Source organism: Crocodylus siamensis, chromosome 3 (assembly GCF_052110815.1).
Source record: "Crocodylus siamensis isolate JL-2025a chromosome 3, ASM5211081v1, whole genome shotgun sequence".
In the NCBI taxonomy this organism is placed as follows: domain Eukaryota; kingdom Metazoa; phylum Chordata; order Crocodylia; family Crocodylidae; genus Crocodylus; species Crocodylus siamensis.
Genome location: NC_143397.1, coordinates 219,576,113 through 220,152,828, shown reverse-complemented (window position 1 = coordinate 220,152,828; position 576,716 = coordinate 219,576,113). Strand labels below are relative to the sequence as shown.

The following is a 576,716-nucleotide window of genomic DNA, read 5'->3' as shown; positions in this document are numbered from 1 at the left end:
GTCACCTATTTTAGCACCTGATCACAGATTCTATAGAATTTGCTAATGATTTAAAAAACAAACACAAAAACGAAAAGCAACCTCTCTAGCAAGCATTTCTATTCTGTTGCAGATATCAGCCGTGCTTCTGGTATGTAATAGTACCCCTATACAAAAGTAGGCGTGTCTAACCCTCTTTCTAGATTCATTCTAAAGTTTGTTCCCAGTTGACTCAGCTGTATACAGGCAGCTGGTCATCTAGGCTGGCGAGCAAAATGTAGCTAGTGTATACATAGTGTGGGTGAAAGAAATAGGCATTGTCTTTGGACCATGGGGGTTTCCTGGAAGTTGCTTAGCTCTCATATACTTACCTTCTAACATCCAATATGAACAACGCATCTCAGTATCTGAGGCTCAACATCTGTCACCATGAATTGGGAAACAACTAGTTCAGGTTCCGAGTGACCAAAATTTCAACAGTTTTATTTCTGGATTCTTCCATGAAGGGAAACAGAGACCCTGATTAAGAGCATCCGTTGCACTTCATTAACAAAAGAAGAATGTTAAGAAAAATCTGGTTTAAATAAGCATGAATGCACATTGTCAGGGTATTCATATACCCTGAGAGCTATAATCCACCCAGCTGGCAATGTATGGAATAAACCTCTCTCTTTTGGTGGGGATTAGATAGCGGAATTCCAATATTGGCACTATGTACACCAGTATTTTCAAATATCAGTGAGAGATTTTCAGTTGGTATATCTTAACTATAAAGTTGGAGGCAAAAATAAAACTTAGTTCAATTATCCTTCCTTTCATAGCTTTCATCGCCATCTTCATTTTATTCTTGTTACGGTCTTTTTTGATCAGAGAGTTCTTCATAAATTACCTCCATGTGGTTTTCATAGTTGCCAGCTGGCTTTTATTTTCACATTTTCATCCATGCCACCCTTCCTGGTTTTTGGATCAAATTCAGTGCTCAAACCTCTGAGAATCTTTTTGCCTTCTTTCACAGTAAACAATAGTAATGTTTTACTCTTCATGGAGGCATCATAATTTGAGAGAGACTTCCATATTGATATCTGATGTTGGCCTGAGGTGGACTATTGTTGGCTTTTTGAGATTTCTCTTGTTTTCCATTTTAGATTTAAGAAATGCTTGTTAATTTCACTACTCCCAAATTTGTCCTTTAAGGAAGCCTCATCTTTTCTTTGTATGCTCATGAAGGATCCTTGTGAATATTAAAACAAAAAGGGCTGATTAGCTGTGATGGGCTCCTTCCATGTGTCTGGGAGGGAAGAGCATGATGAGTCATATTAATTATGGCTGATTGGGTATTTTTCAACAAAATGTTTTTTGAGGTAGTGTAGTGAGTAGTTTCTTGTTCACAGCAATGTACCAGTTTTAACAAATCTCTTATTTCAAAATAACTTTGACTTGGGTTCAATATTTTTTCTGCTTTTTGGTTCTTGGGATTTTTCAAGATTTTGGGTATTTCATCCTAATTCAGGATAGAAGATACTTTTCAAAATCTCAAAAATTCTGGTATCGGTCTTAACACAGAGGATGATTTCTACTTGCAAAAACTTTTTTTAACTAGCACATCCACAGTATCACACCTATCCCTTTTTCTGACAATCACTCATAGGGCACCTTTTGTTTTAAAGTTCATTTGTCTCACTGTTTTGGTCATTTAATTTGAGGTCCGGTTCATTCTCTGCTAGATCCTTACACATTTGTGTGCATGTTTCTTCAGATCTGCTTCTATTTCAGTGACAAACAGTCTGATCCTACCCCCCACACCAATACCAAAGCTGCCATCAACTTAAATGGTGCAAGAATTAACCTTCAGTCTGTTAGCTCTTAGACTAGATTTTTAAGATCTTTAATTGCTTCCTGATTTTATTATTTATGGATTCCAACTCATAAAAAAACACCCTCTGCCAGCTATCTGAAGGGATACACTTGTCTTCTCATTATATTCTGTCTGTTGGCTGCTCACTCTCAGCCAAAATCAAGCAACTCCACCACCCTCTTTGGAGAAGAGGTTTTAAGAGTGCCGTTGTTGAGCAGCAGTTGTTTCTTTTCATAGATTTTGTAGACATTAGGGTTGGAAGGGACCTTGGAAGATCATCGATTCCAACCCCCTGCCCAAAGAGCAGGAAGACAGCTGGGGTCATAGAATCCCAGCAAGATAAGCATCCAATTTACTCTTGAAGGTGTTCAATGTAGGTGCTTGAACCACCTCCGATGGCAGGCTGTTCCAGACCTTGGGGGCTTGGACAGTAAAGAAATTCTTCCTTATGTCCAGCCTGAAATGGTTTTGCAGGAGTTTATAACCATTCAACCTCATCATCCCTTGGGGCACTCTGGTGAACAAACGTTCCCCCAGATCCTGGTGGTCACCCCTGATAAACTTATAGGTGGGCATCAGATCACCCCTGAGCCTGCGCTTTTCCAGGCTAAAGAGCCCCATAGCTACCAGCCAGTCTTCATAAGATCTGTTTGTTTTCCTGACCTCTGATCATGTGTGTGGCTCTTCTCTGGACTCTCTCAAGCTTCTCCACATCCTTTTTGAATTGTGGAGCCCAAAACTGGATGCAGTGTTCCAGTTGTGGCCTCACCAAGGCTGAGTACAAGGGGAGAATGACGTCCCGGGATTTGCTCGAGAAGCATCTATGGATGCAAGCCAGCGTTTTGGTCGCTTTACTAGCCGCAGCATCACATTGCAGGCTCGTGTTCATCTTGTGGTCAATGATGACCGCCAGTCTCTTTTTTCCATAGTGCTAGCCAGTGTAGCATTGCTGAGCCTTTAAGGATGCTGCAGGTTTTTCCTCCCAAGGTGGAGAACCTTGCATTTTTTGGTGTTAAACACCATCAGGTTCTTGTCTGCCCATTTGCTGAGCCTGTCCAGGTCAGCCTGGTTTGTCCTCCTGTCTTCTGGTGTGGATGCCTTGCCCCAAAGTTTGGTGTCATCGGTGAACTTGGCCAGTCCGCTTCTGGCTCCAATGTCCACATCATTAATGAAGATTAATGTTGAATAATGTGGGTCCAAAGACAGAGCCTTGGGGGACCCCACTGGTCACAGGGCACCATGATGATTGACTTCCATCAACCACTACCCTCTGGGTCCAACCACGGGGCCAATTCCCCAGCCAGCAGATCGTGGTAGACCCAAGGCTGCAGTTCGCCAGTTTCACCAAGAGGTGATCATGGGATACCAGATTGAAGGCTTTTTTGAAGTCAAGATACATGACATCAATCTCTTCTCCCTTGTCCGGGTGATAGGTCACCTGGTCATAGAAGGAAATGAGATTGGTCAAGCAAGACCTACCTGCAACAAACCCGTGCTGGCTATCCCTCAGGATGCTGGCATCAGCCAGTCCAATAAGGATGGCCTCTTTAATAAACTTTTCTAAGATCTTCCCCGGGATAGAAGTCAGGTTGATGGGCCTATAATTTGCCAGATCCACTTTCCTCCCCTTCTTGAAGATCGGCACCATGTTAACCTTCTTCCAGTCTTTGGGCACTTCACCAGAGCGCCAGGAGTTTTCAAAGATCCGTGCCAGGGGCTGGGCTATGATGCTCGCCAGCTCCTTGAGTACCCTGGGGTGTAGATTGTCAGGGCCAGCTGACTTGAAGGTATCCAGCCTCTCAAGGTGTTCCTTCATGAGGTTAGCATTAATGGAGGGCAGGGGATCTCCCTCACCCGGACCTTCCTGTCCCGTAGCGGGCATGGGCGTCCCATGGGACTGATGAAAGACCAAAGCAAAGTACCCATTTAATAAGTTGGCTTTTTCCTGGGCATAAGTTGTCAGTTGCTCCATCTGGTTCAGCAGGGGTCCAATGTTGCCCTTGTTTTTCCTCCGGCTCCCCGCATATCTGAAAAAGGACTTTTTATTGTCCTTGATGTTCGAAGCTAGTTGGAATTCAGTTGCAGCCTTGGCTTTCCTGGTTTGCTCCCTGCGGGACTGGGGAAGTGCAGAATATTTCTCCTTGGAGGTGAATCCCATTCTCCATCCTTTGTAGGCCTTTCTTTTTAGCCTCAGGAGGTCTGCTAGATCCCTGGAGAGCCAGGGGGGCTGCTGTGCCCTCTTGCTGCCTTTCCTTCGAGTTGGAATAGAATTAGCTTGTGCTTTGAGGTTCACTCCCTTGAGGAGCAACCACTCTTCCTGAACTCCCCTCCCCCGGGGTTGTGGTCCTTTTGTGCCTCACTGACAAGCCTCCTGAGCTTGTCAAAGTTGGCTTTCCTGAGTCAAGGACTTCCGTGTTGCTGACTGACTAGTCAGCTTTGTGGTGGATGGTGAAGTTGATCAGCTCATTGTTGCTGTCATCTGGCTTCCCATCGATCACTAGGTCACCTATTAGGTCATCCCCAGTAGCCAGTACCAGGTCGAGCAGTGCCTTACCTCTCATTGGTCCCTTGACTTTTTGAGTCAGGTAGAGATCATCCATGCATGATAGGAAGCTTTGCGACCACTCTGATTTTGCTGAGTGATCCTCCCACGAGATGTCTGGGTAATTGAAGTCACCCATGACAACCATGGTCCCGGAGCATGCAGCCTCAGCCAGTTCCCGGGTGAACTCCTGGTCAAGCTCTTGACTTTGGGTGGGAGGTCTGTATTAGACTCCTATCGTTGTGTCCCCTGTGCCATGTTTCCCATGGATTTTAACCCAGAGGGTCTCCAGTCATCCATCCTAGTCACCAACATCAGCTTGCAGGGACGCGTAGCTTTCCTTAACATAGAGAGCTACACCCCCCACCCCTTTTATCAAGTCGATCTCTCCTGTTCAAGGTATAGCCATCTATACCCATTGTCCAATCATGGGTGGAGTCCCACGAGGTCTCCATTATCCCTATGACATCATAATTATTTGCGTTAAGCAGGAGGATGAGATCCTGGCCCCCTGCCATGGCAGGAACAAGCAAAGTGTTCGTCTAGCCTCCTCTTAAAGACCCCCAAGGTAGGAGCCAGCACCATTTCTCTTGGAAGTTGGTTCCAGATCCTAGCCACCCTGACTGTGAAGTAGTGCCTCCTGGTGTCTAGTCTGAATCTACCCTCTGCCAGCCTGTGATCATTATTTCTAAAGACTCCTGGTAGTGCTCGGGGGAACAGGGACTCCCCCAATGCCTGCTGGTCCCCTCTGACTCATTAGTAAATGGCCACTAGATTCCCCCCTCAGCCTTCTCTTATGGAGGCTGAACAGATTCAGGTCCCTTAGCCTCTTCTTGTAGGGCCTGCCCTGCTGCCTCCTGATCATGCGAGTGGCCCTCCTCTGGACCTTCCCCATGTTGTCCACATCCCTCTTGGAGTGCTGCATCCAGAACTGGATGCAGTACTCCAACTGCAGCCTGACCAGTGTCACATAGAGGGGGAGGATCACCTCCTTGGATCTGCTCGAGATGCATGTGTGGATGCATGACAAGGTATGGTTGGCTTTCCTGACTGCAGCCCCACACTGCCTGCCCATATTCATCTTAGCATCCATGATGACTCCAAGATCCTTTTCTGCCTCTGTACTGATGAGAAGGGAGTTCCCCAGCCTGCAGGTATGCTTCTGGTTCTTCCTCCCCAGGTGCATCACCTTGCACTTGTCAGTGTTGAAACCCATCCTGTTCTCATCTGCCCACCCCTGCAACCTGTTTAGGTCTGATTGCAGCCTATTCCTCCCTTCTAGCATGCCCACATCCCCCCACATCTTAATGTCATCTGCGAATTTGAACAGGGGGCTTTTTACCCCCTCGTCCAACTCACTGATGAAGATGTTGAACAGTGCAGGCCCAAGGCCCGAGCCTTGGGGGACCCCACTGCCCACATCCCTCCAGGTCAAAAATGACCCATCCACCACCACTCTCTGGGTGCAGCCCTTCAGCCAGTTAGTGACCCATTTGACTGTGTAGGTGTCGATGCCACAGTCCCCTAGTTTTTTAATGAGAATGGGGTGGCAGACAGTGTCGAAGGGCTTCCTAAAGTCCAGAAAGACTACTTCCACTGCTACCCCTGCATCTAAGGATTTTGTGACCTGGTCATAGAAGGCCACCAGGTTGGTCTGATAAGACCTGCCTCTAATGAACCCTTGTTGGTTGCTCCTAAGCATAACCTTCCCTGCTAGCCCCTCATGGACATGTGCCAGGATAATTCTCTCAAAAAGCTTCCACAGAATCAACATAAGACTAACTGGCCTATAGTTTCCCTGGTCCTCCTTCTTCCCTTTTTTGAAAATGGGAACTACATTGGCTATTTTCCAGTCCTCTGGCAGCACAACATAGCACCACAAGTGCTTGTAAAGCCATGCTAGGGGTCCCACAATGACCTCTGCTAATTCCCTCAGCACTCTGGGGTGGAGATCATGAGGACCAGCTGATTTAAATATGTCCAATCCCTCCAGAAGTTCCCTGACTAGATCCTCACTGACCCTAGGCCTGGGTGTGCCTCCCCTGGGGCCTGAGGGGGTCCCAATGTGGGGGCTGATCCCATCCCTGCTCAGGAAAATGGAGGGAAATAATTTGTTAAATAGGTTAGCTTTGTAATTTGGTGTGATGACCAGATTTACTAGCATGTCTTGCAGAGGCCCCATGTTACCTGGTACCTTCTTTTTTGCCCCCCATGTATTTAAAAAATGACTTCTTGTTGTCCTTGATCTGGGTAGTTAGTCCCAGTTCCATCTCTGCCTTGACCTTCCTGACCAACCCCCTGCAGCCCTGAGCAACTGAGGTATAGTTCTCCCTTGTGATGGCCCCTCCCTTCCACTGGGTGTATGCCTCCCTTTTAGCTAAGAGACGTTCCCATATGCTTTTGGTGAGCCATGGGGGCTTTTGCAAGCTCTTGCCCCCTTTGATCCGTGTAGGTTGTTGAGATAAAGAAAGGTATCTGTAGCTAAGCTCCAAGGGAAATAAAGCAGCCTTTACAGACCTTTCAAACAGCTTCCTCATTTCCTGATACAATGTATTTTATTTCTTTTTTCTCCTTCACCATCTTTCCCATCCCTTGCTGGGAGAAAATGTTCTATCTCCCCTTCCACATGACCCCCCTTTACTGTTCTCCATCAGAGATGACTGGAGTGGGCTAAACTTCTCACATCTGGCCTAATTGTCCCCATAACTGGCTAGCTTCACTCATGATCAAATGTACAGGATTTTTAAGAAAATAAAATATGGTAATCTTTTATTTTCTTAAAAATCCTGTACATTTGATCATGAGGTGTTGGTTAGAGTGCTGCACTTATAATTTTATTGCCTGTCTTAATAATGTTTTCTGTTTGGAAATTGTGCAACTTTACCAAGAACATACTGCTCTGAACCACAGAAACACTAGTTTTGTTGGTACAGATGTAGCGCTTACAGCTAATTTGCTCTTTTTGTGTGATTTTTGGGAAGCAATCCATCAAGAGCAATTGCACTTGTAACAAGAAGAGGTGATTGCCATTCCATATATGTGAAGTTTCATCATCTTATCCAACTTTCCAATGCTATGATTTCTCTTGTTAATATGCTTTTCACTTATCCAGCTGAGCATATTAACTGCTAAATCCATTCCTGTTAATTTGTTGAGTTAGCCTTACATATTGAATTTTCTATGGTGGTAGAGTTGTGGGAGGCAAACTGGATATTAACCTTTTCATTATTGTACTTTCTTAATACAAAGAAACTTGTGGAACAAACTTGGGTGTCCTTGAGAGTTTATGACATATTTTACATCAGCATATCCTTCACTGCTCAGTTTCTCATTTCAGGAAAAGGTCTCTTATCAAGTACTAACAGGAATATTGTTTATAATATGGTAGTAGTGCATGATCAGGTACAAAGGATTAAACTGCCAGATAATCAACAAGATGGGAGTTTTGTTACAGTCACGATGGTCCAGAATACATATGAGAAGCAAGGGTTTTTGGTTTGTTGTTTGTTCAGGGGCATTTTTTTTTGCGGGGGGAGTTGGTGATCTCTTTTATTGGACCAATTATTTAGTTAGGATTAATGTTGGATAAGCTTTCAGTAGTGTAAAAATGAAGTCTTAGCCATAATGGTCCAGAATTTAGGCAAAAGGCAAGGATATCTAAGGGTGGATCAATTATGGTCCAATAAAAGATTTCACCCTAAGAAATCCTCACCTCTCAGATAACTTTCAGGCATAAAGTGAAGGGCACTTTATTGCCCATAAGCTTGTCTGACACCTCTCCCAACCATGTAGTTGGTCCAATAAAGTTATCATGAAAAAACCCCAGACAATCAAGAGCCATTCCTACTGTTTGTTTCAAATCCAGGTAAAATATAGTCTCATATTTACACAACTTTTTCACTGTCATTAAGTTAGATTTTTTTTCTTATATAAATATTTAGTATAGAGTTAGTGTCAACTTATACCAAATACCCAACACTGGGAGATTACTTTCCCACCTTTCAAATAATCCATTCCTTGGGTAAGTGTTATCACATAGTGCACTGTCTTAGCAAGATTATTATTTCTCTTCATTTTTATTTACATTAAATATGAAATATCATCCCTGGAGAAGTTATTACTGTTTCCTATAAAAAGGTACGGATTCCTGTACATGGAAGAATAAAACAAGTACTTAGAATTTCATACACACACAGAGCAAAGCTGTATAATTAATGCCACACTTCCCCACAATCACAACCATAAAATAAATTCTGGGACACATAATTAATACATTTATAACTCTAGTTCAATAGTTTAATTGAAGTGCAGCATTCTACCTGATGAATAAGTGCAGCACTAATTTGGGTACATTATGTACTTTTTCTGTTTACAGGCTGTAAATTCTCTATGAACTAGAGTTTACAGGAACAGTTTTGTCTCTTGGGATAAGAGATACATTTTAAAGCTACAGAAGCTTGCTTGTCTTGTGGATTTGGGGTTATTAATGAATGTTATTGGCTTTAATACATATTTCCTCTTTCATTTTTATACTTGGCAAGCTACGTAAGGCCTCAAATCATCTGTTTAAATTGCCAGGGCTCCAACCATATTGCTTGCTAATAAGCTTCATTGAAAGAGTATTTCTCTTTCAAGGCTATATAACATTATATGACAGAATGGTCACCAGGAAACATTTTGCATTAAATCTCAGTTCATAAACTGGGTGTATGCTATCTGAAAAACACCTTTTGTTATAGGCTGGTTTGCTGACCTGTAGAGTTGCCTGAGGAAAAGTTAATTGCAAAACTCTAGCCCATTGGTCTGTGTGTAACTGCAGATGGGAGCCCCCATGATCTTGCACTATAGGACCACAGCAGAAAAATGCCTTTAGAATAAGCCCCTCTGTAACTGGTCCATGGAAATGCCTCCTCGTGATTGAAAGTAGGGTGATACCTTAAAACTCATTTAGAGGGGTACAAGCTTTTGTAGGCTACAGTCTGCTTTATCATCAGATACTATGAATGGACTTGCAGACACCAGGGATAATAAACAGAAAGGCATTTTTTAATAAAAGGAAAGGATCCTTTTAATAAAAAGTTTAGAGAAAAGGGGAGGGAAAGAGGGGGCATTGCTAAGAGAGGCAAAAGTGGGTTGAAGAAATCAAAAGGGATAAACAAAGTTAACCCACTGTGGGACATAGGGGTTATGAAAGCTAGTCCAGGTAATGGGATAAGAATCCAGAGTCTGTGTTTGAGACCATGCTTAATGTAATCCGGTCTGTGAATGATTTTTTGTTCTGCCATTTCATGTTCAAGTTTGTTGAACCCATCACCACCATCCCACACCCTGTACTTGATCTGCCACCACCACCATCACCACTCCTTGCCCCCAGGCCAGATCCAGCCCAGGTACTGGGGTGAGTGCACTAGAAACATCAGGCCTATATTACAACAATGGTCAGAGGTACAGGTTTTTATGTCACTGCAGTTAGAATACGCGAGCCCCGAGTACACTGGTTATTTCAGAACACCAGTACACTGAGTGAACTTGCACTTACTCTGAATGTGGGAGCCACAATAGCCATTAATTTTTCTATTGTAGGCAGGCCAGAGAGACTGTAATTTAGATGAACTATCTGAAGTGGCATGGCAGCAGAAGAAAGATGGACACAGAAGGAATAAATATTACCAGAGATTTACATCAGAAATCTTTCCCCCAGCCTAATATGCAAATTATTGACACAGATCAGGTGTACATCACATAATCATCTTCCTACTGTTCTTTCTCCTTCCTGCTTTCACCTCTTCTTTCTTTCCTGTCTGTTGTTCTTTCCCCCGTCTCCTACTAATAGGTTTTTTGCTTCAGAGTGCACTCTCTCCTTGTACTTGCATTGAAACCATGAGTATGGTCACTTCATTGGTGACCCCTATTCCAATTTTGTTACACTGCTGCTGCTAATACATTGGAAAAGCTGGTTGGCTCCCAGGAGGCCATATTTCAAAGGATATAACTGCCCTGTGGTGAAGTTTGCTGAAGTTTATACACAGAGCCACATCAGGCATTTTCCCTACAAGGCAAAATATTTCTACCACGTTATTTTAGAGTCAGAATCAAGAACATTGGGTGATGAAGTTACACAAAAAATGCACACCATCCTTGAGGTTTTGCTACCATGACAATAAACCATTCTATAGCCAGAGGTACTCTGGGGTCAGCTTTGGCTCCCTTTCGGATTTCCAGTGCGGTAATCTGAGTTTACTGTTTGTCTTGTGCTGAAATGAGAAACAGGAGTGAGGCTCAAATGGTCAAGCAAGGTCGCTGTGGTCAGGTCTTATTTTAAGCCTGCTGGTGCTGCCATATTTGAACTCTTTAAAAAGTGGTTAGGTTGGTCACCTTTCAGTTTTATTCATCTGATAACTTTACACTGGAAATATTGCTGTTTAGATACAGGGTCTGGGATTTGGGGTCCTGCACTCTGCTCTTTCCTTTGCCCACCATGGGCTCTGGACATGTTGGTATAATTAGCTGTGGAAAGTTGGAGATCAGCAGACAAAAAATACTCAAAAAGTGCAAATGTAAAAAAAGAAAAGAATTAAGGAATATGTTCAGTTAACTTCCTGGTGTCACATGACAGTAAATAATAAAAGAAGGCAACGGTCATGCAGCAGGCCAGGACCCAGAGGAGCAAGAGGGCATGAGATGAGCCAGTCCTTGTGCAGGTACCAGGGCTATGTACAGACATTTGGGGGGGGTTAGGAAGAGGTTATTTTGAATGAAAAATAGCCACCTGATCCAACATAAATTGGGATGTGAGGGTTTGGGGGGGCAAGTGGGGTGTGTGGGGGGACTCAGGGACATTGTGGGAGGGGGTCTAGTGGGGTTGGTGGGGATGTGGTGGAGTCCAGAAGGGTTTGGCAGGATTAGAGGGAGCTATCAGGGTCCTCAGGGGCTTTCTCCCCCTTCAGACCAGGGGCTATTTTTAGCCCACCAACCCCTCCCCAACCCCATATGAACTCTCCTGGCAAACCAGCCCCTTGATCCTACCTGCTCCTTCCCACCCTGACTTACTTTGCTCCTGGCACCAACGAATGCTGGTAAAACCAGCACCAGGAACAGCTTATGGGATCAGGAGGTTTGGTGGGCTCAGGGGGAGGGGCTAGCTGGTCTGTAGGGGGTAGTTGTCCATCTAGGGGAGGGGTGGGCTCAGGGGGCTAACAATAGTCTTGTGCCATGGAGGGGGGTGGTAGGAAAAGAGCAGCCTTGGTACTGGGGCCAGCAGCTGGGTTTCCCAGCCCCAGGGCTATGCTGAGAACTGTACAGAAGATCATTTAGAGCAGTCTCACCTGACTCCATCTAAGTTAGACTACCTTGGAGGTACAGTTAACTTAATCGGGTGGGCCATTTCTAGGTGGCAGACAGTTTTAATCTTCCTGAACTTCTGTACTATTTGCAGTTAGATTGACCTAATTGTAGCATTCACACCTGGATGAGCTAGATTAGATCAGGTGGCCATTTTTAATTCAGTCTAACCTCCCCGGATGTCTGTATGTACCCTAGGATGAACAAGAAAAAAGGAATTTATACAAAAATATATCAGTTTAGGTACTAAGTCAGTGACATTAATTCCCTAAGTAGTGACTCTTGAAGAGAAACAGCTTGCTCTGAAGCAACAAAGTGATGTTTTGAAGTAGACAAAGAATGATATTCCCAAGCAAGACCTTGCCAAGTCCTGAGGCAGTTCTAAAGAAGAAGAGTGATTACATGAAATACTGAGTATAGTTGTGCAGTTAAATGATTTTTGGGGGGTTTTAGCTGTTGTGAAAAGATTAAAAATATATTATCTCAGGTTAACCCAAAATAAATAGGTTTCTTTTTCTTCTTTTTTTTTGCTTTTTGGCAAACTCCAAAGCTGAAAATAAATAATTCCAAGTGGTACAAACTGTTCTGCTTAATCTGAACCATTTTTTTTTATTCAAATGTTTTTTGTAAATATTGAGAAAACAGAAGTCAAAGAAAGTTTTGAACAAAAAGTAATTTTGAATCAAAATATTGAAAGTGTTTTTATCTGAAAATATCAACATGGCATTGCTTTCATTTTCAGGTCTACACCCCCCACCCCCCTCCATCTCCCCGCAGATGTATTAACCAAAATAAAACAAAGCTATGGAACATTTGTATGCTGTAGTACCTACACGTTTCCCTACCCTCTCCACCTCCCACCACAAAGACAGAAAGAAATAACATAGATGAAAAGTATTATCCATCTCTAGTGTTTAGAAATGCTAACTATTTGAAAGCACTGGTGATAATGCCATTTTTCTGGAACATAACAATTTTTTTGTTTCAATATTCGTTCTGCTTTAATGCATTAAAAGTTCTCCTGGCTTCTGCCATTGCACTGACAGGTAAAGTCTTTATTAGCTTTGTTTAGGGGATCAAAGAGGGCATCGTTCTTTTTGTATGCAGATAAATATCTCTCTCATATAATATTAGTGTCCAGAAGGCTAGACCCAGTGATTCAGCTACTGTATAAACTAAGCTTTAGAATGGCATGAATTTTATCTCTGCCTTTCATGTCATTCTTTCTTTGCTGGAACATCATCAATCAGTCAGATTGCTCTCATAGTTCATTTTGTTACCATGGTAATTCTTTCTTACAAAGTTAAAAATACAATCCCTATTCTGCTGCTGAAATTTGGAGAGAACAGAACCTGTACAAATGCCTATCAGCTCTTTATATGTAAAAGCAGATACGCAAGAAAGAATATCCATTTTCTTTGTTCTGGTTACTGAAGACAATCAAGGGTGTGCCCACAGCATTGTTCTTGTGGCAATCAGAGATTTATACAGCACAGTTTTTAGCCTTAAATTGCTGACTAGTCAGAAGTAAAATACTCTGCAAGAATGATACTTGCAAATTGTGAGATTCTTTAGGGAAATCAAGGAAATAGGTATTATAATACAGTAAAGACAAAAGATATCACCCATTTTAGTTGAAAAGAAAGAATTAAGTTAGATCCTTGCAAAATTGCTACTTGTAACCTACAGATTCAAGAGAGACATAAGGCTGATTCTTTCCAATTTGCACATCCCTCAAGTGTTTTGATTATTTTAAGTGACATTATTTTAGATGCATGGTAATTTATTGGTACTGGTTCCAGTGGGGTACATGTATTCACTTTAAAAAGAATCACCATACCATATGAAGCACTAGAAAAATGCAGTTTGGAATGTAGTAAGATTTCAGAGTAATTCACAATTTAGTGTGGAGTTTTATGCTGGGTTTATGCTTCATAATACCAAAGAGCTCAAGTGTCTCATCAAAAAGCAGATCCATGCAGGCAATAGACTAAATAAACCTGGATAATGAGGAATGATGTGTAGTTTGGGGCTTGGTTGTTTTAATTTTCAACTGTTTGTGAATGCTGGGATATGGTTTTTATTGCTAATCTTTTTATTTCCTCATTGCCCTGAGGCCTAATTTGCTAAAGGCTGCATTTGATTTTAGAGTGAGAGAAACAATTTCATGCATTGACATTAACTCAGTCTGCCAGCACATTGCCCAGGTAGTATAATGAATGTGCTGGAGGAAGTGACTCTCCACCAATGTACAGCACAGGCAAAACATAACTCTAGCAGGATTCTGGTTGATGCTTATCCTGTTTTTATAGCAACTAAGTGTCAATTCAAACATGTCTGTGGCTGCTGCAAATTTATCAGGAGAGTGTGTGTAGATCCTGAGTCTGGGTTATGCTCTCTAATTTGTAGACTTTTGCTGGAATATCCTCAGGATCTGGAGCTTTTCCATTTTTCAACCTCAACACAGGACCCAGGACTTCTTCAATAGTAGGCTTGTGAGCTAAGGCATCAATACATCTTGCCCAAGTTATGTTGAGCAATGCATCGTCAGCAACATTAGCCCAAGTATTAGAAAAATAATCTTCAAAATGCTGCTGCCATTACAGTTGGCTACTGACAAGGTCAGTAATCACTCAGCACCCGATAATTTCTGCCTTTCAGTATGCATCAGTGTATCATGTATATGTCATGTATATCAGCATACCGTTCACTTGCTTTGGCATTCCACCAGCTGTCCAATTCCATCAAATGTAGGACATAAGCTTCTCTCTTTTAAAATCTCTGATAAATTACTGTGTAATATCACTAATTGAAAGGGGAATAAGGGGTGTCAAGACATTTTCAATGGATTGTCCTTTTATGTAATTTCTTTTGAAAGGTTAATGAAATGTAGATATAAATGCAAGTTGTAATTTGTTGGGTAAATAATTAGGTACAGATGTAAAGTATTTTAAAGATAAATTTGGGTAAATTCCTTTATATTCTGTTCAAAATCCAAGAAATCAGTGGTATTAATAACTCTATGGAGTATCTTCCTCTAGCCTCTCTATCATCTTTAAAAAAAGTTGTATGTTTATTGACTCATTCTTTTTTTCTAAATTTCCTGAATAACTGTTTCAGGAGAGTTCTTGACAGAACTTTTGTTTCTTGGAATAGTCTTCTGAAATGAATCTTCTCTTCTTGCATTTTGTGACCTTCAATCTGAAGTCAGTAACACAGCTTTGTTGGCAGATAAAACATCAATCAAATTTTCTCCATTTTCAGATCTTGTATTCTTCTGTAGCATACAAAAGGCAGATTAATCCAAAATGGAATTGACTAAAACTGCCTTCCTAGTCATAGCTTAGCAACTCATATATTGCTGTTGTATCTGCATTTCTAATTAAGAATCCAATTTGTATAATGTAATGAGTTTTCTTGATGCAATTTTACTAACTGCTGGGGGTACCTTTATTGAACCATCACTACAGTAATGAGACAAATACTCTGTCATGTACAATGAAGAACCATTTAAAAGTGTCTTTTATTCTAGGCCAGCTAAATTCACAAGGGAGAATTTGGCTCAGTGTTGCAGATCTAAGTTTTAAGGGCTCTTGTACCTAGTGGAATTTACAGTGTTTAGATTCTCTATGCAATGCACGGAGATAATGAGTGTCTAAGAATGGTATTAACAAAAGTCAGACACCAAGTGGGAAGCCACATAAGTTTGTCAGCAGGAAATGCTAGGGACTAGAAGATGTGTCCAAAGCCCTGCACTTCAAAGAAAGTTGGATACCTAAATCCAAGCTGGAGGAAGGTTCTTATATTTGTCCAGACTTCACATCCATGAATTTTTTACTTGAATTGGACACCCAATCATTTCTTTATTATTAGGGGAATTGCACTTTCCCATCCAAATACAAACAGACAAGTGGTTGATGTACTTACTTGGAGAAAAAAGACTGAAGTTAATCTCCCAGCTCTGTCCTAACTGCTTTTAAACTAATGTTTCCTGCAAGGCCGGTGTCCCAATCACTGAGCAACAAAATATTACAAGTGAGTGTCTTGCTTCCATCTGTTGAAGTCATTCTACTTTGCATGAAATATTAAACATACATTAACACCAGAGGCTGGAATGTGACTCTCCAGGATGGATACCCTCATCACTGGGCTACAGAATCACTCACTCTGGCTAGGGACAGACATTACACATAAACCAGTTTAAGTGATCAGAAACTAGTTTAAATCTGTAACAAAATAGATGTTCAGTGCACATAAACCAGTTTGAAAATGGCTGAAACTGGTTTGAGATAAATCTGGTTGAATGGAGTATCAGACTTAACTGATTTGGGTCAAACTGGTTTATTCAATGTCTGTCCCAGACCCCTTGCTGGTTTAAGATAAATCAGACTCCCCCAGCATCCTGGCATGCTCTCTGGGCTGGATGGGGCTCTCTGGTTTACAGCAGGGCTGACTCCTCCCCTCTGCTCCCTGGCTGAAGCTCCAGCAGAGACCACAGGCACATCAGGGTCAACCATAGGAAGGTAACTCAGCCTGGGGATGGAGGCAGAGCAGTAAAATGCACCAAGGGCAGTCAGTGAGGCAGCTTGGAAACAAAAGACTGAAGACAAGAAGCTAAGGCCTTGCCTTACCCTCTCTCCCTCCCAACTCCCACGACATGGACCACAGTCCCATGGACCCTAGGCATGTGGTATGCTAGCTAATGTTGAGAGGTGTCTGTGGGTGCATGTCTCCAATTTCACTGGGACAGGCAGACAGAACAGTGACTGCTTAGGGCATTTTGGACAACACATCATCTGGTAAGCTGTTTAAGATGAGTTTTAACTAATGGAGAGAGGCTACTCTTTTGCTGATGAGGAGATAAACACTGTTGTCAGCTCCCTGCTGGCTTGCTTGCCTGTCAGTTTGCTGCAGAAAATATAAAGAAGCAGGGAGGGAGACTGAAAAGCTCCGTATCATCAGCAGATGCATGCACTGCACACATCCGCTTGCCTCAAAGTGCTAGCAGGGGTCTGGGGTCTGGCAACACTCCCCCCCGCCTCGAGCAGCCAGCAGGGAAAAGCCTGGGATGGTACAGGCAGACCTCTCTAATCAGAGGTCCTGCTGGAGCCTGGCCATGCCCTTCCTCACCCCTCAGCTCAGTATTGTGCAAGGGAAGGGAGGGCTGCTCTAGTGCCCCCTGGCTTCTAGCCTGAGCCACTGCAGGCATGTGCCTGAATTTCCTCAGTCCAGAGAGAATGTCTGTCCAATTATAAACCAGTACAGCCTAGCCAGGTTAGACTAATCTGCAAAGACTAAATCAGTTCAGGCTCAGGCTTTTTGAATGTCTGTCCCTAGTCTGTCTCTCTGGCTCAGTGAACATTTAATTATCTACACAAAACTGAACATTTTCCACAGGTGAGATTATGAAGCAGTCATCCCATGCCCAGTGACTAGGACATTCTCCTGGAAAATGAGAGGCTTGTTTTCAGCTTCAGTCTGGAATAGGAAAGATTTGAATGTAGGTTCATCTCCCAAGTGAATTCTCAAACTACTGGGGCAGAGGATTTTAGGGCACAATAATAAGGAGCCAGAAGGCTCCTGTTACTTTAAGAGGAAAGTGTAGCTGGCTAAGCTGAATCAGGCAGGACTGAGAGCCAAGAAACAAGCTAGCTGCTAATGAAATGGCTGCCAGCAAACAGACCAGACAGTAAGGCACAGGCAGAAGCCAACCATAGGAAGGTAACTCAGCCTGGGGATGGAAGCAGAGCAGTAAAATGCACCAAGGGCAGTCAGTGAGGCAGCTTGGAAACAAAAGACTGAAGACAAGAAGCTAAGGCCTAGCAGGAAGAACAGGTAGGTCATTAGGCACAGAGGGGAAATTCCTGTGAGTGTTTGCAGTCACATGACTGAATGGGGCAGGGCTTAGGAGACTCTTAAAGCCAGTGCCCAAGGCCAGGTTGGCAATCTGAACTTACTAGCTACAGAGTGAAGAGCTCCTAACTTGATATGTTGCCCTGGGAGGCTCTGCTGAGTCCTGGAATGCCTGGACCAGGGTTCAAAATACAACGGGAGCTTGCCGGATTGATCTCTCCATAAGAGATGAGAGCTCCCCCAGAAGCCCCCCCTTAAGAGACAAGAGCCCCACCCCACGCCTTTTTAACCAGCTCAGGTGGTGGTGGCAGCTACTCCTTTGACTGCCACCACTGCAGACCCCCTCAAGAGTCTGAGTGTAATTTGAACCCTGGCCTGGACAATACCAGTAAGGCATTGAATGCTTGGTGCAATGGGGACAGGACCCATGGCAGGAAAGAAGCTTGTTAGACAGCCAGTTAGCTTGGAATTTTATTAGAGCCAGAGTGCTTATGTGTTTTGTTTGAGTTTCTACTGATGGACCAGGTGTGGGACTGCAGTGGAGGTCAGGAGGTTCCAGAGCACAAGGGAGGCACTTGGGGCTGTTGATTGCAGGAGCAGGATACAAGCTGTGGTGTAGCCCAAGAGGGTAAGACTCAGGGCTGAGGGCAGGTAAAAAGCAAAGGGAGGGTGCCTCAGAGAAAGCTGTGCAGGAACTGTATGACCATCAAGAAGCATCATGGCTGCCCCTGGGGCATGGACCTGTTACAGGCACTAACTCCTTTTGGCTGTTTTGTGTAGGGATAGTTGCACTCAAAGCTTACCTAAGCAACTGAGCCCTGCAGACACAATGGATAGAAAAGCCTAGTTTGTGACCCTTGCTGCAACTTAGAGGCACAACAGATACCAAGCAGCCTGATACTGTCAGGCTTTAAGCAGCTCTATGTATCCCCCCTTCCTCATCTTAGAAATGTAAATTCCTAGAGGAATTTACTGACAGGAATGTAGGTGCTAGGAAAGATCAGGTGTCTTCAAAGTCAAGTGGATATTTTGCGAAGGAATGCCGGAGTAACATGTGACGAGTCCCTTCTCCCACAACACATGAACATACCTGCACATGAACAAACATCCAACAGAACCCAAGGTACCCAAAGCATTATGTACTGATCCACTGCACTCAAACATAGTGTTTAAAAATTAATAAATTCACCAAACATTAATCTATCCCAGTTATTAACAGTGTGCCATAGACCAGATCCAACAGACAAAGTGCCTACAGATCTAGGAAGTGACCCAAGCCAATTAAAGATCATTGTAAGACTGCTGCTGATTTCAGTGAGTTTTGGATCAGGCTGGAAGGACTGCAAAATTCAGCCTGGGTACTTACCTGGTCTGTCAGAACACATGGCAAAGCCATCACTCCCTACACAATCCTTTTTTTTTTTCCTTAAAGAAAGACAAATGGCCTACTATGTCCCTCTAGCACCTTAGCTGTCTGAATTCACTCCCCTCTTGAACCTCAGGGGGAATTTCTCAGGCAGGCTACAGCTTCTTAAAATCTGGGAAGTCCTTAGAGAAGGAAGATGGTGAATACACAGAGGCTTTCTCTGGTGCTGCACTAAGGACATGTAACCCAGGTACACCCAAGTACTGTGCTCCCCTCTACAGACAGAAGGGATGGGTGCCAGGCAGGAGTGCTGTGAGAGGGATCTGCAATATGCAGGCCAGATCCCTCTACTCCCAATAGTCAGGCCAGGACAAGAGATACTGAACTATATACAGATTTAGTAATATATCAAAAAATGTTATTAATAAACATACACACACAAATATACAATTACCATATAATACTATGTCCTACAAATAAAGGCTGAAAAATTACACCCCTCCAGGAAGCCCCAAGCAATGTGTTGATAGCCAGTGGGACTAAAATAGACAACCAACAGTTAATCACAGGTGAGCACATATACATCCAATTAAACAACAGTCAAAACACAAATCTTCACAGGTAAGTATATATAACGAATAGGGAAGGGGTCCCAACAGTGTCCCTTAAGAAGTTTATACGTAACACTCAATTAAACGACTAATATACAAAGCTAACATGTCCACAAAATATAAGGCACAGTGTTACAGGCTAGGAGGCACTCTACCACAAAATATAAGGTGCCTCAACAACTGGTTAGCTCATGCTTCTCTGAGGATAAACTGCCTCACAGCTGGGGTAGCTCCCTTCCCCTGTGGGAATCGCTTCCCCAGTAACTTATGACTCCAGGACGTGGATGGGTGGTCCTTGTCCCCTTGGCCAAGTTGCTTCTCATTGGCGGGGCCTCCCAGGCCACTGGCTCCCCTTGGGCTGTCACCCACAGGTGGCCCTGCATGCTGTCGTGTGCACTGAAGGCTCTGCCTTCTGCTGGGGGTTGGAGGCCCAGGCTGCCTTGTGCGGTGCTGGGGCTCAATCTGCTCTTGGGCTGAGCTGCTGTCCTTGCGCCGGTGGTTGCAGACCTGAGCTGCTTCAAGCTGCTCCCAGGGGTCTCAAGGTTTGTGTACCACTGCGTGCACCAAGGTCCTGGCCACACGCTGGGGGGGTTGCAGATCTGAGCTGCTGCATGCAGATCCGAGCTGCTGCATGTAGCTCCCAGGGTCTGGGCTCCGTTCACCACTGTGCGCACCAGGTCCCTGGCCTCACACTAGGGGTTGCAGACCTGAGCTGCCTTGAATGGTTCCCAGGGTCTGGGCTCTGTGCACTGAGCTGTGCACTACAGCTAGGGATGCAACTGCTCGTGGCTCTCGCTCGCAAAGAGGCATTCTTCAGGGCACGAGTTCTGCCCACCGGCCAGCTCACACCAGCTGTTTTTTGCCTATCTTCTTCTCCATCCCTCAATGTGTCTGCCACATGCTGGGCATGCAGCTCCTTTTATTCACTCCAGAGGCTCTGCCCCAGAGTGTTGTTGGACCTGCAAAGAGCAGGTTACAACCAGGTCTGGGGTTCTCTCCCCCCACCCTGGGCAGAGGTGGGGCAAGCCCCTTCCCAGCATTACCCGATTGGTGGATGGGCTCCACCAATTACAATGAAGATTCTCTGAGCCCAGGCATGCCAGGCTGTATCGGTCAATTCACCACAGACATATATGCTTTACTGGAGCAGTATGCTTCAGCCAAGATGGCCCCCAGCATACCACTTGGTCCCACATACATGCTCCAAAGCTACAGATACTCTGGTGAAGATGTCCCTGGGTCATCCCTTGTGGCCACACTTAAACATACCAGAGTCTGAGATCTTGAGAGCTACTAGGAAAGGATGTTCTAGAGCAGCCTTGCCAGCATATTTATGGCTTTTGGAATATGCATGTGTAGCAGATCCTAGGGTGGTCTGCTGCCCCCCCTGGAGATCATATCTCATGTGTTTGCCCTCCTGACATCCCAATGGTCTAGTTCAGGGCTGTCTAACTTCTGAGCAGCTGCTGAGCAGCTGGAGTCCACACTCTGCAAGGGCTGCAGTCTGGGGCCTCATGCTGTTTGGGCAGCCCCTCCTGTCCTTCCACCACTCCCCAAGGCTCTCCCCACCTCATAGGCAGCCCAGTGTGTTCCCCCTGCACACAGGTGGCCTGGCTGCCCCTCTCCCTCATTGCATGTGCCACATGGGCAACCTACCTCCCACAGCACAGGCAATCTGACTCTCACCACCACACACACAGCATCCCCCTCTCCACTCTGCACCGCACACAGTGTGGGCAGCCTGGCTCCTTCCTTTGTTGTATGGGGTGTGAGCATCTTGGCCCCATCTCCACTCTGTGCAGCATGGGCACTCTGCCCTCCTTTGCCATATGCATCATGGGCACCCTGCCTATCCCCCCACCATCAAAGCCCTGCCCCCAGAAGCAGAGACATGAAGTAAAAGCCTTAAGAGGCTGGAGGAGCCTGAAGGTTGAGGAGAGTGGGGGAGCAGACCCTGGCTGCTGCAGTAGGAACACTAGTGGGGGATGGGGGAGGAAGGAGCAGCTGGGCGCATGCCCCTCGGCCTGCATGCTAATTCTTTGGGGGCCACATATGACCCACCAGTTAGACACCCCTGACCTAACTGTCTCTTGTCTACCACACTTTGGCTCTGTGTTCAATTGGAAGGGGCAACCTTAGGTACCTCTTTCTTTATGTTCACAACATAGGGCCATCCCAGCTCAGGTTTGTACAGTATTTGGTATTATGAGACTCTGCCACATCCACTCATCTGCTTCACAGGCTTCTCCATCCCATTCTGCTCCTCAATGTCATCAGTGTCTAACCAGCTGTTCCTAGGGCTTTTGCCCCCCAGTCGGCAGTCTACAGGGCTCGCTGGACCATAATAGGTTCTCCCAGGCTGCTAGCTCAAAGCAACCTACAAATAATAAATAGACTATGCACTCACTCAGAGCACTCTCAGCGGTCTTCCAGCTTGCCACCCAGCCACCCCATGCCTCATAGCTAAGGCTCTGGTAGCCAGAAGTCCACTTTACCAAAAACACAGCAAACTTAATCTTCTCTTCGGTGCTGTCTTTCCAGGCCTTCCTGGTTTCTTTCATTCCTGTTCTGGCTTCTACCAACTGCAGCCCTCCTGGGCCTATTTGCAGGCAGTCTTGGGTCCAGCCTCTGCAAACATCATTTCCTCAACACTGCCCAGACTCAGCTACCTTACTTCCTGTTGCCAAGCTTATATAGGACCTTCCAGCTCACAGCAGGCCAGCTTTAAAAAACGCAGTACCCGCTTCCCACTCACATTCACTCTCATTGTCTCTCTAGTAATGGGGTTAGGGTTCTTCCATCACAGCAAGGGTAAAGATGGAGCATACTCATGAATTCACCCCAGAAATGGTTGCTGCTGTAGTGTAGACATAACCTATCAGTTTTATCTTTTTTCTGATTGGCTCTGAGAGCACATCAAATTTGTCTTTCATGCAAGAGTCAAAGCTTCTGCAGTTGACAACAAGTTAACAATTCAGCCAGTTAGAGTATGATAATCATCAGGTTCAGTGAAGACAGCCAGGCATGAATGAGAAAAACTAAAAAATAAGTTTTATTGTGGTGTAGTAAACAAGCTTCTGCAGTCCTTTAGTCTCTCTAACTACTTCCTAACATAAGGACTGTCTCCCAGTTCCCAACTTCTTCTGGCTCCTTTCTTAGGGAGCATCTCTAAATTATAACTTCTGTCAGTAGGCAGAGGATCAAAAACTAGTCCATGTGATTTTTTGAAAATCACAGTCTATCAGCCCAGTGGAAAATCTGACACACCTTTATTTGAAATAAAATTGTTTAACATTTTGTCAGAAAAGTTTTAAAAGTTATGTTTCATAGAGACATTGTGAAATAGAAAATACAATTTTCAGTGACAAATTTCTCAATTTATCTGAGCTGTTTTTCTAATTTGAGAAGAGTGAGCAACACTGGTGGCATGATTAAGTGGAAGAGAAGGCCTGTTCTGAAAGCATGTGTTGCTGCATGGTTATTGTCCTTAGGCTACTAGGTAAGACAGTAAGGACTAGCTGCTGAATTCTGCATCCCATGGGGTAGATATTTCAATGGAAGCTGGGTGTAAAAACACTTTTGACAGTCTAGGTCAATGAGTATTGAACTGATGGTTTATAATTCTTTGCCTGCAAACCCCACTTTGACAGCTAACTACCAAGGAAGTAACAGCATGTTTACTAGATGTATGTAAACAGATCTCTTAATCATTTTTATCACTTCCCTGGATAAAAAAATAGATAAATAAAAAAGAGGAGTCGCTGGTACTTCATGTTTTTAAAATTTGATTAACAGGTTGTTGTACTTTCCAGGTACAGAGATTTCTTTGAGTTTATTTTTCAAAGGAAGGAGAATATACATTTCTAAGATTGCAAAAAGAAAAAGGAAGAAGAAACTTGTTATATTCAAGAAGAAAGTAGTTACTGATGTGTTTTTTCCCTTAACATTTAGACATGCATAAAAGTATGTGCGACTGAATCAGTGGAGTTTGCCATTAATATTTATAAAGATTTAGCAGTCTTACTATAACTTACCTTTATTTAAATTCACAGGGTTCAGTGTTTCCCACTTTAATTTTCTAGGCCTGATCGTGCTTTGATTGAATTCACTTGGGGTAGAATTGGCCCCTTAGTCACCAACATGCAGTCTGATACAGTATGTTGCTTTGCATTTTTTCCTCCCTATTCTTCTTAGGTTAAGAACTCCGATAATGTAGAGCTGACATTCAGGGAAAATCTAGAAAATGAATTCCTTTTTATCTCCAGGCTAAGCTGCACCAATGAATAGAGTACTATAATAAAATCTATTTATATGCCTGTCATACAAAGACAAACCTTTTCCAAAGGAAATGGATTTGAGTATTTGCTAGAAATGATAAACAGTCTGACAAAAAGATACTGCATTTCACTTTCAGATGTATGGAGAAACAAGATTTAGCTTCTGTTGTCAAGGAAGAAGAATTCATATGAAGCCATACCAATGGAGACTCAGAAAAGAAAGATAATATGGATCTCTGCAGAAAGTGACTAGAAATATCTTGGAGTGAGTGGGTTAAGATCATAAATAAAATGTCAGATTGCATCTTCAGTAAGAATAAATCAAAGATACTTTTCCTTTTCTGATAAAATGAATTGGATATAGTTTTTGCTATATCTCTGTGTAAGCTATACTCAAATCTGCACAACCTGTGTAGCTGAATTACGGTGAGTGCATGTGTACACAATACATGTTGCTGATATCAGGCCTGATTCTGAAGTCTTCCACATCTCCTGCATTCTTGGGAAGTCCTGGCAGTCAAAGTTTTACTTGTGAAGGAGCTGCAAAAACAGACCTATGAAGTTGATGATTTTGATGCCTGAGCCAAATACTGTAGGATGTTACAAAGTTTCATTATAATTATGTTAATAGTGTTAAACTAGTATATTCCAGATGGGAATTTTTCACTTACCTAGTCCCAGATGTTTTAAAATGAAAATAAAAAGGGTTAGATTTTTCTCCTAGTCACATTTATGATTTTCAGTGGGACTGCACAGGTATAACTGAAGGATGATTTTGGCTTCTGGCCCTTTAAAACAACCAGAAAAATGAATATAAAAATAGAACACTACATGAAATATAATTTTAATATAATTATATTTAGTGTAATTTATTTGTTGTTAAGGATTAGAAAAGCATCTATGTCTATTGTCATCTCTGGGTCAGACTGTAAACCACTGATTTTTTTCCCGTGATTTTGTCATGTTTGAAAATTTTAAAAAAATGTTGATGCATATTAATGAGCTGTAAAATTGAAAATAAATTTGGGGTTGAATAAATCATTTCATTTGAATTAAAAAATCAACTTAAATATATATTTCTAAATAATATTTAAGGACATTTTTGGAATGAAAGTTATTTGAATAAGCTCATGTTTAATCTTTTTAAAATTCTCTTCCCTACCCTGCCTCACTTGCCCCCAGTAATGAACAAAGATCTGGGTTTTCTGTTCACCAAGGAAAAATGCCGTAAAACTCAGATTTTTCTCATTTTAAGGAGAAAAACCTGGATTTTCTCTGTTAAAAGAGAAAAACATGGGAAACAGCTGGTTTCTCCTGGCAGGTTGGCAGAGTTCCAGCATGCAAGGGGCTGGGGGGAGCAGGAGGAGGGCAGTGAGGCAGGGGCACCATATGCACGTGTGTGTACACAAACACATGGATGCCAGGCAGCCTGAGGAGCAGTTCCTGTAGGTAAGTCTGGCGACGCATGGGGATGTGGGAAATTGAGACCCCCATAGTGAGGGAGAGAGGGAGCTGAGTAGGGCTGGAGCAGTGCATAGGGTTTGGGGCCCAGGGCTGGAATGTGCAGCCATAGAGCATGGGCAGGGAGCGGGATGGAGCTGCAGGCAGCTTGTCTTGGGGAAGAAATGCGAGCGGGGACTGGCTTCCCGCCACTGTGTGCACTCCTAGGGGAGGCATGTTTCCCTCCCCACCCCAGATTTGAGCTGGGAGTGGGGGTGGGCTGGCCACTGCAGGCTCAGGCTCCCCACCCTGCTACCTTCCCACCCAGTGGGTGGGAATCAGTATGGCAGGGCAGAGTGGGGTGGGGTGGGGTGGGATGGGGAAGCTCAGTGCCACTGCTGCAGGGCCCGTGCCACCATGGTAACATGCCACCTGCCTGCTGGGCAGCAGTGGGGGTGGAAGCTCTAGGTTGTGCTCCTTGCTGCTGCCAGGTGGGCAGGGAACATCTTGCCGTGGTGGCGTGGAGCTCCCAGCAGTGGCAACAGGTTTCCCCACCTGGTCCTGCTCTGGCCTGCCATGCTGGGTCCTGTTTGCCGGACTGAAGAGGCCCTGAGGGGAGGGTAACAGGGTGGGGAGCCCCGAGCTTGAAAAAGGCAGCCCGCATCTACCCCCGCTCCACTCATGGGGGAGGGAAAGCTGGGCTCTGTGCTCTGCTCTGCCACAGCAGTTGCCATCTCCTGTGGGTGGCAGCCAGGGCTCATGCAGTGTTGCAGGAGGCAGGGGGCTGTGGACTCAGGTCCCTAGCCCTGTAACTCTGGCAGCTGGGGGGCCTCCTTTGGCAGGGCTAGGGGGCTGTGGTTGGGGAGTGAGGGCCACAAGCAAGGGGGGGTGGGGCTGTAGTTGGGGAGTGAAGGGCACCAGCAGGGTCCAGGGGGCTGTGACTGGGGATTGAGGGGAACAAAAAGGGGTGGGGAGGGGACGGGGGGGGGGAGTGAGGAGCACAAGCAGGGGTGGTGGGGTATGGTTGAGGAGTGAGGGGCACCAGCAGGGCTGTAGGTTGGGGGTGAGGGGCAATGGCATGGGCAGGGCACTGGGATATCAGGGCAGGGCACTGGGATATCAGGGCTGCCCAATGCCACAAAGCAGTTGGGGTGTGGGGGAGGAACAGCTGCATCTGGCCCCATGTCCTGGTGAGTGAAGGGGGCAGGGGTAGCTCTGATTTTCTATGATAAAAAATCCAAAATCAAACACCAAAATATATAGGGATTTAGAATTTATTTTATTATAATGATTGAGGCACTGGTAGGCTTCGAAATTGCTTTATGATTGTAAATATATCAATAAAACATTATGTTCAACTGATACCTATATATAAGTTTCATTTTAAGTACAGAAACATGGATTTGGGGGGGGGTGAGTTTAATCAGAGAATATGAGATTTTAAACAGAGAAAACCAAGATCCTGGATAATATATAATTAAGGAAAGCGCTACATAAATTCTAAAATTAGATCTTTGCTTGTTGCCAAATAGAAAAAAAAAGACTTGGACAGAATATTTTGCCTACATTTACCTGAAAGGCCTCTGTTAGAGAGAGGATTGTTTCTGCTATGCAAGTTCTCCATTTGTTTGGGACTCAAAGATGACATTCAAGTTGGATGCCACTAGGAAACAACACTATTAAAATATGCTCTGCTTGCTTGCTCCCATTCCATACTTGCTGTATGCCAAAAAATATATGCTGTAGTTGCCTTCTGAAGTTCACCTTTGATGTGCCCAGCTTTGCTTTCATAGATGCTACATGCCCCTTCATAGATGCTGTGTGAGTTCAATGCTGAATTGTATAAGGACTGAATTAAGCACAGGCTCAGACCTGGATGTTCAATTTAAAACTTTTATTGTTTCACAAAGCCATAAACTAAAGGAGGTCTGTTGGTTCACGAGGTTCCCAAATCAAGCCCTTGCTTTCTAACCCGGAAGCTAGGTGCGGCTGCCTGATTCAGTAGTCTCAGAACTGGTCAACAGCTCATTTAAAAGGAGTCCCTTATCTTTTTTTAGACAAAAGATACAAAACTGTCCCCATGTTGGCAGTGAGGAATCTAACATAACTTTACTATTACTTATATATGATAACACTTACACATATGCATTTCTAATTCTTACTTCTATTGGTTATTTAGTTAACTTATCTATATTATAATATCAGGTGGTACGCTTTGTATTATAATTTTTACGCTTATGTTAATTTTTAATGACCTTTATATTTCTTATGTTAATTTTCTATAACCTAAATACATTATTCATCTATATGTTTTGCTGGTTTTAGCAGGGTTAAAATGTCAAGGCTGACATAATATGTGGTTGTTTTTCATCGTTGCGGTTTAGCCATGTAGTTTCCTGCTTTAACAGTATAAGCTGCTTGCTTGCTATTTTTATCATTGTCCAAGGGTCAGAAGGTCAGCATTTTCATCTAAGGGTCAGAAAGTGATTACCAGAATGTCAATCGCTGACTCCTCAACCTCCTTGAAGCATTCTGGGAGTTTTAGTGCATTGTTCTTAATGCTAGGCCTTGCTTAGCATAAGCACTATCTCACAGATGCTACATACCCAGAGTGGGTGCAGGTGGGCTAGGCATGTCTTTATGGTGGTTTGGTGATTTTTATTTTCAATGTGAAAGAAATTGCTGAAATCTTGCATGAGGAAGAAACCAGATTTTACTCAAAATAGTCCCACCATGGAAGAGGCATGCAGCTCAAGTCATAATTCTGAAATGTCATGCTTCTGATTGTGATCATGTAATCCCACTGGTGGATGGTTTGCTAGGCTGCAGAGGGTGAGTTTGAGCCTTTTCTTATCCTCATGCCAACAGCCACCTCCAGCCAACCCAGCTGTGAATGGGTATGTGGTCTTTCAAGCTGGAGAATCAGAGGTAGCTGGACTTCTTCCTAGACACATCACTCCCTTGTTTACCAGTGGCTATGGAAGCAGGTGTGCCTTACCCTTCCCATACTGTTAGGCCTTCTAGGCTTGGGCAGACCAAAAGTGATTGATCACAAGTGATGAGGATCAGGGCAGATGAAATCACCAAATAAAGATCTTGGGCCAGATTTTACTCTAATTTATAAATGGATTAAATAACAGTAACACTGCTGACTTCAGTGGAGTCGCTCCAATTTTATATCAAGCCAAAGAGAGCCGAATTGGCTCTTTGTTTATTAAAGTATCCACCTCGGTATTTACACAATGCAAGTCAAGGCCACTCTTTTAACAGAAAATCCATTTTAGGTATCAGTCCTTGCTAAGTATGTGGATATATACTTGGAGGGCAAGTGCTGCAGTGACACATTATTTGTCAAGAAGTGATTCCCTTTTTCTAGCGCTAGCCATGAATCACTTTATAGATTCATAGATTCATAGATGCTAGAGTCGGAAGGGACCTCAATAGATCATCGAGTCCGACCCCCTGCATAAGCAGGAAAGAGTGCTGGGCCTACATTACCCCAGCTAGATACACATCCAACCTTCTCTTGAATACCCCCAGGGTAGGGGAGAGCACCACCTCCCTTGGGAGCCCGTTCCAGACCTTGGCCACTCGAACTGTGAAGAAGTTCCTCCTAATATCTAATCTAAATCTGCTCTCCTCCAGCTTGTGGCCATTATTTCTTGTAACCCCCGGGGGCGCCTTGGTGAATAAATACTCACCAATACCCTTCTGTGCCCCCCTGACGAACTTATAGGCAGCCACCAGGTCGCCTCTCAACCTTCTCTTGCGGAGGCTGAAAAGGTCCAGTTTCTCTAATCTCTCCTCATAGGGCTTGGCCTGCAGGCCCTTAACCATATGAGTGGCCCTTCTCTGGACCCTCTCCAGGTTATCCGCATCTTTCTTGAAGTGCGGCGCCCAGAATTGCACGCAGTACTCCAGCTGCGGTCTGACCAGCGCCCGATAGAGGGGAAGTATCACCTCCTTGGACCTATTTGTCATGCATCTGCTGATGCACGATAAAGTGCCATTGGCTTTTCTGATGGTTTCGTCACACTGCCGACTCATGTTCATCTTGGAGTCTACTAGGACTCCAAGATCCCTTTCCACTTCCGTGCCACCCAGCAGGTCATTTCCTAGGCTGTAGGTGTGCTGGACATTTTTCCTCCCTAGATGCAGCACTTTGCATTTCTCCTTGTTGAACTGCATTCTGTTGTTTTCTGCCCACTTGTCTAACCTGTCCAGGTCTACTTGCAGCTGTTCCCTGCCCTCCGGCGTGTCCACTTCGCCCCATAGCTTAGTGTCATCTGCAAACTTGGACAGAGTACATTTCACCCCCTCGTCCAAGTCGCTGATGAAGACATTAAAGAGTATTGGTCCAAGCACCGAGCCCTGCGGGACCCCACTGCCCACACTCTTCCAGGTCGAAACCGACCCATCCACCACAACCCTCTGGGTGCGACCCTCCAGCCAATTCTCCACCCACCGGACTGTGCAGTCATCCAAGTCACAGCTCCTTAACTTGTTCACCAGTATGGGGTGGGATACCGTGTCAAAGGCCTTCCTGAAGTCCAAGTATACGACATCCACCCCTCCTCCTGCATCGAGGCGTTTTGTGACCTGGTCATAAAAAGAGACTAGATTGGTCAGGCACGATCTACCTGCCACGAACCCGTGCTGGTTTCCCCTCAGCATAATTTGTCCTGCCAGGCTCTCACAAATGTGAGCCTTGATGATTTTCTCAAAGATTTTGCCAAGGATAGAGGTGAGACTGACTGGCCTATAGTTACCCGGGTCCTCCTTCCTCCCCTTCTTGAAAATGGGAACCACATTGGCCCTTTTCCAGTCCTCCGGGACTTGACCCGTGCGCCACGAGCGTTCAAATATTCCCGCCAGTGGCTCTGCAATGATGTCGGCCAGTGCCTTCAGTACCCTCGGATGGAGCTCATCCGGGCCTGCCGACTTAAAGGCATCCAGTTCCTCCAAGTGACCCTGCACCACCTCAGGGTCCACGCATGGAAGTCTGGTGCCTTGCTGCTGCCTCCCTACACTCCCAGTGAGAGACTTGTCATGCCTCTCACTTAGGAACACTGAGGCGAAGAACTCGTTGAGGAGTTCAGCCTTGTCCCCTCTGTCCATCACCAATTGTTTCTGCCCATTTAGCAGGGGTCCCATTCCTCCCTGGGCCTTCCTTTTACTCCCTATATATCTAAAAAACAATTTCTTATTGTCTTTTACTTGGGTTGCCATCCTCAGCTCCATGGTAGCTTTGGCCTGTCTAACTGCCTCCCTACAAGCACGAGCAGAAGAGGTATATTCCTCTTTGGTGATCTCTCCCTGTTTCCACTTTTTATGTGCTCCCCTTCTGGCCCTTAGTCTGCCCAGGATTTCTCTGGTCAGCCAGGGAAGCCTCCTGGCCCCTTTCCCTCTTTTACCTCGCACAGGGATCGTCTCGCTTTGTGCTCGAAGGATAGCTTCCTTAAGGCACAGCCACCCTTCTTGGGCTCCCATCATTTCAAAACTACTACTCTGCAGTGCATCCTTCACTAATCGCCTGAGTTTGCTGAAATCAGCTTTCCTAAAGTCCAGCACGTTCACCCTACTGGTTACCTTACCCACTCGACGCCTTATGTTGAATTGTACTTTTAGGTGATCACTGTCCCCCAGAGGGCTACCGATCTGTAGGTCCCCTACTATGTCATCCCCCGTTGCCAATACCAGATCCAGTAAGGCATTCCCCCTAGTGGGACCATGTACCTCCTGCGTCAGGTGGAGGTCCTGTACACAGGTTAGAAACCTGCGTGAGCGGTGGGACTTTGCTGTCTGTGTCTCCCAGCAGATGTTAGGGAACAGCAGGTGAGCCTAGCAATAGTGGCAAGCTAATCAGTTCCAGATGCCAGTGACTTTTTTTGGAAGCTAAGAATTGATTCTTCACACTAACACTTACTCATTTACAGAAGGTTGGCTAAGACTGTTCATGGAGATGGGGGGAACAAGGGCCGTTGCAGTCCCTGAGAACAAGGTCTTACTGGGGAGAGTGCCAACAGCAGAGCTAGCCAACCCAGAAGGAGGAAGTAAATTGAGCAGGGGAGCCTTCACCATACCCTGGAGGCTTCATATTGCAAGCAGTGGCTTAAGAGCCAGAGTTTAGCTTACATTTTTTGCTTCTGCAATCAACCCTGTTTAAACCAACTCCTTCAAGGCACAAACAAAAATGGTTGCTTAACAACAGTGGGTTTCTCAAAAACTATAAAATTATGCTCATTACATTCCGGGATATTTTGGAGTGATTCAAAGATACAGTGTGGTCCATTAAGAGCAGCTTTTTGCACAGGTTCTGCTGGATTTGTTGACTGGAAGCATCTGAACAGCAATATATCAAGAGGTACTCATATCATACAACAAGGAAAAGCCCAATGGAGCATATATAGAGGCAGAATTTAGCACAAATTAATGTTAGGAGTAAAAGGAGTTCTATTCTACCCAGAAGAGCACACAACTCACCAGCGTACTCTCTTTATGCCTGAAGAAGGGTGCTGAAAAGCTTGCAAAAAACAATTTTTCCAGCTATTTAGTTGGTCTAATAAAAGATATTACATCTACCCAAAGAACCTTGTCTACCAGGAGTTCTGCAATGCATTTGATCACATTTCTTTTAACACTTCCCATTGTTGTAATTAAATATCTTTCAAAACAGCTTCATTATGAGGCTACCTGCAGCTCATTGCTAGTCAAGATTAAGACAGTGAGGGAGCATTTACACCCCTCTGTCTTAGAAATTACATGGTAGGTTATTAATCATAATTATAAAGTTGTAATTGATATTAATAATAATACCATGGGACTTTAGTTAAAAAATATCAAAGTGTTAACCACCCTTAATTAAAATCATAAGTACTGTCAATGGGGAAATAGCACTATGCAATTTTTTCCCCATAAGAAGTTAGGTAACTTGCCTCAGATCAGACATGAGATCAGTAGTATAACTTCCACAGTACAGAATAAAACTGGTAGATTTGACTCCAAGTCTACTGCTGTAGCAATCAGTACCACAACCTTTCCTCTTTTCACTTTAGGGTGCAAACAAGCATTCACTGCACCTGGTCTTTGTTCATGTGACTTACTTTAAGGACATTACTTAATTTAAGCCACATGAATGTAGACTGGAAGCAGTGCACAGCTGTTTGCTAGTCCTAAGAATCGTGCAGGGAAACTGAAGTAAGTTGGGGTGGGGGAAGGGTGGGTGTGATTGGGACGCTTCCAGGTCTGGGGTGGAGTTGGTAGGATTCAGGAGGGCTGGCAGTTCTATCTGGGGATGGGAGGGCTAAAAACAGCCTACTCAGGGATTGCGGGGCATGGTAGCACAGCTCCAGGCTCAGGTGGATGAAAAGCACAGCCCCAGGGCTGGGGCAAGCGGCTGGGCTTTCCCCGCCCCAGGGCTGCACTCCGAATGTGTACAGGTTTCAATAGAATAGATCAGGTTAACTTGTTCCTGATCTAAGTTAGTTCACCTCCTCAAGTGAACTAACTTAGATCTTGCCTGCCATTTTTTGCCTGATTTAACATCCCTGAAAGTGTGCACAGATGGGCATTTCATCCACCGAACTCTAGCTAGATTGATCTAAATGAAATGCCTGTATGTACCCTTAGCTATCTTTGAGCTTGAAACTAGCTTTCTGTTATAACCCTGATCACAGCATATTTCTCTTCTTCCAAAAGACACTTGAAATCTCACATTCTATAACTGATTTTAATATAAATATTTTCTAGGTTCTCCACTTTGGGAGGAAAAACCTGCAGCACCCTTATAGGCTTGGCAGTGCTACACTGGCTAGCAGTATGGAAGAAAGAGACTTGGGGGTCATCATTGACCACAAGATGAACATGAGCCTGCAATGTGATGCTGTGGCCAGTAAAGCAAGCAAAACGCTGGCTTGCATCCATAGATGCTTCTCAAGCAAATCCTGGGACATCAATCTCCCCTTGTATGCAGCCTTGGTGAGGCCGCAGCTGGAGTATTGCATCCAGTTTTGGGCTCCACAATTCAAAAAGGATGTAGAGAAGCTTGAGAGAGTCCAGAGGAGAGCCACGCGCATGATCAGAGGTCACGAAAACAGACCTTACGACAACAGGCTGAGAGCCATGGGACTCTTCAGCCTGGAAAAGTGCAGGCTTAGGGGTGATCTGATGGCCACCTATAAGTTTATCAGGGGTGACCACCAGGATCTGGGGGAACATCTGTTCACCAGAGCGCCCCAAGGGATGATGAGGTTGAACAGTTATAAACTCCTGCAAGACCATTTCAGGCTGGACATAAGGAAGAATTTCTTCACCGTCCAAGCCCAAGGTCTGGAACAGTCTGCCAGCGGAGGTGGTTCAAGCACCTACATTGAACACCTTCAAGAGTAAATTGGATGCTTATCTTGCTGGGATCCTATGACCCCAGCTGACTTCCTGCCCTTTGGGCAGGGGGCTGAACTCGATGATCTTCCGAGGTCCCTTCCAGCCCTAATGTCTATGAAATCTAGGAAGCTTGGTGGACACCAAAAAAAAAAGAAAATTTAAAATGATAGAGAATGAAAGTGCTCTAATCAAGGGGAGGAGGGAGAAGACAAGGGAAGAGAAGAAAAGGAGTAAAAGGAAAACAGAAAAATAGGACAGATGGGGAAGAAGAGAGGGAAGAGCAAACAGGGGGTGGGATCAAAGAAAACCATGGAGCAGAGGTGAACAGAAAAGAGGTCATTGCAGCGAGGGAGAGCAGGGAAGGAAAAACTGGAAATGATGGGAGAAAAGAATAAACTGGAAAGTGAGACATCAGTAGAAACAGGAATGGAGAAAGAATAATAGAACAGAAAGGAAAAAAGAAAAGCAAATATTGTAGTAGCAGCAGCAGATAATCTGAAAGTTTAGTGTCAACATATTATAATTTAAAATAGCTACCTCCCCTGTAATATTCTGTTTGCATACTGGGATATTCCTTACAGCTGTGATTTATAAAGTGTTACTGTACATAGGAACAGAAAATACTACTGCCTTTGAGTGGAGATGAAAAAGATTGAAGAGCTCCTGCAGAGCAGCCCTAAGATGGTAACATGAACAGGTTGTATAAGGAGTTCCCACTGTGTGCTTTTATTAACCTTGCCTTGATGCAAATAGGAGACCCTGGCAACTATTTCCCTTCTTTTCTCAGTTTCTTCATTTTGCAGGAGTAATAAAAAATAAATAAAACTTCTGTATGTATGAAATGTATGTATGAAGATTCCTTTATTCTGGAACCCTGAAGTCTTCGTTTTTTGAATTGGCTACATAATTCACTTTTAGCTGAAAGTAAAGAGAATTGGAAGGTATCATTAAAAAGAAAGTAGATGGGAACTATACACACTCAAAAACAAACCTGAATATATAAAAGTGGATTTTGTATCCCCACTAAGAAAATGAAGCAAAATGCTTGTGAAAAATCGGTAAACCTTGGTCAGAAGCTCTTATTTACTAAAGCCCATGACATAAGTTTAATTAGAATCAAGCCTGACAGTCATTTTTTCACATCATTTTATTGCAACAAAATGACTTGAGAAATTGTCTTAATGTAAGTATTGTTGATGCTCTTGGGTTGTTATTCCCATACTGTACAACTGATCCACAGCAATCTACATGCATTCTTCCAGGCTTCCCCCCCAGCCTTTTGGGCCTTTTTAGCAAAGACCACCATCATCTTTGCATTCAAGTCCTTCCTGAAGATTCAATTTTACCGTGACTCCTACAGAAAACAGACATTTACTGAGAGAGGTAGAAAAAACTTCTAAACCTATTTTTAAAAAATTCAACAAAATAATTTAAATAAAAAAAACAAAATTATAGTGGTATTATCAAGATCTAGTCATTCATTGCTGTAACGATTTTGCTTGTATGTTGCATACATTTCCCTGCTGTTTCTCCATGTTTTTATATTGCAAAATCTGTACTGAATTGTGCCTTTCTGTGTGTACAATGCCCAAAACATTGTGGGTCTCCTGTAAGAAAAAGAAAAAAAATAATCACTTTCAATGCTCACTCGTAAAAATATCCAGGCTATTGTTACCAGTACAATATGTGATTGTCCTTTTGGCTTAAGATTTTGAAAAGCCCATCGAGAAATAACATTTGTTTTATATCATTTCCTGCTTTCCTCTCTATTGGTTTTGATTTCTGATTTGTCATGAATGCCCTACAGAGATTTGTATGAGTAAAGTTGTAGTTGTGATGGTCTAGAAATTATGTAAGAGGCAATAATTTCTTATGGTGATATCTTTTATTGGACCAATTCTGTAGTTGGGATAGAGTTAGACAAGCTTCTGAATGCAAGACGTTCTTTATCAGGTCACCTGACAAAGAATGTTTGGCATTCAAAAGCTTGTCTAGCTCTGTCCCAACTACACAGTTGGTCCAACAAATATATCACTCTGAGAAATCCTTTCCTCTACAGGTATTTCTAACTTACAGCTCCTCAAGGGACTTGTTCTTCAGGTGAAAGCAACCAAACTGTACAGTAGAGGTGTGTGAAGTGGGCTGTGTTCGATTCAGATTTGGCCTGGATTGGGGACCGTGATTCAATTTGTTGATTTGGATCACTGCCCCCAATGCAATTCGGCAAAATTGGAATCTGAAGATTCAATGCTGATTTGGAAAATCAGCAATTAGGCCATAGACACAGCTTTAAATGTTTTTTTCTATGTCCCTTGAGGGGGTGCCCCCGCGTCCTTAGCAGCAAGCCTGGAAGTGGACTTCCGGGTCTGCTGGGGAATGCGCAGGGGGACACCCCCCACCCCCGGCTTGGCAATCAACTACGGGGGACCCCAGGTGTCCCCTCCAGACCCAAGAGGCACCAGTCACCAAGCCAAGGGGGTGCGGGGGGGTCCCCCTGCGCACTCCCTGGTGGACCTGGAAATGGACTGGAAGTGCTTCTGGTCCACTTCCAGGTTTGCTTCCGAGAGCGCTGGGGACTGCTCTATGTTGCTGTGGGATGCTCCATCCACCCCAGCATTCACAAGCTGCCTGGTACCTAGAGCTATATAGAAAAAACATTTAAAGTTATGCCTATGTCCGAAACGCTGAATCTTTCCGAATCTATTTGGAGGGTTCCGATTCAATTCGGAGAGATCAAAGGATCTCCTGATTTGATTCAGATTCAGAGATTCGGCTGCTGAATTGGGCTGAATCTCCGCCGAATCGAATCAGGGAGCAAAGCTTCGCACACCCCTACTGTACAGCTGCCTTACTGTATTCATAGAGAATGCTGTGTGAGTCCAGAGTCCTGTTTCCTCAGTAGCTGTTTGTTTATCTCTAAAATGATAGTACCTACTTTTGCTTCATTTTACCTTAGATTGGCACAGCCTACAGGAAAATCACCTGTGCAGTTATTGTGTTGTTTTCTTGACGTCATTCTCCGCAGCAGTCTATGCTAGTTTCTTGATATAGATTAAGGATCCTGGGTTTGATTGTGCAGAATTTTGTGCCTTGTGTTTAGTTTGGAAAACTCATAAAAAAAAAATCAGGCATTTTGATAAAAAAAAGTTTTAGATATTTGTGTCCTGGCTGTGCAGTAAGAAAATCAGAGTAGTCCTGTTGTTGTACATTCAAGTTTGGGCGTTGCCAAATCAAAGGCATTCAGATGAGATTTTCTTTTTATCAAACCACCAGATGTGGAAGAAAAATGCTGAAGGAGTTTCTAGTAAAAGGATTCAGATGTGTTCCATCTTGTCTTACAGCTGTTCTAATTGTACTAGGATAAATAGCAAGGTCTGTCCTCTGCAGTTGTTACACTAGCCAACTTCTGTGCTATGTATCTTGTTCACATCCTGGGCCTACTTTTTCATTACCCTGAACCCTGTTTGATGTGGCAGTGAAGAATCAAGCACCTGACTGACATAATAGGAAGCTCTACTTCTCTGGCTTGTGGACTGCTGCTCAGGCCACCTTAGCATCCATCCATTTACCGGTAGCACTTGCTGCTGCTCCTTCTTGTGTATCTTCCCTCTCAGTAGGCACATGCTATTAGCATGCAGCAATACACACTGGTGCATATCACACTAGAGTTTATTGCTCTCAGACATGCTGTTTGAACGTGCCCCCTGGGACTGCAGCATGTTGAGTGGCAGGGGTCTGGGAAGGTCAGCCTGCCAGCCCGGGTCTGTTCCAACCCAGCTTAACATGCTTCAGAGGGGCTGGCTAGGCCTCAAGGGTGCCTTAGTGCAAGGCTAGCTGGCAGGCAGCCCCCACACTGAAGCACCTTTGTGCCCAAGCCAGCTATATCAACATCTACACGTGCACTGCTGTAGGGAAAAATCTTTGCAGCAGGATAGTTCTTGTATTTACTAATTAGTCTATTCCACAGTAAATTTCTTGTGTAGATGCTTCCAGTGTCTTCAGTATCACTTGCCTAAGGAAGTTTTAAGAATGGATTACTATTATGGTGAAATATTTACATGCAATTTACATGGTGTGCTTATAAAATGGTTTGAACAGCATTTTGGTTAGCTCTCAAAAGAGATACTTGATTGGACCACACCATATCACTGATGACATAAGCTCATGTCATGGCAAGTAGGCTAGCCACCTATGAGCATTGAATGGTTTACCTGTTTAGTTACATTCTGTCTCAGCATAACTTGGGTTTCTGACAATTGCAAAGTGTCATAAATGGACATACAAAACACTTGCTCTTGCTTAATAGAAGCTCGTAAATAACTGATGTGAATAACCTAACTTCTGCTTCTATTTGTAAATTGCTTTCTAAAAAATTATTTTTTTTAAAACGTTCCCTGAATCATTTGCCAAGTAACTGCTGTGACTAATTGATGGTCTATAGATTAGTTACTGTCAGTTGATACAAGAATTCAAAGTTAGAGCACAATTGGTTAGTTGCGATTGAGTATCATAGTATTATTCCTTTGCACGGACTGGACAAATGCAAGTCTTGGCGTTTTCAGTGCAAATGCACTTGTTGGCAGCTTTATTATTCACTTTGTGTGAAAATTCTTTAATCCCTGTGCAAAACCTGTTACCTGGAACTTATATAGAAAGTTAATAAGAAGGTGGGGGTGGTGGGGTGGGACATGTACACAGCTAAAGTGAATTTAACTTTTTGAGTATTTGCAGAAATGTCTTTCACCTACTTTTAGCTTGTTAGTCCTGTTTAACCAGCCTTCACAGTACAGGGTTTGAGCAAACTACTAAGGTGCCCCAGGTTAGGAAAATACTCCTACTGTAGGCAGATATACATAATTGTTCATTATGTGGGTTTTATTTCCTTCTCAAGCATTTGGTATCCACTACTCTCAGAAAAAAAAAAAGTAAGAGTAGATGTCCCATTGTCTGCTCTGTTTTGTGCCTATTAAAGTAAGCTTTGTTAAGTCAAACAATTATTCATTAAGCATTGACCACTTAAAACCTGCAGATAACACCACCTGCTAGAGTTGGCAAGCTTTTATTCCCCTAAGGATGAATTTGGCCATTGAAATGGACAGGCAGATAATGCTGGAAAGAGTCATGTGACCCACTTACCTTTTCATATAACAATTCTCCAAGGTCACTCAAGGGGATTGCCACTGCCTGATCCTGCTGGAATGCACTGACACCTATCTCAGAATTCAGGTTCTCTAGAGAGGTAACACTTCGGAGCACTGTGTAATATAAGCAGCCTGTTCTGGGAGGATAAGTAAATCAGGGGATGAAACCGCCAATAGTGATGCACTAAGTTCCATAACTTTTTATTTAATAGGCCTAACTTTTTCTGCTTAATATTTATTACCACATCTACTGCCTTGAAATTGGAACTGTAAGCAGTTTGATAAATGGATTGAAAGGGTGTAGGTTCTGCAAGTAACTCTTGTGGAATTTCTGCTTTCTATATCAGTTTTCAGTGAATCACAATAGACAACTACTTTTCAATTCCAAAGTCAATGGCCATGCAAGAAATATATATAAATAATGTAGGGCCAAATTGTGCCTTGCTTTTTTCAGGTGACAAGGGGACTGGAGAGTGCAATGAACTAATGTAGACAACATCTTTGTTCTCACTGGAGGAGAAGGTGATTAGGAACAGTCAGCATGGATTTACCAAGGGCAAGTCATGCCTGGCTAACCTAGTTGCCTTCTATGATGAGATGACTAGGTCTGTGGATGTGGGGAGACCAGTTAATGTGGTAGACCTTGATTTTAGCAAGGCTTTTGATACAATCTCCCACAACATTCTCATGGGCAGGCTAAGGAAGTACAGGCTGGATGAATGGACTGTAAAATGGATAGAAAACTAGCTGAAGCATCCGCCTCAGAGGGTAGTAATCAATGGCTCAATGTGTAGTTGGCAGCCAGTATCAAGTGGAGTGCCCAAGTGGTTGGTCCTGGGGCCAGTTTTGTTCAATAACTTCATCAACAACTTGGAAGATGGCAATAGAGCGCACCCTCAGTAAGTTTGCAGATGACATCAAGCTGGGCAGAGTAGTAGATACACTGGAGGGTAGAGCTAGGATTCAGAGTGAGCTAAACAAATTGGAGGATTGTGCCAAAAGGAATCTCATGAGGATCAACAAGGGCAAATACAAAGTCTTGCACTTAGGACAGAAAAATCCCATGCACCAGTACAGGCTGGGGGCTGACTGGTTGGGCAGCAGCTCTGCAGGGAAGAACTGGAGGGTTACAGTGGACAATAAGCTGAGTATAACCCCAGCAAGGTGTGTATCCAGTCTCCTTTTGAAGATCTCTAGGGTAGGTGCCTGCACCACCCCCACTGGGAGTCTATTTCAGAGTCTGGTTACAAAAACCATGAAGAAGTTTTTCCTTATATTCAAGCTGAAACCTTCTTATAGGAGTTTATGACCGCTGCTCCTGCTTTCCCCCTGGGATGCTTTAGTAAAAAGTTGTTTGCCTAGCCCCTGATGCTCACCCCAGATATATTTGTATGCTGCCACCAAATCTCCTAAAAGTCTTCTCTTAACTTCCTTAGTTTTGCTTGAGATGGACCAGTTGATGCATACCAGAGTATTGTTTCCTCTGCTAACCGTAGCATCACACTGGTGGCTCATACTCATTTTTTGGTTAATTATGACCCCCAGATCCCTTTTGGACATTGTGCTAGCTAGAGTAGTACCACCAAGCCTGTAAGTTTGTTGGTGATTTTTCCACCCCAAATGGAGCACTTTACACTTCTCAGTGTTGTACAGCATCTGGTTCTGGTCTGCCCATCTAGCTAATCTGTCTAGGTCCACCTGAATCATCAGCCTACCCTGATGCATGGCTGCACTTCCCCACAGCATAGTGTCATCAGCAATCTTTGCTAGTCTGCTTTTCACCCCCACATCCAGATCACTGATGAAGATGTTGAAAAGCACTGGTCCAAGTATCGAATGCTGGGGGACCTCACTGGCTACCTTCTGCCAGGTAGATGGCTATTAGTACCCTCTGGGTTTGACCCCCAAGCCAGTTTCCCACCCACCTGACCATTGAATTGTTGGGCCCATAGTCCCCTAGTCTTACTTTGAGACCTTTATGAGACCCCAAGTGAAAGGCCTTCCTAAAGTCCAAGGAAATGACATCAACTTCATCTCCCCTATGCAGGTAGTGAGTAACTTGGTCACAGAAGGAGATTGAGGTTAGTCAGACATGACCTACCCACGATGAAGCCATTCTGGCTGTTGTTCAGAATTTTGTCTTCTACTAGCTTATCTCATATGGACTGATTGAGAAATTTTTCGAGGATTTTTCCTGGGATTGAGGTCAGGCTGTTTAGACTGTAGTTTCTCTCCTCCCTTTCTTAAAAATGGGCACAACATTGGCCCTCTTCCAGTCTTCTGGGACCTCTCCTGAGCACCATTGTGAGGGCGCGGCGGCTAGGGGCGGCCGTGAGCTCCCTAGCGCCCCCTACCATCACGTTAGGGTGACGTAGCACCCTCAGAATCTCGCCCGCCACGACTTTGATGGTTAAATATATTGTGGAGGCTGCCTGTTCCCTAATGGACGGTATTGGTGTCCTGTCCCTAGTCCAGAATGGGGTTTTGATATGCGTCCCGCCTTAAGGGCAATGCGTGCCTCCAAACCTCCCCCTTCAGCACGCCCCAAGCCTCGCAGCTGTTCTGGGGGACGTTTGTATGGTCCCTCGCCCCTCGGGTGCCCTTGTTCTCTCTCTCGGGCCCCGGGGCTCCTCGCCCACCTGGCGCCTCCTTGGGTCGGGCCCCAATCTCTAGCCCGTTCCCCGCGCCCTGGGCCTGTCACGCTGGCGCCCAGCTACTCGCTGGCGCCTCCTGGGTCCGACTCGCTAGCGCCGCTTGATACCGGCGCCCCTGGGCCGGGTTCTAGCCGGCGCCTGGCTAATCGCTGGCTCCGCCTTGGGTCTGGAGCGCTTTCGCCGCCCTACTCTCGGCGCCCTTGGGCTGGCTCGCTCTTGCCGCCCTACTCTCGGCGCCCTTGGGCCGGCTCGCTCTCGCCGCCCTTGGGCCGGCTCGCTATCCCTTCCTGGTCTGCCCCGCTCTGGGGCCTTGCCCTCTCAAGGGCCGGGGTCCAGCGCCTTGCGTTCTGTCCCTGCCCCACTCTGGGGCCTTGCCCTTTCGAGGGCTGACACCGCACGCCTCGCACCCTGTCTCTGCCCCGCCCTGGGCCTTGCCCTCTCTAGGGCTGACACCGCACCTCTCGAGCCCTGTCTCAGCCCCACCTTGGGCCTTGCCCTCTCTAGGGCTGACACCGCGCGCCTCACACTAGGGGCACAGGCGCACGCCACCGTGCCTGTCCCCTTGACCCTTCGCTGGGTCCGTTTGCCGACTGGGCAAACACCACCCTTATGGGCCGGGGTCTGTAACCCCGCACACCGCACCTCCCTGGCGCAATATGGTGCCCTGCAGCACCGACAATAGTGCCCCTGGCACTGTGCCCCAACTGGGCACTGGGAATCCCCAAGCTGTTGGGGAGCTCCCCTTGAGGCCTCCTCGCTCCCCTACAGCCTCACCTGGTCCTCCGGTGTAAACTGTAACTCAAACTCAAGCCCTCTGGCTCCAACATAAACAGAGGCTCCACACGCCCAACAATAACTCCAAGCCCCACCAGGTCTCTCAGTCCTACCTTCCCTCAGGGTGATCTTGTTCCCTGCATTATCGCAGCCGGTTAGCGTGGTAAAGTAGCAACCACTAACTCAGGCCACTCAGCTCAGCCGCAGAGCTCCTGCTCCTGCAGCAGCCAGAAGAGAACTGTGTGTCAGGCTCTGGCCTAAGCTACTTATAAAGGCCTGGCCCTGCCCCCTTCCGGCCATGTGACCCACCTGGTTGCTCCGGCAACCAGGCACCTGAGCTGCCTGAGTGATTGGCAACTCTGCCAATCACCCTCACAATCACGGGGCACCTCTGTGACTCCGTGACAACGATGAATTCCCAAAGAGGTTCCCCAGCAGTCCTGTGATGATTTCAGCTAGTTCTTTCAGCACTCTCAGATGGAGTTCATCTGGTCCTGCTGATTTACAGATATCCAGCCTCTCTAGCTGTTCTTTGACCAGCTCTACATTGACTGTTGGTGGTGAGGGGGCTGGGCACATGACTTCTGAGGAGAGGCTGGGCTTATTTAGTCTGCAGAACAGAAGACAGAGGGGATTTAATAGCAGCCTTCAACTACCTGAAGGGGGATTCGAAAGAGGATGGAACTAGACTGTTCTCAATGGTGGCAAATGACAAAACAAGAAGCAATGGTCTCAAGCTGCAACAAGGGAAATCTAGGTTCGATATTAGGAAGAATTTTCTTACTAGTTCAACCAGAGCCATATGAAATTCAACACGAGAAGTGTAAAGTGCTCTATCTGGGGATGAACAATCCCCAACATACCTACAAGCTCAGTAGCGCCAAACTGACTAGCACCATGACGGAAAGGGACCTAGGGGTAATAATAGACCATAATATGAGTATGAGCCATCAGTGTGATGCTGTAGCCAGCAAACAATACTCTGGTATGCATCAACTGATGCATCTTAAGCAAAACCAAGGAAGTGATTCTTCTGCTTTACTCAGCATTGGTGAGACTGCAGCTGGAGTACTGCATCCAGTTCTGGGTGCTGCACTTTAACAAGGATGTAGAAAAGCTTGAGAGAGTCCAGAGAAGAGCTGCCCATATAATTAGAGGCTTGCAAGGCAAGCCATAGGAGGAAAGGCTGAGGGACTTGGGCCTTTTCAGCCTAAAAAAGAAAAGGCTGAGAGGGGACTTGGTAGCAGCTTACTGCTACATCAGGGGAATACATCAAGGGTTTGGTGAACGACTCTTCACCAGGGCACCCTTGAAGAAAACTTGGAGTAATGTCCACAAACTCCTGGAAGACCGTTTCAGGCTTAATACTAGGAACAAACTTCTTCACAGTTAGGGTGTCCAGACTATGGAATAAACTCCCTTCAGAGGTGGTGCAGTCACTCACACTGCAAATCTTCGAGAGAAGACTGGATGGTAACCTTGCTGCCTAGTACAGGAGGGCTGGACCCGATGATCTTGTGAGGTCCCTTCCAACCCCTTACAGTGTATAAATGAATCTATGAAAACACTGGGACAGGCTACCCGGCTGGACAAAACCTTGGCTTCAGCAGAGGGATGGACTAGATGACAGCCTGAGGTCCCTTCCAACCCTAATGTTCTATGTTTCTATGTGTTGGGGGGCAAAGCCCTGAATCAGGGATACTGATATTCAGCTACCTCTCAGGTGCAGTTCCCCTTTTTATATCATGCATATCTCACCCCGCTTCCCTCATCATATCTATTTAGAGACTGTGGAGAAAAGTACTGGGAAATGGTAATGTAATTAGGGGTGGGCAAATGGGGACCAGCCCCAGGTGCCACCTTAGGTGGGGCAAAAGTTTGGTGGCTGCCACTGCTGGCAGCCCAGTTGCTCCCATTGTCCCGACCATGTCTGCTGCCCAGGGTATAAAAACCGCTTGTTACATCTCTGTTTGGAAGTGTCAGTATGCTGTAGATTCAAGAACGGCTGCTAAGCTCCAGGCCACTGCCAAGCAAGGCCATCTCACTGCAAACACAGTCTCTCTGCAGTCTCCCACTGCTGGCAGCCAGCTGCTGAGGCTTTTCAGTAGATTAATTTACAAGTGGAAATACCATAGAAAATATCACTGTTGTATTTCCAAGACCACTTGCCCAATTTCTTTATAATAGTGCATTCTTCCGAGTTTGGAGAAGCATCTGAAATGATATTGGCCACAGAAAGAAGGATATACTTTAAGTCTTGTCAGAGTTGAAAGGCATAATCAAGAGCATCTGAAACTCCAAGTTAATTTTTTTAGTCTATACTCCATAGAAAAAATTGTTAAGCTTTCTTTGAAAAACAGGTATATGAATGCTTCACCTTGGAATCAGAACCTGACAAGGAAAACCTTGGTCTCCTCTAAAAAGGAAAAAAGCTTTATGGCATGGTGCTTTTTACATCAGTTATTCAGCTTTCTTTATGCATTTCCCCAGCTGCTCCTGCCACCATGATATCCTTGGCCTATGCAGGATCACAATATTACTACTGGTATTTTCTTATCTGTCTTCCAACTCAAAGCTTTGTTTTCCAAGTGTCAACTAAGAGGACATTTGCATGGCATGTGGTTTGCAATGGATGTAGTGATTCAGTTTTTGCCATACTGCCATATTATATGTCCATTTTAAATGGTTTTACAGTCCCCTCCCAGTGTATGAATTGGCACTCAAAGCTAGGGACCTACTGAATTTGGGGTGGCTGCTTCCCAATTTTGTGGTACAAGCACACTGACCATCTGTCAATTTCTGACAAGGGCAGGATTTCTGGGGCCCCTTGGCCAAGCAGAGGCAGAGGGTGTGTGGGGGGTTTTATCATGTTCCGTTATGAAGATCTGACACCCATCCCTGTACTTCAGGACACCAGGGCTTCCCGCTATTTTCTGCTTGCAGCTCCCTTCCCCACCCCCCCACTCACTTGCTGATTTCATGTTTTTGTGGTCCCCATGCTTTTTGATAGGAACTTATGGATTTCACAGTTTCCATGAAAATCACAAAATCATGAATTCAGTGGGTGCCTAATCATAGCTATGTTAGTGCAGATGGCTGAAGTCACACTCATCATAAATCTTAACTTAAATATGGTGATATTCCTTTGAATATTATAATACAATTTAGTTGGCTCTGAGTATCAGGCAGTCCTCGACTTATGATTTTGAGTTACAACTAATGTCACTTATGATGTTTATAAATTGACATCCTGTTTTGACATTCCAACATGGGTTTCATTTTACAATGGTTGATAAAACTGCCTCCAGCTGGTAAGTCTGTTGTGGTGGAAGGGGAGGGGGAAGGGAAGGGGCATGGGAGGGGGCAGATCAAGGTCCCTGCAGTGCAGGATGGACCGGGGCTGGGACCTGGACTGGGGCTGGGGCAAGCACTGCCGAGAAGGGGCTGGGCAGGTGCAGGGCTGAGCTGCAGCTAGTAATGGGGGAGGGGCGGTGGCTCCCGCTGCTGAGTGCAGCTCATCTGGCGGCTTGTCTGGTGGTTCCCACCACTGTTCCCACCACTTGTCTGGGAGGGCAGGGCTGGGGCTGCACTGAGCTTGGCTCTGGGTGGGCAGCAGGGGCTATGGCAAATTTTTGAGTGGTCCCATAATCCCCATTCTGCCACCTACCCACCCTGCCCTGATCCAGTGGCACATGTCCCTCATGCCCTCCCACCACGCGCCCAGACAGGGTACGGTGGGTGCAGCAGAAAGCCATGGCTCATCCAGGGGTTTGCGGGGAGAGTGAGGCAGCTCCTGCTACTGCATGCTGCTCATCTGGAGGCAGCGCAGCAGCTCTTTCCCATGCCCACCCTGCCCTGGCTGGACAAACAGCAGGAGCGCATAGCCCCCACTCCCAGAACTGCCACCGCCCACCCAAAGCATAGCCTGGTGCAGCCCCAGCTCCGCCCACCACACCCCGCATAGATCCAGGGGCATATATCCTTCCATGCCCTCCCAGACAAGCGGCAGGAGCAGTGATGGGAACCACCGGACGAGCTGCCAGACAAGCAGTGCACAGTGGCGGGAGCTGCAACCTCCTCCCTCCTTGCGCCTCTCTCCCAATGAGCTACAGCTCAGTTCCACACCCGCCTGCCCGGCCCTGGCTGGCAGTGCTTGCCCTAGCCCCTGTCCCAACTCCAGTCCCTGTCCCTTCCTCAGCATGGGGGCATGTTTGATCTGTCCCCCCGTGCCCAATCCCTTCCTCCTTTCCTTCTACCACAACAGACTTACTGGATGCAGCTGTATCTACCATTGTAAAAGAACCAATCCCTCATTTGGAGAAGTGCTGAGGTCCCAAAGGAGAGGGGAGCCAGGTGTCCAAGGAGAGTGGTCACTCCTTAAGGAGACGATCCCCCAAGCCCAAAGGAAGGTAATCCCAATGAGGATCAAAGGGAGCAGGAGAGTACACAAGCCTCCATGTCTCACCAAAAGCATCCGGGAATGTCTCCTTTCTAAAAAGGAGGCTTACACCCAATGGAAAGAAGGGGTCATCACCAGGGAGGATTATTCTGTAGTTGCTCGGGGATGTAGGGGTGTAGTTAGGAAGGCCAAGGCACAGATGGAACTGGGACTAGCTTCCCAGATTAAGGACAATAAGAAGTCCTTTTTTAAGTACATAGCGGGTAAAAAGAAGGTCCCAGGTAATGTGGGACCCTTGCAGGACGCGTTGGGAAACTTGGTCATCACACCGGACGGCAAAGCTAACATGTTTAACGATTTCTTTGCCTTCGTCTTCCTAAGTAGGGACCAGAACAGCCACCTTCCTGCTGGGCCCCCCTCGGGCCTTGGGGGAGGCACACCTGGGCCACGGGTTAGCGAGGATTTAGTTAGGGAGCTTCTGGAGGGGTTGGACGTATTCAAGTCAGCCGGCCCGGATGATCTCCACCCTAGAGTTCTAAAGGAACTGGCCGAGGTCATTGCAAGTCCCCTGGCACGGCTTTACAAGCACTCATGGTGCTCTGGTGAGGTACCGGAGGACTGGAAGAGGACCAACGTGGTCCTCATCTTCAAAAAAGGCAGAAGGAGGACCCGGGAAACTATAGGCTGCTTAGTCTTACCTCAATCCTAGGCAAGCTGTTCGAGAAAATTATGCTGGCACACATCCAGGAGGGGCCAGCAGGGGACTACATGCTTAGGGGCAACCAACAGGGGTTCATCAGTGGCAGGTCCTATCAGACCAACCTGGTGGCCTTTTACAATCAGATCACCAGATCATTAGATGCAGGGGTAGCAGTGGATATAGTCTTCCTGGACTTCTGGAAGGCTTTCAACACTGTCTCTCATCCCGTTGTCATTAAGAAACTGGGGGGCTGTGGTGTAGACACCCACACAGTCAAATGGGTCGCCAACTGGCTGGAGGGCCGCACCCAGAGGGTGGTAGTGGATGGGTCCTTCTCAACCTGGAAGGATGTGGGCAGTGGGGTTCCGCAGGGCTCGGTCCTTGGGCCCGCACTGTTCAACATCTTCATCAGCAATTTGGACGAGGGGGTAAAAAGCACCCTGTTCAAATCTGCTGATGACACTAAGATGTGGGGGGACGTGGGCACACTGGAAGGATGCAACAGGCTATAATCAGACCGAGACAGGTTACAAGGGTGGGCGGACAAGAATAGGATGGGTTTCAACACAGACAAGTGCAAGGTGATGCATCTGGGGAGGAACAACCGGCACCATACCTACAGGTTAGGGAACTCTCCTCTTGTCAGCAGGGAGACGGAAAAGGATCTTGGGGTCATCATTGTCTCCAAGATGAACATGGGCCGGCAGTGTGGGGAGGTAGTTAGGAAGGCCAACCGCACCTTGTCATGGATCCACAGATGCATCTCGAGCAGGTCCAAAGAGGTGATTCTCCCCCTCTATGTGGCACTGGTCAGGCCGCAGCTGGAGTGCTGTGTCCAGTTCTGGGCACCACACTTCAAGAGGGATGTTGACAGCATGGAGAGGGTCCAGAGGAGGGCCACTCGTACGATCAGGGGACAACAGGGCAGGCCCTATGAGGAGAGGCTATGGGACCTGAACCTATTCAGCCTCCACAAGAGAAGGCTGAGGGGGGATCTTGTGGCCTGTTATAAACTAGTCAGGGGGGATCAGCAGGCATTGGGGGAGTCACTGTTCCCCCAAGCACCGCCAGGAGTGACCAGGAATAACGGTCACAAGCTGGCAGAGGGTAGGTTTAGGATAGATATCAGGAGGCACTACTTCACGGTCAGGGCAGCTAGGGTCTGGAACCAGCTTCCAAGAGAAGTGGTGCAGGCTCCTACCCTGGGGGTGTTTAAGAGGAGGTTGGATGAACATTTTGCTAGTATTCTTGACCCTAGTATTCTTTCCTGCCATGGCAGGGGGACAGACTAGATGATCTGCTCAGGTCTCTTCCGACCCTAGAAACTGTGAAACTATTTATAACACTGTACCTATGGGAAAATTGGTTTAGACTTATGACATTTCAACTTAAGACATGGCTTGCAGGAACCAATTGTGTTGTAAGTCTGAGGACTGCCTGTATATAAGTCTCTTATTGTAATATTAAGACTTCATGGTGTCATGGGGTGGGGTCCTAGCTGTGGCTGTGATCTCCCCTAGCACCCCCTACCGTGCCAAGTTTGTGTCAAAGCACCCTCATTCTTGCGTGCCATGTCTAGATCTTGTATAAATTAAAGGGAGGCTGCCTTTCATTTCCTTGTTCACAGTTCTCCCTGCTACCCTGAGTCTTGTTCTGATAATGGGGCTCTGGGCACCCCAGCCTTATGGGCTATGCATGGCTCCAACCACCCCTGTACTGCTGCCCCCTTTGCTCTGGGGCCTTCTCGCACTGCCCCCTATGTTCTGGGGTTTCTGCAGCCTTGGGGCTCAGGTGGCCATAGCCATGCTTGGCCCCAACTTTCCTCCTCAGGGTCTCAAACCCCAACAGGGCTCAGATGGCCTCGGTCTTACCTGGCCTCCAACTCTCCACTCCCCCTCTTGGGGCTGGGGTCAATGCACCCCAGAATGCTGCGCCCTCTCTGGCACCGGGGTCCCCATGCTACCGTGGGCCTCCTACGAGGTGTTCTCCAACCACTAATAGCCTCACTCAAACCACCGGTTTGTAATCCACAAACAGAAGACTCAAGCCCCTAGGCTATAACATAAATTCAAGCCATCTGGCTATAACAACATTCGCCACTCCAAGGTTTCTCCATCTCCAGTATTGCCTTTTTCAGTCATTCAGGCCTCTTCCTTTACATCACTCAGGCAGAGGTCCTACCCCCATGGCTGCTGGCAGGGAACTACCTGCCTGGCCTCAGCCAGGCCTTGCCCCTTCCAGTCATCTGACCCCTACCGGTTGCCCTAGCAACCAGCATCTGTGCCTCTTTATTACTACTCTGGCTGCCCTGGTAACCAGCAGCTGGGCTCCCCACTCACTGCTAGGGCTCTCTCCCTAGCTATTTTCACTCCAAGGAGCAGGGCACCTGCATGCTCTGTGACACACCTCCCCTCTTTATAGGAGCAGAGCACCAAGGTGCTCTGCAACACATGGCAACAGATGATCCTGTACACTAATCGGCTTTATAACTAATTACCCAAGTAATATGTAATTACTCAAGTAAGGTTATGGTTGGGGAAGGGACTATTAATATGGTACTTTGTCTTCTGAGTCCTATCTAACTCCTTATCTAAATGGAAAAAAAGTACTAACAGAAGTAATATGGGCAGGACAAGGAGAGAGATGGCAAAGGAATCTGCATTCTGTACTGCTTACAGATCATCAACACAATGACCAGGTAATATCTGGTTTATACTTCTTTATTCTAGGAAAAAAGTATAAACAAGAAATGTCCTATTTGATTTTCAGGTTTTGGGGTGAACTGACAGTTAGCAAAGCATTTTGGTTTGTAGGCTGGAGCCAACTGGACATAGAAATAATCAAAGGGAATAAATATGGGACGCCAAATGTCATTTTTAACAGGGTCATTCTTCTAGCCTTAACCATGCAAAATCCTTTAAGGCTGACTATCATTTTGGCAGTGCTAAAACATTCCTCTCTCCCACACGCTGTTCCCCCTCACCCGTCCTGCTAAGCATCTGGTGTGGACAGCAACCCATAAACCAGTTGGCTTCTGCTGCAATTTCAAATTCCAACCTAGCAACTGCTGCAGAAAATGAAATGAACACCTTTCAGTACACAAGCATTCTGGGTCAGCAAACTGTAGACTTCCTGCCTTTGAAAAACAGAATGGCATGGCTACCTAGTGGGAAAGAGTAGCAATAGTTATGTACAGGAAGTCAATGATTTGCACAAAATGAAGTTAATCACTAATGGTGAGCTATGCAGCAATTCTTAAGCAGTACTAAACAACTCCTTGTAAATAGCACTGTTGGGTTGTGATGCATGCCAACAAAAGTATAGTATAGTGGGAAGTGATCTATTGGTTAGTAGGCCTGTACAAAGTGGCTAGTATGCACTTCGGATTTGGGTTCAGCCAGTTCGGGGGACAGTGATTTGATTTGGTGATTTGAATCAGCCGAATCTCCAAATCACACAGGCTCCATCCCCTGCCTGCTCTCCCAGCCCCACCCACCCCAGCTCTTTGGAAAAAATAGTCCCCACTCACTGGCTGCTGCTGGGCAGGGGGGTGATTCCTGCTGCCCCCCACTGGTCTATGCCGTGTGTGTGTGTGGGGGGGCTCTGCCATAAGACTTACAGCCATTTACAGAGAAATAAAGACTTGCATCTATTGTCGAAGCCCAACAATACATATTCTACTATAGAGGGCTCAATTCTTCATGTTTGTATGGCAGTGGTTTTCAACCTGTGGTCTGCAGACCCCTGGGGGTCCACAGAATGAGGGGTCTACAAAAGATGACTCTGATCAATCAAAAGTATGTGAATACCCACACTTATAATTCAAAGAGGTCTACAAATCCATTCAAAATTTCCAAAGGGGTTTGCACCTCTATTCAATTGTTTTTAGGGGTCTGCAAATGAAAAAGTTTGAAAACCACTGGTGTATGGAAATTAAATCACCAGGAAGCAAAATAGTAATTGTGTGGGCTTGAATAGATTTTCACTCTTCCTCCCCAAGGAAAAACAAATCCTAAAATGAGATCTTCACCTGGCACTAAAACTACAGTTTTTAACTTGTTTTAGCAGACACCTGGCACTAAAACTACTAACAGCATAAAAATGTACTGAAAGAAAGCAGCCAATATTAAGTCATAAGAGCAGTGTGGTGATGGTACAATCATGCTGAGTGCTATTGAGTACAGCCACACAAATAATTTGCTGTGAATAATTTATCCAACCTCTATTTCCTCTAATTTTTGTTTTCAAATAGTTCCAAACTAGCTTTTTTGGGTGGGGGGGGGGAGGAGGGGGGAGTTTGCGCTTGTTGTGGTAAAAATAATTTGCAGAACATTTTCAGTAAGTAAGTCTTGTTCTGTAAGTTACACACAGTTTATTGCAAATGTTCAGTTTTTGAAATGGTGGCTGGTTTGATTAATTTTGATTGTATGCATAATGGGAGTCCATAGATGTCATAGATATTATAGATTGCATAGACATTTGGGTTGGAAGGGACTCCAGAGAATCATCGAGTCCAGCCCCCTGCCCAGGGGCAGGAAGTCAGCAGGGATCATAAGATCCTAGCAAGATAAGCATCCAAATGTGTCTTGAAGGTGTTCAGAGTGGGTGCTTGAACTGCCTCCAGCAGCAGTCTATTCCAAATCTTGGGGGCTCAGACAGTGAAGAAGTTCTTTCTTATGTCCAGCCTGAATCGGTGACAGTGGAATTTGTGAATGTTCGATCTTGTCATCCCTTGGGGTGCTCTGGAAAACAGACGTTTCCCCAAATCCTGGTGAACACCCCTGATAAACTTATAGGTGGCCATCAGATCACCCCTGAGCCTGTGCTTTTCGAGGCTGAAGAGCCCCATGGCTCTCAGCCTGTCATCATAAGGTCTGTTTTCCTGACCTCTGATCATCCGTGTGGGTCTCCTCTACACCCTCTCAAGCTTCTCCACATCCTTTTTGAATTGCAGAGCCCAAAACTGGATGCAGTACTCCAGCTGTGACCTCACCAAGGCCGAGTACAGGGGAGAATGATTTGCCAGAATTTGCTTGAGAAGCATCTATGGATACAAACCAGCGTTTTGCTCACTTTACTAGCTGCAGCATCACACTGAAGGCTCATGTTCATCTTGTGGTCAGTCGTGACCCCCAAGTCCCTTTCATCTGTAGTGCTGACCAGCGTAGCACTACCAAGCCTATAAGCATGGTGCAGGTTTTTCCTCCCAGGGTGGAGAACCTTGCATTTTTCAGCATTAAACACCATCAGGTACTTGTCCGCCCATTTCATGAGCCTGTCAAGGTCAGCCTGGATCACCCGCCTGTCCTCAGGTGAGGATGCTTTATCCCAGAGTTTGGTGTCATCAGTGAACTTGGCTAGTCCACTTCTGACACCAATGTCCACATCAATGATGAAGATGTTAAATAGCATAGGCCCTAGGACAGAGCAGTGAGGCACCTCACTGCTGACCGTGCACCAAGACGATTGGCTCCCATCGACCACCATTCTCTGGGTCCTACCGTGTAGCCAATTCCCCAGCCAGTGGATCATGGTGAGGTCGAGGCCGCAGTTAGCCAGTTTAGCCAAGAGGTGAGCCTGGGATACCAGATCAAAGGCTTTTTTAAAGTCAAGATATACAACATCGATCTCTTCTCCCTTGTCCGGGTGATAGGTCACCTGGTCATCAAAGGAAATGAGATTGGTCAGGCAAGACCTACTCGCAACAAACCCCTGCTGGGTATCCCTCATGATATTGCCTTCAGCTAGTCTGTTAAGGATTGTCTCTTTGATAATCTTTTCCAAGACCTTCCCCAGGATAGAGGTCAGGCTGATGGGCCTGTAGTTTGCTGGATCCACTTTCCTCCCTTTTTTGAAGATAGACACCACATTGGCCCTCTTCCAATCTTCGGGCACTTCACCAGAGCTCCAAGAGCTCTCAAAGATCTGTGCCAGGGGCTGAGCTATGATGCTTGCCAGCTCCCTGAGTAACCTTGGGTATAAACCATCAGGGTCGGCTGACTTGAACGTATCCTGCCTGTCAAGGTGTTCCTTCACAAGGTCAACTTCAATGGAGGGCAAGGAATCTCCCTCACCCAGGCCTCCCTCACCCAGGCCTCCCTGACCCACCTTCCATGGGATTGGTGAAAAACTGACGCAAAGTACCCATTTAGCAAGTTTGCTTTTTCCTGGGCATTGGTTATCAGTTGTTCCATCTGGTTTAGCAGGGGTCCAATGTTGCCCTTGCTTTTCCTCCGGCTCCCCACATATCTAAAAAAGGACTTTTTATTGTCCTTGATATTTGTAGCTAGCTGGAGTTCCATCACAGCCTTACTTTTCCTGGGTTGCTCTCTGCAGGTCTGGACCAGAGCAGAATATTCCTCCTTGGTGATGGTTCCAGTCTTCCATTCTTTGTAGCTCTGTCTTTTCAGATGCAGGAGATCTGTTAGTTCCCTGGAGAGCCAAGGGGGCTGCTGTGTCCTTTTGCTGCCTTTCCTCCAAGACGGGATAGACTTTGCTTGCACGTGCAGGATCATTCCCTTCAGGAGCAACCACTCGTCCTGGACATCCCTCCCCTTTGGGTTGTGGCCTTTTAGGGCCTCTCTGACAAGCCTCCTTAGTTGTCAAAGTCAGCTTTCCTGAAGTCAAGGACTTCTGTATTACTGACTGACTTGCCAGCTTTATGGCGGATAGTGAAGGTGATCAGCTCATGGTCACTGTCACCCAGCTTCCCTTTGATTGTTAGGTCACTCATTAGGTTGCCAGTACGAGGTCAAGCAGCGCCTTACTTCTTGTCAGCCCATAGACTTCCTGCATCAGATAGAGGTCATCCACACATGAGAGAAAGCTTTGCAACTGCTCAGATTTGGCTGAGCGCTCCTCCCACAAGATGTCTGGGTAGTTAAACTCTCCCATGACAACCATACACTGGGAGCATGTGGCCTCAGCCAGTTCCCTGGTGAACTCCTGGTCAAGGCTGAGAAGAGCCTCCTCCCCAGTGGAGAGAGCTGGAGGCCATCCATTCCCAGCAGCTTGCTGCCTCTCTCTCCAAAGAGCAGACTGTGGTCATGGAAGCCAAAGCCTTCCCAATGACACCAGCACCGCAGTCTTTGGTTGACTACGTGGATCCTCCTCTCCCTCGTCAACCCATAGCCCAAGACTGGGAGGACTGAAGAAAACATCACCTGTGCCCCCAGGCCCTTAAGCCCTGCACCCAAATCCCTGTAGCACCTTGTGACCCGGCTGGGAGTGCTCTGAGCCATGTCACTGGTGCCCACATGGATGAGGAGAACGGGATAGTGGTGAGTGGGCTGGAGGAGTTCAGGGATCTTCTCCACAATGTCTTGGATTCTGGCTACTGGGAAGCAGCAAAATGTCCCGGGCTAAGGGGTTGGGGTGGCAGATTACCCCCTTAGTCCCCCTCAGGATGGAGTCTCCCACAACAAACACTTTGTGTTTGGTCTTGGGGAGAGCAGGGGTGGTAGCTACAGTGTTGTCTGTGTTGCCTGAGGGAGCTGGTGACTCAGCAGGCTCTGCTGGGGCTGCAAGAGGTTCATACCTGTTGTGAAGCTTCAGTGGGGCAGGAGCCTTGGTGCAGTGGGCCTTGGGGACCTTTGCCACCTTGGTCCAAGCCCTGGGCTGGACAGTAAGGGAGGTCCCTGAGTCCTCCCTTGTCCTGGAGGGAGACCATGGTCTACCCTCCACCTCCCGGGGGAGAAGGGCCTAGAAATAGGAATCTATCTCCTTCTCACAGTCCCTGATGGCATGCAGTCTCTGGACTGAGGCCTGGAGCTCCTCCAGCTGGCGTGCCAGAGACTCCAGTAGGGAACAGACCCCACAAGGGAAGGTGGCCATTCTCCCAGGCCCCAGAGCCTGAAAAAAGCAACAGGCAGCCCCCGCAGCCGAGAGCCAGGGGCTCCATCTGCATGGAGCTCAGAAGCATGGGCTCCATCTGTGTGGCAATCTCCAAGGTGCTGGGAGGGGGCCTGTAGCAGGGCACTGAGGTTCCTGCTACTTGTGGGGCAGCAAGTAAGAAGCCTAGCTGCAGGTGGCCAGGGTAACTGGTGAAGAGTCAGCTGACTGGAAGGGGCAGGACCTGGCTCATATATAACTCCCAGGCTGAGGCCAGGCAGGCAGTTCCCTGCTGGCTGCCAAAGGGGTAGGAACTCTGCCGGAGTGAGGAAAAGGAAGAGGCCAGAATGCTCAGACAGTTGTTACGGGTGAGAGATAGAGAAACCCTGTGGCAGGCTCGAATGTGATTATGGCCAGATGGCTTAGATTTATGTTATATCCAAAGGGCTTGAGTTTGTGTTGAAGGTTTACAAATAGTGGTTTGGGTGAAGCTATTAGGGGTTGGAGGATGCCTCATAGGGAACCCATGGTGGCATGGGGACCCTGGCGCCAGAGAGGGCACAGCATTTTGGGATGCAGTGACCCCAGCCCCAGAGCAAGGGGGCAGCGTGAGAAGCCCCAGAACAAGGAGGCAGTGTAAGAAGCCCCAGAGCAAGGGGGCAGTGAGAGACAAGGCAGCGGAAAAGCCAGAGCGCCAGAGCGCCAGAGAGAGACAAGGGCTGCAGAGAGCCTGAATGCCAGAGGGCACAGAGAGAGACAAGGGGTGCTGAGTACCAGAGGGCATGGAGAGAGACAAAGGGGTGCTGAGAGCCCAAGCACCAGAGGACGCAGAGGGAGACAAGGGCGGCAGAGAACCTGAGTGCCAGAGAGGGTGCAGAGAGAGAGACAAGGGCTGTGGCTAAAACTGAACAATGCCCGGATGGGGTTTTGGTAAAGGGGTGGTTGGAGCCACGTATAGACCATAAGGCTGGGGTGCCCAGGAACACCCATTAGCAGAATCAGGCTAATGTACAGGAGGATAACCGTGTCCAGGGAACCGAAGAGGCAGCCTCCCTAATTACATAACTGACATCAAAGACATGGCAGGTGGGACTGAGGGTGCATCATAGACCGATTAGACATGGTAAGGGGTGCTAGGGAAGAGCACAGCGACCCCTAGGGAGCCACTCCTGTTACAGGGCCACAGACCCTGAGGGGACCCTCGGGGTGCGGCACGTGCCCATCCGTGTCATGTCGCTGGTGGGCTGGCTATGGCTGGGACTGGCTTCCCTAGGGGACTCACAGGCAGAGCCTCGGGCCCTCCTGCTTGCCCTCCTGTGCGAATTCCCATGCTAACCCATGTGCCGGGCCTAGGAGTGCGCCTGTTTGCACGGCTCTGGTCACGCAGCTCCCTGGTGGGGCTGGGCAAAGTAGGAGCCGGGGGGAGGCGTGACCCTCCTCGGCCCACTTAGCCCACTTGCAGCTGACTAGGTCCCTCTCTCCATGGCCCCTGCTTACCTGCGGGCAGGCCAGGGCTTGCTGGGGGTCCTGGGGACTTGTTTCCTGGTTGTATGAGTGAACCTTGTACAATCACCTTCCTGATGTGAATGGCTCCTGATTATTAGGCCTCTGTGAAGCAGCTAGTATTCACTTCGGATTCAGATTCGGCCAATTTGGGGGACAGTGATTCAATTCGGTGATTGGAATCACTGTCCTGAATCAATTCAGCTGAATCTGATTCAGAGACTCAGCCACCACCAAATCAACCAAATCCCTGAATCAAACAGGCCCCCATCCCCTGCCCACTCTCCCAGCCCCATCAATGGCTGGCCCGCCTGGCCCCAGTGTCCCAGCACTCACCGGCTTCTGCCAGGTAGGGGGGTAATCCCCCATGCCCTGTGCTGCATGGGAGGGGAGCTCTACTATGAGCTCTCCAAGGCCCTGATGGCTGCTGCAGCAGCTGGCGAGTATGGGGCTTTTTCTTTTCTTTTTTTTTTTTTAAAGTGCTGGGATGCTGGGGCCAGGCAGGGCAGCAGTTGACAGGGCTGGGAGAGCAGGAGGAGATTGGGGAGGTTCTCAGGGTGGCTGGGGGGAGCAGGCAGAGGATGGGGCTGGTGGGGGTCCCCCCATCATCCCCTCACCCCTCCTCCAGCCCCCCACCGCCTCCTACTTACCAGCACAGAGTCTGGGTCCAGCTCCCTGTGGCAGCAAGCAGGGCTGTCCGTATTGCTGAATCTCCTCTGAAGCTTTTCCAAATCAATTCAGAGGCTTTGAATCGATTTGGACCTTTTATTAGTCTCCCGATTCAATTTAGATTTAGAGATTTGGCTGCCGAATCAGGCCGAATTTCCTCCAAATCAAATCAGTGACTGAAGCTTTGCACAGCCCTACTGCTGATGAACTCAACATGGATTTGAGTATTTCCCAATATTCACTTTAATTATGCTCTTTCGCTAAAAGTTTTCTCTTATCAATAAGCTCAGTGACCCAGATTTTCAAGTCTGCACAAACTTTAGTAGGCCCAAGACTCAAATCTGTTGGGTTTCATGCAACTTTTCATGCCTTCTTACTCTCCAGGACTGCTCCCTTTGGCTTTTCCCTTCATTCTGCACCCAGGACTCACACCTGCTTGCCCACACCAGGTTACGTTACTGAATTTTGGTGTGCCAAGCTTATGCTGCTTCATTTTTTGTCTTCAGGTAACCACTTCTCCCTACCATAGAGCAACTTGCTTTAAAACCATTTAAATTGTGATCAGACTTTGCTTCCCAGAGTAAATTATTTCAGTCTGTATTTTAAGATAAAACTCACATATATTTATTTTAAAATACCAATTATAGAATCAGACAATTAGGGTTGGAAGGGACATCAGGAGGTCATCTAATCCAACCTCCTGCTCAAAGTAGGACCAGCCCCAACTAGATCATCCCAGCCAGGGCTTTGTCTGGCTGGGTCTTAAAAATCTCCATGGATGGAGATTCCACAACCTCTCTAGGTAGCCTGCTCCAGTGCTTTACTACCCTCCTTGTGAGATAGTTTGTCTTAATATCTAACCGAAACTTCCCTTGCTGCAAATTGAGACCATTGCTCCTTGTTCTATCATCTGCCACCACTAAGAACAATTTAGCTCCATCCTCTTTGGAACTGCCCATCAGGTAGCTGAAGACTTCTATTAAATCCCCTCTCAGTCTTCTCTTCCCTAGACTAAATAAGCCGAGTTCCCCCAGCCTCTCCTCAGAAATCAACTGCCCCAGCAGCCTAACCATTTTTGTTGCCCTCTGCTGGACTCTCTCCAATATGTTCACATCCTTTCTTTAGTGAGGGGCCCAAAATTGGACACTTTATTCCAGATGTGGCCTCACCAGTGCACAATAGAGGGGAATAATCACTTCCCTTGATCTGTTGGCAACACTCCTTCTAATGAATCCCAGTATGCCATTAGCCTTCTTGGCAACAAGGGCACACTGTTGGCTCATATTCAGCTTATTGTCCGCTGTAACCCCCAGGTCCTTTTCTGCAGAGCTGCTTCTTAGCCATTTGGTCCCCAGTCTGTACCGGTGCATGGAATTGTTCCATCCTAAATACAGGACTTTGCATTTCATCTTACTGAATCTCATGAGATTTCTTTTAGTCCAGTCCTCCAATATGTTGAGGTCACTATGAATCCTAGTCCTACACTCCAGCGTATTTAATACTCCCCGAAGCTTGGTATCATTTGCAGACTTGCTGCAGGTGCATTCCATCCTATATTCCCAGTTGTTGATGAAGATATTGAATAAAACTGGCCCAAGAACAGACCCCTAGTGCACTCCACTTGATACCAGCTGCCAACTAGACACTGAGCCATTAATTACTACCTTCTGAGCCTGACAATCCAGCCAGCTTTCTACCCACCTTACAGTCTATTTATCCAACTCATACTGATTAAGTGTTGCCAGCTGTCTTTTCTATATCTCTTCACCTACATACTTTCTGCAGGGAAATAGTGGAAATATTAATACTGGGAGCATACTGGGGGCAGATTGAGGCCCCTGCAGTGAGGGGAGTGGGCAGGAGCAGGTACTAGTCAGTTGGGGTGGGGTGCAAGATGGAGTCTGGTAGCCTGTCTGGGGGGCACATGGGGATGGGGGAGGCATGGGGGGGATGTGACCCTAGATCTGTGGGCGGGGCAAGGGTAGGCTGCTGCTGCATGCTTATGGGCTACTCTAAGCTCTTCCCAGCAGCTGCATTTGGGCCAGGGTGGGCAGCAGCAGCTCTGGGAGGGGGACTACGGGGAGCTACAGCAGTGTCTCTAGGCCCCCCGCCCCATATCCTCCCTCCCAGCACTGCCACCACCTGCCCTGCCCCAGCCCAAGCACAGCCACCAGGAAGAGCCTGGCACAGCCCCCAAGTGCAAGCCTGCAGCAGCAGCCCACCGTCACCCTGCACACAGATCCAGAGGGCACATGCCCCACATGCCTCCTCCAGGGGTGTGAGTGAGACTTCATTATAAGCTATTTTACACAATCACCTCTATGCACACTACACAAACACATGTAAACCAGGACAAAAAAAAAATTAATATCAAATTAATGAATGTTGTAGATGTTCAAACCTTGCCTAAAACTTTTTTTTCCAGCTACTCAGTTGGTCTAATAAAAGATATCATGCAAAGAACCTTGCCTGCCTATATCCTTAGACCAGCATGGCTACAACAAAAAACCCAGCAACATGGAAGATATCAAATTTTGCCTCTGAAATGGAAACTTCACAACATGAAGAAAAAAAAAGCTAACCTCAACCATGGCATATACTTTCTAAGCCTATGCAAGAAACTTACCATCATTCCCAAAGGACTGAACATCTATAATCCTCTAACTACTACACACAACTCCAAATATGCTTCGCAGCTCTGCAGAAGAACTTCAGAAAAACTTAGAAATCATCTCCTTCACATACTCTACTCCAAAAGAAATCACCTCAAGAAGGAAATCAACACATGCTACAAGCAACTACAAGAGATTAATCCAGTTACCTTTCCAAACATTATAGAACGTACACAGCAAGACTATGAAGGATTTATTACAGCATCCATCCAACACAAAAAGAAGAAATGGAACCAATTACAGGAACAACTCTTCCAGCCACAAAACAGTCCTCAGAAGAACACCACCAATACTGTACAACATTCCAGCATCATACTTGATGAAACAGAAGGAATCAATCAACCCTCTAATATTATCAATCTCTCCATGCATGTTTACCAAAGGCGAAAAATCTGTCCTGTCCAAAGACCTTAATTTCTGCCATAAAAACACCCAAATAAGATAGTACAACATGGAGAACTAGATTAATTTTTTTGATGCCTCCATCTGAAGGAATATTTCCACAACCAAAAGGAATCCACTTTCAACATGATCACATCATATCCATCAGAACTACAAGAAAAACTTCAGACCCTGATCCCTACACTACCCAATCCAGGGACTTTTTACCTGCTCCCTAAAATCCACAAACAAGGAAACCCTGGCAGTTCTATCATTTCCACTCATGCAACTCTTAACAGAAGAAATATCAGCTTTCATCAAATCCATCTTAAAACCACTCGTCACCCAAAGACCAAGTTTCATCCAAGACACAACTGGTTTCCTGTGAAAACTCAAAAACACAGACCACCTTCCCAGCAATATCCTCCTAGCCACCATGGATGTCACTAGCTTATACACCAACATCCTGCACCAGAATGGCATTCACGCCTGCCTCTCATATCTACAAGAATGAGATTACAACTCAGATTACAGACCTCAGGATATCACTGAACTCATATATTTCACCCTCACACACAACAACCTCAGTTTCAACAACTAACACTTCCTCCAGACCCTGGGCACAGCAATGGGCACCAAAATGGCCCCACAATATGTTAACCTTTTTATGGCCTACCTAGAATAAGACCCTCAAGAACTGCACCATCAAGTCCTTACTATACCTGACATACATAGATGACATCTTCATCATTTGGACTGAAACCCTGCAATCTTTGATTGATTTCCATCAAAAAATCAACAATCTTCACCCCTCCAATCAGACTATCATTTGAATACTCTAACACCAGCATTTCTTTTTTGGACACCCTGATCACTGTCCAAGATGGTAAAATTCAAACCACCATATATAAGAAAACCATGGACCAACATACTTATCTACACAGAACCAGCCATCACCCTAAACACACCAAGAAAGCTGTCATTTACAGCCAAGCTCTCTAATACCACAAAATTTTCAGTGAGGAGAAAATCCATGATCACCACCTCACAAATCTCAAAAGCGCATTCAGCCAACAGGGAGAGTCCTCCAAAGACAGAGATCACACTTTTGAAAGAGCCACCCAGATACCACGTGAGGATTTGCTGCAGTACAAAAAGAAAACCCCTGCAAATTGCACACCATTAGTTATGACATATTGCCCTTCCCTGGAACCTACACAGAGAATCTTCAAACAGTTGCAACCCATACTAGAAGACCCCATTCTTAAAGAAATCTTTCCAGAACCACCCATCATAGCCTTTAAGCAAACACTGAACCTTGCTAACCTCATCACCAGAAGCAAACTCCCTATGGCCCAAGCCACACCCAACTGATCCAGACCATTCCAGAACAAGACCTGTCAACACATCTCCACCCCCACCACAGTAACTACACCCCACAACAGAACCATCATTTGGTATTTTTCTGGTTCCAAGACGGCAAAACCCCTTGCTGAAAGGAATACTTCTGGGGGTAAGGGGAGGGACTTCTGGTGGCAAAGGTCAGGGGTTAGGAGGCAGGATTTCTGGTCACAAGACAATGACCAGAGGGTGTGGCACCTGTCAAGGAGTGGGGCTACCCATGCAGTCCTCAACAGCTTGCCAAAACTTGGTAAATGGCCTTCTGCATGAAATAATTGCCCACCCCGGATTAGGGAGTGAACCTACATGTGATTTATACTGGCACCTAAAACTCTATCTGCAGTTAGTTAAGGTGGACTTTAAGGTCATCCTCAAGCTCATGCCCACTGACCATGGGTGTCTGGTGCCTCTTGAGTCAGGGAGGCACACAAGTCAGCAACCAGAGAGGGGTTCCCCGGCGGCCGATCCTGCTGACTGGGGGCGGGGAAGGGTCCCCTGCACCTGATCTCACTCATCATGAAAGCGGTGGACTTCTGGAAGTCCCATGGCTACTTCTGGAAGCAGCGTGGCCACTTTTGCTGGCAGCCCTGCTCCCCAGCTGGCACTTGCAGCGGGGGGCACTGCTGCTCCTGCCTGCCCCCATACCCACCAGCTAAATGGAGTGCAGCCTGGCAGGGAGTGCACTGGTGCTCTCAGGGGCGCGTGTGCATCCCCGTGCACCCCCTACACATCACTCCTGACATCTGAACATCCCAATCCACCCCAATCCTAACTTTTGGGTATAAGGTGCACCGCATTGCCATTACTCCCGATACTTCTCTTCTTGCAACATGTTTGGAGTCTTGAGTACAAGATATCATCCATCAGCAATTATACAATTCTCTTCTAGGCTTTTGGCCCACCTGAACCCCACTTTGTAGAATCATAGATACAAGCCAGGAAGAAGAAAACCAGGTCTAAAGCCTGACTCTTGGGAGGGGAGCTCAAGGGAGCCTGGAATATATTCATAGATTCATAGATCCTAGGGTTGGAAGGGACCTCATAGGTCATCGATTCCTACCCTCTTCCCTGGGCAAGAAAGAGTGCTGGGGTCAGAGGACCCCAAATAGGTGCTTGTCCAGTCTTCTCTTGAAGATCCCCAAGGTAGGGCAGAGCACCACCTCCCTTAGAAGCCCATTCCAGATTCTGGTAACCCTTACTGTAAAGAAGTTCTTTCAATATTTTAATGCCAGGTTCAGGAAATAAGAAGCATAGAGCAGATGGTTTGGGTATAGTTGTAAAGGGGTGGGCAATTATATGGGCCGGAGGGCCACATATGGAGTTTTGATGAGGTGTTATGTGCCAGATCAATACTCTTCCATCCCCAACAATTCACCAAAACTCACTATAGGGTTTTAGGTGGGCAGGGAACAGTGTTTGGAGCAGGACGTATATGAGCCATTCTCTGCACACCCTTCCCTGTGTGGGGGGAATGGAATGGGGGTGTCTGGTTGGGTTGTGTGCATGCGTGTGTCTGTAATTATACATGAAGGAGAACAATTAAACATGACTTAGACCATTTGATGAAAACTTGATGATAACCCCTGAAGATTGATTAGAAACTATCTACACTAAATTTGTGTACCACAAGTCTATCATGAAATCTGAGACAGAAAGAAATAAGTATTATGTTTCTTACTTACTTACTTCCACATAATGCAGCCATTAAGAGAGTCACTCAGACTTCTTGCATTCTCAAAAGTCGCTGGCTTCTTTGCATCTGTGGAAAGAGATCATGTTTATGTTATTCTAGTAGGTTAGCTGTTACTATCATTTTAACTGTGCAAAATTATGGGCATTTTTACACATGCAAGTACTACAGCACTGGGTGCTTTGAAAAGTGTCCAGTGTGGTGATGCTTGCAGTTGTATAAACAGCAAAATGCACATCAGCACTGAGACAATGGCAGCCATGTGCTTTTGAAATAAAACACGTAAGAGGTGCTTTAATTCAAAAACTCAATGACACCATTTTCTGTGCACTTAATGCGCATTTCACCGCTTATACAACTGCATGCAGCCCAGCACAGTTTGCCTCAGCTCTCATGCAGAGCAGACTCAATTAATTGAGTATAAATGCCTGATTATTAAATAATATTAATTGAATATAAAAGTGGAGATCCACTGCTTCCAAGCAGACTTGTTTAATTGAGTCTGCTCCACAAGTAAGTTGAGGTGAATTGCACTGCACTGCATGCAGTTGTATAAGTGATGAAATGTGCATCAATGTGCAGAAAATGGAGGCAGTGAGCTTTTGACCTAAAGCACCTCTGATGCGTTTTAGTTCAAAAGCACGCCGCCACCATTTTCCGTCCTGACATTCATTTCACTGCTTATACACCTGCAAGTGTCACAGCGCTGGGTGCTTTTCAAAGTGTGGTGTTTGCATGTGTATAAATGCCCTATGTTACCAACCTATGTGTTTACTCCTAGATGGCCCTCAACATTTTCAACTATGTGCAACAAGAGAAGCTGACCAAAAAAAGTTATGCAACCTCCAGAGAACCAGAATAACATCTGATTGGGCTGTAAAACAGATGCATAACACTTTCGTATATTTCTTAGTAACTGTTATAGCCTCAATTCCCATCAATGCACATCATTCGTTTATACCCAACACTCATGAATTTTGCCCCCTGTAGCAGCTCTGCTACAGTAATGAGACTGAACCGAAAACCCCACTCTTGCTAAATTGGGGTGGCCCCTTTGAGTGCAGTTCAGTTTTCCAAGGAATGAATTGAGGCTCAATTTTTTCCCTTGGACTCTTCAATTCAAAATGTTGCATGCTCCTAATTTTATAGGGTTGTAACAGGGAGACACTGCCCCCGTTATGGAAATGTCCAGGAAAAGCAGCCATTTTGTTGAGAATTTTCTGTTCGACCCATGGACCTGGGCGACATATTGACTGTTCGCCCATCCAGGATGCTAAATACCCATTATGGACTTTGGTGACATATTTATTACTTGCTGACAGCGACGAGGTGTTCAATCAGATTAGAATAACAAAAGGCTTAATTGGAGCCCTGAGTGAAGGGGGTGGTGTGGAGCCCAGAGTAAAGGTCTGAGAATGCCCCGGTGAGGGGTGGTCCTAGAAAGGGGTGGAGATAAAGAGCCCCATTGGGTTTTCCTTCCCCTGCAAAGGGCTGAGAGCCCAGTATGTTTACATGCATAGAGTTGCCCCAGAAGGGGCTAGAGCAAGCTTAGAGCTGGTTGGGTAATTGGCTGGCCACTACCCCAGTGAGGGTTGTGGGAGAGGCCCAAAAGATGGTACATCTGCCACCCAAGGTACGAACTAGGTAAAACATATGGCCCAAGAGCCCGCTCCAAGAGGGAGCAAGGCAGTATATAAGTTGTCGACGTGAGAAAGAGACCCTGTGAGAGAGGGTGGAGTGTGTGAGGCCCTAGTGAGAGGAGGGCAGTATGAGTGTGTGTCTGAGGCCTGACAATGATACCTAAGTGTGCTCTAGCCCCTTCTGGGGGCAACTCTACACATATAAATATACTGGGCTCTTGGTCTTTTGGGTTTTTCTTTCCTGCCACTGGGACTCTATCCCCTCCCCTTTCTGGGCCACCCCTCATCAGGGCATTCTCATCCCTTCACTCAGGGCTCCACACCACCCCCTTCACCCGGGTTCCAGATCTCCGCCCCCCTCACCTGGGGCTACTCCTTCACTGGGGTTCCACACCACCCCCTTACTTGGGGCCATGGGGCTTTACTCCCTGGTGGGCTCAGATGGCCACAGCCATGCCTGGGCCCACTCACCCTCCTCAGGGTCTCTCAGGGTCTTGCATCCCACAGGGCTCAGGTGGCCTCAGCTGTGTAGGACCCCACAACTACCTCCAGTGCCCACCTGAAGGTGAGGGCTAGGGTTAAGATGCCCCACCTGCCTTTCACTGGGGTGATAACTGGCCTGGCATTTCCTGGGGGCTCCCATGCCACTGAGAGCCCCACCAGGCCACCCATGCCCAGTAGGGTGCAGTTTTAGGTCATGCCCAGGACCAGATAGGAGCCTCCTATCTATCCCCTATAGCTCCTGCCCTTACCTCCAGAATGATACACGGAGCCTCACAGCCAGGCAATTTTACTGCCTTCCAAGCCAGCAGGGAACTGAGCTGTTTCTATAGGCAGCCAGGGATCTAAAATGGCTGCCTCATAGATTCATAGATTCATAGATGCTAGGGTCGGAAGGGACCTCAATAGATCATCGAGTCCGACCCCCTGCATAAGCAGGAAAGAGTGCTGGGCCTACATTACCCCAGCTAGATACACATCCAACCTTCTCTTGAATACCCCCAGGGTAGGGGAGAGCACCACCTCCCTTGGGAGCCCGTTCCAGACCTTGGCCACTCGAACTGTGAAGAAGTTCCTCCTAATATCTAATCTAAATCTGCTCTCCTCCAGCTTGTGGCCATTATTTCTTGTAACCCCCGGGGGCGCCTTGGTGAATAAATACTCACCAATTCCCTTCTGTGCCCCCCTGATGAACTTATAGGCAGCCACCAGGTCGCCTCTCAACCTTCTCTTGCGGAGGCTGAAAAGGTCCAGTTTCTCTAATCTCTCCTCATAGGGCTTGGCCTGCAGGCCCTTAACCATACGAGTGGCCCTTCTCTGGACCCTCTCCAGGTTATCCGCATCTTTCTTGAAGTGCGGCGCCCAGAATTGCACGCAGTACTCCAGCTGCGGTCTGACCAGCGCCCGATAGAGGGGAAGTATCACCTCCTTGGACTTATTTGTCATGCATCTGCTGATGCACGATAAAGTGCCATTGGCTTTTCTGATGGTTTCATCACACTGCCGACTCATGTTCATCTTGGAGTCTACTAGGACTCCAAGATCCCTTTCCACTTCCGTGCCACCCAGCAGGTCATTTCCTAGGCTGTAGGTGTGCTGGACATTTTTCCTCCCTAGATGCAGCACTTTGCATTTCTCCTTGTTGAACTGCATTCTGTTGTTTTCTGCCCACTTGTCTAACCTGTCCAGGTCTGCTTGCAGCTGTTCCCTGCCCTCCGGCGTGTCCACTTCGCCCCATAGCTTAGTGTCATCTGCAAACTTGGACAGAGTACATTTCACCCCCTCGTCCAAGTCGCTGATGAAGACATTAAAGAGTATCGGTCCAAGCACCGAGCCCTGCGGGACCCCACTGCCCACACTCTTCCAGGTCGAAACCGACCCATCCACCACAACTCTCTGGGTGCGACCCTCCAGCCAATTCTCCACCCACCGGACTGTGCAGTCATCCAAGTCACAGCTCCTTAACTTGTTCACCAGTATGGGGTGGGATACCGTGTCAAAGGCCTTCCTGAAGTCCAAGTATACGACATCCACCCCTCCTCCTGCGTCGAGGCGTTTTGTGACCTGGTCATAAAAAGAGACTAGATTGGTCAGGCACGATCTACCTGCCACGAACCCGTGCTGGTTTCCCCTCAGCATAATTTGTCCTGCCAGGCTCTCACAAATGTGAGCCTTGATGATTTTCTCAAAGATTTTGCCAAGGATGGAGGTGAGACTGACTGGCCTATAGTTACCCGGGTCCTCCTTCCTCCCCTTCTTGAAAATGGGAACCACATTGGCCCTTTTCCAGTCCTCCGGGACTTGACCCGTGCGCCACGAGCGTTCAAATATTCCCGCCAGTGGCTCTGCAATGATGTCGGCCAGTGCCTTCAGTACCCTCGGATGGAGCTCATCCGGGCCTGCCGACTTAAAGGCATCCAGTTCCTCCAAGTGACCCTGCACCACCTCAGGGTCCACGCATGGAAGTCTGGTGCCTTGCTGCTGCCTCCCTACACTCCCAGTGAGAGACTTGTCATGCCTCTCACTTAGGAACACTGAGGCGAAGAACTCGTTGAGGAGTTCAGCCTTGTCCCCTCTGTCCATCACCAATTGTTTCTGCCCATTTAGCAGGGGTCCCATTCCTCCCTGGGCCTTCCTTTTACTCCCTATATATCTAAAAAACAATTTCTTATTGTCTTTTACTTGGGTTGCCATCCTCAGCTCCACGGTAGCTTTGGCCTGTCTAACTGCCTCCCTACAAGCACGAGCAGAAGAGGTATATTCCTCTTTGGTGATCTCTCCCTGTTTCCACTTTTTATGTGCTCCCCTTTTGGCCCTTAGTCTGCCCAGGATTTCTCTGGTCAGCCAGGGAAGCCTCCTGGCCCCTTTCCCTCTTTTACCTCGCACGGGGATCGTCTCGCTTTGTGCGAGAAGGATAGCTTCCTTAAGGCACAGCCACCCTTCTTGGGCTCCCATCGTTTCAAAACTACTACTCTGCAGTGCATCCTTCACTAATCGCCTGAGTTTGCTGAAATCAGCTTTCCTAAAGTCCAGCACGTTCACCCTACTGGTTACCTTACCCACTCGACGCCTTATGTTGAATTGTACTTTTAGGTGATCACTGTCCCCCAGATCAATCAAGCACCTGCTGGCTGCTTGGCTCTGGTCATAGAATCATAGAATTAATGAGTTGGAAGGGACCTAGACAGATCATCGAGTCCGACCCCCTGCCATGGGCAGGAAGGAGCACTGGGGGTGGGAGGAGTCATAAGACCCCAGCCAGGTGCCTATCCAGTCTCCGCTTGAAGATTTCCAGGGAAGGTGAGAGCACCACCTCTCTGGGAAGCCTATTCCAGGCTCTGGGAAGCCTATTCCAGGCTCTGGCCACCCTTACAGAAGAAATTCAGGTCCCTCAGCCTCTTCTCATAAGGGCTGGCCACGGAGGCCCCTGACCATACAAGTGGCCCTCCTCTGGATCCTCTCCAGGTTCTCCACGTCCCTCTTGAAGTGCAGTGCACAGAACTGGACACAGTACTCCAGCTGTGGCCTGACCAGCACCACATAGAGGGGGAGCAAGACCTCTCTGGACCTGTTAGTGATGCCCTTGTTGATGCATGACAGGGTGCAGTTGGCTCTGCCTATTGCTTTGTCACATTGGCAACTCATATCCATCCTGGAGTCAATCCTGACTCCAAGATCCCTCTCTGCCTCTGTGCTGCCAAGAGGATCAGCCCCGAACCTATAACCATAACACTGGTTCCCTCTCCCCAGGTGCAGCACTCTGCACCTGTCCTTGTTGAACTGCATCCTGTTCAGATCTGCCTGGATGCGGTCCCTGCCTGCTGGTGTATTCACTTTACCCCACAGCTTGGTGTCATCAGCCAACTTGAACAGGGTGCTCTCCACACCCTCATCCAGGTCACTAATGAAGATGTTGAACAGCACCGTCTTAAAGTGGCAGGCACCCACAGTGCCCTGCCACACATCGTTCCTCTTTTAAATGGTACCGGGGAAGGTTTCCGCAGCTGCTCCTGCAAAGCAGGCTCCCCTCAGAGCCTGTGAGAGCCCTTGAGTAGTGAGCACCCCCAAAGGTGCTCCGCCACACACCTTCCCCCCCTTAGAATGAGATCTGGGGGGGTTGACTTGGCTGCCTTCCCTGCTGGGCTCGACCCCAGCCTATTGCAGCCCCTACTATGTAGTGAGCACCCCAAAGGTGCTCTGCCATGTATAGCAACACTCCTTCAGAGGATGCAGCACTCTGCCCTGGTGCTCCTACTCACTTGCACTGTCTTGTTCAAAAAGGAGCTAAATCCAAATCCTTATCTCCTCCCCACCTGTTCGGATGTATTGTGCTCCAAGGGATGGTCAGAGGAAATAGTGCTTAGAAGGTGTTAAGAACTTCACACTAAAGGAAGAGCAGGAATGGCATAGCTCTATTCTGATGTGCCACCTCCTGTCCCCAGCATATTCTCACTACTGGCACAATGGCCCCAACCATGCATGGATTTAACATTTTGAAAGGTGGGGGAAGCGTCCAGGTAGTTTGCTGCATTGTCATATGAAACAATGCATGCTCTTTTCCAATTAAAAGGAAACTAGAGACTATACTAATATGATCAGGGCCTAGAGCTATATTATCTGGCTTAAGATCCAAGCCAAAATGAATGTTGGGGTATGGAGAGGAGGACAGCAGGAGGGCTGACTGCTAACTCCAGGGTGGGGAAGGCACCTGGTACAGCTGTTACCCCCTAGCCTGGTCATGGAGAGAACTGCTCCCTGAACCCCTACACATGGGTCCCTCAGACATTCCACCATGGCCCCAAAGAAGCTTTCACTGCCTTTTATGTACTGCCACTGGAAATGTCCCCTGGCTCCACCCTGTCCTTTGTTATCTTATATATATATCCCCATGCTTATCCATATCTCATTCTGTCCCACACCCCTCATGCTCTACTGGGTCCTACACTGTCACCTAACTGCCCCCATAAACCTGCTGCATCCTCCACAGCCTCATCCCCATCACACCCCAGGCTGGACATATACATCCCCCTCATACTCCACTTCCCCACCTCTATGTGCATCCAAATGTCACTGAGCCTCTCATACTCATACTCCTTGGGCCCTCCTCACTCAAAATTGATCCTGCTTCTGATCCCCTCAACCCCATTGGCATATCCCTCTCGGCCGCAAACCTCATCTGCCCCTCAGATTCCAGCCTGATGCCCGAAATGCCTCCGCCCCTCTTCACCCCACACCTCCACCCCATAGGTCTTCTTTCCCCCCAAAGCCTCTTGGTTCCTGTGACCCTCTCATGACCCCTGGGACCCCCTTTCCCTCAGAACCCCTAACAAACTGTTCTCCCCACCCCTCATGGCTCCTGACCATGGGGCAAGGATATAACTACAACCCCCTCCCCACAGCATGTCCATATCTGGCTATCACCTTCAACATACAGAAGAAAACAGTTGGGGGAGGATTCTGTCAGGGGCCATAGGGGTGTTCAGCCTAGTGGCTAGAGCCAGGGGTGTTATCAACATCTGTATTGAAGGGGCAAACCAAAGTCAAACTGGGGTTCACATACTGAGGCACAAGAGTTACCAGAAGCAGATGTTAGGAAACAAGCTGGAGTCTAACTGGTGTTCTTAAATTCTGGGACTCTACTGAGCAGGAATACAGGAACAGGAACCAGGGAAGTCACACAGACAAGAGCTACATACAGAGGCCAGTTTGTTGTGCAGCAGGGTGCACAAGAGCCTAAAAATCTAAAACTAAATCACAAGAAGGAAGATTATAATAAGTAGAAGCTTGGACAAATAACCAGGGAAGAATATATGAGTGTTGCTTGGGCATACAGGGATGAAGTCAGGAAGGCCAAAGCACAATTGGAGTTGCAGCTTGCACAGGATATGAAGGGTAACAATAAAGATTTCTACAAGTATGTAAGTAGCAAGAGGAGGATCAGGGCAACTGTGGGTCCCTTACTGAATGGGGGACAGAGACCTTGTGACAGAGGATGCAGAAAAGGCTGAAGTGCTCAATGCATTTTTCACCTCGGTCTTCACAGGCAGGGTCAGCTCCTAGACTACTGCACCAGGCAGCATAGGTAGGGGAGAAGGTGAGCAGCCAACAGTGGCAAAAGAACAAGTTAGGGACTATTTAGAAAAGCTGGACATATACAAGTTCATGGGGCCAGATGGGATACACCGGAGGTTGCTGAGGGAGTTGAATGATGTGATTGCAGAGCCACTGGCCATCATCTTTGAAAATTCATGGTGATCAGGAGAGGGCCAAGATGACTGGAAAAGGGCAAAAATAGCATCCATATTTAAGAAAGGGGAAAAGGAGGATCTGGGAAGTTACAGAGCAGCCTCACCTCAGTCCCTGGAAAAATCATGGAGCAGATCCTCAGGGAATCCATTTCTAAGCATTTAGAGGAGAAGGAGGTGATTAGGAACAACCAGCATGGATTCACCAAGGGCAAGTCATGCCTGACAAATCTGATTGCCTTCTAGGATGAGATAACTGGCTCTGTGGATGTGGGGAGACCAGTGGATGTGGTATATCTTGATTTTAGCAAGGCATTTGATACAGTCTTCCACATCATTCTTGCAGGCAAGCTAAGGATGTATGGGCTGGATGAATGGACTGTTAGGTGGATAGAAAACTGTCTGGAGCATCAGGCTCAGAGGGTTATAATCAATGGCTGGGTTCTAGCTGGCAGCCAGTATTGAGTGGCGTGCCCTGGGGGTTGGTTCTGGAACTAGTTTTGTTCAGTCTTCATCAAAAACCTGGAAGATGGCATAGACTGCACTCTCAGCAAGTTTACACATGACATCAAGTTGGGGAGAGTAGTAGATACACTGGGGGGTAGGGCTAGGATTCAGAGTGACCTAGACAAATTGGAGGATTGGGCCAAAAGAAATCTCATGAGGTTCAACAAGGACAAGCACAAAGTCCTGCACTTAGGATGGAACAATCCCATGCACCAATACAGACTGGCTGTGCAGCAGCTCTGCAGAAAAGGACCTGGGTGTTACAGTAGACAATAAGCTGAATGTGAGCCAGCAGTGTGCCTTTGTTTCCAGGAAGGCTAATGGCATACTAGGCTGCATTGGTAGGACTGTTGCCAGTGGGTAAAGGGAAGTGATTCTTCCCCTGTAATCAGCACTGGTGAGGCCACATCTGGAGTACTGTGTTCAGTTTTGGGCCCCCCCACTAGAGAAAGGATGTGGACAAACTGGAGCGGGTCCAGCGGAGGGCAATGAAAATGGTGAGGGGGCTGGGGCACATTAGTTCTGAGGAGAGGCTGAGGGAACTGGGCTTATTTAGTGTAGGGAAGAGAAGACTGAGGGGATTTAATAGCAGCCTTCAACTACCTGAAGTGTGGTTCAAAAGAGGATGGAGCTAGACTGTTTCCAGTGGTGGCAGATGACAGAACAAGAAGCAATGGTCTTAAGTTGCAGCAAGGGAAGTTTAGGTTCGATTTTAGGAAGACTTTTCTCAGTAGGAGGGTACTAAAACACTGGAACATGTTACCCAGAGAGGTGATGGAATCTCCACCCTTGGAGGTTAAGACCCAACTAGACAAAGCTTTGGCTGGGATGATCTAGTTGGGGCTGGTCCTGCTTTGAGCAAGGGGTTGAACTAGATGACTTCCTGCGGTCCCTTCCAACCCTAATTTTATATGATTCTATTATTCTATAGGGGCCACATGCTGCAAGAGCTCCTAAAGAGCACCCCTGGAACCAGTTAGTGTACTCAGACTCAGCTGGCCCTCCTTAGTGGGGGTTCAGTGTTCCAGACCTTGTTGCCTAGCTGTAGTGCAGAGACCTTACAGATTCACTTCAGCTGTTTGTAGTACCCTTACCTAGGGAAACCAATCCCTCTGAATCTGCCAATGCCGTGGCTTTATGTTGCCCTAATTGTGCTGCTGGTTCTGCCTCCATCATTTGCTGCAATGAATTACCCAGGAAAGGGTAACTGCAGTAATCTACATCTTCACCTCACCTTTACAACTCTCTCCTCCTTCTGAATGCTGTCCCACTATACAGCTTAGCCTGTCTTCAGGTTTGCCTCTTCTCTTCCTGTCTCTGATTAGCTGTGGATTGAAATCCCCTAGGAAAAAAGTCCATTCAATACATTGGATATGCAGGGGGGTGAGCAATAAAACATTACGAAGTGCAGATAATACAAAGGTTATTTATAGAAGAAAGAATAGCTCAAATAGTGGAAGATCAAGAGTTGCTAACACACATGGAGTGATGAGATTAATAGGAATCAAATAGATAATAATGAGCCATGCATTCAGTTGACTCCTTCAGTTCTTCCTGAGTAGAAATATGGCTATCTCTTCTGAAGGCTTGTTAAACAGGAATTGAAGGGGGAAGAGTGTGACTGAACTACTAAACCCCTAGCTGGATCTACCCCTAGCATCTTCCCATGTGCATAATGGGTACAGAAGTGAAAGCTTTCCATTGGCATAGAGTCCTCTGAATAAAGTGAATTCTGCATGGTGTTCACTGGCTGTTTAAGTGCAATGCTAAGACATTGTAACAGAGTGCATGGCTCAGGATGGGGCCACGAGTGCTATGAGCTGCCTCAACCCTGTCCACTCAACTAAGGAGAAGGGCTGGCATCTACAGCAACCATCTCCCCAATGCTCTGGGTGATTTTGTTGCCTTTGCAACGTGCCCCGCTTTCTGTCCACCTTTCCCCCACTGTTCTGGGGTGGCCCGCCTCTGCTTTGGGGGAATGGGGGATTTGAAGTGAGAGGGGGATTTCCCTTTCGGGCCTGCACTGTTCAATTGGGCCCGCACTGTCCAACATCTTCATCAGTGACTTGGACGAGGGGGTAAAAAGCACCCTGTTCAAATTTGCTGATGACACTAAGATGTGGGGGGGATGTGGGCATGCTAGAAGGCTGCAATTGGACCTAAACCGGTTACAGGGGTGGGCGGATGAGAATAGGATGGGATTCAACTCTGAGAAGTGCAAAGTGATGTACCTGGGGAGGAACAACCGGCACCATACCTACAGGATGGGGAACTCCCTTCCCGTCAGTACAGAGGCAGAAAAGGATCTTGGAGTCATCATTGATTCCAAGATGAACATGGGCCAGCAGTGTGGGGATGCAGTCAGGAAGGCCAGCCGCACCTTGTCATGTATCCACAGACGCATCTTGAGCAGGTCCAAGGAGGTGATACTCCCCCTCTATGTGGCACTGGTCAGGCCACAGCTGGAGTACTGCATCCAGTTCTGGGCACCACACTTCAAAAGGGATGTGGACAACATGAGGAGGGCCACTCGCATGATCAGGGGCAGCAGGGCAGACCCTACGAGGAGAGGCTACAGGACCTGAACCTGCTACAAACTAGTCAGAGGGGACCAGCAGGCATTGGGGGAGTCCCTGTTTCCCCGTGCACTACCAGGAGTGACCAGGAATAATGGTCACAAGCTGCCAAAGGGTAGATTTAAGCTAGATATCAGGAGGCGCTACTTCACGGTCAGGGCAACTAGGATCTGAAGCCAACTTCCAAGAGAAGTGGTGCTGGCTCCTACCCTGGGTGTCTTTAAGAGAAGGCTAGATGTACACCTTGCTGGGGTTGTTTTACCCCAGTACTCTTTCCTGCCATGGCAGGGGGTTGCACTCGATGATCTGCTCAGGTCCCTCCCGACCCTAGAAACTATGAAACTATGCTTCCACTGGTGCCAGGCTAAGGAAGAGCAAGGGCAATGGGGGCAGTACCTGCGGAGATGCATCAGCATCCCTGTGGTACTCGTGTCTTTTGTTCTCTTGCCCTTGCTAGTTTTGGCTTGGCAGTGCAGACAGATAGCATATATGGGATCATTTGCCAGCTGAAAATGATTGCAGACCACACTAACCCGCTTGCCTCTGCGATGCAGGTGCATGTGTGGAAGCTGCCTTTTCCCCCTTCTCAGCAGGCAGAGGCACAGCAGCAGGAGGAGGAGACTCAGCTGAGCCACTTGCCTCCACAACCTCTAATTCAGCCTTCTCTGAAGTGCCTTCTGAGGAAGGAGACCTGGCTCTAGGGGAAACTTGACGGGTGTGGAGAAAAACTCAGCTGATTCCCCCTCCTTCCCTAGAATTTTCGTTGCTTGGGCACTCAGATCCTGCACTAGTGGAAGCCTCATGGCTGCTTGTTTTAGCAAAGAAGCTGCATCTCAGTTTGTGGGGGGACAGGAACTTACAGCTCTCCCTCTACTTCCTCTTCAGCCCCTCCCTGAAGGCTTGCCAGCTGCCTTTCCAGCACACTTCATGGTGTGTTTCATAGCATCTTGTTTTTGTCTCGATGTGCTGGAAAATCTGTCTCTTCTTCTGTAATGTTATCTATCTGATTTATGTAATATAGATATTAAGATAATTGTAGGTATGTAATGTATGTATGTTTGTATGTATGTATTTATGTAATAAATAAAATAAAAATATATAAATGTATGTATCTGTTTTCCTATATAAATTCTATATTATAATTTGCAATATAATTATGCTGTGCTTCCCTGCACAGTGAATGGAACGCACACTGTGAGAAAGAGCACAGATTTGAAAAGAATCAAAATAGACTAAACAAAAAGAGGATATGGGGGGAGGAATACATTGAAAGGATTCAATCAATGAATATAATAATAAAATAAAAAGGGTATAAAAAGAAATCAAAAAGTATTGCTGAATCCCACTTGCTAGGCTAGCAAGTAGGAAATGAATGGTAGCCTTTGTTGTCTAATGCTGCTAAGCTTCTGGAAGACAGCTCAGTAACTGACCCCAAGGCAGAAAGCAGCCCAGTTCAAACAAAACTGCTTTTTATGCTGTTTTTACATCCCTCCCCCAGAGCACTGGGATTGAAAGGGACCTTTGGGAAGGATCAGTCACTGGTCAACTACACCGTCAATATCAAAGCAGTCCTTCTCCCCTCTTCCCCCCTCTTCTCCCTCCCTTTCCTTACTTTCTGTTTCTCTGCAGGCAAGTCCAGCTTCCGCTTCGAAGCCTAAAACATTTCAAAACTTTTGAAAAGTTTCAACTGCCCTTGTTTCATTTCAAGGCTGTTTTGAAGCCCTTCGTTTCATTTTGCTTTCACTGTTTCAAGCTCGAAACAAGTTGAAACAGCGTCAAAATGAAACATCTGGCAAAATTTTGCACAGCCCTACTCTCCAAGGCTAAGGAAGGAACACAGGTTTTGAGGTAACCCTTTTGTTCTTTATATATTTGTTTGTTGATTATTTGATTGATTATTTTTCTGTGGGGACAAATTCGCCCCAGGGAAAATAAAAACTGAGTGACAACCTGCTATGGAGACACTATTGGGCTGGAGAATCCAGTTTAATGATATAGAAGAACCAGGCCTTTGATGAGCACACAAGTGAGGATAAAATATAAAAAGGGAGAAGGGCTAAGAAAAGTATGAATACGCTGACAGTCATCTTAGACACTTGGACATCAAAAGCAGTTCCATTCTTGTATAAATACACTCTCTTTTGTAGGCAAGGCTGCAGGGGAGATATTTGGGTTCATGTGCAAAAAATGCTTTTGCATATAAATATTGCAAGACAGAAGTTGGCAAAGTTTTTCTTAACGTGGATACAATTTAACAGAGTCTTGTGAACAGTGTGTGCCACTGGCAATTGCAGAGATTCCTATCCCCCATTTTGATAATATCATAAAATCCCTAAGATAGCTAAAGTGAATGCTTCATGGAAAAGGAATACAAATGCATTTTTAGGTGTCTCTTAATGCAAGCTACCAGGAGAAGAGAGTGAGATCTGCTATTTTACCATGAATCATCAGCAAATGCACTGTGGATCACCACTGGTAGAAGGGCTGTCATTTGAAAACCACTGCTTTGAGCAACCAGGCACTTAAATATAGATGTCTATAGGAAATATTTTTATCTACCTAGAGAATTGCAACAATCCTGTATACAAACATAGCAGTACTGTTAGGTATGCATTTTTTTGCATATGCACACAGCAAATGGATTTCATAGGTAGGGACCTATTTAATTCATGATTTTGCAAAAATTGCAAAATTGGGTAATGTTCACAAAATTCATGGAAAAAAACCGTAATAAAATTAAAATGCTGGCTTTTCAATGGGAGCCAGCAGTCCAGCCATGCACTTGGCAGAGGGGGTGGGGGTGCCAGCTCAAAGGGGAACAGCCAAGATGGCAGCCACCCCTGCCCCTCACCACTGAATGGCTGAGAGGGCTTTCTGTCATGTGGCCCCACCCTCTCTGCCAATCAGCTGTGAGGGGTGGGGCTGCACAATGGACAGCACTCTTGGCCAATCAGTGACAAGGAGCAGGGCCACCAGGGCTCCTTCACCAGTCAGAGGCATGGGGGAACCCTGCCTTTTTAAGCCTCTGAAAATGGCAGCGAGCCCTGTGATCTGCCCATAAAATTAGCTGCTTGCCTCCTTAGTTTTTGGTACAAATATAATATAATTGGAAAAGAACTCATCATTACTCACTCATCCTAGTAAGGAACAGATACAGAAAAATTAGATTTATGTGACCTGTCAAATTATTGTTTAATATTTAGAGACAACTGTTTGCAATCAATATAGAGTGTAAAAAGATTGCAAAAACAAATAGTTAAGTACTTAAGAATAAGGAAAAAAACAAGGAAGCTAAATTGCTTTGAGGATGTAAGAAAAGAGAGACTAAATTCACTAGATATTTATAGTAACACCAATAAGCTCTTGTGGGTATGGATTCAAAGTTATAATGCATATAACATAAATAAAAATCTTGCTTTTATTGGGTTATACACTTACAGGAATGAATACATGAGCTGGAAAATAAGCTAGTATCATATACATTACTGTAGTTGGTTTTACAATTTATGTTGATGAATTTTATGTTTTTGTAATATAGAACCTAACAAGTTCTTATCACAATGCAATTGGACAGCACTATTTTTCATCTCCAGTAATTCATTTGGCTGTAAAGCTGTTCTAAATCTAAATCTTTTTCATTATGACTCACCGTCTGTTCCTGAGAACCCCATAAACATGAAATCCTACTTAAAGCAATTCTAGTCTGCAAAGTGACTTTGTAAAACTAATATCTTTTTACTCAACTTAAATACAGAGTCATGTATTGTGAATATAGTACTCAGAGAAAAAGGTATATTTACTATAATGCATTTAAAATATCTACTCACAGCTTTCCTACTTGACTGACTTCTGCTGCGGTATCAGACCAGGAGAACATAATGGGTAAGAAAAGCATTTTTGAAAAAACGCAGTTACTAGCTGATTACACACATGATCTTTTTGTAAGTCAGCTCTGCCAAACTGATTTAAGATACAAACCTCAGTATATTGAATACATATTATATTTGTTCCTGGTTTGAGAAGACTGCATAAATCTCCCTGACTATATTCATAACATATCATGGGCATCAAGAAAGCTGTGCATATTACTGCACCTAGTTGCAGCCCTGTGGAGAGAGCTGAGGACCTTGTTGTGAGGTTGTCATCATCATGTCATGATGATTATGTTGGTACCTGGTACCAACCCTGAAGGTATATATAATTTGGTATCCTAAAAACTCTGCAGAATTCAAGACATAGTTGTTGCTGTAGTCAGCTTTAGGAGATAAATCAGCTGTCTGAGATGGTTATTTATTGTAATTACTTATATGGCACTATTTTTACACACTAATCCTACTAAGGAATAGATACAAGAAAGTGAGATTTAGCTGACCTGTCAAAATTCTTATTGTTTAATGTTTAGAGAAAACTGTTTGCAATCAATATAGAGAGTTAAAAATTTGCAAAAACAAATAGTTAAATACTTAAGAATAAGTATTTATTCTTAAGCATTTTTATTCTTATACCTCTTGCTGAAGGTGTCAAGAGTCATCAGGTGCCAGCAGACTTCCACCTTTTATCAGTGCTCCTGTCTAACTGGTGATATCATGTCCACCTAGGGAACACTGTCAGCAGAACCTGTCTACTAAATAACAGCCACCCACAAGGATTAGTGCTTGCATCAGCTCTTTTAATGTATACGTAAGTGATCTTCCCATCCCCACCAGCTGTAAGTTCAGCGATGCCAATGACCTGGTGCTTGCTACTCAAAGAAGGACCCAGGCTTAAATCCAGACAGATCTTTGCAAAGACCTCAATTTACTTACAGAATATTTTGCATGTTGGAGACTCTGCCCAAATCCGAGGAAAAGTGTTGTCATGTCATTTCATGTAAACAATGCCCATGCCAACCAAAAACTTGCCATCACTTTCTGTGGAGAAGAGGTTAAGCATGGGGAAAAAGATAGATGATAACAGCTGCTGTGGGTTTTTGGGATGGCTAAAACCTTTACATCTTGGTTGCTATTGTGGAACTAAGTCGTGCTTTATAACAAAACCTGTTAGTTAGGGGTGTGCGAAACAGGTCATATTCGATTTGAATTTGGATTCGGCCTGAATCAGGTATAGTGATTCAATTAATTGATTCAGATCACTGTCTCTGATCTGTTTCAGCTGAATCCAAATCTGAAGATTCGATCCTGTTTTGGAGAATCAGCAATTCCGCCATAGACACAGCTTTAATGGTTTTTCTACATACCTTGAGGTACAAGGCATGACTCATGAACGCTGCAATACTGGGGCAGATAGAGCATCCCACAGGAGTGTGGGGGGCCCCCCTGCATGCTCGGTGGTGAATCCAGAAGTGGACTGGAAATACTTCTGGTCCACTTCCGGGTCTGCCGGGGAGCGCACTGGGCCTCCACCTCCCCCCCTCGTGCCTCCCCAGCTTGGTGATTGGTTGCAGGGGGATCCCAGGTGCCCCCCCAGACCCAGGAGGCATCAGTCGCTGAGCCAGGAGGGTGCCCGCCTCCCCCATGTGATCCCCGCCAGACCCAGAAGTGGACCAGAAGTGCTTCTGGTCCACTTCTGGGTCTGCTGCTGAGCACGCTGGGAAGCCCCCTGTGCTTCTGTGGGATGCTTCATCTGCCCCAGCATCGCAACATTCACGAGCTGCCTGCTACCAAGAGATATGTAGAGAAAACATTTAAAGCTGTGTCTATGTCCAAATCGCTGAATCTTTCTGAATCTCTTTAAATCGATTCAGAGGGTTCCAATTTGATTCAGAGAGATTAGAGTCACCTGATTCAATTCAGATTCAGAGATTCGGCCACCGAATTGGGCCAAATCTCTGCCGCATTGAATCAGGGACCACAGCTTTGCACAGCCCTATTAATTATCACTTGCATAAAGAAAAACAATCTGAGTTTTCATCCTTTGTAACATATCAGTTCTGGCAAAAAAAGAAAAAGTAGAATCATTTATATATTTTTTCCTTTTACCCGAACCCTTTTTATGAAGGAAGTGAGTCTGTGAGATTGTGTTGGGAAGTACTCTCCATTCACCCACTTCTGATACTTGTTATTTCTGTTAACAAGTATCAGAAATAATTAAGCCACTTTTACCTAGCAGTGCATCATTAATACTCTGCAAAATGCCACATTAAATTTGAAAGAAACATTTTCATTTCCCCTAAAATAGCACATTAAGGCTTATTTTTTTTACTTCTTTTCATTAGATCACAAAATATAATTTATTATGCATTAAAATATCCTATTTCTTGTATCACTGTATCATTTGTGCTGCCAACTGCCTCAGTTTTGAAAGGTCTACTTCTTTTAAGTGGAATAAAAGGAAAAAGTTGGCTTAGTTGAAGAATGTATAAAATATGCTTTTAATTCTGATGTGCCTGGAAAACTAGAGGCATAGCATCAGTGGATTATGTGACCCGAGCAGCTTGAATGGATGCATTACCCTGAGGGTTATATATGAGTTCCTGAGAAAAGCTGAGCTGTATCAGCTTGCTTGCTTGACAACAGCATGGCTGAGGATCTTGGACAGCCAATGTATTGCCTCTAATCTTCACTTCCTGACAGCTCATTACTCTACTCTCTGTACATGCTACACTAGTCTGCCTTTTCTGGCAGTGGTAAAAAAATGAAATGAACCTTATAAAATATATATTGCATTTGTCATTCTCAATAGACATCTGAAACATGTAGAATACAGCATAATAATATTGTCTTCATCTCATTCAGAGAGAAATGGAAGCCCAGCTCAACATGCAGTAATGGAGATCACTGAACTAACTAAACCAGTAACAGGTTTCTTTTAGTATAGCAAGCCACCTGCTTTTCGTTTAGGCTTATTTGTATAGAGAAAGACTGATGCGTATGAGCCAGAAAGACTTTTGTGGAGCCAGCTTTACAATCTGTGGAGTTTCAAAAAAGAACAGGACTGTATCTTATCTTCCGCTGTCAGAGGGAGAAATCACACTGAAGTGTTAAGTATGTAAGGGTCTGATCCAGCTGCATTAAAGTCAGTGGGAAGTGGAGCAGACCCTTTGTTCTCATTCAACCCCTGGATGGGAGAATGAGGCCAATGTTAAGTCTACGCAGGGGAAGATGGCTAGAGAGGTCTCTTGAATGCTATGTTTTGAAGAATAGCATAATCCCCTGGGGTAAAATCACTCCTCCGTTCATGTCAGCACTTGTATAGTAGATGCAATTTTGCATCCCTGTGTACCTGGGATGAAGAAATCAAGATCCATGTGTACCCTCATCACTGTCATCACTGGGCACAGATCAGGGGTATATGATTTGCTGTGCTGTGCTCCTGCCACGGACTGCAGTTGGAGTTGGCCACAGGGTAGAGTTCTCAGTAACAGTGATTTTGTGTTGCTGTTCTTGAAATAATCTTTTTGCAGAGGATACTCCTCATCAGGCCATGACTGTTTGAAAGGAGTGTTGTGTTTGGAGAAAACTTATTCCCCTGCTTCCTTCCCAACAATTCCCTGAGCTAAGGTATAACTGTGAGGGGTTATTTTTTCCTCATCCTGAAATGTCAAAATGCCTCTTGACTGCAGATGTTGCTGATGATATAATGACATCAGATTGCAATTCAGATGGTGAATCAACTGCCAAAAAAATTCTAACGCTAACTATAAACCAAGCAATACTCTCCAATGAGAAAACAATAGTTACAGTAGGATTTCAACTGCAATAGCCTAGATACAGCATTAAAGCATCTGTTCAAAAAAGTTCAAAGAGGCTAAATTGACTGCTACAAGATAAAAACATAATATAAAACTACCACCCAATTATTCAAAAAAAACCCCCAAACATCCCCAGAAACGAATATAGAAATAGCTGGTGTTTGTGTGTAGTGTGAAAGTAAAAAATGTTAATAGTTAAGGGAGAGTTGCCACAGCATTCTTGTGCCTTGGTGTAGCTAGCGTTGTTTTGCATACTCTTGAAGCAATGAAGACCCAGGCTAAGAAAGAAGTTTTATCATTGACTTTAACTTTGACTTTCCCTGGCATGTGTTGACTTGGTCATATGCTTAATATTTTTTAAACAGCACTATTTCTGTGTGCTTAAAACAGAACCTGCTATTTGCTGTAGAATTTCCAACATGTATATACCTTGAAGGGTATTTTAAACTATTTTTCATCAATATATCAAGGCAGCATTCATCAGTCAAGAGTGTTTATGCAATCAAAGTTAAAGTCCCAACAAATATTTGCATTGGAACTGCACTTGTATATAGAGCCTAAAGTTTGTATAAAACAGGTGTTAGTGATATACATGTTTCCCTACACTGTTAAACTGCTACTCTATACTTTAAATAACAAGCGTCATATACAAATATATTTTACTTGGAAGAAATACACTGAAGCTGACATGAATTTTAAATTAACTTACTAAAAGCCTAGAAAGAATGTTACAGAACTACAAAAACTATCCATCCAAGTCACTCCGGGGCTGTTAAATGCAAAGTGATTTTATGGTCAATATCCTTTGTATCCAGCTGTTCCCGCCTAACAGGTAAATACATGGCACTGAGAGATGGGGAATTTTATGGATAGGTGGGTTTTATGGCAGCTTCTTTCTGTTTTGTTTTTCAGTAAATACAGGACATGTATGACGCAGAAGCTGGAAGGGGAGGAGGTTCTCAAAGATCTCTCTGTTCTGGGAAAAAAAATTAAAACAAATACACATTGGTCACAGTTTTTCACAATTTCTCATATCCTCTAAGTTTTTTAAGACCAAGGGCAGATGTCACCGTGACTGGGATGATCTAGTTGGGGATGGTCCTGCTTTGAGCTGGTGGTTGGTTTAGATCACACAAGGTCCCTTCCAACCTTAATTTCCTATGCTTCTATGAATAATTAAAAGACTGAAAAATTACTCTTGAATAAATCAGAGTTTTATTTATATAACACCAGATGTGTCATATCTATACAATACAGACTTCACTACTTCATTTTAAAGAATATTCACTGGGCCTGATTATTATTTCAGTCAAGGCTGTTTTACTTTGGAAGGATAAGATTTTAAAGTGAAGTAAATGCTCTCTAACAGGGTCAAGTGTATTATTTATAACCAGACGAGTAAACAGGAATGTGGAGGTCCTGGGCAGGACAGGGAAGGGGACAAGAGCACGGGTGTTTTACCTCCCTGCACATGGGTTGCTGTGATCACAGCTCAGGGTCCCCAGGCACCACCATTTGGGAACCCACCCTCCCCCCACCTAAATCAGTGCCCATGGCTGGTGCCCCAGTCACACACTGCTATGTACACTACTGTTCACAACTACCCAAACACCTTTTTATACAGGACAGCACAAACAATATTTCATGTAAATGAATCAGGCTAATTGTTCCTTGATTATTGCTACTAAATTATTTGTTTAAGCATATTCTATAGTGAATGCAAACAAGGAAAGTTGTCCTTTAACAACCAACTATCCTCTATGGCTAAATATTTGAAATTTAAACTTCTAGGAAAAGTTTAACAGTCTGGAGAGTTATGGAATAATATGCTCACAAGGGTATTTTTCCCCTAACTGCCGGAAATTGGAGGAAAACATTCGTGCCAATGAAACTGCTATGGTTGCCATCAGAAAGCCAGGGTCTTATTTTGGGATAACATAAGTCATAGGATATTTGGATTAATATTTAATGTAATTTAAAATAATATAGCTCTATTACATGTCCTCCAAAAGAGGTATTCTTTCAAATTGGTACAAAGTTCAAAGTCAAATTCTATTCTAAATATATAGCTGCAGAAATTAAGCATTTCATCCATAGCTAAACCAAAATCCATTTAAAAATCAAGGTAAAAGCTTAGACAGTGTGTATTTCATAAAACTAATTTAAGTAAACAAGATAAAAAAGGCCATCAATAACAGAAAAAGATAGGAGCGCAACTCCCTCTACCTTGGTAGGATCCGCAGCTTGATTGGCATCCTTCATTGATTTCCCTTTATTTATTTGAGCTGAATTAATCCTGCCAATTCCATATCCCCAAAGAAATGTTCTTTTTCTCACCTGGACTTTACTTGGAAAAAAATTGCTACTTCATTTTTCACCCCCTCTTTTTTTAATTTCAGAGTTACCATAGGCTTTCTAATAGGGACATATTCTCTGCTTGTCTTGCTACCTGCATTCCTGGGACTACGTCTTGGAAGAACCAAACTTCCAAGATCCCTCTCCACATCTGTCACTGTAAATAGGATAGTCCTGTCAGCACCTGGCGCAAATCATTCTTAAATCCAACTTTCTATTAACTCTGTATGCTCTTGGTGTATAAAATTCACCTCTGGGTAGATGGTGACCTCAAGTAATATCTATTCAATCCTTTAAATCCTGTTGAAGTCCTCAAAATACAGAAGGGGGCAAGCATATAATAGATGTGTGTATGTATATGCATATGTGTATACATATATGTGTGTACATGTATATGTATATGCATATATATGTGTGTGTGTATCTGTGTGTGTATTCACAAAAGACATTTTTTAAATGTCAGTATACTTATTTGATTTATTTCAGTAATAAGATTTCCTAAACACCTTCTCACCTCACAACTTCTGCTTCATGCTTAATGAAAAGGAAATATCTGTGAGATCCATGTGATAAATAGCATTAGTGGACTTTTGCACTCTGCATCACGATTTACACTTCTAACATTCAAAAAACCAGAGCCGGGGGACACAGAGAAGGGGTGGGGCAGCTCCCACCACTGTGCACCCCTGGTTCAGGGGCAGCTAGTCTGGTGGTTCTCACCACTGCTCCCACCACCAGTCTGGGAGGGTATGGGGGGAGGCTTATGCCCCCGAATCTGTGTGGGGCAGGTGGGGCTGGGGCTGCACTATGGGTGGGCGGTGGAAGGCGCTGGGAGTGGATCCCCTCCTGCCACTCACCCAGCCGGGGCAGGGTAGAGCTGCTGCGCTGCCTTCGGAGAAGCAGCACACAGCAGCAGGAGCCACTACAGCTGCCCCACACCTCCAGGATGAGCAGTGGCTTTGTCCTGTGCCCCCCCACTGCCCCACCCGGGCTGAGCAAGCAGAGTAAGGGCATGGGGAGAGTGTGTGCCACTGGATCAGGGCAGGGTGGACGGCAAAGTAGGGAGTATGGGTGAGGGCTGCAACCACTCTAAAATTCACTGCAACCCCCCATAACCCCTGTCACCCACCCAGAGCACAGCCCGGTGCAGCCCTGGCTTCGCCCACCTTGCCCCAATCTGAGAGCATACCCCCCCTGCCCGCTGCATGCCCTGCTGCCTCTTGCCCAGCTGGGGTGGATCGGGGGGGGGGGGGCCACAGGACAAAGCTACTGCTCACCTGGGAGGCACAGGGGGGCCAGGGCAGCTCCCACTGCTGTGTGCCACTTGTCTGGAGGCAGTGCAGCATCTCCGCCCCACCCTGACTGGGTGAGCGGCAGGAGGGCATATCCCCTGCTCCCAGTGCTTTCTGCCACCTGCCTGGAACACAGCCCAGCCCCACCCACCCCGCGCAAATCTGGGGGCACCTCCCCATGCCCTCCCAGACCAGTGGCAGGAGCAGCAGAGAGAGCCACCAGACAAGCTGCTCCTGGACTGGTGGCATCCAGTGGTGGGAGCTACCCCACCTCCTGCCTGTGCCCCTCCCACCCCAGCTGGGTGGCTTTGTCCAGGCTCTTGTCCCAGCCCTGCCCCAGTCCCAGCCCCAATCCTTCCCTCGCTGCAGGGGCATTGATCCCCCCTCCACACACCCCTTTCCTCCCCCCCACCACAACAGACTTACCAGCTGGAGGCAGCTGTGTTGAGCATTGTAAAGGAACCAATTCCCCTTTTATAACATTGTTCCTATGGGAAAATTGGTTCCAACTTACAACATTTCGACTTAAGGTACAGTTTTGGAACCTATTGCATCGTAAGTCTGAGGACTGCCTGTAGTCTATAAGGTGAATCTCCACCCTGTCTTTAGATTGTTTGTGATGCTCTGTCTTAACGAAGAGTAAATCTGGGGAATAACTTGTATTGTTTCTTTAACAGTGGCAGCAAAAGAGAAATTCACTGTTCTGTTAACAAACTTTAACCTGAACCTTCTTTTCCAAGTCTTCCCTTCGATTCTTACTCCATCTGGAAGCAATGTGAAAGCTCAGTAATGTAAGAGGCTTTGGGGACCACATTTCTCACAGGGTACACATTCCACTACCACCCAGAAAGGGAATATAATTGCTCTCCTTAGGAAGCCTGATTAAACATGCGTTATAATCACTACACCACGAAAAGGAACATCTCTGTCTCTCTCTCCCTCCTTCACATTCACACATGTGCATTAGAAAAGCCATGGCATGTTACTTTAAATTTGGTTACCATTTGGTATGGGAAATATAAAACTCCTATGATCAGTGCAGTATCTTATTCCCTTTTAAATGTAATTGTCCTTTAATTCCCCATTTTTTCTTATTTATTTTTTTTCTGTGTGAGGAGGTCCACTGAAAATAAATATATGTATTCTGTCATAAAAAGAAAAGGAGATTTTATTTGGAGTTCAGTTTTGGTTCCTCACTCAACCCATGAAAAAGCTAGACCCTCCTACAAGAAGTTGGCCAGAGTATAGCAGAAACTTCCCAGAATGTGTATTTATTTTAGGTATTTAGTCTAGGTGAAGTAAAGGAAGTTCTATGTATCAGTTGGTGATCATACCTCCAAAGGTTTGGATGTTTGTTTTGGATAAGTAGCCAAATGTTTACATGCCGGTCCAAAATTAACCTAACAGAAAAGCAAGGAAATAAAAAATTTAGCACGTGTCAGGACATCTACTCTATTCCTGCACTGACAGACATGGGCTTCATTCAAAACACAACCATAGACCACACAATCTACTCCACTTTGCTATGCCTGTCTTCCATGAGCATAATGTTTTTATGCTACAGTCTCTTAAGGATTCTTACGTAGTGGGTGTCCTCTGCTCTAAGTTACATTGAAACTAGCAGTATCTGTAGCATAATGAGGGGTGGGCAACCAGGGCACTAGCCCCTGGCACCTGCTCGGAGGGGGCCACATCTACAGCAACCACTGTTGCTGCCAGCTCAGGCCTTAATGTTATACCTCTGGGTAGTAGTGCCATGAAACCCCTACCTCCCACCTCCCAGCACAGTTTTGGGAGTGGAAAGATCCTGTCAATTGTATATAAGCCAACTTTTGGCTAGTTTTTTTGTTTTAGGAAGACACTGTTTATCTTGGAAGCAGTTAAAGACCACTACTGCTCCTGCAGACAGCCTCGTCTTTGATCCAAGCCGAAAAACAGAGCCACTGCGGAAGCACTAAGCAGGCTGAGGCCAGGCAAGGACTGGAAGTGTGGGAGAAGCACAAAGGACAAAAATAGGAAGCTTTTATATTCCTAGAGCAGTGGTTTTCAAGTCATGGAACCCCTTCATATCACTTCTGCTGCAGAACCTAGATCCTGTACGTTGCCACCGATGCAGCTGACCTGGCCTGGCAATGGTAGCACACTGCCTCCTGGCCCACTCTGCCATTACTCCCAGGTACTGTGGAGCCCCGATGCCTTCTCATGGAACCCTGGGGCTCCATGGGAGAGTCTGAAAACCTCTGCCCTACAGTATGGCTGCTCAGGAGGAGGATTTGCTGGAAGTCACATTGCCTTCTCTCCTCTCAGATCTTCCTCTTCTCCCCCTGCTCTGTCCTCCTCCTCTCCCATCTCTTGATTTTCTAGGTAGTGAATCCCTTCTAAATTCAACCTGCCAGACCACCACTGTCCTCAGATCATGGCATTAACATAATGTTTTCTGCTATTGGGTTGACTACCTGGTTTGCATGTTAGATTCCTTTTCTTGTCCTTTGCCTTTCTTCTCTATTCCAGGTCTTTGCCCTTCAGGACAGGCACTATCCACTGCCCTTTGGTTGTACGGTGGGGACCATGATCACACTGGCCTCTAGGCACTACCATACTGAACATGAATAATAACCTTTACAATCAGATGTAAGACCCTCTGTGTACTGCTTATTCAAGAAAAATCTGATCAACAAGTAGTTTTCCTCTATGATGGCTAGTTTTACAGATATTGCTTCTTTATACAGTTAAATCGTTGCCCTCCCAACTGAGCTTTTTTGCACATGTGAAATCTTTTTATATTTACAGCTAAGGCAAATGTTAATTTAATACCTGTTGCAAGATCTTGAAATATTTCCCATGAGATCTTGTGATGGTATTGCAGCTTGTAATTAAATATAGGGAGCCAAATTCATCTATGGTCTAACTCCCTGGACACAAGTGGTATTACATCAAGGATGAATTTCATTCATTGAAACTACAGTGAACTCTTTAGTCTACTTCACGTCTTGTTATTTCCCATGTCTTTTAGTTTCTACATTTTTCTCCTACTGGTTCCCTTGAATTTGTATTTTAATACCACTTTTCATTTTTCTTCAGGTTACTTCAAGTTACCCCTACTTTGATATGCACACTGGTATCATTTGGGGATTTTTTTAATAGATAGTTATCCATTAATTTATCATTTAATCTCTCAGAAAACCAGCACTCACACGGTATGTAATGTGAACAATAAGGAATCAGACTATTACAATGGTATGATTTCTATTAATGCCTATAGCCATACAGATTTCTATAGTGTTTATAAACTTACTAAAGTGTTCATAATTATTGCTGTATTTTTTAACCTTTTAACCTAAAAAGCCATATTCTATTCTACCTATTGGGCATCTAAGGGCACTGACAGACATGGGGGGGAAAAATTCCAGCACTTTACTGGAAGAGGAATCACATCAGTTTGACCCAGTTCCCCAAAGTCTGCATAGCTTGTGCACTTCAGCAGGGCTTTTTGGTGCTTTTATTTAATAGCTGATTGAATCAGCTATTGAATTAGCTATTAGATTAAAGTGCCAAAAAGCCCTGCTGAAGTGCATGAGCTATACAGATGCTGGGCAAGCTGGGTCAAACTGATACGATTCCTCTTCTGGACATGTGCTGTGCTTGGCAAGCTGAAAATAAGGCACTGGGTTTTTTAATGTTCCATGTTCTGATTATGCTTCATGTATTTTGATTATGTATGATTCCACATTATGATTATGGGCTTTTTAGTTATCTTCTTGCCTTGAGCTGTCCTTCCTTTTTCTATTTGAGCCCCTTCCACATGTTCACATGCTACAGATAAAGTGTGACACGCTTTCAGTCAATGACTGTTTGTGTCAAATCACAAGATTTAATGACTTTCTGAAGCCAGAAAAAACCCAGAGTGTCTATGTGAAGTTGGTGATCCTATCTGAGACTTTTGTCTGACACAGGTATAGTACTATATGCTGGCTTAACATTTTCCTTTGCTTTACTAGAGGAGTGTGATGTATCTCTATTTGATTTTCGTTAGCAGTAGGATTAGAAATGATGGTCTATCGCATAGGAGACTAGAATGAGACTCATACAGACACAGGATTCAAGTCCCTGGTAAGGCTACAAATTTTATCTTGGGCTTGGGCAAATCACTTTAGCTGTTTGGAAGATGGGCAATTTCTCCAGTGGCAAAAATCAATGCTTTACTTAAACAAAGCGAACACCTTCCACCAATAACTTTTTGGGTGTGGAGTTTTCATTCTTCAATGAAAATTCAAATGTTTTACAGAAGGAAGGCACTTTCACATAACAAAATAGTTGGATTTGTAATTTGGTACTTAGGAAATGTGCCAATGGAAATATTTTGGTCAGCTCTGTAAATAATGACTTTATCTGTATTGTATCTCAACTCTGTAACATGAAGAAAAAAAACTTCCCTACCACACAGAAGTAATCTGACTCTATTAAAGGATGTGAGATGCTGAGCTATTTCAGATGACAATGCCCACATAAGTAGACAGATGAACTAAACTGTAGGTATTGTTGGTCCAATTTAATACCTACTGGAGGGTCCTATCGGCTCTTAAGGAGCACTGGACCAGCTCCTGCACCACATGTTATTACTACAGAGCGGCAGAAATATGGCATGATGCTGTACCCCTAATTCGTGTGAATAATTTATTACACACATAAATAAACTGTATTACTTGTGGAAATAAGAGCTTGCTGAGTAAATAAGGGTGGCAGAGTCTAGACTTTAATGAAAAGACAACTTTAAGTTATACTGTAGTTTGTGTGTGTGTCTGTGTGTGTGTGTGTATTTTTGCAGTGTAGTCTGGGCAGAACTGTTGGTACAACTAAATTATGCCTCATCTAATTCCATTCAGATATATGCAACAGACTATATGACGCACAAGTCGTGTCTACACAAGTGTGGACGTTTGGTTCCCTAGGGACAGCTAGCAGTGGCACACCTTATACTGCCGCTAGCTGTCCCCAGAGAATGCCTGTGCCATGTGCCCTTTGGCATGTGGCCAGCCAGGCTCTGGCCTGCCAGGCTCCAGTTTCAGCAGCATGCGCTGCCCACACACGCATCACTCCATTTTTTTTTTTTTGCATGTTTTTTTTGACCCCTGGATATTCAGTCCACGAGTCAACCCCTCCCCCTCCCCCCCATCCCATGTAGCATGGAGAACAGCTGAATGTGCAGCATGTGGCATCGCAGATGAGTCTGCAGCACTACATACTGCACGGCTGTGCTCATCTGAATGCAGCTCACGTAGTCCAAATACAGGTGGAAGTTTGAGTGCCCTTTGGGCACAGTACCATTCTTTCCCAACTTCCATCTGTTCTATTTCTGTTCTTGAAATAATTACATATTAGAAATGGAAATGATTTTGTATTAGAAATGTGGATCCAAAGCACAAGACCTGACTTTATTAAACAAAAACAATCACCCATTTGCGGGGCTGCAATGACCACACTTATCATATGTATCCAAAGCCAATGCATTTTACTGGGATTTAGAATGCTTGAAGAATGTACTCCCATGACCCCGAAGAGACCTACCAGTATGACATGGGCTTGGTCTCCTGCTGACATCTACCAGTCACTTCCTGAGAATTCTTACCCCCTGTTGGCTAGTTAGATGGGGTAAGGTGAAGTCACTCTCCCTGCTTGCTATGTTAGTCTTGTTCTCACTTTCTTATTTGGAAGAAATAAATAGCCTGATAATTTCTTTCATCTTCTGACCATAACAAATACAAATACAGTAATAAAATGGTCCACGTCACACTATTACTCATCCTAGTTACTTGACAAGCACATGGCATGGTGATACACAAGGGGTGCGTCCAGACGTGTGTGGATATTTAGTTCCCCAGGAACAACTAGCAGCAGCACACCTTGTGCTGCAGCTACTTGTCCCTGGGGAATGCCCATGCTACACGTGCTTTGGCATGCAACAAGTTACTCTGGGGGCAGTAGGGGAGGCTGGGGCCAGCACAGTGTTGGCCCCAGCAGCCTTACCTGGTGTCCTGGGGGGGCTCTCAGGGCTGCAGCCGCATTCTGCCCCACAGAGCCTGACTGGCAGCGGAGTGCAGCTCTGGGTGGCCTGGCTCCACTTTTCATGTTTGCAGAGCCATATACCGCATGACTGCACTCGTCTGGTCATACCCAAGAGGTCCAGTTTCAGTCTGAGAACTCCTAGTCACCAAATTGCTGGAAAAGTAAGATAATAGGGTCAATATGGGTAACATCCCTGAACAGGGCCAAAGATAGGATGCAGTATTAACACGCACACCAAATAAGGGACACAAACCATTATTCATATTAGAAACAAAATGATGTGGGATCCTTTCCGACTTATCTTTACCATGATATTCATGACTCTTCACTTCCATTGTAAATAATTTTCCATGATAAAAGAAACATCAATGGTGTGAAACAGGCTGATGCACTCTTACACCCACTACTGGCTCTGCTACCTTTAATGTGATAGAGAAGCAGCAGTGGGAGGAGCTATTCCCCCAGGTTTTGTGGCGTGTAACTAACTTTGAGACTAGATTAGAACATAAGAATATAGTGTCATGTTGGGTCAGACCGACCAATTATCCACCTAGCACAGTATCTTTGACAGTGGCAGAAGTGGATGCTTTAGAGGGACAGCAATGAACCAAGTATGACTAGAACAGTGGTTCTCAAGCTTTTTAGACTCAAGGCACTCCTCAAAGGCTTGAGGCACCCTTCAGAAAATGTCAGCTTTCAGTTTTCACTCAGAATGCTTTAACACTACAGATTTCTATCTGAAAACTTTGGCTTTATCACATAAAATATGTTTTCATACCTAACAGTGCTAACATTGTGAGGCACTCCAGGAACCCGTGAAAAGATCTTAGGGCACTCAAGGGTGCCACAGCCCCCTGGTTGAGATTCACGAATCTAGAGTGATCTATCCTATTCATTACCCTCCCTGGCATCCACCATAATTGGTTTAGAGATGTCAGAGGAAATATCTTTGCCTGTTCTGTTTAAGAGCTATTCATAGATCTATCGTCCATGAATTGGGTCCCTTTTCCGAGTCATAACAGTTAGGTTAGAATCCAGCATTAAGTATGAGGGTTTTTTTCCCCCTCAGGAATATTATCTTGCACTTGCCAACATTGAAGTTCATCTGCTCCTCTCCCTCAGCTTGAGTCTTGATTACCCAGAATAATTTGGTATCATTTGCAAACTTGGGGGTTTCACTGTGCACTCCCATTTCCAGGTCATTGATGAAAATGCTGAACAAATGCTGGCCATGAACTCAGTACAAATGTGGATCCCACATTTGATCTCTCTCCATCCTGAATACTGTCAATTTAACCCTACTCTTTGCATCCTGTCTTTTCATCAGCTCTCAATCCACAAAAGAACCTTCCCTCCAATCCTGAGGAACTCTTTTGAGGGACCTTTTTGAAAATCCAAATACATTATGTCAACTAGATCCCCTTCATCCACATGCTTATTAACACCCTCAAAGAACTCCAGCTGATTATTAAGGCAGGATTTCCTTTTTTTGAAAAACATGCTTTGTCTACCCCAACATGTCATATTAGTCCATGTGACTGCTGACTTTATTCTTTTTTATAGATTCTATCAATTTGTTAGGGATTGAAGTGAGACTCACCAGTCTGTAATTCCCAGGAGTCCTTTTTGAAGATGGGTTTTATGTTGGCAAGCCTCCCATCCTCTGGCACAAAGGCTGTTTGTAACACTAAGTTATGTAGTATTGCCAGCAGTACTGCAATTTCACCTTTGAGCTGCCTCCGAACTCTTGGATGAAAGTCATCTGGTCCTGGCAACTTATTAGAACTTAATTGATCCATTCAACAACATCCCTCAAAATGAGGGACACGTGGGAGAAGGACTGAAACAGTTCTGCAAGGAAAAAGAGAATAACAGAGGACGAACCCATATTCAGAAAACTAGGAGAGTTCTGAGACAATAACAGCAGCAAAATAGCCCATACAAATCTAGCTCTGGTGTCTAGTGTCAGTGGCAATATAGCCTCTTTTAACATTAGATCCACCACGATATAAAACTTGCTATAACAACACACTACTGCTGGCTGCCAAGATCAGTCTTATAGAGCAAACCTTTCCAACCAATAGTCAGGCTGTTCTCCAAACTGCTTGTAGGTTGGATATTCAAAGAAGAAACTTGGGGAAAGGAGGGCCCTTGCACTGCATCCAGATTTTCTTTAAATAAAGCTGCAGACAGCAGGCTTACTAAGTCTGATGCTTGGGATCCCCACAGACATTGTTAATGGAAAGAGAACTAGAGGCATCTAATGAAAAGTTGGAGAGACAGTTAGAGGAATTAAAAGCAATGATGTGCATGGTATATTTATAACAAATGGAAATTAATGCTGTAATTGAAATTTTTATATAATTAAAATCTTTTATATGAAAAAAAATGAAGCCCCTGCTATAGAGGTTATAAGAAGCACAAAACACTTCATACATGCTATAGATAGCGCAAATATGGTAATTCACTGTTCCCCATGCTTCAGTTCTCTCTCAAACCAGATCAAGTAATTAATGGTTATTTGGTGTTAGCTGTGAAATGAGTCTGTGATCTTCTTGTGCATAATATAAATACCAGAACATTCCCATTTGTGTAATTGAGAGTTTCAGATAATTCAAGCGGTATCTGCTGGTGAGCTGCTCTATAATAGCAACCATAATATAATCACATACACCAAATAAAGTCTACCATGCTGATATACAACTGTAGAAAGGAAAAATACACAAGAGTGAGGCAGTTAGAAGTTTAAAGGAACAGTCAAAAATGAAAAAAAAGTCTACAAGCAGCTTGGAAGTTATTTACAAATACCAGATTAGAGACTCAGGAAAAGTGTATATGACAAATCAAGAAGGGTACCAAACAGACCAACAAAATCCCTTCATTGTTCAATAACAGAGTTAAGGAGGCAAAAAGGCATATCTCAAAAAATGAAAGGCATGCCCAAATGAGGAAAACTGGAAAGCCCACAAACTCTGGCTGGTCAAATATAAAAGTAATATAGGGCAGGCCAAAAAAGAATTTGAGAAGTATCTAGTAAAAGATGCTAAATTTAAATATATATACATATATATCAGAAGCAGAAAGCCTGCTAGAGAATCGGTGGGGCTATTAGATGATCAGGGTGTAAAAGGGACAATAAGGCCATAGTAGAGATGCTAAACAAATTTTTTGCAACTGTGTTTACTGCAAAAGATACTGGGGAAGTTGCCATGATAGATCAATCCTTTCTAGTAGATGAGTCTGAATAATTGGACCACATGAAGTGACAACAGAGGAAGTTTTGGAACAAATCATAAATTAAATACTAAGAAGGCACCAGAACCAGATTGCATTCACCCAAAAGTTCCAAAAAAACCTCAAAGGTAAAATTGCAGAATTGCTGGCAATAATATGTAACCTATCACTACAAACAGCCTCCATGCCAGAAGACTAGTAGGTTACCATCATAACAACCACCTTCAAAAAATGTTCCAGAGTTGATCTATAGACCAGTGAGTTTCATTTCCATCCCTGGCAAGTTGGTAGAAACTATAATAAATAAAATCAGCAGTCACATGGACAAATCTGATCTGCTGGGGAAGAGGCCACATGGTTTTTGGAAAGGGAACTCCTGCCTCAATAATTAGACAGAGTTCTTTGAGGGTGTTACCAGGCATGTGGCTGAGGGGCATCCAGGTGACATAATGTATTTGGACTTTTAGAAAGCATTCAACAAGGTCCCTCACAAAAAGCTTTTAAAATACCTATGTTGCCATGGGATTTGAGGAAAAGCTCTTTTGTGGACTGAGAGCTGATTAAAAGACAAGAAGCAAAGAGTAGGGCTAACTAGTCACTTTTCAGAATAGATGGAGATCAACATTGGGGTCCTGCAGGGATCTGTGTTCCCCCAGGGATCTGTGTTGAGCCCTATTTTGTTCAACATTTTCATCAGTGACCCGAAACTGGGGATGCACAGCAAAATCTCCAAGTTTGTAGATGATACTAAATTATTCTGGGTAGTTAATTATTCAAGTATAAAACTAACAAGAGAAAGTACTTTTTATGTAACGCATAGTTAACTTGAAGAATTAATTGCTACACAAGGTGGTAAAGGCAGATAGTATAGCCAGGTTCAAAAAGGGACTAGATAAATTCATGGATGATAGATCTACCAATGGCTATTGAGTACGGTGGTTGGGGATGTTTCCTTTGGCATATCTAACCCAATAAATGGTGAATGCCAGAGAGGGTATTGAATAGGGTATAGATCACTCTAGATACAGCAGGTTCAGTGCTTTCCCTGAGCACTGTATAATGTATAGCATCTTGTAACAGGGGGCCTTCTCGGGGCCGATTTCCCTGTGGCCTGCCCACCAGTTTCTGAGCTAACCGCCCACCTTCTTGGTAATTGATTAATTGCTGTTAATAAAGTGGGAGGTTGCCCATTTCTTGCCTCAATGCCAAGGGGCACTATCTGCAGCTTCGTTCCTCCCCTACACCTCAGCCCAAGCCTCGCAGATGGCATCCAGATGTTCTCACAATCACCAGCCCCTTGCTGGGCCCCAGGATCCTACTGTTTGAACCCCTCTACAATCCCTCCATGACGGTGGCCTATTCCGCCTTCATCCTGGGCAGCATAGCTCCCTGAACTGCTTCCCTTTCCGGGTGTGGTCCCCCCAGGACCTTTGCCTTCACTAGCCCTGGCCCACCTCCAGGCCAGTCAAAACCTCAGGCCCACAACTGTTGGGTGTTCCTCGTGGTGGGCCCCTGGCCCTTCGACCCTTCCGGTTCTGGCCCCAGCATGGACCAGTCAGGAGAAGTCCAGACAGGTATGAGTCTATGGCCTCACTCTCTCTGGGGGCCCACCCTCCAGACCCTTCAAAGGTTGTGGGGGGTTAGGGGTTAAGGTGCCCCAACCCACCTTTCACCAGGGTGGTAACTGGCCTGGTATTTCCTGGGGGCTCTTGCACCAGTTGGAGCCCCACCAGGTCACCCATTCCCAGCAGGGTGCAGCTTTAGGTCATGCCCAGGACCAGGAGCCTCGTGACCATCCCCTACAGCTCTTCCCTTACCACCAGATAATACCAGCAGCCCTCCGGCCAGGTGATGTCGTTGCCTGTCCTCCAGCGGCAAAACTGCCCTGTTTATATGGACAGCCCCAGATTCAAAATGGCTGCCCTCATCAGGCATATGGCCATTACCAGCTCCAGGCCCTTAAAATGGCAGGCACCCACAGTGTCCTGCCACACATCTTTGTTTGTCACTGTCAGTGACAGGATACTGGGCTAGATGGACTATTGGTCTGACCCAGTATAGCACGTCTTATGTTCTTATCACCCTGATTTTTTAAATCTCTTTTCTTTTATTTAATAATAGTAATACTATGGTAATGCTTAATTAGGATCAGCATCCTATTGGGCAAGGTACATATAGATTTCATAGACATTAGGGCTGCAAGGGACCTCAGAAGATCATCGAGTCCAGCCCTCCGCCTGAAGGGCAGGAAATCAGTCAGGGTCATAGGATCCCAGCAAGATAAGCATCCAATTTACTCTTGAAAGTGTTCAATTTAGATGCTTGAACCACCTCCAGTGGCAGGCTATTCCAGACCTTTGGAGCTCAGACAGTGAAGAATTTCTTCCCTTTGTCCAGCCTGAGACGGTCTTGCAGGAGTTTATAACCATTAGACCTTGTCATCCCTTGGGGCGCTCTGGTGAACAAATGTTCCCCCAGATACTGGTGGTCACCTCTGATAAACTTATAGGTAGCCATCAGATGACCCCTGAGCCTACACTTTTCCAGGCTAAAGAGCCCCACGGCTCTCAGCCTGTCATCGTAAGGTCTGTTTTCCTGACCTCTGATCATGCATGTGGCTCTTCTCTGGACTCTCTCAAGCTTCTCCGCATTCTTTTTGAATTGTGGAGCCCAAAACTGGATGCAGTACTCCAGCTGCGGCCCCACCAAGGCTGAGTACAAAGGGAGAATGAAGTCCCGGGATTTGCTTGAAAAGCATCTATGGATGCAAGCCAGCATTTTGCTCACTTTACTAGCCACAGCATTGCATTGAAGGCTCATGTTCATCTTGTGGTCAATGATGACCCCCAAGTCTCTTTCTTCCGTAGTGCTAGCCAGCGTAGCACTGCCGAGCCTATAAGGATAATGCAGGTTTTTCCTCCCAAGGTGGAGAACCTTGCTTTTTTCCGTGTTAAACACCATCAGGTTCTTCTCTGCCCATTTGCTGAGCCTGTCCAGGTCAGCCTGGATCACCCTCCTGCCTTCAGGTGTGGATGCTTTGCCCCAAAGTTTGGTGTCATCGACGAACTTGGCCAGTCCGCTTCTGACTCCAATGTCCACATCATTAATGAAGATGTTGAACAATATGGGTCCAAGGACAGAGCCTTGGGGGACCCCACTGGTCACAGGGCACCATGACGATTGACTTCCATCAATTACCACCCTCTGGGTCTGACCATGGAGCCAATTTCCCAGCCAGGGGATCATGGTGGACCCAAGGCCACAATTGGCCAGTTTTGCCAATCATGGGATACCAGGGATACCAGATCGAAGGCTTTTTTGAAATCAAGACATATGACATCAATCTCTTTTCCCTTGTGCTATCCTACAACCCTTGTCCTTCGTACGACCTATCACCTGGTCATAAAAGGAAATGAGATTGGTCAAGCAAGACCTACTCACAACAAACCCATGCTGGCTATTCCTCAGGATGTTGGTATCAGCCAGTCCATTAAGGATAGCCTCCCTCTTTAATAAACTTTTCTAAGGCCTTCCCCTGGATAGAAGTCAGGCTGATGGGCCTATAGTTAGCCGGATCCACTCTCCTCCCTTTCTTGAAGATCGGCACCACATTGGCCTTCTTCCAGTCTTCGGGCACTTCACCAGAGCACCAGGAGTTTTCAAAGATCCGTGCCAGGGGCTGGGCTATGACGCTCGCCGGCTTCTTGACTACCGTGGGGTGTAGATTGTCAGGGCCAGCTGACTTGAAGGTAGCCAGTCTTTCAAGGTGTTCCCTCACGAGGTCAGCATTGATATAAATACAAAGGGAAGATATCCTCTCTAAAACATGAGCTTTGGAAAGAGATTTTTGACCCTTTGGATATTTTGGAGGTGAGGATGGGAGAAAATGTGTATAAACATACATTTATGCAGAGCATGATAGCTGTGTTTGATTTGAAACAAATCTTGCCTCATATTAATATGGAGAGAAGAGGAAATATTTGTGGGAAGGGTGTTCCCCCCACTGGTGGGAGGAGAAAACATACTGTAAACATCCAGGCTAACAGAGGAGTCTACATAGCAGGTATCTTTTTTCTCATTTGCCTGGTGACCTACCCCAGCGTTAGTTTCAAACACCAGCACTTAGTAGCAAGACACAACCACCCGGGATTATCTAAAGTTGGGGGCTGTCTTGTGGATGGAGGAAACACTGAAATGACATGGCTTTTTTGTTGTTGTTGTTTTTTGCACAAATGAAGTACCAAAAGGAAAGAGTAATGCCGTAAGCAAATATTTCCTATTCAGGGCCTGTTTACATTTGAGAAACTGCAGAACAGCCGCTTCATTTCTCAGGGAAAAAAATCAAAACATAATTAAATACATCTCTTAGCCTTGGCATTCCTGGCCTATTTTGTGACTTTAATAATGTTTAACTTCCCTTCACTGTGGCTTCTTGTGTCCAGCACATTCCTGAAATAAATGTTTTCTCAGAGCTGCTGCTTTCCTGGCTCTCACTGCATGAGTCCTTGGCAGGGAGAAACAAGTACCTGTTTGAGAAACAAGCCTCCCCTATTCTTCAAAGCATTTTATTCTGGGACACAAAAATCATCTTTTTCCCCTCTGTCTTCATAGCCCATAGCATACGGCTAAGGAAATGATCTGGTGCAAGCTGAGCAAAAAATATCTTGTAGAGTGGTGTTCAGTGGCCACAGCCTTGAGGAGAGAACTCTGTTTATTTTTGTACTCATTTGCTGTTTCGAATCTCCCTGTGTGGTCTCCAGTGCAGTGATTTGTCTCCTGTAGTGCCTTTCTGAATGTCACGTCAGATGTCTGTAGACTCAAGAGGTCAAATCCTGCAGTCCTTACTCAAACAAAATTCTCATTGATTTCAAAGGGAAATTTGATTAGGTTGGGTCTTTAGGATTTGACCTATCTAATTCCATGTAAATTAAGGGGGGAAAAAATGACTGAAATCAATTGACTTGACTTCTCTTATTCCATATCTGTCAGGCACCCCTAACATGCAGGCATCACACACCATATATCAACACTAATATAAATCCAGTAACAGGTCAGAGCAGGTTAGAATTTAAGTGCTCTTCAAAAACTGGGCCTGGAAGCCCTGACACCATGAACAAGTCATCATCTCTCATGTCAGCGTGACGGACGCTACATTGGTTAAATCAATACATCTTTCTGTCCTAGCTCACTTCCAGTTTAAGATACCATTAAATAGACAGCACCTTTATGACAAGCCCCTCCTCGTATCTGCACATAAGCTGCACACAGCTTCTGTCAATAGTACTATTGTAAGTTTGAAAGACATACAGGAAAACAGGAAATAACACTGAAAGGGACCCTGCTTCATTGAGCCCAGTCTCTTGTTGTCAAAAGCAACCACGTCCGATAATTCTGTTCATAAACTTATCAAACGCCATCTAAAAACATATGGCATGAAACAGCTCTGCATAGCTCTTTTTTTTTACCTCGAAGAAAGCTGTATCATAAAAGGAACACTGATATTACACCTATACAATATTTTTTAAACCTGTTGGGTAAATTGCGTGGGGGTTCCTTCAGACAATCAGCTTTTCTGTTCACACATCCTGAAATACACTTTCGCCCCTGCAGTCAATAACACCAAAAGCTCTAGTGAATAAATGATTCACATTCAGGTTCTCCATGGAATATATTGCTCTTGTAAAAGAGCACATACTATATAACTCCCAGGAAATTAAACAATTCTACAGATTGCTCAGCAATGAATCTATACCAGTATCTTGCGTGCAAATAGCTTGCTTACACTTGCATCTTTTTGCTACCAGAGGTGGTCAAAGTGTCATTCTCAGCCACTGTTGTGAAGGAATTTGTATCTTTAAAAAAGGAAAAAGACTTCAATTAAAAATCTACTGGTTGAATAAGACAGCCCTTATCTGCACTCCAGCAATTTCCAAGGAAATTTGCTGCTTCTTTTATTGGGCAGAGTCCACAATAAAAAATGATCATGTACACAAATGCTTAAAATTTCCAGGTCCCATAACACATAATACTTATCACTTATGCCACTTTTCATCTTCAAAGCACTCCACAAGCATCATCTAATTAATCCTTACTACATCCCTGTGAGGTTAAGTAACTTCCTGAAGGTCAAACACTGAGTAAGTTCTCAGAGCTAGAATTGCATCTCAGGAGATTTTCTCTCGGTTCTTTACTTTGACCAGGCCTTTCCTATAAGCAAGTTCACCATACTCTAAAAGAAAATGCAGAAATATGACAAACATTCTTTTCAGGAAAAAAAGATTGGAGCATGTAAAGATATTTATAGCATGATTTCCACCCCCTTCACTCCAGTTTATAACCTCCCTTTGTATTCTAAAAACGGTGACCTAACCACAACTGGAAGAAATGCAAGAGCCAGCCTGCTTGCTTTGTGTTGGCAGCCTGCCAGCCACAACCCCTGCACTTTCTTTTGTAGCCTCTTCTCTGCCCTCCCAATTAAATCACCAGGGATCATGGTTTTCCCTGATAAAAAAATCACAAAGTCTCTGATAAAAAACCCAAAATCTGTGACTAAAATGAAAGGCCACTATATATACAGGTATCAGTTGAATACAATGTTTTCTTGATATATTTACAATTTCAAAGCAATTTGAAAGCTTACCAGTGCCTCAGTCACTATAATGCGATAAATTCTAAATACCTCTATACTTCGGCATTTGATTTTTGTTTTCTTATCATAGAAAATCAGAGTCCCCCCGCCGCCTCAGCTCACAGAACGCAGGCTCAGGCCCCTCAATCCCAAGCCACAGCCCCCCAGCCCTGCTGCTGCCCCTCACCCATCACCCCCAGCTCCCTGCCCACCCCCCAGCCCTGCCAGAGCAGGGGCCGGTGGGCCAGGGATCTAGGTCCACAGCCCCCTGCCTCCCACCGCAGCGCCCGAGGGAGTGTGGAGCCCAGCTCCTCCCCACTGCTGCCTGCTGCGGGCTCAGATGGGGCTGGCTGCCCCCCACTGCACACACTCCCAGGAGGGCTGGGGGAGACCCCAAGATTTGTGCTCAGGGAGGGTGCCAGCTGCCTGCCGTAGGCTTGGGCTCTTCACCCTTCTGCCCTCCCCCAGGGCCTCCACAGCCCAGTGGGTGCGCGCTGGTGTGACAGGGCAAAGCGGGGCTGCACAAGGAAGCTTCTTGCTGCTGTGAGTTACACGCTGCCCCAGCGAGGCAACAGCAGCCATGTGGGCTTGTGTTTCTTGCTGCTGCTGTGCAGGCAGGGGCATGTCGCCAGGGCAGCACAGAGCACGCAGTGGCCAGGAGCTTCCCTGAGGTGCCCTGCTCTGCCCTGCTGTGTCGGATCACAACTGCTGGGCTGCAGAGGCCCCAGGGAAGGGCAGCAAGGCAGGGAGCCTGAGCCTGCAGTGGGCAGCTTGTGCCCATGTCCGCCTCACCCACAGATCTGGGGGGCACAGGTCCCCCTTGCTCCCTCAGAAGTGCATGCAGTGGCAGGGAGCCAGCCCCACACCCAACCCCTTAGACGAGCCACCCGCGGTATCATCCTGCTCCCCACCAGGGCCCTGCAGTCGCGCATTCTGGCCCTGGGCCCTAAGACCTATGTACCCCCTGGCTGGGCAGCAGCCCCAGCCTCAGCCCCTGGCCCAGCCTTGCCCTGCCAAACTCACTCCCTGTCTTCTCATGGGTGCTTCAATTCCACCCCTCCCCGACTTACCTGTGGGAGCTGCTCTCCTGGCTGCCTCATGGCCGCATGCATATACATGGCCCCTTGCAGGCTGGAACTCTGCCAGCCTGCAGATAGGTCTTTGCAAAAGTGCAAAATCCATTGGTTTCTCCATTAAAATGAAAAATCCATGTTTTCATCATGTAAGGGGGGAAATAAATGTTTTTCCCTATTTCTCTGGGGGAAACAGAAAACCTGCATTTCTGCAAATCATACAGGCCTTCCTGCGTGCTCAGAATGGTTGATGTAAAAATCGCGGTTCGTTTCTCGGGAGGCGGAAAAAAAACCTTCAGCCACAGACACACTCTATTAGCAACACAAAAGGTATATATTTGCAAATAGGGTCAGAGAGAGAGACAAAAGATCAAACACTCTGCTGCCCCCGAGGGAAACTGCCCAGCTGGCTTTATCCCCTCTCTCCTGACCACTTGTGCAGAAGGAGGAACTTTTACAACTCATTTCCGGTTCATACAAACATATATGTAAACATGTTGCTTCATACATCCCATGTGCATTATAATTAACTACTTAAGTATGCGGGGCGGATAGGCTTAATATGTATTAGGTTATTGCGCATGGGCAGACAATATTAGAGGTTACAAGAGTCTGAAATTTTTCTTGCTTCAAGGCTAGAACTGTAATCTACTTTTATCTGCATGAGAAAAGCTGAGGAGTATATGCTTTACTGTAACAAAGAGATAGTAACTTTGCAAAACAAAGAGGGAGTGATACCTTAGTACAAAGAGCCTTTGGTAGTTTTCCCTTCAGTTTCCAACCCCGCCTTCCCTCTCCCATTAAGGAGACAAGGAGGGCTGGCAGCCGTGCTTATTCAGAGGACAACACTATTGATGGGAGCTAACAGCTATTGATAATGCATTTTTAATAATATTTCTAACAATATCCCCCCTCAAGATGCTTTCTGATCTTTATTTCATTTGGGCATATCAAGATAATTACGGGGAATTTTTCTGAGGACCATGACTTTTGCTACAGTCTGTGCTTTCAAAGGAACTGCTGCGACCTGCATTCCTTCTACTGTAGTGGTTATCAATCTAGTGAGACAAGGAATAAGGCAAGGGATAAAAATCAAACCAGTCAGAGCACACAAAAGCACAAATCCTACTTTTTTCCACCAGGGTCCTCCAAATAATTGAAACCACCAGTCTTTACTCCACGTGGGTTCCCACGTTTGTATTGGTACATGGGCTATTTTCCTAATCTCTTTGGCAATCTCTAAGACTGCTTTTCCGTTGTCGTCTATTTGGAGGCAACAATTAGAAAGGTTGAACTTTCCACAGACTCCGCCATCCTCTGCGAGTAAATAGTCTAGAGCCATTCGATTTTGGCATATGGCTTCCCTCATCTGGGAACTTTGTCGAGCCAGCAACTCGAGAGCAGTGGCAGTCTGGTTAGTAATTACTTCCAAGACGGCCTGCAACCGGATGATTCTATTTAGCATATAAATTGGTGTCCGGTAACCCCAACTTCCATCATTAGCCCATGTAGCTGGTCCATAATACTCAATAATCCTCTGAGGAGGCCACTCATCCTCCTTCCACTTTTGGGAGCCACCCTGTGTCAAACTTACATCAATACTTCTCTTGGCTCTTTTCCAATCATCATACAAAGAGACTCCCAGCTTATTTCCGACCTCAGATGGTAACAAAAAGAAAGATGGTACAATTACTCCAACATAGCAGGTTCCTGTCCACCCTCGTGGTAGTACTGTATAGGCTTTCCTTCCACAAATCCAATAATGTCCTTTCAGGGCCCTGTTTTCCCCTCCCAAGGCTAGGGGGTCACGGCTGTGGAAAAGAAGGGGATAGTATTTGTTGCCCGTCTGCCCTAAAGGGTCAGTGTAATAGTTACTCCGTTTAAACTGACATTTCCATACGCCATCTTTATCCCTATACTCGCACTTGGTTATTTCATTTGTGTCATTTAAGGCACTCCAATATGTATTAAACTTTGCCACCGTGCCATTCGGGTGTACCCATTTCCAACTATAGACATAGGTAAATCGTTCACCTCGGGCCTTTTCATATGCCTGACATCTGGTAGGGTTAGAATCGAAAGGCACTATTCTTGTCTTTTTGGTCTGTTGCATCTGCGGGGAGATTGGGATGCTAACAGCAGAATTCCATTGATCAGCATACTTGGTGCATATTTGGGCCCATTTCAATGTCCATGTACACTGACTATGTCCCAAACTTCTCCCCGTACCATTACTGCTAATACAGTACTCTCCTAATGCCACTTGGGAAAGATCCCAGCTGTGGTTTTCATCCCATTCTTGACCAGTACTCTTAACATCCGCCTTGTCACTGACCAACCATTTTGGGGCCAAAGGAAAAGCCCTCCAAGGCCACTGTTCTCTGGCCTCTTGGAGCCCCCCACAGGCCCAGCAGTTGGTAAGATTAAAAGTACCTGCAATTCTTTCCATCATATCAACATACAAATTTGTCCCTGGGGGAGCAATTTGGGAGAGCGAGGGTGTGAGCCAGCGGTTAAGGCTGCTCAATTCTGCTCCTTTCATTATGCAGATAACAACAAGGCACATTAAGATTCCCACCATATTTTCCCTTTTACTTTCTTGTCTAATTTTCTGAGCTTTGATTAAGCCGTCTCAGGCGCACTTGGAGATCACCAGTAGGTTCACAGCTCCACTTGCTGGCTTCTTGTTCCGAAGACGACTCAGCTTCCGGAGTGAGTTCGTCTTGGGAGTTGTTGTCCTCTGACGCTTGTGGAAGTCGTTTCACACGGGTATGGTGTATCCAACGATCATGGCCAGTAATCTTTACAGCGGTGTGGGTTGTTAGAAGTACCTGGAAAGGGCCACTCCACCTCTCAGTCAAAGGCTCCTTTTTCCACCGCTGCACCAAGACCCAGTCTCCCGGGGAGAAGTCATGTACCGGTACATCTAAAGGCAGACGCTGAAAGGAGGCTGCATACCTGTGAAGAGAAAACAAGACAGACTGCAAGGCAATAACATACGTATGAAGCTCACTATTACCTAATTTAAAAGTTACATTCTCTCGCATCCCAGGAGGTAAGACTCGAGGGGGCTTGCCAAACATAATTTCATATGGGGTCAATTTGAGGCCCCGTCGGGGAGTGTTTCGAATGCAAGTAAGAGCTAGCGGCAATGCTTGAGGCCACTTAAGGCGTGTTTCAATACAGATTTTGGTGAGCAAAGTCTTTAAAGTTCTATTCATGCGTTCCACTTGTCCTGAACTCTGTGGTCTCCATGGTGTGTGTAGTTTCCAAGTAACCTTGAGAGCTTGTGCGACTTCTTGAACCACTTTTCCCACAAAGTGTTGTCCTTGATCCGACTCGATGGACTCAGGCAGGGAATACCGGGGAATGATCTCCGGTAATAAATACTTCACTACTGTAGCTGCAGTGGCAGTCCTGGTGGGCCAAGCCTCGACCCAACCAGAGAGCTGGTCTACCATGACAAGTAAAAACCCGTGATGTCCGGACCGTGGGAGCTCGGCAAAATCAATCTGCCATGCCTGTCCAGGGTACGCTGCCCAGGGTCTACCTCCCATTGGCACAGGGGGTTTCCTTCGAGGGTTTACTTTCTGGCATGTGATGCACTTGGTAGCAATGCGCTGAGCTTCTACATATAGCCCTGGGGCTACTGCTTGGCGGATCACTAGATCACCCATGGCCAAACCTCCCATATGGGTTCTTGCATGGAGCTGTTGCAGCACCTCCCGAAGTAATGGCCTGGGTATCATGACTTTCCCTCCTGGTACTATCCACCACCCCTGGGAGTTCTTTTCTGCACAAGCTTTCTGTGCAAATTTATCTTCTTCAGGGGAATACTGTGGGACTAAATCCTGAACGTATGGCCATATGGCATGGGACATGGCCTGCTTGGATACCTCTTCCGCTTCTCCCCCAATAAATGCAGCTTCCTTTGCTGCTGCATCAGCCTTTGCATTTCCAAGCTTATGCTTTTTCTCAGCAGCCTTCCCATGGGCCCGCACATGAATGACTGCTACCTCTTTAGGCTGGTGGAGTGCCTCTAGTAGTTTGATAATCTGGGGGCCATTAGCAATCTTATTCCCAGAGGCAGTAATGAAACCCCTTTCTTTCCACAATAGTCCATGCGCATGGACTGTAGAAAAAGCATAGCGAGAGTCAGTGTATATATTAACCCGTTGGTCTGTCCCCAGCTGTAATGCTCGGGTGAGCGCAGTGAGTTCCGCGGCCTGTGCCGACCATGAGCTCGGCAATGACTCCCTCCATACTACCTTATCCAAGGTTACCACTGCACATCCTGTTCGTCTTTTCCCATCGATGACAGAGCTGGAGCCGTCCACAAAGTATTCAACATCTGGGTCTTCAATTGGGTCCTCAGCAAGATCAGGTCGCACCTGCGTGATCTGATTCAGGACCTCAAGGCAGTCATGCGTCGGTTGCCCTGGCTCCGGCAGCAAGGTTGCAGGGTTTAAGGCTGTAGTATGTCTGAAAGTAAGTCCTGGATTAGAGAGCAAAAATATCTCATACCGTGATTGTCTGGAGGGGTTAAGAAATTTCCCTCCCTCAGTCCCTAGGATCTGGGGAACTCCATGAGGAGTGAGTATTTCCATATCCGCACCCATGACTATCTTCTGGGCCTCTTCAACAACCACTGCTGTGGCTGCCACAGCCCAAAGACAGGCTGGCCACCCGAGTGCAACTGGATCTAGAACCTTTGAATAATATCCCATGGGTCTCCAGGTCGGGCCCGATGGCTGTGTCAGCACCCCCGATGCAACCCCTCGATTCTCATGAACATACAGTCGATATGGCTTTTTACTGTTTGGGATGGCTAAGGCAGGGGGCTGGGTTAATGCTGCCTTCAGCAGATCAAAAGCATGCTGCATTTCTTTATTCCATTTCCATTTAGTGAGACTCTCCTTAGTCAGGGATTCGTACAGTGGTCTAGCCTTCCCACCGTAATCTGGTATCCATAGTCGACAGAACCCAGTTAGCCCTAGGAATGCCCGCAGCTCTTTGGGTGACTTAGGTGGGGTTAGACCTTGAATCGCCTGTATGCGATCTGCACTCAGGGCTCTGACTCCTTTTGAGAGCTTATATCCCAAAAATGTGACTTCAGGCTGACATATTTGGGCTTTCTCTCTAGAGACTTTATATCCTTTTTTCCCCAGAGTGTTTAGGAGTGACCTGGTGGCTTCCTCGCAGAGCTGCAAGTTTGGGCTTGCAACTAGCAGGTCATCCACATACTGGAGGAGAGTCACTGCGGGGTGTGATCCCTTAGTTTCATAGTTTCATAGTTTCATAGTAGCTAGAGTCGGAAGGGACCTAGGTAGATCATCTAGTCCGACCCCCTGCCTTAGCAGGAAAGAGCACCGGGGTCAGATGACCCCGGCAAGGTGCTCATCTAACTTCCTTTTAAAAATCCCCAGGCTAGGAGCCTGCACCACTTCCCCTGGAAGCTGGTTCCAGGCCCTAGCCACCCTGACTGTGAAGTAGCGCCTCCTAATATCTAATCTAAACTTACCCTCCGCCAGTTTGTGACCGTTATTCCTGGTCACTCCTGGCAGCGCACGGGGGAACAGGGACTCCCCCAATACCTGCTGATCCCCCCTGACCAGTTTGTAGCAGGCCACAAGGTCCCCCCTTAGCCTTCTCTTGTGGAGGCTAAACAGGTTCAGGTCCCGTAGCCTATCCTCATAAGGCCTGCCCTGCTGACCCCTGATCATACGAGTGGCCCTCCTCTGAACTCTTTCCATATTGTCCACGTCCCTCTTGAAGTGTGGCGCCCAGAACTGGACGCAGTACTCCAGCTGCGACCTGACCAGTGCCGCATAGAGGGGGAGGATCACCTCCCTGGACCTGCTCGAGATGCATCTGTGGATGCATGATAGGGTACGATTGGCCTTCTTGACTGCCTCCCCACACTGCCGGCCCATGTTCATCGTGGAGTCAATGACGACTCCAAGATCCTTTTCCGTCTCCGTGCTGGCAAGAGGAGAGTTCCCCAACCTGTAAGTGTGGTGCCGGTTCTTCCTCCCCATGTGCAACACCTTGCACTTATCAGTGTTAAACCCCATCCTATTCTCATCCGCCCACCGTTGCAACCTGTCAAGGTCAGCTTGTAGCCTATTGCACCCTTCTAGTGCACCCCCATCCCCCCACATCTTAGTGTCATCAGCAAACTTGAACAGGGTGCTTTCTACCCCCTCATCCAAGTCACTGATGAAGATGTTGAACAGTGCAGGCCCGAGGACCGAGCCCTGCGGAACCCCACTGCCCACATCCTTCCAAGTCGAGAAGAACCCATCCACTACCACCCTCTGGGTGCGGCCCTCCAACCAGTTGGCGACCCATTTGACCGTGTGGGCATCGACACCACAGTCTCTCAGCTTTTTGATGAGGACAGGGTGAGAGACAGTGTCGAAAGCCTTCCGGAAGTCCAAAAAGACTACATCCACAGCAACCCCTGCGTCTAATGAGACGCAGCGGGGAGAAGAGGGACTCAGGCGCACGTGTGTCCTTCCCACACGTGTGCCTCCTTTCTGGACCCGGAGCGGAGGAGAGTGCAGCAGTAGAAGCGGCGGCGGCGAGCGGAGCAGCTGAGGGGCCAGCAGCAGCTGATCCCCCTAAGCTTCCGCCACTTGGAGGTCAGGAGCAGCGGGGAGAAGAGGGACTCAGGCGCACGTGTGTCCTTCCCACACGTGTGCCTCCTTTCTGGACCCGGAGCGGAGGAGAGTGCAGCAGTAGAAGCGGCGGCGGCGAGCGGAGCAGCTGAGGGGCCAGCAGCAGCTGATCCCCCTAAGGTAAGTGGGGCTGAGGGACTGAGGGGCCGGCGCAGCTGAGCCGGATCCGGAGGGGAAGCCCCCCGGGTCCCTCTTAGCTGAGCCGGTAGGGAGCCGCGCTCCCGAGCCGCGCGAACAGAGCGTGCAAACAGGCGCGGTCTGTAAGAGCGCGCCGGCGTTTGCGGCGGCGTTCGCGCCGGCGGGCGAGCAGGCGGGGCCCAGAGGCTGACCCCTGCTCTGCTAGTAAGGGCAGCAACTCCTGCGATGGTGTCGACACGGAGTTCTGCCAGGGCCCCTGCCCGGGGGGCGCGGCCTGCCCGGGGCTTGTCCGAGGCCTCCACCCAGACAGAGCCCTCGGGGGGGCTGCTGTCCTCCAACCCCCTGGCCTGCGGGAACTGCCTGGCAAGGTCTGGGGGGGCAGGGACTGGGGACTCCTGCACCTGTCCTGTAGGTATCCGCCTTAGGACCCTGGAGGAGCGGGTGCAGGAGCTCCTGGAGGAGGTTAGCAGGCTGAGGGGAATCCGTGAGGCAGAGGAGGAAATTGATAGGTATTTTCTTTCTCTGCAGGGTGATACAACAGAGGAGAGGGCAGACCGGGATGAGCCCTCCACCGCTGAGTGGCAGACAGTCTCCCGCGCCAGAGCTATTAACCATGTTGCGGCACCAGTTCCTCCTGTCCATCTGGAGAACAGATATGAGGTCCTGGCAGCCCTGGAGGAGGAGGGAGCAGTGGAAGATTCCAGGGAGGAGACTTTGTGCACACAATGTCCTGTGAGGGCGGCGGGAGTCAAGAGGCCTAAGAGGAGGAAGCGTCGCGTCATCGTGATTGGTGACTCCATCCTGAGAGGTACGGAGGGCCCCATCTGTCGCCAGGATCCCTCAGCACGTGAGGTATACTGCCTGCCCGGAGCGAAGATTCAGGATGTGAAGGGGATGCTCCAGTCCATCATCCAGCCCTCCGATTATTACCCCATGGTCCTTGTCCATGTGGGTACTAACGATGCGGCCAGGAGAGCCCCTGATCGCCTGATGGAGGACTACCATGCTCCACTTCCACTCCTCCAAGTCCTTCTGAAGGGCAAGTCCGAAAATATGGGGGGCTGCTATAAATCCTTGTGGAAGAACTGTCCACATGAGTTGGGCTTTACGGAAAGTGTCTGGATCCTCCCATTCAAAAGCAAACAATTTTTTACTCTCTCGGTGAAGGGGAATAGAGAAGAAAGCATCTTTCAAATCTAGCACTGAAAATATTTTAGCTTCCCCCGGTACTTGTGTCAAAATCGTGTGAGGGTTCGGGACTACAGGATGATCTGAAAGGACCTTCTTATTTACAGCTCGTAGGTCTTGGACCAGCCTGTATGAGACCCCATCTGCCTTCGGCAGTCCAAGGATGGGGGTGTTATAGGGTGAGGACCCTTCCACTAGCCATCCGTACCTCTTGTATTTCTCTATTAACGGCTTGAGTCCAGCTCTGGCCGCTCGGCTGAGTGGGTACTGCTTTACCCGAACGGGCCCCTCCCCATCCTTGAGTACGATCCTTACCGGGGAGACGAACTTAGCTCGCGCAGGGGTTCCATCAGCCCATACCGAGGGGTCTACTCCGGTCATGTGATCTTCTGGACTTACTGCAGGGCATCGGTCCTCCAGGAGAGCCATCTGATAGTTCGAGCTCTGCTTGACAGGTAGCTGGACCACCATCTGATCGTCTCTGAAAAAGATCTCAGCTTGCAATTTTGTGAGTAAGTCCCGCCCAAGGAGTGCAACCGGGCAACTTGGAGAATACACAAAGGAGTGCTCAAGCAAATGGTCCCCCACCTTGGTGAGGAGTGGTTTACAAACAGGGAGTCGGGTTTGCATTCCCTCAATCCCTTCTACAAGTACATGCTGTTCACTAGTTCCTGCACAGGGGGGTTTTTCTGGAATCATTGAAAATGTAGCCCCAGTATCCACCAAGGCTTCAAAGTTTTTGCCACCAACCCTAATGGTTACCATGGGATCTTCTCGGGCTCCATCCCGAAGGGTAGTGGTCTTAGATCCCTGTCCCCTTCATTCTGAATCCTCACCCTTGTCTTCTGCCCGCATGAGGTGACCTCTCGGTTCCCCCTCTCTCTTCTCCTTCAACTTCGGGCATTCCCTCTTCCAGTGTCCTTTCTCCTTGCTATAAGCACAAACATCTGCTCCCACTCTTTCTCCCTTCCTCTTCTGTATCCCAGCCTTTCCAGGGTTCCCTCCAGTTATAGCAGCTGCCAGTGCTGCCATCTGTCGCTGAGCCTTTTTATCCTCCTTGCGCTCCTGCACTTGCTCACGATTCCCATACACCTTATATGCAATTTCCACCAGCTCTGAAATCGGTTTCCCAGCACCTCCCTCAGTTTTCTGTAACTTCTTACGGATATTAGCAGCAGATTGACCAATAAACATAAGATTTACCATACGCTGGTTATCTGGGGCTTCTGGATCCAGATCCGAAAACCTGCGAAACGCCTCATACAGCCTCCCAAGGAAAGCTGAGGGATCCTCCTCTCTTCCCTGTCTCACCTCATACAATTTAGACAGATTGGTAATCCGAGGCACTGCCTTTCCCATTGCTTCCACTATAATTCCCAGATACCGTGCACTTAGCTCTCTGCCCTCTGCAGTATGATTATCCCATCTTGGCTCCTCTACAGGGCAGGTATCACGCAGAGTACGACTAGCAGCACCTTCTGACTCAACTCTAGCCACCGCAATACGTTCCGCTGTCCCCAACACTAATCTCCTCTCCTCTGGGGTTAGGAGGGTCTGGAGCATCATCTGGACATCAGCCCAAGTGGGTCGATGAGTCTACCCAATAGATCGGAACAGGTCCCTCATCTTTTCAGGGTCTTCACGAAAAGAGGGGCTCTGATTCTTCCAGTTAAATAAATCTGAAGTGCTAAATGGGGTGTAGACAAAAGTTGCAGTGCCTCCTTCCCCAATAACCTCTCGCATCGGACAGTTCAACACCGGCTGTGACTCTACAGGCTTGCGCAAATAATAACCCTTATTTCCTGATTCAGATGAGGCACTTGGCTGAGGCTCACGCTCTAACTCATTAGGTATGCCTTGGTACGTCGGTGGTGGTCTCTCTAAGGGAGGGGGCGGTGGTGCAGAAGGGCTGGATGCCGAGGAGGCGTCTGACTCATCTTTGCTACCCGACAGGGCAACCGGAGCACGGGTCCGGTACTTAGCCAATTCAGAATCCCCCCCCTCATTAGACTCAGGGAGTACAGGCGGCCCCCCCCGAGCCTTTTTCTTAACAAGCATCACATGAGACTTTGCTAAGTAATTCTTAATCCAAGGTGGCTGATTTTGAACCACCCACAACCAACAATCAATATAAGGAAACTGATTCGAATACCCATTTTGCATAACAATTTCATGGATATCTATCACTTCTTTTAGCACAAAGGATCCTTTCGGGGTCCAGTGGACCCCAAATGTTGGCCACTTGAGTTGACAAAACTTAGTTAAATCACCTTTTTTCATTTTTATTCCATAATCGGCCGGCTTTGCAAATTTATTAAAATGACGTAATAAGACTTTTAGAGGGGTATCAATATTGTTTTCTACACGAGAGCTACTCGTACCCATTTGCCCAAAAATGCGCCCAAGGCACACCAAATACCAAAAAGATCTCAACAACAGATGATTTACAATGAGAGCTGAGCCTAGAATTTCTCAGCAAACTTACACATCCTTTGTTTAGATCCGTACACCAGATTGGGCAAAGGGAATTCGTATACTCACTCAGATACCCCAGAGATCTCGATCCAAATTCCAAAGTGTGTCTGCCTCTCCAGAAACTCAGAATTTACATGGGATACTTCCTTTAACTTCCCGGATATTCGGACTTAAACCTCAAATTCCAGGGGCGAGTCCAAAGTCGGCTCGGTGCGCACAACCCCTGGTACCGGAGGCGCTCCGTCACTGAATTCCGGGGTAGTCCTCGAGAAGCCCCACGTTGGGCGCCAATTATTGATGTAAAAATCGCGGTTCGTTTCTCGGGAGGCGGAAAAAAAACCTTCAGCCACAGACACACTCTATTAGCAACACAAAAGGTATATATTTGCAAATAGGGTCAGAGAGAGAGACAAAAGATCAAACACTCTGCTGCCCCCGAGGGAAACTGCCCAGCTGGCTTTATCCCCTCTCTCCTGACCACGTGTGCAGAAGGAGGAACTTTTACAACTCATTTCCGGTTCATACTAACATATATGTAAACATGTTGCTTCATACGTCCCATGTGCATTATAATTAACTACTTAAGTATGTGGGGCGGATAGGCTTAATATGTATTAGGTTATTGCGCATGGGCAGACAATATTAGAGGTTACAAGAGTCTGAAATTTTTCTTGCTTCAAGGCTAGAACTGTAATCTACTTTTATCTGCATGAGAAAAGCTGAGGAGTATATGCTTTACTGTAACAAAGAGATAGTAACTTTGCAAAACAAAGAGGGAGTGATACCTTAGTACAAAGAGCCTTTGGTAGTTTTCCCTTCAGTTTCCAACCCCGCCTTCCCTCTCCCATTAAGGAGACAAGGAGGGCTGGCAGCCGTGCTTATTCAGAGGACAACACTATTGATGGGAGCTAACAGCTATTGATAATGCATTTTTAATAATATTTCTAACATGGTGATCACACACCCTAGTTGCTACCCTAGTACGGTGATCCTCCAGTCCCCATACTGCTTCCACTGCCATGTTGTGCACTTAGCTCCCAGCCAGGTGAGCCTCAGAAAAGAAAATATTACATTGTCCAAATGCCTTTGTTGAGAACTGAGTGTTGTGTAGGTTCTGATGTTCTTATGTTCATGCCCCAGCTCTGTTACAAACTACATGCTGCATTTTGATCATGCTGGGAATTCATTTAGAAAAGAAGTTCAGGTTTGTTACAAATCTTAGCATGGCATTTTTATATCAGTACAAACCTCATCACAGTGTTTTACACCACAGAATGGCACAAATGCATTTTTCAATCATCTAAAACAAAAACACACAGTTGCAATATGTAAACAAAACTGAAACAATATGTGCAGCTCAATTTAGAAGGCATAAACACTGTCAACTCCCAAGAGTTAAAACACATTGCAGAAGAGCACCAATGGCACAAAGAACTTTGAGCATGTCCATTGAAGCCACAGACTAGAAAGCTAGGTACAGGAGGGTCTCTACTCCGGCTCACACATGGCAGAGCATGACTTCCTGGTTCCTAAAATATGGCTATGACCCTCTAGCCAGTCCAAATTCCTGAAGGTACAGTTTTGATAAGTAACAGCACTGTATTTAAAATTTCTTCAGGGTATGCAGAGTATGCAAAGACAACACTATATGGTATATAGTAACTAACAGTCCACCAGGACATGACTCAGAACAAATCCAACATGTGATGGCCTTTCCCCAAAGTCAATGTCACTCCCCTGTTTCATAGTTTCATAGTTGGTAGGGTCGGAAGGGACCTGAGCAGATCAAGTCCAACCCTCTGCCATGGACAGTGAAGGATGCTGGGGTCAAATGACCCCGGCTAGGTGATTATCAAGCCTCCTTTTGAAGACGCCCAGGGTAGGAGTGGAGCACCACTTCCCTTGGAAGTTGGTTCCAGATCCTGGCTGCCCTAACTGTGAAGTAGCGCCTCCTGATATCTAGCCTGAATCTACTCTCTATCAACTTACGGCCATTATTCCTCATTACTCCTGGTAATGCTTGGGGGAACAGGGACTCTCCCAAACCCTGCTGGTCCCCCTTGGCAAGTTTACAGGTAGCCACCAGATCCCCTCTCAGCCTTCTCTTGTGGAGGCTGAACAGGTTCAGGTCCCGTAGTCTCTCCTCATGGGGCCTGCCTTGCTGCCCCCTGATCATGCCCTCCTCTGGACCCTCTCCATGTTGTCCACATCCCTTCTGAAATGTGGCACCCAGAACTGGACGCAGTACTCCAGCTGTGGCCTCACCAATGTCAGATAGAGGGGGAGGATCACCTCCTTGGACCTGCTCATGATGCATCCGTGGATGCATGACAAGGTGCAGTTGGCCTTCCTGACCACATTGGCAGCTCATGTTCATTTTGGAATCAATAGTGACTCCAAGATCCTTCTCTGTCTCTGTGCTGATGAGAAGGGAGTTCCCCTGCCTGTAGGTATGCTGCTGGTTCTTCCTCCCCAGGTGCATCACCTTGCACTTATCAGTGTTGAAACCCATCCTGTTCTCATCCACCCACCCCTGTAACCTGCCTAGATCTAGTTGCAGCCTGTCTCTCTCCTCCAGCATGCCCACTTCTCCCCACATCTTAGTGTCATCCATGAATTTGAATAAGGTGCTTTTCACCCCCTCATCCAGGTCGCATCAACGCCATAGTCGTCTAATTTTTTAATGAGAATGGGGTGAGAGACAGCGTCAAAGGCCTTCCTAAGGACTAGAAAGACTACATCCACTGTGATACCTGTGTTCAAGGATTTTGTGACCTGGTCGTAGAAGGCCACCAGGTTGGTCTGACAGGACCTGCCTCGAATGAACCCATGTTGGTTGCCCTTAAGCGTAATCTCTCCCACTGGTCCCTCGCAGAAGTACTCCTGGATAATTTTCTCAAAGAGCTTCCCCCAGGACTGAGGTCAGACTAACGGGCCTATATTTTTCTGGGTTCTCCTTCCTCCCTTTTTTGAAAATGGGGACCACATTGCCCTTTTGCAATCCTCTGGCACCTTGCCAGAGCACCATGAGTGCTCGTAAAGCTGTGCCAGGGGTCCCACAATGACCTCTGCTAATTCCTTCAGCACTCTGGGGCGGAGATCATCAGGACCTGCTGATGTTTACATGTCTAGTCGCACCAGAAGTTCCCTGACTAGGTCCTCACTGACCTTGGGCCTGGCAGCACTTCCCTTGGGTCCATCAGGGATCTCAGCGTGGGGGATGCCCCAGTCCCTGCTCAAAAAGATGGAGGCAAAGAAATTGTTAAAGAGGTTAGCTTTGTCATCTGGTGTGACCACCAGATTTCCTAGAGTATCCTGCAAAGTCTCTACATTACCTGGTACCTTCTTTTGACCCCCTATATATTTAAAAAAGGACTTCTTGTTATCCTTGATCTGGGTCGCTAGTCCCAGTTCCATCCCCACCTTAGCCTTTCTAACAGCCCCCCTACAGTCTTGAGCAATGGAAATATAATCCTCCTTGGTGATGGCCCCTCCCTTCCATTGGGTGTACACCTCCTTTTTGGCTTTGACATGTTCCTGGATGCTTTTGGTGAGCCATGGGGGCTTTTGAGCACTCTTGCCCCCTTTGATCCATGTTGGGATTGTCATCCTTTGGGCTTGGAGTATCATCTTCTTAAGAAACGACCAGTCTTACTGAACTCCTGACTCCCCTCCCTTCCGGGACCTCAGTGCCTCCCCAACTAGTCTCCTTACCTCATTGAAAGCCACCCTCCTGAAGTCTAGGGCTGTTGCCTTGCTGCAGGCCTTTGACATCCTGCACTGGACGGTGAACTCCAGTAGGCAATGATCGCTATCGCCCAGGTGGTTGAGAACGTGCAGTCCATTCACCAGATCATTGCCTGTGACCAGGACCAGGTCCAACAAGGCATTGCCCCTGATGGGACTGTGTGCCTCTTCGGTTAGATGGAGGTCCTGTAACTCGGCTAGAAACCTATGTGAGTGGTCAGACCTGGCTGACTGCTCTTCCCAGCAGATGTCCAGCTAGTTTAGGTCACCCATGATAACCACATCCTTTGACCTGCCTCCACGAGCTGGCCTGAGAATTCCCGGTTCAGCTCTTTCTGGGTGAGGAGCATCTCCTGGGCTGTCTAAAGACCCTAAAAACTCCAAACCAGCACCATTCAAGCACTGGCAAAGTGCTCTTCCTTGCCCTTGCAACTGGTGTGCAGAACACAACATATAGTTATAATTAGAAGTAAATACTGCTCAGTTGCCAGAAGCCCTCCAGTTAGTAAGCCTCCATCTTTCAAAGGCAGGATGTCTTTCAAAGGCATCCTGCAGCTGCTTAGATGCTACTTAAACAGTTCCTTTCTATGATTCATCAGCCATGGCAGTAGTGAGACTGCAGGCTTTCCCAGAATCCAAGGAGGAACATTGACACCATTGATACCCACTGTGTTAACCAAACTAGCAAGCTATACTTTTATACTAATGAAAACAGCCTAAATGTTTTGGCAGCATGAACTTTTCCACATCAACTAATATTAACACAAGTAAAACTACAACAATGCCTAGAGAAAGAATATTTCTTCACTGTCTTTCAAGGCCCCCATGGAACCACAGAGACAAATAATAGGAAGGTGGGTTTCATTAGTTGCACCATGCAACTGGGGAACCCTCTGAGTGCAAAATCATTAATAATCTCTTGGGACTGACAAGCCTTATAACACACGACAACTGTGGTGTAATAATTGTGTACCCCTCCATTACAAAAGCCCCAACAATATATCTGCCCATGCCAGTCTACGTAGCAACTGAACACGAGGAATTGGGGTTTGCAAGTTTCCAGATGTTGATGGCCACATGCATCCAATTAGATAGTGACATTTCATAGTGGTGCACTTCCCCTATAGGTCTGGGATAAGCTTGATGCAATTCTTTAACAAAATATCCTTTGTCATCCTGAAGTTCTGAAGCTCACTGGTCATCCACAGATTGCAGGACAATCCTTTCCCACAAGGCAATGCTGGCCTCAAATTTGTGCTCTGTTCTGAGTGAAGCTGTTTTAAGGAAAGTAGATATTGAGGCAGCTTCTTTATCTCCTCCTCCTCCACATCCTCTTCCTTGTTTTCATCCTCAGCTTCAATCACGTCTAGATTTAGCTGTAGGTGAGGAAGGGAAATCTGTTGCTACCTAAGTCACTGACAGAACTGTGCAGTAGTGGAATAATTGGCTTGTGAATCCCCAGCCATCCAATGTATCAAATACATCTGCACAAGGTGCACCATACCAGCTATGAGTACCACATCACAGAGAACTGGTTGGTTCATCCATGAGGATTTATTAAGGGGTTGAAAATTATGCCAGATACCTCAAAGAAGATCAATCTTGTGATGATAAAAGCAAAATCCCTGCTAGCCAGGGCTACTGTGACCTGGTTCGATGTACTGCACTCCAGGCGCATGTGTAAACTGCATGCCTGGGAGCTTCGTGAGAGCAATACACTGCAAAGCAATAAGCTCCACAGTATATTGCTGCCCCCCTAATGATAAGTGTAAATGTGCCTAGAGAGTGACAATTGGAATATAAGCTTACAACATCCAACAGAGATTCTGACACCTAGAAATGTTTCCAAAATATTTTCTTATGTGTGCTACCAGCCCCCTTACTGGCTTATCAGTATCATCTCATCTCATCTCATATTATCTACATAGTTTAGGAATTTATTAAGTACCTGGATGCTTTCAGGATAGATCAAAAGACAAGGAGGTACTCAAATAGCTGGAAACTGTAGAATAACATGAGCAGGCCTGTGCTAAAGATGAACTTTTGCTGAAAGAGATTGAGAGCATGATCAGCAGGCTGAAGAAAAACAAAGGCCCAGGAGTAGTTAGCCAAGTATAGACAAGTCCACAGGAAGGTCATTTTCAACAGCTCTGTCAGCTTCAGAAGGACATCCAACAATGTTCTGAGGTCATACAGAATGGGCAAGAAGATGCTTGCTCTGGTGAAGAACATTTTCTATAAGGCAAGATCAGCAACCTTGATCAATAGCAAGCTAAGTGACTGGTTTAAGACACAGACAGCAGCAGCACTTACCCAATATCTCCAGGGTCAGAGTGCTGACCTGTACGATGTTGCAGGCAGTACTTGCAGTCAAAGGATGAGACCAGGTCAGAAGCTAAAAATGTGATCATCATGAAAGAACTAGTCAGTGGTATGACAGGGAGGAAGAAATGGCAGCTAGCTGTTCAGAAATATCTACCAGAAGAATGATAACCTCTTGCTAAAAACTGTGTTCTTCTGTTTGCAGACAGCAACAAAACAAATTTGCCAATGACACTCTAGGTATTGAAAAGAGCTCAGGGGCAGCTGGTTCAGGCAGCAGTGGTGCCTGCCCGCATGCCTGCCTGGAGCACCATGCTGCTTCACCTCCTTGCTGGACTGTGCCCTGTGTCCCCCTGCTTGCCTGCCTCTGCCTGCACTGCCTCTGCCTCTCACTGACTTGTGGGGAGCAGGCATCGGGGCGGGGGGGGAGGCTATTGGTGCCAAAATACAAGCTTGCCCAGGGTGCCATTTTCCTTAAGGCCAGCTCTGGATGTAAAGATACTAAATGCCAAAGTGTAAGCTGGAACACAATGGCTAGAATGTAATGTGTGATTGGCCCTTGTAGGCGTTGGATTATAGGACAGAGCAGATAAGCAGATTCAATACATGGATCTGTTTTCAGTTCAATTTTCCATTGTAGGTTCTTTGTAAAGTTAAATTATTGACCTGTGGATCTTGACACTCCCCTTAAAATTCAGAGTATAATAAACTTTTGTAATGTAATGTGTTTTAATACTCTTGTCACAAGGGCCTTAGAGAAAGATTAGGTATATCATTATAAATATGTATCGAGAGAGGAACAGTGAAGAGAGAGGAGCTCCAGAGAAGACCATCATAAGGACCCTGCCTGAGCCTCGATGGTGCGCAGGTCGGTGCACGGTGCTCAGGCTCTGGGAGTCACTCAAGGAGACTTGAGCCTATGAACCAGCAAATGGCTGGGAGAGGTGGTGCGTGGATCGGTGTACGAAGAGCTGGCCCTGGGAGCAGCTCAAGGCTGCTCAGGCCCCACACGGTGCTCAGGTCAGCACATGGAGAGCTGGCCCTGGGAGTAGCTCGAGGCTGCTCAAGTTAGCCCTGGCTCTAGGCTGGATAACTGGAGCCCTGCAGTGTGGCTCAGCATTAAACTAAAAGAGCCGCAGTGCCCACAGCAGGGCCTAGGAAGGGGAAAGTCCCCCAGCGTGAGGCTGGGGAACTGGAGCCAGTGAGGGGTTGGCTCCCATAGGAGCTCTCTGGGTGCCCAACATAGCCCAGAGGTAAGGACGCTCAGCTCGAGGCCAATGGTTCCAGGAGGCCTGAGATGGTGTGGGGACCCAGAGGCCAGATCGAAAGCCCCCAGAGGAGGGACTGTGAGTTACTGGGAACCCAGGACCCACAGGGGATGTGCCCCTGGGCAAGGGATCCTGGGAGTAGCAGGCAGGGGGGAAGGCCCCACACACCCTCCACTCTCCAGGGTTGGAGGGGAGGGATACCCCAAATATACACTAGGGAGGGTTGTGTGGAACCCCCAGGGGACCTAGGGGGAGAAGACCCTATCCCATTTGAGGGACCAAGTGGTTGGAACCCAGATAGGATGCATCTGATATAGTTATGTTTCCTATTTGGTATCTATTGTTATTGTTGGTGTTATAAATAGTTGGGTGTATTAGTCCTGTATAATAGGCTCTGTAAGAATATATTTATTAACTAACCCACTTGTGATACAAACTTGCTGGATTGACTGTCCTGGGATCCACCCCTCTTCTGGGCCTGAGGCATGTGTACCCAAATGCCCTCCCTAGGGCAAACTTCCTCTTGCTTACTGACCTTTATATGTATATTTGTATCTATATCTGTAGTTATATCTATCTTAAAGAGTTTATGTATAAATGTTGATAACTCAATAAATTGTATATAGTTAACAACTTTGGACCTGGGCTAACTCTATAGAGGAAAGAGGGACCCGCCTGAAATTCCAGCATACCTCTCACAGGACCCCCTCTTGCCCCCCCATCTCATCCAACTGAGAATAGGGCACACTCTTGGGTATAGCCAGGTTACATATTGATATATAACTTGAGGAAAAACTTGGGAAAAAAGAAAATTAGCTATATATCAGACTCTTCACTAGAATTATTCACTTTGAACCTATCTAGAAACTTTAACGTAGGGAATAAGGATATATCACAAATGAAACAGGATTTATTCACATAGCTCAATAGGAGACTGACATCTCACAGGATGGTTGTAGTAATTGATATTGCTAACACTCAGAAACTATGGTGATGAACAGCAATATAAACTCTAAGGCAGCAATGCCTTGGTAAAGCAGTTATAGTTTAATAGTAGCTTTGGTTCTTACCTGGAAGACATGTCCAAGATCAGAAAAAAAAGATGCTTTTTTTTCTTCAGTTGAAATCTCACCTACATGATTGTAATTCATGACAGCCACAATATAGAGTTTTTGACTAATAGAAAGAGTTTATTTTAGTGGAATATTATGAGATATCTTTCAATGCACAGTGCTATCATTTATATTAACATATTATTTAGCTGTTTGTAATGGCTTATCAATGCGCTTTATGCCATACAAAATGCAAACATAAAAATATTTTTCCCCCAGAATAATGAGTTCAGGATTTTCAGCAGTGTCTCAGTTTCTTAAAAACATAGAATCAGAAAACACAGGGCTGGTGAAGACCTGAAGGCATCATCTCCCTACTCTGAAGAAGGATTGAGGTATATACCTGGGTCATTGTAACAGGTGTTTGTCTAACCTGGTCTTAGAAACCACCAACAAATGGAATTCTGCAATATCCCAAGATAGTCTGTTCTAGCATGTCACCAACCTAACACTTAGAAAGTTCTTCCTAATATCCAACCTAAATTTGCAAAGGAGTTTTTTATGTCCTTCCCACAGTAGTGCTGAAGAACAATTGATCACAATCCTTTTTATAACAACCTTGTATGTATAGGAAGACTGTCATTGGGCACTTTTACATGTGCTCTAGGGTGCAGGGATGGCACTTTAATTAGAGCGGGTCTGAGAGTCATTCTAATTAAAGCACTACAGTGTCTCATGTATCAGCATTTGAGCACTTCAAAATGGTAGTGGGGGCACTTGAACTAAAGCTTGTTCCATGAGCTTTAGCTCAAGCACCCCCACTGCCATTTTGAAGTGCAGGGATGCTGATACACAAGACACAGGAGGCTGCTGGAGTCTGGTCATTACCATGTTCCAGCAGACCTGATTAATTAAGTCTACTCCAACGCACTGTAATTACAGTGAATTGGAGCAGCCTCTGCCCCGTATACTGGCACCCATGATGTCTGCTTTCAGTTTTTTTTATCTACTAGGGCTGTGCGATGCTTCGGTCCCTGCTTTGATTCAGCAAAGGTTTGGCTCAATTCAGTCGCTGAATCTCCAAATCTGAATCGAATCAGAGGACCCTGTTGCCGGCACAAGGTGCCCGAGGGAGGCAACAATTGGGTTCGTTGCCCGGTGTGCGTCGTGCCAAATAAACACACTGGGGGGAGAAGTAGACAGAGTTTATTTGAGCTCAAGTAAAAGGCGCAGGGAGACTGTATTGTCTCAAATCCTGCGCCCCTAGCCCTGCAACAGTGTATATTTATACCTTGGTCATTTTCTGCAGTAGTTTTCCACTAGCTGGCCCCCCTTCTCCCCCTTTCCCTCCTCCCTTCTCTCTCTGAGCGGTGCCCTTGCATTCCACAGATAACAGTTTCAGCTTGCTTGCTACTCATCCTGTTTTCCAGTATTACAGGAGATTACAAAAGTTCAAAGAAAGGGTTACAAAGGTTGGGCAAGGGGGGGCCCTGGCTCGCCTGGGCCTAGAGCAGAGGGGCTTCATCGACACTCATGGTCTTCCATCCCTCTGAGTTACCTAGGGTTATGCCCAGTGACACCAACAACTCCCCCCTTTGAGAATACTCAACAAAGTTTTGGCTGAGTTTTCTCATATTCTGAAGATAAAAAATGCGATTAAGTGTTTGGGAACTGGGATCTTCAATGCAGGGGTATAGTGAAGCGCTCGGGGAGGGGGATACACAGACTTTGCGCAGGAGGGCATTACAGCACGCAAATAAGAGGAGGGTAATTAAACACAACACAACACCGGTGACCAGGAGGTGAAGGATGCCCATTCCTAGGCCTCCGAGGTTGGGCAACCAGCTCCAGAGAGAATCAAAACAGTGGGTTCACGTTCCTGACTTTTCCACTGCTCAAAAGCCTGTTCGGCCGACAAAATGTGTTTGTTAATATCTTGGGAATTTTCTGGAATATAAGTACAACATTCGTTCCCAATTAGAGCACATACGACCCCCCCCAGATGCTAAGACATAATCTAGAGCCTGACGGTTTTGAAGAGATAATAAATGAAGTTGATAAATCTCGGAGTTAAGGCTCTTTTCAATAGCTAGAGTGTCATTGGCAAATTTTGTAAGAAACGTGCAGAAAGTTGACGATACAGCTTGGCTAACCGGCCCACTCCATACGCCGGGAGAAGGATCATGCCAAATCTGTCTCCCTCACTAATAGGTGGCAGAGTTGCATAGAGGGATCTTTGTCGTCTTGGGCGGCCAGGTGGGAGGTGGGTTAGAACTCGAAGGGGAGGGGCAAGAAACCCTATGTAGCAACTTCCATACCAGCCATCAGGTAGCCATTTGTAGGCCGAGGTACCACAAATCCAAAAAGTTTCCCCATTTCCCACCATTCCATTAAGCCCTTCTCGCATTCGACTGGATAGATCTGGAGTAAAGAAAAACAAGCCTTCACCGGTGTCATGACCAGAGCTATTATACAAAGGCATGGATATGTTTTGATTAGGAGAGAGATAATATTGGCATGAACTATTGCCGGCGAACCAGGTATGGTTCGTGGTTTCATTTTGAGCATAACAAAGCAGCCCAGGGGGAACTGAACGTAAGCGGATAGGCTGGGGGATATAGGAGTCATTCCACTCTGGCTTCCATGAGGAATCAGAGAGACTGAAGGGAGCCTCTTTGGTACAGTTGTTGGCTAAATGTGGCCACCCAGGAGCGATTCCAGGTATGGAGGGGTATGCTGAGGGGTTAAAGATAGAGTCATGATATTTCGTAGTATTAATAGCTATTTCTTCCTGACAGATATCTGACCAGTTACTAGGAATGGCTCGCCATGGGAGTCCTGCAGCGTGATAAGGGATTTGGGAACATATCCAACAGTTAGATAGGTTAAACTCACGGGCAAAAGTAACCTTCAATGCTTCGTAGGTGTTTGTAACGAGGTCTGCTGGGTCCCCTCCCCACCCTGCATGTAAGGAGAATGCAGTAAAAGGTAACAGGAAAAGAAAGCCTACAGTGAAAAAGGAAAATGTTACAGTAGTTTTGAAACTTAAACTAGAATTCATACTGTTAATTCTAAACTTTTCCCCCTTTTAAATAGCAACTTTAGTCCAAGGTCGTTGGTGGGCTGGACGGTCCACTGTTCCGCGGGTGGAGTAGGCACCGGTTTGAGACGAGAGTGATGAATCCAGTTCTTGTGTCCGTCGACCTTTGCCGCTGTGTGGGAAACTAGTAGGACAGTGTGAGGTCCTTTCCACTTCTCTTGGAGGGGCTCATCCTTCCAGGTACGAACGAGCACGGAATCCCCCGGCTGTAACGAGTGGACTGGAGCATCCAGCGGAAGAGGCTGCAAGTCTTTAGTGTACCTATGGAGAGAAGAAAGAACAGCAGACAGAGAGCACATATACCGTGACAAAATATTACATCCTATTTCCCACTCCCCTGCTAGAACCGGCGTCCCGTTCATAGGCCATGCCCTTCCAAACATAATCTCAAAGGGGCTAAGCCCTAATCTTCCCTTGGGGAGGGCACGGATGCGAAGCAGAGCAAGGGGCAAAGCATCGGGCCATCGCAGAGAGGCCTCCTGGCAGATCTTTGATAGATGACGCTTGAGGGTCTGATTTGTACGTTCTACTACACCACTAGCCTGTGGTCGCCATGGAGTATGGAGTTTCCAGGGGATCTGTAAGGCATCTGAGATGTTTTGGATGATCTTTGAAGTGAAATGTGTTCCATTGTCAGATTCCATCCACTGGGGAAGTCCGAAGCGGGGAATAATCTTCCCGGATGAATTTTAGAGCTACAGTTTTGGCTGTACAATTGCGACACGGAAAGGCTTCAGGCCATCCGCTGAATCGATCTACTATAACGAGGAGATACTTGAATCCTTGAGTTCGGGGGAACTCAGTAAAATCTATTTGCCAAACCAGTCCTGGGCCTGGGGTAGGTTCCAAAGTGGCTGGAGGTACTGAGAGACTGGGTCGAGGGTTATTCTTTTGACAAATCGAACAGCTGGCCTGTATCTGGGAGGCCAGAGGTCGAAGTCCAGAGGTTAGAAAATATTTGTTCATTAACTGAGTGAGAGCTTCTCTTCCGGCGTGAGTAGTTTGATGTAGCCGTTGCAGCACCGGCCGGGTCAGGCTCTTTGGTAGGAGGATCTTCCCGTCAGTGGAGCAGAGCCATCCCTCCTTTTCTTGGAGACCAAGCTTATCGGCTAGTTCTTTTTCTTCATACGAGTACTGGGGATCCAGGAGCTCCCCCACTGATGGAATGAGGGCATGCATATGGGTGTCAGCAGGTCTCGGTGTCCTCAGGGTGGCAGCATTTTTAGCTTCTCTGTCCGCCCGGGCGTTACCCCGGCTACGTCTTGATCCTCTTTCTGATGCGCCTTACAGTGCATTACTGCCACTGCCGAGGGAAGTTGAACAGCTTCCAGGAGTCGGAGAATTTGGGGTCCATACTTCACTGGGGAGCCTTGGGCTGTCAGCAGTCCCCTTTGTTTCCATAGGCCAGCATGGGCATGCAGTACTCCAAAAGCATACCTAGAGTCGGTATAGATGTTGACCCGTTTCCCTTTTGACAGTTCTAGCGCCCGGGTCAGGGCCACCAGTTCAGCAAGTTGAGCAGATGTTCCGGCGGGCAAACCCTTGGCCTCAACAACATCATAGAGGGTCACAACAGCATAACCTGCCCTCCTTTGCCCTTCTACAACAATGCTACTGCCATCAGTGTACCACTCACAATCAGCATTCAGAAGTGGCTGATCCTGTAGGTCTGGACGGCTGGAGTACTGTGCATCTATGATGTCTAAACAATCATGCTCTTGTTCTTCTGTTTCAGGTAAGAGAGTAGCCGGGTTGAGGGAGGGGCAGGTTTGCAGAGTCACTTCAGGGTTCTCCAACAGCTTAGCTTGGTACCGAGCCACTCGAGCCTGGGTGAGCCAGAGACCCCCCTTCGCGTCTAGCAGAGCCTGGACCATATGAGGGGTATACACCTGCACGACTCCTCCCAGCATTAACTTTTCAGCTTCCTCAAGTACTAGGGCAGTTGCCGCAACTGCTCGTAAACACGCTGGCCATCCCTTGGCAACTGGATCAAGCTGTTTGGAGAAATAAGCAACGGGACGTTTCCACGCCCCCAACAATTGAGTAAGCACTCCCAGAGCCATCCCTTTTCGTTCATGCACATACAATTGGAAAGGTTTAGAAAGGTCCGGTAACCCCAGGGCGGGGGCTTCCATTAGTTTCCTTTTTAGTATTTTAAATGCCTTGTCGGCTTCTGGAGTCCAATAAAAGGGGTCATGGTCTGCCCCTTTTACACAGTCATATAGTGGTTTTGCCCATAGTCCAAATTCAGGGATCCATATTCTGCAAAAACCTGCCATGCCGAGAAACGCCCTGAGCCGCTTACGGTTGCTTGGGGTGGGAACCTGACATATAGCCTCCTTTCGCTCACTTGAAAGCTGGCGCTCCCCCTGTCTTATGTGAAATCCCAGGTATCGTACTTCGGGGAGAGCAATTTGAGCTTTATTTCGAGCCACCCGATATCCTCGAAGTCCAATAAAGTTCAGGAGGCTTACAGTGGCATTAAGGCAAGAGTTTAAATCTACAGCAGCAATTAATAAATCATCCACATATTGTAACAAGAGGACTTCACGCTCATTATTCCACTCCTCCAAGTCTTTAGCTAAGGACTGGCCGAAAAGGGTGGGAGAGTTCTTAAATCCCTGGGCTAATACTGTCCAACAAAGTTGTTTCTTAACCCTTTTTCTGTCCTCCCATTCAAAAGAGAATATCTCCTGAGAGGGGGGGTCAACTGGAATCGTAAAGAAAGCGTCTTTCAAATCAAGAACTGAGAAATGAGTATACTGCCCCCCTACGGAGGCCAGCAAGGTATACGGGTTTGGGACGAGGGGATGAATAGTTTTAACCCATTCATTAACCGCCCTTAGGTCCTGCACCAGTCGATATGTGCCATCAGGCTTTAGTACAGGCAAGATAGGAGTGTTCCAGGCTGACTGACACTCTCGCAGTATGCCGTACTTTAGGAAACGGTCTATAGTCTCCTGCAGTCCCTCTCTGGCTTCCTTTTTGATTGGGTACTGCTTGATTCGTACCGGACCTTTTCCCTGCAGTAGTTGGATATTAATGGGGGTTTGATGTGTAGCCTTTCCGGGGACCCCCCTTGCCCACACCAAAGGGTATACCCGGTCTTCCCACTGGTTCCACTCCGGGGGGGCGTTCATAGCCGAGGGTTCAATCGCGAGGGTCATTATCCATGCATTTTCAGGGGGCAATGCGAGGGTTATTTCATCCTGGGTAAAATGCAGTGATGCACCTAATTGACAAAGCAGGTCTCGTCCTAGCAGGGGTGTTGGGCAATCTGGAAGGTAGACCAATTTGTGAGAAAGAGCCCGGTCTCCCAGAGCACATTCTGCAGGAGCATACACTGGGCACTGAGTCTTTTTTCCCGTGGCACTCACCACGGTGAGAGAGTCCGCTACGGGAAGTTGAAGAGGTTGATTTACAGCGGTCCGTGCTGCCCCGGAGTCTACCAAAAAATCAATTTCTGAATTCCCCACCCGCATTTTTACTCGGGGTTCCGGGGGTGGGGTGGTCCGTTTCCCCTGACACCCCTACTCCTGTCCTTCCGCTGCCATTACAGGAGTACAGTCTCTCCCTTTCTCTGGGCATTCATTCTTCCAGTGTCCCTCTTGCCGGCATAAGGCACACTGGTTCCATCCCAGGCGTCTTTCTTGTGGGCCAGGGTGCCCGCGCCCACGACCCCTTATACCTCTGCCTCTCCCACCTTCTTGTGGCCTTTCTCTGACTCCAGCCTGTACTGCTGCTACTAGCATTCTAACTTGTCTCTTCCTCTTCTTCCTTTCTGAGGGTATACGCCCTGTTTGCAGTCTCCAGGATTTGTGCTACAGACATACCCATTAAGTCTTCCTTTTTTTGTAATTTCCGCTTTATATCAGGGGCTGCGCGGCTGGTAAAAATACCCTTTATAATCACCTCCATCGCCTGGTCATCAGGGTCTGCATTGGTATTTTGCCGAATGGCATCCCGGATGCGCTGTAGGAATGCAACTGGACTTTCCTTTGGCTCCTGTACTATTTCATACAGCTTTGCCCAATTATTATGTCGGACAGCCGAGTGCCTGAGTCCATGCATAAGCAGTTCTTTGTAAGAGGTAAGATGGGTATGATCCACAGGATTGTTAGGGTCCCATCTAGGGTCTGCTAGGGGAACCACATCTGCCGGACAGGAACATTGATGGGATCCCTTTCATGCCTCCGCTGTGCTTCCTCCCTTGCTTTGGAAATAACTTGATTCCGCTCTACTTCAGATAATAAGGTTCGCATAAGGATATTACAATCGTCCCAATCAGGCTTGTGACTAGCTAAACATCCCTCAAAGACAGAGATAAACTTACTCGGGCTAGTTGAAAATTCTCCAGCCTGTGCCTTAAAAGCCGCCAGGTCCACCGGATTAAAAGGTACATGGGTGTATACTTGCATGGTCTGGGCTGCACGCCCATCTGCCCCAGGCCGGGCTATTACAGTTTCAGTAAGTAAAGGATAAAATCCCACTGAGGGAGGGATCTCTGGAACCGGGGGCATCTGATCTTTATATGGTGGAGGTGTTAAAGCCAAAGGGGACGCCGACTCTGGCATTACAGTGGTTGGGGGGGAATGCTGAGACTCAACACTGACAACTACTGATCCTGTCGGAGTCAAATTACACTTCTGCAAAATATCTGTCTTATTTCGTAAAGCCATAAACAATTGCGCATACAAATGTTCATTCCACTTACCCGTCCGCTGACAAAACAGGAGTAATTGGAGGATTGTATTATAGTTAATTGACCCTTCCGGAGGCCACCTTTCCTGATCCTCCAGTTGATATTGAGGCCATTCCACTGTACAGAACCTTTTAAGATTATTTTTAGTCATTAGATCTGACTTAAACAGTTTCCAATTAGTCAGAATGCATTCTAAGGGTGTACACCGTGCCCTGCCAACCGTACTCTGTCCCTGCCCATACTCCAGGGAGACACTGGGTGTCCCCAGGCCCTACAGGGAGACACTGGGCGTCCCCAGGTCTTAACGGGCAATGCTCAGACTGCTGAGCTTATCCTACCTTGTCCGAGGGACCGGTTCCACACCGTCACCCACGATCGCTTCTCCACTATTTGAGCATGTTGCACCGTTGTGCCCTCCAGGTCGATCAAACCATGTCTCCGTTGAGGCCCCCAGATGAAACCACTGGTGCGCGCTGGGCATCGGTTGTTGCCGCAAGTTGTCGACCCCAGGAGGGATCAGGGCAAGGCGAAATGTTAGCCTCGAGCCCCACGTTGGGCGCCAAAAACTGTTGCCGGCACAAGGTGCCCGAGGGAGGCAACAATTGGGTTCGTTGCCCGGTGTGCATAGCGCCAAATAAACACACTGGGGGGAGAAGTAGACAGAGTTTATTTGAGCTCAAGTAAAAGGCGCAGGGAGACTGTATTGTCTCAAATCCTGTGCCCCTAGCCCTGCAACAGTGTATATTTATACCTTGGTCATTTTCTGCAGTAGTTTTCCACTAGCTGGCCCCCACCCCCACCCTTCCCTCCTCCCTTCTCTCTCTGAGCGGTGCCCTTGCATTCCACAGATAACAGTTTCAGCTTGCTTGCTACTCATCCTGTTTTCCAGTGTTACAGGAGATTACAAAAGTTCAAAGAAAGGGTTACAAAGGTTGGGGAGGGGGGGCCCTGGCTCACCTGGGCCTAGAGCAGAGGGGCTTCATAGACACTCGTGGTCTTCCATCCCTCTGAGTTACCTAGGGTTATGCCCAGTGACACCAACAGTGCTCCATGCCCTTGGCCAGAGAGGGGCCAGAACCAGAGCCAGAGCCATGATGGAGGGTAAGCAGCAGCAGTGGGGGCAGGCAGTGGGAGGACTAAGCAGTGGGGCATAAGCACCAGGAGGGCAAGTGCCAGAGGCCAAGGTGTGGGCAGGTGCAGGCACAGTGGGAAGGGCAGGGGCTGGGCTGTGCAGGTGCTGGGGAGGATGCAGAGGGGCCAATAGTAGGGGGTCAGGCAACAGGGGGCAAGGAGCACAGGTTAGGCCACTTGATTCCCTTGCTGCCTGCCTCCTGCCACTGCTTACCTTACTACAGTGGTAGGGAGGGAATGAATTTAAGATGAATCTCCAATAATTAGGTCCTATACATGGAAAATGATAACAAATGTATACATTTTCCATGGGTGGTTGTCTTAAATTCGAATTCATCTTGGATTCAGGTAAATATGGTACTTCTTTTTGGCAGTGTTTATTTTTCTTCCATCTTTCCCTAAATGCTTCTGCTAATCTGTATATATTTTCTCAAACTTTTCTTCCATCTCTGTCATTATAAGAACAACCCCATCATAATCCTGCATTTACCTCTTCCCTCAGTATATCCATTCAGCATATCCACTGTTAAAGTGAACAGGAATGGGCTTAGTGCAGAACCTTGGTGCAATACAACCTTGATGTCAAACTATTCTGTCATTCCCCGTGCAATTCTGACTATTTGTCTCTGTAACAGGGCTTGTCTTATAGTTTTTACATATCAGTTTGTATCATGTCTTACAATGGAGGAAGGGAACTTGGGGTACTCTACTGCTCAGCTGCTACCATTTATTTGGTGGACTGGGAGAAAGACTGAGACCATTGGCGCCAGGGATCCAAAACTGGCAGACCACCCTTAGCATGGCAGACTGGGGTTATATTACTATAGCATTTCTATATTTTCCTCTTAGTCCTTTTCTCTTTGTCCTTTCAAATTTTTTCTTTCTGCCAAACTTTCTTCAGCAGTTCTCATGACAAGGTGATCCCTTCTGCAGCCATAACTTTAATCAGATCAGTGGAGATTAAGCTAGAATGTTTTCCTAGATTTCATTTTTGCTATTTCTGTACTTACTTTCTTCATTGTTATTTCTGGTTTAAGTCTATCACATCTACTGCCTTTCCGTTATCCACTAGGACAGTTACCCTGTCAAAGAAAGAAATTAGATTGGCTTTAGAAATGCAAACTCATTAACTGCAAAACAATAGACTATTTTTCAGGCAAATGATTTCCTTTGTGGCACTGAACTAGTATGCTCTCAGTGTTTAAAGGGCTAAATCCAATTAAAAATATAGCTAGGAGTGGATCAGAGACCTCTCTATTAGGCATGTAGGTTCCCTGTACAGTGCATAGGGAGAGTTGGGGCTTGCTTAGGTCATGGTAGCAGCAAGTCCAAACAAGGTTCCTGAGCACAGTCTGCCCACCCTCTGTCCAGCTATGCCCACAGGCATGTTCTGCCCTAGAAGGATGCCTGTGAGGCCACTCTGGACTCCTCTCTAGCAGCTACACTCAACCATGCCAGAAAATGATGGTGGGTATAAGGAATGTGTTTGGACCAGCTTTGACAGCGAACATTTGGTTTTGGAGTCTTCCTGTAGCAAAGTGGGTTGGGATGTGAGTGGAGTGCACTCATATATTTTTGTTATGAGTAGCCCCATTTGATGTTTGTTTTTGATCTTCCAGTTTGCATGCACAGGCAATTCAGGCATTGCCACGTTGGCAAGTTTGGATCAACCCATCTAGGAAGGTCCTCCTGTGGTTCCAGGTCCATTTCAGAGCTCCTGATTGCATGTAATCTTTCCTTCCATAACCCCAGTAATGCTCTGTCAACACTGGTCACAAAACTCTTTCTTGCTTTAAGCCATTTAGTTACTTCTGTGTGACCATAGAGTAGATGCCTGATCTTTCCATCTGCCATGATCTTTCTTTTTGGCTCACTAGTTTTCTTCTGATATAAGGTGGTGCAATGCCAGCCAGTAAGTACATGCTATCCTTTAGTGTTGGCTTTAGACATCCTGTTATTTCATGACAGCTGCTACTTAAAACTGGGTCTAGTTTCTTGGAATGAACTGATTGTTCCCATACTGGACATGCATACTCTGAAGTGGAATAATACAAGACAATAGCGGTGGTTTGTAATGTAACTGGGTTCGCTCCCCACTTTGAGGTGACCAGCTTTTTAAGTATGTTGTTGTGGGCACTGATTTTTCCTTTCATCTTCTCTATGTGCACTTTGAAGGTAAATGCTCAGTCCATCATAACCCCCAAGTACACAGTGTTTGGGTGTTTAGTCAGTGGGATACCATCCCAGATGACGGTTAATATCTGTATGGCATAAATGAAAAACTGTGACCTGTGTTTTGGTTGGGTTGGTGCCATAAGTGGCAGAAGGCCAAGGCTAATGGGGCTTATCCCCCTCAAACACAGGGCAGTGGTGGCAGTAAGTAGGGCTGCAGGGCAGTCCAGGTGCAACCTCTGGGCAGCTGTAGCAGAGCATGGGGGGGTGGTACAAACAGACACAGACATGCAGCCAGAGCCTACAGGAGCCTAGCGGCATGCAGAGCACTGCCCAGCACAACAGGTAAGGCTGTATGAGGAAGTGGCATGATGGGGCAGATCAAAGCCCCTGCAGTGAGATGGGGAGTGGGGCACAGGTAGAGGCAGGGGCTGGAGTGAGTTGGGTCCTGGGGCTGGGGTGGTCTCGGAGACTGGGCAGCTCATCCAGGTGATGCCAGGGGGAGGAGGGCTCCTGCCACTGTGCGCACCTCAGGGGAGGCCTGGGGGGCACATGCCCCACAAGTCTGTGTGCGGGGTGGAGGCGGGCTGTCACTGCAGGCTGGGCTCTGTGCACTGTGCACAGCAAGCACATGGTGTCACACTGCTTCAGGCCAGCAGCGCAGAGTTGAGCCTGCAGTGGCAGGCTGCCTCTGCCCTGAGCACAGATTCAAGGGGCATGTGCCCCCCAGGTCTCTCCCAGGGTGCACACAATGGCGGAAGCCCCCTTGCACCCCTGGATGAGCTGCCCAGGCTCCGAGCAGCCCTGTTTTCAAAGAAAATGCCAGCAGTCAAACATGATTTGAGAACATCTACTGGACTTGGTTCATCCTGGGTTTTAGAAGGAGCAAAGCCTGATTTTTGAATCCTAGTCAGCCTGAGGGGGGAAATCATAGGAATGAAAGGAATCATAGGAAAGTAGGCTGGAAGGGATCTCACAAAGTCATCTAGTTCAACCCCCTGCTCAAAGCAGGATCTTCCCTCACTAATCCATCCCAGCCAAGTGTCTGGTTTTGAAAATTTCCCAGGATGGAGATCCTGTAACTTTTCTTAGGTAGCCTGTTCCAGTGCTTGGCCACCCTCAGAATCAGCAAGTTCTTCCTAATCCAACCTAAATTTTCCCTGCTGTAGCTTGAAACCACTGCTCTTAGTCCTGTCCCCTACAGCCAAGGAAAAAAGCTCATTTCCATCCTATAATTGCCCTTCAGGTATTTGAAGACTGTTGTCAGATACATAGAGCTGCTCAAACTGGGACAATTCTAGACACCTGGGATCATGAAAGAAAAAAAGGAAAGTACCTATTAAATTGAGGGACCAGGTGGGAGGTGTTGTAAAGGTCCTGCTTTAAGCATGTAAATCCTTTACAGTATCTGGTCCCAAATCTGTAAGAAAAAAATGTGAAGCTTCAGCTGTCTCTATAAAAATGTCTAGCTGTCTTCTAAAGTCACTCCTACTTTTTTTTTTAAATAGATTTACCTAGCAATAATTTATGGCACAGGCTTTTTACACTTTGATTGAAATAGCTCTGACTGAATTCAACTTGAGCTTTGAGTTTCTAGGCTTTAGACAAAGCCTCTTGTTTTTTCACCCCTCTCATTAAATTGAAGAGCTCATCTCAATCCAGTCGATCAAACCTCTTTACAATGTGATTATTTCTTTCAGGCCAGCTTGATGCCTTCCTTCCTCTGAATTTTCTAACAGAATAAATGTGTTCTTCTGTAACAAATGTTGTTCTATGTGAATTTGTTTCACTTGTTCTTTCCTCTCCAGATAAGTAGAAAACTATAAGACAACAGGCACATCTACATGAGACATTTACTGTGGAGTTGCTAGCTAGCCCTTACACTGAAGCATCCTTATGCCCAAGCCAGATCAAGGTGCTGTGTTCCCAGGTGCACATGTAAACACAGCATGCAAGAGCAATAAACTTTGGTGTTCATTAATCCACATTAATTTCTTGTGTAGAGGAGCCAAACATGACCAAGTTAAGATACACTAATCCAGCCTAAAATGTGCCTGCATTATAACAGAACCAATGTTTTAGTGAAGAAGTACATCAAATACTTTTATTTTTTATTTCATAGATTTCATCGACATTTGGGCTGGAAGGGAGCCTGGAGGACCATCGAGTCCAGCCCCATGCCCAGGGGGAAGAAAGTCAGCAGGGATCATAGGATCCCAGCAAGATAAACATCCAAAAGGGTCTTGAAGGTGTTCATAGTGGGTGCTTGAACCACCTCTAGCGGCAGTCCAACTCCAAACCTTGGGGGCTCGGACAGTAAAGAAGTTCTTCCTTATGTTCAGCCTGAAATGGTCACAGAGGAGTTTGTGACCATTCGATCTTGTCATCCCTTGGGGCACTCTGGTGAACAGACATTCCCCGAGATCCTGGTGAACACCCCTGATAAACTTATAGGTCACCCCTGAGCCTGTGCTTTTCAAGGCTGAAGAGTCCCATGGCTCTCAGCCTCTAGTCAGAAGGTCTGTTATCCTGAACTTTGATCATGTGCATGGCTCTCCTCTGCACTCTCTCAAGCTTCTCCACATCCTTTTTGAACTGTGGAGCCCAAAACTGGACGCAGTACTCCAGCTGTGGCCTCACCAAGGCCGAGTACAAGGGGAGAATGATGTCCTGGGATTTGCTTGAGAAGCATCTATGGATGCAAGCCAGAATTTTGGTCACTTTACTAGCTGCAGCATCACACTGAAGGCTCATGTTCATCTTGTGGTCAATCGTGACCCCTAAGTCCCTTTCATCTGTAGTGCTAACCAGTCTAGCACTGCCGAGCCTATAAGGATGCTGCAGGTTTTTCCTCCCAAGGTGGAGAACCTTGCATTTTTTGGTGTTAAACACCATCAGGTTTTCATCTGCTCATATCATAAGCCTGTCAAGATCTGCCTGGATCACGCTCCTGTCCTCAGGTGTGGATGCTTTACCCCAGAGTTTGGTGTCGTTGATGAACTTAGCCAGTCTGCTTCTGACACCAATGTCTACATCATTGATGAAGATGTTAAAAAGTAAAGGCCCTAGGACAGAGCCTTGAGGGACCCCACTAGTCATAGTGCACCATGACGATTGACTTCCATCAACCATCACCCTCTGGTTCCTGCCATGGAGCCAATTCCCCAGCCAGCGGATCGTGAGCCAGTTTTGCCAAGAGGTGATCATCGGATACCAGATCGAAGGCTTTTTTAAAGTCAAGATATATGACATCAATCTCTTCCCCCTTATCCAGGTGATAGGTCACCTGGTTGTAAAAGGAAATGAGATTGGTCAAGCAAGACCTACTCTCAATAGACCCATGCTCGGTATCCCTCAGGATATTGCTGTCAGGTAGCCTGTATAGGATGGCCTCTTTCATAATCTTTTCCAAGACCTTCCCCAGGATAGAGGTCAGGCTGATAGGTCTGTAGTTTGCCAGATCTACTTTCCCCCCCTTCTTGAAGATTGGCACAACGCTGGCCTCCTTCTAATTGTTGGGAACTTCACCAGAGCACCAGGAGTTCTCAAGGATCCGTGCCAGGGGCTGAGCTATTATGCTTGCCAGCTCTTTGAATACCCTGAGGTGTAAACCATCAGGGCTGGCTGACTTGAAGGTGTCCAGCCTCTCAAAGTGTTGGGGTAACAAGTTAACATGGGCTTGGGTTAAGTTGTTACCCCATATGGAAAAACACATTCACACTTGGGGTAACATGTTACCCTGGGCAGTTTTTCATCCACAGAGAGTAAATCATTCATATAAGATGGCTGTTCTTTGGGGATATTGTGCACTGTGGTGCCAGTGACAATGTACTAGAAAGAATTTTTGTTGAATTAATTGATTTTAAGATACTGCACAAAATATATGCATCATATATGCAAATTATCCCATGGGAACATACGAATGTTAAATGTTTAATTGCAGAAATACCAAAATACTCTGACCTGAAGGAAACTTTTCAACTTTTTTTGAAAGACCTTTTTTTCTTAAGAGACAAAGTCATCAGATTAAACAAAAGGCTTAAATACAACCCAAAATAAAACAAAACATTTTGCTTCAAGTTGAACTAAATGTTTCAGGTTGACCCAAAATGAAAATATGAGTTTTTTCCACATTGTACAAAGAACCTTAAATTTTCCATTGATAAAGACCATCTTTAAAATCTGCATGCTGGTGAAATTGCCCATTATCTAGAAAGTTGAATCAATATTATGAAAGCTATTCAGTAGTTAGGCCATGGTTCAAGTGGGGAAAATGAACACCAAGATTACGGCAGATACATTTTCAAGATTGGATGAATAATAAATGCAACAGTTCTTTTGAAAGTACAGCTACGGACATATTACTGTAAATCCATATGAAAATTAAACATATAAAGGCCTCTGTGCTGGTCCAAGGGTAGAAAGTACTTTGAGGAATGTAATGCAAGTATAAGGAGTCCAGAAAAAGTAACGAGAAAAGGTCAATCCCCAAAGAAGAAATTAGTCATTCAGTTCAGGCAATACTGATACTATCTTGACATACAACCTTACAAGATCTTACAAGAAGCCAGCAGATTTTTTATGGCAATTAAGCTTTCCTAAACCAAGAAAGAGTTCCAACAGAAAGACAAACAAAAGCTGCAGACCACCATGCAGCAAAAAACAAGCACTAGCACACTAAGGGAACAGGATGAGAAAGCAACTAACGCTGGCATTCAGTTTATGCTAATGAATGGAGACTGTAGATGGGAATAATCCATCTGTGTGACAAACTCAAAACCTGGCAGGGAGAACCATTTTATCTGGTCAAAAGAATGTCTAGTCAATCTCTGGGGATCGATGTAAATCTATTTATTATACAGTGCCAGAGATGGATTGACATGGCTAGTAGAAAAAGTCAGACAAAAGTTTCCTCACTGTTGCAGGCCTAGATTTCCTCGGTGGTTCTGATGTGAACTCAGATTTTGCAAGTTTATATCTTACGGGAGGCTTGAAAGTACCAGGTAAGTTCCCCATCAACCTGGAATTCTACACAACAGTTTCTAGAAAAAAAACTTAGGTTGTTGCCACTGACTTGTTTTATGATCCTAACACCTGTTTGCATATGATAATAAGAGTAGCCGTGGAGTCAATTTATTTCATTGAACAGTCTCTACAAAAAGTTTATACTAACAAAACCCTGAGAAAATAGGAGAAGAAAAACAACAAGAAATCCCAAAGAATATTATCTAAATCCAGGCCATCCATGTTTCATGAAGCAAATTCCTGAGAGAGCTATCCTATTCTGGAAAAAATACAAGATAATATAAGATAAGTAGTTGTTAGGCTGTTTGAAAACATCAGTCAATCATCACAATTAGAAGATTATTTTCAAATAGTCAGCAAAATATTAATTAAGCAAATAGCGTTAATCAGTTTCCCTTAATTGCTTAAGTTTTTCAAAAGTTAATGGGAATAATTAAGCAAACAACACAAGGTTAGAAATCTGTTTTTTTTTCTTTAAGGACCCTTTCCTTTAAAAAAATAACAAACAAATCCAGAGGGACAAAAATTGAAATCTCAGATTAGAACCAGTCACCTATTGAGGAAATCCAGAAAGGATCTAAATATTGTAACTGGCCCATTTCTCCATGACCCTGATTTTCTGTGGCTTTGCCATCTGCAGGATGTGCTCCAGAATATAAGTTTTCATTTAAAAATGTGTCTGGTCCTCATGGCTGGGGGGGGAAATCATAATCATGCAAAATGAATGCAAACAGATGCAGTTTTGCTTACCACATACTTTCTAAAATGTGAAAATCTAAATATCAGACTGAAATATCTCTGAAATCCCAGGAAGTTCTTGGAGTTCTGTTTTCAAGTTTTTCGCACTTATTACAACCTTCTCTGATGCATAAAATAGTCTCATCAGCAAAGAAGTAGAAGCTGACAAAATACCAGGTTTTCGTTGTATAAGAATTATACGATAAGAATAGTTCATAGAAAATTGTTTAGGATTAGACTGAAAACAAAGTTCTACTTGTTAGAGTTAATGGATTCTAGAGGTATGAGTCATAACTGGCTGATAGGGAAAAATATCCTTGAACTGTTTGTTTTTAGATATATTTTAATACAAAGGGGTTAAATTCTAATCTGTCTGTGCTGTGCTGGGCTCAGGACATAAAAAAGGAGATGAAGGATGCACTATTTCGATATTTGATTCTAGAGCTTGTTCTGCCCACAGCACAATTTAGTGCAGTCTCAGTGCCCAGATGGGATTATGTTAGCCACCAAGAATCACCAGAGCAGTATTCACACTTAGTGAGCTGGACTTTTGGCTTCTCAGCTGTGTAAGGGCTAGGGTGGTTGCATACATTCATAGAAGACTTTAGGTACCTGTGGAGTTTTCATATTGTAAACTGACAACCACAGAGTTTGGATAACTCAGGTTTAGGTGGCAGCTGAGTGGAGATTTTGAGGATTGCAATTAGGGATTTAGGTGCTTAAAGTAGGTGTCCTTTTGCAGCTGTAGCCTTTGTTAGATAATCCCGTAAATTATAGCTACACTGTAACACTGTGATGTAATTGCACTTTGGGAAGTCATCTAAGATAGCTTTAACTTAGCACAGTGATGAATAGCAATGTAGCTGCAGCATCAAGGTTTACAACAACATAGATTTCAAAAGCTTTCCTGGGACCCTGAGCTTATAGGTGCTGAAGCAATGAAACTTTTGGATTGTACCCTGAAGCACTTTTTGAAAATGGAACTTGAACACTTTATGATTTTTAACCTATACATGTTATAATCTTCCAGTGATCGTACTGTAGGGGTGTGTGTGTGTATGTGTGTGTGTGTGTGTGTGTGTGTTTGTGTATATACATATATGCATCTAAATACTTCATACATATATAAAACACACTGAGTTTCAATCCTTAACAACCAAAGAACAAGACAGCATTTTTAGTGATGCTTCACTTAAGTAGAGGTTTTCTGCAGAAAAAGAATGGAAAAGATTTAAGATGAATTAAATACATCTCGCTATTTAAAACTATAATGGGCATGTCTTCATGTGCATTTAGGTGTGACTAGATTTACTGCATGGTAAGCGAGTTTGGGTAGGTGTCTACATGTGCAGGGACTTGCCATGTGCCAGTGTGGCCATTGTGGGGGGCTTCAGTGTCCAGCCCTAGCTGCCAGAACTTAGCAGCTATGTTTGAAGTCAGACTCAGCTGTCATCCCTTGGCAGCCATCTTAAAACACAGCCCCACATTCTGATCTCTGGGCAGCCAGTTCCAGTGCTCAGATGACATGCCATGGCACACACAGAGGCAGCATGTGGCAGCTCTATTCGTGCCCCCTCTGTGTTCCTGATGGTTCGTAGACTATGGCTGCCCCAGCCCCTGGCTGCAAGTGACAAGGGTCCCCCAATCCTGCTGGCCATCTTGGTCACTGTTGCCTGTTCCACAGACATCTCACTCCACCTGGCTCCCCCACATGCAGTGACCATCTGCCTCTACACTGCACAACCTCCCAGGGCCCCTGCTGCTGTGCAGCTGCTGCTGCCATCCACGCCGATAAGGGGCTGCAGGAGGCCACCCTCGTGGCCACTGTTGTCTTCCTGGCCCTCTAGCCCAACCACCTCTGGGCCTGCCACACCAGCTGGGACTGGTGGCAGCACCTGGTACAACATGATTGGGATGAGCAGTGGGGTTGATGCCCTTACGATGACCCAGGTCATCCTTGCTGACCTGCTCCACAAGCTTCGGGCCACCTGGAGCACCAGGATACTGGCATTATCCAGCCCCTCCTGCCTACACCTGCCTGTTTCTGGTGCTGCTCAAGTTAGCCATTCCTGCCAGCCTTTAGTATGTGTGGCACTTGTTCAGGGTGGGCAAGGCTACTGATGGGAAGGCCATTCTAGGCAGCACCCTCCAGGACATGCTGGCAAACCCCATCCTCTGATCTGCACCCCCCCAGGTGGTGGTCACACAGTACTGTGCTCTGGGATTCCCTGGACAGGGACCCTGGACAGGACACACATCCCAGTGATCTGCCCACCCCATAGAGACTGCCCTTATTATAGCCACAGGGAGTTCCACTCAGTGGTCCTGCAGGCAGTTGTCAATCACCAGGGGACTTTCACCCATATCAGAGCCAGCTGGGTGTGCATGTATTCAGGAACCTGGGCTCAGCATGCTGGTGGAGAGTGGGTGCTTTGTGCCAGGAGTGGAGGACTTACAGCTGGGTGCCATCATCATCCCACTCCTGCTCATCAAGGACCCAGTATACCCACTCCTTCCATGGATGATGAGGCCCTGCACTGGGCCCTCACCAGGCCCACTTTAATTGATTCCTTGGCTGAACCTGTGTTCTCATCAAGTGTGCCTTTAGCCACCTCAAGGGCCACTGGTGGCCCCCAATGCCTACCCTGAAGTGGCCAAACCAGGCCTGGGCCCAGGCAGGGTGCATCGGAGGACCTCCCAGGCCCAGACAGGAGCCTGCTGTGGGGTGGCGGGCAGATACCAGAGGCCCTATGGGGCCAGGGCCAGGGGCCAGCCAGCAGGGGGCATGCACATAACTGCTGGCCCAGAAGGGTAACCAGGGTCCAGTGGTCATTGTTCATGGTCTCCACTGCCTAGCTGTCGATGGCATTCTACACCTGCATGATCCTCAGGTGCTCCCACTTCAGAGCCAGTAGCTCAGCCAAGAATGCCTCCCCCTGGGCGATGTCCTTCTCTCACCATCTCTCCACCTCCTTAAGAGGCTCTAACACAGATGTTTACACAGTCCAGCAGGTGGCAAATTGACTTAGCAGTTGTACCCAGAGAGTGGTAGTAGATGGGTCAGTATCAACTTGGAGGGGCCAGCAGGGGAGATTATGCTTAGGGGCAACCAACATGGGTTCATTAGAGGCAGGTCCTGTCAGACCAACCTGGTGGCCTTCTACAACCAGGTCACCAAATACTTAGATGAAGGAGTAGCAGTGGACATAGTCTTTCTGGACTATTAGAAGGCCTTCAACACTGTCTCTCACCCCGTTCTCATTAAAAAACTGGGGGACTGTGGTGTCGACACCCACAGTCAAATGGGTCGCCAACTGGCTGGAGGGCCACACCCAGAGAGTGGTGGTGGACGGGTCATTTTCAACCTGGAGAGATGTGGGCAGTGGGGTTCTGCAGGGCTTGGTCCTCAGGCCCGCACTGTTCAACATCTTCATCAGTGACCAGGACGAGGGGGTAAAAAGCACCCTGTTCAAATTTGCTGATGACACTAAGATGTGGGGGTGATGTGGGCATGTTAAAAGGAAGGAATAGGCTACAATCAGACCTAGACAGGTTACAAGGGTGGGCGGACGAGAATAGGATGGGATTCAACACTGACAAGTGCAAGGTGCTGCACCTGGGGAGGAAGAACCAGCACCATACCTACAGACTGGAGAACTCCCTTCTCATCAGTACAGAGGCAGAAAAGGATCTTGGAGTCATCATTGATGCCAAGATGAACATGGGCCGGCAGTGTGGGGATGCAGTCAGGAAGGCCAACCGCACCTTGTCATGCATCCACAGATGCATCTCAGGTAAGTTCAAGGAGGTGATCCTCCCCCTCTATGCGGCACTGGTCAGGCTGCAGCTGGAGTACTGCGTCCATTTCTGGGTGCCGCACTTCAAGAGGGATGTGGACAACATGGAGAGGGGTCCAGAGGAGGGCCACTTGCATGATCGGGGGCAGCAGGACAGACTCTATGAGGAGAGGCTACTGGACCTGAACCTGTTCAGTCTCCATCAGAGAAGGCTGAGGGGGGATCTAGTGGCCTGTTACAAACTAGTCAGAGGGGACCAGCAAACACTGGGGGAGTCCCTGTTTCCCCGTGCACTATCAGGAGTGACTAGGAATAACGGTCACAAGCTGGCAGAGAGTAGATTTAAGCTAGATATCAGGAGGCGCTACTTCGTGGTCAGGGTGGCTAGGATCTGGAGCCAACTTCCAAGAGAAGTGGTGCTGGCTTCTACCCTGGGGGTCTTTAAGAGGAGGCTAAATGAACACCTTGCCAGGGTCGTTTGACCCCAGTACTCTTTCCTGCCATGGCAGGGGGTTGGACTCAATGATGTGCTCTGGTCCCTTCCGACCCTACAAACTATGAAATTATGAAACTATGGAAGGATGTGGGTAGTGGGGTCCCACAGGATTCAGCCCTTGGACCTGTACTCTTCAATATCTTCATCTGTGAATTGGATGTGAGTGTGAAGTGTACTCTGTTCAAATTTGTGGATGATGCTAAATTGTGGGGTGAAGTGCACACTCCGGAGGGTAGGGAACAACTGCAGGCAGACAGGTTAGAAAAAGTGGGCAGTACACAATAGGATGCAGTACAAGAAGGCAAGTGCAATGTGCTGTACCTAGGGCGCAAAAATATCCAGCACACCTACTGTCTGGGAAGTGACCCTCTCAGTAGCACAGAAGCAGAAAGGGATCTTGGAGTCATAGTGGACTCCAAGATGAACATGAGTTGTCAGTGTGATGAAATCATCAGCAAAGCTAACCCCACTTTATCATGCATCAGCAGATGCATGACAAATAGAACCAAGGAGGTGATACTTCCCCTTCATGCAGCATTGGTCAGACTACAGTTGGAGTACTGCATCCAGTTTTGGGTGCTGTACTTCAATAAGGATGTTGATAGACTTGAGAGGGTCCAGAGGAGAGCCACTCGTATGATTAGGGGCTTACAGGACAAACCCTATGAGGAGAGACTGAGGGACCTGGACCTCTTCAGCGTCCGGAACAGAAGGCTGAGAGGTGATCTTGTGGCTGCCTACAAATTCATTAGGGGGATGCAGCAAGGGATTAGAGATGCTCTGTTCACCAGGGCACCTCTTGGGGTAACAAGGAACAATGGTCACAAACTGACAGACAGCAGATTTAGGCTAGATATCAGGAAAAACATCTTCACGGTAAGGGTGGCCAAAATTTGGAATGGGTTTCCAAGGGAGGCAGTGCTCTCCTCTACCTTGGGGTTCTTTAAAAGAAGGCTAGATAGGCACCTGGCTGGGGTCATCTGACCCCAGCACTTGTTCCTTCCCAGGCAGGGGGTTGTACTCGATGATCTCTTGAGGTCCCTTCTGACCCTAGCATCTATGAATCTATTAATCCTTCCAGGCCATGCCCCCCTGCCACCAGCCTGCCTCCCCCAGTCCTTTCCCAGGGCATCTCTGGAGATGCACCCCAAAGCACCCTTTGCCACCACTGCGTGCCTAGCATGCCCCTGCTGCAAGTGCCCCAGGAAGTGCATGATGAGCTGTTTGTACAGGCTGAGGGGCACCTTAGCCACTATGCCCTGATGATGATTCTCCTGGTGCCCTGGGTGCACCTGCACTCCTGGTTGTCAGGGAACAGTGGCCCCAAGGTCACAGTGGGCCAAGGGTTTCAGTACGGAACAGGCGAGATTAGTGGTGAGGAGTCTGAGCGGTACAGGACATGTGCGGTTTCAATCAAATTGGATTTTATTTACTTACGCTAGTGGAGCGTAGGCAGAAGACTTGCTTGTTCAGTTACAGTCTAGGAACGTAACGACAACAAAGGGGTCTGTTGGTCCACGGGGTTCTCGAGCTGAGCCCTTGCTTTCTAGCTAGGTGCAGCTGCCCAACTCGATAGTCCCAGGACTGGTCAACAGCTCATAGATCGGGAGAACGAACAACGAAACTGTAGCACAATGAAAAGTCCAACATGGATGAAAATGGGTTGAGTGCGATGCCAAAGTCGATGCCAAAGGATGTAGCAATGTCGTAGTCGGTGGTCGAGAAGCAGTTCAGGCTAATCAGGATCGAGGTCGGACAAATGCCAGAACCAAGGTCAGTAGCCAGAAGATCGGTATAGAGATCGATACAAGATCGAAAACGAATGAATTGCGAACTACAACGGTGAGAAGACCGGTGGGCCTAAAGGCCTTCCTGAGAAGCAGTCCCTGTCAGGACAGCCTCTGCTTTCAGGTCGGGTCAATCTCTCTGTAGCAGGACTATTGAGTTGCCTGCTACTGAAGATAGGGAATGGCTTGGCTGCCAGTTATTAAGGCAACAGGTGTTAGTTGTTGGAAGCTGATTAGATCAGCTGACCGCCAGGGGGCAAGGCTTGGCCTTCATAAGCAGGGAAGGCTGAGGCCAGAAACAGTTCCCCTCTGGCAGCCACAGGAGCAGGAGCTCTGCGGGAGAGCTGAGCAGCCCATCCAGTGGTTGCAGTAGGTCAGTTGTGATTGATAAGCCAATAGGTCGTATAGGGGGCACATGCTGGCTTACTAGCCTTGTCTGCACATGTTCAGACCTAACTCCCTGTGTTATCAGCATACATTTAAAATTTTTGCTCGGACACTGGTTTTGGACCCTGAGTTATGACGGTGCAGGGGGCAAGCTTTGGCTGCCTTGCAACCTCTCCTGCCACCTGGAGGGCAACCTGTGGCAGCGCTACATGTCCCTGCCTCCCACTACTGAGGAGGACATTGCCACTGGCATTGACACCCTCTTCAGGGTGTCAGAGGCCCATGCCCACCCAGCTGTGGGGACACAGATTGCTGAATAAAGTTTTGAACTATGTCTTGCCTGTCTGCACGCTGTGATGGGTGGGTGGGGGGGGAACCTGAGGCCAGGGGAGTATGGGCCAGCTGGGCGTGGAAGGAAGGCAGGGGCCAGAGATAGGGGCAGGGCTTGCAGGGCCATGTCCCTAGTGCAGGACTTAACGTGTGCCTGGGGCTGGCATGACTGGCACCTTGGCGTGGACCTCCCCAATGGTGATGGAGTTCAGCTGCACCTGGTGTCCATGGCCCATGGTGCATGGTGCACTAGCACCCAGCCAGGGCCCCCCCACAGGGAGAAGCTGGCTCTGCTGATAGCTGGTAGTGATATGGCTGGCTCTTTGTGGCAGGGTCTCAGGCTACACAGTGGCCAAGGCAGCTGCTAGCCAGAGATCCCCAACCTCCTAGTGGATATAGCAGCTGGGGAGCTGGGCAGGATGCTGAGCACCCGAGGGCTCCTCCTCCAGTGACATGGGAGGGGTCAGTGTGGGGCAGGGGCTCAGGCAGGCCATTCGTGCTGATGAAAGCTGCAGGATCGTGGCCTGGTTTTGTGGGCATGACCAGACTGACGATTGTGGTCGGTCACAGGCACCAACTGTGCCCATAAGGCCTTGACCTTTATGTGGCACTGCTGTGCCCACCAGGAATGCCCTCACTGCTGCATCCCGCTTAACAGGGCCTCATAAATGTGGGTATACAAGCACTTCCCCTGCTTGAACTGCCTCTGGACCTCTACATCACCCCAGAGCACCATGAGATCCTTAATCTCCTCCTGGGTCCAATTGGAGCCCCAGGTGGATGGCATAGGAGTGCGCAAGTGGATGGAGCCAGGCCAGGGGGATGAGGATGACATGCTGCATCCTGCGCCATCTCTCTAGGACCCCATGTGGCTGTCTCTGTGTTGCTAGCCCTGGGCAGGTACCAGCAGTGCCGAGCACAGGGGCATGGTAATGGACTGGGAACCACGTGGTGGAGGCAATGCCCTACAGCACCTGCAGGCATAGGGTAGGCTGTTGGGGGCAAGCAGCAGGGAGCTGGTGCTGGCCCTGCTGCCAAAGGCAGCCTGCAAGCAGCCCTGGGGAGGTGCCTGGGCTGGTGAGGGGGTGCAGTCCTCTGTGGATTTCACAGACATTAGGGCTGAAAGGGACCTTGGGAGATAGTCAAGTCCAGGCCCCGACCCAAAGAGCAGGAAGTCAGCAGGGGTCATAGGATCCCAGTAAGAGCAGCATCCAATTTGCTCTTAAAGGTGTTCAATTTAGGTGCTTGAACCACCTCCGATGGCAGGCTATTCCAGACCTGGGGGTTTGGACAGTAAAGAAATTCTTCCTTATATCCAGCCTGAAACAGTCTTGCAGTAGTTTATAACCATTTATCCCTTGGGACGCTCTGGTGAATAAACTTTCCCCTAGGTACTGGTGGTCACCCCTGATAAACTTATAGACAGCCATCAGATTACCCTTGAGCCTGTGCTTTTCCAGGCTAAAGAGCCCCATGGCTCTCAGCCTCTCATCATAAGGTCTGTCTTCCTGACCTCTGATCATGCACATGGCTCTTCTCTGGACTCTCTCAAGCTTCTCCACATCCTTTTTGAATTGTGGAGTCCAAAACTGGACACAGTACTCCAGCTGTGGCCTCACTAAGGCTGAGTACAATGGGAGAATGATGTGCCGGGATTTGCTTAAGAAGCATCTATGGATGCAAGCCAGCATTTTTGGTCACTTTACTAGCTGCAGCATCGCATTGCAGGTTCATGTTCATCTTGTGGTCAATAATGACCCCCAAGTCTCTTTCTTCTGTGGTGCTAGCCAGAGTAGCAATGCTGAGCCTATAAGGATGCTGCAGGTTTTTCCTCCCAAGGTGGAGAACCTTGCATTTTTCGGTGTTAAACACCATCAGGTTCTCGTCTGCCCATTTGCTGAGCCTGTCCAGGTCAGCCTGGATCACCCGCCTGTCTTCTGATGCGGATGCTTTGCCCCAAAGTTTGGTGTCATCAGTGAACTTAGCCAGTCTGCTTCTGACTCCAATGTCCACATCATTAGTGAAGATGTTGAACAATTTAGGTCCAAGGACAGAGCCATGGGGGATCCCACTGGTCACAGGGCACCATGACGATTGACTTCCATCAATTACCACCCTCTGTGTCTGACCACGGAGCCAATTCCCCAGCCAGTGGATCATGGTGGACACAAGGCCACAATTGGCCAGTTTTGCCAAGAGGTGATCATGGGATACCAGATTGAAGGCTTTTTTGAAGTCAAGATATATGACATCAATCTCTCCTCCCTTGTCCAGGTGATAGGTCACCTGGTCATAGAAGAAAATGAGATTGGTCAAGTAAGACCTACCTGCAACAAACCCGTGCTGGCTATCCCTCAGGATGCTGGCATCAGCCAGTCCATTAAGGATGGCCTCTTTAATAAACTTTTTTAAGATCTTCCCCAGGACAGAAGTCAGGTTGATGGGCCTATAATTTGCCAGATCCACTCTCCTCCCTTTCTTGAAGATCGGCACCACATTGGCCTTCTTCCAGTCTTCGGGCACTACACCAGAGCGCCAGGAGTTTTCAAAGAACCGTTCCAGAGGCTGGTCTATGACGCTCGCCAGCTCCTTAAGTACCCTGGGGTGTAGATTGTCAGGGCCAGCTGACTTGAAGGTATCCAGCTTCTCAAGGTGTTCCTTCATGAGGTTAGCATTAATGGAGTGCAGCGGATCTCCCTCACCCGGACCTCCCTGTCCCATAGCGGTCATGGGTGTCCCATGGGACTGATGAAAGACTGACACAAAGTAACCATTTAATAGGTTGGCTTTTTCCTGGGTGTCAGTTGTCAGTTGTTCCATCTGGTTCAGCAGGGGTCCAATGTTGCCCTTGCTTTTCCTCCGGCTCCCCACATATCTGAAAAAGGACTTTTTATTGTCCTTGATGCTTGAAGCTAGTTGGAGTTCAGTTGCAACCTTGGCTTTCCTGGTTTGCTCCCTGAAGGACCGGACCAGTGCAGAATATTCCTCCTTGGAGGTAAATCCCATCCTCCATCTTTGGGGGTGCCCTGGCATCTGTGTGGCCTGGCAGTGATCAAGCAGCAGCTCAGGTTTGCAGGCAAAGCAGGTGGAGGCAGCCTGTGGCATGTCCAGGGCAGTACACAGGTCCTACCATGCTCCTGTGCAATGTGCAGCCTCCTGTGATATGTGCCCCAGGGCACAAAATGGCTGAAGGCTTCTATAGCCTGCAGCTAGGGACTGTCACAGAGGCAGCCCAGCCCCAGGGAAGAAGAGACACCCAGCCAGGAGCCCTGGAGCTGGGCTCAGGCCAGCCCTCTAGTGGCGAGGCAGATCCAGAACTGAACTTAGTGCTGAGTCACATCTACATGTGCATTACTGTGCACCTATATACGATACCTGAAAATGCAAGTATCAAATTTAGCTGTGATTAGCCATTTTTACTGAGCAGTAAGAGCATGCACGTGTAGACACATGTCTGTACTGCACAGTAAATTAGGCTAACACGCAGTAACGTGTCTTGTGTAGACATGCCCAATGATGATAAATCTGGTACCACTAAAAGAAATGGCAAAACTTCTTCAGGCTTCAGTGACACCAGGATTTCACTCAAAGGTTTTTCTTTCTTTCTTCCTTTTCCTTTCCTCTGATTGACATAACTTCAGATATTCAAACTGAATCTGTTTCCTGGTATTCTCATACTATTAAAAGTCTTAATACATATCATATTATTTTAAGTACTTTATCTCTTTAAACAACTATGCTAATTCCTCATCTGTTTTATTTGCTTTTTCATAACAGAAGCTTCATAACAGTGGCTTGGACCTCATATTTCATTTTATTAACCTTTCTAAGAATAATTTCCATCATTATTTTTATGATTTCCTGGAGGACTTTTTGTTTCCCCACAGCTATTTGTTTCACTGTGTCATTCTTCTAATTGACTAAAATTGCTCTCAATGGTCCAGTGACTGTGGGTTAGCAAATTCTTGCTGAATACCAGTTATGTGGCCTTTTCCCTCAGTACTACTTTCCCTTCATTCCACAACAAGTGGAGCATGTGTACTCCTGGCCAGATTTGCTTTTGGAGAATGCTTTAATGGTCTGTTGAACAATTCCTGGATTTGGGGTTCCTTTACTCTTTTGTCATTGACCACCGATTCTCCTTCATTTTTCACCAGTTCACAAAATTGGCTGGTCTGAGATAATCAATGATTCAATTTTTTTTTTTTTTTTAAAGGAAAGGAAAATCAGAGGTACTCAAAAATCTCTCTGAACAGAGCCATTGTATAATCAACCCCTCCGCTGATAAACTCTCTCTGAATCCGGCCATTCAGAATTCCAAAAGGCAATGAACTCCCATGCACATAACTGGGTAGCCAAGTGATGTCCCAAATTTTCCATCATAGCCCATTTTCTTCAGAAGACTCCAACCTGTTTGGGAGCTGGATGCTGTGTTGCATACATAGTCCAAACTCTCTTGTAACACATAAAACCCAAAAAACTGTTAGCATCAGAAGAAAACAATACCCAGACCTCCACACCCAATCCTCCCTTGATCCTTCATATTTTTCTAGAGCGTGTAAGCACTTGGAATGATGGGATAAACAGCTAGTGGAGGTTTTTTATTAGTGGCGGCAGTGTCAGTAGTAGCCTCATCGTCACTGGTGTTCTTCCCGCTGCCACCTAACTTCTTCAGAGTTTAGTTAAATGACACCATGGTAAAATTCTCAAATCCACTCTCCACTTCCATTTAGCCATTGCTACAGGTGGTTCTTCACAGGTGAAGGATCTCAAGTTTCAGTCTTCCAAGTCCAAACTTGGCCTACATGGCAACAATCAGAATAGCAGACAGAGTGCCTCTTGAATGCTGGTGCTTTGAGGCTTGCATTGGAAAGTTAGAGGGGGGGAAACAAAAGATGAAGAGACAGAATTAAGATGATGTTGGAATATATATAACACTGATCTGAAATTCTAGTTGCTGTTGGTAGCACAGTCAGCAAGATTTAAGGTGTGCCTTCCTCTACCAGCCAGGCCTCACTAGGCATGGAAAATATTTGCCCAGGTCAAGATGGCTGCTGCACTCATCAGGAGCAGCCTAATTTAGAGCAATCTATATTAGTCCTAGCCAAGGTCCTTTGTGCTAGCTGTTGTCTGATGTACTCCCTATGATCACATTGTACATTCTTCTTAAGGGTTACATTTAATGGAAGTTATATCTTGAAGAAAGAGTAACGATACTCTTTAAAAACTGCATATCCATGAAACATCCAGTTATCTGGGATGTTGAATCAATGCTGTGAAAGGCACTCAGCCAGTAACACTGTGGAGGTCACCATAGCACTGCATAACCTCAGAATTGGTTAGACTATGAAAATGAACTGAGAAAAGGAAAACAAGATGGGGGAAAAAAATCTTACCAGGAATAAATCCATGGTGGCAAGGACTATACTCAATGCTCCTATATACCACCTGTTCCCTTCCACTGCACCACATGAAGGACAAAACTGGCAGAAGTTTGACAGCATGGAATGGTTCTTCACTGAAGCTGCAGAGGTAAAAATCATGTAATAAAAAGCTGTATCATAATAGATAAGCATCCGAGGACAACAATCAGGTGCAGAGGCAATTATAATGTTGGCATTTCTGAAATTTTCACTGCTTGACTTCTCAACCTAGTAACATTCTTTACAGGAAGTGTGCGTGCGTATAACTCCTTGCTTTAAATAAAAACAAATGGAAAAACCAGAAATTCCATCATGTCCATTAGCACAAACGTGGATCATCAACAGGGTTGGAACTTTTAAAACCATAATACAGGTTTCTGCTGCTGCAGTTAGGTTTTTATCTTGTATGTAAAAGGACAGCAGAGGCAAATGGAGACATTTTGTCAATGGGTTTCACAGATACGTGGTGATCACAGAGAATGGTAAGACTCCAGAATCCTGGGTTCCCTTCCTGGCATTAAGAGGAAGGGAGGTTCTAGTGGACACAGAATTTTTTGTATATTCCATACACATATGACCCCCTTCTGCCATAATCTCCTCTAATATTTTTCAGTCCAAGTGAACTGGCCCCTCATCTCAGTCCCATCTTCTGCACATAGTCAGTACTATTCTTACCCTGTCCTGAGGTCCTTACCCAGTAAGTCTTACTTTCAGCCCTGCCCCTGTCCAGTCTCCCCATTTCCCAACTCAGTTGTCCCTTGCCTGTCTCACTATTAGGTGCTCAGACAATACCAGGAGAGGGCCTATATAATTTCCTAGGGTAACCTGGGGGAAAAAAAGCTGATGTTGTGGCAGAATTGCAGAATCCTTAAATTTTTAAAGCTGAAGCATGACATAGCACTTGTTTCTGAATCACATAAACTACATCTTAGCCCTGTTACAGAGAAAGAACAAGGTTCTCAACTTTCCAGAGTTGATCCAGAGTTTTTTCTGAGTACCCTCACTGTATCTTACATGTAGGCAAAGACAAATGTGAATGAACATGTACACAAGGAGCAGGAAGCTGACAATGAGAAGAGAGCCCTATAACTTTGCCCTACCCTATTTTATGGTGAATGTATTATTCAGGTATACACAACAGTTTGCTTTAGCTATACAATAGCAGATGTCTTCACTAGCCTATTGGGCTGCTACCTGTAATCAGTATGGAGCATGACTTGGGTCCAGGACTGGTTTGATCTTGTCCCGGTGGCCTCTCAGTCTCTGCCTCTCTGGGTTTGGAATTTCTCCCTTTTCTTTTCCTGCCGCACCTTTGATGCTGCTTTAAGAGAAAAGAGTTGGGAGGCTTCCACACATCCCAGGGGGTCATTGGCCTGGCTATCTCTATATCCTCACTGACTCTGGTAACTTAGCAACTTACAGCTACTTGTGACCTCTGACAGACCCTCTAGCCCTGCTCACACCCTCCAGGTGTTAACAGTTCATCACCCTGGGGGAGAAGTCCTTGACCCCAGGCAGGTATCTCCTCTTGTCTAGCTTCTGGCCTCAACCCCTAGGGTTTGGGTCTGCCTCCTCCAGGATCCAACTTCCCCTTTACAGGCTCAGCTCTTGCCCCTCAAGTGTTGTAGTTTTGCCCCTAGAGCCCTACTAATGCCCCTCTTGGGCCCTGGCTGCACCCCTCAAGGCCTCTGTCTGTACACTTGCCTGTGGGCTGCAGCCTTCCTCAGCAGTTTTTGAATCCAGCCCCTTGCAGGGCTTGCAATCCTCATGCATTCCTCAGGCACCACTAGGACCTCTGCCTCTCCTGTCAGTCCCAGTCCTGGTCCTTCAGATACAACTCTAATGGAAAAGCCAACCATCAGGCCATAACTAAAATCAAGCACTCTGGCTGCATAAGAAAGTCTCACTTATAGTCAGCTCTCAGCACCTTACTGGTAATGAGCCTAGTGTGGGGGTCTCAAGCAGTTCCTCTGTTTCAGTCAGCCTCATGTAGAGCTCCTTCCTTGGCTCAAACCTGGAGTTTATATGTAGCTGAGGCTCTTTCCTTAGGCTAACTGGGTGGTCCTCAGGGTCACTTCCAGCTGCTGGGATAGGAACTAGTGCTCTGGTACCTAGTACTATGGGTGGTACAGCTAGTTTTGTATTAAGCAGACCACCATCCTCAGTAGTCTCTGCCCTATTGTACTATTTCAGTGCCACGAGCTCTGTAGTAAGCACTGTTGCAACTTAAGGTGCTTGGGTAGCCTGTTCTGCTAATCTTAGCAAGCAGCCTGACCCTGGGGTTCTCTTCACTGCTAGCTCCTTCTCTATAGTAACCGGGAGTCCCTGGCATCCTGTTACATAGTGGTTGGCCTAAAAAATGTCATTAATTGCCCAGCAGATTGCAGTAAAAATGTTATTTTAGTATAATGTCAATATGAAATATAGACTGTGTGCTATATCTGTGTGGCTTGATATGTCTCCTTACATTAGAACTAGTGGCTACTGCTGTTAAAAGCTTCACAGCATGAAGTTATTTTCCTTTGGAACACAGTTCAATAATTGCTGGGGGTCACTTAGTGTTTGAGTACTTTTTATTATATGATCTTTGTAAATCAAAGCATATATAAAAAAGTCACTTTACTTCAATTTTGGGTCCCCCTTTCCCCCATCCTATTTTTCCTTTACTTAAATTCTCTCTTCTTTTCCCCCCTATGAGTGAAATAAGTGAGGTATTCAGTCTTTAGCTCAGATAGTTGGCTGGAGCAGCCCCCTCCAAAGCTACTGCTAATTCATCTTCATGTATCATCTATCTGGGGTGCTGCTCCTACTATTGTGTGAATGATGCAATGTAAGCATTATCCTCCTTTTCAGACACTTAACACTTCACAGCTCTAGGGCAGACACCCTGAGTGACACAGGCTGCCCTGGAGTCTGGGAACTAGCAGTGGTTCTCAACAGCATGGCTCCAAGAAGGGCAGTTTTGTTGTTCTACCACCAACATACTCCCACCAGTCTAATTTGTGAATTCAAATAGCTAAGATGTTAGCACATACATTCAAGAAAACCAGACAGCGAGGAGTCAAGCCTCCCACCCTAATCTGCCTTCATGTTACATGAGGTCAATTATTTTAAACTATCAATTTTTCAGGAATGCTATTAATTTAACTGCTCTATAAACTGAGTTCTCAGCAATTACAAGGTACAACATTTCAAGCAGTAGTAATTCTTGATTTTCTCCTTTTTCTTCCCCTCTTCTTCCAAGTTAACAGTTTCCAGCTGTGTGTTCTTTGGATATGTTTCCACACCAGCTTTTTCCATAATACAGAGTCGGCCTGCTTCCAAGTCCCAGATGTGCTATTTATTTACTCTGAAGCATCTGGGCCCCGACATGGTCCTGTCACTGCAACGTGGCAAACTTGTGAAAAATCAGACTGGCAGCCAGTTAACAAGCAGTACTAGACTAGCAGGCAGTGAGAACATTTCAAAAGAGAAAGGAAAAGGGGAGGAGGAGGTAGAAATGAGGAGGGAGCAGATTTCATGTTTTCCTACACTCTTCTTACTAAAGTTACAGATGACTAGTGACATTAAAATTGGAAACTGGGGATTTCACTCTTTTGTAAATAGAGCCATAAAGATAGTAAAGCATCTAGAAACAGATTGGTAGGGCTGCTGTAAGTTAAACATCCACTCCCAGATCCTCCATGCTGGATTCACTGAAAAAGCCAGATGCATTGTCATTTCATGCTGCTACATGATGCTAGACATCTTATGTAAGCTTATGCATTTTTAAAGACCCTTGAAATGATTGGAATCAATTGAGAATGGTGTGTTAACCTTGCCTCTGAATTTCCCTGCTTTGGTTGGTTTGAGACATGCCCTTTGGGAGGAGTGTTTTCCTCTACCGCTAAGTACAGACAGTCAAAAATCCTGTGGCTGAAAGAATTCAATCTTTGCAGGTTAGTCTCAGTTTAGTAGATTGAACCAATAAGCAAGTGAACAGACATTCACTTTTGATTTTGGAAATGCAGCCATATGCCTGCAGTGGCCAGGCCAGAAGCCATGGGGCAGTAAAGCACACCTCCCTGCTCAGCTGGAGCAGACAGCTTGGGAAAAAGCTAGCCCACCCACCCTGCTATGGGGGCTTGTAGGGGAGGTGCCAGGCATCCTGGGATGCTGGAGAACTGTGAGTTAACTTGAATTTGGAAGGGATCTGGAACTAATTCAATAAAACAATTTAACCTAAACCAGTTAAATCTGATACTACATCCATTCAGGTTTTTCTTAAACCAGTTTTGGTCATTTTGAAAGCAGCTTATGTGCACTGAACTTTTGTTGTGTTACAGATTTGAATCAGTTTCCAATTACTTATACTGGTTTATGCATAATTTCTGTCCCTAGCCTAAATCTTTATGTATCACCAAATATTCCCTTCACTATCAGTCTTACAACTTCCTTGTTTTACCTTAAAATGTAAAAGGCAAACACTTTCTAACATGAAAATATCAAGATTATAACTGCAATCAGGATGAACTAATGGCAACATTTCTGCTACAGCTTGGAACTTTGGCTGATACTGACCATGACTTTAAAGCCAACATCTGAAATTGCTTTAAGATTACCAAGCTTTAAGTTTATTCTTTATTTGGCCCCAGACACACTGAGGTTTAAGCAGGTGTCAGTAATTGCTTTAAAACATGGATTCCGTCTCACAGATGTTGAAGGCTGAGAAGTCAAATACTTATTAAAACCAGCATGGGAGAAACAAACTATTTGTAAAACAAAATTTTGCATCTTGTGAGATTAACCTTAAAAGTATCTGAGCAATGAGCACATAAAAAATGCAAGTACTTATGGCCATGTCCTAGTCAGTAATATCTATGAACTAAACTACAGGACACAGACATACCTCCTGGCCTGGAACAGAGTACAAGACTCCTCCCTCTTGCTGCATATAGCGGGGTTTCACATGACAGTGTATTTAAGACAGTGTGGCAGGGGGAAAATAGCATTTTCTTTATTTCTCTTCAGGTATTTTCCTATCTAAGTGGCAATCAGGAAATTGTGGGGGGGAGAAGAGGGAGGAATGGTCCCAATATAAGGAGCAGTTGAAATGTCCCAAATATCACTGAAATATAAAATAGGGAGTTTACAGTTAATTTGCAACCAGGCACACTCATGTCTCTGTTCCTCCTCCTTGTGAGGAAGGTGCTATGTTCAGACAGCAAGGGGGCTCTTACACTCATCTAAGCACTTTTAAAAGGGCGTGGAAGGAGTTTTCCATCTTCTAGAAGTCTGTTTCAACCAGTTTGCCCAAGGTTTTTTACAGTCCAATGATGCCACCTCTAGATGTGACAAATTAATAGATTGACTAGAACCTTCACATAACAAATTACCTTACTGAAATGCTTTAGCCGCAATAGGATCTGTGCCTTCCTGCATTAATCTATGCCCTAAGACCTGCACAACAATTATTTTCCATGGTCACAAATTATTTTATGAATTAAACACAGCCTTACTCATTTCTAAGAGACATGTTATATGTTTTGTAAAGCAATCTATCAGACTGTCTATTCAACACCAGTGGGAAATGCAACTAGCACTTATGGGATTGCTTACGCTTGGCTTTCTGATGTTCACGAACAATAAGCCATTAGTTTTGCCATTCACTCTGAATCTGCTACATTGCTGAAATAAAATGCCACAGCAACCTACAAATTATATACACAAACACATGTGTTGGGATCTTAAATATTAAAAACTGAACAATGTTCAGCAAAATTTCAGGCTCCTCAGCCAGCCTATTCATCTGGTCTCAGCTGAAAGGCAGCCCTCCTTCGCTATCTATTTTCTCTTGGTCAAGAAAGAGTTAAGCCAAAAAGTTAAGAAAAAATTAGTACTAATCAGTGTCATTTCTCTGAATAATATAAAAAAGAATAAATACTCTACTTCTAAAATGTAAAGGGCAGCAAATAATTATTTAGAGAAAGACAACACTTACTAACAACAGTAAAGTAGCAGAACTTTTAAAGTGCTGGTATCAGGATCCGGATCTTCACCTCCACATGGTCCAAGTCATTGAGTTTGGTGCCAAGGACATGTCAGAAACCAGGGAAACTCCCTTCTTGAACCTAAACCCAGAGGACAAAAACCAGGTGTTATTTTATCTTCTGGTTCAAACAAATGACCCCAGGCTCTTAAATTCAATCTTACATGATATTGAGTACCCACAGATTAACATTTATCATGTGCTTAAGTGTTTTCCTGGTTAAAGTGCAGATGTCTTCACAGAGAGTGCACAGACATGCATACACACTGTTTAGCATATATCTCTTGCACTTCGGGCCTGAGGGGAGAGAAAGTCCATGCAAGATCTCTGAACCGCAGGACAGTATCATAATGTGTTCTGTTATCTGACTGCTTCCATGTGCACACTTGGAAAATCACTACCCACTGCATCAACATAACTAACAGAAATGATATAAAATTGCAAAGCATCCCCTAAGATGTTAAGCTGGCTTAGAACTGTGTATATATGTTCTAGTAATTTTATCATCTCTTGATCTCAACATTCTCCTACATCCAAAACACATTATTTTGATTTTTATTACTGTAAGCCTCATTGTAGTCTCTGGGCTTGTTTCAAGTTGGGATATGATGCGGTTGAAATAAATCAGGATTCAAGGTCCCCACTAGTAGAACATCTGCCTGGAGGTACAGTGCAAGGGTCTAAGGTGTCTATAATTCCTACAATCCCTGGAAGCGTGAAGCTGGCGTGTACCACCAAAAGCTGTCATTGTTCACTGAAGCAGGGTGGGTTATCACAACGCTGAGGGAAAACTCCAATGATTCCCTATGTAGGCTTCACAAATTAGGGTTCCAGTCAAGCCCTAGATGCAATAAAAACTGTCGTCTCTTCATAGACCTCCTGCTTGCTCTCACCTAGAGATGAACTCTGTCCTTGGGCTAAGGACAGAAATTACACATAAGCTGGTATAAGTGATCAGCAGGGATCCTGGTTTTCGCGGTTTAAAAATTGCAAATTCTCTGATAAAAAATGCAAATTCTCTGATTTAAAAAAATGCAAATCCACATTTTTCTGTGATTAAAATGAAATGCCAATATATATATATATCAGTTGAACACAATGTTTTATTGATATAGTTACAATTTTTAAGCAATTTGGAAGCTTACTAGTGCCTCAGTCATTATAATAAAATAAATTCTAAATACCAATATATTTTGGTGCTTAATTTTAGATTTTCATCTTGGAAAATTAGAGCTCCCCCTGCCCCCTTCATTCACCAGGACATGGGCCCAGCTGTGGTTGCCCCCGCCACATACACTGCTTTGTGGCACTAAGCAGTGCCCCTCATTCCCAACCTGCAGCCCCTCAGCCCTGCTGGTGGCCATCACTCCCCACCCATAGCCCACCCCAACCTACTTGTGTCTCTCACTCCCCACCCACAGCCCCTCAGCCATGCCAGTGCTCCTCACTCCCCAATCACAGCCCCCCACTCACAGCCCTGCCGGAGAGGGGCCTCAGCTGCCAGGGCTATGGGGCCAGGAACCCAGATCTGTAGCCCCCTGCTGCCCACAGCAGCACCCGAACCCTGGCTGCCACCCATGGGAGGCAGCAGCTGCTGCAGTGGAGCACAGAGCCTGGCTCCCCCTCCCACACAGGTGGCACAGCTAGAGCAGAGCCTGTGGCATAGGGGCAGACGAGGGATGCCCACTGCAGGCTTACAGATCCCCACCTGCTACTGTCCCCCCCCGCCCCTCCCTTCAGACCTCCGTAAGCCAGTGGGTGGGACCTGGCATGTCAGGGTAGAACAGGACTAAATAGGAAAGCTCGTTGCCTTCACTGGGAGCTCCACATCACCATGGCAAGACATCCCCTGCCCACCTGGCAGCAGCAAAGGACACAATTCCACGCTACCACCCCCACAGTTGCCGGGTGAGCAGGGGGTGAGTCACCATGATGGCACAGGGCTTGCAGCTGCAGTACTGAGCTTACTTACCCCAGTCTGCCCTGCCATGCTGGGTCCTGCTGCTGGGTGGGAGGGGCGGAAGAGGAGCCAGAGCCTGCAGCAGGCAGTCTACCCTCCTCATGCACAAATCTGGGGGCCATATGCCCCCCCCATATCTCCTCCAAGAGTGCACGCAGCAGTGAGCCCCCACCCTGATCGTCCTCCTCCCACTTCCCCAGCCCCTTGCAGACCGCAACTCTACCAGCCTGCAAGGAGAACCCCACTGTTTCCTACATTTTTCTCCTTTAAAGGAAAAAAGCCTGTTTTTCCTCCTTAAAATGAGAAAATCCAGGTCTTACTGCATTTTTCCATAATACACAGAAAACCCAGATCCCTGGTAATCAGAAACCAGTTCAAATATGAATACAGCAAAAATTCAGTGCACGTAAACCACTTTCAAAATGACCAAAACTGGTTTAAGGTAAAATGAGGTGGATATAGTATCAGAATAACTGATTTAGGTTAAATCAGTTTACTGAGCTTCTGTCCCAGATTCCCTCCAGATTCAAGTTAACTCACAGTCCCCCCAGAATCCCAGATGCTTTGCAATGCCCCTACAAACTCCCCATCACAGGGTGGGGAGCTAGCCTTGGCTCAAGGTGTCTGCTCCAGCTGAGTAAGGAGGTGTGCTCTAGTGCCTCCTGGCTTCTGGGCCACTGCAGGTATGTGGTGCCATTTCTGGAATCAAAAGTGAATGTCTGTTCACTGGCTTATTGGTTCAAACTATGCAGCTTAGACTAACCTGCGAACATTGAATTGATTCAGGCTTGGGCTTTTTGACTGTCTGTACTTACCCTTGGCATCAGCAATGCTTTGACTGGCATAGAGATGCACAATTTACTGCCTATTCAGCACATCATATTGGAGACACTTCCATGAGCTTCTCTTTGATGGGTATATCTTTAGACACTCAAGGATCCTGTCATCCTCTCAGGAGATAGAAAATCAGCATGCTTGCTGCTGTGGACCTTAGAGTACAGCATTCACTGCTCCTTCTTGACTTTGCAACTCTCTTCTCAATTTGAAATTGATTCAGTGATTCAAATCATTGTCCTGAATTGATTCAGCCAAATCTGATTCAGAGATTCATCTGTTGCCGAATCTCCGAATCACCCAGGCCCATTCTCCTGAGCCCGGTAATGGCTGCCCTGCCCACCTCAGCTCCTGGCACTTGTAAAAAAAAAAAGCCATGACTCAGCGGGTGCTGCCAGGTGGTGAGGGGGCGATTCCTAATACCTGCCACTGCTCCACACTGCATAGGGGGCTCTGCATGAGCCCCCAGAGCCTCCAGAGTCCCCCATCCAAGCCCCCCCATGGCTGCCCTGCCTGCTGTAATGCCGGCCCTTTAAGAACCCCCCCCAAAAAAAACAAACCCTAGACTCTCTGTTCCTGCTGGTGAGGGGTGATCCCCACTGCCTCCCACCACATAACGGTCTCTGAGCAAGCCCCCTGAAGCCCTGAGGCCACTTCAGGAGCTGGTGAGCCCTGGGGCTTTTCTCCATTTTTTTTTTTAAAGGGCTGGAGCTGGCTTGGGCAGGGCAGTCGTGGGGAGGGGGCTGGAGGAATGAGGGGAGCATCAGGGGGCTCATTCAGAGCCTCACATGCAGCATGGGGCAGCGAGGGAGGCAGCATGGATTGCCTCCTCACACCTGGCAGCACCCAGTGAGCACCAGGGCTTTTTTTAAAAACAGGAGTTGGGGTGGGCAGGGACCTATGGGGGAGAGGGCAGGGGTTGTGGGGGTAGGGGAGCAGGCAGGGGCTGGGGGCTGGCAGGAGTCCCCCCATGGTCATCTTCGCCCTCCCCCAGCTGCCCCTCCCCCATCCCTAGTACTTAATAGAGTCGGCTGCAGCTCCCTGCTGCAGCCACCGGGGACTGCCCAAATCATCAAAGCTCTCCAAATCCTTTCCAGGGATTCAAAGAGCTTTGAATCAATTCAGTCCCCTGATTCGATTTGGATTTGGAGATTCAGCCACCGAATTGGCCGAATCTCTTTTGAATCAAATCACCACCTGAAACTTATCACAGTATTTACCACACTCCAGCAAACTCAATTAACCAAGTCTGCTCTGATGTGATGTAATTACAGCACATTGGAGCAACCTTGATGCATGCGTATAGGCACCCATAAAGGTTTGTGAAGTAACTGGGCATATACAAAGCCACTGCAAACAGCTGCACAGGACTGCAGAGATGTTCCAGTTGCTTGCTATGGTTTTTGTGTCAAAGAGCACTGCTTCTCCAGTCAGCTTTGAGAGATCACTGATGTGCTCTGGTAGAGTGGAGAAAGGTAGAGTTACCTTGAGGTAAAAGCTGCAGCAAACAGCTGAAAGCCCCATCCTTAATTCAGCAACCCACTGCCACTTAAATGGGATACAAACCTGGTTATTCGTTCAATAATGTGATTATTGTACTGCTACGTAGACTCACCTCCTGTCCCCTGCGCTTCTACAGAGGGCATTCCATGCACAAAAGATAATGGTATTATTGTAAACCATATAAACTTTTCCATACATCAGTGACCTTGTCAAGAAAAAAAAGTGTTCTAGAATTTTGGGATACAATGTTTTAAAAGAGATTAAATAATTCTGATAAATTTCTTAGGATATTTTTCTTGGTCTGATAAAGTTTTGGTATAATATATATGATCTATTTCTATAGTACTTTTTGTAAAACAGCTATACAATGAGAACCGTCTCTTGTATGGCATCAGATATCAACTTGCAAATGAGCCACTGTCTGATATTATTGCTCAATGTACAGATTCTATCTACCCTGAGAATTTGTAAAGATTGCAGCTTCTGATTAAGAGCTGCCCTGTTAGTTGGACACTGCATTCTCACAGGGGGCTGTCCAAAATGTTCATCTTATAAAGTGTTATTTTGAAGCATCCATATCCAGATTGCAGCCTGTTCAGCTTGACCCATGCTTCTCTGTAAAGGTCATACCTAATGCGGGACTCGTTTGGTGTTGGTATAAAATGTTGTTGAAATAGATTTGACCTTTCCCAGTGGTTGTCCCACTCCATTGCTGCCCATAGGTTTGGTTCAGTATCCCCATCTCTTCCAGGAGCATATGGGCTTCATGTACAAAACACAAAGCAGGGTACAAACTGTGAAGAATGGAGTCCCCCAGATGTCAGTGTTAGCACCAACACTTTTCAATGTAATACCTAGGATGTCCCACATACAACATCTAAGGGATACATGTATGCTGATGATGTTGTCATAGTAGCGCAAGGAATAGACATGAACAGAACTAGAAAAGCCACTGAATACTGACATGGAACTCATCACTGACTATCTCCAGAAGTAGTGCTTAAAATTGAGCATCATCACTTCATAAAGTTATCATAATTTATTAATCCGTATCATCATTTTTCCACCTGGACAATCTTTGTGGAAAGTGCACACTGAATATCAGAGTAGACAACCACATCCTTCCCCTTTAGCATAACCCAACCTACTTAGGAGTTGCATTAGACCATTCCCTCACCTATAAACATTCAGAGGTCAGCAATAAAGTCTCTGCACAGGTAGCTGCTGGCATGACATAGGGTGCCAATTTCAAAGTGACCAGAACCACTGCACTTGCCATGGTATATGCCCCAGCAGAATACTGTTCTCCTGTATGGTACAGAAGCTGTTACACTAAAAAGCTCAGCATTGAACTGAACACTGTGCTACATACACACAGATGCACTCTTGGGCATTAGACCAAACGATATAAGAAGACAGACCCTAACATCTTTACTGGCAACAGAGTCAAAAGATGATGAAAATCATCTGCTCCATCAACTGTTAATTGAAAACGCGAACAGATGGAGGCTTAAGAGGCTCAAAAGTTCTAAATAAGAACTCATTCTATTTGTTTTGCTACACAACATTCAGGGCCAAATTTATCCCTGGTGTAAATCCATTGACTTAGGTGGTATTATAACAGGACAAATTTGGTTAGAGAATTAGAAAAGTTTTATTTTTGGTAGGGTTGGAATCACTAGTTTCCAATGTTTCTAGAAACTGAGGATGGTGTCAGGAGTTACATGATGATCTATCCTCTTTTTTCGGTGTCTCTAAGTTCTTCAGTGGGAAAACAAATTGTTGTGAAGTCTTGGACAAAAATAAAGCATAATACACAGAGCCCATGACATATTCTGGGTTTACCAGTATAATTTACACTAATAAAAATCCTGGCTTCCATAACCACTGATTATAGCTTCACCAGAATGGGAACAGAACCGTGGGTACTAATAATCCTTCGTGTCAATAAGGCTGATGAAGCCATAAAATTTGGCTATGTATGACAAAAGAGCAGTGGGTAACAAAAGGCTAACAGAACTCAAACCAAGGATCCACTGGTTTTGTTAGGACTCAAAGATGTAGAAAACACCTGGTTCAGTGGAAATATACTTGGATTTGCTGTATTTGATATGAGAAACAACACACAGTTTGGATTCAGGAGGTGTTAGAAAAAGTTATCCATAGCAGATAGAATTTATTGATACTAGGTATTAACTTTGCATAATTGATTCCAGTTGATGATCACCAACCCACCAAAGATGTTCCTATTTCACCAAATCTAGCTGCTGTTACTCAGCAAATGGGTCTTTTGTCAGAATAAGAAATGAAGGATTTAGAAAGTCAGTGTCATTACAGTGCAAGCGAAAAAGAAGCTTACATTATTCTTGTTATAGACCGGAGTTTAAGAACATCCAGATTACAGCTGATATTATTCTGAGTTTGGAACTGAATAGCTGCTATGTTAAATTCCTAAAATTCTTATTATTTTTAAGTTCTTATGGTATTATAGTTTAAAATGAAAAATTGTGGAAGAAAATTGCATTTTTGTTCCTGCAAGAAGTTTTCATTTCAGTTCAAGTACTGCATTTGTTTTGGGAGTTTTTGGGGGGGGAAGGGAGGGTTAAAAAATGTTTAAACCATTATAAATCCAAACAAAAACTACTACTACTACTCCTATTATTGTTTTGCTTCTAAATGTTGATCACAAATGAAAACATGAGTTATGAAATTTCCCATCGAAAAAATTGCAGTTTTTCTGCTGAACTGATATTTTCCTAGTTTAAAAAATCTGTTTTGATAAAACCTATATTTTGGGTGGGAAAAGTTGCGCATGAAAAAATCAAGCTGGCTCTATTTGAAACCCACACTTGATGCAGATAAACCCCAAGTAAACCATGCAAGACAGGGTGGGCAGTATCAGACTGAGGCCTGCAGGGAGAAGAGAGAAGATAGGCCTCCAAAAAACAGGGATGTAGACATTCAGTTAGATTGCCCAAGAGTGGTGCTGAAAAATCTTCTCTGTTATTCATATGAAAGCTGGTCTTTTAAAACTCTGCACAGCTGTACCACTGACCCCTTTGCTTTCCCTTGCAGGGGGTTCTACAATTGTTTGTCTCTCTACAAAACCAGCAGCCACTTCCTTTTAATGATTCTGGCATTGACAAAAAACATCTCCGAATGCATTGCCAGGACAGGGGGTAGGGAAAGGCTACCTCTGCCCTACTAAAATGGGAAGCTTCCAGTGCATATCTACTCATCCCGATACATCCCCTAGGTTGTTGGGGAAGTGGGTAGAATATCAACTGCAAGGTCTACCTTCTCAGAGCTAAACAGGATTAGGATTTTCCCCTCCCATAAATAGACACCATAAAGCTCTAGGGGCTTGCGGAGGATTTTCCATTGAGGGAGGCCCTTATAGAACCGAGGATCTTCCAGACTTCAAAAGATCACTGGTACAATCCATTTAGTTTAGGGCCAAAACAGTCTCTTCCTCCCCTGTCATCCCTTTGCCAGCCCCAAGCATTTGCCACGCATGAATCCAGCCCCCAAATCTATGAGATTTGCTTTTAAGGAAGTAATGAATTTTGGCTTCTTTTTATTTGTGTTCTGATTTTTGAGGCTCAGACCCATTTTCAGTCTTTCCTCTGCAACCATAAGAGCTACAAACTTACATTTTTTTCAATGAAACCTAAGATTCTCAGAAAATCAGTTGACTCCAGCAGCTGGGGATTTAAGAAACATAATAAGTATTGTAAGACTCATGGCAAAATGCCAAGGGCAAGCAACACTACTTTCCTACTGGCAGCAATTGCAACTCATTTTCAGACACCACAAATCAATGCTGGCACCATATGATGGAGGCAGCTGTTGTCTTTTGGGCAAAGGGGCAGCTGCAGGAGGGCTCCCAGGGACCAGAGAAGTCTGAGAGGGCTGTATCTGTGTAAGACTGAAGGAGACAAGTTAAATTAATTGTTTAAGCTGTTGCTAGAAGACTTCCAGGAGATTTCTTGATACCCTGTAGGTTAGTTCAACCCTGGATTTGTTATTGTCTAATATGAGGGTGGTCCAGAGAAAGGAAAGATTACACTGAAAATAATAGCAACCCTGATTTATTAAAGTGATACAAGTTAATTGGGTGCAGCACTGCTATTCAGGGATTCCAAATGTCACACATCTCATGTGACAGACAAGCATTTGGCAGGTTGGTCAGGCATCCCCGCATCTCAGCTGGATTCTCTTGCCCCCTGAGGAAAGCTGCCAGCATTTCCCTGCAGTTCTATGTTTGGCATCTAGGCATATGCTGAGCAGGAGTCCCGCCTGAAAGGAAGGGGCTGGAAGCAATGGCAAGAGCCTAAGCAAGTGGAAAGTAGAGAAGCAGCAGTGTAAACAAACAAGGTGAAGGGCCCAATATTGGCCTTGAGCTCTTCCTTTCTCTATCTCTCCTCCACGGCACCTTCTGCTGTCCTCCGTGGCTCCTTCTGCTCCCATGGACATCACTACATTCCAAGATTTGCAGCACCAAAAGCTTAGCTCATTTAGCTACTCAGTTTCTCACCTGGACACCTGGAGCCTTCACAGCTGCCAAGTTGGGTGTGTGCTGCAAATAGCCTCAGCCATGTGTCAGTAGAGGACAGGGCACGCTGCCCAGAAGATTACATTTACAGATGTATGTATATTGTTTGCAAACATCCAAGTTAACTAAATAACTCATATTGAATGTTATACATGGAGTGGCACAAACCTCGTCATAGAGTTACTAGTATAAAAGCATTTACTGTTATGTTATCACTTTTAAATGACGTATTTTCTTAGTCTTAATGAAAACCTACTTATTAAAAATAGGATTCAGAAAAAAATAAAGGAATAGGTTCCCTTCCCAGAGAAACTAAATACAATAAGAACATGAATAAATTAAGAAATATACTTATTTCTTCAGGAACGAAAGCATTTTAGGCAATGTTCTACTTCATATTGGTTCAGATGGAAGCTTTACATTCTCACTTGACAATGTTCTGTCCTCCTACAATATATTAAATGATCACCTTGCATAGAAGAAACCCTTTCTTGAGAAAAATAATGATGATTGCTTTTGGGAAAGAAAGCAGGGTAGTTATGCACCTTTATATACTAACTTTTGGGGAAATCAACAGGGACATTTGAAGAAATTCTAACCAGATTACACTCACCTGGTCCAAACGTAGCATCATGTGATGGGATGCAAGCGAGTTATGGTAGGTTTTTCAGCCTTGCTGCAAGTCACCTCCTGAAAAAATACCAGAAATCTTGAAAGGATCAAATCCAGAAATGAATGCTAAAGGGAGAGAAGGCACCAGTTTGAACTTAATGTACTGTGTGTAAGTTATCAAATGATTCTGCTTTGGTTCTACTTTGAATGGGGGTTGGACTAAATGACCTTCTGAGGTCCCTTCCAACCCTAATTTTCTATGATTCTGTGATCCAGTGCTGCAGCAGAGTACAATCTGCAAATTAGAGGGGCAGGCATACAATTATGAAGTGCAAATTTAGGAATGTTGGTCATTTTACATGTGCTCTGGAGGTGGAGCACTTAATTAGAGCAGCTCTCAGGAGCTGCTCTAATTAATGCACCTGTATCATCTTGTGCATTCAGCATCCCATGCTGCAAAATGGTGGCGGGGCACTTTAACTAAAGCTCTTTGGGTGAGATGTAGTTAAAGTGCCCCTGCCACCGTTTTGAAATGAATACACGAGACGTGAAGCGAGGCTGGTAGAGCATGCTAATTAGTATGCTCCAGCAGACTTGAGTAATTGAGTTTGCTCTAACAAGCTGTAATTACAGCACATTGGAGCAGGCATCTCACACATCTACAGGCACCTGGTATGTTTAAGACAGAAGCTATCAATGTCAATTGCCAACATCTGGCAGAAAAGAAGTTGAAGATATTTTCAGTTATTTACAAATTAGTAGAAGAGACAAAATGTAACTTGAATTAATTTCTTCCTCATACCTACAGAATGCAATGGAAAGAATTTGGCTTGCCCTACATACGGATTTCTATATCTTATGACAGGCTTCCTGTTCAGTCCCTACAAGCCTTATACTTAGGACTTCATTAACTGTGGGACATAGTGTGGAAGGAAGGAGGTTGGGTTGTAATAAAAAACCAAGACGTTGATAGTCCTTCACTTGCTTGGTCAGCAGAACCTTGACACCAGAGTGAAGTCTGTGTTCAAGTATTCTAATTTGCAAAACACCCGTATTTGCTGAAACAAAAATAGAAACCTATTTTCTTTTTTCAGAAGGAAAACATGCCAGTTGGAAATCTATCACTTTGGCTAGGGACATCGATTACACATAAACCTGTAAAAGCGATCAGAAACCAGTACAAATCTGTAACACAACAGACATTCAGTGCACATAAACCACTTTCAAAATGGCCAAACCCAGTTTAGGATAGATCTGGATGGATGTAGTATCAGACTTAACTGATTTAGATCTCCTGCAGAGTTAACTCACAGTCCTCCAGAATCCCAGGATACCTTGCAGCTCCCCAGCAAATTCCCCCTCACACAGTGGGCGAGCTAGCCTTGGCCCAAGGTGTCTGCTCCAAGCTGTCTGCTGAGCAGGAAGATGCTTCAACACCCCCAACCTTTGGCCTGGGCCACTGCAGGCATGTGACTGGATTTCTGAAATCAAAAATGAATCACTTGCTCATCGGTTCAATCTATGCAGCTTAAAACCTGCAAAGATTGGATTGTTTCAGCCTCAGGCTTTTGACTGTCAACTATTTGCATTTAGACATTATGATTGAAAACTGGGTTTCCTTTCCCCCCTTCAAAATTTGCCAACACACTCCTGCTAATTTTTCTGTTTTATCACTATTTCTGCTGTTTTGCCTATAGCTTGGCAAAATTAATCCTTTATTTATGTCCATTGAGTTTGATGGACTCACACCAGGAATGAATCTGGCCTCCCAATTTCTGGAGCTTTGGAATCAATAATTTCAATTGTGAACCACTAAGGGTAAAAACAGATGTTGGGTTTACCCCCCGGTTTGATTGTCCCAGACTTTGACACCTATCAAAAGAGCCTTGGGACAGGCATTTACACATGCAGCTTGAGCTCAAGGGAAATTCAGGTTGGATATTAGGAAAAAATTTCTCACTATGAGGGTTGTGAAGCACTGGAACAGGCTACCCAAAGAGGTTGTGGAATCTCTGTTCTTGGAGATTTTTAAGACCTGGCTAGACAAAGCCTTGACTGGGATGATATAGTTGGGGATAGGGTGCTGGACTAGGCCTCCTGAGGTCCCTTCCAACCCTAATTTACTATGATTTTACAAATGACAGTAAACTCAAATTAGGCATGATTGTCGTGGATAAAAGTGTTGTCTTTGATACTTCACAGGTACTTAAAGTTGGACAATGGGTTTATACATGTTAGATCCTAGAATAAGCGTCCTTCTGCTGAGAGAAAGTGATGTCTGTTTTTAGGCTATGGTAGGAACAAACATTGCGTTTGTCCCTGGATAAGTTGTGCCTATATCTTTCCTGGAACAAAAATATCCTGGGATTAATATGTTCACATAGAGCACTTCTAATCAGGGTTTAGTGAGTGGCTGAATATGGTTTCCCTTTTCTGCCATTGATTAAATGATGCAGTACTGGGATACTTTGCAATATCCTGAAATAAACTGTTACTACCTTTTATCTGGGAATTTTTTTTAGGATTTATCCTGGGACAACAGACATGGATGTCTGTACAATCACTTTATCCCAGAATAAATAGTTTATAGCAGGGGTGGGCAATTATTTCAGTTGGAGGGCTCCTTAACAACTTTTGGTGCACTGTCAGGGGCCACATGGGTAGCCCTGTCCCTTCACAGATACCCTGCTCCCTGATTGCCATTTTGAGACTGGAAATTCCACCCCAACCCCTGACCTTTGTCACCAGAAGTCCCTCGCCTTGTCCCTAGAAGTACTCCTTTTGGGTGGTCTGCCTCCTTGTAACTGGAAAAGAAACAAATCATATACTAAAAAGTCAAATGTCTAGTGTAACATATTTTAATTTTATTAAAAAAATGTCCTGATTTACTTGTGTTTGGATAGTGCATATAGAGGTGATTGCATACTAGCTCAAAACAGGTGTGTGGGTAGGTGTGGGGTTTATGAAGTGCCGTGAATGTGTGTGTGGATGGGTGTGGGGTTTGTGGGGGTGTGGAGTGCATACCCCCAGGGCACGCAATCCCTGCTGCCAGTGGCAGCTGGAGCAGCAGGCAGTGGGCCCTCATGCTGCACAACTCTCTGTGGCTCCCAGTCCATGCACCATTAGGCCAGGCAGGCTCCATGCCTCCATGTGTGGCTCTCCACTGAAGTGCTGGAAGCACCATGTGGAGGCATGAAGGCAGCCCAGCTTGATGGCACGTGGCTTCCACCTGCAGTGGCAGGAGCGCCGTGTGCTGGTATGTAGCAAGTCCAGTCTGACTGAAGGTACACACCAGCGGGCTAGGCTGGGCTGGGCCAGGTGAGCTCTGTGCCACCGCATGCATTTCCCAGGATTCAGGCACAGCCATGCGCTGCTGGGGGGCTCTGCCTGCCATGGGCCATGAATGCTCCAAAAGCCTGATGCCTTCTGCCCCTGCTGCCGCTGGCAGGAGGGGCTGTGCAGCATGGAGGGGCCTCACACCCACCCACAAACCACACCCCCACCTACACACACCCTTATACCCACCCATAAACCCCACATCCACTCTTCCTGCAGGCAGGAGCTTCCCTTCACACTCACCACCTGTCCATGCCATGCCATGCCATGCCATGGCAGTGGTGCCCTGCAGCTCTGTGTATACTGCCCCCAAATGGAAAAAAATGTACCCACATACATTTAAATTGCACTGCTGAATGACAGTGCCAATTACCATAACCTCTCCTGCCATCACACAGGTGCAGCTATATTTCTTCCAAGAGGAAAGGGCATCATATATTCAGAACTACAGAGTATATAAACACGGTATGTTTTCAAATGAAACATGGGCAAAGTTAGTGACCATAGGCAAAGCTGGTAAAATTGCATGATTTGCCCAAGGCTACGTAAATCAGTGTCAGAGTCAGGACTAGAACTCCAGAAATTCCCAGTTTCTACTTCAAGGGGGTGACCAAAAAGTGGATTTTTATTTTCCACTATCAAACTCATCAAGAATCATGTATTTACAGTTGTAGTCTGTCTGCATTTTTCATAAACATCCTTTGCAGCTCTTAAGTAAAGACAACATTGCCTTTCTTGAGTCTGTTAGAGCTAGAGGTTTCGGTGACATTTTAATCCTCCTGTGAGCATGCATTTCTTTTGATACTTTTCAGTCAGTTCCTCAGACAGCTTTGTATGTTGCTTCTCATACTAGGCAGAATACATGGATTAATTTTAACAGTCACAAAAAACAACTAACTTTGTGCACTTCTCAGATTAAGACAGATAATAGAAACTTCCATTTTCCGGCACACAAAAATAGCTTTTAATCACTGATTTGGGACATAAGCACTTGGTCTGACATGTAAAATTTGCAGTTCCTGGAAATGCCATGTCATTTTTTCTGGGCATTAGAACAGGCAGTAGAATTCAGCAGAAAGATCGTTTTAGCAGGAACATTACTTCATCAGGAATCCCTGGTGTACCTTCCGTCACTGATCATCATTTAACTGTCTAGATGTGCCCTTCAAAACAATGATCTCCCTCAAGAAAACACTGATAAAGCTAATTATTTTAATTTTTAAGGGTAAAAAGTATAAATAAAGCCTCTTTTTGCTGTGAATGATGTACTGTTAGCTTTCAGGATTTCAGCAAAAAAGTGTCACCACTTTCTGTATTATTGCTGCTATCCTATTTTTTAAATTTCCTCAGCAGAAAAAAATAAATAACTAGCTCCCAGGAGAGACAAAAGATTTCATTATGCTGAAACTCACATTGGAAAATAGACAAATTACCAGAACAATCTAACAATAATCATGGTGTAGAAACAGTTCCATCAGCAAATAAATAGTTTTATTATAAATATCTCTTTATAAATATTTGCAATTAAAAAAAAAATCTGTAGACATATAGGGATATATCCGTGAGGCATAACTCCACCAAATTCTATCAATTTACATCAGCAGAGATTTTAGCCCACTAAGTTTATTTAAATGTAAATGCAACAGCTATTTTCAACTGAAGTTAGCTGTAATTAAAAAAACCGATCTGCTCCATCAAAGGATAGGGAGTAAAGCTTGCAAATAATTATAGTTGCAAAAAAAATCTGATTTTACTGAAATTTTTGGGACAGGCAATATCTGAAACTTTCAGGGAAAGAAAGTCCAAATAACTGGATTTGAGTAACTCTAAAGAGGCAACACTTCAGTCAGAGTAACATGTGGCATATGATTGGCCTTTGATTAGACAGAAAACAAACCCTGAGGTTTCATTTTGAATAAAAGTGATAGGTACAGTTGGAGCATTTCTTGTCCTTTTGACCCCACAGGCCAGATGAGGTGCACGGGGCTGGTCTAGTGGCTTGACTGGGCCCCCATGGCAGGACAGAGCCCCACAATGCTTCTGCTTGCACACAAGGATCAGACTCTGTGTGACTCTGCAGGTTGGCCCCTGCATGCATGAATCAAGTCCCAGGGCACCAGCACAATGCCTCTTCCCAGCCACCACGTCTTGGAATTGGGCCCCAGGGCCCCGTTCTGCCTAAGCCTGGCCCTCTGCATTGGGATCAGGCTCTGTGCCACCCTGTGTGCCCAATCCCGTATGTGTGACCACAGAATCAGGTCCAGAAATCTGACAGCAAGGTAGCAGGGCCAGTGCTCTTCATTGCCAAATTTTTGGACCTGTTGGAGCAATGCTGGCTGGATGACACAGTGCCAAAGACTAGACCTGGCCTATGGACTAGCAGTTGAGCACCCCTAATCTATCTGAGCAGATTTAATTAGATACAGGATGACACTGGAAAAAAATTGCTGGTAATTCCATGATTTTGACTTTTCGTTCTAATTTGGACTAAGAGCAATTTTTAGAATTTTCTGCAGGACAAATATGGTTCATTCAATTCAACTTGGAAGTCCTGAAGTTATCTTTTCAGGTGATCCAATCATACTTTTTGAAACAAAACTCTCTCTTTAATTTTGCATGTTTCACAAAAGTAACAGCTGCAAAGGGCCTAAATGAGTTACATTCCTGCCAAAGGCAAATGCAATTGATGCCCCACTGTGTTAGCTAAAAAACACAGAAAAAGCTTTTGATGGCATTTCAGACCATATAAGATCTGCAGAGCTTTCAGTCGACAGACCGGTGATGCAGTAAGTAAGAGAAGGACTTTAAAAAAAGTACAGACCAGAAGTAATAATAGGTTGCCATGGAACCAAGTTTCCTTTAAGTTCACTTCTGGATCAACCTTGAACTTCAGCAGAAGTTTGGAGATGTTCAGAATTGAGAGGTTTTTATAGTCCAAAGAGGTCACATCCATTATACTCATTACCAACACAGACAAACTTCAAAAACCACTTCCTGGTTCTCCAGAAATTCATCTCTAATGAAGGAATACTGAATGCCAGCAATGTGCATCTCCATATTCATCTCACCCAAGACACCAAAGGTGATGTGAGTTCTACATTGAAGTAATTTTGTAAAAGTGCACTTATACTGAACTTTGAAAAGACAAAGATCCTCTCTAATTGAAGTTTCTGATCAAATTTTGGTTCATACAAAAAAGTATGAATTAAAGTCAATAAGAACTTATTAGTCGCACATCATTATCTATTAATGCAGTCAAGGATATTGACTTCCTAATAATGGAAATGTTAAGTAGTGAACTAGACTCAATTCTGCTGCTCCCAGTAGGAAAACAAGAAGCAATATTTTTGAAGTGCTACACAATTCAAATGAAGCTTGGTATTTTTTTTTTAATCACAGCACCTCCACTGAATAGGGGTCCACTAGGCTTTACAAAAGACAATGCAAGTTCTCTAATGATAGTCACTTCCAGACACCATACCATTATACAAATATTGAAATTACAGTCAACAAATCTCTTAACTAAGCTTCTTTCCCCACAAGCCGTAAAGCCATGCTTCATTTACCTCCAATTTAGCTCCTGTTTATAAAGCTAATAGTCTTTTTGGAGTACTCCGTTTGCAAAAAATCTAGGAATAAATCCAAAACGGTTCAATAATTCTGCAGATTTAGTCATGCACTGGGGCTTACTTTATTGGTATCCAGTAGTTCAGTTGAAATAAAGAGTAAATAAGTTATTATCTACTGAAAGAGTGAACAACATCTAAATGTTAACATATATTTGATTGTATGAGACTTACCACTGTACTCAGGAGTAGGTTTGGGTGTCCTATAGCAAAATGCCTATTGTGCTTTCATCCCCACTTTGCATCCTGAAGGAACAAAAATACATTTTATTGTTTTGCTTCTCAGCTGGGAAATATAATACTAGTACTCTCTCTCCATCACCTTGCCTGGGTTACTTCATATACTGTGTTGCAACTACCGAAGCAGAAGCAAGAATGGATAATGCACAAAACACAGATTCTGTAAAAAAGCAGCATGTACTTGTAAAATTTGGGATTTAAAATAACAAAACTTGGTGGTTTCGGTCATTAACCCAATGTTAGGTTAAATTTAAACAGAAAGATTCACCATCCCTTCCTTTTATAAGTACTTATGAAGGCTACTGACACTAAGGGTATGTCCAGGCAACACCACACAGGTCTACATGTTTGAAGTATGTCCTGGCTACTTGCTTCCATTACATGAACACCAAATCCTGAAAATTAATCTATGTTGATGCCTTAGAATGGAGCTGAGTGCATGCCCAGGATCTCTGTTAGGTTCCCTGTCTTGGGTATGCTTATTGGCAAGTGTTTAGTGTTGCACTAAGGCAGCTACATGACCTTGTATGTGGGATGTGGCGTACATGGAGACAGAGCAAGAGAGTCAGGTAGGCTTTTTTGCATTAATTGTAGGGGTGGCACAGAGGTGGTGGTCCAAAAAAATACCCAGAAAACTGCTACAGCTAATTAAAAAAAATAATGCATGGTACATGCTTTGAACAGGTTAAAATAATGTCCCCATCACTGTAGGTTCTAGCACAGTGTAGACCTTGGCCAGGTGAGAACATACATATTTCAGGCTATGCTATTTCCATTAACTACAACCCAAATACTTTGCAGGAAGGATTATGTTCTGGGTTCTTTGACTTTCTGACTGGGACCCCTGAATGATCAGATATCATAACCTGAAAGTTACCAAAAATACCATTTTTCCAAGGTCTAAAGCAGCGCTTTCCAAACTTTTGATACCTGGCACACACCTTTATTCTGGATTAAAATTGGCAGCACACTTTCCTGAATTTCACAATAACTTGGTTAAAAATTACTGAAATAGCTCTAAATTCAGAAGAGATATGAAGGAGACCTTCAGGCTAAAACACCTGAGAATCACTGACCTAAGTGGTGCCACTTAAGGACAGCAGAGGCAGGACCTCACCCTGCTATGTCCTGTTTGTTCCACTGTTTGCCCCCTCCCACCTCTGGTCTGTACCTCAAGGGGCAAGGATCTTGCTGAAGCTGCTATGCAAACTCCCACACGCTGGGACGTCCTTTCCTCCTCACCCCCTCCAGCAACCTGAGAGCACGGGAAGAGCGGAGGGGATGGGCCAGGTTACAAAGTGTGGCTCTATCTATGCATTTGCCTGCCCGCCTGCCTGCAGCAGAGCACACAGACGGGAGCATTGGGGAGTTGGGGGTGGGGGGGAAGCAAAGAACAGCACAGGGACTGCCTGGGGGTAGGGAAGGGCACGGAAAGGCAGCAGCAGTGGCAGAAGTCCCTAGAGAAGCAGTTGCAAGTGCCATTGGAGTCGTTGGAGCAGACACAAAGTGGTGGATGGGGGGAGAGATATTGCAGCACATCCTTTGGGAATCACTGGCCTTAAAGCTGATAAACTATAATGTTTAAAACATATTTTTAGCATAATAAAATCATCCAGATTAACTAAATACGATGATTGCCTAGGAAAAGTATTTTACTTATAATGTTCAAATTACTTTGCTATCTGTCAAACAGCAGGTGATCAGAGATCTGTAGGTAGGTCAGGGACTACCTACTTTACCATCCACACAGTAAGATTATAATCCTATTTGTTACAAAGCACCAAACAAACACTTTCAGGTGCTTCCCACCAGATCAGTCCATGACAAAACTGCAGCAGCCTGGTCTAATGTATCACCCTATGTGTTGTTTTCAGGCTATACCAAAAAATAAAAATCACACTCTATGTTTCTTTACCACAGTGTAAAATCAGAGGGCAAGAAAATAGAGGCAAGACATCTGTTCAGATGTTTTTAATTTGTACTGATAGGCTTGCATGGTAGAATCATCAAAGTCAGCCTATTCCATGGACCTGGAGCAAAACCAAGCACCCAACAAAAACCAAGAAGATGGCAAGAAGGCCTCACCCTACTGGTTTATCCTTGAGGGTTTGAAGGTGCCACTTGGGTTTAACTGGTTTAGTGATCTTCCCAGGAGAAACACTGCAATGGGAGCAGCATTAACACTCAAGTGAAGTACCTGTTCCCAGATACCAGTCCTAAATTGTATTGGAGCATGGCGACTTTAGCTCCCGTCTACACCATTGCTTACCCTGTGCTGCTGCCAAATCCAACAAGGAGATCAAAAGTGAAGAGAACAGATTGACTAATACTGTAATGGAGCTGTTGCCAGCTCTGACTGTTCCTCAGAGGTTGCAAAAGGCATGATGTTTGAAGAATGTCCTTTGGCACGAGACACAGCTGCTTATTTCAGCCCCAGCTTCTTTCATCCCCAGCTGTGTTGCTGAGATTCCCTTGCAGGTCTGTTGTTATGCATGGAATGTTTCCTGAAAGGCCCAAATTCGAAATGATTCTGGGCTCTCTGGGAAAATGGTTAGTCTCTGAACAGTTGTGTTTTCATGCTAATTAGCAAATGGCTACATTTGGTTGCCTGTAAAGAATTTGGCTCAGACATATTTCCCACATCCCACTCTGGCAAATGGAACATAGAAGTATGCCAGCTCTAGGAAACATTGTGCCCGAAACTTAAGGTACAAGACATCCTCCCAGGCACATGATGATGGTAGCCCCTATGCTACCTATGGATGGATACAGCATTTGTGAACCAAAGGGACTTAGACATTTCTCCATCTTCCTTTGCGGAGGCTAGCCCATCAGCACAGAAAGGAAGGATGGTCTTGTGGTTAAAGTACAAGTAAAGGCTTTCGATTCAGGAATCAAAGGTGCAGATCCTGTCATGGACTTCCTGTGAGACTGAAAATGTACCCAGGCTCTCTACAGTTCAGCTTCTCCTTTGTAAAATAATCTCCCTTCCGTACTACTCAGAGGCTTTTCAAGGACAAACTCATTTATGTTATAAGATGGTCAGGTACTGTAAAGGGGAATGTAAGAAGTACCTGGATATAGCTGTATAAAGAAAGGTATCGTTTACCTTCTGAAGTCACTTGAAGGCCTCAGTTGGCAAGTGCTGAGGAATAAAGTGGCATGATACATCTATGGCAAAGACAGTAAAAAATGTCCCTTTTAATTCCCACTTCCCAAGCTTCTGTTAGCCCTATAACACTTGCCTGAGACACTCCCCACAACAGCATCCCTGTATTTCACTGTGAAAGTCAGATTGAACTTTTGTGAGGACAAAATGTAGGGGCGTGGTTTGCTGAGGCAGCCATGCCAGTTATATTGACTGGCATCCAAAGCAACCCTTTGCCTGAATCAGGAACTGTCATATCCCAATTAGATTCCTTCATATTTATTTATTTTTAAAAACTTCTTTACTTCATTCGATTTTTCCATTTTTTACCTTCTGTTGCTCTCTTCTTTTGCTCAGGTAGGGGTGATATTCATGTCTGTGGCCCTTGATACTGCTATTGACAGAGGCACAAGAGCTACATTTTCACAATAGTCTACACTTTTCATAAAATTGCAGTAATATATTATGAAAGCTGGGCTTGAATATGATCCATTTAATGTTATGCTAACGAGAACGGATGGTGGAGAGAAGCATTAATATCCAGAGTTGAATACAGGCTAGTCCGTAAGAAGCACTTCTAGTCATTGCTCTTCTGAGTATAGGGGAAAAAAATTATCACATCCATATTTATTAATGACACCGGTAATCTTTTGGATTATGGGAAACACTTTAACTTTGATAACTGATTTGAAGTTTTCTCAAGAAAAATACAGTTGGTATCAGAAAGTGTTAGCAATGGATTCATGCTGAAAACTATCTGAATGAACAACAAAAGTACTGAAGATAGTCTTACATTATTCATCGAGATCTTCAGCACAGAGGGACCCAGCATTAGCATTCACAGCTTCTCTTTTGGTGTTGGGAAAGACATTACACAAAAACCGGTTTAAGTGATCAGAAACTGGTTTAAACCTGTAACAGAACAGCTGTTCAGTGCACATAAGCCAGCCTGAAAATGGCTGAAACTGGTTTGAGATAAACCTGGTTAAATGTAGTATCAGACTTAACTGATTTAGCTAAAACCAGTTTATGCAATGTCTGTCCCAGACCCCTTGCTGGTTTAAATTAAATCAGACTCCCCCATCATCCCAGTATGCTCTCTGGGCTGAGCAGGGCTCTCTGCTCCACAGCAGGGCTGGCCCCTCCCCTCTGCTCCCTGGCTGCAGCTCCAGCAGCCTCTGCCTGGCTTCTGCTCTCCACTCTCCTCCCCACTCTCTGTTAAGCATGCATTCCCCCATCCCTCACAGATACCACTCAGGATTAGCTAGCAGACCACATGCTGGCTACCCCCAAGCTCTGGCAGACAGGACAAAGGCAGAATCAACAGATAGCTGGTAATGTCCCTCTGTTGTTTTCTTAGTAAACACTGAGTTAGTGGTGATAAACATTTCCTGCTGGGCTGGACAGGAGTGGGGGGAACCCCTCCCTAATCATAGCATCCTGCCAGGGCCTGGCCATTCTCCCTCCCCTCCCCCTGCTCAGCTCTATGCAAAGAAAGCTGCTTTAGCACCCCCCAGATTGTAGCCTGAGCCACTGCAGACATGTGACTGCATGTCTGGGATGTCCGTCTGGTTACAAAACTGATTTAGCCTAGCCAGGTTAGACTAACCTGCAAAAATTGAATCAATTCAGGGTCAGGCTTTTTGTCTGTCTGTCTCTAGCCCTGTAGATTACTATTGTCCAACACATCTCCTGTGTTCAGGCTCAGCATCCCCAGCAGGAATAAATACACTAGAAGCATCAGGTGCTGTTATGCAGACACAGGGAAGAAGGAACTGAGACTGGCTTAGATTAAAAAACCACCCAAATGAAGAATTCCTAGTCTTGGTCTCTTCCATGTGTGATTCTACATATTCTTCTTTGATGTATCTCTGCCAAGAGGAGTCTTCTGTAGGGGGCTATAGCAATCTTTAGAGTCCTCCTCCATGTCTTTCAGCTGCCATTGTTGATCCTGCTCATGGATTTGGGAAAACATGCAAACATACAAGTGCTAATATCAATTTCTTGTGGGATTAATATAAGAGGACAGCTGCTAATACAGCCAAAAATGAAAGCTTGCCAGGCCCTTGCACTCCTTCTCTGTTTTGCCAACTTACTATTCTCTTAGCCATACCAGTCCCCTGTATAATTTGCTCTCTTTACTCTTGTAAATCTTTATCTTTGTTCTTGCATACAGTACATTTGTAAACCTCCTGATTCAGGGACTTTTCTTATTTTTACAGACACACCCACAGCACTACATAAATAAATTGTAATGCATCAAAACTGGAGGCCATTCTGTAGTTTCTACTCAGGCAAACCCCCAGACTGATATATGATATTTTTTCCTTCAGTGCTCAACAGAAATGCTGAGGTCTGGTAGATTCTTTATACCACAACGCCTGAATCAACTCCTTTATACCCCACTGAAGGAAACCCATGTTTTGGAGTAACATTGGAATTCTTACTCTTTAGAATTTAGGTCAGAGATGGCTTAGAACAGGGGTGACCAATCTGTGCTGTGTGTGTGTGGCACGTGACAGTTCATGCAGACAGCATGGGGCAGGGAGCAGAAAGCAGAAGAAAGGGAATGGAGTAGCACTAGGGAGGGTGTAGGCTTAATTTGTAGCAGTCCTGCCAAAAAGGTTGGCCCCCACTGGCTTAGAATATCCAGGTGATATATTCTCTTTCTGGGAGACAGGGAAGGTGTCTCATTCTCTCTTACTTCTTAGCCGCTAGGTCTGATGACCTGTTCTAGCTTTGAACAACTCTGCAGGGAGCAAGCACTCTCCCTTATTTTAATATCTCCAGGTCACTATCTTTGGAGAAATGTCTACAGAACATCCTGCCTATATAGTTAGTAAAAGTTTCAAATTGCTTCAGTGACTAAGGAGCCTAAGTCCCACTGGTAGATGCATGGTATGTCATAACCTTGGCGGGAGAGTATGCTTTGGCCAGACCATTCCCACACACATTCTAATCATTTCTCCCTGTAGGCAGTTTCCAAACCTAGAAATAGGTAGGTGAGGACAATCTTGGTGATTCAAAGCAGTTGTTCTCAAGATCTTGGTCTCTGGTATGCTTGAGAGCAAATGTTTGGAGCATTTGAAAATAACTTAGTGGGGATGATTCTGGTGCATTCTCACTAGTGTATTTCCAAGTTTAAAGTGTGCATGCCAGTAGAGGTGAGCAGGATGTGCTGTGGGTCAGCCAACCATGACAAGCTGCCTTTGCAGTGTAGACATGCCCTTAGGCTCCTAAGTCACCAAGGTACTACTCAAAATATCATCTTTGGTATCACTTACCTTTGCCCCAAAGCGTCTGACTGAACTGAAATGCAGTGGTTTTGCTTGAATTTCCTAGTCATAGGTTTCCCTTGCATCATGTTTAGTCTGAAATAAAGTAGCTGAATCTTCTTTGATGTAAACAAATATGCTGCCTGAGATTGTCGCCCTGGGGTCTGGCATGAAGGAAGGACAAATAGAAAATATAACTGCTTAAATCCCTGCTCCCCTTTGTTTAAGACATTTAAATTTAATCCTTTTTGGTCATAAGAAGTTTATTATATGTTCAATGTTCCCTTGGGTCTCTGTATATAAAAGGCTCAAAATTAAGTAAAACAAAACAATTAATGATTGTTTATGATATTAATAAACACTTTGACTGCTTATTCCAACCAGCTCAGTTCTTAAGCTACCCATAAAGGAAGCAATCATTTTCATGGCAAAGTCCCAATATAGCCATCCCATTCCAAGCACCACAAAAGGCTCCAAATTGCCATTAAAAAAATAGCTTCAGCTGTAATTAAAGTTAATGCATCACTGTCCTAGCCAGAAGAATGCCAGTTACCTTTCACAGTGGTAAGTTATGGGGAAGATCTACTGTAGCAAGTCAACAGATTCCAAATTTTGCTCCAAGAATTTATGCTCATGGAGAGCTAACAGACCACCTGCTGCTGACTCTAATCCAGATGTTTGTACAGATATCAAAGTTCTTCATTGCAAAGAAGCTGGAAACAAAAAACAACTGAAAACAAAGAAGAGCCAAATTTAGCTGTTTTTGGTAGGGCCACTTTGTGCTGTGATTTACTATCCAGCGGGTGGTGTACACAAGCATTAATGTGCCTTTTCTAATGCACATTAAATTTAGTACCTCCAATGTGAAGTACTAAATTAATGCACAGTAACGCATTTGCATGCTTTTTAGTGACAGTTAGTGCACAGTAGACTATTTTTCTGTGCATTTGCACAACACCATGGTTTTTTACATGATGCTTTAATGTGTAGTAAAATGGTCTACTGCACCTTTAAGCAAATGTGTAGTCACGCCCAGTAGAATTCAGTTTAACATCTGCTAAGTCCTTGAGGAAAAAGAGCGAAATCTAACAGGTTTTCTGACTTCTAGCTACTGTCCTGTTCTAACTATTAGTCCTCCCAGCATATCCATATGAAGAGGGGAGCAAATCAAAATATGTTTATCACTTTATCATTAACATATTCATGTTTCTACAGATTTCTCGAAAGGGAAGATGGAAGGCTGGAAAGGCTTTAAAAACCATTCCCCTTATTGTTATTAGTAATATTTGTATTTGAAAAAAATCTCAAAATATCATTGCATTCCACCAGGAGTGGCCAAGATCCAGCCCACAGGCCAGATTCAGCATGCAGAGCCATGTCATCCAGCCCATGAAGCTCTCCATGGGTTGGGAAGAATGTCAGCATGGTAGGCGGAAAAAGCTTTAATTGCTACAGCTCTGCAGGGCCAGATGAGCTGGGCATCACTGCATTACACACTATCTACCATCATATCAACTCAGACAACCTGCTTCATTCCATCACAGTCATTCCCCTGAAGCCAGTGCAGCTAGAGTGATTTAAAACTGGTGCCAGTCCAAAAAAAGAATCTTGCCTATTAAAAAATCAGCTAAGCAATATGATAAGATCATTAAAGCTATGCTACCACTGCAGTCAATGTTGTCTATACATACCCAAGCTAGCTTTAAGCCAACAGTGCTAAGAAAATAAACAAAGTATCAGGGAGCTCAGTATGAGCTAATATTCCAAGCATTTATGCAACCAGTGGTTTTGTTAGTGGTTTTGCAGCCAGTGCTGAGTTCCACACTATTTTGGCTACACTGTTACTGCTACATGATATGCCATAAAGTGCTAGTATTTTTTCCTATAATCATTCTCAATTTATCCACAAGGTCCCACAGAAAAAGTATCTAGCATTATCCCATTTATAAAAGATGTCTTTTTTCCCCCGGCAGCCACCATATAGCATGCCAACTGGAAACAAAATGGCAGTACATATAATTAAAGAAGCAAAAAGTCATCTCAAAGTAAATACAGTCCCATCTCAGCTAGTGCTGTTTGGCTTATATCTAAAAAAATAATATATTTCTTTTTCTTCCTGAAAGAAAGTACCAACGCAATTGCCAAACCTCAAGCATAACATGATGTTTATCCTGTATACAAAAAAAGGTTAGGCAAGTACAGCAAGGAATTAGTTTAGGTAGTGAGTCTCCCAATGCTTGTGAAGTGGCTACAATGTACAATGGAATTCTAAGAATATGGTGTGCTAAACTAGTTTTTTTCTGAGGGAAAACAAAGTTTCCATCAAAACTGACCACAGGAGTGCGTAAAAGCAACAGATTTAGTAGTTTGAAACTTTAAGGAGTACATATTGCCGTAATTTCCAATGTAATTGCTTCTGCTTGAGGTTTGTTTAGGTACTAGGACAGCACACTACAACCTACCTTAGCTTCAGATTGAAGATCTTGGGACAGGCATAGAGAAGCAAATCTGTGGTCTTGGTTTTAGGCTCTGCGGCTCCGTGGAGTCTAATATAATAAACACATCTCCTGAATTTGTCTGTGGCTATTTTTATACTGTTTCATTGAGGATGTATCACAGCCACATATGGCCTCTCAAGCTATTTTATCTAGCCTGTGGGGACCCTCCAAAAATCAATTATTACTGGCCAGTGGCTGCCTCTCTGAAAGCTGGTGGCAGGTGGGCTTTCAGAGGTCACATATCATTGGACTGGGCAGTCTTTGTGCTTCCACCTCTGTGGGATTCCCAGCACCTCAGCTGGGAGCCCCATGTGAAAGCACCAAGCATGATGGTGCATAACTGGACAGCTGGTAAATGGGGAAGGGAGCTCCTGCCTGCAGGAGGTAGGGGTGGATATGGGTTTTGTGGGTGGGTGAGGAGTATATGGGTGGGTCTGGGTTTTGTGGGTGGGTGAGGAGTCCCCTGCAGCATGCCTCCCATACCATGACATCAGGGCAGGCCAGGCCAGGCTGGGCTGGCTCCATGCCACCATGTGGGGCTTCCAGTACTCCAGCGGTGAGCCACACATGGGAGTACAGAGTCCACCCAGCCTGATGGCTCACAGACTGGGAGTTGCTTGGAGTTATGTGACATTGGGCCAGCCTGGCTCCATGCCTCCACATGAGACTCACTGCTGGAGTACTGGAAGCCCCACATGGAGGCAGGAAGCCTGCCTGGCTCAATGGCACATGGCTCTTTCCTGCAATGCCAGGAGCCCCACATGCTGCCACAGAGCCAGCCTGGTCTGGCTCAAAGGCAGGTGTCAGCAGGCCAGGTCATGTGGGCTCTGTGCTGCCACATGCAGATCCTGGGATTCAGCCAGAGCCACGTGCCACCAGGGGGCTCTGCCTGCTGCAGGCTATGAGTGCCCCAAGGACCCACCAAGTGCTGCTTCTGCTCCTGCAACCAGTAGGAGCTGTGTCCAATGGGGGGTCATCAGGTGGGGGGGCCATCCCCACACTCACCCCTCACAAACCTCACACCCACCAATATATACTCCCACACACCCTCACGGCCCCCCACATCCATTCAAAACCCTGCCACACCCACACCCACAAATCCCAGACACACATGCACACCCTGTACCCATCCCCACAACTATACCCTACATAACCCCCCCCACACACAAACAATATACGAGAGTAAAACTTTATTTTGAGCTATTATGCAATCACCTCTATATACATTATGCCAGGGGTGGCCAGAGTTACTCGCCCTGGGAGCCACATCTGCGTGGCTGCAGCCCCCATCCCAGCAGCCTAGCACCTAAGCCAGCAGTCCTGGAGGGAGAGAAGGAGGGAGGAGGGTGGGCTTAGGGCATGCTCCCCATAGGGAAAGCCAGAACGGTGGGAGGTGCCAAGCTGCGCTGTCCCCCAGAGCCACCTAAGAAAGAAGTGGGCAGGGCTTTGACCAATTTCTGGAGAGCCACAAGTACTGTCCTGGCAAGCTGCATGTGGCTCAAGAGTCACAGTTTGGCAACCATGGCACTATGCAAATGCAAGTAAATCAGGACAAAAATATTTTTTAAATGAATTTAAAATATGTTATAGTAGATGTTTGATTTTTAGTATATGATTTGTTGTTTTTTACTGGTTAAAAAATGGCAAACCCCGCCTCCTAAAAGGAGTACTTTTAGGGGTAAGAAGAGGGATTTCTGGTTGCAAAGATCAGGAGTTAGGGGTTGGACTTCTGGTCCCAAGATGGTGATCAGGGAGCAGAGAACCTGTAAGGGGGTGGGGCTACCCTTGCAGCCCCTGACACTTCGCCAAAACTCATTCAGTGGCACTCCAGCTTAAATAATTGTCCTCCCCTGGCCTAATCCATGAAGTTTAGATCTGAAAGAGAAGAAATGTTCAGGTCAGCTTTTTCATTTTCAGTTTATTTCTTATTATATTAGTATTAATTTACTTATTTAATTTTCACAAGTTAATTTGGAGTTGATTTGATTTTTTATTGACTTCAGTAATAGCAGAAGCAGGTGCTCAACAAGCTAAGTTTTCAAAAGCAGCTACTGGTGTTTGAGTACTCAGATTTTGGTTCTCTAACTTGAAGCTTCTGGGCACTTGTTCACATGATGAAAATTACCTGTTTTTGCAGTGTAACTGCTTCACGCTGTACACATACAGGTTTTTCTGTGATTTAAATGAGCTTGCTATGTTGCAATCTAAACCACATCCACATGTAGTTTAGTTTGCAACACAGCTATTTGTAACATTGCAGACTTTTGACAGCTCATGCACCCCAACATAGGAGAGGTGTGCTGAAGACAAAAGTGACAGGGGGGCCCAATCCTTTATTTTATTTTTTTTTGCAAAACCTTCCTTCTGCAGTGGAGTAGTAAAGCAGCCAGAGGCCAGTACATATGCAAGAAAGCCAGTCAATTAAAATGTAAATTGGGTTGGTGAATAGGTGAAAGACAGGTGGGGAGGGGGTGGAAAGGGGAATGAGTGTAGCTGTAGTCAAAGGATAAAAGACAGGACGCGGGGGCAGCGAGGGGAAAAAGGAATGAATATAGTTCAGGGGTGGATAATTATTTTGGGTGCAGGGCAACTTACCAAGTTTTGGCAAGCCATTGAAGGCTTCAAGGGTAGCCCCACACCTTGGCAGGTACCCTGCCCCTGGGTTGCCATCCTGAGAGTTGAACTCCTGCTTCCTAGCCCCTGAACTTTGCCACCAAAAGTCCCTCTCCTTGCCCCCAGAAGTAGTTATTTCAGGAAGGGGGGGTTACCATATCAGAACCAGAAAAATACCAAATTATATTCTAAAATTCAAACATATATTGCAACATTCATTTATTTAATTAAAAAAATATATTTGTCCTGATGTACATGTTTGTGTAGTGTACATAAAGGTGATTGCACAATAGCTTAACATGAAGTCTTATCTTGTATATTGTGGGAGGGTGTGGGCGGGTGGGTATAGGTTTGTTGGGGGAGACTCTGGGGGGGTTGTGGGGGGTGGATAGGTGTGGGGCTGTGTATATGTTGAGTGGGGGAGCTTGTGGGTGTGAGTGGAAGTGTGGGGTGTGGGTGAGTATGGGGTTTGTGGGGGACTGTGAGTGTGTGGGGGGGAGGGTGGCTAAGGAGGGTTGTGGTATGCATGGAGTGGGAGGGTTTGCCCACAGCTCCCCGCACCCCAGGTTGGGCAGAGCCCCCACCAGCACTCCTCCAAGCCCAGGCTCCGTACTCCTGCTCACTGCCACTTCCCCCTCCCATCTGCCATTGCTGCCCTTCTCACACCGCTTCCCCTGCTCTGCACCCCTCCCCCTCCCCTGCTCTGGCACCACATCCTAGCTGCACGGCCAAGATGGAAGGATGCAGTATGAACCAGACTGGGCTGGCTAGCACTGCATAAAGCTAGCTGAGAATTGAGGGGGCCGGGCCAGCACCTGCTGCAGCCAGGAACCATGTGGTGCCGGAGCAGTGTCAGCAGTGGGCTGGAAAGCAGGGAAATGGCTGTTGCAGGTGGTGGGGAAGTGGTAGCAAGTGGGCATGTGGAGCGCAGCAACATCTGGGCAGGAGCATGGATCCCACATCGGTGCACCAGGGCCAGTGCCAGCAGGGGCCCAGGGTGTGGGCTGGCAGGAACTCTATGGAGCTGGTCTGGGCTGCACCAGCAGGGAGAGAGGGGAGCTAGCCTGGCTCCATAGAGCCCCTGTCAGCCCAGGCCTCATGCTCATGCTGCCCTGCCCTGGGCCCCTGACAGCACACAGGCACAGGCCCCATGCACTCCATGCACCTACGTGCTGCCCCTTCCTCCCACTTTCCACAGCCATTTCCCCCCTCTCCCTCCACCTGCCAGCTGTTCCAGCACCACATGGTTCCCAGCTTCAGCACCAGGACTGCAGGAGCTGCCCAGCTCAGTTGGGCCCTGAAGATGGGGGTGATTGCCTGTGGTCCTCCCCTTGCTGCTGTGGCTGCTTAGTCCTGCTGCTGGCTTCCCCTGGGTCCTACTGCCACTGGCAGTTGTCATCTGTGACAGGCAGATGGGGCAGATAAATATTAATTTTCTAAATATTTTAGGGGCCCTGCAGGCTGGATAGAATAGCCTTTTGGGCCAGATGTGGCCTGCAGGCCATATTTTGCCCACTCCTGATATAGTTGGTAAAAAGTGGAAGGTTTACCTGGGGAGTAATATATTAGGTAGGTTATAATATGTCATAAATCTAATATCTATATTTAGTCCATGAATTTTTATATCCAGTAGATTGAAGAAGTGAAGTTCACAGGCTTATCTGTAAAAGATGTTTTGTAAATTCCCTTATAGATGTTTGGTTTGGAAGGGACCTTAGCAGATCATCGAGTCTGACCTCCTGCCCTGAGCAGGAAAGGGCACTGGAGTCAGATGACCTCAGCCAGGTGCATGTCTAGCCTCCTCTTAAAGATCTCCAAGGTAAGGGAGAGCACTACCACCCTTGGAGGCCCCTTCCAGATTTTGGCAACCTTAAGCATAAAGAAGTTCTACCTGATGTCTAACCTAAATCAGTTCTCTGTCAGTTTGTGGCCATTTTTCCTAGTTAACCAAGAGATGCCCTGGTAAACAGAGCATCTCCAATTCCTTGCTGCCTGCCCCCTGTCCCCCACCCACCATGGATGAATTTGTAGGTGGTCACAAGATCACCTCTTAGCCTTCTCTTGTGGCAGCTGAAGAAATCCAGTACCCCCAATTTCTCCTCATAGGGTTTTGCCTGCAGTCCCCTAACCATACAAGTGGTTGTCCACATCCCTCTTGAAATGTGGCACCCAAAATTGGATGAAGTACTCCAACTGCGGCCTGACCAATGCAACATAAAAGGGAAGCATCACCTCCTTGGACCTGTTTGTCATGCACCTGCTAATGCATGATGAAGTGCAGTTAGCTTTACTGATCACTTCATCACATTGATGACTCATGTTGATCTTGGAGTCAACAGTGACTCTAAGATCCCTTTCCTCTGCTGTGCTGCTGAGAAGATCCTCCCCTAGCCTGTAAGCGTGCTGGTGATTCCTTCTTTCTAGGTACAGCACTTTGCATTTGTCCTTACTGAACTTTATCCTATTCTGTTCCACCCATTTTTCCAGCCTATCCAGATCTGCCTGGATTCATTCCCTACCCTCTGGTGTGTTAACTTTACGCCATAATTTGGTACCAATTGCAAATTTGGACAGAGTGCTTTCCATGCCCTCATCCAAGTCACTAATAAAGACATTGAACAGCACAGGTCCAAGGACTGGGCCTTGTGAGACTCCACAGCCCACATCTTTCCAGGTCGATACTGACCCATCCACCACCATTCTCTGGGTATGACCCCTAAGCCAATTTGCCACCCATCTGACCATGTAATCGCCTACATCTCAGTTGCGCTGTTTATATATGGGAATATAATGAGATACCATATTGAAGGCCTTCTTAAAATTCAAGTAGGTGACATCCACCTCGATTCCTGCATCTAAGCATTTTGTGACCTGGTCATAAAAAGAAACAAAGTTAGGCAGGATCTACCTGCTGTGAATTCATGCTGGTTGCCTTTTAGCGTTGCTTTCCCCCACTGGACTCCCACAAATGTGACCCTTAATAATTTTTTCAAAGGTTTTCCTGAGGATAGAGGTGAGAATAACCAGTTTATAGTACCCTGGATCCTCCTTCCTCCCCTTCTTGAACATAGGGACCACATTTGACCTTTTCTAGTCCTCTGGGACCTGCCTGAGCAGCAAGAGTGTTCAAACAGCTGTGCCAGTGGTTCTGTTATGACCCTGGCCAATTCCTTCAGCACACTTGGATGAAGATCATCCAGGTCTGCTAACTTAAACACATCCAGCCCCTCCAAGTGTCTCTTCACTAAGTCGGTGCTAACAGTTGGTGGGCTGGTTTCCCTTTTGTGCCTGTCTATGATCCAATTGGGAGATTTGTCCTAATCTGAGTTCAGGAATACAGAGGCAAAAAAATTCATTGAAGAGCTCAGCTTTGTCCCCCTCTCTGTCACGAATTGCCCTAGTTTGTCTTGTAAGGGGCCTATGCTACCCTACACCTTCTTTTTGCTCCCTATATACCTGAAGAAGGACTTCTTGTTGTCTATAATTTTTGTTGCCAGCCTAAGTTTCATTTCTGCTTTGGCCTTTCTGACTGCCTCCCTTCAAGTGCGGGCCGAGTAGGTATACTCTGCCTTACACAGCCTATATGGTAGCTACGCCCTGCTTCCACAGCCTATATGCCTCATTTTGCCCCTAGGCCTTCCTGGACTTCCCTATTCAGCCAAGAGGGTTTCTTGGCCCTTTTGCCCCCTTTCTTGTGCAAAACAATTGTCTCCTCCTGCACCTATAGGATTGCTCCCTTTAGGAACAACCACCCTTCCTGGACTCATAGAATCATAGAAGTAGGGTCGGAAGGGACCTTATAGATCTTCAAGTCTGACCCCCTGCCTGGGCAGGAGAAAAAACTGGGGTCAAATGACCCCAGCTATGTAGGCATCAAGCCTCCTCTTAAAGACCCCCAAGGTAGGAGCCAGCACCATTTCCCTTGGAAGTTGTTTCCAGATCCTAGCCACCATAACTGTGAAGTAGTTCTTATGGATGTCTAATCTAAACCTACTCTCCACAATACTTGTGGCCATTATTCCTTGTTATGCCAGGGGGCACTAGGGGACACAAGGTCTCTCCCACACTGCTCTGGTCCCCGCTAGTGAGTTTATAAACTGTCACCAGGTACCCCCTCAGCCTTCGCTTGTGAAAGCTGAACAGGTTCAGGTTCCACAGTCTCTCATTGTAGGGTCTGCCCTGCTGTCCCTGGATCATTCAGGTGGCCCTCCTCTGAACCCTCTCAATGTTGTCCACATCCCTCCTGAAGTGGAGCACACAGAACTGGACACAGTACTCCAGCTGCGCCCTGACTAGTGTTGCATAGAGGGGGAGGATCACATCCTTGGCCCTGCTAGAGATGCGCCTGTGGATGCATGACAAGGTGCAGTTAGCCCTGCCAACCGTGACCTCGCATTGTCGGCTCATGTTCATCTTGGAGTCAATAATGACTCCAAGATCCCTTTCTGCTACCATGCTTTCAAGAAGTGTGTTTCCCATCTTATAAGTCCTGCTGGACCCTTGCCTGCCTGTACACTAATGCCAGGAGCCTGGGCAACAAGCAGGAGGAGCTCATCCTCCTGCTCAGTGCAAAGAATTATGATGTCATTGGGATAATGGAGACCTGGTGGGACTCCACCCATGACTAGACCACAGGTATAGAGGGCTATACCCTGTACAGGAGGGATCGTGTTGACAAAAGGGGAGGGGGTGTAGCTCTCTATGTGAAGGAAAGCTATATGTCCCTGCAAGCTGATGTTGGTGACCAGCATGGACAGCTAGAGACACTCTGGGTAAAAATTCGTGGAGAATACGGCACAGGGGACACAACGGTGGAAGTGTACTACAGACCTCCCACTCAAAGTCCTGAGCTTGACCAGGAGTTTGCCCAGAAACTGACTGAGGCCGCTTGCTCCAGGACCTTGGTTGTCATGGGTGACTTCAATTACCTGGACATCTCGTGGGAAGATCACTCAGCAAAATCCGAGCAGTCGCAAAGCTTTCTCTCGTGCGTGGATGACCTCTACCTGACTCAAGAAGTCCATGGGCCAACGAGAAGCAAAGCGCTGCTCGACATGGTACTGGCTACGGGGGACGACCTAATCAGTGACCAAGTGATCGATGGAAAGCTGGGTGACAGCGACCACGAACTGATCACCTTCACCATCCGCTGTAAAGCTGGCAAGGCAGTCAGCAACACAGAAGTCCTTGACTTCATAAAAGCCGACTTTGACAAGCTCAAGAGGCTTGTCGGTCAGGCCCTCAGGGACCATGACCCCAGGGAGATGGGAGTTCAAGAAGAGTGGTTGCTTCTCAAGGAAGCAATTCTCAATGCACAAGCTAAATCTATTCCAACACGGAGGAAAGGCAGCAAGAAGGCACAGCAGCCCTCCTGGCTCTCCAGGGACCTAGCGGACCTCCTGCGGCTAAAAAGGAAAGCCTACAAAGGAGGGAGGATGGGATTCACCTCCAAAGAGAATTATTCTACACTGGTCCGGTCCTGCAGGGAGAAAACCAGGAAAGCCAAGGCTGCAACTGAACTCCAACTAGCTTCAAGCATCAAGGACAACAAAAAGTCCTTTTTCAGATATGTGGGGAGCCGGAGGAAAAGCAAGGGCAACATTGGACCCCTGCTGAACCAGATGGGGCAACTGACAACTGACACCTAGGAAAAAGCCAACCTATTAAATAGGTACTTTGTGTCAGTCTTCCATCAGTCACATGGGACACCCATGCCTGCTATGGGACAGGGAGATCCGGGTGATGGGGATCCCCTACCCTCCATAAATGCTGACCTTGTGAAGGAACATCTTGAGAAGCTGGATACCTTCAAGTCAGCCAGCCCTGACAATCTGCACCCCAGGGTACTCAAGGAGCTGGTGAGCGTCATAGCTCAGCCCCTGGCATGGATCTTTGAAAACTCCTGGCATTCTGGTGTAGTGCCAGAAGACTGGAAGAAGGCCAATGTGGTGCCGATCTTCAAGAAAGGGAGGAGAGTGGATCCGGCTAACTACAGGCCCATTAGCCTGACTTCTATCCTGGGGAAGATCTTAGAAAAGTTTATTATGGAGGCCATCCTTGATGGACTGGCCCAGGCTAACATCCTAAGGGATAGTCAGCATGCGTTTGTTGTGGGTAGGCCTTGTTTGACCAATCTCATTTCCTTCTAGGACCAGGTGACCTATCACCTGGACAAGGGAGAAGAGATTGATGTCATATATCTTGACTTCAAAAAAGCTTTTGATCTGGTATCTCATGATCAACTCTTGACCAAACTGGCCAGTTGTGGCCTTGGCTCCACCATGATCCACTGGCTGGGAAATTGGCTCCGTGGTCAGACCCACAGGGTTGTAATTGATGGCAGTCACTCATCGTGGTGCCCTGTGACCAGTGGGGTCCCTCAAGGCTCTGTCCTTGGACCCATCCTGTTCAACATCTTCATTAACGATGTGGACATTGGAGTCAGGAGTGGACTGGCCAAATTCGCCGATGACACCAAACTTTGGGGCAAAGCATCCACGCCAGAAGATAGGCGGGTGATCCAGGCTGACCTGGACAGGCTCAGCAAATGGGCAGACGAGAACCTCATGGTGTTTAACACTGAAAAATGCAAGGTTCTCCACCTTGGGAGGAAAAACCTGCAGCATCCTTATAGGCTCAGCAGTGCTACATTGGATAGCACTACAGAAGAAAGAGACTTGGGGGTCATCATTGACCACAAGATGAACATGAGCCTGCAATGCAATGCTGCGGCTAGTAAAGCGACCAAAACACTGGCGTGCATCCATAGATGCTTCTCGAGCAAATCCCGGGATGTCATTCTCCCTTTGTACTCGGCCTTGGTGAGGCCGCAGCTGGAGTACTGCATCCAGTTTTGGGCTTCACAATTCAAAAAGGATGTGGAGAAGCTTGAGAGTGCAGAGGAGAGCCACGCACATGATCAGAGGTCAGGAAAACAGATCTTACGATGATAGGCTGAGAGACACGGGACTCTTTAGTCTGGAAAAGCGTAGGCTCAGGGGTGATGTGATGGCCACTTATAAGTTTATCAGGGGTGACCACCAGGATCTGGGGGAAAGTTTGTTCACCAGAGCGCCCCAAGGGATGACTAGGTCGAATGGTCACAAACTCCTGCAAGACGGTTTCAGGCGGGACATAAGGAGGAATTTCTTTACTGTCCGAACCCCCAAGGTCTGGAACAGTCTGCCAGCGGAGGTGGTTCAAGCACCTACAGTGAACACCTTCAAGAGTAAATTGGATGCTTATCTTGCTGGGATCTTACGACCCCAGCTGACTTCCTGCCCTTTGGGCAGGGGGCTAGACTCGATGATCTCCCGAGGTCCCTTCTAGCCCTGATGTCTATGAAGTCTATGAATTTGCGATCCAGCTGACTGTGTAGGCATCAATGCCACAGTCGCCCAAATTTTTAATGAGGATGGGATGGGAGACGGTATCAAAGGCCTTGCTGAAGTCCAGAAAGACTACATCCACAGCGACAACTGCATCCAATGCTTTTGTGACCTGATCATAAAAGGCTTGACATGACCTGCCCCTAATGAAACCATGCTGGTTGCCCTTGAGCATCATCTCTGAGGCTGGCCCATCGCAGATGTGCTCCATGATGATCTTCTCAAAGAATTTCCCTAGGATTGAGGTAAGACTGATGGGCCTATAGTTGCCCGGATCTTCCCTCCTCCCTTTTTTAAAGATTGGGACCACGTTGGCTATCTTCCAATCATCTGGCACCTGGCCTGAGCACCATAAGCGCTCGTAAAGCTGTGCCAAGGGCCCTGCAATAACCCCTGCTAGCTCCCTCAATGCTCTGGGGTGGAGAGCATCTGGACCCGCTGATTTGAACACGTCCAGCCCCTCCAGAGGCTCTCTAACCCAGTCCTCCACAACCTGAGGTCTGGAGGTGTTCCTCTGGAGTCTATCTTGCATCATGGTGGGGAAGTCCCGGATCCTGCCCAAAAAAACAGAGGTGAAGAATTGGTTAAAGAGGTCTGCTTTCTCCTCTGGCACAACCATCAGATGCTACCTACTATTGGGCAGTTAGCATTGAGGGCTATAGGCTGTACAGATGAGACAGAGGTTGAGAGACATGACAGAGTCATGAGACTCCTATTTCACCAATTTCCTTGTTCTTCAGTACCTCGCTAACTAATGTCCTGAGCACACTGAAGTTAGCCTTTCTGAAGTCTAGCACTTCTGCCCTACTGGTTATCTTTCCCACCCTATGCCGGATAGTGAATTCAATCAAGTGATAGTCACTGTCCCCTAGGTTACCTTGTCAGTAGTTTCCCCACCAAATCATCCCCTGTAGCCAGGACCAAGTCCAGTAAGATGTTTCCCCTAGTGGGACAGTATACCTCCTGTGTTAGATGAAGGTCTTACATGCAGCTTAAGAGCCTGTGTGAATGTTGGATCTAGTTGATTCCTCCCAGCAGATGTCCAGGTAGTTTAGGTCACCTATGACAATCATGTCACTTGATTGTACAGCCTCTGAGAGCTGTCTGGAGAATTCCAGGTCCAACTCCTCATCCTGATGTGGCAGCCTGTAGTAGACCCCCACTACCAAGTCCCTTCCCCCCCGATCCCCTTGCATTCTGACCCACAATACCTCAATTTGCCCGTCCTCTGATCCCATCTTGATTATGGAAGATGTATATTGGTCCTTCACATAGAGAGAAACACCTCCCCCTTTTCTCCTTACTCTGTCTCATCTGTACAACCTATAGCCCTCAATCCTAATTGCCCAATAGTGGGTAGCATCCCACCAAGCTTCAGTTAGCCCAGGGGTGGACAAAATATGGCCCACAGGCTGGATCCAGCCCATGAGGCCATTATATCCAGCCTGCGGGGCCCCTAAAAATTTTTTGAAAATTTATATTTATCTCTCCTTGGATCCTGTCAAAATTGACAGGAACCAGGGGCAGTAGGACCCAGGGGAATCCTCGGCAGGCTTCCACAACAGCAGGGCCCACCCAGCCCTGCTCCCCCCAGCTGGAAGCCCAAGCAGGGCAAGCACTTGCAAGCATACTAGCACTAACCAAGCATTTGACCTCCTCCATCTAAAATCAGTCCAGCCTGCAACTTTCCAGTAATGGACTCTATAAAAATCATGGGGTCATTAGTAACCAGACCAGTAGGAATGGCCAGTAACCAGGCTGGCTGCCTGCCTGCCTGCCTGTCTCCATCCCATCTCTCCCTCTTGCCCTCCCACCATACAGCTCTCCATCCATCTGTCCCAGCTACCTGTGGAGGGTTCAAGATTGAGAGTATGGTCAGGGGTAGAAAGGTATTATCTTGCAAGGCCAAGCAACCCACCCACCCACCCAACAAAGCTTAGTTACAGAGGGGCCCCCTAACTGTTGGGGGACCTCTGTTGCATTTTACCTTTGGAATCTTTGCTGGGCACAAAGCTTAGGGAGGGATGGAGGGAGCCCTCAGGTGGGTGGGTAGGTGGGGGAAAGTGGTGGAGGCAGGGAGACATCCTGCACCCCTTTCCTGGTTACTGAAAGCAGGGTCGGGGTGGGGGAGGGGGCCCAGCCAAAGGATCCCCCTCAGGTCTATATCAGTGGCCTAATCTAATATAATTCCCATAAAGTACTATAGCAAGAATTATTTTTAAAAGCACACATGCTACAGTAGTCAAGGAGCATCACAGAGGGGAAGTCTTTTCCAGAAGAATTTTTGATATGACATTAAGGAACGGAGAGATGTTGCTTGTGTCAAACTATGAACAAACCTAGAACTGATGCAAAGCCTGATATTGATTCCAAAGTTACAAGTATGCAACAGAGAGGTTTAATAAGGCACAGGGGCAAGTGGGCTGAAGAGCCTACTACCCAACTAACCAGCAAGCCTCAGCTCCTGCTGATGAAGGACCTGTCCAATAACCAGGCAGAGGGTTAGAAGTCAGCCGAAGAGCCTACTACCCAGCTAGCCAGTAAGCTTTCTTCCCAGCAAGGATTCCAAAGTTACAAGTGTGCAATGGAGAGCTGTCATAATAAGGGACAGGGCCCCCCAGGGCAGGGAATGCTTGCCAGCATCCATGAAGGAGATGGTAAGGAGGAAGTATGCTAGCACTATGGTGCTCAGACCCCCAGCCATGAGGTAAGAGGGAGCTAGGGAAGGTATAAAGGGTGCAGTGGAGGGGAGGTATGGGCCAGCAACCAAGAAGAAAGTATTTAACAAAAGCTATTAAAGAAATTTAAAAGATAGTTTCAGATTTTACAAGAGGAAGATGTAATATTTTGATTTTTACCAAGAAGAAGGTATTAACAAAAGGCATTAAAAGTCCTTAAAATGTTTTTTTCAGATTTTACAGGAGGAAGATATAGAGTAAAATTGATCTGATTATATCAAACTATTATGGTCTTGGCCCTTCCAGCCCTAAACTTCTGTGAATCTATGAATCTCAAAGCTGGTTCAGGACCCAGAAGCTAGGCATATTCTGAGGTATATTCTATTCAATTCCCACCCACCAGCAACCAAAAAGACCCAAGTCCTCTGCAGCAAACTCTGCAGCAGTGAATGAAATGCACTTGAACAACTTGTCCAGCTGGTACTGATGCAAGACATGACCAGTAACCAGCAGGAGGAGGGAGGGAAGACTGTAGCCCTGGAGGACTTGTGCAAATGGATCTGACGCTCCCCAGCGACAACAAAGGGGATGGTTGGGAGGGAGTATGCTAGCACCACAGTACTCAGACCCCCCAGCCATGGGGTAAGAGGGAGCTAGGGAGGGTGCCAAGGATGCAATGGAGGGAAGGTCTTGGCCAGCAATCGATGTGACCCGAGTCCTCTGCCAATGCAAATAGCTCACAAGAACAGCTTACTTTTGTGGCCAGTTACAATACAAGTTCAGGAACCATGTTCAGGAACTAGGAGGTGGCCATTTCCACCCCTCCCCTCAGGGGAAAGAGGCGGGGAGGGTGGGTGCATAAATATCTTCTTTCTCATGGAAAGGAATCAAACTGTAATTGTAATTCTGTATATACATCTGACAGCAGTCCCACAGGGGTTTCAATAGGGATTAGTTCCAGTTAGCTTGTACGAGGCAAGGGGTCAATTCTGGTCTCTTACAGGCACTTAATATAGGATGAGGGGCTAGGGGGGTGGGCATGCAAGATGAGGGGCTGGGGGGGTGTCCTTGGAGGGTGTCCATCCCTAAGGTGGGGGGTGCTGGAGGAGCACCTGTCCTCAACAAGGGGATATCTAGGAGGGGAAGCTGGGGGGGATCTGTCTCCAAGGGGAAGGGGGAGTAGAAACATATACGGTGGAGGCCCAGGATGTGTGTGATGACTGCTGAGTGATAAGGCATCTACCTGCTTTGAAATAAATTGAACCATCATAATCATTAACCATTAATACATTGTCAATAAGAACTCTTATTTACATATGACAATTGTAATTAATAGCGTTCTACTATTAGTATTACCTGTTGTTATATTATATGTCTATATCAGGCAGGATGACAGTCAGCTATGATTAGAATGCAGAATGAATCCTGAAGGAAGTTTTCTGTTCTCTGCTCTTCAGCATTTTTCTGTCTTTCTCTTCCTTTCTCCTTTCTGCCTCTTGTCACATGCAGAGGGCTTGCCATTAGCAGTGGAAGGTGACCTATAAATCAGAGGGAGGGAGGATTTGCACTGGGCAAATTAACTGATGCCCCTTCCCCCCACCCATGCAGAGCCCAGCCAGCTCCATTTAGAATTAATGCTGGAGTGAGGGCCATGGCACCCTGTCATTGTCTCCTCCCACAGGCACCACCGGAGACTACATTACGCTACTGGTGCACAGCCTTGGGCAAATTAAGAGATGGGCCCCCCCATGCAGAGCCAATCAGTGAGGCAGTGGGGGAGGGGAGTTGGCGAGCTTGTATTCGTGCCCTCCTAGGGACAGACAAGTGTTATCAGGTGTCACTTACCAACGAGGTAGTGTAGTGTAGCACATTGCCAAAGTGTAGTACATCACCACTTCATGAAGTGGGGTGCATCTTCACTGCACCCTGCTTCATCAGCCTGCAGTCTTCAGGAACCCTGGAGTCTCATTGCTGTGCCCCACAAGGGCAAGTCTCATTCCTGGGATGAGTCCTTCTCTGCCCCCACTGTGCCTTCTCTGTTACCTCACCTACCTCAAATCTCCCTCAGCAATACAGTGAACATGCACCGTGACCTCTGCTCCCCCAATTTATAGTGCTCAAGGGGGGCAACACCCCCCCTCCAGCAGCCTTGTTTTGGTGTGGAAAACCAGACAGTCTGGTGCCAGGCTGGAAAAGGGCATGAAAAGAAGGTGGAAAAGTTTTCAGAGTCCCTGAGTTTGTGTACAGGCAAAGCTGCAAACCCTAAGGCCCCCCCTTGCCTCTGTTGACCTCTGCAGCCCTCCTCCCCGCCACTCCTGTGTACATGTGCAAGCAAATGGCTGGTTGATGGTTGCTTGCAAAAAAGCAAGCCAGGCTGGTGGGGGTGGGAGTGATAGAGGCAGCAGAAATTGTGTTGTGTGCAAGCAAAGCTGCAAACACCAGGCCACCTCCCCCCCACACACAAAAGGCCTTGCTCAGGTGTTACACACACACACACACCAGGAAGCTTTGTGTAGGGTGAGCCAAGAAAGATATGGAGGCAGACACAGGAAGCCAGGAAACTATTATGAGCTTTTATTGTTTGCAACAAAGTATTACAGCCTTTACTCGGGCTTCTTAGCCTTCACCCCACCACGATGCTGAACCACCCCTGTCTCCCTGAAATGCAGTGGCACCCTCCTGACACTTCTGGCAGTCATAGGTCCCTGCTGTGACCCCACAGAGTTAGGGGGAACAGGCTTGTCTTGCACAGAGGCAAGACAAGCAGACTGACTTTTCCCTTCCAGGTGTTATAGGTATTTCTCCAAGGCCTACTTGAAAATGCCATTTGAACTGTGGAACTCAGCACTGGACTTGTCGGCTGCGTCTCTCAAATTCCTCATGGTGTCTTACACTTCCTTGAGGATGGCACGGTCCTTACGCATGGAGTCACAAAATTCGTCCAGCAAGGCAGCTTTGCATTCTGCTCTGGCTACTGAGGACTCTAACAAAGCCTCCAGTGAGGTTTTGCGGATCCACCTTTGCATGCTGCGGAAATTTCTGCAGCGCTCGGCTGAAGTGTGAGCTGGGTGCCATTCCCAGTGGGTCGCGGCGGCTGATAAACAAAGAAAAAAGCAAGAGGAGGAAAGTGCACCCCCCCCCCCCATGCAGTGCACAGAATCCCAGCAGGCACAGAAACAAACCCCGCAAAACTGGGGCACTTGTACAGCCCCAAACTTATGAGTACTCACTGCTCCTGGAGGAATATGTCTATGGCTGCCACTGCCTGTGCTAGTTGTAACAAATTAATTAAAGCAAATAATTAGCTATCCTTCACCACTACCAAAAGAACATGGCAAATGACCTACAGCAACACATGAATCCCCCTCTCCTCTGGCCACCCAAACCCAACCAGCACGAAGCCAGGAGTTGCTTGGTGGTGGCAAGAGGCACATTAAAAGAGACTTAACAGGTCCAGCAAATGATGTTTCTTCCTGACCCACCTCCAATTCATCATCTGTGCTATTCTGTGGAATGTGGGGGGGGAGCCTAAGTGGCAGTAACTATAAGGTGACCAATGGTTCTTCCTGCAACTGGTCATCAGGAGGGAACACAGAGCAGTCTCCGAACAGTGGAAACATGGTTTCAACCTGATGAGGGGCTGCTGCAGCCACCTCCTCCTCCTCCACCTCTACCTCCAGCCCAACCCTGGTGCTGAAAGTCTGCAACGCTGGGATGTTACCCGCATTGCAGCAGAGAATGATAGACAGCTTGTCATAGGAGGCAAGTATGTGACCTGCCCCAGAACAAGTGTTAGCATCTTTTGCTCTGTAAAATGCTGAGCTGACGGACTTGATGTTACACTGGACCTGGGTCCAGTCATGATTGTGCCCTTGCACCTGCATGCCTTTTGCAAACTTAACATAAACAGACTTCTTCCTCCTACTCTCCAGCCTGTCTATGGGCCTTTGCTCCAACCAAATGTAGATTAAGTCCTCTAGTTCTTCCTGGCTCCAATTGGGTCCATGGGCGTTGGAGGTATCAGCCTCCTGGGCCATGGGCTCCATCATACTGCTGGCCTTGGCTTTCTGAGACATAGCAGGCAAAACAGTTGGTAGTCAACAACACAAGCAATTTGTGAAAGGGGCTGGCAAATTTTGGGGGGGGCGTCTTTATACTCAGGCTGTGCTTGCAGGAGAGTCTGGGAAAATTCCAAGGATTTTGAAGTCATTACCTATGAGTATCAAAACACCCAAAGGTGATGCAGCAGTTAACAACTAACCATTTTGTCTACACCTGGCCAAAGACCTGGTGATGGTCTTTGGTAAGGCCATTGTACTTTGGGATGGCTGCTCAATGCCCAGGAATGTTGCAAAAATCATTGATAACTGCCTGCTTGTGCAAAATAATTTTATTACAGCAGCACAACACAGCCTTATGTTTCCCCAGCAACTGGCAAAAGTTTTGAATAGGCAGGAGAGGAGCAGGCCAAATTTTTTTTTTTGTTTGCAAGCTTGATTACATCATAACACCAGTGGCTGCAAGGCTCCTGCAAAAGGCACAACGCCCTGGGGCACTGGGGTGAAATGTTGAAAAAGCAGCTACACCACGCACACACATAGTCCCTGCCACCCTGCTTGGTGCAGATAGGTGAGAGGCCGCTGCTGGGAGATGGGCAAAATGGAGAACGAGGATGAAGTATGCAACATGATGGAGGACATGGAGCATGAGGAGCAGGAGGAGGAGGAAGCATTGCTGGAAATGCTGTTTTATGGTAGAATGCTGCAGGAAGTCTTTACCAGGAATACAACATTACAGTTTGCAGTGGCAAGTTGTGTGATTCCTGCTTAGCACACACTAGAAGATACATGGCATACAGAAGGGAGCAAAGCAGTGAACAAGTGGAATAGGACTGGGGTCTGTAGATAAACCTTAGGAGGACCAACAGAATCCACGCAGTGTGGGCCCGCAAGAGCAGCTCGGACTGATGGGAGCGAATTGTCCTGACCACTTGGAAAGACCAGCAGTAGCTGGAGATGATCTGAATGAAAAAGGAGATGTTCTACCATGTTGTCTTGATGCTGGACATCACGAGGCAGGACACAAACATGCGTTGGGCAATCCCACCAGACAAGAGGGTTGTAATGGCCATCATGAAGCTAGCCAGCCCAGCCAGCCTCTGCTACATTGTCAACCAGTTTGGCGTGGCTGCCTGCACGGTGGGGCAGGCAACTCGTGAGGTATGCCAGCTGCTTATGGACATAGATTCTAACAAAGTTATCCACCTGGTGAATCCACAGCAAGTGATGGATGGTTTTAATGAGAAGGGGTTCCCAAAGTGTGTGGGGCCTTTAGACAGCACTCACATCCCAGTGAGACTTTACATTAACAAGAAAGGATATACCTCCGTGATCCTGCAAGCCGTGGTGGACCACCGGGGCTGGTTCATGAACATTTTTACAGGGTGGGCCAGCATCACGCATGATGCATGGGTGTTCTGAAACTCCCCTGGCTGACATTGTGGAGAAAGGACACTATGCACCTAGCGTGGAGGAGAGAGTGATCTGTGGTGTTGCTGTTCCCCCTGTCATACTAGCAGCAGCTACCTACCCTCTAAAGCCCTGGCTCATGAAGCCTTATGGAGGGAACATCACGAATCCGCAGAAGCTGGTTTTTAACTACCACCTCAGCAGTTGCAGGATGGCAGTCGAATGTGTGTTTGGACAGCTGAAAGGACGATGGAGGGTGCTTATGTACCAGCTTGACAGGCGGGCTAGGTGGGGAGGGGGGGAGGGACAAGCTGAACAGCAAGCTGGAGGGACCACAGCCAGAACAGAAGTTGAGGGGGGAGGAGGCAGTTGGGGGGAGGGGAGTAGGGTAGGGGGCAAGCTGAAGTCCCCCTGCGACATGCACACCTTGTCATCTCCCCATGCTCTCAGACCTGTGTGTGCCCTCCCTCACCAAATGAGCCATTGCAGCCTGGGGCAGGTGGAGGGTCAGCTCCAGTCTCAGCTCCAAGCCCTGGACTAAAGCCAGAGCTGAGCTGCTGCCTGCCCCAGGCCTGTACTCGAATCCAAGATGAGACTTTTCCCCCTTTCACACTGATTGCGGGGCAAGGGAGGGAAGGAACTAATTTTAGATTTGAGTCAATATGGTATATATTTCTCAAAATGTAAATAATTTTCTGGATGTATGGCCTTATATGAAAAGCAACTAAATATCATTCTGTTAAAAGAGAAGAAAGAACATGTTAGTTTTGAAATTCTTTGGGAAATTGTCTTTTTTGATTATTCTACACAAAACCTTTAATGTGGGTTGAATCCATTCACAGCTCTGACGTACATCAGTGCCAATTCAGCTTACAAAATGGATTCTGCTGTCAAGCCTATCTTCCTGTCCCAGTACAACTTGTTCTTTCACATGAGCCCTATGCTACCTGACAGACTTCAGGATTGCTGGCATAAGTCAGCCTGCCAGAATTTCCTGCTAGCAGCCCATTCAGTGTCATACAACGGTCTAGCATTTATGTCATGAAATATAAAAGATGGTTCAAATGATGTGAAATTACAAGCAATGTTCAGTCTTGAAATTCCTAAGCTAAGCTGAACTAATTTTACTAGTTGCCTTGCCTAGATAGTAGTGAGACAGGTTCTAGTCATCTTGTCACCTGCTGAAGGAATGTACAATGTTATTTCACTCTTTTATAAATCATACTGATACAAGAGATACTAACCTTGAATTGGGGCTCTTTGGTACTCAGAACTTGAAACTTAAGAGGCTTTTAAAACCTCTCAGAGCTCTACACTGTTTTATGCATACTGTGCTATTGTAGATAAGGATTTTTTCTCCTCTCCAACTATATTTTTAAATACAGTCCCCTTCTAAATAACAACACCCCCCCCCAATTTAAAGTATATTAAATTTGCAAAGCCAAGCACTAAAAAACTAGGAAACACAAAAATCAAAGTTTTTCAGGCAACTTTATCCCAGCATAATATTTAAATCTACGATCCCATAATATTTGTTCCACAGGCCCCTAAATTTAGTGAGCACAAAGGGCTCAAATCAGTGCAGGGTGCATAAACATGTGCCCCATATAGCACCGTTGTCACTGCACCATCATTTAGTAATTCCTAATAGAAGTACTAAAAGACCATTCAGTAACAGCTGTGTGGTGGTGCAGTTATTTTCACAGTCAGGGCAGCTAGGAGCTGGAACCAACTTCCTAGGGAAGTGGTGCTGGCTCCTACCCTGGGGATCTTTAAGAAGAGGCTTGATGACTACTTGGCTGGATGCATTTGAGTCCAGTCTTTTCTCCTGCCCAGGCAGGGGGGTCGGACTTGAAGATCTACAAGGTCCCTTCCAACCCAACTTCTATGATTCTGTGATTTTTGGCCACTACTTCTCTGTACCAATGTGTTATAGCAAGGGAGTACATCACTATAGTGACGTACCTGTACATCAATCACGGTTTTTGCCCACCAACGCCACATCACTGTAGCACATTGCTAGGGTGACATAGCTTCTCATGTAGCCCATTGGGCACATCCAGATGAGTGCAGTTGTGTGCTATCTGGTGCCACAAACACGTTCTCCTCCTGTGCTGTCCACACTGCAAAGGCACACTGCCCAAGCGCTGTGCCAGGGTTATTTTTCACAGGTTTTGTGACTCTTTGAAAACACAGCAAGGTGCACTTGCCCAGTGAGTGCTGCTGAAAAGTGGAGCTGGGCTGCCCAGAGCTGTGCTATGGCTGCTAGCCAGGCTCCATGTGGCAGAACTGCTGCAGCTGCAGCCCTGGAGGCCTGCAGGACCCTAGGTAAGGCTGCTGGAGGCTAGCCCAGTGCTGACTCCAGCCTTCCCTACCCTACCCAGGGTAACTTGCTACACACCAAAACGAGCATGGCACAGGCGTTTTCCAGGGACAAGTAGTGGTGGTGGAACGAAATGTCCATGCACATCTGGATGCATCCACTGTGTCATAAAGGAGACTGTTTCTAAATCTCCTTCCTCATTTTTTGTAACAGACAGAGGGGGTTTGGTTAAAGAGGCACTGACACAGAAAAGATGGTGAGGAAGTTGAATGCTGCCTTGGGGAGTTTACAGTCTCTTCCCCAGAATTCCTGTGTGATCCTGGGAAAGGCATGTAAACCAGCATGTTCACAGCTAGGCATTAATTGTGTGTTATTTATTTTCTAAGTGCCCAGTTTGCAATCTTGTGTGATCTGCAGAGGTGCTCAGTAGGGCTGTGCGAAATGGCACTGTCCCATTTTGACTTGCTTTTTGACGGAACAGCATTTTGTTTTGAATTTCATTTCAATTCAAAACCGCTGCTCTGTTTGGTTTCGTCAAAACAGTTTCACCGTTTTAACGCTGTTTTGCCCGTAGGCTATAATGAGGAAGTACAAAACAGCCTATAACGTTGACATTTCTGGCCTGATTTGGATGACACTTGCAGGAATGGTAGCACCTTCTGAGTACATAAAGCTTGTCAAGTTTCAAGGAGATAGGTGCAGGGGTTTCAGGGAAACTGCACCCCAAAGTCTTGAAATCAAAAAACTCATGTCACATGTATGTGTTAAGCCACAGAAGGGTCAAAACTGCAGCCCCTGCTGAGGCCACAAAGCCTGCCAGCTTTCAAGGAGACAGGTGCAGGTGTTTTGGGGAAACTGCACCATAAGCTGCTGACAAGCAAAACTCATGATGTGGGTGACTGTGTGTGTTAAGGTGCAGCAAGGTGAAAACTGCAGGCCATGAAGCCTGCCAGCTGTCAAGGAGATCGGTGCAGGGCTTCTGGGTTCTGGGGCCCTGCACCTCTGGCTGCTGACAAGCAAAACTCATGACATGGGTGCTTGTGAGACTGTCTGTCTTGGGGCAGAGAGGGGTGAAAACTGCAGGCCTGCTAGGCCCTGCTACAGCCACAAAGCCTGCCAGCTGTCAAGGAGACGGGTACAGGGGGAGTCTGGGTTCTGGGGGCCTGCACCTCTAGCTGCTGGCAGGCAAAACTCGTGACATGGGTGGGTGACTGTGTGTGTGTGTTAAGGTGTGCCCTCACTCAACTGACACCAAGGCAGAAAGCAGGGCAGTTCAAACAATGCTGCCTTTTATGCAGTTTTTCCATCCCTCCCCCAGAGCACTGGGATGGAAGGGCCCTCAGGAAAGGATGACAGTCACTGGCCAGCTACGCAGTCAATAATGAAAGCACTCCTTCCCACCCACCCCCCGCTTCAGTTTCTGTTTCTCTGTAGGCAAGCCCAGCTTGAGTTTTGAAAATTGAAATGTTTTGAAAATTCCAAAACATTTTGACTTGCTTTATTTTGTTTTGAGGCAGTTTCGAGGCGCTCTCTTTCATTTTCATTTCACTGTTTCAAGCTCAAAATGAGTCAAAACAGCATTGAAACAAAACTGCTGGCGAAATTTCACACAGACCCAGTGCTAAGCATTCACAGCTGGAACTGAAATCAATAGGAGCTGTTGTAAACAAAAAAAGTGTTATATAATGCCAACTAGTTTGAAAAATCTGATCCTAGGTGTTTCCAGTTGGGCACCCAAAATTATCAAATACTCTGATTTCAAACTTTCTATGCTTTAGTTCCCCATTTCACCCCCTCTCTTTACAGGGGTGTTGTAAAGATAAGCTAACTGATGTTTAGTAAGACTTTTGATACTACAATAGTAAGCAGTAGAACAAGGTCCTGGAGGGGAGGGGTGCCAGGTGTCCAAGAAGAGTGGTCGCTCCTTAAGGAGATGATCCTCCAGCCAAAAGGGAGACAATCCCAACACGGATGAAAGGGAGCAGGAGAGCACAAAAGCCCCCATGGCTCACCAAAAGCATCCGGGAACATCTTTTAGCTAAAAGGGAGGCGCGCACCCAATGGAAGGGAGGGGCCATCACTAGGAAGGACTATACTGCAGTTGCTCAGGGATGCACGCGGGCAGTCAGGAAAGCCAAGGCGGAGGTGGGACTGGGACTAGCTTCCCGGATCAAGGACAACAAGAAGTCCTTTTTTAAATACATAGGGGGCAAAACAAATGTTCCGGGTAACATGGAGTCCCTGCAAGACACGCTAGGAAATTTGGTCATCACGCCAGATGACAAAGCTAACCTATTTAATGACTTCTTTGCCTCCATTTTCCTGAGCGGGGACCAGATCACCCCCCCCCACCAGGCTTCTCTCAGGCCCCAGGGGAGGCGCACCTAGGCTGTGCATCAGGGAGGATCTAGTCAAGGAACTTCTGGAGGGACTTGATGTATTTAAATCAGCTGGTCTGGACGATCTCCACCCCAGAGTGCTGAGGGAATTGGCTGAGGTCATTGCAGGACCCCTGGCACAGCTTTACGAGCACTCGTGGTGCTCTGGTGTGGTGCCAGAGGACTGGAAGAGGGCCAATGTGGTTCCCATCTTCAAAAAAGGGAGGAAGGAGGACCCAGGAAACTATAGGCCAGTTAGTTTTAACTCAATCCTGGGCAAGCTTTTTGAGAGAATTATACTGGCGCAGGTCCACGAGGGGCCAGCAGGGGAGATTATGCTTAGGGGCAACCAACACAGGTTCATTAGAGGCAGGTCCCTTCAGACCAACCTGGTGACCTTCTACGACCAGGTCACCAAATCCTTAGATGCAGGGGTAGCAGTGGATATAGTCTTTCTGGACTTTCGGAAGGCCTTCGACACTGTCTCTCACCCTGTTCTCACTAAAAAACTGGGGGACTGTGGCATCAACACCTACACAGTCAATTGGGTCACCAACTGGCTGGAGGGCCACACCCAGAGAGTGGTAGTGGATGGGTCATTTTCGACCTGGAGGGATGTGGGCAGTGGGGTCCCACAGGGCTCAGTCCTGGGGCCCGCACTGTTCAACAACTTCATCAGCAACTTGGACTAGTGGGTAAAAAGCACCCTGTTCAAATTTGCTGATGACACTAAGATGTGGGGGGATGTGGGCACGTTAGAAGGAAGGAATAGGCTACAATCAGACCTAGACAGGTTACAGGGGTGGGCGGACAAGAATAGGAAGTGATTCAACACTGACAAGTGCAAGGTGATGCACCTGGGGAGGAAGAACCAGCACCATACCTACAGGCTGGGGAACTCCCTTCTCATCAGGGCAGGGGCAGAAAAGGATCTTGGTGTCATCACTGATGGCAAGATGAACATGGGCCGGCAGTGTGGGGATGTGCTCAGAAAGGCCAACCGCACCTTGTCATGCATCCACAGATGCATCTCGAGCAGGTCCAGGGAGGTGATTCTCCCTCTCTATGTGGCACTGGTCAGGCCGCAGCTGGAGTACTGTGTCCAGTTCTGGGCGCTGCACTTCAAGAGGGATGTCGACAGCATGGAGAGGGTCCAGAGGAAGGCCACTCACATGATCAGGGGGCAGCAGGGCAGGCTTTATGAGGAGAGGCTACGGGACCTGAACCTGTTCAGCCTCCACAAGAGAAGGCTGAGGGGGATCTAGTGGCCATTTACTAACGAGTCAGAGGGGACCAGCAGGCACTGGGGGAGTCTCTGTTTCCCCGAGCACTACCATGAGTGACTAGAAATAACAGTCACAAGCTGCCAGAGGGTAAATCTAGATTAGACATCAGGAGGCGCTACTTCACTGTCAGAGCGGCTAGGATCTGGAACCAACTTCCAAGCAAAGTGGTGCTGGCTCCTACCCTGGGGGTTTCATAGATTTCATAGACATTAGGGCTGATCATCGAGTCCAGCCCCCTGCCCAAAGGGCAGGAAGTCAGCTGGGGTCATAGGATCCCAGCAAGATAAGCATCCAATTTACTCTTGAAGGTGTTTAATGTAGGTGCTTGAACCACCTCCGCTGGCAGACTGTTCCAGACCTTGGGGACTTGGACAGTAAAGAAATTCTTCCTTATGTCCAGCCTGTAACGGTCTTGCAGGAGTTTCTGACCGTTCAACCTCGTCATCCCTTGGGGCGCTCTGGTGAACAGACGTTCCCCCAGATCCTGGTGGTCACCCCTGATAAACTTATAGGTGGCCATCAGATCACCCCTGAGCCTACGCTTTTCCAGGCTAAAGAATCCCATGGCTCTCAGCCTGTCATCGTAAGATCTGTTTTCCTGACCTCTGATCATGCGCGTGGCTCTCCTCTGGACTCTCTCAAGCTTCCCCACATCCTTTTTGAATTGTGGAGCCCAAAACTGGACGCAGTACTCCAGCTGCGGCCTCACCAAGGCCGAGTACAAGGGGAGAATGACGTCCCGGGATTTGCTCGAGAAGCATCTATGGATGCACGCCAGCATTTTGGTTGCTTTACTAGCTGCAGCATCGCATTGCAGGTTCATGTTCATCTTGTGGTCAATGATGACCCCCAAGTCTTTTTCTTCTGTAGTGCTAACCAACGTAGCACTGCTGAGCCTATAAGGGTGCTGCAGGTTTTTCCTCCCAAGGTGGAGAACCTTGCATTTTTCGGTGTTAAACACCATGAGGTTCTCATCTGCCCATTTGCTGAGCTTGTCCAGGTCAGCCTGGATCACCCGCCTATCTTCTGGCGTGGATGCTTTGCCCCAAAGTTTGGTGTCATCGGCGAACTTGGCCAGTCCACTCCTGACTCCAATGTCCACATCGTTAATGAAGATGTTGAACAGGATGGGTCCCAGGACAGAGCCTTGAGGGACCCCACTGGTCACAGGGCACCACGATGAGTGACTGCCATCAATCACAACCCTCTGGGTCCGACCACGAAGCCAATTTCCCAGCCAGCGGATCGTGGTGGAGCCAAGGCCACAACTGGGCAGTTTGGCCAAGAGGTGATCATGGGATACCAGATCAAAAGCTTTTTTGAAGTCAAGATATATGACATCAATCTCTTCTGCCTTGTCCAGGTGATAGGTCACCTGGTCATAGAAGGAAATGAGATTGGTCAAACAAGACCTACCCACAACAAACCTGTGCTGGCTATCCCTTAGGATGTTAGCTTGGGCCAGTCCCTCAAGGATGGCCTCCTTCATAAACTTTTCCAAGATCTTCCCCAGGATAGAAGTCAGGCTAATGGGCCTGTAGTTAGCCGGATCCACTCTCCTCCCTTTCTTGAAGATCGGCACCACATTGGCCTTCTTCCAGTCTTCGGGCACTACACCAGAGCGCCAGGAGTTTTCAAAGATCCGTGCCAGGGGCTGGGCTATGACGCTCGCCAGCTCCTTGAGTACCCTGGGGTGCAGGTTGTCAGGGCCAGCTGACTTGAAGGTATGCAGCTTCTCAAGGTGTTCCTTCACAAGGTCAGCATTGATGGAGGGAAGGGGATCCCCCTCACCCCGATTTCCCTGTCCCATAGCAGGCACGGGTGTCCCATGTGACTGATGAAAGACTGACGCAAAGTACCTATTTAATAGGTTGGCTTTTTCCTGGGCGTCAGTTGTCAGTTGCCCCATCTGGTTTAGCAGGGGTCCAACATTGCCCTTGCTTTTCCTCCGGCTCCCCACAGATCTGAAAAAGGACTTTTTGTTGTCCTTGATGCCTGAAGCTAGTTGGAGTTCAGTTGCAGCCTTGGCTTTCCTGGTTTGCTCCCTGCAGGACCGGACCAGCGCGGAGTAATCCTCTTTGGAGGTGAATCCCGTCCTCCATCCTTTGTAGGCTTTCCTTTTTAGCCACAGTAGGTCCGCTAGGTCTCTTGGGGGGGCTGCTGTGCCTTCTTGCTGCCTTTCCTCCGTGTTGGAATAGATTTAGCTTGTGCATTGAGGATCGCTTCCTTGAGAAGCAACCACTCTTCTTGAACTCCCATCTCCCTGGGGTCATGGTCCCTGAGGGCCTGGCCGACAAGCCTCTTGAGCTTGTCAAAGTCAGCTTTTCTGAAGTCAAGGACTTCTGTGTTGCTGACTGACTTGCCAGCTTTACGACAGATGGTGAAGGTGATCAGCTCGTGGTCGCTGTCACCCAACTTCCCATCAATCACTAGGTCGCCGATTAGGTCATCCCCCGTAGCCAGTACCAAGTCAAGCAGCGCTTTGCCTCTCGTTGGCCCATAGACTTCTTGAGTCAGGTAGAGGTCATCCACGCATGAGAGAAAGCTTTGCGCCCGCTCAGATTTAGCTGAGTGATCTTCCCAGGAGATGTCCGGGTAATTGAAGTCACCCATGACAACCAAGGTCCTGGAGCAAGTGGCCTCAGTTAGTTCCCGGGCAAACTCCTGGTCAAGCTCAGGACTTTGAATGGGAGGTCTGTAGTAGACTCCCACCGTTGTGTCCCCTGTGCCGAATTCCCCACGAATTTTTACCCAGAGTGTCTCTAGCTGTCCATGCTGGTCACCAACATCAGCTTGCAGGGACATGTAGCTTTCCTTCACATAGAGAGCTACACCCCCTCCCCTTTTGTCAACACGATCCCTCCTGTATAGGGTATAGCCCTCTATACCCGTGGTCCAGTCATTTAAGACAAGGCTAAACAATCACCTTGCTGGGGTCGTTTGACCCCAGTACTCTTTCCTGCCATGGCAGGGGGTCGGACTTGATGATCTGCTCAGGTCCCTTCTGACCCTACTAAGTGTGAAACTATGAAGCATTTGCTGTGCCCTGCATGCCAGTGCTGCCCTGAGTGCCCCTTCCTAGTTATGCTACTGATAAGCAGCATAGAAAAGAAAATTATGAATTCTTTAAATTCATGTCTATATATCTTGGTTTGAGCAGTGTGTAGTAAATAGAACCCAGTGCCTAACATTTAAGTATCAGGTAAAACAAAATACTGAATAGCTGCTCACTCAGTGAATACTGTCTGTTTTTTGCACTGAAAAAGGTATGGAAATAAATATCAGGCAATCATTTAATTAAAGATTTTACTATGATAAGTAGACACAAGGGAAATGAATTAAGATTGCATGGACCTCTGTCATTCTGCCATTGCCTGGATTTTTGACCATTTGACTTGGCAACCTTAATTCTTTGAGTATCTATTTTTGTGTGTAACCAATGTAATCTAGAGGGACATTCTGAGACAAAGTTAGTTTTCTTCATCATTTAAAAAATAAAACATAATTCTTTAAAAAATCTAGATTGTAGGGATTTTTTCCTCACTTTAAAAATATACTAAAGCTTAAAAAGCCTTGCCACATGATCAGGAACATGGTTTCCCTGGTCACTTTGTGAGTCCCTCTGTCCCCCTAACCATACATTTACAGATAGGTACTAGAGCACATACCTCTAATTCAATCCTTTTCCAACTTGCTGAAAATGGTCAGCCCTGAAAGTATAGACTAGGGTTTTTAAGTGCCTTGCTCAGTCCCACACACAACATTTAGAACTGAAGTTTTTGACTTGGTCCCTTGCCAGTTCCTTCTGTGGAATGGCACATGGCTGCACTGCCTAAACAGGAGACCACCACTCAAGCACAGAGAAAAAAATAAATGAGGGATTGGGAAAACTTCAATTCCCCCTCTCATCTCTTCCCCTCCACAGCCCAAATATTAATAGTAGAATGGAATCAGGCCAGAGCTTGATTTTTTATTATAGGATTGAGGCACTGATATTGGTGGTAATGGGAATGGACGGCTAAGCCCCACTGCTCTTGGTTCTTGAAAACAGTAGAACAGTATGTTACTGAAATCTGCTTCAGTTTAGATTAAGCAGGAAACTGTATGTTGATGTTTTCGATGTTTCTTAATTCTGAAGTTTTCTAGTGCGCTGAAATATTTGTGCCTTGAGAAATGAGGTTCAGTGCTCCTGCTAGTTTCCCACACTGCTTAAACACCCACAAGGGTTTCTCATGAATGGTCACCTAAAAGGTAGGCAGGACTGTGTGGATGCCATAATTACTTTGAAATGGTTGTATTATTTTATTGGATTAATGTAAAAGCCTAAATATGATCTTTCTGTGGGATGCTTCAGTGTAATTACATGTTAGAAGACACTCAAATGTCTATGTTAGTGTAGCTATGAACTCAATCATTCATTCATGAGCAGGAAACAGTATCACTTTGTTGTCTCTTTTTTGCATAGACTCATTGAACAAAGCTGTAAACTGGAGTTTTAAGCTGCAAGTGAACACGGGTCTATTTAAGGGCTTTATGACAGAATCTGAACAAAGGATTAATATAATTCTGACAAATCGTATTTGAAAATATATTTATTCTGTCAGATTTCATAAGGAGTAGCTATTTCTCCATTCAAGCTGAATGATAGCATTCAGCTTGCATACTTACTCATTTTGACAGCCAACAAGATAAATATGTCAGCATGTGATTTGCCAAATACTTTCCTATGGAATTCAGATAGAAGTTGCTGATGGAGTTAATTTTCAAGAGTAGGATCATGGTATATTAAACCCCCCCACACAAAACAAAAACAAAAAAACAACGCTATAAACAAAGTTTTCAACTACTGTGGCCAACATTTATATTCAATGGTGGATTAATCTCTGCACCCCCATGACATTCTCTGCTGTCCCATTTAGAAAGTTTAAGACGCCCCACATTTCTTATAAAGAATACTTAGAAGTGAAAGAATGGCTATTCATGTTAGTTCAATAGATGCCAGGGGCTAGACAATGCTTATTAGATTCTTGGCAGCCGGAGATTCAGAGGACACTATTGCTGGGCCAACATTTTATTTACCTTTTATTATAGTGTATTTCTTCATGGAAATGGCTTTGTGATCTTTACCATAGTGGTTGTTATTTATAAATTAGGAACAGCCCAGTGTCCTTTAAGGTGAAAGGAATCAAAAGATGAGGGTAGAAAAGGTGCAGAACAACAGACTGAAGAGAATCAGTCAGAGAATAACTTGACTGAGTACCAAATACATTTGTTACATTTTTATAAGTTATAAATAAAATAACTTTTTGGGACCTTTAAACAAGAGTAGGAAGAGATAAAGACTTCAAAGTCTTAGATAAATCTTTCTTTTTACAACATATGTTACCTATTAAGATTACTTCCTTCATAATTTTACTTGGATTCCATCTCTCCCCGCCACCTTTTGGTATCATACTGGTGAATTAATTCTGGAAGAGCTTTCATCTTGGAGGCCCAATCCATGAGGCTGTTAACATCAGTGAATATCATCCATTATCATTAGTAGGCATGGCTGGGATGATCTAGTTGAGGATGGTCCTGCTTTGAGCAGGGGGCTGGACTAGATGACCTCCTGAGGTCTGTTCCAATCCTAATTTTCTATGATTCTATAATTATTTCATCCAGCACTGAAATGCAGCCACCTGTGGAGTAAAATGTAATGACATAATGCAGATGAATGAACAAGGAAGGACAGGAAGTTAGGACTACTGTAGGCAAGAGAAATTACCCAGGGAATCTAGGCAGAATTATCCAGCAAGAATTTGACCAGGACATTATGGCTAACGACCTCCTACCTGTTAAAAAAGAAGAGGTTATTAAGATCATACACAGCTATCACAATCAAGTCACCACCAGTCAATTCAATTCTATCTGTGACTGGTATTAGCCAAGTCAATAGCCTTTATTTGCTATTAAGCTTGTGGTTTCATTTTGGTCCCAGGATAGATATACGTATCAGTTATGACTAGGAGAACCTTTAAAAATGGGTGAAAAAAATTGACACAAATGTATGCTGAGCACCAGTGGGCATGAGAAAGTAAAGATTGTGTTGTATCCAATTTAAAACAAAAGGCATAGAGCCTGCCCACAGCCTACGCTTGAGTATATTTCCAAAAGACCTGGCAGTTTAGTTTGCCATTTCCCTGGAGAGACCAAGGATTAAACAGGCATGCAGAGCATCCTAACTTTCTCCCTGGAAACAGTTTCACTAGACCAAGGTGCAACAATATAGGTGAGGTAAGGTTGTGTGGTCGCATCTGTTTTACAGATCAGCAAGCTCCAGTGTACAACTCTATGAATGTGGCTGCCTTCTTGGGAATGAAAATCCACACACATGCTTCTGTTAACAAACCCTAACAACTAGATTGGGGATTGGTAACATGTTTGGGCAGAGTGCCAAAAATGCCTGCCACCTCAACTTGTAAGAGGTTGGCATGTCAGGAGCAGATGGCAGGGGAGCTGAGGGGCCCAATCCTTGTTGTGTCAGTGCAGCCCTGGCCCCTTCCCTGCCATCTGTCCTGAGGTGCACATGCCAAGCAAAATGAATTTGCATGCCATGCTCTAGCACCCAAGCCAGGGATTGCCTACTCCTGAACTGTGGTACATGGAATGTACCTTTAAGGGGCCAGCAGTGGGATGACCCAGTGTCTGCCCCCTGATGCCCAGTGGGTGTGATTTGTGGTGGTGGGTAGGTGGTGGGTAGTTATAGTTCTGCTGCAAGCTGTGAGTGTGTGAGTTGCTCAATCCTGTTCCTAATAAAGATAAAGCTGTTTACGACCCCACTGATCTCTGCCGAATAGTGACTTGAGGACAGAACCCCAAAGGCATGGAGGTCTGAGTGAATCCCCCATCCCTGAAACCCAGTGGCATAAACATTATACAACTACATCTTAATTTAAATCTTATTGGACAGATTGAATCATAGAAAATTAAGGTTGGAAGGGATCTCAGGAGGGCATCAAGTCCAACCCCCTATTCAAAGCAGGACCAGCCCCAACTATATCATCCTACCTAAGGTTTTGTCTAGTTGGGCCTTAAAAACCTCCAAGGTTGGAGATTCCATAACTTCTCTGAGTAACTTGTTCCAGTACTTTACTACCCTCCTCATGAGAAAATCTTTCCAGATACCAAACCTAAACTTCCCTTGCTGCAACTTGAGACCATTGTTCCTTGTTCTGTCATCTGCCACCACTGCAAAGAGTTTAGCTCCATCCTATTTGGAACCACCCTTTAGGTAGTTGAAGGCTGCTATTAAATCCTTCCTCAATCTTCTCTTCTCCAGACTAATAAGCCCAGTTCCCGCAGCATCTCCTCAGAAGCTATGTGCCCCAACACCCTAACCATTTTCATTGCCCTCTGCTAAGCTGTCTCCAATTTGTCCATATCCTTTCTATAGTGTGGGGTAGGGGGTGCAAAACTGGACACAGAGCTCCAGATGTGGCCTCACCAGTGCCAAATACAGGGGAAGAATCACTTCCCTTGATCTGCTGGCAACATTCCTACTCCTGCAGCCCAGCAGGACTAAATGGTTGTGTCTGGTTCCTGGGCAGAAATTCAAAGGTAGGAAATCAACTTGTTCTCTTCCACCCTATGACGGCCAGGCTCGGGGGGGTTCCCCCGTGAATAGCTGCCTGAGGGTGAGGACTGCCGCTGCTCACCCTGGGATGCCGTTGACCCGGAGTAGATGTTGAGTCATCCAGTTCCTGCCCTGGTTCTCGCCCACCACGACTTCCTGTTAGGTTCAGTAGGGCGGTTCCTGGTCACTCCACAGCCCGGGATCCCCGGCGGTCACGTTGCGGGGCTCTGCCACCCCTTGCACCCCGGCCTCACGCCTCCTCAGGTGTCCTCTTTTAACAAATATCCCGGCTCCCTATCCCGAGGCCGGTCGCCTCACCAGCCCAGCCGACCCTTATCCTCGGGCTCCTCGTGCCCTCGGCGTTACAGGACCAGGTCCCGGCCAAGATGGGGTTTCCTCTACAGGCCCCTGACCGGACCTCCCCGGCTATACTCCTCGACGGGCTCCTCCTCTAATGCAAGGAATCGGGAAAGCTAACACTAGGTCTTTAGCCCGGACCTTCCTAGGTCCCTTATGGGCAACCCTTCCCTTGGTCTTTGGCCACCGGTGGCCGACACCGGTTTATGCCCTACTGCACCTCCTCGGTGCCCTCCCGGGCCAATGCCCCAACCCCGGACCTGTAAGCCCAGCGTGTCATGGGTTCGCAGTCCCAGAACTCTTTGTCGCTGGATCCCTCGTCCTCCAGGCCTGTCTGCTGCTCCCTGCTTGTAGTGCTGGGGCTGGCTGCCGCTGATATTCTCCATTCCGCTTGGGTAGGCTGCAAGTCCCCGACGGGGTCCCCTGTCTCCCCTTCGAGCAGGTCCGCCGTTAGGCTACGGCTGCCGCTCTCCAACCGTTGGGCCGGGCAGATAGCAGCTTGCCTGGCCCCGGCGTCCCTTGACCCTCTTCTTGAGGGGTTTGGGGCCCGTCCCCCTCCGGGGTCCTCACTCCTGGTGGGTGCGAGGTTACCTGCTCGCTTCCCCCTGGGATCCTCTGCCTCGGCAGCAGAGACACTTCTCCCTGGATCCTGCCGCCGTCCTTCCTCGGCGGCCGCTTTTATCACCGGCCTCCGACTGCCAGCACCGGCGCCGGCGTAAACAAGCAGCAGATGTCCCGCTCGGGCTCCGCCGCTGCTGCGGGTAAGTCCCATCCCGGCTCCCCGGGACATAGCCCCCCCCGCCAGTTGCCTTGTGGTGGTTTGGGGGGGTCTCCCTGCCTCTAGTTTGACTGTCCGTTGATACTCGTCCCTCTTTTTGGTTCTCCTGTCGGAGGTCGTGGATTCGGGGCATCTGGAGAGGAAGTCAGCTGTTATATTATCCTTTCCAGGGCGGTATTTAATCTGGAATTTAAATGGTTGGAAGGCTAGTGCCCACCGCGTGATCCGAGTATTATCAGTCCTAGTGGAGCTAAGCCATTTGAGGGGGGCATGGTCTGTGATGAGTGTAAACTCCCTCCCCATCAGATAATACCTAAAGTGTTCCACCACCCACCGGATCGGTAGACACTCCCGTTCTATTGTCGAATACCTGGTCTCAGCCGGAAGTAGTTTCCAGCTGGCGTAGGCTACAGGCCGATCAACACCTGTATCCTGTTGTGTTAAGACGGCTCCTATGGCGACCTCAGAGGCGTCGGTCTGCAAAGTAAAAAGGTTCGTGAAGTTAGGTGTATGTATCAGCACCTCATCGCATAAGGCCTTCTTCAAGGCTTGGAAACTCCGTAGTCTTAACTCAGTCCATTTGAGTTCCTTCCGAGGGGTCCCCTTCAACGCCTCGGACAGTGGGGCCGCCAATTCGGAGAATCGGGGCACGAACCCCTGATAATAGCTTACTAATCCTAAAAAGGAGCGTAGTTGTCTGAGCGTCTGCGGCGGCCGAAAGGCCCGAATGGCCTGCACTTTGTCTTCTAACGGCCTTATAGTCCCTTGGCCCACTAGAAACCCCAGGTATTTCATATATTTCTGAGCCACTGCACATTTGCAGGGGTTCATTGTCAGGCTGGCTTGTTGTAGCTCACGAAGTACCACTCTGATGGCCCGTACATGCTGGCCCCAGGAGCGTGTGAATATAACAGTATCATCAATGTATGCCACTGCGTACTCCACATGCGGCACCAGGAGTTGATTCATGAGGCATTGGAACGTGGCGGCTGCCCCGTGTAGGCCAAATGGCATTCTGACGAATTCGTACAAGCCCCAGGGGGTCCCGAAGGCCGTCTTTTGTCGATCCTCTGGTCGCACCGGTATTTGCCAATACCCTTTCGCGAGGTCCAGGGTGGTTATGAATTTCGCTGCTCCGATGCGTTCTACCAGCTCAGTCACACTGGGCATCGGAAAGGCGTCAAAAGTCGCCACTTCATTTAATCGCTGGTAATCAACGCATAATCGCAAACTCCCGTTGGGTTTGCACACGGGCACTAGAGAGCTTCTCCAAGGGCTCCTCAATGGCCTGATTACCCCAGGGCACGCATCTTCTTTACCTCCTCACATACCTCTTGGGTCAGGTGGTGTGGTATCGGCTGCCAACGATCCCGCACGACAACACCGGGCGGGGTTGGAATCGAGTGATACGCATCCCTTGTCCACCCGGGCTGCTCTGAGAAGACCTTCCTGAATTCCTCCAGGAGGCTTCTCACCTCTTTCGCTTGGGGTTCAGACAGTTCGACATCTACTTTTACCTCTTTTAGAGGTATAGGGATCTCACCTTCCCCCGTTATTTCTCGCGCACTCGAGCCTTTGTGCTCTCCCTCCCCGAAGGCAGCCCATCCCTCTGGCTGATGCCATTCCCGTAGGAGATTAACGTGGTAAATTTGTCGTGTCTTCTGATGTCCTGGGCGATATACTTCGTAGTCAACAGGCCCCACACGTCGCGTGATTTCGAACGGCCCTTGCCACTTGGTTAGGAGCTTGCTAGTCGAGGTAGGCAGTAGCACTAACACCTTCTGTCCAGGCTGGAATTCCCGTACCTGGGAGCGCAAGTTATACCTATCCTTTTGCCGCTGCTGAGCATACCACAGATTGTCTGCCGCCAACTCATGGGCCCTTCGGACACATTGCTGGAAGTCTTGCTGATATCTAGAAGGGTTAGTGATGGCAGCGGGACCCTGCTCCCACTCCTCTCTAAGAATTTGTAACAGACCTAGGGGGCGGTGGCCTAGCACTAGCTCAAAGGGTGAGTAGCCCAGGGACTCAGACGGTGCATCCCACAGCACAAACAACGCTAGCGGAAGCATCAGGTCCCAATGTTGCGGGTCATTCTGAACACACCGTCGGAGCACCTTCTTCAGTGTACCGTTGAACTGTTCTACTAACCCGTTGGTTTGGGGGTGGTACACCGAAGTCTGGAGTTGCCTGATCCGCAGGGTCTGGCATACCGCACGTAGTACGCCCGACATAAAGTTCCACCCTTGGTCGGTGAGGATCTCATGGGGAACCCCCACGTAGGATATCCAGTGCTCTAACCCCTCTGCAATTCGTGGCGCCATTACCGACCACAGTGGGACTGTGTCAGGGTATCTAGTGGCGTAGTCCACGAATACCAAAATGTATTGGTGGCCATTACTACTATGGGGTAACGGGCCCACCACATCCATAGCAATGCGAGAGAAAGGCACGTCTATAACTGGCAGAGGCCTCAAAGGTGCCCGTGGGGGCCGGTCCTCCCTGGCTTTCTGGCACACAAGGCACGCAGTGCACTGCCAAGCCATGTCTTCTCTCATCTTGGGCCAAAAGAACCATTGTGATATCTTCCCGAGGGTACGGCCTCTACCCAAGTGCCCCCGCATTGGGTTAGCATGAGCCAGCTGCCATACCACCTGCCGAAAGCAGTCTGGTAATACTAGCTGTTCTCTCCCCTCCACGCCAACCTCCCCTCGCCGGATGTGATATAAGAGATTATGCCTCACCTTGAACTCATTGTCTCCATCAGACTCTATCTCCGGTTGGTGCCGCTCGTCCCGGGCCCTCATCCACAGCTCCCGTGGCTCTGGGTCCTCTTCTTGTCCTTGCCAGAACTGCGGACCACTTGTGACATCTTGCCAATCAACGAGGGGCTCTTCCGCCTCGGCCTCGCCGAACCACTCATCCCGAACCCACTGAGCCCGCCGTGCTGTTTCCAGATCCTGAACCCATCGTAAAGAGGGGCCCAATCCCTGCCTAACAACATATCACACACTAGCTTAGGGGCGACCCCGACCAACATCTCATCCTGAAATTCCATAACATGTACCCCCACCCGTGCTCTGCGGAGGGCCTGCGTCTCCCCATGCAGGCAGGCCACCCTTACGGGTTCCCCTTGCCACTGCTGCACTGGCAGGAGGAGCTCGGCCCTAATTAGTGACTGGGCGCACCCAGAGTCTAAGACGGCTGAGAGCGGGTGACCCTCCACTCAAGCTTTCACCATGGAGCGTTCCCATCGGGGTTCGTCCTTCCCCACCCCAAAGCTACAATCCATTGGTTCTCCCTGGATTTGATCTTTGGGACCTTCCACCGGCCTATACGGGTACCCCTGGGACCACCATCTATCCGTGCTCCGCCCTGGGCAGTCTTGGGTGAAATGCCCCATCTTGCCGCAATGAAAGCACACCACATCCCTAGTTGGGGTTTTAGGACCAGGCTTACGTCGTTCCACTTCTTTCCCAGCCGCCGGCCCCGGTCCTCGCCTCTCACGCGGATAATGCCATTCGGCAGCTATAAAGGATTCTGCCAACTTTACGGCTGTCTCGCAGGACACAGGGGAGTGCTGGCGAACCCACCTCTGTGTCCTCCAAGTCATTTACAAATTGTTCCATTACAATTTTGTCCACTAGCACGGCCATAGTGCACGTGGGTAAGTTGACCCACTTTCCGAATACATCCCTAAGGCTTTGTAATAACAACCGGGGCCGTCTCTCTTCAGGTCCCTTCTTGGCCCGAAAGAGTCGCCGATAGTATTCAGGGCTGAGTTCAAGGCGATATAAGATGGCGGCCTTAACAGCATCATAGTCACGGGCCTCTTCTCGTGATAAGGCTCTATAAGCCTCCTGAGCTTTACCTACTACCAGCGACCCTAGCTGGCTCGCCCAATAGGCCTTATCGAGTCTGAGTACAATAGCTTGCCACTCAAAAGCCTCCAGAAAGGCCTCCGGGTCATCCACAGTCGTCATTTTTGGCATCTGGACGATCGGGGAACCCTGCTGCGCTATCATTCTTTGCTGGGCCCCTAATAACTGGGTCACAGCCTGCAGCGTCTGGGCCATCAGGTCTGTTGCTGCCATATCAGCTGCCTGCATATTGGTAGTCATCACCCTGAATGGGGGATGATTCCCGGCCAACGCACCGCTTGTGACTGCCGGGCTGGGGGGGTTCCCCTGTGAATAGCTGCCTGAGGGTGGAGGACCACTGCTGCTCACCCTGGGATGCCGTTGACCCGGAGTTGATGTTGAGTCATCCAGTTCCTGCCCTGGTTCTCGCCCACCATGACTTCCTGTTAGGCTCAGTAGGGCGGTTCCTGGTCACTCCACAGCCCGGGATCCCCGGCGGTCACGTTGCAGGGCTTCGCCACCCCTTGCACCCTGGCCTCATGCCTCCTCGGGTGTGCTCTGTTAACAAATACCCCAGCTCCCTATCCCGAGGCCGGTCGCCTCACCAGCCCAGCCGACCCTTATCCTCGGGCTCCTCGTGCCCTGGACGTTACAGGACCGGGTCCCGGCCAAGATGGGGTTTCCTCTACGGGCCCCTGACCGGACCTCCCCGGCTATACTCCTCGATGGGCTCCTCCTCTAATGCGAGGAATCGGGAAAGCTAACACTAGGTCTTTAGCCCGGACCTTCCTAGGTCCCTTACGGGCAACCCTTCCCTTGGTCTTTGGCCACCAGTCGCCGACACTGGTCTATGCCCTACTGCACCTCCTTGGTGCCCTCCCGGGCCAATGCCCCAACCCCGGACCTGTAAGCCCAGCGTGTCGTGGGTTCGCAGTCCCAGAACCCTTTGTCGCTGGATCCCTCATCCTCCGGGCCTGTCTGCCGCTTCCCGCTTGTAGTGCTGGGGCTGGCTGCCGCTGATATTCTCCACTCTGCTTGGGCAGGCTGCAACTCCCCGCCAGGGTCCCCTGTCTCCCCGTTCAGGTATGGCTGCCGCTCTCCAACCCTTGGGCCGAGCGGATGGCAGCTTGCCTGGCCCCGGCGTCCCTTGACCCTCTTCTTGAGGGGTTTGGGGCCCGTCCCCCTCCGGGATCCTCACTCCCGGTGGGTGCGAGGTTACCTGCTCGCTTCCCCCGAGATCCTCTGCCTCGGCAGCAGAGAAGCTTCTCCCCGGATCCCGCCGCCGTCCTTCCTCGGAAGCCGCTTTTATCGCTGGCCTCCGACTGCCGGCACCGGCACCGGCTTCTGGCCGCGCTGGCATAAACAAGCGGCAGATGTCCCGCTCAGGCTCCGCCGCTGCCGCGGGTAAGTCCCATCCCGGCTCCCCGGGACACACCCATTCCCTATACTATTCAGGATCAGACCCATTCTAACCCTCAAACTGATTAATCTTACCGCACAATTTCCTGTCTTTGTCTCTGACCTCTCATATTTCTGAAGCCACCAGTTTAGTGTAGGGTACCTCTTCATTTTACACAGAAAATGGGTACAGGCTGAAGTCAATCTTTTCCTAATCAGCAATACATTGCAATAGGTATTATCTGAAGAAATATCATGATGTATGAATGCTTCTTCTGACAGAGTGGAAATTTCTCTGGGCCAGAATGCTGCCTGTGGCCTATTCAGTTCAAGTTTAGCAAAAGAGCTGGGAGGGAGACCTTCATGAATTTTCATACCAGAGACAGATATAGCACCTGATTTTGGTGGGGGTAGAAAGAGGAGAAATGAATAAGGAGGTTTCAAGACTTCAGTTTACAAATGTCCTCTGGTACTTCTTAACAGAAGGTGAATTGAATGCCAAAGAAATTTTATGCAAAGTTAGCAGAAATTGCTAAGAGTATGTGATTGCTCAGAACAGTCAGTCATCAGATCACATTACAATACACTCAGAATCAAAATACATTGAGGAAATTCAAGCAGCAATATAATTATAGAAGGCCAATAACTAGCATGAGATGATAGACAAGGTAAAGTGTAGTACCAGGGAGCAATTCAAATCACAGTTTTAAATATGTTTGAGTAATAGTCTAAAAACCAGGTATTTACATAAAACTCTTAAGTCACTAATATTTAACTAGCAATCTGGTAAACTATATTTCCAACTTTGTTATCCCATGCTCTACTTTGTTATTTCAATAGGTTAGCACTAAAACTGATTGAAAAAAGGGAGAAAGCAGTCATATGAATTTTTTTGAAGAAATGTAGGAATTCTCTTTAAAAATTGCAGAAATTGTCAGAAATGTAATTTCAGTTGTTCCCCTTGCTACTGCTTTTTCTACAAAATGCGATTAACTTAATAACATTCAGTGTTGTCCCCCTATTTCCTTTCCCTACCCTCTGACTTCCTCACTTTTGGAAAGTTACAGAATAATAGAGAAAAATTAATAGTAAAAACAAATGCAAGTGAACAAATGAAAAAAATATAATTCACTAGACAACATCATTCTCTTGCATTCAGTACAAAAAGAGGAGGGACAAGTAAAGAGAAAGGGGAAAAGTGGGAAAAAAGAAAAAACCCACAAACCCTAAATGCCAACTTTGAAAATATAGAAATTCCTGGCTTTAATAAACATAATTTTTTTTGTGAAAAGAAGCAGTCTTTCTATGAAACTTTTCTCTTTTGGGAAGAAACACTATTTTTCTTTGAAAAAATATTTCACCCAAAAAATTTAATTATCTCTAGTTGCAACACAGTTGCTTCTTCAAGGTCAATTGCACACACTTTTGTAATACAAAGAGTATGTAGTGTTGAAACCAGAAGAATGTGAACTGAAAGAAACTTCCACTTATTTTACACCCTCCTTCTTCCAGAAATATTGCATTAATAGGAAAACTTTTTTATGAGCATAGCTTGAAATATCTTGAGAAATAAAACTGAAATTGGGTACAAAGTATTCACTGAAACTGCAAATGTTAAAAGATCTGCATTGGGTGAAGAGTATTGATATTACCAGAACAAGAGATGAGCATGCATGAGAAGAAAGCTATTTTGCAAGAAAAAACATTCTGCAGCAATTTTATTTTATAGATATGCTCTATACAGGTCATGAAGTACATCATCTGAGGTTATCATTGTAAGCCATCCCACCCAATCATGCTCAAAATAGCTTTCAGATCAGGGATACATACACTGTAAGTGGTTACATTAAATTCTTATTCAGTTTTCACTGCTGTATTTCACAAAGTTTATCTTTTTTTTTAATTATAGGCTTTCATTTGCAAAATGAAAGTCATATCATGACTTGTCACTTAGTTAAATCTCCTACTGAATTCAATGAAAGTTGACCTAAGTAAGGAATTAACCCCAAACTCTTGTGTCAGTTCAGAGGCAAAGTTTCTATCAAAAGACATAGTACATAAAACCAGGAGTAATTAATTCTATATTTATACATGACAAATTGATACATGTGCACACAGAGTGACACACCCTCAAAAGTGGATATTTCAACCTTCATTTTTGTGAATTTGCTTTGACAAATTTAATATTACACATGAACCTACAGATTTATTGTGTTACAAGAACCTGAATTTCACTGTGGGACTCCCATATAGCATAAACCACTTTATGTGTAATGTCTGTCCCTCGCCCCAGTGCCTGACCTGAGGAAGGATAATAGATACCCAAAAGCTAGCCCAACAGATCTTCTACCTATACAGTTAGTCCAATAAAAAAGATCACAAAAAATTCTCACATCTCAAAATATTATGCTAACCTGAAAAAAATAATTTGATTAAAAGGATGTGAGGAAACAAAAGAAGAAATCTTTGAACACCTTTCTTAATTTAAAATAATATAATATGTTAACCTGATGAATTATTTACAAGGAAAGAACAAAAGTGGAAGGTAAATGGCTAAAAGTAGCATGCTGGAAATTAGGATTAATTAATAAATGAAATAATAAAGACTGGGCTATTCCATCGCAACTAGTGTTTTGGGAGCTTTTAAAAAAAGGCTTTAGAAACCAAATGGACTAATGGAAAAAGGTAAACCAGGGTGACTCTACATGAGAATGATCTACCAAGAATGCGTCTACAAAGAATGATCCAAGAAGTCTTCAACCGTGGAGCAGGCAGAAGAAGACTCTGGTCCCAACAGCTGTGAAGGTGGAAGAAGGCTGCGATGGAGAAGTGGCCCCAGTTGGCATGGTTTGCCATGCCCCTGAACCCGGCCACCAACCACCAAGACTGCATGGACCTGACTGCGCACCAGAGTCCCCATATTAAATATGCCATGCACAGGCTTCCGTCAGATCCAAAAGCCCTGTGGCAATGGAGGATTGGAGACAGAGGCAGGGCTGTGATACCTGGAGGCCCCCAGCCAAGAATCTGCACACAGGCAGTTGTTGTGTGATGGTTGTTAGGCTCCTGTATTAGGACAGAGGTGTCCTTCAGCACCTGCATCCATGACTGAGCAGACCTTTTTAGGATACCCTCTGCTCACCCAGAAGGGGAGAGGGCTAGAAAAAGTGCCCTCAAACTCAGCTGTCCTATCTTGCCTGGCTATGGGAAAATGCACCCACTGAGATCATCATTCCTGTGTTCGAAATAAGAAAAAGCTAAACTTTGGAACCTGGAATGCGAGAACGACAACCCAAAGAGTGATTGCCCAGAAAGAAGAACTGCCATTGTGGTTCAGGAGTTAGTGAGGCATAACATCGATATTGCTGCTCTCAGCAAAACCCACATCACCGGGGAGGGACAACCAAGGAAGGTCAGTGGAGGGTACACCTTCTGGAAACGGAAACCAGACCACAACCCCTGTATCCACAGAGTCAAGTTTGTCCATCAGGAACAAGATTGGTGATGTGCTCCCCAAACTCCCTTTGGGTGTCAATGAAAGGCTGATGACCCTTTGCCCGCACCTCAGCCAAAACCAACGCACCATTATCATCAGTGCATATGCTCTGATTCTGGATTCTGATGAGGAAGTCAAGGAAAGGTTCTCCTCTGATCTTGACAATGACCTTGCCTCCATCCCTAGGGATTGCAAGGTCATTTCTTCCGAGCAACTTCAATGCCTGGGTTGCATGTGACCACAAAATCTGGAGCAAACTATCAGCAAAAATGGTGTGGGGAAGACCAATTCCAACGGTATCCTGCTCCTGACCAATTGTGCCCAACATGGCCTGATCATGATGAATGTTGTCTTCTGCCAGAAAGACCAGCTCAGGACCAGGTGGAGGCATCTGAGGTCAGAGCACTGGCACCTCTTGGTCCCTTAGAGACTTTTGCCCCTGAGGGACATGCTTGTAATGAAGGCCATGAAGGGATCTGAAGGCTGCTAGATGGACCACTGACTTCTGTGCTCAGTGATGAACATCTGCCTGGTGCCAAGACACTAGAAGACCCAGAAAGTCACCTGGAGATGGCTGAATGGCACGGCTCTGAACGACCCTGGACAGCAGGAGGAGTTCCAGGCCCAGTTCTATAGTAAACTGGAGCAAGTCCATACTGCTGGTGACATTTCCATCCAGGCACAGTGAGAGCAACTCAAGTCCACTGTCCAAGATGCCAGCACCCAGACTACTGGGTTTGCTTTGCAATGGAACCAGGACTGGTTTCAATTCCAATGACACTCAAATTCATGATCTCCTTGAGTGGAAGCATGCAGCCTTCATCACCTGGCAAAGCCATCCATGAACTCAGTGAAAGACCACCAGCTGAAGGTTGAGGTCTAGCAGCACATCCATGACATGAAGAACAACTGTTGGGCGGAGAAGGTGCACATGATCCAGGGCTATGCCAACCAGTATGACATGCATAACTTTTTCCAGGCTACCAAGACAACCTATGGACCTCGCTCCATTGAACAAAACCTGCTCTGATCACAGAACAGCTCCTGGCTCCTCAAGGATGATGATACCATCCATCTGCATTGGAAGGAGCATTTCAAACTCCTCCTTAACTGGAACTCCACCATATCAGAAGAGACCCTTCAAGCTGTCCTGCAACACCCTGTGGTGGATTCTCTTGGCGATCCACCAACCATCACAGAGCTCAAGTGGGCTATCCAACAGATGAAAACCAACAAAGCCTGCAGAGGTCTGCAATACTGGTGGCTTCTGGCTCACATCACGACTCCACCAGCTTATTCTCTGCCTTTGGGATGAAGAGGATATCCCCGGGGGTCTCCAGAACGGGACCATCATGACCATCTACAAGAAGGGGGACAAATCTGACTGTGGAAACTACAGGGGGATTTCCCTCCTGTCCATTGTGGGTAAGATTCTGGCCTGCATTCTCCTGAACCGCCTTCATCCTGTTGCTAAGGAGATTCTTCCAGAAACTTAGTACATCCTGGGGCACTGCGGACATGATTTTTGTTGCCAGGAAAATCCAAGGAACACATCAGAAGCAAAATCAAGAACAGTTCCTCACTTTCAGTGACCTGACTAAGGCATTCAATTTGTTAAATCATGAAGCTCTGTGGACCATCCTCCAGCACCTTGGCTGCCCGCTGACGTTTGTCACCATGCTGAGACTCCTGCATAATATGACCGCCACCATCCTGAGTGGAAGATTTGAAACTGATGCCTTCCGCATCTGGGCCAGGGTCAAACAAAGTTGCATGATTGCTCCTATCCTGTTCACCATCTGCACGACCATCATCATCCACCTCATCCAAGATGATCTGTCATCTGGCGTCAGTATCCAGTATTAACTGGATGGCAAGCTTTTCAATCCTGGGCGCTTCCAGGCAAAAACAAAAAGGATATCCACAACCTTCAGTTTGTGGATGATTGCTATGTGATGGCTCATTCTGTACAGGATGTGCAAGCAACCCTAGATCTCTTCAATGTTTCGTATAAGAGACTTGGCCTGTCCTTGAACATAGCCAAGATGAAGGTTCTCAACCAACTCTCCTTGGGCAAGCTGAACATCCCTCACACTATCTATGTAGACAGGGAGGTTCTGGAGCATGTGAAGCACTTTTCATATCTTGGCAGCCACCTCTTTCAATGGGCTACCATCAGTGAAGAAGTCCAGCACTGGGTCAACTGTGCCATTGCCGCCTTCTTCAAGCTGCAACAACATGTCTTTGAAAATAGAGATTTTCGGATGTCAACGAAGGTCCTGCCTTATAAGGCTGTCATGCTGACCACCCTCCTCTACTGCAGTGAAGCCTGGACCATCTACCAACACCACATTAAAACCCTTGAGAGCTTTCACCAGCGGTGCTTGCGTCAAATCCTGGGTATCAAATGGGAGGACCATCAGACCAGCACAAGCATCCTCCATAAAGCTGCATCCACCAGCTTTGAAGCCTGGAACTTCAGAAATCAACTCCAATGGATGGGCCACTGCCTCTGGATGTCTGAGAACCACCTCCCTTGCCAGATTCTCTTCTCTCAGCTCTCCACTGGCCAACACTCAAAGAGCACCAAAAGAAAACAGTACAAAGACATACTCAAGGTTGCCCTCAAGCATGGAGATATCAATACCAATGGGTGGGAGGAGCAAGCTGCTGACCTTTCAGCATGGTTCTACCTGGTCCACCAAGGTGCATGACACTTTAAGGCCCAACGACTCAATACAGAACGATGGCGGCGAAGGAAGGACAAGGAGACCAGCCCAGGGCTGTGAATTATACTTCCCCACACAACAACATGCCCCTATTGCCAAAGAATGTGTGCATCCAGAATCAGGCTCCTCAGTCACCTGAAGACCCATCAAGCCTGATGGACATCATCCTCAACTTCGAGAGACTGCTGATGACACAAGATGTTAAATGCACAGTAGACTCATTCTACTGTGCATTAGTACATCACAGCAAAAGCTGTACTATTGTGTTAATATGCAGTACAATTAATTAGTCTACTGCACGTTAGCATCACTTGAAAGGCATGTGCCAGCATTACAGTGCAGCAGCGATGGTTACTGTGCATTTAGTTAGTACCTCTTCTTACAGGTACTAAACTTGATGCACAGTAACCACAGCACATTAATGAATGTGTAAACATGCCCCCAGTATCCAGATTTACTTATAAGATTCTGTTCTTTATTGTATGCCTGTGTCACCAGGAAATCCAGACTAGTACACTGTCAGGGACACCTGCCTATCAGCACAGAACCAACCAGGTCTCCAACTGGACACACATGACTCTACTCTACTTTCCACTCTCTCCTTTGTCCCCTTCCAGCCCACCAATTGTATTTCTCCTGTCATCCCTCTTTGCTTTCTTTCTCTGATCCTGAACTGCACAGGACCAATACGATGGGATTAGACAGCTTATTCAGCCTGATGGCAATAGGTGAAAGAGATGGACTTGCCTGGATCAAACAGACAACATCCCAGCCACGGAAATGAACCACAGCAGATTGGTGTCATGGTTGGCCAGCAGGCCTTGGAACATCTGGGACCAACCAACCACTTTGAAACAGAAATAGCAATATATCCCCCTTTTTAATATCCTTTCTTTCTCCTCCCACTTTGTGCCTGCTTGTTTTGTTAAAGGAAGAAAAGTGACCACCCTTCTAACCACCGTTCTGGACAACTGACAATCAGCAGCAGTAATAACCCTGTTTTCCCCACACAGGAAGATTGCTTAGCAGAGTAAGAGGCTCTCACCAACGTCCTCTTTCCAGTAAAGGGACTCTGATAGGTTTTGGTTAACTTCATCTTGTACAATCATTTAATGTCAATGTGTATTATGCTCTGTTCTCTCTTTTTCCATTGTGTAGTTCAAAAGATTTCAGAATGTCAGCATGATTTTTCTAGTATGTTTTTCCATTGAACTAAGCAGGCAGAAATCTCTGTACTTCAAATCTCAAACAATATTTAGCATTGTAGAGTTATGTTATCTTTTTCTTAATTGTTCTCTCTAATCAATTCCTCTTAAAATGTGAAGTCTCAAACTATAGACAATACTTTAGATAAAGCATAACAAGTGATGACTAAAGTGTAGTACACTAATAGTCCTATTGATGTAGCCCAAAACTACCTTAATCTTTTTCTAGCTGCATCACACTGCAGACTTATATTGAGTCTGTGGTCCACCAAGACTCTTAGGCTAAGTAACTGTAACTGAACAGAAGTCCCATGCACACAAACCAGTCTAAAAATTGCACAACCTGGTTTAAGATAAACTTGGATCTATGTAGTATCACACTCATTTGATTTAGGTCAAATCAGTGCATGGAACTCCTGTCCACTTCCCCTGCACACTCCTGGGGATGGGAAAACCCACCTACTGGCTCAAGCCTTAGGTCTGTTCTTTCCACTCTCCCTCCCCTACAAACACTGGTCTATATTTTGCCCCTTGCTCCCCCACCAGCCAGCACATTCAAGCCTCATCCCACAAGTCTCTCTGGGTGCAGCCCCTTATATCCAGGTTCACCATTGCCAGAGCTGAACAAATAAGTCCCAGTAGGGGGAGAGGGGGATGGGTGTGTAGGTTCACTGGGAGGGAGACCCTCACCCACCTGTCGATCACACACCCAACCCTGCCCATGGGTTTAGCCTGGCCCCTTTACTCCACCTGCAGGTCACGCCTGACCCCCGATCCTACCCATAGATCATGACTGCTCTCCCCACCTGCAGGTTGTGCCTGCCCTCCTACCACTTTCAGGTTGTGCTTGCCCCCTCACACCTATGGGTTAGGTCCTGGGGCCAGTTTTGTTCAATATCTTCATTAATTATCTGGAAGATGGGATGGATTGCACCCTCAGCAGGTTTGTGGATGACACCAAGCTGGTGGGTATAGTAGATACTCTGGAGGGTAGGGCTAGGATTCAGAGTGACCTAGACAAATTGAAGGATTGGACCAAAGGAAATCTTATGAAATTCAACAAGTACAAGTGAAAAGTCCTGCAATCAGGGTGGAAGAATCCCATGCACCGCTACAGCCTGGGGACTGAGTGGTTAAGCAGCAGCTGTGCAGAAAAGGACCTGGGGATTACAATGGACAATAAGGTGGATCTGAGTCAGCAGTGTGCCCTTGTTGCCAAGAAGGCTAACAGCCAAGATTCCCTCCAAGGTGCACGCATGTGCGGTTGCGCACAATTTAATGCCATGCTGCGCACAAACTTATTTATGCTGTGCACCTGCCCAGAGAGGAGCTGGGCTGCAGCGCGGCATGGCAAGGTGAGGTGGGGGTGGGGGCTGGGCTGGGGACTAGTGAGGGCTCTGCCAGAGCCAGGGAACTGCTCTGCTCCCCAGCCCCAAGGCCATATGCCTCCTTACTTCTGGAGGCGGGGGCCGGGGCTGCCACCAGGAAACTGCTCCACACCCCAGCCCTGAGGCCATGTGCCTCCCCACTCCCAGAGGCGAGGTGGAGGCAGGGGCTGGGGCTGGGGGTGGCGTGGGCTCTGCTGGCTCTGGGAAACTGCTCTGCTTCCATGTCCTTCCTCACTCCTGGAGCAGGGACATGTGCGGAGCTTGTCTTCCCCAGATCTCAGATTAAATGCTGCAGGCTGCAGCAACTCGAGGCAGCCAAGAGCACACCCTAACATTTCACTTCTCTTCAGACAGCACATAGTTCTCCCAGTGTCAGTGTTTACACTTCCAGATGCACCATGGTTAGATTCACTTTGGTTACCTGCAGCAGGGAAAGGTGTGCAGGGCAAAGCAGGATGGTGCAGAACCTGGGTCTGCATCAGAGGAGAAGGAGCAGGTGCAAGGAATCGTTCCTAACCATGATACATTTTGGGGGTGCTGGTTACAGCTGTGTTTGTCTAAGGACATAGGCAGACAAGGTCCTTTGTGTAAATTATATCCCATTTACCCAAAGCACTTTGTCTAACCATGACATAAGATTTCTGCATCATGAATGGGGAGTCCCCATTACTGGCTCCGGGGAACTGCTCTGCTCCCCAGCCCCCAGTCTTGTGTTTGGAGGATTATTGCAAAATACATTGCATGAGGATCCATTACGTGAGGATTCTAGTCTATTAGGCTTAGTGTAGTCCAGATCCAGGCTTAGAGGAAGGGGGAGGCAGGACCAAAGAAGTGCGCTCACGGACCGAAGTGGTGCACTCATAGATCACTACACCTTAGAGGGAACATTGCTAACAGCATACTGGCAGATCAAGGAAAGCGGTTATTCCACTGTGTTCTGCATTGGTGAAGCCACATCCAAAGTAGTGTCCACTTTTGGGTCCTCCACTATAGAAAGGATGTGGACAAGTTGGAGAGAATCCAATGGAGAGCAACAAAAATAGTTTGGGGGATGGAGCACATGACTTATGAGGAGAGGCTGAGGCAACTGGACTTATTTAGTTTGCAGAAGAGAAGGCTGAAGGGGAATTTGTAAGCAGCCTTTAACTACCTGAGGTGGAGTTCCAAAGAGGTAACAAGATTGTTCTCAGTGGTGACAGATGACAGATCAAAGAGCAATGGTCTCAAGTTGCAGCAAGGGGGGTCTAAGTTGAATATTAGGTAAAAATCTCTCACTAGGAGGGTAGTGAAGCATTGGAACAGGTTATCTAGAGAGGTGGTGGAATCTCCATCCTTGCAGATTTTTAAGGCCTAGCTTGACAAAGCCCTGGCTGGAATAATCTAGCTGGAGATGGTCCTGCTTTGAGCAGGAGCTTGGACTAGATGACCTCCTGAGGTCCCTTCCAACCCTGATTTTCTACGATTCTGGGATTCTAGGTTCTTACCTGTAGTGCTTCTATCCAGCTAATCGTCACTTATTTTGCATTTGTGCTGTTGATTATTATTCCTCAGGTACAGCACTTTACATTTATCAGCACGGAAGTTAATCCTATTCACTGTAGCCCAGCTTTCCAATCTACTGAGAACATTCTGAATTGTCCTTCTGTCCTCCAGCATGCTTTGTGTCATCTGCTGATTTGCTCAGGAAGCTCTCCATTCTAGTATCCAAATAATTAATAAACACACTGAGTACCACTGGGCCCAAGACAAACCCCTTTGGCCTCCACTCTAAACCTCCACCATTCTGACATAGATCCATTTGTAATTACCCTTTGCTTGCAGCTATTGAGTCAGTTGTCTCTCTACCTTGTAGTAGTTTTGTCTAGCCCATATTTCTCTAATTTCTTTATAAGAAGGTCATATGGAACTTTGTCAAAAGCCTTGCTGAAATCCAGATGTGCTATATCCACTGCATTGCCTTCATACACCTAGCTAGTTTGTTCAGTAAAGGAGATCAAGTTTGTTTGGCACAATTTGTTCTCTGTCACTTTTCTTATCTCAATAAGTGAGTAGAATTTGGTAGCCAGATTTTTCATATTAGTTTAAAGTTTTGACTTGTGATCTACTTTTAAGTGGGCCAAAGATAGAGACCCATTTTGGAATTTGTGACACTATGAGCTCTGGAAGACAAGAAAGCATAAAGTTTGGATGCCCTGCTAAAGGTTTGCTTATATTGCCACCTGTACTGAGAGAATTAAATTGGAGCCTCATTGCGCAAAGAACTGTACAAACACAGAGGCATAACAGGGGAAGCTTTGGTGCACAGGGTAGTACTGTCTGTGTTGTGCGGTCAGCTGTGGTGGGGATCACTTCCCCCTCACATTTACAGTAGTGGCTAAACCACCCCAACGTAGACAGCATGGGGTCACGTGGAATTGTTTTTAAAGTGAAGGCAACATTCAAACAACCTGCCTGTTTTTATGAATTTGTGAATGTTACAGAATAATGTTATATTGTGTGCAGGCCCATCCTACATTCAAAGAGAAAAATGCAGACAGACAGTATTAGGAACAGCTTTGGAGCTCAACTTGAATAGAATAAAACACTCTATAGCTTAAGGGAAGTAAATGAACAGCACAAATAAACAACTTTGCCCTCCCCTACTTACCTCTTTGCATCTCTCTCCACTGTTCCCTTCTCTCTGCCAACAATGCCAACCTCAAACAGCCACTTGTCTCCTTCTTCTACAAACACTTTTGTGTTTTTTTCTATACTGCTTTTTACTGGGTTAATCTGAAAAACTGCTACGTTCTTCTCCTTCTAACCCTGAATAACACTTATTTCCACTGTGATGTGTCCAAAATACTTGTCCAGTGGCAGCATAGATTTAAAGCAGTTGAAAAAAAACCTGGTTTCACTTATTAATAACATACTTTGATTATGTAGCATGACAGCAAGTTGTGCAATTCATATTTTTTATAACTACATTATTGGATTTCTGTTAATCTCTGTCCCGTCTCAGTCCAAGCCAATGTTTGTAAAACATGTTTATGTCTTTTCTTGTATTGGATCTAGGATTACAAAAGAAAAGATGATTAAAAATTAATTTATGAACTAAGTAATTTTTTTCACAGCGTATCTTTGGGGCAGGGTATCAGGGTATCTATAACCAGCAAGGCAGACTTTTCATTACTCAATAATAGCTATGTGGTGCTTTCCAGTTTTCTAAACTTTATGAACTTTGATGGAGACACTAAGGGGATTTCACTTTACTTGGTAACCCAGCCACTGAATTTTCTGGTAGAAGATGGCTTCCCAGCCCACAATGCTTTAAGGAATGCTTACTTGTGCAGGCTGTGGTGTTACTTAGGTGGCAGGGGAGTTTTATTTCCATAGCAGCTTCCAAAGAACAATGCAAATATTCTTACTAGCATTTCACATTTTTCCAAAATTTGTTTACAAAATCTATTATTTTTCTTATTTTTTTAAACTAACCTTGAATGACTGTCCCATTCTTAAAACAGTTTTTCCTTCCTTGAATGTGAAGCTGAAGATGGCAAGTCCCCAGTGCTGGAAGAGAAATGTTGACAAGGAAAATTATTTGAATTAGAAAGGGGAAAGAATGGGGCAATCTCTACAATGTCCATTTTTTAGAAATACATTCTAACTAGATGATCAGTTACAACAATGACAGTTTCTCTCACAAGCTGCAGAAGGGCAAATCGGTGTCACTATGCCCACAAGGGGAATGAAAACAGCACCTTTCCAACTGGACAAAGAAAGTTTGTGGCAGATAGCCAGTCAAGTCATATTTGCTGTCGTGAATGATAGACAAGTCCTCATGCAGCTAACCCTGCCTCCACATTCCCTCCCAGTCCTCTGTTTCTCCATGCCATGTGCTGCTGAAAAATTCCTAAGTGGGTTCCCTTAGGCCCATACTAAGGCCTTTTCTAATATGCTAATTGCAGCATAAATAGGAAGAGTGCACATGCACTTGATATAAGGCACCATAAGGGAATGAACCACAAAAATATTCCATGTGTAATACAGAACGTTTTCATGACTCATTTGTGTGGTACCTGAAATTTAATGTGTTGCTGGTCCACAACAATCAGCTAATTGTCATCCTAGAAAGAGGCTGGGCAGAGAGAACCAAAGGGATTTTATACCTTGTACTGAATGATCCACCAAACCAAGGATCATGATCCTCGGCTCCCCCCTACACTAGCAAGTAGGGCATGATTTGGATCTGACCCTCAGTCTCCAAGCTGCGTGTCCTGCCAGGCACAAGTGGCCTGTGTCCTAATTATACTTTGCTGAATCATTTAGTAAATCCTCTGAATTTACCAATATAGTGGGTACCTCTGAAATGAAGAGTATCTGGACAACATACTTGTTTTAAATGACCCTACTCTGCCATCCTTGGCAGTTCACATTACAATACTTGTTTAGACAAGGTTTCAATGAATAAGGTGGGGAAAGAATCTTGGTAAAAAATTCTGTTCCAGAAACCACTAATATCATGTGATGCTTCTCCAATTGCTGTATTCCCAGCACTGCCAGGGATGGTATCAGATTGCCATTTATCCATAATACATTTGTCTCACTTTCTTCAAACAATATTCCTAGATCAAATTCCCAGTTTTTCACTATTTTCTATAAATGGCTAGGCAGTTCCATCGGCTGCAAACAACCTGTGTTAGAAGGCATTCTGTATAACAGTTTATTCACACAAGAAAGCTGCACCAGTTTAACTTAAATAGATTTTAAAAAAGATTTAGTTAACTGGTGCAAACAGTCTGATTCCATCCTCAGGGTGCCCTTTTCCAGTCTTGGTTTAGGGGAGAAAACTAAATGAGTGCAAGTTAGTATGTATATAAAATCAGTTTAAAACTATCTAGTACACATTTTTGGTAGAGAGGTCTAATAACATAGACATCTGAATTTGGCAGCCAGCAGAACTATTCTAGCTATGTGGGTTCAATAACTCTGTCTGGTTTGATTACCTGCCAACTACAAGTTTAGTAAGAAAGAATATTCTCAGAAAAACCTGGAACTCTACTGAACTTACCTGGCTTTGAGTTTTTGCACAAATATCAAACTCATGTTATAGAATTTGCTAAATTCTGTACATTTTAAGTCATTTCCCTATGCATATATATTAACTCAAACATGTGGAAATTCATAATTTCACCAAAGATCTAGGGAAAATGCTGTATTTTCAACTGAATCTTGCTTTGAGAAGTTTGGAGGTGCTACAAACCTGCAATTCAAAGGAAAAATTGTGGTGGGGGAGGGAGGTGAAAAAAATATAGATATATTGGGCATGTCTAAACTCGATGCTTTACTGTACCATAGACTAATTGAGTGCACAGTAAAGTGTCGCTATCTACATATGCACACACTTACTGCGCAGTCAATTAGTCTACTCTGTGATTAATTTCCTGAAGGTAGCAAATTAACTGAACAGTAGTTACTACTACTACAGTAGTAGCTACTACCACACTTATAGATGCCAACCCGGAGCAAATTTGCTTCCAGCCAGCCCCACCACCAGGGGGCCACCCTTCAGCTGGCTCCTGGACCACAGGGCATAGCACTTCTCCAGCCCTGGGGCTGGGGTGGCTCTTTGCCTTACCCAGCCTACCCATAAAAATGCTGTGGTGATCCCAGGGCCTTGGGCCACCGGCAGCCAGCCTCTGGCCACCAGATCCTTCACCAGTGGCCCCAGGTCAGCTGCAGCAGCCTGCCTAGACCCCAGCATTAGTTTCAGGCCCACTGCTGGCTTGTCTAATAGATTCATAGATGGAACCTTAGCAGATCACCAAGTCTGACCCCCTGCCCTGGGCAGGAAAGAGCGCTGGGGTCAGAAGACCCCAGCTAGGTGCATGTCAAGCCTCCTCTTAAAGACTCCCAAGATAGGGGACAGCATCACCTCCCTTGGAAGCCCATTCCAGATTCTTGCAACCCTTACCAGAAAGAAATTCTTCCTAATGTTTAACTTAAATCTGTTCTCCATCAGACTGTGGCTGTTGTTCCTAGTTACTCCAAGGGGTGCCCTGGTAAACAGGGCATGTCCTATTTCATGTTGTCCTCCCATGATGAATTTGTAGGCAGCCACAAGATCATCTCTCAGCTTTCTCTTGCAGAGGCTGTGGAGATCTAGGCCCCCCAATCTCTCATCATAGAGTTTTGCCTGCAGTCCCCTAACCATATGAGTGGCCCTTCTCTGAATCCTCTCGAGGTTGTCCACATCCCTCTTGAAGTGTGGCACCCAAAACTGGACACACTACTACAACTGCAGCCTGACCAATGCCACATAAAGGGGAAGTATCACTTCCTTGGACCTGTTTGTCATGCACCTGCTAATGCAAGAAAGAGTGTGGTTAGCTTTACAGATCATTTCATCACATTGATGACTCACGTTCATCTTGGGGTCAACAATGACTCTAAGATCCCTTTCTGCTGCCGTGCTGCTGAGAAGGTACTCCCCCAGCCTGTAAGAGTGCTGGTGATTCCTTCTTTCTAGGTGCAGCACCTTGCATTTGTCCTTATTGAAGTGCATCCTATTGTGTTGCGTCCATTTTTGCAACCTGTCCAGATCCACCTGGATTTGTTCCCTACCCTCTGGTGTGTTAACTTTACCGCATAATTTGGTATCATCTGTGAATTTGGAAAGGGTGCATGCCATGCACTAGCCTGGCCCCTGTGCTGGGTGCTGTAGGCACCTGCCCAGGCCTGCCAGCACCCAGACTGTTGCATGCAGTCCATGAGGGCCATCAAAGAAGCCACACTGGTATCATCCCTGATGGCACACAGTGCCTTCCAGGGGCAGAATTAGTCCCAGGAGGAGACCACAGACCTCGTGGTGCTCTGGGGTGAGGCTGAGGTCCTGAACCAATTTGTTTGGAGCCAGCAGTCCAATACCCACATCTATGAGGGCCTGTCAGGCTGCATGGAGAAGCGTGGGCATGACTGGTCAGCACACCAGTGCCATATAAAGGTCAAGGCCCTGTGGGCACAGTGGGTCAGTGTCACTGACCATAATCACTGGTTGGGGGCTTGCTAGAAGGCCATGCCCTTTATGCGGCAGCTGGAACACATCCTCATGCCCCAGAAGTCTGGCTGGATCCATACCATGAATTCTAGCACGACCAGCCTGCCCAAGCCTCTGCTGTGGCCTAGCAGCTGCAACAAGGTGTCAGCCAGAGAGGGCCCCTTGGAGTGCCAGGAGCCCATCCCACCATGGTTCCTTCCCCCAGCATCATCCAGCGGTTCTGGCAGTGGAGGCTAGTACCTGTCCTGTCAACTATGGGTGCACAGGCCTGCCTAGGACAGCCTGGCCATGGAATCGCCTGCCCTCAGCAGCTCCAGGTCCTCCCTACACCTCAAGACACTACTGGCAGGGACAGACTTGGGCCACTGGGCATTCCTGCCATGACCACCTGGTAAGCCCCACACTGGGGAAAGGGCCCTCCCCACTTCTGCCCCTGCCTTTCCTCCTGCCTGGCCCAGCCAAGCTGAACCTGTGCCCTGGAGTCCCCCCACTCTTCCCCTCTCCCCACAGCATGCAGGGAAGTGGGAGGGAGTGCAAACTTTATTAAGCAGCCTGTGCCCCCTCAGCTAGGCAGGCACAGACCTCCCACATGCAGAGAAATACATCAGTGCTGGTGGCAATGTCATCCTTGGCTGCAGGAGGCAGGGGCATGTAGCATAGGCACAGGTACCCCTCCAAGCAGTGGTGAATGTTGTGGGGCAGTGCAGGTTTGCCTATTGCACCATTGAAGCTCTGGGTCCTACACCAGTTTCTCAGGGGTGCTTGGGGCACCATGGAAATCATCATCAGCAGGGCATAGTGAGTTGGGCACCCCTTGGTCCCTCCAGGATGCTAGCAGCTGGGTGCATGCTCAGGGTACAGGGCTGGCATGGGGTGAGGCTGGCCTCAGGGTTCCCCTCCAAAGAGGCCCACTGCGGAGAGGGCATAGGTGCCAGCAGCTCTGAGTCCCAGTCAGCTGTGAGCTCCTTGCCACTCAATCCCGTGAGCCATGGGCCTGGCAGCAGAAGAGATGGTCTGGCCTACAGAAGGAAAATGTCCCAGGCTGGGGAGGGGACAGGAAAGGCAGACTGCCTGTGGCAAGCACCCAGCGGCTCATCTGCCCCTGTGGAGCAAGCGGGGACGAGAGACTCAGCTAGTAGGCACCTGCCTGGCTGACTTAGCATGGTCCCTAGGCACCTGTGGGCACACGACCCCTGATCTGAGGCCGGGCAGTGCACAGCCCCCCTGGTATTGTACATGTTATCTCAGAAATGTTGCCAACTTTCACAAACAGCCTCCTTCTCTTGGCTCTGCAGCTCCAGCAGCTGCACGTGGGGGAGAGCCACCAGCTGCATGTGGGGATGTGCCATCAGGGTCAGCACCAGTCTCGGCAAGGGCCTTCTGTATGTAGCAGACCTGGCAGCAGCAGACCAAGGACTGGACCCAGCTGCTGGACCACCTGGTCACTATGGCAGAGGAGCGGCTGGAGAACTCATAGTAAATTACTGTGGACTAAACCCATACAGCACTAATTGCACTTGTATACATGTCCACTATGTCCCACTTTACTGGAAGTACCTTAAACCAAAGCTCTGAGACTTGTTAATGAGCTACATAATTCTGATCTTTTTTTAACTAATCTGTAACCACATAGTACTGCACCAGTCCTGACTTTCTGTCTAAGCAGAAAGCACACTCACCTAAGAAGGAAGGAAAAAGTTTTTTTTCCTGATACCTAGTGGGCATGTCTACATGAGACATTTACAGTGGAGTAGATTAATTATGTCTGCATTAAATGTTGCACATCTACATGCACATCCCTATTAGGCTAGAGTAAATTAATAAACTCCACAGGATCGGACTTGTACTTACAGTAAATACAAGTACTACACTGCTGTGGAGTGAAAAACTCCACAGCAGTGCATATGTAGACGGTGCCCAAGGTGGCTGGAGCATGAGGGTGCTTCAGTGTAGGGGCTGCCTGCTGGCTCACCCCACACTGGAGCACCTTCATGCCCCACCCAGCCAGCCCCTCTGCAGCATGTTGAGTCAGGCTCAACTCCTGCTAGCCGGGGCTGTTCTGACCAGGCTTAACATGCTGCGGTCCTAAATGCATGTTCATACAGTGTGCCTGAGAGCAATAAACTCCAGCGTGATATGTGCAGGAGTTTATTGTTTTGCAATAATTGCACAGGTAGACATGCCCAGCAAATAATATTAAAGGGACATTCTCAGGCTATTAAAGTTAAAGCCAATGGAGATAAAAATGAACAGACCCATTTGTACAAAACTCAACAAAGTAAACCCTTAGGAATGTTCTCCTTGAAAATGCACTTTTTAAGCTTAGAACAAAACTGGAAAGCTTCATAAATTGCACTAAATTTCATAGATTCCATAGACATTACAGCTGGAAGGGAACTCAGAAGATCATTGAGTCCAGCCCTGTGCCCCAAGGGCAGGAGGTCAGCTAGGGTCAAAGGATCCCAGCAAGATAAGCATCTAAATGCGTCTTAAAGGAGTCCAGAGTAGGTGCTTGCACCATTTCTGGAGGGAGTCTATTACAGGCCTTGGGGACTCAGACAGTAAAGAAGTTTTTGCTTATGTCCAGCCTAAAATGGTCTTGGAGGAGTTTGTGACTGTTGGACCTTGTCATTGCTTGGGATGCTCTGGTGAACAGGCATTTCCCCATATCCTGATGCACACCCCGATGTACTTATAGGCTGCCAACAGGTCCCCCCTGAGCCTGCACTTTTCCAGGCTGAAGAGTCCCATGGCTCTCAGTCTCTCTTCATAAGGCCTATTTTCTTGTCCTCTGATTATGCACATGGCTCTCCTTTGGACTCTCTCAAGCTTCTCCACATCCTTCTTGAATTGTGGTGCCCAGAATTGGCTGCAGTACTCCAGCTGCGGCCTCACCAAGGCAGTGGGAGGATGACATCCTGAGATTTACTTGAGAAGCATCTATGGTTGCAAGCCAGAGTTTGGCTTGATCTACCGGCTGCAACATCACATTGGTGGCTCACGTTCATCTTGTGGTCAGTCATGACACCCGAGTCTCTTTTGGCCATGATGCTAGTGAGAGTAGCACTGGCAAACCTATAAGCATGCTGCGGGTTTTTTTCCCCAAGGTGGAGTACCTTGCATTTGTCTGTATTGAATGGCATCAGGTTTGTATCTGCCCACTTTTTAAGTCTATTCAAGTCAGCCTGGACCACCAGCCTATCCTCAGGTGTGGACGCTTTACTCCAAAGTTTAGTATCATTGACAAACTTAGCCAGTTCACTTCTGACACCAGTATCCACATTGTTGATAAAGATGTTAAAGAGAACAGGTACAAGGACAGAGCCTTGGGGGACACCAAACACCATGATGATTCACCTCTGCCGTCCATTGCTCTCTGGGTCCAGCCTCAGAGCCAATTCCCCAGCCATCGAACTGTGGTGTAGCAGAGGCCACAGTTGCCCAATTTTTCCATGAGGAGAACATGGGACGCCAGATCAAAGGCTTTTTAAAAGTCCAGATATATGATGTCAATCTCTTCTCCCTTGTTCAGGTGATATGTCACCTGGTTATTGTTAGACCCTGACTCCATGTGGTGCCCAATGTCTAGGGAGACGATGATCCAGTTGCTCAGAGAGCAAACACCAGCACACATTGCTTGCAACAGCTTTATTCAAAATGGAGACAGCTTTGGACTAGCTCCCAAAGAAACTGGGGAGCCGCAGTGAACTTTAGTTTTTTTCCATACTTATACACTCATTAACATTTACTCCACCTTTGTCCCTCCTTTGTTCCACCCTTAGTTCTTCCCATTTTAAGCTCTGGCTCTGTTTACTGTTTGTTTCATTAACATGGAATTGCCTATGTATTTAACTTATTTACATGGGTTTTTTTGCTATGAGTTCATGTCTAAGACCTTGACTCCACTTCTTCAGTCACTGAGCGGACTTTGACCAAAACCTGGAAGCTTCTGCAGGCCTCTTCACCAATCACCATTCACCTTTTTGCATATGTTTATCTCAGGTTCTGTTACCAGTTACATGTTGTCTTTTACATTTGAGTCTGTTTTTCAGTCCCGTGTTGTACCATCTCCACATTCCTAAGACTTCACCTCATTCACAGCACACAGACTGACAAAGACACACTTGCTTCTTTTTCAGAAAAATGGTTCACACAGTTAAGATGGTTACATAGCATAAGCAAATGGCTGGCTTAGCATAAGCATTCATAACCAAAATCTGATATATAAGAGCTATATAACTTACAACACTGTTATATTGTTAAGAAAATGCTTGCTTATTACCTTTAATATATTATTCTGCCTTGTGGTCAGCAGCTTTGCTGAGCCACAGATTAAAGCTTTTATTCAGCTGCAAATCCAGTGCTCCTCAAGATACAAATATTGTCACCCTAATAGTATGCTGGCTGTCCCTCAGTATGTTGCCATCAGCCATCTTGTCAAGAATAGTCTCTTTGATATTTTTTTTCAGAATCTTTCCAGGGATTGAGGTCAGGCTGGTTGGCCTGTGGTTCCCAGGATCAACTCCTCTCTCCTCCTTTCTTGAAGATGGGCACCACATTGGCCTTCTTCCAATATTCAGGTACTTCACCCAGGTGCCAGGAGTTTTCAAATATCTTTGCCAGTGGTTGGGCTATGACTCCTGCCAGATCCTTAAATACTCTGGGGTGCAATTTGTCAGGACCAGCTGATATGAAGGTGTTCATCCTCTCCATGTTCCTTCACAAGGTCTACACTGATGCTGGGTATAAATTCACCCTCACCCTGGCTATCATGCTAGGCAGGGTGGTCCCTTTGGGTTGATGAAAAACCAACACAAAGTACCCGTTAAACAGGTTGGCTTTTTCCTGGGTTTTGGTTGTCAGGTATAGTTACTAGCATTACTGGAAAAGGAAGATAAAGGGAAGTCTCTTGCTCAAAACACAAGCAACTGCTTACAAAGAGAAAAGGGAAAAATATGCTTAAAAAACTGAAAAATGTACTTGCATGGGCTTTCTTTTAAATTCTTGTTTTTTGTTTGAAATCTCTTGGTTTAATCAGGATTCTGTAGCCATATCTAAGAGAAACAAAGCCAGAAGTAACTTGAAGACAGAGTGAGTGGAGAGTTGTCTCTGCAGGACTGTACGCTCCTATAGATAGCTTTTTGGACAGATTCCAGCCAGGCATGTTTGGTCACACCAGCAGAGCTGACCACTTCTACTTTTGCTGCTGGCTTTGGCTAAGGACTCACTGTTCAGGGTCCTTGCCTCCACTGAAGCAGAGCTAGTAGATAACACTATGAGGCCACACAGGACTTTTTAGAAATGCAAAATGAGTAAACAGAGTTAAACAAATAAACTGCCACATAGCTCTTTGCTGGCTTCATGCAGCTCTTTGCAGACTTCATCTGCTGGTCACTTCTTATCTTTCAGAGGCTTTGAAGAACCTGCATGGAGAAACCTTGCCCTCAGCCCCTCCTGGAGGATGCTTGACCCCTGGCAACCCCAGGCTCCAGGCACCCTTGCTCCCTGCTGGTGCAGCAACCCCTGAGGCTGCTTTCAGTGCCCCTGCTGGTCCACAAAGCTGGCTCTTCCTCATGTGCCACACCTGGGTTAACTCCCTTGCTGGGGGCTCACTGCAACCCTGGACTTGGATCCTCAGCCTTCGGTGAGCCCTTCCAGGTCTGGGGTGGGTATGGGGAAGTGCTCCCAGGCTGTGGGGCTGTTCAGGCTTCCCCACACCCATAGTAACAGGGCCCACATCAGCTATCGTGATGTAATTGTTCCCTTAGATGTTTCTATAGGGATCCCAGCTAGCTAAATCACCCTGGATGAAACAGGATTAAAGCTACACCTGTTGCTAAATGTGTATAATTGTTACACCTGTCAACATGCAAAAAATAAACAACTTTAACAATACAGTGATGGACAACATTCCCAGGATTGCTAGCTTTTCTATTTCCAAATGATTTCTTTCATTTCAGAAATGGCAAAGTACTGGCTTCTCTTCACTGTCTGCTTCTTCAGCCAAATTTTGGTACAACCAGTTCAGGCTCCCTCTAGCATACCTCAAGAATAAGAAAAGTCTAAGTCACTTCTGCAACATTACCAGAATGAAATCCATTCTCTGAGGAAAGGATCTTGAGTTTCTTATGACTGCTCTTTGTTGTTGTTGCAGAAGTGCAAAAACTTTAAACTCTGCTTACCAGCACCCAATCTTAACTTTCCCAGTTACAAATTATTCAGATGGTACTGGCCTGGATTCTTGCAAATATTCCAGCTTTGTAGTGTATTACTATTATTTAATGAGTTCACATTGACTTCCAGTAAAGTCATGTATTGATTTTGAAGGTCTCTCTATTAACTAACGTTAAGAGACTTTCAAAGGACTTGCTACATCATGGTACTCTGATTTTCTCCTATTTATATTCCAAATCATCTTTTAAGATGCAAATTGACTGGCTATTTTATTGGCCCTGAATTTAAAAAATGTCACAGTTGGAGCCAGCACTTTTTTGTAATGACATACCTCTCATTTAAATTTATCATTGTAAAAAATTCTATAGGCATCAGTGGAATTGCACCTACCTTCACTCATTCATTTTTTTGCTATCTTCATCACTTCCTTCAACCACCAAAACCTTTTCCTTCATGATTTTTTTCTACAGATTAAACTGCAAAAGAATATGCTGCCAATTTTAGTGTTAATTTATATTTTACAGAAAGTTAAGATTTTTGTATAAAACAATTTATCACAGACAAGGCAAATTTGGTATTTTAAAGATCTTCTCTACAAGCAGAGAAATACATACGCTTTGTAAGGCTTCTACAGAAGAATTTTACTGAGCTATTCAAAGCAAATAATACAGGCATATGACAATTGGAAAGCATTGTCTATATATTCTTGCTGCAGCAGCTTTTCACTACATATATTATTCACAGGCTGCTGTAGTGATTTCATAAAGTTAGTAGTCTTTACAAGGGATAAATGGTGGGAAAATACTTGCATAGTTTTCTTTAATTTTGAGTGTTATTGCATATTGCATAAAAAAAATCATCAAAATTTGGATTCATAGCATCCTCTCTCTCTCTTGAAGGCAAATTAAAGACCAAATTTTTGGTGCCTGAAATTTCTGGCGAGGCACATTAGGCAGCAGTTTGATTCCACTGCTATATTCCAACCTACATGTCAATGGGTGCAGCTACATGACTTGCATAACCAAGTACTAAATGACCAAATACTAAATGACTGCAAAGTAGGCCTGTATGAAGTTTCTAGTATTTGCTTTAGATTCGGCCAATTCAGGAGCATAGCAGGGCACTAAGGTGCCTGCTGCTTGGAAAGCCGGAGTAGTGGCTCAGGTGCTGGTTGTTAGGGGGCAACCGGAGGGAGTTAAGGACACACACCTGTTTAGTCAGCTGAGTGGAAGTGGCAGGGCCTATAAGGATGCTGCAGGTTTTTCTTCCCAAGGTGGAGAACGTTGCTTTTTTTGAGTGTTAAACACCATCAGGTTTTCATCCACCCATTTGCTAAGCCTGTCCAGGTCAGCCTGGATCACCCGCCTGTCTTCTGGCGTGGATGCTTTGCCCCAAAGTGTGGTGTCATCGGCAAACTTGGCCAGTCTGCTTCTGACTCCAATGTCCACTTCATTAACAAAGATGTTGAACAATATGGGTCCAAGAACAGAGCCTTGGGGGACCCCACTGGTCACAGGACACCATGATGAGTGACTTCCATCAATTACTACCATCTGGGTCCGACCATGGAGCCAATTTCCCAGCCAGTGGATCGTGGTGGAGCCAAGGCCACAATTGGCCAGTTTCACCAAGAGGTGATCATGGGATACCAGATCAAAGGCTTTTTTTGAAGTCAAGATATATAACAACAATCTCTTCTCCCTTGTCCAGGTGACAGGTCACCTGGTCATAGAAGGAAATGAGATTGGTCAAGCAAGACCTCCCCACAACAAACTCGTGCTGGCTATCCCTTAGGATGTTGGAGTTGGCCAGTCCATTAAGGATAGCCTCTTTTAATAAACTTCTCAAAGATCTTCCCTGGGATAGAAGTCAGGCTGATGGGCCTATAGTTAGCCGGATCCACTTTCCTCCCTTTCTTGAAGATTGGCACCACATTGGCCTTCTTCCAGTCTTCGGGCACTACACCAGAGCGCCAGGAGTTTTCAAAGATCCGTGCTAGAGGCTGGGCTATGATGCTCGCCAGCTCCTTGAGTACCCTGGGGTGCAGGTTGTCAGGGCCGGTTGACTTGAAGGTATCCAGCTTCTCAAATGGATGTGAAGGAACATCTTATGAAGGTCAGGGAATCTCCCCCACCCGGACCTCCCTGTCCTGTAGTGGGCATGGGCATCCCATGGGACTGATGAAAGACTGATGCAAAGTACCCATTTAATAGATTGGCTTTTTCCTGGGCACCAGTTGTCAGTTGCCCCATCTGGTTCAGCAGGGGTCCAATATTGCCCTTGCTTCTCCAGCTTCCCACATGTCTGAAAAAGGACTTTTTATTGTCCTTGATGCTCACAGCTAGTTGGAATTCAGTTGCAGCCTTGGCTTTCCTGGTTTGCTCCCTGCAGGACTGGACCAGTGCAGAATAATCCTCCTTGGAGGTGAATCCCATCCTCCATCCTCTGTAGGCTTTTCTTTTTAGCCTTAGGAGGTCTGCTAGGTCCCTGGAGAGCCAGGGGGGCTGCTGTGCCTGCTTGCTGCCTTTCCTCCAAGACTTAGCTTGTGCATTGAGGATCATTCCCTTGAGGAGCAACCAGTCTTCCTGAATTCCCCTCTCTCTGGGGTCATAGTCCCTTGGGGCCTCACTGACAAGCCTCCTGAGCTTGTCAAAGTTGGCTTTTCTGAAGTCAAGAACTTCCATGTTGCTGACTGACTTGCCAGCTTTACGGTGGATGGTGAAGGTGATCAGCTCGTGGTCGCTGTCACCCAGCTTCCCATTGATCACTAGGTCGCCGATTTGGCCAGTAGGTCTGTAGCCAGTACCAAGTCAAGCAGAGCTTTGCCTCTCATTGGCCCATAGACTTCTTGAGTCAGGTAGAGGTCATCCATGCATGAGAGGAAGCTTTGCGACCGCTTGGATTCTGCTGAGTGATTCTCCCATGAGATGTCTGGGTAATTGAAGTCATCTATGACAACCATGGTCCTGGAGCATGGGGCCTCAGCCAGTTCCTGGGTGAACTCCTGGTCAAGCTCTGGACTTTGGGTGGGTGGTCTGTAGTAGACTCCCACCATTGTGTCCCCTGTGCCATGTTCCCCATGGATTTTAACCCAGAGGGTCACCAGTCATCCACCCTGGTTGCCTATATCAGCTTGCAGGGACACGTAGCTTTCCTTAACATAGACAGCTACACCCCCGCCCCTTTTATCTACATGATCCCTCCTGTACAGGGTATAACCATCTATACCCGAGGTCCAGTCATGGGTGGAGTCCCACCAGGTCTCCGTTATGCCTATGACATCATAATTATTTGCATTGAGTAGGAGGATGAGCTCCTCCTGCTTATTCCCCAAGCTTCTGGCATTTGTGTACAGGCAGGCAAGTGTCCCCTTGGGGGGCTCTTGCCTTGCCCAAAGATTGTACCAGGGCTGGGGCAAGGGAGGGCTCCCTTAAGTGCCTTGGCCCACTGGCTTTGCAAGGGTTGCTCAGTGGGCCAGCAGTGGCAGTAGTTCCCCCATCCCCCAATGGGCTTGGTTTAAAGCTTGGTGGAGCAGGTCAGCTAGTCTGGCTGAGAACAGCCTCCTCCCCAGGGGAGAGAGGTGGAAGCCATCTCTTCCCAGCAGCTCACTGGCTCTCTCGCCAAAGAGCGGGCTGTGGTCATGGAAGCCGAAGCCTTTCCAATGACACCAGCACTGCAGTCTTTGGCTGACTACATGGATCCTCCTCAGTCCATAGCCTGAGACTGGGAGGATCGACAAGAACACCACCTGTGCCCCCAGATCCTCTATCCCCGCTCCCAAATCCCTGTAGCACCTCATGACCTGGCTGGGAGCACTCTGAGCCATGTTATTGGTGCCCACATAAATAAGGAGCATAGGATAGTGGTCTGTGGGCTGGAGGAGCTTGGGGATCTTCTCCACAATGTCCTGGATGTGGGCCCCCGGGAAGCAGCATCCGGACTAAGGGGTCAGGGTGGCAGATTGTCCCCTCAGGATGGAGTCTCCCACAAGAAACACCTTACATTTTTTCTTGGGGAGAGCAGGGACGATAGCTGCAGTTGAGCCTGTATTGCCTGTGGGAGCTGGCAACTCAGCAGGCTCTGCTGGAGCAGTAAGAGGTGTGTACCTGTTGCTAAGCTCCAGCGGGGCAGGGGCCTTGGTGCAGAGGGCCTTGAGTCCTTGACCACCTTGATCCATGCCCCTGACTGTACAGAGTGGGAGGTCCTGGAGCCCTCCTTTGTCCTGGAGGAAGACGGTGGTCTACCCGCCGGCTCCCAGGGGAGAAGGGCCTGGCAGTAAGAATCAATCTCCTACTCACAGTCCCTGATGGCATGCAGTCTCTGGACTGTGGCTTGGAGCTCCTCCAGCTGATGTGCCAGAGACCCCAAAAGTGAGCAGACCCCACACAGGAAGGTGGCCATGCTCCCAGGACCCAGAGCCTGAAAAAGGGACAGGCAGCCTGTGCAGCCAGAGGCTCCGTCTGTGTGGCACCTGGAACCATGGGCTCCGTCTGGGTGGCGGTCTCCGAGGTGCCTGGGAGGGGGGGCTTTAGAGCCCTCAGGGTGTGGTGCGTGCCCATCCATGTCATGCCTCTGGTAGGCTGGCTATGGCTGGGACTGTCTACCTTGGGGGGGTTCACAGACAGGGTTTGGGCCCACTTGCACCCCCTGCTGCGTGACCTCCATGCTAACTCATGTGCCAGCAGACAAGTGCATCTGTTTGCACAGCCTGTTCGCATGGCTCCCTGTGGGGCTGGGCGAAGTAGGGGCCTGGGTGGGGTTTGACCCGGCCTGGCTCCACGCAGCCGCCTCCTTCCCTCTCAGAGAGGGGTTAACCCCTTCCCACCACGGCCCTGCTTGCCTCTGGCTGTGCTGGGGGTCAGTGGGGGGGCTCCGGGGCTGCTGGGGGGTGTCTAGGGTGCTTCAGGGGAGTGGGAGCGCAGCGGGTTTTCACCCATGCATCTCCCGCTGCTCCAGAGCCTAACCGGAGCTGCTTTTTGCTGTTGGCGGGCCCTTTTAAACTGTGCGCATGCGCTTATAATCAAAGCTTCATGCAAGTCTTTTTGTTTGTTTGTTTGTTTTTTCAGGGTTCCGGTTCACTCCAATTTTCCTTTGAGCAACCCCAAAAATGGTAACAAACTTATTAGGAACTACTAATATTTATCGAGAGCAGGGATGAACATAATGGAAAATGCCAAGTTATGCACCGCTTCCATCCATTCGTCTCATGTTTACTTGAAATCAGGACATAGCTACCATCAACTTGGCCTATATCTATAAAAAAACCCAAGCAAAATGGCATACCTTTGATTTTAAATGCCCTAGAAAAAATTCATACCTCCATATGTTATAAAGACCTCTTTTTTTTTTTTTTTTGGTTACCAGTTCCTATTATTCTGTGTTTCAATTATCAGCCAGCTCTGATTTAGTCAGATATTTATGGTCCTCTGAATGCTATACTTTTTTGTTTGGAAATGTGGGGTATTTTCACACTTACCTATCTGTAATGAATGATATATTATAGACCTAAGAATAACTTAAGTTAATTCCCAAGGTAAGTTTCATTTTTCTCCTGCCAAAACCATAGGGCAAAAATAAGTTTCAGTTATTTTATTTTGAACACAGTGGTCCCCATTAACAGGTTAGGATTGACTGTCCCATCAATCTTGAGATGTGGAGTCTTTCCCTCTGCTGAGAAAACTGCACTGCACCATTCCCAACACCATGCTGTGGTAGTCTTGACAAATATTGCCTTTTTAACATCAAAATCTTCTTGATTTAATCAGTGCTGTTATAAATATGCCTATAGGGAGAACAAATTCTCTATGTGCAAGCAAATAAGCAAATTGACTACTACATCTTAGGAATATTTGAACTGCGAATATCAGTATTAATTATGACAGTTTGAAGCAGTCTTCCAATGAAACACTTTTGAAAGCATAATTGAAGGAGATGAGCCATGTTAAAAGTACACTTTTCAGTTTCACCTTAAAGTATAAAGAAGAACAATTTCTAAAACCAATTTTCAACATGATTTCCTTTGGTAAAGAGATGCAATTAATATCATATATTGTATCTAAAGCCAAGGACTGGCATATCAAAAGGTAAGCGGTGGAAGTATTGGAGAGTTTGAAATGCTGAAAAGTTTGAAAGTTATCAGGAAATAGACTTCTTTCAATTGCTGGCATTGTTTCAGACTTTAGCATTAATTTTAGACCCTGAAAACCAAGTTTTCATTAACTGTGCCAAGTTAGAAAGTTGGAATTAAAGCAAATCAATTGTAATAGAAAGTGCCTATTGTGGGAAAAGCAATACAGGTCACAACAGAACCTACAGAAATACAAACACAGGAAAATCATTTAACCTTTAACCCTTCTTCATTTAGGGCCAGTTAGGACAATTTAGCTAATGGGTGGACAGGAATGACTGGAACTGTTTCATGGGTCATTCCGTGATGACCCATGTCTCATGGAGAGGCATGGTTCAGTTTAGGTCCCAGCCCAGGGGTTCACAGGAGCCAGGTAATCCCCAGTGCCCCATGCTGGGACCTGCACTGACCCAGTGCAAAACCCAGGTTGGGCAGAAAGGAACATGGGAATCCTCTGGGCAAAGGGAACACATTGCCTGTTGTCCCACGTTGGGCCTTGTATGACACCCAATAAAGCAGATCAGCTGTGGCAGGACATGTCCCAGCACAGCTGATCCTTTTCAGTTTGGTGACATGTTTCTACCCATAAAAGGTACCAGCTGGTCCCCTTTTGAAACATTCCTCTTTGAAAAGGGCTTCAAGTGTTCGTGTGTGCACACCCTACTTTGTGTTACTACAGTATCATTTAGATGTAATGGTTACAGCTAACTGCTAATAGTGGCTCATACGCAGCCGCTCCCCCTTCCCTTTTAAATCAGTTGATAGGTATGCTTGTCCTGCTGGAGGGATGAGACTTAACTTTATTGGCCAATGTTTCCCTGACCAGTGTGGGCATAAGGAAAGAACAGGTGGAATGCTTGACTTGAAGTGCAGCATGGTATCACGGACAATGACTGAAACCTATTTTTGTTCACAGAACTTTCCCCTTCACTCTGGAACCATTTAGTTCCCACAATAATAGGAACCTATGATCAAATACTTTTGGAAAAAGCAAAGGCTTACATTTTATGAAACCTTTTTTAATGCATATTTTCATTACGCCAATACTCATCCTTGAAAAGAGCCTAAAGAGATTGGAGGAGTTCCATCACTGGACTTTTTTAAGATCAGATTGATTAGATAAGTTAGCTGAGACAGTTAGGCAGGGATGATTTGTGCACTGAGCAAGGGGTAGAACTAGATGTTTGCTTGAACTCCCTTTTAGTCAAATTTTTCTGTTATTGGGGGGGGGAAGGGAAGAGAGAGAAATAGAATTAATGTAGAATTTCCTCCCTCTCTCGATCAAATTCCACAACAAGTTAACAAGCTGTGTAGGGTTTTCATCCCAAACTATGAATCAAGTGCAGTATCAGTCCAAGTCTGAGGTACAAGTCAGGGGGCATGATGGAATCATGATTAAAGCAAGCTGCTAGTCATGCTGGGAGGTCCAAGCCAGGGACAGGAATATATGGGAACAGGCAGGGTAGGAGCAGAGCAAGCCAGGATGGGAACAGGCAGGCATGGCAGCAGGAGTGGAGACGGGCATATACTAGGCAGGAATCCAGGTAGGAGTGAGGTACAGATTTAGGCTAGACGATGTATAGGCAGGAACTGGGCAGGGGAAAGGCATAGGTGTAGGCTAGGCAAAGGAACAGGCAGGAATCTTTGCAAGGATTAAGGCACAGGCTCAGGCTAGACACAGTTCAGATGGGATCAAGACAGGAGCAAGCAGACAGCCAGGCTATCAGGGATCCCAGCACACCAGGAAGTTCAGCCCGGTGGTCTATTTGCTCAGACAGCAAGTTACAGCCTGTTTGGGACTTACAAGGACTGAATAGGTGCAGCCCTCCTGAAGGCCCTGCAGATGACTCAACCAGGCTCTGATTCCCTCCAGCTGGAGTCGGGAGCTGGATTGGCCCCAGCTAGGCCTAAAGTCATTCTACCTTTTAGGTTTCAATACACAAATTCTGGAGAGTGGGTATGCATAAGTGGGTTGCCAAGACCACACAGCAAGATGGTAAAAGAGCAGGAATTAGAACTCAGACCTCTAGACCAAGCCTGGTTGGTTGGTTGGTTGGTTTTTTAAAGGATTTTACAAAAAAGGAAACTTAAGGAAACTTTTACAACACAATAGTGAATTTAAAGTTTGCTAGAATGTTGGTGATTAATGACAACGCCCATCATTGTGCACTGCTCATGAGACCAGAGGATTTCCTTTTTAATTTATGTTTAAAGTGATCTGTCTGCTCATAGTGTATATAACACTAAAAACTACCTTTCCACATCTGTAAATTTTTTAAAGACAAATTGCTGCTGTCAGTTTGGCTAATGCTTATCTGGATTTAACATCTCTGAGGACTATTTCACATACTTTAGGACACTGCCACTTTGATTCTGGACCTGTATATGATTTATTCATTACTATACTTATTAGAACTTTATTGACTAAAATATATTTATGCCTATGAAAACTGTACCAACATCTTTGATCACCTGTTGTGTTCATATCCCCAACAACCTCATTATATTTGCAAAGGTACCTCTAGCACAGGGAGAGAAATCAGGAATAGCAAAGGTAGTTTCAGGTCTCAATAGAGCTATATGACCTGTTTGGCTGCACGTAGGAATTCACAAATAGTACTTAACTGTTGCTTACTACTATGTACAAGATGATGCACTAAGCTTCAGTCTATTTTAGGGGGCAGTAATATAAACATTATGTACAATTCTGCATCTAGAATGGCTGTGGAAAAATACATGGGTCTTCCATTATTATTTATAATGTTGTAATATATGAGGAATAAGTTTTAATAGACCAATAAGTTTAAAGGACAAATACTTAATTTTTACCCCACAACTGCAGTTTAACACCTTTTATGGTTTAAAATCTCAGGACTGTTTTAATCAATATAATCACTGAACTTTCCTTTTGAGTTGAAACTTTGTGAGACAGGGGAAGAACAACAAAACTTCTTTATAAAATTACACTTTTGAACCAGCATTAACTTTTCTCTTTGATATATCATATTGAGAGTAACTATACTCTTGTGACTGATAGAAGTTCAAAACAAGCAAACAAGGTGAACCCAAGTTAAAAAAAAATTGAATTTGCTACTTTTAAGTATGAACAATAAAATAGGAATTTTCTATAGCCCTATCACTGCTATTAGTGGGATCTTCATGCCAAAAGTATAGATCAGTGCTTTTCAACCTTTTTTGGACTCAAGACACCCTTTATCAGGCTTGAGGCAGCCTTTGGAAAATGCCAGCTCTCTTCACTCATTTTGTATTCAATACTACAGCAATGTTTTTGTTGCAAAGAAGTCAAAGATGACAACAGATCAGAATTTGTTTAACATTAGGGGATTCTGATTTGAAATCATTGGGTTTATCTTGTGAATCATGTTTGCATACATAATAGTGCTATCTATCACTGTGTGGCACCTTGCAGCATCTCTGAAAGGATCTCAAGGCACCCCAGGGTGATGCAACATCTTGGTTGAGAATCACTGGTATAGATAATCCTGTGTGAGTAACAGCTGGAACAGTAAGTTTTCCAAAGGTAAATACACTTTGTATCTTTTATGTTTTGAATATTTGCATGAGTGAAATCACAAATTCAAAGGCATTCCCAAGATTGTGAGTCTACAGAAATCTTCAGATTTAGCAAGATGCTTGTAACAGTCACATCTCATTTTCTATAAACACTGAAAGACTACAGTTGCCCTTACCATCTCAGAGCTGATTTTGCAATTTCTATTTAGAAAGCAGAATCATAGAATCTTAGAAAATGAAGGTTGGAAAGGAATGTCAGGATCTAGTCCAGCTCTCTGCTCAAAGCAGGATCATCCCGAACCAGATCGTCCCAGCCAAAGCTTTGTCCACCTGGGTCTTAAAAACCTCGAAGGATAGAGATTCCACCACCTCTTGGGTTAAGCTGTTCCATTATTTTACTACTCTCCTAGTGAGAAAAGTCTTCCTAATATCTAACCTAAACTTCCTTTGCTTCAACTTGAGACCATTGCTTCTTCCCCCTCAGTCTTCTATTCTCTAGACTAAATAAGCCCAGTTCCCTCACCCTGTCCTTTATAAGTCATGTTCCCCAGCCCCCTCACCATTTTTGTTGCCCTCCACTGGACTCTCTCCAGTTTGTCCACATCCTTTCCATAGTGGGGGGCCCAAAACTGAACAGACTACTCCAGATGTGGCCTCACCAGTGCTGAATAGAGGGGAATAGTCGCTTCCCTTTACCTACTGGCAAAATGCAGCTCAGTATGCTGTTAGCCTTTTTGGCAACAAGGGCACACTGCTGGCTCATATTCAGCTTATAGTCCACTGTAACCCTCAGGACTTTTTCTGCAGAGCTTCTGCACAGCCAGTGGGCTCCCCAGCCTGTACTGGTGCATGGGATTGTTCCGTCCTAGGTGCAGGACTTTGCACTTGTCCTTGTTGAACCTCATGGGATTTCTTTTGGCCAAATCCCCCAATTTGTCTAGGTCACTATGAATCCTAGCCCTAGCCTCCAGCATGTCTACTACTCCCCCCAGCTTGGTTGTCATCTGCAAACTTGCTGAGGCTGCACTCCATACCATCTTTCAGGTTGTTGATGAAGACAGAACAAAACCAGCCCCAGGACTAACCCCTGGGGCACTCCACTTGATTCTGGGTGCCAGCTAGAAATTAAGTCATTGATTACTACCCTCTGAGCCTGATGCTCTAACCAGTTTTCTGTCCACCTTCTATCCATCCAATTCATTCATCCAGCCTATACTTCCTTAGCTAGCTTGCAAGAATGTTGTGGGAGACCATATCAAAAGCCTTGCTAAAATCAATGTATACCACATCCACTGGTCTCCCTGCATCTACAAAGTCAGTCATTTCTTCATAAAAGGCAATCAGGTCGTGCATGTCTTGGCCTTGGTGAATTTATGCTGAGGGTTCCTAATCACCTTCTTCACCTCCCAGTGGTTTGAGATGGATTTCTTGAGGATCTGCTCCATGATTGTTCCAGGGATTGAGATGAGGCTGACTGGCCTGTAGTTCCCCGGATCCTCCTTTTTCCCTTTTCTTAAATATGGGCACTATGTTTGGCTTTTTTCAATCATCCGGGACTTCTTTGAAAACTTATGGCAATCAGAAGATGATGTTAATGGCTCTGCAATCATATCAGAAGTGTTGACATAAAAGTGAATTAGGCTAGGGACAGACATTCAAAAAGCCTGAGCCTGAATTTATTTGATCTTTGCAGTTTAGTCTAACCTGCAGAGATTTGCAAGTGGATTTTCACTTTTGATTCAGAAAATGCAGGCATGTGCCTGCAGTGATTTCATAGATTTCATAGACATCAGGGCTGGAAGGGACCTCGGGAAATCATCGAGTCCAGCCCCCTGCCCAAAGGGCAGGAAGTCAGCTGGGGTCATAGGATCCCAGCAAGATAAGCATCCAATTTACTCTTGAAGGTGTTCAGTGTAGGTGCTTGAACCACCTCCGCTGGCAGACTGTTCCAGACCTTGGGGGCTCGGACAGTAAAGAAATTCTTCCTTATGTCCAGCCTGAAACGGTCTTGCAGGAGTTTGTGACCTGCAAGTCATCCCTTGGGGTGCTCTGGTGAACAGACGTTCCCCCAGATCCTGGTGGTCACCCCTGATAAACTTATAGGTGGCCATCAGATCACCCCTGAGCCTGCGCTTTTCCAGGCTAAAGAGTCCCATGTCTCTCAGCCTATCATCATAAGATCTGTTTTCCTGACCTCTGATCATGCGCGTGGCTCTCCTCTGGACTCTATCAAGCTTCTCCACATCCTTTTTGAATTGTGGAGCCCAAAACTGGACACAGTACTCCAGCTGCGGCCTCACCAAGACTAATGCAAGGTCATCCATTTAATAAGTTGGCTCACCAAGATGGAAGACTAATGCAAAGTACCCATTTAATAAGTTGGCTTTTTCTTGGGTGTCAGTTACCAGTTGTCCCATCTGGTTTAGCAGGGGTCCAATGTTACCCTTGCTTTTCCTCTGGCTCCCTACATATCTAAAAAAGGACTTTTTATTGTCCTTGATACTTGTAGCTAGTTGGAGTTCTGTCGTAGCCATCGTTTCCCTGCAGAACCAGACCAGTATGGAATATTCCTCCTTGGAGGTGGATCCTGTCCTCCATCCTTTGTAGGCCTTTCTTTTTAGCTGCAGGAGATCCACTAGTTTCCTGGAGAGCCAAGGGGGCTGCTGTGCCCTCTTGCTGCCTTTCCTCCAAGATGGAATAGCATTAGCTTGTGCATTGAGGATTGTTCCCTTGAGGAGTGACCACTCTTCCTGAGCTCCCCTCCCCTTGGGGTCATGGTCCCTTAGGGCCTCACCGATAAGCCTTCTGAGCTTGTCAAAGTGATCTTTCCTGAAGTCAAGGACTTCCGTGTTGCTGACTGACTAGCCAGCTTTATGGTGGATGGTAAAGGTGATCAGCTCATGGTCACTGTCACCCAGCTTCCCATTGATCATTAGGTTGCTGATTAGGTCATCCCTGGTTGCCAGTACCAGGTCGAGCAGCGCTTTACCTGTCGTTGGCCCGTAGACCTCTTGTGTCAGATAGAGGTCATACACACGCAAGAGGAAGCTCTGCGACCACTCGGATTTAGCCAAGTACTCTTCCCACAAGATATCTGGATAAGTCTGAAGTCTCCCATGACAACCATGGACCTGGAGCTTGCGGCCTCAGCCAATTCCCTAGTGAACTCCTGGTTAAGCTCTTGACTTTAGGTGGGAGGTTTGTCGACTCAATCTCTCCTGTACAGGGTATAGCCGTCTATACCTGTGGTCCAGTTATGGACAGAGTCCTTCCAGGTCTCTGTTATCCCTATGACATCATGATTATTTGTGTTAAGCAGGAGGACAAGTTCCTCCTGTTTATTCCCTAACCTCCTGGCATTCGTGTACAGGCAGGCAAGTGTCCCCTTGGGGGCCCTTGTCTTTCCCACAGATTGTTCCAGGACTGGGGTAGGGGTGGGCTCCCTTAAGTGCCTTGGCCTGCTGGCTTTGCAAGCATTGCTCAGCAGGCCAGCAGTGGTGGTAATCCCCCGCATCCTCCTGCAGGCTTATTTTAAAGCCTGGTAAAGCAGGTCAGCCAGTCTGGCTGAGAAGAGCCTCCTCCCTTGCAGAGAGAGGTGGAGGCCATTCCTTCCCAGTAGCTTGCTGCCTCTCTCACCAAAGAGCACACTGTGGTTATGGAAGCAAAAGCCTTCCAGCACTGCAGTCTTTGGTTGACTATCTGGATCCTCCTGTCCCTCCTCAGCCCATAGCCTAAGACTGGGAGGATCAAAGAAAACACCACCTGTGCCCCCAGACCTTTAGCCCCGTTCCCAAATCTCTGTAGTGCCTCATGACATGGCTGGGAGCATTCCGAGCTGTGTCATTGGTGCCCACATGGATTAGGAGCATGGGATAGTGGTCAGTGGGCTGGAGGAGTTTAGGGATCTTCTCCGCAATTTCTCAGATGCAGGTTCCTGGAAAGCATGAGACTTCCCAGGATAAGGGGTTGGAGTGGCAGATTGCCCCTTCAGTCCCCCACAGGATGAAGTCCCCCACGACCTTCACTTTGTGCTTTGTCTTGGAAAGAGTGGGGGCGGTAGCTACAGTAGTGCCTGTGTTGCCTGAGGGAGCTGGTAACTCAGCAGGCTCTGCTGGGGCTGCAAGAGGTTCATACCTGTTGTATAGCTCCAATGGGGCAGGGGTGGCCAAGATCCTGCCGCTTCAAAGGTTGTTAAAATACACTTGAGAGATCGAAGGAAAAGGGCCAAGCCTCCACTACAGGGGAAGACAAAACCACCCAAAATTCAGTACCAAACAAGTAAAAAAACAAACAACCCCTGATACATATAGCAGGAGAAGGGGGGAAAATACTTCCCAGGCCCCTCTGGCAGCCAGCAAAGCCTAGGAACATGGCAAATATCCATAATAAAACATAGACATATAGCTACTCCTAAAACACCCCTGCCCAATGCTTATTTAACCTCTTCTTGAATACCACAAATGATGGAGAATCCAGAACTTCCCTAAGCAATCCAAGAAGTTTTTCCTGATATCCAATCTAAACTTACTTTGCTGAAACTTCAAGCCATTGATCCAAGTCCTACTTTCTGAAGCAAGAGTGAAAATGTGTTTTTTGTCTTTTTCATGGCAGCCCTTCAGGTACTTGAAGACTGATATCATGTTCTCTCTTAAATAACTTTTATGCAGGCTGGACATGCCTATTTCCTTCAGCCCCTTCTCATAACACTTCCCTTCCAAACCATTTGTCTTTTTGTCACCCGCCTCTCAAACTTCGCCACCACCTTTTAAAATATGGAGCCAAAAACTGCACACTGTACTCTAGATGAGGCCTAACCAGTGCTGAGTAGAGAGGCATTATCACTTTCCATATCTTGAATCTAATGCTTCTATCAATGCACCCCAAAGCTGCATTTGCCTTCTGTGCAGCTACACCACACTGAAGACTCATATTAGGCCTGTGATCCTCTAAGACTCCAAGATCCTTCTCTGTAGTACTGCCATGAAGCCAAATTTCACCCTTTTAGTATTTGTTTTTTTGATTATTCTTCCTGAGGTGTAGTATTCTGCATTTGTCAGCACTTAACTTCATCCTGTTAGCTTCAGCCCAGCATTCAATCCATCAAGCTTGACACTGAAAGAAACAGAAATTGCTCTGAACAAAGATCTAGAAAAGCACTGAAAAGGATGTGTAAGATTAGTATTTAGAATCTAATCCTGCCAAGACAATAGTCTTCGTATTTCACCTCAGTAATCTGGAAGCTAAAATGACACTAGATATAAAAACTAAAATAACTAAAACACTAAAATACCACTGATGTATAAGGATTGACCATACACGTTGTTTTGAGACTTGATAGAAGTCCCATATACTACTTTCATATTAGATAGGCAAGCAGTGAAGTCTAAAGTAAATTTGATCAGAAATTGGCTAGCACTAGCTGATTGTGATGCTAAAACTCTTTGAACAGAGATATTGCCCTTTAACCTATTCTGTGGTCAAATGGCACACAGTTGTATGGGAAAGGAATGAACATACACATCCTCGTGATACGTCTCAATACTGTTATCCATCTTATTATTGGAACTTCAAAATCAAATCTGTGAAGGTTGCCAATGCTCATACACATTTCTCCACTTGACAGTCATCATGAAATATCAACTTCTAAAGAATATAAATAAAAATTCTGGTTAACCCTGTACTTACCATTCATCAAGATCCTGAACACCTACCTCCAACTCATTTTAAATCATGTTGACTCTTTTTTTGCCTGAAATGTTAATAGTAAATAATATAACTGCAGAAGAAATTTAGCAAAGGCAATGGGGATAGGTGAAAGAAATAAAACTCTTTATTAGTGACCCTACAGCTGGGCCTCCTATTTTCTTTCTCCCAAAGTAACATTAGGTGATCGTTAATCGTATAAGGACTTCATACAGTAGATGTGCATACTCAATGCCTAAGCAGCCATTTAAAAATACTGTTATATGATTATAGCAAACTTCAGACAATTGATCATATAGTAAATGACTGCTCAATAAATTCCTTTCCCAAATGAATAACAGAACTCCACATGGCATCTTCTGCAGCTGTTGACTAGGTATTAAAACTCAATCTTAGATTACAGTTGTTGAAAGTCTTCGTATGAGAGACAGATATTACTCCTGCTGGAAAGGGTTCAATTGGGAGTCTCTAACGCAGGGGTGGGCAAAATACAGCTTGCAGACCAGATGTGGCCCACCAGGGGATTTTATCCAAGCTGTGGCAGGTCCCTCAGTCCCACCTAGCCCAGGTGCAGGGGTAGCCTGGGCTGTGGTCCATGCGGCCAGTCTTGATGCCCCCAGACACACAGCAGGGCTTGAGTGGCATAGTGACTGGACTCCATTTCCTGGTAGCCCCAGTGGTGTTGGCTTCTTCTGGCTCCTGCTGCCAGTGTCATTGCTGCTCAACATGGGCCTGATACCTGGGCATCCCAGCACATCCTCCCTGCACGTACTGCAAGATGGAGTTGGTGGGCAGGGTCTTCATAGAGACTGGCTGGGACTCTTGCAGGCAGAGTGCACTTGGCTGGGTGGATGGGATGAGGCTGCAGGTGTGGAGTGGGGTTTGGGAGTGGGAAAAGCAGGCAGAGCCCAGATTGCATGGTGGTGACAGTATGGTGCCATGCAGGGAGTGGACTGCAGCTCTGCCCTGGGCCCTGACCCTGTGCTGTTACCACTAGGAACCTGCCCCTAGCACCACCCACCCATCCCTGGATGCTGTTCCCCACCTGCCTGCAGCCCCATCCCATGTGCCCGGCTAAGCATACCCTCCCCACATGGATCCCAGGCCAGTCCCCATGGAGACCCCACCTGCTCACTCCATCTAGCACCCCCAGGCTGGTCTACTAATCTACAGCTTGGAGAGTTTTGGTGAGCTGCTGCAGGGTGGGGAGAGAGGAGTGGGAGTGCTGACATAGCCTGCAACAGCTCACTAAAATTCCCTAACAGCTCAAATAATTGCCCACACCTGCTCTAAAATGAGACTACATTGTGACACAAAGACCCATCCAGACTGGTCATGTGGGTTTGGGAAAACTGTTGTAGCCATATCTTAGTTTCAGTATGAACAATGAGAATAACATCAACCTACCCTACAGTGCATTGTACGAGTTACTGTTTGCTTGGCATACAAAACTATAAACCTTTGAGAATTAAACAAGCCACATGACATAGAGGATGAAGGTTGGCCCTGTTTTCTATTTCCACAATTGCCTCAGACTGAATTTAAAAATACTAGGAAGTTGTGCTGCACTTCATAAACAGTGTTCATTTAAGCTCTGCAACATATTTATGAGGCAGGTAAGTATCCTTATCCTCATTTTACACACTGAAATAGCAAAGCAGTATCAAAAACCAGGATTTGAAAACTGATTTGAAACAAGTCTTTTGGTTCTCAATCTTGTCTATGCTTAGTTGACTACAGTACACTGTCTACTAGGCAAAAAATAGCCTCCAATTTTTTCACCTACCAAGAGTTTGGTGTCATTTATTATATTGTTGTATATTGCCTTGTAGCTTTGAAGCTTTAAAGTGCTGTCCCTTTACAACTAAACATCTTTGTTCTGGGAGGATGAGAGAATCTCCTTGGCAATCCTCCACTGAGGCCTGCCTTTGACTTGCAGTTTGATTCCACTCAGGTGAGACCAACCTGCTGTAACTCACAATATATGCTCCTTCTATGGAACTATTTGTTCTTCCTTTCTTTTGTTTTCTACTCAAGCGGTTGCCTCATAATATTAGTGTCCAGTCTTTTCAGAGTGTGATCAATTCATTTAAATTATCACAGTGTAAGGGGTTGATGTTGTACTGCCCACAGCCCCATTGTCTCCCAATTGAAACAGTAATGCTTTGTCATTGGAAAGATCACCTGCCACGCCTTCAATATTATGGGAGATATGTCTAAACACTCCTAGGGAGACAATGGAGAATGGGCATGAGCTCAGGATGCAGGTAGGTCTTCACAGGGCTCCACCATCCCCATCCCCTACCCTCACCACACCTGATGTTTTGGGCATTGTTACTTGCCTTTGAGACTGATCTTCCTACCCTTATTTGGAATACTGTTGGCTGAGTGCCTTGGTTATGTGGCTGCTTGCCCTGTTCTTCCCCACATGGGTCCCAAGACAGCTCTCTCTCTCTCCTCTGGTTCCCCTGTTGCTCTCTTATGACTAAGACCATCTCTCTCTTCTTCTCCCCCTCTTTGGGGAGTAATTCTGCCTATGCCTTCTTCTTCCCCTAGGTCACCAGAGTGGTTCTCTTCACCCCCCAGTCCTGATCTCACTGGCCAGTCGAGTCTCCCCACTGGAACACGTTCCTTGCTGGATCTTGCCAGCTAAATTACGAGGCTGGTTGGTCTTCTCCCCTCTTCTGCTCTCCGATCTCTTCTTCTCTTTTCTGTTTCTTAGTTTCCTCCGACCCTCAGATGCTTCCTTGGCATCCCTTAAATCTTCTCAGCTGGGTCTGTCGTGGCAGCCTCCCATTTGCTGACCGTCTGACCCAGCTGTTCCTCCTTACGTTTCCTGGCGTGGCCTCTTTTTTTCTCTCTTTCTTTTTCCACACTGTTTTCCTCTTCCCGGGTTTGAACCCCAGCAGCTGGGTTTGCTGTGGCAGCCTTTGATCTGCCATAGCCCCAGCTGACCCCTCCAGTTGTTTTGGGTGCAGTGCTTTCTGTGTCTGGATTTGCCGCAGCTTTTCCTGCTCCTCAAGTTAAGTTTTTTTCTTTTGTCTCTCTTTCTCATTCCCATGGCAAGCTGCTTCAGGCACCCTGTCACACATTGATTTCATAGACATTAGGGCTGGAAGGGACCTCACAAGATTATTGAGTCCAGCCCCCTGCTCAATGGGCAGGAAGTCAGCTGGGGTCAGATGATCGTAGCAAGATAAGCATCCAAATGTTTCTTGAATGTGTCCAGAGTAGATGCTTGAACCACTTCTGTGGGGGAGTCCATTCCAGATTGTGGAGATTCAGACAGTACAGAAGTTTTCCTTGTGTCCATTCTGAACTAGGAGTTTGTGACCATTGGCCCTTTGGACCTTATCTTCCCTTGAGGTGCCCTGGTGAACAGATGTTCTCCCAGATCTTGATGCACCCCTGATATACTTATAGGCTGCCACTAAGTCCACCCGAGCCCATGCTTTTCCAGGCTTAATAGTCCCTGCCTCTCAGCCTCTCCTCATAAGGCCTACTCTCTTGACCTCCGATCATGTGCGTGGCTCTCCTCTGGACTCTCTCAAGCTTCTCCACATCCTTCCTAAAGTGTGGAGCCCAGAACTGGATACAGTACTTAATCTGCAGCCTCACCAAGGCTGAGTAACGTGGGAGGATGACATCCAGGGTCTTGAGATGCATCAGTAGATACAAGCTAGGGTTTTATTTGCTTTCTTAAATGGCATTTTCAGTAGGTCTCTTCTGTACATTTTTGTGTTGCTCTTCAGTTGTTGCCTGTTCAGATCCTTTGGTACCTAAAATCTAGTACAGACTTAAAATTACAGAGTGCTGTACCAGCCATTTTCTATTTCCTCATTTTTCCACCAGATAAAATAAAAACAACTTCACATTATTATAAAGATCTGAAGTTTCGTTCTTACTTAAAGTTGCGTGGTTAGTGAAGCATAAAAGCAACATGTGCTTTTATAAGTCTAGCATGGATATCCTTCTTGGCACTATCAGAGTAGTTCACAATACTTGAAAGCTATATTCAGCTTTCCAGTTCTTGAACACATGTGGCATTCACTTCTACATGCCCTGGTATTCCATTTATTCTCATTATTTTCTCCCTATTTACCTTCAATTTGACCAGTTTTTAGCTGCTGCTTTCATAATTTTGTCTTCCCAATGTTTGCAGTCCCTAGGCAAACATTGCCTACAAAGTCTCAGTCCTGTAGATGTTGGGTAAATACCCACTACCACAATATAAACTCTGAGGACGAGAGAGCAAAAAGCCAGAAAAGCAATAACTCTTGAGGTAAAGGGGGCTGGTCTGACATGGGGGAAGTCAACCACAGGCCACAGGCAGAGCTGCATGCCTGTGGAAGCCTAATACTCTGCCTGGACCAAAGAGTATTAGGCAAGCAGAGTAGTACACTAGGCACTATCACAATATAAACCTTAAATAAGCACAGTAATAAATCTAAGACCAAGTTTTATTTAATTTATACTAGCCCAAGCTTCTAGAAGTAATGAGCACTGGAAATTGGACATATATGAAAAAAGAATTTACATACATTTATTGTAGACAAAAATAAAAAATGCTGAAGACAACAAAGAATTCCATAAAAATGATGAGGACACAATTGGCTAATTTTACTTTGCGCACAAAACTTTGAAAAAAAGTCAAGGGCTTTCGGCTTCAGAAAAGTCTTGATCTTCCCAGTTCACACAAAGTCTTGTGATGTATGCATCATTAATTTCTATGCAGAAAACATTGTTCACTTCAACTGGCAATTAGTGGTAACATTTCTATCTTGTGTAGTGATGAGATTTTTATGCTAATCATTAAACAGCAGTAAATTAATCATTTGGGCACATTTAGATGGGATGTATATTTCATGAGACAGATATAGATATCAAGATCAGTTTGATATTTACTCAGGGTAAATGTAAGTGTCTCAGATCATTATGAGGGAAGCATACTAAGTAAATATACAGCCAAAAATGTCTTCAACGTAAATGCATAAGCAGCACAGCTTCACCTCTAGTAATAAGAAACAGCTCCCTTTCTCATCAGTGTTTAATTATTGTAAGGAAGGTAAAAAGCCCAAGGGATCATACACTTAAATCATTCAGAGATGCTACAAATTTCAAACACCTTGACACATGAAGGACAAAACCAGTAACCTGATTTCTCATCCTATAATTCCTTCCATTTATTACTGAAAAAATGTATCCCCCTTAAATCATGCAATATTGGAAAAGACTTTTTAATCTTAATTCGCACTATAGTCTAGTTGGCTAAATAAATTATGGATCTGACTTGACTCCACAGCCATGTCTGAAAGCTTTTGACTTGTAGTAAAAAGGAAACTATGTAAGTCCATCCCCTCCTCTTAGCCAATAAGCGAAGTCTGTAATACCGTATCTGAAAGAAAATATTTATTTGGAATTTAACATTGGTGATGTTATTTCAGTATGTTTGAATACCTTTCCTTTTTCTTTGGTTCAAAGCAAACAGACATTTACAGGACAAGGTCATCCTAGTGCAACGTCAATGGTATTTTTGTTCACCTAAAAAAAACATAGGTGTAATGCATTCATTTTACCATGTTGTCATGATATTTTATCAGAAGACTAACTTCCTAGTATTACCTGTAATAGAAAAAGAAAGCAAAGTAATTTCTCATCTCTGAGGAAGGTACAACAGGGTTCCACAAGCAGATATTGGAGCCAGTAAAATAATTAATTTTCTAATGTACTTGAATCTTCTGGCCAGAACAAATGCTACCAATTAGAAAATTAAACCACCTCCTCAGAAATCGAATCGCCAACCACTGAAACATCAAAAGTATTTACATACAAAGAGCTTAATTCTTATTCAGAAAGATTCATTCATGGCAACTGTTGATCCATCTAGATCATGATATATGCAAGGGTCACCCAGACCCTTGATGCATAAGCCTAGGCAGGAGATTTTGGAAAAGGGGAGGCTGCCCAGATCTTCCACCCCCACTTAAGGCTACTGAGGCAGAATCCAAAGGCCAGGGTGGCTCCAGATATTCAGTGCCTCCATGGCTGTATTTATATAAGCATCAGGGAATTGAACCCAGGTCTCCTGTGTGGGAAATGAGGAGCCTACGTCTGAATTACAGGGGAATGCTATTTTGAACTAAAAGAAAGCAAAATATCATAGATTTACAAAGACTTAATATAATTGGAGAGAAATAATGACAATTTTGCAATTTGCTGCCAATTCCACAAAAAAAAGAAAAAAAATCATAAACCAAAAAACTAAAAAAAAAATCTGCATTACTCAAACAGAATGTTCTTTTCAACCGGAAATAAACTTAGCTCATGATTTAAGCATTTACTTTTTAAAAATATGGTTGAAGAATATTTTGAAATGAATGAAATGCCATTCTGATTTAAAAAGTCATATTGTTTCCTTTTCAAGAACGTCAGAATGAAAAGTCATTATAGCACTGAAGCAGACAAAACAGAGACAGGTTTGCAAAACACTTCTATGTCGCTGAATATGCATTTTTCACTGAAAAATAATTGGCTGAAAACAAAAAATTCACCTAGCTCTAATTAGTCTTATAGGGTTGTCTGCAATGGGTCCCCAACATATCTTGAAGAGATGCCTTCAAGTGCATCTACTCATTCCCACTTTCATGCACCAGATTCGGAAATGAGCAGTGAGGCTGCATCAGGGGTATCCCCAGCAGCTACTCAAGCACATGGGAGACTCAGGCCTTGAGAACAGTTGGTGTGAGCAGCCCCAAACAACTTCACCATCATATTTCTAGGTTTGGTGTACTGCTGGAGCACAAGTTAGGTAGAGCACATGTGGGAGTCACCCTCCCAGGATACACTAAGGATGCAGTGTACACATTACCTATACTGTTCACTAGAAAAAATGGAAGTTCATGAAAATAACTGCTCTGCAACTTTCTTCTGAAGACTCTCTAAACCTTGAAGTCCATGAGGTTGGTGGAAGGCTTACACAGTCTTCAGGAGGAGTTGCATTCTTTTATAGCCCAGTCTTATGAAAACTGTCATCAAACATAAAATCATAAACAAAGGTGTCTTGCTCCCTCTGGATCTTGAGATGGTATTTCACAGGGAGCAGGGGATTTTTTCCAACTGATATAACTGTGCTGAGGTCAATTGGATTTTTTCGCAGCAATGGTTAGAAAAAGTTTATCATGGGGTGTAATGCAGTATGTTCTTATGAGTACTCTTATCTGAGAAATGCTTCCAGCTGACATAATGGTAGCTAAAGGACATACTCTAAAAGAAAAGGAAACATGGAATATTTCTTCCAAAAGGACAGGACTTAAAACTTGTGCCACTTAATTTAACTGCATATGGGAAACCTGGGAATCTTTGAGGAACAAAGTCACATTGATAAACCTTGGTAGAGACGGATAAGGGAAAAGATCAAGAAAGGTTTAAAAGCATATATGCTTTCGTAGGCAGAGATTTGAATGTGGAGGTTGATGAAAGCAAAACTGACACAACTGTGAGAAGCACTAGCCATATACTTGTCAAAGAAGCATCCTGCTATATAAACCACAGTGTTCTTAGAACCTGTAATAGGCTGTAAGAATAAATTTAAGTTAATTTCAGTTGTTCCTTCAAAAGAAAGGACAGAATATCATTTTATATTTGTTAAAAATTGATACAGAAACACTCTTAATGTTCTATGAAGGAGAATGGGTATTTCAGAGAAATTCCAGTGGGATACCATTACCCCTCACTGCTAATATATCGGTCCAAAGCCAGGAATGGCTGATAGCAACTGCAAATGATGCTGTTGTGTCCATGCATAATGTTTGCTAGCCTTGTTGCAAAACAAAAAAAAAAGATCAAAAGCACTTGTCAAAGACATGAACTACACACGTTGAAGACAAGGAAAACACATCTCCAAGTATCTCTCAGGTTCACTGCCTTTCCTCCTAATCCTCAAAACGTGCCACTGGAATAAGGGCCAGGCAGAGAAAGGAAGAATCAATAGGAGATAAGGAAAGCTAATTCAAAAATTCATCTCTCATCCTCAGTGAGAATACCAAGTTATCAGTTCTTGCAGGGGAGACGGGCATCATGTAGACTCAAACCACTGAGTGGTATAAATCAAAACTGACTACTTTAAATGTCATCCACATACCAACTAGCAGAGAGTGAGAAATACTGAGCCCAGTTGCAATGCCTTCTCTGCCTGAAATGTGTGGCTTAAGAAACTGGTGCATTTAAAATATAGTGTGTAGATAAATATGGTAAAGACTACCTAAGTGACTACAGTTCACTGTAAGGGTGGCCAGAGCCTGGAATAGGCTTCCCAGAGAGGTGGTGCTCTCACCTTCCCTGGAAATCTTCAAGAGGAGACTGGACAGGCACCTGGCTGGGGTCTTATGACCCCTGCCACCCCCAGTGCTCCTTCCTGCCCATGGCAGGGGGTCAGACTAGATGATCTGTCTAGGTCCCTCCCGACTCACTGATTCTATGATTCTTAGAACTATCTTCTTTCCAAGTGAAAATGACTGAAAGTACCTGCGACAGCTATGGTTACCCATACGTTTGGAGGTAGCTCGGACCCCAAAGAAATGCAGGTTGTGAAGCTTAACAGATGGATCCTACTACCCAGAAGGACAACAGAAGGAGGTGGAACAGGGATATCTACAATTACAATACAACCCTATAGCCATTTAAATGAACACAGCCAGATTCAGACCCCACGCAGACCTGCTATAATACTAGTCTTGAAGCAAGGACTACAGAATCCCTTTCACTGTCACCTAGTTACCAGCTTGAACAACCTAGACATATCATTAATGACCTCCAACTCCTCCTGAAAAATGATGACCTTCTCAAGCTACCCACAGGGGACACATCTGTCCTAGCTTACAGGGAGCCCCTCAACCACAAATGGCATCCCTTCAGCAACACACTACCTAACTCCCATTCTGAGCAGACCTTGCTTCAGACCTAGATGTCAGTTGTGCCTCCTCACCAACACAGACCACATCATCACTGGACCAAGTAACGTGGATTGTAACATCCACTGTTCATTTACCTGCACCTTGACCAATGTCATGCATATCATCACTTGTTTACAGTGCCCCTCTGCCATCTACATTGGACAGATGTGGCAAACCCCATGTACCAAAATGAATAAACACTGGTCCTGACATCAGTTCCAGAAAGACACACAAGCCTGTGGCAGAACACTTTAACCTCCCTGGATATTCAATCACTGACCTCAGAGTGGCTGTCCTTAGACACCAAAACTTCAAAAACAAACTTGAACTGAAAACTGGGGAAGAAGAAATCATCTACAGACTGGACTGTGTTAAGTATGGTCTAAACCAAGATTATGGATTCTTATCTCATTACCTCTAGTAGCTTTTATAACCCTTGTGTCCCTGCATGACTTAAATGTTTTTCTTTCTCTTACCCACCTAGCCTCTTTTTCCTCTCCCTTCCCTACCCCTTTGTATTCTATTTAGAAGCTCTGCTTTCTACAGTCCCTTCACACCATCTGATGAAAGTGCTGCTTACAAAAGCTTATGCTACGTGTCTCTGATTTAGTTTATAAGATGCAAACCTGTCCTGTCTTCTGCCTGACTTCAAATTAACATACTAACTACTTCCCTCTACACAAACTTGCAGCCAGGGTGCTGATATAATTCCCACCATTTCTTCTATTTCCCTCAAATCACATAAGCCTTGGCTTTTCTCCAATGAATTGTGCAGTGAACAGCATTTTCCAATCAGTTTAAGCCTTTACTGTGAATTGTGTCTGAAGTTGCAATATGGATTATATGAATTAGGACATTTTTCAGAGCTATAATATTTTAGCTATCAAATCTTTAAGACATTAAACAAGTTATAATATCAAGAGTTGGTTTGTACTAGAACTAAGACTTATCAAAGTACTGATTTATAGTCTAAAGACTAGGGAAGCATGGGAGCATTTTTATATCTAACGTTATTCTAATATCTAGACAGAAAAAATCCCTAACATATTACACATGCACAGCACAGCAACTATTCTGATACAACATATTTATTGAGTGTATTTCCTTCTGACACAGGATCACTTATAGATAATTATTATACAATATTATAATATAGTATATTTTGGGGGAGGCATCAGGCATTGATTAATTGATAAAAAACTTGCTAGAAAAAACATGAAATAAGAATCAGAAATGGAATGCATTTAACCAGCTAAAACAAACAGAACAATGTGAAAGAAATCTGCTTTGAGGTCAAAGAACAGAATGAAAATCAGCAAAAATCAGGGTGAATAAGGAATTTCCTACATCTGTAGACCATATGCATCAGTCGATTCAGAGCCTTCACTGAAGAATATACGTTTTCCTTCTTGCTTCCTTTATTACCTTGGCAACATCTCCTCCATGTCAGCAATTACATAGGAGACAACAGTCCAAACAGCAGCGCAGAGATTCATCTGGCTTGGATCTTGAACTGTCATTGTGTCCCCTTGAGAATGATGAAACCAGAAGTATTTACTAAGGTCATCACGCAAACTGGCACCTATGCAGAAAAACAGGCAATTTCTTATTATGTATACTTAAAGATAAACCTAAAACATAAATTACCCTTGTGCTGATCTTTGCTAAATCCACCTGCAACAGAGTAAGGTTCCATAGAACAATTTAAAAAATCCATGGCGCATAGAATCTTCAGGGTTTCATTTTGGCTGACTTGTGCAAGTACATCAGGCAGCAAAAGAGTATGATAATATAAGAGAGGCTGTATTTCCCTTAAATGTACTGCATGGGTAAGCATATAATTTAATTTCTTCATATAGAGCTCTAGGATCTGACCCAAGGAAATCCATATAATTATCCTACATAGAGTTGTTTTTAGAGTTTGTGAATATGAAGTAGATGGCTGCATTTTGTGATAATACAAAGCATCATGTGCCTATCACTGTGCTGATGATGTGCTGCTATCTAATCATCCATCTTTATTTATAACTATCTGTACTGTAGTAATGTAGCACAGTCAAAACAATAGAGGTTCAAGAGTGCGCTGGTCCTAATGATAACCAAACCATGGAGACACATGCTTTTAGTTGAGTTCCCAATCCAGTCCCCACAGACAACCCAGCAAAATACACCATAGTGCAACGAAGCGAGAAGAGGGGTTGTGGGGTGGGGGACAGAAACTATTGGTAATACGTCTGGGTGCCGACCATTGGTGGAGGGGGGTGCAAAAAAATCAGCAGTTGTACTTCCAGCACTAGCTACATTGCACACTTGCTGCACTCAGGTGCCCAGTTACATCTCTGATAATTCATTACAATAGCATTTAGACTCCCAATCAACTAGAGGCAGAGGAAGTGCAGCTGAGATCTGCCTTCAACTTATACTTAGTTGACTTTCTTCAGAGGACATGAGATCACATGTAGCATCCTACCTCGCCAGGCAATACTGCCACATGGACAAGGATTTGCCTCCTAGGATAGAAGCTGCACATGAATTGGTTTAAGTGATCAGAAACAGGTTTAAGCCTGTAACAGAACAGACGTTCAGTGCACATAAACCAGGTTCACAATGCCTGAAACTGGTTTGAGATAAACCTAGTTGAATGCAGTATCAGCCTTAGCTGATTTGGGTCAAACCAGTTTATGAAATTTCTATCTCAGACCCCTTACTGGTTCAAGTTCAATCACAGTCCCCCAGCATCCCAGTATGCTTTCCAGCCCTGGACTGGGCTGAGCTACCTGCTCCAGAGAGTAGGGCAGGCCCCGCTCCTCTGCTCCCTGGCTAGAGCAGTGAAGGTTGGCTGAAAAAGGGGTGGGGGGAACAAGCCCAGCTGAGGATGCAGCCCAGTCTATTGTGGGGTGGAGCTAGACTGCCCCCCCGCCCTCACCCCAGGAAAACCCTGGCTCAGGTCTGGGGTGGGGGATTAAACACCCCTTCCCCCATTCAAACTTACTGTTGGCTGCAACTATGGACTACAAATCCCACAGGCACCTGGATGCAGGAAGAGGAAGTGATGAGAGAATCTGCAGAGTCCCGCTGGTGTAATTCTGGACTGCAAATCCCAGAGACCTCAGGAGCAACAAGAAGAGGAAGTGAACACACAGCCAGAGAGTTGTGCTGTAGTGTCCTCTGGCTTCTGGCCTGAGCCACTATAGGCATGTGGCTGCATTTTCGGAATCAAAGATAAATGTCTGTTCACTTCCGTTTCAATTTAATGTGTGCAGTTTAGATAGGGTTACCATATATCCACATTTTCCCAGACATGTCCTTTTTTTTGGATCCCTGTGCTGCATCCAGGCAGGTTTTTAAAATAAGAGCAAAATAAAAGATGTCTGGGTTTTCTGTGATCCCTGGTTGCCTGCTTCTGGCTGGGAGCAGAGGGCAAGGTGATTGGCTGTCGGGGGTCACATGCTCCTTGTACGGGCTCCAACAAGCCAGGTAGAGACAGTGACACAGAGAGAGAGGGAGTGTGTGTGTGTGTGTGTGTGTGAGAGAGCGAGAGAGAGCAAGCAAGTAGAAATGCATGCAATGGGGGAGCTGCTTTGGCAGCTGGGCTGGGGTGGCAGGAGTCTGCAGGTCAAGAGTGAAGAGCACCAGCAGGGCTGGGGGGCAGGGGCTGTGGGTCGGAAGTGAGGGGTACTGACAGGGCGGGGTCTAGGGGCAGCAGGTCAGGAGTGAGGGGCACCGGGGCTGTGGGTCAGGAGTGGGGGACGAATGACTGTGGGTTGGGTGTGCAGGGCACTGGCAGCACCAGGGGGCTGTAGGTCAGGAGTGAGGGGAACCAGCAAGGGGTGGGGGCAGCGTATTGCTGTTTGGGAGTGAGGGGCACTGGCAGGGCTGGGATCAATGAGTCTGGAGTGAGGGGAAGCAGCAGGGCTGGGGGTGTTGCTTGTCAGTGAGGGGCAACAGAATGGACAGGGGCAGCGGCAGGTTACTGGCATGTCACTCTCCCCCTCATCCTATTCCCTCCCCACCTACCTGGAAATATGGAACCCTAGCTTAGACTAACCTGCAAAGACTGAATCAATTCAACCTCGGGCTTTTTAACTGTCTATATCTAGCCCAGGGGGTCAATGATATGGAAGCTACATGGAACAAGCACAGAAGCAGCCTTAGCAAGTACTGTAGTAGGAAACAAATGATTTATCAGGCTGTTTTCTCTGGTTTATTCCACTCCGGACATTCTTTGTTTTACAATGGCTGTCCATTTGTTTTAAGCCCCCCTTTTAGCCAGTCTCCAATCTCCTACCCACCATTGCTCAGTCTCTTCACCTTAGGTTTATTTCATCTGTCCTTCACTCTGCCTTTCTCTCCTCCCTCTTCTCTCCTTCTCTATCCCTCTTGCTTTCCCTCTTTTCTATAGCTCCTTTCCCTTCTCTTGTCATTCTATTGATTTAATCATGTTCTAACAAAAACTCCGTGTTAAAAAAACAGCAAAAAAAATGCCACTAAATATGTCACCATGGATGACTCTGCTTGTCTACTGCATTCCTTTGCTTTTGCTTGTCTCTCTATTCAGAAATTGGTTTTCAGGGTGGGAATGTTTTACTACTCTGTATTTGTGAAGTGTCAGGTCAACTGGGCCCCCTTTTGGTCAGCCTCTACACTCTACCCAATAAATGATAATAATGATGATGATGACAATGCAGTAGTGATGGGAATGTAGACCACAGTTAGATACAATGGTAACAGGCATGCTAGAAAAACCTTAGGTGGAGGATTCAGTGAATACTCTGAATTGCATGCTCTGGAAACAGTCATTTTCAAGAGATGAGAATTTTGATAGGCTTTTTAATGTATACTTATAAGACTTTATATTCTAACTTGGTCTCTTTAAGAGGTCTCATATCTTTGTAGAGAATAAAAGCAAAATCTTGTGCTGTTATTACAGTTATACTACTGAATACTATTCCTAATAAATGTATCTTTTGATCAGACCCAAAATTCAGGACTCAATCCAGCTTCTGCTAAAGTTATTGAAATGTTTTCCATGGGAGTTAAATTAGAATATTATCAAGCCTGATTAAATGAACTCTAAATATCCATTATGACATATATTTATCATTGAGGGGACTGTTTTTGTCCTCACTCTTATTTTGGTGTAGGGCAAGTCGAAAGAAAGGGGAAAAATTTTATCATTTTGTCAAAGATGAAGACACGTCTTTGTACCAGATGTGACCTAACCCCCCCAAAAAACTGTGATTGTTATATTAGAATGCTACAGGTTTCATTTTAACAGGTTTCTTTGTGCTTATATCACATACAAAAACAGTGCAGGTTGAATTTGACAGTAACTTACATCCATGTGTTATCCCAGAGACATCAAAGGGAGGTGAGTGAATGGCCCTTTTGTGCAGGATTTAAACTCAGACTTATTTATAAATATTTTAAATATATTTAAATACTTTTAAAGAAAAAATATAGAATTAGTTTGTGAATACATTAACTGGTTGAAATACTGCACTAAAGACACATGTTCAGTCAAGCAGCTGTGGAAAATCTATTATATTTTTGTGAACAGATCTTTTATAAAACCCAGGGCATATCTTAATTGCTTTGAATATATAACAGACATACCACTAATCATAATAATTATGGGTTTATGGAATAATGTTTTATCTTCAATTCATTCAGAGAGCCTAAAATACATTATGTCCTGTAATTTGCAACCCACTACAATGCTAAAATACCTCATTTAAAATTTTTAAAATTTTCTTTAGTATATTAAAACTGTGTCATTAAAACAATGACCAAACAGTTGGGGTTGCAGACAGGTTTGTTTAAGAAAAAAAGGAAGAACACAGAGTGCTGAGGAGATAAGTCATTAAAAAAAAAAGTAAAGTGTGTGTTTATCACTCAAGTCAGGGTCCTATTGCATCTGGGAAGGGCAATGAAAATATCCTAAGAAAACAGCTATGAGGATAATTTCCTACATAATTAGATACAATAATGAAAATCCATGTTCATGGTTTTGAAAATAAAAAAATGTCTCAGCTATGGCTCCAAACTTTGACTCTACTGAATGATTATAGCGTGGTACAAATGTGACCGTAAGGCACCTTAAAATCCCCACTCACCAAACCTGGGGCTGCTCCAATTTGCAGTACATGCTAATGTACCCTCTAAGCGAGGTTCCCTCCAAATTGTGCGCGTGTGCAGCCACGCACAATTTAATACCATGCTACGCACTAACTTATTAACACCACGCACCTGCCCAGAGAGGAGCTGGGCTGCGGCACAGCAAGGCGAGACAGAGGCTGGGGCTAGGGATGGCATGGGCTCTGCTGGCATCAGGGAACTGCTTGCCGGATTGGTGCCACTCCCTGCCTTTCACTTGCTTTTACACTGCGGATCTAGAGCTGCCCCCCGCAGCCCAGGCTGTGCCTGCCCCGCACACTCGCCTGCCCTGCCTTGTCTGGCAACACCCCCTGGTGACTGCAGGGAGAGATGCGGGCAGAGCTGGAGGAAGGGCCAGGCCAGGCAGCCAAGAGAAGCCATGTCTTTCTGTGCCTTCTTCGGCAGGGAGCGTTACAGGGGTCACTTTGAGCCGGGTGAGCGGGGGATGCCCTGTAGGGCCCTGCTTCCCATAAGGGCTCGGGGTCTGCAGGGTGTCCCTATGGGGGTCCTGCTGCCTATATGCACCCCTGCCCCCTACAGAGACCCTGATGCCCCTAGAGTGCCCCAGCTTCCCCTGCAGGGACCCCCACTGCCTACAGGGTGTCCATGCTCCCTTATAGGGGGCCCCTGTGCCCCCATGGGACCCTAACCCTAACCAACCAACCCTAACCTGGGGTCCCCTGACCTCCAGGTGTCTTTCCTGCCTGGTGCAGGTGGGGGTAGACCGGATGATCTTGTGAGGTCCCTTCTAGCCCTGACAATCTATGTACTCTATAGAAAACATCCACTGTCCATGCTCCCTTATAGGAGGCCCCTGTGCCCCCATGGGAGCTGCACTGCCTATAGGGTGCCCCTGCCCCTCATGGGGACCCTAACCCCGAGAATAATGGTGAGGATCCATTACGTGAGGATTCTAGTCTATTAAGCTTAGTGTAGTCCAGATCCAGGCTTAGCGAAATGGGGAGGCGGGCTTGAAGCGATGCACTCATGGACCAAAGCGGCATGCTCTTGGATTACTACACCTTAGAGGGAACATTGCCTCTAAGTGTGATAATGTCAATCACAGTTGCTGAGCTGCAGGAAAATACCAGGCAGATGTCATATATCAGAAAGGGTGTGTGACAAGCTCCATCTAGGTTCTTGGCCATCATGCAGAGATTGATCTTCCTGTGACCACAAGCATTTTGGGGTGCTCTGCCAGTGCAAAATAGACTTAGGCCTTGGAAACATGTTACATTTGTAGCATTATATGAACCCTTACAGTGGTACAAAAATCTAGCTTGCATGTATTTAGGCTGTGTAGCACCAATAAAAGGTAGATCCACCATAAAAAAAAGTTCCTATTTCAAAAAGGAAGTTCTTTACAGCACTACATTTTGAAACCCCATGTGTAATATGTGCAGTCACTTGTATCCAGGCATCCCAGAGTACTCTGATCTCCCTACCACCCAACAAAGGGGAGGGAAGGAGAGTGGCTGACTTTCTCTGGCAGTCCACAGGAAGCAGAGCTGAGACGTTGCTTGTTGCAGCAGCTGTCAAAGAGGGACTGAAACCCAGCAGGGCCTGTGAGGGTGGTGCTGGCAGCCCAATAAGCTGTTACCACCACAGAAAAATGTTATACAAGCCATGCAATGGTCCTAAATGCCATATGGTGTTTGAAAAGATGAGAAAATGAGAAGATTCTAATGGCAAATATTATTCAATATCACTTTTTCACGTGGGCAAATTGATTCATTATACTGAATCCTAGATAAAAGCTCTAAGTTTTTCTATTCGTCAAATAAAATCTACCCAGAAGTCATCCATCTTATTACTTCATACACCATAAAAGAAGATAAGCAGCTGAGAAGACTCATACTGGCATATATTCTGCATTCATCTGTGAAAACTCATGGCTATCAGGAGAGGCCCTGGATAACTGGAAAAGGGCAAACAGTGCCCATATTTAAGAAACAGAAAAGGAGGAACCAGGGAACTACAGACCAGTCAGTTTCATCTCTGTCCCTGGAAAAATCATAGAGCAGGTCCTCAAGGAATCTATCTCAAAGCACTTGGAGGAGAAGAAGGTGATTAGGAACAGTCAGCATGGATTTACCAAAGGCAAGTCATGCCTTACCAACCTAATTCCCTGCATCCACAGAGTCAGTCACCTCATCATAGAAGGCAGACCAATTGATGTGGTATACCTTGATTTTAACAAGACTTCTGATACGATCTCCCACAATATTTTTGCAGGCAAGCTAAGGAAGTAAGGGCTGGATGAACAGACTGTAAGGTGGATAGAAAACCGACTGGAGCACTGGGCTCAGAGGGTAGTAATCAATGGCTTGATGTCTAGTTGGCAGCCGGTATCAGGTGGAGTGCTCCAAGGACTGGTCCTGGGATCGGTTTTGTTCAATATCTTTATCAATGACCTGGAAGATAGCATGAAGCGCACCCTTAGCACGTTTGCAGATGACACCAAGGTGAGCAGAGTAGTAGATACACTGGAGGGTAGGGCTAGGATTCAGAAGGAGCTAGACAAATGTGAGGATTGGACCAAAAGGAATCTCATGAGGTTCAATGAGGACAAGTGCAAAGTCCTGCATTTAGGACAGAACAATCTCATGCACCAGTACAGGCTGGGGGCTGACTGGCTGGACAGCAGCTCTGCAGAAAAGGACCTGGGGGTTACAGTGGATGACAAGCTGAATATGAGCCAGCAGTGTGCCCCTGTTGCCAAAAAGGCTAATGGCATACTGGGGCTTCATTGGTAGGACAGTTATCAGTAGGTCAAGGGAAGTGATTACTCCCTTCTATTCAGCACTGGTGAGGCCATCTCTGGAGTAGTGTGTTCAGTTTTGGGCCCCCACTACAGAAAGGATGTGGACAAATTGGAGAGAGTCCAGCACAGGGCAATGAAACTGGTTTGGGGGCTGGGGGACATGACTTACAAGGAACGACTGAGGAAACTAGGCTTATTTAGTCTAGAGAAGAGGGGACTGAGAGGGGATTTAATAGAAGCCTTCAACTACCTGAAGGGGAAGTTCAAAAGAAGATGGAGCTAGACTGTTCTCAGCGGTGGCAGATGGCAGAACAAGGAGCAACGGTCTCAAATTGCAGTAAGGGAAGTTTAGGTTACATATTAGGAAGAATTTTCTCACCAGGAAGGTAGTAAAACACTGGAACAGGTTACCCAGAGAGGTGGTGGAATCTCTATTCTTGGAGGTTTTAAAGACCTGGCTATAGAAAGCCTTGGCTGGGATGATCTAGTTGGGGATGGTCCTGGGGGTTGGACTAGATGACTTCCTGAGATTCCTTTCCAACCCTAATTTTCTATGATTCTTCTATTCCTAACTAAATGTGTAGCCTTACACAGAACTGGCTAATGTGTTTTTTGGGCCCCTGCTACACATTACATAGTTTACGCAATTAACTGGTTAATCGTGCAATAAATTTAGACTGGCCACACGTACAAAATAATTATCTCACAATTAACTGGCTAATCGTACAATAAATTTAGACTGGCCACACATGCAAAGTAATTATCATTTAATAAAAATGACTATCCAGCTATAAAGAGAGCCAACCAGCTATAAACTTAATGCTTGAAAATGTGTAACAGCTCTATAGCTGGTTTCTATCCAGCTTTAATTTGAATGGGTAACAGGGCCCTTAGTTAGATGACAGTCTTAAACTGACCTGGTATATTACAGAAGGCATTAAAAGGCAGAGATTCCTTTGTGTACACTGTATGATCTAGCAGTTAGAGACAAGGATTGAAAATCATGACTCCTGGGTCATATTTTTCAACTAGCCAATAATTCTCCTTGGGACACTCAGAAAGTCACTTCACTACTTTGTCTCCACATTACCCATCAGTGAATAAAAGGATAATATATATTACATGGTCCTGGAGAGGCCAATTAGTGTGTATAGTGTTTCAGTATTTCCTGCTGGAAGGTGCTGCATAAGTTTTGACTATTAGTCCTCTTTCCAGTTATGCTGGTTTGCAAAGAAATGCAACTCACACCACCCTAAAGACCTTTTCCATTTCTCTGAACCCATAGCCTAGGATTTACGTACCTGGTGCTGATTATGAGGCAATTCATGTTGCAAGAGATACATACACCAAGTAAACAAGATATTTAGCTGCCTTTTTAAAAGGCAGTCTCATTAAAATTTGAGGTAGATTTGAGAATGAAATCTGTTGCACGCATCAGTAGAATCTTTTTTTAAGCAACAAGAATTATTGTGAGTATTCAGTTAGCTTTTCTCTCCTTACTTCTTCATGTCGTGTCAGAGAGATTCCTTACAATCAGTAAATGCATTTGCCATTTGACAATATCAAAATCCTTCCCACTAATAGGATTAAACTCCCAGAGTCTCTACATTCAAGAAAATTCTACAGCTCAGCTACGTCACAAAACTTTCAGCTGGGAATGGAATTCCCCATTTAAGTGTATTCTCTCAATGTGCTGTTTTCACTGGTTCAGTAGTATAAATAAAACTGATTCAAATTGTTTGGTACTGACCTGCTTTGCCACATATGCCTAAATTGATATGCTAATACAGTGCTGTTCACTTCAGAGCAGCTGGGGATTACAGCCTGTGCTGGCTGGATGCTGTGGGTATACATGCCATCTCCAGTGCAGCCATGCAACTGAAAACCTCTCCTTCCATAGCTGCTCAGTAAGCATCCCCTTGCTTGAGCTGCTGTGCAAGAAGCATGAGTCCCAGCCCTACCACACAGGTAGCAAGCTTCCTGGACCCCCATCTGCCTGCCATACTGCCTAGCACCAGAGATGTTGGGCACTGCCACAGCAACAGGAACAATGGGGAGAGTGGGAGCCACATGGGAGCCCATGGGCCACATTTTAACCCCATGTAGACTGGATGCAACCTGCTAGCTGCCAGTTGGAAATCCCAATAATAATTACTTACGAGCAGTAGTTTATTATTTAGAGCCAGTGCCATAGGACCAGTGAACAGGCCAGCACACAAGGGAGTTTGGGTGAGGGTCCTGCTTGGAAGAGGAGCAAGAAGCCGCAGTTGCCTGCGGGGGAGGGTTTGTGAATGAGAGTAGAAGGGCCTGCTTGGCTTGGGAGCCACATTGCAGGCTTGTTTGGAGAAGTGAGCTGAGTACAATGTGAACAAGGAGGTAGGGCTTGTTTAAGCAGAAACACTTCCTTTTTCATGTCCTTGTGAAAAGGTACTTAGCAAAATTCGCAGATTTCTTGGAAACCAACAGGCTGCATTGCGAGGTCTTCTTTTATGGCCTTGAGCTTGTCATCTCCAGGCTGTCAACCACATGTCTTAGTGCCTACGCCATCTGAGCCCCAGTAGAAAGGCTGGGCTTGCCACATGACAGCAAAACAGGAGCCAGCAGCACAGGACCAACAAATAGGTTGATTTGAGTGGGGAGCTTGCCTGGACACTTTCTTTCTCTCCCTTCCTTCATTGTAGACTCGCTGAGTGGAAGCAGGTGAAGGCAAAAGAGGAATTCTTTTTCCAGGAAGTAGCAACAGGAGGAGGAGCTAGCAGAAAATCAACAAGATGGCTGGAAAATGTTGCAATGGCAAAACCCCTACCACTGCCAACCCTTCCTCTGCCTGTACCTGTGCAGGCTCTGCCCAGGCATGGCCCCTGACTACTGAGTCTGCCCAGGTTTTGGTCTAGCTTCTCAGGGACTGAAGACTGAGGTGTAGGAGGTGCCTCCTGGTGGATTCTTTCAGGCTACCTAGATTGGGCCTCCGTTGTGTTGGACATTGTCTAGAAAAAAAGGCAAAAGTCCATTTGAACCTAATGCCCCACTTAACCACTTGGGTAATTAAGGCAAGCCGGATTCTTTAGCTAGAAACACACAAAGAATTAATGTGGCTACCTTTGACTTCCCAACCCAAATAACCAGGTGCAGCAGCAGGGGTGATTTTAGCATGAGTCTGGTGTGAGGCTCAAATTTATGCCTCTGGAGCCACAGCAAAATGCCACAACCACACTGCCACAAGCTAGGCACTGTACATTTACATACTGAAAAATGATCCCCGCCCCGGAGTTAGCAGTCCAAATGGGAGCTAACAGAAGAGGCGCAGAGACATGAGAAATGGCAACTTCCCTGTCACAACAACAAGACAGAGCTGAACTAGGAATAAAAACCAGGACACTCAACACCCAGGCCAGTGCCCTGTTGATCAGACTGTAGTGCTTCTTATTGCTTATTTACTCCAAAGAAAAAAGAGAAGTGCCTGACAAATTCTTCAGACATCCAAGAATCCAAAATTAAAGCTTTGAGAAACAACTGAAAATGAAATGAATATACTCACCTTCCCACTCCTTAACACATATTTATAGTCATGCATGTGGATTTGTTCTAGTTCCACATAAAGGCACCGACAGGTAACTGAGTTTTTGAACATAAGATTTCTTCATTTCATTTTTGCTTATGAAACCTATCTAGTAAATGGAAGATTGTTGTAAATACTGCTTATTGTTAGTTGTATTTTAGTTTATTTTTAAATCCTTGGCTTCAATATCAAGTCAATGTTGACTTCAAGGACATTACGCATGGAAAGAATGAAAACGCAATTGAGTCCAACTTCCAAGCACCAAAGACATATGGAGAACCCTAGTAAACTGTACTTTCTATAGCTGATCTCTGCATATATTATGTTGCATCTATTAACTGCTTTTTCATGAGATATACTGTAGTAAATCACTATTAATGCCATTTAATTCATTAGATTTTCAAATAAAGCAAAAATGAAGAAGGAATTTAATGTTCTTTAGCAGGGCAATGATGCTGTTAGTATTTCTGCCATTTTGCTTCAAATGCTGAAATTACGAAGTAAGGTGCTTGAGTTACATCACTGAAGACACTACAATAGCTTCCAGCACAGAGCTTATAAATAACACCGAAAGTCCTGCTGTTTTACCTCCTGAGTCATTACTCTGCTGTCTTAAAATTAATGACAAAAAGGGTAAAAGGAAAGCATTCAGCCAATTGTTTCAGTGGCTAATTAAATGAGAGCATGATGTGAGACCATATGAAGCATGCACTGTTTCTTGTTTTCTTTAATTCATTTGAGAATTAATCCTAGGAATATACTAAACAAACTGAATTACAGTTCAGGATCATCACTGTTCCTTTCACAATATATTAACCTTTCACACATTGTCACAGTACAAAGTGGCAGCTGGGGATTCAAACTAGACTTGTGTAAAGTTCTGTGAAATCAGGTCTCAGGAATGGAAATAGTTTCACCCTGTAGAATAAAGGTTGACTGGAATTAAACATAATGTGTCCTAAACTGCTCCCAGCTTAACAGAAAGAGATGAAGCTTCAACATTAGAAGGGCTCCAGAGGCCCTTTTTCCATCTGCCCACCCTCCGCGTTTTAAATCAGCACAGATCTTCTCGTTTTAAACTGGGACACTAAAGTGAACTGAATCTCAAACTGTCAGGGACAGCTCAAACTAGAATCTCACGTTTGCTTCCCTCTCACCATCATCAGCTTATTTTAGGAATATGGCACCAAAGTCAATATAATGAATGGTTCTCCAAAGCTGAGGGCTGAAGTCACAGGGATTAAATAAAACTGTTTGCAACACCACTGTTCAATTGCTGGATGGAACTGCAAACCCCTCCTACTCCCGATTCTTGATTGTTTAATCAGATATGGTCTCTATTTTAAAAATGCCATTTTGGTAACCTAGAATTCCATGTTATATGTTTATCTGAAAAAGGTTTCTTAGCCATGCGCCAATTCAGCAAAGCCTTTTTGGACACGTTTAACTGAGTTTGATTAGTCCCACTGGCTTCAATGGTCTTGGCTCACCAACCTAAATGAAATGCAACTGTTTTGCTGGACTGGTGCCTTTACAAGCAATCTCCTGAAATTTAAATTTCTTGATTTTTTTTCACCGGAATGATCATCACATACGTGTTCATGTTGTACCTTATCGAAGTCTAAGGTTCTTAGCTCATTTACCATGTGTCTGTAAATTGCTTCTAACTGAACTCCCAATCTAGTCACTCTTTCAACGCAAATTAATAAGTAAGTATTTTTACTCTCGTTATATATTGTACAACAAAGTTTTAGGACAATAGGGACTGCTTCCTAATAAATTCGAAATATTTCAGATATCAGTGTCAAATTACCTCTTTCACCTGGCCTGAAAACCAATGTGGGCCTAACTTGTCCATTATCATTAATTTAAACCAAGATGCACCTGATGCACACACTTCAGACCTAGATCCTATTTTAAGGTTCAAGGCTATTCAGGTATTTGCTTTGTGGCTTATCTAAAATAACACGTTTGGTAATTTGTGCCTTTCTAAGACACGAGTCATATTTCTGAATGGAAAGCAGGAAGCAGGCACAAAGTGAAGGGTTTTATCTTCCTAAATATTCCTAAACTATAAAGAGTATATTTTTATTTTGATAAACACACTTCACACACTTAAATGGAAAAGTATTTCATATGCAATTAAAACTCCTACTCCATCATTGCAGACTGTGATTGCATTAACTGCTTTTGTTTTCTTTCTTTCATTCAGTAACATGGAGCCATATTCTGAAATTAGGAAGGAGGTGCAACTCCAGGGAATGCAATGAGGGAGAAGGAGGAAACTCCTAACACCAGTTGTGAATCCAGACCACAGCATGGAGCATCACTGATTGCAAATGAACTCCAGCTGATCCTCATGAAAGAACAAGGCTAACATTAAGGAAAACAAACCATGAATAAAGCACCATTTCTAACTAAAATAATTCTTTCCAAATGTACAGTCAACTCAATATGTTGGCTATTTTCTTATGATACAGACTGGCTGAAATGACCTATCAATGTGCTCATATGTTCAGAATATAACAGAGCAGGCAGAAATTTAGAAAGTATCACCCATCATTGATATGAGTGAGCCTTTTGCACACAGTCCTTCCTGTCTAAGGGAGCATATTAATCCCTCAGGGTGCATCTACACATGCACTTTACTGCAGAGTAAACTAACTAGCTCTGCGGTAAAATGTTGCTGTAAAATGTGTGGATAGGGAGCAGTAAACTAATTAACTCTGCTGTAAAATAGTACTGCTGGGGATAGTACTATTTTACAGCAGAGTAATTCACTGCACTGCAATGCACGTGTAGATGGTGATTACTGGCATACATTGTGCCGAGTCAACCCAGCCAGCCAGGGGCCTGCTGTGCCCCAGTACAAATTACTGCTGTCCCGGGTGCATGTGTAGACACTGTGCCCAGGAACAGTTTACTCCTGTGCAAACAGTTCTGGAGTTTATTGCTTTGAATTAATTGCACATGTAAATACACCCCAATTTAGCAACAGTGACCAAATTCTCTAATCTCTGATTTTGTGCTGTAGGCTTTGCATACTCCCTAAGACAGGGAGGGATAAGGGGGCTTGAGGCTCACTTCCATCAATAAATCCAGAATCATTTTTTGTCTCATTACAGAACACATCCTCACTGTGCAAATAGAGCACCACACAGCTCTTTGACAAGAAGTGAACCTTAGGTTACTTGCTTTTATTTCAATAAAACCTAAAAGAAATAAATCACCATTTTAAATATAGCAAGCAAACGCTGGTGTGCTGGGATGGTAGTGGGAGGGGGTGTGTGGAGAGGAGGGTGATTTTGGAAGGCACAAAGGGCAGCTTTTGAAAATCTTCCTGAGTATGAGATTCCATCAACTCCATGGTGATGATATAATTGTACATTTGGCATTGTAACTGCCAAATATAAATTTTTCAACATTGCCAACTCTCATGATTTTTGGCATTGTTCTCAAAACATAGCCTTTAAGAACAATGCAAAAATCATGAGAGTTGGCAACAATGATTTTTATCACTTTTATTACATTACCGATTTCAGCCTAGTCTTACACTTTATGTTAAGCATTGCTCAGTACAACCTTTATACAACTTTCATGGCATTAAAGATGATAATTTGATTATACAGGGTTATCTTGTATAATGTTGAGTAAAATAAACCTTCCTGGTTTAAACATTTACTCCAGTCCCTCTGGTATACTGTGACCTTGCCAAAGCCTAGGGAGTTTGTTTTAGCTGTGCTAGTCTAAATGGTACATTTCCTCCATTTTGTACTTATGAAAAAGAATGTAATGTTAAAACCATTGGATGAGGATTTAAAAAAGCATAATAAATTATCTATAGCACAATACAAAGGAAAGCATGATAAGCTAAAATTTACCAATGGTTAGAGTGTGGAAGAGTAACTGATGTGATATTCTATAGAAACTCACCAGTCAATAAATATTTTTAGATTTTAATACGGGGGAGATTGTAACTTAGTCTGGTCTTTGCAAACTCTTACTCTTTGCTTCACTGGAGTTGGCTCTCACAGCAGAATGGCATGATTCCAAAAAGTGAGTCTTTATAATTAAAGCCCAATTTGACAGGCACTTGGGATATTCTACCCGATTGCTTAGGACAATCTGGGAAATAGGATTACGTTTAGCAAATTGCGTTTAACTCTTCATCTCCCCTGACAAATTATCTATACTTAGCAATGAGCTTTTTCTTCCCACTGTTCTTACTCTTTCTTTCATGATCCTCTTCTGCTGGTCCATTATTTTTAATAATGCAACTACCATACTTACCTAAATCCAAAATGACTCTGAATTTAAGACAAACCCCCAGTAATTAGATTCTGTACATGGAAAAAGTACAAATTCGTTATAATTTTCCATGTCCAGAATCTAAATTATTGGATTGTCATCTTATATTCATCCCTCCCTTCAGTGCTGCAACAGGGCAAGAAGACCCTGCCCCTTGCTCCCCCACATCTTGCACCCTGCTGCCTGTCTCCCTACCACTTACCCTCCTGCCCGTGCCTTCCCCCCAGCACCTCCCCTGCCACTTGCTTCCTTGTGCTTGTGCCCCCCCACCCCCTTGACCTCCCTGATACTGCTTACCCTCCAGCTCCAGCCCTGGCTCTGCCCCACCCCAGAGCACAGAGTGCATGGCTGGTTTGGCCACTAGCCCACCTCTGCAGCAGGGTTGTGGTGGCACCAGCCCTAGATGCTATATGGCTGGGTTAGAGCAACTATATGTTCCATATCCCAGGCTGGGGTGGGTCCAGAGCTGGGCCAGAGTCAGAGGTTGTGGGGAGCAGGCAGCAGGAGGAGAGGCAGAGGTGGTGGAGGAGAAAGGAAGCAGCTGTGGCTCTGTGACCCCAATCTAAAATAAGGGTTTGAGCTGGACCCACAGCAGATGCCTGCACCACTGCTTGTACCTGAATCCAAGATGAAGGGCTTTATTTCCCATGTTAAATTGGGGGGAGGGGGGAAATCTTGTCTTAGATTTGAGTAAATATAGTGTTTTACTCTTCTCCCCTTCCCCTCTATTTCCACTGACATTTTCTTTCTTTCATTTTCTTCTAATTTATCTCTCCCTCTGGCATTCTGTTTTCTCCAACCACTTCTTTGTCCTCTCCTCCTCTTCCAAACCACTCGTTGCCTTTTCTTCATTTTTAATTCATCATACTGTACTGCTCTCTCACCCCATCCTGATATTCTCTTCCTTGATCAAAGAGCAATGTATTTCTCCCCACCATAATGATACATTCTCATGACATTTTTATACTCATACAAATGTTCAAATTTAATTCCAAACTTCTGAGTTTTCTAATCTCAAGAGAAAAGTTATTGCTATACCTCAAGCCTTTAAATGAAATCTCCTAGTTCACCTTAATTTCAAGGATTGTTATGTACAGCTCATAGAAACAATCTTCGTTTCTGTGAAACTTTATTTAGAAGTTTGTGACAAGGCAACAATGGCATTGCCTGAAATATTCAGTTTGATTTTAGAAGGGGATGTGGCACAGTCTGTAATAGTTTTGCTGGTAAATGTTTTTCTTTTGGTCATTAAGAATCAAATTCTGTTCTTTTCTGGATGCCTAGAAGAACAGATTAAGTTATTTAAGTCCCAAAATTGGCATTGGCATACAGGCTGGCACTCTATGAATGGCTATGTATGCACTCAGAAATAGACATATTTACAAACAGCCTAAGTTTTTAATGGTACCAGCTCTGAGATATTGTTTACATAAGTGCAAAACTTGGTGCAAATGGTTGACGATGTGCACTTGAGTGGTTCAATGGTTCCATTCTTCTCTTTTAAAGAAAGAACCGGGTGGGTAGTGGCAGGCTTTTACTCATCTTCCTTATTCTCTCTCAAAAGAGCCATCACAGAGCCCTGGTTCACCCACTTTTCAGGGTGCAGGCTAGTAGATAAGAATGAGACTGCCTGGATAGGTTCAGGGTCCTCAGTATGCTGATGAGTGAGCCCTATGTCTCTATTTAATGGGATCACAATTAGGCACTTGCTTCACTTTCCCAGTGCCTAAGACAGGGGCTTAGATGTGAGCAGTGTCGTTGAAGCACACGGGGTCATTGAAACACCTAGTCCAAATAAAAAAAGGAGTTGAAGGGGTGGAGAAATCAACCTGAAGAAATGGCAAGAGTCATTTTCACCAAAGTTATACTGGTCTTTTGTTACAGAGGTCCACAATTTAGAAATAATTAGTAGCTTTCCTGCTTTTTCTCAATGGTCAGACAGTGATACCAGCAAAAAGTGCTTCTCATCATTTTCATTTGAAAAGGAGGTTGCAGTCCATGTCACCACTAGTTTAGATTACTGTGCCATCTTTCATCTATTTAGAGCTACCTTTCAATGATGGTTTGGATTCTGCTGATGCAAAATGAGAGTCTTTTACACATGATATTTTTTCCATGTACGCTCAGACTGCACTTCCTTCCAGGTTATTTTCAGAGGTCATTAAATTGCAACCAAGATAATCTGGAAATTACCTCCTGGTTTGCACTGTAACCTGGAAGCTGCAATTAGCTGGACTGATCAAACTGATGGTTTTCTAAACCTCGAGTCTGACCATTTTAAAACTAAATAAATTTCGTAAGCATACCAAGTTTACTACTAAATTCACATCATTAAGAAAAGGCTGGGAGAATAGATAGGACTTGCAGAAAAATCAGTAACTCAGGCTCTACCATCCTGAGATAAAACCAAGTTTCAGGTAAGAAGATATTTGCCTTCCCTCAGATGCACAAACCTAGCAAAATGTTGCTAAAACACATACACCCACATACTGCTACAAATAGAATGCATCTAGAACTCAGAATTAATGTAGCATGTGGTAGCTTATTTGTTAACTGGAATATCCTACAATAAAAGCAAAAGTTGTACTGGCCTCCCAGGAGCTTTTGGATAGAGTTCAGGGTATTCATTTTGATGTATAAATCCTTTATATTTATAAATATAAATATATTTGGAATCATACTTTTAAGATAACCTACCTTTAAGGCCTTTTTGCCCAAAGTTATTTATCAAACTTGTATTTTGCCATTTGAAGTCTTTTAATCGAGACAAGGTAAAATTAAAAAAGAAGTTACAGGCTTGGTGAAGAAACTGAGAGGTTCCTTTATGAAAGAGACCAGACAAAATGATCATAAAATGTATGAATACAAAATATTCTTGTTTGCTGGTTGAGGTACTTTTATTGCACTGTTTTCTATACCTCAAGAAGAAAGGAAATTAACACAGAAGGAGAAAACACAGATGCAACTAATCTAGTGTCTCTTCCAGCTCCAGGGAATAATAGTTACTTTTGTAGGCAACAATTTCTCTGAAAAGGAATCTAGTGAAAAGTGTTGATGCACGATTTAAAAAACAGGACTTTATGAACTCCTGTTTTAGGGTCACAAAATACAAGTAAAAACTTAGATACATGATTTATCATTTTTGTACATAGATATAAATTACACTAAAATCAAGAGTACACAGATGACTATCTTTTCTAGGGTAGCTGTATGCCATAGATGCTATTAAAGTACTCCATGAGCAGAGAGAGGCAGTTAGCTGTGTTAGTCTGAAGTCAGAAGTCTGTGCTCTCTTTATGTCTCTAAAGCTTCTGCTTCATACTTATATGGATAGTCTACAATGCTAGGTACAGACATTCAGAAAGCCTGAGGCAGAATTGATCTAAGTTACATGGTTTTCTGTAAGTAGTGTAGGTTAGCATGGTAGTGAACAGAACACACATTCACCCTTTGATGGGGAGTTGGCAGGGAGGGATGACTTAGACCAGATTCTGCCATTATTAAACCAGTCTATGAGTGCCAAACTTCTGTTTTGTTATGGGTATAGATTGGTTTCCAATCACTTATACCGGTAAAAGTGTAAGGTCCGTACCTGGTATAAAAGTGTATCGCTACTATGCCCTCTTAAAGTGACAGCTTGATGCAGGATTAGAGGGGGAGCAAGCAGGTAATTATCCTGTTTGTCTTGGAGCAACCAGTCACTGAATAGTAACTGTGGATACACAACACTATTATAGTTGCCCTGGCATTTCCCAGGGTAACTGCATACCAGATCTGTGTGAGTTATACCAATAGAGGGGTATATGTTGTGAGTGCACTCCATTTTTCCACTTGTGTAAACATGTTGTGTGCCCTGGGCCCAGAGTCGACCCTAGGTGTGTGTGGGCCTGTGTGGCGGGGTGGGGGGGTGTTCAGGAAGTGGATGGAGCGGGGCAAGGGGTGGTGAGCAGTCAGAGTGCGAGGCCCTGAGTTGTCACCCCGATTTCCTGCCCCCAAAGGATGGCTCTGCCTTGTCTTAAAACTTTAAAAGGGTAATAGAGCTAAGGCCAATGAAACTGTTTCTGGGTTGGCAGACTGCAGTCACTTGATGGTACTAGGCTATAGCTCTAGCTTTCCATGTGGGAAATTGTACAAGTTCAAATCTCTATGGGACTTGGAGGCTGGAGTGTTGTCAGCTGGATCTGGAACTGCAACTCTAAATGTAGCTCTGCGCTTTCAAAAAAACACAGTGCAGCTGTGAAAGCAATAATAATTACATTAATAATTAGATTTGTTGTCCACTGTATATTTGAAGCCCAAGCCTTAGCTGGAATTAGAGAAGAGGCACCCAGAGTGACTATTTTAGTAAACACAGCAGCCAAATATCTTTCTCCTGAAACAGTGAAAGGGCAATCACACTCTTTCCTATTTCAATGAATTTAAAATGTTCGGCTAACCAAAGAAAAAAAGAAAAAGTAAAGAGAAAAACCAAAAAAGAAGAAGGGGACTGGACATAGAGAAAGCAACCCAGGAAGAAATCCACTTACTGGATGTTGCTTTATTTTTTTTCTGAAGAGGGGACAGGCTACATTCATTACACTGCACAAAAACCAAGCAGCCCAGGAAAACGGGAGGAAGAAGTTCCTGACAGACTGAAGAAGCTGAAAAGACATGCAAACAAGGAGCCTTCACTGAGTATGCAGGGGGAGAAGGCTTCAAGATGGGTGACAGATGGGAGGGATGAGGTCCCCCCAAAAAGCTTCAGGGCTGTGACTGAAGAGCACAAGGGGACCCCAGAGTGGAGTCTCCATTTGAGGGCATTCTTGCAGAGGCTGGGGGGCCCTCACTGGTCAGAGCCGGGGAAACCCATCTTGCTAGTAAGATTCCACGCTAGAATCCAAGAAGGAGAAGCAGCAATCCTGAGCTGCAGGCAGCTTGCCTCAGCTGACTCCGTAGTGACTTCAAAAGGTGGTAGGCCGTGTGTTTCAGTGTTGCACAGATCAGCAGCAGAGACAGTGTCCACAAGTGGTGAGAGGTGGCAAGCCAGGCAACAGCATGAAACTATGCATCTTTGGAGTCACCCTGGTACACTTCAGCACCGGCAATCCCTAGCAGAAGCCAGTGGGTCAAGATTTTCCCCAGTGAACCAAAAAGAGACTCTTCTTCTCCAATTCTACTGGGAGAGGCAGCAGCCTTCTAGATGGGGAAAACTCCCAAAAAGAAACTGATACCAAAAGAGTCAGAGGCCACCTCCTCACGAGTATGGACATTTGGTTCTCCAGGGACAAGTAGCACTGCTTTGCACTGCTGCTACTTGTCCCTGGGGAATGCCTGTGCCACATGCAACTTGGCACATGAGAAGTTACACCAGGTGGGGTAGGGGAGGCTGGGACCAGCATTGTGCTGCTCCCAGCAGCCTTTCCTGGGGTCCTGGGGGACTCCTGGGGCTGTAGCAGCAGTGATTCTGCCACACAGAGTCTAGTCGGCAGACACAGTATGGCTCGAACCAGCCCAGCTCCGCTTCTGAGTGGTGCACACTGCCCAGGTGTGTACGGCTGGGTTTTTTTGACCCCTGCATATCCAGGGGTCATAAAAACCCGTGGGGAAAAAAAGGTGGAGCAGCGTATGCATGGGCAGCGCTCCCTGGCAATATGGAGAACACCTGACTGTGTGGTATGTGGTGCTGCAGCTGTGTTTGCAGAGCTACATGCTGCAGGGCTACGCTTATCTGTATCCAGGCTTATTGCTTGAGGGTACTTAAAGGTGGGTCTGTTATAGTTGTTATGTCTGATAAAGTTTAGTTATTTTATTTTTCCCATGTAATAAACTTGTATGTACTGTCAGCATCCAAACTGCTTGCAAGCGGGGAAGTTATTCTTTTAGGACTCCCAGTAAAGGTAAATTGTCCCCAGGTTTCTGAGTAGAGGCTCAAGCCAAAGTCGCTCAGATTTGGAACCAGCCCGTGTTCTGCCATCAGGAACTGGCAGAAGGGTTACACAGGCATAGAGGGACAAATGGGGCACCTGGCTTTCCCAGGCAAAGTTGAGCTACAACTTCACTGAGAAGTGCTGATACTTTACTGCGCTGTCCTGAGACAGAGGAGACCAACCACCCTGAATGATCTCATACTTCAGGGCTATGTCCTAGTGTCCCCCCAAAAATCTCTAAAAAGTTATGTTTGTCTTTAATTTTTACAAGCTATACATGACATAACTGACTCAACTAGTGCTCTGTGGATGGGTTACACTGGCAGATACAAGAGGAGGTTGGGGGAACGTTCTGCAGCACCCAGCAGTGTTGTGCTGAGATACTGCATTGGTCTGTGCTCCTGGACTAGCTCTGCCTCTCAGCAGAGCTAAGAATACCACATGCTTTCATGCCACATCACTAAGGCACTATGCTTCTGGACGGACTACTTGGCTGTGTTGCACCTTGCACTGCAGCTACTTGTTGCCAGGGAATGCCTGTGCCACACATGGTTTGGTGCATGGCAAGTTACCCCAGGGGTGGTAAGGGAAGCTGAGGCCAGGACTGTGCTGGCCCCAGCAGACTTACTTGGGTCCTGGAGGCCTCCCAGGGCTGCAGCAGTGGTGATCTTACCGGGTGGGGCCTGGATGCCGGCTGCAGCATGGCTCTGGGCAGCTTGGCTCTGCTTTTCAGCAGCATGCACTGCCTGTGCATGCGCTGCTCTGCTGTTTCCCCCCACTGCTTTTTTTGACCCTGGATATCCAGGGTCAAAAACCCATGGAAAAAAAGCAGAGCAGCGCACACATGGGCAGCATGCCCCTGCAGTGAGCAGAACACCTGACTGTGTGGTATGTGGTGAGGCAGTCTTGTTTGCAGAACCACATGCCACACAGCTGTGCTCATCTGGACTAGTCTGCAGTGGGTCCGAGATGTTTGGAGCATCCTTGATTTTACTTCCCAAAAGCTAGTTGTCTGCTCAAAGATAACTGAGGCATTGGTCTAGCACTATCCCCCCACCACAACTGCAGGAAGAATCATGGGTCAAAAAGACAATTCCTTCAGGAACTCCTCCTGTAGATTAGCCCCCTTCCTTGTTCCACTCCCAGGATGACGAACTGTTTAAGGCCAGGACTGGGTGAGGAGTTTCTATAGAATAGTTACTAAATTAGGGATATTGAATACAACGCTTTCAAAACTGCCACCAAAGAACAACATTCTCAGAAAGACTGGTCTGAGGCTTCTCAAGGTGTTCAGGGCTGTTGTATAGTTGATAGACCTCAGGATAGCTACTTCCCTAAACAAAAGAAAGGATTTCAAAAGCAGAAAGAATGCAAATAGTGTTTTTCATAATTTTATAGCCTCTCCCTACTCCCAATCGTGCTAAAATAAAACACAGACATACAGTTTTCAGCACAAATCAAACAGCATCCAATTTATCTGTTTTCCCAACTTTGATTCTACACAAACAGCTGTGCTACCAGCTAGCCAGCAGTTTTTGGTGGATGAAGAGAAACCCATCTACAGTAATTAGTAAAGAGACGGATAGGCAATATTAGCTCTTCTCATTGCTTCCTGTTAAATGGATCCAAAAAAATTAAATTAGAAAGATGCATGATCTGTACTATTTCCAAGATTAAACATTTAGAACATGAAGTGATTGGTATTGACTGTGCAATGGAGTCTGTATCACATACCTTGGGCTGCAAACTGCTGAGACAGAGACAGAAATTTCTGGAGCTCACATTTTAGTCTCAATACATTAGACAGAAGGTAGGGCAGAGTGGCACATTAGAGTCCAGTGATTTTAAACCAGAGTGCTGTGGCACTCTGAGATGCCTTGAGAGCCTTTTAAGGGTACCTTAGCACTGTTAGCTGTACAAACACGATTCACCAGATAAACCTGGGGTGGGCAAAATACAGCCTGCAGGCTGAATTATGCCCACCAGGCCGTTCTTTAGAAAATTAATTATTATCTGAGTGGAAAGTCAGATAAGATTGGATGGAGGGGAGGGAGAAACCACTGCGTTCAGCCCATGCACAGCATGCTGCTGGCTGGAGCGAGGTGGGGTCAGAGCGGCTCACAGGCAGGAGGCAGCAGCAGGAAGCAGTCATGGTAGGGGGGTAGTGGGGGAGCGGCGGGATGCGACAGTGGTGGAAAACGGTGGGAAATGGTGGCAGAGGGAAATGGCAGCAGTGGAGGGAGTGGCAGTGGGGGGACTGGTGGCAGCACTGGTGGGCAGGAGAGAAAGCAAGGAATTGGAAGTGGTGTATGAGAATGCAGAGCTCGTGCTGGTGCCCTGGGGCTAGCAAGGATCTAGGGTGGGGCGGTAGGAGCATGAGTCTGGGCACAGGGTCTGTCTAGCTGATATCATGTGAGGCCTGCATGCAGTCTGTGAGAGATGCACACAATAGACCTTGCAGCTTGGCCCTGTCTCTCTCTCTCCAACCCCATCCACCATAACCCCACACCCTCCCACCACCCCCACTCCAAACACATATCCCACACCCCTCCACACCCACCCATCATACACACACACCCATACCCACTCTCCAACCATATACACCCCCTTACTGTGCACACACAATATATAGGAATAGGACTGTAATTTGAGCTATTATGCAATCACTTCTAGATACACTTTGCAAACACACATAAATTAGTACAAAAATATTTTAAAATAAAATAAAAATAAGTTACAGTGGATTTTTTTGTATATGTCTTGGGGTTTTTTTTCCAGTTTCAAGATTGCAGCATCCCCCCTCCCAAAAGAAGTACTTCTGGGGCAAGGGGAGGGACTTCCAGTGGCAAAGATGAGGGATTGGGGGCAGGTCTTCTGGTCCCAATATGGCAACCAGGGGTGGGGCAACTGTCAAGGAGTGGGGCTACCCATGCAGTCTTCAACAGCTCACCAAAACTCATTAAGCAGCTCCCCATTCAAAATAATTGCCTGCCCCTGAGATAAAGCCAGAGATTTCAAATAGGTATCTATAGTGTTAAAAACATTGTGACCCATTGCGGTCTGAGAAGATTTGTTCTATTTTTCTTCTGTAACAAAAACAGTTGAAACTTGCATCTGGCATTTTCTGAAGGGTGCCTTGAGTCTGATAAGGGGAAGTCTAATAGACTAACTTATTCAGAAATTCATAAAATGTCATAGAAAACAGTAGGGCTGTGAGAAGCTTCAGTGCCCAGTTCAATTTAGTGGAGATTCAGCTCGATTCAGTGGCTGAATCTCTGATTCTCAATCGAATCAGGAGACCCTTTAATCTCTCTGAACTGAACTGGAACCCTCCGAATAGATACAGAGAGATTCAGAGATTCAGACATAGACACAGCTTTAAATGTTTTTTTCTACATACCTTGAGATAGCATGCAGCTCATGAATGCTGCAATGCTGGGGTAAATGGAGCATCCTACAGGAGTGTGGGGGGCTCCCCAGCGCGCTCGGCAACAGAGCCGAGTAGACCAGAAGCACTTCCAGTTCACTTCTGGGTCCACCAGGGAGTGCGCTGGGGGGGTCCCCCACAGACCGCCAACTCGGCAACTGGTGCCTCCTGGGTAGGGGGGCACCCAGGGGTCCCCTGTGGCTGATCACCATGCTGGGGGAGGGGCGCAGTGGGGGGGGCCATCAGTGCGCTCCCTGGCGGACCCAGAAGTGGACCGGAAGTACTTCCAGTTCACTTCTGGATTCACTGCCAAGCATGCAGGGGGCTCCTCTGCACTCCTGTGGGACGCTCCATCTGCTCTAGCATTGCAGCATTCACAAGCCATGCCTGGTACCTTGAGGTATATAGAAAAAACATTTAAAACTATGTCTATGGCCAAATTGCTGATTCTCTGAATCAGCATCGAATCTTCAGATTTGGATTCAGCCAAATTGAATCCAGGACAGTGATCCAAATCAACTAATCGAATCACTGTCCCCGATTTGGGCTGAATCTGAATTGAATATGGCCCATTTTGCATACCCCTAGAAAACAGCCTACTTCATTAGATGCTATGAATTTTATCTTTTTTTATAGTAAATTGGTCATAGCATCTGATAAAGTAGGCTCTTGCCTACAAAGCTTATGCATTTCTGAACAAATTAGTCTGCAAGGTGCCAGTTTGCCCTTTCTTATGTCTGGCACATGACTCACTACCTCTTGCTTAATATATTAAATCTTCTAGACTATATGTCATGGGGGGGAAAAAAGCTTATTCTAGAGATTTGTCTACACTGCAGTTTATCCAGAAGTGGCCATATATCCCCGTATTGTACCAGTGCAATGCCTCCAGCAGAGACAACACATAAAGCAGGGGTAGGCAAAATATGGTCATTCTATCCGGCCTGTGGGGCCCCTAAAAAATTTAGAAAATTAATATTTATCTGTCCTTGGTTCCTGTAAAAAAATGACAGGAACCAAGGACAGTAGGACCCAGGGGAATCCGGTGGGCTCCCACAACAGCAGGGCCCATGTGGCCCTGCACCCTCAGCCGAAAGCCCCAGCAGGGGCTTCTGGCCTGAGACTGCATTATTGCCCCGTGCTGGAACTGCAGGGAAGGGGGAAGGGGGGCAGAGAAGAGCAGGGAGGGACCCAGGGCAGGGAAGGAGACCGGGGAAATGCTGAGGGAAGAGACAGAAAAGCGGCTCCTCACCCACCCTGTGCCCAGCACCCCGTGCTGCAGCCACTTGCAGCCCACCTGGGGCTGCCTGTGCCTGCTCTGGACAGCCCCATGTGGGCTGCAAGTGGCTGCAATAGGGAATGCCTGCTACGGGGTGGGGGAGGGGCTGCTTCCCCCCCATCCCATGCTCAGCTTTTCCCCAGGCTCCTTCCCGTAATGGAGGAAAGTGGCCCCTTGCCCACCCTGTGGCCGGTGCTCCCTGCTGGAGCTGCTCACAGCCCATGTGGGGCTGTCCTGAGCAGGCACAGGCAGCCCCAGGAGCTGTGATCAGCTGCAGAGTGGGATGCCAGGCACAGGGTGGGCAAGGGGCCACTTTCCCCCCTCCCCCGCACTCAGCTTCTAACCTCGGCCTGCTGCCAACCTGGGCCCCGTGCTGCCCCCGGGCTTGCCCATTGGGACTGTGCATGGCAACAGCAGCTGTGGGCCCCCTGCTTGGCATGCTGGGCAGTGTTTGCCACAGCCACCTATGGGCTGCCCAGTGCGTGAGCTCCAGGCAGGCAGCAGCAGCCAACACTGCCCAGCAAGGCAGCCCCAACTGGCGAGCCCACAGCCAGCATAGGGCCCAGGCTGGCAGCAGTGCTGAGTTACAAGCTGGTGCTAAGCGCGGGGAAAAGTGGCTGCTTGCTTGCCCCATGGCTGGCACCCCACACTGTAGCCGCTCACAGCCTGTGTGGGGCTGCCTGTGCCTGCTCCAGACAGCCCCGCGTGGGCTATAAGCAGCTGCAGCAGGGAGTGCCAGGCATGGGGAAGGTGAGGGGCCGCTTTTCCCCATGCTCAGCACCAGCTTCTTCTCTGCCAGCAAGCAGGGGGTCAGGACTGTGCGCTGCTCCCTGCCTGTACAGTGGGGCTGGGGGGGCACTGGGAGTGAGTGGGCAGGGAGCCACCTGGAGCACAGATCCTGCGCTGGTATCCCGGGGCCAGTGCCGGCAGGGTCCAGAGCAGGGCAGCAGGTGCACGAGGTCCCAGCCAGCAAGGGCTCTATGGAGCCAGGCCAGCTCCCCTCTCTCTCTGCTGGTGCACCCCAGCCCAGCTCCACAGACCCCTGCCAGCCTGTGCCCCTCTTTGGGCCCCACTGGTGCTGGCCCTGGGACATTGGTCCCAACGTGGTGACCAGGGGGCAGGGCACCTGTCAAGGGGCGGGGCTACCCATGCAGCCCTCAACCACCTGCTAAACCTGGGTAAGTGGCCCTCTGCCGGAAATAATTGCCTGCCCCTGACATAAAGCCCGCTTTGGACAAGAGCAGCTAACCCTTGGTTGAAACAAAACTGGGGTTAACTGCCTGGGTGCAATTTGCAGCTGGAAGGGGCTGTGCCTGCTTGAGAAAGTGAGGCAGGATGCAAGGGGGATTTGTTTTGGGTACAGCCATATTATTGGCTAGTCAACAGTGCATATAGCTTTATCAGAGCCCCAGCATAAAGAGCCTGCGCTATCGTGTGAGATGGACTTGACTTTTTAAAGTTTGAGCAAAAGGAAAAGAGAGGTAAGGACTGAACAGCCTCAGCACTTAGGTAATTATTTCACAAGGACATTATTCTGGTGACATCCTCTGGTCATACAAAAGATTATAATTCTGCCTTTGAAATATAAATAAAGGAATATTGCTACCACATTCTTTGATTTCAGACACATTCTGCTTAATTTGGAGCCTATATAATTCAGAAGCAAGGTTTTTGATGCTGCAATGTTTCATGTGCAAATTCAGTTAGCATTATATAAGTGTATGGCAAAGTTACAAACAAATAATCATAGTAATAACAGCTAGACAGGTGTCCAATAAGGATTACTGATATCACTAATACTTCTTGTTTACTTATAGCCTAAAACTGAAAAGTAACTGAATTGTTACGGCTAAAAGCAGTGCAATGTGCATGTAACCAGCCCATAAGACACATGAAACTATCCCATTTATCATAATCTTTCTCCTCACCTTTTATCATTATTAGCTATGTTTCATTTTGCCTTAAATTAGAGACAGATCCTTCAAATGGATTAACACAGAAAGCCAGCTGCAGGCACAGCTACAGAGTGGCCATATAAACACTTTATGTTTTCACTGGGAGAATCAGCACTCCCCTGGTAGAAACTAGCAGTGTACAAGCATTCATTAAATTTCGCCAGAGGAAAACATGCAACTTCCAGAAGAAAGATCTTCCAGGTGCCAACCTCAAAGATCTCCCTTTCAAGAGAAATTCTCTTGCAAGAGTGAACACTTATACACTTCCCTCCCTTTCCAGTCCAGGAAGAATGGAGCAGGGGCAAAGTTGTGACAGGTAGCAGAGCCAGGTTCAAAAAGGAAGTAGATAAATTACTGTATGATAGATCTACTAATGGCAACAAAATGGTTCGAGATGTTTCCTCTGGCATCTCTAAACCAATAATGGTGGAAGGGTAATAATGCCAGGAAGGGTAGTGAAGAATGGAAAGATCACTTTAGATATATCTGAATTAATACTCTATAGCATCCACCCCTGCCACTGCTGGGGACAGGATACTGGGCTAACTGGATTACTGGTCTGAACCAGTACTTGCACTTCTTATGATCACCTTAGTCTGGGGAAGGCATGGAGAGTAGGGAAGAGGGAACAGCTGCCAGCTGAACACCTGTACTCCTTCCTCTCTTGGAAAGATTTCTAGTAGTAATTTCAGCACTGTGGTGACAGAGATCTTCCCCATCCTGGTGCTGCTCAGCTCCCAGTTCCTGTAAGGAGCCAGAAGCTGAGCAGCACGGCGCCCAAGGACAGAAAGCGCCCCTGTCCCCTCAGCAAGTAAAGTAAGGGGAGAGCTCAGGGTGCTGCTGCCCTTCAGTCATGGGGCATTGCCCCATGCCAGTGCTGCCAAGCTAGACTGTGATCCTAAGCTCCATATAGCTGGGAGCTGTCCCCTGCTCCAGGACAGCTGTCCCTGCTCCCTGGAGCCCATGCCTGACCCTTGTGTCCTCTACCAGTCAGGGGCTGACACTGGGGGCTCCTGGAACTCCTCCTGGCTGCAGGAGGGCGGCAGAGCAGGGCAGGGAGGCAGAAGCAGCCCCAGACAACTGCTCCCATTGGGAGCAAATTTGCTTCCGATACAAGTGCATGTGTAGATGTATTCCTGGGAGTTTACTGTGCCTTATTTTAATGCACAGTAACTGTAAGGCACATTAATTGCACATGTAGACACACCCACTGTCCTGTTTGGCAACACTGCATGCAGTACTGAACACAATGGCAAATTTTTGGTTTTCTTTATGTTGTATTTTATGACATAATCTAGTAATAGGAACTTACTGCGGACAAAGTGATGTTTTCTCCTTCCAAACATTGTGTGAGATGAGCCATGCACCAGTTAAGGAAATGAATGTTAACGGCTTTATTTAACCCCGCTCAAAAAGCATGCACATACAAAATGATATGAAACCCATCAATCTTTAGCTTTTCATAACTTGCAGAAAGTGTGTTCAGATCAAAATGGCTAGTCTTTCTGGCAAAGATGGATCTGCAAACTAATTGACATGTACCTGTAAAATACAAGTCTGATCTTTTCCTTCCCAGCCACCACAGATCTCGAAGGCAATCCTTAGTGCAAAATGCATTTGTACTCTGTAGGTCATTTCTGTTCCCTTTTTCTTGAGGTATTACTTGTGCATCTGACACCCTGTCAGACCCTCTGCTTCTACAAGAAGCTCTGTTCCATTTGATGTTTATCACCTTCTCTCCTGTCTAACCCTGAGGTGGCCTAGGTCCCATTGCTCCACTTGCATTCAATCCCTACCTCCACTCTTCTTCTTGATGGGTGCTGATGTTACTCATCCTTTCCCCAGTGTCCACCATTACCATAGACAGCGGAAGACCAGGGCTAATCGGTCTCCTGAAACTGGGCTGGCAACAGGGTCGACAGTGCCACCACATCACTGCACCCAGCAAGCCCAGTGCGCATTCTTCCACAGCTGTGCACACAGCACCAGCATGAGCCAGCCCCAGAATGACCCTATGGGAGGGAGGGGTAGGGTCAAGCAGGTACGCTCTACACTACCTAGTCTTCCCCCTTCCTCCCCATCAAATAATATTTTCTAGTGCCACTTATGGGTGTTGTCTTGATCAAGCCAGCAGGGCAGGAAACCAACATGTGCACTTATGTGAATAACCACACTTTCCTTCAGGCTTTTGAGCAATGAGATCTTTCCCAAATAGAACAATAATTTTGGTTCTGTTGGCTCAAAGCAATAATTACTTTTAAGTTTATAAGCTTCTAGTTGTTCAGCTTCATTATTTATTTTTTTGAGTTCTGCACCCTTGAAGGAGTCTTTTTAGGCTATAAAATTTTCTGTATTCTGCATATTTATTTTTAAAAGCAAAAAACTCCAACCCCAAACCTCATTTCTAAAGATACAAAGAACCAACTCCACAGGGAAAACCTTTCTACAACATCAGTTTTACCCAATTACCTCTAAATTATTCCCTTACTTCAGGATTCTTCTTTAATAAAACCAAAACACCACAAAAAAGAATGAATTCCAATGTCTTAGAAGGTCATTGCTTGGGTTTATATAGTTAAATACAAGAGATCTCTAAATAATCCAGTCTAGCTAGCTCGGCAACAGGAAGAATGCCCATTTGCTTTGGTGGATTTCCAAAGTCTGCAGAGTGATTGAGACACCACTCTGTCACAGGCATTCCCAACAGCTCAGAGAGTGCCATTGTTGGCTAAATAATTCACAAAAATGTTTTCTGTCTCTTTTGTGAGGAGAAAAGTGGTGGTGGAAGGGGGGGAGGATTTGAAATATATTGCAGTTTCTTGTTCTTGTTCTTCCTTTTTTTGGACAGATTTTTTTTTTCTGAGTGCTTTCTTACACAGGTTCTTGAGAATTCTACTAGAATGTCAATAGCTAATTTTTTGTGTCCTTTTCATTAGACTGTATTGGCAAAGTTCAACCTTAAACTAAATGGGTACAAGGTCTGCTGACAAAAATGAAAGCTTGGCCAGCTAAATCCAAGTCTAAAAAAAATCTAATAATTTATTAATTATTGCTCTTTCTTCTATTGCACATTATGCAAAATGTAACTTAAGAACATCCCTATCAGGTAACTATTATCTCCGATTTTATAGACTCATCAGGGAAACTGAAGAAAATTAACCATTATTGGTGATGATGGGCATTTGTGTAAGAACTGTAGTTCCTGGCTAGCATGTCTGCGCTCATACCATAACTCCTTCTGGATGACTGTCTGCCAAAAGTTAGACACCCTTACTCATATTTCCCTGCCATAACTTAAAGGTTTCTGTGTACTTCTTCATAACTGGGCCAGGATTCTGTATAATTAGAATAAACAATGCTGCCACTTTGTGCATATACACAGACAGGCCTGCCATGGATTCAGTAGAATCTTAACTTCACCACCACAAAGCCCATAATCCTTCTTGCGAACATAATTGTTTTTTAACTGTTTAGGATTTGCTGAATAAACTGTCTCTAATATAATTTTGAAGTTGTTCTTCTGAGGAACAACTCTCTGGCATGATTTATAAGCTCTGAATTGATTCAGCTAGACGTTTGTTATCCAAAACACTCTTTAAAAAGCCTCACAGGCATTCACAACCCAAAATGGCAGTTGTAAATAGAGACTTGTCTGCTTCTTAGCAAAGGGATAAGGTTTCTGAATACTACTACTAATTTTTGTCATTGATCATATTTTGTAACTATGGGCAAAAAATGTGAAGCAATCAATGTGTGTGCTGTACCTAGAGTCCTCTTTGCTATTGCCTTTCCCATCTCTACAATATATATGTTTGTACTAGGGCTGTCAAACTATTAAATAATTTGATTGTGATTAGTTGTGTGATTAAAAAAATTAGTCACAATTAATCACGATTGTAATTGCACAGCTTAAAAACTCAAAATTACGTGTAGAAAAACTCAAAGTTATGCAAAATTATGCAGGTACTTTTTATGGTTGGGGTGGGTGTGGGGGGAATTTGTGAAGGGGGGCTGTGGAGGTATGTCTGGGGTTTGGAGTCTGGGGAGGGGGGTTCTTGCATAGTTTGGCAGGATGTGGGGTACTGCAGATCAGGAGTGAGGGGCAGCAGTAGGGTTGGGGGTGGGGGCTGTGGCTTGGGAGTGAGGGGCAGACACACACACACACACATAGACACTGACAACAGGTAAGTCTATGTGGGGGAACAGGTGTGGTGGCAGATCAAGGCCCCCATAGTGAGGGAGGGAGTGGAGCAGAGGCAGGGGCTGGGGAGAATGGGGCCCCCGGGGTAGGGCTGGTCATGGGGCGGAGCCATGAACAGCTCGTCCAGGGGTGTGAGGGGGCTCCTGCCGCTGTGCACAGCCTGGGGAAGGCATGGGGGGGCACATACCCACAGGATTTTTGCACAGGGCAGAGGCAGGATGCCACTGAAGGTTGGGACTCTGCACCTAACTGCTTTTGCCTTGGGAGCTGTGTGCTGGATGCACCATGTCCCCTGCCCACCTGGTGGCAAGAGGCACAACATGGAATCATGCAGCTCCTGGGGCAAAGACAGGAGGGCACAAAGCCCCAGCCCGCAGTGGCAGCCTGCCTCTGCCCTGTGCACAAATCCAGGGAACACATGATCCCCATGTCTTCCCCAGGGTGCATTCAGTGGTGGGAGCTCCCCTGCGCCCCCCCGGATGAGCCACCCACCCAACCTGGGGAGGCACAGGGGCCCTGTTCACCCCAGTCCCTACCTCCTTGCCTCACCATAGGGCCTCGATCTGCCCCCACAATGCCCCTTCCTGTCCCCACACTCCTTCCCCCTCACAAACTTGCCTGCTGGGCACTGCTCCACAGGCTGCCAGTCTGTGTTCCTGGCTGCACGCAGGCTGCGGCTGTGTGTCTGTGCCTGTGCGTGCCTGTCCCTCTCCCACTGCAGCTGTCTGGAGCCCATGCCTGGGCTGCCCTGCGGTCCTCTGTGCTGCCATCGCTGTCCTACAGGGTGGCCCAGAGGCAGTGGTGATGGCAGCAGAGTGGAGCCTGGGCATGGGCTCCAAAATCACATGCATTATTAATGTCTTAAAAAAATTAACTCGAACAAGGATTAACATGTTAATTGTGCAAGTTAATTTTGATTGACAGCCCTAGTTTGTATACATTATAATTGCTTGGTGAAAGCTGCTGCATTAATACTAATACTACTATTAGTGAGAAGTGTGGTGGAATGATCAAATATGAACTATATAGTGATAGTTCACGCCTCTGTTTTAAGTTCTTGTTACTCTCACAGCTTTTGGTAATTTAATATTAAAAATGGACCAAACTGGCCTGAATTTTCCAGGACAATCCTGAACTCCAGGGCTCTGACTCAGTCTCCAAGGACCTCCTGAAATGGGACTTCTGTCTTGCATTTAAAATATTGGTCTTGGATCAGTGCCAGACAACTTCCTGCTACATCTGCTAAGAGCCCATGGCCTGATACTACCCAGAGCTGTGTCCACACAGCTCTGCTGCTTCTAATTCATGATGTAGAGCTAGAATGTCTGATAACAGTGTTGTATGTACACAGCTATATTAATAATCTCTCCTGAGAGGAACGTTTAATTAGCCCTCCCACATTACTGTCCTGGGACAGCTGCACTAACTGAACTAGAAGTGCCATAGTCTACTCCCCATTCTGGAGGTGTGCAGAGTGTCTAGGATTGTATCTCAGATATTGCTCCCCAAAGGTTGGCTGATTTAATGTCTCTGGGTTAGAACAGTAGCTACACTTGTATCTTCCTTTGGTTTCTTGAAGTGTAGCAGCTGTTCTTACTGAGCCAATTCAACTGGTTTGGGCAACTGTGGTTCTTCCCTTCTGGGATAAGTGGTAAATCTAGTGGCCAGATAGCCCTTTTAAAATCAAAGTACAGCCTATTTTACTCATAGGAAGACAGTTAGATATTCATAACATGTTTTAAAACAACATCATCTACACAAATACTTTTGTTTTACCCTAAAGACTTGCTACTGATAGCTGGGAACTTGCGCAGGCTAAGCTTGCTCAAAAAACTCCCCCATCTCTTGAACGAGAGCCACTTTTCAAACTATTATAGTCTCTGGGCATCTTTACATGTGCTCTAGGGGTGGGTGCTTTACTTAGAACAGTTCTGAGAGCCACTCTAATTAAAGCACCCACAGCTTCTTGTGTAGTCAATGTCTTGCACTTCAAAATGGCGGTGGGGGTGCTTTAACTAAAGCTCATTTGACAAGCTGTAGTCAAAGCGCCCCCATTGCCATTTTGAAGTTTGGGGATGCTGAATACAGGCAGTCCTCAACTAACAACGTTTTGAGTTGCAACGTTTCGCATTTAAAATGTTTATAAATTGACACCCTGTTTCAACTTTCTGATGTCAGTTTCGACTTCACAACACTTAACCCGATGCGACACCACACCAGCGAACAAGTTCTCTCCATCACTCATCTCCCTGGAGAACATCTGTCCAAACTTCCTTGGACACTTTCTTTAAGAAAGCAAACAAGACTCCAGCAAAACCTGCAGCCAAGACTCCTGAGAAGACTCCAGTCAAGAACCCTTCAAAAAGTCCAGGAAAGTCACCTCAAAAAAATCCTTCCAAATCAATAAGACTGCTATTTACAATATAAACACACTAATGTAGCTATATTACTCATCTATAATTGATTGAGTACAAAATTCTGAGGTATTTTTGGTGAAAATAGGGTATCGGGCCTGGGTTCAGGAACCAATCCCCCATTTATAACATTATTTCTTGTGAGAAAATTGGTTCCGAGTTGCAATGTTTAAGATGTGGTTTTCAGGAACCAATTGTGTCGTAAGTCCAAGGACTGCCTGTACACAAGATGTGGAGGCTGCTGGAGCATGCTAATTACCATGCTCCAGCAGACTCAATTAATCTATGTCAAATTGCTTAGGTGCAATCCTTAGGCACTTCTGTTTTGCTCTGACAACTTCATAAGCATCTCTAATGAAGCTTGAATGGAACAAGTAACTAGAAGCCCTAGTTAACCGGTACCTAAACTCTTGATAAGTGTATTGTTACATTACACTTGGCACACACTAACCGCACTTACAATGTTCGTGTCCAAGTATTCAAACAGTGAAACATTTGCTAAGTGCTCTCATGGTGTAGCAAAGTTAGGCCTTTTCCAATGAGGAGTATCTTCAGATTGCATTACCCAACATGTGTTGAGCTAACATCGGACTCCTCCATGGAGGTAACACTGGGGCAGTTGCAGAGGGAATGGGAAGCTGACAAAGCTTCCTTACCTCATTGAAGCCTTACACAGGCAAGGGTCTGCCCACTGGGGTGGGGGGAGCCTCTGGGAGTCATTTGTTGGGCTCCCCTCCCCAGACCAGGACCTTGCCAGTTTAAGGCTCCCATGTGGTACAGGACAACACCCACGCCACAACTCCCAGCAAACATCTTATTGGGCTCTCACTGGTCCCGCTGCAGTTGAGTTCTGTCAGTTCAAGGCTCCAGTGTGGTGCAGGGGCTTGAACCAACTTCCATACTATGCTGGTGTCACTCCCAGGCCCTATACCACACCAGAGCTCTGAAATGGGTCTGGGTGCCAGTGTCACCCCCTGTACCCACACTACACCAGAGCCTTGAACTGGCTCCTATATGATCCCAGGGTTGAATCCAAAAATCAGGTGATTTTCAGTCTCAGCCCTGGGATCACCTTGAATGGGTCAAGCATGATTCCAAAGCTGAAAAACTAAAAATCAGCTGATTTTTGGTCTGAGTTTTGATCTCAACCCTGGGACCACCCTGGACATGGTTCAAGACTCTGGTGTGGTACTATGATCTATACTGAAATTGTAGTAAGCATTAACATTCAACTGCTCAGAAAACTTTCTAAGTCACATTAATGCTTACTACAGTCTAAATATAACATGTGCTAAGTATAATGTGTAACAATACCCTAAGTGTTTTGTTGGGTGTTTCCAGAGCATGCCTAATGCCTGTTTTATACTGACAGCATAAACAGAGGATGCCACGGTCACTGCTGAACACAGAATGGGATGGTGACTGCCATTTGCCCAATAAGCTAGCGCTTAGAAAATTCACCCAGGAAGTAGATCTGGCTTCTAGGTTACCTTCATCCTGAGGGGATTCAAACCCAGATCTCCTACCACCTATGAGATTGCCTTAACACAGCGGCTTTCGAACTGCGTTCTGTGGAAACTTGGAGTTCCACAAAAGGCCATGAGGGGTTCTGCAAAGAGACTGGGAGTAGTGGTGGAGTGGGCTGGGAGCCGTGGCTCTTTGTCAGCTCAGGATAGGAGTAGGAGTTCTGAGGCAGACGAAGTGATATAGAAGAGTTCTGTGGCTTTAGGAAGTTTGGAAACAACTGGCCTAACCGACAGTTTGTAGCTCCCCTGTGAAGAGGGAAAACATAGGTTCCAGACCACTTTGCATTTTACATTAATCAGCCATTAGTTAAAAAGCAGAAATATATCCGGAAGCAGGAACTGGAACTCAAGAGTGATGAAACCATTGAACAGTGCTGGATCTAGTACTGATCCTTGCAGAACCCATTAGAAACATGCTTGTTTGATTATGATTCATAATTGGCAAGCACTTTGAGAACTGAGAGTTAGCCAATTCTTAGTCCCATGTAACGAGTCTTCTCTCCATTCTGATTAATTTGCAGGTGGTCTTCTTGGAGTGTCCAGCACTACCACACAACAGTTTATTTTTATTCAATGTGATATTGATGTAAGTGTAATTTGTGCTCCAGAAATACAATCCACGGGTTTTAATAAGGTGCTGTTCCTAAGAAGTAGCCTTTTTTGATCCACAGACATTGAGAGAAAAAAGTTCATCAGCCCAACCAACAAATATACCTAATTTCTCATGGACCTTACCAAAATGGAACAAACAAACAAGCAATTTAAAAGAGCGTTGTTTAACTTCTGTACTCTTCCATCTGGCAGATCTCTCCCGCCCCCGGCTTTCTTTTGGAGCACAAAATAACACAGCTTTGTTCCATTTATTTCATTATTTGTGCATTAGCATCAATGAAACTGGAACAGTTCTGGGAATAAGATTTGTTTAATTAACTTGTACTTTTAAACTACATATTGCTTCACAGCAACAATAAACACTACATGCTAATGTACGACACTGTACTACTTTTTAGAAACAACTAGTCACATATGAAATGAATAATCCCACCCACATGAATACAGTGTAGTTTCCTGTTTGCTGAATAGTAAGAACACAATATGCCTCTCAGCCAGAAAAGGCCACCACACCCAAAAATCTCTAAATGACCTATTTTTTTCTCCCATGATTAAATGGAACATGGATCAAGCCAATTCAAACTAATAGAATTTGTCTCCTCAAGACAAAAAGCTGACCTTCCTACAGGAAAAGGGTGTTCTAAGGATCGATCAGTTCATGTTGTTTCAATTTTTGAGACCCTTATGTTGTTGTAGTATATTATTAATGGTTTTACCTTAATCTTGAAGTGGGACTACAGCAACCACTTCATGCCCAGTGGGAGCTTCATGCGCTTCGCAGACTGGCACTGGCACTTCTTCCACCGCGCCCGCCTCAACTGACTGCCTCTGAACGGGGCCGTCCACTTCGGCCACTGGGACAAGAGGTGCCTACAGTGCGGCTACGCGGTAGAGACCCTCCCCCACGTGCTGTGCAGCTGCTAGCCGCACACGCCGGAGCCTGCCAGCTCCGCCACAGCGCTGTCCAGGACTGCCTGGTGAGGGCCATCCTGGCCACAGCAGGGGAGACCTCTGTGAACCACACTGTCCCAGGCTGCGAGAGTACTCTGATGCCACCAGACGAACCACCAGCGAACCAGACCCAGAGGGAACTGCCTGAACCTTGCCTCTACACCAGATGGACTTCATTTTGAAAGGATTCATCAGCAATGGATGATCCCGCTCCACCTGAAGAGGACCCCCATGATGAGACTCTATATAGACTGAGACACTTTCTTTGAACCAGTTCCTCCACCATTGCGGACCATTGTAACAGGTTTGTGTGTATCTATCTTCTTTCTCTCTCAGCGTCACGAACCTCCTCCCTCCCCTTCCCTCTACTCCCGGGCTTAGTTGGCTAACATTGTATTTCCTGTAACCTAGTTGCATTCCCCTCCTCACCCCCGTCCCTCTAATGTTAGTCCCCCACTCGGGCGATACATATTTCCCGACCGGCTTTGTCATCTTTTTGGGATTCACAATCCTAAACATTTATTATTAATGGTTTTATCTTAATCTATTTCATGCTATTCAGTTGGCATATAAAACAAGGAATAACAATCATTTTGACTGGCGTGCACAGAAGGAGCAGTTATCAAATGTATGAGGAAGAGAGAAATTTAAGAGCAACTACTGCCAAAAAAGTAGAACTATTAGAAATTACAACAGTCTTTAAATCAGTTTAATATCAGTGTTCACTGTGAAACTAATGAGGTCATTTAGGACTACCACAATGCTTAATGAATCAGAACTATTTCTTCTATTCTGGGTTTTATGAAAGCCAATCAAAATTTTGGAGCCTTCCAGCTACTAAATTTTAGTAGCAATGGAAGATTCCTATAAGGCCTGCTTCAGTCTTGAAGAAGCTAAATGGTATGTTATACCAGTTATTAAACTAGTGTGTCACAGTCCTTAGCTTGTGACTACCAAAGAAACACTCCCAATTAACTTATAGTACAAATGATTAAAAAACAGAGAATAGCCATTAATAAAGGAAGAAAACTGAAGTTATGTAGCACAATTTATAATTCAGTTTTACAAGTAGTTTAAAGTCCTGGTTTAACTCTGATTGCACCTATAAGCTGATAACAGTAGTGGTTTCTGTTTAGAATGAGAATCCTCACCTTTTGGCACTATAGCTCATAAGGAAAAATGAAGTTCTAGTAACAGTGAAAGTCACGTGCATGCGTACATGTGTGAGGTGACTGAGAATTAGAGGGGCCATCTACTTTTATATAAAATGGTACAAGATTTACTAATTGGTTCATGACTTTTAAATGCCAGAAAGGGCAAACTACCACTAGCTAATCCAGGGCTGTCCAACTTTTAAGTAGCTGGGGCTGTACAATCCCATGGGCTGCACCAGGCCAAGGCACAGCCTCCCAAGACTGCATGCCATGCAGATGCCTTTTTCCCCGCTCCTACTATACCAAATGCTCACACAGGCACCACCCTAAAACTGCTGCACAGGGTGACACTTTCACACCATTTCAACACAGGCACAATGGCATGGTCACACCTCATTTTCCCCACTGCACCCCACAGCCCTGGACTCACTCTCAGCTCCTCATGCCATGTGCTGTACTGCCACACTCTCTGAGGAAGAGGCAGGAAGCAGCAGTTGGAGGTGGGACAGGGAACCCAAAAACAGGGATCCTGTTGCAGCCAGAGCGATAGGGGGAGCAGCAGCAGCACCTGGGTGAGGGTCTGGGAGCTGCAACTTAATCTCTCTCAAAGGCTGCGTGGGGCCCACAGGCTGCCACTTGCACAACCCTTATATAATTTGATCTCCTGCATAACATACTCTTTGCAAACACCAGTAGGCGTTTATCTGATCCCTGATCCTAACAACTGCACCATCTGCTATACCACATGTGCATAGGTGGCGGTACAATTTTAGGATCAGGAATGAGATCCCCGTTGTACTCTTTCTGCTCCCCCTGCACTGACAAGCTGAAAGGCACTTACCCACAGGTCCAGGGCTAGAGCAAACATTCAGGTGACTGCTCCAATCTCAGGACCACACAGTGGGCAGAGAGGCAACTGCCCTAGTGACCTCTGAGACTGGTTTGAGACCTCAAAGCCAGGGCCAGAACCAGCAATTAGCTCATTGATGCCCGCGACCCAGACCCGCCATATGTTCAATTTAAGACACCAGAAAAACCTGCCATTAAAATGTTTTATGTTACGTAGAATGATGTAGAACATGTTTATGGTTGGCTTTCCATTTTATGGTACCTTAAATTTGGTGCACCTGAAGAAACCTTGCCATTTATGCCACAATTAACATGACAATTGGGACATAAATGTAACAAATAAAGGGGACCTAAGTGTCATAATAACCTTCACCCACCCAAATGATAGTGTGGAAAGAAGTCCATGATTAAATAGAAGATGGATCAAGCCAACTCAAACTAACACAGGAACATCACAAGTTCAGACACTGTGTCTAACCACTTAGTTTCATCCCTCCCTCTCTCAGTATTATTTTTACTGAATATTTGTAAGTGCAATATACAGTCTGTTTTCAATATTGCAGTTGTGATAGTTTCCTGTAAATTATTTTTAATGGCATCACGCTCCAAAAATACAATCTAATGTAAGTAGACTGCAGATAGAAAAAACTAATAAAGAAGTATCACAGTATGGATAGACCTGACTGACAATCAGACAGCAATAACAGTAAAGCCACAGCAGAATATGCAGAGTTCTGTATGTCATGAGATTAACTGCAAGGACTTTGATGGCAATTAAAAAAAACAAAGGAGAAAAGGGGATATGGCAGCCTTTGCTATGGATGTGACAAATTATGAAAGGTTAATATAGACAAAATAAACTGCAAGCATTTTAATAATGTACTATAAGGAAACCTATATGCAGCACACATGTTTGTAAAAGTTAAGTGCTTGTAATTTGTTTAATTACTGCACAGCAAGTCCTAATTCTTAAAGCTCATTTTTATGGAACAATGATAAATTAGAGTATAGATGAATTATTTTTCAGGTTGACACCTGTTCTAAATGCAATCAAGATTTTAAATGGCTGTAATATCTGAAATGGTTATAGTAGGTTAAGTGCCAAGCAATTAAAATTATTCTCTAAGTATGCTGCTTTACTATCTCCCAACTTGCATCAAATTTGACTTCTGCAAAGAAAAGTGCTCATGTATCATATATTGACAGATTCACAGAAGTTTAGGGCTAGAAGGGACCTCATGAGATCATTGGGCCCAGCCCTCTTGCTCTGGGCAGGAATGACTGCTGGGGCCTCTTATTTAGGTGACTTAAGACACAGAGAGACAAAACAAATAAAGTGGACTTGCTACACAGACAGTTGTATGACTGTGTGAAATTTCATCCGGCATTTCGTTTCGAAGCTGTTTTGATGCGTTTCAAGCCTGAAAAGCAAAATCAAAATGAAACAAAAGCCTACAAAACAGCTTTGAAATGAAACAAGAGAACTCAAAAAGTTTCGAAAGTGTTGGGCTGCTGCCAGAGCCTACTCGAGGAGGGTGTTGGGCCTGGAGCAAATCAATTTGTATGGGGACCTGCCCCCACCCCAATCCCATGCACCCTGGATGCAAAGAAGCTACCACCATCAGGGTAGCAAGTGGCCAGATGCGAAGCTGGCAGTGGCGGTGCAGAGTCCCCATGGCCACTTCACTTGGCTCTGCAGGGCCCCCCAAAGCATGGGGCCCAGGGAGGTCACCCCGATTCGCCCCCCCGGGATAGCCCTGGCTGCCGCTGGCCCCAGGCAGCAGAATCAGCCTCCTATTATCCAGCAGACAGATTGGGATCTTGCCTGCACCCCTGGGAGAGTTGCAGGGGCTGTGCTGGAGCCCACCTGGGTGTGCAGACCCCTGATCTGCCTGCTGGATGACAGGAGGCAGGAGGTCTGGGGCCATGGCAGCACTGAACTTCCCGGCGCTGGGTGCGGGCTGTGCCCAGCACCAGTCTGTCAGCTGGCACGCAGATCGGGGGTCCACAGCCCTGGGACGACTCCGGCACAGCCCCTGCAGCCCTCCCAGGACTGCAGGTGAACTCAGTCTGCCTGCCTGCTGCACTTTATGATTCTCCATTATAACCTATAAGTGAAACAGCATTGAAACAGCCAAAGAGTTTTGACAAAATGGAACAGAACAGTGCTTTCAAAACTAAATTAAACTCAAAATGAAACACTGTTCCACAGAAACGGAAGTCGAAGTGGAATGGTGCTATTTCGCACAGCCCTATTGAGCTGCTCTAACAGCTAAGCTTGTCTACTTTATCCTGCTGTAGGGATACAGAAAGCCATGGTAATTTAGCAGTTGTTTCAGGCAGGGGTAAATTGCTGATTTAGCTTCCACTTGCCAGGGGACACAGCAGGCACCATGATTAGCTGAGACATTGGTAAGAGTACAGCAGGTCCGGTCATGTGGCCAAGTAGATATATTTTGGAGCTTGCAGGTACATAGAAATGACTCTTACTGCTGTTACCATTGATCACCAGCAGGGACAGGAGATTCTTGTGGCTGCCTTTGCCTGGATAATAATAAAAAGGGACCTTTAACACCACTCTCCAACTTCAGGTGGAGAGGCACACCCAAGCCATGGGGTTTGGAGCATATGGTCAGAGGCTCCATGTTGCATTGTGATATTTATAGATTTTAGTCTAATCTTTGGTATGGCAAAAAGGAACTGCTATATATAAAATTAGAGGTCCAAGAGCCATTATAGTATGATTGAGAGGGTTGTACACACAAAAGAAGAGTCTGGCAGGATGTACTTGGAGACTAGCAAGCTCCATTTTCTGGCAGCTGGTTGGAACAGATTCTCTTTCTCCTTAAAGCACACTTCTTCCAAGAGTTTATAACCCTATCCAGAGATCTGCATCACTAAAGAGAATTCTTGGCACTAACATGGAAGATACACAACTCCAGTAAGGCAACCATGCTACTGCATGCTGCATCTCATCTGCTTTCTTATCAATTGAGTTAATGATATTTTTCACAAGGGCTTTACTTTCAAAATGCTGACAAAGTGCCCATTGTAACACTGTATAAATAGACGAGTAGCTTTCCTGTTATATAGTAGACCTAACAGCAAGGCTGGGGCCAATCCAGCAACTTTTTCCCAGAGTGCCCATCAAAGTGTCTATATATTTAAAATTTCTTATTTTATACTAGCCTCATAGGGAAAATGCCAGTAAAAATTGTTTACTTTAACTAGCCGGGTTCCTGAGTTTCACTGGACAGATGCTAGCTGGCACACTAAATTAATACTGGATTCTGATCTGTGGAGAGGGGTATTAAGGTCAGGTTAATGACTTGTTTATTCACTTCTGAGTGCAGAGAAAGATGCATTCTTCTTCTGATGTGATGCCACAGACATAAAGAGCAAATAACAACTAAAAGGATTCAAGGTGACACTGACAAAAAGGCTCTCACCTCTAGGTCAGTGTTCAAACTTTAAACATGTTTGTGGTTGTTGCATGACTTCCAAAAGATGTTTGATTTCCTAGGACAGACACTGGTCTCAAATTCAATTCAGTTCCTAAGCAGACAAGCATCTACATTATGAAAACTGCCACTACAACTCTTATTCTTGTTTATAGCATGGGCAGAAAGGACTGGATTTGAACCAAAGGTCCTAAAAATATTGCATCACTGTAGTGCTTCCCTTCTGTGGGAAATGAGTGCCAGCTCCTATGACCTATGTCTAAAACTCAACAATATTAAACTCTCTTAACAAAAATACAACTCTCCCTTCAATATATGCAGCATTATTATGGGTTACAGAGACTAAACGATCCAGCACATCTCAAGGCAGTAGCTGCCTGGTCCAGGATCAGGGCAAGAAGAGGTATGGGCCCTCCACTTCAGCTGTACTATGCCTGTCCAGTGAGCTCCTGCTAGGGCTGTGTGAGCAGTGCGTTCTAAGTTCACCAACTGGTAAAGATGGGGTTTGCCCAGAGCTCCTGCTTTTGTATGACTCTGGAGCCCAGGGGGGTGTATGCTTGTTCTGTTTTGCCTTTTCCTCCCTCCCGCTCCCCACTGAACTCACCAGCTTAGGAAAGGAGGGGATGAATGGCAGTGGCAGTGCTCATCCCTTGGGCACCAGTGCCTCATGAAAGGAGGGGCACTGACCAGACCCATGGTGAGAGCTTACATGCAACACAGCCAAAAGGGGATGCAACTGCACTGCCATAACCCCTCTGAATCCACCCCTGCATCAAGGCTGCTTCCTGAAGAGGAAGAGTAAAAGCATACTGGAAGATGACCATGGGCAAGTTTGCACAGTAAACTAAACTAGACAGTTTAGTATAGTGTCCAAAAAAAAAAAAAATCAGAATATCTGTCTACCTAGGATCACTGCAGGTTTTTGAATTCTAGAAACACCACATGATCCTGTTGTAAAATACCACAAAAACCCAACATATTGTAAGTGCTGACCAAGCCCCTACACCAAGCTGATTATCTTAAAATCAATGGCTACCTTAAGTCATAAAATCTCTTTTAAAGTAGATTTCACAGAATTAGAGTGCAATTGATGCAAGTGCCATGAAAAAGCAATATTATTAACAGACCAGAAATATTTTCAGCTGTTGCATGGAAACTTCGGTTACTATTAGAAACACAATATTTTTTGTTTTTGTCAAGATCAAAGTCTCTAAAAATCATTTGTAGACTTGGTTACAGCTATTTTCTAAATAACTGAGCACCTAAGGAACCGGTATCAAGCATTCAGAAGATACAAAATCCATCAGAAGTCCTGTATTTCATGGGTAGTACTATGATGCTCACCTAATTGTAAAGTTCTCTCATCCTAGCAGTTAACAGTATTACTATAACAAATCTGGGAACTCTGAATGGTTCTATTATTTAAGTGAAACAAGAGAGATAACATTTAACTGTAAATCAATGTAAAACCAAACTTGTAAAAACAGCTTGGATTCTCAGAAGCAGACACGCAGTAGTAGAATATGGAAAACACAAGTGCTATTGTTTTCCATGGGCTTTCCAGAATAAAGGAGAAGGAGGGGGATTTTAATTGTGGGAAGAGAAGCTTATCCCAAACTCTATTTAATCCAGTAAGGAAAAAACAATATAAATTTGTGACATAAAAAGCTCTTATTCTTATGCTTTTTATAACTGTTACAGAAACAAAGCATCCAAGTGTATCTTTAGGAAAATATTTAGCTGAAATTAATGAAGTGCCAACACATGGGCTGCTCACTTGAATTAGATAAAATTATAAAAGGTGTAACAGTATACTTAATTTGTTCTAATGTTGTTATATACCATAAGTACTCATTTGAACAGTGAGAATAATGAGGACAAGGTGTGAAGTTTGCAGACATTTAAAGCTTTGGCTCTAGTACAATGTGATACAATCTGAAACAGAAGATCTTTTAATAAGTCAATTCTTTCACTCCTCCTCCCCAAAAGAGAAAAAAAAAATCACCCTACATTGCACTTTGAGAATGCTCAGTGATACATAATGGGTAGTTCCCGGGAGCAAAGAAGAAAACAATTAGTGCTCTAAATTTTTCATAAAAATTCAATGCACTTTTTATTTAAAACTTAACGGCTCAATATTGGCAAGCTTTAGGATTATTTTATATTTTTTCCATAATGTAAATTTATATGCACTTTTTACAGTCCTTTCTTTATGTAGGCAGTTCCAATGGCTTGTGGGCCCCACAGGTCAGGAAATCTGGGTTCTGTTGTCATACTGGTCTCTTATGTATGAAAGTGTAGTAAGTTACTCTTCATTCTGTGTCTTAGGGTTACTCCAGCTGCCGTGTAAGAGCTCAGCACTGTTGTCATTATTAAGCGGAGAAGTAATTTCGCATCTTAAATCCTCCCCCTCCCACACACATACACACAGTCTATCTTATAATACCCTGTACCCCATTTCCCCACCAACACAGAATACTTGCCGCCCCTTTCCTCTTCTGGCTCCTCTGACTAACTCCGCTCCTATTCACAAACAGATTGTGTTCAAATTTCCTACAAAACATCACCCTCCTGTTTCTGGAAGCAAGGAACATCGCAAAGGAGGGGCATAGGTGGTGGGAAATGCTCCATTAGATAGCAGAATAGGGGATATTTAGATCAGTGCTGGTGGTTGGATTGTGCCCAACCTGTTAGGTGCACATGGAAACAGGCCTGTGTTGGAAAGCAGTACTGAGGAATTTATCATCCAGTTTAGTTCTTTCTAGTAACAACTCTGTGACTGAGAGGAAGCCCTCCCTTTTTCTGTATTGAATTGGTCCCTAGAAAAGTCCATTTAGTTTTAAGGCTAGGGACAGAAGTTACACACACACCAGTTTAAGTGACCAGAAACCAATTTAAACCTGTAGCAGAACAGAAGTTTAGCGCACTTAGACAGGGAGTATCACCTCTCTGGACCAGCTTGAGATGCATCTGTGGATGCATGACAAGCTGTGACTGGCCTTGCTGGCTGCGGTCTGGCATTGGTGGATCACGTTCATCTTGGAGTCAATAATGACTCCAAGATCCCTTTCCGCCTCTGTGCTTTTAAGGAGGGAACTCCCCAGCCTGTATGTATGCTGTGGATTCCTTCTCCCAATGTGCAGCACCCTGCATTTGTCTATGTTGCACCCCATCCTTGTCTCATCTGCTCACTTCTGTAGTCTGTCTAAATCTATTTGTGGCATCTCTCTCTCTTCAAGTCTGTCCCCTTGCCCCACATCTTAGTGTCATCAGTAAACTTGGACAGTGTGCTTTCCACCCCGTCGTCCAAGTCACTAATGAAGATGTTAAACAGTGCGGGCCCAAGGACCGAGCCCTAGGGTACCCCACTGCTCACATCTTGCCAGGTTGAGTACAACCCATCCACCACTACTCTCTAGGTGTGCCCCATCAGGCAATTTTTTACCTATCCAACTGTATAAGCATCAATGCTATAGTCGCTTAATTTATTGATGAGGATGGGGTGAGAGACAGTGTCAAAGGCTTTCTTAAAGTCTAGAAAGAAAGACGGTGACACCATCATCCAAGGATTTAGTTACTTCAGTGGAGCAGGGTCTGCCCTACTCATAGATTTCATAGATTTCATAGACATTAGGGCTGGAAGGGACCTCGGGAGATCATCAAGTCCAGCCCCCTGCCCAAAGGGCAGGAAGTCAGCTGGGGTCATAGGATCCCAGCAAGATAAGCATCCAATTTACTCTTGAAGGTGTTCAATGTAGGTGCTTGAACCACCTCCGCTGGCAGACTGTTCCAGACCTTGGGGGATCGGACAGTAAAGAAATTCTTCCTTATGTCCAGCCTGAAACGGTCTTGCAGGAGTTTGTGACCGTTCGACCTCATCATCCTTTGGGGCACTCTGGTGAACAGACGTTCCCCCAGATCCTGGTGGTCACCCCTGATAAACTTATAGGTGGCCATCAGATCACCCCTGAGCCTGCGCTTTTCCAGGTTAGAGTCCCATGGCTCTCAGCCTGTCATCGTAAGATCTGTTTTCCTGACCTCTGATCATGCGCGTGGCTCTCCTCTGGACTCTCTCAAGCTTCTCCACATCCTTTTTGAATTGTGGAGCCCAAAACTGGACGCAGTACTCCAGCTGCGGCCTCACCAAGGCCGAGTACAAGGGGAGAATGACATCCCAGGATTTGCTCGAGAAGCATCTATGGATGCACGCCAGCGTTTTGGTCGCTTTACTAGCCGCAGCATCGCATTGGAGGCTCATGTTCATCTTGTGATCAATGATGACCCCCAAGTCTTTTTCTTCTGTAGTGCTAACCAACGTAGCACTGCCGAGCCTATAAGGGTGCTGCAGGTTTTTCCTCCCAAGGTGGAGAACCTTGCATTTTTCGGTGTTAAACACCATCAGGTTCTCGTCTGCCCATTTGCTGAGCTTGTCCAGGTCAGCCTGGATCACCCGCCTATCTTCTGGCGTGGATGCTTTGCCCCAAAGTTTGGTGTCATCGGCGAACTTGGCCAGTCCACTCCTAACTCCAATGTTCACATCATTAATGAAGATGTTGAACAGTATGGGTCCCAGGACAGAGCCTTGAGGGACCCCACTGGTTACAGGGCACCACGATGAGTGACTGCCATCAATCACAACCCTCTGGGTCCGATCACGAAGCCAATTTCCCAGCCAGCAGATCGTGGTGGAGCCAAGGCCACAACTGGCCAGTTTGGCCAAGAGGTGATCATGGGATACCAGATCAAAAGCTTTTTTGAAGTCAAGATATATGACATCAATCTCTTCTCCCTTGTCCAGGTGATAGGTCACCTGGTCATAGAAGGAAATGAGATTGGTCAAACAAGACCTACCCGCAACAAACCCGTGCTGGCTGTCCCTTAGGATGTTAGCCTGGGCCAGTCCCTCAAGGACGGCCTCCTTAATAAACTTTTCTAAGATCTTCCCCAGGATAGAAGTCAGGCTAATGGGCCTGTAGTTAGCCGGATCCACTCTCCTCCCTTTCTTGAAGATCGGCACCTCTCCTCTGCTTCCTAGCTAGAGCACTATCACACCTCAGGCTGGCTGAGGAGGGAGTGGAGGGGGGGAACCCACTCCCCTGGTGGCACCAGACCCCAGCCAGGTGCTGCCTGGCATGGGGTAGGGGGGAAGCACATGGCATGAGCTTTACTGCCCCTGCCCACCTGGAGCTGGGAGCCAGGCTTGAGGAGGGGTCATAGCTGGGGGACTCAAGCTCAGGTCCCAGCTCTGGGTGGGTGTGGGGAGTAAAGTCCCCTCTCTAGGCTTCCTCCCCCTCGCCCCCACACTGGGAGGCACCCAGCTGGGAGGTCTGGTGCTGGGCTGGGGAAGTGAGTTCCCTGCAGCCCCCTCCTCAGCTGCCTGAAAAGCTGAGGAGGGGGCATGGCTGGGGGAATCAAGCCTGACTCCCAGCTCCTGGCACCCAGCTCCAAATGAGCAGGGGGAGTAAAGCCCCATCCTGCTGGCTCCCTCTGCCACGCTGGGCAGTGCCTGGCTGAGGTCTGGTGCCAGGATGGGGGTGCATTTTCCCCCACCTTAAAGTCTACAGTCTAATATTAAGTCTTGTAACACGGGGGGAATCCTTTCTTGGTACTCATGGTAGGGCTCGGGGAACTTTGCCAGGGGCTGGGAGCCTCCTCTGAGGCTAGTGGCCCAGGCAGCCCCTGGCTGGAGATACTGTTTCCCCTGGGGGAGACTGCAAGGTTGGGGTGGGGGGGGCGGGCATGTGCTGGGCAGCTGGTCAAGGATGAAGCCTGCTTGGGTGGGAGGAATGCTCTAGTGTCCCCCAGCTACTGGTACAGGCCCCTACAGGGACCTGGCTCCCTTTCTAGTTTCAAAAGTGAACTTGACTTCACTGTGTTCTCAGTTCAATCTACACAGTTCAGAGAAACCTGCAAAAATTGAATTGATTCAGTCTAGGACTTTTTGACTGTCTGTATTTATCCTAAAAGGACACTTCTCCTTTTAACCTTCAAAGTTTATTTTATCTGTAGAAATGTTTCTGCACCTCTCAATTTTCAAACATCCACCATACGCACCGAGAAGTTCTCATTTGCAAGTGATCACAATGAAATGCAAATCACCTAACTTCAGATGCTGGGCAGCTATGTGTGCACACAGAAGCAAGGAAGGTGGAGGCATTACTACAGCCTGTGGGAGGCTCTGACTCACTTCTCAGTTAAGCACATTGTTATTATGTTGGTGTAAAACATGTGTAGATCGAATCTAGGATGTGAAAATGACAGGGTTACAGTGGTTACAGCACCTTGGTCCCACACTTAACAGTCTAAAACTGGAACAGACAGACTGCCCACCTGAGGAGTCAGCTTTATGTTTTCAATCAGATCCTAAAAAGATGCTTCCCGCCTACTACAACCATCATACTTTAAAAACCAAGGAAAGAATTATCCAGATAAATCAAAGTGCCTGCCATTACGTTTTCTATATGTACTTCACAGATAAATGAAAAGCAAACAACTTCTTCCTTAAAATAAGGAGCCTATATTCCATACCTCACTGAAGCACCTATAAATCTTCTCCAAAGATCATAAATGAGATAAGCCAGTCAATATAATATGCGGGGGTTCCAAAACCTAGAGCATCTATGTATTTGTGACGGTGGTATGACAGGGAAAAAACATCAGAAATAAACTGCATCAGCCATAAACCATGAGAAAAAGAAGTATAACATGCTAAAACCAGTTAAGCTTCTCAAAATGCTGAAATGCAACACATTTGTTGTTATCGCAGTACTGAAAAACACAGTAAAACATAATTTAGGCTCAGATCCCAAGATGCATAGACCCTAGTGTCAATGTCACTCCACACAGGTAGAAAGGTGTATATGTTGTCTTGCAGGATTTAGAGCTTATTCTTATTATGAACTGCCTTGGGCTTATATTAGGGTGTCTCAAAGTCAAAGGCAAGAATGCTGCTCAGAAATAACACTGAGAATGAATGTAGAAACGATTTTAAACCATATTTCTATGAATTTTCTCCAATACATTTTAGTGTATTGTGTATTTTATACTTTGAGTAGTGACCTCCCCATAAATGTTTCCTTTAAATACATTTTTAAATTAAACAAGAGCATGTGAAAGGAGGACTGTACTTCAACATGAACTTCTTTTTTGCCCTGTTATAGACTAAATCACACAGAATTCTCTACTATTTTTAAACCATTGGTCTGGGAGAGATTATTATAAATCCCAAAGCCTAAAAGAAGATTTTAGACACGTTGTCCCATACATAATCTGAGGCATTATTAAATGGGAGCTCAAAATACACATTATGTCATGGCTCTGCAGGTTAGCCTTTAAATGATAAGCATTCCCTCTTTAGTAATGTTATTCAAGGAAAATGTTTGTTGTAGATGTCAGACTGTCAAAACCATATAGGAAATACAATCTGAATTTGAGATGTAACAGGCCCCTGGCACATGTTTGTTTAATGATATGATCGGATCTGATCCCAGAACACAATTATCGCACCTCCTGCCATGCTACATGTGAATAGCAGGAAACACAGTTGGTGTGATCCAGGATCAAATCCCAGTTGTGCCATTACTACTTGCTGGTACAAAGGATCAAAATCCAAGGCTCTACCTGGACCGGCAAACTGAAAGAGGATTGCTTGCAGGTTCAGCTAGACCAACAATCAGCTGGTTGTCAGCTGGCTGCCAGACCCCACTCCGACTGAGACAGCTCTAGTGCTGGTCTGGGGCTGACAATCAGCTGACTGTCAGCCATGCCTGGGACAGTCATAGCTCTGGACAAGACCCTGGACTCCAGTTCAAGAAGCATCAGGCTGCCAGGTAAAGGAGACTGGAGGCTCCTAGCAAGAGCTGGAGGGCTTCCGCCACTGGAAACTCTAAATTCCACTGGAAGCCTCTGATCCCCTGGTCTCAGCAGAGCTGCCTGGCATGGGACTCCCAGTTGCACACTGGCTTTTTAAAGATCCAGGCTGCAGTGAGCCCAAGATTGGGGAGGCTTCCCTGGAGTTGCCCCAGCCCAAACCTCTATGCTCAGCTTCATAGGTCAGCTCCAACATGCTACAAATTTAATTTAAGTCATGATACCAATAAGCCACAAAGATTTTAAATATCCCACATATATTATGCCAAGTTAAATTGGCTTTAACTTGTGTCTGGGTTACTATTTATGGCACAATTAACACCTTAACTGCATCTTATATGTAATGTGTACCAGGATCCATAGTGTAGGGATAGTAATGGGCCCACTTAGTCATCTCCCCAAATTGATATAACAGTCTCACCTGGTACTCCATCTTTCACCCAGTAATCAATGTCTGTTCCACCACCACTTTCATAAATATTTGTCACGTTGATAGGCTGCAACAGCTGCATGATCTCTTTCATGATGCCACGAGCTTTATCGCTGCCAGTAAAACCCAGGCCAGTTGGCATGAAAGTGCCCTCATCAGATTCCATGACAATGTCGAAGTTGGAGATGTTGCCCTGAACACATGAAACACATTTTAATACATGTTCTTTCTACTTTTAACCAGTAATAATAAAAACACCTTACATGTTCCTTTCAGAGCATGCACCATTAAAGCTAGAGAGAATGCAGTTGGGAGTACATATGAACCACATAAAATAGAAAGCCTCATTCTTCAAATAATGCCGAGATGGTGGAAGGCTACTATAATATGACCAGCCTGGAGACTTCAACTCATTGGAGTACTAATGGAATGTAGCCAAGTAGTCCTCACAATACCCCCTGATGGGGTAGTCAAGTTGACACTTGTCCTCATTTTCATTTCATTCACTTTCACCCTCTCCTTCAATATGAACAATACAAATTCTGTTGCAAAAAGGGAGGCATCCACAAAGGAAAGTTCATTTGAGGATTCCAGACATTTCCCCTTCAAAAACATTTTAAATATTTACATATTTTTCATTAACTCCAAGAGACACTTACAGGACTGCTACAGTTGGGGCTGGTCCTGCTTCGAGCAGGTGGTTGGACTAGATGACTTCCTGAGGTCCCTTCCAACCTTTATTTTCTATGATTCTATGACTTAAGTTTTTAAAAAACCTACAGAAAGTTCAACTTAATCTTAAAGGAACTCAAATTTTTAAAGGAAATTCTTTATAAGACAGATTGAATTTTAAGACTGAATATCATAGTTGTACTTGATTTCAGGGTATACAGTATTTTTAGCATTTATTTTAACTAGCTGGGATAATTTAGTTTCCAAAAGCCAGTTTCAAACAATAATGTTGCATTTGCCCTTCACGTAAGTTGGTGGGGGCATTCAGTTATTAAAACCTAACTGGAATAAAATATTTATGATTTTTAGAGGTAGAGAACTTCACCTTCTTTTGAGAGCCACTCAGCTATACATGAGAATTAATGCAGATTATGGCAATGCCCATTAGAACTAGCTATACTCTGAACTGCCTCAAAAGCACCTACCAAACTTTTAATTTAACTTATATAAGACTGGAGATATTACATCTATTCACATATCTAGTCTGAAAAGTTCATGGCGGCCAATAGTTATTGTTCCAAGAAAAAGGAGTTGCTGAACAGTCTGTGCTTTGAATAACAGACCCATGCTACTAAGAGGTTATATAAACTTCAGTTCAATAAAGAACCTCTCATACATTTCTAGTTCCAAAGTCAAATGGAATCAGTGGTAGCTATGAAAACAATCTCATACAAATATCACCACCTGTGCACATTCAAAAGCTTGTGCCATGTTTTAGAAACTGAGCTGCACAATATGCTGTGAGCACTCAATATACCTTTTTATTGTCCATGACTGCCTTCTAACAAGAGAAAATGATTGCAAACATGGCAGAGATAGCTCCTAATTTGAGAGCATACATGCAGTGAGTTAAAAGTGAGGGAGGGGTGTTTTTCATTTGTTTGCTTGTTCATCTTAATGAAAAAGCTTTTGAATGGTCTGAATGTAAGATGTCCGAAAAGTTCTCTGTTAGTTTAAATATATCCCCAAATGCTGGACCAGATGGGTGAACAATAAATTAAAGACCTATCAATACATATCTACTGCCACAAAAATCTACACTCCCCACAACCAAACTGTCTGAATCCATGGACCATAGACCATACACGTGTCTATCCTAGAATGTGCTATACCTCATCCAGTGATCCAAATGCAACTATGTGCGTGAAACCAAACAAAAACTATGCACTAAAATGAATGAGTACTGAAAAAAAGATAAAGGACAGACACACTAGCTAACAGGCAGGAGAACACTTTCCATATAAATATCACAACCTGTTTGAGCTCAGAGTTCTGGGTGTTCAAAGGAAATCTACCTAACACCCTTACTAGATGACCTGGGAACAGAAATTTATTAGCCTATTGGACAGTAAGGGTGTTGTTACACATTACCTTTCACGCGGTTAACTTGACTTGGAAGCATCCCAGGAGGCACCACTCTCAGTGAATACCATAACAGAGAGCCAAAGGCTCTTGTTACTTCAAGGGCAGAGGAGCAGCAGAGAGCCTCAGGTGGGGAAAGCTGCTCATGAGCTGCCAGAGAACCAGTACTCGGGGCGTTATTTATCACAGAACTAGCTGTGTTGCAGTAGCACCATGGACTAGAGCCTTATATAGGAGACAAATAGGAGCACAGCAGAGACGGGCAGCAGTACATCACCCTGAGGTTGAGGAAGAGGCTGAGCCAGCAAGCTGGATCAGAAAATGCTTGTGGCAGCTCTGAAAGACACCTGACCAGCAAGAGCCAGCGCCAGGGCCAGTGAGGTATATAAACACAAGCCTTGAGTCAGGAGGATCAGTCTAGCTCTGGAGGCTGCTGAGGCTCCAGAGCAAGGGGAATACAAGATCTCTCCTAAGTGGCACAGGGGCTATCCTGAGGAAGGCAGACAGAGTGCTGATACCCTACAGGGGAATATTACCTGGGGTAAGAGGAAGCCTTGTTATGCAGGCAAGGAGCTGTTGTTTGCATTTGGACCCATGGGGGGTTTAGTTTGCATTTACCAGGAGGCTTACCACTCCTGCTCCCTTACTTTCCAGACATTTGGGGCTCACCCCATGCCCCTGGCCCCTCCCAGAGTCCCTTGCAGTTCACCCCACCTGTCCCTGGTATCTTGGGACTCAACCCTTGCCTCCTGGTTTCCCTAGCCCCTTAGAGCTCACACACCCACTGTCCCACAGGGGCTCACCTGCAGCACCCCCATCATCCGGATTGAGGCCTCACCAGCTGCCCTTCCACTCCAACCTGGATCAGGACCCACTGACCCACGTATCTGCTTCTCCTCATGGTTCCTCAGCAGCTTCCCATTCACAGAAGCTTCTGGGGATGGGTGAGCCCCAAGTGGAAGTTCAGTTAGTAGGGCCCTAATCTAGACGGGAAGATGCCAAAGTGGGGCTAGCACATTCTTATCCAGACCAAGGGGTAGGGCTGTGTGAAATTTCTCTCGCTGTTTCGTTTCAACTCATTTCATGTCCGCAGGCACCACCCCCTTCCCCTTATTCTTCCTCAGCCTGGCACCCCTTTTGCTCCAAAGCCCCTGTCCCCCCAAAGCAGAGGCAGGCCACCCTGGAACAGTCAGGAAAAGGTGGACAGAAAGGGGGGTGCATTGCAAGGGTAAGTGAGATCACCGAGAGCATTGGGGAGATGCTTTCTGTGAATGGCCACCTCTTCTCCTTAATTGAGTGACCAGGGTTCAGGCGGCTCATGGTACTTGTGGCCCCATCATACCAAGTGCACGTATGCACAACCTTCAGCAGGACAGTGGTGCCTTCCCTGTATGAGGCATGCAGGGAGTACTTGAGGGAGGAGCTGCACAAGGCAGGTCCACAGGTGGTCTTACACTCCACCTCGGACATCTGGAGCAGCCAGGATGGAGATCACACCTACCTCTCCCTCACAGGGCACTGGTGTGACCAGTCAGGCCGTCGGTGGGTGCTCCTTCAAACCAAGATGATGGATGAGTCCCACATGTCAACAGAGATCATGGTGGTCTGTGATGCCAACTTTATTGGCATCCGCTGTGCGATACACAAGTTCCACCTCATTGTCAGGGATGCCTTGAAGAGACACAGGGCTGCTAGTGATGGCGTCAGCTCCAACAGCAAGCTCATTTCAAAATCCAGGCTACTTTCACTGGAGCACCAAGGCGCCGGGGGGGAGGGGGGAGGGAGATGCTGCAGGACAAACAAGCAATGCTGAACATCCCATAGCACAAAATCATGCAGGATGTGGAGACTTGGTAGAACTCCACACACCTGATGCTCAAGAGGCATCCATCAAATGGCCTTGCTTGGGAAGTTTGGGATCAGTGGCCCCTTTAACCAAGTTGAGTGGGGTACCATCTCCCAGATCTTGGTGGTCCTCAAGCCCTTCCTCGAGGCCACGGAGACCCTGGCCCTCCTTAGCCAGGTGATCCCTGTAGTGAGGGAAATTGAGAGTCAAATGGCGAGCTTTCAGGGGATCAATGTTCCTGGCTGGGGCAAGCCTCTGCCACCAGATGTCCAAGCAATGGTGAGCTGGCTGAAGGAGGGCATCAGAAAATGGCTCGATCCCTTGTGGTCCAGTACAGTCCACATTCTGGCTGCCATGAGTGACCAGAGGGTGAAAGGCAGTTTATGCAGCAGCCAAACCCTGGATCAGTGGACGGAGGTACTGATGAAGAGAGTCAGGGAGGCAGAATGGCAGAGGCGGGGGGATGTGGAACAGGGGGATCCAGTGTCCCATGCCAGTATGCCATCCACCAGCAAGTCTCCTCCTCCACTACAGGTGCTGCCAATGTGGGCCAAGGGCATGGCTTCCATGGTGGGGTCCAGAGGCACCAAACCCCACCATCAGACAGGTGGCACTCAGGCTTTGGTGGCTGCCTATCTCACTGAGGACACAGGGTGCTGCTGCATTACCCCTTGACCTACTGGGTAAGCTGCAGCCAGATGTGGTCAGATCTGGCCGTGGTTGGCTGGGACCACCTGTCCTGTCCACCGACCAGTGTTCCAAGCAAAAGCGTGTCCAGCATTGCTGGTGATGTAGTGACACCCCACCATACCTCCTTGGAACCTGGTCTGGTGGAAAAGCTGGTGTTCCTGAAGGTGAACCTCCTACTGCTAGGAGTCCCCAAGCTCCACGTGCAGATGGAGTGAATGCCACCCTCCTCACTCCATCCACACCTATTTCCTTTTTTCTTGTTTTTAAAACCATTTAATGCCCAACTCTAAGAGCTGGAGGGGGCACTCATTGCATCACCAGCAAGCAGGGGAAGAATATGTCCCTGCTAAGGTTCTGTGCCAGGAACTTGGAGGTATGGGCTGGGGCTACAGGGTAGGAGGCGGCCCCATGTCCTGGGCAGACCACTAAAACTGCATTCTGCTGGGGTCGTGAGGCCTGGTGGACTGCTGGTGGTGCAGCAGACCCAGGTGGTGTGGCAGACCCAGACCAGAGCTGAGGATTTCCCTCGTGAAAGGTAGGCAGAAGGTGACATAACCTCCAGCCACCATACACACACACAGAGTCCTGACTGGGGAAAGGCCTGAGGCTTACTTATTGCAGGCCTGAGTTGTGAGGCTCCAGATGAGCTCAGCTTTGCTGCCTGAGATACCTATGAGTGCCATGAGCTGCCTGTACCCTGGCTGTTCAACTAAGGAGAAAGGCTGGCCATCCACAACAAGCATCTCCCCAGTGCTCTGGGTGATCTTGCTCGCCGTTGCAACATGCCTCCCTTTCTGTCTGCCTTTCCCCCACTGTTCCAGGGTGGCCTGCCTCTGCCTTGGGGGGGACAAGGGCTTTGGAGCGAGAGGGGGACTTCCCTTTGGGTATACTCCCACTAGTGCCAGACCGAAGAAGAGCAAGGGTAAGGGAGTGGTGCCTGCAGAGATGCATCAGGCTCCCCATGCTGCTCATGTGTTTTGTTCCCTTGCCCCAGCTGGGTTTGGCTCAGCAGTGCAGGCAGATAGTATATCCAGCTCAGAATGATCCCAGACCACAATACCCACCTGCTTCTGGGGTGCAGGTGCATGTGTGGATGCTGCCTTTTCCCCCTCCTCAGCAGGCAGAGGCACAGCAACAGGAGGAGCAGACTCAGCTGAGCCACTTGCCTCCAAACCTCTAATTCAGCCTTCTCTGAAGTGCCTTCTGAGGAAGGAGACCTGGCTCTAGGGGAAACTTGAGGGGTGTGGACAAAAACTCAGCTGATTCCCCTTCCTTCCCCAGAATTTCCCTTGCTAAGGCACTCAGATCAAGATCCAGCTCCAGCTCCAGCTCTTCCGCTGGCACTGGAAAGCTCAGCATGGGAAGTGAAATGGGGGTGGAGGAGACTGTCATGCTGGTGCTGCTGCTTGTTGTCATGGTGGCAGTGGGGGAGATTATGGCTGGTGCTCTTGGAGGGGATGCAATCTCAGGCACAGGCAGTTGCACTGGCACTGCTCCCCTCCCCTAGCTGCTTCTGGAAGCCTCATCCCTGCTAGCTGTAGGAAAAAGGCTGCATCTCACTTTGGGGATGGGGGGGAGGAGGGCCTTACACCTCTCCCTCTCCCCCACCTTTTGCCCGTCCCTGAAGGCTTGCCAGCAGCCTTTCCACCATGCTTCATGGTGTGTTTCAGAGTGTCATGTTTTTATTAAAATATATAAATGCATCTGCGTTCCTACATAAATTCTATAATGTATGTAATATGCCGCAAAGTTTAAATGCATCTCCCTTCCTATATAAATTCTATAAGTTACGTATATGCTGCAAGGTATAAATTTATAGAAGTAAAACAAATGTATCTGTCTTCCTATATAAATTCTATAATGTGTATGTAATATGCCATAAGGTATAAATGTATAGAAATAAAATATAAATGCATCTCCCTTCCTATACAAATTATATAGTGTAATATCCAATATAATTATAAAATTGGAAAAAACAAATCAATGAATATAATAATAACATAAAATGGTCTAGAAAAAAGCAAAAGGTATTGTGGAATTCCACTTGCTAGGCTAGCAAGTAGGAAACCATTCCAATCAATGCTAGTAGTAGTATTCATTGTCTTATGCTCCTGAGCTGCTGGAATATAGTTCAGTAACTGTCAGACTCCAAGGCAGAAAGCAGGCCAGTTCAAACAACCTTGCCTTTTATGGTGTTTTTCCATCCCTCCCCCACACCACTGGGATTGCAAGGGACCTCAGGCAAGGATTACTGTCACTGGCCAGCTACACAGTTGGTATGAGAGCAGTCTTTCCTCCCTCTTCCCCATCCCTCTCCTTACTGTCTGTTTCCCTGCAGGCAAGCCCAGCTTCAGCTTTGAAACTTGAAATGTTTTGAAACTTTTGAAATGTTTTGACTAACCTCGTTTAGTGTCAAGGCTGTTTCAAAGCCCTTTGTTTCATTTTGATTGCACCGTTTCGAGCTCAAAACGAGTTGAAACAGCATCAAAATGAAACAGCTGGCAAAATTTTGCACAGCCCTACCATTCAACACGTTTATTAATGATGTGACATAGAAAGCTTTTTGAGCAAGTGTGCAGACAACATGAAACTGAGAAGGACTGTGAACATCTTGGAGAATGCGAGCACAATTCAGAAGAATCTTGACAGATTGGAAAGTTAGGGTAGAGCTAACAGGATGAAGCTCAATGTGGACAAATGCAAAGTGCTACACCCTGGGAAGAATAACCAAAAACATAAATGTAAAATGGGTGACAGTTGGCTGGATGGCAGCACTATGGAAAAGGATTTGGGAGCCTTGGTAGATATAAGTCTGAAGTAGGATACAGCCATGCAAGGCAAATGTGGTTTTGGGATGCATTAATTGACACATTAGGTGCAAGACACAGAAGGTGATGGTGCCTCTACTCAGGTCTAGTTAATGTCTCATCTGGAGTACTGGGTGCAGTTCTGCCCTCCACATTTTAGGAAGGATTTGGAGAAATGAGAAAGGGTCCAGAGGTCGCAACAAAGAAGATAAAGGGCTTGGAAAGCAAGTCATACGAGGAGAAGCTGAAGGAACTAGGCATGCTCAGCTTGTGGAGGAGACACGATAGCAGTTTTCAAATACCTGATGGGCTGCCATAAAAAAGAGGAAAAATACCTGTTCTCTCTTGCTGAGGAAAAGAGGACATGGGCCAATGGCTTGAACTTGCAGCAAACTAAGTTTAGATTGGATACCCAGAAAACTTGTTTACTGTTAGAACAGTGAGGCAGTGGAACAGACTGCCTAGGGAAGTTGTGGACTCTGAATCACTAGAGGTATTGAAAAAGGTTGGACAGCCAGTGGTTGGGATGATTTAGTCATACTGTGGGTATTTCCCAGGCTTCTGGGATTTGCTGCTTGCCCCAACCCTGGCTTTCTGTTACGCGTGTTAGGGTGTTTTTAAGCCTCCCTTGGAGGCACTGAGTGTTGGCTACATCCAAGGCTGGAGACTGACTGGGATGTGTGCAGGTTCCTCCTGGGACCAAAACCAGACATTCCAGGCTACAGGGTCTTGCCTCTCTGCTCAGGGTCAGACCAATTACCACATTTGGGGGAAAGAATTTTATCCTGTGGTTAGACTGGTATGGACTGTGGGGGTTTTTGCTTTCCTCTGTAACAGATATTGTGGCCCTCTACCTGGGATCACTTGAGTACATATTGACAACATTTTTATAGAAGGAAGACACTGGATGCCATGGTTCTGCTGCTTTACTTGTGGCAAATGAGTGTGTTGGGTCTGTGTGATGTCAGGGTTGATGGGAGTCTTACGTACAGTTTATAGTTTCATAGTTTCTAGGGTTGGAAGGGACCTGAACAGATCATCAAGTCCAACTCCCTGCCATGGGCAGGAACGAGTGCTGGGATCATAACACCCCAGCCAGGTATCTGTCCAACCTGCTCCTGAAGACCCCAAGGCAGGGGGGAGCAGCACCTCGCTCGGGAACCCCTTCCAGAGCCTGGCAGCCCTAACCGTAAAGCAGTGCCCCCTGATATCAAGCCTGAACCTGCTCTCATAGTTTCATAGTTTCTAGGGTTGGAAGGGACCTGAGCAGATCATCCAGTCCGACCCCCCGCCCCGGCAGGAAAGAGCACTGGGGTCAAACGACCCCAGCAAGGTGCTCATCCAACCTCCTCCCAAAGACCCCCAGGGTAGGAGCCCGCACCACCTCTCCCGGAAGCCGGCTCCAGAACCCAGCCGCCCCGACCGTGAAGTCGCGCCTCCTGATCTCCAACCCAAACCCGCCCTCTGCCAGCCCGTGACCGGCATTCCCGGTCACTCCTGGCGGTGCTCGGGGGAACAGTTTAGATTATGGATTGAGAGGATGGTCTGAATAGGGATGATCCTCCCTCAGGCAAGGGGTTGGGACAGATTGCTGCTGGAGGTCCCTTCTCACCCTATTTCTCTATGATTCTACGAATTGAAATAGACTGTTAATGGATGGAAGACAACAGTGATGACGTTTAAAAAAAGACATGAACACATGTTAGATTTAAGTTCAAGTCATCTAGAGTCACTTAGAACGACTTACAATACATTAACAGCAGTATGCAGAAAAGATAGCTTTATTACAGAATTTTATAAACTGCTGGTAACATTATGGCATTCTTCAATTGTTTTCTATTTATACAAAATGTTCACATATGTTTTCAATAGTAAATTAAGAAAATGAACCACCCACAGTATGCGACACTGCTGTTTTTCCTTCTCATTTATATTGTAAAACTGTTTAAATGTTAGCATGTGCTATGCTAGAGTGTATGAAAACAGAATACTTTTGCACAGAGAAGCCAGAATGGGAAAGGGGGAAAAAACAAGAAATGAGGTCACACATATTAGAACAGCTGTATATCCTTGAGAAGCATTTTGGTAATTAAAATATAATGAAAAATTATAGACATATTCATAGTAGGTTTTGGAAACAATTATAAGCAGAATCCACCAGAAATTGTGGGGGTTGACTTCACCATACCAAATTCAGCATTTGTAATAAGATATTCAAGTTTCTATGCATGTAGGAAGAAATACATTTAATGGAAGACTATGTTTTTCCTTTTTGGATGGTGGAGAGAGAACTGCAACTTATCAAAACAGGTTGTGATTACATTCTTTCCTATCCTGGCAAATTTAAGCAAACAGCTGAGTATAAGTATAAGAGCAGCAGGCTCAGCTGTTTCTTTTTGTCCCCCATATTGATTATTTAATTTAAATATCCAAGCTTATTAAAAACTCAAGACACAGAGACAAGCACATTTGTCAAGGAACAATCTATTTGCTGAATCTCACTGTAATACAATACACTGAATGGTAAAATGTGCATCCTGGAACACACAGAGGATTCAATGAAAGAGTTAGGGTTGTTTGCCTATGTCAGTGTTTTTCAACCTGTAGTCCACAGACCCCTGGAGGGTCTGCAGACTATGTCTAGGATATCCATGAAAGGTGGCTATAAAAATGGGGGCACTACCCCAAAGGAAAGTGCCATCAGTGCTGCTGCTGCTCCAGCTCCCTCTGTGGCCAGAGGCCACCAACACGCCAGCAGCAGGCAGCCCAGAGCCACCAGACAGAGATCAGGTGGACAGCCCTATCTCATCCTGCTACTGCCACTACTTCACATAGGACTGCAGCTCTGTGGCCCCTCTGCTCACCTGGCGATTATCAATCTACAAACTGGAACAGGAGAAGTGGGGAATGGGGAGAGAGAGAGAGAGAATGTTCTTTATACACACAATAGATTCCAAAGGGGTCCGTGGCCCCATTCAAAACTTTTTAGGGGTTTGTAAGTGAAAAAAGTTGAAAATCACTGGCTTACATCTCTGAACAACAAGTTGGGTATATATGCCTTACATTCTTGGTTATGGATGGACTTATGTCCATCATAATACAATTTGTGTGGGATGAATCTGCTGCTACAGTTGGTAATATCTAGACCAACTATATAGCTGGAAGAGATGGTAAACAGCCTTTTGGACAAAAAGTGCCCTTCCTCAGGCCTTGCAAAGAAGCAGATACAGCCTATACTAAATATAAGGTAGAATGATTAAGTTTGCTTAACCTCATTAGGTAAATAAAAGGATTCCCTTAAAAAATTAAGTTGGCAATAAACCTCACAAAGAGAATTTATTAGAAGCCATTATTTACCAAATACAGAATAGGTGAGATAGATAAAAAGAATTACATAAAATAATAGTACTATTCAGTAGAGAAGAGAGCTGTTCTTACAGCAAGAGTACAGAAAGACTGGCAGAGGAAACAGGTAAATTATGAGCTACAAAACCACTGTCTGTTAATCCCATGACTTTTGCATTCAGTCAAATTTATGATTCCCTCCATACCTATCTTTTGAAGGTACTATGTAGGATTCCCTTGAGAACTAGGTCTGTGAGTTCAGATGGAATGGTTGTTCCATAAAAGAGTGTTTTCCCACTGGGAACTGGATGTTTCTCTCTGTTGTTTTTTTTCTGGGAAAGTTCATTCTGAAGCAGAGAGGTTGCTTAGTTTCACCAGCAGCTTTTTCCATGAGGTAGGTGTAAGATCCATGCATTCTGTTATTTTCTTGTGGGGGTTGTTGATTGTGGTGATGCTGGAGATGTGTTAGCGGAACTATATCCTGCCTAAACCACAAATGTAAAACCTGTCAACACTATCAACATACCCTGCAACAAAACTATTTTTAGAATTCATGGACCTTTCCCATGCTTTTCTCAGTGTGCTATAACTTTATCAAATGTACCAAATGCACTCAAGCCCAGAAGGCTTCAGGCATTCTGAGCTACTTAAAACACAATGGTCTCTAGGCCTTTATATAAATCTGAAAATCAAAGTTAACTTGAAAGTTAAAGTGAACTATCCAAGCAAGTGTTCAGATATTACTCTCTCCAATCTTAATTAGAAGAACCTCAGTTAGAGGGAAATGATAGCTGTATCATTTTATGATAAGATATTTTCTTTGATTTGTAGTATGGAGGACAGCCTCTTGTAAGATGAGTTACACTTAGCTTTCAGAAAATACCTAGACTTATATACCAGCATTTGTTTCTAAGCAGTTTTGATTCAAAGGTTGTTTTGCAATAACCTTTTCACATTTGTTGTAGTCAAAAACAGTAATCACCGCAATCAAATTACCAAAAATGCATCTAAATCAACTTAACAGGTTTATTAGCTTGGAAACCAAGAGAGAACAATAAATACAGTATGGCAATATGCAACAAACAAACAAAAAGCTCAAGTGTAGATTCTTGCCACTAAAAAAATAAATAATATTTCCTGGATATTAAAATTCATATGGCACATTAATGCCAACTCACATTACTATTTTAAGCCATTTGCTTCATTTAATGAAGTAAAGTGGGGAAAATACAACAACTAGAAAAAAAATTCAGAACAGCTGTTCAAAACTAGCAATGAGCTGATATCAAAGTACAGTAACTGACCACCGCAAATATTCAAATACAGTTCATCCCACAAATGAGGACAGGGAAAGTCAAGAATATATTCTGAGCAGAAAAAAATAGGTACAAGTTACTATGGCTGTGGCTCAGATTCTTTGGTCTGTCAAATTCATTTTGTGCCACTTACATACAAAATTAATATAAAGAAACCAGAGACTTCCACTGAAGAATATTCCCCTATGCAAGTGAAGAGTGGCATAAAGGAAAAACTGTACGCCAGGGCAAAGGAAGGGAGGAAGAGGCATGGTGGAAAGAGGCTTTCCTAAATGAGATTCTCCATTAAACCGAAGTCTCTGAAGTACCTTATGCCAAAGACTTAATTTATATCTCCCATGTGCAGCTTTGAGGCCCTTTGGGCATGGTGGAGAATCCAGTCCTTCGTGTGCTTTATAAAAACTCAATTTTCTATTAACGTTTCCTCAGGAAAGTCACAATTTTATATTAACAAAAGTATATGATTCATCACTCAAATCACTGTAATAAAATTTAACTGTTCACGTAATTATACCTGTATTCAACTGGTTAGCTCAACAAGGGATGCTATTAGATATCAGCAGAGATTCTATAGAATTTAGTGTAAGTGGCTTTTTCTTTTTGCAGCACTGTGAGAGAACATTTTTCTTTTTATTCACTTTTTCCATTCTGATTGGTGACTCACAAAAGAATGCTACAATGGAGAGATCAGACTGATCTCCCAAGCACAGATCTTCCTATTGGCTTATTTGCCTAAAACAAAGATAACAGGATGATATAAATGAGATAGAGGTCAAGGCATTGCCAAAATAAGCACTCAAGAAGCAAGTATGTTTTATGCCCTTGGCTTTTGCTCTTTGTCTTTTTTCCTGATCTCTATTCCCTCTTCTTTAGTATTATCTATCTCCTTAGTGCAGCAACCATGGAATAATATAGAACTTAAAAAGCCCATCTTCTTTTTGCATGAAAGGTACCACAAAACACAAATATATAACTACACAACAAATTCTGAAATTACATGCTCACTGGTTATTATATGCACCCAGAGGCATACCTGGGCACTTCTGTGCCTTGGGCAGTGGCAGTGCATGGTGAACATAAATGGCTGTGCTCCTGGCAGGGGTCACAGCAGCTGCTGTTTTCATGCCTCTCACTATGCCCTCTTCCACCCGTCCTGACTCAGTGCCCGGAGTGGGTGCCGTGGTCATCCCCGCCCCCCCACCAAGCTACTGTACCACCCTTCATTCTTAATTAAAGTAAGTGTCTTGTAAGCAGGGGTTAATAAGGGAAACCATTTCCTTCCTCACTGTCCTGCAAACATTTTAGATTTCTACATTTATCAACTCCACAGCAAAACAAACATTCTGCTTGTTCAAAATCTCTTAGCGAACAGATTCTTTGAAAGATTTTTCAAAATCTCTCACAGAAAATAAATACTGTTATCATCATCATTATATTACTATTCTTGTGGTGCCAGATATAAAAGCATATTTAGGTGTCTTTGATTGGTGGATCTGAATGGGAGTTTAAGTGCCTAAGCACTTTTTGGATCTGGCTTATCTTGGAGGTAGGTCTCCATTGCATTTTTGGCATATTCCAACAGAGACACACCAAAGCATGTCCCACCTGCTCACATCCACCAAATGCAGAAATGTGGTGGTGAAGCCATTCTAGGGGCAACCCAAGCCATTTTTCAAGCATGCCTGAGAGTGAGGTCCCTGGAGCAGCCATAGGGCTCAGCCCTAGTGTGTTTTTACCATAGAAGCAGGTAGGCAGAGCAAAATGGGAATGCAATGAAGACATAGCAATACCTATGGTGGTGCCTAAACTCAAATCAATAAAAAGGTAACTACATATGTTTTTGATATGGTTCCATGATAGTGCAAATAACAATAAAGTTCCTGTTGTCCATGAATCAAAACAGGGGCCTAACCTCAGGTCTCTCTCATTCCAAGTGAGTGCCCTGACAATGAGGGTACTAGGTACTTTGGGGTGACGCACGTTCTCACTGTTTCTCCAATAATTCCATCCTGCACTTTTGTCCCAAATTTACCTAAAAATAATAGTCTTGTGAAATCAGCATTGTCTGGTGAACAACCATCGTGTTGAAAAATGCCTGAGTACCTGCAATAGTTAGCTATTTCTATAGCACTTGTATGAAGCAACTAAAAAGAAGAATCTTCATCACAGCATAAATAAAGGGTGGGTAGAAGGAACATGTTCACTTATTTTCAGGCTGTCTAATTTCCCTTTGTGTCTATTTGTAAATGCGCATTATGTTCCAAAGCTTCAAAATTTTCTTATTTTCAGTTATTCATATCATTTAAAAGTTAAAATAATGTAAAAGTGTACTGTGACATACGCCTGCTCACATTCCTTAACTGCAAGTTTATTTTAAGAAATTTTCCTTTAATAGCTTCTGAGTCAAATCCAGACCCGAGGTAATACCTCAATTAATGTTAATGGAATTACAAAAGTAAGCATGAACTTTGCCCATTGTTTCTTAATCATAATTTTCTGAGTCTTTTAATGATAGAAATTATTTTTTCCAGAAGATTTTGTGTACTACCTTTATTCCAAAGCAAATATTGTTGACCACTCAGAATTTCTTTATTTAGCTGGGAAAACAGGCATGCACTTGTCTGTATGGGAAACAGAACTTACTCAGAGGTTGGTCCAAGGCTTTGAAATGAGCAACTCAAACTGAGGACCCTCACCACCTTCCACGCCAAGAGCAGGCTACTTATCCTTATTCTTTCCTTCTCTCCCACACACATAGCAGCATATATTTAAAAAACCAACCAGACAAGCAATCCATTACACATATTCCTCCCCTCCACTCAACCTTGAAAGACAGCAAGGGGTATGTATGCTGCTTTTATGGCTACCACTAACAAATGAGGCTTGCCCCCTGCTCATACTCCAAAATCAGGAATAGGGCAGTGAGGACATTCTGGGAGGACCTACTGCTACTATGCCCAAGATCTGAAGATGTGTAAGTGGCAGCAGGGCTGCCAGGAAGCACCCTCACTGCCTTCATTCTACAAAAAAAGCTATGTTTGTACCATACCATGCTTTTAGAGTGATTTATTTCATTATCAGTATCATGCCTAATGGTCCTACTCAGCAATCAAGGCTTTGTACAAAGTAAAAATCAAGTCCTTGCTTTAAGGGCCTGGGGCATGATTCTCAATTACACTGCTCTGACAGTGCAGTTGTCAATGTAAATAATAGGGCCCTGTAACACCTGGATTCAGTCTCAGCTTAAAATGTTTCAACTCAAAGCAACAAATATTATACCTGCTGTTCCATTATTGAAAAACAGTCCTGATAATTCAGTATTTAAGCTCTCTATCCTCTGAGTCAAAACTGAATAAGAACTCAGGTATGGTACTGTGGAAGAGGTCACTACAACTACTAGAGATACTGTTTCTCAGAGACTTGGAACATCATCAGCTCTGTTTATTAGAAATCCTAGGAGTTGGCTCTGGTGTACAGTAGTGCCTTAGGCTAGGGACAGACGTTACACATAAACTGGTTTAAGTGATCAGAAACTGGTTTAAACCTGTAACAGAACAGATGTTCAGTGCACATAAACCAGTTTGAAAATGGCTGAAACCAGTTTGAGATGAAGCTGTTGAATGTAGTACCAGACTTAACTGATTTGGCTCAAACCGGTTTTTGCAATGTCTGTCCCCACTTGCTGACTGAAGATAAAGCAGAGTCCCACAGCATCCCGACGTGCTCTCTGCGCTGGGTGGGGCTCTCTGCTCCACAGCAGGGTTGGCCTCTCCCCTCTGCTGCCTCGCTGGAATTTGGGAGTCTCTGCAGGTATCTGCCTGGCTTCTGCTCCCTCACCCTCCCCTCCCCACTCTGTGCTAAGCAGGCATTCCCCTGTCCCTCACAGACACCTCAGCATTAGCTTCCAGACCACATGCTGGCTACAGTCCATGCTGTGGGACATGACAGCGGCAGACAGGCTTTTTGAAGCTATTCAACAGGTAGCTTAATGTCCTTCCTTGGAAAAGCTGTTTAAGAGCTGTCAGCTACCCACTCCCCCTCCCTGCTAAGCAGGAATTCCCCTGTCCCCTCTGCCTTGTGGAGAAGATATCTGTGTATTAGCTAGCAGACTACATGCTGGGTCTGTGCTGAATCAACAGGCAGAATCAACAGGTAGCTGGTAACGTCTCTCTGTTTTCTTAATGAGGCAATGAACACTGAGATAGGGGTGACACTTATCAGCCCCACCACCCCTGGCTTGCTTGTCTGTCAGTTTGCTGCAGACAGTATACAGAAGCAGGGGGGGAGATTGAAAAGCTCAATATCAGCAACAGATGCATGCACTACATGCACTCTCTTTGCCTCAGTGCTTGCTGGGGGCTGGCAACACTCCTGCTCCTTGAGTAGTGAGCCAGGAAAAGCCTAGGACTGCAGGCAGGCTGGGGGTTTACACCCCTTCCCTATCAGAGCCTCCTGCTGGGACCTGGCCACCCCCCTCTCAGCTGAGCTCTGCAAGGGAAAGGAGGGCTGCTTTAGCACCCCGCAGCTTCCAGCCTGAGCCACTGCAGTCATGTGCCTGAATTTTTTTAGCCCAGAGGGATTGTCTATATGGTTGGAAACTGGTTTACCCTAGCTGGGTTAAACTAACCTGCAAAGGTTAAATCAGTTCAGGCTCAAGCTTTTTGAATGTCTGTCCCTAGCCTTAGAGGCCTGTCTGTGGGATTCTCTCCATAGACAGACAGCCTGCATAGCTCAATACTATATCTCATATGTACGGTATGTATACTTGTCAGACAATATGTTATCTTCTTTTTTTCTACCCTAACACATCTGCACAGACACAGGAAATCCATTTGCTGGTCTGCTCTGTACTGACTTAAATCATTCACTTCTTTTTATTTACAAGCAACTTTTAAACATGTTCTGTTTCATAATCAACTAGTCATAATACAGCCATGCAGATGAATCTACAAGCCATCTTGCATTAAATAAGGCACTTTTCCTCTTATTTGACTTGTAATAATTACCATCAAGAAGTAGTTTTCATGATATTGTACTCCAATTGTCAGAAATTTGCACAATAAGTTACTAAAAGGTTAAGATATTTTTCATGCCAGAATATAATGTACAGTATTAATCTGCTTTGTTGTCACCATGCATAATGAGGTTCTCTTTTCCAGTTGGATAATCAAGTTATAATTATACCCAAATACATTTTAAAAGAGTGCCCAGTAAAAACAAAAGGGACATCATTGTTGCTTATTTTTTTTGCCTAAATGTCAGATCCTTATTAACTAGGTTTTTGGTTGTAGCTGAGTTGGTCTACGGACATAGGCAGGCAAGGCTCTTTGAGTAGATCTGATACATTTTTTATTAGACCAACTGAGTAGCTGGAAAAATGCTTTCCTGCTTTTGGGTGCAGTCTTCTTCATCTTCTTCAAATCCATCTTAAAACCGCTCATCACCCAAAGACCAAATTTCATCTAAAACACAACTTACTTTCTGCGAAAACTCAAAAACCTAGACCACTTTCCCAGCAATACCCTCCTAGCCACCATGGATGTCACTAGATTGTACACCAACATCCCACACCAGGATGGCATCAAAGTCTGCCTTACATATCTACAAGAATGAGATTACAGACCTCAGGATACCACTGAACTCATATACTTCATCCTCAAACACTTCAGTTTCAACAACCAAAACTTCCTCCAGACCATGGGCACAGCTACAGGTACCAAAATGGCCCCACAATATGCCAACCTTTGTATGGCCCACCTAGAAGAAGACTTCCTCAAGAAATGCACCATCAAACCCTTACTATACCTGAAATAGTAAGGGGTTTTTTCCACCAAAAATTCAACAATCATCACCCCTCCATCAGATTATCATCTTGAATACTCTATCACCAGCATTTCCTTTTTGGACACTATGATCAATACCCAAGATGGTAAAATTCAAACCACCATATATAAGAAACCCATGGACCAACATGCATATCTACACAGAACCAGCAACCATGCTAAACACACCAAGAAATCTATAATTTACAGCCAAGCTCTCCAAAAGCACCGAATTTGCAGCGAGAATACCTGTTATCACAACCTTACAAATCTCAAAAGGGCCTTCAGCAAACAAGGACACTCCTTCAGAGAGATAGATTGCACTTTTGAAAGAGCCACCAGATACCATGTAAAGATTTGCTGCAGTACAAAAAGAAACCCCGCACAAATTGCACTTTAATAAGACCCCATTCTTAAAGAGATCTTTCCAGAACCACCCATCCTAGCCTTTAAACAAACATGAAACCTCATTAACTGCATCACCAGAAGCAAACTCCCTATGACCCAAACCACACCCAATGGATCCAGACCGTGCCAGGGCAAGAAATGCAAAACCTACCAACACATCTCTAACCACCCCCACAGTAACTACACCCCACACCAGAACTCCTAGGTCTTACACCTGCACCTCCAGAAATATTATATATCTCATTCAGTGCATCAAATACCTTGATGGAAAATATACAGGAGAAACTAAACAACAACTGCACACCAGAATGAACGCACACCAGAAATCTATCAAAAACAAGAATACCCAAATACCAGTGTGGGCCCACTTCTCACAGGACAATCATTCCCTCTCCGATTTCTCAGTTCTAATCCTCAAAGGGAACTTACAAAACACCTTTCGTAGACAGGCCTCTGAACTCCACTTCATAAATCTACTGGATACAAAAAATCATAGACTCAATATAGACACTGGATTTATTACAACCTACCTGATATCTCCTTCACCAGGTACCTGCTTGATCTGACCTCTTGCATCGTTCTTTTCACCCACCTTTTCTCCTCTCCCCTCCCCTCCCCTTACAGTTTCATAGTTGGTAGGGTCAGAAGGGACCTAAGCACATCATCAAGTCTGACCCCCTGCCATGGCAGGAAAGAGTACTGGGGTCAAACGACCCCGGCAAGGTGTTCATCTAGCCTCCTCTTAAAGACCCCCAGGGTAGGAGCCAGCACCACTTCTCTTGGAAGTTGGTTCCAGATCCTAGCCGCCCTAACAGTGAAGTAGCGCCTCCTGATATCTAGCTTGAATCTACCCTCTGCCAGCTTGTGACCATTATTTCTAGACTCCCCCAATGCCTGCTGGTCTCTCTTCTGACTAGTTTGTAAATGGCCACTAGATCCCCCCTCAGCCTTCTCTTGTTTTCCTGATTTCCAACTCTTTCCTTTTTCACTGAGAGCCTCTTTTACCTTTGTTTCCCCCACTTTCTTCCCTCTCCCTTCCCTGTTTTACCTTTTGTTTTTTTTCACTGATATCCTGTCACACTTTTCGCTTCTCTCATTCCTGTTTTCCTGATCTCCAACTATTTCCTTTTTCACAAACAGCCCCTTTTCTATCTTGAATTCTATCACTGTTGTCTCCCTTTGGCCTTCTCCATCTCCCCCGCCTCCACTTCTCCCCCCCACTTACCTGCTTTACCTTTCGTCTTTCTAATTTCTCCCTATGTACATTTTCAATGACATCCTGCCACACTTTTAGCTTCTCTCATTTATTTGAGTCTCAGACCAGAAGGGACTCCTTATGCCAGAAGAAGGGTGACTAATCAAAATCTTGCCTAGAAACTTTTTTCCAACTACTCAGTTGGTCTAATAAAATATATCACAGCTACTCAAAGAACCTTGCCTGCCAGATTCATATTAAGTTGTATTGTGCTTAAAACACAGGATTCAACATCTGCTTTGCTAAAGTATGACTTATCAGCAGTCTAACCTATAAAACAAAGTGTCTGCTGTGTTTCCCCATCTCTTGTACAGGTACTTTTCTCTAAAAGATTTACAGAAAATTCTGGAGTCCAACAATTTAACCATTTTGAATACCAGTGTCAGAAATTGGTTTAATGTTTTAAGGGACAACATACCTCCAATGTGAAATCCCCAAAACCCTGTGAAAGGGTTGTCTTTGACATGCCTACCAACTATGAGAACTAAAATGCCTTAATAAAAGGGGAGGCACATGGATTCGTGTTTTACAGACCTTCAGTAAACAAGGAGGTTAGAAAAAGCATAAAAAAAACTGTTGTCTCCAAAAACATTCAGACTATAAATCCAAAGAGAGGGTTTCTAGCAACCAGGGGGCTGAAATTATGGATTTCTTGAAAGGAGGGGGAAAGGAACCCAAACTGCTTAAAAGATGACACTTGATAGGGACAAAAATTACATATAAACCAGTACAAGTGATTGGAAACTGGTTCAAATCTGTAACACAGCAGAAGTTCAGTGCACATAAATCGCTTTCAAAATGACTGAAACCAGTTTAAGATAAACCTGAATGAATATAGTATCAGACTTAATTAATTTAGGTTAAATAAATTTATTGAACTTCTGTCCCAGATCCCCTTCAGATTTAAATTATACTCACAGTCCCCCAGCATCCCAGGATGCTCTGCATTTTCCCTACAAACCCCTCCTTGGACAGTGAGTGGGCTAGCTTTGCCCCAAGCTGTCTGCTCCAGCCAAGCAGGGTGCTGTACTGTAGCACTCCCTGGCTTCTGGTCTGGGCCACTCTAGGCATGTGGTTGCATTTCTGGAATCAAAATTGAATGTCTGTTCACCCGCTTATCAATTCTATCTATGCAGCTTAGACTGTAAAGCCTTGGTCTTTTTGACCATCTGTGATTAGTTGATAAGCTCATGGAAAGTATAATATGGTAAGATACGGGTATTCTTAGTATAACAATATGAGCATATTATATGGGCATTTGGTAACCTCATGAGGAAAAACAACTTAATCTCTGTGTGGGAGGTGTTTCAAAACCCAATACTTAGGGCTTGTCTTGGTTGTCTGTGGGGACCATAAATGCATTATTGGTTTCAGGCTTGTATGTGTGGTGCTGAGCTGACTTTCTTTCCCTGCCCGTCCTCTAAAGCACTGGACACTGGCTGCCCTAGAAGAGTAGTTGCGATGTGTCAGTGCTCTTACCCTCTCAGGTACCTGACTGGTGGGTCTAACTTGTGCATGTTGGGTCACATGGATTGCCAGATTCATGGTCAGGAAGGGATTTTTCCCTGAATCTGATTGCCTTCTTTTTAATGTAGGACATGATCCTCTTTTAAGATTATCTGAACATATTTTAACCTAATTTCCTTTCATCCCAGAATCAAGGTGCTGGCAATATTCTTGTTTCCACTGATGTGTACCTGAGGCACATTGTAGGGTTTTGTTTGTTCTTTTTTTTTTTTAAGGTGCTTTTGGACTTCAATAAGCAAAAAGGGAAAGAAGACATTCTTGTGAACCCTTTTTGGGTGCAAATGGGGGTTGGTTGCCTTTAAATGTAGGAGTTTGAATGTAATGGCCCAGAAGGTCATTCCAGTCCACTCTTTCTAGGTACCACTCACTGCTTTTTTTATATGGCATGACAATGACCTCATTATGACGTTAACTCAATCTGTTCTACTGTAGATTCACACTATGGATTTATTTAATTTATTTTCTTTGCCATGGTGATTTTTAATTTTTTCCCCTTCTCAAAAATAAATGTTCAGTTCTGACTCTTTAAGTTAGAAAGCATTAGAAACTTACTCCCATTTTGCTATGAAATTCTTTTCCAAAGCACCTGCTTTTTATTACTCTACAACTCTACAAAGTTTTATATTACTCTACAATGAGTGAAACTTCAAAACCTTTTCTTTATCAATTTCTAGTCTTTCCACTGCAGATTTTGCCTGTTTTTAAGATTAAGCATTACTAAATAAGGGAGAACAAAAGAAAAGATAAAAATCAGGTTTTGTTAAATATAGGATTAGCTTCCTACAAAATGTTTATATTTTTAAGACTACTGCCTCCAAGATAGTTTTATAAACCAATTCTTCCTATCATTCATTACTTTGAAGAGACAACTGTATGCAGAAAATATGGAAACAAACTCGTGTGATATTATCATCCTAATTGCTTAGAAAAAAAATATGATTATAAATTTTGCTTAGCATAATCAAAAAATCACTAGTGACAGTATTCAAAACATCCTGGACCCCATAAAGTTAATAACTGGCAGAATATATTTTGTATCACAAACTATTCATACGTAATCTGTGATGCTAAAGAAATTTTCTTTAGTTAATTATTTATCATGTTGTAATCAATTATCAGAAAAGATAATTAAGGAGAAATGACAACAGACACATAAAATGAATTAATAGGACCAAAATGTATGGACTGCTTACCACACCTAAAAATAGCTAACTGCCCCAAGGAAGTCATCCATATGAAATACTTACTTCAGAACAGTTTTGGGAAAGGGCCTGATAATTCAAGCAAAGTACATACAAATCTCATAGTGTCATTTCGTTTTCAAACTTAAGCTCTCCTCCTTCCCCTCCCCCTAGGATGTACAAGTCAGTCGATGACAATTTGCTTCTACTGATTTGCTAATGTAAGAGGGAGAAAATGTCAAAGATTGTATTGTAAGGAATACTTCACAAATTCCAATATGGGGCTGTACTTTGTAGAACAAAGAACTGGGTCCTATCCATTTAGATGTACAGTTTAACATTTTGAAAACTAAAAATTCTTATCAAAAAGGAAAGGAAACACATGCTACAAAGTGCATTATTGTCAAGCCTTGTTTACCTTGTGTAACTGATAGTACTGCTCAGCACCCACTCCTCCTTGCTCCTCCCCTGTCCACAGCACTAAGCGTAGAGTTCTCTTGGGACAAAGCCCTACAACATAAAATTAAATACTGCTTAGCCTGAAACATCTTATTGTCTTGAACAATTTTTCATCAGCCTCCACTTTCCTAGGGTATATGTGAGTTACCATAAAACCACCATCTCTGTTTTATGACTTATCTAACTATGAATGGACTCTGACACATTTTCTGAGGCAGTGGCAGATGAATGGCTTCCTTTGTGGGGTCACTACCAAAACTGCCTCATGGTTTGTGTAGAGGAGAAGCAAATCTGGAACAAACTCATTCCTAAAGATTAAAGAAAATAGGTTCCATAGTTATTTCTTTATTTAGGTGTCTACAGAACACATGCTATGGCCTGAGTTAGAACTGAGCACACTGTTTTCAACTTTAAAGAAGATTTTAACCAAATTCTGGCATGGATCATCATTATCTTTACATTAATTGAAAATGATCAGTTAGATTTGCATAAAAAGCCTTCAAGTAGTTCCAGCACTGAAAAACACTTGGATATACTTTTGCTATATATCAAACTTTAATAATGGAACACAGAGAGTTGAACTTTAGAACCTTAAATGCAATCAGCTGTTTGAGCAGATGCAAAGCTTTGGAAAGCATGACAAATGTGGGGCAATTCTAAATTTAACAATGACAGCTGAATGATAAAGACAGGGTCTAGGGTATACTCTGCAGTGGAGTTTAATAGTTTAATGCTGCAATAGACCTGGCACATAAATTTTGGCCTTTGAATTATTAACCTAAGTCTGTTAGAATGAATGCATTTATTCTGCGTCACAACTTTATATATAATTTTCAAAAAAAGAATGATTAGTGCTCCCTGTGCAGTACTGATGTTAACATTATATTAAAAAAAAGGAAAACAAAGAGAACTTGGTTGTGCAAAAAGAAACATGGAACACAGCCACACATACACACATCCGTGCTGGAGAGAAATGACTAACTGTCAACCTCCTTTAAAAAAAAAAGTTGCCCCACCCAAAAGAAATAAGGATTACAAACAGATCTGAAAGTTTGCTTTCAACACAAGCAAAAAGCAACTGAACACTGGCTTTGACAAACTACACCTTAGTAACTTTAACAACTTCACAGAAAACAAAGGAACCAAGATAAACTTATATTTTCCCATTACTTTGTAATGCATAAAGTCAAAACAATGAATGCAAGTGATTAAAGCCACATTTTCTAAAAGCAAATGAACTAATTGCAAACACAGAGGAAGAGCACTCTCATTTTTTTTTAAACAAACCCCTCAAAATCTCAGTGGATATTCTGTTCCACATTTAATTCATTACACCACAGGATTAGTCTTCTTCCCACTTCAAATCAGCCAGATGGCCAATGATGTCACATTAAGATGATAAAGCAGTAATCACATCGAAGCTAGCAAAACTACAGTCACAAAATAACCAAATGCAATCACAGCTTTGTTAAAAAATGTTGCTCTAATTTACAAAAACGCACTGGCCATGAAGTATGCATCAGAAAACAGCACACTGTCTTTTAAACAGTGCTGAAAATTAAACCTTAAGTGACAATCAGAGATATTCAGAAGGGTAGTTTCCTGCAACTAGAACATCACAAAATACTAGAGGCTGAAAGGCAATCCTTTGTCCAACATGGAACAAATCTAAACAGTGCCATGCAAAGCCTGTGAAAAGGGTTTTGACCAAGATACAAGTAGAAGCAAATTCTTCCTTCTCTTTCCAGTTCATGGGACACCAAAATAATAGCTGCTATAACCTAATAAGATGGTTATAGGCACCACTACCCTTGCCTTTCCTCTACCTAAGTGGGCTGTTTTGACCACTGGTTAGGAATGCAGTGTTCAGACTTGTACCTTCCCCAAGGCTCACCTCTCACACCATTGTAGCATGAGCTACTGAGGATCACTGTTCAGTGTTCACTGATACCGGACACGTCTGATATTCTAATTTATGGCCCCTTCCTAACCCTATCATTCTGCCTCTCTATTGCAGAGGGAAAATGTCAGCACTGCTGATCTGGATCCTGTCATGCCCAGAGGCAAGGAGAAGGGACTCCCCACTCTCAAAGTCTAAAAGGTTGCTGAGAAACAAAGGTTTACTTATATTTTTTACTCTGTTTAAAGTAAATGTTAATATACAAAGCCTTTAGTTTATAATATACGAGGGAATTTAATTTCCTCCTTATCAAACTGTGAAAGGAAGAGAGTGATAAATATTTATCTACTAGATATTAAGCACCCCCCAATTATCGTAACCAAAGATAGCCAAACAAATCCAATATAGAGTTTTGTTTTGCATTTTTATTTTAAAAAACGACTGTTTCTTAGTAAGGTGTAATCCCCGGGAAAGCAAGAAATGCAGAGTAACGTTTATTTAGAAAAAGTATTGACAAGATGTAATGCAGCCTAGAAAAATATGTCCTTTGATGATTAAGGTATATTATATGAATTTGTGGCAAACTTCAAATTATCACTCCTGTCAAAGCAGGAAAAAATAACCCAAAAGCATAAATAAAACAATGTTTCTGCTTTTTTTACTTATATGAAAGCAGTTTGTAGACTGTGCATAATGACATAAGAACAATAGATTTTTATTAGGTGTTACAAAAGCACAAAGTAAGTCTATCGTGAAATATGGAGTGAGTTATAACATGATTTATTTCTGTAATGGTCTTATTGTGCCCTTCCTGAATGGATGAGCCTGTGCTTACCTCCCTGCAAGCCATCGCACTATTCAGTTAATCTGATGGGATCCCAGGGTACCTCAGCACCATAGTGAAGAATCACTGCTTTATAGCATAAGCCTCACGCCAAATCTCTGCCAGCATAGGTATAGCTCTAAGAGCAAAGGCTCCGCTGCTGGTTGGACAGCCTCTTTTTATAAGGTTCTGATTCCCTTGCTTTTTAGGTGACTCCCTCAGTGACAAGTGCCATGGGAGGTGATCTGTTGCTTGGTTACAAGCTCACCTCCTTGAACCATTTCCTTGGGCAGCAACTACTTTATTGTTTTACTTCACTGTCATTTCAATGTAAGGCCAGAAGATTAGTGATCGATTGCTCTGCAGTGTTAATCTTCTATTATGTACAAGAATTTCTCCTAATATCTTCCTAGAATTTCCAGCAAGGATACGGGAGAAAAACAACACTGTAGGCGTAGTAGTCAGACAATAAAAATATACTCACACAACAAATGGAAGCTGCAGTTTGATAAAGATGCATAACGTGTGGACAAAAGAGCAAGTTACATTGACCTAAAAAATGGAACTTACTGTGCATCAGTAGGTCCATGGTAACAATCCACGTAACCACTTTCTCCCTGTGTAAATAAAAACTAAACTGGAGCAGCTTTGTCATTAGTGGAATAAGACTAAGCTTTCCAAATTAGCTTTCACAAACTGCAGGTTAGATCAGGAACAAAAAAACCACAGAGCTGTTGATGCATGGTAAGTCCCTGCTCACCATTAGCTCTCTGCAATTAGTTTCCCACTACCTCTCGAAACTGATGTCACACCTGTACATATACAGATAACTTATTAGCATGTGCTCTGTGCTTAAGAAGGTACATAAAAGGGAAAATGAGAGATACATTAACAGAAATTCTTTTATAGATGGTGAAGTAAGTTTATAGCAACTAAAAGCACTCATATTAAGATGCAGAGATTTGCAAGTATATGCATATTTAAATGTTGGAAAAGCTCTTTAATACCCAGTACACTAAAATAGCCTCATTTGCATTATTAATAGTATCTCAGTTTATAAAGTACTCTATTTCCTGAGTCTCACAGTTGGGTGGTAAAATGGCAGCGAAGTCGATTACAAAGCTGTAAGCATAGACTCTGGAGGTGGCCAGTGTTTACGTACCTTGGATCACCTTCATTAAACACTGATCTCAGCAATGTACAATCTTGATGTTACTACAGTTGTATCAAATTAACAAGCCCAAATGTGAAAAAAATCATTGCTCAAGAAAATTAAAAATGAAATGAATACAAATAGCTCTGTTACCAGTCATGCACCAAAAAGAAAATAAAATAAATATAAGGGTAAAGTTACACATTACACTTAGATCATACTAAGGGCTTTTAAAATGGAACATCCACATGTTAAAGCTTGTTCATTCATGGCAAGTTTACCCCGGAGTGTCTCAAAGTTATGCCACTTCAGGTGAAAGTTAACTCTGGAGGATGCTACCTAGTTGTGTTTAAGGTAACATCAGGCTGCTCCACAGAGATAAAACGAGTACTTTGCAGTTCTCCAGCATCTCAGGATGCACTATGCTCAGCCTCCCCCTTTCTTCCCCATCCAACACAGGGCAGGATTAGAGCCCAGGTGTCCTGGCTCTTAGCCATATCCCTGCTCACTAGCCCTCTAGTGGCAAGTTAGGGCTGTTCAGGGGAGAAATGGTATTAGCGCTAAAAATATGCCTGCTCACAGAATATTTTAACTTAACACAGTTTAACATTCCTCGGTTTTAATATGGTCTAAGTGTGACACATAACTTTACCCAGTGACATATGTGGTCCTTAGCTTGCTGTACTATATGCATCTCAGTGCAAGTTACTGCCTAGGCTTACATTTCACACGTGAATGCTGAGCCCACTGCCAGCACTCTCAGTGGGACAAGATTCCATCCTACATATTTCGGGACCAAGGCATTAGTCATTCACTTAGGTCAGCAAGTATTCTTTCCACTGTAAAGTTATGTAACTCTATTTTGAACAACAAATAGTGTGGGGTAATTAGTATTGCCAAGTTTGACATTCCCTACAGTAAGTACTTTCCCATGTGTCAGGACTGTAAATGAAGATTAGCAATAAGGTCTAACCTCTAGTCAAAGGAGTTCTTTTATAAAATTCATAACTGTTTAAAATATTATACATTTATAGGAACAGTAAAACTGATTTTGTCTTTTCATGGAAGAAAGAATTGATTTCTTCAAGCTCCATGACAGTGGGTTACATTCAATGACAATTGAAATGGCGGTTTAAATTAAGGAGGACATGTAAGTGGGTTGGGGAATGGTCAGCAGATAATAACAGATAAAGGAATATAACTTGCATTGATATGGCATTTGGTAAGCTATTCACGATGCGTGTCATATGTTGAAGGGGCAGAAGGAAAGAAAAGCTGGTTTTATCATTAAACGATTCAGTTACTTGCTTTTACTATAGCTCCCCTCATATCACTTCAACATGCAAGCTGCACTCATTTTGCACCTGTACGGTCAGATCCTGCCCAATGTACGAGTTCACTGCATTGGTGGGAAGAGTGCAAGCACCCATCTTCTTCACATTTAAGATAAGCACCAGAGAGAATAACTGGGGGGGGAAAAGGAGGTTTCAGATATAGCTGATAAATATATGTAGAAGCACGTGCACAGCCTGCATGCCTGGGAACACTGGAGGCCGCTATGCCCCCTGAGGCTCACCCAGCCCCACTCCCAAAGGACTCAGCCTATATCGCACTATTAAGTGCCCCCCTAAATATCAAACTGGTGCAAATTACAATGGGTAACCACTTAACCCCACTGTTTAAGCTGCTATTGTATTTGCTATAGAAGCTTCTATGGGGCCACACCTGTTTCCATAGTTTCATAGTAGCTAGAGTCGGAAGGGACCTAGGTAGATCATCTAGTCCGACCCCCTGCCTTGGCAGGAAAGAGCACCGGGGTCAGATGACCCCGGCAAGGTGCTCATCTAACTTCCTTTTAAAAATCCCCAGGCTAGGAGCCTGCACCACTTCCCCTGGAAGCCGGTTCCAGGCCCTAGCCGCCCTGACTGTGAAGTAGCACCTCCTAATATCTAATCTAAACTTACCCTCCGCCAGCTTGTGACCGTTATTCCTGGTCACTCCTGGCAGCGCACGGGGGAACAGGGACTCCCCCAGTACCTGCTGATCCCCCCTGACCAGTTTGTAGCAGGCCACAAGGTCCCCCCTTAACCTTCTCTTGTGGAGGCTAAACAGGTTCAGGTCCCGTAGCCTCTCCTCATAAGGCCTCCCCTGCTGACCCCTGATCATACGAGTGGCCCTCCTCTGAACTCTTTCCATATCGTCCACATCCCTCTTGAAGTGTGGCGCCCAGAACTGGACGCAGTACTCCAGCTGCGGCCTGACCAGTGCCGCATAGAGGGGGAGGATCACCTCCCTGGACCTGCTCGAGATGCATCTGTGGATGCATGACAGGGTATGGTTGGCCTTCTTGACTGCCTCCCCACACTGCCGGCCCATGTTCATCGTGGAGTCAATGACGACTCCAAGATCCTTTTCCGTCTCCGTGCTGGCAAGAGGGGAGTTCCCCAACCTGTAAGTGTGGTGCCGGTTCTTCCTCCCCATGTGCAACACCTTGCACTTATCAGTGTTAAACCCCATCCTATTCTCATCCGCCCACCGTTGCAACCTGCCAAGGTCAGCTTGTAGCCTATTGCACCCTTCTAGTGCACCCACATCCCCCCACATCTTAGTGTCATCAGCAAACTTGAACAGGGTGCTTTCTACCCCCTCATCCAAGTCACTGATGAAGATGTTGAACAGTGCGGGCCCGAGGACCGAGCCCTGCGGAACCCCACTGCCCACGTCCTTCCAGGTCGAGAAGAACCCATCCACTACCACCCTCTGGGTGCGGCCCTCCAACCAGTTGGCGACCCATTTGACCGTGTGGGCATCGACACCGCAGTCTCCCAGCTTTTTGATGAGGACAGGGTGAGAGACAGTGTCGAAAGCCTTCCGGAAGTCCAGAAAGACTACATCCACAGCAACCCCTGCGTCTAATGATTTGGTGACCTGATCGTAAAAGGCCACCAGGTTGGTCTGACAAGACCTGCCACTGATGAACCCATGTTGGTTGCCCCTGAGCATGCATTCCCCCGCAAGGCCCTCCTGGATGTGTGCCAGGATAATTTTTTCAAAGAGCTTACCCGGGATTGAGGTAAGACTAACTGGCCTGTAATTTCCCGGGTCCTCTTTTTTTCCCTTTTTGAAGATAGGGACCACATTGGCCCTCTTCCAGTCCTCCGGCACCTCACCAGAGCACCACGAGTGCTCATAGAGCCGCGCCAGGGGTCCCGCAATGACCTCGGCCAGTTCCTGTAGAACCCTAGGGTGAAGATCGTCCATCAGTTCACAGTCTGGTCTATTGTCAAACTGAGCTTTGGGAGCTACTCATTTTTTTCCATTACACTCATACAGGCTGAAGCAGAACTGTGACGTGCCTTTATGTAACTGAAACAAGATACCACATAGCCCTGTATAGCACATTTCCTTGTAGTATTTACTAATGCCAACTACATCACTTAACTTTTAAGGACTGCAGTGTGATCTGGCTTCATTAGACATGAGAGATTACATTCTTCCATGTCACCCTGTGAAAAACCTGACAGACTACTTAATCAAACATCTGTGAAAATACCCACTACCAAAGTATTAAAAGTTCTGGTGCAGAGAATTGAGAAAGGAATGTATGACTATCTGCTCTGACGTAGAAGCCATAGAATGAAATGCAAAGCACTTTAGTAAGATGTGTGTCCATTCAGTTATCAGCCTAGTTTTCTATAAATAAAATTAAGTGGGAGATTCAATAGGATCTTATGATTTATTTCATAGATTTCATAGACATTAGGGCTGGAAGGGACCTCGGGAGATCATCGAGTTCAGCCCCCTGCCCAAAGGGCAGGAAGTCAGCTGGGGTCATAGGATCCCAGCAAGATAAGCATCCAATTTACTCTTGAAGGTGTTCAATGTAGGCGCTTGAACCACCTCCACTGGCAGACTGTTCCAGACCTTGGGGGCTTGGACAGTAAAGAAATTCTTCCTTATGTCCAGCCTGAAACGGTCTTGCAGGAGTTTGTGACCGTTCGACCTCGTCATCCCATGGGGCGCTCTGGTGAACAGATGTTCCCCCAGATCCTGGTGGTCACCCCTGATAAACTTGTAGGTGGCCATCAGATCACCCCTGAGCCTGCGCTTTTCCAGGCTAAAGAGTCCCATGGCTCTCAGCCTGTCATCGTAAGATCTGTTTTCCTGACCTCTGATCATGCGCGTGGCTCTCCTCTGGACTCTCTCAAGCTTCTCCACATCCTTTTTGAATTGTGGAGCCCAAAACTGGACGCAGTACTCCAGCTGCGGCCTCACCAAGGCCGAGTACAAGGGGAGAATGACATCCCAGGATTTGCTCGAGAAGCATCTATGGATGCACGCCAGCGTTTTGGTCGCTTTACTAGCCGCAGCATCGCATTGGAGGCTCATGTTCATCTTGTGATCAATGATGACCCCCAAGTCTTTTTCTTCTGTAGTGCTAACCAACGTAGCACTGCCGAGCCTATAAGGGTGCTGCAGGTTTTTCCTCCCAAGGTGGAGAACCTTGCATTTTTCGGTGTTAAACACCATCAGGTTCTCGTCTGCCCATTTGCTGAGCTTGTCCAGGTCAGCCTGGATCACCCGCCTATCTTCTGGCGTGGATGCTTTGCCCCAAAGTTTGGTGTCATCGGCGAACTTGGCCAGTCCACTCCTGACTCCAATGTCCACATCGTTATATGAATATGTTGAACAGTATGGGTCCCAGGACAGAGCCTTGAGGGACCCCACTGGTCACAGGGCACCACGATGAGTGACTGCCATCAATCACAACCCTCTGGGTCCGACCACGAAGCCAATTTCCCAGCAAGCGGATCGTGGTGGAGCCAAAGCCACAACTGGGCAGTTTGGCCAAGAGGTGATCATGGGATACCAGATCAAAAGCTTTTTTGAAGTCAAGATATATGACATCAATCTCTTCTCCCTTGTCCAGGTGATAGGTCACCTGGTCATAGAAGGAAATGAGATTGGTCAAACAAGACCTACCCGCAACAAACCCGTGCTGGCTGTCCCTTAGAATGTTAGCCTGGGCCAGTCCCTCAAGGATGGCCTCCTTCATAAACTTTTCTAAGATCTTCCCCAGGATAGAAGTCAGGCTAATGGGCCTGTAGTTAGCCGGATCCACTCTCCTCCCTTTCTTGAAGATCGGCACCACATTGGCCTTCTTCCAGTCTTCGGGCACTACACCAGAGCGCCAGGAGTTTTCAAAGATCCGTGCCAGGGGCTGGGCTATGGCGCTCGCCAGCTCCTTGAGTACCCTGTGGTGCAGGTTGTCAGGGCCAGCTGACATGAAGGTATCCAGCTTCTCAAGGTGTTCCTTCATGAGGTTAGCATTGATGGAGGGTAGGGGATCCCCATCACCCAGATTTCCCTGTCCCATAGCAGGCATGGGTATCCCGTGTGACTGATGAAAGACAAAGTACCTATTTAATAGGTTGGCTTTTTCCTGGGCGTCAGTTGTCAGTTGCCCCATCTGGTTTAGCAGGGGTCCAACATTGCCTTTGCTTTTCCTCCGGCTCCCCACGTATCTGAAAAAGGACTTTTTGTTGTCCTTGATGCCTGAAGCTAGTTGGAGTTCAGTTGCAGCCTTGGCTTTCCTGGTTTGCTCCCTGCAGGACCGGACCAGCGCGGAGTAATCATCCTTGGAGGTGAATCCCATCCTCCATCCTTTGTAGGCTTTCCTTTTTAGCCACAGTAGGTCCGCTAGGTCTCTGGAGAGCCAGGGGGGCTGCTGTGCCTTCTTGCTGCCTTTCCTCCGTGTTGGAATAGATTTAGCTTGTGCACTGAGGATCGCTTCCTTGAGAAACAACCACTCTTCTTGAACTCCCAACTCCCTGGGGTCATGGTCCCTGAGGGCCTGACTGACTAGCCTCTTGAGCTTGTCAAAGTCGGCTTTTCTGAAGTCAAGGACTTCTGTGTTGCTGACTGACTTGCCAGCTTTACGGCGGATGGTGAAGGTGATCAGCTCGTGGTCGCTGTCACCCAACTTCCCATCAATCACTAGGTCGCCGATTAGGTCGTCCCCCGTAGCCAGTACCAGGTCAAGCAGTGCTTTGCCTCTCGTTGGCCCATAGACTTCTTGAGTCAGGTAGAGGTCATCCACGCACGAGAGAAAGCTTTGCGCCCACTCAGATTTAGCTGAGTGATCTTCCCACGAGATGTCCGGGTAATTGAAGTCACCCATGACAACCAAGGTCCTGGAGCAAGCGGCCTCAGTCAGTTCCCGGGCGAACTCCTGGTCAAGCTCGGGACTTTGAGTGGGAGGTCTGTAGTAGACTCCCACCGTTGTGTCCCCTGTGCCGAATTCCTCATGAATTTTTACCCAGAGGGTCTCTAGCTGTCCATGCCGGTCGCCAACATCAGCTTGCAGGGACATGTAGCTTTCCTTCACATAGAGAGCTACACCCCCGCCCCTTTTGTCAACACGATCCCTCCTGTACAGGGTATAGCCCTCTATACCCGTGGTCCAGTCATGGGTGGAGTCCCACCAGGTCTCCGTTATCCCAATGACATCGTATTTCTTTGCACTGAGCAGGAGGACGAGCTCGTCCTGCTTGTTGTCCAGGCTCCTGGCATTAGTGTACAGGCAGGCAAGTGTGCCCTTGGGGGCTCTTGCCTTGCCCACAGATTGTGCCAGGGCTGGGGCAGGGGTGGGCTCCCTTAAGTGCCCCTTTAAGTGCCTTGGTCTGCTGGCTTTGCAAGGGCCGTTCAGCAGGCCAGCAGGGGCAGTAGTCCCCCCATCCCCCAGCAGGCTTAGTTTAAAGCCCGGTGGAGCAGGTCAGCCAGCCTGGCTGAGAAGAGCCTCCTCCCCAGGGGAGAGAGGTGGAGGCCATCTCTTCCCAGCAGCTCGCTGCCTCTCTCTCCAAAGAGCGGGCTGCGGTCATGGAAGCCAAAGCCTTCCCGATAACACCAGCGCTGCAGTCTTTGGTTCACCGCATGGATCTTCTTTAACAGCCTCCATTGTAGTCTTAATAAAAATGGTGTTTCCATAGTACTTGCCTTGTTCTACTAATTTGCAATGAAGAAAATTCACATACGTAATTTGGGTTATGCTGCTTTAAATTTGTTAAGCAAGACAATAGCTTTACATAGCATAATGTCCATTTGTAACAGCGACACAGTTTGCCTCCATGTCCCATCATTACTCTGTTGCTCTCTAGAGTTGACATCTCTGTTAAACCTGTGTCTAATGGTTTGTATCTTGTAACTTGAAGGTCCATTTATTTTCTCTCAGAAACACTGCATGGAAGTATCATCACTCCTAATTGGTATGCAGTATATTGTACCATTCATTTAATTCAAATAGCATTATACCAACAATTTATATAAGTTTCTAACTTACATCTTACTTGCTGGCCATTTATATTTGGACAAATAGGGCATGTCCAGATGAGCACGTACATGCAGTATGTGGCACCATAGACTGGTCTGCAGCACTGCACACTGCTTGTGTTGAACATGCAAATGTTCCCCATGCTGCTAATTTGCAGCGTGGGGGGTAGAAGAGCCTGGCATCAGAAGAGCTCATTGTCAAAAAAAGCCCACACCTAAAAAAAGTGGAGCAGCGCATGTGACTGCAGCACATGCCACCTGAAACCAAAGCCTGGCTGGCCAGAGCCATGTTTTGGCCGCCAGTCAGGCTCCCTGCAGCTAGATTTTCACAGTTGCAGCCCCCAGAGGCTCCCAGGACTCCAGGTAAGGCTGCCTTCCCCCACCCCACTTGGGGCAACATGACACACCAGAGCATGCATGCATGGGTGTTTCCCACATACAAGTAGCAGCTACTGGTACATATTGTGCTGCTGTTGTTTGCCCCCAGGGAAACGCACGTTAAATCATTGTTAAATGATAAATGTACCATCCCCACAAGAGGCATCCTCGTTTATGCCAAGCTGCCGCACGCAGACTGCTTCCTAAAGTGAAAGCCATGTTGTTGACTCTGTGCCATCCTAGGGACAGACTAATTAGAACTGCTGAACAACTAAGGCAGTTACCTTTCCCTGTCTGAATTAATCTCCCTGTGGCACCAGGTCAATATGGCTATACTAGTTCCAATTTGGAAGGCTGTCCACCACAAGCAGTACAGTGTTTGAGGCTACCCACCTGATAAGTTTATTGTGTAGCCACAGCCTATATAAAGTAGGAATTTACAGTAACAACTGCCATCCCCAGAAAGGGGCATGATTGTGATATATAGTTAAAGTTGAAGTCTTATGGATAGCTTCAGCCTTTTTCTTATGACTTATATAAAATCAGACCAAACAGCTTGTTACAATACACCTTTCAAAATTGTATACTTTCCCTTGTCTGGTCTAAGACCAAACTCAGATCATCTTTCAGAGTTACTTAAGGTATTCTTCATCACCAACTCCTGAAACCAGCGTATTAGCCAAGTAACACAGTTTGAGGCATGCCCACCTGAGCCATGGTTTATTGCCAAGTAGCGGGTATGGGGGTTGTTCCAAACTGCCCTGCTACATTAAAATATATTTTTGTGTATGTTAATTCTGAGGCATTTCTTATTACAGTCTGCAGTCTCCATTGTAGATAGGCTTGGGCTAGATCAAACTTGAAAAGTTCTAATGAGGCAAATGTATCCTCCATTCTGTGTAAAGGATGCCGATTCATATACAGTATTGGGTTAATAATAACCTTAAAAGAAGTTACAGATATGGAAACCCTTCCCTGACACCTTTTTTTTTTTAATCACAGGCACAAGAGTGGTACTCCATATGCTCTAGGTACTCTTGGATAGAATTTAAGAGTCCTTGAAGTGCTGAAGTTCTGCCTCTGCCATTGGCTGTAGTACAGAAGGCATGCAGTAGATTTGTGCATTTAGAAATTGTTCCCGCTTCTAGTACAATTTTTGCTTTTTTGTTTTAAAGCACTGATACTACCTTGAGAGACATCAGCTGCCTTCTCCAAAAGTTCAGTTAAACTTTGGAGTTGAGTTCCTAAGTGATTTTTTTTGAGGCCAGCAGACACTTAATGCCATGTCAGTCCAGTTGGATCTCTCTGTGCCATTCATTACCAAGTAAAGAATGACCACTTTGCTTCACAGCCCCGGGGTGTGTTGTTTACTGGTAGGCTGATGTCACTGTAATAATGCCCAACAAAACAAGGACTTTCTCTGTATATTTTTAGAATTGTTGAGGTTTTCTTCAGCTTTGCCCCTTTAAATATTTTCTACTAAAACTGTAATAATATTGCAGAAACAACTTCTCCTGTATCAAACACCATTTTAAAGTCTCATTCCCTCTACAGAAGGAGAGAGGTAGTTAGCTTTGTTAGTCTAAAGTCAGAAAAAAGGCAGGGCAGGCTGGCCTGTCACAGCCAGATAGGGGCTGTTTCTCTGAACCACTTAGTCTCTAAGGTGCCACTCTGCCCTGCTTTCTACAGGAAGGAGGAAATCAAATACCTCATTAATTGGGTTCTTACTGGAGCGTTGTAGAGATGCTACAGCATTCTTTATGGACTCCATGTTGTCATTCACAAACTGATTAATTCAAAATGCTCCCTTACTGTCCTTGTAAGGTGGTGATATTGTTCTTTTTATACATAAGCATACATCCTCTGTGGGCCTCCCTGCCATTTCCTGTAGTTTTCACAGGCTTTGTCCTTGATAATGTCCCCACTAAGAAAAGCACACAGCCTGAGCTGTGCAAAGCTTTCTGGTTGGCCCCCCAGTTTATTTCTTGCACAGATTCTATGATGCTGAAGCAATTGTGGCATTTTTAATAGCAGGCTTCATCAAAGCAGCAATCTCTGCCGCACATTTTAGGGTAAAATCTGCCTCGGCCAATAATCATTTTTGAATTGCTTTATTTTGCATGCTGCACACTAGCTGCTCCCTTAATGCACCAATTAAATGCTCTCCAAACTACCAACACTGTGTTAATTCCCTTAACCTAGCCACATATTCAGGGAGTGTTTCATTTTCTTTTGGATTCTGTCAGTCAAAGTGGAAAGACTCTTGCGGATTTTCAGATAGGTGATTTTGATTAACAAATGTTTTGTTTGCTGGTTTAACAGAAGCTTTTGGATTGCACAGAAATTTTCAGGCTTTAACCTCCATTATACTCAATAGAATTGCCAGGAATAAACTCCTCACTAATTTGGGTTATCATATGCCTGGATTTTCCCAGACATGTCCTCTTTTTGGATCCTCCAGTTTCCATTTGGGTGGTTTTATTAAATCTGAATAAGTGTCTGGGAGTGTGGTCTGCTCTGCTGGTGGGAGCAGGGGGAGGGTAACTGGAGGCAGGGGACATCACGTGCTGTGCACACGCACATGCACGTGGCCGACATGCAGCCAGGCAGGGTGGTGAGAATAGCCCCGACAGCTGGATGCAGGTAAGTCTGTGAGGGGCAGGAGGTGGAGGGCCAGGGCTTAGGGACTGTCCGGGGCAGGGCAGGGGAGTGGGGTAGGTGCCTGCATCTCCAGTGGAGAAAGAGTGGGGGAGGAGCCCTTGGTGGGTGGTTAGGAGCTGCATGGCCTGGCCAGCAGCACCGGGGCTAGTGCCTGAGCTCCCAGAGGTGGGGAGGCCAGGAAATGCTGCCTGGAGTGTGTGGCCAGGCTACCTGGCATGGCATGGGAACCCTAGCTCAGCCTAAGGCAGGGCATACCACAGGCCTCCCTTCTTTCCTCCCACCCCTGCCAGGGCTGGACCCACGCAAATCAGTCGCAGCGATCTGGCACAGACAAGACAGGGACAGCTGGGGCCCCACTCCAGCAGGGCTGTGGGGAGCAGGGGGCTGCTGGTTGGGAGTGAGGGGCACCAGCAGGGCTGGGGGGTGGGGAGCGGTAGCTTGGAAGTAAGAGCATGAGGGGACAGGGGGCTTGTGGGTTGGGAGTGCAAGGTACTGGCAGTGCCAAGGGGCTTTAGGTCAGGAGTGAGAGGCACCAACATGGCCGGAGGGGAGGGGGGGAGGCAGGGAACTGTGGGTCAGGAGTGAGGGGCAGCAGCAGGGACGGGAAGCTTCAGGTTGGGAGTGAGGGGCACTGGCAGGGCCAGGGTGGGCTGCGGATTGGAGGTGAAATGTCCCCCCAACAGGTGTCCTCTTTTTTGGATATGGAATTCTAGGTAGCCCTATCACTAATATCATAAGCTATTACACGCTGTTCCAGCTTCTCAGTGAGGTTAGCTTTATCCCTGAATAAGCAATTAAAAAGTCCACTTGCCCCAAACAGCCAAGCATCTGAAATCTCTCTCTTTCTATAAGGGTGGGTGACTGGTAGGCCAGGCCTGGTGCTGCAGGCTACCATTTTACTTTCACTTTCTGTAAGCCTCTGTAGCCACAGTAATGCACTGCATCCTTCTCTAAGTACACCATCCTTGTTGTCATCTGGTGAGAACTTTGCTGTCTACACAACAGTAATAAGAGAAATGGCACTGACAACCGGATCCCAAACAGCCCTGCTTCCTAACTAAAATCAACAAGAAGAGACCTACTTGGTAGGGCTGTGTGAAGCTTTAGCCACTGATTTGATTTGGTGGAGCTTCAGCCCAATTTGGTGGCTGAATCTCTGAATCCGAATCGAATCAGGAGACCCTTTAATCTCTCTGAATCAGAGTGGTACCCTCTGAATAAATTTGGAGAGATTTGATGATTTGGACATAGACACAGCTTTAAATCTTTCTTCTACGTACCTCAAGGTACCAGGCGGCTCGTGAATGCTGAGATGGTGGGGTGGATGGAGCGTCCCATGGGAGCATGGGGGAGTCCCCAGTATGCTAGGCAGCAGACCCAGAAGTGGACCAGAAGCACTTCCGGTCCACTTCCAGGTCCACCAGGGGATCCCCGCCCCTGCCTCAGTGATTGGTGCCTCCTGGGTCTAGGGGGGCACCCAGGGTCCCCCTGCAGCTGATTGCCCAGCCTGGAGGGTATTGCGGGGGGCCTGCATGCTCAGTGGCAGACCCAGAAGTGGGCCATAAGTACTTCCAGTCCGCTTCTGGGTCTGCCACTGAGCACACAGGGGGCCCCTCCATGTTTCTGTGGGACGCTTCATCTGTCTCACCACCACAGGGTTCACGAGCTGTGCCTGGTACCTCAAGGTATTTAGAAAAAAACATTTAAAGCTGTCCCTATGGCCAAATAGTTGATTTTCTGAATCAGCATCAAATCTTCAGATTTGTATTCGGCCTAAATCGAATTAGGACAGTGATCCAAATCAACAAATCGAATCACTGTTCCTGAATCAGGCCAAATCTGAATTGAATACAGACCGTTTCACATACCCCTAGTATGTAGCTCTCTACGTACACTGCTACTGTGGCAGGGTTCTGACAACTTCCACAGTACAAAACAGGAAGATCCGTTAGAGCTTGCTGAACTACTTTAAGGATTATCACCCAATTTCTATACCCTTCAGTCATGTCAGAGCAAACTCCCTTTTTAGAGTAAAAGAAAGAAAAACTCCTTCTGAAATATCAAACACACATACAGAAATTATGCAACTAGAACATGTACAATTCAATTCATTTTGGATGGCCCACCCTTCAACTTGTAACAATGACAGAAACTTTCCATTAAAAGCTTTCTATTTCACTCTGACACTTTTGGAAAACCTAAATATTACGATTTAGAAAATCATAATCCCAGAGTTGTGTGGAAAATTAGCTGTTCTGGCTGAAAGTTAAAGGATAAAGGATCCCTCCTTCAAACACGAAAGAGAAATTTTAAAGTTATTGAATGCCACTCACAATATCAAACCTTCAGTGTAAAAGAGAAGGTAGGGAAGATCAGGAAATGCATTTATATACTACTACCATTTAAAGTCTGACTTTCGTATACCTGTGAAAAGGAACAGGAACAGGAACAGGAAAAGATTTTCTATTGGTTTGGGGAAACTTTGTTTTATCCTGTTTTAAAAACAGATCCTACAAGTCCACTTTGTGCCTTGCTATTGGATTGATGTATGGGTTTTTGTTTTATTTCCACAATATTTTAGGCATGGAAGCAGGGATAGACAGTCCTGGAGTAGATATTAGCAAATGGACATCTAGCCAAATAGTAGTGAAAGTCTGAGAGGAAAGTGAAGAACTGGGTTAAACAGAAAAGAGGCATGAGTTGTGAATGGGAAAACAGCAGAAAAGCACTGGACAGGGGAGAAAGGGGAAAAGTAGCAGTGAAAATTGAGATGCAAGTAGAGCTGTAGAGGTAAGGACAGGCAACTTAACTGTGATTTGGAAAGAGGCAGGAAGCCAGAGGGATCAGAATGTGTTAGGAGGGGGAGAGGAAATTACCCCGTCAGTGGCAGGGCCAATAGCTTATTTTAGCTGCAGCTTTTAGAATGATTTTAGAAAGGAGACTAAAAGACAGCAAGGCAAGAGGTGAAAAGCATAAGGTAGAGTTGTCAAGAGAAGTAAGTTTGGTTTTTATAAGTGACAGAGAGTGGGGGGAAAGGGAAACACTATTTGATTAGATTTGAATGTGGGAGAAGAGCAGTAGAGAGCTGACAGACACAGAAGATGAATTTGACATTTATGATAGAGAGAAAGGGAAGGGCATGCCTTGGGAGGATGTAGGAGGAGAACATGAGACTTTCTGGATATGTTCAACTGAAGAAAGCATTAGAATATCTGGGGTGAAATCACCCTGTCAAAAGAGCCAGATAGAGGTAGACTGGGCAAAACACAAGGGTAGCAGTAAGTCTCATTGGTAAATGAGGTCTGTGTAAATGAAGTCACATAGGCAGGGGAAATCAGGATCAGACCTTAAAGGTCCTACCTGAAGAAAGAGATGTTCAATGAGACTAGAAAGAAGAACCAAAGTAGCAAAATTTCTAAGGCTAAAGCTTATTGGTGTTGCCCTTTTAACAGGAACTAAAAGGCTAGGTAAAATGGGTATTAGAGTAACCTATAGACCAAAAAAATACAGCTCAATATAATTTTTAAATACAGGAATGATATACAAATCACAGCCTCAGAAAGATCACTGCTCTTTCTTCCTGGCTAACAAACATAAATTCCTCAGTTAAAAGACACATGCACAAAAGACCAAAGTACTGTTTCAGTTCACTTCCTGTACCAGCAAAAAGCCAGGTTTTTGTGAGCTGTACTACAGTAGAATTACAGTAGAAAGGCATTTTCTTCTCTAGAACAATCTAGCTTGGGGCTCTCTTTTCTTTCCACCTCCTTCTCAGAATCAGGATACAGAAGAACATTGTAAAAAGTTCCTGTAACTATAAATGCCGTGTTCTCTCACTCTGATGCTGACACTTTATAAACATAAAATGTGGTTTGGCCCGCAAATGAGACTCAGATCTGCCTTTTGCCTCTGTTCGCCTTTCTATTTTGATTGGAAGAGTTGGTTTGGGGTCCACATTGCCTTTATTATCTTTCCTCAGACTTGATGACACAGACACCTTGTCAGCCTGAGGCTTTCTTTGCTTGTGCTGAAAATATATACATAAATCAGTGAGAAGATGTTGCAGTGACCTCATGCAGAATGATTCTTTACATTTCAGCAGCTTCAGCGGTTACTGCATTTGGAAAAGGTTGAATCCCCCCTAGCACCAAGCTTTTAAGATGGCATATATAAATAAAGGGCCATTCTTCATCTTGAATACATTCAAGTTTGCAGTGAAGAGGAAGCACACAGAATGAAGAGCATTACATTTGGAGGATATTATTTGTCTAAATTTACTAAAGCAGCAATAAGTTTACAGCAGGTCCATATATTTTATCATTTCTAGACTAACCTGCACTGGTGTGGGACGTGAACATTTAAGCCTTTCTCTAAATGTGTCATTCAGCTAAGATGATGAAAAGAAGAAGACATAAGATGCAGTACGAGGAAGGGCATGTTCAGCTAATTTAAAAGTTACTCCCCTGTTATATAAAAAGAGGGGGCACCAAAATGTGAAGGTTTTTGAGGGAGGGAATATCAGAACAAGGGAATGAATATCAAGCATGAAGATATTTTAATATAAAGTTACTGTTGTAAAAGGTTATACACATTGCTTGATTTATTTTCCAATATAGTACTCCTGCACTACAAACAACTGCAAAACCATCACAAAGGTCAACTTGGAAACATTTTAAAAACTTTTACAAATATAGGTTTAAAAGGACATTCAAATGACTCCAATTAAAATTATAGCTGCTAAAGTCAAATATTATACCAACAGAAAAGAAATTACTCCATTACAAAGCACTGTATAATATATCGCTTCAGTCTTCATATATTCAGCCAGTGAATTTGGAATGAAAAATGTAAATTGATACACAGGCTACAGTGAACAGCACAGAAATCTATTTTGTGTAACACTTTCTGACTTACAATTTTCCAGACACATTAGTCAAGGCCATAATTCAGGAAAGAGTTTCAATTTCAATTTTTAAAAGTTTTAAAGGGAAACTGTCAACTTAAGCTCTTGTGAGTTCTAAATAACTGAATGCACACAGTCCCCTGGACTCCAACCTCACAATATTACAAAAATATTCTTTTAAAGTGTAGTTGCCTTTTGCTTTGTCATCTTGCAAGGAACCAGGAATTTGGTTGTACTACAGCTGACCATGTCTGCATTTATATTTAATCCAAATGCTGGAGAAATGTTACTACTTGATGTAGACAAGGCCTTCCTGGTATACATGGATTAGAGCAGTGTTTTTCAACCTTTTTACATTTGCACACCCCTAACAAAATGTGAATATAGGTGAGGACCCCTTTGAACGGTAAGTATGGGTATTCACATACTTCGATTGAACATAATAATCTTTCACAGACCCCTTAGACAATCTTTGGACCCCCAGGGGCTTGAAAGAAAAAAGACAGAGAGCAAGCAATCACTTAGACTAGGGACATACATTACACATAAACCTGTTTAAGTAATCAGAAACTGGTTTAAACCTGTAACAGAACAGACATTCAGTGCACGTAAACCAGTTTCAAAATGGCTGAATAGGTCTGAGATAAACCTGGTTGAGTGTAGTTATCAGACTCAACTAATTTGGCTCAAACTGATTTATGCAATGTCTGTCCCAGACCACTTGCTGGTTTAAGTTAAATTTGACTCCTCCAGCAACCCAGCATGTTCTCTGGGCTGGGCGGAGAGCTGCTTCAGTTAGCTGGACTGCTCTCTAGCCAGAGCAGGGGTAGGGTGCGGCCAGATGCTGGCCTGCCATAGCCTGAGGCAAATTCCCACCACCTTTCCCCCTCACCACTGGAAAAACCTTGGGGACCACAGCTAGGTTTTGCCAGCCCCAGCTGCATCTTCATGGCTTGCCTGCAGCCAGGCAGGGACGGAGTTAATTCTTTTCTGTGTCCCCTCTCTCCCCCAGAGCCCCTGGGATTTGGCTGCAGTCTTTATGGCTTGCCTGCAGTCAGGCAGGGATGCACCTGTGAGCCCAGAGCTAAGACCTGCAGGACCAGACTGAGATGTGGGAAGTGTTGGCAAAGACCTGACAAACATCACACATGCTAGAGATGTCCTTAAGGGAAGTTACAGATCGCTTCAGCAATGAATGCAGAGAGCTACATTTACGTTATAAAGCAGAACAAGTAAAAGCTGGGAATACCTAAACAAAGCCTTTCTGGATGCCTGGCTGTAAGGAGACACGCTGCCTTCAGGATTAAGACGACCAATCCTTGGCTTCCTGGTTTACATTTTAAATTAGATTAAGTTGTATATGCTGTGTTTTGCTGGGCTGTGTCTTAGCTTAGGCGAAGATTTTTGGTAGTTCCCTGTTGTATGCTTTGCAAATTACTGTGTTCAATACATGCTTGCTTTAGAGAGAGGACCTTTTCCCTATCTCCACTCCTCAGTCTGGCATAGGGTGACCATCACAGAGGACAGTCCAGTTGTCTTCTGTTAATACAAAACCAGATGCCTTTATGATCTCTATTTTTTTCTTGAAGAAAAACAGATAACAAAGGCATCAGGTTTCATGACCATAGAGGACAGAGTAGCAGAAAACTAGGATGTCCTCTATGATGGCTACCCTTGTCTGGCAGCAGCTGCCCTCTGCCCCCTGCCAGGCTGGTGGCTGGCATCCCCTGTGTTGTGCTAGCCCTGGCTGGTGCCTGGCCATGCCCCCTCTATTCCAGCAAGGAGGGGTTACAGCCTTGGAGAGCATCTCTCTTCCCTCTCCTTTGGCAGTGGCTGTATTTCCTGATTTAACAGAGAATGTCTGTCCATTTATTTATCAGCTTAATCTGAGCAGCTTAGACTAACTTGCAAAAAGTGAATCAAGTCAGGCTTGGGCTTTTTGAATGTCTTTCCCTAGCTTTAGTCTTCACTGAGTTGCATAGCTAGGGAGAGCACTTAAGCCTGAAATGACTGATATGAAGATTCATAAATAAACCTTAGGCCACCGACAAACATTCAGTTAAAAGGTGTGATGGAATCTGATCCCTGATCTCAACAAGTATACCTCCAACCATCCTACACATGCATAACAGGATGTGTGATTTGCAATCAGGGATCAGACCCCAATCATTCCCTCCTTGCCAGTACAAGAGGAGGCTGGGATCATTATCGCAGGCTCCTTCTGCGCCAGCAAATGTACTCAACAATCAGCTAATTGTTGGCTGTCTCTGAAGACCCACTGGCAAAGTTGGAGCCCTTGGAGCTGGCTGCCAATCAGCTGATCAGAGGCAAAATGGGGACTGCAAAATGGGGGTAAAGCATTGCATTGGACTGCTGATCCAGGGATGAGTTGAAGGCCTTTACTGTGGGAACACTGTCCCCAGCCAACTCAGCTGTAAATGAGCACCTGGTTGGCCATTTGGGCTGGGGGTTCAAAAGTGGCCATGCATGATACCAGGGCCAACCTGAGGAGGATGCGGGGTCTGGGGTAAATCAGCTCATGTGGGGCCCAGCCCTGGATGCAAAGAAGCTGCCGCCATCATTGGCAGTGGCACCAGTGGCAGGGGAGGGGTAGTGAATAGTGAGATGCAAAGTTGGTGGCGGAGGCACAGAGTCACTGCGGCCACTCTTCCCAGCTCTGTGGGGCCCCCCAAAGCGCAGGGCCCACAGTGGTTGCTCCGATTTGCCCCCCACTAGGGACAGCCCTGCATGATACCATCTGATGCTCCCTTGCACCATTACTTATGGAAGCAGCTGAAACTGGTTTAAGATAAACCTGGCTGAATGTAGTAGCAGACTTAACTGACTGTTAGGCTTGAATGGACTCCATGCTATCCCTGCCAGCCCCCATCAGCTGATATGGGGCAGCACAGAGACTACAGTGGGGCTCGAATGATACTAGTATAGTGTATAGTGTAATCCAGCTATATGTTCATTTTAAGGCACAACTGAAAGCAGCCACAAAATTATTATATATTTCTTGTGTAATAATTCTGTGGCTGGATTTGCTCTTTGTCACACCATCAATTGACTGAATGTGTGGCCAGGTTACCTTTTAAAGTACAATTAACTGGCTGATCACATCTTAAATGTAACATCTGCCAGGTGTGTAAAAGACCATATTTGCAAGCAGTCCTCCATCCTTCAGAGAGTTGCTATAATTATAATGAGAATACCCAGCTGCAGCATCTATGTATACAGGGGAGGTCTATACCCCTTGTGTGCCAGGGCGCCTTCCTACTCCATGAGGCACACAGGCGCTGAGCTTGTTGAACAGACTTTGACCCCCCCGCTCCTCTAAAGCAGGATCTCTGACACGAGGAAGCAGTGCAGCAGAGCACACTGCAGCTCTATTGCAGAGGTAGACAGAGGCCCCTGCCTCAGCTACTAATGACTGCTTCAATTCAAACAACATCTAAAATAGCAACAAGGAGCACTGTTTCAGGCTGCTTTAGCACAAGCTCCTACTCAGCTAAGGACAAGAGCCCTCTAGAGCCCTCCTACCTAGACAGGTAGGTAAGGACCACCAGTGTATTCTGAGTCAAACAACAAAAAATATTATGTTTGGGGAATAGGCAATGTCACTGAAGGTCATTTAGAGTAAACATGAGAAACAACCAAGCTCATACATGGAAGCACCTACCAGAAATAATGGGAACTACCCAAAACACTGGGCTGAGTAGAAGTCTATATAACCCAACAAGGCCTGGAAAGTGATAACATTTTAAAGATCCCCACTGCCTTTCTAATAATTCATCTCCTTTAATCTCACCCACAGGGAAAAGATTCCAAACTCAGTAATAGAGTGCTTGAACTTGTGGCTTTCACCCAAAAGACTCAAAGCAGACTTTTCCAGAAAATCTTCTGACTACCCATGCTTGACTTCACTGATGGTGCAGAACCAGGCAAATGACACAAGGAATGTGGCTGGAATTAGAGGAGAAGAAAAGCACAAACTGGCTACAGCTCAGAAAGCAGATTTGCATGGCCTTACTCCTTGCTGGAAGCACGTCATAAACAGGTATTAGCTTTGAGCAACACGCACATGGCAAGGAAAGACTTGCACTGACACCAGGGAGAAATATGTTCACTAGGCAAAGAAGCTACCAATATGTTGAACCAGGCAGTGTCTCATATTCCGCCAAGTTCAGCCCTGCATCTTTGACTGAAGGCAAAATGAAGTGTTGCAGTAAATCTCAGCTCATTTTTCACAGATTACTTAATATATGTATGGGGAATTATAAGAAAGGGGGTTAAAGCATTGCACTGCTGAGCCAGGGATCAGTCGAAGACCTGTACCGGACCTTCAGTGAACAATGTCCCCAGCCAGCTCAGCTGTAAATGAGCATCTGGTTGCCATTTGGGCTGGGGACTCAAAAGTGGCTATGCATGATACTGTTAGAAATGCGCAGCTTGCATCTTGCACCTGATAAGAAAGAAATACTGCCCAAGGCTCCTTTCTCCCCCGGTTCCGCCTCAGTCTTTCTCATGCTGATTACAGAAGCTGGAATTCAACTATTCATGGCCTTGAGGGGTGAACTTTTGGTGAACTGTTGTAGTTTTGATTAATGAACTGTTGCATATTTACCTCTCCGCCCCACATACTTAAGTAGCTAATTATACTATACATGGGATGTATGTAATGATGTAACTACATGTATGCTTGTATGAAACGGAAGTAGCTGTAAGAGTTCCGGTGTCTGCACACGTGCTCAGGAGAGAGAAGATAAATTCTGCTTGCAAACACAATTAGTTTGTCAGAAGCTGATTTGGGCATCAATGCCCCACTCTGACCTTGTTTGCAAACAAATACATCCTTTTGTGCCGGCTGATGTTTGTGTGTCTGTGATCTCTGCGCGCCTCCAACGAAATGAACCGCATTTGTGCATCAATACTAGAACCGACCTGAGCAGGGTGCAGGGCCTGGGGCAAATCAGCTCGTGTGGGGCCCTGCTCCCACCCCAATACCATGGACCCTGGATGTGAAGAAGCCGCTGTCACCATCAGTGGTGGCACCAGTGGTGTGGGAGGGGTAGCGAGCAGCTGGATGCAAAGCCAGCGGCAGTGGCACAGAGTCACCGTGGCCACTCTGCCCAGTTCTGCAGGGCCCCCCCAAGGCATGGGGCCTGGGATGGTTGCCCCGATTCACCCCCCACTAGGGACAGCCCTGCATGATACCATCCAAGACTCCCTTGTGCCATTACTTATGGAAGCAGCTGAAACTGGTTGAATATACTATCAGACTTAACTGATTTGGGCCAAACCAGTTTATGCAATGTCTGTCCTAGACCCCTTCCTGGTTTAAGTTAAACCAGAGTCCCCCAGCATCCCAGGTGCTTTTTAGCCCTGGGCTGGCCTGGGCTGTCTGCTCCAGAGAACACAGCTGGCCTCACCCCTCTGCTCCCTAGCCAGGGCTCCAGCAGAGACTGTAGGCATAGCAGTATCTGCCTGGCTTCCCTCTGCCCCTGCCTCCTGCCCCTCACCACTTGCTGCTCAAGCAGGGATTCCCCCTTCCCTCCCTCCCATCTCCCACAGCACAGACCCTAGCCCCATGGACCCTAGGCATCTAATGGTATGCCAGCTAATTCTGAGAGGTGTCTGTGTATGCCTCCAATTTCACTGGGACAGGCAGACAGAACAGTGTCCGCTAAGGGATTTTTGGAGCTAATCAACAGGTCAGCTGGTAATGTCCCTCTGCTCCTTCCTTGGAAAAAGCTGTTTAAGAAGAGCTGGAACTAATGAGAGAAGTTTTTGTTTTCTTGATGGGCTGATATGTGCTGTGTTATCGGTCCTCTGCTGGCTTCCTCGCTGGCTACGTTTGCAGACAGTATGAAGAAGCAGGGAGAGGGAGATTAAAAAGCTCAGTATCATCAGCAGATGCATGCACTGCACACCCCTTCCCCCTTTGCTTCAAAGTGCTAGCCTGGGGCTGGGGGCTGGCAACACTCTCACCCCTTGAGCAGCAAGTGGGGAAAAGCTTGGGATGGTGCAGGCAGAGTGGGAGTTTAAACCCCTCCCTCATCAGAGCGTCCTGCCAGGCCCTGGCCATGCCTCCCCCTCCCCCTCAGCTCAGCACTGTCGAAGGGAAGGAGGAGCTGCTCTAGTGCTCCTCCCCGCGGCTTCTATCCTGAGCCAAGCAGTCAAGAGGGAATGTCTGTGCAGTTGCAAACCAGTTCAACCTAGCCAGGTTAGACTAACCTGCTAAAATTGAGTCAACTCAGGCTCAGGTTTTTTGAGTGTCTGTCCCTAGCATAAGGAAGCAGTGAACCTAAGGGTTAAAACACCTCAAAGAAATGCTCTCAACAACACATTCTGCTGAGAGCAGGAAGGCAGATGCACACATGGAACTGTTCTTTGCAGCCTGGCTCATTCCCTCCACTCTTTGCATACTCCAAGGAACAGCAGGAGGATGCTCACTGATGTGTGAGACCCTGCAGGAACAGTCCTCTGCAGCAGGGGGTTCCCACTGCCCCCTGAGATATAGACCAGGGGATAAATGGGGGCAGACAGTGGAAGGAGGATGAGGTTCTGCCCCGCTGACCTTATGTGGCACCAGCTAGATCAGCGATTCTCAACTTTTTTGGTCTCAAGTCTCCCCTCCAGATCTTTTCTGAATTTAGATCTAATCTCAGTGATTTTCAGCGGGGGTGCCATGAAGACTAAGAAGGGTGACAACCAGGGGTATGGAGCCAAAGCCTTTGCTTAAAGAAAGATTTATTTGGTGTCAGTTCTTAACAGTATCAATTCTTCTGGCAGAAAATGGAATATGTTATGTGTTGAAAAAAAATGTGTACAAACACATACACACACCTTTTTGGGTATAAGCATGAAGTATGCCACCAATTTTAATCCCGAAAAAAGTATACCACGGTATCAAAAGTTTGGGAAACACTGTTAGAGACAAAATTACTACAAGGTGTGTGCATAAAAGTTGGATAATCATGTTCAATATTACTCAATAGCTCAATGAGTAACTGGGAATTAGTAGCAAGTGAGGTTTCCCAGGGGTTGCTCCTGGGTCTGGTATTACTCAGTGTCCTCAGTAATAACCTGGAAGATGGAACTAAGTTTACACTCAGAAAATATGCAGATGATACCCAGCTGGGTAAGATAGTAGGCACACTAGAAGGTACAAGTAGGATTCAAAATAACCTTGGTACTTTGGAGAAATGGTCTAAAATAAAATCAGATGAAACTCAATAAAGATATATGCGAAGTCCTGCATTTAGGATGAAACCATCAAATGCAGGAACACAAACTAGGAAAATCATTGGCTATTCTTCAGCCACTAATCTGGGGCTTCTAGTGGACTTTAGGATGAATATAAGTCAACAATGTAGCACTGCTGTAAAAAAAGTATATAAAAATTCCAGGATGTAGGAGCATCATGTGCAAATCACAAGTGACTTCTGCTCTATTCAAGCAGAGGCCTCACCAGGAGTCCTGGGCACAATTTCAGGTACCATATTTTAAGGAAGACAGCTACGAACAGAAAAGACTGCAAAGGAAAGCAACAAAAAATATATTTAAAGTCTAGAAAACACAGTATGCAAGGAAAGGCTAGAAGATCTGGGGTTCTATAGTCTGGAGAAAAAAAATGGAAAGAGGACATCATAAAAGTCTTCAAATCCAAAAAATAGGTTGCTATAAAGTAGAGATCACTTGTTCTCTGTGTCAATTGGGGGCAGGGCATGGAGTAACTGTCTTAAAATGAAACAAGAGATTTAGGTGGGCTATAAGGAAGAGCTGTTTAAGTATTAGGGTAGTTTAATACCAAAATAGGTTATCTAGAGAGGTTTCAATCTCCATCATCTGAACTTTTAAAGTACAGGTTAGACAAACATTTGATTAGAATAGTTTAAATGGGAATGATGCTCCCATGAGCAGGGAGCATTGAGGTCTCTTCCAGCCCTATTTTGCCAAGTTCTATGAAGCAGCTTGGTGGAGAACTATTCAATCAGTGATAACGATCTTGAGCAGTTCTATGTAAAGTTTTGATTTCATTTTCTTTAAGCTTCATTAAACTTCAGTGTTAATCTAAAAGATAAGGAACAGCACTTGATAGCTTCATGCTTAGTCTACACTACAAAGTTTTGCTGGCATAACTATGTCAGCCTGAGCCTGAAAAAAAAAGAAAACTCACACTCCCTAGCTGGCATGCTTATTGCTGGCAAAGCCCCTTGTATGGACACAGCAATGCTGACAAAAAGGCTGCTTTTGCTGGCTTGCCTTATGTTGCTCCAGGAGGTGGTATAGCTATGCTGGCAGACAACTTCATTTTGTCAGCATATATCTATCTATATTAGGGGTTCTGCTGACTTCACTATGCTGGCATAGCTATACTGGCAGAGGCTTGGTCATACAAAGAAACCTGAAATCTGCGTGTGGTTACTAATTGGTTTGAGGTGGGGGGGTGAATGTTTGCAAGTCCCAAATACTGCTAATAGTTGGGGTGATATCGAGAGTATAGCATAACACCTGGAGAGCGATGTAGATATATTAAGACTCTGCTGATCACTCTAACTAGTTTATCTACAGATAACTGCAAGCAATTATATTTTGTTTCCATGTGCAATCCCTCATTCATATATAAGACAGTATGCAATACAACTTTAAAGTATGTTCCTTCTGAACTCAGGTTCAGTTCCCTGCTACATCACAGACTTGTTCAAGTCACTTAATCTCCATGGGTGCCTGAAGATATGCAGGGAGGCTGCTCTGACACACTATAATTACAGCACACCAGAGCAGACTCGATTAATTGAGTCTGTTGGAGTGAGCTAATTAGTGCATTCCAGCAGCCCCCATGTCTCGTGTACCAGGGTCCGCACACTTCAAAATGGCAGCAGGGGCATTTTAATTAAAGCTTGTTGAATGAGCTTTACTTAAAGCACCCCCCCCACCATTATGAAGCACAGGGACACTGATACACAAGCTGTTGCAAGCACTTTAATTGGAGTGGCTCTTGAAGCTGCTCTATTTAAAGCATTTCCCCCCACTCCTGGAGCACATGTAAAAATGCCCATCTGATCAACTAGACAAAGCTTTCCCACCTGAGAAAAAAGTACTTCTCCTCATCTTCATCATGGGGATAACAGAACTCCCCTATACCCACAGAGGCTATGAGGGCACATCCATTAAAGATAGTGAGGCATTCAGATACCATGGTAAAGGTGATTATGGATGTCTAAGGGAACAAACAGAAGCAACAATGGAAATATTTCAAACACTGAAATGCTTCAAAAAGCCAGCTGTACAAACATAACACCCTGTGAGACATTCCAAAAGTGGCTGAAGTATGCAAAAACAGTATCTCTTGAAATGAGGTACTATTTTGAAGCATTTCCCTTCTCATTGTGTGTATATGGAGACAGGGAATCCAGAGTTGCTCCAGAATCCCATAGTGCTTTATTCTCTTCCATCCCCACCCCTCCACAGAGGAAGGAGGGAAAGTGGGTGGGTAGTGTGGCAGGCTGTTAGTCAACCTGCTAGACTGTCCAGCTACTGTGTCCTGCTTCATGGTCCAGGCAGATTTGGCACTTGGAGCTGCCCACCACAACTAGTGCTGGGCTCTCCAACCCCATTTCCTCTACTTCTCCACTCTTGTGAAAGTAGGACAGGTGAGGAGACGTTTGAGGGATTTGTGGTAAGAGAGGGGGCAGGAAGGGAGATACAGCTCCTGTAGGGATGGGGAGGGGAACTGCAGTTTGCTACAGGTTCCTGTATTGCTCCCTGGTTAGAGAGCAGTGGTTGCATGCAGACATGGCAATTTTGAAGCATTTTAGGAAGGAAGTACCACAGGGGCTATACATATGTCCTGCAGCTGAAGTAAAATGCTTTGGAAATGCTTTATAAAGGGATTCATAGACACCTGTTTTTAAAATACTTTCAAATACTTATAATAATCTATTGTTACTACAAGGAAACAATTCAGACAGGTTTGTAACTTTGCATTAAAAGGAAGGATATATGCTATAAATGCTCACACAATTATTTGTTGCAAATCTAGATCATTTAAAATAAAATCAATAAATTGTTCACAATGTATTAGTACGTTTGTGAGGTTACTGGATTCATGCCTACTTTATACTTTTATATATATATGTTTTATCTGGCATTTAGCTTAGGCTGGCTGTATGTGATTCTTTCACAGACCTGCACAAAGGCACTTGTCCTAAATCTTACCCAACAGTTCTTCCAGCTGTACAGTTAGTCTAATAAAAGGTATCACCAAATAACCCTTACTTCTCCAAAAATATTAAGCAGTTTTAGGTAATTTAAGAAACACCAGAGTTTGAAATAGAAAATTAACATCATTAAAACTAACGCAATTCTTAACAAGAAAAAAAAAAGATTTCTTAACAGTTAGCTGTCAGTATAGGGTGATATCTGCTAAGTAGATGGGTTTCTTATTTTTAATACAATAGGCACAGCAGAAGAATATCTGAGATACAACCACTTTCTATCTGTAGTCCATACTGTGAAAATATTAATTAGTGGCAATAACAGATGCGAGACCACAAAAGTAGCTTGGCAAGGCATTGTGTGGTTTTCAATTGAAAAGCCTGAAAATCGGCATTCCTTCAGCAGCACTGTAACAGAGTCAAGGAAAGCCTCTTATTTTAACAGAATCAACAGAGTGGCACACCTCTATTGCACATAATGCAACTATTAGTCTAAACTTAGAATCACAGAAAATTAGGGTTGGGAGGGGGGTCATCTAGTCCAAACCCCTGCTCAAAGTAGGACCATCCCCAATTAGATCATTCCAGACAGTCAGGCTGTGTCCACATGAGCGTGGATGTTTGGTTCCCTGGGGAAAACCACCAGCAGGATACCTTGTGCTGCCATTAGTTGTTCCCAGGAAATGCCTGTGCCATGCGCCTTCTGGCATGTGGCAGGTTACTCTGGGTGGGGTAGGGGATGCTGGGCCAGCACCTGGGCTGGCCCCAGCAGCCATACCTGGGTCCTGGGGGCCTCCTGGGGCTGCAGCAGCGATGATCCTGCCACTCAGAACCTGGCTGGCAGCTGGAATGTGGCTCTGGCCAGCCAGGCACCTGTTTTCAGTGGTGCACGCTGCCCCTGCATGTGCCACTCTGCTATTTTTGTGTGGATTTTTTTGGCCCCTGGATATCCAGGTGTCAAACTGCCGCTCCCCCCCAGTGTCACTCCCCTGCAGCATGGAGAACAGCTGAATGTGAGATACTTACTGCATGGCCACACTCATTTGGACCTCATGGTCCAAAATGTTTGCCTCCTTTCGATACAGTTTTACTTCAGCATTTTTATGGGAAATCTAGGTTTTACACGAAAATAATGTTAAGAAAGGCCATCAGTGCAATGTGGAGATATATCTGTCTAGATTGAAAGAAAGACCCAAAACAACTTACTCCACATATACAGTCCAGCTAACTTACATAATAGTTTTACTGGGAGGACAAATGATCTTTGACTACAACACATCTATTTCACCTGGGACCCAAGGTCAATATGAAACCAGATTTCCAGAGGTCAAACATTATTTGAACCCACTGTCCCATAGCTATATGCTGTGTGGTTCACCCTGAACAAAGCTACCCATGTCATTCATTTGCCACACAGCTCATGCATTAGCATTTGCTGTCATTTTTGTAGGATATTCTGCATAGGACACCCAAAGATGGAAAAAGTGTATTAACAAAACACCATGAGGAGATTGGTTTACAAAAGGGATCAAATCACACAGTTGCCCAAGACAGCAGGGGACTAGATTTGGTGACCAGTCATAGGTCCCTACAACGTGTTGCTGTGACAATAAAACCTTAACATAACAGTAAGCTAGAACAGAAGGCATCAGGAAGGCTCTGACAATTTCCAGCTGAGAAAATATGACTTCACTGCAGGTTGTACATTAGCACATAGGCTACTACTAGAGGAAATCAAATATTTGAACAAGTTATGAGTGATGCATTTCATTCATTCATGAAAACTGCTACTAAACAAAAATTATAGTGCTACCATGAACTTGACCTTAGGAGACACAAACAGTTTATTCTGAAGGTAACAAAGTCACTGAATGTAAGACACTATTTCTTTTTTCTTTAGGGTAGGGATGGTGGAGAAGGTAGATTATTAATGCTTTTTTTAAAATTAGGATAAATTCCCCTATAGAAATAAAACTAAAAAATATTTTTAAGACCGACCCCAGAACCATGAATTATATTATTTTTAGTCACTGGCTTTAGTTCATTTGCATTCAATCATTTGGAGGCGAGGAGAATAAGAAAGAAGGGTTTCAAATATGGAAAAACAGAAAATTTATCTGTGACAAATTACAGCATTTCTCATAGTAATATTTGAGTGACTAACCCCCTAACAGAAGAGTTAGAACATGTTAGATTTATCATGCTTGACTGAAACTGGGATTGTCAGGTACAATCCGGCCTTGAGCAGGGTTTGGACTAGATGAACTCCTCCGGTCCCTTCCAACACTACTATTCTGTGATTCTAACAATTTTATCCTCTATAAAGGTCACTATAAGGAATGGCAATATAGAAATTGTGAGAAAAAAAGATAGGAAGCATAGTAAAAAAACAATTAGGGCTGCATCATGAACTTGTTAATGACCTGAAAATCAAAAAGAAATTACACTAAGAATGGCTACAGTAGCACAAATAAAGATGAGTTTAAAGAGATAGCACAAACATGTTTCGCCACTGGTGCTTCTGCTTGCTTTTGCCACTGCGCATGGGGGACCCCCTCACTCATCAGTCAGTAAGGGGGTACACTAACCAAAAAAGGTTGAAAACCCCTGTCTTAAATCAATAAACTAATTTCTGAATCAGTCTTCCAAATCTGCACTCATATTAAAGCTATAGTTAAACTCTCTTTTTATATAATCCTGCAGATGCTTTATTTTTAGAAAGCAACTGGTTAATTCTGTCCTGTGAAGAAAAAGGTGATGCAAAAGTAAAAGTGAGGAATATTTCCTTTGAACGGTGAATATGTGCGCTCAGGATGGAGAAGATTAAAGGCACATGTTATCTTCTATTTTTTTAAAAATTACACTGAACATCTTAGAAACCTTACATATTAGAATATTTCTTTGACTAAATATTTACCAAGATCCTTAATAAGAGATAATGCTTCCCATGATATAAATGCTCCACCACCATCATCCATGGCTCCTTGTCCAACATCCCAGCTGTCCAGATGTCCACTGACAAGTACGACCTAAAAAGGCAATCAGAAAGAAAAGACATCTTTATGCGAATTCATATTCACAGGCATCCAAGGGGTAGATTTGCCCCAACCAGCTTAAATGTTTTGTAATTCTGCATTTCAGTTTTAAAACACAAAGGAAGAAAATATTAAACATATTCCTTTATTCTCCAAACACATCTCTAGAATCTGAGACCCTACCATACTGACTCAGTCAAATCAAGGTTCTGCACAAGTCCTAAGGCTCATTGGGATAGTGTGACTGAGGCACAACAGTTTCCTGTATCCAATGGCACACAGGGGCCAGCATCACTTCAGGCCATTCTTGGCTTCCCATCCCAAATATCAGGTACCTATATGCAGGTGAGACTGTTGAAGGTGGTCTCTGGCAAGACCCTAGAGTAATGCTGGAACTCTCACCTCCAGAGCCCTAGGAAGATGCTTTATTCCCCCCCAGCACTGTCCCCCATGCTGATTCAGACCTTACTTCAATCAGCTGAAGTGTCTTGCCTCTAGTAATGCCCAATAACCAATGCTTAAGTAAAAAACTTAGCCCTTCAAAAATGAGTTGTAGATTGTACCTTGCTGTAAGAAAGGAAAAATCCTTTCTGACCCCTGCTGTGATCAATTTAAAGCCTTTTAGCATAACATTTCATTAAACATATTTTAGTATGTCTAACTTATTAATATGTCCTTGGACTGTTGTTAGGTCTTTCAAGTCAGGGTCGTCCCTAGTGGGGGTGAATAGGAACAACCACCCCAGGAGGAGCTGGGAGGAGCTGTCACAGCCCTTCCTTTGGAGTCCACCTTGTCCTGGTGGCTCCGTGCCACCACTGGCTTCATGTCCAGATGCCCACCACCTCCCCCCCATGATGGCTTCTTTGTGTCGGGCCCCGCACAGGCTGATTTGCCCTGGGCCCCATGCCCTGCTAGGATCACCTCTGGGAACAGTCATTATGTTATGTCTCAATGGACCCAGGTTTTATTATTAGATTCTCTGATTAAGTACAGACATTCAAAAAGCCTGAAGTGGAATTGATCTAAGTTACGTAGTTTTCTGTAAGCAGCATAGTTTAGAACAGTAGTGAACAGAATGCATATTTGCCCTTTGGTGAGGGAAAAAAATCTTACACCGGGTTCCACCATTTTTAAACCAGTGTGTGCTGAACTTCTGTTATGGGTATAGATAAGTTTTGTGTGCCAAACTTCTGTTCTGTTACAGGTATAGACAGGTTTCCAATCACTTATATAGGTAAAAGTGTAATATCTATGCCTGGCTTATACGTGCAACAACAACATAGCAATTTTATAGTTATTTATTTTAAACTATCCTTGTGACAGGCAATAGAAGCCTCAAGGTTTGGACAGAAACTTAAAATGTCATTAAAAATTGTTATATTATCTATACCCTTCTGAGACACAACTATAGAATGTATTTCTACTGGATTGTAATTCCAAATATTGCAAACTGACTAAACACTATAGATGAAATGCATACTATTCTACTTAAAACACAAGTTACTGTACTTTGAGCAAGAAACAATAGTAAGAAATAGTTCATATAAACAAGTTGTCAGCTGACATATTTAGGTACTGCACTGCACATGTACATGTAGAAATATTGTCTACCAAAGAAAGCAAAAAGAAAAAAAAAGAAGAAAAAAAAAAGATCACTGCCAGTGTACAGACTTTGTGAAAAAGAATTACTGACCAGCAACTGGAGTTCTATGAAGGTTACTGTCCAAACACACATCCTGTGGTGAATACACCTTTCCCTCAAGCACTTAGACTTTTTTATCCTAGCAGTATCTACAGAGCGCACGTGCCTCACCTCTCCTCTCCTCATGCTACATGTCAAGGGTGAACAAACATACTGCCCATGGGCTGGCTCCAGCCTTTAGAACTGTTCTGTCTAACCCACCGGTAGTGCAGTACGCAACTGGAAGTTGTGGGCTTGGCTAGTGGGCCCTGCTGCAGAATTCAGGGTTCCTGGGCCTCAACGGACATGGTCATTTGTGGTGAGACAGGGCTGGGGTGGGGGGAGAAATCCATTTCACAGCCCCCAGGCTCACCACAGCTGCTGCTGGCACCATGGATCCAGCTCAGAAGTAGCCCATGGTTTGGATCCAGCCCAGAGCCCAGGATGAATTTGACAGCCCTGGTCTAAAGGGTAGTATGTGCTTCTTACTGTAAATTCCCAGAGTACTCAAAATTCTGAGGAGGGGACAGAAGGCAGGATACAGAATGAGCAACACAGCTCTTGGTAAATAACTTCTCTTTCTCCTTCTTGTCCAAATGCACATTCCACTATAGGCAACTCCAATGCCCAGTCCACTTGGATGCAACTCCAATAGTCCCATGCAAATAGTGTCTGAAGGACTGTTTTGCCAAATCCACCGTCTGCTCTAGATGTCGGTGTGATGATGTAATGTTTGGTGAAGGTGTACATGGAGCTTCAGTTGGCTGCTTTGCAAACATTAATGAAAAACCTATTGTGTAACTCAGGGGTTATCAACCAGGGGTACTTGGAAAGGGGTTTGGGGATATGCACAGGCAGGCAGGGACACAGCACCACTGCCTTCCAGGATCAGAGTTGGGAGGGAGGGCAGCAACTCCCCTGTGTTGGCGGCACAGCCACGCCCACCTGGCAGGATGTGGGGGGGCAGTAGGGGGAGATGCTCACACGCAGCCTCCACCATCTACCACCATCTACCACCCTCCAGCTGCTGCTGACCCCCACCCCCGCATCTGGCTGCCGCTATACACCCCCCTGCCCCAATAGAAGTGTACCCTTTAGAAAGGTTGAAAACCCCTGATGTAACTGATGAGAAAGACAAGCTTTCTAGGGATAGGCTGGTACAAAATATCTATGATCCTGCATGTGAGCTTTTCACCCTTCTTCTCAACTGGAATCTGCAATCTGAGCCACCTTCCTCATGAGCTCCTAGAAGTTCCTAAAGTCATCTACCTGGACTGCCAAGGGAAGAACAACTGCTTCTTTCACAGATTTCATAGACATTAGGGCTGGAAGGGACCTCGGAAGATCATCGAGTCCAGCCCCCCGCACAAAGGGCAGGAAGTCAGCTGGGGTCATAGGATCCCAGCAAGATAAGCATCCAATTTGCTCTTGAAGGTGTTCAATGTAGGTGCTTGAACCACCTCCGCTGGCAGGCTGTTCCAGACCTTGGGGACTCAGACAGTAAAGAAATTCTTCCTTAAGTCCAGCCTGAAATGGCCTTGCAGGAGTTTGTGACCGTTCGACCTTGTCATCCCTTGGGGTGCTCTGGTGAACAAACGTTCCCCCAGATCCTGGTGGTCACCCCTGATAAACTTACAGGTGGACATCAGATCACGCCTGAGCCTGCACTTTTCCAGGCTAAAGAGTCCCATGTCTCTCAGCCTATCATCGTAAGATCTGTTTTCCTGACTTCTGATCATGCGCATGGCTCTCCTCTGGACTCTCTCAAGCTTCCCCACATCCTTTTTGAATTGTGGAGCCCAAAACTGGACGCAGTACTCCAGCTGCGGCCTCACCAAGGCCGAGTACAAGGGGAGAATGACGTCCTGGGATTTGCTCGAGAAGCATCTATGGATGCAAGCCAACGTTTTGGTCGCTTTATTAGCCGCAGCATTGCATTGCAGGCTCATGTTCATCTTGTGGTCAATGATGACCCCCAAGTCATCATTGGCGGATCTCCTCCGGCGGGCTTTAAACTAGGCTCGTCGGGGGGAGGGGAAGATGAGGGGGGGGGAGGCTGTGGACCACCAAACCAGGTGGCACCCACAAGGACAGCCCAGCCTGAAGAAAGAGAGCTTTGGGAACGTGAAAGACAGGGGGTGGACAGCAATACGGCACAGGTAAGGAACGGGAAGGTTAGAGACAAAAAGCCGTTTAGGACTTGGAGCGAGGGGGTAGCAAAAGCACCAGTCACAGGGCTCAAGTGCCTATATACTAATGCTAGGAGCATGGGGAACAAGCAGGATGAACTAGCGCTCCTGGTTGCACTAAATGACTACGACTTAGTGGGGCTGACGGAAACCTGGTGGGATCCATCCCACGACTGGGCGGTACATATTGAGGGCTATAGATTGTACAGAAAGGACAGAGTGGGGAAAAGGGGGGGAGGGGTTGCGCTCTATGTTAAGGAGCAATATACATCAACCCTCATCAAGACAGAATCAAAGGATGAGGAAGTAGAAGGACTGTGGGTTAGGCTACATGGAGGGCAAGGAGAAAAGGATTTGGTGGTAGGGGTCTGCTACAGACCCCCACATCAAGGGGAAGAAATAGATTTGGGGCTCCTGAGGCAACTCTCAGAGACCATAAAAGCTAAAGAGGCGGTGGTCATGGGGGACCTAAACTACCCGGACATCTGCTGGGAGACACAGACAGCAAAGTCCCACCGCTCACGCAGGTTTCTAACCTGTGTACAGGACCTCCACCTGACGCAGGAGGTACATGGTCCCACTAGGGGGAATGCCTTACTGGATCTGGTATTGGCAACGGGGGATGACATAGTAGGGGACCTACAGATCGGTAGCCATCTGGGGGACAGTGATCACCTAAAAGTACAATTCAACATAAGGCGTCGAGTGGGTAAGGTAACCAGTAGGGTGAACGTGCTGGACTTTAGGAAAGCTGATTTCAGCGAACTCAGGCGATTAGTGAAGGATGCACTGCAGAGTAGTAGTTTTGAAATGATGGGAGCCCAAGAAGGGTGGCTGTGCCTTAAGGAAGCTATCCTTCGAGCACAAAGCGAGACGATCCCCGTGCGAGGTAAAAGAGGGAAAGGGGCCAGGAGGCTTCCCTGGCTGACCAGAGAAATCCAGGGCAGACTAAGGGCCAATAGGGGAGCACATAAAAAGTGGAAACAGGGAGAGATCACCAAAGAGGAATATACCTCTTCTGCTCGTGCTTGTAGGGAGGCAGTTAGACAGGCCAAAGCTACCATGGAGCTGAGGATGGCAACCCAAGTAAAAGACAATAAGAAATTGTTTTTTAGATATATAGGGAGTAAAAGGAAGGCCCAGGGAGGAATAGGACCCCTGCTAAATGGGCAGAAACAATTGGTGACGGACAGAGGGGACAAGGCTGAACTCCTCAACGAGTTCTTCGCCTCAGTGTTCCTAAGCGAGAGGCATGACAAGTCTCTCACTGGGAGTGTAGGGAGGCAGCAGCAAGGCACCAGACTTCCATGCGTGGACCCTGAGGTGGTGCAGGGTCACTTGGAGGAACTGGATGCCTTTAAGTCGGCAGGCCCGGATGAGCTCCATCCGAGGGTACTGAAGGCACTGGCCGACATCATTGCAGAGCCACTGGCGGGAATATTTGAATGCTCGTGGCGCACGGGTCAAGTCCCGGAGGACTGGAAAAGGGCCAATGTGGTTCCCATTTTCAAGAAGGGGAGGAAGGAGGACCCGGGTAACTATAGGCCAGTCAGTCTCACCTCCATCCTTGGCAAAATCTTTGAGAAAATCATCAAGGCTCACATTTGTGAGAGCCCGGCAGGACAAATTATGCTGAGGGGAAACCAGCACGGGTTCATGGCAGGTAGATCGTGCCTGACCAATCTAGTCTCTTTTTATGACCAGGTCACAAAACGCCTTGACGCAGGAGGAGGGGTGGATGTCGTATACTTGGACTTCAGGAAGGCCTTTGATACGGTATCCCACCCCATACTGGTGAACAAGTTAAGGGGCTGTGACTTGGATGACTGCACAGTCCGGTGGGTGGAGAATTGGCTGGAGGGTCGCACCCAGAGAGTTGTGGTGGATGGGTCGGTTTCGACCTGGAAGAGTGTGGGCAGTGGGGTCCCACAGGGCTCGGTGCTTGGACCGATACTCTTTAATGTCTTCATCAGCGACTTGGACGAGGGGGTGAAATGTACTCTGTCCAAGTTTGCAGATGACACTAAGCTATGGGGTGAAGTGGACACGCCGGAGGGCAGGGAGCAGCTGCAAGCAGACCTGGACAGGTTAGACAAGTGGGCAGAAAACAACAGAATGCAGTTCAACAAGGAGAAATGCAAAGTGCTGCATCTAGGGAGGAAAAATGTCCAGCACACCTACAGCCTAGGAAATGACCTGCTGGGTGGCACGGAAGTGGAAAGGGATCTTGGAGTCCTAGTGCACTCCAAGATGAACATGAGTCGGCAGTGTGACAAAACCATCAGAAAAGCCAATGGCACTTTATCGTGCATCAGCAGATGCATGACAAATAGGTCCAAGGAGGTGATACTTCCCCTCTATCGGGCGCTGGTCAGACCGCAGCTGGAGTACTGCGTGCAATTCTGGGCGCCGCACTTCAAGAAGGATGCGGATAACCTGGAGAGGGTCCAGAGAAGGGCCACTCGTATGGTTAAGGGCCTGCAGGCCAAGCCCTACGAGGAGAGATTAGAGAAACTGGACCTTTTCAGCCTCCGCAAGAGAAGGTTGAGAGGTGACCTGGTGGCTGCCTATAAGTTCGTCAGGGGGGCACAGAAGGGAATTGGTGAGTATTTATTCACCAAGGCGCCCCCGGGGGTTACAAGAAATAATGGCCACAAGCTAGAGGAGAGCAGATTTAGATTGGATATTAGGAGGAACTTCTTCACAGTTCGAGTGGCCAAGGTCTGGAACGGGCTCCCTAAGGGAGGTGGTGCTCTCCCCTACCCTGGGGGTATTCAAGAGAAGGTTGGATGTGTATCTAGCTGGGGTAATGTAGGCCCAGCACTCTTTCCTGCTTATGCAGGGGGTCGGACTCGATGATCTATTGAGGTCCCTTCCGACCCTAGCATCTATGAATCTATGAATCTATGAAGTCTCTTTCTTCTGTAGTGCTATCCAATGTAGCACTGCCAAGCCTATAAGGATGCTGCAGGGTTTTTTTCCCCAATGTGGAGAACCTTGCATTTTTCAGTGTTAAACACCATCAGGTTTTTGTCCACCCATTTCCTGAGCTTGTCCAGGTCAGCCTGGATCACCCGCCTATCTTCTGGCATGAATGCTTTGCTCCAAAGTTTGGTGTCATTGGCGAACTTTGCCAATCCGCTTCTGACTCCAATGCCCACATCATTAATGAAGATGTTGAAAAATATGGGTCCCAGGACAGAGCCTTGGGGGACCCCACTGGTCACAGGACACCATGATGAGTGACTGCCATCAATTACTACCATCTGGGTCCGACCACGGAGCCAATTTCCCAGCTAGTGGATCGTGGTGGACCCAAGGCCACAACTGGCCAGTTTCGTCAAGAGGTGATCATGTGAAACCAGATCGAAGGCTTTTTTGAAGTCAAGATATATAACATCAATCTATTCTCCCTTGTGCAGCTGATAGGTCACCTGGTCGTAGAAGGAAATGAGATTGGTCAAACAAGACCTACCCGCAACAGACCCGTGGCCGCTATCCCTTAGGATGTTGGTGTCGGCCAGTCCATTAAAGATGGCCTCTTCAATGAACTTTTCAAAGATTTTCCCTGGGATAGAAGTCAGGCTGATGGGCCTATAGTTAGCCGGATCCACTTTCCTCCCTTTCTTGAAGATAGGCACCACATTGGCCTGCTTTCATTCTTCGGGTACTACACCAAAGTGCCAGGAGTTTTCAAAGAACTGTTCCAGAGGCTGGGCTATGATGCTCGCCAGCTCCTTGAGTACCCTGGGATATAAATTATCAGGGCCGGTTGACTTGAAGGTGTCCAGCTTCTCAAGATGTTCCTTCATGAGGTCAGCATTAATGGAGGGCAGGGGATCTCCCCCACCCAGATTTCCCTGTCCTGTAGGGGGCATAGGCATCCCATGGGACTGCTGAAAGACCGACGCAAAGTACCCATTTAATAGGTTGGCTTTTTCCTGGGCGTCAGTTGCCCCATCTGGTTCAGCAGGGGTCCAACGTTGCCCTTGCTTTTCCTCCGGCTTCCCACATATCTGAAAAAGGACTTTTTATTACCCTTGATGCTCAAAGTTAGTTGGAGCTCAGTTGCAGCCTTGGCGTTCCTGGTTTGCTCCCTGCAGGACTGGACCAGTGATGAATATTCCTCCTTGGAAGTGAATCCCATTCTCCATCCTTTGTAGGCCTTCCTTTTTTAGCCTCAGGAGGTCTGCTAGATCCCTGGAGAGCCAGGGGGGCTGCAGTGCCCTCTTGCAGCCTTTCCTCTGAGATGGAATAGACTTAGCTTGTGCATTGAGGATTGTTCCCTTGAGGAGCAACCACTCCTCTTGAACTCCCCTCTCTCTGGGGTCATGGTTCCTTAGGGCCTGACTGACAAGTCTCCTGAGCTTGTCAAAGTCGTCTTTTCTGAAGTCAAGGACTTCCATGTTGCTGACTGACTTGCCAGTTTTACAGTGGATGGTGAAGGTGATCAGCTCGTGGTCGCTGTCATCCAAGTTCCCATTGATCACTAGTTCGCCAATTAGGTCATCCCCAGTAGCCAGTACCAGGTCGAGCAGCGCTTTGCCTCTTGCTGGCCCATAGATTTCTTGAGTCAGGTAGAGGTCAACCACGCATGACAGGAAGCTTTGCGACCACTTGGATTTTGCTGAGTGATCTTCCCAGGAGATGTCTGGGTAATTGAAGTCACCCATGACAACCATGGTCCTGGAGTATGTGGCCTCAGCCAGTTCCTGGGTGAACTCCTGGTCAAGCTCTTGACTTAGGGTGGGAGGTGTGTAGTAGACTCCCACCGTTGTGTACCCTGTGCTGTGGTCCCCATGGATTTTAACCCAGAGGGTCTCCAGTCGTCCACCCTGGTTGCCAATATCTGCTTGCAGGGACATGTAGCTTTCCTTCACATAGACAGCTACACCCTCGCCCCTTTTATCTACACGATCCCTCCTGTACAGGGTATAGCCATTTATACCCGAGGTCCAGTCATGGGTGGAGTCCCACCAGGTCTCCGTTATGCCTATGACATCATAATTATTTGCATTGAGTAGGAGGATGAGCTCCTCCTGCTTATTCCCCAAGCTCCTGGCATTTGTGTACGGACAGGCAAGTGTCCCCTTGGGGGGCTCTTGCCTTGCCCACAGATTGTACCAGGGCTGGGGCAAGGGTTGCTCAGTGGGCCAGCAGTGGCAGTTGTCCCCCCGTCCCCCAATGGGCTTAGTTTAAAGCCCGGTGGAGCAGGTCAGCCAGTCTGGCTGAGAAGAACCTTCTCCCCAGGGGAGAGAGGTGGAGGCCATCTCTTCCAAGCAGCTCACTGCCTCTCTCGCCAAAGAGTGGGCTGTGGTCATGGAAGCCAAAGCCTTCCCAATGACACCAGCGCTGCAGTCTTTGGTTGACTACATGGATCCTCCTCTCCCTCCTCAGCCCTTAGCCTAAGACTGGGAAGATCGACAACAACACCACCTGTGTCCCCAGCCCCTCCAGCCCCGCTCCCAAATCCCTGTAGTGCCTCACGACCTGGCTGGGACCGCTCCGAGCCGTGTTATTGGTGCCCACATAAATAAGGAGCATAGTATAGTGGTCTGTGGGTTGGAGGAGCTTAGGGGTCTTCTCCGCAATGTCTCGGATGCGGGCCCCTGGGAAGCAGCAGACTTTCCAAACTAAGGGGTTGGGACGGCAGATTGCCCCCTCAGTTCCTCTCAGGATGGAGTCTCCCACAACAAACACCTTACATTTTGTCTTGGGGAGAGTGGGGATGGTAGTTGCAGTTGAGCCTCTGTTGCCTGTGGGAGCTGGCAACTCAGCAGGCTCTGCTGGAGCAGCAAGTAGTGTGTACCTGTTGCTAAGCTCCAGTGGGGCAGGGGCCTTGGTGCGGTGGACCTTAGGGCCTTTGACCTCCTTGGTCCATGCCCCTGACCAGAGTGGAAGGTCCTGGAGTCCTCCTTTGTCCTGAAGTGGTCTACCCTCCAGCTCGCGGGGGAGAAGGGCCTGGCGGCAAGAGTCAATCTCCTGCTCACAGTCTCTGATGGCACTCAGTCACTGGACTGTGGCCTGGGGCTCCTCCAGCTGGCACGCCAAAGACCCCAAAAGGGAGCAGACCCCAAACGGGGAGATGGCCATGCTCCTGGACCCCAGAGCCTGAAAAAGGGACAGGCAGGCCCTGCAGCCAAGAGCCAGAGGCTCCGTCTGCGAGGAGCCCGGAACCATGGGCTCCATCTGGGTGGCAGTCTCTGAGGTGCCTGAGGTGGGGAGCCACTGAGCCTGAGGGGACCCTTGGGGTACGACATGTGCCCTTCCGTGTCATGCCTCTGGTAGGTTGGCTACGGCTGGGACTGTCTACCCTGGGGGGTTCACAGGCAGGGTCTTGGGCCCTCCTGCGCAAACTTTGTGCTAACTCGTGCGCCTGTTTGCGCAGCCTGTTTGCGTGGCTCCCTGGGGGGCTGGGTGAAGTAGGGGCCTGGCTGGGGCTTGACCCAGCCCGGCTCCACGCAACCACCTCCTCCCACTCAGTGGCGGGTTAACCCCCTCCCACCATGGGCCCTGCTTGCCTCCGGCTGTGCCGGGGATCAGTGGGGGGCTCCACAGCTGCTGGGTGGTGTCTGGGGGGTTTTGGGGGAGCGGGGGCACGGCGGGCTTTCACTCACACTTCTCTCGCCAGTCCGGAGCCTAACCGAAGGGTACAAGAGGACAGCATGGTAGGATACAGCATGCTTGTGCCATGAACAGGTACTGTAGCAAAAATAGAAACCCTTAAAAAACTCAAACCCTCCAAAACTCTGAACTACAGTGCATAAGGAACACACACATCTCTAACAGACTGTACTTATGGAAACAGACTTTACTTGACACATATTTTCAAGTGAACAGGTTTTGTATCTGAACTGATGCATGCTCATTACTGTCCACTGGATCAGTGATCTGCAAACTAAGATTTTAGAGAATAGATATAAGAACACTGAAAGAGATGCCAACTTTTCATTTGTGGACACTTAAAATGGTGAATGGAGGGTGTGGACCCTTTTGAATTGTAAGGGTAGGTAATTCACATATTTTTGAGTGATCACAGTCATCTTTTGTAGAGCCCTTAGACATAGACTGCAGACCCTCAGGGGTCTGCGGAGCACAGGATGAAAACCAATAGCCTACAGTGTCAAAGAACGTCTTCCTCATAATTTTAAAATGGTTATGGTGTTTTTACCAGATATTGGTTTTAGCAAGGTAACCACTGACTCATGGGGAACATAAGCTTCAAGCTGACGTGCCTTATTTATGGCAAGTTTATATGCATAATAAAAGCATAGTTTTTTAATACAAGTAATGCCTTAATACTGAGAAAATGCCTGAGCAACATTGTTCCCTAGCAACAACCTCTACATAAGTGACTGATAGGGAATTGCTTTTCATTCCTGTGAAATAACACATATTGCAACAAGCAGGAAACTTTGAATCAGAAGAAAGTGGTGTAATTCCTTGTGGGATTACAGACTCCAATCAGAAAGCACCCTTACCAGCTCCAGGACATTACACCAAGACAGATTAAGGTTCAAGTGGATTGAGAAATTCAGAGAGAATTTTGAGGATGAACTTTTACTTAAAATTGATGCCAAAAGTAATTATGTAAAACAACCAGAGTTATACTTTGTGAAAGAAAGAGAGACAATTTGTACAGGATACAGTTATGTCTTTTAAATATTGAATTTCTGGAGTAACCATTAGTGTAGCAACCATTATCATAGAAATTAGTTCTGCATTCTACAGTAATTAGTAAATGCACACACATTTTAAATGCATTTTAAAAGGTCACCTAGATTCTACACATTTTTTAACCTCAGTTATCAACACTGACAACAAGCCAACACCATCAAGAGCCCATCTACCGAACTAAACCCAAAGGACACTAGAAAACCAATAGGCCCATTCTGGGCCTGTAGCAAATGTAATTTTGGTGGAGCAATAGAAGGAAATATTTCTGAAGCAAGTTCATTTAATTGAGGCTAGTAGAAACTGCTATAGAATTTGGAATATCAGAATACTCCACAGAGATGGACTGGTGGATAAAGGGATTTGATGTTATCAAGGATTTATAACATGGCTTTCCAATTTGTCACAGAGCTATCATGCCCACAAATGCGATTCATACTATGCAAGTACATAGACTACATAAATTTGCACCAAAGTTCCATATACAGTAAAAGTTCTGTTATCCGGCATCTTACAAGCCGGCATGTTCCACTAACCGGCATGCCGGCTTGTAAGATAAAGTGAAACCAGAAGTGTCCACCATGGCACTTCCGGTTTTTCTGAGCCCCCATGGCTCTGGGCAAAGCAGCCTGTGCTGCTGAGCCCCCATGAACTGGGGCCATAACAGCCTGTGCAGGGCCTGCCTTTCTGTCCTGCAGGGCCTGTGGGAAGGGCAGCGATGCCGCAGGAAAGGCAGCGATGCCGCAGGAGGGGCAGAGGGACGCCCCAGACGTGGCAGGAGAAGTGGTGGCCAGGGCCACTCAATTGACTGGCATATTTTGTTATCCAGGATTCCCCATTCCCAGGGGATGCTGGATAACAGAGCTTTTACTGTATAAGCATTGTCAACATTTCCTATTAGAATATATACACATATACATATATACACACACACACACACACACACATACATATATACACATACACACACACACACACACATATATACACATACACACACACACACACATATACAAACACATACATACAAACAACACAAGAAATCCATTCAGTTTAACAAATATACAGAGAAACCACAAATGCCTGTCTATGACATCTCATTTTGTAGTTGACTATACTTGTCAATTCATAAAAGATTTTTTTAGGGTTACAGAGATTTCATGAAACATGACAATCTGAGCCTTAGCAAGTTTGCAGTTTCACAACATTCCTATCACAGAACCTTTATATAATACAATATAGGGAGAGAAATGAATTTAAAGGAATCTTTTCAAATATAGGATGAGTTATTCTGTTTCCTTATAGGCCAGCACAGTGACCTTTATCAGATGCCTGTCAGTCACAGGCTGCATTCTTAATCAGATAGACTGTATCTAATAAATGTGAGGCTAGACAGAGAAGAATTTATATGTTGTTCATCCATAAGGGAGTTTTGTGATGAATGCCTTATTTATGTCACTACAAATGTCCCACCCCATATGTTTTCATGAATATCCTGCCAATTCATTGTGTAATAACTGAAAATATGTGCAAGTAAAACAGTATCTGCCTGACTGGAAAAAAAGTGAAAATCTCCTCCCATCCTGGTCAACCTGAGTAATCTCAAAGATGTAGAGGGTAGGGAGGAACATCTAGGATTATTTAGTCCAGCTCCTTGCCAGATGCATTATTCAAATGCTTATCCAGGCTCATCTTGAAAAATCTCCAGTTAACAAGTTTCTACCTTATCTGGTATCTCCATAAGAGAAACCTAGACTTCACTGTTTGCAATTTTTAGAACATTATTAGTAACAAATTATAGCAGTGATTCTCAATAGGGTTGCCACTGAGCGGTACACCATATTAGCACTGTTAGGTGTTCAAACACCTACACATGATTTACAAGATAAACCCAGATATTTCAAGCAGGAATCCATAGCATCAAAAACATTCTGACCTGTTATGGTCTTTCTGAGTTCTTCACAACAGAAGAATTGACCTATTAGCTTTTATTAGTTTTTTGGCTTTGGAAAACTAAGTGCTGATGGGTGCCTCAGCTCTAAAGAGGTTGAAAACCACTGTATTGTAGCATAAAAAGCTGTGATCTAGAATAGTATTTGCACCAACTTTTCAGAATCACTGATCTAATTTAATTTCAAAGAGGTACAAGACAGTGGAGGACCTATGAAATATAGCTATCCTTGTGCTTCATAAATGAACAAATGCATATGGAGTAATGTTCAATGGGAAGGCATTGTTACTAATGGAAGCTGTCAAGATCTGCATTTACATTATGCAAGACACATTTAGACTCTACTCAAGAAAACACCTCTTGACCCTGATAATCTTGCCAATTGCCAGCCTTTACCTGAGCAAGAAGATTGGAATATTTACGGCAGAGGAACTGTCCTATTATCTGGAGTCATTAATGTAAACAATGCCGGTAGCAATGACTATGGTTGCTTAAACATTTTATATACTATCCATATTCCATAGCCAAAATTCTTGATGTAATCCATGTATTTATCCAAGTCTGACTTTTCTATTTCAGCAAAAACAAGTCAGCATTTTCTGATAATTAATCTACAAGAACTACAATTAATCTAAGAGAACTACATTGAAGAATTCTATTACTTCTGTGGTTTGAAGTATGAATTTAGAATTTGGCAGGAAAAAGGGATTACCTTGATATCTAAGATGTGCTTTCAGGTTTCCATGAAAATCTGCCCAAATTTGGCTAAATTCTGAAATTTAAAGAACCTCGGTTTGCACATGCTCAGTAGAAGGTTGAAATTGCAGAGAGAAATACACTGGTGATTCCTGGAAAATGTTTCAGTTTGGGGCTGCAGGAGCTGAGCAGTTTTCCCTGCAGTTGGTGCCACTAAGACAGTGAGAAGAAGGGACAAGAGTAGAGAATATAAGAAGGGATCATGTGCACAGAGGATGAGGTAGAGACCAGGACCAGGACAAGAACAGACATTTGTAACCTCGAGACAAAACTCCTCAGGGAACATACAGTTCAAGAACTGGGGAGTTCTGAACTTGTATGGGATAGACCTAGTTGAGTTTCAAGAGAGCCTTTATTCAAGCTTCAGCATGCCTTCCCCAGGTAAGTGATCCAAGTAGATAGGCTTGATACATAGGAATGTAGACACCTCGAGGGTGGTGGCTGAGGTACCTGAGCAAGAAACCAAAATTGGGATCTTTTTGCATATGCAAAAAATCTTTAGCTACAAGCCTTATTCGTTTTTTCCAATCAAAATCCACCTTATTTAGTGCATGGTATCTCTATTTCAGGATTCTGCAGGTCAATGCAAGAGCATCTAATATTAATTGTACTCTACCCTAATCACGTAAACATGTTTTTTATGAATATTTAAGTTTTTCACTCTGACCAAAAAAAATCCAGTTGCCCACTCCATTGTAACAACCCCACTAGATACCTCAATACAAGAAAAAGTTTCACTTTACCACACACTACATTCCTTGTCTCAAGGTCAGTTTTATATCTGTTATAGTAGATCCTTATGTGCATCATTCAGTGACATTTTGTAAATTATTCTGCCTATTAAAGACCTTCCTGAAATCCAGATAAATTGGTGTTTAGTTTGACTTTTCTCCAGCTTGAGAATGTGGCTGAAGACTCAAACTAAATTTGTCACACATGTTTTCTTTCATGAATCCAATCCAACTATTCCAGGAGCTAAAGAGAGACTCTGGTAGGCAGAGGTGGATCCAGAGTGGGGGACCATCACAGGGGGATGAGGAGAGGGGTGCAGTGGAGCAGTTGCATGCCTTCCTTTTGATTTTGGCTTCACTCAAATTTTAAAACCAACTGCCTGAGAGGGGCAACAATATTTCTATTCAGGCAGTGCTGACAGTCAATTGGTTTCATGGCTCATGAGTCATTATACTATACCTGATTACTACTAATCTCTTCATTCCACACACACAACCCTTTCTCTCTCTCTCTCTTTTTTTTTTTAAATGGTCTTGATGTTTCGTTCATCACGTTATCCTTTCTTTTGCAATGCTGCTGTCTGTCAGGCATTCCGAGTAATCGCTCTTGTCTATTTCACAGGCTATTTTCATTTCTAGCTAAAATCCTTAACTCAGGTGTGGTAATATTAAACTCAGGTGAACATTAACTTGGGTGTGGACCTAACTGACAGTGAAGTGCTGGATGCTCTGTCAAAATGCTCAAGAAGGCTAGGTTTTATTTTACCTGAATAAGATATGTACATTTAACTAGAATGACTACAGGACCAATACAACAATATAGTTGGGCTATTTATCTAGTTTGTTGTGCTTTTAAAATTAATTTGTAACCTAGGAAATTAGCACACATTCCAATAAAGTTACATTTGTTTTTGCTTTGATCTTAAACTGAAGAATATAGTACTAGGCCCCTAGCATTTTAGTAAACTTTTTAGTTTCTCTTTAACTGTAGAAAAATGTGTTGTGTTATATGATGTTGTGCCATGCCACCTCCCACTTTTCAAAATCCTAGATGTGCTCATGCTGGTAGGGATGAAAGAGATTGCAGACACTAATAGGAGACTTTTCTAGGAAGTGCTGTATGATGATATAACTCTTTAAGTAGGCAACATAACACTGAGTTCTATATTGATACCAACTGTATTTCAGGGTTAAATGTCAAAATGTTTAGAGATGAAATTTAATTTCTATTTTAATCTAAAATGCAAAAGGGATTTTATGGTTGTATGGCACAGTGTCCATCAGCAACATGCCATCATGGGATTAGCCTAATGAAATGTACATGCTGAGTTAGATTTAAACATAAAATCAGCCTAATTTCCCACTACCTTACAACTCCTGTAAGAAAATATAACATGCCACCACTGATTAAATGCTTTGTCTCATCATATTTAAACTCAAGTTTATTCATCCCTGGGGTAATGCCATTCACTTAAATGACTAAATTTAACCATAAAAGTTCATCTATTCAGAAGGTTTTGTTTTTACCCTCAAATTAATAGGCGAGTAACTAACATCTTTGAAAAAGTTCCTCCAGACATTCTCCAAATGTTTCTTTTGGATTACAAGTATTTGTCATCTAACTTAAAGGACAAGCAGTGACTGTCCACATAGGGCTTTAAGGAAGTGTCAACTATCACACATTAAGATACTGTTAATGGTAAATAAAACCTCTAGTGAAGACACAGCTAACCAAGACACAAACCAAGAACACTGACATTTTTAATTGACTGTTTTAATAACAAAAGAATATTCCTTCAAGTAAGTTTTATGCTATGGTTGCCAAAAATAACTTTGCCCTATAAGCCTTATTATTAGATTTCACAGGAATTAGGAACGGTTCTCAAATAATCCGTCTAGCTGTCTTAATCAATTTGCAGTCCTACAGATACAGTGAAGTTCAGAAAGAAAAAAATGTTTAACACAAGCTTTCTTTTATGTTTAATATACTGTGTAATAAATCTCAACTTCCAGGCTCCTGATTAAATGACAGATCGGCAGATGAAACATAAGTGACACATTTAGTCCCACAAGAATCAAAACCCATTACTGCTAAGAAACTGATTAACCTTCACAGTGCTTTTGTGCCATAATATACATACACGTCTTCACAGGTAGAATTTTACAGAGTATAAAGCAATTGAAATTATAGTGCCCCCTGAAAGTACTGTAACCAAAACTTTCTTAAACCCGCTAAAACACCAAGCCCTATTAGCTGATATGATAACATTTTTACAAATGGGATTTCATACATTTCACAGACATTAGGGCTGGAAGGGACCTCGGAAGATCATCAAGTCCAGACCCCTGCACAAAGGGCAGGAAGTCAGCTGGGGTCATAGGATCCCAGCAAGATAAGAATCCAATTTGCTCCTGAAGGTGTTCAATGTAGGTGCTTGAACCACCTCCAATCGCAGGCTGTTCCAGACTTGGGGGCTTGGACGGTAAAGAAATTCTTCCTTATGTCCAGCCTGAAATGGTCTTGTAATAGGTTTATGACCGTTTAGGATGGTCTATGAGAAACTAAATGGCTGGATCCAGACATAGAAACCTCTTTGCAGAGCCACAAACCACACGAGTTGCACATTAATCAGTGTGCAGTGCTGCTAATTTGCAGTGCTGGGTCAAAATTTGCTACTGGGAATTCCTGGTAGCAAAAAAAATAAATAAATCTGGAAACAAAACAGCACAAACAGCACCGGGACAAACTCAAACATGGGGGAGCAAGTAGCCCACAGCTGCCTGCTCACCCATCTCCATGTGCTGTGGAGCCTGTGCGCTGAGGCACCCTGCACCCCAGCCAGCTGCTCCCTGCCTGGCTGGGGTGCAGTGTGCCGTGAGACAGGGGTGCAACCTCCCCCATTTCCACATGCTGCTAGGATGGCTAACCCCTGCTGGAGCACCCTGTGTCCCGTCCCCACCCCATCAGCACATGAAGCAGTGAGACAATGTGTTCTGCTGTAAAGCACAAGGGCAGGGTGTGCACTGCCGCAAGAAGTAGCAGCACAGTTTTATGCTGCCACTATTTGTGCTGCTGCAAAGGCATGCCCTTGCATGTGTGGACTTGGCTGATTAGTCTAATTAGATATTACTAGCTGAAAAGGGATTTTTAGTAAAGGTAGCAGGCCATAACGACTAGATATAATTTCAGAATTTAACCAAGTTTTTTGTTTGTTAAAATTATAGTAATCTTATCAATGCTACATATTGATCCTCAGCATCTCCATATGTTATTTTAAAGTTTACAGCACACAACTCGTTTTTAAAAAAAATCTTTCAATATTTCAGAATAAAATTTAAATTCTTTTTAAGGTTACTGATTTAACTCCATTTTAAACACAATTTCATCTTGGAAGGTTTTGAAGAATACAATTTTAGCAGGAAGGCCATGACTACAACTGATCAAAGGGAAATATGATTGAAGCAAGATTCTTGCTCTTAGTTGGAGATCTGGGTAGCCAATATTATTTATGCTTTCAGTTTACAGACTGGTAGAGTCTTTGTAAATACTTTTATCTCAAGCCATCATTCTCAGCCTTTTTAGACTTGGGGCATGTCTTGTAAAACCTCAACCACTCCTCAGAAAATGCAATATCTTGGTTTTCACACTTTTTTTGACTACAGAAAAATGACCAAGCAGTCCTTCTGTTATAAAGAACTCAGAAAGATCACAAAAGGTCAGAATGTTTTTGACATTATAGATTCCTATTTGAAATCTCTGGGATTATCTTGAGAATCATGTATTGGAACTTCTACATCTAACAGCACTAATACTGCATGACATCCTTAAAAGGATCTTATGGCACCCTTGAGTGCAACAGCATGCTGGTTGAGAATCACTGATCTAGAGGCAGAAGCAGCATCTCAACTACTATGCAAAGAGATGCAACCCTCATTTCTGTATGAATTAAAAGAATGATAGGGGTTCTTTTTTTTATCAGCTCTAATTAATTATAACTCAAGTGCATTGGTCTGTAATTTCTCTCGTCATAAAAAAGGTTCTTAATTATTTTTCAGTTGAGGAATATATATTGTTCCCTCTGCCCTTCCATAATATTCCAGGTCTAGCAAACTTCATGAACATTATATTTATTATAAAACCACTGTAAAAAACCTACTACAATTACAGTAAAGCCTTATGCTCAATTCTATTATTTTTACAGAGATGCTCATGAACACTGTCTTATTTGTTTACTGAAATATAATACACAACTATATTATTTGTAAAAGTCTAGGAAAGACTTTGAAATGCCACTGTGCAGATGCTCAGCCCTGATAAGGATGTTTCACAATGTTCCAGTAATACAAAGCAGCATGAAAGCTGAGGAATCTGCAGGGTGAGTAAAGCATCATTCCAGATTCCCCTGATAGGAATTATTATAGTTGGCCATTACAATAGTTCTGAGGTTACTGTAATGCTGTAACATACCACAGCCAGACTGGAGGATAGGAAGAGTACAAGGAGAGGTGTCAATGGTTACTCACATACAGCTCTGATGAATCCAAATACCTGTGACTGAGATACCTCATCATACTGAACTGCTTAAAAAGTGTTCTGGTGGACCCCTTCTGCAACTCTGGGAAACTAAACTAGCAGCTCAAATCCTACATCTCCAAAAGCTCTTAAATCTTTCAATCAACTTCAGCTTAAAAAAACACAGACGGAACTCTTTATCTTCCACCCTCCAAACGCCGCCTCTCTCTGCTAGGAACACAGAAGTAGAAAAGAACTTCTGGCTTAGTCAGTCCCCTCCCCATTATCACAGGCAATTGTATCGCATCATCCTGCTCATAAATTTAATCAAACTCTGTCTTTAAACAAGTCAGGTTTTCTGCCCCCACCATGCAAACCGGAAGGATATTCAAGAATCTCATTCCTCTAATGGGTAAAAACCTTTTATTATTCAGCCTAATTTATTTGTGGTCAGAAATCAATGGCATGCAACTGTTAGACCCTTAACCTATGTGCGATCTGACTATACTCTCTTGCTTAACACAACCAGGTCATGTGTAAAATCTTGTTACTTTGTCATTACTTCAAAGACCTCATCATACATATTGCTAAAACTCTCACTTGGCCCTTTTTCACTATTGCAGCCTCCTTTTTCTGGCCTGGCTTGCATCTATCACCTGCTCTGGTCCTTTCAAAATGCTTCTGGCTGAGATAATCTTTCTGGGTCACAGAAGGCCAGATGGGATAATTAATATTATTATATTATTTCAGTGGATATTTACTATTTTTATTCCTTTCTCTTCCCCCCACCACCCTTTTCCTTTTTGCATCACCCGTACATTGTAAGCTTTTCACAGCAGGGACTCTCTTTGCATATGTTTAAACGTAGATGGCATTTTGTGGGTGGTACTGAAATACAAACAAATAATAATAATTAAAGCATTCTGATTTCATATTTTAAGGGGAAAAAAACCCAGCATGACTAGGAACAGCAAATAATTTGCCATTTCAATGGCATGAGAATCAGATGCCATTCTGTCTCTGTCCTGATACCTGAATTAATAGTGGTAGCATTAAAGATGTATCGACTTGTCAGAAAGTCCAGCAATTAATGATCGACATTGCATCTGATGGGATGGCATAAGGATTATATGGATGCTGTTTGTGGACTTCAGTTTTAACTACTGTAATACTGGATTTGTCCAAAATAGGAGTTTCAGGAATTGTCTGCAATTAAAACTCCATGGCAATTATCATATGGGATAAAGGGGTGGTCGGATGAGAACAGGATGGGTTTCAGCACTGACAAGTGCAAGGTACTGCACCTGGGGAGGAAGAACCAGCACCATACCTACAGGCTGGGGAACTCTCTTCTCCTCAGTGCAGAAGCAGAAAAGGATCTTGGAGTCATCTTTGACTTCAAGATGAACATGGGCCGGCAGTGTGGGGATGCAGTCAGGAAGGCCAACCGCACCTTCTCATGCATCCACAGATGCATCTTGGGCAGGTCCAAGGAGGTGATCCTCCCCCTCTATGCGGCACTGGTCAGGCCACAGCTGGAGTACTGCATCCAGTTCTGGGCACCGCTCTTCTGGAGGGATGTCGACAGCATGGAGAGGGTCCAGAGGAAGGCCACTCACATAATCAGAGGGCAGCAGGGCAGGCCCAATGAGGAGAGGCTACGGGACCTGAACCTGTTCAGCCTCCAGAAGAGAAGGCTGAGGGGGGAGCTAGTGGCCTGTTACAAACTAGTCAGAGGGGACCAGCAGGCACTGGGGGAGTCGCTGTTCCCCCGAGCACTACCAGGAGTGACCAGGAATAACGGTCACAAGCTGGCAGGGGGTCAGACTTGATGATTTGCTCAGGTCCCTTCCAACCCTACCAACTATGAAACAGCTCTCCTATTTGTAATTAGGACACCAACTTCGGAAGTAAAAGTCCAGATTTTCTTTTGGTTCTGATATAAATTTCATTACCTGTTAAAGAGGCCAAGAAGCCATATAGAACTTAAGAGGTCAGTTCTTCCAGGTAAAAATGAAATCACATGCCCAAAGTGCAATTGCAGTTCTCGTTCTAGAATATTTTCACCACTTATAAACCAATAATGAAATCAAACATCTTCTGTTCTGCTGATTGTACCTTATGTTGTCTCACAGAATTAAATCTCTTAAAAATCCATGCAAAACATAGTTTGGGAAGTTATCTAGATTGTGTGTCTGTTTATTTAATAAATCAGTGTGAAAATCCATGGAATGCTTCTATTGTCTAGTTAAGCTGAAACATGAGAAATACCCATATGCTCCCATAAGCATACTTCAACATTGCTAACTTGGAAAGCCTCTCTTAGCCATGGAGACAGAAACATTTCTGATTTGACCCTTCATCTCCCTCCTTGCTTAGATACTTGAGCAATGGATAGAGATAGTTGGGATTTTTTGTTGTTGTTGTCACTGGATAATACCTATCTGTGAAACTCAAACCTTTTCCTAGGATTGAGATGGCTTCTTAAAAAAAAAAACAAAAAAAAGCAGCAAGGTTTCTCAGGTCTAAGTTGGAATTTCTGCTCAAAATTAGAGGGAAATCCACCAAATTACAAATCAACAGCCAAACAGTCAAGACATTCACCTCTGCATGCAGTAGATATAAGAGAACCAGATGCAAATATAGCAGGGCAAGGGAATGCTGAGGCAATATAATGTATAACGAGTACATGGCTGTTTATCCTCCACCTTAAACTGTACATTATGTGCAAAGTCTCAGAGCACAGCTAAAGTGCAGATGTCTCTTCTCTGGTAGTCCCTCTCCTAGTCTTCAGAGAAAGCCAAATGGAAGTGTGATTTGTAGTGAGGACTTGAACCTAAGTCTAAGTCTATCTCATTCCACAAGTGCCCTAACCTCCAGGTTATTGACAATTCATTGTCTCCTGTTGTGCAAAATACTTGAATATTTGTTATATTAGAAAGGAAAAGACAATACACAAGATACTGATTTATGGATCAGTGGGTAGGACCCTTGCCTGGGATGCAGAAGAGTTGTGTTCCCTGCTCCAAATAAGGCAGCACAGGGCCTTGAACTGTTTTCTGTATCCTTGGCGAGGGTCATGAGTCACTTGACTCTTGGTTATAGGAAAGGGTCTCTGGGCATATTCATACCGTGCTGGCAGCCTGCTCTGGCCAGAAAGTTGAAAAACATGCTCTACCTGCCTGCTCCAAACCCAGAAATAAACCAGTGAGGCTGCTTTGGGATTGCCCCCAGAAGCCACTGTCCAGCTTGCTAGGCTGTGTGTAGACAAAACAAGGGATGTGTGCGCATGACACTTTAAAGTGGGCTAAAGGCTTTTGCGCTGCTTTAATGGTATCAGTGTTTGCACGCCTTGGCGGCATATTGCACATTAATTCCAGCTGCTGTAGGAAGTTTGGCAGCGTAACACGCCTTACCTGATTTGGGGTGCCTTCGAGGAGTGTTAGTTTGCTGCTCCTATAGCTGTGGAGTGAAGCACCAGGCTCTGTGCAGCTCCATGGCTCTGCAGGAAGCCCTGCAGGCAGCCCAGCCCAGGAAAACAGGCTCTGTCTAAGAAAAGCAGCGAGCCTGATTCCCTCCCCCGCAGAGCCTGCCTGCCTGCCCACCTGAGCTGCATGGGGGCCCGGTGCTTCCCTCTGTGGCTGCAGTGCTCCCTCGGATCGCCTGAGCTGGGTGTCTATGAGCAGGTGCTGCCGGGGGGGGCATCAGTGCCTCGGAAGTAGGCACCAGCCCCACCTCGCACCCCAGGGACAACTCTGATTGCCAGCAGCTCACCCTCCCCACCCTCTGCCACTGGAGAGGCAGTTAAGTCAACAGGATGTGTGCACAACACAAGGGTTTAATCAGCTCTCAATTGAAGCGGTGTTTTTTAAAACGCGGCACTTCAATTTAGGGCCCCTGTTTCATCTACACACACCCCTAGGGGCCTAGATCTCAAGAGTGAGCACAGAGGGATGCCCTGAAATGGCTTCATTGGCACACTTTCAGGTTTGGAACAGGCCAGTGGGAGGTGGGTAGGACATGCTTAGACACATCCCCATAAGAGGATGCTGCCACTACAGTGAGGACATGCCCATCTTCAACAAATTTAAAAAAGGGGTTGGATTTGTCCTGTCAGGGAATGGGATTTTTTTTTTTTCAAGTTATGAAAAAATCTTGGGAGGGGGTGGGGGGAGGGGAGGTACTTTTCCTGTTCAACTCTAGTGAAGACACCAGTAATGGAACTTTCCCAACACACCAAAGATGGTACAACTGCCAGTTGTGGCAGTGGATTTGCATGATGGGGATATCTGCTTACTAGGGTTAGGACTTAACATCAATCTTGTTATCTCTGGCCACTAAAGAGGAATCAGACGATGACTGTTTTTAATCACTGGCAATCTGGAAGGGATTTAAACCACTGACCTTTGTTTGAAAAGTTTTAAATCCCTTTACCATGTCCTGGAGCCTAGCTTATCTCTCAGTAAGATTTATTCCTTTATTGAACGTCGTTGTAATAATAAACATCATAACATATGCTCCACCCACATGGTAACACATCATGTAAGCTTAAGGCAATTCTTAAATATTTATTGCTGATCAGATAAACACCCCAATAGCATTTACTGTCATGCAAATAGCACTTCTTACTGCCATCGTACTACTTCAGACCTCAACAGCCTTTCAAAAACAATACACGCATTAAAAAAACCCAGAAGTTTAATTTACCACCTTCAGTATGAGATTTGGTGCAATACTGGTTGGGGTTTTTTTTAATGAAAATGTTGTAGTAACTTAAAATAGCCATTGCTTTTCCATTTGTCCTTCATTTCATATTCTTCTGTGTTAAAATGAATTTAATTTCTTCTCCTGAGACTGTTCTCATGGGGCTGTTATTCAAGCAGTATTAATTTTCCATCTATAATTTTCACAGTTTACTATAGTGGTTAGCACTATAGTAAACTGCAAAGTTTATGTTATATATTGGATGAATTATCTTGAAGGAGATATTTAGTGTAGACTATCACAGTCAAAATACATAATGTTTGAGTCTTCAGACTGAACATTATTTTAACTTTTCAAATAAACATTTGACAAGACTGTGAACATAGTATTAGATAAGATGTAAAACTGGAAGGGACCTCTCACATCACCTCTCCATCCCTCCACTGTCACAGAAAACTGTCTGAAAATACATTATATATCAAAATACATCATTTTTCCAGTATGATATTTGCTCCTTTAAACCATTATTAAGTGAAAAATTTGCAAAAGTTAAGTTTCCAGTAAACACAATAGTCAATGGGCTGGTTTATCAGTCACAGATAAGTTTATTTTTTAATCAGTTTTGCAACTATCACATTTCCATCCAAATGGAAAATACATTTCTAAAATAGGAAAAAAAGTTACTATCTTAAAAATAAGCACATGTTCAAGTTTTAGAGTTAAAAATAATCATATTACTACATGGTATGGAAATTTAATGTATGTATTTCTTACAATATATAGCATTCATTATATGGCTACCCAGTTTCAGGATAATTGTCTCCAGTCCATACTTCTTTATTTTGAAAAATAAGGTTTACAAAATAGTCCAGATAATTATGTATATTAGAAGGGGACATTTTTTCCAGTCTGACTGAGATAGTATTACTTTATTATACTTTTACTTTAAAGTCAATCTTTGATTTAAAATTTTAAAATGAGTCTGCACAGGGCAGGGAAGGCAAGGCTGGGGTTGCACCAAGCTGCGCTCTGGGCTGGTGGCAGGGGCTATGGTGAATTTTTGGGTGGCTGCACCTCTATTGCCTACACTCTGCTGCCTGCCCTAAGCGAAGCCTGCCCCGATCCTGCCCCCCCATGCCCTCCTGCCGCTCACCCAGGCAGGGCAGCGAGAGGCAGGTACAAGATGGAGCTGCGGCTCATCCGCGGGGCACGGGGGGAGGGGGTGGCTTGCTTCCGCTACTGCATGTCGCTCATCAGGAGGCAGCACAGCAGCTCTGTCCCACCCTGACTGGGCGAGCGGCAGGAGGACACAGCTGCCGCTCCCAGTGCTGCCACTGCCCAACCAGAATGCAGTCCAGTGCAGCCCTGGAGCTGCAGCAGAAGCCACTGGACAAGCAGCCCCCAGACCAGTAGCGCACAGCGGCGGGAGCTGCCCTCCCCCTCCCCGCACCTCCTGGATGAGCTAAAGCTCCATCCCATACCTTCCCCAACCCCTGTCCTAGTCGCAGCCTCACTCCTTCACCATGGGAGCATTGATCTGCACCCCACCCATACGCCTTCCCTCTCCCCTCCACTTTCATCACAACAGACTAACAAACTGGACGCAGCTGTATCAAACGTTGTAAAGTCGAAACCCGCATCGGAACACTGAAACAGGATGTCAATTTATAAACGTTGTAAGTGCTGTTTGTCATAACTCGAAAAGTTGTAAGTCAAGGACTGCCTGTACTGAAAGGTATACTTTAATTACTGTACAGTGAAGGGGATAGGGGCTCAGGTGGTGCTTTCATTGATCCTTCTGGTCAAAGGAAAGCACGTGGGAAGGAGCAGACATCCTGCAGTTCAATGCAGATGGCATTGCCAGCAGGGCTTTGGCTTCTTCAACCATGGGATGTTGTTCCAAGAACTGCTAGGAAGAGATGGGATCTGCATGATAAAGAGAAGGAAGATCATCTTTGCAAACAGGTTTGCTAACCTAGTGAGAAGGACTTTAAGCTAGGTTCTCTGGGGGATGGAGACCAAAGCCCTGAGGTAGGTGGGGAAGTGAATGACCTAGAGGAAGCACAAATGGAGAGGGCAACAGGGGAGGTCTTCTCATTCTTCCTGAGAAAGTAGGGCAACCTGTTAATTACTTCAGGTGTCTGTACCTGAATGCATGAAGCCTTGGAAACAAGCAGGAAGATTTAGGAGTCCTCACACAGTCATGGAGCTATGACATGATTGGAATAACAGAGACTTAGTGGGATAACTCACACGACTGGAGTACTGGCATGGATGGGTGGTATACACTATTCAGGAAGGATAGGCAGGGAGGAAGAGGAGGCAGAGTTGTGCTTTATGCAAAAGTACTGTATGATTGCTCATAGCTCCAGTATGAATCTGGAGACAGCCCTGTTGAAAGTCTCTGGGTTTGGGTCAGAGGGGAGAGCAACAAGGGTGATATTGTGGTGGTAGTCTGCTATAGACCACTAAACCAAGAGGATGAGGTGGATGAAGCTTTCTTCAGACAGCTAGTGGAAGTTTACTGATCACAGGCACTGGTTCTCATGGGGGATTTCAGTCACCCTGACATCTGCTGGGAGGACAATACAGCAGAGCACAGGCAATCCAGTAAGTTTCCTGGAGAGTGTTGGAGACAACTTCCTGGAGCAAGTATTGAAGAAGTCAGTTAGGGGCTGTGCTCTTCTTGTCCTGTTGCTCACAAACAGGGAAGAATTGGGAGGTGGGGGAGGGGGCGGAGTGTAATATTGGATGGCAACTTGGGCAGCAGTGACCATAAGATGATGCTGTTCATGATCCTAAGGAAAGGAGAGAAGGAGAGTAGCACAGTAAGGACACCTAACTTTAGAAAAACAGACTTTGACTCCCTTGGGGTACTGATGGGCAAGATCCCCTGGAAGGTCAGTTTGAGGGGAAAAGGAGTCCAGGAGAGCTGATTGTATTTTAAAGAAACCTTACTGAGGGTGAAGAAATGAACCATCCAGATGTGCAGCAAGACTAGCAAGTATGGCAGAAGACCAGCTTCGCTTAGCAGAAAACTCTTTAGTGAACAAAAACACAAAAAGGAGGCTTACAAGAAGCAGAAATTTGGACAAGTGACTAGGAAGGAGTATAAAAGTATTGCTCAGGTATGTAGGGATGAAAAAGAGGAAGATCAGGGAGAATGCGGGCCCCTTACTGAATGGTGGAGGCAACCTAGTGACAGATGATGTGGAAAAGGCTGAAGTACTCAATGCCATTTTTACTTCAGTCTTCACAAGCAAGGTCAGCTCCCAGACTACTGCACATGGCAGCACAGTTTGGAAAGGAGGCAAGCAGCCAACAGTGATGAAAGAATGGGTTAGAGATTAGTTAGAAAACCTGGACGTGTACAAGTCCATGGGTCTGGACACGATGCACCCCAGGGTGCTGAGGGAATGGACTGATGTGACTGCAGAGCCACTGGACCTTATTTTGAAAACTTTTGGCGACAGGGACGGGTCGCAAATAATTGAAAAGAGCTATCGTCCATCTTTAAGACAGGGAAGAAGGAGGATCTGGTGAACTACAGACTGGTCATCCTCACCTCCATCCCTGGAAAAATCATGAAGCGGGTCCTCAAGGAATCCATCTCTAAGCACTTGCCTGACCAACCTGACTGCCTTCTATGATGAGATGACTAGCTTTGTGGCTGTGGGAAGAGCTCTAAACATTATATACCTTGAATTTAGCAAGGCTTTTAAGACAGGCTCCCACAGCATCCTTGCAAACAAGCTAAGGAAGCACACAGTGGATGAATGGACCATATGGTGAATATAAAACTGCCCTGGCTCAGAGGGTAGTAGTTAATGACTCAATGTCTAGTTGGCAGCCAGTATCAAGTGGAATGCCCCAGGGGTTGGTCCTGGGGCCTATCTTCAGAATTTTCAGCAATCTGGAAGATGCAATGGAGTGCACCCTCAGCAAGCTTGCAGATTACACCAAGCTTAGGAGAGTCATAGATATGTGAGAGGGTAGGGACAGGTTTCAGAGAGACCTCAACAAATTGGAGTATTGGCCTAAAAGAAATCTTATTGGACTCAGTAAGGAGAAATGTGAAGTCCTGCACTTAGGATGGAAAAATCCCATGCACCAGTACAGGCTGGGGACCAACTGGCTAAGCAGCAGCTCTGCAGAAAGGGACCTGGAGGTTACAGAGGACAATAAGCTGAATATGAGCCAGCAGTGTGCCCTTGTTGCCAAGAAGGCTAACAGCATAGTGGGCTGTATTGGTAGGTGTGTTGCCAGTAGGTCCAGGGGAGTGATTATTCCCCTCTCTTGAGTACTGGTGAAGCCATATCTGGAGTACTGTGTTCAGTTTTGGGCCCCCCACTATAGAAACAATGTGGACAAATTGGAGAGACCCCAGTGGAGGGCAATAAAAATGGTGAGGGAGCTGTGACACATGCCTTGTGAGGAGAGGCTGAGGGAACTGGACTTATTTAGTCTAGAGAAGAGAAGACTGAAAGGGGATTTAATAGAAGCCTTCAACTCCCTGAAGGGGGGCTCCAAAGAGGATGGAGCTGGACTGTTCTCAGTGGTGGCAGATGACAGAACAAGAAGCAATGGACTCATGTTGCAGCAAGGGAACTTTGGGTTAGATATTAGGAAAAATGTTCTCACTAAGAGGGTAGTAAAACACTGGAACAGGTTATAGTTTCATAGTTTGTAGGGTTGGAAGGGACCTGAGCAGATCATCTAGTCCGACCCCCTGCCATGGCAGGAAAGAGTACTGGGGTCAAATGACCCCAGCTAGATGTTCATCCAGCTAGAGGTTACCCAGAGAAGTTACAGAATCTCTATCCTTGGAGGTTTTTAGGGCCTGACTAGACTAAGCCGTGGCTGGGATGATATCAGTGGGGATGGTCCAGCTTTGAGCAAGGGATTGGACTAGAAGGCCTCCCGAAGTCCCTTCCAACCTTAGTTTTCTATGATTCTACTAAAGTGGAATAACACAGTAACTCTAGGTAGCGCAATGATGGAAGACTGGATACTTCAAAATGTTGGTAAGATAAAATGGCCACAACTGAAACTGATGTTCACCAGGTTACAACAGATTCTTCTAGCAATAACAGATTCTTTTGAGAATCCTTAAGAAATAATGAGAAACAAGTGAAGAGCTAAAATAGAGGTTGCAAGCTGCGTTCAGGGGGACATAGGAGGACAAAACAGAAGTAAAAAAAGGTTTCAGTAGAATTGGCTTTATTGTGAGAATAGATGTGAAAAATGATAAAAGATCAAGGTACATTGAGCAACGATTGCATTGACAAGGATAGATGATGTACAGACAGATGATAGTTGTTTCACAGTTACAATGGTCAATGACTAACCATAAGTCCAATTGGAGTGCATACAATAGCTTCCTTTAGAGCTTCTGGAACACTACCTTTGCTTCCCCTCGCCCTGCCCTCCCCCAAAATCCTGACCAACTGTACACCTTATGCTTACTCAATGGCCTGCATCAGCCAAGAGTATCTGTCTTGCAGGTTGCGACAAACAGATTTCCAAGCACCTCAAACTTCAGTGTGAATTCCTGACCCCACTGACATCTTCACAACTTTTGTCACAGACACAAAGAGAGCTAGGAATTCAATCTGAAAGACCAAAACTGGCTGAAAGTCCAACTGACCTAGCATTACTGTCCTCAAGATATGGCTCTGATTTAGTCCAAATCAGAGGAATTTTACCTAAAATGTAACATGAAAACACTTCATAATGAGGAAAAACTCAGCTCAGTAATTGGAGATGATGAAGACTGTAAATATGAACAGAAAGAAGTAATGTCAAGACTGAAGTATAATTGAAATCTTCTAGAACCTTAAGGTTTCAAACAGACCTGCATGTCTGAGGGAACAATTTAGGTTTTATGAAAATGAGAAGTACAGCAGAAAGAGGTTTGGATTAGTAATGTATTGGAGAAAACGGTGCGAACAAGTTAATTCATGACAGCAAAGCAGGAAGGTAAATAGCACAAATTCCCTCATGCTCATGGTTTAGAGGGAAGCATTAACACATTTTACTGTTTAAAGCCTTTAAAGTTGGATTTAGGCTCCATCTACACAGGCATCTAATGCAGTTTAAATACAGCTTCAGCCACCTCACATTGATACACCATTTACAGTATTTAGTTATTTCAGTTTCTATAATGTGCCCTAGTTAAACTACTTTTTATTTTATTTTTTTATTCAATGTATTTGCCACTCTTCCCAACAAGGCTCAGAGCAGCTTACAAAAGAGAAGTAGTGGACTTACAAAGTAGAACTACAAAATAACACAGACGAAAACTAGAATATCATCATAAGACAGAGACTGCCCCTAATCAAAATCTGAGCCTAGCTTTGTTTGCTAAATGTTTACTCAGACAGGAAGGTTTTACAGCACTTTCAAAAGATGCCTAGGCTCAGACTCCAGTGGGCTTCAAAGGGAAGGAGTCCTGAAGCTGAGGAGTGACTGCTGAAAATGACCTCTCGTGTTTTTACCAAGTAGATTTGCAGGACAGCCTTCTCAGCTGACCATAAGGATCAGTATGAGATGTAAAGGAAAAAGGCAATTCCCAAGGGACTCTGGGCACTTTTACACATGCTCCGATGCATTCCCGTTAGAATGCGTCGGAGCAGACTCGATTAACCAAGTCTGTTGGAGCGTTCCAATCAGAATACTTCAGCGTGCTGCAGCATCTCATGTATTCAACATCCTGTGTTTCAAAATGGCAGCAGGGGCACTTTAACCAAAGCTTGTTGAATGAACTTTAGTTTAAGCATCCCTGCTGCGATTTTGAAATGCAGGATGCTGATATTGAAGCTGCTATGGATGCTTTAATGCTCTGGAATGGGCTCCCAAGGGAGGTGGTGCTCTCCCCTACCTTGGGGTCTTCAAGAGGAGGTTGGATAGATATCTGGCTGGGGTATTATGATCCCAGTACTCGTTCCTGCCCAGGGCAGGGTGTCAGACTTGATAATCTGTTCAGGTCCCTTCCGACCCTAGAAACTATGTAATTAATTAGAGCGCTTGTCAACTCCTCAAGACCTTTCTGGTGGGGTCCACCAGGGGCTTGTTTTGTCACCCCTCCTGTTCACTGTGTATATGACACTACTGGGTGAGACTATGGAGATTTGGAGTGAGGTGCCATCAATATGCACACCCAGCTTTACCTTGTCCTCATCTGACCTAGGCCCCACAGTATCACCTTTTCCAGAACCTAGCTACAGTTAGGAATTGGGTGCGGGTGAACCAATTGAAGCCGAATCCAAATGAGACAGAGGTGATGGTGGTGGGAAGACTGCTTGAGTCCCATCTCTCTGGGACCTCCCCACTAGGAAAGAGTGGAACCAGTTTATAGCAGTCCTGTAAATGCTTTATCAGCATCTCATGATCAACTGTAACAAATATCGCTGAAAGTTCTAGTAAGATCACCAAAGCACAAAGTGGCCAGGTGGGGGTGAATAATGAAATCTCTCCCTGGGACTCGCCTGTCATGCTTTGGAATGATGGAAGAATAAGAAGTTAATTCCCCAAAGAGAGAGGGTGTAGTAAATCACCCCAGAAGCAGGATAAAAGAAAACTGGTTTATCAGTAACTTCCCCACAAGTTGTGAAGCACCCTGGCTGTTCTCACAGCTCATGGTCTCCCTTTTCTTCACCACTGTGCAGCCCACTCCCCCAAGTCAGTCCTCTCCACTCCAGTGCCACTCTCTTTTCTCTTTCCTGTGGTACCAGCGGATCCTTTCTCCATGGGACCTTCCCTCTGCCAGTAAGTTTCTCCTCTCTTCCTCACCTCCTTGCTTCGCCACTCACCATGGTTACCTACACCCAGCCGCTGGTCTTATCAGCAAACTGCTCCAGCGCTGGGTCTGACACGCTTGGCGTCCCTGCTGGATCTCTCCACGCTGTGCCCCAGGGGGCAAAGGAAAACCCCTTGCTGTGGACTTAAGTAGCTGCTGGCTCCTAATCAGTTAATATTCATCCCAGGTGTGATCTCCTTCCCAACTGTGTTTACTAAGTAGTCAACTTTGCCCTGTCCCTGACCTGACTCTCCTGCCATACTTGCAACTTAGTAACATCAAAGGAACAGGGCTGTGTTTGCTCTGTTGCACACAATTTCCCCTGTATAACTCCAGGTGAAGACTGCTGACCCAGGCCATAAGCAGTCTCTGTGCTATATTCAGAATGAAAGCCAGATTGGACCAGTGTCCAACATATGGACTCTCCTCAAACCCAGAGCTCCACTGACAATACACAGCAGGTACGTTCTGTTGTGTAGTATAGACATATTGAACCATTCATTTCCTTTTGTGAAAATTTGGTCCCATTCACAATGGATAAACGATGTTTAAAACAATTTAGCTGGAACTGTTATACATCAAGTTCCACAAAATATTTCTGAACAGTGCAGAAAAAGAGAAAGAGAGGCAGGAGTGTGCAATATACTAGCCAGCCACAGGGTCTTTGTTTTACTAGTCTGTGAAAAGTCAGAAAGACACAAAAACACAACAGTTCCAAAAGCAAGCCATGACACATGCCAGACATATAGCCCAAGGAGAAAGCTCTTTTTGAGAATACAGGAGACCTCACCCCTAGAAAGCTGCTGAAAGTGTCCAGGCAGCTTTAGCAACTATCAAAACATAACAGATTAAAGGATTTGATGGCCAAGAGCAAAACATACTAACTAAAAATTATGAGGAATCATGGAGGTACAGTATTGAATGTGCAAGACCAAGGCAAGTTTGGCTAATTCCAGAAGCTACTTAAGATTATTTTAATGTGATTTCTCCCAAAAGTTAATATTAAGCAACTACACCACTAGTATAATTTCAGTCATCTGACTATCTGCATGGCCAATTATCAGACAGACTTTTCTCCTTGCAGATTATATATAGAGACATTTTTGGAAGTCCCTTTATTTTTCACCAATAGGCAGACAAGGTTCTTTGGGTGAATCTGATATCTTTTATTAGACCAACTTAAGTAGCTGGGGAAAAAATTTAAGCAAACTTAAACTTTTGGGTTCAAAAACCCTTCGTCAGGCTGAGGAAGTTACAGCAGTTGGTGTTTCTCTCATTTTCTTCTACGTTTTAGAAACAGTAGATACTTCATTTTAAAGAAACAGAAAAAAGCAGCTACCTGGCTCCCTATAAGAAGCTGCATAAGCTCTCATGCGACACAAAAAGCAGAACAACAACAGCTAAGTACTGCAGATCCAGCCTTAAGCAGAAGCAAGGCACAGCCTCATGTTCTGTGGCACAGCATACATTCAGTAGATTGCAGCCCATAAACCCATGAGTTCAGGCTCAGGATTCTGCATATCATAAAGGCTATCCAGCAGCCAAGGAAAGCAATTCTTGTTGTTTTAAAAGGAAAGGAAGGTAGGATGTTCTGAATTCCAATTTGGCAGAAGACAGGGTAGATTTGCACCTTACAGACTTAAACCAAAGGTGTATAAACTTTGGTTAGCAGTGGCTTATTTCATTAGATGCCGTCTCCCTAAAGCTAACATTTCTGTCTGACAAGAGCATCTGATGAAGCAAGCTACTGCTAATGAAATCTTATGCATCTCTGATTTAGTTAGTCTATGAAGTGCAGATCTACTCTGCTTTCTGCTTAACTTCAGACTAACATGGCTAACAACCTCTCTCTAACTCCAAATACCCTAGCTAGTTTAACAAAAATGGCATAGGAAGTAAAAATGGAAAGGGAATATCACATCATCCTGTCATCGCCTTCTCAATAAAAAGGATTGTTCCTTATAGTATTTGAAATTATTTACCACTATTGTCTGAGAAAGCATGTGGGCAAAGGCCTGAGAAGCTATTCTACAGCCAGCTAGTTTTCTCTCTCAGGAAGTTTTTGATGATACTCAACCTAACTTCCCCCTTTTTTAAATTTAATTGCATTCTTTCCACTATTCTTTGCATTTTAAATAAGTGTACATCCTATGAACACTCCTGTCCCCGAAAAGAGTATTTTAGGGAAACCTGCTTTGTAATTTTTTATGCTCTCCACTGCCAGCCCCTCTACCTCTTTCTCAATTTTTGCTTTTTTCTTCAAAACTTATTTCAGCTGACCATACAGAATCATACAGAAGTAGGGCTGGAAGGGACCTTCATAGGTTATCTAGCCAAAACCCCTGCCTGAGGCAGAATCATCGTTTTCTGAACCATTCTATACAAATCCACTGTCTAACCTCTTAGCAAAACTCCACAGTCAACCCTGACACAACACAAGGCATAGGACCCTAACTTGCCACAGGTAAAGCAGGGGGGGGACCATGGTGGGCAATGTCCTGCTTCTGTAAATGTTGTTAATATATGCTCAGGCAAGCTCACAAACAAAACCATGTCTCCACTGTAGAGGAAGGCAAAAAGCCCACAGTTCATACCAATCTGACCATGGGGTAAAATTCTTTCCTGATCCCAAATATGGTGACCAGTCTGACCCAGTGGAGAGGGGAAGGACCCTCTAGCCAGGAATCTCCGGGTTTAAGTCCCTGCAGGAGCTCTGGCACACCCCAGTCAAAATTCCAAGCCTTGGCTACAGCCAAAACTCAGTGCTTCAGAGGAAGGTGTAACCTCTCCCTCCCAGCAAAAGATAGCAGCCAGCGATTGAATTCCATACCAGCCCAATTAGGCAACCAGGAAAGCCCAGAAATATGGGAAATGCCCATTGTAGAACAAAGGCATAGTTATGCCTAGATCATCAGCACCTTTTTCTTGAACACCTCTAGTGATGAAGAGTCCACAACTTCACCAGGCAGTCTATTCTACTACCTCACTATGTGAACAGTGAAGAAGTTTTTCCTGATATCCAATCTAAACCTACCATGCTGCAACTTCAAGCTATTGGTCTACATCCTATCCACTGCAGCAAGAAAGAAAAGGTGTTTTCCCTCTTCTTTTATGATGGACCTTTGGATATTTGGAGACTGTCATCATGTCCCCTCCTAAGCACCTTTTCTACAAGCTGAACATACTCCGTTCCTTCAGCCTCTCAAATGACTTGCTTTCCATTCAGCCACTTTAACTTCCAAAATGGAAGCTTGCTGAAGGAGTCTTACAGAACCATCTAAAGCCATGACTGTTACCCTTCACCTTGTTCTGTAGTGTGATGACTCCAGAGAATGTTGTGTAGCTGTTCTACTTCATGCAAGGGAAAAATGATTAAAGCCAAGCATCTAGAAACTCTTAAAAGCACCATGACATAAAAGGACGATCAAAAGACACTACGTATTTAAAAGTTTGATCCAGTCATAATCAGAGATTTGCAACCATGATCACAGAGGCAGCCAGGAAGAGTCAACAGCTATACTTGGCCTGCAGGTAATGGCTATTAAAAGCCACATTGTTTCTGCTTTGAACAGTCAGGAGATTATCAGGTCTTATTTTCCATTTCTCCCTCTCCTCACACACCAATATTTCAAAAATCTTGTTATTTCTCCCATACTTCTCTAAACTATGCTTTATTTTAATTTCAAGCTTGCAATCTTTAGTCCACACCTTACTTCCATAATCTCCAGCTGGCATGCCTGACTCTTTAGCTGAACACAATGCAGCAAGAGTCTTTTTTTTTTTTTCCCCCCCAGTACCAACTCCACTCCAGATCTCCATTCACTATACAGGCAGTCCTCGGACTTACGACACAATTGGTTCCTGAAAAATGCACCTTAAGTCGAAACATTGCAACTCGGAACCAATTTTCTCTGTGAGAGGGGGTCAATCCTAGCTCCATCTCCCTTTGAACTTACCTGCCACAACTTATATAGAAAGAAAAAAGAGAGGGATTCAGTGATGATATCAAAACAAGGAATCACTCATGCCACCCAGGTAGTAAACTCTCACAGAGTAGCCTTTATTTGCACAGCAAGAGTCCATATTGTAACAATATCCTCACTAATTGCCTCATTAGGAGGGCATTCTGAGGCAGCTATAAGGAAACCTGGTGCTGGATGCCTGGGGGATACTTTGTAGTCTCTGTTGCTAAAAGTCTTAGGAGTGGAGTGTGTTCTCTGTGTCTTTTAGAGTCTCATGCTGGGAGCTGCCCCTGCAGCTCCCTTGCCATTTGAACTGTTGATTCTTCACCTTGATTGTCTTGATCAGACAGCAGCTTTGTCTAGCTCCTGCTATCTGAGCCCTGTCCCGGAGCCTCTATCTCTAGAGGTTCCCAGTGGAGCCGCTTCCCAGAGCCCCATGGTCTTTCTCCACACTCACCAAAGTAATTATGGCTCCCAGGGGAGTATTTCAACTTGCTGCTGGCCTGTCATCGTCTGGAGTCCCAAGGTCCTGATCCCTCTCTGGATCCCAGGTTAGGCTTCTCTTCTTCCTCCTTCCAAGGTTCAAATGGTTCCTCGTCTGTCTTCTGGTGCCCAAAGGCAAAATGTGTTTGTCTTGCCACCGGATTGTCTGCTGTGGTGGGCTAATCGCCCTGCCCCTCCCCAGTGTGAAACTCCCATCACCTGGCGGGGTGCATTCTCAGGTCATCCTTGCTTGAAAGTATCACAGTAACAGGGCTCCCACCTGAGTCCCTATTACATTTTCATAAGAAACAATGTTATAAATGAGGGATTGGTTCCTGAACCAAGGCCCGATGCCCTATATTCACCAAAAATACCCCAGAATTTTGTACTCGGTCAATTACAGATAAGTAATATAGCTACATTAATATATTTATATTGTAAATAGCAATCATATTGATTTGGAAGGACTTCTTTGAGGTGACTTTGATGGACCTTTTGAAAGGCTCTTGGTTGGACTTTTTGAAGGGTTTTTGGCTGGAGTCTTCTCATGAGTCTTGGCTGTAGGTTTTTCTAGAGTCTTGTCTGCTGTCTTAAAGAAAGTGTCCAAGGAAGTTTGGACAGATGTTCTCCAGGGAAATGAGTGACACAGAGAACTTGTTCACTGACATGGTGTTGCATTGGATCAAGCGCTGTAAAGTTGAAACTGATGTCGTAAAGTTGAAACAGGGTGTTAATTTCTAAACATTGCAAGTGAAAAAAATTGTAACTTGAAATGTAAGTCGAGGATTGCCTGTATTTAAAATTTGAAACATTCCTACTTCTGCTGGATGGTTTTCACATCTGGCCTGCACACGAGGGCTACATATTCTCTCTCTTTCGCTATCTTTTCTGCTCTATAATTCTAACATTTTAACAGAAATTTTTAAATATCTTCTCCATCTTCTCCATTTGTATTACTCTCTTCATTCTTCTCTCACATCTAATTTACATTGTGAAGGCAGAACTGTCCTGTCTTTTTAATTCATTTAAAAATGTCATGCAAACTTGTGACACCCTATATGCAATGGTATATGCCAGCAAGTACTAGTTATGTTAGAAGAGTGATTGAAGCTTAGAAATAACTTTTTTCCGCTCCTTTTTGGACCCTGTGGCTTATCAAGTAAGACAAGCTTCCAGAAGAAGTTCAGTGCACCTGGAATGAAAAATGTGAAACCTGGAAACAAAGCCTTCAGTGTTTAGGAAATACTACCTGGTACAGAATGCTACAGTGTCTCTTCTCCAACACAGGCTACTGCAAAGACATCAGATCTGCCTTTCACTCCCTCAACTGGCTGCTCTCATAGACTACTGAGTGAAATTCATCGTCTCAGTTCTTATTTTCAAGGATACTGAAAAGACCACCTAGAACTTCGGTATTAAGATCGCACTCAAAAACTTTGGGCCCTTGCTACAATGGAACCTTTTAAATACAAAAACTTGTAGACGTTGTCTATGCAAGAGACGTATTTCTCGGCAGCTGATCCAGGACTGGAGCAAACTCCCACAGAAACTAAGGACCATTATAAACTTCACCCTTTGTTCTAAGCATAAAGCACAGTATTTTGACCTTGTCCTCTTAGCAAAAATATGTAGCACCATTTTTATACATAATACCACACAAAAACAAAAGCAGTCCAATGTGCCACCACCATCATGGGGAAAGAATGATAACACACAAAGCACATCACATATCTGTCATGTTGCTTAAAGTTCCAACTACAGTGACAAGTGTAGTATAAGAAATTATAAAAATAGATATGCAGAAAGCACAGTAATTGCTGTCATGTGTTCGGTAGGATGCAAGTGAAAGCATGTTAATATGTTTTCTATCACGTTGCTTTTTTCCAATTGCCTAAGACAGGGGTATCAACCATACAGTCTATGGGTTGGATCTGGTCTGCAGAGCTGCTCCATCTAGCCTGGCCAGCCGCTGGCAGATTAGCAGCAGCTCAGGGGGTAAAGTGGTGGATATGGCTTGCCATGCAATCTAGGATCCTGCACCCCTTATGGATGTGGCCCTCAGTGAGTCTCCTGTTTGAGCCCCTCCATCTGTGCTTCCAGACGTGCATATGGGGAAATCCCTTGCAGAGTGATTTCTCTGTGCCTGCCTGCAAATGCAGAGGTGGGCGGGCCCTGTACAAGTCCTGTCATGCCACGCATGTAGGTACAAATCCCTGCAGGAAATTCTCCCCAACACAGGGGGTATGTCTGCAAGCAGGGATTTTCCCCCACCTGCAGACATGCCACAAGTCGTGGCAGGACAACCTTGGACAGGTCATGGCCCACCTGACTGCACTTCACTGAAGACATGTATGCAGCCCAAGGTAATTAAGGAAGTTCTCATTATCCATCTGTCTAATCCTAATTGGAATTATTCTATGTTCATGGCCTCAACAATATTTTGCAGTTATTAGATCTATAGGCTAGTTACACACTGTGCAGAAAAGTATTTTGTTAGTATTTTAAATGTTTTCTTTCAGTTGCATCAAATGCCGCTCTTTCCATAGTGTGAGAGGAGAAACATAAATATCTCTGTACTGAGGAACTTCATTTGCCATGAAAGTGATTTGAATCACTGTCCCAAATCGATTCTGCTGAATCTCCAAATCACGCAGGCCCCATCCCCCGCCCATTCTCCCAACTCCAGCAATGGCTGCTCTGCCCAGCCCCGGATCCTGGCTCTCTGGAAAAAAAAAGCCCCCACTCACCGGGTGCTGCTGGGTGAGGGGGTGATCCCCGCTGCCCCACACCACGTGCGGAGCTCTGCCATGAGCCCCCCGACCCCCACCCACTTTCCCATCCCAGCCTTTTAAAAAAATGCCCCGGCTCACTGGCTTCTGCCCAGGGGGGCAATCCCTGCAGCCTCCCCACTGCCCCACACTGCATGGGGAGCTCTGCACAAGCTCCCTGAAGCCCCAAGGCCATTGCAGCAACCAGTAAATTTGGGTTTGTGTTTTTTTTTTTTAAAAGGGCCAGAGCTGGGGCAGGTGGGGCAGCCATGGGGGGGGCTGGGAGAGCAGGCAGGAGTTAGGGGGAAGAGCCCCCATGCAGCAGGGCGGCAGTGGGGGGCAGCAGGGATGACCACCCCCCTCCGCCCCCCAGTCAGGCAGCAACTGGTGACTCTGGGCTTTTTTTCTTTTTTTTTTCTTTTTCTTTTTTAAAAGGGCCAGGATCTGGGACCAGGAGGGGCAGCCATGGGGGAGGAGGGGGCGCTTGGGGGGTCTGGGGGAGCAGGCAGGGAATGGGGCCTGGCAGGAGTCCCCCCATGGTCCCCTCCCCACTCCTCCATCCCCTACTCCCCTGCCCTCTACTTACCAGCATGGAGTCCAGGTCCAGCTCCCTGATGCAGTGGGCAGAGACTGCCCAAATCACCAAACCTCTCTGAATTTATTCAGAGAGCTTCAAATCAATTCAAACCTTTTAACTGGTCCCCTGATTCAATTTGGATTCAGAAGTTCAGCCACTGAATAGTGCCGAATCTCCCACGAATCGAATCAGCACCCAAAGCTTCACACAGCCCTACTAAAGTGCCGCACATCCCAATACTGTGCCTTTTGCACCTTATTAATATACATCTACCACGTTGAAAACTGGCAATTTACTCCTTTTTTAAAATCTTGTAGCCAGTTTTAATCTGGAAAAGTACTTTAACTAGTTGTTGAGTAAGAAGTAATTTCCTCAACAGTCTTTTGAGATGAACTTTATCAATGGTTTTAGGAAAAACTAAAGTTCCATTTCTCCTCTATGTGCTATAATGTTGCGATTCCCTCCGACCCTCAAAGTTAATAGATTTTTCTGTCCACCATACAGTTACTGCATTCTGTGAAATTTCCTTGAATTTCTGTGCCTTTACGAATTTTCAGAGACAACTGATCTTAACAGTTCATTAGAAAGCCAAGCAAAATAAAATGTATCATAACTCAGGAAATAGTTTTTTGCGTGCAAAACCTAGCAAGGTTTTCTTTTCTTTTTTATATCACAGTTTTAATTAAGTTTTTAAAAATGTAGTAACAGAACACAGTGCTGAAAAACACAAATCAGCCACAAGTCAAAATAAATATTTCTTTTGATTTCTTCCTCTCAGTTCTCTGACTGCCAGAGTGCAATTTGCTCTTTAAAGAATTTCAGTGCTGCAATTCTATACTGTGAGCAGTTTTCAGGACATGAACAAAGTAAAGTGGCCTCTGTTTTTTAACTGCAAGACTCAGTGATGTGGAGAGCTTTGGCATCGCTACAAAGGAGAGACGGAATGGATGCAGTCTAAACAGATATGGCTGTTTGGTTTCTGTTCTGGAACTGCTGAACATAGAAGTAAACTGTACAAAGCTTGTTTGCTTGCTCTGAATATCAAAAGCAGCACAGCCCTGATTAAGAGGCCCACTTTTTCTAGTGAAAAAACAAGACCCACATAAAAAAGAGCCTCTATGTAACAGTTGTTAAAGTCTCTGTACTCACAAAAGTGCATTAGCTGAAATTACACACAAAAGCTAAAACAGAAATACAATTTTGGCACAATCCAAACCCAGGAAATTAAAAATTAGAACTCCATCTATAGTCCTCAGCACCATGAGACACCAGAATGAAAGAATGATCCCAGTTCGATCTCTGTACAAAACCCACTGTTGCTTTGGTACTCAGACTATGCGACTACTGTGGCAAAGTCCTTGCTTCTCCATTACTCTCCTCATTTTTGGCACTCCAGAAAGACACACCCTCTCTGGCACGTTCAACATCTACAACAAAAGAGCAGCAAGATGATTTCTTATAAGCTGACATTGCCTCAATAATTAAAAAGCGGTGTTCTAAATATTTAATACAAATAAAAAACATCATCTCAACAAACATCCAAAGCAATGACAGGTTTTTAGCAGTTCTGTTACAGCAAAAAGTAATTCTCTCCAAGTTAATAAACCTGCAATTAATCATTCTGTCTACCCTAGTAATCACATTTCAGCCACACAAAATGTACTGAATAGACATCTCAATCCCCTTCCCCTCCAGATATTCTCCCTGGGTACACAGAAATCCACTTACAGCATGTAGAAATCAGCTAGTGAAAGGATTATAGTACAACTCTTTTAGCTGTAGAAAAGTTACAACACATGAATGCAGTCAGTCTGACTAAAACCACATTTCACAAGGTAGAGATGATTCCCCTTCAAATGCCACACAATAAATCAAGACACTATTATTAATATTAGGGAAGAATCTTCTGTCAGTTGCAATATTTTCAGAGCCCATGCAACATAAAGCTGACAAAAAACCTGAGAACTAATTTCACATACTTTGTATGACAGTTCCACATGCTTGCTTAAAAAAGCCAAAAACAAATAAAAAGAAAGGACATTTTTACATGTGGTTTGGGATGTGGTGCCAGGTGCTTTAATTAGCTAGCTGCACTAATTAAAAGCACCAGCATGTCACATGTATCAGTGTCCCTGCACTGAAAAATGGCAGCAGGGCGCTTTGAACTAAAGCTAATGGAACATGTTTCAGTTCAAAGTGCCCCACCACCCTTTTTTTTAGCATGGGGACGCTGATCCATGTGGCAGAGAAGGCTGCCAGAGCATGTCAATTTCCATGCTCCAGCAGACTCAGTTAATCGAGTTTGCTACAACGCGCTGCATTTTCAGCACATCAGAGTAGGCTTCCCACACATCTGTAGGAACCCTGATTTTAAACTCTTTATTATGGTTTTGAACATGTACTGTACTGTCCTCTTTTAGAATCTCTCCTAGCTTTCACAATATGGATTATATTGATGATGGAAAAGTAGCAGGACTGGTGGTTTTTTGGGAGGGTTTTTGTTTTGTTTTTTTCTGTTTTTAAAAGATTAGGTTGGCTAGAAAGCCCACTGCATCTTAATCTTTGTAAACTGGGCAAGGCTGGAGGATGGCCTCAGAACATCACTGAACACAGTAACGAGTGGGTTTCTGATTTAAAATCTACGGTAAAAATGCTGGTTCAGATGGTTTGTGATATGTCTTCATTGGTCAAAAGGGTAAAAACTTGTATATAATCATACAGTACTAAAAAGAATTCTATTATTTAAAATAGTTTATAAAAACCCCATCTGTCCCAAGGGGGAATACATTTTTTTAACCTCAGTAAGATTACAGTTTATAGCAAGGTTTTATATTACAATTCAACAGAAACAGGAAAATGAACTTTTTTCACTAAGTGTAATTGTAGTATACTAACTACTAAAAATGCAGTAAAAAATGTAGTGGCTGAATCTACATCTGATTTAGTTATTCCACATTGTCCTTGTCAAACTGCTGGACAGACAGCTTTGTATCAATACACTCAGGTCTCTCTTTATGCGATGGTTGCATTACAAAAAAACCTTGCATAAAGAGAATCCATTCTTACATGTAATTAATAGGGATACATACCAGCCTCACTCTAAGGCCCCCACAAACCATGGCAAATTCAAACAGTAATCACACAATACAATAACTGTTGCGTGGAGAGGCTGCAAGCAGCAGCACATGCAGGGGGTGCGTCACCAGCGCAGGGTGGGAAAGGCTGGAGAGGTACCCGGGGGAAAGAAGTAGGATGGCAGGGAATGCCGGTTGCTCGCCACTCCTGGCTCCATCCTGCTTCCCTTCCCCGGGTGCCTATCCAGCCCAGCAGGAACGACCCAATGTGGCTAGGAACAGCAGGGCTGTCCAGAAGCTAGAAGCTCCCTGCTGTACCAGGTCATGCTCACCAGGCTGCAGAGGTACCCGGGGCATGGAAGTGGGGAACAGCAAGGCAATGCGGAAAAAGTGCTCACCCTCAAGGCTACTTGGGGCCACATGCATGTACTCTACATGCACGTGGTGCCCCCATCTCACCACCTTCCTTCCAGCTCCCTTCAGGCTGGAACTCTGCCGGCCTGCAGGGAGCTCATTGCTGGCCGACATCATGTAAGATCGGATTTTTCTCGCACAAAGCAAATTTCTGGTATAAATAAAGTTGTCACATATAAGCAAATCTGCACAAAAAGAATTTGCATAAAGAGAGACCCAAGTGTATTAAAATGAGTTTACAGAAGTAATTTTGGTTATTAGTTACATTTTTAAAAAATGCTCCAGTAATATCACTTGTATAGATTTCTGAGGCTTGGAGAAACATCAGAAGTTCAATATGGTTAGAATTTCAAGGAAGAGTGGGTTGTCCTTAGTTACTGTTTTATAAATATGTGCCTTGGATCTTTTCCAGCTCTGACCAAACTCACTGAGCATTTTTCTGATTAGCTGGCCAGAAACAATATAATTGCATATGCTATGCCATCACACCCCAAAACAAAGAATTTTAAGCAGCAAAGGTTCTCTCAGAATGCTCTGATTGTTCTTGGAGTTCCAGTGAAAAGACATTTTTCTTTTTCAGAATGAAATGTGTTTTAAAGACAACCAAAGAACTTTTCTAAAAAGGAGCGAGTAGAAAAGCTGTGCAGTGGAAAAATAGGTGGTTTTGGCTTCCCAGGAGCATCTACATGTGCACTTAATGCAACTGAATATCCTTCAGCTATGCTCAAATTGAGCTGGAGCAAACTAATCCTGATGTCACCATCTACACATGCTTTTAAGCACAGTAATTCACTGTGCTGCTGAGTACCACTTGTATCTGATGCGACTATCTGCACAGTAAATTACTCTGCTGCACAGTAAAGTGCCTTGTGTAAATGTGCCTCTGCTTCTCCGACTGCCCCCCCCCCCCCCCCCCCCGTAGCAGGGAGGTGGTCTTCTTCTTTGGATCTCTCGAGCACATTTTAACAATACTTACAGCAACAGGAAACTGACCACTGTTGTTCTCCTGCTTTATTTGTGGTAGATTAGGGTGCTATGCCTTGCAGTCTGTGCAACAGGATTGACTGTGTAGTTTTAATAAAGGTTTAGACCTGGATTGATATGGATAGGGATGATTCTGCCTTAGGCAGGAAGCTGGACTATATGGCCTCGGAGGGCCCTTCCATACTTACTTATTTATGATTCAGTCATTTCCAACATGTAAGAAGAAGGATTTAATACTTACAACTTTAATTGTAAAATATTTTTAAAGAGAAATTTAGTAATTTATCTCTAGAGGGATTATGGTCCATATCACTGCCTTGTTATAATACCTTATAAATAGGGCCTGGTTTAAACAGTGGTTTATTTTTTGTGAAAAATCACAAAATCAGGTGATTTTCATGAAAAATGTGATTTGCAATGAAATGCCACAATATGGCTGAATTTTCCAGCAAGCAGCTATATCGTGGTATTTCGTTGTAACAAGATGGCTGCTGCAGGCTGGGGAAAGCATTCCCCAGCCAGCAGCAGAAGCCTAGCAGCCCAGAGGAGGGGGGAAAAGGATTGTAAAAGGGACAGGGGGAGGAAACAGGAGAGTGGTTGTGGGCCCCTGGGGGCTGCTTTTGCAGATGGCCCTGGCACTAGGTAGGGGAGGGGCCGTTTGCTTCTCCAAGCAGGAAAATGGGGGCACTGGAGTTTGTGGTTATGGGGAGAGAACACATGAATAGAGAAGCAAACAGCCCTTCCTCTATCCTAGGCCAAGGCTAGGGCCATCTGCCAAAACAGCCCCAAGGCACCCCTAGCCCTCCCCCCTCCGCCCCAGTTTTCCTGCCAGGAGGAGCAAACAGCCCCTCCTCTACCCATCCCCAAGCTCTCTCCCCTCCCTGTCCCTTTTGCGACCCCTTCCTCCTCCTCCTGGGCTGCTAGTCTTTTGTTACTAGCTGGGACAGCTACTACTGTTGTGCCTGTCTCTTCCAGTGAGGGAGGGGGCTTTTTAGCAGTGATCAGAATCCTTGGGTGCAAGGCCTCTGCTGCTGCAATTAAACTTGGCCATCAACCGGCTCCTTCAGCCAATCAGGGGATATGGAGAGCGCACCATGAACTGGATGCAAAAACAGCGGCCCATTCCATGATCAGGCCATGGTATTAGCAACCGGGGCCCACGATTTAAACCAGGCCCTACTCATAAGACCTTGAAAATAGAATCCCTCTCTTCCCTGATTCTTCTTTTCTAAACTGAAGAAGAAATCACTCGATTATGTTATAGGATCATTTGGTTAGGAGAAGGATGGTGAAAAAATGTGGGTCACAGTGAACAATAAGTTGAATATGAGCCAACAGTGTGCCCTTGTTGCCAAGAAGGCTAATGGCATCCTGAGTGGTATTAATAAGAGCATTCCCACCAGATCAAGGGAAGAGATTATTCCCCTCTATTGAACACAGGTGAAGCCACCTTTGCAGTACTGTGTCCAGTTATGGGCCCCCCACTACAAAAAGTACATGGACAAATTGGAGAAAGTCCAGTGGAGTGCATCAGAAATGGTTAGGGGGCTGAGATGCATGATTTATAAGGAGAGGCTGAGGGAACTGGGCTTACTTAGTCCAGAGAAAACAAGACTGGGGAGAGTTTAATTGCAGCCTTCAACTACCTGAAGAGATTAGAGCTAGATTCTTCTCAGTGGTGGCAGATAAGATTACAAAGAGCAATGGTCTCTAGTTACAGCAAGAGAAGTTTAGGTTTCATAGATTTCATAGATATTAGGGGCTGGAAGGGACCTTATGTGATTATCGGGTCTAGCTCCCCTGCCACAGGCTAGATATTAGGAAAAACTCTCTCACTAAGTGTAGTAAAGCACTGGAACAGATTACCCAGAGAGGCTGTAGAATCTCCATCCTTGGAGATTTTTAGGACCTGACTAGACAAAGCCTTGGTTGAGATGATACTGTTGGGGATGGTCTTGCTTTGAGCAAGAGGTCAGACTAGATGACTTTCTGAGGTCTCTTCCAAACCTAATTTTCTATGATTCTATGAAGTCATTCTTTTTAATGGGAATGCACTTTATTGTCCATGGCCAGTCTCAAAAAAGTTCTATCTTCCTGTTGATTGACAAATTAATTGTAGATATCATAGACAGTATGGTTACGGATGAAAACCAGGTCATGGGTGATTAAAGCCATTCCAATATATATCACCAAACATCAGGTAGAGATATTGAACTGGATTTTGGATTCTGTGGGCAGCTAGAGTGGGCAGCAAAACATTAAATTGCTAAATGTGTGGCAACCTGTATTTCTAAACGGGTGAGTTACTATGGGTGTGTCTACACGTTATTCTACAGTGACTTTGTTACTGTGTCACTACTGCTAACATTTTGGAAGTACTAAAGCATGGCACAGTAACTGTCCATACTCTGCTGTACACATGGCTCGTCGTTATTTTTAGCAGCTACTTTGCTGTAGCGGCATGCTATAACAGGGGGATGCGCCACTACAGTGAAGTAGCTGCTGGTGATGTGTAGACATCTGTGGATGCTACGGTGATGTAGCATCACATCTAGATGCACCTTATGTGTTGTATCAAGTGCTTTGTCAGGGAGTCATTTAACTCTGGTTAGAGATCAACAGCTTTGGAGTGACTTGATGTGAGAGCTGAGTTGAAGAACTTGGATAGGTTTAGGACTCTCTTTACTAGACAATTTATCCACATGGATAGAGGTCCTCCAAAAGACAACTCTTGTGAACTTTATACCATATCAGAAACCTCATTAAGTTCCTCCAAAAGGGGCAACCCAGATGAAAAATTGATTTCTTTAGTCCTCCTCTGTGGTATTTATTCTGAAGTTAGAGCCAGCCCTAGCGGGAGGAGATAGTGGGCACTAACTCCCAAAGGCTTTTTTAGCTGAAAGAACAGATGCTGCTCTTTAGCAGCAATCTTGCTGGTCACTTGGTCTATTGTGGCATAAAGAAAAGACTCCTGACCGCTCTATTTCTTTATTCTTTATTTATTTCCCCCTACCAAAGCCCCAGAGAAATTAGGATAATAAATCAAAAAGCTCTACTTCAGTCCAGGGGAGTATCCAAAAAAATACGACTCCTCTCTTACAAACACACATTCATGGTAGCCCAGGAAAAGGACAGAAGAAATATTCAACCACCAAGCAATGCATCTTTCATGCTGCACACCAGTCTCAGTGCAAGAAGACTGTTCTGATTTGCCCCAAGGGATTGCACAGGTGCTGGAGACCAACCACCACACATTGCATCCATTCTGTCTACTCATCCTCTGGAGCAGACAATACAGAAAGGAAAGCAAAAGAACATAATGCCTCATACCCACCACAGACTTCCTCAGTGTAAGTGATATTTAACAGTTTTGCAGCTGATTTATGATGTGTGATTGCAAGAAGCAGCAGAATGGAGGAGTTCTGCCCCAAGGTACTGGATATGCCCCATGGACCTTTATGATCAGGCCCAAGCTTGAAAGAGATGGACACCAGAGCTATAACCACTCATATGTGTTCCAGAAAGCAGTACCACTGACTGACACCAAAGGAGTCCAGATGTCGTTGGTACTGGAAAACAGATTAAAAGCTGCATTAGGAGGAAACACCGAGTAATGGTCTATGATGGTTTAATTGAAACCAGAACCAAGGATAGGGAACACAAAGCCACATACATGCTCTGTGCAAGTTTCAGCCATTGGAGTCCCAGCAGCACATGGGCAGCAAAGTGAGGAATCCCAAAACAAGAAATACAGAATTTAGGTCTAATTTTGAATCTAGGTTCCTGCAACAATACTGTTTCTCATTCCTTCAGGCTCAGTAGCAGATGGTAGGATTTTGAGTAGGGAGTACAAAGTAGGATTCTAAGTATCATGATAATGAGTATCAGATGGGGAGGAAAGGGGAAGGGAACAGGTTCTGAATAGTGATGCTTGGCAGAGAAGGGTTATATACTGAAAGAAAGATAAAAGAGCAAGAAAGGGTTTCACAGATCATGGGTACACCATGTACTGGACAGAGTAAGATGCAATGGTCTTAAGTCACAGCAAAGAAAGTTTAAGTTAGATATTAGGAAAAAAACTCTGAAAAGGAGTGTAGTAAAGTACTGGAACAGGTTACCCACAGAAGGTGTGGAGTCACCACCCTTGGGTGTTTTTAAGACCAGGCTACACAAACCCTTGGCTGGGATGATCTAGTGGGGATGGCTCTGCTTTGAGCGGGAGGTTGGACTAGATGACCTGTTTCAAAAAGCTGGATATATACAGATCCATGGGGCTGGATAGGATGCGCCCAAGGGTGCTAAGGGTGTTGGCAAATGTGATCGGGAGAGGGCCCAGACAATTGAAAAGGGACAAATATAGTGAGCAGATTTAAGAGAAAAAGGAGAATCCAGGGAATTACAGACTGGTCAGCCTCACCTCAGTTGCCAGAAAAGTCATAGAGCAGGTCCTCAAGGAATGCACTTCTAAGCACTTTGAGAAGAAGAAGGCCATTAGGAACAGTCAGCATGGATTCACCAAAGGCAAGTCATGCTTGATGAACACAGTTAACTTCTATGATTAGATGACTGGCTCTGTGGATGTGGGGAGACCAGTGGATGTGGTATACCTTGACTTTAGCAAGGCTTTTGATACAGTCTCCCACAGCATTCTCACAAGCAAGCTAAGGAAGTATAGGTTGGATGAATGGACTGTATGGTGGACAGAAAACTGGCTGGATCATTAGGCTCAGAGTGTAATAGTCAATGGCTTGATGTCTAGTTGGCAGCCGGTATCAAGTGGAGTGCCCCAGGGGTTGGTCCTAGAGCCAGTTTTGTTCAATATCTGCATCAATGACCTGGAAGATGGAATGGAGTGCACTTTCAGAACGCCTGCAGATGCCACCAAGCTGGGGAAGTAGTAGATACACTGGAGGATAGAGTTAGGATTCAGAGGCCACATCCACATAAGCGTGGACGTTTGTTTCCCTGGGGCCAAGTAGCAGTGGTTACCTCTCGTGGGGTAGGGGAGGTGGAGGCCAGCAACTATGCTGGTTGCAGCAGCTTCACTTAAGGTCCTGGAAGCCTCTTGGGGCTGCAGCCATGGTAGGAAGCCTTGCCAGCAGCCAGAGCATGGCTCCAGCTGACCAGGCTCTGGTTCTGGGTGGCATGTGCTGCCACCATGTGCACCACCGTGTTTTTTTTTTTTACCCCAGATCTCCTGGGGTCAATTTCCCCCCCCCCCCCACACACACACGCACACTACAAGGTAGCAGTGTGGGGAATGCCTGCATGTGCACTGTGTGGTGCCACAGACAGGTCTGCAGCACCACATGTCTATGTTCATCTGGATGCAGCCAGAGAGACCTAGACAAATTGAAGGACTGGATCAAAAGAAATCTCCTTATTGAACCTCATGAGAAGTGCAAAGTCCTGCATTTAGGACATAATAATCCCACGTACGAGCACAGGCTGGGAGTGGACTGGCAGGGTAGAAGCCAGAAAAGGACCTGGCGGTTACAGTGGACAATAAGCTGAATGAGCCAACAATGTGCCTTTGCTGCCAAGAAGACTAACAGCATATTGGGCTTCATTGGTAGGAATATAGCCAGCAGATCAAGGGAAATGCTTATTTCCCCCCATTCAGCACTGGTGAGGCCACATCTGGAGTACTGTGTCCAGTTTTGGGGCCCCCGCTACAGAAATGATGGACAAATTGGAGAAAGTCCAGCAGAGAGCAATGGAAATGGTGAGTGGGATGGGGAACAAGCCTTATAAGGAAAGGCTGAGGAACTGGACTTATTTAGCTTGCAAAAGGGAAGACTGAGAAGGGGCATTTAAAAGCAGCCTTCAACTGCCTGAAGGGTGGTTCCAAAGAGGATGGAGCTAAACTGTTCTCAGTGTTGGCAGATAACAGAACAAGGAGCAATGGTCTCAAGTTGCAGCAAGGGAAGTTTAGGTTAGATATTAGGAAAAAATTCTCACTAGGAGGGTAGTAAAGCACCAGAACACATTACCCAGAGAGGTGGTGGAATCTCTATCCTTGGAGGTTGTTAAGACCCGGCTTGACAAACCTCTGGCTGGAATGATATAGTTGGGGATGTTCCTGCTTTAATCAGGGTGTTGGACTAGATGAACTCCTGAAGTCCCTTCCAACCTTAATTAAGAATGATTCTATGAGGTGGCAGGACATTTCAGAATAGGTCAGGGCTTGTCCAGAGAGCTCTGAGCCATGAATGGTATGGATTAGGTTGGCAGGTTTTGCACAAGGGAATAAAGTAATTTGGTGAATGAAACTGTGGGCAGAGGTGGAAACATCAAAAGTTTAGTTAAGGAAATTGTTGGGCTGGTGGGAGAGACATCTGGACTGGGAAGAAGTGAAAAGGAGGAAGGGAAGGAAGACGTCTTCTGACCTTCCTTTACTAGAAAGTCTCATTTTGAGTTTCTAGGAGTACAAACACATGGCATGTCACTTACCTTCCTACTTCCTCACCCACATATTTCCACACTTATATCCCAACCAGCAAATCTACCCTGAAGACAGAATAGCAGTAAAGACCAAGTATAATCAAGGAGCTGGGTAGGGAATCAGTTTGCAATACACATGCCTACCTATTATTTTGGACACCGACCCATCACTAGCTTAGATTGGTAGATCACAAGTGTAATACTAGGAGAACATACAGGAAGCAGGACACTGCTACTTAATCCAGAAAGGCATTTTTATTCATGTTTTGTAATATTTTGCATCCCTTAAGGAAAAAAGCCAAAATAAATCAAAAACATAAAATCCCTTTCCAAATACTGGCCTGTACTAAAAATGAACAATCACTTCCTCAACCTTCTAGACAAAGTTAATGTAGGTTGAGAGCTGACACTACAAAAAGACACTCTCCTTCTACAACACTCAGGAGGGCAGGGCAGACTAGTAAGAATTATGTTTTTCCAATTAGTTATGTACTATTTTATGTGGGTGCTTAGCACAGTCATCACACCATAGGATCCAAGTTTCTTCCAATACTAAGCACTGTGACTAACATCTACATCTGTCATTCATTGTTTATCAATTAATCCACTCCCCAAGGGGAGAAATGTGTGCAGTGGAGTGTCTTAGCCTGGTAGAGTATTTTTGGTAAACATTCATGCTGTTGCGTATACATGTTAGAAAAGCAAGATCAAAGCCAAGCTCCTTGTACTTGAAGAAGAAAGAGATAAAGGCTGTGATGGCCCATAGTGCCTCAGGGAATTTATTCCATACGGTCTCAGACTGTTCCCCCAGGAAGCGTGCTCGCTCTCTCCCTATCCCCTCACTCTCAGACAAACTTGATCGTTATTTTAGTTAGGCCTAATGGGCTAGAAAAACAGAGCCATTGATCACATAGTTGTCTTCAGCCCTGAATCTGAGGTGGCATTTTAACTGCTCTGAGCAAGGCAAGGGTGTATTTTGAAAATAAGGACCAAGACCTTGTACCAGAGTCAAAATCAAATGGGAAACCAGTACTAAACAGGCATCATGGGCTTGAACTAGCATGGGTTGCTGAGAAGATGCACTGTAATACTTCATCCTTAGCTGGAGTTTCCCCAGCCAGCTGACAATTGGCCAACTGAGAAGCAAAAAAGAAACAAGTAACCGAGAGCAGGTCTTCATCTACTAAGATGAGTTGAATTTCTTGGGCAGCTAGAGATCACATTTTGTTCAATGACGTGGAAGAAGGAACAGATTGCACCCTCAACAAGTTTCCCGATGACACCAAGTTGAAGGGAGAAGTAGATACACTGGAGGGTAGGGCTAGAATCTTCATACTGACCTAGACAAACTGGAAGATTGATTCAAAAGGAATCTCATGAGGTTCAACAAGGAGAAACGTAAAGTCCTACACTTAGGAAGAAACAGTCCTATGCACTGATACAAGCTGGGGGCTGGCGGCTGGGCAGCAGCTCTGCAGAAAAGGACCTGAGGGTTACAGTGGACAGTAAGCTGAATATGAGCCAGCAGTGTACCCTTGTTACAAAGAAGGCTAATGGCATACTGAGCTGCACTGGTAGGTGTGCTACCAGTTGTTAAAGGGAAGTGATTATTCCTCGCTATTTAGCAGTGGTAAGGCCACATCTGGAGTACTGCATTCAGCTCCACCACCACCCCCAACACACACACACACACACACACACACTACAGAAAGGATGTGGACAAACTGGAGAGAGTCCAGCACACAGCAACAAAAATGGTGAGGAGGCTGGGGGACATGACTTATGAGGAAAGACTGAGGGAACTGGGCATATTTAGTCTAGAGAAGAGGAGACTGAGGGGAATTAATAGCAGCCTTCAACTGTGTGAAGCGGGGCTCGAAAGAGGATGGAGCTAGACTGATCTCAGTGGCTGGCAGATGTCAGAACAAGGAGCAATGGTCTCAAGTTGCAGCAAGGCAGGATTAGTTTAGATATTAGGAAACATTCTCACTAGGAAGGTAGTAAAAGACTGGAACAGGTTACCCAGAGAAGTGGTGAAATCTCCATCCTTGGAGGTTTTTAAAACCTGGATAGACAAAGTTTGGCTGGGATGATCTAGTTGGGGATGGTCCTACTTTGAGCAGGGGGTTGAACTAGATGACCTCCTGAGGTCCTTTCCAACCCTAACTTTCTACGATTATATGACATGAAGCATTATACCCATAAATGCTGCTGTGTGAGTACCTAGCATTAGAAAGAAATTCAAGAGCTCACCTTGATTAACTGATCATTTGTGGATATGCCCCATCAACCAAAAGATACTGCACCATGGCTGTGAATTCTTCAGAGAGATTTTCACTGCTCATCAGCAACACCGCCTTGGTCAGATTCAGCTTCACCCTGATATTCTTTACCCATGGGGTGATCTTGTCCAAGCATCAGGACCTTTTGGTACTGCTGGTTAGGGCTGCGTGAAGCTTTGGTCCCTGATTTGATTCAGCAGAGATTTGGCCCAATTCGGTGACCAAATCTCTGAATCCGAATCGAATCAGAGGACCTTTTAATCTCTCCAAATCGAGCCGGAACCCTCCAAATCAATTCGGAGAGTTTTAGAAACATTCGGAGATTTGGACATAGAGACAGCTTTAAATGTTGTTTCTACATACCTCTAGGTAGCAGGGGCTCATGGGTGCTGCAATGCTGGGGCGCATGGAGTGTTCCACAGAACCATGGGGGGCTCCCCAGCGCGCTCAGCAGCAGACTCAGAAGTGGACCAGAAGCACTTCCGATATACTTCTAGGTCCACCTGGGAATGTGTTGCCCATCCCCCCTCCAGCTCAATGACCCTCCTGGGTCTCAGAAAGGCACCCAGGGTCCCCCTGCAGATTGCTGACCAGGGAGGCAAGGGAGGAGCCCCCCAGCGGACTCCCTGGCAGACCTGGAAGTAGACCAGAAATACTTTAGACCATCATGAAACAGAACCATTTCAGAGCCTACAAAGAAGCACTGTTCCTTGAAATACTTCTAGTCCACTTCTGGGTTAGCCACTAAGCACGTGAAGGGCCCCCCCCACACTCCTGTGGGATGCTCCACGCACCCCAGCATTGCAGTGATCACGAGCCACGCCTGCTACCTCAAGTATGTAGAAGAAACTTTTAAACCTGTGTCTGTGTCCGAATCAGCATCGAATCAGGGACAGTGATCTGAATCAAATCACTGTCCCCGATTCAGGCTGAATCCAAATCCGAATCGAATAGGGCCCACTTCACATACCCTTACTTCATGTGTGATCATATGTGGTGAAGAATAGGTAAAGTTGGATGTTATTTGTGTATCACAAGCACTTTAGGCTATGTTGTCTGACCAGCTCCCCTAATGGCTACCTGTGGATGTTGAAAAAGACCAAAGGGGAGAAATGACCCTCAGGGAACTACACAAGTGAGGGGTCTAGTAGGAAAAGATGCAGGTCTCCCATCACTGCTCATCAGGTACTACTTCACAAAAACCTCAGGCCATTTTAGTACACTACCGTGGACCCCTGCCACCAATTTCAGGATCCAGAATGAGAACTGTGTTTTTTCTTTGTTCACTGATGGTAGGAGATCATACATTCATTTTGCAAGGCGGTAATATCTCCATAACTTGGCCCACATCCGGATTGTGATAGGCTCAGAATATTAGCCTCAGAAGAGCTTATAGCAGGCGTTTGCCTAGCTTCTCTGTGAGCAAGTGCGGGAATGGAAGTTTTGACAAGGGACAGTGGCTAGCTAGAACCAACTAAGGTGTTCTTTTCCAACCTCATATTCTTGCATATTTGAAGGAAAAAGTCTTCTCTGGCTACATCTCTATTTCTCTTCCTAGATGGAGCTTTCAGAACATAACACAGCAATGCACCATCAGCAGAAAGGGAAATAATTTTTGTAGGTCACCTATAAATTATTAGTAATTTAGTAATTATTTTATATCTAAATTTAAGTAAACGTATTTCACATAGTTAACTCTGCCTGGCAGTATGAAGTGGTCAGCTGTAGAATGAAAACACCTTTAGAAATAATGTGTGGAGAATCTTGACCTCTGCTGCCTTCAATCTTCCCTGACTGCCTTTCACATTAAGGCCCTCTCTAGCAAAAGTTACAATCCAAAAGGAAGATGCATTCACTTCCTATGCTGGGGCTGAGCAGGGATTAGGCAGAACAGAGCTTCATGAAAGAGAACCATTTCAGAGCCTACAAAGAATCATTGCTCCTTGATAGGAATGAGAAGGCAGGGAGAAAACTGGCATGACACTGAATGATATCCAGCAGTGCATCAAGGTAGATATCTTAATATAACTGTTTAGATTAAGCTAAACTGTGTGCTTTCATTTAAATATGTATTCCTGGCATACATTACGACACCTCTTTTGAAGCTGATGAAGTGCAGTGCTTCTTTGACACTGCATATTACTTGGTAAAAGAAAAAAAAATCCATACTACTTTGCACAAGAGCGTGATTTGTAAAGAACAAACAGTAGGGGACCCGCCCAAGAGAAATCTGGCTATTTGCAAAAGTGGGGTGGTTGGAAAACAAAAACTAAAGGTTTAGCATTGCAGCAGACTTCAAATTTTGGGTTGTCTGTTGCTTGGAAAGAGTTCTGTTGGTGGGAGGTGTGGTGAAGGTGAATAAAAAGTGAATCATGTCAAGATGTCTTAAGTTCTCATTATTTTGCTATTGTGATTTTAATGTTGGACAAAGAACCACCCTGTCTCACACACAAGAACAGACAAACTGAGGAAAAACAGAACCAATTAAATCCTTTGCTCATGAGTTTAAAGACCTTTTGGAAACTCAAGAAATAATTTGGGTTTTTTGTTTTTTTAAATTTCCGCTTTAAGTACTACTTAGTTCCATATAGATAGAACTGATATGAAAACAGGAGAAACGGTACTCATTTTTGCATATTCACTGCCTCCCTCCCCTGCCAGTTAAATTTACAGAGAAGCATCTAAATATATGATTCCTTACTTGATAGTAAGTAAAGAGAATAAATAGATAACCAACTCAAGAACACAGCTTTAAATCTGTTAAATAGGAATAATACTAATTTCTTAGGTTAAACCGCTTGCTCAAGAAGATTGTGATCTGGTATTTTATAGAATAACCTCAAATGCCAAGAACCTTGATATTGTCTTTGTGCATAACACTGGGAAAATCCCATAATCTCTGAGGTTCTATTTTCACACCTATAAAATAATAGTAACAGTTATGGCCTACATCACAAACAATGATCTGCAACATTTTCTGTAACTGCCCCCCAGCCTCTCTGCCTTCACCACACAGGGGACCACCCCAGTTCAATTCACAAATGGCAACAACCTGTGGCAATTGCTTCATCCATTTCAGTCTATTACTGCACTATATATGCTTGAATGAAAAATGAATGTATAAAGAAAGTGAGTCCATTAGTGTTATTATATTTGTTTATAATGTTATTAGTGCATTTAAACAATTAATAGCATTAGACCCCTCACTTGTGGGCTGTTCTTTCCTTGAAGCTTGGGAAGGCTCTCCACATCTTACGGAAGGTTCCTTTACTTTATTTAAAATATTTCCCAAGCTGGATAAAAAGTTTCCCCCAAAAACCTAAAACAAAATTTCCCTTGTATACAAACTTGCAATTCTTGGGTCATTCTTTTCTCAGTAAGTGATGACTGAATCCTGAAGGATATGATATTTAACTGGGGAAATGTGTCATGTACATGAGGTAACTCTTCAATGACTGCCTTTCATGGGCACTTCATTATTATTAAACTATCATAAGCTTCATCATTTATGCCAGCTGGATGGTCAGGTGGTGGAAGCAGAAGGTGGCAACTGCTATCCCTGAACCTTTAGCAATTTTGCAGAACACTGCCAACAAACACATGTTGTCATCAAAGCATCTAAGCTGCTCCCCTTCCTCTGTTTTGTTTTACAAAGTTTGCATCAACCACTTCTCCCCAAGAGTGCTGCCTCCCATCCGCGTGGAAGACAAAAAAGCCTTAGTAGCAGGATGAGGGGTGCAGAGGCACATTTGTCAAAGCAGGGGCTGGAAAGTGCTACTGGAACCAGTAGTTCTGCTGGAGTTCTACAGGGGACTACTACAATGTTGTACTGGAATTGCTATGTCCGTTGGAGCAGTACAGTGGCAATCACAGACACAACTACACTGACAAAAACCCTGATGAATACACAGCTGTGCTGCCAGGAGTCTTCTTTTGTTGGTATAGCTCATGTCATTGGGGGAGGGGTATAGCTACACCTACAAGGAAAATCCTACCATCAGCATTTGCTGCATCTCCACTAGGTTACTCCAATGATATAGATTTTCTGTCTACCTCTAGTGGTAGAGACTAAACTAAATATGCTCTCCGCCATTTACCACTTATTCTGCCCAGTAATGCCGACCCTAACACCCAACCTGCACTTTAGAGCATGGGTAGGCAACCCCCGACACGGGTGCCTGAGTGTGGCACACAAAGGCATTTTGCTTGGCACGTGTGCCTTGGAGCAGATGGCAGGGAAGGGGTTGGGGCGGTGCTGCCACAACAAGGATTGGGTCCCTCATAGCTCCCCTGCCGCACAAGCATCTTACAAACTGAGGTTGTGGGTGTTTTTGGCACTACCCAAAAACATTACCCCTGCTTTCGATGAAGTAAAGGAATTTTTACTGGTTAAAAGGAAAATGTTCAGCTCAGACAAGATCAAAGTACAGAAAAGCCATAGCTCTAAATCTCCAGCCATACTCTTACCCAGCCAGTATAGTCACTGATCTGAAACACCTCCGTGGTTCCAGTCATAAACTCTTAGTTCCCCAGTAACTTTGTCAGAACACCATGGTCCTGATCTGTAATGTCATTTGCCAGTCCATTTCAAGTAACGAACTAAGTATCCAAATGAGCTGGGGGTGAGGAGAAATGACTGCCTCAGCTACTTCTGATTGTCACAACAATCAACAGTGGTGAAGCCCTGTCAGAACAGTGTCAAAATAATGTTAATGGCCAGGACATAGCCTTCCGAAGTTATCTTGTACACACAAGCAGATACCATCAAGTTGAAAGTTAGGCCCCACACCACGCAGCTGTTGACCCTACAACATGTTATTCCTGCAGAGTCTGGAAAAATTTTTAATATTAGAGATAATTTAACATGAAAAAACAAAGCAACTCTCTTTCTCACTGAACCTTTGAGCAGTATAACAACCAGTGTCTTGTAGAAAAAAAGAAAACCATTTGACAAAGCCAAACTGTACTCCTTATTTAAGGGAAACATTCTTTACTCAAGTCACCGCAGTGTTTGTCCATATAAATTGATACAGTACTGGATTAACTCAATGAAAAGTGTGTTACGCTTGGTGGGTGGGAGTATAATCCAATTAATTCTTCTTTCTAGCTTATTTAAAAGTTTGAAGACACCCTAATGAATGAAAAAAATATATTCAGCCTTGGGCGTCCTTCCAAAACCTAGTTATTAGCTATAGCCTATTTTTGTGTGCAAAATTACAGCTGCAGTCTTTTTAAAAGACATGCAGAGCACATGCTAAGGAAACAGTCAAGCAAAGCATCTTCTGAGCATTACACCAGTTAAAATGAATAGCTCCCTGGAGCACTTTGGCATATAAACTGAGCTCAGTGGACATCAAGCAGAAAACACAAGAAAGAATGGAATGCAGACTAGAGAAGTTTGGATGTTTGGGATGCCTGTGAGCATGAGTCTACAGTGCAAGGGAGGCAAAATCATACAAGCAGATAGACCACCTACTGTAATATACCTCCATATCACAGAACAGAAATAGTAGTTCAGTGTATCTTGCTTCCTTCTCTCTCTCTCTTTCTCTCATACACAATAACTTGCTTTCAATCCCTGTTTCCAGTTACCTAAAAGAGAAATACGAGTACTTTATACTATATGACAGGAAGAACAGCACGTCATGTCACAACTCATCTTGTCCAAGGACTTAGGAGATTTGTCTGTTTTCATAGATCTTTTTCTTGCCAAGAAGCCAGATGATAGTCATTTCCCCCATTTCAGACTGTAGAATATGCTCTAATTTACTGAACTGCACACCACAAAAGTCTTTAAACCTATCATTATAGCTTACATCAACAAATTCCATTACAGTGTAGAAATGTTATTCCATGAAATACCTTATGAGCAGCATATTAAACTGCTTTCCACTTGGCTCATGGAGGGGATGACAAAATCTTTGTCTAGTTGACATGATAGATACCATGGTGTTAAATTTTTGGTTGTTAGACCAAATATAAAATTTAAAAATAAAGGCCAGAATCCTAAATGATGCAAAAGTATGGAGGTGACATTAAACACCTGAAGTCAGTAAGGAAAAAAAATATTAACGGAGGAAAATGGTATTTCTGTTTACCAGTATGAATTCCAGGAAAAGAGTATTAACTCGATACCACTTTCTAGAATAGTGCAGTCTACAGTTTATTGTTTCCTTTCGTAACATAACACTTTTCCATCCCCTACTGTATTTATGATAGTATATGTAAGATAGATGTTAGGTTATGATTGTGATAGAGGGGTTTACTTTAGATAACTTGCAGCAGAATACTCTACTCTGTTCTTGATATGGAACTTTTTCAATAGTGATGACTGAAAGTTCATACACTACAGCTAGAAACACATGTCTTCAGTGGAGCAAGATTAGCTGTGCTGTGACATGTTGTGGCACAGTTAATCACACTCCAGGGACACGTATAGCTGTCTCTGGTTGCCATGCTCCAACTTGGGGAAAAGGGACAATCCCTTGCAAGGGACTTCCCTGCATGCACCCACATGTGAAGGGGTGGGAGGGGGAGGCAACTTCCCACTCTCTCCCATACTGCCATGTTTACAAGTATATGGGTGGAAATCCCTTTGCAAGGGATTTTCCCCCTCATGCATCTGAGGATTAAACAGGATTCTGTCCCCTCCATGTTTCCAGGCATGGGCAGGGGGAGAGAATGTATATTCTCCCCCTCTGCTTGCAGATGTGCATGAGAAATTCCTCTGCAAGGGATTTCCCCAGGTGCATCTGCATGCATGGAATGGGGAAATTTCCCATAGGGTGGTCCTCCCTTTGCATCTGCAGTGCAGGCTCCACACTGCTGTCAGGAATGTGTGCTGGGTCACCGAGGGAGTCCTCCACGTGCTACATGGGTATGTGTCTACAAGCAGGGAGCCCCCACTTGCAGACATGTGCCCCTACAGCCCTGACTTTCCCTGCATACCCATATTCTAAAGTGACGCATATGGGTAAGTGGGGAAAGAGGAAGGCGTTCTCAAGGCTTGACAGGGCCAATCCTGCCCAGGAATTCCTGGGGTGTAGAGAACCGGGCTCCTTCATGCCGAGAAGTCCCTGCTCCTGCCTCAGATTACCAAAGCTCTTCTCCCACAAGCAAACAAATGGGCTGAAATAAAGTGGCCCAATTTGTTGCTCTCTTCTTCCACAGCCACAAATTTGAGCATTTGTGGTACAACAGAAGATATGGATGTCTATATGCTTTCACTTTGTTATGCCATAATTTATTTTTTTTAATGTATGGCAAAAAGGTGACATCTGTTTCTACACTGTGTGACAGATAAGAGCATTATGAAGACTAGAGCAGAATTCTAAGCACTATACGCTACAAATAATATATTCAAGGACTATGACACTTAGGACAAGTCAAGTCTAGAGGCTTCTGTGACTAATGAAAGAAACATCTATGTGCTCTTTTACCTTTGCAAACAACACTTAGCTGAATGGGAAAACAAAACCAGTCTTCTGGCTACATAGCAATTCTGGGCCATGAAGAGTATTTTTCAGCCAACCAGGAGAAGCAAAACTTATAGAACCAGCACGAAAAAGACAGTTATATTTTATTTGTGAAGAACCTACAACATGTCCTTATACTCTGGCACATTTAATGAAAACAAAAAAGTAAACCAAGAGCACAAGATTTCTGAATTCTATGAAGTTAGCATTTTAGAACTTCAATTTTATCCAGCAACCTCTTTCCTTAAATTGATGAGACTGAAACAGAATTAGACAGAACCGGGATTTTAAAGGACAGGAGTAATCTATTTATTGAATCTCTTTTGCTGTACAAAGGACAAATTTACTACGTTTCCAAGATATACATATAGGACCAGGTGTTACACATGCAAGAGGACTTTCAAGGGAGTCAAGTCAGTCATGAACATAAGAAATTGGCCCCTCAAGTAACAGGTAGTTTAAATTGTCGGGAAATTGATACAATTAAGTAAAACTATATTTGAGTACAGTACAGGTATTGTCCTTTTACGTAATGAACAATGTTGAGACCAGGCTACAACTGTCGACACAAGAATCTTTAATTCTTTAATGACTGTAAGTGGACAACGTATTTCTTGATTTAATAAACTATTCTTTATTAACGTCCACACTGTGCTTAAAGTATTACCAGAAAGACAGAGAGATTATTTGGGGATGTGACTATTTTACTGATGTGTTTATTCTGGGAAAAGCCCTAGCATAGACAAAATTATCCCAATATAATGTGCTTTATTGCCTTGCTGAGCTGTAATCAGCACTTCGGTATCACTGCAAATGATTTTACAGGAGAGTTTTGTTTTATGCTGCTTTTCTATACATCAACGTTAAAGCAGCAAAATGTAGGCACAGAGAAGGCTTTAAATCTTTGGAGATCTCCATTCTGAGGCCAACATCACTCCAGCAGCTAAAATAGGCTGGCTCAGAGAATGACAGGATAAGCATTTATGTCATCATAGCCACCCAGTAAATCAGCACAAGAATCAAATTAAATTGTTCATTTAATAAACAACAAAACATTTTCCAGGTACTGTTTGGTTATGGATCTATTCCACAAGGTATGAGCAAACCATCAATTTTACTATATCATCCCCACATTAGCCAAATTTAGAGAGCAAACTCAAGAAGAGTGTGTGTGTGTGTGTGTGTGTGTGTGTGTGTGTGTGTGTGTGTGTGTGTGTGTGTGTACACACAAACTCAAGGCATACATACACACACAAACACACGCCTTGTACAATGTTATAATCTGTGTTTATACATATATTTATGAATATCAGACATTTTCTTTTCTACCTCAAAGGCTGAAGATGCCTGTCTTCTGGCTACAACAGCTACTGCAATCACATTCTCCCTAGCTCGCTTTGCCCTCATTCTAATTGACCCACCAAAGTCAACAGCATCTTTGCCTGATCAGAACCAATTGCTCTGTTATTTTTACCTTGACCTATTTATTAAGCATACATGGTTATTTTCATCTACAAGGTCTTAAATTTCAGGTCTTCCCTGATCTGCATTTCAGATCTCACTTCCTACCAAGTTACCCTTATGTTCTACCAATGATGTAGCCTTCAATGCCTCCTTTCATTTCCTCTTAACTTCCACATGCCTTCTTCCAGGTTGGTCCCATAAACTAGACACTTTCCCAAATCATGTTTGACTCCCACCAATTCTCTCTTTAATCAAAGATTCGCTTCTTCCATGAGGCTCACATGGAAAAATATTAAAAAACAAACCAAACAAACAAAAACAATCACTTAATTTCCCTGGGGCTCACACTACATCTTACTTTTCTCTTTTTATCTGCCAGATAATAAACTCTATGGTAATAGTCAATTAATAGTTAAAGTGACAAGTACCTGTTCAGTGCTTAACAAAAAAGCTATTCTTAGAGCCATTTGGCTATTTTAGTAATGCATGGATGTTTTTAAGCTAACAACTGACATCTGACACATTTCTAACACTATGGATGCCTATACACGAGCAGCAAGGCAGCTCCGACGTGCTGGAATTCCAGTGCACTGGAACAGACTTGATTGAGTCTGCCGAAGCATGGAAATTGTCACACTCCAGCACCCTCCTGCCTCTCATGTATCAGTGTTCCCACGCTTAAAAATGGCAATGGGGGCTCACTGAGTGAGCTTTAGTTCAAGTGCCCCAGTCACCATTTTTAAGCATGGGGACACTGATACAGGAGACACAGAGGCACTTTATTTGGAGCAGCTCCAATCTAATTAAAGTGCACCTCCCCACCTACCACCACCCATGTAGCATGTATAAAGGTACCCTATTTCTCAAAAATTGAAAGTACTAGAAGAAGGTATATTTATTTTTTTTATGCACCATAATTTTTTAGTCTTTCCTTAATGATGCCTCAGGCCAGCTTTATTGCTGCTAGTTCTGGACCACCTCACATACTTTTGAACCTGAGAAAGCAGGAGGGGTACAGCATGCTGTACTTTTATAAAATAAAATTTTAAAAAATTATGCTAAGTAGAAAAAAAAAATTCCCTAATTATTCTGTAGGCCTTCCACATGTTTAGAAATTATTGCTGAAATAAAATCCCAAAGGAATGTTGTAACAAAGAGGTCAAGAAAAAACTAACAGAGCAATTCTAAGCATAATACTTACAGAACTTATTCTGTTTGTCCACAAATTTAACTGAGCAGCATATAACGTTGTAGTCTTTCCACCCATTTCTTTGTGCTAATGCTTTTCCCCAAGCCAAGCCAACCAGGCTGTGCACATGAGAAGCAGCAGTGCAGCTCGCTAGGGTGATCTGTGCAAATGGCTGCTGTGTCTGTTCTGATCCAAGTCAAACTCTGGGACAATCAGGCTCACGTCACATCTACAGTATAAGTGGGCCAGACTTGTATCTGGAAAAATAATACATTAAAACTGTTTTGAGCCATTCCCCCAGTATTTATAATACTGTTTAAGAAGTGCCCTAAACAGTGGGAACATTATGATTTTTACTGTAGCCTGCTTGCAACTTTAGTCACATATGTACAAGTTATTTAGGATGAAATACAAAGGGATTTAAGTTTGGCAACACTAAGCAGCTAGCTCCAGATGTAAAATTCACAATCCTAAGTGAGCTGTGTTAGGTTCCCTATACTTTAAAATGGGTACATTTAGGATTGGGATTAGCAACAGCCACTGCACTGCGTAGTGAACATCTAAACCAGCCAACACCACTGGAGGAGATAGAATCTGAGACTCCACTATTTCTTCCCTGAATTTAAGTACCTATGTGAAGCTGGAATTCACAGCCCAAAACCCAGCTTAGACTTCAAATGCCTAAATCATCCTGTTAATATCCTCCCGTTCATGTACAGGCAATTGACTCCTTTAAGGATGAGGAAGAGATGGTACCGACTTTTTAAAATTATTATCTGCCAACTTGTTAGAGAACTCAGCTAAGAAATGGAAGTGCTGGTTTCTAGGCCTGCCTCAGCCAGATGGGGTTCAAGCCTACATTCCCACCGCCCAGGAAAGTACCTTAATCAGCAAGCTAGAGACTAAGTTAGGCTAAGGACACTCTCCATGCCTTCTGTTGAAGATGTGCCACTCTGCAGGAAGGAATGCAAAGTCTTTGGGCCAAAGGAGCAGCAAACAAGAGGGAACTTGACTGTCACCCAAGAGCAGGTCACTCCTTGGGGAGTCCTTGTCTCTGCTCCATGCTCTAAACAGTATTTGCATACTGCACTAAAAGCACTTTGTACAAAGTGTAAATAACCTTCTCTTGGACTTAGCTGCTTTAAATTTTGCCTAAGTCACATTTTAGGTATTTAAGTTCCTTTCTGAATCTCATCCATAGTATAGCGGCTGTTGCTCATTTTTACATAGATCTGACTGTTTCAATACAATCTAACATTTAGGGATTTACCAACTACACAGAATCTTGGGGCACACTAAATCTAATTACCCATCTGCCATCCTTCTGAATGATTTCAGGTAGCTTTTGCATTTTAAAGGAATGATTCAGATGTTTGATGTTGTTGCCAAGCTCTTGGCAGAGGAATTTAGATCTTGTATAAGGTTTGCCCTTTTGGCAGTTGAGGATAAAATATTTTTGAAACAGCCAAGTTTAGAAAAATTAGCTTCTGTGCATCAGCAGCACAATGTTTGGGTTCTTTTCACTGTGACAAAAAAACTTCCATCCGAGAAACTGATTGTGTTGCTATCATCACAAGCCCGTTTTCTCCTGTAAAATCCATTAGGGAGTCCCTCTAGAGACAGCACAAAGTCCTGCTGATATGAAAAACAGGGATCCCATTTGTTTTGATGAGAACTAACATAAGCACTGAAAAAATGGACAAGATTAACCTATTTGGCATTTTTATCTCCCTTTCTTGTTCTTTATCCAAGTTACTCTTTTCCTACTCTTGGGTATTTCCTCCTACGAAGGGATAAATGAGAACTTCAGAAAAACTCACCTCCTCTGAAATCAAGTATTGGCTTACTGTTGCAGGCAAGGCCCAAGTAGCAATACTTAGATACGTTTTAACAACAGAGACTGAATGAGGAGCAGGAAAGTCACAGTGAGGGAAAAGTTTAACAGTGGAATTTACGATTTTATGGCACCAGGCATTTCAGACATTGCTACTCTGAGCTTTATTGTATGCATAATTTAGTCTGACCAAAGGGATATCTGGAAGCCACATCAAAGGACTAATGGACAACCATTCTGGGAACATATGTAGAACTGATGCCAGCCCTTATAATAATACTCTGTGCTGAAGTGTTATACATCTTCAGTGAATTTTACTATTTGCATCAAATGGTTCCTTTCTTTATATGCATTGCTATTTATCAGATCCAAAATAATGGATGTTTTTTATGTTCTTATTCCCTGGTGTGTTGGCAAGTATTGCAGATTTCACGAGAAGACTCACTGTTATGTAGACAAAGGAGGAAGAATGAGAAAGTAAATAAACTATTTCCTTTATGGAGCAGGTTCTATCAATCAGGAATTGGAAAAAAACTTCATGATCTGTTACATTAGCATCACTGTAATTCAGGTCATCCCTAGGATTTGTTACATTTAAAGTTCCAACCTAGCTACAGTTTGGCTATGGAGCACAACATATCCATTAATATATTTTATACATATGACATGCAAACTGGGAGGGACAAAGGGAGGGTGGGATTGTCATTCATACCTAAAATAGAATCCACTTACTTTTCAGCTCACATCTCTTTTATACATCCTAAAAGTTCAAATATTCACAGATTCCAATTTTCAGCGGATTTTGCACAGTATATGTAAAGATAAAAACGATTTTTTTTTACTGGGTAGTGCTCTTACTGGCAGGTTAAAGCCTTGGTTTGCCCTGGCTGGCTGGCCAAGGTACCAACTTTGACAATGTATCTTAGGCTTCCAAATACAACATTGCAACGATTTATATGAAATGTTCACATCCACTGTTAACCTGAAATTTGGTAAACTTAAGAGTCCAAACTAGCTACTGCATTTGCTGTCTGTTCCTATGACAATTTTTAGAATTTTTAACAATCAGATTTCCCTAAATGTTTTTATTTCCCAAAAATATAGAATCATAGAAAACTAGGGCTGGAAGGGACCTTCAGAGGTCATCTAGACCAGAGGTGGGCAAAATACAGCCCGGGAGCCAGATCCAGCCTGTCAGGCATTGTCATTTGGCCTACAGGAACCCAACGAATTGTACCCCACCCAGCCCTTCCATCCACAAGGATGGGAGCATGACATCCACGTATACATCCCCCCACACCCAAACATACCCTATTGCTCTTCACTCCCACCCTCGTGGGAGGAAGGGCACAGCCCAGCTAGCAGCAGCAGCAGCAGCAGCAGCAGCATCTGGGCCAGGCTGCTGCTGCAGCCACCCCAGGGAACCTGCTTGGCTTCCCCAGCATCCCACTCACTCTGGGCACTGGTAGGGAAGCAGCGGGGGCAGCTGAGGAGCTGCAGCTAGGTGGGGCAGAGAGTGTGGGGATGGGTCTGCCGGCACCACAATGTCCTTGCCCAGGGGACGGCAGAAGCATGGGCAGATAACGTGTGGGGACCTTGCAAACACTCCCTCACATGACACACAGCTCCCGCTGTTGATAGCAGTAGCAGAAGGCGGTGCACTCAGGGCACTCGTGCCCTGCACACACACTGGCACCTGGCAGTGCGCAGCTCCAGCCAGTGCTGTACATGGGGGCAAGGAGCTCAGCCTGCCCACCTCTATCCAGCCCCAGAAGTGGAGGGAACCCTTGGCACTGTGCAGCAGGGGTGGGAAAGGCAGCCAGCTCCAGTGCAGGGCTTTCTTCAGTGCCATGCAAACGTGGGAGCTGCATGTGTGCTACGTGGAGACCCCGTGATGGAGGTGGGCTGGGCAGGCTGCTGTCCTTGCCCCCACACACAGCACTGGCAGGATCCACATTACCAATGCCTGTGTGGGAACAGCGGGGGCTACGCAACATGTAAGGGTGTTTGGGGAGTGCTCACACCCTCCCTCACACCCCACAAGCCTCACACACACACACCCTGCCCCCACAACCCCGTCACATATACACACCCCACAACATTCGCTATGCCCCCACACGTACAGACACACTCCCCTACAAACCCCCATATGGACACCCCCCACACCCCACCATATACATACACCCCACCCTGAACCACACCCCATACCCTTCACACACAATATACAAGAGTAAAACTTTACTTTTGAGCTATTATGCAATCCCCTCTATAAAGAGTATGCAAACACAAATAATAACAAATATTTTTTGTAATTAAATTAAAATATGTTATAGTAGGTGTTTGGATTTTAGTATATGAACTGTTTTTTTTTTCTAGTTCAAAGATGGCAACCCTGTTCTCCCAAAAGAAGTATTTCCAAGGAGCAAGGGGAGAGACTTCTGGTAGCAAAGACCAAGGGGCAGGGCTTCTGGTCCCAATATGGAGACCACAAGGCAAGGCAATTGTCAAGTGGGGAGCTACCTATGTGATGCTCAACAGCTCACCAAAACTTGTTAAGCGGCCCTCCAGCCAAAATAATTACTTACCCCTGATCTAGACCAACACCCTGCCAAAGGCAGGTTCATCCTTATTCAAACCATTCTATACAAATCCATTGTCTAATCTGTTAGTAAAACTACAGTCAACACCAAACCTAACTACTAAGTATAACACCCTAGCTTGCCAAATGTAAAGCAGGAGTATAATGATGGCCAATGTCCTACTGCTGCAAGGGTTGCCAAGAGATCCAAGGAAAACAGCCATGACCCCTGCTCCAGAGGAAGGCAAAAACCCCTATAGTATGTACCAATCTAACCATTAGGTAAATTCCTTCCTGACCCCAAATATGGTGATCAGTCTGACCTTGAGGAAGGGGCAAGACACTCTAGCCAGAAACTTCTAGGTTTAAAACCCAATAGAAACACTTGCACTTCCCAGGCAAAATCCCCAGCCTTAGCTGCAGCCAACATTCGATGCTTCCGAGGAAGCTGAAAGCCCTGGGCCCTACAACACGTGTAGCACCAGAAAGGGGGGGAAAAAATCCTTCCTAGCCCCACGTGGCAACCAGCAAAGCTCAGAAGAATGGGAAATGCCCATAGTAGAGCATGGGCATAGCTACTCATAGATAATGCCTGAAAAATGCTTGTCCAGCCTCTTCTTGAACACACTCACTAATGGAGATTCCACAACTTCCCTAGGCAGACTACTTTATTGCCTCATGGTTCTAACACTGAAGAAGTTTTTCCTGATATCCAATTTAAATCTATTTTGCTACAACTTCAAGTCACTGCTCCACATCCTGCTCTCTGCAACAAGAGATAAAGGATATTCTACCTCTTCTTTATGGCAGTCCTTCAGATATTTGGAGACTGCTATTATATCCCCTCTTAAATGCCATTTCCACAACTGAACATGCCTAACACCTTCAATCTCTCCCCATCTTTTTAGTTGCCTGCCTCTGGACCTGTACGGCCCAAAACTGCATACAATACTTTACACAAGGCCTAATCAGTACCAAATAAAAAGGCACTTCACCTCCTGTGTCCTGCAGCTATTGTTTCCATTGATGCAACCCAAAATGGCACTCATCTTTTCTGCAACTGTGTTGTTCTGCAGATTCATATAGAGTCTGTCGTCCACCAAGACTCCAAGATCTCCTATAGTGCTGCCATCCAGCTAGGTGTCAACCATTTTTTGCTTGTGTTTTTCATTATTTTTCTCAAGGTACAGAACCTTGCATTTGTCACTGTTAGCTCCAGCCCAGCTTTCCAATCTGTCAGGATCTTCTGAATTGAATTCCTGTCCTCCAGCATGTTCCATAGTTGGTAGAGTCAGAAAGAACCTGAGCAGATCATCAAGTCCAACTCCCTGACATGGGCAGAAAAGGATGCTGGGGTCAAATTACCCAGGCTAGGTGATTATCAAGCCTCCTTCTGAAGACCACCAGGGTAGGAGCGAGCACCACTTCCTTTAGAAGTTGGTTCCAGACCCTAGCCGCCCTGACAGTGAAGTAGCACCTCCTGATATCTAGCATGAATCTACTCTCCATCAACTTATGGCTGTTATTCCTTGTTATTCCCGGTAGTGCTTGGGGGAACAGGGACTCTCCCAAAGCCTGCTGGTCCCCCTTGGCAAGTTTGTAGACAGCCACCAGATCCCCTCTCAACCTTCTCTTGTGGAGGCTGAACAGGTTCAGGTCCCATAGCTTCCACTCATAGGGCCTGCCTTGCTGCCCCCCGATCATGCGAGTGGCCCTCCTCTGGACCCTCTCGATGCTGTCCACATCTCTCCTGAAGTGCGGTGCCCAGAACTGGACGCAGTACTCCAACTGCGGCCTGACCAGTGTTGTATAGACAGGGAGAATCACCTCCTTGGACCTGCTTGAGATGCATCTGTGGATGCATGACAAGGTATGGCTGGCCTTCTTGACTGCGTCCCCACATTGTCGGCCTATGTTTGTTTTGGCATCAATAATGACACCAAGATCCTTTTCTGACTCTGTGCTGACTAGAAGGGAGTTTCCCAGCCTGTAGGTATGCTGCTGGTTCTTCCTCCCTAGGTGCAGTACCTTGCACTTGTCAATACTGAAGCCCATCCTGTTCTCATCTGCCCACCCCTGTAACTTGTCTAGATCTGGTTGCAGCCCATCTCTCTCCTCCAGCTTGCCCACTTCTCCCCACATCTTAGTGTCATCTGTGAATTTGAACAAGGTCCTTTTCACCCCCTTGTCCAAGTCGCTGATGAAGATGTTGAACAATGCAGGCCCAAGGACCAAGCCCTGGGGGACCCCACTGCCCACATCTCTCCAGGTTGAAAAAGACCGATCCACCACCAGTCTCTAGATGCAGCCCTCCAGCCAAGTTGTAACCCATCTGACTGTGTAGGTATTGATGCCACAGTCGCCTAATTTCTTAATGAGAATGGGGTGAGAGACAGTGTCGAAGGCCTTCCTAAAGTCCAGAAAGACTATGTCCACCGCAACACCTGCATCCAAGGATTTTGTGACCTGGTCGTAGAAGGCCATCAGGTTGGTCTGACAAGACCTTCCTTGAGTGATCCCACGTTGGTTGCCCCTAAGCATGATCTCCCCTGCTGGTCCCTGGTAGATGTGCTCCTGGATAATTTTCATAGATTTCATAGACATCTGGGCTTGAAGGGACCCCGGAGGATCATCGAGTCCAGCCTCCTGCCCCAGGGGCAGGAAGTCAGCACGGATCATAGGATCCCAGGACAATAAACATCCAAATGTGTCTCGAAGGCATTCGAAGTGGGTGCTTGAAGCACCTCTGGTGGCAATCTATCCCAAACCTTGGGGGCTCAGACAGTAAAGAAGTTCTTCCTTAAGTTCATCCTGAACTGGTGGCGGTGGAGTTTGCGACCTTTCAATCTGCTCATCCCTTTCGGTGCTCTTGTGAACAGACATTCCCCCCGATCCTGATAATCACCCCTGATAAACTTTTGCATGGCCACCAAATCACCCCTGAGCCTACGCTTTACTAGGCTGAGGAGTCCCATGGCTCTCAGCCTCTCATCATAAGGTCTGTTTTCCTGACCCATGATTATGCGCATGGCTCTTCTCTGGACTCTCTCAAGCTTCTCCACATCCTTTTTGAATTGTGGAGCCCAAAACTGGATGAAGTACTCCAGGTGCAGCTTCAGCAAGGCCAAGTACAATGGGAGAATGACATCCCAGGATTTGCTTGAGAAGCATCTATGGATGCAAACCAGCGTTTTGCTTGCTTTACTAGCCGCAGCATCACATTGAAGGCTTATGTTCATCTTGTGGTCAATCATGACCCCCAAGTCCCTTTCATCTGTAGTGCTAACCAGCATAGCACTGCCGAGCCTCTAAGGATGCTGCAGGTTTTTCCTCTCAAGGTGGAAAACCTTGCATTTTTCAGTGTTGAACACCATCAGGTTCTCATCTGCCCATTTCATGAGCCTGTCAATATCTGCCTAGATCACGCTCCTGTCCTTACATGTGGATGCTTTACCCTAGAGTTTGGTGTCATTGGCAAACTTGGCTAGTCCACTTCTGACACCAATGTCTACATCACTGATGAAGATGTTAAACAGTATAGGCCCTAGAAAAGAGCCTTGAGGGACCCCACTGGTCACAGGGCACCATGACAATTGACTTCTGTCAATTACCACCCTCTGGGTCTGACCACAGAGCCAATTTCCCAGCCAGTGGATCATAGTGAGGTCGAGGCCGCAGTTGGTAGTTTTGCTAAGACGTGATCATGGGATACCAGATAGAAGGCTTTTTTAAAGTCAAGATATACGACATCAATCTTTTCCCCCATGTCCAGGTGATAGGTCACCTGGTCATAAAAGGATACACGATCGGTCAAACAAGACCTACCCTCAACATGCTGGTATCCCTCAGGATATTGCCATCAGCTAGTCTGTTAAGGATGGCCTCCCTGATAATCTTTTCCAAGACCTTGCCCAGGATTGAGGTCAGGTTGATGCACCTGTAGTTTGCCGCATCTACTTCCCTCCCTTACTTGAAGATTGGCTAGACACTGGCCTTCTTCCAATCTTCAGGCACTTCACTAGGCTGCTAGGAGTTCTCAAAGATCTGTACCAGGGGCTATGATGCTATGAGCTATGATACTTGCCAGCTCCTTGAGTACCCTTGGGTATAAACCATAAGGGCTGGGTAACTTGAAGGTATCCAGCCTCTCAAGGTGTTTCTTCATGAGGTCAGCTTCAATGGAGGGCAAGGAATCTCCCTCACCCGGGCCTCCCTGACCCACAGTGGGCAGGGGCCTCTCATGGGATTGGTGAAAAACTGATACAAAGTACCCATTTAGCAAGTTTGTTTTTTCCTGGGCATCAGTTGTCAGTTGTCCCATCTGGTTTAGCAGGGGTCCAATGTTGTCCTTGCTTTTCCTCTGGCTCCCCACATATCTAAAAAACGGACTTTTTATTGTCCTTGATATTTGTAGCTAGCTGGAGTTCCATTGCAGCCTTGGATTACCTGGTTTGCTCTCTGCAGGTCCAGACCAGAGCAGAGCATTCCTCCTTGGTGGTGGTTCCAGTCCTCCATCCTTTGTAGGTCTTCCTTTTAAGATGCAGGAGGTCCGCCAGTTCCCTGGAGAGACAAGGGGGCTGCTGTGCCCTTTTGCTGCCTTTCCTCCGAGATGGGATGGACTTTGCTTGCGCATCCAGGATTGCTCCATTGAGGAGCAGCCACTTGTCCTGAACTCCCCTCTCCTTTGGGCTGTAGCCCTTTAGGGCCTCACTGACGATCCTCCTTAGTTTGTCAAAGTCAGCTTTCCTGAAGTCAATGACTTCTGTATTACTGACTGACTTGCCAGCTTGGCAGTAACCAATAAATCTCTATTTACATTAATTTCTATGGGGAAATGGGTTCTGCTTAACACTCATTTTTTCTGGAACCAATTAAAAGCATTACGCGGGGGTTGCCTGTATCCACTATTCTGTAAATGTCACACGAGCACCTTGGAAAACCAGCTCAAGAGAGAAAACTGAACTGGTCATAAACAATGTGCTGTCAGACTAGCACAATAACCAACTGAAAAAAACAAAGAACTCTTTTCTTCTCCTTTAGTGATTTTCATTAACGATAACTAGTTAGAGTTTCTTATACTAGTAGATAAAGTTTTCAGACAAATATGATTTTCATATGTGGTAACCTTTCATACGGTGCCAAAAATGTCACATCATTTGCAAAATAATATAAAATACTTCATATTATCATCATCTGTAACTTCATAACTGTATTAAATTCTAGTCGTATCACTCCAAAATCTCCAGCATATAAATATCTAGATCTGCATGACCTCATATTTGCTGTGAATTCAACAGTTATCCTCACAGGTAATGAACACACACCTCCGAGCTTCCCACCTAAGATGTCCAGCTAGTTCCAAAATCGGCTAACTTTTGTTTCATATGTCTGTACTTACTGTTCAAAACTTATTACTTTAGAGCAGGGGTGGGCAAAATGTGGCCCACGGGCCAGATGTGTCCGGCCAGGCCATTCTATCCGGCCCGCAGGGCCCCTAAAAAATTTAGAAAGTGAATATTTATCTGCCCCTGGCTGCCTGTCATGTGGCCCTTGATGCCTTGCCAAAACTCCTGCCCCTGTTTTAGAGTTTAAATATTATGTCACTCATTGTGGATTCAGAAAAGCAATTCTTCTATTATTTTCATTCAAAAGTTAAATTGAGATTTTTGGCTCATAAACCCCCTTTGATTCCACTGGATATGTAACATATTCCAGTACACTATGGCATAAAGGACTTTGTACATCTTTCATTCTGCACTGCATTTTATTGTATGAATAGTTAGATAGCTCAGGTGTTTACCAGAGTTACAGTATATAACTAAATCGGTGAAACATCATGAGCTTCCAAAGGGAAACAATTGTTAATCCCCCATTCACTTGTTTTACTTTTCTGTTTCTTGGTTACACTTCAAGTGTGCATGCCACTGCTCTCATTAACAGCAGCACAGCATTGTGAATAAATCTTCCCATACGGTTTTAAAAATCTGCACCCCTCATGCTTCAGCAACTGAGAAGATCCAAGAATGTTTTTATCTCACAGGGAAAGAAATAGATGGAAATAGCCACACAGAGTCCACATGTGGCTCCTGGCTTAAAGTGTTCATAAAGGTTACATTTGGATACGATGCTGGTTGAATTGAAATACTATAATTTTCAAATACAAAGTATGAGTCATGAAGGACAAAACTTTAGTTCCCCAGAAGCATTGCTAAAAATTCACATGATGCAAGATTAAGTTAACTGTAGTCTATTCTAAGGGCTAAGATGTTGTCCTCTGTACACTGCATTCCATGGAGCCAAATTCATACCTGATAGCACATAAATCACTCTACCACAGCGATCATTGCAGAGTTTTCAGAAGTGTGATCATTTGGCAGGAAAAAGGATTACAGTAACTTCTAGCTGTGTTTTCTAGATGCAATAAGCCAATGTTACAGTACTTCACACACAGAGCAAACACAGAACAAGTTCACTTGGTTTAAAAAAAACTGAGATAAAAATATATTACTCTTATTTTTCATTACAATTAGAAAACTTTTAGGTTAGAAAGGAATAATGACTTAAGTAACTTCATTTTAGCAGGGATTTATAGTGTTACCAGAGTTAGGGTTACATCAGCATTTCCATAAAATTATATAGGCTAAAGATTCCATTCCAGGCTGGAACTTGGCAAAAAAGTCCTCATCCCAGGCATAAATTTTCTACCACCACAAATCTGGTTTGGCTGGTTATATTTTATAAAACCAGAAATTAAAAAAAGCAGCAAAAGTAGAATCTTAAAATAGCAATTGTCCATTTAACAACCTATGTTAAACTAAACTCAGAGTCAACTAGATTCATCCACATTTTGCTCCAGTTTTTACATTGGAGTTTAGTGGTGTCACTCCACAGGAATGAGGTGGCAGTCAGGCCAGTTAACTTATTAAAAGGCTAGATGTCCTTCATATTACAAACCAAATTTAAATTAGACAGCAGATAAATATATGTAAGGAGAGGCTATAAGCTCATACAAAGTATTTTGTGTTTAAAATAGAAATTTTGCCATTCACATGGAGTAAGAGATCTAAAGGAAAGCAAATAAAATAAGTAAAGTCAAGTATAACGTAATCTACACAGCAAAAGGTAGTTTGTTCATTATTTTCACAAGCATGGCTTGCTTTTCATTTAAAATGCTGTAACCTGGTTCTTGCTATAGCCTATTTATTGCAAGTTCCATACAATAAAATCCTTGGTGTGTTAGAATTTTACTTCAGCAAATATACATAGATTTTTTTGTTAATTAAATGTAAATATCCATTATCGCACTACTTTCACAACCATGAACTTTTAAAAGAAAGGAAAAGAAGCAGTTAGAAAGCCATATCAACTAAGCTGAACTCTTTGCCTTTGGAACAGAGTAGTTTTTATGCACCTGTAGCAAGTTCTTCAGTATACTAGGATATGCCATGAAAATGAATATAAACACGAAGATGTATAGACAGTAGTAGTAGGTCAATTAAAGTGATTTTTCAAACAAGATGTATTCTCTTAGGGAATTCTCACTTACTTGGTCTGGGTACTTGCTCCCAACTATTTCTGCCACAGTATTAAAGGAATAAGCATCTGGATAGGTCTTGGCTCCCATCTTGAGTTTAACAATAATCTTGGTGCCCTGGGAAGAGATCCGTGCCATCATTTCAGCATCTTCTATTGAAATGCAAGCTGTGGGAATCTTGGGTACATTGGACTGGTAATACTGCCACCCGGTGTGAGGGCTAAGAAAACAAAACACAGTTGTAGTTCAGTGTAACTAGCATACACTCACTAAAAGAGTATGGTTTAATTCTACAACCTTTCTGCATAACCTGTTCCAAAACTAACTCCCTCAAAAGGAGAAAACTCTTCCTTATTCAACTTTAATTTCCCTTGCTGCAATTTGGGACCATTACTCCTTGTCTAGTCCACTGCAGCCATAGATGGGAGTCTATTTTCATCCACCATATAACCATTCTTCAGGTATTTTAAGACTTATCAAATTCCAACCCCCCCACCCCAATCTTTTCTTCTCCAGGCTAAAGAATCCTAGGTCTTTCAACCTGCCCTCATAAATGTCTCCCAGGCCTCTAATAGCAATACTCTACTCCAAATCTTAACAGCAATCTCACAATTTTATATCAATTGTATGACCTAATTGCCACATCGGTCATATTCCAGGCATTTTGGCAATTATTCTGACATAGTGCTGAGGTCACAACTACAGCTTTGCATTAGCATGGGCTCTTACTGGAGGACTTGCAACTTGCCTGACTGCTATACCAGAAAAAAAAACCTGGAAAAATACTCAAGTTCATAATCAGAATTGTTTTGTCTTCCAATCTTACAGCAAAGTGACAGACACTGCAATTTAAATTTGCTACTTCATTTATTTATGTCACTGAGACTGAAGAACAAAAATGTGTTTATTTTGAAGAGTAGTATTGAATGACTCCAGGAAAACTAACACCCTGAAACCATGAATACAAATCCTATTTTTGGATTCCTAAGTTTTCTGAGACAATCATAGCCTGGAGACAAGAGAAAATAAGGAGAGTGTTTTAATAGACTCTAGAGAACTAAAGCAAAAATAGCATTCATCACCAGGGGTAGGACCCCATGCTCTCCTAGGAATAACTTTTGCCCAGTAGAGTTTTTACTCATTCTACTGTTAAAACAGCATTGTGAGGCCATGATTCCTGTCAGAGTTAAAATGTGTGAAAAATCCACAATGTCCACAAGATAAGCAAAGACAGTGGCACTGATTCCTAAATGACATCATACTTCCAGGGATTCCCCTCCTACAGCTGTCCTTGACGCAACCTAGAAAGAGGTGAAAAGGAGTAGAGGTGACAAAGAGTAAAGGTGAAAGCATATCAATTCAAATAGTTTTAGATACTCCACCACTGAGTGGAGAAGTATTGTTTCATAATGTTATAAAATGGGTAGATCACTATTGCCTAGATTACCCTTAATCCTCTGGTTAGTCACTAGATCGTTCCCATGAGACTATCACTTTCATCATCCATCATAAGGCAGGGAAATCAGTCAGTAGGGTAGAAATCCTTGATTTTAGGAAAACTAACTTCTACAAGTTTAGGAGATTGGTGGATAAGGCCCTGTTGGACCATGGTCTGATGAGGAAGGGGGGTCCAAGAAGAGTGGTCATTCCTCAAGGATACGATCCTTGGAGAACAAAGGATTTTTTTTTTTTGTTCATAAGGTAGCAAAAGGGCTGGGAGACCCCCTTGGCTCAATAAAGAGGTCATGGACCTCCTGAGAATGAACTGAGAAGTTAGTAAGAGATGGAAGCTGGGAATTACCTCCAAGGAAGAGTACACAGGAATGGCCCACCTATGTAGGGAGCGGATTAGAAAAGCAAAGGCAGGAACAGGATTCAAACTGGCCACAGCAATCAAGGACAATAAAAAGTCTTTCTTCAGATATGTAGGAAGCAGGAGAAAAAAATAAGGGAAATGTAAGACCCCTGCTGAATACAATGGGACAGCTAATAACCAACACTCAAGAGAAAACAAAACTCCTAACAGAATACTCTGCATTGGTATTCCACCAGGGTGTTAGCTTGTCTGACAGGATGCACCAGGGGGTGATCACTCACCTACAATCAGCAATGATCTTGTGAGGGAGTATCTAAAGAGGCTGGATATCTGTAAGTCAGCAGGACCAGCTGAACTACACCCAAGAGTGCTGAACAAACTAGCTGATGTAATTGCACAACCAAAGGCAAAACTTTGAATACTCATGGCACTCAGGAGAGGTCCCAGAAGACTAGAAGAGGGCCAATGTGGTGCCTATCATCAAGAAAGGAAGGAAAGAGAACCCAGGAAATTATAAGCCAATCAGTCTGACCTGGATCCCTGGAAAAATCCTGGGAAAATCCATCAAAAAATCCATCAGTGATAGGTTAACAGAAGGCAGTATTGTAAATGACAGCCAACATGGCTTTGGTGCAGGCAGGTCATGCCTGACCAACCTCATCTCCTTCTACAATCATGTAACTTGCCACCTGGATAAGAGAGATGAGGTTGATGTCATATATTTGGATTTTAAAAAGGCCTTTGACTTAGTCTCCCACAATGTCCTCATGGTAAAATTCAGAATTTGCATTCTCAACAATTTAATGGTCCAGTTGCTAGGAAACCGACTCCAAGGCTGGACCCAGAGAATGTTAATAGACAGAACTGAGTCGACATGGCAAAAGGTGACCAGTGGTGTCCCACAGCGTTCAGTACTCAGACCAGGGCTTTTCAACATATTCATCAATGATTTGGATACGGGTATGAAAAGCATACTGGCAAAGTTCATGGACGACACCAAGTTATGGATGAGTGCAGTCACGCTGGAGGACACGGTGACCTGGACAGTCTTGTAAGGTGAACGGATCAAAACTTGACGATGCTTAACACTGAGAAATATAAAGTGCTCCATCTGGGGAAAAATAATCTGCAACATACTTACAGGCTTGACAGTGCTACAATAGCTAGTACCACAACTGAAAGAGACCTGAACGACCACAGAATGAACATGAGCTAACATTGCGATGCTATAGCCAGCAGAGTAAACAAAACACTGGCGTGCATCTACCGATGCATCTCAGGCAAGACTAAGGATGTCATCCCCCCTGCTCTATGCAGCATTGGTGAGGCCGCAGGTAGAGTACTGTGTCCAGTTCTGGATGTCACACTTCAAAAAAGATGTAAAGAAGCTGGAAAGAGTCCAAACAAAGGAGGGCCACACAAATGATCAGAGGTCCAGAGAACAAACCATACAAGGAGAGGCAGCAGAGGGAGGAAGACTGATCCCTGCCCACAGGAGATGCTTGCTGCCGGGCAGGGATCAACGTCCAGTGGGGAAAATGGCCCTCAACCCCTGCTCCACCACTGTAAAGCTGGGGCTGGAAGATCCTTATCTCACAGCTTGAACCCTATGGTCATGGGACCTGGGCTGGGAGATCCTTATCTCCCAGTGCCAACTCCACAGTCATGGGGCCAGCACGGGGCAATCCTTTCCTTCCAGCACCAGCTCCACGACCACACTGTTAGGGCAACTGCAGAGCTGGCGCTGGAAGAAAAGGATCTCCCAGCACCAGCCCCGCAACCACAGAACTGGCACTGGTAGATAAAGATCTCCCAGTGCTGGCCTCATAACCATGGAGCTGGTGCTCGGAGATAAGTATATCATTAACTCAGTTATCAGACAGGGCTGCCTACTGTATTTTGCAATGTAAATGATTATCGTATGTTAAATACATGCAGTTTTGAGACTCCTTTGCAACAAATTATTCTCACTATGAACTAGAAGTGTAAATTTGGAAGGGAAGACATGTAAGATACATAATTAGTGAGCAGAGACTGAAACAAACTAATGGCATCATTCACCTTCCTCAAACTCCATGATATGGAAGATTCCTGATAAGACCAACTACTTTGGAATTTCTTACCAGAAGTTAAGGTAGCTAACTTGAGAAATATCCTTAATGGTCACACCATGTGGAACTGGAGGAGTACACAAAAAATTAGTTAATAAAGAACTACCAACATCTCCACCTGTATGGGCACAATACCAATGATAACTATAAGTGACTTCACTGCAGGTCCCTGTGTGCCCTTCCCCTCCTCCCGTTCCTACTCTACAGATACGCCAAACCTAGAAACAAGGTGGGGGGTTTTTAATTTGCTATATATAGAGATCTTGAAGTACGTCTCTCAAAACTGTCCTGCAGCTGCTATGACACACCTGACAGCGCAAAACACATAATACACAATCCCGTCACAATATGCACACCATGCACCCCACGTGACCATCACCATCACCACTGCCCATTGCAAAGGCAGACAACCTTTCTTTACCCTCTAAAGCTTACCCTTCCCCCCCCTTCTTTCCCAGTTCTTTCAGTTGCCGTTGTCATCATCGCTTTCTTCTCTTGTCATCTCTTCTGCCTTCATTGTCCTCATTATCATCATCACACTCTTTAGGTGTCCCACCCCTGAACAGCCACTGCCAGTCCATCCTCTTCCACATGATCACTGCCATTTCCTCTCCAATATCCTCTACCACTTTCTTGTAGTATCCTTGCATCTTTTTGTCCCATTTTGACACAAGCATCTACTGAGATGTGTATGCACCTGTATATGAGCAGATTCCTGGCCTTTCATAAGGCATTTCCAGAACAGGAAATTAATTGGTTCAAGTGAGCCAACAGAGGTCCCCTTCTTCTTAGACAAATGGTCAAACACTGCTGCTTCCCTGGTCAGGGTTGTGATATCTGTCACCATCTTGAGGAGTATAAAAACACTTTCCTCCACACCCCTTTGGCCAAAGGACAGAACAACACTAGGTGGTCAGTTGTCTCTGCTTGTCATAGGCAGGTTTCCCTGGTGCAATAGGGTCACTTTCTCATGGGCTACTTTCCAGTTCACATATTTGTGATCTTTCTGCAGGTCCTTGTGGAAGATTCTTTCCTGCATGGCATGGCAGCTGTCTTCAGGGAGTAGGTCTATGGTTGATACCACATCCCATTTCCTCACAGCCTCCTGCATTTTGCAGTGGTTCATTAGGGTCATTGGGCTTTCTTTCTGTAGTTTGTATTTGTTGTAGAACTGCTCCAGGGTTTCATAGTTAGTAGGGTCGAAAGGGACCTGAGCAGATCATCAAGTCCGACCCCCTGCCATGGCAGGAAAGAGTACTGGGGTCAAACGACCTCAGCAAGGTAGTTGTCTCTCCCTGTCTTAAAGACCCCCAGGGTAGGAGCCAGCACCACTTCTCTTGGAAGTTGGTTCCAGATCCTAGCCGCCCTGACAGTGAAGTAGCCTCCTGATGTCGAATCTGAATTTACCCTCTGCCAGCTTGCAACTGTTATTCCTGGTCACTCCTGGTAGTGCTTAGGGGAACAGGGACTTCCCCAGTCCCTGCTGGTCCCCTCTAACTAGTTTGTAAATGGCCACTAGATCCCCCCTCAGCCTCCTCTTGTGGAGGCTGAACAGGTTCAGGTCCCGTAGCCTCTCCTTGTAGGGCCTGCCCTGCTGCTCCTGATCATGCAAGTGGCCCTCCTCTGGACCCTCTCCATGTTGTCTACATCTCTCCTGAAGTGCGGTGCCCAGAACTGGACACAGTACTCCAGCTGCGGCCTGACTAGTGCCACATAGAGAGGGAGGATCACCTACCTGGACCTACTTGAGATGCATCTGTGGATGCAAGACAAGGTGCGGCTGGCCTTCCTGACTCCATCCCCACACTGCCGGCCCATGATCATCTTGGCATCAATGATAACGCCAAGATCCTTTCCTACCTCTGTGCTGACAAGAAGGGAGTTCCCCAGCCTGTAGGTATGGTACTGGTTCTTCCTCCCCAGGTGCAGCACCTTGCACTTGTCAGTGTTGAATCCCATCCTATTCTCATTCACCCACCCCTGTAACCTGTCTAGGTCCAATTGCAGCCTATTCCTCCCTTCTAGTGTGCCCACTTCCCCTCACATCTTAGTGTCATCAGCAAATTTGAACAGGGTGCTTTTTACCCCCTTGTCCAAATCACTGATGAAGATGTTGAACGGTGCGGGCCCGAGGACCGAGCCCTGTGGAACCCCACTGCCCACGTCCTTCCAGGTTGAGAAGGACCCATCCACTACCACCCTCTGTGTGCGGCCCTCCAGCCAGTTGGCGACCCATTTGACTGTATAGGTGTCGACACCACAGTCCCCCAATTCCTTAATGAGAACGGGGTGAGACCATGTCGAAGGCCTTCCGAGAGTCCAGAAAGACTATCCACTGCTACCCCTGCATCTAAGGTTTTGGTGACCTGGTCATTGAAGGCCACCACGTTGGTCTGACAGGACCTACCTCTAATGAACCTGTGTTGGTTGCCCCTAAGCATAATTTCCCCTGCTGGCCCCTCGTGGACATGTGCCAGAATAATTCTCTCAAAAAGCATACCCAGGATTGAGGTAAGACTATCTGGCCTCTAGTTCTCCAGGTCCTCCTTCCTCCCTTTTTTGAAGATGGGAACCACATTGGCCCTCTTCCAGTCCTCTGGCACCGCACCAGAGCGCTATCAGTCTTCGTACAGCCGTGCCAGGGTTCTATAGAACCACAGCAGTTCCCAGGTAACTAAGTTCATGAGGGGCAGTATGTATACACCCCAATGTTGTAGCATGCAACTTGCAAAATATTTCACAAAGCAGGATGTTTAGCCCCTGCACCCTGCAGTTGCTAGTTCGCAGATCTGGCTCACATATTTGGCCCAGAGGCAAAGCAGAACGTTTGGCATTCCTTGGCTTCCTCTCTGTTTTGTCTTGTACATGGTTTTCCTCTTCAAGCTCCCATCTGAGCCCCAAAAGATGCACATTGCTTTCTGGATTATGCAGACGATTTGCCCTGTGGAGGTATGTGTGTGGTGGGGGTGGGAGTAGCTCAGTGTACAGAAGCACTAGTAACAACACTGCCTTCATGAGCACCACTCACCACCCCCAGACAGGTGGTGCATATGCCACAATCCCAGTTTCTGATTGATTTTGGCCTGTCTTTTCCCACTCCTCCATCCAGTCAGCTCTGGATCAAATTCCACCGCAAGGATCTTCACCTTTCCTGGGGGTCTCCATCCCCCATTGCATGACAGGTCCCCCAGATTGCCCAATACCAGTCAGCTGCTTTTGTTTACATTGAACTTAGCCCCTGTCACTGATTTGTATGCCTGTGTGTGTTTCAGTACTTTTTCAATCAACCACTTGTCCATGCAGAGGATGTTGAAGCTGTCCATGTAGACCAGGACCCTCACTTCCCCTTGGTTGTGCCCAGGGACCTGCACTCCATTAATTCCAGGGTCTTGCCTGAGTCTCTGAGATAGAAGTTCCATCATGCAGATGAAGTCCTGCTGAACCCCCAACTGCACCAAGATTGGTGGAGTTAGGAGCCTGTTCACCAGCACCCAGTTGTTCATGTCTGTGTATAGAGGTGCACTAATACATTGGTCTGATATCGAATCAGCACCGATATAAAGAAAATTGGTTGTATCGGAAGGTTGATAATTTGGCTGACAAATGCCCATGTATGCGCACGGCCACACCACAGCACGTAGAAGCGAGAAGCGCAGCCCAGCAGCTCAGAGAGCTGTGTGCAGAAGGTAAGTCTATTCCGATGAAAATGGAGGGAAGGGGTGTGGGGGAGCAGATCCATGCCCCCCTTGGTGAGGGAGAGTGGGGCTGGAGCTGGGGCTGGAGCTGCTCAGCCAGGTGGGGCAGGGTGCAGGACAGAGCTGTGGCTCGTCTATGGAGGGAGTGAGGAGGGGGTGGAAGGGCGCTCCCACTGCTGTGCACATCCCAGAAGGGCATGGGGGGGGTGCCCCCGGATATACATGGGGGGGAGAGTGTCCCCAGACCTGCATGGGGGGGAGGGGTGGGTGGAGTTGTGCTTTCAGCACATAAGGGCTGCTCTCATGGCTGTGCTCCTGGTGTGTGGGAGCTGCACTCAAAGCAGGTGGCAGCAGCACTATGAGGGAGCTACAGCAAAATCTGGAGTGGCTGCAGCTCCCCTGTAACCCCCATCCCAGCACTGCCACTGTCCCCCTGCACAGATCTGGGAGGTACACACCCCTCCATGCCCTCCCAGGATGCGTGCAGGGGCAGGAGTTGCCACCCTCCCTACACCCCCTGGACGAGTTATGGCTCCCTCCAATGCCCTGCCCCAGCCCGGCAGCACCTGCCCCAGCCCCTCTCCCTCCCTCATGCCCCTTCTACCACAGCAGACTTACCAGCTGCATGCAGCTGTATCGGATTAGTATCAGCCAAAATACCTCCTTAAAAATAGGCAATTGGTACTGGTCCCCAAAATCTCTATTAATGCACCCCATCCATGTACAGTGTCTTTATCCAGGTGATGAAGGTCAATCAAACCCCCATCTCTTACAGGGTTTTGAACAGGAATTGGTGGGTGTAACATTGGGGGTGTAACCCCATTACTAGGAGGGCTGGGATAGGGCTACCCACAAACTCCAGCCCTTTGCTGGGGCTTTTCTGTCCCTTGACTCCCCTTCCCCTCACACCTCAGGATCCCTCATTGGGAGGCTGTGGAAACATCACTCATGGAGAGCTAGGTGTTTTCCTTCCCAGCATGCAGCAGACATAATCAGATAGCAGCCCATTTGTTAGGCAAAGCATGGTAACCGGGTCAGCTGGGCAAGAGGTCAAATGACCAGGGACACCTAAGAGAATATGAGGGGAGGCAAGAAGAGCAGAAGGGCAGCCAGAGGGGAAGACTGTCCCCAGGTGAACCCCCTAGGGAAGAAGGGGGAAATCTGCTTCAGGACAACAGAGCAAATCCTCAGATAAGTTTTTTTCTTGTTTACATTTCTTTTGGGCCCTGTACAAGCCCCCATTAGCAGTCCAGGCAGTGCTCCTGGTACCAGCCAGGGGTTTGAGTTTTAGCAAAGCAGGGTGCATCCAGGAGCAGAATGCCTGAGGCCTGGGTGGCTTCCCTGCAATGCTCCAAGGGCAGTTTGGGTTCCCATATCATGGACCTCGACTAAGACCCTGGGCAGCTACAGCAAAAGTAGCCAGTGGCAGAGGTGCTTGGCCAGACACTTTGGAGAACATACCAAGCTTGCAGGTGTAACCCAGAGTGTTTTACTGTGGGATACTCAATCATAAGCTGTCTCCAAATCAGGGTTCAACATGGCAGTGCTCTGGCCCCCCTCCCACTGGTACTGCAGTGCATCCAGTAGCTGCAGCAGGCCTCCATGGATTTGTCTTCCTGGCACTGCACACATTTGGGACTTCCCTCACAGCTACTTTCAAAATCCTGCCTCGGGTGTACTTGTAAGTGATGGTAACGACTGTCCTGGAGAAGCTTCATGGCTTAATTTCCAGGTTAGCTACACGCATGGAAGGACCAGATGAGCAGAGGTGCTCAAGAGCAGTGCCCTTGGAACCCAAGAAAGCAGCACAGATGTACCATCAATAAACCACTAGCAGCGGAAGCCCTACTTTCACATGGTCTAGGACAGTGCTTCCCAAACCTTTCCTCAGCATGACCCCATTTATGGTCCCATTTCCTCAACATGAGGCCTCACTTCCAACCCACCGTCTCCCACCCCTGTGACCCCATCCTCTGATGTTGCAACCCTATTTTGGGTCATGACCCACAGTTCGGGAACTGTTCGTTTAGGAGCAGCATTCACCCAAGAACAGCGAGACCAGAGGCCTGTTGCATTCAGATAAAGGTGACTCACAGAAACCTAGCATGTGGAAAAGGAAGCGCTAACTGTCACATGTATCTACAAATGGCTAAGTGCATATTTATTCAGCTTGGGTTTTAACATGATCAGCAAATCAGAGGGTTGGAAAAGACCTCAAGGGTTATCTTCCCTCAGTGGCTGTACCAGGTTCATAACCACTACAGAACTTTACCTCCAAGGAGTCAAAGATTCTGCCTGCAATTGATGTGGTTTGCTTTTTCCAACAGCCAACACATACCAGAGAAAGAAATCTTCACATCTGACACTCTAACGGGAGTGCTGATTAACCAGAGGATGGCAGAAGAAAAAGATTTACAGAAAGACATTAAAATCTACATTGACCTTGACCTGGCAGCCATCCCAATGACTGCCAATTTCCACCAGCAAATTAGAGACCATTAAATAAGTCTTGCCAGATACTTACTCTCCCAAAGAAGGTGGGGTTGGAAGGAGTCAACTTTCAAACAGACCTTCTACCATATTCACAGGATTAAATGATTTTCACATAGTAATGTAAGCGGCACTCTCCAAAATTCATGAGGAATACCCAAGGCGTTAACAAGTGCAGGCCAATACTGTGTAAGGTGGGCAGGTCTGGGCACAGAATCTAGACCCTATTAGAAGACTGAAAGAAAGGTAACAAGTAATGAAATTATTAGAAACATTACTTGCTGTAAAACTACCTGACAGATCTTGGCAGCATATATCAAGATTTATTTTTCTGGAAAGGTCACACACTATTATTGTAGTCAATTACTTCTCCAGATATATTGACTTGTCTTTACTCTTACACTGCCCTCATTGGAACATTTTTGAGAAAGTTCACTCCTATTTGCAAAGACATAGAATTTCTGAAGTCTTCCCATCTGAAAATGTGATTCTGTTTACCGCTGATATGTGCATGCATACCATTTGCAAAAGAACTTCACATTTTTAACATCAATATTTGTACCCACAGAGCAGAAGTACAGACTTTAGAAAGAATGTATGCGAGTGAGTGAGTGAGACAGAATGCAATTTGCTAGATTTGTAAAATGGAAAACAAAGTCTACCCTGTAGCATGATACTGACCTCTAAAATCATTGGACCTATATATATACAATTTCTAGTATACTGTCATCACTGCTTGCGCCTGAACTCTTTTCAACAGAATTTCTGACAGGATGAAAATTAAGCAGTCACAATGTAGAATCAACACAACTTAACCTTAAGGAGCTAAGAAAATGAAATGCTGGAATAATAACTAAGCAGCATAGAATAGGAATTTAAACTCCCAAAGCTTGGCACAGAACAAAACCACTTCCTGAACTAAGACAAGGGAAAAAAAAATTCTGATCAAAAGCTCCCAGACATTTGGAATTTGATAGATTCCCACAACTTACATAGAGACTGCAAAGCAAAGGGGGGGGCAGAAATACCAGAATCATATGCAAGATTTCCCAACAGAAGAAAGGAGCAAAAGGAATATGCTGTCAGGCACTGGCGATGTCTAAGGGGCGCACACAGGTGCATGTTCACCCCCTGAGTGTGGTGGTGCACCCCTGTGAAAAGGCGTCGCTCGCCACTCCATCCCTCCTCTGCTGCCGATGGTGCCTGTGGGTGGTCCACGAATGCCGCTGGCCACCACCAGTGCGCTGCTGGCAGTGTCGGCAGTGTCTGTGCGTGGTTGCCAACCACTGGTCAGCACTCACCACACCGTCTCCCACTGCCAACACTGCTGCAACAGCTCCCCACTTGCCTCCACCATGCTCCTGCCGCCAACAGCGCCAGCACTGGCTGCAGGAGCTTGCCATGCCCCTGCAACCTCCGGGAGCACGTGGCATTCATGCCATCAGAAAATGAATCCCTCTCTCAAAGAGCGCAACATGAAAACTCAATAGAAGTGAACATAGGGTCCAGAAGACTGATCAGACCCCCTTCAAAGACTGGGATGTTAGAACACCAATTAGGGAACTAGATAATGGATAAAATAATGTTAATAGCATTAAGGAGTATGACATTTATTCTATGTATGTATACAAACAATTCAGAGAATGTGGCAGAAGAACTCAGACTGATAGCGAAGGAAACCGGGAGAAGCAGTTTGAGACGTAGGGCTTGGGAACAAGTTGGCTAGGGACAAAAGTTACACATAAACTGGTTTAAGTGCTCAGAAACCTGTTTAAACCTGTAGCAGAACAAAAGTTCAGTCTATATAAACCAGTTTCAAAATGGCTGAAACTGGCTTAAGATAAACCTGGTTGAATGTAGTATCAAACTTAACTGATTTAGGTCAAACCAGTTTATGAAACTTCTGTCCCAGACCCCTTCCTGGTTCAAGTTAAATCAGAGTCCCCCAGCATCCCAGGATACTTTGCAGCCCTGGGCTGGGCTGTGATATCTGCCCCCGAGAGCAGGGTTGACCCGACCTTTGTTCTCTAGCTGGAGCAGTGAGGGCTGGCTGACAAGGGCATGGGGGGGTCTGGGAAATCCGGCTAGGGACTGCAGCTGGGTCTGCCGGGGATGGGGGTGCAGACCCTGCCAGAATTTCCCCTGCTGCAGCAGAGGGGGTGGGGCAACAGCTTAAGAGGAACTGCCCCTCCCCAGGCAAACCTCTGCTGTGGTGTGGGGTCTGGGAGAGGCTTTAATTCCCACTTCCCCAGCTCAGCGTGCTGCCCATGCCCCCTGCTCTCCTCTGGAGCAAGGCATGGGTGGGTAACAACCTGAGAGAAACTGCCCCCCACCAGGAAAACCCCAGCTAGGGTAGAGGGTCTGGGAGGGGTTTTAATCCCCACCCCCCTTCCCTGGCTCAGTATGCTGGCCAGCAGAAGAGAATCCCAGAACTACATTTATATTATAAAACAGCAGGAGACAAGCTCCAGCACCTCCTCCCACCTCTTGCAGAGACTGAGGCAGGCAAGCAGTTGATAAGGGGGGAAGGCGGGAGTGTAATTCCCTTCAGCTCCCCCAGGCTATGCTGGGGCAAGGGGAGGGAGAGGCTGGGGGACTGGGGCTGGTCGGACTGGTCTCCTGCCACCTGTAAGCCCACAGCCAAGCCCTGCAGGACCAGACAGAGGTAGGTGGTGTTGGGAAAGGCCTGCCACAATCATCGCATATATGTATTCAAGATGGAGCTAAGGAAATAGGAGAGGGACTGCTTGAGCTGGTCTGACCAAAGAAAGCAGAGAACTAAATTTGCATTATAAAGCAGAACTGGTAAAATTAGTGGCTGGAGATTAGAACAGCGTTTTCCAGCCAGTGTGCTGAGGCACACTGGTGTGCCATCAGGTACATCCAGGTGTGCTGCAGCATTTTGGGCTACAGCCATGCCCCCTGCCTGGCTGGAGCCATGTGCCCCACCTGCTGCTGCTGCTGCAGATACAGACAGATAGGGAGTGGGGCTTCAGTCAGGCAGGGGGCATAGCTCCAACCCAAAATGCAGTCCGGCTGTGGCCATGCTTCCTGTCAGCATCTGGCTGGCTGCACACCAACCCCGCCCCCCCCCCCCAGTTGGTGTCCAGCTGGTTGTGCGCTACCCACCTCCTCCCTGTTGGTGTCTGGCTGGCCATGCACCACCCCCTCACCCACCCCCACGCTGCGCCTAGTGTCCCGCAGTGCTATTTTATTTAGGTAAGTGTGCCATGGTGTGAAAAAGGTAGAGAAACACTGGACTAGAATACCCAAGACGACATAAGAGACAATGAATGTGTGAGAGTTGTGCCAAAGGTGCTATAGATGACAAGCATGCTAATGTCAAAGAACCCAAGGGGGAGAATGGAGAGCAAATGAGCCTATAAAAACCCAAGCAGAAATGAGGCCTGTGGGATCTCCACTCCAACACCTAAGACTACCAGCCGATTCCCCAACAAGGACTTTCTGAATCCCTGGCTGTTAGGAGACACTGTCCTCTGGATTAGACTTATGCAAGACTTTCTCTCATCTTTTTGGTTAACTGCGTTCCATTTTAAGTTAGACTAAGCCTCATGTGCTCTCACTGTGTTTTACTGGGATGTCTCTTAGCTTAGGTGAAGATTTTTTTTTATTGCTCTGTTGTGTGCTTGAGGTTGCAAATTGCTGTGTTCAGTACATGCTCACTTCAGAGAAAGGACTGTTCTTGTTCAAGTTTTCATGAATTTAATGTCTTTTTTCCTACCCACCTCCTCCTCAGCCTGGCAGAAGCTGCCCCCCACCCCAGCTCGAGCGGGGCATGGGGTAGAAGTCTGCCAGGCACTGCCTCCCGGGCCCAGGGACACCTGGGCTAGGATCTCATGTGGGCCATGGTGGGTTTAAAGCACCCCTCCCCCTAGCCTCAGTGGGACCTGGCCACACTCACTCTGCTCTAGCAGGGAGGGTGATAAAAGCCTTGAAGGTTCAGTCCCTTCTCTTTGCAAGTGGATGGCAGGCTGGAAGGCATGCTCCAGCACATCCCCCCAAACTCCACCAGCTTCTGGCCTAAGCCACTGCAGGCATGTGGCTGCATTTCCTGAATCAAAAGTGAATGTCTGTTCACTTGTTTCTCGGTTTAATCTCTGTAGTTTAGACTAACCTGCAAAGACTGAATCGATTCACCCTTGGGCTTTTTGACCATCTGTACTTAGCCATTGGGACTGGGGTAAGAGAACTTTCTCTCTGGCGTGAGGATAGGCTGAAGAGAAAGCAACAAATAAGCAGAAAGAATAAGTAAGTGTCTGCATTCATTAAAGCATACTCTCCTCCAGTTCATATTTCCTCAGTCTCACTGTTCCTCTGTGGTCAGCAAATTTCTGTAAAACCCACTGCCAGAGTACATGCTCTAGTCAACACGGTACGGCAATATTTGACAGCTATCACACCATTAGTCTGTGGGGCAGTTCTCATGGTCATTGATGTGTCATGTGGGTAACAATATCATGCCACCTGGTGAAATTTCTGTTCTTTCATTTTAAGTCTTTTAAAAAACCTTAGAAAATATAATTTTATCCACACGCAGGCTTAACATTAAGATTGCAAAGTTAAGAACTGCCAGAATTAAGGTTGTTCTTGTAACCTTAGTTGTACCTCTTTTGCATACATTTTGATTTAGTTCTGAATTATGGGATAATATATATTTTTTCCCCCATCAGACACCTGCCTAACTCTGTACACAGGATGTATCTCAGTAGAGTAGAGTTGGAAGGCACCTCACGAGGCCATGCAGTCAAACTTCTCTCAGGGGAGGACTGTCCTTGACAAAATAGTCCCAGTCTGTCTCTTAACCTTCTCTTAAAAGCATCCAAGAATGGAGATTATATTTTCACATTCAAAGGATGGAGATGAATCAGGGTTGGGCCGTGAAAATGATGTCTCTGTAAAGGTTCCTTCATTTATTGTAAGTGGAAAGCATACATGAAGAAGACAATAACAGGTTTGTCAGAGCTGTGTGTTTGATTGCTGTTCTGAAGAATTAGATTCTACTCTTGCCTCTGTGCCACAGAACTCCTATGTGATGCCAGGCAAGCCACCTAAACCAAACTTCTTGTTAGGTGACCACCGATTAAGACAAGATCAATTTAGGGGTATAAAATTTAAAACCTCTGGGTCTGTTTTGCAGGAATGCTGGATATTCTTATAGAAGTGAAGAAGTCACTGAGCTATACTTTGAATGTAGAAACATATCTATAAAGTACTCTGAAATATGAAGGTCAAGGTATCTTCAACTGGGTTCCAAAAAAAAACCCCCAAAAAACCCAACAGATAATTTTTAACACTCCCATCCTGCCAGGCGTGACCAGGAATAACGGTCACAAGCTGGCAGAGGGTAGATTTAGGCTGGATATCAGGAGGCGCTACTTCACAGTCAGGGCGGCTAGGATCTGGAACCAACTTCCAAGAGAAGTGGTGCAGGCTCCTACCCTGGGGGTTTTTAAGAGGAGGCTAGATGAACACCTTGCTGGGGTCGTTTGACCCCCAGTACTCCTTCCTGCCATGGCAGGGGGTCAGATTAGATGATCTACTCAGGTCCCTTCCGACCCTAGAAAATATGAAACTACTTTAGAAACATTTGGATATTATCATGACCATAGAAAAGGCCATAAGGAAATGAATTATTCTGTCTACATAGTACAGTTTGAATAGCGCATAGTAAAATAAAAATGGGAAGATATTGAAGTATCAAAAAACCCCAAACCCCTTAAATAAACTAACTGTTCACACAGAAAACAGTCCATCTTGTGCACTGAACCAAGCAAGGACACTGTAGAAAAATATAACTATATAATCACACAATTAAAATAATTAAGAAATCTGCATTTCGGCGGTTTGCAACTTTCTGGGCTTGTGACTCCACTTCCAGTGCAAGTCAGAACTAAACTTCCAAGAAGCTCACAATCCTACTGGTAAGTGTTACTGCCCTACTTGAGGTAGTGGCTCCCAGCTGGCCTGCATTAAGGTCATATGGGCAATCTTAAATCTTTCATTTCCTAGATTGAGTGCTTGACTTTACAACCTTAAGAAAATGCCTTTTTATCATAATTTGACTGTACTATAAAAGGGCTTGAGAGCAAACATATATAAATGCATTTTATTTTAAAGGTGACTTCACTGAACTCCCTCAGGTTAAAGCTCCACCTCAGCAAGAAAACCTGATTCTGGGCTCAGAAGAATGCTTGTCTACTTCATTCTTGATAATCACTCTATTGCAAAGACACTGAAAATGGCAGCATACACTGCAAATCTATTTATAAAACTAAAAACATTCAACAAAAGAATGTCACAGCTAAAGGACATAATTACCATTTCCCATACAATGTTGCTTTTTTTTTTACTCGCATAAATAACAAATCATTTTCCTTTTGACATCTGCTGCCCAATAAATGCAGAACAGAAGATCAAAGTCTGCCCACAATAAGGAGAACTAACGTGTCTATTTGCACGGAATCAGAATTCATTTTGCACAAAATCTTCATAAAACAGCAAAGACTTCTCTTATTTCAGACCACTGGTGTTACTTTTATGCAAAGCTGAAGAACATAGTATAGCCACTGTAAACTAGCACTGACAAGAGCTTTTAGCACTTATTATTTTAGATGTACTTGGTAAGTCCCAAATTTCTAAGTAGCCATTTGAGGCAGCCATTTAGAACGTACAACAAATATGCTGTGTGCAAAAGACAACACTGATGGTTTCACATATCGTAGATAACTTGTGACAATTCTATCAGTAAGCACGTTTAGAATGTCATTGTCACATTTCTTCACACAGTGAACAAGAACACAGAATACAAATGTTTGTTCCTCAAATTCTTCTGTGCTGGACAATGCACTAGAAAAAAAATGATATAGGGAAATGTTACCCAATGACCATGGAATGGCCCTACGGAATGAAAAAAAAAAGAAGATGGCAAAGAGCTAATGAGTTAGGATACAAAGAACGCTTCTAGGCTAAAAAACATTCCTGAAACAGGCTCTCTTTCTCTTCAGCACAGCATATCAAATAGAAATGTAACAAACATATCTATCTGATTTTGGGGGCGGAAGGGGAAGTCAACAGTTACTCTTTAACATGGCAACTGCCTGAATCTCCCTGCCAATTCCTATGCTTTTAATCAGGTTTTCCAACATTCTTTTATAATATTGTTTTTCCAAAGAGATATAAACAAGTAAAAGGGGAGAGCATGTAACTGTGTGGCTAGTTTCCTTTGTATAGGCCAGTGGGTCTCAACTTTTTGTGACTTGAGAGTCACCCCTGAAAAGATTTGCAGCACCTCTTTGGCACCTCTCAGAAAACATCAGCTTTTAGTTTACACTCTTCTTTGACTACAGAAAAATAGAGTGTTTTTTTTCTGTTGCAAATAACTCAGAAAGACCCCAGCTATGGATTCCTACTTGAAAATCTGTGCTTATCTTGTGCACGCCTAAGAGTGCTAATATGTGTATCATTCCCATGGCACCCATGAAAGGATTTCAAGATAGCCCAGAGTGCCTGGTTGAGAATCACTGGTCTAGGCAAACAGACTAAAATGCACAGAATAATTTCTCCATTTCATATTTATAAATCACAGAAGTTCTAAGAAATACTAGTAACTGCACTAAGTATAACATTTTGAGTGATTTGTGATTGAAGTTTCTGCTGCCCTTCAACCTAAAGCGCCAAAATATTCTTCAGGGGTGTAGGTTGTAGCTGTGTTGGTCCAAGGCAGACAAGGTTTGTTGGGTAAATCTGATACCTTTTATTAGGCCAACTCAAATCGTTGGAAAACTTCTTCTTAACAAGCTTTTGGGTTTAAATATGCTTCTTCAGCTTTTGGATTTAAATACACTTCATCAGGGTGTCCAGACTGTGGAATAAGCTCCCTCCAGAGGTGGTGTAATCACCTACCCCGGAAATCTTCAAGAGGAGATTAGATGCTTCCTCAGTCTGATTAAAAGTATTTAATAGGGATGTGTGAAGCCAGCATTATTTGATTTGGATTCCGATTTGGCCCAATTTGGGGGACAGCGATTCAATATCCTGATTCGGATCACTGTCCCGATTCAATTCCACTGAATCTGAAGATTCAATTCCGATTCAGAGAATCGGCGATTTGGCCATAGACACAGCTTTGTATGTTTTTTCTACATACCTTGAGGTACCAGGTGTGGCTTCTGAAAGCCGAGATGATGGGGCGGATGGCTCCATGATCGGCTGTCGGGGGACCCCAGATGCCCCAAACTGGCGGGCAAGGACATCTCCCACACACTCCATAGTGGAGCCAGAAGTAGACTGGAAGTACTTCTGGTTCACTTCCACGTCTGCTGCCAAGTGTGCGTGGGATCCCTCCATGCTCCCATGGGATGCTCCATCCGCCCCACCATCTCAGCGTTCACAAGCCGCACCTGGTACTGTGAGGTACGTAGAAAAAAAAAACAACTTGTATAAAGCTGAGTCTTTGGCCAAATCATTGAATCTCTCCGAATCGATACAGAGAGATTAACAGGTCTCCCGATTTGATTCGGATTCAGAGATTTGGCGGCCAAATCAGGCCAAATCTCCTCCAAATTAAATCAGCGATGGAAGCTTCACACAGTCCTAGTATTTAAACCCGAAAGCCATCTCAGAAGAATTTTTCCAAATATTTGAGTTGGTCTAATACAAACAAGATATCAGATTCACCCAAAATATTCTTTAGGAACTATAGGCATACTTTTGAAAAGTAGATGCTTAAACACTTTGCTGAGTTAGGCTCCACTAGCCTTTTTGCACTTAAATGACACTATAAATCAAGATTAAGTAATTAAACCAAGTCAATGGGATTTTCACCTGAACAATGACTGCTGTATCATGCCCTATACACAAAAGTAAATCACTTCAGCCATTATTAAATTTAGCCACTTTTGGAGTGAGATAGGACATTGCAGAATAATGGAATAAGAATATATTTTCATCCAAAATGCTTAGATAAATCCCTGTTTTTGCAAAATGTGTTAGCTCTCATGGGTTCATGGATCCAGACGAGCTGCAACTTCTCCCGGGGGCTACCGGCTCAAGCTGGGGCTAATCCGGCTGCTCCCGCCAGCACTGCATGCCTGTATATTCCATGGATGAATAAATTTTGGTGCCAAATATTTTCGGATTCATATTCAGCTGAATCAAACTGGGACAGCGATTTGAATCACTGAATCAAATCACTGTCCCTCCGAATTTGAAGCGAATACTTTCCGCTTCGGACAGGCCTGATAGGCAGCCCAGTGGCAGATTGGGCAGGTAACAGAGCAGAGCAGACAACTCAACAAAAAGTGGAAATCAAAATACCAAATTGGGCAGAGGATAGGGATCTGAGTGGCACTTGGGAAGAGTGCAGACCTAATTTGTAACATGCCTGCCAAAAAGGTTGGGGCCCACTGGTCTACATTAAATTTAATGCAATATCCTCTCTGGGTAGGATACATTCATGTTGAGACTCATTAGTGCAGTTATTTTTGCTTTGTTCTTTAAAATGATAGAAAGACAAAAAAAGTTCAGGCTACTATAATTTCAGTTGCACCCATAAAAATGATCTTTAATGTGTTGTGGGGATTTGCGGCTATACCCAACGTCCTGATCAGATGAACTACCAAGAAAAAAAAACTAGCTGAAAGAGAAATGACAACTTTGCTTCTTTATATTAAACATTCTGAATAATATGTACCATAATGAATGAAAAGAAATAAACAATTTCAAAATCTTCACATTTTAATGAATCCATTCACCTGTCTCCTGGCAGCATTATTTCTTAACACCAAGATGCAGTGTACACTGTATAGTAGTAATTCAAGTTTTATCACCACTATTATTGATTTCTCTCTGTTTGTTATTTCCCAAATGTTCAACAAAAAACTAAAAGCATATTTGTTTCTCCAATATAAACAGTGATTACATTTCTTTTAGATGTTCCTTCCCAGAAGTTCATCCAGAAATGGGAATAAAGTTTCCAAGTAAAAAACTAAGATGCACACACTCTAAAGCAGGGGTGGGTAATTATTTCAACTGGAGGGCCACCTAACGAGTGTTGGTGAGCTGTCAAGGGCCGGAACAGTAGCCCCACCCTTTGACAGGTGCCCTGCCCCCTGGCCACTACCTTGAGACCAGATGTCCCCACCTCTAACCTGTGACCTTTGCCACCAAAAGCCCCTTCTCTTGCCTCTGGAAGTAGTCCTTTGGGAGAGGGGGGTTGCCATCTTGGAAGTAGAAAAAAAATCAAAATACAGTAGATGTTTGATTTTAAGTATATTTCAAAAAATATTTTTCTCCTAATTTCCGTATTTGTGCAGCACACAGAGGCAATTGCATAATAGCTCAAAATAAAGTCTTACTCTTGTATGTTGTGTGGGGGAGTCTGTGAGGTGTGGCTGGTGTTGTGTGTGTGCATGTGTGGTAGAGTGTGGGTGTGTGTGGGGGGTTGGGGTTTGAGGGGGATGTGGGTAGGTGTGGAGCGGATACATGGGGGAAGGTGTGTGTGAGAGACAGAGAGAGAGAGAGAGAGACTGTGGGGAGGGTATGGCTGTGTGTTTGTGTGAGTAGGTATGGTGGGGGCCTCCCCCACATGCACCCTCCTTTCTCCTCCCTACTCCCACAAGGTGCACAGCCTCTACCACTGGTGACAGCAGCAGCAGGTGGTGGGCCCTCAAGGGCACTCACGGCCTAAACAGGCAGAGACCCCCAGCAGCACACAGCTCTGGCCAAGTTCAGGGACCTGCATGAGGGGGCAGGGAGTAGGACCAGGCCAACCTGGTTTCATCTTGTGGAGCTCCATGTTGCTAACATCCAGGTCCAAGGACTTGGCCAGAGCCATGCACCATCTGGGGGGAGCCCCACATAATGGAACCAGCAGCCTGGCCCCACTTCCTGTTGTCAAAGATCAAAGTCTTTGATTTCAGATGCCAATGGCAAAAGGTCAGAGGCTAACATAACAAACTCTACAATTGTAGTCTATCCCTCTGTATTAACAGTGCTGCATATACACACCCCTGTCTGTGCCTCATTTCAAATCACTTGAGCTCCCATACGAGAGAGAAGCTAACCTTGGATTGTATACAACTCAAGCGCTATGACGTAAAAAAAGATATAGTACCTATGGTAACGAGATAAAAATGAAACTCTAAATTAGCTCACTTTAATGAAATTGTAAAATTAAATAATCTGCTACGTTCGCCCTCCTGTGACCAAACAGGATGAGTACCACCCAAGCAAAAAATAACCCCACTTTTTCTGAAACCTGAGCAAACAAAGACAGCATGAGTGCCAGCCTGTTAATTATTCATGTCTGGCGTGTAGTAATTGGTCACCTTGCCAAGTATAACTTTGAAAGAACTTCCGCCCAAAGAGGAGAACTCTCCACGCACACACCCAGGAGACACAGTTTATAAATTGGCCTCTTACAAACATCTCCCCGCCTCCGATCCTTATCTCAGCGTAACTCCGTCCTTGCCAGCTCAACTATCTCTCTCGTTATCTTTCTTATCAAGAGCTCTCGGTAATCTGCAGACCGCAACAGCTTGTGTGAATCGCTCGGAATCTGTAACAAGCAAATCTCTTACCCACCCTGTAAATGCTGGGTAACATAATATCTACATGCTGTAACTGAATAAATCAACTCCTCTGCCTATGCTGCACTACATCAGTAGCGTAAGTAAAATAAACTTTCTGTGTAACCAATACGCTTTAAATCAGCTGACTCCTGCTCACCATTAACACCCACCTGTCCGGTCATAAATCCCTCCTCGTGCCAAGCCAGTCGTGCTGACCCAGGCTAGCAGGTCAAGGGTACACCGGTCATTCGGGACGCGACACCTGTCACTATGTGCAGCTCCTGGGATTGATTTGGTAGGGAAGCTGACCTCCATTCTGCAGGGCTCCCCACCACTCCCAGTAGAGGGCCAGGAACTGCACCTGGTGGCAGGGAGTGGGAAAGGCCACCAGCTCCATTGCACAGAGCTTCCCCCAGTGGCACACAAGTTCCAGGAGCTACACATGAGGTGTGGGGAACCCTGAGCAATGGAACCTGGCCCCACACTCCAGGCTTTTGCCCAGGTGCAGTTTCCTCCCGCCTGCCACTGCTTTCCTACCTGCTGTCCTGAGTGCTGTAGCAGTGACAGGAACAGCAGCCACTGGAGACCAACGGAGCTGAACAGTTCCTGAGGTGGCTACAACAGTGGCAGCAGCAGCCCCACCCAGAAGCTGTGTGCTGGCCAGGACCAGGACCAGGGCTCTCCCACTGCTGAGGGTGGAAACACGGGGCACTGGCCTAGCAGGAGTGGGTGGGGCTTGGCCCCATGCAGAGGACTGCAGGGGCAGACACTGAGCAGATACAATTAATTAGTGGGCACCCGTCCATGGGCCAGATGAAATTACTTGGTGGCCTGGATCTGGCCCATGGGCTGTATTTTGCCCATCCCTGCTCTAAAGCCTCTTGGGTCATCTAAAATAGAATTCACCAATCTATGAGGATAGAAATATATATACTTTTACCATGTTTTAACTGAGTAACCCTCAGCTTCTTATGGTAACTTGTGTGTCACCTTTTTGGTCACACCATAGTAAGATCAATCTCTAAACATCCTTGGTTTGAAGGTACAAGGCAACACCATAAGATGGTACGTGCTTTTTGCTAGATAGCCATCCACAAAGTTATTTTGACACTGGAAGTACTAATAGCTGATATCAGACAAGTCTTTGATCAGACTGTTGGTGACAGCAATCCCTCAATTCAAGGGTGATCTCTATCACAGTTCATTCATGGGTCTTGAGGTGACTTAAGGGTCCAATCCTTGAGCCACAGAAGTTATGGGTCCTTCCACAGGGGAAAGTAGGCTGTAAACTGAGATTCTTCCTTTTTTCCTTCCTCCACTCTCTTTTCTCTGTTTCAAGGGAAAGATCCTTTATCTTGAAATGGGCTGCTGCTTGGTTGAGGTTACAGCAGTTAGTAGCCAGCTCCTTCCAGCTTTTGATGTTTTCCTGAGGTATGCCTTCATTATGTCCTTCTAGCACTTCTTTCGGCCACCATAAGATCTCAGGCTGTAACTAAGTTGTTTTGATTGTTTGAATTCTTTGATTAATCAGACTTGTAGAAGCCATGGGTATATAAGGTCAAGTCAGACAAGAATTTGTCCTGAGCCTCAGATTAGCATACCTATTTCTGTAAGTAACGGCATACAATGAAGTGCCCAGCATCACATCTAGTTGCCTTTGACCGCCTACCCCAAATGAGCAGGTTTTTCTATGTACAGACTGTGGCCTACTCCAGGCTTATACCAAAGGCTAGCACCAAAATTCATGCTCTGGATCTTTAGTAAAACACCTTAACCACTCTGCAATTGTGCCCTATGGATTGTTAACCTGAACTGAAAGGTGTTTTAATAGAAGAAGCAAATAAACCTCTTTCATATAGTGACCAATAGACACCGCTGCTAAAGCTGCTAGGCCATATCACTAAACTTGATCAAGCACTAGCTCAAGGAAAAAGAGTGACTATAAATGGAAAAGGGATTGCTTGGCAAGGTACATGAATGGACAAGACAGAGACAGAAAACAGAGACAGTCACTAGACCAGCAGTTCCCATTTGGGGTCGCAACCGTAAAAAATGGGGTCACAAAGGGACTCAACAGCGTTAACCGACTATGAGGAAAATCACAGAAAGTAGGTGGGAAATAGCAGGTTCCCCTTGCAGGCTGGCAATGTTGCCACGGCAATGCACCTCCTGCCCACCCAGCAGCACTGGGAGGCACAACTCCACACTGCCACTGCCTCTGTGCAGGCAGGGGCCAACTTACCATGGCGGCACTGTTGGCACGGGGCTCCTGGCAGCAGCAGTGAGCCTTCTCTCCCTGCCTTCCTGGGCCAGGTCCCACTCACTGGGCCATGGAGGCCCCTAGGGGAATGGCAGCAGGCCAGGGAGCCCCAAGCCCACAGCCCACATCTCCTCCCACCATGGGCTCTGCTCTGCCCATGCTGCCGGGGGGAGGAGGGAGGGGGAAGGGGCAGGTATTGATCATCTACATCATTTGGGGATTGCAAAAAATTCCCAGCGTTTAAATGGGGTCATGCTGAGGAAAAGGTTGGAAAGCACTGCACTAGACAATGTCAGCAGCAGTCATAAGAGTGGCCTGGAGAGAGAAAGGTAGAGCAGAGACCAAGTTCACTGGTACACAAACTCACTGGAGAGGCAGATTTGGAAGCTGTCAGCAAGGAAATGCATCTGCTTGTTTCTACTGTTTGTCAGAAAACAGGACTGTACATGCATTCTTTGTAAATAAAGTAGGATTGCATCATCAAAAACATCAGACTGGTATTCATTTCTTTTTCCTAAGAAATGCAGTTCAGCGGCCATGTCTACATGAGACACTACTGCAGTCATTACTGTGCATTTATTTAGTACTTGTACAAACAAATACTAAATGGCTGTGCAGTAACCCAAAATTACCGTGCAATAGTGCTGAACATCTTTGTTGTGATGCTACTACGCAGTAGTCTAATATTACTACACAATAGCATTGTGTCATGGTTCTTGCTATGCAACGCTACTGCTCAGTAGTATTGAGCTACTGCACAGTCAGTGTCTCATGTAGATTCAGCCAGTCGATCCCTAAATACTGGCAAACTGCTAGGTTGAAAAGGAGAATAATATTTAAACAAGACCAAACCCATTAGTAATTCTTGCAGCTTCCTACCTGTAGGTAGACACCACCTACTTTCAACTTGCTCCACTGACACAGCTAGCAATATATTTCAGAAAATCTAGTCTAGATGAGGGTGCTCTTATTCAATTTAAAATAAGAATTTTTAGTATACTTTAGAACACCAATGTCTGAAGCACTTAAAGGTTTTTTATTTTGTGTATTATTTAATTACAGGATATATATATAATACATACAGTTATCATAATTATGTAAAAAATAAAAGAAATCATAATGATATTCAAGTGCTTCAGAAGTTCCTACAGAATCTCAAAAGTAAAATTAATCTAGATATTAAGAACTCCTATGATACTCTATCTTCTTAATTACCATCACCAACTACTTTCTAGCTAGAGATTTTTTTCCTAAGGACAATCAGGACACTCTGGGGTACCCCAAGATCCTTTGAAGAGTATAGCAGGATGTGTGAGGAGATAAGCAGATAAATGCAGGCTCCGGCTTCAGATGTGAGGAAATATGCAAAACCTAACTGCTCCCCCGCCCCCACTTCTTGTCCCCTCTGCAAGAAGGTAAGCCTTGCAATAAATAAATTAGTTTTTGAAATGGGGTGCTGCTCAATTCACAAAAATTATGGAGGGGTGCCTTGAGAGTCTAAAAAGGTTGAGAACCACTGAGCTAGAGAAATAAATTCAGTTCACCTACATGGACTTTTTCCTTACAAATACCATTATAAACTCACGCTGTTGATTGAACATGAGCAACAAACAAAAATACCTGACATGATTCTGAGAAAAAGGACAAAAACAAACAAACAAAAGAAACCCAAGAAACAAAAACCAGTAAAAGATTTGCTTAAACAAAATGTAAATACATATCAACCTGCTCATGGGAGGTGCTGAGTATTACGGAAGATAGCAGAGAAAATTCAAGAAAACCTCTGAAAATGATCCTCTCAACATCACAGATATAAAGCAATGGTGTCAGATGAGTAGCAAAAGACAGATATAATATATACCTTAACAAATGGAAAAACAGAAAAAAATAAACATTCAAAAGATGACATTCATTTAGCCTACTTCTCTTCTTGGTTAAGAGTCAAACATGGAGTTACTAAAGACTGCTGAAGAACAGACGCACTACTGTAGCACTCAGTGCAGAGGTCACTTCTTACTATTGTTGTGCTGGTACTTGAACCACCACATCATTTTGTTCCTTGATTCCCCTTCCTCATCTCCAAGAGAGACCAAAACACCCAGAGGCAAACAAACTCTATAGAAACCACTCTGTTTCAGCTTCAACCAGATACTGCATAAAAGAGACGCATCTCAAGTTGAGGCCTTAGACCATCATCCCCTAAAGCGGGGGTGCACAAAATACGGCCTACAGATTCAGCCCGCCAGGCAACTGCATCCAGCTCACGGGGCCCCTCCATAAGTCCTCTGTAAGCCCCAGCCCCAGGCTGCCCTCTGCAAGCTTGTGCATCCCTGCAGCTCTAGTTGCTAAGCAACCACCACCCCCCACAGCCTGGCGTGACCTGCCCCAGCCCCAACCCTGAGTCAGGGACACTTGAGACTAGAAGCTGCTGCCCGGCAGTGGCTTTCCTGCCACCCCTAGGCTGTTCCCAGCATCCCTGCCTCTGAGATGGGGAATTCAGGTGATGGCCCCACCAGGCTGGGCCAGGGACTCCTACTGGGGAAAGGGGTGGGAGTGTGTCCGCCCCACACGCTGCCACCACACGTGGCCAGGGACTCAGGCAGGAGCACTATGGGGCCAGGTGGGCTAGCCCCACTCACTGCCACCAAGTATAGCTCCAGGGACTGGCATGCTCCAGGAACTCAGAGGAGGACCCCCCCCCACCAACACCCCCCACAAAAGTCAGGGGTTAGGGGTGGGACTTCTAGTATCAAGATGACACATATCTATCAAGGGGGGGTGGGGCTACCCTTGCAGCCCTCAATGGCTCACAAAAACTGATTAAGTGGCCCTCCAGCCAAAATATTGCTTAATAAATATTCAAGTAATAACCAAGCTAAATTACAATCCATCACTTTTTCTGAAAACAAAAATAAAAAATAAGTTTGCTTCATGAACATTACTTGTTGGTACTGTCAAATTTGATACAGGAGTTCAATGACATGTCAGGATTCTAATAAAAATAAAATTCATGATTAAAAAAAAGAAAACCCTGAAAAATGTTACATGGAGCATTTAGCAACCTGAAGGAACAAATTCTCTCCCTCCTCCCCCTCAACAAGCCCCATCAGCACATTCGGTTCGTATATATGCACACAGTCTGATTTGTGGACTTCAAGCCAGGGGAATAACTTTATTCCTTCTAGCACTACAGGACCAAAATAGCTATAAGAAAAAGAATGGTATCAGCTGAGTTGCTGGAGCTCCACATGTTGCGCCTATTTGCAATTTATATAATCCTACTGAAGAATTTCATATATGTTTATTATTTCTCCTGGTTTTTGAGCTTGTTTTTATTTCCCCACACTGTTCTTTGATGTCAATAGATTATTGGTTGTGAAAATAAGATTCTTGTACTGCCAGAAGAGTAGGTGGTGCTTTTGCCTGCTATCAAAGACAGATTACTTGCTTTGTACTTTGTTACATAATCCTTCCAAGATTAGTTAGAACTAATATTTAATTGATGAAGCATCTCCAAAAGTATTTGAAAAATCTTAATAATCCGTGTGGAACACAGTGTACTGATAGTAAGAGACAAACTTAACACACCTTTACATGGGCAAATTTCATTGTATAAGAGAAAACAGGATCAGGGTCTTTACCATATGACCTTCATTTAGATTAACATTTGGGAAACACGTATCTAATCAACATTGTGCACTCATTAAATATAACTGCTTTAAGATAGTTGTAAATATCCCAGACCAGAGAATGCAGTGAATATAGACTTGTAATTCACTAACCTGCCAACCATCTGATACTCCAGGTAACCTTTCTACAATTTACCAGCTACATTCCATCACCAGGTCACCATTTCTTCCTCTCTCACCTCCTCTGCCCCTTACTGCCATGCATTTGCATTTTCCCTGACCTGCATTCTTGCATACTGGCTTTTTCTATCTGATCCAGGAGAGCACAAAGTAACTGCAGGTGCTTCCTCTGCCTAAAGAAGGGTGTTTGTACCTGAAAGCTTGCAAAGAAGAATTTTTCCAGCTATATTATTTGGTCTAATAAAAGGTATCAGATTCACCCAAAGAACCTTGTCTGCCTATGTCCTTAGACCAACACAGCTACAACCAACACCCCTGTATTTCACTACAGCATTTGAAAACAGTGCAACATAAACTAAAAGAATTGTATAACAAGATGACAGACTTAAAAATAGTGTGGCAGGGATGCTACCATGAACCAGGACTTACCTTTTGACCGGGAGTGGAGAGAGACGCAGAGCCAGCAGGACACCCCCAAAGATCAAAGGTGTGGCGGTAGAGAGGCCACCGTGGGAAGACAAGCCATACCAAGAACAGACGAAGAAAAGCAGAAGCAGCCATAGAGCTGTGGGAGAGCTAGCACATTCAGTTGCACCGGAGTGGGCACGCTTTTATGGCTTCGTGCCAACACCAGTTTTCCAGCCAGCCCTTGGAAGGGGGAATAAAAAACCTTACCAGCCAGCATTCGAGGAGGACCAAAAGCAAGTCCTCCAGAAAGCCCAAAGCAGCCGGAAGCATATGACTGCTCCGACAGGGGCAAGTGGTGGCAACCCCCGGAGGGTTGAATCTTTTGAGAGAACAGCAATACAAATGGGGCTAGACAGGTTGCAGTGGGCTAGCCACTTGAGGTCCCTGTTAGCAGGGAAAACACAAACAGCATACCAGGCCCTTCCTACAGATGACACCTATGATTACGTTGAAGTGAAAGCCACAATATTATACCATTTAGAATTAACATCAGAGCATTACAGTAGACTGTTCAGAGCCCAAAAAGTGAAAGACGACAGAAAGCCCCAGAACATGAATAAGTGGGTATCAACTGAAAAAAGTGGATAGGGCTGCATTAGCCAATCAAATCCTATTAGAGCAGTTCATGAGGGATTTGGAAGATGAGACCCAACGGTGGGTACAACAGCACCTCCTGAGGACAACAGGGGAAGCCTTAAGGGTTGTTGAGGCTTTTGCAGCATTGGAATTAGAACCCACTAAAAAAAAGGGCTACAAGAACATGGGAGCTAGTGCTAGAAAGGAAGAGGAATCACGGCAAGGGGTGCCTAGATATTTGAGAAAAGAGATAGTGTGCTATAGATGTGGGAGACTGGGCCACGTCTCTCAGGAGTGCATGCTAGGCACACAGGCGGGGGAAGCTCCCAGGGGTTAAAAAAGGCCAGGACCCAGTGAGGCAATCGAAGAGATGGATTCCAGCTTCCAGCTGAGTAAAGAAATAGCTGTCTGGGACAGACCCATGGTGACAGCCTGGGTGGCAGTCAAGATGGTACAAGCTACCTTTAACACAGGTTCCTCCCAGAACCTAGTGAGGGCAGGTTTGATACCAGACGCCACTATCTAATGGTGCCAGCTGGTAAGGATGCACTGCATCCATGGGGAGTCCAACCAGTATGAGAGGGGCAATATAAACGTGAAAATAGCAAACAAGAAGGGTAGAATGAAAAGTAGGATTAGCACCTGAGCTGGACAGACAAATGATCATAAAATGAGACTGGCCACCCTTATACGAGGTGCTAAAAGAAGCACGGAGTAACGAGTTAGAAAGGAAAGGCTTGCCCAAAGTCGAAGGGTGGATTGTCAAAGAAGAAACATCCACCTCGGAGGAGGAAGTCCTAGTGAATTTGGGGATTGGAACAATGGGGCCTCAGTTTAGGATTGCTCAGGAAGATGAGGAAGAATTCCTGAGGATATGGGAAGAGGAGGTGGCCCACGTAGAGGACCAGATGCTACAGCCCACACTTGATGCAAATGATCCACATTTTGAGATCCATAACAGGCTATTGTATGGAAATGCACAGCAAAAACAGAAACAGGAATACAATAAACGAACACACGAAAGGGAGTTCCACATCGGGGATAAGGTCCTCATAGGGGTTACTCCCTATGACTGCAGACAAATTGTTGACAAGGTGGCAGGGGCCATTTGAAGTTAGACAGCCCTGCCCAGTTGATTACAAAGCGCATCAACCCAGCCACTGATGAGAACAACAGATATACCATGTTAATGTGTTGAGGGCCTGGCAAGAACTGGAGGGTTGAATGCTTAGCCCAGAGAACCCCAAGGAGTTGGAATGCAAAGTAGAAGATCAGCTGAGAAGGGTTAAACCATGGGGGAAAGTACAGCAGGGATAAAAACTGAAAAGAGATCAGCAGGGGCAGCTACAAATGCTTGTAGATAAATTTAGAGATGTATTCAATAAAAGACCCGAGAAGACAAGAGAATTGAGGCATGAAATTAACACCACAAGGGGGACCACTGTGCAAGAAAGGTGGAGACCCATCCCACACCATTTGTACCAACGTGTACTGGGAGATAAAGAAGAACCCCAAGGGGTTATAATACCATCCCATAGCCCACAGAGAAGCCCTATGGTCATGGTACCTAAGAATGATGGTTCCCTGAGAATTTGCATAGATTTCCAAAGGGTAAATGAAAATTGCTCATTTTGACGCTTTCTCCATGCTGCATGTAGAGGAGCTCCTAGAAAGGATAGGACAGGCCATGATTTACCTGTCAAAAGGATATCAGCAGATAGGATATCAGCAGATACCCATGGCAGCAAGGGACCAGCTGAAAACTGCCTTTGGCACATCATGGGGATTGTTTGAGTTTACGCGGATGCCTTTTGGTCTCCATGGGGCCACCGCTATGTTCCAGCGCCTCATGGATAATATACTTGCCCCACATATGATGTACACAGCTGCCTACATTGACGATATTGTCATCTACTCATGATCACGGTCCCAACACATGCATCGTTTGAAAGTAGTACTCCAAGAACTTCATCAGGTAGGGATGGCAGCCAAATCACAAAAAGTGCTCATTAGGGATGCAGGAAACCAATTATCTGGGGGTTAGAATTGGACAAGGGGTCATATGACCCTTGGCGAGTAAGATAGTCATAAATGAAAAACTATCAACCACCTCAGACTAAGAAACAGATGAGGTCATTCTTGGACTTGGCCAATTATTATAGAAGATTTATCCCATATTTTGCTGAAAAGGTGGCAGTCCTGAGAGATGCAATAAGGGGGAAGGTCCACAGCTCTATACAGTAGACACCCTTCGATGGAAGTGTTTTTTAAGGAAATTAAGGAGGCACTGTGCAGTGACATTTTAGTTAACACCTGACTTTTCCAAAAACTGTTATCCTGCAGAGAGATGCATCAAAGACGGCCACGGGAGCGGTGCTGTGCCAAGAACAAGGAGGCATGGAACGACCAGTCACCTTCACTTGTAAATAATTGAACACTGCCCAAAAAATGTGCTCCATCATCGAGAGGGAGTGTTTGGCGATAAAGTGGGTAGTAAATTACTATTGATGTTATTTGATTTAAATTCTTTGTTAGTTACAGACTAGGAGTGACCAACAGAGTCACAGATTTCTTGTCCAGGAGTAACGAAACCAATGCAACAATAGTGGAACCGTCAATGGCAGACATCAGGGTCCTTAACAACCAAAACAGAGAGACTCCACTGCCACAAGGCAACTTAGGCAGGGGGATGTGTGGCAGGGATACTGCCATGAACCAGGACTTACCTTTCAATTGGGAGCGGGGAGAGACAAAGGCAGCAGGACACCACCAAAGATCAAAGGCGCAGTGGGAGAGAGGCCACTGCGGAAAGACAAGCTGCACTGAGACAGAAGGAAGAAAAGGCGGCCACAGCAGGCTGTGGGAGAGCCAGCGTGTTCAGCCACACCAGCATAGGCACGCTTTATGGCTGCATGCCAACACCAGTTTTCCAGCCAGCCCTTGGAGGGGGGAATAAAAACCCCCCAGGAGGGGGAATGCCCTGACAAAGCTGGCTCGGCAAAGCCTGGACTCTTACCTCTGGCAAGATCGAAACAGGAGTCCAGGCAAGAGAGCCGAAGGAGGGAGTCAAGAGAGGCAGGATTTAAAAACATCCTCCCAACAATAACGGGTAACAAGACATGGCAGAAGAGAATCCCTGGGGACCCTCTGAGGTATCTGACTGGACGGCAAGCTGTCAACTCGAAAGAAGACAGCTGCATCCAAATGGCCAGAAAGGGCTAAGCGCTCTGGTGAATGTCATGGGAGGTTACAGAAAATAAGGAAGAAAATGTAACATTGATTACATATGGTTTGACAAACAAAGAGCAGGGAACAATTATTAATGGTAAAGTGCCAAATGAACCATATTAAATTAAGTCAGTACTGGAACTATCAGGACTATTGCACTGGGAGAAATATCTGCACAATTCATTTAAGTCTCTGGTATAAAATGGAGGCTTGCAGCAGTCATGCTTCAAAATGAAAAAGAAACTCTCTCAAAGTCATTAAGTTGATTTCCAAGCAGCTAAGAATACCTTAAGGGAGTTAGTCAAGTAACACACCTGTTTGGCCTCTCCATGCTCCTTGAATAGACAGTCCTGTCTTCCTCCTCCTGTGTTTGAATCCCCACCCTTTGGGAACACAGCTGCCTGCTGAAAGTTACTGTAGGTACACTCGCAAATGGGTCCTGAAGGAAATGCTGCTGACAAGTGTAAGTGTCAGCAGCTGTGAGGATTCTGGCTGCATTTTATTTGTGTTAAACTCTTGGCTACCCAGGATCCATATTTAGCTCTTCAATGATCCCTCAAATCATAAGAGAGTAGCAAGAAGTCAGGGAAACAGATTCAAAAATCTCATTACTAACAAATGTTAAACTGTATATCCAGAGGAAGTATATATATAGCTGCGAAACGAGTGACCTCTTCCATATCTGGAAAGCAGGTGGTTTGAGAAGGAGATACCAGAGGTCTATAAAGCATATAAGAAAAGCATTTTCATGAGCTCACTTTTAGTGATCTGTAGCACGGTGTCCTCAGGATTACTTCCACTTCATGAGATTCACTACTATCAAACACAGGAGAAGCATGTTACAGAAAGACTTCAGGGGTGGGAAGATGGCTAGAGAAAGCAGTTTGCATCCAGTGACCTGTTCACATTACCTAGTACCAGCTGGCCATTCATGCTGTAAACAACACAGCCACAGAGGGAGGTCATGGCTTCCAATAGCTAAGTATACAAGCACTAAAGGCCGGTGGGTGGCCATGGTGTAGAATGCAGACTATTGGGAGGAAGGCAAGAGGAGTTACCCTATCTTTTTGCAAGAAGATTAGGGAAGGAAAACAGCTGCTTTTAAAGTGCTGAAGGGGAAGGTAGCCATATGTCCCTGAAGTAGGAAGTGAATTTAGTTCATTAATGTACCCACATCCCCCCTGCTTCAAACAACTGCAGATGTAAATAGAGGGTATCCAAGGGAAGTATGTGGCTTTATGACATGAAGTCTGGTTTGCTGGGGAAGGAGGAAGGGGTTCCCCTGGATCACAGCATATGGTCTGAGTTAGAAACAAAGTAGGTTCTCTTCTCTCTCCTCCTTGATCCATACTGAACACCACTCCGTGGGCTCTGTACCATACTGATCTACAGGGCAAATGCACAAACCTATTCTATTTGTAGTACTGAGAGAAAAAAAACGTACTAACGGGAGCACAGGAGCATAGACTACAAACACCCTGAAAGGTATAAATACAAGTGAAGTCTCAGAAAACAGTGAAGTCTCAGAAATCAAGTCTCAAAAAACAGCAGAAACTGCAGGAAAGGTCTAGACTATATGTCAGGATAAGTCTAAGACAACTGGAATATGTTATCAGAGAAGATGCCTAAAGTATGATCATAATAAATATAGAAGAGAAATAAGAGGCCTGAGGGAATAGAGCAGAAGTATAAAATACAGAAATCCAGTCATCTTCCCTTCCCTGCTACTTAGCAATTTAATCCCACCTCCCCTGAAGCAAGTGGCAAAAATTGACCTTTGTAGAAGCGAGATGAGGCCCTGTAAACTGCATCCCATAACAACCATCTAGAAGGCAACACAAGGAGGTTAAGCCAAGTTCAACCCAGTAAGCACACAAAGCAAACAAATATTATACAGCAACTACCACCTCATCTAAAAAGTAAATGTTTTGTCTTTTGGAAATACCATTCGATTTTTAAAACACTGTTGCTTCATAAAAAAGGAGTGCATCACACACTCCAACATACTTCTAATATTGGTATGGATTATTAAACTCCTTTTATGTTCTGTTTAAAAATAAAACTAGGAAGTAAAATTTCTAACAATTTTTTCTGTATAAAGGAAGCGTTTTCCATTTGTCTCTCATGTATCTTCACTTCCAAGTTTACAATCCCATTTCTAGTCAGCTCATGACCCCACTTCCAGGGTGCAGACAGAAATGCAGTTCCCCGCTGTAACTGAAGATGCCTTGCAGGAAGCGTGCTGAGTTACGACAATGACCTGGACTAAACAGAAGTTCACTGCCGCTTCCAGGGAGGAGGGGAATCTAGCTGCTGGCTGCCAGCCTGCAGCCAGTTTTCCCTAGCAATAGCCCCTCCTCCCTGCAAGGCTGTAAAATTTTCAGAATAGAAGGGAGGAAAGGGAATAGAGAGCTCATTCTAGGGGGTTCTTCAACCAGTGATGGAGGGTGGTGTGGGTGAACTGGAGCCCCCCACCTCAGAGAGGGTCTCCAAAACACCTGTCCTACCCTTCAGCAGGAGCTGAAAACCCCCAGACCAAACTCTCTCTGCTCCCTTCCCCCCCAATTCTAAAAACAAGGACAGCCTGGCAGGTAGGCAGGCAGAAGTTACAGAAGATGCTCTGTTTTGAAAAGTCTTCATCTGACCCCTCATGCAATGAGGGTTCACTCGATCAGCCATTTCTGAAGCTGCCTGTAGTCATGCACTTGTATTTGGTCATGGCTATAAATTAACTTTCCTTTTGAGTATCTTTCACAAGGGAGACAATCACTGCTTGGATCTTACAAAGGAAAGACAGAGTTCAATTTGTTTTGCTGTTCTGAGCAGACTTTTTGTATTTACCTTGGGTCCTCTGGTCTGATCTGGTCATTTCAGTTCAGAGTTAATGGCTACATGAAAGGATGAATATAAAAGAACTGCTAAGGCTCTGCTTTTGAACCTAAAAAGAATAGCTTTCTAACACTGCTGTCTCACTTGATTTTCATATTCTCCCTCTCTTCTCTTGGTTGCTTCTTCTCAGGTCTAATATCTGCTGTTCTGAAATCTTTTAACATAGTCTTGAATGATTCAGAGGAAACTAATCTGTCACATACTTTGTCCTACAAACCCTGAAATCGGAGTTTGAAAGCTTGCCTTCCTCAAAAGGCAAAAAAGAGTTACCAGTGAAAACACACTCATGCTTTTTGTTTTGTTTTCTATGTTTACTTAAATAACTTGACGATCTAAAATGTTTTTCTGTTTGTTTTTTTTTAATTTGGGGGTTTTGTTTGTTCGGTTTTCTACTGAAAGGAAAGAAAAATTCATAGTAGTTCTTGTATAAAACCTTGTTGTAGTCCTTTATTTCCTTATGCTATAAAGAGAGCAAAAAAGAATGTCTACATCAAAAAAATCTTTCCATGCAAATGTTCATCCAAATAGCTAAAGAAACCAGTTTTGAGGATTAAAAGATACCAGGCAGGAAATCTGAATGAAAATGTGAAAGAATGACTAATCATCCTTTATAAAACTGTGAAATAGATAACATGCATACCATACTTTTGGACAGCTTCCAAGAGAACAGTGTACTGTCCGGTAGACCTTACTGGGCTCAGGAGAAGTGAAGTGGGTTGGAGAACAGGAAGAAACTCCAAACTACAGCAAGGTTTTTGGACATGGGTAGACTGGAGAAATCCTACCCGACTGCTGCAGGGATAGCATAAGATGTGCATGGCAATGGAAGACAGAATATACTTTCTCCCTTGCCCAGCCTTACCATGGCTGAAAAATCTGCAGTCAGGCTACTACTAGGACAATTTATATGGGTAAAGAGGATGATCCAGTGAGTGAGTTAAATGCATACATGTAAACCCAGCCCAGAAAGCGCTGCCTTATCAGGAGAACAAAGTACTTCAGACTTACAACCCAACACTATAAAAATGCACCTTCAGATAATAATAATAATAATAATAATAATAATAATAATAATAATAATAATTTCTTCTCATCACTACAAAGTCCATTCATGTGTGTGGCACAAAATCCAAAGCCTTGCAAAACATCAAAGCAAACTTTTTACCATTAACATAATGGGAATTCAATATAAAAATCTGGCATTAACATCACAGTAAGGCCACATATACACACATTCATGAATAGGAATACAGTTTGCAAGGAAATTAGCATAGTTATCTAAAAGAAATGGCAACTAGTAATTTTAGAATCACAGCTATATTTTACAACCTCGTATCTATAGGAAAATAATTTTTGTAATTCATTGTCAATCAAAAATCCCATTATTGTAAAAATATTCTGTTCTATAAATTTCAATATATTCCACTATACAGCTAGTTAAACTATTCATTGCAAATATCTGCTGAAAATGTTTCACTTGTTACTGTTTATAAACTAGTCCTGATGTCTACAAGTGAAGTCTGAATATCTTATTCAGAAGTATTTATTATGTAATTCAAAGGCCTCAGCCTATAGTCTGTTGACTGAACTGCTCATTTCTGCTGCCTGCTACTTATTATTTGTGCTCTGTGATTGGTTTCTGCTCCAAAATGGAATAAATTTCAAAACTAGAAAGATAGTAAAGCTTGATGTAAAAAAATTCCAGTGAAGCAATTTTCCCAACAGAATTTGCTGATTTATCAAAATCTAAATGTTTTGTGGAGACTATCTGATTTTTACAATACTTTGATGGAACTGAGGCAGACTTCCAGAAGAGCCCTGCCTACCAGGCAGCTTTTGTAGCCTGACTGGTGACCTACTAAGCCTCTTGGTACACTTAGTGGCACATTGCAACTAGGAAGTGAATGACAGCATACTGATAAAGTATTAATTTTCAGCTCAATACACACCCAAGCTAAAACTCACTTTCAGGCTTCACACACACATTTACTCTAGTATTCAGCCATGCTCTCAGACATAACTAGCTGAACTTAGTGATTTTAAGAACAGTTTAAGTTTTCTTTACTATAATGGTAGGTCACCAATTTGCACATGCCATCCTCATTTAGCCACACAATTTAATGTCACAGATTTCATCTTGAGAGTCTTCAGTTTCATTTTCTGACTTTTTATCTTCATTTTTTACTTCATATAGCATTTTTTTCTCTTTTCCCTATTGAATACACATTAATCAGGAAGACCTGCACTTTCATCCTCGAAAGACGCTTGTTAGTAATGTTTTGCAAGGCACACTGAGGCCAGATTCTGCCTCCTTCCCTTGCCTTGTAAGCAGTCCCACTAACTTCTGAAAGGCAAGCTAAGGAGTAAGATTGTACACAGCATGAGTATGAGTTAAAGAAATCTGGCCTCAAATGCATTTCACAGAAGGGTACAATATAAACAGTTATACAACTAAAACCTTATTTTAGGTATTGAAAAACAGTTATGCTTCTAAAATTATAAATTACAGCTGCATTTACTATTCCAAGTAACTATGCTAGTTTTCTCATGGATATCTCTATTCACACAGTTTGCCAAGTCTGAGACATGAGAATACTATCTGTACTGTACTGATTCTACTCTCCTAGTGTACTATAGGCAGTATGAAACCAAGACATCTGAGACAAAGGAAGGAACATAACAACAGACTTGAATGAGCACCTACTGGTGGATTCTTATCAGGCTGCTACAATAGACTCAAATTTTGGACCCTAAACACTCTCAAGATGGCTAGGTCTGGAAAAAGTGTAGTCATTCCTTCAAGTTCCTGACTTTAATCTCAAGATCCCCTGTCTAGCGCTCTACTCTGGGATATGGGTTCCACAGTGGCCAAAGAGCTGCTAGTCCCCACAAATCCCCCAGAGTTCCACCAAAGCTGTGGACACTATGTTACTGTTCCACTTCTCAAAGACTATGAGATGACAGTTAAAGGAAGGTCTACACAGACTCTACAACCATGTTTAAATCACTTGTACTTTATTCATGGAAAAGAACACAAGGAATATAAAAGATCTATGAAAAAAATCTCTGCACACAAAATTCTGCCTCCAGTGTCCTCCCCACTTCTACAAGCTCCTTGGGTTGGATCCATCCTTCAAGGATCTGACGGTCCTCTTTTCCCCTGCCTTATCCTGCCTTTTGTTCTGGTTGGTGAGAGTGTCCTACCACCTTTGTCTTTTTATACATTTCCAGGTCACCTCTCCTGCACCATATGTGCTCCCTCAGTGGTATCAAGATCCTTGCTAAAGTATTTGCTGTTGGTCATAACCAGCCTGAAATGCAGATGGGGGAAAAAATGATTCTTCTGTATTGTAGCCCATTCTTTTTTAAAGTGCTTTGTCTGAATAGAAGACCATGCCATTTAATAATTCTTTGGCCATGTCTCCAGAGCAGCACTTTCAAACATACTAGATGCTCTAGGCAGACTGCCTTCTAAACCAGACACTGGGTGCATCTGCACATGCATTTCACTGTGGAATTGACTAATAACTCCATAGTAAAGCGTCACTGTCTACATGTGCGTGGGTATTAGGGCAGAGTAAATTAATTAACTCCACCATAACAGTACTGTCGGGCACAGTACTATTTTATGGTGGACTAATTAAGTGTGACAAAATGCATGTGTAGATGGTGACAGGAGCTGGCTGGGGCATGAGGGTGCTAAAGTTTGGGGGCTGTCTGCCACATGGCTCATTTTAGGACTCTTGTGCCCCAGCTCAAACTGCTGCTGTCCGAGGTGCACATGTAGACACCGCACCCAGGAGAAGCTGGCTCCAGCTAGAACTGCTCTGGAGTTTATTGCATTATATTAATTTCATGAGTCGATGCACCCACAGTATAGCTGTAGTGCTACAGGTCAGCTAATTGCTATTGTCACTCATGAGGGCTAGTTGGCCCTCCTCAAATTAATTTATATTACTTCCTGGAGGCTCTAGTAAAAAACTAGAACCCTAGTGTTCTAAATAGTGCTCAGAAATGTAACACACATGAAACGTAAAGCCTTCTAAAAAACTATTCTGTGACAGTGTAGGCAAAGAGGTTTTTCTTTTCCGCTACCATTGTATCTGCAAAATTCCATCTGACGTACCTGTTCCAAGCGGTGCATGGCCAGGTAAACCTGATTCTTGGGCAGAGACAACGCACCATTTGATGAAAAAAATATTTGGGAGATCATACTCAACAGTCACTCCTCAGTGGAAACCCTTCCTTTTTGAGGCCCATCAGACCCCAAGCCTTTCAGAAACCACTGTAAAACTTTCTTATTTATGCTTTTAGGAGGTGGCATTAAATTCTGGGGTATTGCTTAGGGAACTGTTTTATCCCTTACTAACTTGTGTTAATATTTGATCTGCTTATAGCTCACAACAAAAAACACTGTGTCAAGGCCTGCAATCAAGCATGTCTGGCTGAAGAAAACACTTGAGCTATCACACCTTTCCCCGATTCCTGGCTAGTGAGATTGGCCTAGTTTTCTGTGGAAGTGAGCAATTAGACTGGTTGCTGAATGTGCCACTCACCCCTTTTAAGCACACTTGCAGCCTCAGGCTGCAGCCGTGCCTTGACACAGTCTCACATTCACTGCTCCTTCTGATCTGTCTGGCTCCCAACTCAGCTCTGACTTTTCCCAACTTGGACCTCAGATCTCCCTGACCTTGGCACCAGCTCTCTGAACCCAGGCTTCTGATTTCAGCTCACTCCTTGGATTATGCTTCTTGGATTTTGCCTCTTGGTCCTCATGTGCTCAGCCTTTCCGAGATCTTGGGATCTTGTTCCCCATGTTCTCAGTCTCTCTGACCTAGACCCCAGCTTGATGCTCTAGTAATCTGTGCTCCTGCCTTGCTGACCTTCTAGCTGCTCCTAGTGGCCTACCTGCAGGCCCAGCTGCCTACATCCCAGCTGAACCCTCACAGAGTGTAAGCCACCCTGGGCCTTTTATGGCGGGGGGGGGGTAGAATATCAATAATTCATTCAATGTCACTATTTTAGTATGCCAGCCAATCAGTCTAGACACAAAGAGGACAAGGCAGAAATAGAGAGTGCAGACAGAAGTGCAGTTCCCCGCTGTAACTGAAGAACACTTTGCAGAAAGCGTTCTGAGGTGCAACGATCTCCCATACCAAACAGAAGTTCACTGTTGGTTCCATGGGTGAGGGGAGTTTAGCTTCTGCCTGCCAGCCTGCAGCCAATTGGCCCTGGTAATGACCCCTCCTCTCTCCCAGCCTGTCCCGGTTTTCAAAATGGGAGAAGGGAAAGGGAGGAAAGGGAGCTCATTCTAGGGGTTCCCTACCCAGAGCTAAAGGGTGGGATGGGTGAATTGGAGTCTCCCCCCACCCCCAGGAAAGGATCCAATACACCTGCCCCACCATCCAGTGAGGGCTGAAAAACCCCGAGACCAAACTCCTTCTGCTCTCTTTCCCCCTGCCATTCTGAAAACAGCAACAGGCTGGGAAGCAGCACAGGCAGAAGTTACAGAAGACACTCTGTTTTGAAACATCTTCATCTGATCCCTCATGCAACAAGGGTTCCAATTTTTATCCAAACAACCATTTTTGAAGCTTGTCTGCAGCCATGCACTTGTGTTTGGTTATGGCTATAAACTACTTTCTGTGGCCAGATTGGGCAAAAATTGTCACTTCTGTCAATGCCCAGGGTGGAGATAGTTTGGGAGAAGGTGGTAACAGCAAAACACAAAGAAAAGAGTTTAGCAGAAGTCACAGTTCATCACATGCTCACACTAGAAAATGACTAATGGAAGTAATCTGCAGGGTCAGAGCAGAGACTGGTGTTAAGGAGAGGTAAGAGAAAGATACAGGTGTAGCTTGCTTTAAGTTTTTCCCCATGTATAAGAAGAGCTGGAGAAAAAGCACAAAGTGCAAGAGGGAGACACCAAGAGACTAGCATCAAGGGCAGACTACAGAAAGGAGCTTGCACCTGTAATTTAGTAGACTGTAAAGCTAAGGGCTTGCATCGTTTAGCCCTACCATAAAGGCAAAGGCAAGGAATTTATGGTTGAAGTCATGCACGCTGATACAACCAATACATAGACACAAAGAGGGAGGTACAAGAAGGTTCACTAGACATAAAGTGGAACAACCAAATGGATGATACGGCCATAGCAGGAGGCTGAAACAAAAAGGAGAGCCTGAATAAAAGCCCTTGCAGTCTGGGGGATTGTGCAGACTGACCAGAGTGGCCAATTTTTAAAAATATTATATTAACAGAACCAGAAATGGGTTCAGGATGGAGGGGGTGCAGTTGCACCCACCTTTGATTCTTGGGCCTCCCAGACTTAAAACCAACTGCTTGGCAGTGGCAGCAGCATTTCTGTTCAGACAACAGTGAGGGAGTCAAGTGACATCATAGCTTGTTATAATCTACCTCGGTGACTCCCAACCATTTTTTGCTGCAACCCTAAATCTGGGTTGCGACCGACCCTCACCCCTGCCCCACCACCAACTCAGTCATGCCTGGCGGTGCCAGTAGAACCCGAGCTGGGCCGGGATTGTGGCAGGCAGTGGCAGCAAGAGCTGCATGGACCATGCACCAGGACAGCCCTGCAGGCGGAAGGAGCGGAGCAAGGGGCAGACCCCCCACAACCCCAATTTGGGTTGCACCCAGAGGTTGGGAGCCACTGATCTACCTGATCCCTTCTAAATTCTTCATTCCATAGGTGTTAAGGACCCTCTCTCCTTTGTTAATGGTCTTAAAGCTCCCCTTATTCTGCTGGGTTTTGTTCTGCAATTTTGATATCTGTTAGGTCCTCCTGGTAAATTAACTCCCATTTCACACACCTGCAGACTGTTTTTAACTCTATCTAAAAACATTAACTCAAGTGTGAAAATAAATTGGAATGAAATGTTGGATGCACTGTCAAGATGCTCAAAAAGGCTAGATTTTGTTTTATGAATCTGAAAAAAGGAGATATACAATCAATTCTAGTGATTATGAGACTAATGAAATAACATATTTTGATTATTTCTGCGTAGTTCATTGTGCCTTTATATATTATACAGCAAATTAATGAATATTTCAGTAAAGTTATATCTGTTTTTGCTTCAGTCTTAAACTAAATAATATAACCTTGGGGCCCTAGTTAAAAAGGAACTAGAAGGTTTACTAATAAACTAGACAAAAAATGCGTTACATCATATTTGATGAGGCATCACACCATCTGTATCTTCTTTTCAAAATCACAGATCCACTCATGAACAGGAGTGACAGGATTAGCATATAATCTGATGCATGGGTCAAGGCAGAACTGAAAATAAACCAAATTATGGACCCGTGTGATTTGAAGAGTTCTGACATTAACTACGGAGATGGAAAAGCTGGGAAAAAGGAGAAAGCTGGGGGTGAAGATCCAGACCTATTCGGCCATGTTGAGCTGGAGTTGCTGGCTCTCTGTCAAGAGGCAGCAGCAGGAGAGGCTAAAAACAGAGGAAACAAGTCTTCAGCAGAGAAACAGCATTGTACATTGTTGAGCTAAAGACAGTATTTGAAATATAGGTGTTTGAATAAAAGCACCCAGAGATAACATAGGAAGAGAACAAGGGGAAGCAGGGACTGAACCTTGAGGGATGCTCACTGAAGAAAATAAAAAACAAACCAGAAACTTAAAATAAAAAAAGGAGAGGGGAAGGGAACTACTCCACCAAACCAGCTCCTCCCCTTAAGGTGGGTCTCACTTTGTTTAAACTGAGTTTAAAATATTCATAGATTCTTTGATTGTTAGGGGCTGGAAGAGGCCTTGTGGATTATCAGGTCCAGTCCCCCTACACTAGGCAGGAAAAGACAACTGGGTCAAGTGACCCCAACAAGGTGACTGTCCAGTCTCCTTTTGAAGACTTCCAGGATAGGTGACTGCACCACCACAGGGGGGAGTTTATTCCACAGTCTGGACACCTTGACTGTGAAGGAGTTTTCCTAGAATTGAGCCTGAAGTGGCCTTCCAGGAGTTTGTAACCATTGATCCTGCTCCTGGGGTGCCCTGGTGAACAGCTGTTCACCAAGTTCTTGATGTACTCCCCGGTGCAGCGGTAAGCCGTTACCAAGTCCCCTCTCAGCCTTCTCTTCTGTAGGCTGAAGAGGCCCAAGTCCCTCAGCCTCTCCTTCTATGGCTTGTCTTGCAAGTCCCTGATCATATGGGTGGCTCTTCTCTGGCCCCTCTCAAGTTTTTCCACATCCTTGCTGAAGTGCAGCACCCAGAAATGGATGTAGTACTCCAGCTGCAGTCTCACTAATGCGAAGTACAGTGGGAGTATCACTTCCTTAGTTTTGCATGAGATGCAATGGTTAATGCATGCAGGTGTGTTGTTTTTCCTGCCAGCCACAACATAGTACTGCCAGCTCATGTTCATGAGATGGTCAATAACTACCCGTAGGGTCCCTTTTGGCTGTGGTGCAAGTCAAATTGTCGCTACTGAGCCTGTAGGCATGTTGGGATTGTTTTCCTGCAGATGGAGCACCTTACACTTCTGAGTGTTGAACTTAATCTGGTTCCAGTACCCCCAACTCTCCAGCCTGTCCAGGTCTGCCTGTATTTGCAACCTATCTTCTGGCATGACCATACTCCCCCATAACTTGGTGTTGCCCGCAAACTTGGCCAGCGAGCTTTTCACCGCCATATCCAAATCATTGATAAAGATGTTGAAAAGCACCGGGGTCCAACCATGGACCCCTGAAGGACACCACTACTCACCAGGGTGACAAAGATCTGTTCATGAGAACTCTCAGGGTCCTACCACGCAGCCAGTTTTCCACCCACTGAACTGTTAAGCAGTTAAGCCCACAATCTTGCAATTTTTCCACAAAAATATTGTGGGATACTAGGTCAAAAGGCCTTTTGGAAGTCTAGGTATGCAATGACAACATTCTCTCCCATGTCCAGGTGGTGAGAGATCTGTTCGTAGAAGGATATGAGATTGGTAAGACAAAACTTACCTGCAACAAAGCCATGCTGGCTGTCATTCAGTCTTACCCTCAAAGAGCATAAGGCACATAGATTCTTTAGTGAGTTTTTCCAGGATTTTCCCCAAGATGGGATATTTATTCTTGTAAAGATTTATCTTTCTCTACACTTTCAGCCAGCCCAGCCACCCTATTTCCCTGTATCACAATACTTTTTGGCTGCTTCCTAAAGCCTTTCCTGTAACTTAGAGGTCTTAGGACAATTGTTTTTTTCTAGTGTTATGATGGTACCACCCCTACCCACAAACAGATGTTCTGTAAAGGTCAGTCTTTGGTACCAAGATAATCCAGTTAGCAAAGAAAATTTATGAGAATGTTCCTTTAATCAGAATAGTTACTGATGTTCAGTGCACATAAACCAGTTTGAAATGAACCTGGTTGAATGTAGTATCAGACTTAACTGATTTGGCTCAAACTGGTTTATGTAGCGTCTGTCCTAGACCCCTTGCTGGTTTCAATTAAAACAGATTCCCCCAGCATCCCAACATGCTCTCTGAGCTGGGCACAGCTCTCTGCTCCACAGCAGGGCTGGCCCCACCCCTCTGCTCCCTAGCTGCAGCTCCAGCAGCTTCTGCAGGCATCTGCCTGGCTTCTGCTCCCCCACTCCCCGCTAAGCATGCATTCCCCCATCCCTCACAGATACCACTCAGCATTAGCCAGCAGACCACATGCTGGCTACCCCAAGCTGTGGCACACAAGACAAAGGCAGAATCAACAGATAGCTGGTAATGTCCCCCTGTTGTTTTCTTAATGGGTGGATAAACATTCCATACTGGGCCGGTCAAGAGCTCTCTAATCATAGTGTCCTGCCAGGGCCTGACCACACTCCCCCCGCCCCTGCAGCTCGGCAATGTAGAAGGGAAGTTGCTCTAGCACCCCCTGGCTTCTAGCCTGAGCCACTGCAGACATGTGCCTGCATGTCTGAGATGTCTGTCTGGTTACAAAACTGATTTAGCCTAACCAGGTTAGACTAACCTGCAAAGACTGAATCAATTCAGGCTCAGGCTTTTTGAACGTCTGTCCCCAGCCACAATGGTAATGAACAACACAGACATTTGCTTTAATTTCCAAGGCGTTCGCTGGCAGTAACTGAGTTTCTGGACACTTACAGAAAAGGCAACAACAGAACGTATCAATATCCAGAAGCCTCAACACTTCAAGTAATTAAGGAAGGCTACAGGCAGAACCAAGGTAGACGCATTAGAAGCATTCCACAAAGTGACAAAAAAGGGAAAAAAAGAAGAAAAATACAACTCTAATAAATTATTGTCATAACTATTCTTAGGCTTGCATTTACTTTGAGAAATGTAAAGTATTCTATTTTTTCTGCACAGAAAATAGACTTAACATGCTATTTGTGCATTCATATTCAATAACAAGATACTTACATAAGATACTTACTTTACATAAATAGACTGTTTCTAGCTAAAAGTTTTCAACAAAACTTTTTTGATTTTATGTATGCTAAAGCATGAGATAAAATTTACTTGGCTTATGTAAAACACATGAATTTAAGTTTTGCTTTTCTTAATGGGCAGAGAGGTTTTCTTGCTTCAAGTGCTTCCTCTTGGAATCCCAATTAATGTTTAGTTGTCAAGCTTCCTTGAAATCTTTTCATGTGCTAAGGACCAGATCTGTGAAACAAATCTCCACATCACAGAAGACCATCCTCTGACTACCATAGCAGGCATAACACAACTTGAATACTATATTGTATAAGTATTTTTCTTAATGGGCTCTCAGTTGTCTGCACCTAAAAAATTAATTGCAGTAATTAATTAGTTAGACATTCAAATACAAACTTATTTGCTTGCAAAAGAAATTCTGTTTTGAAAAATCTTAAAAAGTATAAAACACAGTTTGGATTATGCTTTTAATTTGTCTGGACTTTTTCTCCTACAAACTATAAAATTTTTCCTTAAACCACAGGAGAATGAGATACAAGATTATTTAAAGTAAGCAAAAACTAGTGAAGAAGGTCAATGATAGATTAAAATATCTTTAAAATAGCTTTTCCAGACATGGGACCCTGAGGCCAGCTTAATTATGAGCAAAGAAAAATTGTGAGAAAAACAAAGGACTGCAGGAAATTAACTTACATACCACATTAGTTTGGTTTTTTTTTAAAGGGCTATAATTAGGCACCTACGAAAAATCAAGGAGGCAGGGGGCCAATTTCACAGGCCAATCACAGGGGCCAGCTGCCATTTTGGTGAGCTTATTGTGGTGCCCCCGCCACCCCCCCGTGCCTCCGATTGGCCAAAGGGGCCCAATGGCCTCATCCCTCACTACTGCTTGGCTGCGGGAGCTGTCCATCATGTGGCCCCACCCTTCACTGCTGCTTGGCTGTGGACTGTCTTTCATGCAGTTCCACCCCTCACTGCTAATTGGTGGAGAAGGGCAGAACCATGGGACAGGCAACCCTCTCTTCCAACCAACAGTGAGGGGCAGGGTTGGACACCATCTTGACTACTCCCCTTTGTGCCGGCAACTCTCCCTCTCCCCCAACTCTACCACCCTAGTAGGCTTCAAGGCTGGGCTGCAGCAGCCATGAGGACTATTGGTTCCCACTAGGGAGTCAGCATTTTATTTTTAGTAGATGTTTTTTCCCCACAGATTTCATGAACAAAGCCCAATTATATGGTTTCTGAGAAATCGGAAATTGAGATTATCTTTAGCTTTGTATATTCTAGCTCAAGGAGAGAAGGGTGTCAATAATCCAAAACATCATGGAGATGGGCAACTCATATACATTAAGCCTGCACACAGACAGAGCAGGTGGGTATAATTCCTCCCATGGGCATACACCTTTCTCTACATTAGGCAGACCTGCCCTATATCATTTGACAAAGTATGAAGCTGTTTTTTTATGGCCTTTTGGGGCTTCAGTAGAGTGCTGAATACGTCCTATTGAAGGTAGATGTATAAAGGAGGGGAATATTGTTAAAATGTTGTTTTAAAATTGAATTATTAATAAGACAGGCATCTAACAACAATCACACATTTTCTGAAAACTGTTTTACTTAGTACCCTAACAAGTATGCTTAAGATCATCATCAACAAAATATTAGTGTGGTGTTAGTCTGAAGTCAGGCAGAAAGCAGGGGAGGGTGGCACCCAGAGCCATCCCTAGGGGTGTGTGGGCCCTGGGGCACATCAGCCTGTTTGGGGATGGCAGTGGCGAGTGACTGGAGTGCGGAGCCAACAGCTTATGACAGGGCCTATGCAGCACTGTCTGTGAGGCCCCCCAAAGTTCAGGGCATGGGGCAGTTGCCTCAATTTGCCCCCCCCAGGGATGGCCCTGGTGGCACCTTAGCGACTAACTGGCTCAGACAGGCATAAATCAGTCGGGACCAGAACATTGAGAGTACATGTGCACCCAGTACACATGTGCACCCATGACCTATGAAGTGGAACAGCAAGACTGGTAGGCAAGGAAACTATGAAACTATGAGCAAGCAGGAGCCAGCAGCAGCAATCAGGTAAGCTGGGCAGGGAGGGGGAAGGGGGGAGAAGCCAGGCCAGCTGTAGGGAATTGGGAAGGGGTTTTTCTCCCTCCGCCATCCCTATATAGCCACGCTGGGTAGGAGCCACACTCCCGAGCCATGCGAGCAGGCGCTGCAAACAGGCACACTCGGCAGGGGTGTGCTGGAGTTTGTGCAGGACTTCACACAGGAGGGAGAGCAGGAGGGGCCTGAGACTCCATGTGTTGGCATTGGCAGCTTTGGACAGAGTCTTCAGGTGAGCTCACATGAGGGAATCTTCAATGGGGGTGGTGACTCAGAGCACAGCTAGGGGACTCCGCCCCAGTGCTGCCTCCTGCTTGGGGCTCCACTGAGGTCTCCACCCAGACAGAGCCTGGTGGGTCAGTGGCACCCAGGCCCCTGCCTGCAGGGGTTGCCTGGAGAGTCCTCAAGGGCCCTGGGGTAGCAGGAGGGCTGGGAGTCTCCTCACCTGTCCCACATGTGCCTGGATTGAGGCCCTGGAGAGGCAGGTGAGGGAACTCCAGGCAGAGTGAGCAGGCTGTAGGGAATCAGGGCGACTGAGGAAGAAATCAATGGGCACTTCCATTCTCTGCAGAACCACACACCTGGAGGGGAGGCATCACAGGAGGGAATCGACACAGCCGGATGGCAGACAGTCACTTCAAGGGCTAGACGTCGCACTGCCAGGGCGACTCCCTCAGTGCAGCTGGTATGAGGCCCTGGCAGAGAGTGCAACAATGGAGACCACACCCACAGCCACCACCAAGCAAGCTTGGACAACTGTGCAGCTGGAAGAGAAGACAACAAGTCATCATGGTGGGTGACCCCCTCCTGAGAGGAACAGAGGGAGCCATCTGCCGCCCAGATCCCACGGTATGCAAGGTATGCTGCCTGTCCGGAGCCTGGATTTGAGACATCACAATGAGGATTCCAGACCTGACTAGGCCCTCTAACTACTATCCCACGGTCCTCATCCATATGGGAATGAATGATATAGTCTGCAGTAGTCCAGGCAGAGTCATGAGTGACTACATGGCACTGGGAGCCAGGCACAGGTGGTCTTCTCATCCATCCTCCCAGTCAGCAGTTGTGAAAAGCACCACAGCAACTGCATTAGAGAGGTCAACTCACAGCTTCAGAGCTGGTGCCATCGTGAAGGGTTTGGACTCCTTGACCCTAACCTGTAATTCCAGGATAAGACCTTGTTTGGACAAGATGGGATACATCTCTCTCCAAGAAGTAAGAGTCTGTTCTCTTATGAGTTTGGCTGCTCTCCTACGCAGGGCTTTAAACTAGGTTCATTGGGGGACAGGGATGTTCATGACAGGGTGAGGCCAGGAACAACAAACCATGAGCCAGGCACTGGAACAGTCCAGGTAAGTACCAAGGACCCCACTAAGCATCAGGATGGGGAAGTACTAAGGGCACCTATTAGGAGGCTTAGATGTCTAAATACTAATGCTAGGAGCATGGGGACCAAGCAGAAGGAACTTGGACTCCTGCTTGCAAACAAAAGAATTCGACCTGGTTGGGCTAAAAGAAACCTAATGGGACCCTACCTACAACTGGGCAGTGGGCAGTGAGGGCTACAGGCTGTACAGACAGGATAGAGTGGGGAAAAAAGGGGCAGGGCATTGCTGTCTATGTTAAGGTGCAATATACATCTTCTGTAGTTAAGCTGGGCCTAGAAGAAGGGCAAGTTGAGGTACTATGGGTCAGATTACAGGGAGATCGGGGAGAAAGGGACTTGGTAGTGGGGATCTATTAGAGACCCCCACACCAAGGAGACAAGTTAGACCTAGAATTCTCAAGACAGCGCTCAAAGGCAGCGCGCTCCAAGGACATGGTTGTCATAGGTGGCCTAAACTTCCCAGACATCTGCTGGGAGGAAGAGGCAGCCATGTCTGCCTGTTCACATAAGTTTCTAACCTGCTTACAGGAACTTCACCTAACACAGGAGGTAAATGTTTCCACTAGGGAAATGCCTTACTAGACTTCATGCTGGCCACAGGGGATGACTTGGTGGCAGATCTGCAGGTACAAGGAAACCTAGGGGATAGTGACCACCTATTGATGGAGTTCATTATCCAGTGAAAGGTGGGGAAGATAACTAGTAGGGCTGAAGTGCTAGACTTCAGGAAGGCCAACTTTAACAAGCTCAGGAGAGTAGTTAGGGAGGGACTGATGGGCAAAAGCATCAGAGAGATGGGAGTCCAGGAAGGGTGCGTGTTTCTCAAGGGACTGATCCTGCAGGCAGAGAAAGGGACCATCCCAGTACACATAAAGGGGGGAAAAGAGCAAAGAAACCCTCTTGGTTGAGCAGGGAAAGCCTGGAGCGGAAAAGAGAGGCCTACAGGGTGCGGCGGCAGGAGGCAGCCACCAAGCAGGAGTATACCTGCTTGGTTTGAGCTTAGAGGGAAGAAGTGAGGAGAGCCAAAGCGGAAATGTAGCTTAGGCTGGAAGCAAAAGTTAAGAATAACAAAGTCATTCTTTAAACACATAGGAAGCAAAAAGAAAGTGCAGGGTAACATAGGACCCCTTCAGGATGGACTAGGGCAACTAATAACAGATAGGATGGACAAAGTGGAGCTCCTAAATTATTTCTTTGCATCTGTGTTCCTGGACACGGATACAAGTATGCATCCCAATGGGACTTTAGATAAGCGCAAGATAGATACCAACCCACCAGATTATTACACAGTCCGGTGGGTGGAAAATTGGCTTATGGATGGGTCAGTTTCTACCTGGAGACATGTGAGCAGCAGAGTCACCCAAAGGTCTGTCCTGGGACTGGTACTGTTTTATATCTTCATTAGTGACTTGGATGAGGGAGTAGAAAGCACTCTGTCCAAGTCTGCAGACGAGATGACACCAAACTATGGGGGGAGATAAACAAACTAGAGGGCAGGGAGCAAATCCAGGTGGATTTGGACAGGCTGGGGAAGTGGGTGGAACAGAATAGGATGCAGCTTAACAAAGTTAATTGCCATGTATTGCACCTAGGGAGGAAGAATCATCAACATACCCATAGCCTACGAGGTACCTTTCTAAGCAGCACAACTGCAGAAAAGGATCCCAGAGTCATAGTCAACTCCAAAACGAACAAAAGTCATCAATGTGATGAAGTAATAAGTAAAGCTAACTGCACTCTTTCTTGTATAAGTAGGTGCATCACAAACAGGTCTAGGGAAGTGATACTTCTCCTCTACGTGGCACTGGTCAGGCCACAGCTGGAGTACTGTATCCAGTTTTGGGAGCTGCACTTCAGGATGGATGTGGATAACCTGGAAAGGGTTCGTAGGAAGGCTCTGGTTAAAGGCCTACAGGAAAAACCCTATGAGAACTGATTGAGGGAACTGAATCTCCTTAGCCTCCGCAAGAGAAGGCTGAGAGGTGATCTTGTGGCCATCCACAAACTCCTTGAGGGGGGACAGTAGGAACTGGGGGATACAATGGTTTACCAGGGCACCCATCGGGGTAACTAGAAACAATGGCGTGAACTGCAGGAGAGCAAATTTAGATTGGATAACAGAAAAAAAAAATCTTTACAGTGAAGGTTTCCAAAATATGGAATACACTTCCAAGGCAGGTGGCACTATCTCCTTCCTTGGAGGTATTTAAGAGAAGATTGGACAAACACCCAGCTGGGGTCATTTGACCCCAGCACTCTTTCCCACCCAGGGCAGGGGATCAGACTCAATGATCTAGTAAGTCGCTTACAACCCTAAAAATCTATGAAACTTTCATAGGCAAGAAACTACTTTAGTAGATGCCATGAAGCTGTTGCCTATGAAATCTTACGCCTCTCTGAACCAGTTAGTCTCTAAATGTGCCACCGTACCTAGCCTTCTATCAAATATAAGTAAGCAGCAAATCTGCCCATCAAGAATGACGGGTGGGTGAGGAAAGAGGTCTGGGTCCACCCTCTCCCCCCCCCCCCCCCGGGGCTAGTTCTCACTCCCCCATCACGCCGCTTTGGGCCAGGCTGCACCTGCTCTCCCCTTCCTGCCCCCCCCCGCCGCTTCAGGCCAGAGCCAGAGCCTCATGCCCCCTATCCATTGCCACTGTTGCCTCAGGCCAAAAATGATGGCCTGGGGGGGACAGGTGGGGACAGAGGCCTGCCTGCGTCCATCCCTCCCCAGGGCTGGGGTCGTTCCCCCCTTCCCTCCATTACTTTGGGCCGGGGCTGCTCTCCCCCTTCCTTCCCTTCCCTCCCCCCCACCACCTTGGGCCACAGCTGGGGCCTCACCCCCCACCCCCAACACTCCCTGTCCATTGCCACTGCCATCTCAGGCCACAGCCACTTCCTCACTCCATCGCCACTGTCATGCCACCACAACCACCAGCTCCTGTCCCAACACTAACACACTGATTGGTTATTTCAGACAACCAATCAGAGTGCAATAAAGTGTTATGGACAGACAGCCTAAGGCCTTTATAATATTTTAATAATGTTTAAATTGTGTTTCTAGATTTTAGGGGGTTTTATACATACTGTAAAGCTCAATATTTCATACCAGTTAGATTCCTGTGTATTCTGCATGGCAATATATGAGACACTAACAAAACAGAAACCAAGATGGAAAAGGAAAAGTGGTTAGACAAAAAAAATTACAAACATTTACATAACACTGCGGGTTAGAAAACATTTGCTGGACCAAGGATTGAGCTCTCCATTTGACACGCACAGGGTTTCAACCTGAGTGTTCATTTAGTACTTTGCTAGACTTTTATCTTCAGTTCAAACTTCAGCTACCTACTTCTAAGCTACCTTACTCGTGTTTACATTTAGTTTTGTTTTGTATACCTTTGCATATATAATCCCTTGTACTCCCTGAGAGTATATACTGAACACAATTAGTGAATTCATCCTTTATTGTTCTCTCTCTGTAGTGTCTCTTCTGTAGTGAAGATGCTGAAGGATAAGTTAGTAAACCCATTTATTTTTATATGCATAACAAATCTCTCACTCTTCCCCAACAGGTGTCAGTTACACATTACAAGCTTTGTTAAACTCTAATGCCTTGGGAAAACTAAAATTTGTTCAGCTAAACAGCCGTTTTGATGACAAGTGCTACATTTCAACAGATTGCATTTCTGTAGAAATAGTGATGACAAACCCAGCTTGGCTTCTTTATGAACCATATTCTTGTTCATTTATCACTGTGTTATTTATCATTTTTTTAAATAAAAGTAGGCCAAGTTTTGCATACTTAGGCCTCTGACAGAAATGGCCCTAGGTGGCTGAACTAACCCTGCCCCTCACTCCAGATCTTCTGTGTACCCCCTTTTGCCGTCTTGCTTGCTACACCTTAATGTAACTTTTATAGCACATAGGGAGGCTGCCCCAGAGCTTTGGAGTGGTCCTGCTAGTACTCCCTGGGGTCTCTCAAACAGACCCCAGGTCCTCCTTGTCACTGGACCCTCTGTCCACTGACAAAGTTTCTCTACTTACTGTCTTACGCTACAAGTGTCCTGGTGACACCAAACTTGCCATCCTTGCTGATCCTGTCTTTATAAGCCCCTATCACCTTGAGGCACTACTCACGATCCCCTTGGCCCTAACTGTACTTTAAGTGTTCTAATCATGTCCTCCAGCCTCCCTCATAGCCTGCCCATGCCTCATGGGTCTTACTCTAATCTGATTCACCTGCTTGGGCATTGGCCCGCTTGATCTCAGCCCCTTCTTGGCTTGAGTTCTCCCTGCACCAGCAATATGGCACAATGGGATCCGATGCCCGATTCCCACAACTTTGCCTCCCACCATGCATATGTGGCACAGCAGGAAGAGCAATTGTTGCCTTTAATATAAACATCTGTCAGGGGCCTTAAAAATAGGCCTGGATTGAGCTACTGCATGATGATCCAGACCACTTCTTGGGCTAAGGGATGCCTTCCACTTCAGAGCAAAAGCTCTGGATTTTACCATCTCTACTTGACTCAGCCTCTCAGAGCTAAAACCAAAATTGAAGGTCAAGGTGCTGGAAAGTGAGGATTAGTAAGACCACATTTAAGAGATTGTTGGCAGACAAACCAAAGGGGTATGAGATGCAGGGTACCAGCATGTGTGCTGAAAGATGGACGTGGGGAGAGACAGAGAAAAGACAGAAAAAAGGCAGTGTGAAGAGACAGAATTTGTCCCAGTAGGGACACCATTTGCCCTGGAGGCAAGTGAAGCTGCGCTGGAGGCAGTCCTCTTTGAAGTGGGAGAAGTGATGTAACCCCAGCAAGGGTTTTGAATGAGAGGAACATAAGGAAAAGCTTGGGAGGAGTCCTGGCCTGGGATTGCTTGAGAGGGCTTGTTTAAAAGGGGGGAGCAGTTTTTTTTCCCAGGGAGAAGAACAAAAGGAGGAGAGAGGGGGTGAGAAACAGGCTGGAGGCCAGGAAAAGGACCTCACCACAGCTGTCCCTCACAGAGCCCCCGTCAGAGCCCTGCAGAGGTGGCAGCTACAGGCTGCACTGAAGAGCAGAACCCTGTCTGTTCTTCCTTTCTTCTTCCTTCAGAGCCTGGCAGGGCAGGCACAAAAGAGGACCTGCCTATCAGGAGACCCTGAGCCTGGGAATACCCTCCTACAAGCCCCTGTGTGGTGTGAAGATCGCAGGGGAGGAACCATGGCCTGCTGCACTGAGACCCCTGAAGCTCATGCAAGGGACACCAGAGTAGGCCCACAGCCCCTGTGCCAGGGACACAGAAGCAGTCCTACTCCTTGAGAAACCAAGCTGGGGGCAGTGTATACAGGATCCTCATAGTTACCCTGGAGCATACACGTTATAAACTAAGTATTTAAATAAGTTCTTGAAGGTTTATTAGTTGGCATATCAATTTATTTACTTATTAGTTCATTATTTATTGTGGGTAATTTGTATGCCTTCCCCTCATGCAGGGTGTATAAGAGAAGCATTAACTCTTAAGCCACCATCACCAGTTTATGTGTGTGTGACATTATTGGTTTTATTGTATTAGTTGTATATTAACTTGTAAATAAATAAATTCTGTAAATAGTTTTATAATGGTGTGGAAGGTTGTTTTAAATTGTCAGGGGAGGTGCTCCACTCCGGGACCCTGCAACAGCTACCCAGGGAGCTGAGCAGGGCCACTGGCTACTGGGTACCCAAGGATCCCACTATTCAGGTAGCATCGCACCCAAGGTTACATTAAGAGGTACGGATAAAGTACTTAAATTTATATACCTTTATTTAATGGTATTCAATGCTAAACAAATGTTAAACGCAGCATGTTTCATAGACACACAAGCAGGTGGCCCATATAAAATTGTTCCTGACATTTACCAGTGTGATTTGTATATCCAACAAACACAAACACTACTTTAGGTAGACTTACAGTAGAGTTTCTAGAACTGAATAAGATGGTAATGTCTGGGCTACTTCTACCCTGGGAAGGATAATGGTCAGATAATCAAGGTAGCTGCTACTACAGAATAAGAGCAAGGTGCTAAATTCAGGCAAAATAAAAAAGTCCTAGAGGAACCCATCTGGGAGTGCCTGTCCATACTGGTAAATTACAGGCCAGGCAAACCACAGTGCCCCGACTGCTCTGGATCTGCCACTCTGGAGCAGCTTGATACATTGTCAGGTTGCTTGATTAGCTGCTCTAGCACAAAACTTACAACTTTCCAGTTATGTTTAATTGGGTATTTTTGTTAAATTCGTTTAATTCTTAGCATTATGTGGACCTTTGCTCTTTCTTTTGAATAAATCATGCATTAAGTAGACTTAATGAATAGTACTTAGCCTTCTGTTCCATAGGAACTATAAATTAGAGAAAGGTTAAAGAAGTGGTAATAACCCCTCTGTGGGAGGCTGGGGTTGGGGCAACCAGCTTTTTATTGACTTTTATTTTTAGTCAAAGAGGATAAATATCAGAGAGGGTGACTGGCACAGGGCTGGTTAGTGGGCAAGATCTAGCACACAGGATTGGTCTGCGACCCAGACGAGCGGTCATCTGGCCCATGAGGCTGCTCGACAGTCCAGAATTTTGATGGCAGATTGAGGTCCCCACCCCCCCAAATTTCTGGACCATGGGGAACCCTGCTGGCCAACTGACACAGCTCCATAGGCTGCCCCTGGCTCACAGGCTGCATCTTCATTGCTGTTCTATAACATACTCTGTCAGTGCATTTTTTCTCCTTGACTTTTAGACTGCTACATGTAGCAAATTCTTTTCTAACCATAATTTTTTAAGTGAAGCATTTTTGCCATAAGAATATCCATTGAAAGCTGATAAATCATGCATTAAGTGGACTGCATGCTCACAGTAAATTTAAATGTATAATAATTTTAGAGCTTTACACTAGACCATTAATCAGTGTACAGTCAAGCTACTGGAAAGACAAAACATTGATTTAAGTCAATATTCGGTTACTTGAAAAGGGTTGGGTTTTTTTGCTTTTTCTTATATGTTACTTTTGGCTTGTGGTACACACACCTAAAAGCCTTCTGAAGCTTGGATAATTTGGTGATGAAAGTTGCTAGAGTAAGAAGGTCTAACAGAGGGTGCGGGGAAGAGAGACTGTTTTAGTGAAAAGCATTTCCTATATGCCACAATGACTAATGCTTAGATTCAAATCTAGCCCCCATGAAAACTGTGCTGCAAAAATCAAGTTCCACTTCAGGACCTGGACTTGGCCCTGGCCCAGGTATCTTGGTGTGGAGATAATTTGTCAACCCCTCCAAGAGAGGCAGAACAACCATACAATAGGGTAGCATAAACCAAACAACTACAATTGGAACCAGATTAATCATATCAGGACAGTTCACAACCTGTTAAATTCACTGGGGGGTTCCAAATCAAGGACAAGTCACTCAGATGGTTGCTACAGCATTTAAGTCAAATGACACTGCTTCTCTAGTCTGCTGGACCCCATCAGCAGTTCCATGAAGCTGATTGGAAAAGCAGTGTCCTTCAAAATAAAAGGAAGCAGCTAAAGTACCTTTGGGCTCAGGCAGATATTATTTTTGGAATATGTGTAGCTTCCTGGCTGGAACGTATCAAAAGTTGCCACAAAGACGTATTGTCCATCCATGGGGCTGCTCCTTAGCTCCGCCCACCCCATGACAGCAAGGGATGATCAGATAGTCTCTGCCGCCCAATCAGCCCCTGCCTCTGCTGCAGACTCATCACCCTTGCCACCAAGAAGCAAAGGGGATGGGATTGCCCAGGCTCTGATACCCACAGGGCTCATGAGGGCTCACTGGCTGGGTGGACTATCGGAGAACCAGACACTCTGTACCTCCCTCACCCTTGGAGGCAAGGTGGTGCAGCAGAGTGCTGTGGGATACTGGGGGTCTGGCAGACCTATACACATGCTAAATTCATAGCACAAAAGCTTCTAATGACAGAGAATTTGCTGTTTGAAATGGCAACTTTGTCCTTATGGCACTGTTTTTGCAACTGACTGGCCATTTTTTCAGTGGGACAAAGCACAAACAAAAAGCTGTTTGCTTTCTGTTGTGCTAAACTCACATTTTTGTTGCACTTTATATGAAACAGCTGCCAGAGCCCTTAGTGGTCCAGCACAGCTGTTTGCTGCTCTGACCTGTTCACAAGCCCTCATCTTTGCAGGAGCCTAAGGAACATAAAAACCCTATAAAGAATCTTAGTTCTACTGTACTGCCCAGATCTTCCAAGAAAAGCAAGAAGAATATGACACTGGCAACTACAGTTCCGTTTCCTATATCCCCTTTACACCGCTCCTTAAAACACCTTTATCGATCCGCTATTAGGAGCAGCCCAACAACAGGCCATCCTCGCCCAAAAGTCTAGTCAGGCCAGGTGATCACCCCTTCAGGGGCTACAGGTCTATTCCAAATAGCAGCAATCTAGCAACTACCAGTTCTTGCCCTGCCTGGAACAAGGACAAGCTGAGAAAATGCAGAGGAAGTAAGAAATGAAACAAAACACTTCACGCATAAAAAAGTCCAAAGCATTGATTCAAGTCCTCTTTGGGATTTTCCCGATTCTAGGGATGTGCTGATAAAGACATTTTAGGCTGATTCTGATGGCCGATTAGTGACCAGTCCTATCAGCTCATAAGTGACTGGTGCCTCCTGAATCGGGGGGGGAGGGGGGGCACCCACAGAAGCCACCAACAGCCCAGCCCTACTGACAGCATCAGTGTCAGCTGTCGGGGTGGGGGGGGTACCAGCCCTGTCAGAGGGGACACGTGCACCCCCATGCATCCCCTACCAGTCGCCTATGTATCAACTGATACTGATCTGATTGCCAATACATAGCCCAGCAGCTTGGAGAGCAGCGTCTGGCTGGTAAGTCTGTTGTGGGCAATGGGGCATGGAGAAGGGAAGGGGTGGGGGGGAGGGGCAGATCGAGCCCTCACAGTGAAGGATGGAGTGGGAGTAGGGCTGAGGCAGGGGAAGGTGCAGCCCAGCCAGGATGGTGCAGGGTGTGGTACAGAATCTGTGACTCATCCGGGGGTGTGAAGGGGGGGAAGGGGTGGCTCCCACCACTGCGTACCCTCCCAGGGGAGGCTTTGGGGACACATGCCCCCCCCAGATCTGTATGCAGGGCGAGGGCAAGCTGCTGCTGTGAGCTCATGCTTGGGCACTGGCTGTGCACAGAGTGGGTGGCGTGGGGCAGGCGGCAACAGTGCTGGGAGTGGGGCTATAGTGGTGGCTCCAGCCCACCCCCCCAATGTTCAGCACCACTGGAAATGAAAATTGGTATTTCACAGGACAACTGAAGATGTTGCAAGATCTCCTGGTTGGAAAAAGTTCATTTTGTGCAAATTAGGCTCAGATAAAAGTTAGAGCAGTCTATTTACCTCTACTGTAACCTATTAGTTACTATGGAGATAGAGGATAAAAGGTCACATAATTACGTTGGCCCCCATTGTTCCAGGCACTCTTCTGATATAATCCATGATAGCTCTTACCTTTTGTATTCAAATCACTTACTCCACTAAATATACTGGTCTATGATTGTCCTTTCATAGCACCTGATCAAATGAGCTGAAGTTCACAAAAGCTTATGTTCTCTATATAGACTAATTAAAGAAGATAAGATGCATATTTACCCTGCTTTCTGCCTGACTTCAAACTAACATGGTTAACCATCTCTCTCTCCAAACCAGTTTGCAGTCTACGACACCAGACCAGACATAATTCAACACTGGATTTCTCCTCTATTCATCTGGGATTAAAAACAAACAAACAAACAAAAAAACAGGACATGCAGGCTAGTAAATTTTCATTTGTTAGCCACTCTCTCTTAATTCTGTGCAAACATACTTCGGTGTTGGCCTAGTAGGAGCTGCATGAGATTTCACCAAGAAACCTGTTAATGGCTCTTTCCATGTTGCTCCTACCCCTTCTAATACACTGCTTATGACATGGGGTGCGGTACTTCCCCCATCAGCCAGCAAGCAAAAGTAATGCTACCTGAACAGACAATGCTGGTGACTGATTGACAAGAGGTAATGCATACAGCAAAGCCCATTCAGCACAGCATGTCAGGAGGACAGAGAAGGAGACACACAACAGGTGGGTAAGTGAAAAGGAGGAGGTGGAGACAGAAAGTCCATCCTAGCTAGAACACAGCCTATTTTCAGTTGCAGACAAGAAAAACAGGTTCAGGGATCAGGAAGAGGCAGAAATAACAGGCAAAAATAGGAGAAATGAGATTTTAAAAATAGGTATGAAGGTAAATGGGGAAAGAACAGAAGGGATGATATCACATCCTTTCACAATAAAATGCTTCCTGGCATCATTTAATTTTGAAATTGCTTCTGGGAATGACACCTCAACTCCCCATCCTAGATTAAGGATTCAATACCTCTAAACAAATGTGCATTTGGCATCTGTTTTTCCTCTCTTCCCATTTCATTTTGAATCAGCTATAATGCCAGTACCCAGAGCTAATAATCGGGCTTTGCCACCTTCAATCTCAACCCCCGCACCTCAGAGCCAAACTTTCTGCTATATTCTCACTGGCTGGTAAGATGTGTTTCTGTTTGTTGTCTGGGATACAGAAAATGAAGGTCTTTCAAATGAACACCTCTGCAATGCACCAAACCTGGCAAGAGGATAGATCAATTCCTTTAGTACTCAACTGATAAACAAATATTAACTTCCAATACACCTCGGCATAACCAAGGATAATACAATCTGAAAATATAAAAAGTTGTTACATCTTTCTTCAAAAATTATTTAAGCCAGCCTACTATTTCTAGTGGGAAGCCATTTGCAGTATATGCTGCTTAAAAATATATTTTATAATGATTTGGTTTTACTACAGTCTCAGAGATTCCATTGAAAGAGGTAAGGGTCATATTCTCATCAAGAGACATAGTATTTACATGTCCTCCTTGGAAAAAAATCAACTTGTTTCACTTTCTGCCTGAACAACAGTGCAACACATCAAACTGGCTCCTTCCAGAGGTTCCACAGACATGTAGGACATGCCATTCGGTCTCCATGCAAGAAATGCTTGAATGTCTTGGCAATTTCTGGTCTGCACTGATCAGTTTCTCTATGGACAGTTGATATAATTTTTTAAAAAATCATGATCACAGTGCTGTCCATCCAGTTCTTTAAATAAAGCTTTTAATAAATATGTGGCCAGCTCTGGTACAGAGGACATGTCTGCTAACTTTCATGTCCTGTCATTTCTTGGAAAACTTGGAAATGGTAGTATCTGCATACTTTCCATATCACCATGATACAGAACAAGATCTCTGGGAGTCAATTAGTTATGTATTCAACAAGCAATTAAGTAAAAGAGTAAGAGTACTGTGTCATTCACTTCAGTCAAGAAGATGACAGTTTTACAAGGGCATGCAGGCCAGAAGCAAAGCACCCTGGGATGCTGGAGGACCCTGAAATATATGCCAACATTCACTCTCCCGGAAGAAACTCTCCTGTGAGTGATTTAACCCTAGCTCTTGGGTTATTTTTATCCTAGAAAATCCTGAACATCTGTACATTTGTGGTTTCTACTGAGAGAATGACTGTCCCAGGGAAAACTAAAATTTCTGTACATAGCCTAAAACAAACCAGTGCAAAATATCCACTTTGACAATTTAAAACTAAAAAAGTGGAAAGAAAGTAAAGGTGCTTCCTTTCAACATATAAATAAAGCATAATTTACGATTATTTATTAAATAATTATTTATAAATCTACCCTGCTATTTTCAAAAGTTCAGGGCAAGGAATGCAAACCCATTTTCTCATACTTATTGGTTCAATGAAAATTTTTACTTCATCCAAATGATATGTTTGGGCTAAGTTAATACCTGTAGCGTAAAAGCAATATGTTTATTCTCCTCAAACACAGACTTATCAATTCTTAGTAACACTAACCTTTTTTCATAATACCACCAGAAATATATAGTATTGGTTGGTTGCTGCCATATTACCGTGCTCACCCAAATGCAAGATGAAGTCCCCACCCCACAAAAAGAGGCCCTCATCTTAGATACATACAAGAAAACCTCATTAAATACTTTGTCTAGCATTAAACTACTGCCAAAAGCAACATGTGCTCAGTCATGGAAACCAACTGTGAAATTAATTAAATGCAGCCAACACTGAGCATGGCCCATACTGGGCAAATATACTGATAGGAACTAACCACAAGGATAGGTTGGTGCAACCCATCTGAACAACAGAGAAGGTACTTGCCTTTGTGCAATTCTTGCTTGTGTACATGTGCGCATGTGCAATTCCCCTGATCATAGCACCGTGGGTAGTCACCCATGCTGCCCACCCCTAAGGTTGGCTCTGCCATTATGCGCGTCCCCCTCAGCACCAACTTTTTCAAGTCATGTTGAGCCACTACATGGAATACATTCTGACCTCCTCTTCGCTTCCACAGCTGAGTTGTACCTTTCTCATTTCCAATGATTCCTGTTTTTTCGCCAGCCTTAAACGTCTGGCAAACAAGCATCATCAAATGGCACCCCAAACAGTTCACTCAGAATCCCTGTCACCTTTTCTGTCAGCCCAATGCATGAGATATTTAGTGTGGCCCTGCCCTTCATGAGGTGAAGCTGAACAAGGTTGCCCTGCGTCTCATCTGCACATAAATTTTTGGAGGGTCCCAGGACTCATGACAAGGACACCCAGTTCTAGTCATGAGTGGAGAGCTAATTAGCAAATGGATCCCTTGGGGGGGGGGCAGCATATCTGGGAGTACACACGCACACACTGAATAGTGCTGAGTTGTGGGGTCCCTATGACTTGAAATGCTGTCGACTCTGCCAAGGCCTTGCCCAATGAACTATACAGTAAATCGTGAGCCTTTTGGCTTTGGACTAATATCATGCAGTCTGCACTGTATACAAGCAGGTACAAAAGTACTGCTTGAAAGTGTGTTTATGGAGTACCTGTGGTAAAAAACCTTTAGCAGTTTCAAAAAAAGTTGAAATGGATCGAATTCTGGAAGAACTCAGTCTATGGGTACATGTAGCAAATTACTACAGGTATGTTTATTTCAAGGTCAATGTTTTTAAAGTTGTCACTCACTTCCATGTGCTCAGGGAGAGCAGGATCTGACAGTAAGAGAAAGGGGGAGGAGGAGGGGACAGGATGGGAAGAAGTTTGAGGGAGCAGGGGGCAAAGGTGCTACCAACCCCCCCTGATTTATTTTCCCTGCTGTAGCAGTGGGAGGGGAACACATTCAAGGCAAGCCTCCAATAATTAGATTCTGTACCTGGAAATAATAACAAGTTTATACATTTTCCTTACATAGAATCTAGCTATTGGGGAGTCATATATTCAAATAAATCCAGGATTTATGAATGCAGAAAGCTCTTTAAAAACAAACAATATGCACGGTCTGTAATATGGACAGTGATGAAAAATATTTTTAAAATTAGGGTGAAATTGCTGTAAAACACAAACTTTCCAAACCAAACACCTACCTGGAACTAGGCAATGCACATTCCAGAGACCAAGCCCTCCCCACCAACCACATAAACTAGATGAAATATGAGTCACAGGAAGTAATATGTGCTTACCTATTAATAGAAAAGGAGGTAATAGATCTGATAAGGGATGCCACAGCTCCAGCTTTAGCAGCTTCCACTGCTCCCTGGGCTCTGTATTGCACAGTTTCACCGTAACTGGTGTAAGGCTGATTATAAACAACAATCTTCCCCTTGGCTTCTTCAGCTCTTTTGTACAGCTCATCAAAAGAGGACACTACTAGGACTTCAGCTGTTATTCCTGGAAGTAAATGGTACAGTACTTTTAGACAGTTGCCTTTTCACCATCCTCAAACCACTTTGGCACACACAAGAAGGCCTGCCTGTCCTGTACTGTGTGCACAGGGCAAACCAAGTAAAGATCAAACCTGAAAGCCTCTTACGGGAAGCCTATGTAAAGTATTTCCTCAGAGAATGATATTCAATACCTGCAACTGTGCCCTGAACAGAGCAGGCCTCGTTGTATAAATCATGCTATAAGCTGGTGTTAAAATATAAAATGAAAGTTAGAGAGAAGGCAAAAATACTTTTTTCTCCATTTGGGTTGCAATGCTGGACTACAATTATTTATAATGCATAAACATTTGGAAAGACTTCCTATGGGATTCATTAAAAAAAAGACAGCAATCTTTTCATGCAGTTGTTTTGATATGTTGCTAAACAACTTAGGCTGACATCACACCAATGAAAATGCATACATAGTTTGGGAATGATGTGTTCCATAAATCCAGCCTGTCACAAATGTAAATGAATTACAGTTTCTGGAAAAAAGAATGGACTGACTGCAAGAGATTCTGCAGTATACTTAAAACCAAAAATACTGCTTATATTTAAATTGTTGATCACAGAACAGCAACAAAAAAGGATACTTTTTTTAAACACCACTTTTGGAATTTTTCAAAATTTGCTATCATCCTATGACTTTGCTTAAGAAAACAAGGGCATTTATAGGCAGCTAGTTTTTTCCCATATCACAGAAAGCTTCCCACTTCACAGAACATGTATTTGTGAGCTATATTTCATGACTTTTGAAAAATCATTCACAAAAAAAACCATAATGTGTTAGATCTAATGGTGTGGATTGGTTACAGAGAAAAGTAGAAACTGTTTAACAACAAAGGCAAGACTTCATTTGTAAATACAGAAGTAGTAATGGATGCTTGGAGTTTTAGTGCCCTACATTTTACCTAGAAACCACAAATTACTTCAGTAAAAGCTGAAAGTATTAACTGACTCGTTTGCCTTGTTTCATAAGTTATTGAAACATTTTTAAAAGAAACTGAATCTTCTTGACAGGTCTTACATATCTCATTGTAACACATTATTTGAAAAGTTATTTAGAAAGGCTTTTAAACTCACTGCATATGCTAAAAATACATAACTGACATGAATAACAACTCTTAGGATCTCCCTCCCAGCATCATACTTACCCAACTGATGATGCCCAATTCATGGGTTCTTATGTCAAAAAAAACAAAAAACAAAAAAACACAAACAACCCCCCCCAAATATAAATTGGCTTCCAAACCAAAAAAAAAAAGTTTCATACCAGAAAGGCTGTATTCTGCATTACTGGGATTTTATCTACAGAACTATCTTAATGCAGAAGGTGTAAACATTTTAATTGAATAGCTGTGCAGCCTCCCAGCTTCACAGAAAGGACCCCAGAAGGCCAAACCAAAATATCATCTTCAAATTGTATTGAAGTTATTCTTGGCATATAGGTGAAGTGTGCCAATAGGCTCCAGCTGCTTCTGACGAACAACAGGTTCAACCATACACCTAAGAAGCGTCCAGAAACAGGATCACTCAGAGGTATGGAACTGTGTCACTGGAAAGAAAGCCAGATATCTTTAAAAATTCATTTTCCACTAGAAGAATCAAGGTCTCAGTAGGCTGGCATTGCAAGATGCATTTCAGATCAGCTTCTGGAGCAGATGATAGGAAAGGACACCATCTACTTCACCCCAATACTACACTTAAATGCCACAGCAGTCATTAAAATGATATGCAGAGTACTAACTGCTCACTGAGAAAACAAGGACTATAATGGTTTCTGGCACTGCCTCAGTGGACAAACACCAGCTCTGAACGTTTTTGAAAGAGTGCTACTAACAGTAAGTAACACTTCCCTCCCCTCCCCAACCTCCTCCACCCCAAGAGTCATGCAGAATTATTTCTGTGGGCTTTCAAAGATGCTAGGGATCAAATAGTTACTTTGCACTGTATGTTTCATAGCAAACGAAACAAAGAAAAAGGATGCAGAACAGAACTACAAACTCAAATTCACCAGCCTGCTATTTCCACTTTTAAATGTTCCCGAACAGGCTAAATAAAGCAAATCTTTGACAAAACAAAACAAAGGTTCCCTTTGCATGTCTAGCTTAATGGCAGCATGAGATATACAAGGTATCAATTACCAGGCTTTCCATAGTAAAGCACAACTTCACTCTTCTTTAACTGCCTGTTAATTCCATGGCTCATTAGCATATTCAGTCACCTTCTATTCTATACCATTTTAGTCCTATCTGTTAAAATGATAATAGGAATACTTTCTTTATAAAGGCACTCATGCCTCATCTGTACAGGTAACAATGACACCAAAGGCCAAAGAGAGATCAAATTATGGCCCAGGACAATGTGGCACAGACTCATATTATACTTCAGTAATAAATAAAGAGCCTTCCCTTATCAAGCCTTGGGGGCCAAGGGCTGTTTATCATGGCTAATTTATAAGTATTCAATCCATTTCTTATTTTTATCATTCTCTGACAGAACTCAGTTGCCAGTGGTGACCTGCAGAAAGTCAGACCCCTACGTGATGAGAGAGATTATGCTCACAGAGGACAGAAACCCAGAGCACAGAGGACTAAAACCCAGAGCACGGAGAGGACAAGTACATACCATTTTCAGCAGTTAGCCATGAGAAGGGAATAAACAAAACCAAAAGCATGAGAAAAGACCATCTTCTTAAGCCTGAGGATGTAGCCAATAAGTTAGGCAATTCTACATGCAGCACCATGCAAAAATACTCTCTTTGAGGAAGTTAACTACATAAATCACAGAGCACAGCACTACCACAGTGGGCCAATGAGCAGCAAAATCCATTTAACCACATAGCATTCCTCTCATTTTTTAAAATGAAATATATAGGATTATATCATTATGGGGCTGCTATGAAGGAACGGACAACTGATAGAATCAGTAAGCTAGCAACTAGATGGGCACTGATATATTGGTCCACTATTGGATTGGCATAGATATAAAGAAAATGTTCTGATTTGAAATTCACCTGATTATGGCCAATAATTTGTCCAATAAATCCCCTTGTGTGCATGTGTACAGCTGCAGCACAGCAAGTAGGCAGTGAGGAGCAAAGCCAGGAGCATGGAGTGCTGCATGCAGCCAGTAAATCTGGTGTGTTGGGAAGGGAAAGAGGGAGAGGGGGGAGGGGAATGAGGGGACAAATCAAGGCCCCTATGGTGAGGGAGGGTATGGGGTTGGGGTAGGGACTGGCCAGCCAGGGCTGAGGCAGGCATGGGATGGAGGCCCAGCTTGTCATGGGGGATGGGAGGAGGGAAAATCTGGGAAGGGAGGAGGGGCAACTCCCGCTGCTGCACATGGCTTGTCCAGTGCTCATCTGATGGCTCCCACCACTCATCCAGGAGGACATGGGGGAGGGGGGCATAGCCCTGGATCTGTGCAGGGTGGGCTGGGGTCAGGCTCTTCTCAGGCAGGTGGATCTGGGAGCACATGCCCCCCACATGCCCTCCCAGACAAGCGGTGGGAGAAGTGGCAGGAGCCATCAGACGAGCACTAGACGAGCTGTTCACAGCAACAGGAGCCTCCCTCCCCACCTTCCCACACCCCCGACACATTGTGCCTCCATCCCGTGCGCAGCCTGGCCCTGGCCGCAGCCCACAGCTGCAGCCCACCCCACACTGTGCAGATCTGGGGGGCACACCCCCCTCCACCCCAGATGAACCACTTGCAGCTTCTGTCTCCTGACCAGCCATGCCCCTCCCTACCCCAACCCCATTCCTTCCCTCACTGCAGGGGCCTTGATCTGCTCCCTGACACCCCTTCCACCCCATCAGACTTACCAGCTGGACACAACTCTTCAAACTGTAGAGCTGCATATCAGAAATCAGATTAGTATTGGCCAATATGCCTCCTTAAAAATCAGCTATCAGTATCGGCCTCAAAAATCTCTATCGGTGCACCTCTACTGGCAAAAATCTTCTACTGAAGGTCAAAGTTGGTATATACAGAAGATATTGTAGCATAAATAAATGTTTATATCTAGTGTTAAAAGCCTAACTAATACAGAGTTTGCAACAGCACAGAGACAATTACAGTACTCCATGTATTAGCAAAGCCTTAAGTCATGGTACATGCAGGAAGGCTGATTCATGGTCAGGAAAAGGCTAGTACAAAATCCTACCTGTAAATCTCCTGCCTACAAAGTTGCCATGTCTATCTGGAGAGTCATCTACCAATGCCTGCCAGCAATGGCACTGAAAGCAGATTAGTGCAGATCACCAAACAGGGAATTCCTGAAAAAGATACCCCAGGTATAAAATGCTCCAAATGTTTAAATCACTGAAGGCACTAGATATTGAGCTTTTCATTCTGTGAAGCTGTTGTATTATTAGCAAAGGGGTTCAGAGCACATTAATAGCAGAGGGAGTTTATAGAAGTTCACAAAAATCTCTGCCAACAAACCCAACGGAAACTCCCACATAGGCATTCTCTCCCTTTTACTGGAAAGACTGTGGCGAGATAAGTTTTAGCTTGAAGCATCCCAAACATCAAGAATATCAGATTTGCTGTTCTAGTCTCTCCAGAGGATTTAATAAGAAAAGCACACCATGCACATAGTTGCATATACATACTGTTCTTATAGTCTTTACATATTATCAGAGATAATCCTTACAATCAAATGACACATTCAAAGCAGAGAATGGCAGACTTTGCATCCTGTTTAATCTTTCTGGATACTAATGTCTTGGGTATCCAACTAAATCTCAATCCTGGGTCCTTTAACAAGCCTTTTGTCATTGACTTGAATAAAGCAGGAGCAGTAACAGAAGCAGGCTAAAAGAGATTTACCTACAGGAAAAAAAATGTCACTAGTATTTTTAAATGGACTTTTAAGTGTACAGTAAGTAAACTGCTAAAACCTGAAAACTTTCTACAACTTCATTTAATTTCAAGCTGCGCTAACATAGGATGATGTTTTAACTTATAAATCACACCATGGAACAGAAATTCTGCTCATCTAGATCCACTAGAACTCCCCTTAGCAACTACATAACCCAACATACAATACATAACCCAACAGACAATTTTTGCTCAGAACAGTCACATAGCCATACCTCTGGGCATATCCACAGAGAAGGCCCTCTTACCTAAGCCTCCCTTAAACTTCCCTGATGATTACCACATCAAGATTGAATTTTAAGAGTTAAAAAATGGACTTCAAACCTTAACTTATACACCATGAAATACGATACTTACCTGGATTCAGAGCCCCCCACCTATTCAAAAGCCATAGCAAGTGCAGAGGGCTCACTTCCCAGAGGGACAGGAACACTGAGCACGAAGAACACAATGCTACTCCATCCATGAAGAGGAGGGGGGTGAATACTAAAAGCCCATTCACCAAAGACAGTCAGACCCCAAGGGACTACTCTGGCAAGAAGTACTATGAGAAGCAATTGCAGGAGCAGCATTGCTGAGATCAATGTCATCAAGCCAAGCTTTCCTCAGTTTGGACATTAAACATTTGTTCTTTGAATTCCTTCAGATTCTTCTCTATCCCCATCCAACACCCCCCCACCCACCCGACACACACCACCACTACACACACATTTTATAGATTTAATAGATAATTAGGGTCAGAAAGGACTTTAGTAGATCAAGTCCAACCCCCTGCCCTGGGCAGAAAAGAGCGCTGGGGTCAAATGACTTGTCCAGTCTCCTCTTAAAGACCCCCAAGGTAGGGGAGAGCACCACCTTCCTTGGAAGCCCATTCCAGATACTGGCAACCCTCACTGTAAAGAAATGTTTCCCAAAGTCTAACCTAAATCTACTCTCCATAAGTTTATGGCTGTTGTTCCTAGTAACCCTAGGAGGCACCCTGGTAAACAGAGTATCCTTTATTTCTTGATGCCCCCACCCCCTAATGAATTTGTAGACTGCTACAAGATCCCCTCTCAGCCTTCTTTTCCAGAGGCTGAAGAGATTCATGTCCTTCAATGTCTCCTTGTAGGATCACCTGTAGGCCCATAACCATGAGTAGCCCTCCTCTGAACTCTCTCAAGGTTATCCGCATTCCTGTTGAAGTGTGGTGCCCAGGACTGGACACAGTACTCCAGCTGCAGTCTTACCAATGCTGCATAGAGGGGCAGTATCACCTCCTTAGACCTGCTTGTGATGCACCTTCTAATGCATGAAAGAGTGTGGTTGGCGTTACTTATTACTTTGTCACATTGACAACTACCAGCCTGCAGGTGTATTGTGATTCTTTCTCCCTAGAAGTAGCACTTTGCACTTATCCTTGTTAAACTGCACCCTATTCTGTTCTGCCCACATTCACATCCTGTCCAAATCTGCTCCCTGCCCTCCAATATTTAGTCCAACTCTTTCACTCCTGCTTCCCCTTAATCTCTCCTCCAATCCACCCCATCTGAATCACCAAAAACAGGTTATCCCAACGTGAAAAGAAGAAAAGATAGGAAGGGCAGCTAGAGACTAGCTTAGGTAATGATTACTAAAGCTGAGGATAGTACAATCAAAATAATGACAAAATAATGTCAAGACACAAATGGAAGTATAGCTACTAAAATATGTAAAGGAAACAAATGAGCATCCTTTAAATATGTAAGAAGTATGATGAATACAAACAAAAGTGTAGGTCCATTACTAAACGGATAGACGAAGCTAATAATGGATGTTGCAAAGAAGACATAAATGTTTAACGCCTTCATGAAAAAGCCAACTATCAGATGATGAGTACAAATAGCAACAAGGGTGATTACTCAGCCTAAATAAAAAGAACAGGGAAAGAACACATTAGAGATTACTGAAATAAAAGATTTTTACAAATCAGCAGGACTAGATAAAATTGATCCTAAAGTATACTCAAGGTATTAGTTGAAGCAACTCCAGAGTCATTAGCTAACATCAGCAAGAACTGATGGAAGCCAGATGATGCCCTGTGAATTACAGACTGGTCAACCTAACTTTGATACCTGGAAAAATACTGGACCATATCAAAGAACCTATTTTAAGTACCTAGAGGACAAGGTAAATAAAGCACAATCAACATAGGGTTGTCAAGAGAAAGTCCTTAACCAACTGGATTTTCTTCTACAACAAAGTAATGTGCTTAGCTGATTCAGGGAGAGCAGTGGATGACGTATTTTGACTTTAGCAAGACTTCTGACACTGCCTCCTGCAAAATTCTCATAGATAAGGAAATATTTTCTGTGGAGACTGCTACAAGGTAAATGTACATCTGGCTGGATGATCACTGGGGTTACTGGATCAAGAGAGACTACATGAAGATTTAAGGACAGTTTTCAAATACAGTAAGAACTGTAAAGAGGATGGTGATTAATTGTTCACTATCAACAGGGGATGGGACAAGTAGTAATGGACATAAGTTGCAATAAGGGAGATTTAGGTTGCATATTAGAAAGATCTCTTTAAAAAATGCCAGTGTTAAACTCTGGAATAGATTACCTAAAGAAGCTGTGGAATATTTGTCACTGGAATTTTTTAAGCACAATCAGTCAAAATTGTCCTGGATAGTTTAGACAAAGATGGTCCTGTCTTAACATCCTGAGCCCCTGTCCCCACCACACACATTTCCCCCACCCTCCAGTGATTATAGAGGTGAGAGCAGCCTCATCCCTGCAAATCCAGGGAGGTGCCAGGAATAAAAGGCCCACTGCCACAAACTTCCTGAGAAACAGGAAAAGTGTTTAGAAACTGTTTTATTTAGAAATGGGTCCAATTAAACAGGATTTTCACTTGGTGGCTGCATGGGAAAAGAAACTTGCTTCCACTGAGTTCTGCTGTGCAAGCACCGGTGTATCTCAGCAAAATTCATCTCAAGTTTTAGACTCAAGAGACTATAGGATGAGTGTGATTAACCAGCACACATGCACACACACAATTAGATGCGTTAACTTTTTAACCATACTAATCTAATATATAAAATTGTGTACTTTTACACTGCTTCCAGCTAATACTAGTAATCAGTACAACTCTGTACAGCAGACCAACAGAATTCAGGAAATCCTACCCCAAACTTAGCATAAGTTTCAAGCTTAAAAAACCATATACTAGGCAGATTTAAATCTAATGTTGGACTAAAAGTTTCACACCATTCTAGTGTTGTCCTTCAGAAAACTACTCTTGTATATAGCAATACAATTTTAGATGCTTTTAATTAATACTCAGAAACACTTTGAGGATAGTTATAAGTAACAAAACGAAAAAATAGCAGAGCAAATTAGGAAAATGCAGAAAAGCAGAAGGCTTTCATAGGAAAAGATTTTATAAGAGCTTTTGGAAATCATGATTCCACCTGCTCTCTTGAATAAAAAGGAGAATTACTTCATAAAACTAAAATGATATAGAAAGGTATTCCAAGAGGATGGGAGGCTATTCAGCTACAACGCATAGCACAGGGACTAAATACACTGTGCAATTCTGAGGGGGGAAAAAAGCAGACAAAAAATAAATGTTACAAAAATATTTACATTTTCCAATTATTACTGGATCTTCTTGTAGCAGCATGGCTGAAGCAACTGTAAAAACCCTGCTACATAAATACAGACAACGTAGTTTTTAGGGAGGACTGAATATGACCCCAGAGACAAAGCAAGAAAGCAACAGAGCCAACTGAGTAATGGGCTAGATCCACAAAGGGATTTGGATCAGTGCTGCGGTAGTCAATTTCTAGGCACCTGAATAAAACACCCAGGCTCACTAGGAAGAGCCAAGTGCCCAAGAACGGAAACCACAAAAGCCAGGACACTAGTGCTAAATCCTCTAAAGCAATGGTGAGAACCTTAAAAGAGTGGCATTGGGTCAATCTGCAGGTCCCATCTGTCTATGGGCACAATCTGGCATGCACCAGATTGGACCCCAGTCCCATGTCTACCATATTATGCCCATGGCTCCTGCATCTGGTTGGGTCATTCCCCACGTGTGCCAGATCAGACCTGCCCCCCCAGCCTGAGCCCCAGCTCCAGTTGGTCTCAGCTTTATGCACTGTATCAGGCCCACCACCTGAACCCCAACCGTGACTCCGCATATGCCAGATCAGGCCCATCGCCCCAGCCTCAGCCCCAACCCAGATCCTGCACAAAAGGGAACAGGCCCACGGTCCCTGTCCCAGTCCCAGCCCCACGCATGCCGGATGGGGTCCCATCAACCCAGCCTCTACCCTGACCCTTACCCTACATACAACTGATCAGACCTGCTTTCCCAGCCCTGCCCCCATGTGCACTAGCTCAATCCCAAGCATTGGGTCACGTCATCTGGCCCGCTGGGCTTGGAAATTTGGCAGTGAGAGTGTTAATTGCTACTGCTCCCCCCTCACCAAATTTCTGAACCCTTGGGTAGCCCCACAGACTGGGTAACGTGGCTCCAGAGACTGGATCTGAACTGTGGGCTGGAGGTTGAGCATCCCTGCCTTGAAGTAGCCAGCAGAAAACATCAAGGAGAGAGACAGGGCCTTCATCCTGCTCCTGGAGGAGCAAAGTCAGTTTCTTCCTCAAAAAGTCTAGTCGTCATCCTGTTGCCCCCTTCCTTATTCCAAATTTTTAGAGTATTTAGAGCACTCCTTGTGCATGGAAAACCAGCTTCACATCCTTCCTCTGCTCAGTTTGGTGCAAGGATTTAAAGCCATATTTGACACCTTACACAAAAGTGCCCCAAGCTCTGAGCTGTTCAGTAGTCTAGGTTTGGCCTCTCACAGTCTCTCTTGTTGAAGCAGTTCTTCACTTAGTATCAAAGAGTAAAATACTCACTGGAACAGAGACTGAATTCTAAGGTGTCCCGCTTCAGTTTGCTGGCCACCAGCCTAATTAAGTCATTTTCACTGTCTCTCCAGGCCATGGATATTTAAAGGATGTGAATTTTAGCTTTTGATCTCTATGTGGATCTAGTCTACTGCTGTTAGCTGTAGACAACCAGCTGTTATTTACACTGGAACAAATTAATACCTTTACTTGAGCACCATGGCTCGCTGACAGATGTGGGAAAAAACCCAGCCTTTTACTTGCAGTTCAGTGTGCCCCCACACCAAGCACAGTGCATGCCCAGAAAAGAAAGAGCAACAGTTTCACCCAGCTCACCTAACATCTGTATAGATTGTGCCCTTCAATGAGGCTTTTATCTAATAGCTGATTATCTAATAGCCAATTCAAAAAGCCCCACTGAAGGGCATGATCTATACAGACTCTGGGCAAGCGGGGTCAAACTGATGCGGTTCGTCTTCTGGTAAAGCGGGGGGGGGGGGTTCCCCCCATCTGTCAGTACCCATTTTTTAGGTTTCTGCTCCCTATATGCCTAGCTAGAGCCCCGAGTTCAGCATCTATGCTACTTGTATACTGCTCAGGAAAAGATGCTTCAAAATAAAATCCAAAAAAGCCATTACAGCAGCAGCAAACAAAATAGGCCCGTGGGCCGCATCTAGGCTACCAAGTGATTTAATCCAGCCCACAGGCAGGTGCCTACCAATTCACTGCATCTGGCCCAGCCCTGTGCTGCCCCTGCTGTACTTGCATGGGGCCAAGCCCCACTCACTCCTGCAATGGCAGCACATGCTTCACTCCCTCCTCGCCCACTGTACAGCCCTGACCTTGGCCCTGCAAGGAAGCAGCAGTGGGCAAGGGAAGTGCTGGTGGTGGTGCGTTGGTGGGGAGTGGCAGCAGCGGGCGAAGGGAGGGAGGAGAGGGATGGGAAGGAGTGGGGAGCAGTGAGCCGGCAGGTAGGAAAGTAGGGAAGCAGCAAGGGAAAGGCAGAAGCAGCAGTGAGCAGGGGACATGGTGGCAGTGGCAAGAGCAGTGGTGCTGGCAGCAAGCAGGTGGGCAGGGGAGAGTAGCGGCAGTGGTAGGCAGCAGCCAAGCAGGAGCGCAGGGCCCGTGCTGATGCCCTGAGGCTGGGGCTGGTGGGGACCTAGGGCGGGGAAGCAGGAGCATGGAGCTCAGGCCAGTGGAAGCTTAGGGTCGCCCTGGCTCCGATGCATGCAGCTCCTATGCAGTTCCCAGGTTCTCTGCTCAAGTGGCATGCCTCTGGGGGGAGCCCTATACAACGGAGCTGGTGGCTGGCCCCGCTCACTGCTATGCCCAGGTCTTGGGGAACGGCTGGGAGCTCAACACTATGGAGCCACACCAGCTCTGCCTCTCTCCCTGACACCCCAGCCAAGCCCCATGATCTGCACTGCTGGCCTCAGCATGTGGGACTCCCCCCGGCGGCATGGGGCTTGGACATGTGAGCTCCATGCAATGGAGGCAGCAGCCCAGCCATGTGCAGTCCTGGGGCTCACCGGGACTGTGCAATGCTGGGGGAGGAAGGTTCTGTTTGCTGCTGCTGCTGGCAGCAGGGTCTGTACACCACCCCCCACACCACCCACATGCACCCCCACCCCTCATGCTCACCTCAGAACCACGCCCCCCCCACACAACTTCCTGACACCCTTCCCCTCTACATATTCCACAATTCCTCCCACACACCCACAGTCCTCCACAAACCCCATACCTACCCATACACATCCCCAGAAATGCACACCCCCACAAACCCGCTATACCCATCCTCCACATCCACACACCACCACCCAACATACACACACATCCCCCCACAAACCCTATACCCATCCACACCCCTACAAGCCCCCCACACACACACAAATCCACCTACATAACCCCCACAATCCCTCAAACTCCATACCCATCCACATCCCCCCACAATTAACAAGAATAAGACTTCATTTTGAGCTATTATGCAATCCCTTCTACATACACAACACAAACACACAAGTCAGCATAAAAATATTTTTTTAAATAAAATTAAAATATATGTTATTGTAGCTGTTTGATTTTTAGTATGTAATTTGGGGGGGGGGGGGGTTCTGATACCAAGAGGAAAAACCTCCTTGCTGAAAAGAATACTTCTGGGGCAAGGGTTGGGACTTCTGGTGACAAAAGTCAGGGATCACGGGTAGAACTTCTGGTCCCAAGATGGCAAGCGGAGGTGGGGCATCTGTCAAGGGGCATGGTTACCCTTGCAGCCCTCAACAGGTCACCAATATTTGTTAAGCAGTCCTCCAGCCGAAATAATTGCCAACTTCTGCATTACAGTGTTTAAGGGCTATGTCTAAGCCCCATTCTCCAGAATTTGCATAAGTTATTCTGAGCTACAGATGTCTCCTGCTTCAGATAGCCAGCCCCAAACCCTCTACAGGATGAAAGAATGCAAGTCTTTTTTTTTCCCCCCCCAGAAGTCATAGCAGTACCACTGCCACAAGCTTGTATCCAATAACTAATGGTTAGAGCACCAGGACATAAAAAGACCTTTTTTATTCCCCTACCTCTCCAAATATGATTTTTTTCCAACATTTTTTTTTCTTGTTGGGGAAAGTCTTCAAAATCTGTACAATTACCATGAATAAGAAAACCATGTCCTATCCATGCAACTTGCATGAACTAAATTTAAAGGGGAAAAAAGCTAGAAAAGATTTTAATGTTCCTAAGTAATCCAGAAGGAAAATTACAGTCTTCATGCTTACAACAAATGAGTAACTTGATAAATTACCTCATTTAGTTACCTGTATTACAAGGCCAACATATGATAAGTGCTCTGGTACCATTCCAGGTGATTCTTTGCAATTTAGTGTTCATTTGCTGAGACAAAGATAAATTTGACCTTTGAATATTTGATTTTGAGATATCCTTTTCCATGTTTTTACTCAATTCAGTTAACTGTTAATTGCCTTTTAGAGTTCTAAAACTTCAGGTATGTTTTAAGCGTTATAATATGTTAGGATGTAACATTTTGAAGGCTACATAGAAAAAATATCAAGTACCCTAAAAATTTACTTCTGAAGCCTTAACCACAAAAAAAAAGTGAAACCAAAACCAAAAACAGACTGATGCCTTTAAAAAGTACACATCTGGTAATTTAATACACATACATGAGCTCAGTTGCTTCAAATTAGCGTGGGCACACCATAGTGCAATAAGGTGTAGAAATGTATGTGTCCCAGTATGCCTATGAAGATGCTACATATATGTTATGTCTGCATCTGTTTGGTCCCTTTATCTAAACTCATTTTCACCAATCTACTTACATGATTTAGCAATAAACTAGCTGACTTGGTTAAAACAGCATGACTATAGGTAACATCACAATTCTACACATAGGCTGGAGCCTGCTTCCACTGAAACAGGTAGAACAACTCTCAATGACTAGACAAAAACCAGGACCAGCCAAAATGTTAGTGTTAGCTGCATTTGTTTTCACTAGTCAACCGTTTGTTCCATGCCAATACATCATACTACTTGTATGAAGAATAAATAGAAACTAAAGCAGAAAACAGAACTTTCCTCTCTAGCGGAACATTTTAGGATAAGTTATACTTTGGGGCTTATACTACTTGTCAGCATCTATTTAAAATCGTATGACAGAATAAGACATACACCAGGAAAAATAAGATTCATTTTAACACGCACACAAATATGAATTCTTTGATAGCCTTATGGTCTGACATCTGACTAAACTACTACTTTCCTCTCAATTACAGGATTCCCAAAGCAACAATTATATCTATTTTCCTTCAGAATTTTCAGGATATTGTCTGTTCTACCAAAAATCAAGTCCCTATATAGTATCTGCATGCTTTGCCAATGGTGAAGCACTGTTAAGTCCAAGGCAATGCCCAAATATGAAAAGCCTCTAGCTGGGGAACTCCCTGAAGTAAAGTCGTGGTAACATTTGACTTAAATTTTAGCTATGAAACGCTTTAGGAAGTACTGAACATCTTCACACCTGCTGACCTCAGTGAAGTCAGAGGTTCACAGCACCCGATAGGGGTACTTTATTTAAGAAAAAAACCTTAGGCAGGCACAAAAGTCACTGGTGAATTTTAACTAAATCAAAAGAAAAGTAAAATCCAAGTCAAATGAATTTCCATTACTGAACCGTCCTTTTACAGAAACCAAAGCCATTCAGACTGGTGACAAATGTCAAGATCAAAGATTTCTGCAAGAAATTAATGCACATCTTGCAGTTAAAAGAAACCATGGCAACTTTCTATTTGACAGTTTTGTTCCTATTTTGCTACAAGTAAACTTAGTACTACCATAAAGAAAAAGTTATCAAATATTTTTCTTCACTACTCTCTCTAATTTGTGTCTGATCAGTTTTACTGTTACTTTATACTCTGCTAGCACTGAAGGCACTAACTAAAAAAATCCCTTGTAAACATTAACCAGGAAACAGGGAAACTTATTTAAAAAAAAAGAAATAATATTCCACGGTAACAGAGTTTTCATTTTAACTAATAATCATCCTGAACTTCATCTTAATTCAAAAGGACGTTTTTCCTAAAAAATGGAGGAAGTCCAGGAATGTCTTTGAAATCTTGGAGGTAACTTCCCTTTCAACGCCACTTCCTCTTTACTAAAACATGCTAATCTTCTCTCCATAGTCTCCTTCCTCCCCATTTTTAAGATGAACTGAGTGTAGAAACCAAGCATCCTGACAGTATTTAAGCCAGAGTACAACTTGAACATATCAACAGCATGGTTTATTTTATACCCATCATAGACGGGTAGGCACAAACTATTATGGTTTTACTTAAGTATTCCCCCCAAGTGGAACCTCCTTATTTTTGATGGGGCTGAGCAACCCTAATCACACAAGCCCAACCAGGATCCAAAAATTAGACACTCTCTACTAGGTAGAGGGGCCTAATTTTGTCAGTGTTATAAAGATACTTACCCTATGTAAAGAGTAGTGATTAGTGGTCTGAACACTAACCCAAAAGATGCCAGACATAAGTTCAGTTTCCTCTTCTGCTCAAGGAAAATAAAACCACCATCTTACAACTCCCAGGACCACGACATAACTAGGATAGGCTATTTTGAAGTAGAACACTCTCTACTAGGCCCACTCAAAACAGCACCATTTTGTTTCAACTTCTGTTCTGCCGTTTTGACAGTGTTTCATTGCGTCATTCTGCCTCGTTTCGAAGCACTGTTCTGTTTCGTTTGGTCAAAACCATTTTGCCATTTCCCCCATAGGCTATAATGGGGAATCATGAAAATGTCTATAACTTTATCTTTTGCTTGATTCATATGAAAATTGCAGGGATAGTAGCCCCTTCTGAGGGCATGAAGCCTGCCAAATTTCAGGGAGTTAGGTCTAGGGGTTTCTGGGAAACTGCACCTCAAACTGCTGACAAGCAAAACATCTATCACTTGCCAGCAGCAGCAGCTTCCTGTCATCCTGCGTGCAGATCTGGGGGCCTGCACCCCCGGGAAGGCTGTGGGGCTGAGTTCTGTGAGGCTGGCAGAGCCTCTTGGAGTGCAGCCTTGTTGCAGGAGGAGGCAGAGAGTCGTGGTGCAACCGCTCCAAGCACAGCTCAGACCCTGTGGCACAGCCCCAGCCAGTGGCTCTTCCCCGCCTCCCAGTGCCAGGCTGAGCTCTGTGGAACTGGTCAGGGAGCAGCGCTGGCTCTCCCCCCCCCAAATCCTGCCACCAAAATGCACTCCAGGTGGCTCTGCCAGCCCCATGGAGCAAAGCCCAGCAGCAGGAGGCAGAGGAAAGTCACTGGCCAGGGCTGTACTCGGAGCTAGGGCTGCGCTCCAAGCGGCTTCACTACTGTCTCTCTGCTGCTTTCCACTGACTCCTGCTGCCAGACTCAGCTCCGTGGGGCTGCGGAGCCTCCACCCACCAGGCTTCGCTCACCAGGGCTCTGCTTCAAGCAGTTCCTCCGTCCCCACAGAGCTCAGCCCAGCAGCAGGAGGCAGCAGAGAGCCAGTGGTGGAAATGCTTGGAGTGCAGCTGTTGGCTGGTGGTTCTAGCCAGTAGCTCTCCCCCACCTCCCACCACGAGGCTCAGCTCCATGGGGCTGTGAAGCTGCTTGGAGCATAGCCCTAGTAAGTACAGCCCAGTGGCTGGAGGTCTCCACAGTGGCCCCTGGATCTACGCAAGGGATGGCAACAGGCTGCCGCTGCCTGCTGGGACCGGTGCTGAAGCCGAGTAAGCCCAGTTTCAAAAACTCAAAATGTTTCAAGTGTCCACATTTCACTTCAAAGGCTTTTGTTTTGTTTCACTGTTTTGAGCTAAAAACGCATCTAAACAGCTTCAAAACAAAAACACCCGGTGAAATTTTGCACAGCCCTACTATACCACTCCCATTGGAACAATACCACTGCACGGAAAAGAATGCAAGATTGACTGGGTCAGAGAGGAAGCAAAGAGAAGGTAATTCAAGTCTAGCATTTGGAGCACTCTCTGGGGAAGGGAAAGTCTCACGTTTCCCACATCTTGAGCAAGGACTCTAGCTATTGGAAGGTAATGAAAAAGAGCGCTGCCATTTTAAACCAACTAGCCCTGCTCAATCCTTAGAAAGAATCTGTTGGCACCTACCTTCATTATAAGGTTTGAGGTTGCATGTGGGAAATGCAAGACACAAAATTAGAAGAGAAGGGAAGAATTAAAATACTCTCCTGTCCTCTGTGTTTTCTATTGGCTAGCTGCACCCGGAAGTGTGCCACCTCTAGTCTGTTCTCTGTTCAGCGTGATGGCTGTTTTGGATCCCATTCTCAGTTTAATTCCCCTCGTGCACAGCATAGACCTTACGTGTTCAAATTCTTTGTTGGATCTAGCCCTAAATCTTTAACTTTATAGTTTTATCTCCTTCAGTGTAACATTTGCAGATCTCCAAAACTGTTACTTTTATGTGCCAAGAGTGGTTCATAGCTGGGCGGGGGGGGAAGAAGAGTGGAGTGTTGTTTTTTTCCAAGGACTTTTATTGACATTATTTTGGGAACAGGATGAATCACTCTTTCCCACAAGTTCTTAGACAAACTGAAATAAATCAATAATGCTAACAACTGTTGAGGGGAATCATTTGAATATTTTACAGAATTCTTTGAATATTTTGCAAGTGGTTTACAAGAGCTTAGTCCCCCTTTTCTTGGGATTAGGACATGGGAACAGCACTGTCTGAGGCCAGAGAAGCAGATCTGGGAAGTAAACTACCCAAGAATCAGAAGTGATAAGCTTCCAGCTTTGAAAACATTCAAGAATGCATTTTCAGGTTTAGGTTTGAGACAAAACAAGCATTTTCATATCAGCCATATTCATGAAGAATGCCTTATACAGTATTTGAAAGCTTGGACAACTTTATTCCAAACCAGGCAGTTTATCCAATAAAATATCACCCAAAAAATCCTTGCCACTTACATAATTCTTGGACCATCATGGCTACCAATTCTGTGCATATCTTCCCCACTATGAAAATCTGTCATGACCCAGACAGAGTGAAGATTTGGGGAGATACTAGAAGGTTAAGTTTTAACAAGAGGAGGCAATAAAAAGGGATATATATTTAACCACTTTTTTATAGTGGGTGGCAGAAACTGCACTCTAATATATATGATTGTCTCCCTTCCTTTTCTACCAACACAAAAGTAGAGTATTAAGAAGACCAGTACATGAGCATCAGAAGGAGAAGGCAAGATAGGAGAAAGTAAAGAATAAGCTGTCATCTAATTCTCAAGTCACTGTCAGTTCAGTGTTATCTACGGAGGAAAGAGGATATCATCATAAATATGATCACAAGTAGTAGTCAGGCCATTCTGCTGTAAATGTAATTTAGATGCTACCAAGAGAAGCACAAGAACTGGATTAAAGTTTGAGCCCATTTTGAGATATAAAATTAGTCTCTCTCAAAGAAGCCAGAGGAGCAGGACAAGTCAAACACAAATAGGTAAAGAACCGAAGGAGGAAAACAGCATATAAACTAGTTTTCTTGCTAGAAATGCTCACCAGAAAAACTAATAAGTTGCAGGTTCTCTCCATTTAATTGGAATTGCTTGAGATGGAGGACACTGTTTTCAGTTTGGTTTTCTTTATAGGCACCTTGGATAGGAAGAGGAATGGATTAAAACAAAAAAAACACAAAAAAACAAAAAAAAACAAACCACCCTGCTAGATGGGATTCATCTACGCTATTAATTTTTCTTCCCAAGGGCTGAATCTTCTCAAGAGGCATTGATAGCATCAGTTCTTTATTATTTCTCATTTTAGGAAAACCTTTATCTTAATATCCCCCAAAACATATTTCAAAAGTTGATATGAGTAGTAGCAAACCATAAAAATCACTGTTCACATTTTAGATTTCCTTTTTCTTGATTGTTGAGTTTTGAGACACTTTCCACACATAATTAGACAGCTTTTACATACTATCTTCATGTATTTCAATAATGCCTACCATATGCAAGGCGTTTTCCAGGCCCAGAGACCACTTTGAGCCAGAAGAGTTAAAAGGTTTAAGGAATAAAAAATAACTGTCATTAAAACGTACTGATCAGACTTCATAACAGTTTTATCAGATGATAATACTAAACAGTAGTATAGTCCTATGGAAATAAGACTATAGCAGGAATGCACAATATTTGTATATAGGAAGAGTTCCCAGACAGTTCTGCCCACTGCCATTTGTCTGAATCAGAAACTGAGCTAACAAAACTGTACCAGTTTTCAGGCAGCGCTGGTGAACTGACCTGAGGAAAGTGAAACAGCTTTAAATTACCAGAAGCAGAGCGTAATCACTGAGATACATTGTTATTTGGCCTTTAATTTGTAATCCTGGCAGAGATTCATGCTAAGAGGTATGGAAGGAGATTCTTAGCAGTGGGCTCTTCTGAGAACAGTCTATAATTTCAATGCAGAAAGAAGAAATTAAAAAAAAAAAAATCCATGACAAAACTTAAGGAGCTTTGTCAGCTTTGGTTGAAAAGTAGTGCCTGTTCCTGAAGGAACATATTACCCAAAAATTTACACAGGATAATAATCTCTGGCTTTTTTATAGCAGGAGGAGAGCACTAGTTTGTCTACTTCCATTATTACAGGGATCTTGTTAGTGCCATCATAAATGTTGGTTTTTAAATGCAATTGATACTTAATTCCAAAGGAAGTGAAAACTTACCTTCTGGAGGAGTTGGAACACTGCTTCCAAGTCCTAAAATAGAAATGCTATGGCTCCTTGGTGCCAACATCAGAGCAAACTCTTCTCCCCGTTCCCAATGAGGTACTTTTACAGGCTCCAGGTGCACATTTTCCAGCCCTTCCTCCTGAAGAGCACTGAACATGTATTCGATGGCAACGTCTAGATTTTTGGAGCCACTGAGTCTGGGTCCTACAGTATCAGCAAAAAGTGCCAGTCTTTCATAAGATCTGTTCTTGGCATTGCCATAAACAGCAAGGTTAATAATAGCCTTAGCAATATCAGAATAACCAGCTATTTCCCTTTTAACATCTTCAGATATTTTTTGGTAGCTGTCATCTCCACTCAATGGTTTCCCAGTGCATTGCAGTAACAGCTGAATGATGGCTATTAAGAACAGGCATTTCATTTTCCTTCCTTTTCTTTTACTCAGTTGTCCTGTTGAAGGGGGAAAAAATAGACCATTTTAAATCATACATCTATCAACAACATTCTGTTATTTGATATTTGGCCTGGCAGGAAGGCAATATTAAACACAAATCTGATGAAAGCATTTTCACGTTAAACTAAACTGGCAGAGAAATAAATTCAACTTAGAAACAGAGTTATTTGGAACAAATACAATGGACACTTAAAACAAAGGCACGGACAAGCTTTGTTACAATTTAAAGAAACGTCCCCAGAATGCAACATTTCTTTACTAAATGAAAGACTAGGAAGTTTTTCATTCAAGTCATTCAAGTCAGCTGGAGTTTTGCAATTGGCTCCCCCAGAAGGAGGATTGGCCACAACTGTTAACCCAAGACAAACTGATGATCAAAGAAGCTGCACACAGTTCATTCAGTCAAGAAGCTTTCTGAACCATTCATGAATAAAACCACTTCAAATTTAGTAATACTACAAATCAATAACATGCATTCGCTATACAAGAGATTTCAATGTAATCTACAATACTAAGTTCCCACTGTCCCTGCATGGTACGTAATACTTCTCCCATGGCACAGAAGCACAGTTAAACTGACAAAGATTTTCTGACTTTCCAGACAGTCACCTAGGAACTAATTTTTCTGAGGGTGCTGAGCACTTACACTCAACTCCAGATGAACTTACACAGCTAAAGCTACCCATTAACATGGCATTTTGGGACATTTACTATGATTTTAGAGCCTACTGCCCACGAAAAGACATGTAATTAAGTCTGGACTAAGAGGCAGGGGAGCTCTTATCCCCAGAAATGGTTCCGCATTTTCATTTAATAGACCACTGGATGAAATGGAAAGACAATCATGGGCACACGAGCAGGGACCAGAGCCTGGGTCTCTTGTCTTCCTCAGCCACAAAGTCAGGCTCCCTCTGACTTGCTTTTCCTTCTGACCACACATATGTTTCCCCCTTGGTTACCCAGCACGTCATTTTCAGCAGGAGACATGGAGGGCATCTTTAGCCTTGCTGGGCCCACATCCTGATGGTCAGGCCATTTTGCTAGGAAATGGAAACTACAGGTTCTAGAGAAGGGGAGGCTCAAGAACCTACATCTCTAATCACACTAAATCACAAGTGCCCTAACCACTAGGACACTGGTTTAAAAGGTAGGAGGATCCTCCCTTTCCTATGACTTACGAACTATTCACAGGGGAAAAGGATCCAAAATCTATACAAGCAGCCTGCAATGCCACTTATACGGCTAAAGTTGCTGCATAAGTGCTACTTACACACCACAAAGGGAGTTGGATTTGGACCTTATCATTCCAACAGATGTCAACAGTTGAAAGTAATCAATACCTCTGAAAAATCAGGTCCTATGTAACTGGGTAAAGGCTTCACACAGGCAGAGATGGGAACAAAATCCAATCTGTTTCACCAAGTCAAATGGAACAATTTTGATACATGTTCAGTGTCCAAAGACTGAACAGCTATTTTGTAACAGAAACACAAACAATGTCCAAGTTCTGATAACTGCACAAGGTTGGTGTCTATTCTAGGTGCCTCTCTACATGAGATGCTACTGTGCAGTACCGTTGGCAGGCACTAACTGTGATGTTACGCTACTGAGTAGTTATAAAGTACTTCACAGTAACTACAGCACAGTAGTGCATGAAAATAACCGTGCAGGGACAGTACTGCACAGTAACACCAGTTACTGCACAGTCATTTAGTACTTGATTATGCAAGTACTAAAATGACTGCACAGTAATAACTGTGCAATCCGCTGCTCATCTTTAAAAAATCCTGCAATTATCCATATTATTCCTCATTTAAGGAGTTCTTAACTAGGTTCTCTCTGCCCTCAATAAATATTTAAATTACTTGTTTTTTTGACAAACTTGGAAACTTCTGAAAGCATTTGAAAATTTGGTAAGGTTCTTTCATAACAAAGAAAATATGACTAAGAATCAGGATGTAGAATATATAAAACAATCTATTATTATTATTATATACAAAGGAAGATGCTAAATGTCATACTTACTTATCAAACACTTTAGAAAAATTAAAAAGCAAGACCCTTTACATGGCCCCAGATCTATAGCTATTAAAAGGATATTTAAAAATTGGAAATACTGTGATAATTAAACACTGAAGAGTTTGATACAGTTCTTTGCTACATTTATGGATGCTTTATAAGCCATAGTAAGAAATAAGTGGGTGTTTTCTTATACAGAATAACATTTGCATCCAAAATTAAGGTTCCTTTTTTAAAAAGCAAAGATAAGCCTTTTTTACAAAAGAAATTATTCTTAGTAATAACTGTTCAATGAAGGGGCAAGAAACCACTTTGTCAGTTAATGTTCGCAATGTGCTTTGAAGTTGAAAAGAGTTACAATGCAGAAGTAACATTTAAAAGCTTTTACTGTTATATTTTCCAGGTATATTTCTTCACTTCTATTTCATTTAAATAGTTCTAAAAAAGCCACACCAGGAAGCTCTCACTGCCTGCAACCTCACCCAGACTGTCTCCTGGGATGCCGCATTTCCTGGGTACTCTATTTCCAGGAAGACTTGTGTCACACAGTAAGCCATTACTCCAGAAAAAAAACCTTGTTTCATACATTCAGCCTTTCAAAACCGGGTGTATGTTATTTTGGGTGAGGGTGCTATATGTGAGAAAATATGGTGTTGCCCTGTGGGGTCAGGCCAACTCTCAGGATCTCAATATTGCACTGTTAGATAGGAAGGTGTAACACGATTGCACATATACAAACACACAAATCAATTAGGTGCACACACACACACACACACACACACACACACACACACACACACACCCCCCCAGCTCAGGCACATACACATCCAAACCAGCCTAGGCACATGTATACCTATCACCAATTCAAGCACATACACTATACACCCCAAAAGTTAGACATACATCACTAATTTGTATATCATATATACATATACACACACCCCTCACCAGTTCACACACATAAAACCCACCTATACATACACACAGGTAAGCTCCTAACTTGGATGGTACAGTGTGTATGTGTGTGGTTGGGGTACCTGGGATACTTGGGGGAAGGTTCAGGTGTGAAAGAAAGAGATAAAGTGTAGGAAGTGAAAGTTGCCAGATCTGGGATGAGAACCAGTGGACTAGAGAGAAGCTGGCTGAGGAACTGAGGCTTCAGTTTACTTAAGGTAGACTGGGGCTGGAAACCGAAGCAGACAGCTGAGATATTGGGGGTGGTGGGCACATAAGTGGTGGCAAGGAGGAGACAGCCAGGAAAGAAACTGAGGCAGAAACCTGTCTGCTCAGGGAAAAGGGAGAAGGCAGTGGGGATAAGACAGTGGCAAAGAAAAGGGGTTTGGAAGCAAAGAGGAGCTCAGGACAGGTGTTAGAAGTGGCAGTGAGCCAGAAGCAGGGAGGCAAAAATGAGACAGAAGGTAGAGGGGTGAGGAGCAGAGACTGGAGCAGAGCCAAACCATAGTAAAGTAAAACCCAACTTAGGGGTGCAAATAACAGTTTTATTAAACAGACAACGCACTACAAAACCCCATGAAGTTATTGGTTCACTCACACACAAGCACTCACAATGACAGCAGGACGAAGACTCAGTGGAAGGGCTGGAGTCCAGGTAGAGAAGAGAAGCAGAGTCAAAGTCCTTGGTTGAAGAGGGGGTGGGGGGTGATAGCGACCTATCCAGGCTGGAAAGGGGTCCTTGGCCAGAGGTGCTGTCTAGAGTGGGATCGCCAGCACGGACTCTGGATGGATAGGTGGTGTGGTATGGTGCTGGTCCAGATGGAGAGGGCATCCCAAGGAGTCAGTCTTCACTACCCCTTTTATGGGGCAGACGACCTCTGATCTCCTATGGGGAGGGCCTGTCCAGGCAAGGTCAGTTCCAGAGGGCTCCAAGTGATCTTACTGAGCATGTGCAGCCTAGCACAATGGTGGGTTGCCTCATCTTTTTTTTCTTGAATGCTGAGGGTGGTTCCAAGGGCTGGGTCGTTGGCCAGATATTGGTGTTGATGGTTCGGTCATTCAGAGGGAGCTATTTTAGACCTACTGCCATTGTCTCTCAAGCACCCTCATTCATCCCCATTCATTCAGGAACCAAGTTACATAGGGGGGCAGGTGTGAGCCATGGGTTACACAACCTGGCCTGGGGACCAGATGGAGACTTGACAAACAAAATGGAAACTTGACATGACTTATGCTAACTTGCATATGTAGGCCTAAGTCATACAGTACCAGTAAAACAGTAATATAGAACAGTAAAAAAATTAAATATAAACATAATGATTATACAATATAATTAGACGATGGTTTCCCTCCAGGACAAGGGAGGACTCCGGGACCTCCCATTCTGTCCAGTCAGGGGCATGGACCAAAGTGATCAAGGGTCCTAAGGCCTGCCGCACCAAGGCCCTTGCCGCACTGGAGCTTAGCAACAGGTATGAAACTCTTGCAACCCCAGTAGAGACGGCCGAGTTGCCAGCTCCCGCAGACAACACAGGCCGAACTGCAGCTACCGCTCCCGCTCTCCCCAAGACAAAACATAAAGTGTTTGTTGTAGGAGACTCCATCCTGAGGGAGACTGAGGGGACAATCTGCCACCCCAACCCTTTAGTTCAGGAAGTCTGCTGCTTCCTGGGGGCTTGCATCTGAGACATTGTGGAGAAGATCCCTAAGCTCCTCCAGCCCAAACTACTATCCCATGCTCCTTATTCATGTGGGAACCAATGACAACTCAGAGCACTCCCAGCCGGATCATGAGACACTACAAGGATTTGGGAGCAGAGCTAAAGGGCCTGAGTGCACAGGTGGTGTTCTCTTCGATTCTCCCAAAGTTTATTAAAGAGGCCATCCTTAATGGACTGCCCGACACCAACATCCTGAGGTTGTTGTTGTGGGTAGGTCTTGTTTGACCAATCTCATTTCTTTCTACGACCAGGTGACCTATCATCTGGACAAGGGAGAAGAGATTGATGTCATATATCTTGACTTCAAAAAAGCCTTTGATTTGGTATCCCATGATCACCTCTTGGTGAAACTGGCCAATTGTGGCCTTCGGTCCACCACAATCCGCTAGCTGGGAAATCTGCTCCATGGTCAGACCCAGAGGGTAGTAATTGATGGAAGTCAATCATCATGGTGTCCTGTGACCAGTGGGGTCCCCCAAGGCTCTGTCCTTGGACCCATATTGTTCAATGTCTTCAATAACTATGTGGACATTGGAGTCAGGAGTGGACTGGCCAAGTTCACCAATGACACCAAACTTTGGGCCAAAGCATCCACACCAGAAGACAGGAGGGAGATCCAGGCTGACCTGGACAGGCTCAGCAAATGGGCGGACAAGAATCTGATGGTGTTTAACACCGAAAAAATACAAGGTTCTCCACCTTGGGAGGAAAAACCTCCAGCATCCTTATAGACTCAGCAGCGCTACACTGGCTAGCACTACAGAAGAAAGATTTGGGGGTCAGTGACCACAAGATAAACGTGAGCCTGCAATGTGATGCTGCAGCTAGTAAAGGGACCAAAACGCTACCTTGCATCCATAGATGCTTCTCAAGCAAATCCCGAGACGTCATTCTCCCCTTGTACTCGGCCTGGTGAGGCCGCAGCTGGAGTACTGTGTCCAGTTTTGGGCTCCACAATTCAAAAAGGATGTGGAGATGCTTGAGAAAGTCCAGAGAAGAGCCATGCGCATGATCAGAGGTCAGGAAAACAGACCTTATGATGGCAGGCTGAGAGCCACGGGCTCTTGAGCTTGGAAAAGCACAGGCTCAGGAGTGATCTGATGGCCACCTATAAGTTTAGCAGGGGTGACCACCAGTTTCTGGGGGAATGTTTGCTCACCAGAGCGCCCCAAGGGATGACTAGGTCGAACAGTCATAAATTCCTGCAAGACCGTTTCAGACTGAAAGTAAGGAAGAATCTCTTTACTGCCTGAGCCCCCAAGGCCTAGAACAGCCTGCTATCGGAGGTGGTTCAAGTACCTACACTGAACATCTCCAAGAGTAAATTGGATGCTTATCTTGCTGGGATCCTATGACCCCAGTTGACTTCTTTCCCTTCAGGCGAGGGGCTGGACTCGATGATCTTCTGAGATTCCTTCCAGCCCTAATTTCTATGAAATAATAAGAAAAAAACAAAACAAATACAACTTGCTACCAACATAAAATGCTGAAGCTTATCCTAGGTCTTAGGTCACTTATACTTATCTATAGGGTATAGAGAGGGAAAGAAAAAGTCAGAAAGGGTTGGGGAAGGGGGGGAATGCATTTTAAAAGAAAAAAAAGAAAAACTGAGGGTTTTGCTACGATGGCACTCAGATCCTTGTGTAATTAATAATCCAGCAAGATCACTGCCCATCACACCATCCCCTCCATAAATGTATCAAGCTTCATCTTGAAGAAATGTATGTTCCTTGCAGACCCTGGGGTCTTGCAGTATGGTCTTCTAAACATCACTCTCCTAATGGCTAGAAACTGTTCTCTGACTTACTAATCAATTAATCGGGGTCCATGGTTGGTCCAGTGCTTTTCAACATCTTTATCATTGATCTGGATGTGGGGGTGAAGCCCCTTGTCAAGTTTGTGGAAGACACCAAGTTATGGGGGGAGCGTGGTCACACTTGAAGATATGCTGCAGATACAGACAGACCTAGACAGGCTGGCAAGTTGGGCAGATCAGAATCAGATAAAGTTCAACACTGAGAAATGTAAAGTGCTCCATCTGGGAACAAACAATCTCCAACATACTTACAGACTCAGTGGTGCCAAAGCGACTAGCACCACAACTGAAAGATTTCTAGGGGTAATAATAGACCATAGTATGAACACAAGCCAGCAGTGCGATGCTGTAGCCAGCAGGGCAAACAATACTCTGGCATGAGTCAATTGATGCATCTCAAGCAAAACCGAGTAAGAGATTATTCCACTTTACTCAGCATTGGTGAGACCGTAGCTGGAGCACTGCATCCAATTCTGGGTACCGCACTTCAAGAAGGACGTGGAAAAGCTTGAGAGAGTCTAGGGAAGAGCCACCTGTATGATCAGAGACTTGCAAGGCACGCCATATGAGGAAAGGTTGAGGGACTTGGGCCTCTTCAGCCTCAAAAAGAGAAGGCTGAGAGGGGACTAGGTAGCAGCTCACCACTACATTAGGAGAATACATCAAGGGCTTGGCAAACAACTGTTCATCAAGGCACCCTTGGGGAAAAAACAGGAGTAATGACCACAGATTCCTGGAAGACTGTTTCAGGCATAACACCAGGAAAAACTTCTTTACAGTTAGGGTGTCCAGACTGTGGAATAAACTCCCTCCAGAGGTGGTGCAATCACCTACCCTGGAGATCTTCAGTCACCTTGCTGTGTTCACCTGACCCTGTTGTGCCCTGCAGGGTCAGGACCTGAGGCACAGTGAGGAGAAGGTTCGTTTTGCCTTTAAGGGAGGAGGGGTTTTTCTCTCTGTTTGCTGATCACAGAGCCTCCCCATCGCAGAACAGGGAACAAGCTTGTAAATTGAAAAAAAAAAACAAAAAAAAAACCAATAACTTTTATTTGTTTACTTACACTCCGATGAATGAGGTGCGTAGGTACAGCAGCTTGATTGAACGCATTTGTTTACAAAACAAATCAACCGCTCTCTCTCTCTTTACTCTCTACTACTCAGATCAGATTGCAAATTGGGTCGGTGTGTAGGGAAGGGGTACGCCAGGGACGATCGGTGGCAGAGAAGCGCTGACGCTGTTGGCCAGACCGCGGCAGAAGGGACTGATCTGCTGGTCCCAAAATGGTTTCTGCCATGGCATGGACTCAGCGAGGCTTTTAAAGACTTTCCCCCACTCCTTCCGACGTCAGACTAGTAAGCTGTTTTCGCACCTTTTCTAAGCTTGTGAGAGGGGCTGGGTGTTAAACTTTGTACTTACGGCACTAACTGAAGTGAAGTACAAAACAGACCCCAGTTGTCTTTCCTGCCTACAGCAGGGGGGTTGGACTCAATGATCTTGCAAGGTCCCTTCCAGCCCCTAACAATCTATGAATCTATGAATTTTTGACCAGTTGGTTCATAATCAAATGGGTACAAAAGTTGTTATGTTAAACAGCTCTTCTCCCTCCCCAATATTCACTCTACAACAACTTTCATACAGAACATTCATATCTATTCTCAACTTTAATCTTGCTAAATTAAACTATGCATTTCTAATATAATTGGATAATTTCTCTATTTCCTGTAATCGCCCAACTAGCTCACCTGTGCATCTGTTCCAGTTTTAAAGTAATCTTTTTTCAACATAAATGACCTGAACCTTGCACAACAGTCTGCATGGGATCTTACCAAGGCCTTGTTCAATGTTCACTATATTTCTAACTCCATTTTCGCTTTATACAGGGTCTTCATAAAGTCCTTGTGCACTTTTAAACTTTAATAACTTAGACTGTAGGTATGATAGAAACAATCTGTAAATGGCATTTCAAAGCAAATTTATTAAAGTGTTAGAACAACTAGAGTACACAATGCTAGACTTCATAAGTACTAACAAATTTATTCTTAAATAAGATGGAGCTCCGTGCCACTATGCTCTGAATGTACAACAATTCCTAAATGACGTTTTCCCAGAGAAGTGGATAGGCAAAGGCAGATCAATTGCTTGGCCACCTTGTTCACCTGACCTGTCACTGTTGGACTTCTTTTTATGGGGACATGTTAAAAATGTAGTTTACTTGTCAAAATCATGTTCTTTGGTGGAACTTAGGGCTACGGTCACCAATGCAATTAGTGCAGTAACTCAAGGGCAACCGGGAAGTGTTTTCAAGGAGTTGGAAGATCAGATTGAGCACTGTATCATGATGGATGGTGGTTATGTTGAAGTCTAGCATTGTGTACTCTAGTTGTCCTAAAACTTTAATAAATTTGCTTTTAAATGCCATTTAGAAATTGTTTCTATCATACCTACAACCTTAGTTATTAAAGTTTAAAAGTGCATAAGGACTTTAAGATGACACCGTATTTAAGAAAAATGTTTGTACTACTATTCCCCTTGCTGAATTCAGCCTGAATTTGCTCAAACGGCAACTTTATTTTGAGGACCCAGAAATACTTAAAGAAATCACAATGCTAATATTTATAGACCTCACAAAAAAATCTTGGATGTACATACATTTGGAGCAGTTCCAAAAAGGGGAACATTTAAAAAGGGCAGCAGCTTTTACATTCCAACTGTTGAGTGTGAATGAACTGAAAATGATTCAACCAGAGCAAAACAGCTTCAATTTTCACGTGGTTCTGTCACACTGGGGTCATTCTCAGCTAGATAACAATTAGAACATAACAGTGGCTGCCCTTCTGAAACATTCCCTTTTTGAAAGGGCTCCAAACATGTGTGTCCACACCCATAGATAAGTTAGAATTAAGTTCAAATTTCAATGTGGTTATAGCAGAATCAAAACAATAAATCAGAAGAGTGATACATCACCTGAACAAGCAGAGTAGACTCTGGCAGAGTGACAGAACGTACTTCAAACTCAGAACAATACTTCTTTTCATGTTATTGTATTCCAATTAAGGTACTTAACCTATGCATCAATAGGTGTTACACACATCAAATATGCACTATTTCCTTACCAACAGTATTTAAAAAAAATTGCAGTTGCATCTAGAGATAAAATGCATTTGTTTTAAGAAATAATTTATTCTTTAATAAATTATAACATTTATTTCTTAATTTATTTCCTAATAAATTATAACATATATTTGCTTGTATCCAAATGCTTGCAATTAAATAATTTTTTTTTTACAAAACTCTTGTTGGTCTAATAAAAGATAACATCCCTACTACTACAAGTCCCAATTGCCTATTCCTCTAGACCAATATGGCTACAACCTGGATACCTGACACATGGAAGATATCAAATTTTAGCCAATTTTTTAATTAAATCTTCATATTTTCCCAAGCAGGAAGCAACTGTTTCCATCTGAAACCTGGGATCCTGCCTTGGTTTCAAGGTAATTTGCATCATCACTGATCCTCACAAGAGGTGAGAGGCTCCATACCAGCTATGAACTAATTGCCCAGAGGAGTTTTCCATCTATTGACTTCTCTGCAAAATCCTATGAAATATGAACTTTCATTTCTACCCAGGAGAACTTTTATAATCTTTTCGCCAATGCCTGATGAAGGGTGTCTGTGCCCGAAAGCTTGCAATTAAAAGAATTTTTTTTTGCAAAAATCTTGTTGGTCTAATAAAAGATATCATCTCTACAACGAGCCCCGATTGATTTTGTTTTAAGAGTCTTCAGCTGTGTTTTTCAAGGACATGCTATAAAGTTCCTGAGTCTTAAAACTTTTGTCCTATCTTTGTTTTACACCAACACTTGCCTAGTTAAAAATACTCTTGCCTTTACAATCTAGCCCAGCCTAACTCTTACATAACCTAACTCCTTGTTTTCACTAATATCCAAATTCTATAAAGCAATTACTTAGCCTGGGGGGTCTTGATAGACCATAGAATGAACATAAGTCACTAACGTGATGCCACAGCTGACAAAGCAAACAAAACACTGGTGTGCATCTACCGATGCATCTCAAACAAAACTAAGGATGCCATCTTCCCACTTTACTCGGCCTTGATGAGGCCACAGCTGGAATACTGTGTCCAGTTCTGGGCACCACACTTCAGGAAGGATGTGGAGAGGCTTGAGAGTCCAAAGGAGGGTTACATGTACGGTTAGAGGTATGGAGAGCAGGCCATATGAGGAGGCTAAGACATGGGTCTGTTCAGCCTGGAGAAGAAAGGACTCAGAGGGGACTTATGTGTCCCCTATACTTATAGGCTGCCATATCAGGGACTGGGAGAATATTTGTTTACCAGGGCTCTCCAGAGGAAGACTAGGACTAACTGTCATAAATTGCTAGAAGACCGCATTAGATAAGGAAAACTTTTTTACAACTTGTGTGTCCAGTGTCTAGAATAGACTCTCCCCAGAGGTGGTACAATCATCTACTCCGGACATCTTAAAAAAACATCTGGACATGCCCCTTGCAGGGTCATCTGAACCCAGCAGTCTTTCCTGCCCAAGTGCAGGGGGACTGTACCTGCCAACTCTTAACATCTATGAAACTTTTCCCCTTGGAAGTGTTTTGGGTGACACTTGTCTTTATTAAAAATATCTTGCTTAACACACCCAAAAAAAAAAAAATCACATTAGCCTTTTTCACAGATGGACTACACTGTTGGTTCACGGTCATCCTCCAATTAGTCAATACAGCCAGGTTCCGGTCTTTCGCCATCACCTTTAATTCACAAAACCCTCAGCTTATAAATAATTTATTTTGCTGTTAGCCCCTTTACAGTTTATACTATTAAATTTCACATCATTCCTATTGTTCCAAGCTTATCTAGCTTTTTTGGCAGAATAATCTGATCCTTTTCATAACCTTCCAGCTGTCCAGCTGTGTCAACCACAAATTTCATAAATGCACATCCAGTTCTTGCCTCAATATCACTGATGCATGTTTTAAACAAAATGGACCCCAGGACCAATCCCTGAAGTCCACCACTAGCACAGTCTCTCCAGTCAGGAAACTCCTTTTCAACACAGTAATCTATGCTATGTTTATAGAATTAATCCCCATTTTCTCCAGTTTAGCTAATAATGTCACATGAAGAACAATGTCAAAAACTTTGCTTAAATTCTAGCTATATTAGGTTCACTGCATTTCCTTATCAGTTGTCATGTCATACAAAGAAAATGGATTGGTTGGATACTGCTGTGATAAATAGCAAATGGAGCAAAATGGAGTATGCTTTTATCTTCATACTCTTGTTAAATTATTTCTTTTCATTGCTAAGAACCTGAAAAATATTGCAGTAAAAACTAGATGACCTGCATTTGCACGGCTCACTTTTTGAATACAAGCACTCCGTTTGCTAATCTTCATTCACAGGATACCATCCATGAACATATATAATCCTTGAAATGCATTTATATATTTTTCAACCACAGAGTTCAGAATATCAGAAAGTCCTTCAAAAAATAATGCAGATTTTATATACAAGAAAGTTTGACAGTTTGCAAATTCACAATTGTGGAAAGCAAGAAAAAAAATGCGTTACAAAAAGCACCTTTCCCCCATCCCAGCAAGCATACTGAACCATCTGGTTGATTAGGAATTCACAGCACAAAGTAAGCTCTTCTCTATGATGCTCATCATGCAGAGGCCTCATAGGATCAGAATGAGAGGATTTTGAGGGTTACCTCAGGACATTCAGAGATAAAACTGTATGACAGAGTTACAGATTTAGTTACTGTTTATTATGTGGTTACGCTACATAGACGGTATTGGTGTGTTGTTATTGCTAGGCAGTATGTTTCCCCTGTTCCTTCCCCTTGGACCAGTTAACTACATGCTCTTAAACACCCTCTGGTACAGACATTAGTAATTTTCTCAGGACTACTCTATATGTTTTCTTCTGCTTTTACCAGACTCATCAAAAAAGTAAATGAACCAATTTGATTCTTGCCATATGTGGAACTATTGACTAGTGGAATGAGATGAGGATTTTGAATTGCCGCTTCAAAACTGAATGGGGTTTTGGTTTTTGTTGTTTGTCTTTCATTTAAAGGTGTTTGAAGTTTGGAATTCTTATATGTCAAAACACAGGAATCTTTCATTAGCATTAGCAATTTCCTATACCCCAAGTTATGTCTAGTGTTTTTGGCTTGGAATTGAACCAAAAAACACCTTCTTTGCTAGGGCTAGGGACAGAAGTTGTACATGAACAAAAGATCACAAAAGTGATAAAAAAAAAAAAAACAGAACAGAAGCTCAGTGCACACAAACCAGTTTCAAAATGTCTGAAAACGGTTTTCTGAAAATGGTTTAAGATAAACCTGGCTCAATGTAGTATCAGACTTAACTGATTTGGGTCAAACCAGTTTATTAAATTTCTGTCCCAAACCCCTCCTTGACTCAAGTTAGATCAGAGTCCCTCAGCAGCCCAGCATGCTTTCCAGCCTTGGGCTGTGCTGTGCTGTCTGCTCCAGAGAGCAGAGCTGAACTTATCCCACCACTCCCTAGCTGGAGCAGTGAAGGCTGGCGGATGGGGGGTGGGGGGGGAGGGTAAGCTGAGCTGGGAGCAGTGAAGGCTGGTGGATTTGGGGGGGGGGGGTAAGCTGAGCTGGGAATGCACCCCAGTCTACAGAGGGTGAGGAGCAGGAAGACTGCCTGGCTGGAGTCTGGGGCCAGGGAGGGGGGTTAAACACCTCCTCCCCCACTCAAACTTACGGCTGGCTGCAACTGTGTACTACAAATCCCAGAGGCACCTGGAAGCAGGGAAAAAGTGATGAGCAACCTGCAGAGTCCTGCTAATGCAATTCTGGACTGCAAATCCCAGAGACCTCAGCGGCAGCAAGAAGAGAAAGTGAACACAAAGTCAGAGAGTCACTCCCCCAGCTTCTAGCCTGAGCCACTTGCAGTCATGTGGCTACATTTCCTGAATCAAAAGTAAATGTCTGTTCATTTCTGTTTCAATATAATCTGTGCAGTGTAGACTAACTTGTGAAGACTGAATTGATTCATCCTTGGGCTTTTGACCGTCTATACCTAGGAGACCAGGTGTAAACCCATAGGAGCAAAGCATGAGCTCCTCTCCATCAGAATTGCTTGACAAAGTAGAAATAGGTAGCAGAATTCCAGCTATTATCCTAGTAAACATAAGGAGTGGATATGCTCCTAAAAAAACCTTTGCAAGTGCAAGATGCTAGTCATTATATTCTCCGGCAATTTCACAGGTGCTTGGAGGAGCCATGGCCCTGCTTTATCCATTTAGGGAGAACAGAAGAATTGTTTCCTAATCTTGTGCAAGAACAGAGCAAAACTCATCGAGTCCAACTGCACAGCTCTATGTAGACACCAAAATTCTAAACCCGTATCCCAGGTTCCCTGGTTGGCAGCTGTGCAGTTAGGATCTGATCCCCAATCCCAATAATCCCACATGTGGAATGGCAAGGAAGTGAGATTGTTAGGATTAGGTATCAGATCCCATGGCACCATCAAATGAACATCTGCCAGCACCCCTGAGCTACCTCACTAAATGGAAGCTTTGACAGCAGATGCAGCATAGTCATGTTAATGTAGCACTTTGAGCTAATATACTATGCTTGTCAGTAGGGCTAATTACTCTGGGCAGAAAACTGCACTAACTCAGCTGTACTTCCAGTACCTATGCTAACTCTGAATGCTGATTACACTAGAGCTCACTGTGACCTTACAGAGGAAAAGAAAAATAAATCTTTCCAAGAGTTAGTACAGCCAAAGACTCACCCTTTATTTTTATAGGGTCACATACTTTTAGGGCTATAATACAGAAGTCACTTCATTCTTTATGCAGAAGCAGAATCTGTTGTCTCTGCCTCTGAAACATGCAATACAGCATTTCAGTGAATCAGCTGACAAAAACAGCATGCTGATCCTTAAGCATTTCACTAGTCAGATATTAATCAGATTTAGCAGAAGAAAACTATTGCAGGAGCAAGATTAAAAGTGTAGGGCCTTGATGATCAGTCAACACATTTGATGAGGGATTTAGAGGGGGAAAAAAAATCACTGATACTTTATAGTGTTCAGGATGAATAGGAGATAATAGAAACAAAGTAGGAATTCAGGAAGTACATGCTTTCAATCCAGAGTTAGAACAATGATCCCGCAGGCTTCTGGATGCCAAAAAGCAAAAGTTAGTAGAAAAGGAGAGAAACTGGAGACATAAGGGTGGAAGGAGGGAGGGGTGGAGGGGGAGAGGGGGCAAGAAAAGACACACAAATAACTTAGGAATCTGAAAGAAACCTATAAACCAGAGAAGAAGGAGAAGGAGTAAGAAAGGCTTGATGTTTTTAAGGCAAGGAGAGAAATCAAAAGGGAACAGGGCCTTAGAAGGGAAAATGTAAATCTTTTCTAATTTCAAAAACAAGAAATAAAGAGGGCTATAAATGTATAGTATAAATTATCTGAGTTGCTGGGAACAATGTGGAAAGAGGGTAATACCCAATGGAAAGGCTCCTGGTATGAGAAGATCACTGTCACAGGCTGGCCAGTATTGTTTCATCATTTTCTTGTAATCCATCGTCTAGTTGCCTCTGGCTACTGGCTCCCTCTTCTTAAATCAGGTGTGTTCAAAACATACAGCTCATGGGCCATATCCCACCCACAGAGCCAGGTCACTGTGGGATTCTTCTATGGTTCCCAGCACTGCAACTTGTTCCCACGGAAGAGGCCAAGCACCCAGAATGCTGGGCCTCTTCCTGCTGGGTCCCGACTGGCCAGGAGAACCATCACACGTGCTTGACCTGGCACGTTGGTGGAGGGCAGGAGAAACAGGTGCATCTGTAGGCACAATCTGGCCCCACACACCATTCACCTGACCTGTGGACCACTCCTGCACCATTCAACTAACTAACTGGACCAGACAAGCTTGATACCTGTCTTAGTCTAAGTTCTTTGGGGCAAGGACTATTTTTCAACGGTGCCTACGACAACAAGGTCTTGGTCCATGACTAGTATTTGTGAATGCTACCACAACACAAACCACAACCATTACCACACTTCCATGGCTTTGAATAAAGAGGATGTAAAATAGGAAGTGAAGATATACGTTCCTGTCTACCACACGGGAGATGTGGGTTCAAAGTCCCAGCTGAGGTGACTTGAGGTGAATGAGATAACAAGAAGCAAATCTTCTTGCAGTGGAAAGGGGCCATTGTGTCCCCCCTCCCTCCCCTTCCAGGTACCAAGGCTGTATATTTCCTTGACATTTGAATTCACCATCCAGCGCAAGGTGGCAAAGGCCTGCAGCAAGGCAGCAGCCTTAGATTTCAGGAGGGCAGACTTCAATGAGCTAAGGAGCATAGTCGGGGAAGCACTGAGGTCCTGGAGGGGAGGGGAGCCAGGTGTCCAAGAAGAGCGGTCGCTCCTTAAGGAGACAATCTTCCAAGCCCAAAGGGAGGTAATCCCAACACGGATCAAAGGGGGGAGGAGGGCGCAAAAGCCCCCATGGCTCAGCAAAAGCATCTGGGAATATTTCCTAGCTAAAAGGGAGGCGTACACCCAATGGAAGGGAGGGGCCATCACCAGGGAGGATTATACTGCGGTTGCTTGGGGATGCAGGGGGACAGTCAGGAAGGCCAAGACGGAGATGGGACTGGGACTAGCTTCCCAGATCAAGGACAACAAGATGTCCTTTTTTAAATACGTAGGGGGCAAAAAGAAGGTTCTGGGTAACGTGGGGTCCCTGCAGAACAAGCTAGAAAATTTGGTCGTCACACCAGACGACAAAGCTAACATATTTAATGATTTCTTTGCTTCCATTTTCCTGAGCAGGGACCAGATCAGCCCCCCACCACCACCAGGCCCCCCTCAGGTCCCAAGGGAAGTGTACCCAGGCCAAGGGTCAGAGAGGATCTAGTCAGGGAACTTCTGGAGGGACTGGATGTATTCAAATCAACTGGCCCAGACGATCTCCACCCTTGAGTACTGAGAATTGGCTGAGGTCATTGTGGGAGCCCTGGCATGGCTTTACTAGCACTCGTGGTGCTCTGCTGTGGTGCCAGAGGACTCGAAGAGGGCAAACGTGGTTCCCATCTTCAAAAAAGGGAGGAAGGAGGACCCGGGAAACTATAGGCCAGTTAGTCTTACCTCAATCCTGGGCAAGCTTTTTGAGAGAATTATTCTGGCTTTTTGAGAGAATTATTCTGGCTCCTGCGTTGAGCCGCCCACCTCCCTGTGCCCGACCACCTTCCAGACTCCAAATGCCTCCCTAGGGGCGCCTTACGCTTGGCCGACCCCTCTCCCGGAGCACACTCACTAGTCTGGGGGTAACGTGCCACCACCACCCCGAGAAGGGACTCTCTCGGCCCTGTGTCCTCGGGGAAACACAGGCCTAATAGTCCGACGGGTACTTGACCCGGTACAGGCACTTGGGGCACTTCCCCAAGTCAAGGGGGCAAAAAGCAAAGGCTCCCTTAGTCCACAGACCTGAGGGGTCTCTCTGGCGTAATTTAGACCCACCCCTCAATAAGTCTCCCACACCAGTCAAAAAGGAGAACTTTATTGATTACAGGGGTAGGGTAAACTAGGGTACAGGATTGAGTAATATCTTAGAAATTCTAAAGAGCAAACAGTGTGGCTGAGGTAGCCTTTTGATTACGCATCTGTGTTACTGCCAGCTAAATATCTAATCTGATTGAATAGCTTACTCCCAAGCATCTTCCAGAGTTCTCCAGTTTCCCCTCTGGAGTCTTGGGGTGAGAGAGAGAGCTAGGTTCAGATGGTAAGGCTCCTCTGTCTCCCCTGCTTTTCAGCCATGAGGTGAAGCAGCAGCAGAGAGAGAGCCTCCTCCCCCTCCCAACCTATATAGCCCCTGTGACCTCATTCACCTGGTCCAGTGGAGGTCAGCCCCAGTTGGCTGTCAGCCAACCAATTCGAAATGCATCACCTGTTACCAGGCAGATTCCAGCTCCCCAGGTAGAAACCCCCCACCCAGGTCATTGATGCAAGTCAGGTAGGCAGAGGGAGCAGGTTTCCCCCCTCCCTCAGGAATGTAGCCAGTTCAAGTTACCTAAATAGACAGGCCGAGGGTGCGGTCCCCTGTGTGCTAAACAAATGGTTGCAGCTCAGAGATTTTAGTCACAATGTCACAGGGCAGAGATTTTGGGGAGAAACAAGGTGGCTTTCTGCCACATCCACAAGGGGCCAGCAGGGGAGATTATGCTTAGGGGCAACCAACACGGGTTCATTAGCGGCAGGTCCTGTCAGACCAACCTAGTGGCCTTCTATGACCAGATCACCAAATCATTAGGTGCAGGGGTAGCAGTGAACATAGTCTTTCTGGACTTTTGGAAGGCCTTCGACACTGTCTCTCACCGTGTTCTCATTAAGAAACTGGGGGGCTGTGGTGTTGACACCCACACAGTCAATTGGGCTGCCAACTGGCTGGAGGGCCGCACCCAGAGAGTGGTGGCGAACGGGTCATTTTCGACCTGGAGGGATGTGTGCAGTGGGGTTCCCCAGGGCTCGGTCCTGGAGCCCGCACTGTTCAACATCTTCATCAGTAACTTGGATGAGGGGGTAAATAACACCCTGTTCAAATTTGCTGATGACACTAAGATGTGGGGGGGGAAGTGGGCACACTAGAAGGAAGGAATAAGCTGCAATCAGACCTAGACAGGTTGTGGGGTGGGAGGATGAGAATAGGATGGGATTCAACACCAACAAGTGCAAGGTGATGCACCTGGGGAGGAACAATCAGCACCATACCTACAGACTGGGGAACTCCCTGCTCGTCCGTACAGAGGCAGGAAAGGATCTTGGAGTCATCACTGATGCCAAGATGAACATGGACCGGCAGTGTGGGGATGCAGTCAGGAAGGCCAACCGCACCTTCTCATGCATCCACAGATGCATCTCAAGCAGATCCAAGGTGGTGATCCTCCCTCTCTAAGTGGCACTGGTCAAGCCGCAGTTGGAGTACTGCATCCAGTTCTGTGCGCCACACTTCAGGAGGGATGTGAACAGCATGGAGAGGGTCCAGAGGAGGGCCACTCGCATGAGCAGGGGGCATCAGGGCAGGCCCTACGAGGACAGGCTACAGGACCTGAATCTGTTCAGCCTCCACAAGAGAAGGCTGAGGGGGAATATAGTGGCCTGTTACAAACTAGTCAAGGGGGACCAGCAGGCATTGGGGGAGTCCCTGTTCCCCTGAGCACTACCAGGACTGATCAGGAATGAAGGTCACAAGCTGGCAGAGGGTAGATTTAGGCTAGACATCAGGAGGCACTACTTCAGTGTCAGGGCAGCTAGGATCTGGAACCAGCTTCCAAGAGAAGTGGTGCAGGCTCCTACCCTGGGGGTCTTCAAGAGGAGGTTAGATGTACACCTTGCTGGGGTCGTTTGACCCCAGTACTCTTTCCTGCCATAGCAGGGGGTCAGACTCAATCATCTGCTCAGGTCCCTTCCGACCCTAGAAACTATGAAACAGCAAAGTAAACAGATGAACTTTCTACTGTATATATTACATTAAGCTTTTAGGGAACTTAAAAAGAGAAGCAGAAAAAGAAGGAAATCAGTCAATTGTTTAAATAACGTATCTGGTCTCGTGTGGCAAGGTTTCCCAAAATCCCAGGGGAAAGATACAGACAGCTCACAATACTCAAACTTAAGAGACACAAGGAATGAAAAAACCAACAGATTTAGGATAACACTTAATGAATAAAGGTTTTCAAAATCCATGAAGTATCTTTTAGCTTCCTAATCATGTAGTGCTGCAGGAAATCATACAGTTTGAAATCCATGCAGTGTTTTGGATAATATCAAATTAGACATAAAGACCTCAGGGTAAGGAAAAAAACTTGCAGGCTGCACAGTGGTATCAGATACATTTACTAGCATTCGAGAGAAAGTTTGTTGTGACAGCTGTGGAGTAAGATGTCTCGAAGGTTGGGTGGATTTGCAACATGAGACGAAGATTTCTGTTATAAAGTCACAGGATTCTTCCATCACATGGAAAGAGAAAACAGCAAGAAGCTTTATCACCCTGAAATGTGAAGTAGAAAAAAAAAAAAAGGTACTTTTCCAGGCCTACTCTTTCAAGATTTGTGAATGAAGAATCTGCTTAGGTAACTCCTCAGCTAAAAGTCTTATTGCTCTGAGACTACACAGTCAAAATTTAAGGTTATGATTTCTTGTACAGAACTTAACATCAGCCTTTCTGCATCTAGATCCAGGAGAAGTCAGGAGGAAGTCACCAGTTACCACATGACTACGCTGAATTTTTACTGTACAGGAACCTTAAAGCCCAAGAATACAGACACAGGCAGATGTTGTGCTGTTGTACCTTAGCAGAACTCTTTTCAGGTCAAGTCAAACTACACTGATTTATGACTTAAAATCCAGCCTTTCAAAAGATACAGATTTTGTAGGTATCAATAATGAATTCTGTAGACATAGTAGTAAGTGAAATATCCAGAAGAATTTGGGTTTCAAGTGGGCATCTATTCAGTGCCCACATGCCACAGATACTGCTGCTACCTGACTGAAAAACCTAGTTAGTCTATAAAAGGTGCATATCTACCCTATCAGCTGACTTCAGACTAGCATGGCTGACTACTTCTCTTGAAGTCTAGAGAATCACACCATGAAATATCTACAGTTTCACAACAGCAAAAGACAAATGATCAGTCTGCCATTTGTCTTGGAAATAATGGATGCCAAGGCAAAAAATAGTCAATTGTGGAGCAATGCTTAGACCATGGTACAGCTGCTATAAACAAAAATAACTACTATCAAAGCAGCCAAAGTTTTTTGATCTTGGAAGAGGAATGTGTCATCCTTTCAGATCAGACACAGAAAACTAAAATGGGAATATAGGGTAAATTTCAGATAAGGGAATAACTGAGTGAAATAAACATTCACTGGGGAAAAGACATCTAAAAAGCAATAATGCAGAAAGACAATCTCAGTGTTACAGTGGATACAAGCAAACAGTTACAGTAAATTAAATGTAGATTATCAGATGGGAGTATAGAAATTACACTATAAAAATCCAATGGGATTTTGGATGATTGCAAAGACACCAGGTTACAGGGTCATAGTGTTACCAGTGTTAGCCATTTTCAGGGGACCTGCCTCAAGCTGCAGAAGCACAGCTAAGGCAGAAAGTCCCAAAGTGTATTTCTGCGTGACCATAAAGTTAATGTTGGCAGACCTTACAACTTTCTAATTAGAAAAATACAAAATGACCATGTCCAACAGAAAGATCAAGTGAAACAAAGCAAAAGACAAGATAGCAATCATACACGAAGGCCTTAAAATAAACAACTGAAACATATTATAGCTTAATCCTAAAAATGTTAAAAGTAGTGACTGATGTAGCCAAATGCATTAAATTAAGCCGTTATAAGAGGTGGCTCATTATACAGCTAATGGCACCTCCCAAAATCATGAAGAAACAGGTCCCAAAGTCTCAAGGAAACAAAAGAAGGTAAAGAAATAAAAAATGTCTGTTAAAGTAACTCAAGTGTAAATACGAGCCATGACCTTGAGGTAAACTGGAGCACACAGCAAACAAAGGAAGACACACTGTTAGTCTGCATGTCATCTTCTTCCTACTTTCAGGTTTTCTGAGATGCTCTAACAGCTTTCTAGATTGTTGCTAGTCTGGGGATAAGCACATGCCTTTTACTACTTGTTCATGAAATTAAATTCAAGTTTGGTTAATATATAAAAACTTTCAGGAAATGCCATTTTCCTTTCCTCATTTGAACTTTCAAAAACATCTTTGCAGAATACATGCACAATAGCTGCATATAAGCATTTTGTAAAGCTGAGACCATCCCAAACCAGCAACAGAAAACACCATGCTAAAAACATCTGAGGCTTGCTGGAGCCAAGGTAACCAGCTGGTGGGAATGTGGGAATGATAAGCAAAGATTAAGTTGGTAGCAAGGCCTTGCAGTCTTTTCCATAGGAAACAAAATTCATGTTCTGTAACTTGAAAACATAAAGGGATCTTTACAGATTTCCCTGCCCTACACATACCCATACCACCTTTTTAAGTTTTTTTCAGTAAGAGAGAATGAGCTGAGCCAGAAAAAAAGAAAAGGCAATTGAGTGAGAAGCAGCAACAGACTGACAGCCTGGGGACTCAAAATGGAGAAGAAACCGCACTTAAAATGCATTTTTTTCCTTTCTTCATCACACTAGAACAATGGGTCAAACAAAATATTCTGAATGCAGGATCTCTAGGTAAAGGCTTTACCCCTACAATTCTAATGCCAAATATTTTGGTCTCCAAATTTCTAGTCAAAGCCTAACCAAGCAAATCTGGCTGAAGAAATGAAAGCCTCCTTCATGTCAAGACAAAACTGAACGAAAAATAAAGAAAGGAATATCTATCAAGCAACTGATCAACAAATCTCACTGAATACCTACTGATGGGTGGAAACAGAACGGGAGGTTCAGCAAATTTCTTAGCAGCAGTCAACATGGAGCTGCCACATTGTCAGTCAGACCTCTACACAGGCTGGACTGCCCACCCTGTGGAATTACGAATACAAGCAGGTTGCCAAATCATACAAGAGTTACAAAGACATTTCTTGGAGCTCTTCCAAGCAGCATTCCAGTAACGAGACTGTTCGGTTCTGCTGAAGATAATGCAGCACCATTCAACATACGTCTTTTTGCCAGTCAATATTGTTTTAGTCAAAAGGCATTCTCGATCAAATTGCACAGTTATTTAAAACGTGGTTTTAAATGTCCTCACTAGTGTCTCTCTTTAAGGTGGCAACCTTAGAAGACACTTAGGATGCTTACACAAGTTACATTTTTTATGCAACTGGGTTTCTGAAAGTGATCTACAGCCATGACATAACACCCGCGCACAGCTGCAAAGCAATTTTTAAAGCGGCTGATTACATGAAAAATTAACTCGGGTTAAATTAGGTAATAGATGAAGGCGCTGTAAAGCACTGCACCTTAGGGAACTTGTGTTCTGATCCAGGTTATTTTTTCCCTGCTTTGCAGGGCTGGGCTGATGTTTGCACTGGCGTTGTCAGGAAGGGAGAGAGGGGGGAGCAGCATGAAGCTGCCAGCTGCTTTGCCTGTCCAGGGCTATTAGGGGAATGAGGGGTGGAAAGGAGCCCCCTTGCCTTACACAGCTCCCTCTGACCCCCCAGCTACCCAGCTGAGCTACTGGAAGGAGCTGGGCCAGGCCTGAGGCAAGGGGGCTCCCTTCCAACCAAGCCCTTCACCCCTGCTGCACCTCTGACCTGTTCCCTCCCCCTCCCCGCCCCACTGACAGCCCTGGAGTTGCGGAGAGGAGGCAGGGTTGGGCCAAGGAGTGGTTTGGTTACCTCCTCAGAGGCTGCTACAGAACCCTCGCCTGCTGGCCAGGATCAGTGCAGGCAGACTCCAGCCCCCTGCAACAGGCAAATAAATGTCTGTATGAAGCGCCATGACTTAGAACAGGGCCCTTAACATCTGCAGGCACCCTTAAGTACATACTTAAGTTTGCTCTCAAGTGATCAGTCCCACTGCTTTCAAAAGGATAGGAGGTAAGGTATGCATATTTTTTAGTGCTTTGAAGGAAGAGGACAATGAAGATTAAGCCAACATTTAAAAAAATGTCCAGTGATTTTCACTGCCTCCCTTGAGATACATAGGGCCTCATTGTACAGATGTATGTAGCATCCCAATTCCAGATGAAACCAATGCATACAGCAAATTATTCAATGTTCCTTAAAAATTAAGATTTCAGCATAATGATACAACAAAGTTTTAAAATCAAAATATTAGATTCTTTTTCTGACCATTTCATTATTTAACATTTTATTTTCAATGTTCAAACGTTAGAAAAATCAAGTTCATCATATCCCTAGGAAGCTTGCAAGCAAGACCCATGTAGAAACCAGATCGTCCGATCAAAATACTGTTGGATGGATTCAGAAGATGGCATTTTAGTTTTTGGACACTCTGGGTACTTTAATTAAAGCGGCTCTTGGAGCACGTGTAGATGTGCTCCTTGGGTGGTGACACAAGACATTTACTGCACCACTGACAATTAGCTGTGCAGTAAACGTCTTGGCATCTACATATGAGCCCCTATTAGGCTGGAGTAAATTAATTTACTCTGCAACAGTGCATGTGTAGATGCTGCCAAGCTGGTTGGGGCACAAGGGTGCTTCAATACAGGGGTTGCCTGACAGCTAATTCCTCACTGAAACTCTCTCATACCCCATCCAGCCCCTCTGCAGCACACTGAGCTGGGGGGAGCATCCCCAGGTTTGCAGGCTACTCCCCAGGGCCTCCTGCCAGCCAGGGCTGCTCTGTCCAGGCTGCAGAGCTTATTGCTCCACAGTTAATTGCTCCCAGGCACACATTCAAATGGCAGGCCCCGGAGCAATAAGCTCTGCAGCTTTTTCTGTAACTGTACAAGTAGATGCACACAGGGAGATGCAATCCCTGCCCCTAGGAATTTCAAATCTACATACACTATTTTAATATTTTAAGTAAGTTTAAGCACTGCTTATTTTCAAACATTATGCCTTTTTGGTAGGTGAATTTACAAAGCTTGAAACCACCAGAACACTACAGGTTATATGACTGGAAATAGGAGCACTTTCCTCAGGAGAAGGCATTATGGATGACTACATCCATAACGCACAGCCCAAGATAAGCGGTCATTCCTTAAGGAGAAGATACTCAGGGCCCAAGGGGTGACCGTCCCAACACGAAGCAAGGGGGGCAGGAGTGCCCAAAAGCCCCCCTGGCTCACCAAGGGCATCCAGGAATGCCTGATCACCAAAAAGGTGGCGTACAACCGGTGGAAGGGGGGTGCTATCTCCAAAGAGGAGTATACCTCCTCTGCTCCAGCCTGTAGGGGGGCTGTCAGGAAAGCTAAGGCAGACGTAGAGCTAGGACTTGCATCCAAAAATCAAAGATAACAAAAAGTCCTGTTTCAAATATATAGGAAGGATGAAGAAAGCACCGGGAAATGTTGGGCCCCTGCAAGATCCTCTGGGAAATCTGGTGGTTGTGCCAGAGGAGAAAGCAGACCTCTTTAACCAATTCTTCACCTCCGTTTTCTTGTGCAGGGACCAGGACTTCCCCACTGTGATACAAGATGGACTCAAGGGGAACGCCTCCAGACCTCAGGTTGGGGAGGACCAGGTTAGAGAGCTTCTGGAGGGGCTGCACATGTTCAAATCAGTGGGTCCAGATGCTCTCCACCCCAGGGTGTTGAGGGAGCTAGCAGGGGTTATTGCAGGGCCCTTGGCACAGCTTTACAAGCGCTCATGGTGCTCAGACCAGGTGCCAGATGATTGGAAGATAGCCAATGTGGTCCCCATCTTTAAAAAAGTGAGAAGGGAGGACCCGGGCAACTATAGGCCCGTCAGTCTTACCTCAATCCTAGGGAAACTCTTTGAGAAGATCATCATGGAGCACATCTGCAATGGGCCGGCCTCAGAGATGATGCTCAAGGGCAACCGGCAAGGTTTCATTAGGGGCATGTCCTGTCAGACCAACCGGATTGCCTTTTATGATCAGGTCACAAAAGCATTGGATGCAGGTGTTGCCATGGACGTAGTCTTTCTGGACTTTAGCAAGGCCTTTGCTATTGTCTCCCACCCCATCCTCATTAAAAAACTAGGCGACTGTTGCATTGATGCCTACACAGTCAGATGGACTGCAGATTGGCTGACGGGTCATACTCAGAGGGTGGTGGTAGACGGGTCATATTCAAACTGGGGGGAAGTGGGCAGCGGAGTCCCCCAGGGCTTGGTCCCTGGGCTCGCGTTGTTCAATTTCTTTATCAGCGATTTGGACGATGGGGTGAAAAGAAGCCTGTTTAAATTCACTGATGATACCAAAATTTGGGGTGAGGTGAGCACGCTAGTAGGGAGGGAAAGACTGCAGCAAGACTTGGATAGGTTACAGGGGTGGGCTAGGAAAAACAGGATGTGCTTCAACACTGACAAGTGCAGGATGCTGTATTTGGGCAGTAGTAACCAGCAGCACACGTATAAGACGGGAAACTCCCTTCTTGAGAGCACGGAGGCAGAAAGGGATCTTGGAGTCATTACTGACTCCAAGATGAACATGGGCTGACAATGTGAGGTCACGGTTGGCAGGGCTAACCACACCTTGTCGTGCATCCACAGGTGCCTCTCTAGCAGGCCCAAGGAGATGATCCTCCCCCTCTAGCAACACTGGTCAGGCCACAGCTGGAGTACTGCGTCCAGTTCTGTGCGCCCCACTTCAGGAGGGATGTGGACAACATTGACAGGGTCCAAAGGAGGGCCACCCGCATGATCCGGGGACAACAGGGCAGACCCTACAATGGGAGACTGTGGGACCTGAACCTGTTCAGCCTTCACAAGAGAAGGCTGAGGAGGGACCCGGTGACAGTCTATAAACTCACTAGGGGTGACCAGAAGGGTTTGGGAGAGACCTTGTTTCCCCGAGCACCCCCTGACATGACAAGGAATAACGGCCACAAGTTGTTGGAGAGTAGGTTTAGATTAGACATCCATAAGAACTACTTCACAGTTAGGGCAGCTAGGATCTGGAACCAACTTCCAAGGGGAGTGGTGCTGACTTCTACCCTGGGGATCCCAAGCCCAAAGCTTGATGCCTACCTGGCTGGGATCATTTGAGCCCAGTTTTTTTTTCTCCTGTCCTGGCAGGGGGTCAGACTTAAAGATCTACAAGGTCCCTTCCGACCCGACTTCTCTGATTCTATGATCCATATTATAAACATAAAATGGCTATCAGTTGTAGAACCAGCAGCTCAGGTGCACACACCCTTATCTGAAGTTACTCTAATATGATTTAAAAAAAAAAATGTTCACATTAAGTGGTTCTTTAGTCACCCTGACATCTGCTAGGGAAACAATACAGCAGTGCACAGGAAATCCAGGAAGTTTTTGGAGAGTGCTGTGTACAATCTCCTGGTGCAAGTGCCAGAACAGCCAGCTAGGGGCCATGCTCTTCTTGACCTGTTGCTCACAAACAGGGAAGAATTGTGGGGGAATGTACTAGATGGCAGCTTAGGCAGCAGCAATGAGATGGAATTCAGGAACCTGAGGAATGGAACAGCAGAGTAAGGACCCAGGACTTCAGAAAAGCAGACCTTGACACACTATGGGAACTCATGAGCAGGATCCCCTAGGAAGCCAGTCTGAGCGAGAGAGGAATCCAGGACAGCTGGCTGTACTTTGAAGAAGCCTTACTGAGGGTGTAGGCACAAACCATCCCAGTGTGCAGGAAAACTAGCAAGCATGGCAGAAGACCATCTTGGCTTAGCAGGGAAGTCCTTCAGTAAACTAAATCGCAAAAAATGAAGCTTATAAGAAGTAGAAACTTGGACAAACAGCTAGAGAAGAGTGTAAGAATATTGCTTTGGCATGGAGGGATGAAGTCAGAAAGGCCAAAGTACAACTGGAGTTGTAGCTAGCAAGGGATGTGGAGAGTAACAAAGGGTGTCTACAAGTATGTCAGTAACAAGAGGAAGATCAGGGCAACAGTGGGTCCCTTAAAGAATAGGGGAGGCAGCCTTGTGACAGAGGATGCAGAAAAAGCTGAAGTATTCAATGCCTTTTTCACCTCAGTCTTCACAACAAGGTCAGCTCCCTGACTAATGCACCTGGCAGCAGTTTGTGGAGGAGTTGAGCAGCCAACAGTGAGAAAAGAACAGGTTAGGGACCATTTAGAAAAGCTGGACATATACAAGTCCATAGGGCTGAACGGGATGCACCCGAGGCTGCTGAGGCGGTTAGCTGATATGACTGCAGAGCTGCTGGCCATCATCTTTGAAAACTCATGGTGATCAGGAGAGGTCCTGGATGATTGGAAAAGGGCAAACATAGTGCCCTTATTTAAGGAAGGGAAAAAGAAGGATCCAGGAAACTACAGACTGGGCAGCCTCACCTCAGTCCCCGGAAAAATCATGGAGCAGATCCTTAAGGAATCCATTTTAAGCACTTGGAAGAAAAGAAAGTGATTAGCAGCTCACAATAAAACGAGAAAAATCAGGGTTTACCACATTTCTCCAAAGAGAAAAACCTAGATTTTCTCCTTTAAAAAGGAGAAAAATGCAGGTAGTGGTGAGTTTCTGCTTGCAGGCTGGCTGTTCCAGCCTGCATGGGGCTGTGGGGAGCAGAAAGAGGGCGGTCCAGCAGGGGGGTGCCATGTGCACATGGGGAATTCAGGCCCCCATAGTGAGGAAGGGAGGGAGGGAGGAAAGGAGTTAGGAAGGGCTGGGGCTGCTGCCCAGCCCAGGCAGTGCATGGAGCTTGGCCCCTGGGCCTGGAACGCAGCCACAGGGCCTGGGCGTGGAGTGGGAGGGGCCCGTGGGCAGCTCGTCTGCGAGCAGGGGCTGGCTCCCTGCTGCTGCATACACTTCCAGGGGGTTATGGGGGCATGTATCCCCTAAATTTGTGCACAGGGCAAAGACGAGCTGCCTGGGGTGGGCTCAGGCTCCCCACTGTGCTGTCCTCCCCGAGGCCTCCATGGCCCAGTGGGTAAGACCTGGTGCAGCAGAGCAGACCAGGGCAGGGAACCTTGATGAAGTGAGAACTCCGCACCACCATGGGGAGGTGACCCCTGCCCACCCAGCAGCAATGAGGGGCACAGCTCCATGCTGCCACAGGGCAGGCAACGGGTACCTCGCCACAGTAGCACAGAGCTCCCAGCAGCAGCATCAAGGTTCCCCACCCTGCCCTGCCCTGCCACTCTGGGTCTCACCCACTGGGCCCTGGAGGCCCCAGGTGTAGGACAGCAGGGTGGGGATCCCAAGCCCAAAGTAGGCAGCCCACATCTGCCTCCCCATCCCCTCCCTGAGCTCCACTCTGGCTGTGCTGCCCATGAGGGAGGGGGAGCCAGGCTCCACGCTCCATTCCACCCCAGCATCTACCACCTCCTATGGACAGCAGCCAGAGCTCAGGCGCTGCTGTGAGGGGGCTGTGGACCCAGATCCTGGCCTCATACCCTGGAAGCTGGGGTCCCGTTCCGGCAGGACTGGGATGTCAGGGGGCTGTGACTGTGGAGTGAGGGGCACAAGCAGGGCCAGAGGGCTGTGGGTGGGGAGTGAGGGGCAATGGTATGGGCAAGGCTCAGCACTAGAAAAGAGCAGGGAGGGACAGCCAGGACTAGATCCACATCCTAGTGAGCAAAGGGGCCAGAGGGAGCTCTGATTTTCCATGTTAAAACCCCCAAATTTTAGGTATTTAGAATTTATTTTATTATACTGATTGAGGTATTGGTAGGCTTTCAAATTGCTTTAAAATTGTAAATTTATCAATAAAACATTGTTTTCAACTAATACCTATATATAGTGGTGCTTCATTTTAAAAATCACAGAAAAATGCAGATTTGGGGGGTTGGGGGGGCGGGGTTAATAAGAGAACTTGTGATTTTTACAGAGAAAACCAGGATCCCTGGTGATGATTAGGAACAGTCGGCATGGATTCACCATGGGCAAATCATGTCTAACCAACTTGATTGCCTTCTATGATGAGGTGACTGGCTCTGTGGATGCAGGGAGACCAGTGGATGTGGTATACCTAGGTTTTAGCAAGGCTTTTGATACAGTCTCCCACAACATTTGCACAGACAAGCTAAGGAAGTGTGGGTTGGATGAATGGACTGTAAGTGGACAGAAGAGGGTAGTACTCAATGGGTCCATGTCTAGTTGGCAGGTGGTATTAAGTGGAATGCCCCAAGGGTCAGTCCTGCAGCCAGTTCTGTTCAATATCTTGATCAACAACCTGGAAGATGCGATGGAGTGCACCCTCAACAAGTTTGCAGATGACACCGGGGTGGGGGGGGCGAGTAATAAATACACTGGAAGGTAGGGCTAGAATTCAGAGTGACCTATACACATTGGAAGATTAGGCCAAAAGAAATCTCATGAGGTTCAAAAAGGGCAAATGCAAAGTCCTGCACTTACGATGGAACAATCCAATGCACCAGTACAGGCTGGGGGCTGACTTGCTGGACAGCAACTCTACAGAAGAGGACCTGGGGGTTACAGTAGACAATAAGCTGAATAAGACAATGATATGCCCTTGCTGTCAAGAAGGCTAATGGCATACTGGGCTGCATTGGTAGGACTGTTGTCAGCAGGTCAAGCAAAGTGATTATTCCTCCGTTGAACACTGGTTAGGCCATACGTGGAACATTGTGTTCAGTTTTGGGTACCCCACTACAACAAGGATGTGGACAAATTGGAGAGAGTCCAGTGTAGGGCAGTGAAAATGATGAGGCAGCTGGGGGACATGACTTCTGAGGAGAGACTGGGGGAACTGGGCTTATTCAGTCCAGAGAAGTGAAGACTAAAAGGGGATTTAATAGCAGCCTTCAACTACATGAAGGTGAATTTGAAAGAGGATGGAGCCAAACTGTTCTCAGTGGTGGCAGATGACAGAACAAGGAGCAATGGTCTCAAATTGCAGCAAGGGAAGTTTAGGTTACATATTAGGAAGAATTGTACTTGGGGTACAGTTTATATCAGGTTCATACCTCCAGCTTCTTTTAACCTGTTTTCCAATGCATAAGATGTTCAATGCACCTGAAGCCAAAGCACTGGAAAATTCTTTATAGATTTTCTTCAAACACAATCTTTTGAAATATTTAAAAGTGGCATAAAAACACTGCTTTTTAATGAAATGTTATTATTATAGATAATTGCTTTAACTTACTGTTTACCAACAAGAGTATTTTTTTAACGTATGCATAAAAGTACCAACAACAGCTGTTCTTTCAATGAAAGGGGTTTTCCAGAATTCCAAAACCATTTGAGAAGCCCATTAATTTAGTAAGCTAAAAACAATCTTTTCACAATAGAATCATTAATTGACTCTCACGGTATTTTAAAAAAAAAGTCCTTGTTCTCAAGTTGCTTGTCATATCCGTGTCTGCCATTTTTCTCAAATGCTCTTCTTGAATTTAACAGTACAAAGACTGGTACTGCATTCAAGTCATAAACAAACAGGAAGATACTACACTTGACAAGTAACAGCTGACTGGAATGACACGTGACTTCTTACAGAACAGGAGACATAACAGGAAATTAGGGTTGGAAGGGACCTCAAGAAGTCATCTGGTCCAACCCCTGCTCAAAGCAGGACCACCCCCAACTACTGACAATCATTCCAGCCAGGGCTTTGTTGAGCCAGGCCTTAAAAAGCTCAAAAGATGGAGATTCAACCACCTCCCTAGGTAACCTGTTCCAGTGCTTTACCACCTTCCTAGTGAGAAAGTTTTTCCTAATATCCAACCTAAGCCTTGCTGCAATTTGAGACCGTTGCTCCTTGTTCTGTCATCTGTCACTACCAAGAACTGTTTAGCTCCATCCTCTCTGGAACCCCCCTTCAGGTAGTTAAAGGCTGTTATCAAGTCCCCTCTCAGTTTTCCCTTCTGCAGACTAAATAAACCCAGTCCTTTCAGCCTCTCCTCTGAAGTCAGGAGCACCAGCCTCCTCACCATTTTCACTGTCCCCTGCTGGACTCTCCAACTTGTCCACATCCTTTCTATAGTGGGGGACACAAAACTGGACACAGTACTCCAGATGTAGTCTCCCCAGTGCAGAATAGAGCAGAACAATTATTTTCCTTGATCTGCTGGCAATACTCCTACTAATGCATCCCAGTATGCTGTTGGCAACAAAGGCACCCTGCTTACTCATATCCATCTTACTGTCCACTGGAGCCTCCCAGTCCTTTTCTGCAGAGCTGCTGCTTAGCCAATCAGTCCCCAGGTACTGTGGTTATGAAAATTAGTCCTAGAATACAGACATCCTCACATTTATGTATTCTTTCAAGATTTCTAAATTTGAATCATTCCTGATTGAGCTCTCCTCTGGAACTATTAAGAGCCAGTATACTGCGTGGAGGATCTGGGTGGTCAAGTTAACAGTCCATTACTTCCATTCTCTGATAATACTGACTTCCTATTTCACTAATGGTACAATGCCAACTGGCAACAGGGATCCATAAATACCAACAGAGAACAAATCACATGTGCTGTAGATCACCTTGCCCAGAATTAGTTGAACACAGTTTCCATGTATGAACATCTGGATGCCAAACAGTCTCAGTCTCAACAGGATGCTACCTCTGCAGTTCACTTTCCCTACTTAGCTCCAGGACTAACTTTTTTTAGGCAATTATCTTTTCCTGCTAATGAGTATAGCTGAGCAAGCATTGATTCTGGTAGTATGTGACAACACTTGTAACTGCACCTATTGCTAAAAAACCCCATCCATCACTGGATAGTGGTCATACAATAGAAAATGCTAAAAGTTAGCTGACTTGTATGCTGGCTCAGCATTGTGTGAGATAAGAGATCACAGTGGACAATGTTCTGTTTTATGGTAGAGTTAAAGTGTTAGATGTGTGCCCACTCCAGTTTAATATTACATTTGCACAGTCCCTGTTTCACTTAACTTTAAATAGTATAAAAAATAATCAGCATTCTTTCGTGGCAGCTTTTCCACACTTCAATGCAAGTTTGCATGCTGCTGTTAACCATACTCTCAACTAAAAAAACCCCCAAAAAACAGTCAATATAATATTAGTAAGAGAGCACTTAAGAAAGTAGCAACAGAAAGTGTCAGTTGTCCCAGCACCGCAACAATGAAGAAAAGACCATGCTTATTTCAAGGAAGACAGAGTGGGGTTTGAAAAGGAAAACAACAGAGAAATACTTAATACTTTGATCTTAGGAGAAGCTGGCGGCAACACTTCTTAAGGCTGCCAAACACTTCCTGTGTAAGACCATATTCTTGACTATAAAACTTAGTCTAATGTATATCATTTGGGCTGAAATTTTCCAAGCCATTCCTCAGCTTCAGGATGAACTGTCCTGAAAAAGTTCTAGCAGTTTCCATGAATAAACTAGAGCAAAGGTTCAAGTTCATCTGGCCCTGTGAGCTGGATGAGGGACGCAGGGCTGATCTGAGACTGGGCTCACAGACTGGACCTGCACATAGAGCTGGTCTGCCAAGGGCACCTCACATAGTGCAGGGTGTTTATAAAATCCTTGTGCAACTTTACACTTTACGAATTTTGGATGTACACATGATAGAAGCAAACTGTAAACAGTGAACGAAAGCATAATTCATTAACTTCTAACACAATGCAATTCAAATTTCTAGACTTCAACATAACTGCCATCATTCATGATATAACATTCAGTCTGATTTTCCAACTCATAGCAAACATTTTCCAGTTGCTGCTGAGTGATTTCATAAATTGCATTTGTGATCCTTACCCTATGCATAGCTTATACTATGCTAAAAAACATAATGAATTATGCTTTCAATTGCCATTTACAGTTTGCTTCTATCATGTGTATATGCAAAGTTATTAAGTTTAGAGTTGCACAAGGACTTTATAAACACCCTGTACATGCCCTGGAACAGTTCCGCACACTGTAAGCAGCACATGCTGGCTCCAGTCCAGGGCTCACACACAAAGCCAGCATGATGCACGTGCTGTATGAGGTGCCTGGATTGGCCCCATATGCTGGGTCAAATTCAGACCAGTCCTGTAGCCAGTGCTCAGGGCCAGTCCAGCATGGTGCTGCATGTAGCTGGTACCCTGTGCAGCACACGCAGCACCAGATCTAATACTGTATGCTGCACGTAGTGCATGCTAGACCCACAGACCAAATCATACAACTCCACAGGCCAGACCCAGCCTACAGGCTGCATATTTGGCATTCCTCAATTAGAGAAGGGCATATAAAATAACACAAACACATCAAATAAAAGTTTCTGGAGACCTTCTCAATAGAGTCCCACTAAAGCTACACATTCCCCAAGAGTTCTGTCCACAGTGAGCAAGTTAAAAAAAAAAAAGGGGGGATTATGACATGGAGGGAAAGTGAAGGGGAGAGGAGACTAGGCATCTGTGGGAAGATGGACATTTATACAGGATAAGAAACCAGAGAAGACTAACGAGAATATGGGGACTGGAGAAGGGTGAAGGCTGGGTGGATTGGGGATAAGAAAGTAGACTGAGAGATCAAAAGAGATGGTACAAGAAATATACTTAGGAAGAATCTGTATCCACTGGATACACTCCCTTCCAGAAACTGGAAAGAACCACAGGATTCCTAAGTCTCACTATTTCTCTGCCATCAGTAGATATCCAAAGAACCACAGACTTTAAAAAACATCACATAGAAGATAAGTATGAATCTTTCTTCATAGAGCTATTCCCCTCTCACTAAACAGCTCTTAATTCCTGGATTCATCTATTGTTTTAACCTCAGGATCAAATTAATTCACTTGGAACATTTGTTCTTAATCCTTCTACTTTGAATAAAATTTTCCATCTGATCTGGATCAAAGAATACAGGATTTGCCATTATAAATTATAAGATAGCTCTTCAAACAAGAGCTTTCGTTCTTTCAGTCTCAAAGCATAACTCAGAAACCATTTTTTGACTACTCATAAGAATCCAAGCAGTATTGGGCAGGAAGACCCTCAACATTTTCTAAATGTCAGGCTACATGAAGTATGTAATCTTGTTCACTTAAACACACAAAATTAACCAACTGAATCTATGCAACAGAAGGAATATCCGTATTCAATACCAACACAAATGCTGTATCATTCTCTGACAAAAATGAATTTACCTTGAGCAACAAAAGGCATATTGCCAGTCAAAATAACATTATTGCTCCTAGGAGAAAATTATTTTCCCCTGAAGGACAAAAAAAAAAAGTTCTCTCTGACACATGTTTTTAACCTGGCTAAAACTGTTTTGTGATGAATAGAGCCAGATGAAAAATGTTTTAAAAAAAACCCCTAAAACTTAAGATTTAGGCCTCTCTGGCTGCATGCCTTTTCTCCCCCAAGCCAAGCTCTCCCCAGGCCTGATTCCTAAAGGCATTCTTCTTCGTGTTCTTAAGTGTGCCCTAAAGACTTCTTCCACAATGTCCATAAGAGAACCAAAATGAACAAATAACCAAAAATCAGTCTCTCAATCTGTCTCTACACTTTCTAGCACATTTCATCTTCAGTGGTTCTATGAACACTGTAAACTTTGTGAAGAAAGAATTATCTTCTTTTTCTAGCTTGTACAACACTGAACATTTTGCTGTCATTAATAACATTCTCTCTCTGAACTGAGATTTCTTAAGATTAATATTATCTATTCAAATAAATTATTAATCTTAAAGAAATCAGGACCTTCCATTTCTTTGTTTTCAACCTGGCAGAGCGTACTTTACATTTCAACCTGAAAGTCTATAAAGTATAGTCTAAATAGAATATTTTGCTCTACAGAAACAAATTGCAGCAAAACACAGGTATACAAGGAGCCTGTGATTCAGGGTTGTCAGAAGAGCCAGTATCAGGAACGGGTCAATCAAGGCCTGCTGGCAAAGCAGAAAGAAACAGGTTCAGAGGTCTGCTCTGCACTATGGTCCAAACTAGCTACCAAAGAATGAAGGACTTGCATGGACTATTGATTGAATAAGCTGGCTTAAGCCATAAGATCCCAAGACAGCATGATTTTTAGGCCTATTTTCACATGTGTAATATTTCAGAAAAGCCTTAGTGGAGCTGCTTGGGTCACTAAATTATTTAAAAACCATTTGTTCTATATAAAAGGACAGTCAGCAGCCTGCCCAAACACTTCCAAAATGTAACAATAAAGCAAAAAAATGTATACAGAAAATAAGGCTGCAAAAAAATACATAAAAATCCCTTCCTCTCTTTGATGAGTGAGCTAAAATTCCCCACTATTACTAAATCTAAGGAAAGATCAAGCATTATAACTAACAAATGCAAGAAAATAACAAACAGAGAAAGTAAAACTATAGGAAAAATAGAACTGTTCACTCACATCAGTATCAGAATGGCGGCTAGGAGGGTGGCAGCAGTTCTTAATCACAGAGAATGCTAAAACTTACTCACATCAGGTCAAAGTGCAGCCTTTTCAGCAGATCATCATCTGGTACTAACTGTTATTACTCCAGTGAAATTGGGAAAACCTGTGTTATACCCTGCTATACACATTTAGCTAGCTGTATTTGTCCAGACAACTTCCCTGGTCTCAGGCTAAACAGAACTCATTTACTGTCCTTCACCAGCAACACTCCTAAGGGCATTTCTACATTTTCTATTGATAGATCTTTAAAATGGATATTGTTTTTCCTCTCTCAAATTGCCTTTTATAGTCTCATTACCTATATGTGTGTGTGCACACTAAAGCAAAAGCAGCAGTGAAGGGCCTGGGGAACTTAAGTACCTAAGGTGAAACACCTGGACGGGGACCCGATTTCCAGAAACTTTTGAACACCTGCCCTTTTTTTTTTTTTTTTTTAAACATGCGCGCACACACCATAAATCCAAGCTCATTTCAAGGTTGAACACTCAAAATCACTCGTCAGTCTAGCAAATGTTGGCCTACACTCTTATTCAAATGGCTTGCAACTCCCCCTCCCCCCCATTCTTGTAAAGCTAAAACAAAAGACTGGATTACATTATCCTAAAATAATCATAAATGCAAGACTTGAGAAGATTTACTTAGTCAAGTAATTAATGTTTGGAAAGTTACACATCAGACTTAAAACTTCATTCTCCCCATTTGAGGGGAAACATAACTGACTTCCATTTTAATGTAACATTTTGAGATTGTTCTTTTTGTATAGAAACAAATACCTGAAATTGCCAAAGTGCAAACAAGACTTCATGCTGAGGCAGTGCAGTACTTTCTATTATTTTTCTATGCCACAAGACTACAGCCCCTTGGTATATTTCTACATACAATATATTTAAGCAAGATTTTTCTCCCCAGCAGCTGCTACCCCATAGATGGCATTGCCATCTTGCTCCTTCATCCACCCATGACTGGAGAGGAAAAGTAACAAAACCAAGTTTTCAAACTTCAAAGTAAGTAAATAAATAGTTTCTTCACTGAAGCAGAATAAAACCCCCCAAAAACCCCCCTATGCATATAGCAATTTATAAAATTCTAAAAATACCGTAAGTTCTGTTTTAAGAGCATAGCTACAGGGCTGAAAAAAGGCTGCCCAATTATTGAGGCTGCACCAATCCAACTTAATGTAAGCAATGTTAATTGAGTACAGGGTGCTGTTGCATTAGCAAGCCTAAAACTAATTAATCCCCCTCGTTTTCAAAGCTTCTAGAAGCAGTTCTCTGACAGCTGCTTCCTCTTCACTGTTTCTCTGATAATTGAAGTACAATTAGTTATAGAGTAAAAGTCACAGTTAATATGCAGGTAGCAGGAGTACAAGTTACAAAGTAGACAGTGGGAGCTGAAAGATGCTATGCTCTTGTCTTAAGCAAGTTATGCACTTGACTGATATACAGGTAACTGATGATTGCTTACATTGTAAGCAACAGATGAACTGGGAGTGACACTGTGTTATGCATTTTAGCTAATTATGCACTTCAGTAGATGTACAAATGGAGTTCACTACAGCAAGAAAGGCCTTGTAAAGCATTCCTCAGTTGCTTCCTTTAATACCAAGTCACTGAAAGAATCAATAAAGACATGTAACCTATGTGCATCCACTTTACAAACTGAGTCATGTGAGCCTTTAATGAGATTAAATGTTAGGTTATTCTCTCCAACACACACTTGCAATCTTGCCTTACCCGTTTTGCTACTTTACTGCTCTGCTTTTAAGTCTTCCAAATCCTGTGGAGCCAGTCCTAGCACTTTAAAAATTGCAATGAATCTGCAACCTTTTGCTGGCCATTACTTAAGTGTTTATACCAATACAAATAGACTAATCTGTAAGATGGTGCCTAACTAGCCTAACAAAACTGCACTCAGGCTAAAGTCATGGCTATGTTAGTCGGAAGTCAATCAGAGTGGGCTAAATATGCACCTTATAGACTAACTAAATAAGATAAATAGAGAGGGTACACAAGCTTTTGTGAACCCAAGTTCATTTCATCAGATGATGTGAAAGGATATGCAGAAAGCAGAGTATAAGGAGAGATGCTCATATTCTGCTTTCTACATGTCCTTTCAAAGCACCTGATGAAATTAACTTGGGTTCGTGAAAGTTTGTACTCACTATATATAATATTATTTAGTTAATATATAAGCTGCACCTTCTGATTTGCCATCTAAACCACATTGCAAACAACATTCAAAGACATTTGTTCAAATTTTACAAGGCTCCAACACACTAGAGGTATAAAACTTGAACTTTATGGACAGGATGCTTTTGCTTTTCATTCAATACAATATCAAGCAAGAGCAACAAGTGTTCCTGAAGAACAGAAAGCAAGAGAGAAGCATGCGAATGACTTCAAAGCAACAGCCTTTAATCTTTACAGGATAATGCCAAAGCAAAATTGAAGCTAACCCTTCTCATTCTACCTTCAACATTTATTAATTCAGCTCATGGCCAAAGCAAAGAGAACTATATTCTGGGTAAGAAAGAATGTAGTTCTAACACATAATAGCAGAACCTCCTCTGTTCTAGCACAATGGCAGGCTTATTTACATTCCTACAACAAACAGCACATTACAGCTCTTATATACCATGCAGAATATTCCAAAAATGATCTTTGTAGAGCTACAAACCTCAGTATGTTTAAAAAAAAAAATTATGTCTTCTCTTAAACAACCAAAATCCCTTCTCCAGCCCATACTCTCTCTTTTGCAAAGAACTCAAAATGAAAATCTTTAAATGCCATGTTACTTTCTGTTACACCAACCTAGCCTATCTTTTAGATCATATGTAAAGCCTTCTGTTGAGAAGTGTGCGTCTACCAGGCAGATGCATGAGATTTTTAAATGCAAAGTCTGCCATAAAAATGAAATTCAATACGTAAGTGATCCACTTGAAATTAATCTTCTGCAGCGAAGCATGGGTTCAGCTAGAAAGGAATCAAACGTTGATCATCCCAGGCTTCTTAAAACATAAGTAAGCATATAAGGACTAACCACAGGACACAGCTTTGATAAGAAACGATTCTTAAGAAGTGCAAAACCTAGAAGCCATAGGTCCCCTGCTAGGAACACATTCCAGATGTGAGGATATTTACCTCCTTGAAAGTCACAGAGCCAGTGCCTTGCCTTTTTCCCTCTTCCCAGTCTTCCAACAGCCAACAGTCCTCTTAAGCCCTGGAAGAGTGAAATATGAGGCTAAAAACAGACGACTGTTTATCCCAAAACTGGATGGAGCACTCCAGGTGTGCCTCAGCCATGCCAAAGAGAGGAAGTGATTCTTCCCTTCTATCTAGCACTGGTGAGGCTCCATCTGGAGTCCCGTGTCCAATCCCCCCAAAGATATGGACAAAGTGGAGGACAACAAAAATGGTGAGAGGGCTGGGGCATGATTTCTGAGAGGCTGAGGCAACTGGAGAAAAGAAAGGGCGGGGGATTTAACAGCAGCTTTCAACCACAGAAGGGTGGTTATAAAGAGGCAGATGACAGGACACATCCCAATGGTCTCAAGCTGCAGCAAGGAAAGTTTAGGTTGGGTATTAGGGCAAACCCGCTCATGAGGAGGGTAGTAAAGACAGGCTACCCAGGGAAGTGGGGAATCTCCACCCTTGAAGCCCCCACTACCCAGAGCCCTGGCTGGGATGATCTAGCTGGAGCTGGGCCTGCTCTGCGCAGGGCGCACTCATGGCCTCCTGAGGTCCCTTCCCACCTTCGCTTTCTACCACCCTGATCTCCGGGCGCATCGCCCGGGGCTTTGACTCCCACCAAACCCGGCGGGGAAGGCAACTGGCTCCGTCTCATTATCCCGGGGCACAAACACGAGCGGCTCCCCCGCAGCGGGCGGCCCCGAGCAGGGACGAGTCCTCGCCCGCTCCCGAGTGAACGCGGGGCCTCGGGCCCACGCGGCTGCCCCGCGTGAACCGCCCGCGCTCCCGGAGCAAGGGGGCGGCGGAATAAAACGGCTCTGCTTTCGGCCGGGATTTCCCGAGGCTCGCGGGCCCGCCAGCGCCAGCCGCGGAGCAGAGGACGAGCCCCGCACGCGGTCTGGGCCGCAGCGCAGCGCAGCAGCACGCACCTTCGCGCGGGTCCGGGACGCGGGGCGGGGGCGGGGCCGGGACGCGGGGCGGCCCAGCTCGGGACGCGACCCCGGAAGGCCGAGGCAGTAGCGAGCTGCGCTTGCGTCTGCTCGGCTCTCCCAGCCCGGTCTCGGCTTCCTCCCTCCGGCCTGGAGATCCTAAAGATCTTGGATGAAATTTCCCCGGGTGCAACGAAGCCCCTGAAAGCCGGGGGAATCGCCCCTCCCCGGCGCGGGGAGCTTGGCCCCTGCCGCGAGCCCCAGGCCTGCCGGGCCGAGCGCCAAGGGACCTCCCAGCGGGGCCGGCGGGACGCAGCTGCACCGCTTCTCGAGCCCCGGCCCTTCGTCTGCATGAAAACGTCCAGAACTGATCGGTGGCCCTGGCCCTGCCGGCCTGCTTCCGCCCCTTGCTGTCTTCCTTGCCGCGGGGGCCCTCAGGCTTGAGGCTGATCGCTCCCCTGGGCCACGTAAGGGGTTGTAGATGAGTCCCCCGATGGCTAAGAAGGCCGCCTAGAGCCGCCGACACCATACGTGGTGGTTAAAGGGAGGATGAGGTCACAGATTTTTGGTCTCGTTTCTTTTCCTTCCACTTTTCTGCCTGCAGGGCAAGATGGCTTTCCTTAACGTAAGATAGCTGTACCTTCTCCCACAAGGTGTCTCCATGTACCCATGTCCTAGGTTAGTTTTTCCCAATTTGTGATGTTAGTGCCACATCTTAATGTTTGTCCTAAGGGCGTTTTTGAAGCATTTCCTCTAGCCTATGCATGTCCTTTGTCCTTGGCTGAGTTGGGAGTATAGCAGTTGTTGTGGTAAACATGCATCAGGCATGCACGCGCAATGCCCTGCCCACCACTGCTGATGCTGAATAGTCAATGCTTCCATGCCAGTGGTGTTAGCATCGGTAAGGACGCTGGCATTTGTGTGATAATCCTCCCACTTGATGCCAAGGATCTTTTGGAGGTAGTGCTGGTGAAGGCATTTCAGGCTCTTCAGGTGGTCCCTGTAGATCACCCAAGCCTCACAGCCATAGAGAAGAGTTGGGATTATCACAGCCTTATATAAAAGGAGCTTTGTTTGAGGTCTGATGTTGTGATCACTGAACACACAGTGATACAGTCTTCCAAAGGCAGAGATGGCATATCGGATCCTATGCTGGATCTCCTCGCCGATGTTGGCCTTTCAGAGATGGCTGCTGAGGTATGCAAAGTGTTCAACGTTCTCCAGCTCCTGTCCATCTATGATGATCTTTATTAGGGAAGTTAAGTGTCTTGGAGCAAGCTGTTGAAACACCTTTGTTTTCCAGATGTTAAGGGTCAGTCCCAACCACTGCTATACTTGAGAGAAGCAGTTAAGGGCCGTTTGTAGGTCCTGAGTATGTGCAACAGCACAATCATCATACTGAAGTTCAACAATTGAAGCTGATGTGACTTGGGTTTTGGCATAGAGGCAGGAAAGACTGAAATGGTTCCCATCCATCCTGTACTCAGCACTGATGCCATGTGACAGAGGATCATGGATGATCTATAAGAAAGATGGAAGGCAGAATTGGTGCAGCCCTGCTCGACACAAGTTCGAATGGCAAAGGGCTCCATAGCAGAGCCACTGTATAGGATGGAAGCAGTCATCTGGTCATGCAAGAATCTTAGGATGGTGATAAATTTCCCTGGGCAGCCAAGCTTCAATAAGATCCTCCATAGAACCTCACAGTTAGCAGAGTCAAAGGCTTTGGTCAAACTAGTAAAAGCCATATACAGTTCCTGGTGGTGTTCTCAGTGTTTTTCCTGGATCTGTCAGGAAAAATGTGGATCTGCCACAAAACATTATGTCATTTGTGCCTCTCAATAGTCTGAAGCCACACTGAGACTCAGGATAGATTTCCTCAGCAAGAGGTCATTTCAGCAGAATTTCCCATGATGTGCAACGCTGGGCAATTTTTGTAGGCTTCAATGTGGTTAGTGCTTAGCTTTCACACACTGGACCACAGTTGGACTAATGTTCTTAAAGTTGTGATTATACATCAGTCTCTTCAGGATTCATATAATTAAACTATCACTGAGATCAAGAACTTCAAAAGATTCAAAAAGGGTTTGGACATTTGTATGGATGTCAAAAATAAGAGTGGATATATACATATGTTATGACAGCTGAGAGAGAGAGTATGTGTGTTATGCACATGCAGAGTAAAAGGGAGATTCTTAATTAACTGAACTTTTAAGATTTTATTTCCCTCTTTCAGCCTTTGCAGTTTCAATGTTCCCAAGAAGTCCTGGCATTCAGCTGCTTCTTAAAGAACAAATGCCAGTGTTTGACTTCTGTATGCCTAGGGCCCTGTGCTAACTTAACTTCATGCAAACCAGCAAGGAACACACATCCTTACTGTGTATAGCAAGGCAGGGGAAAACAACAAAAATAACAATTATATGTTAGCTTCTACCCTTCCACACACTATTTCTAGCCCCTCTGCTGCTATCAGAGGGGAATTTGTTTTCAACTATCCAGAGGGGATGTTGCTAGGGAGTAGGATTTATGGAATTGACCACTCAATAAGAGATGTTTGCCTGAGAGTCATTTTAAGAGAAGCCTGTTCTCCACTACAAACTTTTCCAATAGACCTTGCCTTTTGCACCACATATCTGTTGCAAGCCACCAAAACCCAGCCTTTCTGCTGCCTAAAAAAAACAACCTTCCTCTGCCACACAAGCTGACATGCAGCTCCAGCAAAATGCTGGTATAGATATTCTCCAGCAATACAATGGTGGTAACTGTAAGCATTGGGCTACTATCCCACGGGAGCTGTGTCTTTGACAACCTCTCAAAATGAAGAGGCATAGCATGTATGACATCAAACTAGCGTACACACATTCCAGAGACATAGCAACGTGACCTAACAAAAGCAATAAATATGGCTTGATAGCATGATTCCATAGTACATTACTGCAGCTCAGAGCATCAGTAACTTCCCCATTACTTTCCAAAAATACAGAAAGGATCTGAGCACACAAAGGAAGAGGTGTGTCACTGGCTTTATACAGACTGGGTATGGGACCTCATGTATAATCTGAATCTCCCCAGTGAATTTCTATAGATCTCCAGTCTTCTAGCCTGAAACTCCAGGCTACTAGAAAATCTGATTCCCATTCCCAAATAGCTGCCAGTTCGGCCACCAGCGTTCCCTATAAGCTGTGTGGTGTGCGTGGCTGCCAGGAGCACCTGCCACACAGCTTAGAGGAAGCACTGCCAGCCACGCACCCAATGGAGGTTCATCCACCTTATGTTCTCAACCTATATCAAGACCTAAGTTTACTATAATCTCTGAATTTAAACTAAAGAATATTAAAGTAGTCAATGTTTCTGTCAAAGTTTTTAAAAATGCCAAACCACTGAACTGGGAGAAGTCATTGACTAAGCACCCAAAGCTGGAGTTTATTAAAGGAAACCAGATGAAAACCAGTTTTTCAAGGCTGCGGCCTCTTCTGCAAAAGTGCAGAGAAGTTTTCTTCATTTCAGTTTATTCAGTTTAGTTTATTTCAATGAACTAGTTAATTCAAGTTAGAAATCTGACTGAAGTTGAAAAAGTACAAAAGATTGGTTTTCCTCTTCTAATTTGTGTAGAGGGAGCCCCTCATTGTGAGAGATTAAGATCTACTAGTTATAAAATCTTAACATTGTGATACAGTAAATTCCATTTGCTAAGAGATAATTCTATTTTTGTTTAAAAAACACTTAATTTTAAAGACAAAACCATGTTTTGATAAACATTCTACTTAAGTATCTAGCACACTTAACATTGTTTTTATCTAACAATTAAATAGCCTTAAAATGGTGTTTTGTCTGCATTTTAATTGAATGATAAGCTATAAACCAAAACCACAAATCATAACTTAAAATTAATATTCTAAATAAATGTTATGTATCATTCTCTAGAATAATAAAATGCAAAAATTAGTACTCTATATACATTTATTTTAAAATATTTAATTGTTTAAATATGTATATGGTGCTTTTTTCTGATTAACAAAAATAAGCACCAAGTTTAGTGTAAAAGATATATTTAGCTGCAAATCAAAAAGTATGAATAGCTACCAACCAGTGAGAAACAACCTTTCTTTAGGAAAATAAATAAAGCACAAATGCAAAACAAGATTAAAAGTAATTATTTAAATCAAGGGTTATTGCTTGATTATTTAAATTACAATTAACCTATGGTTTAAATCTCTCCCATTTAAATCAGTTCACTCAAAGATCAGAGGCTCCACAGAAGGCAGATGAGGATCTGGTAGAAATATGAGCTCCTGCATGACAAGTGGTGAACCCTAATAGAAGAGAAGATGGTTCAGAAAGACCTGAGAGAGCTGTGAACCAGGGAGTGAGGAACTAGATGAAAGGAAAGCAGTCTTTTATTCAACTTTTTACTATGGTCAAAGGGTAAACAATCTGACAAGTTGGTAGAGACTGGATCACAGAAGCAATTGTGTCACAGTTGGCTTTTTGTTTGTTTGCTTTTTTTAAATCAACACCAAGCTACTGTCATTGTGTCATTAGTACTGGCTGTGACTTCCCCTACCCCCCTTGCCCCAGTCCACCCTGAAGAAAGTCTGGTCCTAGTTCTTCTTAATCTTGCCAGACTTCAGTCCACTGTGAGAGGATAACCAGGAAGTAGAACTTTTCCCTACGGTAAGCTCAGTTTCCCACCATTAGGGAAGCCTTAAATTGCTGTTGAGGTACAGCTGTTGCCTAGCAGAAATTATTGCTCTGTATGCTTGTTACATACACTTTATTTTTAAAAATAAGAAACTTCCTCTGTACTCAGCAAAGTAACAGAAGATCCATGAGAAGAAAATAGCAGAACGCCCACAGAAAAAAATGTAAAGGATTAAAGTCACCCCCTATAGTGAACTTAGGTTCTGTTTATTTTAAACAAACAATTATGATTGGGATTATGTTCCTGCATGCTTTTCACAGACACTCCTGTCATTCAGTTTTAGAACTGAACTGTCAGAACTAGGGAGGCGGTGACAATTAATGCAACTTGACCTTCAGTCATGAGACATGGCAGGGTTCAGTACTAATTCAATCACACCATAGTTCTCAAGCCAGTCCCTGCTTTCACATTAATTCAAAATTCCATGAGCTTTCCATAAACAGATTTTATTTCAAAAGAGTCAGTCAAAGCTGCTTAAGCCTGATATTCTGCACCTAATACAGAT

General features: G+C 45.1%; 1 protein-coding gene and 1 long non-coding RNA gene across 5 annotated transcripts; both read right to left on the bottom strand.

Annotated features, from left to right (window-relative positions):
- Window positions 1–262,316: 262,316 nt before the first annotated feature.
- On the bottom strand, window positions 262,317–572,049 carry CPQ (carboxypeptidase Q). 4 transcript variants are annotated; one of them, XM_090040396.1, is made up of 11 exons: window positions 571,510–572,049; window positions 570,533–570,611; window positions 531,481–531,936; window positions 530,319–530,411; window positions 512,274–512,481; window positions 449,869–450,076; window positions 374,680–374,791; window positions 342,352–342,443; window positions 319,634–319,835; window positions 269,814–269,929; window positions 268,273–268,403 (listed from the first exon to the last, which is right to left on the bottom strand). In XM_090040396.1, exons 3-10 carry the CDS (start codon window positions 531,905–531,907, stop codon window positions 269,826–269,828), a joined length of 1,446 nt encoding a protein of 481 aa, XP_089896522.1. In that variant the 5' UTR covers window positions 531,908–531,936; window positions 570,533–570,611; window positions 571,510–572,049; the 3' UTR covers window positions 268,273–268,403; window positions 269,814–269,825. The 4 variants fall into 4 exon arrangements, with proteins under 4 accessions (XP_089896520.1, XP_089896521.1, XP_089896523.1 ...); XM_090040394.1 differs by lacking the exon at window positions 269,814–269,929 and having other exon boundaries at window positions 262,317–268,403; window positions 571,510–572,028; XM_090040395.1 differs by lacking the exons at window positions 269,814–269,929; window positions 571,510–572,049 and adding an exon at window positions 571,144–571,493 and having other exon boundaries at window positions 262,317–268,403.
- LOC149869480 (uncharacterized) lies at window positions 487,784–497,875 on the bottom strand. The gene is made up of 2 exons (XR_016441479.1): window positions 497,750–497,875; window positions 487,784–495,548 (listed from the first exon to the last, which is right to left on the bottom strand). It is a non-coding gene; the product is annotated as an uncharacterized LOC149869480 (long non-coding RNA).
- Window positions 572,050–576,716: the final 4,667 nt, after the last annotated feature.

Bases quoted from the DNA above. Each gene is read 5' to 3' on its own strand.
- CPQ (XM_090040394.1), bottom strand. From the start codon at position 531,907: ATGAAATGCCTGTTCTTAATAGCCATCATTCAGCTGTTACTGCAATGC. The intron at 374,792-449,868 runs GTAAGTGAGAAT...TTGCCTTTTTAG, and splicing joins GGAGCAAGTACCCAGACCAA to GTCGTACTTGTCAGTGGACA. The intron at 342,444-374,679 runs GTAAATATTTAG...TTTATGTTGTAG, and splicing joins ATCTCTTATTAAGGATCTTG to GGCTTTGTCCCAAGAGAACT.